At 43.6% G+C, this 576,716-nt stretch overlaps 1 protein-coding gene across 5 annotated transcripts; it reads right to left on the bottom strand.

Moving 5' to 3' along the window:
• Nucleotides 1-147,655: 147,655 nt before the first annotated feature.
• Nucleotides 147,656-538,563, bottom strand: RFX3 (regulatory factor X3). 5 transcript variants are annotated; one of them, XM_073669195.1, is made up of 18 exons: nt 538,287-538,563; nt 398,619-398,760; nt 309,284-309,408; nt 277,615-277,712; nt 270,842-271,100; nt 261,737-261,811; nt 217,817-217,998; nt 211,637-211,756; nt 210,920-211,041; nt 202,555-202,667; nt 188,022-188,137; nt 186,975-187,129; nt 174,311-174,408; nt 174,079-174,228; nt 173,248-173,456; nt 164,343-164,496; nt 158,456-158,498; nt 147,656-156,199 (listed from the first exon to the last, which is right to left on the bottom strand). In XM_073669195.1, the coding sequence occupies exons 2-18, from the start codon at nt 398,758-398,760 to the stop codon at nt 155,934-155,936; spliced, it is 2,427 nt and encodes an 808-aa protein (XP_073525296.1). In that variant the 5' UTR covers nt 538,287-538,563; the 3' UTR covers nt 147,656-155,933. The 5 variants fall into 5 exon arrangements, with proteins under 5 accessions (XP_073525296.1, XP_073525307.1, XP_073525313.1 ...); XM_073669206.1 differs by having other exon boundaries at nt 147,656-156,175; XM_073669212.1 differs by having other exon boundaries at nt 398,667-398,760.
• Nucleotides 538,564-576,716: the final 38,153 nt, after the last annotated feature.

Raw genomic sequence — 576,716 nt, 5'->3', positions numbered from 1 at the left:
ATAGATTCAGTTGCTGACCAGACACATCTGACAAGAGTCTTCATAAACGGTAGAACAGTAACATTTAATGAGGCACGGCCAGTGCAATGCAAATGTCTCTTTGAGCAACAGGCTCCAGTAATAACAGTACAGTCTCCTTTGAAGCACAGCAGTACACAGTCTATTATCCGGTAGCACAGTACAGCACAGTTTTAATGCATGCGCAACCACAGGCTTTTCCTTCACAAGGACTCAGTAGTACACAGCATTCTTTTTCCTGCATGGAGATGGAGGGGGGAAGGGTGTGATGAGGGAGATGATCTCTATGACAGGCTTCCTTCCAGTCCTTATCTTCCTGGACAATAATACTCCACACTCAGGGAGTCTAACTGACCTTTATTTAGCTTCCCTCCTGACCTGAATTATGTTATCTTTACTTCTGTGAGATACAGATCATAAGCCACCTTTCTCTTTGGCTCTGGCCAGACAGTAAACAACTTCCTCACAATCCTCCTTGGGCTCTGCTAAAACACTCCCCTTCTCCTGTGACTGTGTTAACCCCTCTAGTTGCTGGATGCTTCTGGAGCACAACACTTCCTGTCTCTTGTGTTTGTGTTACTTCTAATAGTTTCTGAATGCTTTTAAACCAACAGCATTACTTCTGCATGTCACATATACCATCTGGATGCTGCGGGTTTGACGCTTTATAAACACGTAGCATCAAACCTGTAGCATCTTCTGATCGTGGCAGCGTACCAAAACTCACCCGCAGCAGGTCAATTTCTGTACCGGACAAGCTAGTCTCCGCTGCAGATTTTGACTGATTGAAGCGTCATTATATGCGGTGGATTCACATTTACCGACAACAAAAGTGTGGCATTAGAACACCGCATTTTGGCGCAGCAAAAATACACTGCATCCAAAGTGCTGCTGAGTGCTGATCGGGGGACATAGTGGCTAACGAAACAGTTGTGAGCTGTTAATAATGGCCAGGGAACATGTTTGCAAATGGCACCTTCCTAGGCTAAAAATAGCAGCTCACAGCTGCTGCATAAATTACATGAATGGAAATGCTAATGAGATTGGGCGAATGGGATTAGCTGACACCTAGCTCTTTTGTTTGGTGATGAGAAGGTGTCAATGAGACCCTTTCATCCCCAAACCTAATTAACGTAAAGAGTTAAATAAACACACAGACCCAGAGAAAACACTTTATTTGAAATACAACAGACACATTATTTAATCATTTAAATTAACCAATATACTAACCCCAGTTCTGATTGGTTTAAGTAATCACTACCAAATAACTTTTTTTTAGCTCCAAGAAGCATTCATTGATGTACAAAAACACGTCAAAAATGCATCAAAAACGTGCCAAAAATGCATAAAAAATGCATCAAAACCGCACGTTTTTTCCGCTGCGTTTTTCCTGCCAAGTAGATGCAGAAACGCTCAGGAAATTTCTGCTTCAAATCCTGACCGTACGCAGATAGCCTAATAGTTTATTTTTTTATCAATTAACAAATGTTATGATCTGCAACATGTACTAAGGAAAGAAGGGGGAAAGCTGTCCCTACAGTAAGACTAAGCTGAATCCCTACGATGTAGCGGGCTGCCTGTTCCTTGCAAACAGACCCACCTTAGTCCTCGGCTAGTCTGAGCGAAGACCTATAGCATTAGGGGAGGGGTCCCTAAAAGAACTAAGGACTGGAACAAAAATGGGACACCTCCTAAACAGAGAAGTTGTAGCAGAACACAAAAGGATAAACTGACAAAAAGGTACTAGAGGTCCCAGATGGACCAAGCGAACTGACAGAGAAAGACACCGAAGCACCTGGCTAGCAAAACAGTCAAACAACACTGAAGTCCAGCACTGCCAAAAGGGCGGAGCTGGAATACACTGTGTTCCAAATTATTATGCAAATAATATTTTCTCAGATTTTCCCAAATTACCTATATGAATTGCAGTCATTGTAATTTTCCAGTCAAATAACTATTAGAGTACAATTGAAAGGTTTTTGTACAAACTGCCTATGATAATAGTATATTTTTTAAAAAATAAAACACTCAAACTACACTCAAAATGCATGTTCCAAATTATTATGCACAGCAGAGTTTTCAACCTTTTCATTTTAATAAAGAACAAAAAAATGGTCATTTTTGAAATTATAAGCATTAGCAGGTTATTACAAATTGAAATCAAACAGTTTTCAACTCAAAACTTTATTCTAGGTGATGTTACATTTGCACATAGGACCGCTTGTTCGAAAGGAGCTTCTGAACTCTCTCGTCCATTGAATTTGTCAGGTTTTGCCCCGTCTCATGCTGCACATAACACATCTGCATCTCTGGCTGCTATGGGCATAAAAGGGGACAAACTTATGGTGTGGCACCCATGCTCCCCTGACCTCAACCCCATTGAGAACCTCTGGAGCATCATCAAAAGGAGTGTCTATGATGGCGGGAGGCAGTTCACATCTAAGCAACAGCTCTGGGAGGGTATTCTGTCCTCATGCAAAACAATTGAAGCAGAAACCATCCAAAACCTGACAAATTCAATGGACGAGAGAGTTCAGAAGCTCCTTTTGAACAAGGGGTCCTATGTGCAAATATAACATCACCTAGAATAAAGTTTTGAGTTGAAAACTGTTTGATTTCAGTTTGTAATAACCTGCTAATGCTTATAATTTCAAAAATGACCATTTTTTTGTTCTTTATTAAAATGAAAAGGTTGAAAACTCTGCTGTGCATAATAATTTGGAACATGCATTTTGAGTGCAGTTTGAGTGTTTTATTTTTTAAAAAATATACTGTTATCATAGGCAGTTTGTACAAAAACCTTTCAATTGTACTCTAATAGTTATTTGACTGGAAAATTACAATGACTGCAATTCATATAGGTAATTTGGGAAAATCTGAGAAAATATTATTTGCATAATAATTTGGAACACAGTGTATAAAGGCAGATGGTCACTTGACCGCAAAACACAAGATGGAAAAAACAAACAGGAGGGTTCTAAAAGAACCCCCTCTTTTATGAGGATCCTCCAGATCCCCAGGCCTATCCAGAAACCTCCTGTGGAAAGCTCTAACAAGCCTAGGAGCAGAGACATCATCCGTCCTTACCCAGGAGTTATCTTCAGGACCGAAACCCTTCCAGGAGACGAGATACTGTAATCTCCCTCTATGCCATCTAGAATTCAAGATACGAGAAATTTCATATTCGCCATCTACCACCACAGGGGGAACTGTGACAGTGGCATCCCTATCTGATATATCAGCCTTTTTCAACAAGGAAACATGAAACACAGGATTAATCTTCCAGGAAGCAGGGACATCCAACCTAACCGCAGACGGGTTAACAACCTGAAGCACTTTGTAAATGTTTTTCCCAGCAATATGCGCTCCTGAAGGATGATGATGGAACTTGATATTCGGATTCAAAGATAATTTTTATTTCAAACTAAAATACAACCGGTTTCGACTTCCTCAGGTATAGCATCATGCATATAAACAGATCTATCTACACACATTTTATAGCAGATATCCCTGCTGATCATTTTGAGTGGGGACTGAAAGATCTGTTTTTCAGACACACCCAGATACTCAGATATGCAGGATTTTGCACTCTGAGGAATCTAACAAAACCCATATACTAAATGACTTTTATACAGTTTTTTTTCCATCAAAAATTGTTTTGTTTTTTTGTTTGTATTTTTTGCACAACAAATTTTTTCACACAGAAAGTATTTTCTTTTCTAAAAACACTATAAATATAATTTTACCATATATAAAATGTCTTTTAAAATGTTATTAAACATACTATAAGTGTGATTTCATACAGAAATGTACAATCCTACAAACATATACATTATGACAAAATTTAAAACCCTTTCTTTCTTCATATTATAGCCATTTTCAAATACCATTTTTCGATATTTCATTCATTTATGTAAAAAAATAAAAATAAAAAAATAAAAATAAATAGATAAAATATATATATATATACCTGTCAATATTATTTTATATGTTATATAGCCTCTATAATATAATTTAATCCATCTGGGCATAATGTACCCAGACGGAAAATCCAATATGATTCTTTCCGGTTTAAATTTTGTACCCTATTAGTACAATTCTCAGGTATTTGCTCCAACAGGGTCACGGAAATATTGAACGTTTTATTATGCTTCAAACATAAGTGCCGAGATAAGCTCTGTTTTAAAAACCCATATTTGGTATTGTGCCTGTGGCCATTCATACGGGATCGTAGGGACTGGATGGTCCGACCCACGTATTGCAGGCCACAGGCACAGGTAATGACATATATCACAAAATCACTATCACACGTTAATTTTTGTGTGATTGCTATGGTTTCACCCGTACTGTACGATGTAATGTACTGAGTCATATGATTGATGATTTTGCAGGTACAACATTTTCGGGAACCACATCGATGAACACCCAGTTTGAAAGCATCCGTTTTATTTATCCTAGTTTTTTCTTTTTTCTTTATACATTCCCGTTCCCCATTTTTGGTCATTCTGAGATTACTAGGGGCAATTATACCCTTACCATGAAGGCCAACTGCACAAAGTCTCCTCTTAACAGTTGTTGAAGAGATGTGTCTGCTGCTAGAACTCTGTGTGGCATTGACCTGGTCTCTAATCTGAGGTGCTGTTAACCTGCGATTTCTGAGGCTGGTGACTCGGATAAACTTATCCTCAGAAGCAGAGGTGACTCTTGGTCTTCCTTTCCTGGGGCGGTCCTCATGTGAGCCAGTTTCTTTGTAGCGCTTGATGGTTTTTGCAACTGCACTTGGGGACACTTTCAAAGTTTTCCCAATTTTTCAGACCGACTGACCTTCGTTTCTTAAAGTAATGATGGCCACTCGTTTTTCTTTACTTAGCTGCTTTTTTCTTGCCATAATACAAATTCTAACAGTCTATTCAGTAGGACTATCAGCTGTGTATCCACCAGACTTCTGCACAACACAACTGATGGTCCCAACCCCATTTAAAAGGCAAGAAATCCCAATTATTAAACCTGACAGGGCACACCTGTGAAGTGAAAACCATTTCCGGTGACTACTTCTTGAAGCTCATCGAGAGAATGCCAGTCATCAAAGCAAAAGGTGGCTACTTTGAAGAACCTAGAATATAAGACATATTTTCAGTTGTTTCACACTTTTTTGTTAAGTATATAATTCCACATGTGTTAATTCATAGTTTTGATGCCTTCAGTGTGACTGTACAATTTTCATAGTCATGAAAATACAGAAAAATCTTTAAATGAGAAGGTCTGTACTGTATATGTTTGTAGGATTGTACATTTCTGTATGAAATCCCATTTTTAGCATGTTTAATAACATTTTAAAAGATTTTATGTATGGTAAAGTTATATTTATAGTGCTTTTAGAAAAGAAAATACTTTCTGTGTGAAAAAATTTGTTGTGCAAAAAAAAAAAAAATTTTGATGGAAAAAACTGTATAAAAGTCATTTAGTATATGGGTTTTGTTAGATTCCTCAGAGTGCAAAATCCTGCATATCTGAGTATCTGGGTGTGTCTGAAAAACAGATCTTTCAGTCTCCACCCAAAATGACAAGCAGGGATATCTGCTATAAAATGTGTGTAGATAGATCTGTTTATATGCATGATGTTATACCTGAGGAAGGCTCAAAGAAGTCGAAACCGGTTGTATTTTAGTTTGAGATAAAAATTATCTTTGAATCCGAATATCAAGTTCCATCATCATCCTTCAGGAGCGCATATTGCTGGGAAAAACATTTACAAAGTGGTATCGCCCATGAAAGCATTGTCCAGTGCTCTCATCAGCTCCCAGATTTCTGCAGAAAACTGAATGGAAAGAGGAATGGAGTAATCCACTGATTGGATTTACATGCAGTACCTCAACACACCAAATAGGTGAGTGGATTTATAATGAGTATATACCCTTGGAATCTAACTACTACACTTAGAAGCCTGCGCTTCCTATTTTCTCCCCCTACAATCCGCTCTTGTTTCAACCTGAAGCACTTTAAATGGACCCACTAACTTAGGATCCAGTTTTTTAGAGGGAATCCTCAACCGCAGGTTCCTTGAGGACAACCAAACCATGTCACCCACAGTAAACAAAACCTCCTTACGTTTTCTGTCAAAATACTTCTTGGACTTTTTGTTAGCCTCTTGAAGGTTTCAACGAACATTAGTCCAAACTTTCTCCAAATCACTGGAAAAATTCTCCTCCTCCGGCACCGCCGACCCCAATTTGGAGAACAAACCAAAAGACGGATGTCTCCCAGTACAACAAAAAAAGGAGAACACCCAGCAGAGGAGGATGTATGATTGTTAAGACCAAATTTTCCAATGGCAGAAACTCAGACCACACCTCTTGATTGTCCGCCACAAAAGAATGCAAAAACTATTCTACATCCTGGTTCTTTCTTTCAGTCTGTCCATTAGACTCAGGATGATACCCAGACGAAAATGACAAATGGACTCCCAACCGGTCACAAAAAGCACGCCAAAAGCGAGCAACAAACTGAGGTCCTCTATCAGAAACAATATCCGTGGGAAGGCCATGAAGCTTGACAATCTCCTTAACAAACGCCTTAGCGAGTGTCTTGGCGCAGGGCAACTTAATGAATGGAACCAAATGACACATCTTACTAAAACGGTCCACAACACCCAGATGACAGTAAAACCCTCAGACACAGGCAGATCAGTAATAAAATCCATTGTGAGAAGCGTCCAAGGCGCACTAGGAACCTCCAGAGGGCAAAGCAACCCCACAGCAGGAGTATGTGAAGCCTTTGACCTAGCACACACCGTACATTGACGCACCCACTTGATGACTTCTTTCTGCCTTCTAGGCCACCAAAAACTGCGACTAATAAGTCTCTTAGTCTCAGAAATTCCTGGATGACCGGCCAACTGAGACTCATGACACTCCACAAACAAATCACTCCTAAAGCTTCTAGGCACGAACAACCTCCCATGGGCAGTGTTAAACGGAGCATCATCTCATTCTCCAAAATGGAGTCCAATGCTGCCACCACAACTCCTTTCTGTAAAATGCTCTCCTCCTCCTCGGCACCGACCGCAGGAGAGAAGCTGCGAGATAAAGCATCGGCTTTAACATTCTTAGTACCAGGGATATAGGTAACTGAAAAATGAAACCGGGAAAAAAAAAGTGCCCACCTAGCTTGACGGGCATTCAAGCGTTTGGCAGCATCCAGATAGATCAAATTCTTATGATCTGTGAAAACCTGAATAGGAAATCTAGCGCCTTTCAAAAAATGACGCCAATGTTCAAACGCAAGTTTAATAGCCAGCAACTCCCGATTTCCAACATCATAATTCAGTTCGGTTTCCGAAAACTTTTTCGAAAAGAAAGCACAAGGATGTACTCCACCCTTGTTCTCCTGAGACAAAACTGCTCCGACCCCCACTGATGAAGCATCGACCTCGACCAAAAAAGGTTTGATCTCATCAGGCTGCATAAGGATAGGGGCAAAACTGAACCTCTCTTTAAGATACTTATACTCTTCAATGGCCTCAGTAGTCCACTGGACCGTATTCGCACCTTTCCTGGTGAGATCGGATACAGGCTTAACAATTACAGAAAAATTCTTAATGAATTTCCTGTAATAATTGGCAAAACCCAAAAATCTCAATATAGATTTCAAACCAATATACCTAGGCAATTCCTGCACAGCCTGAACCTTCACCAGGTCCATCTCAAAGCCCTCGCTGGAGACAATGTAGCCCAAAAAACTAATTTTCTGCACAGCGAACTCACATTTCTCCAGCTTAGCAAAGAGTGAATTATCACTCAATAACTGCAAAACTTCACGAACACTCTGCCAATGGGACTCCAGATCTGGCGAATAAATCAAAATGTCATCTAAATACACAACCACATTCTTACCAATCAGAGGTCTCAGGATGTCATTAATAAGGTTCTGAAAAAATGCAGGTGCATTGGTAAGACCAAAAGGCATCACCAGATTCTCAAAGTGACCTACCGGGGTGTTAAAAGCAGTTTTCCATTCATCACCCTTCTTCACTCGTAGCAAATTGTATGCCCCCCGGAGATCAATTTTAGAGAACCACTTGGCCCCCACTAACTGGTTAAACAAGTCAGGAATTAATGGCGATGGGTAGGAATTGCGTACGGTTATCTTATTAATTTCACGAAAACCCAGACATGGACGTAAACCCCTGTCCTTTTTTTTAACAAAGAAAAATCCAACTGCCACAGGCGACTTAATAGGTCTAATGTGACCAGCATCCAGGCTAGTTTGCAGGTACTCCTCCAAGGCCTTTCTTTCAGGGATAGTCAGATTAAACAAGCGACTCTTGGGAAGAGTAGCTCCCGGAACAAACTCAATGGCGCAATCATAATCCCTATGAGGAGGTAAAACTTGCGACTCCTCCTCCGAAAAAAAACCTCAAAAAATCTTGAATAGGTACCGGTAATTCCCCTTTTTCCACAGCCGCAATGCGACCATTACAACATTTATCATAGCACTTCAGACTCCAAGACTTAATCATATTAGTAGACCAGTCCAGTAAAGGATTGTGCAGTTTTAACTAAGGCAATCCTAGAACGACCGGAGAGGGTAAATTATCTAATACAACCAAGTCCAAAATTTCTTGGTGAAGTCCATTGATAGTGAGGGGAAATGCAGCAACCTTGTGAGTAATACATTTCAAGGGAGTGTTATCAATAGCAATCACAGAATTAGGTGATGACAAAGGTTTGGATTTCAATTGAAGTTTTTCCAAAAACCCTTTATCAATCACATTAAGTGTTGAACCACAATCCACAAATAACTGAAATTCAATCAAATTTTCCTGCAAAGTAGTACTCCCTGAAAGAAATACTCCTGCAGAGCGTAAACAAGCAATACGGGCGTACCTGACCTTTTTTTTTCTTTACTTAAACAAAGCTCACAATACTTAATGAAATGGTCAGCTTTACCACAATAAAGACACAATCCCTTGGCGAACCTTCGGTCTCTTTCCTGAGAGGGGAGCGACATCGTCCCAATCTCCATTGGTTCTCCGCCGTCTGAGCAGATTTTGTGGAGACTAGGCATTACAGGAGTCTTTACCTCATCCTGCCTGGATCTCAGCCTCCTATCCACACGAACAGCTAACTGCATGGCATCCTGCAGAGTCTCAGGTGCGGGGAATGCAATTAGCAAATCCTTAACTCTTTCACTCAGACCAGCAAGAAATAGACATTTCAGAGCAGGATCATTCCATTTAACTTCAGAATCCCATCTTCTAATGTGTGTGCAATAATTTTCAACATCACCTGACCCCTGATTCAAACGCCTGAGTTCTGCCTCAGCAGATGAGATTCAATCAGGATCGTCATATAATAGCCCCATAGCAGGAAAAAATTATTCTACCGACCTTACCTTAAGAATGAATCATTAGGGTGGAGTGAAAGGCCCACCCCTGTGATTCATTGCGCAAAAGTGACATAATAAAACCAATGCACTGTGATTCATTCCCAGGGGACCTTGGTCTCAAATGAAAATATAACAAACAAGCATTTTTAAAGGAAAAAAAATCTTGCTGTTTACCATAAAAAACATCAGGCAGTTCTACCTTGGGTTCCACAAAATGGGCTCCAGAACAGCTACTCACGTGTTGCTTTTCTCGGCCACCTCCAGAAAAAATCCCTGCAAGCGTTGAGCCAAATCCTGGATGGAAACCATACTAATCCCTGAATTTCTTTCCTTTTAGTTTTTTGGGCTGGACTTACTGTTGTGATCTGCAACACGTACTAAGGAAAGAAGGGGGAAAGCTGTCCCTACAGTAAGACTAAGCTGAATCCCTACGATGTAGCGGGCTGCCTGTTCTGTGCGAACAGACCCGCCTTAGTCCTCGGCTAGTCTGAACGAAGACCTATAGCATTAGGGGAGGGGTCCCTAAAAGAACTAAGGACTGGAACAAAAATGGGACACCTCCTAAACAGAGAAGTTGTAGCAGAACACAAAAGGATAAACTGATAAAAAGGTAACTAGAAGTCCCAGAAGGACCAAGCGAACTGACAAAGAAAGGCACCGAAGCACCTGGCTAGCAAAACAGTCAAACAACACTGAAGTCCAGCACAGCCAAAAGGGCAGAGCTGAAATATAAAGGCAGATGGTCACGTGAACGCAAAACACAAGATGGAAAAAACAAACAGGAGGGTTCTAACAACAAAATTCAAAGTGAATGTACAAAAGAGAACTTTTAAGCAAATCAATATTTGGTGTGACCACCCATCAGAGCAGTAAGCAATTCTTATAGATACACTTTCACAAAATTAGGGATTTTGTTCGATTATAGTCAGATGTATAAGTAATCAAATATACCAAACAGGTGATAATTATAATATAAAATATGCTATGTAAGGGGCGGTGCTATACATAAATAGAGATGATGCTACGTAATAAATGATGGTGCTGTACATAACTTGAGAGGATGCTATGTAATAAGGGGCGGTGCTATACATAACAAGAAAGTACACTATATACTAACAGATGGCACTACACATAATAAGTAGTGTTGAGCGAACACTAAAATGTTCAGGTGCTTGAAGCTCGGGCCGAGCTCACCGTGATACTCGGGTGCTCGACCCGAGCAACGAGCCCAATGTCAGTCTATGGGAGACCCGAGCATTTTTGCGGCGGCACCCCTGGCAGTCTGTAGAAAGCTTAAAAAGTGCCCAAAAAGATAGTGACAGTGCTCAAATGACATAGGGACAGCATTGGGATCGCCCCAGGAAACATTTCTGACCCCCAGGTCACTGCTGTCAACAACGTGGTCAGAGGTATTAAGCCACTTTTACGGGCTCACAATGAAATGTTCAAAAATGAAACTGAAACTGTTTTCCTGTGAAATATGCTAAGGAACATCCTTTCCAGGGTAAAGACTTGTGTATAAGGTAAAATAAATAACCAAAAACAAAAATACTCCTCCACACTTTGGGCTATGTTCACATGTTTATGCGTTTTTGCACTTTTGTATTGCTTTCAACCGTGACAAATGCATTCAGCGGGAAATTAACATTTTACAACCTTATCTGGCCATGTGCTGTGTGACACATGCATACAGTGCTGAAAAGACATGAGAACAGCATGGGGAAGACCCCTGGAAGCATCTCTGACTCCCAGGTCACTGCCTAAAAGTGTGCCCATCAGAAGTGATCGTTGCCACATCAGAAGATGCAGACTTGCAACTAACCCCGTGCAAGTCCTTGTCCCAGGGCAGTGTTCAATTGTACCTCCCCCATTCCTTGCAATGTAAGCGCAAATATGCAGCCTGCCACCCACCCACAGGCTGCAATACCATACTGCTTGCTTGCACTTGAAATTGGGCCTTTTAGGCATGTGGAGGCGGAATCTGGCCACCACATCATGGCTGCGTCGGCGGCCTGGTATCCAAACTCAGTCCCCAGCCGCCCGGCGGCCGAGTGTCCACACTCGGTCCCCAGCCGCCAGGGGGCGGCCGGGTGTCCACACTCGGTCCCCAGCCGCCTGGGGGCGGCCGGGTGTCCATAAACGGTCCCCAGCCACCTCTATTTGTCCCGGTGTGCCTTATATACAAGCGCGCATACCAAAACATTACCTGTGCCCTCCCCAGTGCATTTAATGGGAAGGACAGCCTAACCACAAACAAGTGGACAAGTGAATGTGGCCAGGGATGGTCCATCTCACTGACGCCTTCACACTGGGTTAATATTGTGGAAGCCGGGACACAGTTGGACACTGGGATGCAACACGTCCTCCAGACATAGAGGATTGCGGGTCCTGGGTCAATCATGCTTCAACACAAAGTTCAGAAGGTAGACAGCAGCAGTGGTCGGCCTCCTACACAACGAGTAAATTATTCATGATCATGAGGCCATCCATCTCCTTAGCTTTCTGTTCCTTGGAATGCAAGCGCAGGTATGTAGTAGCGGCAAGGCCTGAGATGGTCAGCGTTTTGGCGCATATCCTACCTCCTCCCAGGAATGCTGGATGTTTTCCTGCTACTTTTCCAGTTCTATGACTCCCGTTAAAACAAAGCTGATGATGATGGATGAGGTGGTGGCAAAGGAAAAAGAGCAGGAGGAACAGGGACCATTCACATCAATATCAGGCCAGTCAACCACACATGTCTTGTAGGATATGTTTCTGTACCAAAAGGAGCGGTTCGGCTACACAGTTATAGGGCATACAGTGAGTGCAATGCATACCAAAAATTTCGAAGCACTCCAATGCCCCTTGGAAGTGACATGGAGGTCAGAGGGCCTTAACTAAACCGTTTTTTCCATTTATAGCAACTGGGACTCCTGTACACTGTTGGCCTAACAGTGAATGGAAGGCTTTCCAAAAATTATGAGGAACTGCAATGCCCCTTGAAACAGACGTGGATTACAGCATACTAAAAACCTTCTACCCATTATTGGGGAGTGGGTCTCCCTTAGTGTTCGCCTATGCATTGAAAAGAAAAAGCTGACTAAAATTAGGAGGAAATGCAATGCCTGTTGGAAGAGTCGTGGAGGCTAGAGGTAATTAAAAACAACATTTCAATGCCCCTTGGAAGAGCTGTGGAGTTCAGAGTGGTTTAACAAGACGGTTTTAATGCCCCTTGGAAGAGACGTAGAGGTCACAGTAGCTTAACAAGACGGTTTTAATGCCCCTTCAAAGAGACGTGGAGTTCAGAGTGGTTTAACAAGACGGTTTTAATGCCCCTTGGAAGAGACGTGGAAGTCCCAGAGGAATAAGAAGACAATATCAATGCCCCTTGGAAGAGTGGTGGAGGACGCAGTGGAATAAAAAGACAATATCAATGCCCCTTGGAAGAGTGGTGGAAGTCGCAGTGGAATAAAAAAACAATATCAATGCACTTTGGAAGAGTGGTGGAGGTCACAGTGGAATAAAAAAACAATATCAATGCCCCTTGGAAGAGACGTGGAGGTCACAGTAGCTTAACAAGATGGTGTTAATGCCCCTTGGAAGAGTGGTGGAGGTCGCAGTGGAATAAAATGACAATATCAATGCCCCTTGGAAGAGTGTTGGAGGTTGCAGTGGAATAAAAAGACAATATAAATGCCCCGTGTAAGAGACGTGGAGGTCACAGTAGCTTAAGAAGACGGTTTTAATGCCCCTTGGAAGAGTGGTGGAGGTTGCAGTGGAATAAAAAGACAATATCAATGCCCCGTGGAAGAGACGTTGGGGTCACAGTAGCTTAACAAGACGGTTTTAATGCCCCTTGGAAGAGTGGCGGAGGTCGCAGTGGAATAAAAAGACAATATCTATGCCCCTTGGAAGAGTGGTGGAGGTTGCAGTGGAATAAAAAGACAATATCAATGCCCCGTGGAAGAGACGTGGAGGTCAAAGTAGCTTAACAAGACGGTTTTAATGCCCCTTGGAAGAGTGGTGGAGGTCGCAGTGGAATAAAAAGACAATATCAATGCCCCGTGGAAGAGACGTGGAGGTCACAGTAGCTTAACAAGTCGGTTTTAATGCCCCTTGGAAGAGACGTCGAGGTCACAGTAGCTTAACAAGACGGTTTTAATGCCCTTTGGAAGAGTGGTGGAGGTCGCAGTGGAATAAAAAACAATATCAATGCCCCTTGGAAGAGTGGTGGAGGTTGCAGTGGAATAAAAAGACAATATCAATGCCCCTTGGAAGAGTGGTGGCGGTCGCAGTGGAATAAAAAGACAATATCAATGCCCTGTGGAAGAGACGTGGAGGTCACAGTAGCTTAACAAGATGGTTTTAATGCCCCTTGGAAGAGTGGTGGAGGTCGCAGTGGAATAAAAAGACAATATCAATGCCCCTTGGAAGAGTGGTGGAGGTCGCAGTGGAATAAAAAAACAATATCAATGCCCCTTGGAAGAGTGGTGGAGGTCGCAGTGGAATAAAAAGACAATATCAATGCCCCTTGGAAGAGTGGTAGAGGTCGCAGTGGAATAAAAAGACAATATCAATGCCCCTTGGAAGAGTGGTGGAGGTCGCAGTGGAATAAAAAGACAATATAAATGCCCCTTGGAAGAGTGGTGGAGGTTGCAGTGGAATAAAAAGACAATATCAATGGCCCTTGGAAGAGTGGTGGCGGTCGCAGTGGAATAAAAAGACAATATCAATGCCCTGTGGAAGAGACGTGGAGGTCACAGTAGCTTAACAAGATGGTTTTAATGCTCCTTGGAAGAGTGGTGGAGGTCGCAGTGGAATAAAAAGACAATATAAATGCCCCTTGGAAGAGTGGTGGAGGTGGCAGTGGAATAAAAAGACAATATCAATGCCCCGTGGAAGAGACGTGGAGGTCACAGTAGCTTAACAAGACGGTTTTAATGCCCCTTGGAAGAGTAATGGGAGGTCGCAGTGGAATAAAAAGACAATATCAATGCCCCGTGGAAGAGACATGGAGGTCACAGTAGCTTAACAAGATGGTTTTAATGCCCCTTGGAAGAGACGTGGAGGTCACAGTAGCTTAACAAGATGGTTTTAATGCCCCTTGGTAGAGTGGTGGAGGTCGCAGAGGAATAAAAAGACAATATCAATGCCCCTTGGAAGAGTGGTGGAGGTCGCAGTGGAATAAAAAGACAATATAAATGCCCCTTGGAAGAGTGGTGGAGGTCGCAGTGGAATAAAAAGAAAATATCAATGCCCCGTGGAAGAAACGTGGAGGTCACAGTAGCTTAACAAGACTGTTTTAATGCCCCTTGGAAGAGACGTGGAGGTCACAGTAGCTTAACAAGACGGTTTTAATGCCCCTTGGAAGAGACGTGGAGGTCACAGTAGCTTAACAAGACGGTTTTAATGCCGCTTGGAAGAGTGATGGAGGTCGCAGTAGAATTAAAAGACATTATCAATGCCCCGTGGAAGAGACGTGGAGGTCACAGTAGCTTAATAAGATGATTTTAATGCCCCTTACAGGAGCCATGCAGTACAGCATATTAAAAACATTATTTCCATTATTGCGGAGTGGGTCTCCCATAGTCTTTGCCTATGCCTTCCAAGCAAAAGCTGCCAAAAATTAGGATGGAGGAACTTGTAATACGGACCACGGTCACCCTGGTGGTATACTGGTGGTGGAGGCTGAGGATAAGGAGAAGAGCAAAAAACAGCCGAAATGAGGAAGAGTATACTCATGTGTGGGTGTGAAGCGGTGCATGAGAATACACCTCCCGAAACAACACAGTGGATTTGACTTTATGTTGGTGGTGATGAAAAGTCTGGCCCAATCCAGCCCTTGTTCATTTTGATAAGGGTCAGCTTGTCAGCATTGTCAGTTGACAGGCGAGTGCGCTTATCAGTTATAATTCCCCCAGCAGCACTAAAAACACGCTCCGATAACACGCTAGTGGCAGGGCAGGCCAGGACCTCCAAGGCGTACAGAGAGAGTTCATTCCAAGTGTCCAGCCAGGATACCCAATAATTAAAAGGCACAGAGGAATCACGGAGGATGCTGATACGGTCGGCAAGGTACTCCTTTGTAGCATCGGCGTCTCTGCCCCCTGCCAGGCAGAGAAGCCGTCCCTCTCATCTCCTCGCTCCCCGCGCTCCCCGCTCAGCCTCCTCCAGCCCTCCTCTTCCTGCCGTCCTTAGGAGTCCCCGGCCAATAGCCGAGGGTCCTCCCATATATAAGGCACCTCCTCCAATATGGAGGTGCCCGAGCAATGTTGTTGCAGTGTTTCTGACCTCTGCTTCAGCCCTCAGGTCCCGCTGCTAGCCTGACTTCCAGTCTTGCCCGCCAGCCTGTTACCTGCCTGTTACCTGCCTGTTACCTGCCGTGCCTGCCAGTCCGCTCACCTGGGAGCACTTGCCTGTTGCCTGCCTGTTACCTGCCATGCCTGCCAGCCCACTCACCTGGGAGCACTTGCCTGTTGCCTGCCTGTTACCTGCCATGCCTGCCAGCCCGCTCACCTGGGAGCACTTGCCTCTGACCTGCCTGTTACCTGCCGTCACTTGCCGTGACCACCTAGAGACTCCTGCCGTCACTTGCCGTGACCACCTGCAGTCCACCTAGAGATTCCTGCCGTCACTTGCCGTGACCACCTGCAGTCCACCTAGAGACTCCTGCCATCACTTGCCGTGACCACCTAGAGACTCCTGCCGTCACTTGCCGTGACCACCTGCAGCCCACCTAGAGACTCCTGCCATCACTTGCCGTGTCTACCTGATAGCCTACCTGGAGGCTTCCGCTCGCCAGCCTGTCTGCTGTGCCGGTCAGTCCCTGCCATCTGTACCGTGGGAGTCACCTGCTCCCTTACAAGGTCATCCCCAGAGTAGCACCTGGTCCCTCGGCTCAGTCCCTACCTGGTCACGGAGTCGTTAGCCGCCGTACGACCAGGGTCGGTCCGGGTTGATACTTAGTTACGCCCTTCTGGGTCCCTCCTTGCACTGTAGCACAGAGGTTCCACCCCCCGGACCCGTTACATCCCTCACCATCTTTTGAAACTTTCCACTCCTTGTGAGAGTACCCCTCGCCTCAGGGCCTGTAAGCTGGGCGGGTCTCAGAAAACTGTCCCAGAACATTCACAGTGTTCCCCTGCCTCTGCTGGATTGGAGTTGCTTCTCTCTCGCCTGTACGCCTTGGTTGGTCAACGAACTGTGACCACTGCCACTAGCGTGTTCAGATGGGAATTTCTTTAACAGTTCTGCAGCAAAGGCCTTCTGGTACTGCCCCATTTTTGTAGACCTCTTCACCTCAGGAATAAGAGAGTGAAAGTTCTCCTTGTAGCGGGGGTCTAAAAGTGTCACCAACCAGTAATGACTGTCACCCAACATTTTGACAACGCGAGGGTCACGGTTAAGGCAGCGTAACATAAAGTCAGCCATGCGTGCGAGACTGGTAATGGGCAAGACTTCCGTGTCCTCACCAAGATGATGACTGACCATTCTCAGCTCCTCCTCCTCCCCCCTGTCCTCAGGCAACCCACGCTGAACCGACGGTATGACAGTTGTACAGGTACTACCGTCTGCAGCGCATGATACCAGCTCCTGTTCTTCCTCCTCCTCCTCCTCCTCTCCCTCATTGTCCCCCAATGCACGTTGGGATGAGATGAGGCTGGGCTGTGTGTTATCGCCCGCTACGGCTTCTTGATCCATCTCATCATACTCCGGCCGCAATGCCTCCTCTTTAATTGTCTGCAGAGTGCGTTGCAAAAGACAGACAAGTGGGATGCTGACGCTAATGACGGCGTCATCGCCACTCACCATCTTGGTGGACTCCTCAAAGTTTGTCAGGATGGTACATATGTCAGACAACCAGGTCCACTCCTGAGGTCTTATGTGTGGAGACTGACCTGAATATCGACGGCCTTGTTGCAGCTGGTACTTCACAACTGCTCTCTTCTGCTCACAAATCCTTTACAACATGTGGAGGGTAGAGTTCCAACATGTGGGGACATCACACACCAGTCGGTGTGCCGGAAGCTTGCAACACAGCAAGGGTGGCGGAAGCTGTAGCCGACTTCCGAAAATGAGCTGACAGTCGGCGTTCTTTGATGAGCTGATCTTGCAACTCGGGGTACGATTTAAGAAACCGCTGAACCACGAGGTTAAGCACATGAGCCAGGCATGGTACGTGTGTGATCTCGCCTCGCCTCAGAGCCGCCACCAGGTTACGGCCATTGTCACACATGACCATGCCTGGATGTAGGTTCAGCGGTCTCAGCCACAGATCTGCCTGCTCTTTCACAGCTGTCCACAACTCACAAGCAGTGTGAGGTTTATCACCTAAGCTTATGAGTTTCAGCACAGCCTGTTGCCGCATGGCTGAGGCAGTACTGCAGTGCTTCCAGCTTGTAACTGATGTGGTGATATCTGAGATGGAGGATGAACATGAGGAGGAGGAGGAGGATGATGTGCAGGAGCTGTACACTGTGGGGGCAATTCTGACTGACATAGGGCCTGCAATCCTCGTGTGGGGAAAGTGTGTTCCCAAGGACCGACTGGGTCCCGGCTTCCACTATGTTTACCCAGTGTGCCGTCAGGGAGATGTACCGTCCCTGGCCACAATCACTTGTCCACGTGTCCGTTGTCAGGTGGACTCTCCCAGTAACTGCATTGTTGAGAGCACGGCAGATGTTTTGGGACACGTGCTTGTGTAGTGCGGGGATGGCACACCGGGCAAAATAGTGTCGGTTGGGGACCAAGTACCGAGGGACGGCCACCGCCATAAGGTTGCAGAAGGATCCTAAAAGGCAGCATTTCCAACGCAAGCAGTAGTGAAATGTGTGATTTTAGGACTGTGGCCTGTGGGGTGTTGGCTGCGAATTTGCGCTTTCGTTCAAATGTCTGGTATATGGACAATTGAACGCTGCAGTGGGACGTGGACGTTGATGCTGTTTCTTGAGAAACTGCCATAACAAGTGAAGACTGAGAGGAGGGGGCATCTTTGCATGCAGTATGGACAGGGGATTGCCTTGCACGCACAACAGGGGGTTCTCTTACATGCACAACAGCGGAAGAAGCAGTGGTGACACCCGCTGACACTGGTCGTGGACCCTGGGGTTCGTCCCACAAGGTCGGGTGCTTTGCTGACATATGCCTGATCATGCTGGTGGTGGTCAGGCTGGTAGTTTTGTCACCCCTGTTGATGCTGGCCTGGCAGGTGGTACAAATGGCCTTTTTGGGGTTATCAGCAGAGTCTTTAAAAAAATTCCAGACTCTGGAAGACCTACCGGTTGTACTGGCAACTTCCCTCGTGTTGGTGTTACGGGGAACGGTTGCCCGCCTTCTGTCTGCGGCCACCACACTGCTTCTTCCTGCCTGTTGGGGTACTCTGCATCCTTCCCCCTTGTGTGCTGCTGGCCTCGCTCTGCGTGTCCTCCTGCCACGTTGGGTCCGTTACTAGATCATCCACCACCTCCTCCTCTTCCGCACCACGATCCTCCTCCTCACTTCGTGGCAATTGTGTCTCGTCATCGTCCACCTCTTGTGACAAATTGCCAGCATCGCCTTCCTGTGGCCGTGCCTGTTCAAATATTTGGCCATCGCTACATGGGATCTCCTCTTCCACAACTTCAAGCGGAGCAGGCGAGGGGCACAAATATGGAAATGGACCAGTGAACAGCTCTTCAGAGTGTCCAACTGTGGGATCAGTTGCTGTCTGACGACACTCGGCATGGTGGGGTGAGGAGGAGTATGCGGTCGAGACTCACGGCTACTAACACTTGACCGTGTGGAAAACAGACCGGAGGTAGTGGTGCCCAGGTGACTGGAAGTATTATCTGCTATCCAATTAATAACCTGTTCACACTGATCAGTTTGCAATAGTGGTCTTGTTGTTGTGTGCTTCCCTAGTAATTCGGTCAAGAAGTGGGAGCGAGAAGATGTGGCGGTTGTGGAACATTTTCACCTTGGCCACGGCCCCGTCCTCTGCACACACCATCACCAGAACGTCCAGTTCCACGTCCCTTGCCACGCACCTTGCCCATTGTAAATGAAGTAAAATAGCTTACACTCGCACTATCAATGGCAAAAGGGTAATAAAAAGGAGATTAGAACCGTGGAAGAGGAAAACCACAGTTCTATTTCTCTGGCCTACACCAGACTCTTTTAAAAAGATATATTGGTGTCTGAACAGTCAGCGAGACACTGAAAATGTTTTTTTTTATGGAAAAAAGACAAAAAATGGATAATACAGAGATTTGAACCGTGGAACTGCAAAACCACAGTTATAATGTCCTGGAGTATACCAGACTTGTTAAAATAGATATATTTGTGTCTGAACAGTCAGCGACACACTCAAACTGTTTTTTTTTATGGAAAAAAGGCAAGCAGGTTGATAACACTCAGATTTGAACCGTGGAAGAGGAAAAACACAGTTCTAGTTCTCTGGCCTACACCAGACTCTTTTAAACAGATATATTGGTGTCTGAACAGTCAGCGACACACTCAAACTGTTTTTTTTTTATGGAAAAAAGGCAAGCAGGTTGATAAAACCCAGATTTGACACGTGGAAGAGGAAAAACACAGTTCTAGTTCACTGGCCTACACAAGAATCTTTTAAACAGATATATTTGTGTCTGAACGCTCACAGACACACTCAATTTTTTTTTTTTTGGGGGGGGGGAATACCAAAAGGTTAATAAGACGGGTATTTGTACAGTCTGACTGAGGAAAACAAAACAAAACAGGATTTAGATGAAAAAAAAAGGATTTTTCCTGGCCCCTGAGACCTGGGGATAAGTATAGCACTTTGAGCAGCAGCAGCACACAGAACTGTAATGCAGTGTTTGTTGGTATAACCACTGCGTCTCCTATACAGCCTGCCTGCCTGCCTGATATCTGGGATGGATATTAGTCCTGAGAAGGACTGTTTGTTTGATTTGGCAGGCTTTAGAGACCCTACACTAACTATTTTGCAGCATAAATCTCTCCCTAGCTCTGCAGCACTGACCCTACACTGTCTGATCCAGAGTGACTGTGTCCAAGATGGCGGCGCAAGGTTTTAAATACTCGAGGTGACGCTGTGCGGCCAGCCAATCACTGTAATGCCCACAAACAACATGGCTGCAGCATTACAGTGACTGGCTGGCAATCCCTGTGTAACATACCTGGCGGCGTCCTTGCATGGTGGTCCATCTCCCACTGTGCAAGAGCGCGCACTTGATCTCCAGTCCAGAATATCTCTCTGGCTTCCCTCCATGCTGTCTGTTTGTGTCTGTTTCTGCTGCTTAAGGGCGGCACCCGATCACTTCCTGCTTTTTGTACCTGCTGTGGGTCACACCCCTTGTGCGTCCTCAGCCTATTGCTGTCTGTCACCTGGTATATAGCTCAGCTGCTCCAATCAATCCCTGCCTGAGCATAGTGTTTCATTCAGTGTGTGCTTGCACTCTGAAGGTGCCAGGTCCCGTTCTGTGTTCTCTTGTCTGCCTATCCTGGAGGCTGTATTTCCAGGCCTGTCTGAACACGCTCATAGCCTGTTCCTCCCACCTTCTAGGGGCCGATTACCTAGACCCGCTCCTGTATCTTGTCTGTCCTGTCTGAACACGCTCCTAGCCTGTTCCTCCCGTCTTCTAGGGGCCGATTACCTAGACCCGCTCCTGTATCTTGTCTGTCCTGTCTGAACACGCTCCTTGCCTGTTCGTCCTGCCTCTCTGGGGGCAGTATTCCCAGACCCGCTCCTGTATCCCGCTGCAGTGTCGGTCTCCTCCGTACACTCAGTTCCAGTCTGTACTCTCTCCTATCCTTTACCTGTTTTGCCTCTATGTCCGTTCCCTTCCTTTTTCTGCAGAGTCTGAACTCGTACCTAACTCCTGCTTGTTGTCTCTGTACTCCCGTTTGTGAGTTTGTGGTCCACTCGCTACTTCACTGCAAGTACCCTGTGGGTATCTGGCTCTGCCTTTCTCTTCCTGTCTGTTCCGTGTGAACAGAGCCCTGTCCCCCCTGCTCCGACTCCTTTGCTCACCGCTCCGGCGGTTCTAGCCTGCTCTGGCTCCTTTGCTCACCGCTCCGGCGGTTCTAGCCTGCTCTGACTCCTTTGCTCACCGCTCCGGCGGTTCTAGCCTGCTCTGACTCCTATGCTCACCGCTCCGGCGGTTCTAGCCTGCTCTGACTCCTTTGCTCACCGCTCCGGCGGTTCTAGCCTGCTCTGGCTCCTTTTGCTCGCTGCTCCGGCAGCCTTGCTCCGCTCTGACCCTTTTGCTCACTGCTCCGGCAGCCTTGCTCCGCTCTGACCCTTTTGCTCACTGCTCCGGCAGTCTCGCTCCGCTCTTATCCTTTTGCTCACTGCTCCGGCAGTCTTGCTCCACTCTTGCTCACCGCTCCAGGCGGCCTCGTCCTGCTTTACTCTTGCTCACTGCTCCGGCAGTCTCGCTCAGCTCTGACCCTTTGCTCACCGCTCCTGGCGGCCTTGTCCTGCTCTACTCTTGCTCACCGCTCCAGGCGGCCTCGTCCTGCCCTGCTCTCGCTCACCTCTCTGGGCGGCCTCACTCTGCTGTGTTTGTCCGCCACATCTGTGGTTCTGTTCCTGAGTCCCAATGTGTACTGGGTCCTATCCCGCCAGTGTCCCTACCTGCTAGTGCCTCCCTGTCTGCACTCTAGCTGTGCTTGCCTGTACCCCTCTGTCTGTATTGTTCCTGAGTCCCAGTGTGTACTGGGTCCTATCCCGCCTGTGTTCCTACCTGCTAGTGCCTCCCTGTCTGCACTATAGCTGTGCTTGCCTGTACCCGCCTGCCTGCATCCCAGTCGAGCCAGCCTATACCCACCAGTCTGTATGCCAGCCTACCAGTCTGTTCCTGTATTCCCCTGTGTGGGTCAACAGCCGTGTCCGGGGTCTGTCCTGGAGTAGCACCTGGTCCCTCTGCTCGGTTCCTCCTTGGTGCACTGGCGTCGTATGCCGTCGTGCGACCCTGGTCGGATCGGGTGAATACCTAGTTACGCCCCTCCAGGCATTCACTCTCCGGCACGGTCCAGTGGAATCACTACAATCACACGCACACGCCGCTCAGCCCGGGCGTGTGCATTACAGCATGCTCAGGCCATGGTTCCCGTTGAGCCCCACGGCCTTCGCTCTCTGAGAAGTTTTCCAGCGAATACATGCATTAAAATAAATAAAAACTTTTTTTTTTTTTTTCTTAGCTGAGTTCCAGGCGATGTTACGCACCCGTCCAGATGGACCTATCTGCTCTCGTTCCTGCGGATCCGCTACGTTACTATGGGGATCCAAGACAAAGTCGTGCATTTGTGGAGCAATGCATGCTACACTTCAAGTTCTACCCTCTATGTTTTCCCACCGATCGGGTTAAGGTGGCATTCATTATGTCTTACCTAGCGGGTGATGCCTTGGAATGGATCAACCCCCTATTTGAAACACAGGATCCGATCCTCCTGGACCTAATGGCCTTCCTGGTGGCCTTTCTAATGGTCTTCGATGATCCTAACCCGGAGGCTCCTGCTGAAGCTTCACTTCCCAATATCCCGGAGCAGCCCCGATGGGTAATGTGTGTGGGTAGCGCAATAGTCCTCCAGCCCAATGAGACTACTGCCCACCCAGAATCCTCACAGGGTGACTACGCTTTCCGGAATACTTCTCCCAACCTCAAGAGGCAGTCCAGACGTGCTAGACGTAGAGGCAAGCCGTCATGCCAGGGTCTGTCCTCCCTGAGACCTCCTGACCCCAACCTTGAAGTCCCTACTGAAGCTTCATCTCCCTGTATACCGGAAAAGCCCCAACGGGTAATGTGCGTGGGTAGTGCACCAGTTCTCCTGCCCGAAGAGACTTCTGCCCATCCAGACTCCACACAGGAGAACTTCCTGCACCCGGCATCAGATGCTTCACCCACTTTAACCGGTGTGCATGTCCAAGGATGCTCCAAAGCTGTGGTTACCTCAGAGTCTGTGCACCTCTACTACCTGGCGGAGGACCCCCTGTTGCCTCCTGAATCCTCCGGGATACCACTCGCTGACAAATGGAGAGAGATTTCTCTACACCCGGTACTCGATACTTTGTCCGCTTCGTCCTGTGAGCTTGACAAGATGTACCTCGAAGCAGAGATTACCCCCAAGTCTCTGTCCCCCTCCAACCCGGTGAAGGACTTCCAGTTGTCTCCTGTACCCTCTGGGGTGCCACCTGAAAATATGTGGAGAGAGACTTCCTTGTGTGCTGTTCCTGGTACTCCACCCGTTTCGTCTGTTGCTGAGGATGGCTGGATAGGAGGTAGCATCCTAGCTAACCAGATGGGATCAGTTTTTCCTGTGGACAGTGGAAGTGATCTCCTTGAAGTGAACGACTGGTCCTCGAATTCCCTGCGGAAGATTCTGGCAGGCCTGAAGAAGAGGGGGCGTAAGGGGGGGGTACTGTAACATACCTGGTGGCGTCCTTGCATGGTGGTCCATCTCCCACTGTGCAAGAGCGCGCACTTGATCTCCAGTCCAGAATGTCTCTCTGGCTTCCCTCCATGCTGTCTGTTTGTGTCTGTTTCTGCTGCTTAAGGGCGGCGCCCGATCACTTCCTGCTTTTTGTACCTGCTGTGGGTCACACCCCTTGTGCGTCCTCAGCCTATTGCTGTCTGTCACCTGGTATATAGCTCAGCTGCTCCAATCAATCCCTGCCTGAGCATAGTGTTTCATTCAGTGTGTGCTTGCACTCTGAAGGTGCCAGGTCCCGTTCTGTGTTCTCTTGTCTGCCTATCCTGGAGGCTGTATTTCCAGGCCTGTCTGAACACGCTCCTAGCCTGTTCCTCCCGCCTTCTAGGGGCCGATTACCTAGACCCGCTCCTGTATCTTGTCTGTCCTGTCTGAACACGCTCCTAGCCAGTTCCTCCCGCCTTCTAGGGGCCGATTACCTAGACCCGCTCCTGTATCTTGTCTGTCCTGTCTGAACACGCTCCTTGCCTGTTCGTCCTGCCTCTCTGGGGGCAGTATTCCCAGACCCACTCCTGTATCCCGCTGCAGTGTCGGTCTCCTCCGTACACTCAGTTCCAGTCTGTACTCTCTCCTATCCTTTACCTGTTTTGCCTCTATGTCCGTTCCCTTCCTTTTTCTGCAGAGTCTGAACTCGTACCTAACTCCTGCTTGTTGTCTCTGTACTCCCGTTTGTGAGTTTGTGGTCCACTCGCTACTTCACTGCAAGTACCCTGTGGGTATCTGGCTCTGCCTTTCTCTTCCTGTCTGTTCCGTGTGAACAGAGCCCTGTCCCCCCTGCTCCGACTCCTTTGCTCACCGCTCCGGCGGTTCTAGCCTGCTCTGGCTCCTTTGCTCACCGCTCCGGCGGTTCTAGCCTGCTCTGACTCCTTTGCTCACCGCTCCGGCGGTTCTAGCCTGCTCTGACTCCTATGCTCACCCCTCCGGCGGTTCTAGCCTGCTCTGACTCCTTTGCTCACCGCTCCGGCGGTTCTAGCCTGCTCTGGCTCCTTTTGCTCGCTGCTCCGGCAGCCTTGCTCCGCTCTGACCCTTTTGCTCACTGCTCCGGCAGCCTTGCTCCGCTCTGACCCTTTTGCTCACTGCTCCGGCAGTCTCGCTCCGCTCTTATCCTTTTGCTCACTGCTCCGGCAGTCTTGCTCCACTCTTGCTCACCACTCCAGGCGGCCTCGTCCTGCTTTACTCTTGCTCACTGCTCCGGCAGTCTCGCTCAGCTCTGACCCTTTGCTCACCGCTCCTGGCGGCCTTGTCCTGCTCTACTCTTGCTCACCGCTCCAGGCGGCCTCGTCCTGCCCTGCTCTCGCTCACCTCTCTGGGCGTCCTCACTCTGCTGTGTTTGTCCGCCACATCTGTGGTTCTGTTCCTGAGTCCCAATGTGTACTGGGTCCTATCCCGCCAGTGTCCCTACCTGCTAGTGCCTCCCTGTCTGCACTCTAGCTGTGCTTGCCTGTACCCCTCTGTCTGTATTGTTCCTGAGTCCCAGTGTGTACTGGGTCCTATCCCGCCTGTGTTCCTACCTGCTAGTGCCTCCCTGTCTGCACTCTAGCTGTGCTTGCCTGTACCCCCCTGCCTGCATACCCGCCTGCCTGCATCCCAGTCGAGCCAGCCTATACCCACCAGTCTGTATGCCAGCCTACCAGTCTGTTCCTGTATTCCCCTGTGTGGGTCAACAGCCGTGTCCGGGGTCTGTCCTGGAGTAGCACCTGGTCCCTCTGCTCGGTTCCTCCTTGGTGCACTGGCGTCGTATGCCGTCGTGCGACCCTGGTCGGATCGGGTGAATACCTAGTTACGCCCCTCCAGGCATTCACTCTCCGGCACGGTCCAGTGGAATCACTACAATCACACGCACACGCCGCTCAGCCCGGGCGTGTGCATTACACCCTGCATGTTTATTTGCTCTGTAAAGAGCGCCAAACATGCAAGGCGTTGACCCGAGCTCCCGCCCGAGTAACCCGGAAATGCTCGGTGCGCGCCGAACATCCCGAGTAGTGAGATGCTCGGGCGAGTACCGAGCAGTGTCGAGCATGCTTGCTCAACACTAATAATAAGTGAATAGACTACATACTAATATGTTGTTGTGTTGGCAGATTTTTATTTTCATCCAGCACACAGATTCATTATATCCTTAAAGTAGGATCAGAATAGGATTTACTCTGAATCTCGCAAATATTACTTTTGGAGCAGTGATTTTTACTGATGTATGAATAGATTTATGAAACTTTGTGGATCCGGGTGCAATCTGATCAGAGTCAGATGGGTAGTGATCAGATCGCTAAGTAGTGATGGGTGTGCATGCTCGGCACTGCTCTGTGCAATACATAAATAGAGATGGTGCTTCTTAATAAATTATGGCGCTGTACATAACTTGAGAGGATACTATGTAATAAGGGGCGGTGCTATACATAACAAGAAAGTACACTATATACTAAGAGACTGCACTACACATAATAAGTGAATAGACTACATACTAATATGTTGGTGTGTTGCCAGATTTTTTTTTTCGTCCAGCACACAGATCCATTATATCCTTAAAATAGGATCAGAATAGGATATACTCTGAATCTCGCAAATCTTATTTTTGGAGTAGTGATTTTTACTGATGTGTGAACTGTGAATAGATTTATGAAACTTTGTGGGTCTGGGTGCGATCTGATCAGAGTCAGATGGATAGTGATCAGATTGCTAAGTAATGATGGGTGTGCATGCTCAGCACTGCTCTGTACTCAATCGAACATCCTGGTGCTTGATACGCTCGGTACTCGATTGAGTATCCAGGCACTTGGGCGCCATGCTCGATTTCCCACCTCGCAACCCCGCATGTTTTGCACCTGATTTCCAGCAACTGAACATGCAGGGATTGCTTGCCAATCATGGTGATGCTGTAGCCATGTTGGCTACTGGCATTACTGTGATTTGCTGGCTGCATCACGTTATTGGGTCTATATAAGACCCGGTGATGCAATGTTCGCCACACTGTACCCATAAACAGAGTAGGGAGAGTCACTGCAGAAGGGAAAGTTAGCGTTAAAGGCCTTGCGGAAGAAACCTAAAACCAACAGTCCTTAGCAGGGCTCCATCTATTGTATTCAATACCACTGTGATCTGTACTAATGAGTGTACGGAAAGCTGTGAAGAAGGCATAGTACATTACAAGCGTTGCTGAAGTAAAAAAAATGTTTATCAGGGCTCCATCTATTGTATTCAATACCGCTGTGATCTGTACTATTGAGCGTAGAGAAAGCTGGTGGAGAAGGCATAGTGCCTTCCAGGCGTTGCTGAAGAAAAAAAACCCTTATCAAGGCTCCATCTATTCTATTATAGTCCCTATTAATACCGCTGCTAGCTGTATACCTAATTTAAAATGCACAAGCCGTGCGGTAAGGGATGCGGAAGTGGACGTGCTGCTGATGGTGCACACAGACGCCGAGGCAGAGGGACAGGTGAAATTGTGATTTCTGCGGGAGAACAAAAAACATGCTCACCCACAAGACCTAGTTTCCTGTCCCACTTTGCAGAGGGCTGAGGAACACCACTCTTGAAGCCAGAACAATGCAAACAGGTGGTCGGTTTTATTGCAGATAATACTTCCAGTCTGTTTCACAGCACCACCCTGTCTTCCACAAGTTCCAGCCTCAGTAGGCAGAAGTCTGGATCACATAATCCTGACTAGAGATGAGCGTTGTTCTACTCGAACTGTTCGCCAATCTCAAATTCGAGCTGTTTTGGGCGGTGTTCGAGCCGGTCGGCGAACACGAACAATTTGAGAAAAATTCGGCTGTTCGAGGTTATGTTCGATAACTGTTCGTGCACAAAAATCATAACTGGATTTTTTCTCAGTAATGATGAAAATTAATGTTAATACGCAGTTTGAGTGTACAGCGGGGCGGGGGGAGGGGCAGGGGATGGATCTCTGCAGGAACAATGAAGATCTCCATTTTTTTTTCTCTTTCCCGCATTTGCAGTGGGGAGGTGCAATCTGTCAGCCTATCAGCAGCGCACACACGGAGCGAAGTGCTTTTTTTCACACAAGCAAGGGGATGTGTGATTGGCAGTGTATGTCACATGTCCTTGCCCTATAAGACCAAGCCATTTTCCCCGTCGCCACCATTTTCTCACTGCTGCAGCTGCGTGTTAGACGGCACCGCTGTTGCTGTGTGCGCTATACCTTGTTAATTTCAAGCCAATTTTCGCACAAATATACAGATAGCTTGGGAGTAGGGAATAGTTGTGATTGCAGTCCTTTTAAGGACTAGGTTACAGCATTTCCTACGACTTTTATCAGGCAGGTCTGTGCTCTTAAATAGATAGATTGTGGGAGTAAAGACTAATTGTAATTGGAGTCCTTTTCAGGACTAGGTTACATCAGTTCCTATCAGTTTTTGCCAGGCAGGTCTGTGCCAGTGCTGTGCAAGTTTTTTTCACAGCATTTGGCTGAATCTAGCAAAGCTAATCCTTTTTGGCCTATTGCAGAGTGTGTTAGTCAGTGGAGTAGCCTATCTGTGTTGCAAGATATACCACCTGTGTATAGAATACCAATTTTTTTACTGCACCTAGTGAAGTAAAATCTTTTGGGCATAGCATCATTCTATTAGTCCATCTATACTGACCTCCATCAGGTTGCAAACTGAATATAATTTTTTTCTGCATCTAGCTCTGAAAAAATATTTGGGCTTCTAGCAGTGTGTGGGACTTGGTCTATTAGTCCATCTATACTGACCTCCATCAGGTTGCAAATTAAAAATAATTTTTTTCTTCATTTAGCTCTGAAAAAATATTTGGGCTTCTAGCAGTGTGTGGGACTTGTTCTATTAGTCCTTCTATACTGACCTCCAGCAGGTTGCAAATTGAATATAATTTTTTTCTGCATCTAGCTCTGAAAAAATATTTGGGCTTCTAGCAGTGTGTGGGACTTGGTCTATTAGTCCATCTATACTGACCTCCATCAGGTTGCAAATTAAAAATAATTTTTTTCTGCATCTAGCTCTGAAAAAATATTTGGGCTTCTAGCAGTGTGTGGGACTTGGTCTATTAGTCCATCTATACTGACCTCCATCAGGTTGCAAATTAAAAATAATTTTTTTCTTCATTTAGCTCTGAAAAAATATTTGGGCTTCTAGCAGTGTGTGGGACTTGTTCTATTAGTCCTTCTATACTGACCTCCAGCAGGTTGCAAATTGAATATAATTTTTTTCTGCATCTAGCTCTGAAAAAATATTTGGGCTTCTAGCGGTGTGTGGGACTTGGTCTATTAGTCCATCTATACTGACCTCCATCAGGTTGCAAATTAAAAATAATTTTTTTCTGCATCTAGCTCTGAAAAAATATTTGGGCTTCTAGCGGTGTGTGGGACTTGGTCTATTAGTCCATCTATACTGACCTCCATCAGGTTGCAAATTAAAAATAATTTTTTTCTGCATCTAGCTCTGAAAAAATATTTGGGCTTCTAGCAGTGTGTGGGACTTGGTCTATTAGTCCATCTATACTGACCTCCATCAGGTTGCAAATTGAATAAAAAAAATTTCTGCATCTAGCTCTGAAAAAATATTTGGGCTTCTAGCGGTGTGTGGGACTTGGTCTATTAGTCCATCTATACTGACCTCCATCAGGTTGCAAATTAAAAATAATTTTTTTCTGCATCTAACCCAGCCAATAGTTTTGGCCTAATACCACAGTTTGGCCACTCAGCTCTGCTCGGTTACCATCCATTGTTTTTTTGTGCAAACAACTCCAGAGTTGTAAATTAGTTAACCACCAAAATGAGTGGAAAAAGGCCTGCTGCTGGTGGAAAGGGGAATAGGCGTGTTGGGAAGGGGAAAAAAGGTTGTGTCCGTGGGGTAGGTGCAGAAGAAAGACCATCTTCCAGCCAAACTAAAATGCCTACTTCTTTTAGCGGACAATGCGATAAGATCCCTTTCTTACGGCCACGCCAATCGCTACAAATTCCAGATGAGGCACAAAAACAGCAGGTGCTTCAACGGATATCAAGTGCTCCTTTAAGTGGGCTCTCCTCCACATCAACTTCAACATCACAAATACTCCAGTCCTCAAAGGTGTCACCCAAATCGCACTTGCTTCCTCACAGCTCCCAAATCTCCAGCTGCCCGTCTGAGTATGAGGTAGAACAGATGGTTGAGTCTGCAGAGCTGTTTACTCATACTATAGCCTGGGAATCAGAGGTCGACTCCAGCGCTTCTGTGAATCCAGACGAGGAAATGATCTGCACTGATGCCCAGAATCTTTATGAGTCGGATCCAGGACCAGACGCAGAAGGTTCTGACCATAATGTAGACCCTCATTCCCAAACTGTAACTCCTGTTGGTGGAGACAATGAGGAAGACGATGATAAGACTCAAATACCTGATTGGAGCGACAACTTTAGTTTTTTGTCAGGGCAGGAACAGGTTGGCTCTGAGGACGACGGGTGTGATAACGCACAGGGTGATGATGATGAGGTCGGAGATCCCACTTACTGTCAACCCACAGTCAGCCAAGAGATGAGGTCAGCAGAGGAGGTGGAGGAAGTAGAGGAGGAGGAGTTGTATGCGGAAGGGCTAACATCTGCAAGGTCCAGACGGTCGGCAGCACCAGGGCGGCAGGCATGTGAGGGTGGGGGAGATGATTTTACCAGGGCGCATGGTAGCAGCCAAACTAGTGAGGAAGGTGCAGGAGCCCAGGAAGAAGTGGAGGACGAACTGATGGAAGATTCATCAGATGAGGGAGACCTTGATCACATTTCTGTTGTGCGAGGTTGGGGGGAGAGGACAGAGGAAGGAAGCATGATTGTTACCTCGCCACCAACACAACAGGGACTTGGTGCTCCTGGATGCGCAACACACATGAGTGCCTTCTTGCTGCACTACCTGCAACATGACCCTCGAATTGTGAGAATTAGAAATAATCCTGACTACTGGGTTGCCACACTGTTAGATCCCCGGTACAAAAGTAAATTTGCAGAAATTATTCCTGCCATAGAAAGGGATGCACGCATGCAGGAGTATCAGCAGAGACTGTTGCAGAATCTTACATGTGCTTTTCCACAAAACACCAGTGGTGCACGTAGTGAATCTCACAGTTCCAACTTGCCAACCGTGGGACCGTCGAGTGTTCAGCACTCAAACCGTAACAGAACCACAGTATCTGCTGGTAACATCAATTTTGCGGAATCATTTCACCACTTTTTTAGCCCATCCTTTGCAAGGCCACAGGAGACAAGAAGTCTGACACGCCTAGAGACGATGGTACAGGAGTATCTCCAAGTAAACATTGAAGCCACGACTGTGTCACTGGACCCTTGCTCTTTTTGGGCTTCCAATCTGGATAAATGGCCGGAGCTAGCCACTTACGCCTTGGAGATCTTGTCATGCCCCGCAGCCAGCGTTCTGTCTGAACGTGTGTTCAGCGCTGCTGGTGGTGTGCTGACAGATAAGCGCACGCGGCTCTCCACTGATAATGTAGACAGACTCACGTTCATAAAGATGAACAAATCATGGATCCGAAACGACTTTTCTACCCCTGTGTCATCCTGGGGAGAGTAAAAGCTTGATGATTGGTTAAAATCACCCTACCAACCGTTTTAAGCTTTCAAATTACTAATCATGTTTATCTGTATCTTGACTGGAAAATAATTTGGGCTTTGTAGCAGTGTGCAGCACTGATCCTATTAGGCCATCTATAATAAGCTTCACCAGATTTAAAATTAAAAATAATTTTTAGCTGCATCTAGCCCGGAAAATAATTTTGGGGCTCCGAGATGCGCAAGACACATAAGTGCCTTCTTGCTGCACTACCTGCAGCATGACCCTCATATTGTCAGAATTCGAAGTAATCATGACTACTGGGTTGCCACACTCTTAGATCCCCCAAACTTTTCGATCAACCTTTTCATTTTAATAAAGACCAAAAAAATGGTCATTTTTGAAATTATAAGCATTAGCAGGTTGTTAGAAACTGAAATCAAACAGTTTTCAACTCAAAACTTTATTCTAGGTGATGTTACATTTTCACATAGGACCCCTTGTTCGAAAGGAGCTTCTGAACTCTCTCGTCCATTGAATTTGTCAGGTTTTGGATGGTTTCTGCTTCAATTGTTTTGCATGAGGACAGAATACCCTCCCAGAGCTGTTGCTTAGATGTGAACTGCCTCCCGCCATCATAGACACTCCTTTTAATGATGCTCCAAAGGTTCTGAATGGGGTAGAGGTCAGGGGAGCATGGGGGTCACACCATAAGTTTGTCCCCTTTTATGCCCATATCAGCCAGAGATGCAGATGTTTTATGTGCAGCATGAGATGGTGCATTATCATGCAGAAAAATGATCTTGCTGTGAAATACACGGTTCTTCTTCTTGAACCATGGCAGGAAGTGCTGTTTGAGAAAATCCACATACATTATGGAGTTCATCTTTAGCGCCTTCAGGGATCCTAAAGGGGCCGACAATCTCTCTCCCCATGATTCCAGCCCAAAACATTACTCCACCTCCTCCTTGTTGGCGCTGTAGCCGTGTTTGCGTGGGGTGTCCATCAACCAGCCATCCTCCACTCCATTCATCTGGACCATCGAGCGCTGCACGGCACTCATCCGTGAACAAAACAGTTTTGAAATCAGTCTTCATGTAATGTTTGGCCCACTGGAGCCGTTTCTGCTTGTGTGAAGTGGATAGAGGAGGTCGACAGGATGGCGTATGCACAGCTGCAAACCTCTGAAGGACCCTGCATCTTGTTGTTCGGGGGACGTTGGAGGCACAAGCAGCTTCAAAAACTTGTCTGCTGCTATGACAAGGCTTTTTTGCCGCTGCTCTTTCAACCTGACGTAATTGCCTGTAGGAAAGAGTCCTCAATTTGCCCTTATCAGCACGCACACGTGTGTACTGTGAATCAGCTACATACTTCTTGATTGCCAAGACACTTCATCCTGATCATCGCACAATGTTGATTGTAGTCATGCCTTGACCTAAACACTCCACAATTTGTTGCTTCTCAGCAGCCGACACATCCTTTTTCTTTCCCATTTTGGCAGAAAATGTAGGCTGCTTAATAATGTGAGAGAGCCTTCTTAAGTAGTCTTTCATTGGACACACCTGCCAAACTAATTAGCACAGGTGTCTGCAATTGCTTACAGTGATATAAAGAGCCCTGACACACATCACCATCAATGAGTTTAACTGACAAACAAACAAATTCTTCCCTTATCACTCCTAAACACTTTTTGCATAATAATTTGGAACGCGGTGTACATGTGCTTTTCCACAAAACACCAGTGGTTCACGTAGTGAATCTCACAGTTCTAACTTGCCAACCGTGGTCTGTATGGAATTGTTCAATAAAGGGCCCAAAATTAAGATAACATAGATGGGAGAGGTCTCTATGAATAGGAATTCCTAAGTATTTGATACCCTGTGAGGGCCAGGCAAAGGGAAAGTTGGACTGGATGGAATCCTATATGGATTTAGGGAGGGAGACATCGAGGGCCTCAGACTTCGCTGCATTGATTTTAAAATTTTACCATGTAACAAAGTGATCTATTTCAGCCATAACAGCAGGGATTGATATATGTGATTGAGTGATATATACTAGGACATCATCAGCAAATAGAGAGCACTTGTACTCGGTGCCTCCCACCTCAATCCACCTAATATTGGGGTTATGGCGAATTGATGAGAGCAGGTGCTCCGTCACTAGGATGTATAAGAGAGGGGACAGAGGACATCCCTGCCTTGTCCCATTGGTGATTGTGAAAGGTGATGAAAATGTTCTGACGCACCCCCTGGGCCTTGGGACACCCGGAGCCGGACCATTTTTGGTGGATGCTGGTGGTTGTAGTCTTCGTGGCGGCGATCCGGTTCCGTGGCTCAGGGCGGTCAAACCAGTGGCGGAACTATTTATGTGGTTTTGATGTTTAAATGTCCGACTACGCCACCCGTGGATTGCGGTCAGAGTGAACCGCCGCTACAGGGCAGACCGCTAAGGCTGGTGTTGTGGGTGCAGCAGAGCGTAGCATAACTCCCCACGGGAGGAGTATAGCCTCAGGGCAGTGTATGCGGAGGATGGGGGTGATGGTGCAGGGCAGCAGCAGTAACGACACGGAGTCAGTGATGCAGTTCAGGGCCTTTACTCACAGTTCTTATTATCCAGACCACGTCTGCAGGTAACGGCTGCCCACGTCGTACTGTGCTCACCAGGTGAGGGGCTCAGACAACTCCCAGATAACTTTGGAGCGCTTCACAGGACCCCCTTTGTGTGTCCTTTGTCTGGCCTTTCTTACCAACACTTCTGTCCGGCTGCCTCGGGCCTCCTCTTGGTAAACTTGGCGCCAGTTTCCCTGACCCTATGTGGTGCCTTCCTAGCGGGTGGAGCAAGGGGCTGCGCCACATAAAATGTCAGAGCCTCCGGTTTCTAGCTGAGGGTCGTTTCCTGCCTCCACTAGTTCGGGGACCGGTCTCCCCCTTTGGCCTGACCCCTCCACGCAGGTGAATTCGGGCGTGCGGTGGCGACTCGCCCGTCCGCACCCCTGGGATCCCTTCATTCCTCGTTCCTGGAGCCTTCTCCGCTCCTCTTCCTTCCTTCTCCCTCTTGCAGGCCTGGGCCTCTGTTACTAGGCCCGTCTCCGGAGCAGAGCTCATGCAGAGCCCCTGCTCCCTGCCACTTCTGCTCAGACTTCTCTGCACTGAACTAAGATGGTGCCCACCTTTTATACTCCCTTCTCAATGCACCCAGGAACTGCTTCCTCCCTGCTCCTGCACTGCAGGGTTCCCCTTCCTTAGTGTTCCCTCCCCCCACTCCAGCCAGGGACAGGGACTGTCGTGCCCATCTCAGGGGCATATTGGTCGCCCTGCCCCACGGCAATGTGGTGTAATGCATGCAGGTGTCGGGTCCTGATCCACACTCCATCCTTATCTGAGAGTGAGATATCACACCTCTGGGTGAGGTGCAATACATCTGTAGCAACCGAGCCCTCGGTGCTACAGTTCCATTTATCTTCAGCCTAGGTGACGTATTATGATACAGGGCCGTGATTTTGGCTATAAAAGGGTCCCCTAGACCCCTACCCCAAGCTTTTTAAGAGAATCATATATGGCGTGCCAGGAGACTCTATGGAATGCTTTCTCAGCATCCAACGAGAGTATCTACTTACAAATTTTTAACTGCATCTAGCCCAGGAAATACTTTGTGCCTAGTAGCAGTGTCTGCTAGTCAGCGGATTATCCCGGCTGTTAAGCAAGCTACACCACCTGTAGTTTGGACACTTAATTTTTTCAAAGGAAATGCTTCGGGACCACGGGATACTTAGTGAAGAGCATCAGGAGGCACCCCAAGGCATAGGGGCTGGGACTGGCACTAGGATGCCTTGCGGTGGACAGCCGAGCTCGATCCTTATAAAAGCTTTTTAACTGCAGCAGCTTTAGTGGACGCTACTGGAGCTGGAATTACGCGGCTGCTGGCATGAGACTTGCCCTCCAATAGATCCTTGTAAATGGATTTAAAGTGTATTCATTCAAATTAGAGGGACAATTTAAATTAAAAAGCTTAGAGCTGCCTCCACCACAGGGGGGCTCTCTCGACCCACCAGCGGACAGGCACCAGTATTGGGAGAGGGGGGCTGGCCGTCAGGGTTCACCGCGGCTCTGGCACAAACCCGGCGACACGGAGGTGGCACGGGCAGGAGCGGACTGGCCGTCTCGGCTTCTCACTTTTTGGATTTTAGAAGGGCATGACATGCCTATATCTGTGGCCCCCCTCCTTTTACTCCTCCACCTCTTTTCTTTTCGCATGACTATATGTACTTGTCACTTTTCCATGTGTTAGTTGTGTCTTCTGAGCAGTTTGTCAGCTTTTGGACACCTTTGAAGGTGTTTTCTATGTGTTTCTATGTGTTTTTGTTTGCCTGCCATTGGTTTTAACGGTGTTCGAAGGTGTTCGACGAACAGTTCGACGAACAGTTCGGCGAACACACGGGTGTTCGACGAACCGAACCGAACTCGAACACTACGGGGGTGGCTCAACACTAATCCTGACCCTGATCCTCCTTACTCCCACCATGGCGAGTCCCAGGAAACAAGTGATTCACACTTTGACACTCCGAGGAGCTCTTTATCTTTCCATTTATGGCTTCTTCTGGTCTCTCAACATGCCCATTTAAAGAGAGACATGAGGAGATTGTATGCGGTGATGCCCAAATAATTGAGCAGCCGCGTTCAGAAGAAGCCGACGGTGGGGAAGAGTAATTACTGTCTCAAGAGGTGGATGGTGATGAGACACAGTTGCCAACAAGTAATGTTAAATCAACAAGTCAGGAGGAGGACCAGAGTGAAGAAGTGGGAGACGAGGTGGTGGATGTTGAACTCACTGAACCATCCTGGCAAAGTGGCATGCAGAGCAAGCAAATTAACGAAGGGTAAGGCTCCGCAGCACCGCAACAGTCAGGAAGAAGCAGTTAGGTGTTCCCCAGTCTGGCGCTTTTTTACAGAAAGTGCAGAATACAAGAAAACTGTGTGCCGTATCAAGCTCAGCAAAGCGCCACACCACTATCAGCCTGACCACCACCAGCTCAGGCACGTCATCCAAGCACCTGACTAGGTGGGCCAAACACCTGAGTCCACAATCAGTATCTTCAGGTGACACCACTGTCTCTTCTCCTGTGCTACGTTCTTGCCAATCCCCTGTCCATGACGCCGGCGCTGATGCTTCCTGCCCTGCACCTGTCGTTGCACATTCGCAAGCACCATCAACAACCACGTCCACTTTGTTGTTCCAGCACAGCGTTCACCTGTCCTTACCAGAGGCCTTGGAGCGCAAGCATAAATACCCAGCCAAACACAGGCCCATACAGTAAATGACCACATTTCAGACTGCTTGCCCTGTAAATGTTGCTGTTTAGGCTTGTGGACACTGAAGCTTTCCGCAACCTCATGGCAACGGACGTCCCTCGGTACTCTGTCTCTAGCCACCACTATTTTGCCCAGAAAGCCGTCTCCACCTTACACCAGCACGTGTCCCATAACATCACCCATGCCCTGACCAATGCTATTACTGGGAAGGTCCATTTAACCACAGACACGTGGACAAATGCTTTTGGCCAGGAACAGTACATTTCCCTGAGGGCACACTGGGTGAACCTAATGGATGCTGGGACCGAGTCAGACCCTGGAACGGCACACATGCTACCGACACCTAGAATTGCAGGCCCAAGTTCCATCAGAGTTTCCCCCTCCTCCTACTCCATATTCTGCACCTCCTCCTCATCCTCCATCTCAGAATTATTGTCCATATCAGTCGCAAGCTGGAAGCACTGCAGCACTGCCTCGGTAAAGCGGCAACAGGCTCTACTTAAAGTCATATCTTTAGATGACAAACTGCAGACTGTGGCAGAGTTAGTAAAAAGGCTAACAGACCAGACAGATCTGTGGCTCTCGCCGCTGAACCTACAACCAGGCATGGTCATGTGTGATAATGGCCGTAACCTGATGGCGGCACTGAAGCTTGGCAACTTCGCACACGTACCATGCCTGGCCCACGTGGTTCAGCTTTTTCAGAAAACCTACCCAGATTTTTCCTGAGCTACTTGTGAAGGCACACAGCATGTGCGCCCATTACCGCAAGTCAGCAACAGCTGCCACCATTCTGGCAGTGCTGCAGCAGTGCTTTCTTGTGCCACCTCACCGACTGGTTTTGCAATCTGCTCACATGCTGGAACTCAACACTGCATATGTTGGCAAGGGTTTGTAAGCAGCAGAGAGCAGAAGTTGAATACCAGCCTCAACATGCCCGTCGGTATGCCGCTCAGCCGCTCCGCCATGGATGTCTGACATCTGTGTGGTTTTCCAAAACTTCAAGGAATCAACCAAGATTATGAGCGGCAATGACTACATAATCAGGGTAACCATCCAGCTTCTGTGTCTACCGAAACACTCGCTGCTCACAATTAAACGGGAAGCTTTGCATGGAGACCAGGTGACGATGGAGGAAGAAAGTGCACAGGGTGATACTACCCAGCCCACCCTCATCTCTTCATCTCAGCACGGATTGGGTAATAATGAGGAGGAGGAGGATGAACAGGAGATGGTTGTGTGTACTATTGAGGGTACTACCAACACCAGCTTGTCTGTTCAGCTTGGATGTCCTGAAAAGGAGGAAAAGAGGGAGGAGGAAGAGATGGAGAGTCATCCTCCTGGTGGGAGTCTGGCACACATGGCATACTTTACGTCCCGCTGTCTTACACGTGACTCTCGTGTTATACGCATTTTGGTCACCGTCTATTACTGGTTGTTCACCCTTCTCAACCCACACTACAAGGAGAACTTTCCATCTTTCCTTCCTGCGATGGAGAGGGCTACTAAAATGGTGCAATACCAGAAGGCCATAGTTGAAGAATTGATCAAAAAATTTCCATAGCTGTCAGCATAGTTCAGAGTTCTTTGGACAACCAAGGAGTAGAGACGAGGGAGACATGCACCAGGTCCAACAGAGGCAGAGGAACACTATCAATGGTCTGGGACAGTTTCATTAGACCCTCCCAGTGCGCAAGCCCTGATTTGTGGGGTACTCTGACAAGTATGGAAAAGTTTATGATGATGGTGAAGGTGAACCAAGCCGACCGTACCAGAGTCCTTCGTGATTCCTCTGTGTCTTACAGCTAATGGGTGTCCATGCTGGATACGTGGCTTGTACTGTCCTTCTATGCCTTGGAGGTGCTGGCCTGCCCTGCTACTACCATTTTGGCAGAGCGGGTTTTAAGTGCAGCCAGGGGCATAATAACTAATAAGTGTATTCACCTGTCAATTGAAAATGATGACAGGCTGACTCTTATAAAAATGAACAAGGCCTGGATTGGCCAAGACTTCTCAACTCCACTTGATGACAGCAGCGGAACAGACTCAGCTAAAATTTTATTTTTTTCTGGTGTATTCCCATGCACCCCTTCCCACCCACAGAATGGTATATAGTTCTTGTTTTCTAATTTTTAGTGTCCTCCTCCACCATATCTACAGGGTCATGATCCGACCCTCGCTCCTAATATTTCAAGGGTGTGTATGATGCCCTCCTATATAATTTTTAGATGTCTACTTCTAAAATTTTGTTACATATATGTATACCCCCAGGGGTAAATGGTTTTCACCCCTTGCACTTAGTGCATCGGTTTTACCGGTCTAGGAGTTCTGCTCCTTCCAAATGGTAGAAAAATATTTTCTGAGGCCCTCCACTATGTCTCCCCCAGGATATATTGCAGTGCATCTATCTAATTTTTGGCAGCTGTTGCACGTAGTGCATCGGCTTTACCAGTCTAGGAATCCCACTTTTTCCAAATGGTAAAAAAATGTTTTCTGAGGCCCTCCTCTAAGTCTCTTACAGGGTGTACTGCAATCCCTCCTTTAAATTTTTGCTAGGCCTTGCACTAAGTGCATAGGCTTTAGCAGTGTTGGAGTTCCACTGTTTTTAAAATTCTCTCTCTGGACATGAGTCTCTGAGAAAATGGCAATGGACAGTGATTCACCACGCCCTTCCTGCGAGTGGGCGTAGGTCCGTCTCTTCGAGTGTCAGTCCGCTGACACACTGCCAGTCACTCTCTTTAACTGAACTGCTCTGATCCTCTGCTCTTCACTAGTTACAGTGAATGTGGCCTTCTCCATCCCATTGTTGTTTTGTGATGTTTATTCAATTTGTAATACAGCAATGGTCATAAGATCTTTACTATCCACATAGTCTTCACTAGGCACGTCAACAGCTTTAGTTTCATTCAAGTAAAGTTCTTGCTTTGTCCCATCTTGTTGTCAAATGTCAGTATCATCTGATGGAAATGTGTTCCTTCTGGTCACATACAGCTCTTCCACAGTCCACAACATCATAACTTCTTTCCATGCCTTCATTGACAGATTCAGGATGTTTATGATCATCTGTAGACAGAAATTCACAAAAGAAGGCAAAATGTACTGATTTAATGACCATTCGCAGTTTCACTGTAACATCCGTGTGTACGCGGTAATCTTGAGAGAGGGACTCAACTTTCAATCTTTTTCCAATACAATCCACAATCTTTTTAAAATCGTCCAAATATGTATTCTGAGTGCAAGTTATGTTCTTGCTTTGTCCCATCTTGTATTTCTCGTTGTCAAATGTCAGTATCATCTGATTGAAATAAGTGTTCCTTCTGGTCACATACATCTCTTCCACAGTAAACAACATGATAGCTTCTTTCCATGCATTCATTGACAGATTCTGTCTCTTTGTACAATATTTTTAAAATTTAAAAGTACCAATCTTTTTACAATTTAAAACTCACAATCTTTTAACAATTGTCAAATAATTTATAATTTATTCTGATGCCCTTCTCTACGTGACTTCCAGGGTGTATTGCAGTCCCTCCTTCTAATTTTTAGCAACCCTTGCACTTAGTGCATAGGCTTTATGAGTTTAGTAGTCCCACTACCTAACAATTTGAACAGAATGTGTATAAGGCCCTCTTTCATGTCTAATACAGGATGTATCGGAGTCCCTCTTCTTTCTAATTTTTGGCAGTTCTTGCATTGTCCGCATAGACTTTGTGAGTTTCATAAATTAATCAGGATGTGACTAACCATGTCACACACACCACATGGTCAGATAAGTTAGTAAAATGTTAAAATTACATTTACCGGTGGATGTTTTTTTCACCATTGAAAGCAATGAGAAAGTGCAAAAAGGCAGCAAATATGCTAAGTGTGAACATAGCCTAAGAGATGGAGGAGGAGTTTTTTTTTTCCTTATTTAATTTGCCTTATATACAAGTCATTATACAGGAAAGAATGTTTTCTAACATTTTTTCCTGTAAAATACATTTTATCTTTGGTTTGGTATATTTTGTCAGTCCGAAAAATTTGCGTAATACTCTGACAACATTGTTTCCAACAGCGACCTGCAAGTCAAAGATGCATCCAGGCATCTTCCCCATGCTGTTCCCATTTCATTTGAGCACTTTTTCCATCCATTTCAGCGATTTTACTGTCCCCCAGACTTCCTGGGAGGGTCTGCTGGGAAAATCCTCAAGTTTCCCATATAATTCCCTTATACTCGTTACTTGAGTCGAGCACCCAAGCAGTCCGACGTGCTCGATTTGAGTAACGAGCACCCAAGCATTTTTGTGCTTGCTCCTCACTTATTATAAGTCCCTGTATACTGATATTTCCCACCACCAATTTATTATAAGTCCCTGTATAGGATTATCTCCCATCCCCCCAAATTAACTATAATTCCCTATATGGCGATATCTCTTACCCCCAGTTCATTATATGTTCCTGTAAAGTGTTCTTTCTTCCCGCCATTCATTATAAGTCCTTTTATAGCATTATCTCTCACCCCCAATACATTTAAGTCCCTATATAGTGTTAAGAAAAAACAGAGGGGAAATAGGGAATAGAATAGTCAGCTCACCACTTGTTGATTAGCAGTTTTCATCTGTATGGCCACGCACGGAGCATTCCCAGTCTCGGACATGAAGAAACAATGTGGAAAAACGAGACAAAACACGAGCGATAGCCCAAAAAGCGATAATATAAAAATCTGAAAATTTATTGCATCACATTCAAAGCTGTAGTAGCAGGACACCAAGAAAAAATCCAAGCGAATATATGTACAGACCAATGCGTTTCAGCTTTATGCCTTAATCATTGTTACCATGATTAAGGCGTAAAGCTGAAACGCGTTGGTCTGTACATATATTCTCTTGGATTTTTTCTTGGTGTCCTGCTACTACAGCTTTTAATGTGATGCAATAAATGTTCATATTTTTATATTATCGCTTTTTGGGCTAACGCTGGAGGTTTTTAATGTATAGCGTTATCTCCCAACCTCCAAATTATAAGTCCCTGTAAAGTGTCCAACCCCCAATTTTTAAGTCTCCGTCCTGTGTCCTATCTCCCACCTCCCTAATTCATTATACGTCCCTGTATAGCATACTTTCCCACCACCAATTCATTATATGTACCTGCATAGCATTATCTCCCATCTCTTAATTCATTATTAGTCCCTGTATAGCATTATCTCCCACTTCCCAGTTCATTATAAGTCCCTATATAGCATTCTCCTTAATTCCCCAATACATTAAAAGTCCCTGTATAGCAATATCTCCCACCCCAATTGACTTTAAGTCTCTGTAGAGTTTCTTCTCTACCCCCATTCATTATAAGTCACTGTATAGCAACCTCTCCCATCCCTCAATCCATTCTAAGTCCCTGTATATTGTTATCTATCATCCCCAATTTGTTATAAATAACTATATAGCAATATCTCCCACCACCAATTCATTATAAGTCTCTTTATAGTGTTTTCTCCCACCCCACAATTCATTATAAGTATCTGTGTAGAATCCTATCTCACTCCCCAATTCATTATAAGTCCCTGTATAGTGATAGTATCCACGACCAGTCCCGGTAAAGTGTTCCTTTTCACCACATTCATTATTTGTCTCTGTATAGCATCCTCTCCCACTCCCGCATTCATTATAAGTTGCACTTTTTACCCCAATTCATCATAAGTCCCTGTATACAGTTATCTCTCACTTCCCAATTCATTATAAGTCCCTGTATACCCAGCCTTTCACCACTGTTTTTTTTAAAAGAACTATTATTACTCACCTCTGCAGATGATAATAAAAAAAAAAGATTATTATTATTATCCCCAATGGTATCGCTTCATTCTTCTTCTGGCTGGGTACTTTCTAAATGATGCAGGCGGCGTGCTGACCTCATCGTGATGTGCGCACTTCATTATAGAGAAAGTGTCAGGCAGGAAGCTGAGGATTGTTTCCTGCAGCTCCACTGATGTTCTCTACTGTAGATAGGAATGTTCCCTGCCCAGCACGCCACTAATGAGGGCCCTCATTATTTGATACCACTGTACAGCTGGCAATGGCCTCTTCCACCTCTGGACCCCTGTTCAGCTATACCGGTGGTTTGTCTGCCCCTCTGCCTCCATTCTGTTATTAGATGTTTCTATTTCAAATGGACTTGTGCTTGATGACCAAACTTGGCTTTTCATCACATACCAAAATTACTACCTAAGATCCATGTCCAGCTCTCTTGCCTTCTGTCAGAATGAAAAATCACTGGATAACGTCAAACACTATATATCTTGCTACTGTTCACAGCCTGTTTCCAAGTACAGTGCTGTCCAAAAGTATTGGCACCCCTGCAATTCTGTCAGATAATACTCAGTTTCTTCCTGAAAATGATTGCAATCACAAATTCTTTGGTATTATTCTCCTCATTTAATTTGTCTTCAATGAAAAAACACAAAAAGAATTGTCCTAAAGCCAAATTGGATATAATTCCACACCAAACCTAAAAAAGGGGGTGGAAAAAAGTATTGGCACTGTTTGAAAAATCATGTGATGCTTCTCTAATTCGTGTAATTAACAGCACCTGTAACTTACCTGTGGCACCTAACAGGTGTTGGCAATAACTAAATCACACTTGCAGCCAGTTAACATGGATTAAAGTTGACTCAACCTCTGTCCTGTGTCCTTGTGTGTACCACATTGAGCATGGAGAAAAGAAAGAAGACCAAAGAACTGTCTGAGGACTTGAGAAACCAAATTGTGAGGAAGCATGAGCAATCTCAAGGCTACAAGTCCATCTCCAAAGACCTGAATGTTCCTGTGTCTTCCGTGCGCAGTGTCATCAAGAAGTTTAAAGCCCATGGCACTGTGGCTAACCTCCCTAGATGTGGACAGAAAAGAAAAATTGACGAGAGATTTCAACGCAAGATTGTGCGGATGGTGGATAAAGAACCTCGACTAACATCCAAACAAGTTCAAGCTGCCCTGCAGTCCGAGGGTACAACAGTGTCAACCCGTACTATCTGTCGGCGTCTGAATGAAAAGGGACTGTATGGTAGGATACCCAGGAAGACCCCACTTCTTACCCCCGAGACATAAAAAAGCCAGGTTGGAGTTTGCCAAAACTTACCTGAGAAAGCCTAAAACGTTTTGGAAGAATGTTCTCTGGTCAGATGAGACAAAAGTAGAGCTTTTTGGGAAAAAACATCAACATAGAGTGTACAGGGAAAAAAAGAGGCATTCAAAGAAAAGAACACGGTCCCTACAGTCAAACATGGCGGAGGTTCCCTGATGCTTTGGGGTTACTTTGCTGCCTCTGGCACTGGACTGCTTGACCGTGTGCATGGCATTATGAAGTCTGAAGACTACCAACAAATTTTGCAGCATAATGTAGGGCCCAGAGTGAGGAAGCTGGGTCTCCCTCAGAGGTCATGGGTCTTCCAGCAGGACAATGACCCAAAACACACTTCCAAAAGCACTATAAAATGGTTTTAGAGAAAGCACTGGAGACTTCTAAGGTGGCCAGCAATGAGTCCAGACCTGAATCCCATAGAACACCTGTGGAGAGATCTCAAAATGGCAGTTTGGAGAAGGCACCCTTCAAATATCAGGGACCTGGAGCAGTTTGGCAAAGAAGAATGGTCTACAATTCCAGCAGAGCATTGTAAGAAACTCATTGATGGTTACCGGAAGCGGGTGTTCGCAGTTATTTTGGCTAAAGGTTGTGCAACCAAGTATTAGGCTGAGGGTGCCAATACTTTTGTCTGGCCCATTTTTGGAGTTTTGTGTGAATTGATCAATGATTTGATTTTTGCTTCATTCTCTGTGTTTTTTCCTTGCAAGCAAATTAAATGTAGATAATAATACCAAAGAATTTGTGATTGCAATCATTTTCAGGAAGAAACTGAGTATTATCTGACAGAATTGCAGGGGTGCCAATACTTTTGGCCAGCACTGTATGACATACAATGGGCTACATAAACACTATAAATATAAGGTAGCCATGACAGATGAAATGCAAAATTGTGTGTCCATGCTAATTGTTCTTCCCTTATGCTGCCAATACGTTCTTAATTTCACACTTTTTTTTGGCTGAAGGAACATTCATTTTATGTTTGAAATATTGTTAATTTTGTGTATTGATTTTTTTGCATTGTTCCATTTCTTGCTATCCTTGTTGATGCTTATGTATTGAAGCACTGGGGGATATGTTATTTATTGTTGCTTATATAGCACTAATGTACTGCACAGCACTATGAAAAGCGTGGTGCCCTATGGGGTTCACAATCTAGTTTTCCCTGTCTCTGATAGGCACATACACTCGGGGCTATTTCACAGGAAGCCAATTAACCTTACAGTATGTTTTGGGATAGTTTTATGATATCGCTTTGGCACTTCTTTTTAACAATGGTTTTGTTTGTCTTTTGTAGTTTTTGTAAGAAAAGCTACAAAAGTTTGAACCTTCCCTATTCCTCAAAGTGGTTGTCTCTAGGTTAATTTTGTAAGTTATTATCTACAGTATTATAGGTTCATTCAGATTCATTTTCCATAGAAATTGTTGAAGGAGAGTAAGTTATTCAGCTTTTATTTGGCTTGCGGGCCCCTGATATGTGGCTCATGGATGTTTTGCTCTGGTGAGTGAAATTCACAAATGTATTAGCGTCCACTCCGAGCATTATTAATTGTTGTGGAGTGCACTCAGGGGGCATTAATAATTGTTATGGTATCACTCTGGAACATTATTACTTTTTAAGGGAAACTCAGGACAATATCACTTGATAAATGGCATGCCAGGCATTATTACTTTATAAGGGAGCGCTGAAGGGGCATTTTTACTTTTAGGCGCAGTCAGGCAGTTGTATAACACGGACGACGATCGCATCGCAGTGCACGGACTGGCCGGCGGCTCTCCTGGTCCGAGCATGACAGCTGCACTGAAATACATTACGCTTGGGTCAGGAGAGCTGCCGGCCAGTCCGAGGATTGCGATGCGATCGTCGTCCGTGTTATACGGCTGTCTAACTTTATAAAGGCATTATTGTTTTTTAAGGTCCTGTGTGGCATTATCACTTTTTAATGGAGTAAGCAGGGCATTGCTGCATTATAAGAGGACACTAGGGGTATTATAATTTATAAGGGGGCATTTATGGCATTAATTCTTTGTGAGGGGACACTTGGGCTCTATTATTTTACAAGGGGCACTTAATGTCATTGTTAGTTTACAGAGGGGGCACTCAGGAAATTATAACCTTCAAAGAGGCGCACAATTTCATCACAAAGAATGTGGCTCGCGACTATTTTACAGAGTTCAATATGGCCTTCAAAGTAAAAAAAAGCTTGCTGACTCGTGCCTTAGACCTTAGTTTCCCTGCACCAACTAAAATAACATACTCTTCAAATTTTTCTCTGCCTTTACTATGAAGCTTATTTCATTATTCTAAAGTCTGACCTTAGATGAAGCCTTTTTGGAGAATCATTGATTGACTGACTTTATCCAGTGACAGTTGCAGTCCGCAAGATTGAATGCAACTCTTTGTATTAGGCCACAGCCCCACTATCAGTATTTGGTCAGTATTCGGTCAGTATTTTTTCTCAGTAGTGGGAGCCAAAATCAGGTGAGGAACAATCAGAGAAAAGGTATAATAGAAACAAGTCACCAATTCTGCATTTATCACCCACTCCTGAGAAAAAAAACTGACTGAATACTGACCAAATACTGATAGTGGGCCCGCCCTGCTATCAGTATTTGGTCAATATTCCATCAGTAATTTTTCTCAGGAGTGGGTGCCACTCTGTTTCTATTATAGCTTTTCTCTGATTGTTCCTCACCTGGTTTTGGCTCCCACTCCTGAGAAAAAATACTGACCGAATACTGACCAAATACTGATAGTGGAGCAGTGGCCTTTGACTGCAGCTAGAGCTCAGTCAGTAGTCTATGCTTAGGACTAACCTAAGGCCTCGTTAAAGGGAATGTGTCATCAAAATTTTTTTTCCAATAATTGAAAACATGTAAAGTATTAATATTTGAATTTAAAAAAAATAACATTTCTTCTTAATAGTGTACAATATGAAAAATTATTTAAACAATTTTGATATTTTCTGCATTTTAACACTAGGGGGAGCAGCTGCTGAAATTTGCCATGAAACCTAATGTAGTGCCAGTTAACATTAAAATTGCAGTAACTGTGGGCAGGATCTGCTCACATGTGTGTGACATCGCTCCTCTCCTCCTCTTCTATGGATTTGCAAAAGGTTAAGGGAGGATGAAGTTTAAGAGCACAGTGTGGATCCATTTTATTGGTGTGTCACCGAGGACGACTGGCATGCTCCGATTCTGTTAGTTGGTGCTGCTTACCGTATGATGTGCTGGGATTAGATACGCAGACTGTATCACGTGCCGGGATTAGATATGCAAATTGTATCATGCGATGGAATTAGATATGTAGACTGTATCAAGCACTGGGAATAGATGCGTGGACTATATTACATGCTGGGATTAGATATCTGGTTTAACCGAGTGTATCATACAGGATAGAGTTAGATACACAAAGTATATCACACAGGATGGGATTAGATACAGGGCTCAGCGGACTATATTTCACATGATGGGATTAGATGCACATCTCAGCGGACCGTGACATACACTACGTGATGGGATTAGATGCATAGCTCAGCAGACCATGTCCTGCATGATGGGATTAGGTGGATGACTCAGCAGAGTGTATCACACAGAATGGAGTTAGATACACGGAGTGTATCATACAGGGTGGGTTTAGATGCAGGGCTCAGAGGACTGTGTCACACATGATAGGATTAGATGTATGGCTCAGTGAACCATGTGGCAGACGATGGGATTAGATGCACGTCTAAGGAGAATGTATCACACAGATTTAGATATAGAGCTCATGCATGGCTCAGAATACTGTGTCACAGATGATGGGATTAGATGCACGGCTCAGCAAAGTGTATCACACAGGATGAAGTTAGATACACAAAGTGTATGACACATGATGTGATTAGATGCATGGCTCAGCGGACCGTATCTCATGTGATGGGATTAGATGCAAGGCTCAGCAGACTGTGTTACATGTGATGGGATTAGTTGCACATCTGAATGAGACATTATAATGACTGACTAGAGCTAAGTCGGTGATCAGAGCACAGCAGTATGATGATTACACTGCTGTACTCTGAACACTGCGTTGACAGTGGCGGCGAACACAGTTCGACAGCTTGACATTTTACTACTACAGTAATACCATGCTACTGAGCTGTTCTCACTGTTATGAACTGCTACAAACACTAAGGAAAGATAGGAAAACTGTCCCTACAATAGGACTAAGCTGATTCCCTACGATGCAGCGGGGGACCTGTTCCTTGTGAACAGACCCGCCTAAGTCCTCGGCTAGTCTGAACGCAGACCTATAGATATATGGGAGGGGTCCCTACAAGAACTAAGGACTGGGACAAAAGTACTAGTGGTCAAAAGACCAAGCAAACTACAGAGTAAGGTACAAGGCACCTGGCTAGTTTAAGAGTAAATGTAACACGAAGTCCAGCAAGGCCAGGAGGGCGGAGCTGGATTAAATAGGCAAAAAGTCATGTGACCAGCAAAATAGAAAAAACTAACAGGAGGGTTCTAACAGTACCCCCTCTTCTATGAGGATCCTCCGGATCCTCCAGGCCCAGGTCTATCAGGAAACCTCCTGTGAAACGCTCCGACAAGTCTAGGAGCAGAGACATCATCCGCCCTTACCCAGGAGTTATCCTGTTCAACATCCTGGTTCTTTCTTTTTGTCTGTCCATTAGACTCAGGATGATAACCAGATGAAAATGACAAATGGACTCCCAACCTGTCACAAAAGGCACGCCAAAAACGAGCCACGAACTGAGGTCCCCTATCGGAAACAATGTCGGTAGGAACGCCATGGAGCCTGACAATTTCTTTAACAAAAGCCTTAGCGAGTGTCTTGGCGCAGGGCAGTTTGATGAAGGGAACCAAGTGACACATCTTGTTAAAACGGTCCACGACCACCCAGATAACAGTGAAACCCTCAGAGGCAGGAAGGTCAGTAATAAAATCCATAGCAAGATGCGTCCAAGGAGCACTAGGAACCTCCAGAGGGCAAAGCAACCCTGCAGCAGGAGCATGTGAAGACTTAGATCTAGCACACACAGTACATTGACGCACCCACTTAATGACTTCCTTCTGCCATCTCCGAAATTCCTGGATGACCTGCCAACCGAGACTCATGACACTCCACAAACAAATCTCTCCTAAAGTTCCTAGGCACAAACAACCTCCCATGGGGAGTGTTAGATGGGGCATCCTCCTGGGCTTTCAGAATCCCATCTTCCAAAACGGAGTCCAATGCTGCTATCACAACACCTTCCTGTAAAATGCTCTCCTCCTCCTCGGTACCAACCATGGGAGAAAAACTGCAAGATAAAGCATCAACTTTTACATTCTTGGTACCCGGAATGTAAGTAACAGAAAAATTAAACCGCGGAAAAAAAAGTGCCCACCTAGCTTGACAGGTATTCAAGTGCTTGGCAGCATCAAGATAGATCAGATTCTTATGATCAGTGAAAACCTGAATGGGAAATTTAGCACCTTCCAAGAGATGACGCCAATGTTCAAATGCGAGTTTAATCGCCAGCAATTCCCGATTACCGACATCGTAATTAAGTTCGGTCTCAGAAAATTTTTTTTGAAAACAAAGCACAGGGATGTACTCCATCCCTGTTTTCCTGAGACAAAACAGCACCGAGCCCCACCGAAGAAGCATCAACCTCGACCAAAAAAGGCTTGGTCTCATCAGGCTGCACAAGGATGGGGGCAGAACTGAACCTCTCCTTGAGATACACAAAAGCTTCAATGGTCTCAGTAGTCCACTGGACAGTATTCGCACCTTTCCTGGTGAGATCGGTCAGCGGCTTAACAATTATAGAAAAATTCTTAATTAATTTTCTGTAATAATTGGCAAAACCCCAAAATCTCTGTATTGGTTTCAAACCAATAGGCCTAGGCCATTCCTGAACCGCCTGAACCTTCACCGGGTCCATCTCAAATCCCTCGCTGGAGATAATGTAGCCCAAAAAACTAATTCTCTGCACAGCGAACTCACATTTCTCCAGCTTAGCAAAAAGTGAATTGTTGCTTAACAACTGCAATACCTCACGTACGCTCTGCCAATGAGACTCCAGATCCGGCGCAAAAATCAAAATGTCATCCAAATACAGCACCACATTCTTACCGATCAACGGTCTTAGGATGTCATTAATAAGGTTCTGAAAAAACGCTGGTGCGTTGGTAAGACCAAAGGGCATAACCAGATTCTCAAAATGACCCACTGGAGTGTTAAAAGCAGTTTTCCACTCATCACCTTCCTTCATACGTAACAAATTACATGCCCCCTGGAGATCAATCTTAGAGAACCACTTGGCCCCCACTAACTGGTTGAACAAGTCAGGAATTAAAGGCAGTGGGTAGGAATTGCGTACTGTAATTTTATTAATTTCGCAAAAGTCCAGACATGGACGTAAACCGCCGTCCTTTTTTTTTACAAAAAAGAATCCAACAGCCACAGGTGACTTAGAAGGTCTAATGTGACCGGCGGCCAAGCTTGTCTGTATGTATTCCTCCAAGGCCTTTCTCTCAGGGATAGTAAGATTAAATAAGCGACTCTTGGGAAGAGTTGCTCCAGGGACAAACTCAATAGTACAATCATAGTCCCTATGAGGAGGCAAAACTTGCGACTCCTCCTCACCTTCCAAAAATCCTGAATAGGTACAGGTAATTCCCCTCTTTCCACAGCAGCAATGCGACCGTTGCAACATCTATCATAACACTTAGGACTCCAAGACTTAATTTCATTGGTAGACCAGTCCAGTACAGGATTGTGCAATTTTAACCAAGGTAACCCCAAAACCACTGGAGCAAGCAAATTATTTAATACCGCCAAATCCAAATTCTCTTGGTGGATACCATTAATGGTGAGGGGAAATTCAAAAACCTTGTGAGTAATACCTTTCAAGGCAGAGCCATCAACAGCAACCACAGAAATAGGAGATGACAAAAGTTTGTATTCTAATTTAAATTTTTCCAAAAAACCCTCATCAATCACATTGAGTGTAGAACCACAATCCACAAATACCCAAAATTCAATCAACTCCTCCTGGAATGAGGTGCTTCCAGAAAGAAATACTCCTTTTGAGTTTAAACAAGCTATGCGGGCGTAACTGACCTCTTTTTTTTTTTCTTTGTTCAAACGAAGCACACAGTTCTTAATAAAGTGGTTAGATTTACCGCAATAAAAACACAATCCTTTAGCAAACCTGCGGTCTTTTTCCTGAGAGTGGGGTGACATCGCCCCAATCTCCATCGGTTCTCCACCCTCCGAACAGACCCTCTGAAAACTAGGAGCTGCCATAGCAGTAGATTTCTCTTCATTACTCCTAGCACGCAGTCTCCTGTCCACACGTATGGCTAATTGCATTGCCTCCTGCAAGGTTCCAGGTTTTGGGAAGGCAATCAGCAGATCCTTAACCCTTTCACCTAGACCATCAAGAAACAAACATTTTAATGCTGAATCATTCCATTCCACTTCAGCCGACCATCTTCTGAAGTATGTACAATAATTTTCCACATCACCTGATCCCTGCTTCAAACGTCTTAATTCAGTTTCAGCAGATGAGACTCGATCAGGATCATCATACAACAACCCCATAGCAGAAAAAAAATCTTCCACAGATCTAAAACACGGATCATTAGGTTGTAGAGAAAAGGCCCATCCCTGTGGTTCTTTGCGCAAAAGTGACATTATAAACCCAATGCGCTGTGATTCATTCCCCGAGGATCTGGGTCTTAAACAAAAATATAATAAACAAGCGTTTTTAAAGGAAAAAAAATCTTGCCGTTCACCATAAAAAAAATCTGGCAGTCCTACCTTCGGTTCAACAAAATGCGCTCCAGGACAGCTACTCACGTGTTGCTGGAGCTCGGCCACCTCAAGAGACAATCCCTGCAGGCGTTGAGCCAATTCCTGAACAGACACCATGCTGAAATCAGGATTTCTTTCCTTAGAGTGTTTTATTTTTGGGCTGGACTTACTGTTATGAACTGCTACAAACACTAAGGAAAGATAGGAAAACTGTCCCTACAATAGGACTAAGCTGATTCCCTACGATGCAGCGGGAGACCTGTTCCTTGTGAACAGACCCGCCTAAGTCCTCGGCTAGTCTGAACGCAGACCTATAGATATAAGGGAGGGGTCCCTACAAGAACTAAGGACTGGGATATAGTTGGACACCTCCTAGCAGAAATTGTAGCAGAGCAAAGACAAACAAACAAACAGAAGTACTAGTGGTCAAAAGACCAAGCAAACTACAGAGTAAGGTACAAGGCACCTGGCTAGCTTAAGAGTAAATGTAACACTGAAGTCCAGCAAGGCCAGGAGGGCGGAGCTGGATTAAATAGGCAAAAAGTCATGTGACCAGCAAAATAGAAAAAACTAATAGGAGGGTTCTAACACTCACCTCTGGAAGAAGTTACTGCTGCAGCACTGCTCTCATTGTTCAGAACCGCCCTGCAGTAATAACGTCTTCCAGGGGTGAGAACAGCTCAGCAGCCTGGATTAGAAGTAAATATCAAGCTGCCGACCTACTGGTGCTTCTCACAAAGTTAGAATATCATCAAAAAGTTAATTTATTTCAATTCTTCAAATACAAAAAGTGAAACTCATATATTATATAGAGTCATTACAGAGTGATCTATTTCAAGTGTTTATTTCTGGTAATGTTGATGATTATGGCTTATAGCCAATGAAAACACAAAAGTCATTATCTTATTAAATTAAAATACTTTATAACAACAGCTTGAAAAATGATTTTAAAATCCGAAATGTTGGCCTACTGAAATGTATGTTCAGTAAATGCACTCAATACTTGGTCGGGGCTCCTTTTGCATCAACTACTGCATCAATGCGGCGTGGCATGGAGGCGATCAGCCTGTGGCACTGCAGAGGTGTTATAGAAGCCCAGGTTGCTTTGATAGCAGCCTTCAGCTCATCTGCATTGTTGGGTCTGGTGTCTCTCATCTTCCTTTTGACAATAACCCATAGATTTGTAGTAGAGGCAAGAGAGCCTTTAAGAGAATTCTTACAGGATGCTTCAAAGATGGAGAGAGATCGCCATCTGCTGGTCAGAGACAGTCAAGCGGAATCAAGATGTGCAAGGGAAGTTGAAGGGGGAGCAGATTTAGATGCTGGACCCAGTCAGGTGACTTCCAGGAAGGAGTTCCTGGATATAAGAGGCCAGCTCGCCAAGCCTGAGGTGGTTTTGGCACCAAGCAGCAGAGAGGAGCTGACGTGCTCCCTACGTGCTGAGAAGCCCCGCATGGCAGTGGATGAACTCCGGATCCCTCACAGATGTGTCCCGAGTGCTGTGCCTACTGAGGAGAGTCGGAACCTGCTTGCGGTGCTGAGTGAGTTTGCGGAACCCGATGTCGCCTGCCGACAGACGAGGTCTGGACCCCCCTATCCACAGATTGAGAGACTGCCTCCAATGGCCAGGAAGAGAGGAGTTGGGAGACGGCTGCACCAGGAAAGTCACACCAGTGAAAGCAGAGGAGCTGCATACGCGAACAGGGCCGTCACTTCTACTGTTCACTCACATCAGGGCCAGTTGGGTTTAGGTACTCAGGTTGGAAGGGGAACGGTTGGGACGGAGATGCTAAACTTGATTTAATTGACTTTGTCTGGAAAAGACTTTCGGCCTAGCGGGAATAACTGGTGACCCCTGCTAGGGCCATATACAGAGTTAAAGAACTGACGTGGTGACTCCCTTGGTTGGGTGCACCACACTACCTTGAGAGATTTCGCATTTTATTAATATTTCAAATTACCGTTCATTACCCCTGTTGCCATTCCCTTGTTCAGAATACCTGTTATATCTATATACACTGCTCAAAAAAATTAAAGGAAACACTTAAACAACAGAATATAACTCAAAGTAAATCAAACTTCTGTGAAATCCAACTGTCCACTTAGGAAGCAACACTGATTGACAATCAATTTCACATGCTGTTGTGCAAATGGAATAGACAATAAATGGAAATTATTGGCAATTATCAAGATACCCTCAATAAAGGAGTGGTTCTGCAAGTGGGGACCACAGACCACATCTCAGTACCAATGCTTTCTGGCTGATGTTTTGGTCACTTTTGAATGTTGGTTGTGCTTTCACACTCGTGGTAGCATGAGATGGACTCTACAACCCACAGAAGTTGCTCAGGTAGTGCAGCTCATCCAAGATGGCACATCAATGCGAGCTGTGGCAAGAAGGTTTTCTGTGTCTGTCAGCGTAGTGTCCAGAGGTTGGAGGCGCTACCAGGAGACAGGCCAGTACACCAGGAGACATGGAGGGGGCCGTAGGAGGGCAACAACCCAGCTGCAGGACCGCTACCTCCACCTTTGTGCAGGCGGAGCACTGCCAGAGCCCTACAAAATGACCTCCAGCTGGCCACAAATGTGCATGTGTCTGCACAAACGGTTAGAAACCGACTCCATGTGGGTGGTATGAGGGCCCGACATCCACAGATGGGGGTTGTGCTCACAGCCCAACACTGTGCAGGACGATTGGCATTTGACACCGAACACCAGGATTGACAAAGTCGCCACTGGCGCCCTGTGCTCTTCACAGATGAAAGCAGGTTCACACTGAGCACATGTGACAGAGTCTGGAGACGCCGTGGAGAGCGATCTGCTGCCTGCAACATCCTTCAGCATGACCGGTTTGGCAGTGGGTCAGTAATGGTGTGGGATGGCATTTCTTTGGAGGGCCGCACAGCCCTCCATGTGCTCACCAGAGGTAGCCTGACTGCCATTAGGTACCGAGATGAGATCCTCAGACCCCTTGTGAGACCATATGCTGGTGCGGTTGGCCCTGGGTTCCTCCTAATGCAGGACAATGCCAGACCTCATGTGGCTGGAGTGTGTCAGCAGTTTCTGCACGATGAAGGCATTGAAGCTATGGACTGGCCCGCCCGTTGCCCAGACCCGAATCCGATTGAGCACATCTGGGACATCATGTCTCGCTCCATCCACCAACTTCACGTTGCACCACAGACTCTCCAGGAGTTGGCGGATGCTTTAGTCCAGGTCTGGGAGGAGATCCCACAGGAGACCATCCGCAACCTCATCAGGAGCATGCCCAGGCGTTGTAGGGAGGTCATACAGGCACGTGGAGGCCACACACAATACTGAGCCTCATTTTGACTTGTTTTAAGGACATTACATCAAAGTTGGATCAGCCTGTAGTGTGTTTTTCCACTTTAATTTTGGGGGTGACTCCAAATCCCGGCCTCCATTGGTTAATAAATTTGATTTCCATTGATGATTTTTGTGTGATTTTGTTGTCAGCACATTCAACTTTGTACAGAACAAAGTATTCAATGAGAATATTTCATTCATTCAGATCAAGGATGTGTTATTTGAGTGTTCCCTTTATTTTTTTGAGCAGTGTATAAACTGTTTATATTCATCTCTGACTGTCCTCGCCTTGTGTCTCTGTGTGTTGCGTTCCGGCACCTGCATTACAGATTCTCTATGGGGTTAAGGTCAGGCGAGTTTGCTGACCAATCAAGCACAGTGATACTGTTGTTTCTAAACCAGGTATTGGTACTTTTGGCAGTGTGGACAGGTGCCAAGTCCTGCTGGAGAATGAAATTTCCATCTCCAAAAAGCTTGTTGGCAGAGGAAAGCATGAAGTGCTCTAAAATTTCCTGGTAGACAGCTGCGCTGACTTTGGTCCTGATAAAACACAGTGGACCTACACCAGCAGATGACATGGCTCCCCAAACCATCACTGATTGTGGAAACTTCACACTAGACCTCAAACAGCTTGGATTGTGGCCTCTCCACTCTTATTCCAGACTCTGGGACCTTGATTTTCAAATGAAATGTAAAATTTACTTTCATCTGAAAACAACACCTTGGACCACTGAGCAACAGTTCAGGTCTTTTTCTCTTTGGCCCTGGTAAGACTCTTCTGGCGTTGTCTATTGGTCATGAGTGGCTTGACACTGTGGTTATCCCAGTTGCTTGTGCACTTTTCTACCACACTTTTTCCTTCCACTCAACTTTCCATTAATATGCTTGGACACAGCACTCTGTGAACAGCCAGCTTCTTAAGCAATGACCTTTTGTGGCTTACTCTCCTTGTGGAGTGTGTCAAAGACTGCCTTCTGGACATCTGTCAACTCAGCAGTCTTCCCCATGATTGTGGAGCCTACTGAAACAGACTGAGGGACCTTTTTAAACCCGTTGGAAGCCTTTGCAGGTGTTTTTTGTTAATTATTCTAATTTACTGATATAATGACTTCTGTGTTTTCATTGGCTGTAAGCCATAATCATCAACATTAACAGAAATAAAAACTTGAAATAGATCACTCTGTTTGTAATGACTCTATATAATATATGAGTTTCACTTTTTGTATTGAAGAACTGAAATAAATTAACTTTTTGATAATATTCTAATTTTGTGAGAAGCACCTGTATGTTCACTGCCATGCTCCTGGAGCTCCTCTCACAGTTGCAGACTGACCTTTATGCACCGCCACCACTTGCCGCTCCTGTTACTCTCCTGTCAGGCATGTCACTCGCCACAAGGTGAGATGTGACCCCTTAGACTTCAGTCAGAGGTGTCTCATGCAGCCAAATCAGATCTCATGCTTTTGCTCTGAGAAGGAGCAACACCCCAAAACACGTGTCTGTAAAATGAGATTCAGGTTTGGCTTTTATCCTAAGTTATGTGACAAGGCTCATTAGAGGGTTGATATTGACTTTTAGGATTGTTACCTCCAGTAGGTGGCACTAGAATTCAAGTTCTCTTTCTCTCGAAAGAGGCAATTTGTATATTTAATTTCCCAGAGGAGCATTGCATGGCCTATTAGTCTCCTTATACAGGCATGTCACTCTCCACAAGGAGAAACATTATTCACTTACTGCAGGGTATCTATTCATTATTTTTATTATAGGTTTTGTTTGTTAATAGCCATAGTGTAAATTTGCACCTACACATTGCATTTATACTAACAGGAATGGGGGCCCATGTTTTTTCATTTAGTTTTAGTTTCTTGTACTTAGTACATTTGGGGGTGGGGTCACTTCCCTTTGGGCTGTGCACCATTGCCTCGGTCTATTTTGAGGCCTGCTGCCACATAGTGAGGTGAGTCACTAGAGTTTAGGACTATCCTAATTGGGTACACCTTGTCGCAGTGGAATGGTTTTTACTCTCTTTTCATCAAAATAGTATTACCTAAATGCCCTATATTTTTTACATGTATAACTACTACTTATTTAATTACTGCAGGGTATCTCTTGATTGTTATTATTCTAGGTTTTATCTGTTAATGGCCGCAGTGTGAATGTGCACCTACACAAACAGGAATGCTGGCACATGGTTTTAGTGTCAGTAGTATAGAGACAAAACTATGCTCTTGTCGTGAGCAATGCATCTATGCCTTTGTTAAGGCATACCATTATTTTATTTGCCTCAGCCGCAGCTGCCTGGCATTGGTCACTAAATTTGAGTTCGTTGTCCATCTATACATCTAAGGGTACATGCCCACGATCAGGAATAGCAGCGTTTTGGACGCAGCTCATCTGCGTTGCGTCAAAAACGCTGCGTTCTACTTTACAAGCACAGTGGATGGGATTTATAGAAATCCCATGCCAAATTATCTGCAGCGGAGACTAAGGTCTCCACTGCTTAGTTTCACCTATAGCCATTCATTATATGCGGTAAATCCGCATGGTTCAATGAACACATGCGGATTTAACTGCGTGATTAGAATGCAGCGTTTTGGAAGCCACAAAAATAAGCTGCTTCCAAAGAACTGTTATTTCCTGATCGTGGGCACATAGCCTAAGTCTTTTTTCAGTGACAGTACCCAGTGTTTTACCATTTAGTACATAATTGTACATTTCATTTCCATGGTCCAAGTGTATGAATTTGCATTTATTTACATTAAACTTAAATTACCATTTCTCAGATTAGGTTTACATAAATCCCTCTGTAATAATAATTTATTCTCCTCTTTGTTGATTACTTTGAAGACTTTAGCATCATCTGCAAATTTTGAAATTTTACCCTGTATGCCCTTCACAAGGTCATTAATAAATATGTTAAAAAATAAGTGGGCCCAACAATGACCCCTGTAGTGCCCCACTGTTAACGGTGACCCAATCAAATGAAGTTCCATTCATAACCAACCTTTGTTTCTGTCTCTGAGCCAGTTGTTAGCTCAATTACACATATTTTCATATTTTCCCCTAGTTCCATTGTTCTCATTTTATGTACCAACCTTTTATGTGGCATTGTATCAAACACCTTTGAAAAGTCTGGATAGAGGACATCCAAGGTGTTACCCTGGTCCAGTCTGGAACTTACCTCCTTATAGAAGCTGATAAGATTACTTTGACAGGACCAATGCCTCATAAATTCTTGTTGATATTGGGTCATGAGGTTATTCTTTTTGAGATACTCCAGGATAGCATCTCTTAGGAATCTCTCAAAGATTTTGCCCACAATAGAAGTTAAACTTACCGGCCTATTATTTCCAAACTGCAACCTCCTGCTCTGTGGCCTCCCTTCTACCACTCTTGCACCCCTCCAATCTATCCTAAACTCTGCTGCCCGACTAATCCACCTGTCCCCCCGCTATTCCCCGGCCTCTCCTCTCTGTTAATCTCTTCACTAGCTCCCCATTGCTCAGAGACTCCAGTTCAAAACCATAACCATGGCATACAAAGCCATTCACAACCTGTCTCCTCCATATATCTCTCGTTACATACCCACACGCAACCTCCGATCCTCACAAGATCTCCTTCTCTACTCCCCTCTTATCTCCTCCTCCCACAATCGCATACAAGATTTCTCCCGTGCTTCCCCCCTACTCTGGAACTCTCTACCCCAACACATCAGACTCTCGTCGATAGTGGAAACCTTCAAAAGGAGCCTGAAGACCCACCTCTTCCGACAGGCCTACAACCTGCAGTACCCACAGCTGCATAACCAGCTCTACCCTCACCTAATGTATCCTCATCCATCCCTAATAGATTGTGAGCCCTCGCGGGCAGGGTCCTCGCTCCTCCTGTACCAGTCGCTGTCACATTGTGTTCAAGATTATTGTACTTGTTTTTGCTATCTATACCCCTTTTCACATGTAAAAGCGCCATGGAATAAATGGCGCTATAACAATAAATAATAATAATAATAATAATAACTCAGTGTTTGTCCCATTTTATAATATTGGCACCAAATTTACTATGCATCATTCTTGTGGTACATACCCTGTTATTATGGAATCCTTGACTATTATAAATAATGGTCTGTCTATCACGGTACTTAAAGGGGTTGTTCGGTCCAAATTGATAAGTCTGCAGTCACACTGTGCGCTGCAGGAATTCGTCGGCTTCTTAGCTGGGACCGCAGGGTATGTTTGACTTATACTCCTGACCAGTGGCCTCACTCCATACACTTGTCTTGTGACACAGTCGGCAAGTGGGGGTGGAAGAGAGGCCGCGTCCACTGGCCGGGTGAATTTACGACTTATACAGACCCTCCAGTCCCGGCTCAGAAACCAGTGAATCCCTGCAGCGCACAGTGCATAAACTGGTGGGATTCATAAGTCTGCAGTCACACAGAGTGACTGCAGACTTATCGATTTGGACCGGACAACCCCTTTAATGCCTGCAGTACTCATGGTTGTATGCCATCCAAGATCGGTAATTAGAATAGTTAAGCATTTTAGAGGCGATGCCGTACATCCTGCTGGGTTAAGCAGGTGACATTTAATGGAGAATTTATGGTACCCTGATCATGTCATCTGTCATGGGGTTTTCATGTATAAATACTGTGAACAATAAGGTGTTTACACTGTGTGCAGAATTATTAGGCAAGTTGTATTTTAGTGGATTATTTTTATTATTGATCAACAACTATGTTCTCAATCAACCCAAAAGACTCATAAATATCCAAGCTTAATATTTTTGGAAGTTGGAGTGGGTTTTTTTTAGATTTGGCTATCTTAGGAGGATATCTGTTTGTGCAGGTAACTATTACTGTGCTAAATTAATAGGCAACTTAATAAAAACCAAATATAATCCCATCTCACTTGTTTATTTTCGCCAGGTAAACCAATATCAGTGCACAAAATTCAGAAATAAACATTTCTGACATGCAAAAGCAAAAAACAAAAAAAATAGTGATCATTATAGCCACCTTTCTTTATGATGACACTCAACAGCCTTACATCCATAGATTCTGTCAGTTGCTTGATCTGTTTTCGATCAACATTGCATGCAGCAGCCACCAGAGCCTCCAAGACACTGTTCCGAGAGGTGTACTGTTTTCCCTCCCTGTAGATCTCACATTTTATGATGGACCACAGGTTCTCTATGGGGTTCAGATCAGGTGAACAAGGGGGCCATGTCTTTATTTTTTCCTCTTTTAGACCTTTACTGGCCAGCCACGCTGTGGAGTAGTTGGATGCATGTGATGGAGCATTGTCCTGCATGAAAATCATGTTTTTCTTGAACTATACTGACTTCTTCCTGTACCACTGCTTGAAGAAGTTGTCTTCCAGAAACAGGCAGTAGGTCTGGGAGTTGAGCTTCACTCCATCCTCAACCCAAAAAGGTCCCACAAGTTCATCTTTGATGATACCAGCCCATACCAGTACCCCACCTCCACCTTGCTGGCGTCTGAGTCGGAGTGGAGCTCTCTGCCCTTTACTGATCCAGCCTCTGGCCCATCCATCTGGCCCATCAAGAGTCACTCTCAATGCATCAGTCCATAAAACCTTTGAAAAATCAGTCTTAAGATATTTCTTGGCCCATTCTTGACGTTTTATTTTATGTTTCTTGTTCAAAGGTGGTCATTCTTCAGCCTTCCCTACTTTGGCCATGTCCCTGAGTATTGCACACCTTGTGCTTTTTGATACTCCAGTAACATTGCAGCTCTGAAATATGGCAAAACTGGTGGCAAATGGCATCTTGGCAGCTTCACGCTTGATTTTCCTCAGTTCATGGGCAGTTATTTTGCGCCTTTTTTGGCCAACACACTTCTTGCGACCCTGTTGGCTATTTGCCATGAAACGCTTGATTGTTTGGGGATCACGCTTCAAAAGTTTGGAAATTTCAAGACTGTTGCATCCCTCTGCAAGACATCTCACAATTTTGGACTTTTCAGAGCCCGTCAAATCTCTCTTCTGACCCATTTTGCCAAAGGAAAGGAAGTTGCCTAATAATTAAGCACACCTTATATAGGGTGTTGATGTCATTAGTCAACACCCCTCCTCATTACAGAGATGCACATCACCAGATTTACTTAATTGGTAGTTGACTCTCAAGCCTATGCAGCTTGGAGTAGGACAACATGTATAAAAAGCATCATGTGATCAAAATACTCATTTGCCTAATAATTCGGCACACAGTGTAATAGATTGACTTTTTCCTTATCATTCTCCTACACCATTTTACCCAGATTATTTTTGAAGGGGCCAACACTATCATTTTTGAGATTCATTTCTTACTCTTTATGCAGTTAAAAAATATTTTTGGATTATTTTTACTTTCCTTGGCAATGAGTCTCTCTATCGCAATCTTTGCTGAAATTATTATTATTATTCTTACACAATTTATTTTTCTCTCTTCAATTTTTAATGCCTTGCTACTATCCTATTGCTTTAATTCTCTAAAAGATTTCTTTTTGTCATTTATTGCTCCCCTTACAGCTCTATTTAGCCATAGTGGTTTTCTCCTATTCCCATAGCGCATATATTGTGCCAAGTACCTATTGATGATACTTATAAAATAGGCAAATTACCCAAAGTTAAAAGCACAGATCTAAAAACAGATTATATTTGTAACATCCATATCCAATCTTGCTCCTTCTACTTCTGCAGTGCCGCACCTTCATTGCAGACAATGCGGGTCATCACTGGAGCAGCCCTTTTTAATATGTCAGGACATGTTGTGCTGTCCAGCCAGGGAGCTTGCGAGTTTATTCCTGAAAATTGTTGCCTCATTAGCTCCCTGCTGAAAGCCTTGGGCTGGGCTACACACTATTTAAACCCCTAGCAGTCTGTTCATGATCCTGACCTCTTGGTACTGACCCAGCATTCTGAATATCCGCCCGCTCCACTGGCCAGAAACCCCTCCCTGGATGCAACCCAGGGGGCCCTACATCTTGATCACTTTATAGGTGCTAAAGGGTGAAAGCTACGGTTCCCCTGGGACTTGCAAGTCAGTCACTTGCACAAAGCCTATCTGTAGAAGCCCTTTTAAGAGCTGCTAGATTTCCACTGATGGCACTCTGTTACAATATTAAAAACATATACAAGATCTATATGCAGAGAGTATGCAACAAAAAGGTCCTTGTACAGATCTCAAAATAATAAGCTATGAACATGGAATGTAGTGCTTGTTTGCACAGTAAAGGGAGGAGTCCTAAGGAGATAATTTGCATATTCCCACTGCATTTTGGGGTAAGTGAAGAGTCTCCGTGAGCTCAAAGAACACTGGATTTTGGCTGTTGGAGCTGAAAAGAGGACATCGGTAAAAAAGGGGAGGAGTCCTAAGGAGATAATTTGCATATTCCCACTGCATTTTGGGGTAAGTGAAGAGTCTCCGTGAGCTCAAAGAACACTGGATTTTGGCTGTTGGAGCTGAAAAGAGGACATTGGTAAACCAGGGGAGGAGTCCTAAGGAGATAATTTGCATATTCCCACTGCATTTTGGGGTAAGTGAAGAGTCTCCGTGAGCTCAAAGAACACTGGATTTTGGCTGTTGGAGCTGAAAAGAGGACATCGGTAAACCAAGGGAGGAGTCCTAAGGAGATAATTTGCATATTCCCACTGCATTTTGGGGTAAGTGAAGAGTCTCCGTGAGCTCAAAGAACACTGGATTTTGGCTGTTGGAGCTGAAAAGAGGACATCGGTAAACCAGGGGAGGAGTCCTAAGGAGATAATTTGCATATTTCCACTGCATTTTGGGGTAAGTGAAGAGTCTCCGTGAGCTCAAAGAACACTGGATTTTGGCTGTTGGAGCTGAAAAGAGGACATCGGTAAACCAGGGGAGGAGTCCTAAGGAGATAATTTGCATATTCCCACTGCATTTTGGGGTAAGTGAAGAGTCTCCGTGAGCTCAAAGAACACTGGATTTTGGCTGTTGGAGCTGAAAAGAGGACATCGGTAAACCAGGGGAGGAGTCCTAAGGAGATAATTTGCATATTCCCACTGCATTTTGGGGTAAGTGAAGAGTCTCCGTGAGCTCAAAGAACACTGGATTTTGGCTGTTGGAGCTGAAAAGAGGACATCGGTAAACCAGGGGAGGAGTTCTAAGGAGATAATTTGCATATTCCCACTGCATTTTGGGGTAAGTGAAGAGTCTCCGTGAGCTCAAAGAACACTGGATTTTGGCTGTTGGAGCTGAAAAGAGGACATCGGTAAACCAGGGGAGGAGTCCTAAGGAGATAATTTGCATATTCCCACTGCATTTTGGGGTAAGTGAAGAGTCTCCGTGAGCTCAAAGAACACTGGATTTTGGCTGTTGGAGCTGAAAAGAGGACTTGGTAAACCAGGGGAGGAGTCCTAAGGAGATAATTTACATATTCCCACTGCATTTTGGGGTAAGTGAAGAGTCTCCGTGAGCTCAAAGAACACTGGATTTTGGCTGTTGGAGCTGAAAAGAGGACATCGGTAAACCAGGGGAGGAGTCCTAAGGAGATAATTTGCATATTCCCACTGCATTTTGGGGTAAGTGAAGAGTCTCCGTGAGCTCAAAGAACACTGGATTTTGGCTGTTGGAGCTGAAAAGAGGACATCGGTAAACCAGGGGAGGAGTCCTAAGGAGATAATTTGCATATTCCCACTGCATTTTGGGGTAAGTGAAGAGTCTCCGTGAGCTCAAAGAACACTGGATTTTGGCTGTTGGAGCTGAAAAGAGGACATCGGTAAACCAGGGGAGGAGTCCTAAGGAGATAATTTGCATATTCCCACTGCATTTTGGGGTAAGTGAAGAGTCTCCGTGAGCTCAAAGAACACTGGATTTTGGCTGTTGGAGCTGAAAAGAGGACATCGGTAAACCAGGGGAGGAGTCCTAAGGAGATAATTTGCATATTCCCACTGCATTTTGGGGTAAGTGAAGAGTCTCCGTGAGCTCAAAGAACACTGGATTTTGGCTGTTGGAGCTGAAAAGAGGACATCGGTAAACCAGGGGAGGAGTCCTAAGGAGATAATTTGCATATTCCCACTGCATTTTGGGGTAAGTGAAGAGTCTCCGTGAGCTCAAAGAACACTGGATTTTGGCTGTTGGAGCTGAAAAGAGGACATCGGTAAACTGCGCGCCTACCGGCGCGCGCATTTTGAAGCTTTTTTTTTAAGCTTTTTTCACTGTTTTCAGAACATTAACAGTAAGAACATGGAAGAGTCCAGGAGCCATTTGGTGAGCTGCATATCCTGCTACATGTTCACAGACTTGCCAGTGGAAAAGCCAAACTTCACATGCCAGAAATGCAAGCTTGTGTCCCTGTTGGAGGAAAAGTTGCGAAATCTAGAAGAGAGGTTAACTACCTTGAAAATCATTAAGGAAGGTGAAGAGTTCTTAGACAGAGCAGAATTATCTCTTCATGATTCAGAAAGAGAAGAAATTCGAACTGCACCTGAGGAAACAGAGGAATGGAAGCATGTGACCCACAGAAGCAGGAGGATCGAGAGGCAGTCAGCACCCATACTGCTCAGGAACCAGTACCAGGCTCTCACGCAGGAGAACCATGAAGAAATACAGCAAAATAAGACTTTGCCAGCAATGAATAACCTTGTAAGCCCTCAGAATCCTCCTGGATGGAGAAAGAAGAATGTTGTGAAGAAAAAACGGAGAGTGGTGGTCATGGGGGATTCCCTGTTAAGAGGAACAGAGGCTGCTATCTGCAGACCAGACATAACCTCAAGAGAAATGTGCTGTCTTCCAGGAGCAAAAATTAAAGATGTGTCTGACAGGATATCAAGACTTTTCAGACCTACAGATCACTACCCATTCCTGCTAATACATGTGGGGACAAATGACACCGCAAGAAAGGACCTGGAAACCATCTGCAGTGACTTTGAAGACTTGGGCAAGAAAGTGAAAGAATTGGGAGCGCAGGTGGTCTTCTCATCCATCCTCCCAGTGGATGGCCATGGAACAATGAGGTGGAATAAGATTCTACAGGTGAACAACTGGCTACGTCGATGGCGCCGTCAACAAGGATTTGGATTTCTGGATCACGGAATGAATTACCTATACGATGGACTACTTGCTAGAGATGGGGTGCACCTTACGAAGACTGGAAAACATGTATTTGGAAATTGCCTTGCTGCACTCATCAGGAGAGCTTTAAACTAGAACAATGTGGGAAGGGAAGCAAAAGGCCAGAAAAAGCCATACAGCTGACAAATACTATTGAGATCTCTGCTACTGGAAGTGGAAAGGAAGAACAAAGACAAAACAATTTAAATAATAAAAATATGGGAAGAAGAGAAACCAATCACAAACTAAAATGTTTTTATACAAATGCACAAAGCATGGGCAACAAACAAGGAGAATTAGAACTACTAACGCAGGAAAAGAAATATGATGTCATTGGAATCACTGAAACTTGGTGGGACGATACACATGATTGGAATAAAAGGCTAAAAGGATACAACTTATTTGCAAGAAACAGACTTGATAAACGAGGAGGAGGTGTCGCATTGTATGTTAGAAAAGCGTATATCTGCACAGAGATTGAAGCTTCAGAGACTGGGAGTTCTGTGGAAACTGTTTGGGTAAGAATACAAGGAGAGAACAATGGAAAGGACACCATTGTAGGCATTTACTACAGGCCACCTGGGCAAGCTGAAGATATGGATGAACTCTTTATGTATCAAATGACCAAGTTCTCAAAAAAATATGACGTAGTGGTCATGGGAGATTTCAACTATCCAGACATTTGTTGGGAATCTCTCTCAAGTAAAACTAACAGGTCAAGCAAATTCTTATCCTCTCTTGCTGACAACTTTATCTTCCAAAAGGTAGGGGAGAAAACAAGGGGATCTGCTACTTTGGATCTAATCCTTATAAACAAGGAGGAAATGGTTGAGGAGGTAAAAGTGGCTGGGACCCTAGGAGGCAGCGATCATGCTATTATAGAATTTTGGATAACTAGAGGAGGAAGACATGTGAAGACTCAAACTTCAAGGTTAGATTTTAGAAAGGCAGATTTTAAGAGACTCAGAAAGAGAATAGGAGGGATCCAATGGCTGGATGTCCTTAAGGACAAAAATGTCCAGGAAGGATGGGAAATTTTTAAAAATGAGATTCTCAAAGCACAATCGTTAACAATCCCGAAAAGTAGGAAGAATGGGAAGCATTTAAGGAAACCAGGATGGATGAACACAGAACTTAAACACATGCTAAAAAGAAAGAAAGAAATGTTTATTAAATGGAAAGAGGGAGGCATATCTAAAGAAGATTATAATGCAGTCTGCAGATCCTGCAGGGCATGTATCAGGTTAGCTAAAGCTGACAATGAATTAAGGCTTGCAAGAGATGTCAAAAGCAATAAAAAAGGATTTTGGGGGTATGTCAAAAGTAAAAGAAAAGTCAAAGATGCTATAGGATTTTTACAGGATGAAAATGGAGAAATGGTAAGAGAGGATGTTGAGAAGGCCAAACTTTTTAATTCCTATTTTGCATCTGTTTTCTCTCAGAAAGAAAATGTAACATCAACTGATCTTCACTGTCCTTTTAAAGGAATAGAAGAATCCAAGTTATTTGTAAACAGAAAGATTGTGAGGGAATATTTAGCTAACATAAATGAGTTCAAGTCTCCAGGTCCAGATGAATTACACCCCAGAGTACTGAAGGAGATCGTAGAAGAAATTTTAGAACCACTCTCCATAATCTTTGAAAATTCTTGGAGAACAGGAGAAGTCCCAGAAGACTGGAGAAGAGCAAATGTTGTTCCTATCTTCAAAAAGGGGAAGAAGGTGGACCCAGGGAACTATAGGCCGGTGAGTCTGACTTCTATACCAGGAAAGATCTTTGAACAAATTATTAAACAACATGTATGTAAGTACCTGGATAAGAATGAAGTGATTAACCAGAGTCAGCATGGGTTTATAACTAACAAGTCATGTCAGACTAACTTAATTTCCTTCTATGACAGAATCACTGACTGGGTGGATCAGGGAAATGCTGTAGATATAGTATATCTTGACTTCAGCAAAGCATTTGACAAAGTATCTCACACCATCCTTATTGAAAAAATGACCAAGTATGCAATGGACCAGGCAACTGTTAGGTGGATTCATAACTGGCTTAGTGATCGGACTCAAAGGGTGATTGTAAATGGCTTCACATCCAGCTGGATGAATGTCTCAAGTGGGGTACCACAGGGCTCCGTCCTGGGACCTGTATTGTTCAACATCTTTATCAATGATTTAGATGAAGGAATTGAGGGTAAACTGATTAAATTTGCTGATGACACAAAGCTAGGAGGGATAGCTAATACTAGAGAAGAGAGAGAGAGGATTCAAAAAGACCTAAATAAACTGGAGCAGTGGGCAGCAACCAACAGAATGGTTTTTAACAGGGAAAAATGCAAAGTACTACATCTGGGCAATAAAAATGAAAAAAGCATATACAGAATGGGAGGAATAGAGCTAAGCAACAGTACATGTGAAAAAGATTTAGGTATACTAATAGATCATAGACTGAACATGAGTCAACAGTGTGATGCAGCAGCAAAAAAGGCAAATACAATTCTGGGATGTATTAACAGAAGCATACAGTCTAGATCACGTGAAGTCATTATCGGTCTTTACTCCTCTTTGGTCAGACCTCATCTGGAATACTGTGTACAGTTTTGGGCACCACATTTTAAAAAAGACATAGACAAACTGGAGCAAGTTCAGAGAAGAGCGACCAGAATGGTGACTGGTCTGCAAACCATGTCCTATGAGGAACGGTTGCAGGATTTGGGAATGTTTAGCTTGCAAAAAAGAAGACTGAGAGGAGACTTAATAGCTGTCTACAAATATGTCAAGGGCTGTCACATTGTAGAAGGATCATCTTTATTCTCATTTGCACAAGGAAAGACTAGAAGCAATGGGATGAAACTAAATGGGAGGAGACACAGATTAGATATTAGAAAAAACTTTTTGACAGTTAGGGTGATTAATGAGTGGAACAGGCTGCCACGAGAGGTGGTGAGTTCCCCTTCAATGGACGTCTTCAAACAGAGGCTGGACAGACATCTGTCTGAGATGATTTAGTGAATCCTGCTTTGAGCAGGGGGTTGGACCAGATGACCCAGGAGGTCCCTTCCAACTCTACCATTCTATGATTCTATGATTCTATGATATATCCTGTTACTATTAAAACCACTACTATTTATCTGTAAACACTTTCCTCTTTAATGATATCCATTGCAATAAGATAAATAAAAACTACCATGAAATAAGCTATTCATCAGGAGGATGATATGATATGATGTAGCACTTTAGTGCCAAAATTAAAAATATTTCCAAATTTTCCACAAAGGATGGTGTGACCAAACTTTCATAGTTTTTTTTTATTAAAAAAGAAATTTGGTTTGTGTTGCCATTTTTTTGAGACCCGTCACATTTTTATTTTTCTATTAATGGAGCTTTGTGAGGTCTTGCTGTTTGCGTGGTGAGTTGATGTTTTTATTGATACCAATTTGGAGTACATTACAACGTTTTGATCACTTTTGCAGTTTTTCAGGAGGTGAGGTGCTCAAAAAAAACACAATTCTGGAGTTTCAATTAATTATTATTCTTTTTACAGTATGGGTTAAGAAAAATTATTGTTTGATAATTTTAATAGATTGGACTTTTACGAGTACGGTGATATCAAATAGTTTTTTATTTTAAATTTCTTTATTTTTAATCAGAGAGACGGGGTGATTTTAATTTTATACTTTTTTCTTATTTTTAAAACCTTTTAATTTTTACTTTATTTTTCTTTAGTCTCCTTAGGGGACTTAAACCTGCAATTATCTACAGTACAGACCAAAAGTTTGGACACACCTTCTCATTTAAAGATTTTTCTGTATTTTCATGACTTTGAAAATTGTACATTCACACTGAAGGCATCAAAACTATGAATTAACACATGTGGAATTATATACTTAACAAAAAAGTGTGAAACAACTGAAAATATGTCTTATATTCTAGGTTCTTCAAAGTAGCCACCTTTTGCTTTGATGACTGCTTTGCACACTCTTGGCATTCTCTTGATGAGCTTGAAGAGGTAGTCACCGAAAATGGTCTTCCAACAATCTTGAAGGAGTTCCCAGAGATGCTTAGCACTTGTTGGCCCTTTTGCCTTCGCTCTGCGGTCCAGCTCACCCCAAACCATCTCGATTGTGTTCAGGTCTGGTGACTGTGGAGGCCAGGTCATCTGGCGTAGCACCCCATCACTCTCTTTCTTGATCATATAGCCCTTACACAGCCTGGAGGTGTGTTTGGGGTCATTGTCCTGTTGAAAAATAAATTATGGTCCAACTAAACTAAAACCACATGGAATAGCATGCCGCTGCAAGATGCTGTGGTAGCCATGCTGGTTCAGTGTGCCTTCAATTTTGAATAAATCCCCAACAGTGTCACCAGAAAAGCACCCCCACACCAACATCACACCTCCTCCTCCATGCTTCACGGTGGGAACCAGGCATGTAGAGTCCATCCGTTCACCTTTTCTGCATCGCACAAAGACATGGTGGTTGGAACCAAAGATCTCAAATTTGGACTCATCAGACCAAAGCACAGATTTCCACTGGTCTAATGTCCATTCCTTATGTTCTTTAGCCCAAACAAGTCTCTTCTGCTTGTTGCCTGTCCTTAGCAGTGGTTTCCTAGCAGCTATTTTACCATGAAGGCCTGCTGCACAAAGTCTCCTCTTAACAGTTGTTGTAGAGATGTGTCTGCTGCTAGAACTCTGTGTGGCATTGACCTGGTCTCTAATCTGAGCTGCTGTTAACCTGCGATTTCTGAGGCTGGTGACTCGGATAAACTTATCCTCTGAAGCAGAGGTGACTCTTGGTCTTCCTTTCCTGGGGCGGTCCTCATGTGAGCCAGTTTTTTTTGTAGCGCTTGATGGTTTTTGCAACTGCACTTGGGGACACTTTCAAAGTTTTCCCAATTTCTCGCACTGACTGACCTTCATTTCTTAAAATAATGATGGCCACTCGCTTTTCTTTACTTAGCTGCTTTTTTCTTGCCATAATACATCTTCTAGCAGTCTATTCAGTAGGACTATCAGCTGTGTGTCCACCTGACTTCTGCACAACACAACTGATGGTCCCAACCCCATTTATAAGGCAAGAAATCCCACTTATTAAACCTGACATGGCACACCTGTGAAGTGAAAACCTTTTCCGGTGACTACCTCTTGAAGCTCATGAAGAGAATGCCAAGAGGTGGCTACTTTGAAGAACCTAGAATATAAGACATATTTTCAGTTGTTTCACACTTTTTTGTTAAGTATATAATTCCACATGTGTTAATTCATAGTTTTGATGCCTTCAGTGTGAATGTACAATTTTCAAAGTCATGAAAATACAGAAAAATCTTTAAATGAGAAGGTGTATCCAAACTTTTGGTCTGTACTGTATATTGGACAAATCAGAGTCTCATATGAAGCTCAGCCTGTGAGCTTCACAGGAGAGCCAAAATAGCAGCTTCAAGCATAAATACAGATGTAGTAATCTTTAACTTGTCAGATTGCAAAATACTTTACTAACATTGCAACGCAGCCCATCATCTGACAGGATTGGTACATGTTGTAAGGTGGCTAACCAACACTATTGTATGGACTTGTTACTTTATGTTTTACCTTGTGTAGGACAATGGCTGTATTTAAGTTTTCTGGTGATGTGGTTTATGAGGATTGCAAAAAAACAGCCGGACTTTAAATAGAAATGGTTCCTGTGTCTACCTCTTTAAGAAGGCGAGTGCGTCGACCTACCACATTTGGTGTCAGGAGTGCGGGCAACGTTCCCAGGGAAGACATGTGACTGCTACAGAAGTACTGCATGTCTTGGGTGTAGATGGCTATAGGCCTGGCGCCATACTTAATTGGGGGGGGGGGGCCACAATAGGCCTACTATGATTTAGCCTTACAGGATGCCAAAGAATATGCAAAATTGAAAACAGAAATTGTGACACGCTTGGGGGTGACAATGTTTGTCAGGGCACAACGTGTCCACCGCTGGGCATATCACCGTGACAAACCTCCTTGCTCCCAAATGTTTGATGCACCTCGTCCAAAAGTGGTTACAGCCGGAGTCCTCTACCCCAGCACAGATGGTAGAGCTAGTTGTAGTGGACCGGTTTGTGCATTCCCTTCCAAGCTCGATACAGACTTGGGTTGCCCAGGGAGATACCCGGAACGCCGATGATTTTGTCGGACTGGCTGAAAGGTATCATGGGTTCCTTGGGGAGGCAACTCACTCTATACTGGGGGGTGGATGTTGAAAAGGGGGTGGGGTGCCCAAAGTCCAAGGGGATGGTGGAGGTCATGCTGGGGGCCTCATCGGGGGATGTAATTTGCTGGAGATGTCACGGCCCAGGTCATATAGCTGCCCATTGTCCCCTGACCATTGAGCAAATGGACTGTAGCATGGGACTCCAATGTTCATTCTACACATATCCAGCTTGCAGTGTGGACTGTCCAAGCTTGTCCTGTAAAAGTGAATAGTCTGCAAATGACAGGACTACTAGACTCAGGGAGTTTGGTGACCCTCGTGAGGGCCACACTCCCTCTTCAATTGATCCCTGGGAAGAAGGTGGGTGTCTGCTGCATTCACAAGGATGCTAAAGACTATCCGGTGGCCAGAGTGTCATTGAGATGGCCTGAGGTACTGAGTCCCATGAGGTCGGCGTGGTCCAGAATTTATTGGACCCAATTATCATAGGCCGGGGCTTTGTGCTGTTTTGGGACTTGTGTGGGAGGGGAGGAGACCTTGATTGCCCAGGTATGAAATGGCTGGCTCTAAAAAAGTCTCACCAACCTCAGAGTCTGACGGGTCTCCCTTCTGTGTAATGGGGGAAGATGAGAAGGTAGTATCCCATGAGGCAGACATTCCTGAGATAGGGGTAACCAAAGAAAATGTTGGGTTCGTCCAACATAGAGACCTAACACTAAAATAAGCATTCAATAAGGTAACCGCTATAAACAGCATAGCATAGGAGTCAGGGGCTGACACCAGGTTTCCCTATTTCATGTTGAGTGGGGACTTATTGTACAGGGTTACTAAGGTGAGGGAGGAGATAGTGGAAAAATTGTTGGTATCAGGACCCTATAAAAGGAGGGTGTTGGACATGTCCCATTCACATGTCTTGGTTGGCCATCTGGAGGTGGATAAAACTCAAGTACGAGTCTGGCAGAGGTTCTATTGGCCCGGGTGTCACAGTGAAATCCTAAGGTATTGCAAGTCCTGTCCTACCTGCAAATTAACTGCTCCCACCTCTCACTTGCGAAATCCCCTCGTGCCGCTACCCGTCAAGGCAGAGCAAGAGAGGGACCCCATTGAAACTCTATGTTGACTGGTTAAGCAAGAAGGGGATACTGAAGATGTCACAGTAGCAGTAAAACACTGTCGAAGGCCCAAAAACAGCAATGTCGGAAATTTCTGCAGCAGAACTTGGACTGGTTCTCAGATTTGCCAGGGAGTACAGGTGTCATAGAACACGAGGTTCTGACAAAACCCCATGTGCGGTGAATTTGAAGCCTTACTGAATTCCAGAGGCTTGCTGAGAACAGGTCTCCAAGGAAGTGAAGAGTATGCTGAATCTGAGAGTTATTGAGGAATCTAAGAGCGGGTGGTCTAACCAGATTGTCCTTGTTCCAAAACCCAATGGAGAATGGAGATTCGGTATTAATTATTGGAATGTGAACGGAGTCTCCAAGTTCGGCACATATCCGATGCCATGTGTCAATGAGCTAATCGAGAGACTTGGGCCGGCAAGGTACAGTTGAAACCAGAAGTTTACATACACTATATAAAAAGACACATATGCATGTTTTTCTCAATATCTGACATGAAATCAGAATAAACCTTTCCCGTTTTAGGTCAATTAGGATTACCATACTTTTTAATATTTGGCAAATGCCAGAATAATGAGAAAGAATGTTTTAAGGCATTTTTATTACTTACTGCAAAGTCAAAAGTTTACATACACTAAGATTACTATGGCTTTAAACAATTCTGGACAGCCCATATGATGATGTCATGTGTTTGGAAGTTTCTGTTTTTTGGGCAACATCTGAGTTAATTAGAGAAACACCTGTGGAGGTATTTTAATGCACACCTGAAACACACTGCTTCTTTGCGTAGCATCATGGAAAAGTCTAAAGAAATCAGCCAAGATATCAGGAAGAGAATTGTGGACTTGCACAAGTCTGGCTTATCCTTGGATACAATTTCAAGATACCTGAAGGTGCCTCATTCAACTGTACGAACAATTATACGGAAGTACAAACAAGATGGGAATGTCCAGCCATCATACCGCTCAGGAAGGAGATGGGTTCTGTGTCCCAGAGATGAACATGCTTTGGTCCGACATGTGCATATCAACCCAAGGACAAAAGCAAAAGATTTTATGAAGATGATTGCGGAAGCTGGTAAGATTGTGTCAATAACGAGTATTGTATCAACATGAGCTGAAAGCCCACTCTGCCAGGAAGGAGCCATTACTCCAAAAGAAATATAAAAAAGCCAGATTAATGTTTGCAAATGCACACAGGTACAAAGACCTTAATTTTTGGAGACATGTCCTGTGGTCTGATGAAACTAAAATTGAACTTTTTGGCCATCGTTACGTTTGGAGGAAAAAGTGAGAAGCTTGGAAGCCTAAAAACACTATCCCAACTGTGAAACACGGGGGTGGCAGCATCATGTTGTGGGGTTGTTTTGCTGCAGGAAGGACTAGTGCACTTTACAAAATAGATGGCATCATGAGAAAAGAAGATAATGTGGCAATACTGAAGCAACAGCTCAAGACATGAAGTTAAAGCTTGGGCGGAAATGAGTCTTCCAAATGGACAATGACATGAAGCATACTGCCAAAATGGTAACAAAATGGCTTAAAGATAACAAAGTCAATGTTTTGGAGTGGCCATCCCAAAGCCCTGATCTCAATCCTATTGAAAATTTATGGGCAAAGCTGAAAAGCAGTTAGGAAAAAGATAGTTGTCAGCTCACCAATTTTCCAGAGTGGTGCACGGAACTCCGTCCTGATATTCACGTAGTTAAGCAATGGATTAAAGAAATAAATGTTCCAGCTCCAAAAAGTTAATTTTTTAAACATTTCTTAGAAAATTTTATTTAAGAAAAATTATTTTAAAAACAGACAGGATATGAAGGCTGCAGTGGTTAATACCATGTAACAACCATACAAAAAACATACAGAGAAGAGGATAATAGGCTATGTGTTTCGACTGCAACTGCAGTCTTTATCCCAGCTAAACTCACAATTCACAGGACCTAGTATATATATATCAACTATCCAATTAATTCATCACAAAATGTAACATGATTAGTGTTGAGCGAGCATGCTCGACACTGCTCGGTACTCGCCCGAGCATCACGCTACTCAGAATGTTCGGGCGAGCACCGAGCATTTCCGGGTTACTCGGGCGGGAGCTCAGGTCTCCGCCCTGCATGTTTGGCGCTCTTTACAGAGCCAATGAACATGCAGGGATTGCCAGCAAGTCACTCTAATGCCGCAGCCATGTTGGTTGTGGGCATTACATTGATTGGCTAGCCGCACAGCGTCACCTCGAGTATTTAAAACCGGGCGCCGCCATCTTGGACACAGACGGCTGGGATCAGACAGTGTAGGGACAGCGCTGCTGATTTAGGGAGAGATATATACTGCAAAATAGTTAGTGTAGGGTCTGTAAAGGCTGCCAAATCAAACAAACAGTCCTTCTCAGGACTAATATCCATCCCAGATATCAGACAGGCAGGTAGGCAGGCTGTATAGGAGACGCAGTGATTATACCAGCAAACGCTGCATTACAGTCCTGTGTGTTCCTGTTGCTGAAATTGCTGGACTTAGCTCCAGGTCTCGGGGGCCAGGAAAAATCCTTTTTTTTTCATCTAAATCCTCTTTTTTTTTTCCTCCTTCACACTGTACAAGTACCCGTCTTATTAACCTTTTGGTGTCCCCACCCAAAAAAAAAAAGTGTCTCTGATTTTTCAGACACAAATATATCTGTTGAAAATAGTCTGGTGTAGGCTAGAGAAACAGAAGTGTGGTTTTGCAGTTCCATGGTTCAAACCTCTGTATTATCCTGCTTTTGGGCCATTTGTATCTAAAAAAAAACAGTTTGAGTGTGTCGCTCACTGTTCAGCCACAAATATATATATTTAAAAAAGTCTGGTATACACAAGTAAATTATAACTGTGGTTTTGCTGTTCCACGGTAAAAAATCTCTATTATCCTGCTTTTGGCATTTTTTGCCGTAAAAAAAAACTAATAGTGTCTCCCTGATTTTTCAAACACAAATGTATCTGTTGAAAATAGTCTGGTGTAGGCCAGAGAAACAGAAGTGTGGTTTTGCAGTTCCACGGTTCAAACCTCTGTATTATCCACTTTTGGGCCATTTGTATCTAAAAAAAAACAGTTTGAGTGTGTCGCTCACTGTTCAGCCGCAAATATATATATTTAAAAAAGTCTGGTATACACCAGTAAATTATAACTGTGGTTTTGCTGTTCCATGGTAAAAAAAATCTCTATTATCCTGCTTTTGGCATTTTTTGCCGTAAAAAAATACTAATAGTGTCTCCCTGATTTTTCAGACACAAATATATCTGTTGAAAATAGTCTGGTGTAGGCCCGAGAAATAGAAGTGTGGTTTTGCAGTTCCACGGGTCAAATCTCTGTATTATCCTGCTTTTGGCATTTTTTGCCGTAAAGAAAAACTAATAGTGTCTCCCTGATTTTTCAGACACAAATATATCTGTTGAAAATAGTCTGGTGTAGGCCCGAGAAATAGAAGTGTGGTTTTGCAGTTCCACAGGTCAAATCTCTGTATTTTCCTGCTTTTGCCATTTTTTGCAGTAAAGAAAAACTAATAGTGTCTCCCTGATTTTTCAGACACAAATATATCTGTTGAAAATTGTCTGGTGTAGGCCTGAGAAATAGAAGTGTGGTTTTGCAGTTCCACGGGTCAAATCTCTGTATTATCCTGCTTTTGGCATTTTTTGCCGTGAAGAAAAACTAATAGTGTCTCCCTCATTTTTCAGACACAAATATATCTGTTGAAAATAGTCTGGTGTAGGCCCGAGAAATAGAAGTGTGGTATTGCAGTTCCACGGGTCAAATCTCTGTATTATCCTGTTCTGATGATGGTTGCGTGCAGAGTACGGGGCCGTGGCCAAGGTGAAAATGTGCCACAACCAACAGCCACATCTTCTCGCTCCCACTTCTTGACCGAATTACTAGGGAAGCACAGAATAACACCAGTATAGCGAACTGATCAGTGTGAACAGGTTATTAATTGGATAGCAGATAATACTTCCAGTTACCTGGGCACCACCACCTCCGGTCTGTCTTCCACACGGTCAACTCTTAGTAGCCGTGAGTCTCGACCGCATACTCCTCCTCACCCTGATGCTCCTTCCTCTCACCATGCCGAGTGTCGTCAGACAGCAACTATCCCACACTTGGACACTCTGAAGAGCTGTTCACTGGTCCATTTCCAGATTTGTGCCCCTCGCCTGCTCCGCTTGAAGTGGTGGAAGAGGAGATCCCATGTAGCGATACCCAAATATTTGAACAGCCACGGCCACAGGAAGTCGACGCTGGCAATTTGTCACAAGAGGTGGACGATGACGAGACACAATTGCCAGGAAGTGAGGAGGAGGATCGTGCTGTGCAAGTGGAAGAGGAGGAGGTGTTGGATGATCTAGTAATTGACACAACGTGGCAGGAGGACATGCAGAGCGAGGCCAGCAGCACACAGGGTGAGGGAGGCAGAGTACCCCAGCAGGCAGGAAGAAGCAGTGTGGTGGCCGCACACAGAAGGCAGGCAACAGTTCCCCGTAACACCTTCACGAGGGACGTTGACAGTACAACCTGTAGGTCTTCCAGAGTCTGGAATTTTTTTAAAGACTCTGCTGATAACCCCAAAAAGGCCATTTGTACCACCTGCCATGACAGCATCAGCAGGGGTGACAAAACTACCAGCCTGACCACCACCAGCATGATCAGGCACATGGCAGCAAAGCACCCGACTCTGTGGGGCGAGCCCCAGGGTCCACGACCAGTGTCAGCGGGTGTCACCACTGCTTCTTCCACTGTTGTGCGTGCAATAGAACCCCCTGTTGTGTGTGCAAGGCAATCCCCTGTCCATACTGCATGCAAAGATGCCCCCTCCTCTCAGTCTTCACTTGTTATGGCAGTTTCTCAAGAAACAGCATTAACGTCCACGTCCACGTCCCACCGCAGCGTTCAATTGTCCATATCCCAGACCTTTGAACGAAAGCGCAAATTCGCAACTGCTTGCGTTGGAAATGCTGCCTTTTAGGCTGGTGGAGACGGAATCCTTCCGCAACCTTATGGCGGTGGCCGTCCCTCGGTTCTCGGTCCCCAGCCAACACTATTTTGACCGGTGTGCCATCCCCGCACTACACAAGCACGTGTCCCAAAATATCTGCCGTGCCCTCAACAACGCAGTTACTGGGAGAGTCCACCTGACAACGGACACGTGGACAAGTGCTTGTGGCCAGGGATGGTACATCTCCCTGACGGCACACTGGGTAAACATAGTGGAAGCCAGGACCCAGTCGGACCTTGGGACGGAACACATCCTCCCCACACCGAGGATTGCGGGCCCTATGTCAGTCCGAGTTGCCCCCACAGTGTACAGCTCCTGCGCATCATCCTCCTCCTCATGTTCAGCCTCCATCTCAGATATCACCACATCAGTTTCAAGCTGGAAGCACTGCAGTACTGCCTCCGCCAAGCGGCAAAAGGCTGTGCTGAAACTCATAAGCTTAGGTGATAAACCTCACACTGCTTGTGAGTTGTGGACAGCTGTGAAAGAGCAGGCAGATCTGTGACTGAGACCGCTGAACCTACATCCAGGCATGGTCATGTGTGACAATGGCCGTAACCTGGTGGCGGCTCTGAGGCGAGGTGAGATCACACACATACCATGCCTGGCTCATGTGCTTAACCTCGTGGTTCAGCGGTTTCTTAAATCGTACCCCGAGTTGCCAGATCTGCTCGTCAAAGTACGCCGCCTGTCAGCTCATTTTCCCAAGTCGGCTACAGCTTCTGACACCCTTGCTGTGTTGCAGCAGCATTTGCAGCTTCCGCCACACCGACTGGTGTGTGATGTCCCCACACGTTGGAACTCTACCCTCCACATGTTGCAAAGGATTTGTGAGCAGAAGAAAGCAATTGTGGAGTACCAGCTGAAACAAGGCCGTCGATATTCAGGTCAGACTCCACACATAAGACCTCAGGAGTGGACCTGGATGTCTGACATATGTACCATCCTGACAAACTTTGAGGAGTCCACCAAGATAGTGAGTGGCGATGACGCCATCATTAGCGTCAGCATTCCACTTGTCTGTCTTTTGCAACGCTCTCTGCAGAGAATTAAAGAGGAGGCATTGCAGCCAGAGTATGATGAGATGGATCAAGAAGCCGTAGCGGTCGATTACACACAGCCCAGCCTCATCTCATCCCAACGTGCATTGGGGGACAATGCGGTAGTGGAGGAGGAAGAACAGGAGCTGGTATCATGTGCTGTAGACGGTAGTACCTGTACATCTGTCATACCGTCGGTTCAGCGTGGGTGGCCTGAGGACAGGGTAGGAGAAGGAGGAGGAGAGCATGGTCAGTCGTCATCTTGGTGAGGACACGGAAGTCTTGCCCGTTACCAGTCTGGCACGCATGGCTGACTTTATGTTACGCTGCCTTAACCGTGACCCTCGCATTGTCAAAATGTTGGGTGACAGTCATTACTGGTTGGTGACACTTTTAGACCCCCGCTACAAGGAGAACTTTCACTCTCTTATTCTTGAGGTGGAGAGGTCTACAAAAATGGGGCAGTACCAGAAGGCCCTTGCTGCAGAACTGTTAAAAAAATTCCCATCTGAACACGCTAGCAGCAGAAGTCACAGTTCGTTGCCCAACCAAGGCGTACATGCGAGAGAGACGCAACGCCAATCCAGCAGAGGCAGGGGAACACTGTCAACGTTCTGAGGCGCGGGGTACTCTCACAAGGAGTGGAATGTTTCAAAAGATGGTGAGGGAGTACCTTGCCGACCGTACCAGCGTCCTCCGTGATTCCTCTGTGCCTTTTAATTTTTGGGTATCCAAGCTGGACACTTGAAATGAACTCGCTCTGTACGCCTTGGAGGTCCTGGCCTGCCCTGCCGCTAGCGTGTTATCGGAGAGTGTTTTTAGTGCCGCTCGGGGAATTATAACTGATAAGCGCACTCGCCTGTCAACTGACAATGCTGACAAGCTGACCCTTATCAAAATGAACAAGGGCTGGATTGGGCCAGACTTCTCATCACCACCAAATTACAGCAGAGTAACATAAAGTCAAATCCACTGTGTTATTTTGGGAGGTGTATTCACATGCACAGCTTCACACCCACACATGGGTATACGCTTCCTCATTTCGGCTGCTTTATGCTCTTCTCCTTATCCTCAGCCTCCACTACCACTATACCACCAGGATGACCGTGGTCCGTGTTGCCATTATTGCAAGTTCCTCCATCCTTATTTTCTGGCAGCTTTTGCTTGGAAGGCATAAGCAAAGACAATGGGGACCCACTGCCCAATAATGGGAATGATGTTTTTAAGATGCTGTACTGTATGACTCTTGTAAGGGTCATTAAAACCGTCTTGTTAAGCTACTGTGACCTCCACCACTTTTCCAAGGGGCATTAAAACCGTCTTGTTAGGCTACTGCGACCTCCACGTCTTTTCCAAGGGGCATTAAAACCATCTTGTTAAGCCACTGCGACCTCCACCCCTTTTCCAAGGGGCATTAAAACCGTCTTGTTAAGCTACTGCGACCTCCACGTCTCTTCCGAGGGGCATTAAAACCTTCTTGTTAAGCTACTGCGACCTCCACGTCTCTTCCAAGGGGCATTAAAACCGTCTTGTTAAGCTACTGTGACCTCCACGTCTCTTCCAATGGGCATTAAAACCGTCTTGTTAAGCTACTGTGACCTCCACCACTTTTCCAAGGGGCATTAAAACCGTCTTGTTAAGCTACTGTGACCTCCACCACTTTTCCAAAGGGCATTAAAACCATCTTGTTAAGCTACTGTGACCTCCACGTCTCTTCAAAGGGGCATTAAAACCGTCTTGTTAAACCACTCTGAACTCCACAGCTCTTCCAAGGGGCATTGAAATGTTGTTTTTAATTACCTCTAACCTCCACGACTCTTCCAATGGGCATTGCATTTCCTCCTAATTTTAGTCATCTTTTGCTTTTCAACGCAAAGGCGAAAACTAAGGGAGACCCACTCCCCAATAATGGGTAGAAGGTTTGTAGTACGCTGTAATCCACGTCTGTTTCAAGGGGCATTGCACTTCCTCATAATTTTTGGAAAGCCTTCCATTCACTGCTTAGGCCAACAGTGTACAGGAGACCCAGTTGCTATAAATGGAAAAAACGGTTTAGTTAAGGCCCTCTGACCTCCATGTCACTTCCAAGGGGCATTGGAGTGCCTCGAAATTTTTGGTAGGCATTGCACTCACTGTATGCCCTATAACTGTGTAGCCGAACCGCTCCTTTTGGTACAGAAACATATCCTACAAGACATGTGTGGTTGACTGGCCTGATATTGATGTGAATGGTCCCTGTTCCTCCTGCTCTTTCTCCTTTGCCACCACCTCATCCATCATTTATCACCTGAAGCTTTGTTTTAATGGGAGTCATAGAACTGGGATAGTAGCAGGAAAACATCCAGCAATCCTCGGAGGAGGTAGGATATGCGCCAAAGCGCTGACTACCTCAGGCCAAGCCGCTACTACATACATGCGCTTGCATTCCAAGAAAACAAAGCAGATGCTAACTTCTATCATCATCATCATGCTCCTCACCTTGGCACTCTCAATTCCCCTGTTGGAGAAGCCAGGGCCCACCGGAGGAGTCTGGTTCTCTGGTGGGCTCGTTCAATGCTGCCCTAAAGCAGGCCAGGCTAAGAAAAGTGTGGGGGACGGTCACAGGAGAAATAGGGGCGGCTGGGGACCATTTATGGACACCCGGCCGCCCCCAGGCAGCTGGGGACCGTGTGTGGGCACCCGGACGCGGGGCGGCTGGGGACCGAGCATGGACACCCGGCTGCTGGGCGGCTGGGGACTGAGTATGGATACCTCGCTGCCAAAGCAGCCATGAGGTAGTGGCCAGCTTCGGCCTCCTCCAAACTGAAAGGCCCCATTTCAAGTGCAAGCTAGCAGTATGGCATTGCAGCCTGGGGGTGGGTGGGTGGCAGGCTGCACACTTACGCTTTCATTCCAAGAAAACAAAGCAGATGCTAACTTCTGTCATCATCATCATGCTCCTCACCTTGGCACCCTCAACTCCCATGATGGAGAAGCCAGGGCCCACCGGAGGAGTCTGGTTCTCTGGTGGGCTCGTCAAATGCTTCCCTAAATCAGGCCAGGCTAAGAAAAGTGTGGGGGAAGGTTACAGGAGAAATAGGGGCGGCTGGGGACCATTTATGGACACCCGGCCGCCCCCTGGCGGCTGGGGACCGAGCGTGGACACCCGGCCGCCGGGCGGCTGGGGACTGAGTATGGATACCTCGCTGCCGAAGCAGTCATGAGGTAGTGGCCAGCTTCGGCCTCCTCCAAACTAAAAGGCCCCATTTCAAGTGCAAGCTAGCAGAATGGTATTGTAGCCTGCGGGTGGGTGGGTGGTTGGCTGTATATTTGCGCTTGCATTGCAAGGAATGGGGGAGGTCCAATTGAACACTGCCCTGGGACAAGGACTTGCACGGGGATAGTTGCAAGTCTGCATCTTCTGATGCGGCAAGGATCACTTCTGATGGGCACACTTTTAGGCAGTGACCTGGGAGTCAGAGATGCTTCCAGGGGTCTTCCCCATGCTGTTCCCATGTCTTTTCAGCACTGTATGCATGTGTCACACAGCACATGGCCAGATAAGGTTGTAAAATGTTAAAATTACATTTCTAGGTGAATGCATTTGTCACAGTTGAAAGCAATACAAAAGTGCAAAAACGCATAAAAAATGCTACTTGTGAACATAGCCCAAGGTGTAGAGGAGTATCTTTGTTTTGGTTATTTATTTTACCTTATACACAAGTCTTTACCCTGGAAAGGAAATTCCTTAACATATTTCATATGAAAACCGTTTCAGTTTCGGATTTGAACGTTTTATTGTGAGCCCGCAAAAGTGGCTTAATACCTCTGACCACATTGTTGACAGCAGTGACCTGGGGTCAGAAAAGCATCCTGGGGCGATCCCCCTGCTGTCCCCATATCTTTTGAGCACTGTCACTATCGTTTTGGGCACTTTTTAGGCTTTCTACAGACTGCCGGGGGTGCCGCCGCAAAAATGCTCGGGTCTCCCATAAACTAACATTGGGCTCGTTGCTCAGGTCGAGCACCTGAGTATCACGGTGAGCTCGGCCCGAGCTTCGAGCACCCAAGCATTTTAGTGCTCGCTCAACACTAGTTATGATCCAAAAGTAAATTCTGGATGGAAGCCTTATATTTCTCAGAGTCCAACACCACCACCACACCACCTTTGTCTGTCAAAAAAAATGTGGTTTTTTTGGATGTCTATATTTCAATCTGGATCTGGATAATTTTTGTTTTTAATGTATGTGTATTTTCTCATGTATATGATGATGCCGGATAACTACTGTTGGCCAGCAGCATAGTCACAAGATGTCAAGGAGAAGACTGCTTTCTCTAAAGCCGACAGTTGCTTCTAATATGTCCGAATACCATTCGGACAGCAGGGAGCTCGGGCCATCTTCCAGAGGGCCATGGACCGGATCCTCTCACCCCACAAGAAATACGCTATGGCATACCTGGACGATATTGTAATCTTCACCCGGATTGGGGAACTCATCTGGGAAAGGTCAAGGCAGTGTTTGATGCACTTAGGAAGGCGGGGTTCTCTATAAATCCAAAAAATGTGTCACGGGGAAAGAAGAGGCCAAATACCTTTGATATGTGGTAGGTAGAGGCGAAATCAAACCCCAAATCCATAAAGTGGACGCAATCCAGAACTGTCCAAAACCACTCTCAAAGAAGCAAGTTAGGGCCTTTCTGGGAATCTTTGGGTACTACAGAAGGTTTATTCCAAACTTTGCCATGGTGGCTGCACCTCTGACCGACCTCCTTAAGGGGACACAATCAGTCATGGCTAAATGGACGTCGGAGGCAGAGACGGCCTTTCAAAAACTGAAAATGGCACTGTCTAAGCAGCCAATCCTGATTAACCCCAACTTTAAGAAGGAATTTGTACTCCAAACGGACACCTCAGAAGTCGGATTAGGAGCGGTCTTTTTTCAAGAGATACGCGGAGAAGAGCATCCTGTTCTCTACCTGAGTAGGAAACAGTTGTCATGTGAGAAAATTATTCTGTTGTAGAAAAGGAATGCCTGGCCATAAAGTGGGTGATGGACTCATTGTAATACTATCTCTTAGGGCAAGAATTTAAATTAGTGTCAGACCATGGCCCACTCAGCTGCATGAGGGAGAAAAAAGAGAGAAATGCTCATGTTACCTGCTGGTTTCTAGCCCTGCAGGATTTCTGCTTCCATGTAGAAGATAGAGCCGGGAGTTACATGGTAATTGCAATCCCCCCTCAAGAATCCCTTGTCTCGTGGTGCAAGGTGTCAAGCCACAGCTTTAGGCAGAGGGGGGAGGTATGTAAGGTGGCTGTTAGACACCTAGTGGTTGAGAGATAAACTTGAATTAATGCTTTCATGCATATAGTATTAAAAAGGGTTAATTGGCCATGACAGGTTGATTAAGAGCAGCTGAACGGCTGCTCACCATTTCAACACCCTTGGGTGAGCTTCACTGGGTAATTGGAAAGCTGTTTGCCTCACACAATATGTAAAGAGAATATACTCAGCTCTCCGTTTGTTTGAGTCCTCCATGGTGCACGTGGAAGAAGGAGATCCAACTGAAGAAAAACAAATCCCGGCACTCACGTGTATGTAATCAATTCATTTATTCCACAAAACAGAGTTACAAGACGTTTCAGCCCCTTGAAAGCTTTTATCAATTGATAAAAGCTCGAAAGGGGCTGAAACGTCTTGTAACTCTGTTATGTGGAATAAATGAATTGATTACTTACACGTGAGTGCCGGGATTTGTTTTTCTTCAGTTTGCCTCACACAGGCTGGACGTATGGAGGATACAGGTCTCCTGGATTGAATGTCCTTTGCTAAAGGACATGGAAGCTGGACTCTAAGCCAGGTGGGCTAACCAGCACTATTGTATTGACTTGTTACTTTATGTTTTACCTTCTACCGGACAAAGGCTGTATTTAAGTAATCTGGTGACGTGGTTTATGAGGATTGCAATAAACCAGCTGGTCTTTAAATTGAAATGGTTCCTGTATCTACCTTTTTAAGAAGCCAAGTGAGTTGACCTACTACATTGTGTACAGGATTAGTACAGTACAGGAATAGAGATCATTCCCACAATCATCATGAGCGATTTCAACATCCCCACTGACACTTGCCAGTCAGCATTATCCAAATTTTTGTCGCTTACTTCATCCTTTGGACTTACTCAGTGGTCCTCCTAAGCCACCCACACAGACGGACACACACTAGACCTGATCTTCACCCGACTCTGCTCCCTATCTAACCTCACAACCTCCCCCCTACCCCTATCTGACCACCATCTACTCACATTCTCATCCCTGTCCTCCCCACCTTTCACCCATGTCCGGCAACTAGCACACCCCCGCAGAAACCTTGCACATCTAGACACTCACACACTCTCTGACTCTGTTCTACCACTGACATCCATATCCTCACTCCATGACACAGACAGCGCCACAGCTTTCTACAATGCCACTCTCGCATCAGCTATTGACTCGGTCGCCCCTCTTGTGCATGGCAGAGCGCGACGAATCAACAGGCTACCCTGGGGGAGATGTCACAGTGGCGGTGTCACGGTCCGTGACCCAGGGCGGTCATTCAATAGGGGAATATTTGCAGGGAATTATAGTTTATAAAGTTCGTGACGCCACCTGTGGTATGCGGTTAAAGGGAGCCGCCGCTGCGGAGCAGGTCCTCTGGAGCTGATGTTACTACAGAAGGGATGGTGTGGCTCTTCACAGGTAGAGCTTAGCTCCAGGGCAGTGTAGATGTAATAGGTTATGCTGGGAGTTGTAGTGCAGGGTTTGATGGCGCAGCAATAATCACAGAGACGAGGAAGTGCAGTCCTCAGGGTCTTTACTCACGGTTATTTTATTTTATTTTTATTTTATGCGGGGGAATTTATGCATATAGCATTTATGCATACTTTATCGAAGTGCCATAATTTATCAAAGTGTCTCGGCAGTTAGATATGGCATTTCTAATATTCATCTTTCTTCTCTTCTTACAGGTATATATTTCTCACTCTAATACTACGTGTTATCTATTCTGAAAACTGCATTGTACCTCCATGTTCCTTGCAATGCTCTGCAGCTAATCACTGGTATATATTTCTCACTCTAATACTACGTGTTATCTATTCTGAAAACTGCATTGTACCTCCATGTTCCTTGCAATGCTCTGCAGCTAATCACTGGTATATATTTCTCACTCTAATACTACGTGTTATCTATTCTGAAAACTGCATTGTACCTCCATGTTCCTTGCAATGCTCTGCAGCTAATCACTGGTATATATTTCTCACTCTAATACTACGTGTTATCTATTCTGAAAACTGCATTGTACCTCCATGTTCCTTGCAATGCTCTGCAGCTAATCACTGGTATATATTTCTCACTCGAATACTACGTGTTATCTATTCTGAAAACTGCATTGTAACTCCATGTTCCTTGCAATGCTCTGCAGCTAATCACTGGTATATATTTCTCACTCTAATACTACGTGTTATCTATTCTGAAAACTGCATTGTACCTCAATGTTCCTTGCAATGCTCTGCAGATAATCACTGGTATATATTTCTCACTCCTCTACGTTGTTTAATCCATGATAGTTTAATGTCATCACACTTACTTTAACAGTTTATGATCCATGTAGAGTTGCCAGTCTGTTTTTTTTTCTGCTGTTTTATTGTCTCCTGTTATCTTAAGCTAGTTGATTGATTGCTAACGAGTTAAATCTGTGTAGATCTAAGCAGATACGTCCCTATATATTGAGACATAGTCAAGGGGCAGCATTTATGCGGGGGCATTTATGCATATAGCATTTATGCATACTTTATCGAAGTGCCATAATTTATCAAAGTGTCTCGGCAGTTAGATATGGCAGTTGGACAGGGCAGGAGAGAGGTAAGACATGCAAGACAATTAAACAAACTTGCTTCCAGTTCATCTGTTTTGCAAATAGTACTCACCATTTGTATCTGTGCCATTTATATTCTGGCTGCTACAATCATCCACATTCACCGTTCTCCCACAAATTCTGCACACTTCATCCATATTAACCCCTCTCTCCTCTCTTCTCCTATGTACAGCTGTCATGCTCTCTTCACAATGTTATACCACACAGATCCATTCATTCCCACCATACAACACAGGAAACGCTCTCGCTCTCACAAATCACTCAACCATCTGCTCACTCTCTGTATCTTCCTTCTCTTAGTCGCAGGTGATATTTCCCCTAATCCAGGACCCTCCAGTAATAACATTAACTCTTTCCCTGTTACATTCAGAAACCCTGCTAATCTCATTAATATTCCCTGCATATCTTCTGTCTCATTCAACTGTGCCCTTTGGAATGCGCGCTCAGCATGTAATAAACTCTCTTGCATCCATGACTTTTTCCTCTCTAATTCCCTCAACCTTCTGGCTCTCACTGAAACCTGGATCCAGCAGTCGGACACCACTGCCGCTGCAGCTCTCTCCTATGGTGGCCTACACTTCTCTCATACTCCGAGACCTGACAACAGATCAGGTGGAGGTGTTGGTCTGCTTCTTTCAACAAAATGTACTTTTCAGGTTATCCCCCCAGTACCCTCCCTTATCTTCCCTTCTTTTGAGGCCCACACAGTCAGACTCTACTGGCCCTTCTCCCTGCGAGTGGCCGCTGTCTATCGCCCTCCAGGTCCCTCCTGTCAGTTCCTGGATCACTTTGCTGCCTGGCTTCCAAATTTTCTATCCTGCGACATCCCCACGATAATCATGGGAGATTTTAATATCCCAATTGGCGATCCTCTTTCCAAATCTGCCGCTCACCTTTTATCACTAACTTCCTCCTTCGGCCTTTCACAGCTTGCTAATTCTCCTACACTTGAGGACGGGAACACATTGGACCTGATCTTCTCCCGGCTTTGCTCAGTACATGACTTTACTAACTCTCCCCTTCCACTGTCTGACCATTATCTTCTTTCATTCTCTGTCAAGAACTGTGAGGCTACTCAAGACACCCCCAGTTTCCACACTTATAGAAATATACGCGCCATTAACACCCAGAAATTTATGAAAAAGTTGCAACCATCATTGGCCCCTATCTCCTCCCTCTCATGTCCCGACTCTGCATTGAAGCATTATAACGAAATAATGCTATGCGCCCTGGATGAAGCCTCACCTCCTATACAAAGAACAATTCGGCATAGACAGCGACAACCCTGGCACACACCTCAAACACGTCTTCTCCAGCGGTGTTCCAGGTGTGCTGAAAGGCCGTGGAGAAAATCTAATCTGCCCGAAGATTTCCTCCATTATAAATTTATGCTGAAAACATATAACTCTGCGCTTCACCTCTCCAAACAAACCTACTTTAACAACCTCATAATCTCACTTTCCAATAATCCTAAACGACTCTTTGACACGTTTCATTCTCTCCTCAATCAAACAGCACAGGCCCCGATCACCGACCTCAGCGCTGACGATCTGGCCAATTATTTCAAAGAAAAAATTGACCATATCCGACAGGAAATTTTCTCCCAATCCCCAAATGTTATGCATGCTCTCCCCCGCCACATTGTATCTTGCTCACTTTCTGACTTCGAACCAGTCACGGAAGATGAAGTGATCAGGCTCCTTGCATCTTCTCGCCCTACCACCTGCACCAGTGACCCTATTCCCTCACATCTCCTTCAGTCCCTAGCTCCAGCTGTCACCACTCACCTAACTAAAATTTTCAACCTCTCCCTCTCATCTGGTATTTTTCCCTCTTCGTTTAAACACGCCAGCATACATCCATTACTTAAAAAAACATCCCTTGACCAGAACTGCACGGCCAACTACAGACCTGTTTCCAATCTTCCCTTTATCTCAAAACTCCTGGAATGCCTGGTCCATTCCCATCTAATCCGCTATCTTTCAGACAACTCTCTTCTTGACCCTTTACAATCTGGCTTCCGCTCTTTACATTCTACTGAAACTGCCCTCACTAAAGTCTCTAATGATCTACTAACAGCTAAATCTAATGGTCACTATTCCCTGCTGATTCTCCTGGATCTCTCTGCAGCATTCAACACTGTGGATCACCTGCTCCTCCTCACTATGCGCCGCACTATTGGCCTCAAGGACACTGTTCTCTCCTGGTTCTCCTCCTATCTCTCTGACCGCTCCTTCTCTGTGTCTTTCGCCGGCTCCTCCTCCTCTCTCCTTCCCCTTACTGTCGGGGTTCCTCAAGGATCAGTCCTAGGCCCCCTTCTTTTCTCCTTATACACCGCTCCCATTGGACAAACAATCAGCAGATTCGGTTTTCAGTACAATTATACACCTCTGCTCCGGACATCACCCCTGCATTACTACAAAAGACCAGTGATTGTCTTTCTGCTGTGTCTAACATTATGTCCTCCCTCTGTCTAAAACTGAACTACTCGTATTTCCTCCCTCCACTAACCTACCTGTGCCCGATATTGCCATTTCCGTTTGTGGCTCAACCATTACTCCCCAGCAACAAGCCCGCTGCCTTGGGGTCATTTTTGACTCCGATCTTTCCTTCACTCCTCACATCAAATCACTCGCTCGTTCATGTCATCTACACCTCAAAAACATCTCAAGAATCAGGACTTTTCTCACCTTTGACTCGGCAAAAACTCTTACTGTAGCTCTTATTCATTCTCGTCTGGACTACTGCAACTCTCTACTTATCGGGCTCCCTCTTACTAAACTCTCCCCTCTCCAATGTGTCCTTAACGCAGCAGCCAGGATCATATTCCTCGCCAACCGCTACACCGATGCCTCTTCCCTGTGCCAGTCATTGCATTGGTTACCCATCCAATATAGAGTTCAATTTAAACTTATCACGCTTACCCACAAAGCGCTCCATGCTTCAGTACCCCCCTACATCTCCTCCCTTGTCTCAGTCTACCACCCTACACGTGCCCTCCGTTCTGCCAGTGACTTAAAACTAAAATCCTCCATAATCCGAACTTCCCACTCCCGTCTCCAAGATTTCTCGCGTGCTGCGCCAATTCTTTGAAATGCACTACCCAGGACAGTTCGATTGATTCCCAATACCCACAGTTTCAAGCGGACCCTAAAAACCCATTTCTTTAGACTGGCGTATCGCCTCCACACACTATCTGTCCATCCCAGTTGTCCGTCCCAGTTTTCCCCCATATTAAAATCTTCTTCAATTTCAGGTTCATACCAATCATGCACATAATAGCCTCGGTCAGGACTGCACACATACTGGCAGGCGACCAGTCCATGTATTATTTATCCTATTTAGTATATCAAGGCTGCATTATACAATATATGTTCATTCTACCTTTTGTGTCTCCCCCATTTCCTCATAGACTGTAAGCTTGCGAGCAGGGCCCTCACTCCTTTCGATATGAGATATGCTTATTCTGTATTGTCTGTATAAGTCCCCCCTAAAATTTGTAAAGTGCTGCGGAATATGTTGGCGCTTATAAAAATAAAAATTATTATTATTATTATTATTGCAGTCCAAGTTACAGGCGCCAAAGTAACTTCCCTCGTCGTGCTGCGCTTACTCAGTGAGGGGTTCAGTCCACCCTCAGGTATCTCTGGAGCACTTAGCAGGACCCCCTTCTGTGTCCTCTCTCTGGCCATCTCCCTGCACCTCATACCAAGTGTCCCAATTCAGTACCTGCGGGCCTTGTCGGGCGACATCTGTTCCGTCCCCTGGGTCCTATATAGCTACCTTCTTGGTGAGACTGATATGGAATGTTGGCTGCAGGACTTGAAATACTGCAGCCTCCGGTTTCTAGTTAAGACAGAATTCTCTGCTAGTTGAGGGACCGGTCCCCTTTGTGTGGCCTGACCCCTCCACCTCCCGGTAGATTTGGGCATACGGGTGGCCTCCAGCACTGCCCGTACCTCTGGGGTCCCTTCTTCCGTTCCTGGAGCCCTTCCTGCTCCCTCTCTCCTCTCCTTCATTCCTGGGCCTCTCCTCAGGCCCTCTGCCTGAGCAGAGCTCCTGCAGAGCCCTGCTCCACTCCTCTCACTGTAGATTGTTCTCTCTCTCTCCTCTTACTGAACTGACCTTCTAAGATGGCTTCCCTTTTTATACCTTCCTCTCATGTGCTACCCTAAGCTACTTCCTCCACCCACACCCACTACATGGTTCCCCCTCTCTGCGTCCCCCCCCACTCCAGCCAGGAAAGGGGCTCAGCAAGAACCAGAGGCATCTTGCCCCTCCTGCTGGCCTGGAGTGGTGTGTTGGATGCAGGTGTTAGGGTCCTGAGCTGTACTCCTTCCTTACCTGAGAGTGAGATACCACACCTCTGGGTGAGATGCAGTACCTCTGTGGCGACTGAACCCTCAGGGGCGCCACAAATACAGCACCAGAAAAACCATCAATACTAGTGATGAGCGAGCACTAAAATGCTCGGGTACTCGTTCGAGTCGATAAAATTGGAATGCTCGAGTGCTCGGTCCGAGTAACGAGCCCAATGTAAGTCTATGGGAAACTCAAGCATTTTCCCGGTGGCTCCCCCTGGCGGTCTGCAGAGGGCCTAAAAATTGTCCATATCGATGAGAACAGTGCTCAAATGACATTGGAACAGCATGGACCCCTGGAAGCATTTCTGACTCCCAGGTCACTGCTGTCAACAATGTTGTCAGAAGTATTACGCCACTTTTACGGACTCACAATAAAAGATACAAAAACAAAACCAAAATGTATTTTCCTGGGAAATATGTTAAGGAACATCCTTTCCAGGGTAATGACTTGTATATAAGGCAAAATAAATAAACAAAAATGCGCCTCCACACCTTGAGCTATGTTCACACATAGCATTTTTTAAAAATATTCTTTATTTAAGTAAATAGAACATAAACAAATGACATCAGTGCAGCATATGGAATTATAGACAAGGAAATTAAGATATCATAACAATATCAATAAAAAGACAATAGTATCTCAATGGAACAAATCAAGGCACTTGAAACAATATATAACAAGACAAATACTAAACTAAACCTAGTATACCTAGACAACAAGAGACCTAAGCTAGGGAAATGAATAATATCTGAATAAAGTATCAGAAAAGAATTAATACAAGGAAGCATAATGTATGAGAGACATCACATACCAAAACAAAGTTATGTGTGTTGCAGCGCGTTGGCAAGATTAATAAACAACCTGAATGAGGTAGGAGATAAACAGTAATGGGAAGGGGGGGTGCTCAAGATATGACAGAATAAGTAATAGTTATTTTTAACCCACAAAAAACACTAACCGGCCAGGTAGGTTTCCAGGGATACCAAACCTCACACACGTAGCGTTTTTGATGCGTTTTTGCACTTTTGCATTGCTTTCAACCAAGACAAATGCATTCACCAGGAAATGTCATTTTAACATTTTACAACCTTATCTGGCCATGTGGTGTGTAACACATCATCAGACACATCCTGTTTCATTTATGATGGAGGGACTCTGAAAGTCACAAGGCCTATTTTTATAGGGCCATCAGGCGGCCCATACTATTCTTAAAAGGCCAGCAGTCGGCCCTTGCTATTGTTAGAGAGCCATCAGCCGGCTATGCTTTGTTGTTCCCATTATTAACAAGTGGGTCTCCTATACTGTTATTGCGTATGCAGTGACTGCAAGGGCTGCCAAAAATTTGGACGCAACCCAATACCCCTTTGAAAAGACATAGAGTAGGGTATCAGTAAAAAAAATGTTCCCATTATAAAGGAGTGGGTCTCCAATAGTGGTAATGCCCATGCTGTGACTGCAAGGACTGCCAATATTTGGGAAAAAACCCACTAACAATTTAAAGACACATAGAGCGGGGCCACAGTAACAACATGTTCCCATTAGAAAGGAGAGGGTCTGCCATACAGTTATAGGGCATGCAGTGAGCGCCACGGCTGCCAAAATTTAGGAAAAACCCCACTAACAATTTAAAGACACATAGAGCTGGGCCACAGTAACGAGTACAGCATGTTCCCATTAGAAAGGAGAGGGTCTGCTATAAAGTTATAGAGTATGCAGTGAGTCCAACGGCTGCCAAAATTTGGGAAAAACCCAACTAACAATTTAAAGACACATAGACGTGGGCCTCAGTAATAACATATTCCCATTAGAAAGGAGACAGTCTCCCATACTGTTTGCCTATGCAGTGACTGCAATGGCCCTCCAATACCCCTTGCAAGAGACGTAGAGGTCAGAGGGCCTCCTGAAAACAATGTTCCCATTATTAGGAAATGTGTCTCCCATACTGTTTGCCTATGCACTGAAGCAACGGCTGCCACAAATTTGGAGGAACTCCAATGCCCCTTGCAAGAGACGTAGAGGTCAGAGGGCCTCCTGAAAACAATGTTTCCATTATTAGGAAGTGTGTCTCCCATACTGTTTGCCTATGCAGTGACTGCAATGGCTGACAAAAATTTGGAGGAACTCCAATGCCCCTTGAAAGAGACGTAGAGGTCGGAGGGCCTCCTGAAAAAAATGCTACCATTATTAGGAAGTGGGTCTCCCATACTGTTTGCCTATGCAGTAAAGCAACGACTGGCAAAAATTTGGAGAAACTCCAATGCCCTTTGCAAGAGACGTAGAGGTCAGAGGGCCTCCTGAAAACAATGTTCCCATTATTAGGAAGTGTGTCTGCCATACTGTTTGCCTATGCAGTGAAGCAACGGCTGCCAAAAATTTGGAGGAACTCCAATGCCCCTTGCAAAAGACGTAGAGGTTGGAGGGCCTCCTGAAAAAAATATTCCCATTATTAGGAAGTGGGTCTCTCATACTGTTTGCCTATGCAGTGAAGCAACGGCTGCCAAAAATTTGGAGGAACTCCAATGTCCCTTGCAAGAGACGTAGATATGTTGTTATGGTACATATGGTGCTGATATGGTGGTGGAGGATGAGGATGCAGAGAAGGAGGAGGACAAGAGCAAATAGACAAAATCAGAAAGCGTATACCCATGTCTGGGTGTGAAGACAGGTGCATGGGAATAGAGTTAGACATCCCCCAAAAAACACACTGTATTTGAGTTTATGTTACGCTGCTATGATTTGGTGGTGTTGAGAAGTCTGGCCCAATCCAGCCCTTGTTCATTTTTATAAGAGTCAGCCTGTCAGCATTTTCAGTTGACAGGCGGATGCGCCTATCAGTTATAATTCCACCAGTGGCACTAAAAATCCGCTCTGACAAAACGCTAGCGGCAGGGCAGGCCAGGACCTCCAAGGTGTAGAGAGCCAGTTCATGCCACGTGTCCAGCTTGGATACCCAATAATTATAAGGCACAGAGGAATCACAGAGGACGTTGGTACGGTCGGCAAAGTACTCCCTCAGCATCTTCCGAAACTTGTCCCTCCTTGTGAGAGTACCCAGCGCATCAGGGCTTGTGAGATGGGAGGGTCTGAGAAAACTGTCCCAGAACTTTGACAGTGTTCCCCTGCCGTTGCTGGATTGCATTTGTGTCTCTCTCGCCTGTACTCCTTAGTTGTCCAACGAACTGTGACCTCTGGAGCCAGCGTTTTCAGATGGGAATTTTTCTAATAATTCCGCAACAAGGGCATTCTGGTACTGCCCCATTTTATTATGCCTGTCCAGCGTGGAAATAAGAGACAGAAAGTTTTCCTTGTAGTGTGAGTCTAGAAGTGTCACCAACCAGTAATGACTGTCACCCAAAATTTGGACAACGCGAGGGTCACGGGAAAGGCAGTGTAACATAAACGCAGCCATGTGTGCCAGACTGCAAAGAGGCAAGACTTCCGTGTCCTCAACCAAGAGGACGACTGACCATGCTCTCCTCCTCCTCCCTGTCCTCAGGCCATCCAGGCTAAACAGACGATATGACAGTTGTGCAGGTAGTACCGTCTATAGCGCATGAAACTAGCTCCTGTTATTCCTCCTCCTCCTCCTCTTCCTCATTGTCACCCAATCCACATTGGGATGAGATGAGGCTGGGCTGTGTGGAATCACCCTGTATGGTTCCTTGCTCCATCTCATCATGCTCTGCATGCAAATCATTCGCTTTAATTGTGAGCCGAGAGCGTTTCAGAAGACAGAGAAGCGGGATGGTGATGCTAATTATGGCATCATCGCCGCTCACCATCTTGGTGGAGTCCTCAAAATTTTGGAGAATGGTACATATGTCTGACACCCTGTCCATTCCTGAGGTCTAATGTGTGGAGTCTGAACTGAATACCGACGGCCTTGTTGATGCTGGTAGTCAACAACTGCCCTCTTCTGCTCACAAATCCTTCCCAACGTCTGCAATGTAGAGTTCCAATGCGTGGAGACATCACAGATCAGTCGGTGAGCCAGAAGCTGCAAACGCTGCTGAAGCACAGCAAGGGCGGCGGAAGCTGTAGGTGACTTTCTAAAATGGGCACACAGGCGGCGTACTTTGACAAGCAGATCTGGCAGATCCGGGTAGGTTTTGAGAAACCGCTGAACCACGATGTTAAGCACATGGGCCAGGCATGGTACGTGTGTGAGCTCGCCTTGCCTCAGAGCCGCCACCAGGTTCCGGCCATTGTCACACACGACCATGCCTGGCTGTAGGGTCAACGGTGTCAGCCACAGGTCTGCCTGCTCTTTTAGAGCTGTCCACAACTCTTCAGAGTTCTGCGGTTTGTCACCTAAGCATATTAGCTTCAGCACAGCCGCTTGGCCGAGGCAGTGCTGCAGTGCTTCCAGCTTGCGACTGATGTGGTCATTTCAGAGATGGAGGCTGAAGAGGAGGAGGTGCAGGAGCTGTAGATTGTGGGGGCAACCGTGATTGATCCAGGGCCCACAATCCTCTGCGTCGGGAGGACGTGTTCCGTCCCAAGGTCTGACTGGGTCCCGGCTTCCACTATATTAACCCAGTGTGGCATCAGCGAGATGTACCATCCCTGTACACAAGCACTTGTCCACGTGTCCGTGGTTAGGTGGACTTTCCCAGTAACTGCATTGTTGAGGGCACGTCTAATGTTGTGGGACACGTGCCTTGTGTAAAGCGGGGATGGCAAACCGGGACAAATAGTGGCGGCTGGGGACTGAGAACCGAGGGACAGCCGCCACTGAGGTAGGGACAACTGAACGCTGCGCTGGGACAAGGACATGGACGTGCTTGCTGATGGTGCTAGTTGAGAGTGTGCAACGACAGGTGCAGGGCGGGAGGCATCTTCGCATGCTCCATGGACAGGGGATTGGCGTGCACGCACAACAGCGGATCAAACAATGGTGTCACCCGCAGACACTGTTGCTGGACCTTGGGGTTCGGCCCACTTAGTCAGATGCTTTGCTGGCATGTGCCTGATCATGCTGGTGGTGGTCAGGCGGCTAGTTTTGTTATCCCTGCTGATGCTGGCCTAGGAGGTGGTGCAAATGGCCTTTTTGGGGTTGTCTGCAGAGTCTTTAAAAACTAACCAGACTCGGGAAGACCTAACAATTGTACTGGCAACTTCCGTCGTGTTGGCGTTACGAGGAGCACTTTCCCGCCTTTTGTCTGCAGCCACCACACTGCTTCTTCCTGCCTGTTGTGGTGCTATGCCTCTCTCCCCCTGTGTGCTGCTGTCCTCACTCTGTATGTCCCCCTGCCAGGTTGGGTCAGTTACTATACACTGTGTGCAGAATTATTAGGCAACTTGTATTTTAGAGGATTATTTTTATTATTGATCAACAACTATGTTCTCAATCAACCCAAAAGACTCATAAATATCCAAGCTTAATATTTTTGGAAGTTGGCGTGGGTTTTTTTTAGATTTGGCTATCTTAGGAGGATATCTGTTTGTGCAGGTAACTATTACTGTGCAGAATTATTAGGCAACTTAATAAAAACAAAATATAATCCCATCTCACTTGTTTATTTTCACCAGGTAAACCAATATCAGTGCACAAAATTTAGAAATAAACATTTCTGACATGCAAAAACAAAAACAAAAAAAATTAGTGATCAATATAGCCACCTTTCTTTATGATGACACTCAACAGCCACCCATCCATAGATTCTGTCAGTTGCTTGATCTGTTTTCGATCAACATTGCATGCAGCAGCCACCACAGCGTCTCAGACACTGTTCCGAGAGGTGTACTGTTTTCCCTCCCTGTAGATCTCACATTTTATGATGGACCAAAGGTTCTCTATGGGGTTCAGATCAGGTGAACAAGGGGGCCATGTCATTATTTTTTCTTCTTTTAGACCTTTACTGGCCAGCCACGCTGTGGAGTAGTTGGATGCATGTGATAGAGCATTGTCCTGCATGAAAATCATGTTTTTCTTGAACGATACCAACTTTTTCCTGTACCATTGCTTGAAGAAGTTGTCTTCCAGAAACTGGCAGTAGGTCAGGGAGTTGAGCTTCACTCCATCCTCAACCCGAAAAGGTCCCACAAGTTCATCTTTGATGATACCAGCCCATACCAGTACCCCACCTCCACCTTGCTGGCATCTGAGTCGGAGTGGAGCTCTCTGCCCTTTACTGATCCAGCCTCTGGCCCATCCATCTGGCCCATCAAGGGTCACTCTCATTTCATCAGTCCATAAAACCTTTGAAAAATCAGTCTTAAGATATTTCTTGGCCCATTCTTGACGTTTTATCTTATGTTTCTTGTTCAAAGGTGGTCGTTTTGCCATGAAACGCTTGATTGTTTGGTGATTACGCTTCAAAAGTTTGGAAATTTCAAGACTGTTGCATCCCTCTGCAAGACATCTCACAATTTTGGACTTTTCAGAGCCCGTCAAATCTCTCTTCTGACCCATTTTGCCAAAGGAAAGGAAGTTGCCTAATAATTAAGCACACCTTATATAGGGTGTTGATGTCATTAGTCAACACCCCTCCTCATTACAGAGATGCACATCACCAGATTTACTTAATTGGTAGTTGGCTCTCAAGCCTATGCAGCTTGGAGTAGGAAAACATGTATAAAAAGTATCATGTGATCAAAATACTCATTTGCCTAATAATTCTGCACACAGTGTATCTTCCACCACCACGTCTTCCACTTCCGCACCCTGGTCCTCCTCCTGACTTTCTGGCAATTGTGTCTCATCATCATCATTATCCACCTCTTGCGACAGTAATTGCACTTTCCCACCGTCGCCTTTGTGTGACCGTGGCTGCTCCATTATTTGGACATCGCTACACGCGTTCTCCACTTGACTCGCTTGAAGCTGGCCGGGCGAGAGGCCCGAATCTACAAATGGAAAAGTGAACAGCTTTTCTGAGTGTTCAAGTGTGGGATTAGTTGTCTCCGGGCACTCGGCATGGTGAGAGGAAGGAGGATCAGGGTGAGGACTCACGGCTACTGAGACTTGACCGTGTGGAAGACACGGTGGTGGTGGTGGTGATGGCAAAGTGACTGGAAGCATTATCTGCTATCCAACCAACAACCTTTTGACACTGCTCTGGGTGCAATAGTGGTGTACTGCGGTCCCCTAGTAATTGGGACAGGAAGGTCAAGCGACAAGATGTGGGTGTTTGTTGTGGCACAATTTCAGCTTGCCCATGACCTTGTCCTCTGCCTCGGCCTCTGCATGCACCATCACCATCACGTCCACTTCCCCGTCCCTTGCCACGCACCTTGCCCGTTTTTAATGGAGGATAATATTTTCCACATTCACGAGAAATGGCTGAAACAGTCTTATAGGTGATATGTCTGACAGAGAACCACGGTTTTAAATAGCAGGCCTGTAATTTACTAATACTATTCTTCACAGACACCTAATGTGAATAGCTGATCCTGCTCCAGAGCCCTCGCCTGCTCCAGATCCTGCTGCTGAAAGAAGAACAGAGAAGACTTTGGTAAGTCCATCTCTGATCTCCCCTCATCCACCCCAATCCCCCTCTCCCCACTCTCCCTCCTTCCCACCCCAATCCCACTTCACCCAGTTTTTTTTTTAGCGCGTCATGCAGCGGCCAAGCGCTGACCAGTGACTACGTCATTGATTAACATCCCTGCTCGCTGCTTTCCAGGACTTTTTTTTGTCCCTGTCCATTTTTTCTCCCCACCCCCACTTTGCACCACCTCCGTGTGTGCATCCAGCAGTCACCGAGTTTTGATCGGTGAGACAAATCACCGATCAGCACTCGCGCTCGCTACTTTACAATTTTTTTGCCACTAACCTTTTTTATTTTGTAGAGGGCAGTCGCGCTGTCCGATCGTGCGCCGTGCTGGGCCTTGCAGTGCCACAGAAGCCTGTGATACCACAATCGCCACTCCTTCTGCTGCTACAGAAGACATCTGACAGAAGACAACTGTAAGTAGGATTTTTTGATCTCTCCTCATCCACCCCAATCCCCCTCCCTCCGCTTCCCCCTTCCCATCCCCCTTTCTGCCACCAAGTGCTAAGCATTACTTGATCAGTACTTGATCGCTCGACTTTTGTCCGTTTTTTTTTCGTGCTTCCTGCAGCGGCCGACCCCTGATCAGTGACCACAGATCACTGATCCGCACTTGTGCTCGCTGTTTTACACTCCCCCCACCTTTGCACCACATCTGTGGGCACATCCAGCAGCCGGTGACATAGTTTACCGATCCACACTCATGCTCGCTGACACACACACACACACTCTAAATAAAGTACTGACAGACACGCACCACATACATAAAAAACAAATGTCCCGCTCATCCCAAACTCGCTATTCAGTGGAGGAGGCATATGCTTTTCTTGCCTCCGACACTGACAGCGAGGGAGAGGATCCCACATTTCTTTATTTTTCCGACTCCTCGTCGTCTTCCTCCTCCTCTTCCTCCTCAGGTGCTGCTGGACCGCCACGCAGTCGCCCCAGTAGAGAAGATGAACCAGCGCCCTCCACTTCTGACCCTGTATGGACCTCGCCCCCCAAAAATTATGAGACACTGATTCCTGATTTCGTGGCGGAATCAGGAATCAAGTTTGACACCACCGGCCTCACAGGTTTGTATAACACTCTAGTGTTCCGAATAGTCATGACCCAGAAACGTTTTGAGTCCATCCACAAGTTTTTGCGTTACAACGATAATGCAAAGTTTCCTGCATGCAATGACCCAAACTTTGATCGTCTTTTCAAAGTTCGGCCGGTCATCGAGCACTTCAGCAACAAGTTTGCAGAAGTGTACGTGCTCCAAAGGGACATCTGCGTGTATAAGTCCTTAATCACTTTTAAGGAGCGGCTTGGATTCCAGAAGTACCTGCCCAGTAAGAGGGCCAGGTACGGAATCAAGCTGTATAAACTGTGTGAGAGTACCTCAGGGTACACTCACAAGTTTAGAGTTTACGAAGGGAAGGACACCCGGATTGAATCCCCTGAATGCCCCCCTCTTCTAGGAGTGAGTGGGAAAATTGTGTGGGATTTGGTGCACCCACTGCTGGATAAAGATTATCACCTGTACATGGATAACTTTTATACCAGTGTCCCTATCTTCAAGTCCCTCTCTGCGCGAGGTACCGCAGCCTATGGTACTGTCGGCAAAAATCAGAGAGGCCTCCCAAAGACGCTAATTGGGCAGCTTCTCAGAAGGGGTGAGAGCAGAGCCCAATGTAGCGACCACCTTCTGGTGGTCAAGTACAAGGACAAGAGAGATGTCCTTTTCTTGACCACCATACATGGTAAACAGAAAGATTGTGAGGGAATATTTAGTTAACATAAATGAGTTCAAGTCTCCAGGTCCAGATGAATTACACCCGAGAGTACTGAAGGAGATCGTAGAAGAAATTTTAGAACCACTCTCCATAATCTTTGAAAATTCTTGGAGAACAGGAGAAGTCCCAGAAGACTGGAGAAGAGCAAATGTTGTTCCTATCTTCAAAAAGGGGAAGAAGGTGAACCCAGGGAGCTATAGGTCGGTGAGTCTGACTTCTATACCAGGAAAGATCTTTGAACAAATTATTAAACAACATCTATGTAAGTACCTGGATAAGAATGAAGTGATTAACCAGAGTCAGCATTAACAAGTCATGTCAGACTAACTAATTTCCTTCTATGACAGAATCACTGACTGGGTGGATCAGGGAAATGCTGTAGATATAGTATATCTTGACTTCAGCATAGCATTTGACAAAGTATCTCACACCATCCTTATTGAAAAAATGACCAAGTATGGATTGGACAAGGCAACTGTTATGTGGATTCATAACTGGCTTAGTGATCGGATTCAAAGAGTGGTCGTAAATGGCTTCACATCCAGTTGGATGAATGTCTCAAGTGGGGTACCACAGGGCTCTGTCATGGGTTCTGTATTGTTCAACATCTTTATCAATGATTTAGATGAAGGAATTGAGGGTAAACTGATTAAATTTGCTGATGACACAAAACTAGGAGGGATAGCTAATACTAGAGAAGAGAGAGAGAGGATTCAAAAAGACCTAAATAAACTGGAGCAGTGGGCAGCAACTAACAGAATGGTTTTTAACAGGGAAAAATGCAAAGTACTACATCTGGGCAATAAAATGAAAAAAGCATATACAGAATGGGAGGAACAGAGCTAAGCAACAGTACATGTGAAAAAGACTTAGGTATACTAATAGATCATAGACTGAACATGAGTCAACAGTGTGATGCAGCAACAAAAAAGGCAAATACAATTCTGGGATGTATTAACAGAAGCATACAGTCTAGATCACGTGAAGTCATTATTGCACTTTACTCCTCTTTGGTCAGACCTCATCTGGAATACTGTGTCCAGTTTTGGGCACCACATTTTAAAAAAGACATTGACAAACTGGAGCAAGTTCAGAGAAGAGCGACCAGAATGGTGACCTGTCTGCAAACCATGTCCTATGAGGAACAGTTACAGGATTTGGGAATGTTTAGCTTGCAAAAAAGAAGACTGAGAGGAGACTTAATAACTGTCTACAAATATCTTAAGGGCTGTCACATTGTAGAAGGATCATCTTTATTCTCATTTGCACAAGGAAAGACTAGAAGCAATGGGATGAAACTGAATGGGAGGAGACACAGATTAGATATTAGAAAAAACTTTTTGTCAGTTAGGGTGATCAATGAGTGGAACAGGCTTCCACAAGAGGTGGTGAGTTCCCCTTCAATGGACGTCTACAAACAGAGGCTGGACAGATATCTGTCTGGGATGATTTAGTGAATCCTGCTTTGAGCAGGGGGTTGGACCAGATGACCCAGGAGGTTCCTTCCAACTCTACCATTCTATGATTCTATGATAGAACCCTCAGCACTGTACAAGGTTCCACTACACAGGTCGTCAAATCAAACTGTGTAGTGGGGTACAACAAGTACATGGGGGAGTTGATCTCTCTGATCAAGTCCTCCAGCCGTACAGTGCTTTGAGAAAGGCCAAGGTATGGTATAAGAATCTGGCCGTGCACATTGTACAGATGGCAATGCACAACGCTTTCCTTCTATCACTATGTGCAGGCCAAACTTTTACGTCGTACCTTCAGTTCCAGGAGGTAGTGATCAAGGCCCTGATATTTGCCAGTGGTGACGGAGTGGGCCCCAGTACTTCCGCAACTGAATGACCTCGAATTGTACCAGGCCAGCATTTCTCAGGGCAGATCCCTCACAGCGGAAAAAAAGGTAAGTCACAAAAGAAGTGCCGAGTGTGTTATAAAAGGGGAATACGCAAGGACACCATTCATCAATGTGACACCTGCCCCGACAAACCTGGCCTTCGCATGAAAGAATGCTTCAAAAGGTACCATACTTCCATGGATTACTAAATTAATTTCTGACGTATGACAACCTGACGAACACTACACAACTGACATAGTGTTCGTCCTATGTCAGTTTTGTAGTGTTCGTCAGGTTGTCCTACACAACTGATGTATGACACTACATTATAGAATTCAAAAATCAGGTATAAGTTCCAAAAAGGGGGCACTTATTGGGCATTTCCGCTGTTTAGGCACATCAGGAGCTCTGAAAACGTGACATGACGCCCACAGACAATTCCATGAAAGTCTGCATTCCATGCGTCACTCCTTCTCTTCCGAGCCCTGACATGCACCCAAACAGTAGTTTTCTCTAACACATGGGGTATCAGCGTACTCAGGAGAAATTGCACAACAGATATTGAGGTCTACTTTCTCCTGTTACCCTTGTGAAAATATATATTTTTTAACATTCTTGTGGAAAATTGTTTGTTTTTTTTATTCTCACAAGTCAACATTATAATTTTCTGTGAAGCACATGGGGGTTCAAAGTGCTCACCACACATCTAGATAAAGTCATTGGAGGTCTAGTTTCCAAACAGGGGGCACTTGTTGGGCATTTCCATTGTTTAGGCACATCAGGAGCTCTGAAAACGTGACATGACGCCCGCAGTCCATTCCATCATTCTGCAATCAGTCTGCATTCCAAAGCGTCACTCCTTCCCTTCCGAGCCCTGCCGTGAGCCCAAACAATGGCTTTCCCCCATATATGGGGTATCAGCGTACTCAGGAGAAATAGCACAACAACTTTTGGGGTCCAATTTCTCAAGGTACCCTCGTGAAAATAAAAAAATTGCGGCTAAAAGATCATTTTTGTAGAAAAAAAATGATTTTTTTTTCACGGCTCTACGTCATAAACTTTTGCGAAACACTTGGGGGTTCAAAGTGCTCAACACACATCTAAATAAGTTCCTTAAGGGGTCTAGTTTCCAAAATGGGGTCACTTGTGGGGGTTTCCACTGTTTAGGCACATCAGGGACCCTCCAAATGCGACATGGGGTCCTCTGTCAATTCCAGCGAGTTTTGCATTGAAAACGTGAAATGGAGCTCCTTCCCTTCCGAGCCCTTCCGTGGCCCAAACAATGGCTTTCCCCCCACATATGGGGTATCAGCGTACTCAGGAAAAATTGCACAACAACTTTTGGGGTCCAAATTCTCCTGGTACCCTCGTGAAAATAAAAAAAATGCGGCTAAAAGATCGTTTTTATGGAAAAAAAAAAAATGTTCACGGCTCTACGTCATAAACTTTTGCGAAACACTTGAGGGTTCAAAGTGCTCACCACACATCTAAATAAGTTCTTTAAGGGGTCTAGTTTCCAAAATGGGGTCACTTGTGGGGGGTTTCCACTGTTTAGGCATATCAGGGGCTCTCCAAACGCGACATGGGGTCCGCTGTCAATTCCAGTGAGTTTTGCATTGAAAACGTGAAATGGCGCTCCATCCCTTCCGAGCCCTGCCGTGCGCCCAAACAATGGCTTTCCCCCCACATATGGGGTATCAGCTTACTCATAAGAAACTGCACAACTTTTGGGGTCCAATTTCTCCTGTTACACTCGTGAAAATAAAAAAATTGGGGTCTAAAGAAAAATTTTAGTGAAAAAAAGTTAAATGTTAATTTTTTCTTTTCACGTTCAATTAACTGCCGTGAAGCACATGAAGGGTTAATGAACTTCTTGAATGTGGTTTTGAGCACCGTGAGGAGTGCAGTTTTTAGAATGGTGTCACTTTTGGGTTTTTTCTGTTATAAGTGACTTCAAATGTGATATGGTCCCTAGAAAAATATTTTTGTAAATTTTGTTGTAAAAATGAGAAATCGCTGGTCAACTTTTAACCCTTATAGCTCCCTAACAAAAAAAAAATGTTGGTTCCAAAATTATGCTGATGTAATGTAGACATGTGGGAAATGTTATTTATTAACTATTTTGTGTGACATATCTCTCTGATTTAAGGGCATGAAAATTCAAAGTTTGAAAATTGTGAAATTTTCCAAATTTTCGCCAAATTTAATTTTTTTTCTCAAATAAACGCAAGTGATATCGAATCAATTTTACTACTATCATGAAGTACAATATGTCACGAAAAAACATTCTCAGAATCAGGGAGATCCGCTGAAGCATTCCAGATTTCTTACCTCATAAAATGACAGTGGTCAGAACTGTAAAAATTGGCCCGGTCATTAACGTGCAAACCACCCTCGGGGGTAAAGGGGTTAATATAACGCCGGAACCACTATCAGTATATGATAACAGCAACAGAAACTATCATCTGTACATGAATACAGTCAGAAGCGGATACAGACAAAACAGTGCCCCTGTGCAAGAACAATATATGGGTCTTTTCAGTCCAGTAGCTCATCATTCTTTGTATGTAGAAGTGGGCCCCTTTTCCTCTTAGGTCCCTGTGCAGCTGTTCAGGTTGCACCAATGTCATGCCCACCCGTGAATACAGCACCAGAACTATTATCAGTAACATATATGCATCACCAAGCTTAGTACAGTGATGCTTAAAAAATCTCTTCAAAAAAAGGTTCAGGAAAAAAATCCTCCAAAAATAAAATGTGTCGTTCCTAAAGTGGATTACTCTTGATAAATCTCGTTGGATTTTTCCTCTACTAAATTTTCTTAGCAGAAATATCTTTTACAAAAACCTCTTTGTGAACCTACGCTAACTGTGAGATGTAGTATGTTAATGTTTTCTGTTATAAGATATGATGCAGCAATAACTTAGTTCGGCCACTAGAGGTCACCTTTGAACAAGAGGAGAAAAGACTGAAAACAGGAAGTAGAGAAATAATGGTCGTTTCCTGAGGTGATTTTGAAGAGAGGTCCTGCGGCTGAGACACTGAGGACTGGGACTCTAAAGTGATCCAAATTGGACGGTGTAATACAGAGGGAGAGGCTCCGTGAGTAAACTCTAATGTGTGACCAGTCACCGACTGTTTAGTTAGTTAGGGAGAGCTAGACAGGATTTACAGCTTCACAAGGAACATTGCTATTAATGAGAATATAGATGGACTGATGGAGACTGTGTGAGCTCCAGTATATCAACACTTTGGTAAACGTTGATGCCATAGGAGAGCTCCGTGAAATAAGACTGGGATTGAACTGAAACTGTTTCTGCTCCTATGACAGAGAAATTGGTGACCTAGGAAGCTGATCAAATCTTGTGGCTCGATGTCATTATAACAAGTCCAGTTGTTTTCTGTTTGAGGATATTCCGTTAGGGCATCTACTCTAAGTGCTCATGTGGCGCCCCTGCGGGTTCAGTCACCACAGAGGTACTGCATCTCACCCAGAGGTGTGGTACCTCACTCTCAGGTAAGGATAGAGTGCTGCCCGGGACCCTAACACCTGCATCCAACACTACACTACTCCAGACCAGCAGGAGGGGAAAGATGCGTCGCTTCCCTGCTGAGCCCTGTCCCTGGCTGGAGTGGGGGGAGCCAAAGTAGGGGGAACCATGTAGTGGGTGTGGGTGGAGGAAGTAAATCAGGGGAGCATTGGAAGAAGTGATATAAATAGAGAAGCCATCTTGAAAGGACTGAGAGGAGAAGTAGAGAGAGCAGGAGCTCTGTAGGAGCTATGCTCAGGAGGAGGGCCTAGAGAGAGGCCCAGGACAGACTGAGGAGGAGAAGAGCAGGAGGAAGGCTCCAGGAACGAAGAAGGGATCCCAGGGGTACGGGCAGTGCTGGAGGCCACCCGTACGCCCGAATCTGCCAGGCGGTGGAGGGATCGAGCCGCAGAGGGGACCGGCCTCTAATCAGTGAGAATTACAAAGTTCAACTGGAAACCGGAGGCTTCTGTACTTTCAGGGTGCAGTTGCCACATCCGCACTCAAGTCGCCAAAAAGGTAGCCACATAGGATCCAGATAACTCCAGGTTGCCCAGAAAGATCCGAGGATACCGGCTTGGGACATTGTTTGGCGAGGCGCAGGGCAAGAAGGGTGAGGGCCAGCGCAGGAAGACGGCTGAGAAGGGCATATAGAACGGGGTCCCGTCAGGCACTCTTGAAACACCTGGAAGTTTGCTGAACCCCTGCCTGGTGAACGCAGCGCGACGTGGGAGGTCGTAATCCGGAAAGTGCAACCTGAGGAACTTAACAACTGTGAGTAAACTCTGAAGACTGCACCGCACTGTCTCTGTGAAATTATTGCTGCGCCATCACCCCCTGCACTACACTGCACCACGAGTGCTACTTCCATAACAGCAACATCTACACTGCCCTGGAGCTAAGCTCTACCTGTGGAGAGCTAAACCAACTCTGCTGCATTTACACCAGCTCCAGAGGACCTGCTCCACAGCGGCAGCTCCCTTTAGCCGCATACCAGAGGTGGCGTCACGAACTGTATATAAGAACTTTAATTCCCCTGTAAATAATAATCCCCCTTTTGATTGACCGCCCTGGGTCACGGACCGGGTCACCGCCACTGTGACATCTCCCCTAGCAACGACCGGCCCGGCACCGAGTACCCCACGGCTCAGGGGGTGCATCACTCACAAAGAGGACAGTGCACTGTGTACATTTTGTGTTGGTTCAAGTGATTGTCGTGTAAATATATATATATATCAACGGGAAAACAGGGTACCCGGAATCTATTGTAATTAAGGCGGGAGGCGAGTGTAAGATTGTATTCCTGAGAGGACCACGTGTCACGGTCACGGTAGAACTAAGGGTAGGCCCTGTACCGGATAAGGTTGGGAGTGGTATAGCCTGGGGATAGTCCTTCTCCTTACTGTGAAGCTGGCACTTGGGATCTCTCAGGCTGTATAAGTTGCATTTGTGATTGTTGGCTGTTGTAGCCCATACCTTGTTTAGAAGAGAAATACTGTCATTTATTGCAAGTTATAAAAAAAAGAAGTTCGTTTGGTAACATATCGGAGTCAGAGTCATTCATAGCAGCGCCGTATCTCACACACACTCATATATGACTGCGTTACAGTCGTTACATTTTGGTGTACTCAGAAGGTTACGGTGCTCGCTATGTATGGTACCAATAGGACAGAAGGCACTGCCATGCCTTCTGTAGGTCTTCATCCCCCTTCCTCCATTGTGTCAGATAGGGATAAGTTAGTGGGTTGTTCCGCCATGGGAGCACTGCTTAAAGAAGTTGTACACTACTTTATATTACCCCCCAGTGTATCCCCCCGGGGCCCCTAAGACTTTTTGTAAATACCTTATGTTGCTGATAATGCCTGTAAGCGACGCTATCAGTGGCTGCTCACAGGCATTACGTGACCCCGCGCTGACGTCACGACAAGTGAGGCGTGACTCAGTGCTGGGGTCCCCGCGGTGGCTGCTGGGTTGTGGGCGGGGTTACCCCCCACGTCACACCCAGCATCCACAGCGCACTTTCCCAATGAATGGGGAGAGGCAGAGTGCGCGGTGGATGCCGGGTGTGACGCGGGGGGTAACCCCGCCCACAGCTTGGCATCCACCTGGAAAGTGGAAGACAAAGACCTCCGGCTGCTGCCAGCACTTTTCGTGACATCAGTGGATGTCAGAGCCGGCTGCAGCCAGGGGTCACATGATGCCTGTGAGCAGCCAGTGATAGCGCCGCTCACAGCCATTATCTGCAACATAAGATATTTACAAAAGTCTTACGGACCTCGGGGGGATACATTGGGGGGGTAATATAAAGTAGTGTACAATCCCTTTAATCACCTGGCCAAGTTCGATGGATACAACTTGCTATTCAGTGATTGGGTAGGCAGGTTGAAGAACGCCATTGCCCTGCACGGTGTAAGCCCCCAACTGCAGTCAGAAGTTGTGCTGAATGCTCTGGAGGGGGGCACCTGCAAAGTTGTCTTGTTGAAATCCGAAGATAAGCGGAAGAAGGTCAATGACATTATTCAGATATTGGAAAAAGCATTTGACCATGTGGCAGCGGCAGGGCAACTGCGAGTACAGTTTTTCGCCCGGATTCAGAGAGACGGAGAAAGCCTGATTCAGTATGCTATAGCGTTGGAGGAACTTCATCAAGAGATAAAAAAAAAATCACCTGTGACTGTGGGTACTGAGGCCGATGTTGACAGCATTCTTCGGGATCAGTTCATGAAGGGGATATGGAGTGAGACGCTAAGGAGTGAATAGTTATTAAAGGCACAGAGGACCTCTGGTGTCACCTATTCTGAAATACAAGAAGAGGCGGTAGCACGGACCTTAGAAATAAAGCCCGCTCTGCAGTGGAGTAACCTACAGGTGGCTGATACAAGAGGGTCGAGACCAGACCCTATCCAGACAGAGTTGGCGGTTTTACAGAAAACCTTGGAAAGGCTGGCGGAACAGATGCAGCAGATGCGGGTTCGAGAAACGCCTCCAATATACTCGGCGCCGACTAACACCTCTGCTCCCCTATACGAGCAAACACCCTATACCCCAGGGAGGACATTGATTGCATTAAGACCTGAGGCGCCCGGGAGAAGGGCAAGAAGGCCAGTCCAATGTTGGCGATGCCAAGAACTCTGTCATATGCAGCGAGACTGCCAGAAGAACCTGCCAGCTGAAGTTCCGGCATCGGCAAAAGGGAGACCCTCACTGTAGTTGGGCATATGGCGAGGCAGGAATGAAAATCAACACCCAAAGTCTGTTCCAAAGATCTGAATGCAGAGAGTCCCACTCTGGAGGTGCAGTTTGCAGGAAAGAAGTTGACGTGCTTGGTGGATACCGGATCGGAGTTGACGACCATGCCGATGAAATTTTTCAAGACGCACTTCTAGGAGACTGTCAAACCAGAGTCGGGACATCTGTTAAGGCTGAAAGCCGCTAATAATGAGGAAATCCCAGTGGCGGGCATTGCATGGATGAAGGTACAGCTGTGCGGCCAGGAGTTTTGAACCAAAGGAGTGGTACTCGTGAAGACACAGGCGAGACCGAACCTCCTGGTGGTTCTGGGAATGAATATCCTGAGAGAGCTGGACTCCCTTCAGTTTGGCCGCGATGGTGCGAGGTATTTGAAATAGGCAGCACCCCACAAAGCCACTCAGAAAGCCCTGCCTCAGGTGGTTTGTTTGTGTGGTATTCAGAAGAGTTTGGCAGAGGGAAGAACGGTGGGAGCGGTGTATGTCCCACACGGGTCTGCTGTTGTGATCATCCCGGGTCAATAGAAGCTTGTGTTGATGCCGGTAGGGACACACAGAAAGCTGAACGGTGTGGAGGTGGTTCTTGAACCGGTGAGTCGGTCAGAAGATACGGATAGTCCGATGATAGCCCGAACGTTGGCCATTGTACAAGATGGAAGTGTACCCATAAGGTGTCTGAACCTGCAGAATCATGAGGTGACTCTAGCAGTGCGCTCTAAGCTGGCTGATGTATATGTGTGTGGCGAAGAAGTCGTTCCCAAAAGTCAGTTCACACTGAGGGCAGACTGCCGGACCGCCTGGACCCTGTCAATGCAGATGGCAGCAGAAGAGTCCCCCACACCTGCGTGGAATGGCAGGAAGATTATGGAAATTATGGGAGTGGATGAATCTCAGTTGACAGCCAAGCAGGCACACAGGCTGGAGACTACACTGTGGGAATATCAGGCTGCTTTATCCAAGAGTGATGAAGACTTTGGTTGCACGAAGGCAATGGAACATGAGATAACTACGGGAAACACCCCCCTAATTTGGGAGAGATATTGCCAGATCCCACCGAATCTCTACCAAGAGGTCAAGGGGATGATAGCACAAATGCTGGATAATGGGGTGATCAGAACGAGTCAGAGTCCTTGGGCCGCACCTGTCATGTTGGTACAGAAGAAGAACGGGTCCATATGGTTTTGTGTTGATTACAACAAGCTGAATGCACATACTGTACGTGACTCGTACCCGTTACCAAGAATCGAGGAATCACTGTCTGCTCTGGGAAAGGCGAAGTACTTCTCCACGCTTGACCTGGCCAGCGGCTACTGGCAGGTGCCCATGGCGACTCGAGATCGGCAGAAGACAGCATTCATCTTACCGATGGGTCTGTACTAGTTTAACCGAATGCCCTTCGGACTGGCTAATGCCCCAGGAATGTTTCAGCGGTTGATAGAGTATTGCTAGGGTGATTACAATTTTGAGTCTGTGTTGATCTATCTGAACGATGTGATTATATTCAGGGATTCGTTCGATGATCACTTAAAAAAACTCCGACAAGTGTTGCACCGACTGAGAGACAATTGACATAAGATCAAGCCCAAAAAGTGTCACCTGTTCCGGACACAGATCGAGTATCTGGGGCATGAAGTATTGGCTGAGGGTGTGCGGCCAGTAACGAGTAAAATTGAGGCCATTCAGGATTGGCCCAGGCCCAAGACCCTGAGGGAAGTACAGGCGTTTCTCGGTTTAGTCGGATACTGCCATTGTTTTGTGAAAGACTTTGCTAAAGTGGCTGAGCATGAGCTGGTGAGAGGGACGGCGCAGGGGCCCAGGAACCAGCCTTATCCGATGGACGGACCGACAACAACAGGCATTCGATCGGATTCGGGTCGCTCTGGTACAGGCACCCTTGTTAGCGTATGCACGTTTTGACCGACCTTTCACTCTGTACACTGACTGGAGTCTCCATGGTCTGGGACCCGTGTTAGCCCAAGAACAAGAGGAGCGTGAGAGGGTCATCACGTATGCCAGCCGGTCCTTACGGGACACCGAGCGAAATCCAGACAGTTACAGCTCGTTCAAGTTGGAGATGTTGGCCCTGGTGTGGGCCATGACCAAGAAGTTCGTAGAGTACCTGGCTGGTTCAGAGGTTCTCTTGATGATGGACAATAATCCACTAGCACACTTGGAGAATGCCAAACTGGGAGCCTTGGAGCAGAGGTGGGTGTCGCGGATGTCCAAGTTCAATTACCGGATTCGGTTTCGTTCTGGTAAAGAGAACTCCAATGCCGATGCACTGTCACAAGTGACTCGAGCCACACCCGAGCATGTGGTGGATGAAGATTTCGAGGATACTGAGATTCCCGATCTGAGGAGCTTACCTGTGTTCATAGACGTGGCACATTCAAGTGTTGGGAAGGACTCGTCAGGAGTGGGCCGATCTACAGGATGCAGACTCCGAGCTGTTGCGAGTAAAAAAATGGCTGAGTCAAAATTACTGGCCCGATGGAAGGGCGAGAGCTCGCCTGGGCATAGAAGGGCAGAAGCTGCTACGGCAGTGGGACCGATTGGCCATAGCGGAAGAGGTACTGTATCGCTGGATCTACGTAGCGGCAGAGCTGGGGTACCATTAGGTAATCCCAGCCTCAGTGGCTCCAGACATTGCACGAGAGGCTCGTGTACAGGGTGCACACTTTGTGTCTGAGAAGACTTATCGATGGTTACACCGCTCCATGTACACACCAGGCTTAGAAGAAGTTGTGAGAGAGGTGTGTGCTAGGTCCGGCCGTGTGATTTGAATAAGTCGCCAGAACAGAGGGCTCCTGTTCAGACGATCGTAATGTCTGCCCCATTGGAGATACTAAGGGTGGATTACCTAACAGTCGAGTACTCCAGAAGTGGTCATCATTCATGCCTAATCATGACCGATCATTTTACAAAGTTTGCTGTGGCTGCTCCCACCAAGGATCAGACAGCTAAGTCCGCAGCAGAGGCGATTTGTAAGCATTTCATTCCGGTTTATGGGTGTCCCCAAAGGTTGCATTCAGATCAAGGTGCCTGCTTTCAGGGTCAGCTTATGACTGAGTTTCTGCAGGTCTATGGGATTCAGCAATCGCGGACGACACCCACAAGGAAATAGGGCTTGCGAGCAATTCAACCGAACACTGCTCCAGATGCTGAGAACACTGGAACAGAGGCAAAAGGAGCGATGGACTGAGTTCATCCCAGAACTTATGTGGGCCTATAACAACAGGGTCCATACCACCACAGGGTTCACGCCTTACATGATGACGTTCGGTCGGCCTGGACGAGAAATTGAAGAACTGGGACTGACTGTACCGGATGAGCCAGAGTATCATACAGCCAGTGAGTGGGTCCAGGATCATCGATGAAAGTTGCGACAAATCCACCGAATAGTGGAAGAACGTGTACAGGATCATCCCCACCGAGATCAGGGACCGGTGCACAAGGATGAGTTCCTGGTGGGTGATAAGGTACTAGTGCGGGTCACGCGTCTGGGAGAGAAGTTGAGTGACAGGTGGGAGGATACACCTTACACAGTAGTGGAAAGGGTATTTCCAGGGGGAAGCGTGTATACAGTGGTTCCTGAAGGGTGCATTGGACCCCGTCGCACCATGCACCGAAATTGGTTAAAGAGGTGCATGTCTTACAAACCTGCCTATCTCTCTGAATCGCCTGAGCCGTCTGCGGCGGTAAAGCCGAACAATTTTGAATGTGACTGTTGGGATGACTTTGGGGCCGATTCCCCGGACATGCAGAGTCCGACAGTGCAAGTTCCTGATGTACCAGGGACAGCTCCCAATGTTACTATTTCACCAGATGTGACGAATGCTCAATTGAGTCCGGCAGGTACTGGCTTACAGAGGTCGGAGAGGAGCACAGTTTGTGTTCCCCCGATACGATACAATCCTGAAGAGTACGTGCTGCATGTGAGTAGTGAGAAGCCATTTGTTGGGACGCCAAACTATAAATGGGGTGGAGTGTAGTATATTAAAGTTTTCTGTTATAAGATATGATGCCACAATAACTTAGTTCGGCCACTAGAGGTCCCCTTTGAACAAGAGGAGAAAAGACTGAAAACAGGAAGTAGAGAAAAAATGGTCGTTTTCTGAGGTGATTTTGAAGAGAGTTACACTAACTAACTGTGAGACATATAGGTTTTCTTAGGAACTGTTGACAATTAAAAGGAAACTCTTTATCAAAACGTGCTGCAAAGTTGTTTTATTTTTCATTCTACATACAGCAACGTAAACAGGCAGATAGTTGATAACTACTTGCCTATTTTATGCTAGTTTAGAGCGGTCGCGGACTGCTCCTGCCATCGATTCAGCATCCTCCGGTGACCTAATGTCCACAGAGCGGTTGCTTCTCTCCTGCTCTGTTCTGTTGATGGGGATATTACTGCCAATGTCATGCTGATTAACAGCCGGCTCCCCGCTGCCTAACTACGGGGAGTTGGCTGTGAATCAGCATGACATTGGCAGTCACACCCCGTCGACATAGTGAGGTCAAATGAAGCTGGCAGGAGCGGTCCGTGGCAGCTCTCAGCTGGCACCTGGCAGAACAGGCAAGTAGTTAGCAACTACTTGCCTGTCAGTTCTTAGCACCATGACAAAAAAATAAACTAGTCCCAGATAACCCCTTTAAAAGAAGTATTGACTGCAAAAATGGACATATCCTTTATTGATTTTTTAGAAAAAATAATAATAATTTTTATTTATATAGCGCCAACATATTCCGCAGCACTTTACAATTAAGTAGGGACATGTACAGACAATATAAACAATACAATGTATCATATTTCAACAGTTACAGGAGGATTGAGGGCCCTGCTCACCAGCTTACAATCTATATGGAAATGGGGGGGGGACACAATAGGAAGAACATGATCATCAGCCAATATCCGTATAAGGGCAGTTATCGTGTGGTATTTGGTGCATGGAGGATGTGGAGACAGATGAAAATGCAAGGGCAGGTTAAGACTAATATTTTGGAGGAACAGGGGAGAGTTAGGTTGGTGAGTTGAGGTGATAGGCTTGTCTAGACAGATATGTTATTAAAGCACGTTTGAAGACTTGGGGGCGAGATATCAGTCGGATCGTTTGGGGCAGTGCATTCCAGAAAACTGGCGCGGCAAGAGAGAAGTCTTGGAGCCGGAAGTGTGAGGTTCGGATTAAGGAAGATGTCAGTCTTAGATCAGTTGCAGAAAGGAGGGCACGGGAGGGGCGATAGACAGAAATGAGGGATGAGATGTAGGGCGGTGCAGAACTGTAGAGAGCTTTGTGAGTGAGAGAGATGAGTTTGTATTGTATTCTGTGGTGAATGGGTAACCAGTGCAATGGCTGGCATAGGGTAGAGGCGGCGGTGAAGCGGGCTGATAGAAATACGACCCTGGCAGCTGCATTCAGAATGGATTGGAGAGGAGAGAATTTGTTTAGAAGGAGACCTATCAGAAGAGAGTTGCAGTAGTCCTGATGAGAGTGAATAAGACCGACAGTAAGAGTTTTTGCCGTATCAAAGGTGAGAAAAGGTTGGATTCTGGAGATGTTTTTAAGGTGCAGGTGACATGATAATTATAATTATTATTATTATACCCATTAATTATGCCCACATTTCACAGCTTTGAGTGCCTTTTACAAACATTATCTTTGTTTCCACAGACATAGTTCACTGTCTAACTGCATATTCAATGTAAATGTCATATTTATACAATGCTTTTTTACAGAAACTGTAACTTAGTTATTCAAGAGACTTAAGTGGCTGGGATTGCTATGCGCTAGTAGAATTTTAGCTGAGCATTGGAAATTATAATTTTAATTTATTGGAGTCTCTCTACTGCACAACTTGAATGGCTGTTTCAATCTAGGTCATCTTTGAAAAGAGTTCCCTAGAGCTTTAAGATTCTTACCTGGTTAAAGCTCGCCTGATTTATTCTTGATGATTTTGTGACTGACCTCAAAAATCAGTATTCCGAGTTAAACTTAAGGTCAATATTAAATTGAAATAGATATAATTTCACCTACAGTATCCCACATTTCTTTTTCTGTAAAGCTACTATAAAGCATGGTACAGTAACTGTAAGGTATTGTCAGAAGTACGATTCATTTTCTTATTCTTGTCTTTTTTCTTCTTATTCTCATTTTGAACTCAGGTTTTATTAGTTCATCTACAACCCAACAGTTGTTTTCAGGATTTCTAATTGATAAATGTGCTATATTAGCTTCATATCAAATACAGATCTTCTACTGGAAATGTCCTACAATTTGGGAACGTCTTTCAAAAAGACATTCTGTACTTCATGTGTATACTTTACAACTGGGACTATTTATCTTAACATAGCAGTTAATTATTTTTTTTTGGCCCCCAAATGCAAGGTCCTCTGTAAACTTTAGGTCTTTGACACTACAGGCAGATACAACTACTGCTGCACTTTACTGAGATGTATACAAGAAGTTGCCAAAAAGACACCACTTTCCGGATATTAATTTCTGATACAGTTGTGGTTACCATCAACATACCTCGACATAGCCTTATGGTGCCTTGTTTTTAAAAGGACGAGTTGTATTTTTGAATGACATCATACAATTTAATCATGCGATGCACAGGAAAACTGGGAGAAAATTTCAAGTGTGGCAAAATTACATAAAAAGCGTAATTCTGCAATTGATTTTTTTGTTTTATTTTTACAGCCTTCATTATACTGTAAAAATGACATGGTAAAATGATTCTCCAGGTCAGCATAATTATGAATATATCAAACATGCATAGTTTTTTAATTATTTAAGTGGTGAAAAAAAATTGGAAAATCTATTTGCTTGTGTTGCCATTTTCTGAGACTCGTAACATTAAGTTTTTGGTCAATGGAGCTGTGTGAGAGGTTTTTTTTTTTTTTTGTGAATTGAGCTGATGTTATTACTGATAGCATTATGGGGTACACCGTGTGCACAATTATTAGGCAATTTGTAGTTTGATGATTATTTTTATTTAACAACTTCAGTGTTGCCAGTTGATCCAAAAAGTTAACCCCTTTCTGACAATGTACGTAATAATACGTTCCTGTGCCCTGGTACTTATGGACCAGGTACGTATTATTACAACATGGTAATCGTGCCCACACACAGGCTGTGCGGGCGCGATCGTCGCCAGGTGTCAGCTGATTCTGACAGCTGACACCCAGCACTCAGTGCCAGGAGCAGTGTAGGCACTTTAACCCCATAAATGCTGCGATTGCAGCATTTAGCTAATGAGCAGATGGAAAAAAGGACCCCCTGTCAGCGCGGGGTCCCAATCGTTGCCATGGTGACCCGATGTCGTCATGACGACATCCGGGTCACCAGGCCCCAACAAGTTAGTTTGATCATGCGCAGTGCATGATCAAAGTAACTTGTGTCTGCAGGGCTGACAGTTTACAAAATGTAGCAGTGATCCTGCACTGCTATACGGTATAACTGCAATCAGCCTGAAGAAAGTGAAAGTTCCATAGTGTGACTAAGTAAAAAAGTGAAAAAAAAAGTAAAAAAAATTGTAAAAATATTTAAAAAAATAAATAATAATAATAAAAAAATTCTATATATACATATTTGATATCGCCATGTCCGGAACGACCTGACCTATAAAACTGTCCCACTAGTTAACCCCTTTAGTGAACACCGTAAAAAAAACAAAAACAAAAAAACGAAGCAAAAAACGGTGCTTTATCAACATACAGCCGAACAAAAAGTGGAATAAAACGTGATCAAAAAGACGAATGTAAATAAAAATGGTACCACTGAAAACATCAACTTGTCCAGCAAAAAACAAGCTGCCATACAGCTCCATCAGCCGAAAAGTAAAAAAAGTTATACCTCTCAGAATAAAGCGCTCCAAAAAAAATGTTTTTTCTATAAAATAATTTTTATTGTGTAAAAGCACCAAAACATAAAAAACAATATAAATGTAGTATCACTGTAAATTGTAAACACTGTGACCTGAAGAATAACGCTGCCTTATCAATTTTACCACACGCAGAACGGCATAAACAAAAACAAAAAAACAATTCCTGATTTGTTAGTTTTTGTTTATTCTGCCTCCCAAAAATCGGAATAGAAAGAGATCAAAAAATGTCACGTGCCCAAAAATGATACCAATAAAAACGTCAACTTGTCCTGCAAAAAACAAGCCCTTACATGACTCTGTCGGCCGAAATTTGGTAAAATTATAGCTCTCAAAATGTGGCGATGCGAAAACTAGTCTTTGCAACAAAAAAAGTGTCTTTTAGTGTAACAGCTGCAAAACAAAAACCCAATATAAATTTGGTATCGCGGTAATTGCACCGACCCGAAGAATAAAGTCGTCTAATCACTTATACCGCACGAGAAACGGCGTAAAAAATAAATAAAACCAATTCTTCACCTGCTGCTGATTTGTTCATTCTGCCTCCCAAAGATCGAAGTATGGCTCGGCTCACATTTATCCTGTGCTCTGAGCTGAGTGCTTACACCGGGGTTTCCGTGTAAATCACTGAAATACGTGATTCAGATGGAACCCCCAGGAGAAGATTCCCTGTAATGAGGCAGATGGAGGCACCGTGGACGCCGTCTGGCATCTGATCCTACATTGTCCATCTTTTTATTAGGCGTGCATAAAAGTGCTGTCGACCACAGTTTTGTGAACCTCTGAAAAAAATGACACTACTAAACAGAGGCCAGACGGAGTCCAGAGTAACTCTGCTGCCTCATTATGGTGAACAAATCCTTTGGGATAGGGTTAGGGTTGTGTTAGGATTAGGGTTGTGTTAGGGTTAGTATTAAGCCTCGGACCCACTATCAGTATTTGGTCAGTATTTTTTCTCAGGAGTGGGAGCCAAAACCAGGTGAGGAACAATCAGAGAAAAGGTATAATAGAAACAAGTGCATTCAGCATTTATCATCCACTCCTGGCTTTGGCTCTCATTCCTGAGAAAAAATACTGACCAAATACTGATAGTTGATAGTAGGGCTGTGGCCTTAGGGTTAGGGTTGTGTTAGGGTTAGGATTAGGGTAAGGATTAGGGTTGTGTTAGGGTTAGGGTTTTGTTAGGGTTAGGATTAGGGTTATGGTTAGGATTAGGTTTGTGTTAGGGTTATGTAAGGATTAGGGTTGTGTTAGGGTTAGGATTAGGGTTGTGTTAGGGTTGTGTTGGGATTTTTTCAAAAGTAAAGAAAAAACAATGATGACGGTATGATGACTAGTGTTGAGCGCAAGTGCTTGCTACTTGAGTTTGCATCGGGTGCTCGAGTTCTGCACTGAGTATCACGGGTGCTCGAGTGACATGCTTGAGTCTCCACCCCATATGTTTCACAGCTGTTATACAGCCAAAAAAAACACGCTGGGACATAAGCAATCCCTGCATGTTTTTTTTTGGGTGTCTAACAACCGTGAAACATGCGGGACGGGGACTCAACCACTATTCGTTACTCGCCCGAGCATCACAGTGCTCGAGAGTATCTTTTGAATGTTCGGGCGGGAGCTTGAGTCCCCACCCCGCATGTTGGGCGCATTTTAGGCAGCCAATTAACATGCAGGAATTGTCTGACAGTCACTGTAATGCTGTAGAAATTTTGTGGCATTACAGTGATTGGCTGGCCGCATAGCGTCATTGTGTCTATATAAGACCCGGGACCCTATGTTTGTCCCAGTCTACTGGTCAAACAGGCAGAGTAGGGAGAGCAACAGCTGAGCGAGGGAGAGAATTGGCGGTTATTTTAAACAGAGATTCCACACCACTATTATAAATCTACTCTAACAGTCCTTGTAAGGACTGATTCTGAAGAAAATATAAATCCTGCTGATAGCACTAGTTAGGCAGAGTTTGTGGAGAGCTAGTATAGTACAGAATAGGGTCCATTGCACATTCTTTCTGCTGCTGGAACTCCTATCAATAGCCCTTGATATCACGGCTGATAATATTCTCTTTGCTCTTAATCCTGCTAATTTTGGTGAAAAGCAATATAATACACCATATTTACTGCTCAATTTGCTTGTTAGCAGCATACTGACAGATTTAGTTGATTTGAATAGCATTGATGTATTGTGGAAGCAGAGAAACTTGTCCATCAGCTCAGGTGGTCAAATATTACTGCAGTATTAATCCTGTTTTTTTTGCAAGCTGCAAAATATTATACTCCATTTAAATTCTGCTCCAAGGCCGTGGGAAAGATGAAACTCTACCTGAGGGAACACAGCAAAAACCCACATCATGTCGACATACCTTCCCAATTTCTACGGAGCCACGGAACATCATTCTTGAAGCCAGAGCAGTGTAAAAAGGTTGTTGGTTGGATAGCAGATAATGCTTCCAGTCAGTTTGCCACCTCCACCACCACCACACTGTCTTCCACACGGTCCAGTCTCAGTAGCCGTGAGTCTGGACCACATATTCCTCACCCTGATCCTCCTTCCTCCCACCATGCCGAGCGCCCGGAGACAAATGATCCCACACTTAGACACTCTGAAGAGCTGTTCACATTTCCATTTATAGATTCTGGCCTCTCGCTCGGTCCGCTTCAAGCGGGGCAAGAGGAGATCGCATGTTGCGATGCTCAAATATTTGAGCAGCCATGGTCACATGAAGGTGACAGTGGGAAAGTGCAATTACTGTCACAAGAGGTGGATAATGATGATAAGACACAATTGCTAGCAAGTCAGGAGGAGGCCCAGGGTGCGTACGTGAAAGACGAGGTGGTAGACGATGAAGTCACTGACCCAACCTGGCAAGGTGACATCCATTGCGAGGACAGCAGTGCAGAGAGGGAGGGAGGTGTAGCAACACAACAGACAGGAACAAGCAGTGGGTGGCGTGGCCACAGACACAAAGCGGCCAACTGTTCCCCAAAACACCAATATGAGGGAAGTTGCCAGTCCAACTTCTCGGTCTTCCCGAGTCTGGCTCTTTTTTAAAGACTGTCCAGTTAACCCAAAAAAGGCCATTTGCAACATCTGCACTGCCAGCATCAGCTGAGGCAGCAAAACTACCAGCCTGACAACCACCAGCATGCTCAGGCACATGACAGCAAAGCACCCGAGTATTTGGGCCGAACGCCAGGGATGACACCACTGCCTCTTCCCCTGTTGTACGTGCACGCCAAGCCTCTGCCCAAGATGCAGTCGAAGATGCCTTCCACCCTGCACCTTGGTGCATACTTGCAACCATCACCATCAGCAACCTCATCCACGTGCTTGTCCCAGCGCAGCGTTCAGTTGTCCCTACCCCAGTCCTTTGAACGCAAACGCAAATACGCAGCCAACCACCCACAGTCCATAATACTAAACTGCCACATTTCTCAACTGCTTGCACTGCAATGTTGCCTTTTAGGCTCGTGGAGATGCAAGCTTTACGCAACCTCATGGTGGCATCCATCCCTCGGTACTCGGACCCCAGCCGGCACGATTTCTTCCAGTGTGCCGTCCCCGCCTTACACAAGCACATGTCCCAGAACATTATCTGTGCCCTCAACAACACAGTTACTGGGAAGGTCCACCTAACAACGGACATGTGGACAAGTGCTTGTGGCCAGGGACAGTACATCTCACTGACGGCACACTGGTTTAATATTGTGGAAACCAGGACCCAGTCGGACCCTGGGACGGAACACGTCCTCCTGACGCCGAGGATTGCGGTCCCTGGGTCAATCAGGGTTGTCCCCACATTCTACTGCACCTGCACCTCCTCCTCTTCAGCCGCCATCTCCGAAATGACCACATCAGTCGGAAGCTGGAAGCACTGCAGCACTGCCTCGGCCAAGCGGCAACAAGCTATGCTGAAGCTAATATGCTTAGGTGACAAACTGCACACCGCTGCAGAGTTGTTGAAAGCTGTAACAGAGCTGGCAGATCGGTGGCTGTCACCGCTGAACCTACAGCGGGCATGGTCATGTATTAAAATGGCCAGAACTGAGGCTTGGCAACCTCGCACATGTACCATGTCTGGCCCATGTGCTCAACCTAGTGGTTCAGTGGTTTCTCAAAACCTACCTGGATCTGCCTGAGCTGCTTGTGAAAGTACGCTGTGTGTGCCCATTTCAGAAAGTCAGCAACAGCTTTCGCGCCCTCGCCGTGCTTCAGCAGCATTTGAAGCTTCCAGCTCACCGACTGGTGTGCGATGTCACCACGCGTTGGAACTCAACATTGCATATGTTGGGAAGGATTTGTGAGCAGCAGAGGGCAGTTGTTGAGTACCAGCTTCAACACGCCCATCGGTATTCAGGTCAGCCTCCACACAGAGCTGATGAGTGGGCATGGATGTCTGACATCTGTGCCGACTCCACCAAGATGGTGAGCGGCGATAACGCCATAATTAGCATCACCATCCGGCTTCTCTGTCTACTTAAATGCTCACTGCTCACAATTAAAGAGGAGGCATTGCAGGCAGAGATGGAGCAAGGAATTATACATGGTGATGCTACACAGCCCAGCCTCATCTCATCTCAATGCAGATTGGGTGATAATGAGAAGGAGGAGGAGGAGAAACAGGAGCTTGTTTCATGCACTACAGATGGTTCTAGCCACACAACATTCATACTGTCTGTTCAGCGTGGATGGCCCGAGGAGAGGGAGAACGAGGAGCAGGAGGAGAATGAGGAGGAGAACATGGACAGTCCTCCTCTTGGTGAGGACAGGGAGGTCTTGGCTGTTGGTAGTCTGTCACACATGGCTAACTTTATGTTCCGCTACCTTTCCTGTGACCCATTTTGGCCGCATTTTGGCCGCATTTTGGGTGGCAGTAATTACTGGTTGGTCACACTTCTAGACCAACACTACAAGGAGAACTTTCTATCTCTCCTTCTCGTGGTGGAGAGGTCTAAAAAAATGTTGAAGTACCAGAAGGCCCTTGTTGAAGAATTATTAAAAAATTCACAGCTGACAACGCTGGAAGCAGAGGTCACAGAGGACAACTAAGGAGTACAGGCAAGGGAGGCACAAACCAGATGCAGTAGAGGCAGGGGAACACTGTCAAATGTCTGGGACAGTTTTCTCAGCCCCTCCCAGCACCCAGGAACTGATGCGCGGGGTACTCTGACAAGGAGGCAAAAGTTTTGGAAGATGCTGAAGGAGTACCTTGGCGACCATACCAGCGCCCTCCATGATTCCTCTGTGCCTAACTATTGTTGGGTATCCAAGCTGGACACGTGGCATGAACTGGCTCTCTATGCCTTAGAGGTCCTGGCCTGCTAGCCGCTAGAATTTTGTCAGAGCGTGTTTTTAGTGCCACCGGGGGTGTTATAACTGATAGGTGCATCCGCTTGTCAACTGAAAATGCTGACAGGCTGACTCTTATCAAAATTAACAAGGGCTGGCTTGGGCCAGATTTCTCAGCACCACCGGATGATAGCAGCAGAACATAAAGTCAAATCCAGTGGTTATTTTTGGGGGGTCTATTCCCATGCACCTCTTAACATCCAGACATGGGTATCCGCTTCATGATTTTGTCTATTTTATGTCCCCCCCTCATCATCCTCCACCACCATATCAACAGGGTGACCATTATGCAACACCCACATGATTTTTTTTAAGTGTTTATGATGCCCGTAGGAAATATTTTTTGAGGCCTATCTCTAACATTCTGTATGTTATACAGTATGTTCATGTATACAGTATGTTCATGTATACCCCCCAGAGGTAAATTTTTTTCATCCCATGCACTTAGTGCATCGGCATTACCAGTATAGGAGACCCACTCCTTAATAATGGGAACAGTTGTTTTAATGAGGCCCTCCTCTATGTCTCTTCAAAGGGGTATTGGATTTCTTTCTAATTTTTCGCAGCCCTTGCAGTCACTGCATACACAATAACACTATAGGAGACCCACTCCTTTATAGTGGAAACATTTTTTAATGAGGTCCTCCACTATGTGTCTTCAAATAGGTATTGTACAGCGTCCTAATTTTTGGCAGCCCTTGAACTTGCTGCATACGTAATAACAGTATAGGATACCCACTGCTTAAGAATGGAAAAAAAAATTACTGAAGCCCTTCACTACGTCTATTCTATGTGGTATTGGAGTGCATCCTAATTTTGAGCAGTCCTTGAACTTGCTGCATATGCAATAACAGTATAGGAGACCCACTCCTATGTTGTATGTTGCAGTACCAGATGGACCTTGTTGAAGAATTATTTAAAAAAATCCCATCTGACAACGCTGGCAGCAGAGGTCACAGTTTTTTGGACAACCAAGGAGTACAGGCGAGGGAGAAAAAAAGCAGATGCAGCAGAGGCAGGGGAATGGTGTCAAAGGTCTGGGACAGTTTTCTCAGACCCCCCCCCCAGCGGACAGGCCCTGATGCGAGGGTTACTATGACAAGGAGGAAAAGTTTTGGAAGATGCTGAAGGACCACCTTGGCAACTGTACCAGTGTCCTCCATGATTCCTCTGTGCCTTACAACTATTGGGTATCCAAGCTGGATACATGGCATGAACTGTCTCTCTATGCCTTGGAGGTCCTGGCCACTAGCGTTTTGTAAGAGATGGTTTTTAGTGCCACAGGGGGTATTATAACATATACGCAATAACAATATAGGAGACCCACTTCTTAATAATGGGAAGGCCAATTCAAATTGATTCAATATTCAACAATATTACCTCTCCTATCTGAAATTTGTTTACGGGTGAGCTATCGCAGTATGGATAGTGTATTAGACCAGTCCAGCCAGGTATAATTGCCTTATACTATGTACTGCTGCTATTCTATTCCCTATTGATACCGCTGTTAGCTGCATTTACAATAGGGACATGTGCATGGTATCATCAACTGGAGATGAATGGTGTTCATTGTCGTCAAATACTGTACATCTCTTCCACAGTGCATTACTTGACATTTTCCATGCACTCATTGACCGATTTATAATTTTTAACGGTGATCTGTAATTAGAAATTGAGAAAGCCGACAGGGTTGCTTGCATTCCTTCACAGTTTGGTGGTGCAGCGTACCAAAAAAATCTCTTCGGAGCCGGTTAAATTCTATTTTCTATTGTACTATATCACCTCTCTTATCTGAGATTCGTGAACAGGTGACCTATAGCAGTTGGGATAGTGTCTTACAGGCATCTAGTCAGGAATTATTGTATTATACTCCGTGCTGAAAAAAAAAATTATATTCCCTATTGATAACGCTGGATTGATGGTATTATCAGCTGGAAATGAGTGTTCATTCTGGTCGCATACATCCCTACAACAATCCATAGCTTGATAGATTTTTTCCATGCATTCATTGACCGATTCATAATTTTTAACGGTGATCTTTAATTAGAAAATTATGAAAGCAGACGGGGTTGCTTGTGTTCCTTCACAGTTTGGTGGTGCAACGTACCAAAAACATCTCTTCGGAGCCAGTTAAATTCTATTTTCTATTGTACTATATTACCTCTCTTATCTGAGATTCGTGTACGGGTGACCTACAGAAGTTGGGATAGCGTCTTACAGGCATCTAGTCAGGGATTATTGTATTATACTCCTTGCTATTTCTATTCCCTATTGATAACGCTGTTATCTGCTTTTTTTTAAATAGGGACAGGTGCTAGATTGTATTATCAGCTGGAAATGAGTGTTCATTCTGGATGTGTCTGATCATGTCTCACACACCCCATGGCCAGATAAGGTAGTAAAATGTTAAAATTACATTTACTGGTGAATGTATTTCTCACCGTTGGAAGAAATGCAGAAGTGCAAAAACGCATCAAAAACTCTACGTGTGAACATAGCCCAAGGTGTGGAGAAGCATTTTTGTTTTTGGTTATTTATTTTGCCTTATAAATAAGTCATTACCCTGGAAAGAATGTTTCTTAACATTTTTTTCTAGGAAACTCCATTTTTGCTTCATTTTTGTATGTTTTATTGTCAGTCCTTAAAAGTGGCGTAATACTCTGATAAGATTGTTCACAGCAGTGACCTGGGAGTTTGAGATGCTTCCAGGGGTCTTCCTCATGCTGTTCCCATGTCATTTGAGCTCTGTTTCCATCAATTTGACAAATTTTTAGGCTCCCTTCAGACCTAAGGGAAGGGGGGGAGCCGCCGGAAAAATGCTCAAGTTTCCCATTGACTTACATTGGGCTCGTTACTCAGGTCCAGCACCCAAGCATTACGATTTGCTTGACCCAAGCAACGAGCACCCAAGCATTTTAGTGCTTGCTGATCACTACGTATTTAATATGATGACCTAATGTTATCAAATTTTGTGTCGTACCTCTGGGTTCAAAATGTTCACTATACCCCTTGATAAAACCCTTGAGGGGTGTAGTTTCCAAAATGGGGTCACTTGTGGGGGTTTCCACTGTTTAGGCACATCAGGGGCTCTCCAAACACGCCATGGCATCCGCTCTCGATTCCAGCCATTTTTGTGTTTCAAAAATCACAGTGCTCCTTCCCTTCCGAATCATGCCGTGCGCCCAAACAGTGGTTTTCCCCCACATATGGGGTATCGGCTTACTCAGGAGAACTTTCACAGCAAATGGTATGGTGCAATTTCATCTGTTGCCCTTATGAAAATGCAAAATTGGGGGCTGAAAAACATTTTTGTGGGAAAAGTGTGAAAATGTTATTTTTACGGCTCAATGTTATAAACTTCTGTAAAGCACCTGGGGGTTCAAGGTGCTCACCACACATCTAGAGAAGTTCCCTGAGGGTCTAATTTCCAAAATGGTGTCACTTGTGGGGGTTTTCCACTGTTTAGGCACATCAGGGGCTCCCCAAACATGACATGGCGTCCGCTAATTCAAGCAAATTTTACTTTCAAAAAGTTAAATGGTGTTCCTTCTCTTCCGAACCTTGCCGTGTGCCCAAACAGTGGTTTTCCCTAAGATATAAGATAAGATACGTGCTCAGGAGAAATTGCACAACAAATTTTTGGGTCCATTTTTTCCTGTTACCCTTGCGAAAATAAAAAAATGTGGGTCTTAAGTAACATTTTTGTGAAAAAAAGTTAAATGTTCATTGTTTTCTTCCACGTTCCAAAACTTACTGTGAAGCACCTGAAGGGTTAATAAACTTCTTGAATGTGGTTTTGAGCACCTTGAGGGGTGCAGTTTTTAGAATGGTGTCACTTTTGGGTATTTTCTGTCATATAGACCCCTCAAAGTGACTTCAAATGTGATGTGGTCCCTAAAAAAATGGTTTTGTAAATTTTGTTGGAAAAATTAGAAATCGCTGGTCTACTTTTAACCCTTATAACTTCCTAACAAAAAAAAATTTTGATTACAAAATTGTGTTGATGTAAAGTAGACATGTGGGAAATGTTATTTATTAACTATTTTGTGTGACATATCTCTGTGATTTAAAGACATGAAAATTCAATGTTTGAAAATTGCGAAATTTTCTAAATTTTTGCCAAATTTCCAATCCAATGTGATCCAGCCATGATCCCATCAATGTGGTTCATAAAGAGTCACCCTCATCTCATCAGTCCATAAATCCTTTGAAAACTCTGTCTTCAGATATTTCTTGACCCAGTCTTGATGTTTTAACTTATGTGTTTTGTTCAGTGGTGGTCAGATTTCAGCCTTCCTTACCCTAGCCATATCTCTGTACACTGAACACCTTGTACTTCTGTGCACTCCAGGGAGGTTGCAGTTCTGGAATATGATAGTACAGGAGGATAATGGGTTCCTGGTCGCTTCATGTTTGACTTTTCTCAGATCTTTGGCAGTTAATGGGCGTCTTTTTTTCTCAACAAGGTTTATGGTTCTGTGATCACACCTCGCTATCTTAGCAATTTCAAAAATGCTGCACACCTTTTTTACTTTTCAGCGTTAGCTAAATCTGTGGTTTTGCCTATTTTGCCTGAGGAAAACAAGTTGCCTAATAATTATGTACACCTTGATAAAGGGTGGTGATATCTTTAGGCCACACCCCCATCATTACACAAATACACATCACCTGATCTACTTCATCCAATAAGCATTCAACTTTATACAGACTGGAGTTGGAAAATCTGCATAAAAATGATGATATGGTCAAAATACTCACTTGCCTAATAAGTCTGCACACAATGTAGATACAACATTTTGATCACCTCATATTGCAATTTTTTGGGGGGCGCTGTAAAGGCCAAAAAAACATCAATTCTGTTTTTATTTTTTTATTACAGAATTTACAAATCAGGCTAATTAATTTTATATTTTGATAGATCAGATATTTACGGATGTAGCGATACTACATATGTGTATTGTTATTTTTTTTGTTTCCTTATATTTAATGGAGGAAAAGAGGGGTGTTTCAAACTTTTATACTTTTTGTATTTTGTCCATATTTTTTTAAAAAAACTTGTATTTTGAATTCAAACCTGCAGTCATCTGTTCACGTGTACTATATACACTACTGCTGTGTACAGCAAAAATTACGGTGTCCTATCAACGCATGTTATGGGCTAGCTTTCGTAGGACTACTATCACGACAGGCACAGGGTTCTTCATAGGAGTCCATTGGGTGATTAAAACAGTGCGCCCACTAAGCATCTTATTATAAATGCTGCTGTCACGGATTGCCAGCGGCATTTAACAGATAAACATCCGTGGGTGGAGCTCGACTCCACTCGCAGCTGTTACAGGCAGATTGATGGATGAATAAGACATTGTCACACAGGGTGTGGGAAAGACTTAGTGCAACACAGAGGGAAGAGGGAAAGGGAGCCCAGACACTAGGGAAAGGGGGGAGTGGAGACATCCTAGTCTGGTCTAGGGTCACCCTGTCTCAACTACCGTCCCTATATTGGCTCTTCACCAATCACCACACGCGTGCCTCACCCTGACTTTCCCTGGCGTATGGCTAAGGCTAGGGAAGGGAGGAGATGAGCACTAGTCTATCTCCACTAAACTCTATAGACAACAAGGGTAGACAAACATGGGGGGATTGCTTAGCTTTAGATGACTCCAGACAAATGCACACATGGCCTCAAGCTCCAGAGAGGACGAAGTACTAAAGCCTCACAAGTAGTAATGATTATCACCGGCACCTCCCGCTCAGACACACCAGGTATTTGTACACTCAGGCCAGGGACCTAATTAGCCAGAGGGAGGTAGCCACTGGGTCCAAGAGACAGCCAGCCTCCAAGAAGATGTCTGTAATGCCCAACTGCCAAACGCAGAGATCTCCTGCACCAACTGCCGGGCGACTGTCTGTCACCTCTGACACACCTATGACAGCACCCCCCCATCTACGAGTGGCCTCAGGATCGGGTTTCTCAGGAAATGAGGTGTGAAATGAGCGAACCAATCTGGGAGCATTCACCTCTGATGCTGAAACCCACATCCTCTTCTCTGGACCATTGCCTTTCCAGTGCACCAAGTATTGTAGAGAACAACATTGGAGATGAGAATCCACAATCCTCGAAATCTGGAACTCCAGATTACTATCAACCATTACTGGGAGTGGTGGTAGAGGCGAGGGCTCAAGAGGTTCCACATATTTTTTAAGTAAGGACCTATCCTCCTGATTTTCGGAAACGAAAAACCTGAGGTAGGTTTCCAAATTCTGATTGGCACGCTCGGTCTGTCCATTCGACTGAGGGTGGAAGGCAGAGGAAAGGGTCATTTTGGATGAATTTACAGTAAAAATTAGTAAAGCCCAGAAAACGCTGTGGAGCCTTCAGGTTCTCAGGACATTCCCAGTCAAGGACTGCACGGATCTTCTCCGGATCCATCCAAAAACCCGAAGATGACAACAAGTACCCCAAAAACGGCACCTCCGGAACAGCGAAAACACATTTTTCTAGTTTGGCATAAAGTTTGTTATCCCTTAATATCTGGAGCACCTGCTTAACATGCCCCCGATGAGTCTCAAAATCAGGTGAGTAAACCAAAATATCGTCCAGATAGACCACCACAAACCTCCCCACCAAATGATGGAAAATATAATTTATGAAATGCTGGAATACCGCAGGTGCATTGGTCAAACCAAAAGGCATAACCAGACCCTCGAAATGTCCTTCCGGTGTGTTGAATGCTGTTTTCCATTCGTCCCCTTCTCTGATTCTAACCAGGTTGTAGGCTCCCCTTAAATCCAACTTGGAGAATACCTTAGCTCCTAAAACCTGGCTGAACAAATCAGGAATCAGAGGAAGAGGGTATGGATCACGAATGGTAATTTGATTTAAATCCCGGAAATCTAAACAGGGACGTAGACCGCCATCGTTTTTCTTCACAAAGAACAACCCTGCTGCCACGGGCAAAGATGTGGGTCTGATATGTCCCTTCTCCAGACTTTCCACAATGAAATCCTTCATGGCTTGTCCCTCAGGGCCAGAAAGATTATACACTCTGGACTTCGGTAGTTTAGCTCCGCGGGTCAGGTTAATAGGACAGTCATAAGCACAATGAAGAGGCAAATCCTGACAACCCCTCTCAGAAAAAACGTCCTCAAAAGCAGATAGAAAGCAGGTAATATTTCCATAGAGACAGTAGCAAGGGAAATATCTAAACAGTTCTCATGGCAGTAATATCCCCATTCAATAATATTCCCGGCTTGCCAATCCACCAACGGATTATGTTTAACAAGCCAAGGGATACCCAAGACAATCGGTGTGGGAAGATTGTCCAGAACATAGCAAGGGATGATTTCACAATGAACTGACTCCACCCTCAGTTTTACATTATGTACAATCTGAGTAAATGCTTTCTGTGCAAGTGGCACTGAGTCAATGGCAAAGATGGAAATAGGTTCAGCTAAAGCACAGTAAGCAAGACCATGAGTTTTCACAAACTCAGCATCAACCATGCTGACTCCGGCTCCACTGTCAACAAACACAGAAATTTTCTCGGTTTTGCTCTCTAGCACCACCTCTTCTGTCAGGACAAAGCGGTAACTGCAGTTTGGCCACAAATGCACCCCTTGTTTATCCAACTCCAGACTACCAAGAGTTAATCGAGTCTCCGTTTGTTTAGGAATTGAAGGACAGGTCCCAACAAAATGTCCCTTTTTCCCACAAAAAAAAATACGCCTTTTTTCTTACAAATGTCTGGGGAGATGTATGATGTATAGACACCCCCTAACTGCATGGGTTCCTCCACCTCCCCCAGTAGTGGCTCAACCCCAGACCGCTCCCCCGGCAGAGGTACACAACCCCGACAAGAAGGCCCCGGAGAAGGTGGTCTCACCCGTCTATCCCGAAGGCGTCTATCAAGATGTATGGCCAACGACATGGCAGCCTCCAAGGACTGAGGGGTTTCATATACTGTCAAGGCATCTTTCAACCTTTCAGTAAGCCCCTCACAAAATTGACTTCTAAGGGCTGAGTCATTCCATTTGGAATCCGTTGCCCATCTATGGAATTCAGAACTGTACGTCTCCACTGACCAATTCCCCTGCTGAAGGTGACGTAGCCTAGACTCAGCCAAGGCGACTCGGTCAGGGTCATCATAGATGAGAGCCCCTAAAAAAACCTCCACAGACTGGAGACAAACCGAGTCCTGCGGTAACGAAAACACCCAGGATCTCCTTGCAATAGAGAGATCACAATACCAACCCGTTGCTCCTCATTACCGGAGGAGTAAGGACGAAGTTTGAAATACAATTTGCCTGCCTCCTTAAATACAAAAAACTTGTCCCTACCTCCTGAAAACCTATCCGGGAGGGCAACCTTGGGTTCAGGCTGGACAGACCTACCTGCAGAGACCCCCACATTGGTGACCTGTAACCGCTGATGCTGCTGCTGAACCTCACAGTGCAGGTCATCCACCTCCAGAGACAGACGGCGGAACTGCTCTGTGAGCTTTGCAACTGAACCCATACCAAGGGAGAAAGGAAAAAAAAAGTCTTCGCACTAAAACACAGAGAAAAAAAAAAGTCAGTTTTTGTTAGTTTTTTTTCCTTTTCAAAACGTGCTCGGCTGGCGATAATGTCACGCAAGGTGAGGGAAACGGAGCCCAGACACTAGGGAAAGGGGGGAGTGGAGACCTCCTAGTCTGGTCTAGTGTCACCCTGTGTCAACTACCATCCCTATATTGGCTCTTCACCAATCACCGCACGCATGCCTCACCCTGACTTTCCCTGGCGTATGGCTAAGGCTAGGGAAGGGAGGATATGAACACTAGTCGATCTCCACTAAACTCTATAGACAACAAGGGTAGACAAACGGGGGGGATTGCTTAGCTTTAGACGACTTCAGACAAATGCGCACAGAGCCTCAAGCTCCAGAGAGGACGAAGTACTGCTCTTGCTAAAGCCTCACAAGTAGTAATGAATATCACCGGCACCTCCCTCTTAGACACACCAGGTATTTATGCACTCAGGCTAGGGAGCTAATTAGCCAGAGGGAGGTAGCCGCTGGGTCCTAGAGACAACTAGCCTCTAAGAAGATGTCTGTAATGCCAAACGTAGAGATCTCCTGCAACCGACTGCAGGGCGACTGTCTGTCACCTCTGACACACCCGTGACAGACAGCCATCATCCACTGGCAAAGATGCAGGCTCAGGTCCTGTCCCCACCTTGTCAATGTACACATGACTTTAATCTATAAATGGTGATTTTAATGCTTGAAAAAGCCAGTATTATTAAGTTCCTTGTTTACAAAGGAAAACACATGAGAGTTGTCTGACCAGTCCAAAAATACTTTTAATCACCAATCACAAGAAGTCGAAAGTCAGCCATAAACATTAGAGGTTGTGAGCCGATCATTAGATGGGTGTCAGCTGATTATTCGGCTGATAGCCATCTCAACTGTTTCTACCATACACAGGAATGCTCGTTGAGTCGAGCACTTCTGTCCTCTCCACAAGAAAGCTACCGACAGAGATCTCTGCTGGTGGTTTATCTCCAGGAGAACAAATTATAATCAGCCCAAAATCGGACTGACAGTCAATTGTCCTGGGCCTCCATACACATTAAACTGTCGGCTGTATCTTTCAATATCAGCCTTAAAGGATACAAAACTATAAAAAAAAAACTTGGAAACCAGTCTTCAACAAGCTATAATGTTATCAAGAAGTATGGTACTTATTGAACATTCAACACCCTTTTAGGAAAATGTGGAAATGTGCCATACACTGAAGAAAATAGGCCTCTCTGCATGAAGGCCATGGGGATCCCGCTACTCAGATAAAAGGCTTAAAAAACAATGGCTGAACTTTGTCAAAAGTTACATAGTCAAACCACAAAATTTTGGGAAAAAATGTTCTATGTACAGATTAAGCTAAACTAGAGCTCTTTCGTAATATATGCCAGTGTTGTATTTATAGACTACAAAATGAAAATGATAAAGAAAAGTACACACTACATATCGTGAAATATGGTGGAGAATTCAAAATGTTGTAGGGTTACTTTGATTAATCTGGGACTTGAACGTGTAACAGGAATGATGAAATCTGGACATCAGAGCATTTACTGGTGAAATGTGCTCTCAAGTGTAAAAAAGAATAGCAAAGTTGAAATAAATTGGTCCTACAGCGAAAAGTAGACAGGAAGGGGAAAGAAAGCAAAATGGACTGTTTTATAGTCGCCAGCAATGAGTCCTGATGTCAATCCAAATATGAATATTTAAAAAGAAAGCTGAAATCTGCCAATGGGAAAAGGAACCCTGCAAATGTTTTGGAACCTAAGATAATTTCAGTTGAAGTGTGGAAGAACCTACCAGAAAAAATATGGTGAGCAATAGGGAAGGGAGCCTTTAATCCAGTCCATACTTTCTATCTTTTTTAAATGACTGCATGTATGGTAACATGTCAAGATTTTTGTTGGATGTATTTGTACATGATATTAAAATATTCTAATATTACACAGTTGGTACATATCCATTTATTTTTGAAGATATTTTTGACAATAATTAAGGATGCCAATCAAGTGTTTGCAATAATGCCCCATGATTCTTGAGCCTAACCTTGCTGTGAGAGAGTATTTGCCCACTCTTTTTTTGCACGCATGAACTGTCCACTTACAGTTCTCTTTCAAGATTTTCTGACAGCAGAATTCATGATTCCAAGTTGTCCAGGTCTTACAGATGCCACAAGGCCGCTATGGAGCCCGTGAGCCGGGGGGTGGTGCCAGCGCTGAAACCAGGCCCCCTTCCACTAGTCATTGCAAGTTCGACTGTATCGGCATCCTGGATGCACCAACGTGTAGAACATGCAGAAGAGACCTGGGATCAGATTTCGGTCGATACATGTTTAAATCTGATCGAGAGCATGCCCAGCAGGATGGCAATGTTGAAAGCCAAAGGTGGATTTACAAAATACTAACAAAATGAAAATTATTATTTTTAGGAGCAAAACAGTAACAATGCAGTGACATGACAAGAATCTGCCTAACTAATCATATGCAAAATAGTTGCAAGTCAAATTTATGTATGAGATAGCCAAGATGTCTATAAAATGATGGTAGGATCACATTCAAAGCAGTTGGTGAGATATGGAGCCTGAAAGTCAAAAGTTCAAAACATTGTTACTAGTGTTGAGCGAGCATGTTCGACACTGCTCGGTACTCGCCCGAGCATCTCACTACTCCGGATGTTCGGTGAGCACCGAGCATTTTCGGGTTACTTGGGCGGGAGCTCGGGTCTCCGCTCTGCACGTTTGGCGCTCTTTACAGAGCCAATGAACATGCAGGGATTGCCAGCCAGTCACTGGAATGCCGCAGCCATGTTGGTTGTGGGCATTACAGTGATTGGCTGGCCGCACAGCATCACCTCGAGTATTTAAAACCGGGCACCGCCATCTTGGACACTGTCGCACTGGATCAGACGGTATAAGGAGAGAGCTGCTGAGCTAGGGAGAGATTTATACTGCGAAATAGGTAGTGTAGGGTCTCTAAAGCCTGCAAAATCAAACAAACAGTCCTTCTCAGGACTAATATCCCTCCCAGATATCAGGCAGGCAGGCAGGCTGTATAGGAGACGCAGTGGTTATACCAACAAACACTGCATTACAGTCCTGTGTGCGGCTTTTCAAATTGCTAGACTTAGCCCCAGGTCTCAAGGGCCAGGAAAAATCCTTTTTTTTACATCTAAATCCTCTTTTTTTTTTTCTCAGTCAGACTGTACAAATACCCATCTTATTAACCTTTGGTATTCCCCCCCCCCCCCCCAAAAAAAAAATTGAGTGTGTCTGTGAGTGTTCAGACACAAATATATCTGTTTAAAAGAGTCTGGTGTAGGCCAGATAACTAGAACTGTGGTTTTGCAGTTCCACGGTTCAAATCTCTGTATTATCCACTTTTTTGCCTTTTTTCCATAAAAAAAAAAAGTTTGAGTGTCTCGCTGACTTTTCAGACACAAATATATCTGTTTAAAAGATTCTGGTGTAGGCCAGAGAAATAGAACTGTGGTTTTCCTCTTCCACGGTTCTAATCTCCTTTTTATTACCCTTTTGCCATTGATAGTGCGAGTGTAAGCTATTTTACTTCATTTACAATGGGCAAGGTGCGTGGCAAGGACGTGGAGCTGGACGTTCTGGTGATGGTGCGTGCAGAGGATGGGGCTGTGGCCAAGGTGAAAATGTGCCACAACCAACAGCCACATCTTCTCGCTCCCAGTTCTTGACCAAATTACTAGGGAAGCACACAACAACACCACTATTGCGAACTGATCAGTGTGAACAGGTTATTAATTGGATAGCAGATAATACTTCCAGTCACCTGGGCACCACCACCTCCGGTCTGTCTTCCACACGGTCAAGTGTTAGTAGCCGTGAGTCTCAACCGCATACTCCTCCTCACCCTGATGCTCCTTCCTCCCACCATGCCGAGTGTCGTCAGACAGCAACTGATCCCACACTTGGACACTCTGAAGAGCTGTTCACTGGTCGATTTTCATATTTGTGCCCCTCGCCTGCTCCGCTTGAAGTGGTGGAATAGGAGATCCCATGTAGCGATGGCCAAATATTTGAACAGACACTGGCAATTTGCCACAAGAGGTGGACGATAACGAGACACAATTGCCACGAAGTGATGAGGACCGTGGTGCGGAAGTGGAAGAGGAGGAGGTGGTGGATGATCTAGTAACTGACCCAACGTGGCAGGAGGACACGCAGAGTGAGGCCAGCAGCACACAGGGCGAGGGAGGCAGAGTACCCCAACAGGCAGGAAGAAGCAGTGTGGTGGCCGCAGACAGAAGGCGGGCAACCGTTCCCCGTAACACCAACACGAGGGATGCTGTCAGTGCAACCGGTAGGTCTTCCAGAGTCTGGAATTTTTTTAAAGACTCTGCTGATAACCCCAAAAAGGCCATTTGTACCACCTGCCAGACCAGCATCAGCAGGGGTGACAAAACTACCAGCCTGACCACCACCAGCATGATCAGGCACATGTCAGCAAAGCACCCGACTTTGTGGGGCGAACCACAGGGTCCACGACCAGTGTCAGCGGGTGTCACCACTGCTTCTTCCGCTGTTGTGCGTGTAAGAGAACCCCCTGTTGTGCGTGCAAGGCAATCCCCTGTCCATACTGCATGCAAAGATGCCCCCTCCTCTCAGTCTTCACTTGTTATGGCAGTTTCTCAAGAAACAGCATCAACGTCCACGTCCACGTCAGCGTTCAATTGTCCATATCCCAGACCTTTGAACGAAAGCCAAATTCGCAGCCAACACCCCACAGGCCACAGTCCTAAATTCGCACATTTCACGACTGCTTACGTTGGAAATGCTGCCTTTTAGGCTGGTGGAGATGGAATTCTTCCGCAACCTTATGGCGATAGCCGTACCTTGGTACTCGGTCCCCAGCTGACACTATTTTGCCCGGTGTGCCATCCCCGCACTACACAAGCACATGTCCCAAAACATCTGCCGTGCCCTCAACAACGCAGTTACTGGGAGAGTCCACCTGACAACGGACACGTGGACAAGTGCTTGTGGCCAGGGACGTACCTCCCTGACGGCACACTGGGAAAACATAGTGGAAGCGGGACCCAGTCGGACCTTGGGACGGAACACATCCTCCCTACACCGAGGATTGCGGGTCCTATGTCAGTCAGAGTTGACCCCACAGTGTTCAACTCCTGCGCATCATCCTCCTCCTCCTCCTCATGTTCAGCCTCCATCTCAGATTTCACCACATCAGTTACAAGCTGGAAGCACTGCAGTACTGCCTCAGCCAAGCGGCGACAGGCTGTGCTGAAACTCATAAGCTTAGGTGATAAACCTCACACTGCTTGTGAGTTGTGGACAGCTGTGAAAGAGCAGGCAGATCTGTGGCTGAGACCGCTGAACCTACATCCAGGCATGGTCGTGTGTGACAATGGCCGTAACCTGGTGGCGGCTCTGAGGCGAGGCGAGATCACACACGTACCATGCCTGGCTCATGTGCTTAACCTCGTGGTTCAGCGGTTTCTTAAATCGTACCCCGAGTTGCCAGATCTGCTCGTCAAAGTACGTCGCCTGTCAGCTCATTTTCGCAAGTCGGCTACAGCTTCCGCCGCCCTTGCTGTGTTGCAGCAGCGATTGCGGCTTCCGGCACACCGACTGGTGTGTGATGTCCCCACATGTTGGAACTCTACCCTCCACATGTTGCAAAGGATTTGTGAGCAGAAGAGAGCAGTTGTGGAGTACCAGCTACAACAAGGCCGTCGATATTCAGGTCAGACTCCACACATAAGAACTCAGGAGTGGACCTGGATGTCTGACATATGTACCATCCTGACAAACTTTGAGGAGTCCACCAAGATGGTGAGTGGCAATGACGCCTTCATTAGCGTCAGCATCCCACTTGTCTGTCTTTTGCAATGCTGTCTGCAGAGAATTAAAGAGGAGGCATAGCAGCCAGAGTATGATGAGATGGATCAAGAAGCCATAGCGAGCGATTACACACAGCCCAGCCTCATCTCATCCCAACGTGCATTAGGGGACAATTAGGGAGAGGAGGAGGAGGAGGAAGAACAGGAGCTGGTATCATGCGCTGTAGACGGTAGTACCTGTACAACTGTCATACCATCGGCTCAGCGTGGGTGGCCTGAGGACAGGGGGGAGGAGGAGGAGAGCATGGTCAGTCATCATCTTGGTGAGCACACAGAAGTCTTGCCCGTTACCAGTCTGGCACGCATGGCTGACTTTATGTTACGCTGCCTTAACCGTGACCCTCGCATTGTCAAAATGTTGGGTGACAGTCATTACTGGTTGGTGACACTTTTAGACCCCCGCTACAAGGAGAACTTTCTCTCTCTTATTCCTGAGGTGGAGAGGTCTACAAAAATGGGGCAGTACCAGAAGGCCCTTGCTGCAGAACTGTTAAAAAAATTCCCATCTGAACACGCTAGCGGCTGAGGTCACAGTTCGTTGCCCAACCAAGGCGTACAGGCGAGAGAAATGCAACTCCAATCCAGCAGAGGCAGGGGAACACTGTCAACATTCTGGGACAGTTTTCTGAGACCCACCCAGCTTACAGGCCCTGAGGTGCGGGGTACTTTCACAAGGAGTGGAAAGTTTCAAAAGATGGTGAGGGAGTAACTTGCCGACCGTACCAGCGTCCTCCATGATTCCTCTGTGCCTTTTAATTATTGGGTATCCAAGCTGGACACTTGGAATGAACTCGCTCTGTACACTTTGGGGGTCCTGGCCTGCCCTGCCGCTAGCGTGTTATCGGAGCGTGTTTTTAGTGCCGCTGTGGGAATAATAACTGATAATCGCACTCGCCTGTCAACGGACAATGCTGGCAAGCTGACCTTATCAAAATGAACAAGGGCTGCATTGGGCCAGACTTCTCATCACCACCAAATGACAGCAGAGTAACATAAAGTCAAATCCACTGTGTTATTTCGGGAGGTGTATTCCCATGCACCGCTTCACACCCACACATGGGTATATGCTTTCTCATTTCGGCTGTTTTTTGTTCTTCTCCTTCTCCTCAGCCTACACCACCACTATACCACCAGGGTGACAGTGGTCCGTGTTGCCAGCATTGCAAGTTCCTCCGTCCTAATTTTTGGCAGCTTTTGCTTGGAAGGCATAGGCAAAGACTATGGGAGACCCACTCCCCAATAATGGGAATAATGTTTTTAATATGCTGTACTGCATGGCTCTTGTAAGGGGCATTGCAAGTTCCTCCATCCTAATTTTTGGCAGCTTTTGCTTGGAAGGCATAGGCAAAGACTATGGGAGACCCACTCCACAATAATGGGAATAATGTTTTTAATATGCTGTACTGCATGGCTCTTGTAAGGGGCATTGCAAGTTCCTCCATCCTAATTTTTGGCAGCTTTTGCTTGGAAGGCATAGGCAAAAACTATGGGAGACCCACTCCCCAATAATGGGAATAATGTTTTTAATATGCTGTACTGCATGGCTCTTGTAAGGGGCATTGCAAGTTCCTCCGTCCTAATTTTTGGCAGCTTTTGCTTGGAAGGCATAGGCAAAGACTATGGGAGACCCACTCCCCAATAATGGGAATAATGTTTTTAATATGCTGTACTGCATGGCTCTTGTAAGGGGCATTGCAAGTTCCTCCGTCCTAATTTTTGGCAGCTTTTGCTTGGAAGGCATAGGCAAAGACTATGGGAGACCCACTCCCCAATAATGGGAATAATATTTTTAATATGTTGTACTGCATGGCTCTTGTAAGGGGCATTGCAAGTTCCTCCATCCTAATTTTTGGCAGCTTTTGCATGGAAGGCATAGGCAAAGACTATTGGAGACCCACTCCCCAATAATGGGAATAATGTTTTTAATATGCTGTACTGCATGGCTCTTGTAAGGGGCATTGCAAGTTCCTCCGTACTAATTTTTGGCAGTTTTTGCTTGGAAGGCATAGGCAAAGATTATGGGAGACCCACTCCCCAATAATGGGAATAATGTTTTTAATATGCTGTACTGAATGGCTCTTGTAAGGGGCATTACAAGTTCCTCCGTCGTAATTTTTGGCAGCTTTTGATTGCAAGGCATAGGCAAAGACTATGGGAGACCCACTCCCCAATAATGGGAATAATGTTTTTAATATGCTGTACTGCATGGCTCTTGTAAGGGGCATTAAAATAGTCTTGTTAAGCTACTGTGACCTCCACGTCTCTTCCAAGGGTCATTGATATTGTCTTTTTATTCCACTGGGACCTCCACCACTCTTCCAAGGGGCATTGATATTGTCTTTTTATTCCACTGGGACCTCCACCACTCTTCCAAGTGGCATTGATATTGTCTTTTTATTCCACTGGGACCTCCACCACTCTTCCAAGGGGCATTGATATTGTCTTTTTATTCCGCTGCGACCTCCACCACTGTTCCAAGGGGCATTGATATTGTCTTTTTATTCCACTGGGACCTCCACGTCTCTTCCAAGGGGCATTAAAACTGTCTTGTTAAGCTACTGTGACCTTCACGTCTCTTCCAAGGGCCATTAAAACTGTCTTGTTAAACCACTCTGAACTCCACGTCTCTTCCAAGTGGATTAAAACCGTCTTGTTAAACCACTCTGAACTCCACGTCTCTTCCAAGGGGCATTAAAACCATCTTGTTAAACCACTCTGAACTCCACGTCTCTTCCAAGGGGCATTAAAACCGTCTTGTTAAGCTACTGTGACCTCCACGTCTCTTCCAAGGGGCATTAAAACCGTCTTGTTAAACCACTCTGAACTCCACAGCTCTTCCAAGGGGCATTGAAATGTTGTTTTTAATTACCTCTAACCTCCACGACTCTTCCAACGGGCATTGCATTTCCTCCTAATTTTAGTCAGCTTTTGCTTTTCAATGCATAGGCGAACACTAAGGGAGACCCACTCCCCAATAAAGGGTAGAAGGTTTTTAGTACGCTGTAATCCACGTCTGTTTCAAGGGGCATTACAGTTCCTCATAATTTTTGGAAAGCCTTCCATTCACTGCTTAGGCCAACAGTGTACAGGAGACCCAGTTGCTATAAATGGAAAAAACTGTTAAGGCCTTCTGACCTCCATATCACTTACAAGGGGAATTGGAGTGCCTCAAAATTTTTGGTAGGCATTGCACTCACTGTATGCCCTATAACTGTGTAGCCAAACTGCTCCTTTTGGTACAGAAACATATCCTACAAGACATGTGTTGTTGACTGGCCTGATATTGATGTGAATGGTCCCTGTTCCTCCTGCTCTTTCTCCTTTGCCACCACCTCATCCATCATTCATCACCTGAAGATTTGTTTTAACGGGAGTCATAGAACTGGGATACTAGCAGGAAAACATCCAGCAATACTCGGAGGAGGTAGGATATGCGCCAAAACGCTGACCACTTCAGGCCTAGCCGCTACTACATACATGCGCTTGCATTCCAAGGAACAGAAAGCTAAGGAGATGGATGGCCTCATGATCATGAATAATTTACTCGCTGTGTAGGAGGCCGACCACTGCTGCTGTCTACCTTCTGAACTTTGTGTTGAAGCCTGATTGACCCAGGCCCCGCAATCCTCTATGTCTGGAGGACGTGTTGCATCCCAGTGTCCAACTGTGTCCCAGCTTCCACAATATTAACCCAGTGTGAAGGCGTCAGTGAGATGGACCATCCCTGGCCACATTCACTTGTCCACGTGTTTGTGGTTAGGCTGTCCTTCCCACTAAATGCACTGGGGAGGGCACAGGTAATGTTTTGGTATGCGCACTTGTGTATAAGGCGCACCGGGACAAATAGGGGCGGCTGGGGACCGTTTATGGACACCCGGCCTCCCCCTGGCGGCTGGGGACCAAGCGTGGACACCCGGCCGCCAGGCGGCTGGGGACTGAGCATGGATACCAGGCCGCCGACGCAGCCATGACGTGGTGGCCAGATTCCGCCTCCACATGCCTAAAAGGCCCAATTTCAAGTGCAAGCAAGCAAGCAGTATGGTATTGCAGCCTGGGGGTGGGTGGGTGGCAGGCTGCATACTTGCGCTTGCATTGCAAGGAATGGGGGAGGTACAATTGAACACTGCCCTGGGACAAGGACTTACACGGGGATAGTTGTAAGTCTGCATCTTCTGATGCGGCAAGGATCACTTCTGATGGGCACACTTTTAGGCAGTGACCTGGGTGTCAGCGATGCTTCCAGGGGTCTTCCCCATGCTGTTCCCATGTCTTTTCAGCACTGTATGCATGTGTCACACAGCACATGGCCAGATAACGTTGTAAAATGTTAAAATGACATTTCCCGGTGAATGCATTTGTCACGGTTGAAAGCAATACAAAAGTGCAAAAACGCATAAAAAATGCTACTTGTGAACATAGCCCAAGGTGTGGAGGAGTATTTTTGTTTTTGGTTATTTATTTTACCTTATACACAAGTCTTTACCCTGGAAAGGATGTTCCTTAACATATTTCACAGGAAAACAGTTTCAGTTTCGTTTTTGAACGTTTTATTGTGAGCCCGTAAAAGTGGCTTAATATCTCTGACCACGTTGTTGACAGCAGTGACCTGGGGGTCAGAAATGCTTCTTGGGGCGATCCCCATGCTGTCCTCATGTAATTTGAGCACTGTCACTATCGTTTTGGGCACTTTTTAGGCTTTCTACAGACTGCCGGGGGTGCCGCTGCAAAAATGCTCCGGTCTCCCATAGACTCACATTGGGCTCGCTGCTCGGGCCGAGCACCCGAGTATCACGGTGAGCTCGGCCCGAGCTACGAGCACCCGAGCATTTTAGTGCTCGATCAACACTAATTGTTACCCATTTGCTTGCCAGTGTATTTTTGGCCAGTGTTTTTCTTACTGTGGAATTGCATACAATGACCTTAACTGAGGCAAGTGAGACCCGGGTTCATTTATGACCCATGGATGGGTTGCTGATGAGCTCTTAGTGAAAGTTTTTAGGCAGGTAATTCCTGGGAAGGCTCACCACTGTTCTAAGATGTTTCCATTTGCGGATAATGACTCTCAATGTGGTTCCCTGGAGTTCCAGAGCCTAGGAATAACTTTGTTACCCTTTCTAGACTGGGACCGAATTTGTTTTGCATCTGTATTTGATACTTCAATATAGTAATAATAATTTTCATTTACCGTATTTTTCTTGTTGATTATAAGACGCACTTTTTCCCCCTCAAATTTGGGGGGAAAATGGGGGTGCGTCTTATAATGCAAATTGTATAATCCGAAGCGCTTACCGGCGTTGGTGGAGCGGGGTCTCAGGATCGCTGCTGCAGGAATCTTCTGCCTTCTGGCAGAGGTAGGAGTCGGAAGATGGCTGCGGTCCCCATGCTGCGGTCCTCATGCTGTGTGTCCCTTGCTTGCAGTAGGTGTCCGATTGTGCGGGGGCTCCGCTGACATTTTGTAAAAGCAGGAGCCCCGCACCTTCCATACTGTTCTATGCGGCGGTCTCGGGGAAAATGGCCGCCGGAGGTGGCGCATGTGCAATTGAGATCTCGGGAGCAGAGATCTCAGTGCCGAGATCTCAATCTGAGTATAATTTGAAACATTCACGTGTGACAAATATGCAGAAACAGAAGAAATTGTGAAGGGAGCAAATTAGTTTTAGTGCAATAGAAATGGGATTAAACAAATTTAAATAATTCCAGAAGAAAAATATGCAGCAAAAAAGAATGGGAAAAGGCAGCAATACCAAGGAAGCATTGTTCAATACCAAACAGTGATAACAATAAAGAGGACTCTTCGCTTGCTGCGGTAGGTTCAAACAGCTGATACACAGTCGTAATGAGAGTCTGACTCCCACCAATTTGGTATCAATGGCCTATTATTAAGGTTATTCCATTCATTTTAAAGAACAGAATAATCCCTTGTTTTTGGGGTACCTGAGCCTTACTCCATTTTCATGTATTGTTTTATATTTAATCTATAGTCATTGAAAGGGTTTTCTAAAACTATATTGATGGCCAGTCCTTAGGATATCACATAAATTTAGATTAGTGAAGGTCCATCTCTCTTTAACGCTACTGATTTGTAAATCAAAGTGGACAAGGTGCACTAGTGTCCCCTTCATTGATTACCAAGCACAGCTCTGTACATGTTGTAGTGACAGTGCCTGGTACTGCAGCTTATTGTAGTGCAGTCTCATTTCTGTAAATTAGACAAAAATGCAATATCAGGCACAGGCACTAAAATATATGGACAAGTTGTCTTAGAAAACTCCTTTAATGTCGTTTAGGTGCATGAAATTAGATGCATAAAATTACATATACCAACAAAGAAAATGTATCAAAGTATCTTAACCCACTTTACACTCATGTACACATATTGTTTCCTAGTGCTTGGTACCCAACTTTTGTAATAGTCCATTAGGTGGAACGGTATGAAATCCTTTGTCAAATACCTAGTATACAAAATCAATAATCAAGATACGTGTTTGAACTTACCTCTTTATAATAATGTTTTCTTGAATTCTGGTTCTGTTATTGAATTATTTATTGCTACATCATTTTGAAGATTATCCAATGGAATAATTTAAAGTGCATTACAAACAGCAAAGGTCAGGGTTACTGGTCTTTACTTATTTGGTTTCAATTTAATTAGGCATTGTAGATAATACATGGTGATTACGACTTGCAGAAATTGAATAGATTGAAATTCAATATGGTGTAGGATCAAGACAAAAAAAATCATCCAAGTTATTAAAGGGTTTTTACTTATTTTTTTTTTACCGAGGCAATTTTTATAAGGGCTAATAGGAAAAAATGGACTACACAGTTTGTTGTGCGATTTCTCCTGAGTGCGTCAATACCCTACATGTAATCGGGAACTACTTTTCAGGCACAGTAGAAAGCTCAGAAGGGAAGGAGAGCCATATTACATTGCAGATTTTGCTGTTATAGTTTGCAGGTGCCATGACCCATTGTAAGAACCCCTAAGATGCCAGGATAGCAGAACCCTCACATAAGTGACCCCATTTTACAAAGTACACCTCGCAATGAATTCATCTAAGGGTGGAGTGATCATATTGACACCACGGGTGTGTCACAACATTTTTTACAGTTGGACAGTGAAGAAAAAATAATTAAATTTTTAGCATCAAAAATTAGTTTTAGCCCCAGATTTGACATTTTGACAAGGGAAAATGGGTAAAAATGGCACCAAAATGTGTCACACAATTTCTGCTGAACATGGCAGTACTCCATATGTGGCTGTATAGTACTGTTTCGCAACACGGCAAGACTCTAGAGGGACAGAGCGCTATTTGAATCTTCTTAGAATAGTTTGCGGACGCCATTTTCAGAGCCCCCAACTGCAAGAAGAGAAAAATCCCCCCTCAAGTGATGCCATTTTGGAAATTACACTCCTCTCGGAATTTATCTACAGGTGTAGTGACGATTTTGACTCCATGGGTGTTTTCCAGAAACAAACAGCAATGGATGTTGCGGAGTGAAAATTGCACTTCTGCCATTATAGTGACCAGTATGTTATGGTGCCCATACATTGTATTGCCCTGCACATTGTAGTGCTCACACATTGTGTCCGTCCAGCTCGTGCTTCTAGAGACATGCACCCGTAAATTAAGCGCTACAGAAATGCCAAACATGGGGACACTAAATGTGGTTTAGGCACACTGATGCTTAGAAGGGAGTGGGGCATTTGTATTTGGGAGCACAGATTTTGCTGGATTTATTTTTTAGGGGGGAACCAAAGTCCTTTCCAAGAGCCTTTGTGCTACCAGTAATGTGGAAGCCCCCTATATTTCCGTTGAAAGATAATGGATCTGATTGGGGGCTTGCTGTTTTGTGGATTGAGTTGAAGCTTTTATTGGGAACATTTTACATAATATTTTGGATCATATTTATCCTGCGCTCTATGCTGAGTACTTAGATTGGGGTCTCCATCTAAATCTCCGAATGACGTGGTTCAGATGAAATCACCGTGGGTTCCATTCACTATACTGAGGCAGCAGAGTTACTCTGGACCTCTTCTGGCCTCTGGTCAGCAGTGTCCATATTTTCAGAGGTTCACAAACTGTCGCTGATCGCGCTTTTATGCAAGCCAAAAAAAAGTTTAAAAAGACGGACACTGCTGGATCATAGGCCAGACAGAGTCCAACGTGTCTCCATCTACCTCACTATGGGGAATCTTCTGACTGGAGGTTGTATGAATCGCTTATTTAAGAGATTTACAAACACTCCGGTGTGAGAGTTCAGCGTAGAATGCAAAATAAATGTGAACCGAGCCTTATTGCGATCTTTGGGAGGCAGAATAAACAAATCAACAGCAGGTCAAAAATTGCTTTTATTTATTTTCTACGCTATTCCTTGAGCGGTATAAGTGATTTGATGGCTTTATTCTTCCGGTCAGTGCGATTACAGCGATACCAGATTTAAAAAGTTGAGAACTATAATTTTTCTACATTTCTGCTGACAGAGTCATGTGAGGGCTTGCTTTTGTGGGATAAGTTGAAGATTACCATTGGCGGCCCGCGATTACATCACGGGGGTGCTGTGCGGGTGGGAAAGGGAGCCCTCTCCATCTCCTAGCCTTCTAAATGCTGCGATCCCTATTGATCGCAACATTTAGGGGGTTGAACAGCTAGGCACAGTGCGGGCACTGCGCCTGGCTGTGACAGCTGGTGCTCAGTTATCACTTAAGCCGAGCTACCGGCAGTGATCGTGCAGGCACAGCCCCTGTGCCCACACGATTTCCATGATGTAAATGTACATCATTTTGCAGAAAACCCTTCCCCTTACGTCAAATGTTGTGAAAGGGTTAAATGGATTGTCAAGGTACTCATCTGATTGCATCAGGTCCTGTTACTGGCACCCCCACAAGAAACAGCTAATTTTGTGGGGGCACTCTTTAAGATGTAGCAATGTAGTATTACATGAAAATATTTCAGATTACCCTTAATGTAATAAAAGGAAAGTTCCATTCTGCCACAATTGGAGCCACTCTCAAATGAGGGTACTCCTCTACAATGTCCACATGACCTTTATGATTTAATTTTTATTAAAAGAAAAAAAAAATCAGTAGGAATAAATACATGACTCAGACTTGTAACAAGAAAACAAATTTATTAATTTTTAAAAGACAAGACACAATTTTGTTTTGAAAAACAACACAAGAAAGCTAGCCTGAGTTCAAGTCTGAAATATTCAGAAAAATCCTACTAATATCTTTAGTATGTTCCAGTCATTTTTAAACAACACACTAAAAGTTAATATATATATCTTATAATTATAAAAGTTCCCCAGTTATTGTACAGTACACAATACAAATTGCCCACAAACTATCATTTAGCTCCTGCCAATCTGGAGAGGACATGATATACTAAAAGATTTAGCATTTCTCACAAAAATCACATCAGGAAATACGTATTTACAAAATCCAATACATTATACAAAAAAATGCATCACGTGGTATTCTCCAAATAGGTTTTAAATAAAAAGTATATTCAACTGTAATCCAAAAACTGGAAAAGAACATTACATTATCACACACATACAATCTCTATTAAGGAAATAAAAAGCTGCCTACCTTACTTTTATGCAACATATTTATTTTATATAAAAACTGAAATAAAAGGAGAAAGAACTCAAATTTCCTACTACTATTAAGCCTCTGTGCTTGTGGACTGAATTCATGTCCTCTGCCACTTACTAAGTGAAACAGAATACAATGGCACTTAAATAAAAAAAAAAGTAAAAAAAAACAAGAAAATCACACATCACAGCTTAAGAGAAAAAATGGTGTGTTGAAGCTTGTTGGGGTAAGAAAGCCCTGAGGAGTTTCTGATTAATGGCGTAGTTAGGTGTGTGTTTGACCCATTTACTAATACAGTTATATGAAAAAGTTTGGGCACCCTTATTTATCTTAAGCTTAATGTTTTATAAAAATTGGTGTTTTTGCAACAGCTATTTCAGTTTGATATATGTAATAACTGTTGGACACAGTAATGTTTCTGCCTTGAAATGAGGTTTATTGTACTAACAGAAAATGTGCAATCCACATTCAAACAAAATTTGACAGGTGCATAAGTATGGGCACCCTTATCATTTTCTTGTTTTAAATACTCCTAGCTCCTTTTTACTGACTTACTAAATCACTTTTTTTGGTTTTGTAACCTCATTGAGCTTTGAACTTCATAGCCAGGTGTATGCAATCATGAGAAAAGCTACTTAAAGTGGCCACTTGCAAGTTGTTCTCCTGTTTGAATCTCCTCTGAAGAGTGGCATCATGGGCTCCTCAAAACAACTGTCAAATGATCTGAAAACAAAGATTATTCAACATAGTTGTGCAGGGGAAGGATACAAAAAGCTGTCTCAGCGATATAACCTGTCAGTTTCCACTGTGAGGAACATAGTAAGGAAATGGAAGAACACAGGGACAGTTCTTGTTAAGGCCAGAAGTGGCAGGCCAAGAAAAACATCAGAAAGGCAGAGAAGAAGAATGGTGAGATCCGTCAAGGACAGTCCTCAGACCACCTCCAGAGAGCTGCAGCATCAACTTGCTGCAGATGGTGTCACTGTGCATCGGTCAACTATACAACGCACTTTGCACAAGGAGAAGCTGTATGGGAGAGTGATGCGAAAGAAGCCGTTTCTGCAAGCACGCCACAAACAGAGTCGGCTGAGGTATGCAAAAGCACATTTGGAGAAGCCAATTTCTTTTTGGACGAAGGTCCTGTGGACTGATGAAACCAAGATTGAGTTGTTTGGTCATACAAAAAGGCGTTATGCATGGCGGCAAAAAAACACAGCATTCCAAGAAAAACACTTGCTACCCACAGTAAAATTTGGTGGAGGTTCCATCATGCTTTGGGGCTGTGTGGCCAATGCGGCACCGGGAATCTTGTTAAAGTTGAGGGACGAATGGATTCCACTCATTATCAGCAGGTTCTTGACAATAATGTTCAAGAATCAGTGATAAAGTTGAAGTTACGCAGGGGATGGATCTTTCAGCAAGACAATGATCCAAAACACCGCTCCAAATCTACTCAGGCATTCATGCAGAGGAACAATTACAATGTTCTGGAATGGCCATCCCAGTCCCCAGACCTGAATATCATTGAACATCTGTGGGATCATTTGAAGAGGGCTGTCCACGCTCGGCGACCATCAAACTTAACTGAGCTGGAATTGTTTTGTAAAGAGGAATGGTCAAAAATAACTTCATCCAGGATCCAGGAACTCATTAAAAGCTACAGGAAGCGACTAGAGGCTGTTATTTTTGCAAAAGGAGGATCTACTAAATATTAATGTCACTTTTCTGGTGAGGTGCCCATACTTATGCACCTGTCAAATTTTGTTTAAATGCAGATTGCACATTTTCTGTTAGTACAATAAACCTCATTTCAAGGCAGAAACATTACTGTGTCCAACAGTTATTACATATATCAAACTGAAATAGCTGTTGCAAAAACACGAATTTTTATAAAACAATAAGCTTAAGATCAATAGGGGTGCCCAAACTTTTCATATAACTGTATGTTTAGTTATGGAAGGCTCTGACCTTCCACAATTTCAGAATTTATTTCCTAAGATCTTGGTTCACTTTTGTCATGAAGGCACTCTGTTTCAATCCCCAAAGGCCAAGGATTTCAAGTACTGACTTCTTTTTCTTAACTTCACTGTCGAACACACTCAATAATCCTTAGTCACTAGGAGCAAATTGTGAAACAGATGTGTTCTAATTTAAGGCATACAAGTTCTTGAAGACACATTTCGTATGTGTTCAGTTGCTTCCCAGCTTTGATTTTCATCGGCAAGCCCACATGCACCATTTTCTAGAGTAACAATACTCTAGAAAGTCTTGAGATGAAGAAATTAAAATGAATGAAGAAAACAAAAACATCATTATTTTTGCTTCTCGACGGTCATGATTTTGTTATATACCCATTGACTAGGTGTGGATTTATCAGTAGAAATTAGAAACTCAGGGCTTTCATTCCCGAAGTTTAGAAACCAGTGTAAAAAACATAAGGCAAGTAAATAAACCATAACCAACCCAAACAGAACACAAGGAAATCAGGCAGTCACTTTGTAAGTGGCTTTCATTAAGCAAAATAGGTAAACTCTACTTATTTCTACTGGCACGTACAACCACTAGCAGCAATGATCAAGGCATGCAAACTGAGAAGCATATACAGGAAATAATTATAAAGATCAACAAAATAATTGTCAAACTACAACCCTTTGAGTATTGTACAGCTGTATGTATAGAAGAAGCGAGTAGCCATGTGGACCTAAGAACCACCTAGTGTCCCTTCCAGGATTTAATGTTGCAATGGTGATCAATACTGAAATATGGGTAACATATGCTACCATTTTTCCACAAGTTGTACTTCAGTAACCAAAATGTGACATACCAGCTTTGTTATAACCTTACTTATAGATTAACTGCCAGAAATGATATCTCTAAGATACTGTTTTTGCTTAGCCTACCCTATTCATCTCGATCCAGTGTCTTACAAATTGAACATTCACAGAGAAGAATTACAATCCAAATGCATTGAGCATCTGGGGAATTCTGGCAAGTTATCCTGAACTAGACCAAAAATAAAAATTCCAAAAATAAAGTCACAATGTTGTAGGAGAATTCACAGTATTAGACAGCAGGGACTAGAGAAGACACATATCCATATCACATCAGCTGGACTAAAGCTGTGATCATTCTGACGTAAACTTACAGAAGATACTTGTGAAAAAGTGTGCCATCCATATACTAACAATACAAATAGCTGACATGAATTACATGTAAACTGTCACTTTTTAGAATTTCAGAGACCAATTTCCACATTCTTCTATGCTTTTCAGTATACAATGGATTCACAGAATTGATACCTAGTGATATTTTTTTTTCTTTGGATTTTTTTTTACATACTGTGGGCGTTTTGTTGAAAAGCTAAAAAGTAGCGTTAACGTTGAGGAAAAAGACTGGATAGCATTGGACATATCTAATTACAACTTAATAGGAAGCATACAGAAAAGAAAACATTAGGAAGTCGTAATTATGACCTTAATTAACAACTGTCGAGTTAATATATGAAGATAGTACCTTTTATGGTAATTATTAACTAAGGGGTGAGCACACACAATATGTTCTCTGGTGTTAGCACTAGTATCCAATATTAACTAAGAGAGCATAAATTACTGAAAAAATATAGGTTAAATAGGAAAACTTGAATTTACGTCAAATGATAGAATATTGTATATTTTATTAACAACCTACATTAGCCTGAAAATATTAAAAAATCTATGCTGTTTTCAACTACAAACTATACATCTCTGGTCAAAAAATATTGTGGCTAAGGCTGTGGTTCATTTTTATTTTTTTTTTAATTACACCCTGATAAAATCTAGAAGTGGCTTGCTGCTAATTGGCCTAACACAGTCTGGGCCAATTTCTGAAAATCAAAGGAAATGAAGAATGGGGGTTTTGCCCATATAAACCAATAAAATCACAACTGTCTTTTTTTGGCTACAGTCATAAAAGCAGTACTGATTTCATACTGATTTCAATTTTACACCGGTTCTTGTAAATGTGCTCCTCTGTATAGAGCTAAGTCATTGAATGAGTATACTGCATTTTATTACAATGCTCAAAGGGTTCAGGACAGCTTTACGGTAAACATTTTAATAATATAAAGTATTATGTTTCTATTCCAGTTTTTTTCTTCTTCATTTTTCTCCAAAGGAGTAGTGCATATCAGATTTTTTAAATACCTGCCACTGGTTGTAGACAAGACTATTGGTTATACAGACAGAAGAGGTATTTTCAACCCTTACGACACTTAAAAGGACTTTTTATACATAAAACATCCTTCTAGCACTGAAAGGGTTGGCGCTACTTTCTGTATACCATGCCTGAAGCTACAATATGGCAGACACAGGCAAGTGTAAGGATTTCACTTGGATAAATAAAAAATTTAGTGTTTGTTTTTTTTTGGGGGGGGAGGGGGTAGTGCTATGTCATTAGTGTGTCAGGAGTCATGTGCATATTTCTACCATATAGATTATGATATATGCCATGGCATTGTACTCAACATTTCCTCTAGTTTCCTATACATATTTGGTTAAATGTACTCTGTCCACCAAAGCCACAAAAAAACACTACCACATCCCATTCTAAAACGCGTTGTCCTTCAATATTATTGTAAAAATGGAATTGTGAGATCATTATGCAGGATGAGAATGTTAATGGTACTTAAAGAGATTTAAAGACATACTACAAAAGAAGCTTAAAATAAAATCAATGAAAAGATCAGACAAGATCAAAACTGCTGGATCCAGGGGGTAGCTAGAGGGTAGAGCTCCAAGACTTGTGTCCTTGATCGATACAAGGCTAGGGTATTAAATTGAATATTTGCCCCAATGAAGGAAAGCCTAGCTTCACTTCTGGCTGGATACATAAATCACACTGATCTGCCAAGTATTATATTATTATACGTCCACCTTTGGAACTAATTATTTTTTGTCTCAATGCAACCAACATGTAAAATTAAGCAACTTTGCAGTAGGTCTTGATTTAATGGGTTCTTCACCTACTATGATATTCATAAGTCATCAAAATCATAGTAATGGAAAACGTTAGTGGGGTGTCCGATGTTGGACTTCTACCAATCCAACATTGATGACTTATCTTACTGATAGATCATCAACATCAGATCGGTGGGGTCAAACACTCAGCACCTCCATAAACCAGGTATTACTAGGTTTGGCAGCAGGGGCCAGATATAAACAGTGTATGAAGCAGGATACCACAGCTCTGTGAAGCTGATTGATTGGTCTATGGTACTGTAGATCAGCAGTATGAATGGACAATATGTAACATTGGCGACTAAGCAGCAGTCTTTCACCACTAATGGTGAGGCCCAGGCATCATCTTGATATAATTTATCTAACAAAGCCACCCCAAAAAAAGTTTTAGAAGCCATGACCTAGACTTTATTGTAACACTGCTTAATTTTTTGTTTCAGAATCACCTTAACTGTAAAACATTGGTTTCAAAGGTTGAAATTAATTTTTAAATGCAATCGACCTTTAGAATGAGGCTGCATCAACAATTAGCTTTTATCACGTGGGATCCCAGCATCGTTGCAATGTTATATATTGCAATAACATAGGTATGTATTCTTCCTAAAAACATGAAAAAATTAATAATACAGATAAATGTGACTAGAATTTAAAGTGTGTCTGTAAAAGTAAGGAAACGTTTCATCCTTTAGCATTTTCAATTGGTTTGTTAAACCTGTTTCTCTAATCCAATCAGCCATTCATTATTAATAAATGAAATGTCAGCACCAAAGTCAGTCTAATCATCCCATTTACTCCTGAGAGCAAACAAGTGGATTGTATGAAACTGATACTGAACATGTAATGAAGTTCAAGAAACATACCCTATTATCGCTACCCAATAAAATCTGTATATAGCACCAACATGCTCCACTGCATTGTAAACTTGGCCTGATTTCAGCAGATCTGCCCGCCTAGTAATCCATATTGTCTATCAGGAAAAGGTGAAAGATCTTGCATAGGTGGCATTGCACAATGGTTTCTCAACATGACATTTCCTCTACGCCCGGACTGATGTTTATCCTTTGACCGGTTTGGTGATTTATGACCAACATAAACCTACAGGCTGCCCATCGTGTGAGAATTGGGCTGTGCGTAGGGGAGACAAAACATTAGTTTCAATGCTTCCATTTTCTACTAAAAAAAAAGGAAGAGTAGTATACACAGTTCATGTGCTAGTGGCACACATGGTTGCCAGGACGGGCAGATTTCTCACCAATTGTCAACACAGACATTTTAAATTGAAGCTGCTAATTTCTCTTAAAGCTAGTATTACTTTGGTGTTATCATAAAATTACAATCCTTGCATTATCTTATTGTGAAGGATAGCTAATCTTGAACCTCGTTGAACATTTTCTTAAGAATGGTAAAAGTATAGCATCTTCCTATATTCTTACTTGGCATAATTAACCAAAAAAAGTAACTGAATAAAAAGATAAATGTATTGGAGGTTCTTTGCAGGTCTATCAGGAGTGCGAAGTACTTATCATCAATAATGTTGACAGATAGAAATTATCATTTCACCTGTATCTTGCAAAAATAAGTGAAAATTAGATTAGTTAGGTGTTGCCCATTTACCTCAAGAAACATTCTAGAACATGTTCTTACTACTAGACCATAGTGGTTTTACTAATAGAACAATTTGAAGGTATATTTGCTTAACCTGTGAAATAATAATTGTAAAGTAATAATCATAATATTCATTATAAAAGACATTTTGGGGACTTTCTTAGTCTATAATTTAGTGGACAATTGGAGGAAATTTTACATTGCAGATGTATTATATTCTATGTATATTCCTTGCGTAACTGTGAGAACTTCCATTGGGTCTTATTAAAATAATAGAATTGTGCTTCTAATATATGAACATGTTGAGGACAACCAAACTGATCCCTATCGATCCCTAATAAACACAAGTTATATATATACATATTTATACATAAATAAAAAAAAAATCTCACATGTCCCCATGTACTACTCTAGGAGTTTCTGAAGTCTTTTTATCATCTAAAGTAAAATAGCATATATTCTAACTGTATATTTATTCCTGGCCTTTTCACATTAATTGGTATTAAATCAATGTTTATTTTCTAGTTACATGTTTTTGCATTGTTCAGGGCATGGGTAAACCATGCATTAAAATGACCTCAGTGCATAAAGGACATGATATGCGGGGAAAGGGGGGGTTTCACTGGATTGCACACCCTGCTGTCCCTGAAGGGCTAAACATAATTGCAGTCATGCTGACCCTCCTGGCAAGAAAGAATTTGCTCTAATTAGCATGCCCGCTGACGCGTTTTGCTTTTCTCAACAACACATACTTATAGCTTGGGGAGCTCTGGATAGTTAAGCTGACTATGGAGACAATTTCCACAATCCCAATATAATGCTACTTATACTAAAGCAAAATACATTTAGTTACAAAATAGGGAAACGGGAGACACATGGGGTATCAGAATAATCTTAATCTAGAAGTGCCAAAAGTATTTACTAATTTATTACAAAATTAGGACTTTCCCCACCTTATGTGGGCTTTAGAAACAACAGGCACACCTTGCTGAAAAATGATTAACAAGAAAAAAGGAAAATAAAGACAACTACTACACCTTAGCTTCAGTTCTGTTTAAGGCACCATGAAATAGGCGAGGTACTGTGATCCCTGATGTACATTCTTAAATGGCAATGGTGTGTCTAGCCACCTGTTCAGACCCTACACGGATGGGGAGAAGTTCCAATGAGGTGTGCCAGGTACACTGCCTAAAATGTATTACACAAGCACAAGCATTAGTTTCTTTTTCTCACACTTTACCCTAATCACTTTATTACAGCTGCTTTTGATGGCAGTGTTATATTATAGACAAACTCCATTCAAAAAAGCTTCCTTTAGGCACATTGATCATTTCTTGCTTCTTTTATGTATGGATAATCATTTTCTGTCTCATAACAGAGCATTTGCTTTTGTTTTAATAACTAAAATATTATATAACAGTGATGGGCAAATTAAATTACTGCAGTTAAATTAAGTAAGTAAGTAGATGGTAGGGCGCCATTAAGATAAAGGCAAACCTAAAATGCTACTATAGTCATGTCTCGTGGAATTCTGTAAACAACATTTCTGAGAATAGGATCACTTCAAAGTGGATGTATTATTGACCTGTGCCATTGAAAACTTTATTACTCATTTTCAGTCTTTGGTATCATTACCAAATGCAGTTGGAGTAAGCTTTCAGTACAGTGCTATGTATAGTAAAAACATAAAGGGGTAATCTCAAGTTTGGAAGTTATAGTATCCATGTAATAGGGGATAACTTCCCAAATGCACCAATCCAAGAACTGGGGCTCTGAAGAAGGTCGACCTGCGAAGGTCGATCATGTGCACTGCCACTACATTAATTCTTGGGGGGGGGGTGCCAAAAAAAGGCCAAGCGTAGTATCACTGGTGGTCCCATTAAGAATGAATGGGGGTGCAGTGCAGATGTTCGACCTCCGCATTATTCACTTGGGGCTCTTCAGATTCATGGTTCTTGGGATCGATGTGAGTCCCAAAGGACGAACCCCCAGCAATTGGGAAATTATCTCCTATCTTATGGATAGAGGGTAACTTCCAAACGTGAGAACACCCCTTTAACACATTAAATCATTTCTAGCATGTAAACAACTTGTAGTCATCTGCAACTCATAGCAGAATTAATTTCCTGTACTGTTAGCTTGCACTAACATGAAAAAGGTGAAATGATAATGGTACATATATTGAAATCCATGATGGAGTTACTTTTTTTTACAAAAAGAACCCTAAGGAAGCTTTCTCAAACAGTAGTCTTGGATATATCAATCTTTTAACACCGGTATCAAAAACAGCCAAGAACCTGGTTACCAGTTCCCACTCTTAAATACTATGCAGGTTGCTACATTCCTTGCATTCTATAAATTATATTCTTCACATATATATGTGTATATATATGTATATGAATCTATATATATACAGCATAATAGCAGCAGAGTGAACTACTGTTATGAAATAGAGAGTTTCTGGGATAGAAAGAACACAAACCTCTGACATTGGTCCTCATTCCATTAGCACAACACTTTCTTTAACCCCGTCTTCCCTGACTTTTTTTTCTCCAATTCTGAAATGGTATAGATTGGTTGCTAACAGACAATTTTCCATGTGTTACATCCTCTTTCTGTTTTTCTTTCTTGATGATCTCAGATACTTGCATGTGCAAGTGATTTCAGGGGCGAAGAGGTTAAAGAATTACGTCGCCGTATGTCCTGTTATATTTCATACTGTCTATTATCAGATTCGCTCGAAGGCATAAAGCATTTGTGCAGTGGAACCCAATGCAAAATCAGTAGTATCCCAACGGAGGAGCTGAGTGTGCACTAAAATCCTCAAAAATGTTGATGTTTCAGAGCATTTAAGAATGCACGTCCGCTAAGTGAAACCCCGAGTTTACAAACATCATTATAAACAAGATGGATACGATTAACGGAACTTGTTTGCGTTGTTTACTGTTAGACAAAAGCCTACTTTTCACTCATATTACAACTTTAGCGTACCACACTGTTTCATGCAGGTCATGTTACTGACTTGTAGGACGCAAAAGATGAAGCTTGAATTCTCCTTTGTACAACAGAACAACTGCCTAAACATTTACCTTCATACATATAAATATCTTATCTTACAAAGATACAGGGTCTTCCCCATATATATGTCATGGATTTGCTGCTGCGCCTTCTTTCTCCAGTGTAAGTGATCAACATTTTTTTTAAAAAGAAGTGCAACTATTAAGTTCAATAAACCCAGCAATAAAATATACTTAAAAACCAAAGAGAGGAAGAAAATATTCCAGTGACGTTAAGAAACAAAGTATAATGACCATAAAGAACAACATGAAACAAAATCTTAAAATGCAATAATAAAACCAAGCAAAAAAAATAAAAAACTGAAGACTGTGAGAGGAAAATAAAGCTGTGCTTGGGTTAAGGTTGACAAAATAGTTAAGGTCACAATAGGAAAATTTGACAACAGTCGACCTTTAGGCATATTCTGTTCTACTGCCATAATTTCAAGCCAACATACATATATTTATACAATTCTGTTTTGAAAGCTTTTTCATATTCACTAGACTGCAGTGTAGGTATTCCCGGTGGCACTGCACTGCCTGATGGTTTGAGTGCTTGTGACAATGTGCTCGCTGTGTATTTGGTTCAAAACCAGGCTCTGCTGAACGCTGCCCTCCAGCGATGGCTGCATGCAGCCCACCTGGAAAGCTTGACCCAACTCTGTCTTCTCCCGTTTGGCTGGGGGCTCTCCAGAATCATCAAGTTCCTCATCTATTTCACTCTCCACATCGCTGCCCTCATCTGCACAAACAAACAACCATGAAACTAGCACAAAGAGAAAGGAGGAAAGTGTAAGAGATAGAAAAGGCTAATCGTTTGCACATGTAATTCATGCAATCTTTCAATTGATAACAAAAATACTGAAACCACTTCTTATATGCACAAAGTCAAGCAGAAACTTTACAAGATCTAATAGTAACTACACTTTTAAAACAATTTTTTACATTTTTTGGGGGGATATTTAATTGCCTGTAGATTGCTCCACCAAATGCTCAAAAGACTACTGAGAAGTGCACAGATCGGGAGACAAGACTCCTACCTGAACGAGCACACAGGGGGGGTTGATCTTAGAGAAAATGATTGGCTTTCCACTGAATCCGTAGCCCACTCCTGCCTCTCAAGCTGCGCACTTCTCAGTGGTCTTTTGAGCAATTGGTGATGGTCTCAGGATCCAAAGCCTCATTGATCTTCAGGTAATTAAAGAGACTAAAAATATTTTAAAAAATTGTCAAAAGTGTATTTATTATTCATGAAGAAGCTATTAAAAGTGAAGGAATTTATATGGCTAATATAATGGACTAACAAGAACAAGATCACGGTTCATGCCGGCATGTGTCACTTTTTTTTTTTTTAAGAGGCTAGTAATTTAAAATATCTCTAAAATTGTTCCTTCAGATAAAAAATCCCAAAGTTTCTATCCTTCTGAAACTGCTTACATACAATTTCTAATAAACATCTGACTACAATATCTAAGGCTGGCTTTATATAATATATGAGATAGCTGATGCTTGAATGTGTGCTCAACCAACACCTATCTTTCCTGACAACTTCATACTTTGGCCCACCGGGCATGTGTTATGATTAGGAAAAGCAGATAAAGTCTCTGGACTGGTCCCAGTGAAATCGTCTGGTTCGGCCAATATACAGCTAGTGTGTATGGTTAGTTAAAGGACCTTTCAGTACTGTATATGACTACTCTTTTTTACAACTATCACTTTACCCTCCCCCTCCTCTTCTTGGTCTATACTTTTGACCTAAGTCAACTCAATACCCCTTTGGCTTCCAATATCACTTATTTGGAATAGTTATTGAAAAATACTTCCTCTCAATTGTATTTTTTTTACTATTGGTGGGGCTATATTGGTCATTATTATAAATGATAATGAAATGGAGCAATCGATTCGTGCTGCCCTGGTCTGATGTCCAGTCTGGTCCTTCATGACATTTGGTCTTCACATCTGCACCCGGCATCCTCGTTCTAACATCTTGGGTCCTGGGTGCCTCTGGTGCTTACAAGGCCCTGTGATATAATGACGTCACATGAGGCCTAATGACTAAGGCCTAGTAAGCACAAGAGGCATCCAGGATGCCAGATTGAGAATGGTGAAAGCAGAAATGAAGACCGGCTGACAGGTCAAACCACAACAGTGTGAATCCAACTGTTAATATCTAATAAAAAGGTATTTAATTAGTTCCCAATTTTTTAAAAACGAAGACCCTTACTCGTTTAGCCTAGAGTTTTTTTACACCAGCTTTAGTGAAGAGAGCGCTGGAGTAAGATGTGCCATATTATCATCTGCCTCAATGAATTTGGCGCTTCCATTGCTAAAAATGTACCCCTGCAAAGGCAGGCATACATTTCTGTTGCAATTTACGCCACTTTTGTGGTGTAGATTATGATATATTTATTGGACGCAGTTAGCTACACCCTGTCCCACCTGAACTCTGCCCACTTTTCAAAATATTGGCAAAGCTGGCCAGAACTGACCTAGAAATGCCAAAAGTCACAAAATTTTTGGACAACCCCAAGTTGTGGAAAAAATGTATGGCATTTTAAGCAGTTTTAGGCCAGAATTCTGGAAAAATATGCTTGATGAACAGAGCACTATGTTTGTAATGTATTGAACACAATCGTTCAAGCAAAGCTAGAGACTACTTTGTGGACGGTAAATCATGGAGGTTACTGGTGTATCAGACACTTTATTATATCCTTTCATTACTTATCAGGAATCCTATCTGGGATATTCTCTGTTGGTATAGTGACAGTTTAATAAGACAAACATCAGACTCTCAAAGGACATTACTATATTCTTCATTATGTAGGTACCGGTAATTTTCTCACAAAAAAATTAAATGTATCTTATGTCAAAAACATGCGGCTGAATGGAAGTATACTTGTGTGTAATAGATATTCAGAAAAAGTAAAGCCATGAAGATTGGTAAGCAATCTGATGAAAAGGATGCTAAAACACAGACAATGAGATGGACAGAAGACATGCGACAAGTTTGAAAGCCCATTACCTTTTTCCATATTTCCAGGAGATGTGTCATTTAAGTCACCAAACTGCAAGAATTGGACATAAATGGTTTTGTAAAATTAATTTTTAAAATGTATTGCTATCCAAAGTTAACGGGAATCTGTCATTAGGATCAACCATCCTAACCGTGTATATGGGCATGTAGGTCATAGAAAGTTGAATAAACTGATACCTTGATATTTGCGATCTGATCACTTATTTCAGAGAAATCCATGTTTTTCTGAATATGTAAATGGGGTGTCAAGACCACTGGTTTGGACATCTTTCCGAGAGTCTGCCTTCAAAGCTTATTTTAATACCTAGCAACACCTCTGTATGTAAACTGATCCCCTCGCTGCATGAGTGACTTTCTGCATAGGGGACAACCAGACACGGCAGAAGGAAGTTGAAGCCAATGCCCATAGAAGGGGAGAACAATGTGCAGAAGGGGGGACAATGGCAAGCTGCGCATGCCAGAGATTTCATGAATTAAGCCTGACGTCACACGTGCAGCAAGGGGATCAACTGGCAGACATTAATGATGTATACTGCTCATATGACATACATGTCTCCAAAGAGGATATCCCATTAAGTTCTACTTCAGCTCTTGGGAGAAGCACAATCTTATAAGAAGAAAAGGATGTGCACCGAGACCCTAGACAATGATTAAAATGCTTGTGGGTGTAGATGGAGTAGAATTTAATAAAAAACTAAAATCTTTTTTTACTTTTACTAATACTTTGACACTGTGTTCTAATGATTTCACTTTCTAACACCATTAAAACCAGGGTAAGAGAAAAAATGTTAAGACAGCAATTATGCTTTTATTAGATACTGTATATGAAAGAAAGACTTTGAACAAGTTACATTTCTATTAAGCAATATTAATAAAAGGAGAATGTCCATTCATGTATTCATAGTGCAGTCTTGGTGTTCACGCTCAAGATCTAATCAGCCTCATGGTTAAGCAGGCTTATAGCAAAGGTACGTTCACATTTTTACCAAAGATTAAAGCGCACCAGTCAGCAGGATTGTGCTCAGTAAACTACATACACTGTCAGATGGGCGCAGTTACACTGATTAAAATGATACCTTTGTTGATGAAATCCATGGACTTCATTTTCATTTCTGGAGAAAAATAAATTTCCCTGCAGCAATATGGCGCCGCCGGGTGTGCTTGGGCAGTAGCATCTCTAGGCAAACAAGAGATGCTAATGCGCATGTGCGGGCAGCGGAGTCATTTTGCTGTAGGCAAATTTCTTCATGTGTACCACAATTACACAGGCAGTATTTAAAATAGTAGACAAAAAACCTTCATTTTTCAAAGTGACATTAGTCTAGATACAATATTTCTTATATATTAATGTATGGAGTGCCGAAGTTCGTTTTGCAATTGAGATTACTCTTTTCTTCAGAGCACCCGAACAGACCAGTGAGCGACCCCTCTCTTTTTTCTAAAATAGTAGACAGTCACTGAAGGCACAGTGACCTGTCAGAAGCCATACAGTGGAATACATAAGCAGAGCACCACATAAAGCCCCTCCACAAGCACAAGCATATCATTATGTCAGAAATTAAAATAAAGATTAATAAAGAACCACAGCTCGGATTTAATCAACAAAAGTATCATTTTACTCAGTGTAACGGCGCCCATCTGAAAGTGTATGTGGTTTACTGAACACAATCCTGCTGACAGGTGCGCTTTGAATTATAGGAAGTCAAAAATGGCATGGCATTGTACTGACAAAAGGAAAGGAATAGCAGCTTGGCACTAGCCAGTTCATTCCATTCTCCATCCCATCTGATTTTCTAAAAATACATTTGGATGGAGGACCTCTTTATATACAGTGCCTACAAGTAGTATTCAACCCCCTGCAGATTTAGCTGGTTGACACATGCGGAATTAACTTGGCATTGTGACATTTGTACTGTAGATCAGCCTGGAAGTGGGAAATGCACTGCAGCAAATTTTTTTTAATTTTTTATTATCTTTTTTTTTTTAAAACGTAAAAAGTTAATTCAGAGTGTCATTTATTATTCAACCCCTCAAACCACAAGAATTCTGTTTGGTCCCCCTAAAGTATTAAGAAGTAGTTCAGGCACCAAGAATAATGAGCTTCACATGTGTGGATTAAAGATCTCTTTTGCCAGCCTTTTCTGACTATTTAAGACCCTCCCCAAACTTGTGAACAGCACTCAGACATGGTCAACATGGGAAAGACAAAGGAGCATTCCAAGGCCATCAGAGACAAGATCGTGGAGGGTCACAAGGCTGGCAAGGGGTACAAAACCCTTTCCAAGGAGTTGGGCCTACCTGTCTCCACTGTTGGGAGCATCATCCGTAAGTGGAAGGCTTATGGAACTACTGTTAGCCTTCCACGGCCAGGACAGCCTTTGAAAGTGTCCTCCCGTGCCGAGGCCAGGCTTGTCCGAAGAGTCAAGGCTAACCCAAGGACAACAAGGAAGGAGCTCCGGGAAGATCTTATGGCAGTGGGGACATTGGTTTCAGTCAATACCATAAGTAACGTACTCCACCGCAATTGTCTCCGTTCCAGACGAGCCCGTAAGGTACCTTTACTTTCAAAGCATCATGTCAAGGCTCGTCTACAGTTTGCTCATGATCACTTGGAGGACTCTGAGACAGACTGGTTCAAGGTTCTATGGTCTGATGAGACCAAGATCGAGATCTTTGGTGCCAACCACACACGTGACGTTTGGAGACTGGATGGCACTGCATACGACCCCAAGAATACCATCCCTACAGTCAAGCATGGTGGTGGCAGCATCATGCTGTGGGGCTGTTTCTCTGCCAAGGGGCCTGGCCATCTGGTCCGCATCCATGGGAAGATGGATAGCACGGCCTACCTGGAGATTTTGGCCAAGAACCTCCGCTCCTCCATCAAGGATCTTAAGATGGGTCGTAATTTCATCTTCCAACAAGACAACGACCCAAAGCACACAGCCAAGAAAACCAAGGCCTGGTTCAATAGGGAAAAAGTCAAGGTGTTGGAGTGGCCTAGTCAGTCTCCTGACCTTAACCCAATTGAAAACTTGTGGAAGGAGCTCAAGAATAAAGTCCACATGTGACACCCAAAGAACCTAGATAACTTGGAGAAGATCTGCATGGAGGAGTGGGCCAAGATAACTCCACAGACCTGTGCTGGCCTGATCAGGACTTATAAAAGACGATTATTAGCTGTAATTGCAAACAAGGTTTATTCCACAAAATATTAAACATAGGGGTTGTATAATAATTGACCCACACTTTTATGTTTAAAATTTAATAAAATTCAACTGAGCAACATAACTTTTTGGTTTGTAAGATTTATGCTTCTGTTCATAAAACCTACTCTCGTTTGCAGTTTGAAGGCTCTAACTTATTTGCATCTTATCAAACCAGCTAAATCTGCAGGGGGTTGAATACTACTTGTAGGCACTGTAAGTCTGTTGGATTCTAATTCATTTGATTGCCTTGTTCTCAGTTCATCTAATTCTTCATAGAATGCTTATAGGCTCGTGGTCATTGGCATTTTATGTGTACAGCATAGCTTTATGATCCATAGCATTGATTTAACTTGAAGCTTGTTTGTCTTCAAAGCGAAATCTATTACAAAGTCCCCAACCATGTGTCATTTCTCTTACTGGTGTATTTTGTGCGTGGTCATCTCAGGCACCAAGGTCCAGTTGAGATTGATACCTCTGCAGCCCCTATAGCTATGCTCCTGCATAACAGATCTATATTTATTCAGCACAGCATACCAACTATGTATCGGAAATATATACTGCTCAAAAAAATAAAGGGAACATTCAAATAACACATCCTAGATCTGAATGAATGAAATATTCTCATTGAATACTTTGTTCTGTACAAAGTTGAATGTGCTGACAACAAAATCACACAAAAATCATCAATGGAAATCAAATTTATTAACCAATGGAGGCCTGAATTTAGAGTCACTTCCAAAATTAAAGTGGAAAAACACATTACAGGCTGATCCAACTTTGATGTAATGTCCTTAAAACAAGTCAAAATGAGGCTCAGTATTGTGTGTGACCTCCACGTGTCTGTATGACCTCCCTGCAATGCCTGGGCATGCTCCTGATGAGGTTGGGGATTGTCTCCTGTTGGATCTCCTCCCAGACCTGGACTAAAGCATCCGCCAACTCCTGGACAGTTTGTGGTGCAACGTGACGTTGGTGAATGGAGCGAGACATGATGTCCCAGATGTGCTCAATTGGATTCAGGTCTGGGGAACGGGCGGGCCAATCCATAGCTTCAATGCCTTCATCTTGCAGGAACTGCTGATACACTCCAGCCACATGAGGTCTGGTATTGTCCTGCATTAGGAGGAACCCAGGGCCAACCGCACCAGCATATGGTCTCACAAGGGGTCTGAGGATCTCATCTCGGTACCTAATGGCAGTCAGGCTACCTCTGGCGAGCACATGGAGGGCTGTGCGGCCCTCCAAAGAAATGCCATCCCACACCATTACTGACCCACTGCCAAACCGGTCATGCTGAAGGATGTTGCAGGCAGCAGATCGCTCTCCATGGCGTCTCCAGACTGACAGTCTGTCACATGTGCTCAGTGTGCCTGCTTTCATTTGTGAAGAGCACAGGGCGTCAGTGGCGACTTTGCCAATCCTGGTGTTCGGTGGCAAATGCAAAGTGTCCTGCACGGTGTTGGGCTGTGAGCACAACCCCCATCTGTGGACGTCGGGCCCTCATACCACCCTCATGGAGTCGGTTTCTAACCGTTTGTGCAGACACATGCACATTTGTGGCCTGCTGGAGGTCATTTTGAAGGACTCTGGCAGTGCTCCTCCTGGTCCACCTTGCACAAAGGAGGAGGTAGCAGTCCTGCTGCTGGGTTGTTGCCCTCTTACGGCCCCCTCCACGTCTCCTGGTGTACTGGCCTGTCTCCTGGTAGCGCCTCTAGCCTCTGGACACTACGCTGACAGACACAGCAAACCTTCTTGCCACAGCTCGTATTGATGTGCCTTCCTGGATGAGTTGCACTACCTGAGCAACTTCTGTGGGTTCTAGAGACCATCTCATGCTACCACTACCACGAGTGTGAAAACACAACCAACATTCAAAAATGACCAAAACATCAGCCAGAAAGCATTGGCACTGAGATGTGGTCTGTGGTCCCCACCTGCAGAACCACACCTTTATTGAAGGTTTCTTGATAATTGCCAATAATTTCCATCTATTGTCTATTCCATTTGCACAACAGCATCTGAAATTGATTGTCAATCAGTGTTGCTTCCTAAGTGGACAGTTTGATTTCACAGAAGTTTGATTTACTTGGAGTTATATTCTGTAAGTGTTCCCTTTATTTTTTTGAGCAGTGTATAATCTGACACTCACCGCACATCCTGGAAGTTTTCTACGTCTTAGGCTTTATTCACACATCAGTATTTTTGATCAGTTTTTCATCAGTATTTGTATGCCAAAACCAGGAGTGTCTCCAAAACACAGAACAGGTGTCAATCTTTCAATTATAGTTTTCCTATGTAAGTTCCAATCCTGGTTTTGGCATAGAAATACTGATGCATAATACTGGCCAAATACTGATGTGTGAATAAGTCCTTATTGAATGAATTCTAAAATCTACGTTTCCATAACGATCATTAAAATGAACATTGTCAACCTCAATATTCTCACACAGCATGTAGCATCATTTCTAGAAGGATGGGGCAACCAGAACATTTTATAACCTGACATTTTGTTCCATTATCCTCCATTTTTAGTTCCTCGCTTTTCACCTATAGAGTACTGCTATTTCTGCCTGGAGCCAACTGTAAGATACTGAAAGCTGGTAGTCCAGTTTGGTATGTCTTATGCTGCAAATAATCCATTATAAAACATATGGTGACACACTCACCTCTCCCATGACGGCAATTGGGGATTCACCAGTTGCCTGAGCAACCCTATGTTCAACTAAATAAAACATGTATTCATCGTAGAGAAGGCGAATCAGATGGAAAGAGCCAAAGCTAGCAGCACTGCGCAGGGTTAAGTCACGGATAACCATGGAACTGTTTGAGAAAACAAATGCACGTTAAGTGATTAGGTATATTTTTGAAGAATCTTTAAAAATATTCTAATGATGTAGGGGAGACATCTAAATGACGGTCATAAATATATGGTAGATTTCCAACTTTGATCTATTTGTAAAGTCCACCAGCACATGAACTGCATGGTCATTAGTAGGTTGTATTCTTTCAATGGAGCAGATAGACAATTGAGAGACCTTGCGTCTCACCCTATGCTTGCTCTAAGCTATTCTGGTCCATTACCCCAATCAATCCAGGGAATGATTCAGGTATCTTAAGGCAGGTTTACACGGGCATGCCTACAGTATATGAGCATCGATTGACAATATAACCAGTTTATCAGAGCTCATTTAAGGCCCTTTTACATGAAAAAAAATATAGAGAGTGTTTTAGATACAAATGATTGCTAATATAATTCATTCATCACTGATCAGTTGGCCCCATAAAGTTTGTATATTGTTGTCTGCTGCTGCAAATCCTCTTTTCACACTGAATAATGATGATGTTGCTGATAACAATGAATGAAGGTTGCATAAAAGATGTGACCTGCTGACGAACGATAGTTTTGCCTGTTTGCTCGGTATAACTATAAGGCCAGGATCAGATGAGTGTATTATAAAACGTCCAATTCAACCAGAAAGATGGACAATATCCGTCTGCCATCTTTATATCTGTTTTTTACATCTATCTGTTTGACATTCGTGTGTCCGTTTTTTACATTCATGCACATCTGTATATCATTCATTTTTAAACATCAACATTAAAAAAATGTACAAGACCAAATACAGTTTCCTATGTTAATAATGACAATGTTTCCCTAAAAATGAAATACAATATGGAATATCCCTATGAGATCAGATTATTTTTGCACACTCATAGACTGGAATAGTTGAGACTTACCCAAAATACAGAAGAGATTAGGGCATGCTGCAATTATTTTCACATGGATATTCAGTCCGTGTGAAAAAGACTCTAATCTGAAAAGCCTTATTCAATAACATTGCTTAGTGTGCTGTCTGATTTTAATACGTAAAGCACAAGTCCATATCATACACTAGTTTGAACTAAGATTTTGGGCTGTTTTTACAGTCACGTCATGGTTTTCTCATTTATAGGATATATGATAAATAGATAGATACCGTGGCTTGTGACAGTATTCACCCCCATTGGCATTTTTTTGCGTTTTGCTACCTCACAACCTGGAATTTCACTGTTTTTTTTTGAGGGTTTGCATCAGTTCAAGTAAAGAACATGCCTACAACTGTGAACATTTGGTTTTCTTGTTATTGTGAAGCAACCAACAAAATAACTGAAAACTTCAGTGTGCATAACTATTCACCCCCCTAAAGTCAGTACTTTGTATAGCCTCCTTTTGCGAAATAAGTCTCCACGAGTTATCCTCATCTTGCCACTGGGATTTTTGCTCAATCCTCAAGGCAAAACTGTTCCAGATCCATCAAGTTAGATGGTTTCCTCCAGTGAACAGCAATCTTCAAGTTTGACCACAGATTCTCAATTGGATTAAGGTCTGGGCTTTGATTAGGCCACTCCAAAACATTAACACGTTTCCCCTTAAACCACTCGAGTGTTGCTTTAGCTGCAGTATGCTTTGGGTCATTGTCTTGTTGGAAGGTGAACCTCCGTCCCAGTCTCAAATCACTGATAGACTGAAACAGGTTTTCCTCAAGAATATCCCTGTATTTTGCACCATCCATCTTCCCCTCGACTCCGATCATTTTCCCTGTCCCTGCTGCTGAAAAACATCCCCACAGCATGATACTGCCACCACCATGTTTCACTGTGGATGGTGTTCTTGGGAAGATGAGCTGTGTTGGTTTAGCGCCAGACATAGTGTTTACCTTGGTAGCCAAAAAGTTAAATTTTGGTCTCATCTGACAACATAAGCTTCCTCCATAAATTTGAGGAGTATCCCACATGTCTTTTGGCAAACTCAAAATGAGCCTTACATTTTTTGTGTATAAGTAAATGTTTATACTGCCCACGCTTCCATAAAGGCAACTTGTATGGAGTGTACGGCTTACTGTGGTTGTTAGGACAAATACTCCAGTCTCTGCCTGGGAACGCTGTAGCTCAGTCTACCTACCCTGTTTAGTCCCTTTATCAATTGTTGAGTAATCCCAGACCTTTTCTGGTGTGGTACGTGCTTCACAAACCGTACAACATTTGCCTCTAGCCCACTGATGTTACTGATCCCGTGATGAATCTCTTTGCCATTTACCATAAGGATTCTGTGTGGTGTTATTTGGGTATACTTCACCACATTCAGCCTTCCTATCTATCTCTGACCAAATACTTATATGGTTGGTTTTTCCCATTCTAGTCTTGGTGACCACTAGGGGTCTGTTAGGTGATTTCCATTTCCCCTCTTCCCAATTAAGTGACCACATGGTCATTGTGACGTCTGCGTGTCACCGCTGGTTGATGCGGTGCATATACCGGAAGCGATCGGGCCGCAACCGGAAGTGACGTATCGGCAGCTAATGAGCGCGGCCAAATACAAAAAGGTTAGCTGTTGTCTATGAGGTGCGCCGCACGCCAGAAAATGCAACAGACTTTGACACACCAAGACTCATCTCCCCTGATGATCCACTAACGTGAGGAAACGCGTCGGGAGTGTGTCCATTGCACGGCTGGAGGCTGAGTACATAGAGAGCCCTGGTCTGTGAGCTGATGAGAGCATTGGAGCTCACTGACATCAGAAGTGGTGAGACTGTTCCATTATTATATCATAGTAATGACTCTCTAATTTAACCACTATATGTCATATCCACGTTGCTGCTTCTCTCAGCTGGTCTATAGTTATTGACCATTTATCTGTCAGCTAATTTGGTGGGTCAGTCGTACATAGGTAATTACCTGCGTCACTTAATGACCCATACATCATTCACACCCCCAACACACAGGGAGGTGTAGGTCCCAATAACGGTGACAGACATTTTGTTGCACTCATGGTCCTTGTGACCTTTTTATTAATTTCTTGATTCATTTTAGCTACATTAATAAAGGTTACATTTTAACTTTTCTTCACCACTTCTCTGCTGTGCCATATTGATTACTAAGTGGTTTCAACAATACCCTATCGCTTTTACAATTTAATTTATGTGGTATGGCTGGTTTTCTGTCAGCGGGTATCGACACTAGTCGGTGGGCAACAGAGGCGAGGGAGGTATTTTCTGAGCACACGTTCTCTCAGAAAAGGTACAAACCCACTTTTTCGGCTGCTTTTAAGGAGCTAACAAAAATCTATAAACAGCAGATTACATCATGGTGGGAGGTGCAGGCCCTAGATAATTACATCAAGGCTGGTATTGTTCCTAGAAACCTCCGCATCACACTGTTGCCCTCGTTTAGATATAAGAATCCGAGTTTATTAAGTCTATGGGAAAAAGAAGCAACAGAGAGCTCCCTTAGATTTATGAGACTCTTATTAGAATAAGAGAAAGCAACATTAACTACTTTGAACGACTCCCTTAAAACCCAATTAGAGACAACAAAAAAATTCTCTCTTGAATCTGAGTTCACATCAAAGGAGACCTTACTTCAGAACACGTTGGAAAGATTCCAATATCATCTGAAGGAACGCAAACACAATTTTTTGTAAGAAATTTGCAGGAGTTTAAGGACAAAAAGGCCTACACTTTTCCAACAAACAGGGGTTTTAGGCACTTGGACACTGACTTATCATCAACAGACACTGACTTCTCAGACTCAGAGGCAAGACCCAAGTCTCAACGAGGTAGACAAAGGGGCAGGGACGGTAGGGGACGGAGTAACAATAGGAGATCCCCCCCTAGGACACATTTTTTAGAAGATCCCCTACGCAGCAGGTTCAATGTGACCAATCCCCCGACCCTACAATAAACCCCCAAATATTCAATCTGTCCTCTAGGGCCCTCACAGCCCCGGAAATGGCAGTATTGAGTAAGGGTCTGACCTTTGTACCAACCACTGACTATGACTCGTTTGAAACCATTAAGGACATAAACCTGTTTGCCCGAAAATTTAAATGGCGTAAACATTTTATTAGGAATGACAAACAAACGTGTGCCGAATTTGGAGTACAAGATGACCTATTAACAGATATTAGGACACTTTTTCACCTCAGTGACCTTGACCCTAACTCCGAAGGGAAGGGCCCTTTCACGGACCTCAAGTCTAAAAGCATAAAAATGCCCCCCCCTCAATACGACCTCGGCCCGATTGACGTCTTCCTTAGCATAGTGACTAAAGACTTGCAAGACATGGAGAGACAACCATCATGGGATAAGTACAATCTTACACGCCAAGAAATGCAAGCCCTAATGGCCCTCGAAAAAGATCACACAATAACCACAAACCGTCAGACAAAGGCGGCAAAGTGGTGAGCATGAATACGGGTGATTACCACTCAATGTGTACTAAACTGGTAAAAGATAAGAACTGTTATTGTATTCTGGACTCCAATCCAACGAAGGAGTTTTCCCTAGAATTACATAGATTAGCCAGGGAGGCCCTGGGTAATGGGGTCCTTAGTAAACAGGAGTTAGACTTCATCTGTCCAAGCCATCCAGTTATGGCGACTTTTTACAGTTTACCGAAAGTACACAAAGGACTAAAACCACTGAAGGGGCGACCAATTGTGTCAGGGGTTAACAACCTGACCCAAAATTTGGGCATCTATTTGGATAAGGTGCTAGGTCCATTTGCAACGGGTCTTAATTAATTTGTTGGCGACACAACCGATCTTCTTAGAAGATTGGAAAACATGGTGGTGGACCCCGAGGTGATGTTAGCTAGTATCAATGTGGAATCGTTATACTCTTCAATACGACATGAGAGGGGCCTGGTGGCAGTCCAATTCTTTCTGAGTGGGAGGGGCAGACAATATAATGAGCACAATAGGTTCATCCTGGAGGCACTTCGTTTTTGCTTTTCAAGAAATGTCTTTTTGTTCGACAGGAAGTATTTCCACCATCTCAGGGGTACAGCGATGGGGAGTCCATGTGCCCCATCGTACGCTAATCTGTACCTGGGCTGGTGGGAGGAAACCGTGGTTTTCGGGGACATACCTGTGGAGGAAAGTGACAGTGTGCTTCTGTGGATTCGTTATATTGATGACGTTTTAGTGATGTGGAAAGGGGACAAGAGACATTTTGAGGACTTTGTTGGCAGACTCAACCACAATGACCTGAACCTCCGCTTCACCTTCGAGATAGACATGGAGAGACTCCCCTTGTTGGATATCCTAATTCAAAAGGGGGGGGGATGGATTGTTAAGCACTAAAACATTCAGGAAAGCAACCGCGACAAATTCCCTTCTGAGGTGGGAGAGCAGTCACCCAATCCCCCTCAAGAAGGGAATCCCCAAAGGGCAGTTCATGCGTGTCCGCAGGAACTGTTCGGATGACATCTCCTTTGAAGAGCAGGCCGTTGATCTGCGTAGACGGTTTCATAAGAGGGGCTATCGGGGAAAGGATGACAATACATGCAGGCTCATCACTACCTTCTCCAATAGAGCACATACGGTCCACAAGATACTGCTGAAGCACTGGCCAATCCTCCAGATGGATGAGGATATAGGCACAATTGTCAGCTCTGTGCCCCAAATCACCTACAAAGAGTCAGATCCCTGAAGGATAGGCTTGTTCATAGCCACTACACTAGCCATCATGAAGACAGTTGGTTACCAGGGTCCACAAAAGGTAGCTTTAGATGTAGTGGGTGTGTGGCCTGCAAGTTGATGACCCAGAGTAAGAATTTTACGAGCAACATTACGGGTGAGACCTTTGTAATAAAACACTTCATCAACTGCAGGTCAAAAGAGATAATATACAAGGCCACGTGCTTCTGTGGTGTGGAATACGTGGGGAAGACCAAAAGGGAGCTCAGGAGAAGGGTGGGGGAGCACCAGCGAGACATTACCCAGAAGAGAGAGACCCCCATAGCAAGACATGTCAATACTATGCATCCAGATCATCCGGACGCTATGCGATTCATGGGCATCGACAAAATTCCTGCCCCGCCTAGGGGAGGCGATTGGGACAAGCTGATCCTACAGAGAGAAACCAAACGGATCTATAAGTTACAGACAGTAACCTCATATGGCCTGAATGAACAGCTGTCTTTTAGGTCTTTTCTTTAGTTATAGGGACAACGTAGGGAGGGGAGTGTGGGAACAGCCGCCGCGGAGTGGGGGTGCCATTTGCGCAGATTCCTAGGGTGCCAACCTCCACTGTTAGGTAGGGAATACTGTGGTGAGAGTGTTAATAGGGCCTGTTAAGATCTTCTCCTTCCTCTTTCCTGTCACCACCTGCGGTCCCGACAGCAGTTCTCCCTGTGGCTTAGTCTACCTACCCTGTTTAGTCACTTTATCAATTGTTGAGTAATCCCAGACCTTTTCTGGTGTGGTGCGTGCTTCCCAAACCGTACATCATTTGCCTCTAGCCCACTGATTTTACTGATCCCGTGATGAATCTCTTTGCCATTTACCATAAGGGTGCTGTGTGGTGTTATTTGAGTATACTTCACCACATTCAGCCTTCCTATCTATCTCTGACCAAATACTTATATGGTTGGTTTTTCCCATTCTAGTCTTGGTGACCACTATGGGTCTGTTAGGTGATTGCCACTTCCCCTCTTCCCAATTAAGTGACCACATGGTCATTGTTTATCTTTTGTGGTTGTCATCACTACCGCAGTAAGCGTCTTACCCGATTTGTGAGCACTGCAGTACGCGCGCACCGGATGTGACGTCTGCGTGTCACCGCTGGTTGATGCGGTGCATATACCGGAAGCAATCGGACCACAACCGGAAGTGACGTATCGGCTGCTAATGAGCGTGGCCAAATACAAAAAGGTTAGTTGCTGTCTATGAGGTGTGCCACACGCCAGAACCGGCGACAGACTTTGACACACCAACACTCATCTCCCCGGATGATCCACTAACGTGAGGAAACGCATCGGGAGTGTGTCCATTGCACGGCTGGAGGCTGAGTACATAGAGAGCCTTGGTCTGTGAGCTGATGAGAGCATTGGAGATCACTGACATCAGAAGTGGTGAGACTGTTCCATTATTCTATCATAGTAATGACTCTCTAATTTAACCACTATATGTCATATCCACGTTGCTGCTTCTCTCAGCTGATCTATAGTTATTGACCATTTAGCTGTCAGCTAATTTGGTGGGTCAGTCGCACATAGGTAATTATCTGTGTCACTTAATCATTCACACCCCCAACACACAGGGAGGTGTAGGTCCCAATAACGGTGACAGACATTTTGTTGCACTCATGGTCCTTGTGACCTTTTATTAATTTCTTGATTCATTTTAGCTACATTAATAAAGGTTACATTTTAACTTTTCTTCACCACTTCTCTGCTGTGCCATATTGATTACTAAGTGGCTTCAACATTACCCTATCACTTTTCCAATGAAAAACATCCCCACAGCACGATACTGCCACCACCTTTCACTGTGGATGGTGTTCTTGGGAAGATGAGCTGTGTTCGTTTGGCGCCAGACATGGTGCTTACCTTGGTAGCCAGAAAGTTCAATTTTCCTCTCATCTGACAACATAAGCTTCCTCCATAAATTTGGGGAGTATCCCACATGTCTTTTGGCAAACTCAAAATGAGCCTTACAATTTTTGTGTATAAGTAAATGTTTATACTGCCCACTCTTCCATAAAGGCAACTTGTATGGAGTGTACGGCTTACTGTGGTCGTTAGGACAAATACTCCAGTCTCTGCCTGGGAACTATGTAGCTCCTTCAGTGTTACCTTTGGTCTTTGTGCTGCCTCTCTGATTAATGCCCTCCTTGCTCAGGCTGAGAGTTTTGGTGGTGCCCTCTCTTGGCAGGCTTATTATGGTACCATGTTCTTTCCATTTGATGATAATGGATTTGATGATGCTCCGGGGGATTATCAGAGATTGGGATATTTTTTTATAACCCAACTCTGATTTTTACTTAGCAACAACTTTGTTCCTGACTTGTTTGGAGATCTCCTTGGGCTTCAAGGCATTGTTTGGTTAGTGGTGCCCCTTGCTTAATGGTGTTGCAGCCTCTGTGGCCTTTCAGAAAAGGTGTGTATATACTGACAGACCAGGTGACACTTAGATTGCACACAGTGGACTTTCTTTCACAAAACATGTGACTTATAAAGGTAATTGCTTGCACCAGAAATTTTTAGGGGCTTCATTGTAAAAGGGGTGAATACATATGTAGATGCTATTTTTTAGTTATTCAATCCCATACATTTAATTTATGCCTATATTTTTCTCACTTCACTTCACCAACTTAGACTATTTAGTGCTGATGCATCACACACAAATCAGATTACAAAAATATTTAAACACAGGTTGTAATGTAACAAAATAGGTAAAAAGCCAAGGGGGTGAATACTTTTGCAAGCCATTGTAGATGCTGCAGATAGATGGAATCCACAATCAATTTAATAAAAATTGTCATGTAGCACAAATATGAAGCAAGAATTCTTTAAAAAACAAAATTCTCTTAACAGGGCCAAAATCATTTTTAACACTTTATGCATGACAAAATGGAATGATATAATAAAAGACGAGAGGCATTAAACTTTCCTTATAAGTGATTTAGAAAGTTTTCTATCTATCCCCTCTTTCGGAGGCAGTCCTAATAGTTCTTAAAAAGATCTACAAGGGTAAACCAATTGTATTAAGTGGTAAATGTCACTGAGCCTGTACTATCACTGTATTACCTGTAAAATGACCATTTAAGCAGAAATTGTCGAGCTGCCTTAGGAAAGCTGGGCCTTCCTTCGTACGGCTTGAGTGCTTGCGTCACCACATTATCGAGCCAGGCAGCCCACTGCTCCAAAGTGCTTTGCTGCTGAAGAGTCATTTTGAAGTCGGTTTCTAGTCTCTGCACCATGTTGTCATCACACTGGCACACCCAGGAAGCCTGCTCCTATCACAAACCAAGACACAATCACATTTCATGTCATATTGCTTCAATCAAGTGCTAAGGATCCGTTTAAAGGGACCGCTTGTCCATTGAGCAAGATGCTCCACAGCACCTTCGCCAGTGGCCACAGCGCTACCTTTTGGAGACTCATAGCACTATATATGCTTCACGTTCTCCCATTTCAGCATCTTGTGTCGGCGAGACCAAGGCTAATGAGGAGCTGATATTCAGTTCGTCTCCATATGAACCTTTTAGACCTTACATTGAACCCATAAATCAGGGGCAAACAGACAGAAGAGGGGCCCTGTGCAAAAACAGTATTTGGACCATTTGCAGTCCAATATTGTGTCTGCGCCAGAAGCTGTTTGCTTGATTGTAGGTGGAAGTGGGCTACCTTAGCGCTTGAGCCTTTGAGCGGATGCACAGGTTGCACAAATAGTGTGTCTGACCTGCTGAAAATAAAAATTCCTTAACTGCAAGAGTCAAACATTGGAGTTTGCTGTGCCATCTACATAGATTATGTCATAAATTACAGTCATAAATTTATGATAATTGGATACCAGAAAAATGGGAGTTGTATAACATCAGTGGCAGGTAGCAGCAATGTACATCCATTTCATATTACCTGGACATTGGCAAAGTCCACGCGGTTGAGGTCATTAAGCATCTGGTTAATCTGAGATGTGTTCTGGAGCACGGCACGCGCTGCCTGAGCCAAGTGATTGAGAGATGTATATCTTCGCAGAGTTTGAGCAAAGGCACTTACAGCTGCAACCTGTCCAACCAAAAAAAGCATTTCAAATACATCTTCAGTGCACTGTATCCTTCCTATTTATTTTTTTTGCAGAGAAACTCACCTTGGTTTGTACCATTCTTTGTGGAATATTACTCATGGCACTAGAGAGCCAACCTTCAAGGCTTTTTGCAAAGTTTCGAACGGCTTGGGTCAAGGCACCTGAAGAATACAGTAGAGTTCAGACCATGTAAATAACGGTAAAAGTTAGATAATAATATGTTTTCTAAGTTCATATTGTGTTAAAAACAGAGTTTACCTATCAAATGGGAGCAAACTAAAACAAAACACAAATGGACACAAAGATCAAACACATAGCAGAAAAAGGAAGCCACATTTGTCAAAACTAATGCATTACAAGATGCCCTTGATATGGGAGAAAGCTGATAACAAAATGAGCCCATACAGAACTAATGCTACTCATAACTAACATTTTTACTACAGGCTGATATACACTGCTCAAAAAAATAAAGGTAATACTTAAACAACAGAATATAACTCCAAGTACATCAAACTTCTGTGAAATCAAACTGTCCACTTAGGAAGCAACACTGATTGACAATCAATTTCACATGCTGTTGTGCAAATGGAATAGACAATAGATGGAAATTATTGGCAATTATCAAGAGACCCTCAATAAAGGAGTGGTTCTGCAGGTGGGGACCACAGACCACATCTCAGTACCAATGCTTTCTGGCTGATGTTTTGGTCACTTTTAAATGTTGGTTGTGCTTTCACACTCATGGCAGCATGAGACGGACTCTACACCCCACAGAAGTTGCTCAGGTAGTGCAGCTCATCCAGGATGGCACATCAATGCGAGCTGTGGCAAGAAGGTTTGCTGTGTCTGTCAGCGTAGTGTCCAGAGGATGGAGGCGCTACCAGAAGACAGGCCAGTACACCAGGAGACATGGAGGGGGCCGTAGGAGGGCAACAACCCAGCAGTAGGACCGCTACCAACGCCTTTGTGCAAGGAGGAACAGGGGGAGCACTGCCAGAGCCCTGCAAAATGACCTCCAGCAGGCCACAAATGTGCATGTGTCTGCACAAACGGTTAGAAACCGACTTCATGAGGGTGGTATGAGGGCCCGAAATCCACAGATGGGGGTTGTGCTCACAGCACAACACCGTGAAGGACGCTTGGCATTTGCCACAGACCACCAGGATTGGCAAAGTCGCCACTGGCGCCCTGTACTCTTCACAAATGAAAGCAGGTTCACACTGAGCACATGTGACAGACGTGACAGAGTCTGGAGATGCTGTGGAGAGCTATCTGCTGCCTGCAACATCCTTCAGCATGACCGGTTCAGCAGTGGGTCAGTAATGGTATGGGGTGGCATTTCTTTGGAGGGCCGCACAGCCCTCCATGTGCTCGCCAGAGGTAGCCTGACTGCCATTAGGTACCAAGATGAGATCCTCAGACCCCTTGTGAGACCATATGCTTGTGCGGTTGGCCCTGGGTTCCTCCTAATGCAGGACAATGCCAGACCTCATGTGGCTGGAGTGTGTCAGCAGTTCCTGCAAGATGAAGGCATTGAAGCTATGGACTGGCCCGCCTGTTCCCCAGACCTGAATCCGATTGAGCACATCTGGGACATCATGTCTCACTCCATCCACCAACGTCTCGTTGCACCACAGACTGTCCAGGAGTTGGCGGATGCTTTAGTCCAGGTCTGGGAGGAGATCCCACAGGAGACCATCCGCAACCTCATCAGGAGCATGCCCAAGCATTGTAGGGAGGTCAAACAGGCACGTGGAGGCCACACACGATACTGAGCCTCATTTTGACTTGTTTAAGGACATTACATCAAAGTTGGATCAGCCTGTAGTGTGTCTTTCCACTTTAATTTTGGGGGTGACTCCAAATCCAGGCCTCCATTGGTTAATAAATTTGATTTTTGTGTGATTTTGTTGTCAGCACATTCAACTTTGTACAGAACAAAGTATTCAATGAGAATATTTCATTCATTCAGATCTAGGATGTTATTTGAGTGTTCCTGTAGCATCGGCGTCTCTGCCTCCTGCCGGGCAGAGACGCCGTTTCCCTCACCGCCGCGGTCCTGGTCCGGCGTCTTCCTGCTCCCCTGCTGCTGTGGTGCACACTGCGCGCAGCTTCCCGGGCACTGTGCTTAGGGCGCGCGCTCCCTCCCTCTTAAAGGGGCCGCGCGCGCCGTCCTAAAAAGTCCCCGGCCAATGGCCGGAGGACTTCTCCTATATAAGGCACCTCCTCCAAAATAGAGGTGCCTGTGCAAGGTTGTTGTTCCATGTGCTAACACTTGATTCAGCCCTCAGGTCCCGCTGCCTGTCAGTCCTGCCCGCCAGTCTGTCTACAGTCCAGCCCGCCAGTCTGTCTATAGTTCTGCCCGCCTGTCTTCCAGTTACCTGCCGTGACCGCCAGCCTGCCTACCTGGAGCACCTGCCAGTTACCTGCCGTGCCTGCCCGCCTGTCTACCTGGAGCACCTGCCAGTTACCTGCCGTACCAGCTAGCCTGCCTACCCGGAGCACCTGCCAGTTACCTGCCATGCCCGCAAGCCTGCCAACCCGGAGCACCTGCCAAGTAACCTGTCGTGCCCGCCAGCTTGCCTACCCGGAGCACCTGCCAGTTACCTGCGGTGCCCGCCAGCCTGCCAAGTAACCTGTCATGCCCGCCAGCTTGCCTACCTGGAGCACCTGCCAAGTAACCTGTCGTGTCCGCCTGCTTATCTACCTGGACTGCCCGCCAGCCTGCCTGCCGTGCTCATCCGCTGTACCGGTCAGCTCCTATCATCTGACCCGTGGGAGTCGCCTGCTCTCACACAAGTCGGTCCCAGAGTTGCACCTGGTTCACCTGCCCAGTCCCTCCCTGGTTCACGGAGTCGACTAAGCCGCCGTGTGACCTGGGTCAGGCCGAGTAGGCACTTAGTCACGCCCCTCTGGTCCCTCCTTACACCGAAGCACAGAGGTTCCACCACCTGGACCCATAACAGTTCCCTTTATTTTTTTGAGCAGTGTATTTTACTTCCATACATTGTAGTAAACTAGAGATTTGTGCATATAGGATTGCATACACTGGATACAGCTCCTCTGAAATGTAGTAGGTCTATACAACCTCCGGCTGTCATACAAGGCTCATACATTGACAGCAAGGAAAGATCTTAAAAATGGTGAGGGAATAAAACACAAAGGCCCCGATTCATTAACAATGACATTTCCTTTACCAGTCTTAATGAATCAAGTGCTGGCTTAAGATGTGGCAAATTTATTAAGAGACGTGAACCTCATTAAAGAATTTGAAGCATCTTTCAGCTGTCATGCACCATCATCCCAAGAAATGTACGACAGGCAGGGGATGGTGTACACTATTGTCAAAATTTGCCCCACTTTTGTGGCAGAAATAATGATAAACGTGTCAGCCATGTTTGGTCACACATCGTCCCACCCAGTTTCCTCCTACTTTTCACAAAGTTGACCGAACTGGCCAGGACTGGAGTAAAAACCCCAATGGTTGCACATATTTTGCAACCTTTCAAGTAGTTTTAAGTCAAGATTCTGGCAAAGGCTGCTTGACAAATCCAAACCAAAGACTCAGGTTCATCATTATTTTTACACATTCAGTAAAAGTTTAAGTTTTAGACATTTTTTATCTGTCATTAATGGCCTTTGTGCCATTTTAATCTAGTGTTTTCAATCCTCGTCACTTTTTAGGCTACCTCGACAATGTGGATGTGGTTTTTATTATATTTGTACTCCAATACCATAGTGGAGTACAAAAACTGTCTAATTTTTTTTTGGGGGGGGCAGTTGATAACTTACAAAGTGACATTTTTATGGGTTGTGCTACATTTTACTCAAAAGAAAAATACAAATGAGGCAAAAGAGCAAAAAAATGCATCTTTGAATTTGCACCAGTTCATCAAATATAATGCACCATTTTGATGAATTTAGTGAAAAATCTGTCCGTGTAAAAAGAAAGACAAAACAAAAAAGTAACTTAAAAATGCTGCAAATGATGTTACAGGGCTAAAGTAAATTAGATTGCATTTTTTTCATTATACAGTGATTGCTCTTTGTAAGGCCTACTTTACACGTCCGTATAAAACATGTACCGTATTTTGCAGATTATAAGACGCACCAGTTTATAAGACGCACCCCAAATTTTGTGAAGGAAAATAGGAAAAAAATGTTTTTTAATAAACCGGTGCGTATTATAATCAGCATACCTGGGGGGGCGACGTTGGTAGAGCGGGGTCCCAGGGTTGCTAAGGCAGGAGATGCTGCGGAGGCAGGATGGGGTGTTCAGAGGCGGGAGGCGGCTGCGGGCCCCATGCTGTCTGTCAAGTTCTGCTGGAGGTGTTCGGTGGTGCGTGGGCTCCCCCGACATTTTGTGGCAACCAGAGCCCCGCACCTTCCATACTATCCTATGCGAGATTTTGGCGCTCAATCTGAGCATGCGCCGCCTCTGGCGGCGATTTTCCTGGAGTCCACCGCATAGGACAGTATGGAAGGTGTGGGGCTCTGGCTGCCACAAAATGTCAGCGGAGCCCTCGCACCACCAAACCCCTTCAACAGACTGCATGGGGCCCACAGCCGCCTCCCGCCTCTGAACACCCTGTACTGCCTCCGCAGCATCTCCGGGACCCAGCAGCATCTCCAGTACCCCGCTCCACAGCAGCCGGTAAGGTGATTTCGCTTTGTAAGACGCACCTTTATTTTCCCCCCAAATCTGGGGGAAAAAAAGTGCAAATTATAAAACGAAAATTACGGTAAGTGAAAAAACTGTACTGGTGTCATCAGTGTTTTCCATCAGTGTGTCATCCATGTGTCCATTTTTATCATCAGTGTGTCATCTGTGTGTCTGTTCTTACCATTAGTGTGTCATCAGTGTGTTCGTTTTACCATCCGTGTGTCCGTTTTTACCAACAGTGTATTGTTTGTGTGTCCGTTATTACCCTCAGTGTGTCATCCATGTGTCCGTTTTTATCATCAGTGTGTCATCTGTGTGTCTGTTTTTACCATCAGTGTGTCATCAGTGTTTTTCCAGTATGGATAATGAATTAAATGACAAAGCTTCTCCTATACTTTGTAATGTTAAATACAGACAGGACATGGAAGGCACAAGGATGCCATCTGTGTGTCCGTTTTTACCAACAGTGTATTGTTTGTGTGTCCATTATTACCATCAGTGTGTGGTCAGTGTGTCCGTTTTTACCATTAGTGTATTGTCAGTGTGTCTGTTTTTACCATCAGTGTGTCCGTTTTTACCATCAGTGTGTCATCAGTGTTTTTCCAGTATGGATAAAGAATTAAATGACAAAGCTTCTCCTATACTTTGTAATGTTAAATACAGACAGGACATGGAAGGCACAAGGATGCCATCCGTGTGCTGTACATGTTTCTCAAGGACCCATAGACGTCCATTGGCCCTTGTCATCCGTGAAGCAGGAAAAAAATGGACACGTTCTTGTGTATTTTGCACAGAAACATGGTCCGTGTAAAAACACAGATATGTGCATAGCACCATATGTTAATGGGTACATGTGCTGTCCATGAAAAAAAATGGATACCACACATACTGGAAACAGGGACGTGTGAAGAAGGCCTAAGATAAAGCTGGAAACCCACTTTTAACAAAGTTGAAAATGCGGACAATTTCCTCCACTCATGACCAGGCATATTTTTCATAGAGAGGGTTTTAAGAGGTGTAAATTTTTTCTAGTTGATGTAAAGGGAGAAGGAAGTGCTGGCAGCCTGTCCTACATAGTATACACAGTACTTGTTCAGAGCTGAAAGGCAGAGATTATAGCAAACCATCTCTGCATTCTTTATGAGGAGTCTGGCTGTGTCTGACGGCCATCTCCAGCATCTATACGGTCTCTGCGCAGTTACTTATTTTGCAATAAGATTCTAAAACACCATTGCAGAGTTTCATATCGTTGGGCAGTCTGCACACAGATAAAGAGAAATTATTTTTAAAATGCTACCTCAAAGTGACATGTCTGTTTTAGCAAATATATAATTGCCCACTGAATAGCAATTCTTTACCATATTTTCTTATTTATTTATTATGCTTTGCTTATATAGTGCCATCATATTTTGCAGCGCTTTACAGACATCATCACTGTCCCCATCATTGTTCCCTATCAATATGTTTTTGGGTAGGAGGAAACCGGAGTACCCAGAGGAAACCCACACAAATACGGGGAGAACATACAAACTTGTTGTTTTTGGTGGGATTTGAACAGAGGAACTGAGCAGCATGTTGGCTCAGTGGTTAGCACTCTAATCTTGCAGTGCTGGGGTCCTTGGTTCAAATCTGCAAGGAGTTTGTATGTTCTCCCAGTGTTTGTGTGGGTTTCCTACGGGTTCTCCGGTTTCCTCCCGCACTCCAAATACACAGCGAATTTACACTGTGTGCAAAATTATTAGGCTAGTGAGTACTTTGACCGTATCATCATTTTTATGCATATAATCTAAAGAAAAGATGATCCAGAATTGTTTTCTTATGGGGAATGCCGACATGGCTGAAGAGGTGCCAGATCCTCTTTAATTCCGTGGCTTGTGTCATTTACAACACTGTACATAAAGGTGCATCTCACTAAATTAGAATATCATCAAAAAGTTAATTTATTTCAGTTCTTCAATACAAAAAGTGAAACTCATATATTATATAGAGTCATTACAAACAGAGTGATCTATTTCAAGTGTTTATTTCGGTTAATGTTGATGATTATGGCTTACAGCCAATGAAAACACAAAAGTCATTATCTCAGTAAATTAGAATACTTTATAACAACAGCTTGAAAATGTTTTTAAAATCCGAAATGTTGGCCTACTGAAATGTATGTTCAGTAAATGCACTCAATACTTGGTCGGGGCTCCTTTTGCATTAATTAGTGCATCAATGCGGCATGGCATGGAGGCGATCAGCCTGTGGCACTGCTGAGGTGTTATGGAAGCCCAGGTTGCTTTGATAGCAGCCTTCAGCTTGTCTGCATTGTTGGGTCTGGTGTCTCTCATCTTCCTCTTGACAATACCCCATAGATTCTCTATGGGGTTAAGGTCAGGCGAGTTTGCAGACCAATCAAGCACAGTGATCTCGTTGTTTTTAAACCAGGTATTGGTACTTATGGCAGTGTGGACAGGTGCCAAGTCCTGCTGGAGAATGAAACTTCCATCTCTAAAAAGCTTGTCGGCAGAGGGAAGCATGAAGTGCTCTAAAATTTCCTGGTAGACGCTGCGCTGACTTTGGTCTTGATGAAACACCGTGGACCTACACCAGCAGATGACATGGCTCCCCAAACCATCACTGATTGTGGAAACTTCACACTAGACCTCAAGCAGCTTGGATTGTGTGCCTCTCCACTCTTCCTCCAGACTCTGGGACCTTGATTTCCAAATAAAATGCAAAATTTACTTTGCATTTACTTAGCGTGTCAATGACTGCCTTCTGGACATCTGTCAAGTCAGCAGTCTTCCCCATGATTGTGGAGCCTACTGAAACAGACTAAGAGACCTTTTTAAATGCTTAGGAAGAGCTTTGCAGGTGTTTTTGTTAATTATTCTAATTTACTCAGATAATGACTTTTGTGTTTTCATTGGCTGTAAGCCATAATCATCAACATTAACAGAAATAAACACTTGAAATAGATCACTCTGTTTGTGATGTCTCTATATAATATATGAGTTTCACTTTTTGTATTGAAGAACTGAAGTAAATTAACTTTTTTTTTTATTCTAATTTAGTGAGATGCACCAGTACATTTCCTTTTGCGTTTTTTGTTAAGTGCATTTTACCGTATTGGCATAAAATGTAGAAGGTTTAAAAAAGAATAGGTCGGTGAGCATTTAAAAATCACCATTTTTCTTTTTAAAGTAAGCAGGTGAGGGTCATAAGTCTTCATGTAGTGGAAAGCCGTAGGCGTTAAATTGTTCTGTGCTATATAGCATGTAATAAGTCCAGCGCAACGCAGACATGCACATCAATTGAAAGCAGCTTTGTTTGCCACAAGGTTCTTTGGGATTACTGCTCTTCAGAAAATCACATTGACTTTCAAATTCCTGCTGCTTGGCTCATGGGCAGAATACAAGACATGGGCTGCAGCAAAATAATGACTGGAAGGACAAAATATTATAACCAGCAAGCTGTAAGCACAAATACTACATTCATGGAAAGAAAAAGGAGATTATCAGTAATCCCCATTAGTAAGATTACCTGCATATGACATGGATGGTGGACATGTACTTACAGCAAAAAATGTTTTAGCAACATAAAGTGTGTGATTAGCGCACGCTGACCAAGCATTATGTAGGAGTGTTGGCAGGTGAATCCGTGCCAGCTACGGTGCCAGCTCAGTCAGACCTTGAATGTGTGATTTTATACCTACACATCAGATAAGAATTAAGAAATATGCATATTATAAAATAATCAAGGTCAGGCGTTATTGTACCCATGATGTTCTATCATGTGTGGATTATGACTGGGTCGTGATGCATACTAGAAATGCACATCGCCTGGATGATTGGAGCTATTGTACGGTTACAACACCAACGTGCTGGACTCAAGAAAGGCTTTAGTATTGAAAAGCCACTTGAATAAATCCGACTGATAGTTTCTTTTCTTGCCAGACTTAACACTATATACACTGTGTGCAGAATTATTAGGCACGTTGTATTTTAGAGGATTATTTTTATTATTGATCAACAGCTATGTTCTCAATCAACCCAAAAGACTCATATATATCCAAGCTTAATATTTTTGGAAGTTGGCGTGGTTTTTTTTTTAGATTTGGCTATCTTAGGAGGATATCTGTTTGTGTAGGTAACTATTACTGTACAGAATTATTAGGCAACTTAATAAAAACCAAATATAATCCCATCTCACTTGTTTATTTTCACCAGGTAAACCAATATCAGTGCACAAAATTTAGAAAAAAACATTTCTGACATGCAAAAACAAAAACCAAAAAAATGAGTGATCAATATAGCCACCTTTCTTTATGATGACACTCAACAGCCTTCCATCCATAGATTCTGTCAGTTGCTTGATCTGTTTTCGATCAACATTGCGGGCAGCAGCCACCACAGCCTTCCAGACATTGTTCCGAGAGGGGTACTGTTTTCCCTCCCTGTAGATCTCACATTTTATGATGGACCACAGGTTCTCTATGGGGTTCAGATCAGGTGAACAAGGGGGCCATGTCATTATTTTTTCTTCTTTTAGACCTTTACTGGCCAGCCACGCTGTGGAGTAGTTGGATGCATGTGATGGAGCATTGTCCTGCATGAAAATCATGTTTTTCTTGAACGATACCGACTTCTTCCTGTACCACTGCTTGAAGAAGTTGTCTTCCAGAAACTGGCAGTAGGTCTAGGAGTTGAGCTTAACCCCATCCTCAACCCGAAAAGGTCCCACAAGTTCATCTTTGATGATAGCAGCCCATACCAGTACCCCACCTCCACCTTGCTGGCGTCTGAGTCGGAGTGGAGCTCTCTGCCCTTTACTGATCCAGCCTCTGGCCCATCCATCTGGCCCATCAAGAGTCACTCTCTTTTCATCAGTCCATAAAACCTTTGAAAAATCAGTCTTAAGATATTTCTTGGACCATTCTTGACGTTTTATCTTATGTTTCTTGTTCAAAGGTGGTAGTTTTACAGCCTTGCTTACCTTGGCCATGTCCCTGAGTATCGTACACCTTGTGCTTTTTGATACTCCAGTAACGTTGCAGCTCTGAAATATGGCAAAACTGGTGGCGAATGGCATCTTGGCAGCTTCACGCTTGATTTTCCTCAATTCATGGACAGTTATTTTGCGCCTTTTTTGGCCAACACGCTTCTTGCGACCCTGTTGGATATTTGCCATGCTTGATTGTTCGGTGATCACGCTGCAAAAGTTTGGAAATTTCAAGACTGCTGCATCCCTCTGCAAGACATCTCACAATTTTGGACTTTTCAGAGCCCGTCAAATCTCTCTTCTGACCCATTTTGCCAAAGGAAAGGAAGTTGCCTAATAATTAAGCACACCTTATATAGGGTGTTGATGTCATTAGTCAACACCCCTCCTCATTACAGAGATGCACATCACCAGATTTACTTAATTGGTAGTTGGCTCTCAAGCCTATGCAGCTTGGAGTAGGACAACATGTATAAAAAGTATCATGTGATCAAAATACTCATTTGCCTAATAATTCTGCACACAGTGTATGTGTGGCCACCTAGTGGTTGTGATGTGTATTGCAGTCTGTCAAGAACTTTGCTAGCAAGATGTAATTATTAGTGATGAGCAAGCGTGCTCGTTCAACCCTATCACCGAGCACGTTCGGGTGCTTCTTGAGTATCTTCGGAGTGCTCGTATATTATGTTTGAGTCCCTGCGTCTGCATGATTTATGGCAGTTACACAGCCTAAACACATTCCAGTATTGCCTGTTTGTTAGGGGATCCTCACATGAGTTTAGGTTGTGTTAGAGCCATAGATCATGCAGACGGAGGGACTCGAGCATAATATACGAGCACGTCTAATATACTCGGGAACCAACCGAGCGTGCTCGGTGAAAGGGTTGAACGAGCACGCTCACTCATCACTAGTTGTCACCTGTCCACTGGAGCAGTGGGATCCACACTGATCTATCAGTTATCACCTACTCAAAGTATAGGTGATAACTTGTTTCGGCGGGAATACCTCTTTAAGAACATTCACAGAAAGATATGAGTGAACAAATCTGTATTATAGTTTGCAAAAAAAGAATTCAAGATGTCAGTAAAAATAAAAAGAAAGAAATGCTTCTTTTTCTACTTTTCCAATTAGTATTCCAAGTTTTCTATGTAAGACTATTTGGTATATGGCTGTGTTGCCCAATTTTGTGATATAATATTGAGCCTATATTGTGATTTTTATTCTATGGTTTTTCATTTTATATTATAACTAAGCAGAATGAAGCTATATGGTTTGGTTCCACTTGCTCACTGTGCCCTGGAAGAAGCTGCAAAGAAGCGAAACCCAGATGACATATTTGACTTTTATCAAAGTAGATTTGTTTTTCTTATAATCTTGAGAGTATTTCATCATTTCAGAATAAATTCTTCCATGTTTTAAAAAGTAGAGGTGCACTGGACTATACGTGTTCTCATATTACAAGAAATTGAATAGTTTGTTGGAGTATTTGGATGAGGAGCGCAAGTGTTTTGGATATCGATCTGGAATATGATTTTGTCTCCGGTCATCCAAGGAACTGATGAGTAAGGGCCATCATACACATTAGACTAAAGTGGGTTGAACCTGCCGATAATGTAGGGATCATCTGACAGTCTAATGTGCTTGGAGACCCCCGAATCTCCCCTAACAGATGATGTCAGTTGTGATTATGTTTTTGCAATTTTAATGATGGAGCCCAATCGTCTTGTTATACAGGAGATAAGCTGCTGTCACAGGCATCTTTCTCCTCTCTCCCATTTGAAAACACATGAACACTTGGCCAAGCCAAACATTTATGCATATGGGAGAGTCGAGAGAGATACCTGATGGCTTAATGAGAGTTTGGCCGTCATATATCGTATGTGCATGGTCAGCTTAAAGGGGTATTCCCATTTCAAAGATCCTATCCTAATATGTAGTAGGTGTAATAATAATAATATTAGCAAATATCTACAATTAGAAATGTATCTTAGTTTTTCTGCTTCTCTATGTCTTTCACCACATAGGGCATTGCAGGACCTTAGGTATCCATGGTTATGACCACTAATATAGTGACAGTGAGCCAATTGCTAGTGGTCGTAACCATGGATACCTAAGGTCCAGCAATGCCTGCACATGAGCAAAGAGACATGGAGAATCAGAAAAACTATACTACATTTCTAATTGGAGGTATTTGCTAATATTATTATTATTACATCTACTACATATTGGCAAAGGATCTTGGAGATGGGAATACCCCTTTAACTTTGGTGATTTTGAGGACATTTTTGATCTAGCGTACAGCTGCAGAAGATGTTATTATGTGACTATTTGAGTGAGAACTGTCTCTTTCTCTTTTGTGGCTCTGCTGGGTTTGGGAAATTGCCACAATAGGCATTTATTGTATTTTGCCAGGACATAGCCTATATCTGTTGCACAACCATTGAAACCATACGCCAGTCTAATAAAATGGCATCTGTCAGCAGGTTTTTGCTATTTAATTTGAAAACAGCATAATGTAGGGGCAGAGACCCTGATTCAAGGGATGCGTCACTTGCTCAGCAGCTAGCTGTAGTTGCAATATAATCAGTGTTTTATCAACAGGAGATAATCACTGCAGGAGAAAGTGTTATGTGCAAGGCAGTCAGGCTAATCTGTGCAACCCAGCCCCCACCACTGATTGGCAGATTGCTGACAGTGTAAATGTACACAGGAAGCTGCCAATCAAGGGTGTGGGCAGAGTTATGCATAGCCGTCATAGCACTGATATACCTACAGCAGAGAAAAGAGGGATTCTATCAAGTCTGCACCAAGCAGACCAGTCAGTGACACATCTCTGGAATCAGGCTCGCTGACCCCTACATCATGGTGCTCTCAGATTACATAACAAAAACCTGCTTGATTCCTGTTAAAAAAAAACACAAACAATACCTTTAAGTAGGAGACTTCAAAAGATGTGATCTTCTGATATGTACCAATAACATATCAAAAGATCATTCTTGGTTTGATTTCTCTTTCAAAGCAAATCCACTTTACTATATCTGGGTTTGTGATCACTTCACACATTCTGTAACACTTACTAGGAATTGGTCTTAGGACATCGGGAATGAGGATCTCCACCAGAGCTTGATACATCACGTGGTCACAGTTGCACATCCACTTCAAAATAGATTCATTTTTGCAGAGCAAAATCAACTTTGACTTTGGCAGTCTGCTTTCCATTTCACTCAGGTTGCTGCCATAAAGAGATGAGATAAAAATGAAATCTACAACTAGTAAACTACGAAATAGAAAGAGACAATGGGCAAGAACATGTAACTTTATTTTAAACTAATGTAAGTACAATACATAAGTCAGCCTTAAAGGGGTTTTCCCGCCAACAAAAGGTGATTTTAATCAATAGATCTTGGAATAATAATAAGTTACACAATTGGATGTGTTTAAATAAAATGTTCCTGTGCTGAGATAATCTTATAAATGTGCCCCTGCTGTGTACTGTGTAATGGCTGTGTCTGACCATGCAGGAACATGGTCTGATCATATCACATCTCCTGGGCAGGGGAGGAAGAAAGAGTATACAGACATTACAGCAGGGGATCACAGCAGATTCTTTCTTTGAAGTAAAACATTTCACTGCCTGTTTTTAAACAATGTTTTACTTCAAAGAAAGAATCAGCTGTGATTCCCTGCTGTAATGTCTGTATACTCTCTTTTGCTTCCTCCCCTGACCAGGAGATGTGGTATGATCAGACCATGTTCCTGTACGGTCAGACACAGCCATTACACAGTACACAGCAGGGGCACATTTATAAGATTATCTCAGCACTGGAACATTTTATTTAAACACATCCATTTGTGGAAGTTATTATCATTCCAAGATCTATTGATTATAATGAACTTTTGTTCGTGGAAAAAACCCTTTAAATTAAGTCCTATATAAAATCAGCATATTATAGCTACTGGTCTGTACTTCTAGTACTCAAAGCAGTACCAAAAATAGCAGTGCTGAAAGAGTACACTGGACACATAGTTTATGAGTCCCTTGTGTTTTTGAGATTAGCAATCTGTCAATCACAAATTGTGGAATGAAGAACGGCCTATTCTGGAGCGAAGGCATCTTTACTTACCCAGTTTCTGTAATGGTGGTGCCATCAGCTGTTGTGGTCGGAGAGTAACGCCAAAAGGTTTGCCACAGTTTCTCAATCAGACTAAACTGCAGGTTCACCACAACGTCCAGTATTGCCTAAGTGATCAATGAAAAAAACTGTATATAACAGATCCATGTATTAACGTAACTAAATTTCTTGGTATCTCTACAGTTTTAGTTTTAGTATCCATCTCAGCGGTAGTTCTAACATGAAGTCTAAACGCAAAGTCAAATAGTAAAAAAAAAGTGTACACTGTACATGTTCTTTCCCATGAGTACCCACTTCTTAGACCTTCAGGTTGATCTTTCATCTTTTAAAGTCATGTCATTGTTCAGACCAAGAGTTTTTGTGCCCAAAATTGTGTTTGTGCCCTAAATTTTGCACAATTTTCATCATTTCCTTGTTGCAAATGCCTACAGCAAATTCATCAATGTTTTATTGCCATTGTTACACCATTTTTAAGTACCTACTCCAAAACTTAAAAAATGACAAGAAAAAGAGGCGTTGATGACCCTTTAACTTGAAGCATGGCTTATTTATTAAATGCATTGCTTTATAAAAGCAGCAAAAAAACTGCATATTCTAGACAGGTAATAGTTATATTAGAAAAGGTGTGAACAAATATATAGATGTTTGCAACCATTTTTGAAATCAAGAGAAATGTACAAAATTCTACATTAATATGCAACATTTGAAATACTGGACTCACACTCTTCTCTAACATTGTGCTAATTACTATAATAAAACCCTTCCCATTTGTACAAAAAAAAATCAGCATTGATGTAAGACATTTGATACGTTTGTCTCCAGCTCTTAAATAACATTGTGAAGGGTACTGCCACACTTAAAAAGATGTGCTAAATAAGATGCAACAAATTTATCATTAAGGTTCAAAATCTGATAACTATGGAACGTCAGAATTCAAGTTAAAGTGTATCCTCATCTCCAAGATCTTATCTCAATATGCAGTAGGTGTTATAATAATAATATTAGAAAATACCTCCAATTAGAAATGTAGTATAGTTCTTCTGATTTGCTATGTCACTTACCCCATGTGAAGAGCATTGTAGTAGTTTATGTATCCATGGTTACGACCACTCATATAGTGACAATTAGTTGTTAGTGGCTGTAACCATGGATACCTAAGCTACTGCAATGCCTGCACAAATGGTAAGCAACATAGCGAATCAGGAGAACTATACTATATTTCTAATTGCAGGTATTTGCTAATATTATTATTATTATTACTACACTTACTACATATTGGGATAGGATCTTTAAGGATTGTCATTTTTGCTAAATCTTGGCCTCCGTCTTAATTAGTTTTGTAAATTTATATTTAATAAAATATATGCAGAGCTCCAAATATACATAGACATTGCATCCACCAGTAGGAGCTACTGTATAATGTTTTATTATTATGTTTAATATTTCACTCCATCCTCCATCCTCCCCATTCACCTCACCTCTTCCTCAGAACTATTCCTCAATATTCAATCCTGTCTCTAAGCACAGACAGCCATCTCATGCTCTCTCCTGCTCCCACCTGCTAACACTTTCTCTGCTTCTCCTCACTGCTGGCGATATCTCTCCAAATCCCGGTCCTCCTCACCGCATCTCCACAGTCACTTCCACCTCCTATCCACAATCTGTCACAAACTCTCACAAACCTCACTAACCTCATTAAAATTCACCCAGCCCCCACTTCCCCAGTTTCACTAACAGGAGCTGTATGGAATGCTCGCTCTGTCTGCAACAAACTTTCCTACATTCATGATCTTTTCATTACTAACAAACTTTCCTTCCTCGCCATCACCGAAACCTGGCTCACTCCCTCTGACACAGCTTATCCAGCTGCACTCTCATACAGTGGATTCCACCTTTCCCACACCCCCCCCCAGCAGCAAACATGGTGGAGGAGTGGGCTTTCTCCTGCCTGATACCTGTGCCTTCACCCAAATGCCACTACCGCCTTCTGTTACTCTCCCCTCTTTTGAGGTGCACTGTGTGCGCATCTACTCCCCCTCCAACCTCCAACTGGCTGTCATTTACCATCCCCCAGGGCCAGCCACCACTTTCCTCGACCACTTCACCACCTGGCTACTTCACTTCCTTTCCACTGACATCCCCACTATCATCATGGGTGACTTCAACATCCCCATTGACACTTCCCACTCATCTGTCTCTAAGCTTCTATCTGTCACTTCCTCCTTTGACCTTGCTCAGTGGTCTTCCACAGCCACTCACAAAGATGGCCACACACTTGACTTCATCTTCCCTTTCTAACCTCTCTAACTCACCTCTCCCTCTATCTGACCACAACCTACTTACATTCTCTTCCCTCTCCTCCCAGGTCCACAAACCCCACTATACAAACTTACACACCGTCGTAGAAATCTCAAACACCTTAACCTACACTCACTCTCTGAATCCCTTCTCCCTCTTACAGAAATAAGTTCCTTACACGATGCAGATGCTGCTGCTTTATATAACACCACAACAGCTGCAGCTCTCGATTCGGTCGTCCCTCTCACACACACCAAAGCTCACACGATCAATAGGCAATCCTGGCACACCAACCGAACTACAGAAATGCGACGGGCCTCCAGGGTTGCTGAGCGGAGATGGAAAAGGTTCCGCTCCAACGAGCACTTCATCGCATTCAAACAATCCCTCATTATTTTCAAGTCCACACTCACTGCAGCAAAACAAACGTACTTCTTATCTCTCATATCTTCCGTCTCACAACCCCAAACAGCTATTCAACACTTTCAATTCTCTCCTCCGTCCCCCAGTGCCTCCTCCCTCGTCTCTCATCTCAGCTGAAGACTTTGCCTCATTCTTCAAGCAGAAGATTGACAGCATCAGACAAAGCTTTTGCCTTAAGTCCCCACAGCCCCTCCTCATATCTACCCAACCTTCCTCCTCCAAAACCAGCTTCTTCACCATTACAGAAGATCAAGTTTCATCTTTACTCTCCAAATCATACCTCACCACCTGTGAACTCGACCCAATCCTGTCCCACCTAATCCCTAACCTTACTACAGTTTTCATCCCAACCCTAACCTACCTCTTCAACCTGTCACTAACAACTGATGTCTTCCAATCATGTTTCAGACATGTCTCAATCACACCCATCCTCAAAAAGCCCTCCCTCGACCCATCCTCTCTGTCTAGCTATTGCCCCATATCACTCCTCCCCTATGCCTCAAAACTACTGGAACAACACATCAAGCCACAAGCCCTGTCTCCCTCAGCAACCCAGGCTTAACATTGCTAGGCACAACTACCTGGGAGACAATCTGTACGGCTCGTGGACCAGCTAGGCGTTGAGGCTGACAGCGATGCTGAGCAGCATCAGCCCCGGCTGGGAGACCACATTGAACTGTCCTCCCACCTCTCCTCCTGCTCCCTCTTCAACCGCTTACAATCAGGTTTCCGACCGCACCACTCTACTAAAACTGCACTGACTAAAGTCATCAATGACCTACTAACCGCCAAATCCAAGCGACACTACTCTGTCCTCCTCCTCCTGGAAATGTCATCTGCCTTCAGCACAGTGGACCATTCCCTCTTACTACAGACTCTCTGTTCTCGTGGCATCACAGACTTGGCCCTATCTTGCATCTCTTCATACCTAACAGACTGGACATTCAACGACACTCACACACTACCTCCTCATCTCGCCCCCTATCTGTCAGTGTCCTCCTAGGTTCAGTACTAGTGTTAGGCGTCAGTCTGGTGCTGGATTCGACAGCATCACTGTCAGCCTCAACACCTAGCTGGTCCACGAGCCATACAGATTGTCTCCCAGGTAGTTGTGCCTAGCAATGTTAAGCCTGGGTTGCTGAGGGAGACAGGGCTTGTGCAGTCTAAGTCCAGGATTCGCCACACTGAGCATGTCCGTGACCTGGCAGATCATGATTGGTGGTTTGGCAACCGCCTGATCCGGTGACCTGGCACCGTCTGATTGGTCCATGGGTGGCGTCACCAATGGCGCGTCGGTGGGCAGGGCTTAGTCTTTAAAAGGCCCGCCCACAAACATGGCAGCGCGCTCGGATCATTGAGCATGATGCTGTTGTGTGGACGGCTGTACTCCACGTGTAGTTTCCTCAGGCAGGTCTAGTGAAAGTAGGCAGGCTAGTGAAAGTAGCAAAACCTACAAAAGACAAAAATATATCTCATACCCTACCATCATTATATATAAATGTAGAGCAAAGTTGCATAATAAATATAGGGTACTTAGTGAACTATTTTTGATCAAAAAAAGTATACAAGCCGTCCCACCAGCGGCAAGGTGACCCTAAATTGGGACGGTACCTATACTGTCTATATCAAAAATAGTTCACTAAGTACCCTATATTTATTATGCAACTTTGCTTTACATTTATATATAATGATGGTAGGGTATGAGATATATTTTTGTCTTTTGTAGGTTTTGCTTCTTTTTGCTAGTGTGAACATGCTCCTATTTCTTGCATGTCTACCATCTTAGACCTCAGTTCACATTGCTTGGTTTTTTGTCTTGTTTGCATTCTGTGCAATTTAAGGGTGTGGCATCCCCTTTGTTGAGCTGATTAGTATATATGTAGCTTACCACGGGCCTAGGTGGTCTGGAGTTGGGACCCGGTCCTATTTGTCTACCCTTTTATATGCATTACTTCAACTTTGATATACAGTAAGGTTTTTAATATAGACAGTATAGGTACCGTCCCAATTTAGGGTCACCTTGCCGCTGGTGGGACGGCTTGTATACTTTTTTTGATCAAAAATAGTTCACTAAGTACCCTATATTTATTATGCAACTTTGCTTTACATTTATATATAATGATGGTAGGGTATGAGATATATTTTTGTCTTTTGTAGGTTTTGCTTCTTTTTGCTAGTGTGAACATGCTCCTATTTCTTGCATGTCTACCATCTTAGACCTCAGTTCACATTGCTTGGTTTTTTGTCTTGTTTGCATTCTGTGCAATTTAAGGGTGTGGCATCCCCTTTGTTGAGCTGATTAGTATATATGTAGCTTACCACGGGCCTAGGTGGTCTGGAGTTGGGACCCGGTCCTATTTGTCTACCCTTTTATATGCATTACTTCAACTTTGATATACAGTAAGGTTTTTAATATAGACAGTATAGGTACCGTCCCAATTTAGGGTCACCTTGCCGCTGGTGGTGGGACGGCTTGTATACTTTTTTTGATCAAAAATAGTTCACTAAGTACCCTATATTTATTATGCAACTTTGCTTTACATTTATATATAATGATGGTAGGGTATGAGATATATTTTTGTCTTTTGTAGGTTTTGCTTCTTTTTGCTAGTGTGAACATGCTCCTATTTCTTGCATGTCTACCATCTTAGACCTCAGTTCACATTGCTTGGTTTTTTGTCTTGTTTGCATTCTGTGCAATTTAAGGGTGTGGCATCCCCTTTGTTGAGCTGATTAGTATATATGTAGCTTACCACGGGCCTAGGTGGTCTGGAGTTGGGACCCGGTCCTATTTGTCTACCCTTTTATATGCATTACTTCAACTTTGATATACAGTAAGGTTTTTAATATAGACAGTATAGGTACCGTCCCAATTTAGGGTCACCTTGCCGCTGGTGGGACGGCTTGTATACTTTTTTTGATCAAAAATAGTTCACTAAGTACCCTATATTTATTATGCAACTTTGCTTTACATTTATATATAATGATGGTAGGGTATGAGATATATTTTTGTCTTTTGTAGGTTTTGCTTCTTTTTGCTAGTGTGAACATGCTCCTATTTCTTGCATGTCTACCATCTTAGACCTCAGTTCACATTGCTTGGTTTTTTGTCTTGTTTGCATTCTGTGCAATTTAAGGGTGTGGCATCCCCTTTGTTGAGCTGATTAGTATATATGTAGCTTACCACGGGCCTAGGTGGTCTGGAGTTGGGACCCGGTCCTATTTGTCTACCCTTTTATATGCATTACTTCAACTTTGATATACAGTAAGGTTTTTAATATAGACAGTATAGGTACCGTCCCAATTTAGGGTCACCTTGCCGCTGGTGGGACGGCTTGTATACTTTTTTTGATCAAAAATAGTTCACTAAGTACCCTATATTTATTATGCAACTTTGCTTTACATTTATATATAATGATGGTAGGGTATGAGATATATTTTTGTCTTTTGTAGGTTTTGCTTCTTTTTGCTAGTGTGAACATGCTCCTATTTCTTGCATGTCTACCATCTTAGACCTCAGTTCACATTGCTTGGTTTTAGGCTAGTGAAAGTAGGCAGGTAGCTTCGCCTTGCAGTCTGGCTCTGTCAGAGGGGGTCGCCTTACACCCCGAGCTGCCTGCAGACGTCCTACTCCCTGTAGACACCTGTGGACCACGTGGAGAAATACTCCTCTGTCCGGTAGCACGCCGGCAGAGGGCACGTACCGTCGGCGTGAGTCACACACGCATCTTAGCGCCAACTCCTACTGCGTAGCGCCTGTATCGAAGACAGGGCTACTGCTTTTCCCCCGGTTGCAAGTCTCCCTGCGGTTCTTGGAGATTGTGTGAACCACTGAAACCCGCTCCGTGTGCTTTAACACGGAGTGGTTTATCAGTTAAGTAGGTGCTATCCCGGACGCTCTTCTCCCGTGCAGTTAACGGAGTTAGAGCGAACCGCTATACCCGTTCCTGTGTGCAGAAACACGGAAGGGTTTAACATTTAAGTTTTCACTTTCCTTTCCACCCGGAAAGTGTTCGGCAGCAGTCCACCAGGCTGCATTGCGGACCCCGGGGTCGGTTGCGTTCCATTATATTAAAGATGTTTGCAACCGCCCTCCTAACACCCCCTGCTCTTCTCTATCTACACCTTCGGCCAGGGACAGCTCATAAAGTCTCACGGCTTTCAGTATCACCTCTATGCTGATGACACACAGATCTACCTCTCTGGACCCGATATTTCCTCCTTACTAACCAGAATCCCACAATGTCTGTCCGCTATTTCATCCTTCTTCGCTGCCAGATTTCTAAAGCTTAACATGGATAAAACTGAATTCATCACCTCATTCAACCCCCCATCTGACCTATCCATCACAGTTAATAACTTCCCACTCTCCCCAGTAACACAAGCTCGCTGCCTCGGTGTAACACAAGCTCGCTGCCTCGGTGTAACCCTGGACATTTATCTCTCCTTCAAACCACAAATCCAAGCCCTCTCCACTTCCTGCCGACTCCAACTCAGAAATATCTCCCTGATCCGCACATTCCTCAGCAAAGACTCTGCAAAAATACTAGTGCACTCCCTCATCATCTCCCGCCTCGACTACTGCAACTTCCTGCTCTGTGACCTCCCTTCTAACATTCTTGCACCCACCCTTCCAATCTATCCTGAACTCTGCTGCCCGACTAATCCACCAGTCCCCCCGATACTCCCCGGCCTCCCCCCTCTGTCAATCCCTTCACTGGCTCCCCATTACCCAGAGACCAAGACCCTAACTTAGGCATACAAAGCCATCCACAATCTCCTCCAAACGTCTGTGACCTAGTCTCCCGGTACTTACCTGTGTGCAACCTCCGATCCTCACAAGATCTCCTTCTCTACTCCCCTCTTATCTCCTTCTCCCACAAGATTTCTCCCATTCATCCCCCCTACTCTGGAACGCTCTACCCCAACATATCAGACTCTCGCCTACCGTGAAATCCTTCAAAATTAACCTGAAGACCCACTTCTTCCGACAATCATACAACCTGCAGTAACCACCGCTCCACCATACCGCTGCATGACTAGCTCTACCTTCACCTACTGTATCCTCACCCCTAGTTTGTAGATTGTGAGCCCTCGCGGGCAGGGTCCTCTCTCCTCCTGTACCAGTCGCTGACTTGTTTTGTTCAACATTATTGTAAATGTACTTACTACATATACACCTTTTTTACATTTAAAGCGCCATGGAATAAATGGCGCTATAATAATATATAATAATAATATTTAGGGTGCAATAATGTTTAACCACATAAAATGTCATTATTGATAAAAATGCTATTAGCAGGATTCTCCCATGACTAGAGAGATTGTCTACTACTTGACAACCCTTTATTAATTGTGCCTGCACGAAGTAAAAAATATATATACTTGCATCCCAAACTTGCACTATTAGTCTGCTAATGGTGCTAAGCCCTGGGTCCCCTACAGGTCTCCTGAAATAAACAGTTTTCTTTCATTTGTATGAAATAGTGAAGACTGCAGCCGATCGACAGCTGCTGATTAGCTGCAGCAGTCACCTGACATTGTTTGTAAGAGGGAGACACGAGGCTTAGAGCAGGGATCTCAAACCCAAACACACAGAGGGCCAAAATTAAAAACTTGGACAAAATCGCGGGCCAACCAGTATACAGAATAATGGGCCCACATAGTCCTCCATACAGAATAATGGGCCCCACACAGTCCTCCATACAAAATAATGAGCCTCACATAGTCCTCTATACAGAATAATGGGCCCCACATAGTCCTCCATACAGAATAATGAACCCACATAGTCCTCCATACAGAAAAATGGCCCCACATAGGGGTGGTGGTTCTGGTGTCGTGGGCCAAATAAAATTACCCTGTGGGCCAGATTTGGCCCATGGGCCAGAGTTTGACATGTATGGCTTACAGCAAAGGACTGGTGCCGGTCCAAGAAGAAATTATAAATTTTATTTACTTCGTCCTGCACTTGGAGAGAGATTACCGTATTTATCGGACTATAAGACGCACTTTTTTACTCCAAATTTTTGGAGGAAAGTGGGGGGTGCGTCTTTTGGTCCGATGTATATATACTGTGTGTGTGGGGGGAGATGCAGCGGCGGAGCAGCGGGGCACTGGAGGCAGTAGCCCGCTGCTGCATCCTACACCGTGTCCGCTGCTAAAGAAAATTAATATTCACTGCTCCCCAAGCCCATGGGCATGGGGAGCAGTGTATATTCATTTTCCTTAATAGTGCGCACACTGTACTTGCAGCGTGGCTCCTGGTATGTATGGCACCCTTCATCCCTCATCCTGGTATGTATGGCCCCCCTCATTCCTCCATCCTGGTATGCTTGGCACCCCCTGATCCCCATCACGCTGCACACAAAAAAATAAACAATTATACTCACCTCCTCCCTGGACCACCGCTGCGTCCTGCTCTGCTGCAGACAGGTATCTCACTGTGTGAGCTGCGCATGGCGTGACTGCCATGCGCCCTCACACTGAGATGCTGTGCCGGAATAGTCACTGCTCCACATGCCAGGACTGTGTGCGTGGGGAGCAGTGACCATTCACTCTCCTTAATAACGCACACACTGTACCCGCAGCGCGGCTCCTGCAGCAGCTCTGCGGTCTGTGTGCCCGCTATTAGAGACCGTGAATATTCACTACAACCCACTCCCATTGGAGTGGGTTGTAGTGAATATTCATGGTCTTTAAAAGTGGGCACACATGACCGCCGGATGCGGCTACAGAGTGCGCGCTATTAAGGAGAGTGAATGGTCACTGCTCCCCCTGTATACAGTCCCGGCGAGGGGAGCAGTGACTATTCCGGCCCAGCATCTCACAGTGTGAGGGCACATGGCAGTTACTCCATGCGCGGCTCACACAGTGAGATCCCTGTCGGTAGCAGAGCAGGACACAGCGCTGGAGCAGAGAGGAGTTGACTATAATTGTTTATTTTTTGTGTGCAGCGTGATGGGGATCAGGGGGTGCCAAGCATACCAAGATGAGGGGTGCCAAGCATACCAGGAAGAGGGATTAGGGGGGCCATATACATACAAGGAAGAGGGATGAGGGGGGCCATATACATACCAGGATGAGGGATGAAGGGTACCATAGTCCTCTGTATGGAGGACTATGCTGCGGGTACAGTGTGCGCACTATTAAGGAGAGTGAATGGTCACTGCTCCCCACGCATACAGTCCCGGCGTGGGGAGCAGTGACTATTCTGACACAGCATCTCACAGTGTGAGAGTGCATGGCAGTTACGCCATGCGCGGCTCACACAGTGAGATCCCTGTCGGTAGCAGAGCAGGGCATAGCGCTGGAGCAGAGAGGAGGTGAGTATAATTGTTTATTTTTTGTGTGCAGCATGATGGGGATCAGGGGGTGCCAAGCATACCAAGATGAGGGGTGCCAAGCATACCAGGAAGAGGGGGGCCATATACATACCAGGAAGAGGGATGAGGGGGGCCATATACATACCAGGATGAGGGATGAAGGCTGCCATACATACCAGGAAGAGGGATGAGGGGGGCCATACATACCATGATGAGGGATGACGGGTGCCATACATACCAGGATGAGGGGTACCATATATACCAGGAAGAGAAATGAGGGGTGCCATACATACCAGGAATAGGGATGAGGGGGCCATACATACCAGGATGAGGGATGAAGGGTGCCATACATACCAGGAAGATAGATGAGAGGGGCCATAATACCAGGATGAGGGATGAAGAGTGCCATACATACCAGGAATAGGGATGAGGGGGCCATACATACCAGGATGAGGGATGAAGGGGGCCATACATACCAGGAAGAGAGATGAGGGGTGCCATACATACCAGGAATACGGATGAGGGGGGCCATACATACAAGGAAGAGGGATGAAGGGGCCATACATACCAGGAAGAGGGATGAGGGGGGCCATGCATACCAGGATGGGGATGAGGGGTGCCATGCATAACAGGATGGGGATGAGGGCCACGTATAACAGGAAGGAGGGGGCCATATATACCAGGATGGGGGATATTAACAGAATTGGGGGACATTACTCCTATAATAGTGTCAGTAGCAGACCCCCTCCCCCTTAACAGGGCATCATGACCACATTTTGTGCTTAAATTTTTTTTCTATTTTCCTCCTCTAAAACTTAGGTGCGTCTTATGGTCCGGTGCGTCTTATAGTCCAAAAAATATGGTAATAAGGGGTTGTCCAGTACTGGACAACCCCTTTAAATCTTGCATTCTCTGTACGAAAAAAACATTACAATTTTCAAACTAAATCTTTAAACAAAAGGCTCCTTCCCGATGTTCTTTTGATTTCCGTCTCACATAGTCAAATAAATGCATACTTGACAATTCTCCCAGAATGTTCGGGGGTTCTCTCCCCTTTTATTCTGGGAGCCCTGAGGACATTTTGTGGAAGTTAGCAAATCTCCTGGCTGCAGCGAAAGCCTCTTGATACCTCCAGGCAAGCAGCACTCTAGGAAGGTTTGATATGTCCAACACCAGAATGCTTCAACATATAAAGGATCTTTGGTATCCAAAAGCTCATTCAGTGAGCGTGCACAAGGTATGGAGGTGATGTGGAAGACATATGGAGGGGCATGAAAGCAGCAGCCTCAAAAGCAAACAAGATTTTAGGATGTATAAAAAGAGAGATAAAATCCCGCAATCCCAACGTACTGTTGCCCCTTTATAAATCAGTGGTGAGGCCACATCTGGAATATGGGATCCAGGTTTGGGCTCCACATTTTAAAAAGAATATTCAGAAGTTAGAGTCAGTTCAAAGTCGGGCGACTAGAATATTACAAGGGATGGAAGGTCTCTCATATGATAAGATAAAAGTAGAGCTTGTTTAGCTTAGAAAAAAGATGCCTCAGAGGGGATCTCATTTACATGTATAAATATATGTGTGGTCAATACAAAGGACTAGCACATGACTTATTCCTTCCAAAGACCATGCTAAGGACCAGGGGGCACTCATTACAGGTGTAAGAAAGGCGATTCCATCACCTAAACAGGAAAGGGTTCTTTACAGTCAGTAACTGTGGAATGCCCTACCACAAGAGGGTAGGCCAGCTTTCAAAGAGGGCCTGGATGATTTCCTCGATACAGTTAACATTGTGGGTTACAGATTAGACAAAATGTTACAAGTATAGTAGTACACTAGTACGGTAATAGTAATTACATAACTGGTATCATAATTCGGACTGATCCAGGGTTCTAGGACTGATCACCTTTTCTCGGGGTCAAGAAGGAATTTTTCCCCCGTGACACAATTGGCTGAAGGTGTCCTGGGGTTTTTGCCTTCTTCTGGATCAACAGATTTAGGCATAGAGATTTTAGTAATACCATAATTAGAATCCCAAGAGTAATACAAAATATAAAACTAATTAAAAAAAAAAAAAGATAAACGGGTACATTTTTAATTGTAATAGTGCAGCAATAATAAAAATGGTAATAATAATACATTTGTGAGGCCTAGTCCCAGTTAGTGTATTGTTAGTGTAGGGAGTACAATTGGAGGGGAAAGGTTGAACTTGATGGACCTAGGTCTTTATTCAACCTATCTTACTACGTTACTATGTAAAGAGGAGTGGTCTGCCAACATCAGTATCTTTTTGGAAGTGCATTGCCACTATGACCTAATTGTGTCCTGTATCCAATGGTCACACATGCCCAGTAGTTCAGTCCAGCAGCAGAGTACCGTAATTCCTGCTATGATGCAGGCCAGCCACCAAGAATCAGCACACTAAAAACTGCTTACTGGCACTAGATTCAGGGCGGCATAATAAGTAACAACAATACCTAGACCAGGTGCTTTTTTATTTTAATTGACTCCAAATTAAAAATTGTTATATTTTGTGTCATCCAACATTATATTTCTACTGGGACGCCTCCTGAGCACTCTATTGTAAATGGCAGCCAATCTTAATAATCATTCTTTACTCCACTTCTTTGAACATTTCAACATTTTTATTCCCTGTTCTTTTGAGGCACTGTATTTTAAAACTAATTTTAAGCAAAAAAATAACCATGACTCATCCAAAAGTGATTTTCGAAAACATAAAAAATAATAAAATAATAAATAATAGGATTGGAATAGTCCTGAACTTTTCATATTTCACAAGTAGCTTTATGCTGTTGAAAATTAAGTTAGCTATAGAGAATTTGAAAATTATTATAATGAAATCATCTTATAAAACTGTGGAATTATTCCTCGTTGATAAAAGTTCAGCACTCATTCAGGATTCTCACTTTATAGACGGTACACTATATATTTTGCAGATAAAAATAAATTTGTGAAAAGCAAATTATCTAGCACTTTCAATGTGGAAATCAATGGAGAGATTTGGACACGTCTTAAAATTGCACATGCTGAAGGGCAATGTAATAAAAATAATAATTGGTGTTAGAGCTTGTGAGGGTACAATAGCTAAGTGTGAAGATGGAAAAGTTATGCTATGTGCACACATTGTCTTTTAGATACCGATGCACCTGCAAGGTTTTTTAAGGCAAAGACAATTCTGGAAACCGCCAACACTAATTTGCCTAAAGTGGCTCTGACAGCATCTTTTCAGACGTTTAAGGTGGCTCTGTTGCAGTCTTCTTTTACTCTATACTTTCCGGTATAGAGATCGAACTGGACAGATCACTTCTTTTAACTGCTCCAGGTTTCCGTTAAGCGACATTAGTCATTGCCGTGCATTATGTTCAATGGGGCGCCTTTGAAAAAAAGACACCATGTGCACGTACTCTAAGGCTATGTGGATAGTTTATGAGGAGGTTTAAGAGCGGAAACTCTCAAAATCCTCATTTTAATCTCAAAACTCATCAAAAACTTCAGGTTTCTGCTCTGAACACCCAACAAAGAGGACTCTGTGTGCACATAACATTTGCTAAGTTTTTTTGAGGAGATCAAAAATGATGAGTAGAAACTGCTTAAGGAAATGCTCCTTGTTTGGAGAGTTTTTGTAGGAATTTTTTAATTCCTGAAGTGTTTCCTGAAGGAATTCTGAACACTTTTTTAAGCATTTTCTCAGTGTTTTTTCCTGAAGCATTTTTTTGTTTTGGTCAGAATCCATGTCATAGAAGTGACATGCACTTTCTTATTTTTCCCACCAAGCGTTTTTGAAAACCTAAATCGGATGAAAAATGCTCAAAGGATTGAACATATAAACAGCAAGTCGTTTTTACAATAGAAATGAAGAAAAATTCTTTCAAGTGGTTTTTGAGCGATTTTTCAGGCATCGATTGGACTCCTCAAAAAACTCAGTTTGCACTTACCCATAGATTTTTCGCAAACAGAATCTTTTGAGGAGTTTTTGGAGCAGAAACTCTCCATATCCTCCTTCGAATCTTAAGTCTCCAAATACCGTACTTTGAGATTCTGCTTAGCTTCTGCTCCAAAAACTCTGCAAAAAGACTGTACGCATAGCCTTACATTGTCCTTGAGGAAGAATCATGAAAAAAGAACAAAAATACCACCAGGTCATATCAATGGGCTAGAAAATGGGGATATGTTGTTAGAACCTAGATATAAATGAGTACAATAACTTGGGTACATGGCACTCACTAAGGATTTTAAGCAGCATGAATAGTTCAGAAGGTATTACGTGTGATCTGAAGAGTACTATAGCCCACTTGAATATCAGACTTCATTTAACCCTTTAACTAAGGTCCTCCCTCATATGTACCAGCAAACAATAAGCCTATAGAAAAGAATTATCTAGCATAAGGAAGAAAACACAAGGCAGTAAATAAAGTGTAGTGTAGTGAGGGCGTAGTAATTCTCAGAGACAGCATAGTCTTACCTCACAGTGCTCCCGATAAAGAGTCTGCAGTGACTTGATATCTTCAAAGGTAGTACCATCTGGTAGAGAAGATATTTCAACTTCTGCAAACTCTGGAAGTGCTCTAGACGCATCTGTTGCCATAACAACATAATGGAAGAAAGATATTGTGGATGGTGCCAATTACAGCTTCATTAGGAAAATATTTAAGAAGCATAGCATAGACAGACATTGTAAAAGGTCACATTACTTAATGAGCAGAGGCTGGCAAGATTTTATTTTTATTCTTTTATTAATGTTGTTATAAAAAATAGATAATATTTTTTAAACAAATGCTGGGAGATAAGTGTACGGAATGAAAACATTTTCAAAAACATCTATCTTCTGTATATAGCTGGATGTACATAGCTATATGTCATCATTAAGAATAATCTAGATAAATAGCTGATATTGGTAATGGTGTGGTAATACAACCTTTACTACTAACTAGTATGATTTACTATGCTTACATAGAAGGAAAGAGAAACTCTCGTTTTTATCTTTATTTCATAAATCAATAAAAACATGAAAATAAGAAACATTGTAAAATCTTTAAACAGAGACATTTGCTTCTTTCTTGCCCTGAAGTGATCTTTCGCTCTAGGAGATGACAGTTTGTGCTCATAATGTTCGACGGAGAGAAGGGAGGGGAAAGGATGAGGAGGAGATAGCAGCAAATATAGACATTCTGCAGGTTCTCCTGAAATTATGTTCTACAGAGAGGGAGGAGGATGAGGAGGAGCTAGCGGCAAATATAGACATTCTGCAGCTTCTCCTGAAATTATGTTCTACAGAGAGGGAGGAGGATGAGGAGGAGCTAGTGGCAAATATAGACATTCTGCAAGTTCTCCTGAAATTATGTTCTACGGAGAGGGGAGAGGATAAGGAGGAGCTAGTGGCAAATATAGACATTCTGCAAGTTCTCCTGAAATTATGTTCTACGGAGAGGGGAGAGGATGAGGAGGAGCTAGTGGCAAATATAGACATTCTGCAGCTTCTCCTGAAATTATGTTCTACAGAGAGGGGAGAGGATGAGGAGGAGCTAGTGGCAAATATAGACATTCTGCAGCTTCTCCTGAAATTATGTTCTACAGAGAGGGAGGAGGATGAGGAGGAGCTAGCGGCAAAAATAGACATTCTGCAGCTTCTCCTGAAATTATGTTCTACAGAGAGGGAGGAGGATGAGGAGGAGCTAGTGGCAAATATAGACATTCTGCAGCTTCTCCTGAAATTATGTTCTACAGAGAGGGAGGAGGATGAGGAGGAGCTAGTGGCAAATATAGACATTCTGCAGCTTCTCCTGAAATTATGTTCTACAGAGAGGGGAGAGGATGAGGAGGAGCTAGTGGCAAATATAGACATTCTGCAGCTTCTCCTGAAATTATGTTCTACAGAGAGGGAGGAGGATGAGGAGGAGCTAGCGGCAAATATAGACATTCTGCAGCTTCTCCTGAAATTATGTTCTACGGAGAGGGGAGAGGATGAGGAGGAGCTAGTGGCAAATATAGACATTCTGCAGCTTCTCCTGAAATTATGTTCTACGGAGAGGGAGGAGGATGAGGAGGAGCTAGTGGCAAATATAGACATTCTGCAGCTTCTCCTGAAATTATGTTCTACGGAGAGGGGAGAGGATGAGGAGGAGCCAGCGGCAAATATAGACATTCTGCAAGTTCTCCTGAAATTATGTTCTACAGAGAGGGGAGAGGATGAGGAGGAGCTAGCAGCAAATATAGACATTCTGCAGCTTCTCCTGAAATTATGTTCTACGGAGAGGGGAGAGGATGAGGAGGAGCTAGCGGCAAATATAGACATTCTGCAAGTTCTCCTGAAATTATGTTCTACAGAGAGGGGAGAGGATGAGGAGGAGCTAGCGGCAAATATAGACATTCTGCAGGCTCTCCTGAAATTATGTTCTACAGAGAGGGGAGAGGATGAGGAGGAGCTAGTGGCAAATATAGACATTCTGCAGGCTCTCCTGAAATTATGTTCTACGGAGAGGGAGGAGGATGAGGAGGAGCTAATGGCAAATATAGACATTCTGCAGGTTCTCCTGAAATTATGTTCTACAGAGAGGGGAGAAGATGAGGAGGAGCTAGTGGCAAATATAGACATTCTGCAGGCTCTCCTGAAATTATGTTCTACGGAGAGGGGAGAAGAGGAGGAGCTAGTGGCAAATATAGACATTCTGCAGGCTCTCCTGAAATTATGTTCTACGGAGAGGGAGGAGGATAAGGAGGAGCTAGTGGCAAATATAGACATTCTGCAGGTTCTCCTGAAATTATGTTCTACGGAGAAGGGAGGGGAAAGGATGAGGAGGAGCTAGCGGCAAATATAGACATTCTGAGAGTACTCCTGAAATTATGTTCTACGGACAGGGAGGAGGATGAGAAGGAGCTAGCGGCAAAAATAGACATGCTGCTGCAAGTTCTCCTGAAATTACAGTTACACTTTAAAAAAAAGTTTAAAGCACAAGGGTATATTCACAGGCCCCGTTCTTCTAGCCTTTTTTTTTCCAGAGTGATTTTGCAGCGAAAAACGCAGCATTTTATTATCCCACCAAAGTGTATGGCATTTCTTAAATCTCATGCCCATATTACTAATTTTTTACTTTCAGATTTGAAGTAGTTTCAAATTTGCAGCATATCAATTCATTCAGTGTTTTTGCAGCGTTTTTCATCCATTCTAATGGTGAAAAAAGCATAAAAAATGCATAAAAAATGTACACAAAAACAAGGCAAAAATGCAATTTTTTTTATACAGTGGTTTTCCTGCCAAGAGACAAAAGAAATGTCTGTAGCAAATACTTAACGTGGGCACATACCCCAACTGTCAATTGAGGAGACCTTGCAGCAGAATATCTGTTTCTGCCTCTAACTCCTCCGTCTTCCTCTTCTCTCTACTCTCCATAGAATCTTATGAATAGCAGTTATCATCTCCTATCTCTGAAATGTGAAAATGTGTCTTCACTGAATACAGATTTTACCACTGAATGCAGAGTTTACAGAGTGAAAGATCTGTCGTTGATGAGAAAGAAGCAGATTTTTCTGTTAAGCTATATTACAAAGTTTCTTATTTTTACTTGTACTATTATGAAAGAAGAGTTAAAACATTGGTTGCTCTTTAAATTACAAAAGTTTCATCTAGCAACTGCTACTAGTTCAGAACTGTTAGGCTGCGTGCCCATGATGCGGATTTGATGTGTTTCCGTGGCAGCGTTTCCGCCGCGGAAACGCATTAAAATCGCTTGTTAAGATGTCTGCCATGTTCCCCAATGATAATCCGCATGTGCTGTGCACATGCTGCGGAAATTTCCGCTGCGGATTATCATTGCGAAAAGATCCGCAGCACAACCAATTTGGGCACGATATCGCGGTGAAATCGTGCCTATTGACTTGCATTGAACCGCATAATATCCGCATGTATACATGCGGATGTTATGCGGTTCAATGCGCAGATGATACCCAGGTCGGGAGAAGAGGAGACTCTCCTCCAGACCCGGGTACCATCGTACCTGCAAGTAAAAAGAGAATAATAAAGTAAAAAATAAAAAAAATTATTCATACACACCTCTCCGGCGGCCCCTGGTCTCCTCCCGGCCATCAGCAGTCACGTGACCATCAGCTGACTAAATGATGTCACCGCAGGTCCTGACAGTACACTGCGGGACGCCGAGGAGAGAGGACGCTGCCGGGAGGAGACCAGGGGCCACCGGAGAGGTGAGTATAAGGGTTTTTTTTATTTATTTATTTTTACTTTTTAATTCTTTTATTTACTTTTTAGATGCAGCATTTGAAGTAGAAATTTCCTCTAAGTTGGTCACCCAATATAAATCCATGCCGGTTGCATGGATTTATACTGTGTGACCAACTTGTCAAGCCCTTTTCCAAGTGATGCGTTGGAAAAATACTTGAAAAAAACGCATGCATAAACGTATGTAAAAACGCTGAAAAAAACGCATGTAAAATCCGCATGCGTTTTTTCTGCCAAGGAGAGGCAGAAACGCTCAGGAAATTTCTGCTTGCAATCTGCATCGTGGGCACATAGCCTTATGCATTATAGTGTATATTCACCTGAGCTCTTATAATGCAGATATTGTGTAGCAAGGAATGCTAGGTAATTGCAAGTCTGAAATTTACAGAGTGGAAAAAAGAGTTCTGACTATACTACAACTATGACTAATAAAATCAATAAATCCAAGTATTTGGAAAGTTTCTAAAATAGTAGAACTCATGTAAAATAACAAAATCAGACAGCATGCACCTTTCCCAAATCTTGTGCCGGCTTCCCACCGCTGCAGCAATCTCTGTGTTTTGGCTGCAGAGGTGATGTGATGTCTATTGGCTGCAGCCAATCACAGAGCTCATTGACTCATGTCATATACATCGGCAAGGCCGCTGAGCTCAGTGACTGGCCCCAGTGCTGATGTGAGCTAGCAATGTGACGTCACCACTGCAGGCAAAACAGAGACAGGAGTAGCAACGGAGAGCTGGCGCAGTACTGGGTGAGGAAGAGTACTATCTAATTCTGTAACTTTACACAAGTTCTATCATTTGGGGACAACTTTTCCCTATTATTTCGGATCATTGTATATATAATGTGTAAAAGAATGAAAGGTAGATTTATATTATAAGTTTAATACTGCACTAACTATCTGTACATAGAATCCTTCTTCCAAGACATCCCCTTTGGATTGCATGAGAGATTCAAGTGAACTTACACCCTATGTATTGTGCATGCATCACATGGAAAGCCTTTTACTATCAATGACAGTTGCGTAACTCAATTTTTCTCCTGTGGTGGCGCTGTAAGAAATTGAAGACTTGCTGATCTCAGATTATAATTTGACTATTGGGATCTCAGTGGCTGTGATCATTTTATTTTGGGGATGTAAAGTAAAGTGGACATATTAGGAATTCTGCTGTTCAGGCAACTGAATTTTCTAGTGTAAAAAGAATTGAATAAGTGTTTAAAGGGGTTATTCAGAGAAAATATATGTGGTTGTTGTCCAAGTAATAATTAAAGGGAACCCATCATATTGAAAATGGTATCTGACCTGCAGGCAGGAGATAATAGGGCAGGAGGGGATGATCAGATTGCTAGTCATTTTTGTAGGAAAAGTTTTAGTAAACCTTGCATTTTATTAAAAGATGTCCCTGGTGTGTGTATACCTATAGTCCAGTGGGTGGTCTTACTCAGTGATTGACAGTTTACCCTGTGTATGCAGAGACAGCTGCCAATCACTGACTATGACTGCCCACTGGACTCATTTGTATATGGACTCCAGAGATTTCAATGAATAAAATACAAGTTATTCTGAATTTTTTTCCCACAAACCAATATATCATTCTGCCCAGCTGCTCCTTCTTTATAACAAGCTGCCCACAGATCAGACTGTCTGTGTAACATGACAGGTTCCTTTTAATAAAACCTACTAATATACTTTCATTCTGAATACAATTCCAGCCCTTAGCTCACAATTTAGGTGTTATTTTGCCCCAGCTAGGTGACTGGCATTGTTATTGTTAAGCCAGCATAATGTATTATGTAATATATGTGTAGTATATAACATAATAATATGTTTATTATATGGCATGTATCACATTGAAGATCTGATCAAAACTGTCACAATCAGTTTTTCAAACTATGATTTCTGCCGTTTAAACGGTGTAAATATGTAATAAAAACACAATGATTATAACAGATCTGGTCTGGCCAAATCGTAATGGTGACGTCCTTGCATATATCTATTCTTCTAACCAGCCTTAGGCCTCATTCAGACGCCTGTGAGTCGTGTATGTGCTCTATCCATGTTTTTCACTTATAGAACTCAGAGTCATTATAGTCTATGGTGCTATTCACATGTCCATGTCTTTTTGCATAGACATGTCCGTTTTTGATCTGAATCATGGATCAAAATTACTCATATTATTCTATGGGTCCGTGAAATTCACGACAGCGCATGGATGGTATCAACCTGCTGTATGGATAGAATAAGATTTGCATTTTTTTTTTGATCAGTGAAAATCACTGATGAATCAATGATGATAAAACTGTCATACTGACCAAATACTGATGAAAACTGGATCCAAAACACTGATAAATAACAGTCTGTGTTTTTACATATGAGAAAAAACACAGGGGTCTGAATGAGGCCTTATACATCATTCACATCTTTCTGGAAAAAGTTTTGAAACTTTAGCAGGTACAGTCAAATTTTGTAGTATGCTATTATTAAAAATACCATCCATGCATTGACTTTGATGTCCTCATAAAGACTGTTTAGACTACAGAGGATAAGAAATCCTGTCTGATAGCGTGGAGAAGCTGTAATATTATGTGTCAGCAGCGTCTCAGCTGTCACATTTACAGCAGGAGATAAACACTAGGATTCCCTCTCTCATTGTTCTAGCTCCCTGCAGGCGATCACAAATGTAAGACTCAGAGGCTGTGAACTCAGGGTTCTGCAAGATGGAGAACTAAACAAGGTAAGAAGAGGACCAAAGAATGGCTCTGTAGGTGGTAAGTGAAAGCCGCCGCGGAAAAATCATCGACTATAGGAAGATAAAAGTGCAAAAGGATGCATTCACGAACAAAAAAGAGAATCACACAGAAAATGCATAGAATGAAAAGGACAACAGAGTGCTTAAAAAAGAGACGAAAACTGAGAAGAAGATACCTGGTGACATGGGATTTCCAGATGCCAAGCTCCTTAGTAACTACAGGGCACTTATTGCTTTGTCAAAGTGTACCTCCACTTCATTCATACTGATCAGGCCTTACACTACTCCGAATGGATCAGTATACAGTAGCAACTGTGATCCATTTTATTAAAAGTATTATACATTTTTTATTATAAGTATTCTAAAAAATGTATTTAACATCCTCCTGCTTTGCACAGCCATTTCCATGCTGCCCATTCGGGCATAATGACATCATAAAGTCTTAAAACAGGTTGCTGAAGAATTAAAAACAGTGCCACATCTGTCCACTGGTTGTGTGTGGTACTGCAGATTATCACTATTCACTTCAATAGATTGTGACTGTTTTTCTCATCTTGGACAATCTCTTTAAAGGAAATCTGTCAAGTCATTCATACTAATAGTATCCTGAAATAGGGCTTGGGCAGCCCTTTCAGTGTATGCAACTTTTATTGCTGTACGTTACCCTGTTGTGTTGCTGTAAGCCCCCCGAAAATGTATAGTCACGTGCCGCCTAGTCAAACGTATGTTAATGCAAAATGAATATTCACCCCTTCCCCCGCCCATAATCCCACCAGTGTCAGTGATTTAATCAGACTGCTGTATGCCCGAGGATCGCATCGCAATTCTCGGACTGGCCGTCACCTCTCTAAACATGGCAGCTGCATAGAAACACAAGCTGTCACACTCAGATCAGGAGAGAAAACGGCCAGTCCAAGGACTGCGATACGATCCCTGGGTGAGTAATTCAGCAGCCTGACGGCACCCAATCAGTGACGCCAGCCGGGAGTATTGGGCTGGGGAAGGGGTGAATATTCATTACACATTAACATACATTTGACTAGCCAACGCACCGCACGACTATAAATTTTCAGTCCCTATGTAAGTAATGAAGGTGACACGACTTAATGGGAACCTATCATCAGAATTTCCCTCTAAAAGCTGTTGCCACCAAATTCTTTAGCCTTTTAATACATTCCCACCCACCATATCCCTAGGCAATGGCGTATACCTTAAAAAAACTTTGACGCTATCCAGCAATGCATTTTAATGAGTAATCTGAAGGGTTTCTGTGTTCAGCGCCCACTCTTTGCCATGTAATGCCACCCCTCCACATATGGATGTACACAGCCAGCAGAGAGCCTAAGAATGCCTAGGCATTGCCTGCTGTGTGGATGAAGTAGAAGGCGTCATCCATGTCACTCATAGGCAATGGGCTACAATACAAGGCAGACACCCATCGGACCACTCAGCTTATTACAAAACAGCAGTGGACAACTACAAAGCTTTCTCTTTAAGGTATACGGCTCTGTCTGGGGGACATTGTGGGCTTGCTAGGAATGTATTAAAAGGCTGAAGAACATGGTGGCAACATCTTTTATAGCATGAACCTGATGACAGGTTACCTTTAGGAATAGGTTGTCAATGTTATAGTAATGAATTGATATTTGTCTTCATTTTTGAGAACTCAAAATCAGACAATTAGTTTATTACTTTGTGAATGCATTACAATGGGCTCCAACCTAAGCCAACCTCCAGATTCACAGTCATACATCCAAATAACACCTTTTACTATAGCAGTAAACATAAGAAAGTGTGAAGAGTTTTCCACAAGTGGCTATTTTTATAGTGGTGTCAATGGTTCTTACCTAGGAACTGTTGGTGGTGTTGACTCTGAGCAATGACAGTTTGCTCCACTGATGCACCAGTCTGAGCTCCACTCCCGGCAAATCCATCCCCCACTCCATCCACCTTCTGCATAGGCTTGTACCTGCCAAATAAAAAAATCTATGTTCTGATCAACATCCAGATTATCTGATGGCTTCAATATTTCTCCTAATAGTCATTATCTTTGGATATATTCTGTAGATAGACGGTGTGAGACACTGCCAAGACAAGTGGTCGGGAACTGCTATATTTCCTCAAAACTCCTTTCATATGTGTGCTAGGTTCCAGGAAAAATACATCTCATTCAGGAAAAGTTGTGTAATCAACAAACTGGATATTCCTAGTAAAGTATAGCTTGCTGAGGGCTTTGGTAACGTCCTCCAGGTCTTGATTTTCTCTGCAGCATTCAGTCAGGTCAAGCGTTGGGCTGATTCATAACTGGGTTTAGAACGAGTGCAGGGGGGACACTTTAGGCCAGTTTCATGAAGATAAGAAGTTCTAGAAAGGTCTTCTAAAAGTCCTCTAAATACAAAAAATTACCTAAACTCATTCTATATTCCTTCAGACATAATTCTTTATTTTTTTGAAGCAGCAAAAAACACAAAAATCACTCTCCACATTGGAAAAAATGAACATACTATAAAGTTTAGAATGGCCAGTCAATGACATGTACGGTACATAGAGCGGTGGGCACGCACCTTTGTTTTTGCTGCATCGGTTGTTGTCTCATAGCCATATATTGCATGTCCTCTTGTAACCTATTAAGAGGGGAATCTGGCTTGACACGAATTCCATAGTAGTGGTATTTTGAGTTCCCCCTTTGAAAAAAAAGAAGCATTTAGTACTAAATATACATTAAGGTATAGAACAACAGAAACCATTAGTTTGTCCATTTAAATATGTCAATTGCTTCATTCTATGTTGCTCCACTACTTCTAGAACTGTGGTCAATGGAAAGTATTGGGCATTAAAATATAATTTTTTGCTATATGTTAACAATGCCCAATGGAAATATGCTATATTGTTTGTAAGTTGATGCCAAGTGATTTTGCAAGACACTACAATACTTCTACTTTATAACTAGGCAATATGTTGATTTTGAGCTTACTCTTCCCATTCTTTCAAGAGCCACAGCTTCTTTTTATTTTTTGTTGATATAGCGTTATAAAGGTTTCTTTTTTTGTGGGACGAGCTGTAATTTTGAAAGATATTAATTTTACCATATAGTGCACAAAAAAATAAGGAAACAATTCCAGAAGTGAAATGGTGAAAAAACAAACACATTTTTTGCCATAGTTTATTGGGTTTTGTTATTACGGCATTCATTGCATGGTGAAAATGACCTGCCAACATGTCAGTTTGATTATAGGGGTACCAAATTTGTATACTATATATGTTACTATTTAGTTGATTTCAAAAAATTCTAAACATTCTAGAAAAAAATAAAATTGGTTTTGAGTCGCCATTTTCTGACACCCATAACTGTTTTATTTTTTCATTGATGGACTTGTATTGGGGATTTTTTTTTTGTGCCAAACTTTAATTTTTAGTGATACCATTTTGAAATGAATGCAACATTTCAATAACTTTTATTACATTTTTTGTGAACGTGCGATGACCAAAAAAATGGCACTTTTAGTGTTTCAATATACTGTATAAACAATATCATATATTGATAGATTGGACTTTTATAAACATGACAATACCAAATTTGCTTATTTGGTGTGTTTTTTTTACGTGTCCTTATTTTTAATTGGGGAAAAGAGGGATGATTTAAATTTGTATGTATTTTTAACTTTTTTTATATTTTTAAAAACTTTTTTTTACTTTTCATGTTTTTTTATTTTTAGTCTTGAAACTGCATTATGTCTGTATTGCAGTATATAGTCCTAATCACAGTCTCTTATGAAGCCCACTGGTATACTAACATGACAGCATCGAAGACCTACTAAAAGCTTCGATGCCAATCCATCAACACAATGCAATCGCGTTGCGGGTGGGAGGATGGTTGCCCAAAACAGACGTCAGGGTAGAATTGAGCTGGGTTAAATGCCGCTGGTCGTGATTCACAGAGGCATTGAGGGCAGTCCAATCACTGCTGTTAGAGGAGATCCAGCTGTATTACATAGCAAACATCTGTCCTGTGTGGAGTAGGATCAGATCCTGAGTCACAAGCCAACTCACTACATGACCATCAGATCGATCATGGTAGCAAGACCTGAATGTTGCATCTACTTCTGACCTTAAAGGAATGGATCAATTAAAAGCCCAGAAAAAAACAACCTTTCTCAGCATTTAAAGCATTTCCTTGATGTCATTTCTTATCTGTTTCCATCTGATATGAGCATTTCACCAGCAAATTATAAAATAGTTGTAATGATGGTGAATGGTCTATGCTGGGGCAAAACAGGACATAATAGACATATATGTGAAAGAAACTGAAGTGTGACATAAACTGCTAGATAATCTATTACACTTAATTCTAATTATCCAGAGCATGAGAAGGAACGATTCTTATAGTCCTGACTGTCAGCATGAAAGCCTATTAAATAAGCAAGTTAATTATAATTACTCGACCCTAGAATTGTATTTATGTAATAAGAAAATGTGTAGTATATAGCTTAATAGAAATGAAATGCGCCAGCACTGATTGATGTTATATAAGGCAGATGTAGGCGGTTTAGGGTAGTGTCTAAATCTCCTTACAAAGCTAATAATCCGCCATGTATATGAAGTAAATGATATGTTATAGGCATCACAATCTGCTTACCATATAAGTATCTCAATTTATAATCGGAGCATAATAAAAACAAACAATAAGGGATTCAATAGGCAATGTCAGGATCAAATAAAGAGTGCTGTATATTTCTTTTATTGTATATGAAATGTAGGGTTCCTAGGAGCATTAAAAAAGTTATTCAACATATAAAAACAAATTTAATCAACTGTGAATGTAATTAAAAAAATTTGAAAAAGAAGTAGTCACCTATTCTTACCCCTGATGATCCGTCGTTGACCATCTCCACTTATGTTTACACGTGGCTGGTAAGAAACACGACAGCCAACCAGTGTCTATTGCGGTCATGTGCCATACTACTGGTATCACTCCTAGTCATGAGTGGTATTAATAAGTAGCATTGAACATAACAACTATGGTCACTGATTGGCTGCAGCGGTCATGCGCCATTGGAGGATCAGCACTGGACCACCGGGAAACAGAATGGGCCAATTCATTAAGACTGGTGTTGGTGTTGAGGGCTCACTGGAGTACAATTCATTATCAAGCACACCACCGGTTAATGAATTTGGTGCCTTGCACCTTACCAGAAATGCTACTCTAGCAAAGTTTCTGATTTATTGACAGGAAATCTAATGCCACATGGCACCCGCAATCTATTTCAGCCAAGCTTGTACTCCAAAAATGAAATAGCGCTCATTCCTTTCCAAGCCCAGCAATGCATCCATGATCATAGGATTCCGTCACCAGTGTGAGGGTCTAGTACTGCAGATAAGCCGTGGACCAGGCTTTGCAGTATTCATAATCTCCCCTGATGAATCAAGTCTTTTGAGGAAACACATCAGGAGAAAACCAGGGGGATTCTCTGATTAGGGATATCAACAGTGAGTATTGTCTCCCCAGTGTCTTTCTTTTGGAACTACTCAGGATGGTCTTCTGACAGATTGGTGAGACTGTTTTGGATTATCATTCTACGGCATGATGTTTTTATATTGATAGGGCTTTGACTAAGAGTATAAAAGACACCTTGGGAATTGGAGGTAGTATTATTTTGGTGTTATTATGTCCCTAAATATGCTGTTTTTAAAGAGGACGCTAAAAGCTATATTTTATACCTATTCTATTGCTGGCTTAGGCAGTGCGCCCAAACAGCAGTTTTCAACCACAATGAGAAATTGCATAACAAAGTGTGGGTTGTCTCCTATTATCTCTCGAGAAAATTGATCAATTGCTGAAGAAATACACTGCTGTTATTCTTCTTCTTTAGACACCATTTGAAGTTTTCTGCTAATTAGATTTCGGTGCACAGGGGCTGGACTATGCAATGGGTCTTCACCTCCCTGTCTGTGATTCCCGGCCCCTCAGCCTGCCTTCCCGGCCCCTCTGCCTGCCTCCTTTGTTTTCTAACAGAGAAAGGCAGATCACTGAAAAAGCAGTGACCTGTTATGCACAGATCAGCAAGAGGCAGGCCGGGAAACACAGACAGGGAGGTGAAGACCCGGTGCATAGTCCAGCCCCTGTGCACCAAAATCTAATTAGCAGAAGCCTTCAAATGGTGATTAAACCCTTCGTACCGCGGCCCATTTCCGTTTTTTCCTCCCGTTCTTGCAAAAGCCATAACTTTTTTATTTTTACATTCATAAAGCTTTATGAGGGCTTATTTTGGGGGGACTAATTGTACTTTTTAATGGCAACATTCATTTTATCTTGTGATGCACTGGAAAGTGGGAAAAAATTCCAAGTGGGTCGAAATTGCAAAAAAAAGTGCAATTCCACAACTTGTTTTTTTTTCTTTATTTAACATGTAAAACTGACTTGGCAATATGACTCTCTACGTCAGTAAGATTACGAGGATACCAAACATTGATTTTTTTTTTTTTAATTAAAAGTTGTGAAAAAAAATTCTGAAATTTGTAAAAAGAAAATTTTGCATGTGTTGCCATTTTCTGAGACCAGTAACATTTTGTAAGCTGACATTTTTACTGATACCATTTTGGGGTAGACACAATGTTTTGATCACTTCTTATTAAATTTCACTGCAATGTTGCGGCAACCAAAAAAACTTAATTCTGGAGTTTCGATTCTTTTTCTTGTTATGCCATTTACCGATCGGATTAATTTATATTTTAATAGATCGGACTTTTATGTACGCAGCGATACCAAATGTGTATTTTTTTTTAAATGTCTTTATTTTTAATAGGGCAAAAGGGGGTGATTTGAACTTTTATATTTTTTATTAACATTTTTTCCCTTTTTACTGTATTTCTTAGTCCCCTTGGGTGACTTGAACCTGCGATCATCTGATTGCTTGTGTTATACATAGCAGTCTAACAGCACTGCTATGTATAGCGAAAATCAGCCTCCTATGAACGTCGACTATAGGCTGGCATTCATACAGCACTGTAATGAAAAGTACGGGGGTCTTCAGCAGACCCCCGACTGTCCTGGCGACCCACTGGGGCCTTGCGATCACGTCACAGGTGTGCAAATGGGGGCATAGAATGACACGCCTTCCCCTGTTGGCACTCGTTAAATGTCGTTCTCAGAGATTGACATCTGCGCTTAACAGGTTAACAGCCTGCTATCTATTAGAGGCAGGTGATGGCTAAATAATTCAGCCATCAACTGCCAGGAAAGATGAGGGCTCGACGTGCGAGCCAGCATTAAACTCACGGACCCGACATATGACGTACATAATTTTTGCACTTGCTCTTGCTAAACTTAGTAAATTCTAATGTTTCTGGCAATTAAAAGTATTTTTTGCCCCCCAAAAATAAAGTCTAACATCCGTTAGTTTAAGCATGAAGATCAGTAAAGGGAACTGTCACGTGTAAAACACTATTAACCTGCAGATATGGGGTTAATCTGCAGGTTAATAGTGTTCTGAATCTGCCCGGAGCCTGCACTTAGACCCCCGTTGCCAGTAGGAAATGAACCTTATTCCGCCTGGTAGCATTCGGGTTTCAGTCACGGGTGTGGAGCAAGCACGGGATCAGTCACCGGTCTGTGTATAGAGAACGGCAGCTGTAACAGTGCACTAACAGCCGGCTCTAATTCTGAGCTGCTTTCAGTCAGTGCCGGGGGCACGGCTACAACCACAGCCCTCTATACACAGAGCGGTGACTGAAGCCGCGTCGGCGCCACCCCTATGGCTGAACGCAAAATGCTGCTGGGAAGAATAAAGTTAATTTCCTCCTGGCAGCGTGGCTCTAAGTGCAGGTGCCGGGCAGGTTCAGAATTCTATTAACCTGCAGATTAACCCCATATCTGCAGGTTAACAGCGTTTTTCCCGTGACAGGTTTCCTTTAAGTAAGGGGCCTATAATGAATGTATCATTGTCCACTCTGGACTATAACCTATGCAATGCTTGTCATGTTATCTCCTATGTACTGTACATGCCTGGTTTTGTAAGAGCTATACAAAGGTGAGTTAGCCATATGGCGCCCATCAAATATGCACAGATTTACATGCACCTAGCAATGTAAACAGATATGTCAAGTATGATAGGGTTAGGGGCGTAAGAGTCACATTTGGGCCCTGGACCTTGGGGGTAGCCCAAAAGTATCCCTTTGGTCCATATTAGAAGACCCATTCTATTAAAGACCTCGGATAGTTAGAGTCCCTGTTGGAGATTTTGAATGGGGCCATGAAGCTTCAAGTTACATCACAGGAAAAGGTGACCATCATCCCGCTACAAATATGTTGTACTGTCATGTATTGATTAAATAACATCACATTGCGTGGAAACATAATCTACGACACATCACATCTCTATTCCAGTTGTAACATTTCTATCTGAATTTATAAAAATCATAATTTTCAAATCTTTATCACTGAGTAAGGTTATGAGCACATGCTGAGTATTTGCATCATATTTTTCTGCACCATAAACAATACTATTGGCAGGAAAAATGCTGTGTAAAATATGCTCGTTTTTTACGCGTTTTTACGTGTGTTTTCACTTTTTTTCCCATTCGTTTGAATGGGTGAAAAACGCTGTAAGAATTGACATTCTGTAAATTAAAATAACACTTTGATGGTTCAAATCCGTAATGAAAAAAATAAGCAGCACGTGCATGAGATGTCTTAAAAACCGCGGCAAAAACGCAATGCCCTAAAAGTTTTTTTTTCCCATACAAACCTAGTTCCCAGTCTTCTTGTTCGGAGTCCCATGAAAATGGAGCGGATAAGTTTTCCAAAGGATGCAGCATTGACTGGATCTAGTTTGTGCTCCTGACAGTGTCTAAGGTAATGATTGTAAAGGGTACTTCTGGGGAGACTAACCCCTTCAGCAGTCTCGTAGTTATCCAACAGCCACTGGAGCTAAAACAGAACAAAGGTGTGCTCAATTATCTAGAATTAACATACAAATGTTACTGATCAAACACATAAAGAATTATAAAGTTACTTATGTTTCAGGACATATAAACGATGCAAAACGATGCACCCTCTTAAAAAGGCATAATGCAGCTACTCAATAAACCAAGCTAACAGAGCACTAATATGAGTAATAAAACGGCTAATAGTAGCATTTGATCTTTTTCCCTATTATACAAGTCCAGCCTTTGAATTAAAATGATGCTAGAAAGTGCAATTGCGTTCATTTAAAAACAGCTGGAGATCGGCAATTTAATCTCTTTGCTCCAGTTATCAGGCAGTGCTTCCAATTTCCCCTAGTTGACATTAGTTGTATAATTATACCCACTAGAAAACTACTTGTATTTGCAATTGTTCTTTGGGTAACATTTTAGTATGTTTTCCGATTTGCTTTTATGCGTTTGTTTTCTTTTTTTTTTTTACAAAATATTCGAAGAGTCAAAAATAATCTTAAGAAATCATTTCTGTTCTAAAAATACAAACGAAAGTATATCAGAAAGTTTTATTATTTGTAAAGTTTAGGAAGCTTCAGTGGGAGACACATTTCATTACATGGGTATGCCATCATGCCAACAAAGTCAATCCAAAAAAGAAGCCATTCATTTTCCTTTCAAGAAAGAAGGAATCAACGTGACAGACAATCCAGAAATGGCACACCAACTACAACAGGTCTACAAAGGCATACACAAGAGCCTCTATATTGTTCTTTAGAAATCGCTCATACTACAAGACATAGCCAGCATAGGACGCCTGGGCTGCGTATTTATACCTGGTTATATAACACAGCATAAGGCTAGGGTCACACCAGCGTATATTCTCTCATCCGAGAGAATCGGGAAGATCATGCTAATCACACTCTGATCAAACTATGAGCAGAGTTTGATCCGATTTTCTCATATGAGGAGAAGATGGAAAAAAAAGGAGAAAAAAAATTCTCCATTCTGTCAGTCTGTGAAAATCAGACTGTAATCAGATACCATCCGAGTGCAGTCCAATGTTTTCCACAGATTCATTGACTTGCATGGCTGAGTCCAATCCAATAATTGGATCCAACTCAAGCGTGTTGTAATTTTTTTCCTTGGCCTGGCTCGGACCGAGGAAAAAATCAGACATGTGCACAGGCCCAAAGATTAACATTGGTCCGATTGTGATCCGATGTTTTGTTGGATCGCACTAGGACTGAAAATATTGTCGTCTGCCTGAGCCCTAATACAAAATTTTAGCACTAACATGAAATTACACCTGGCAAAAATATTATTTATAGATTTAAGTATGCACTAGTAATTGCACTTAAAGGGGTTGTCTGGTAAAAACAAATTATCACCTATTCAGCGACCGCTGAGATACACACCGATCTGGCAAAATGGGAAATTTTTATACCCAATGCTTAACTTCAGAATGGAGCGGCAGTGTGTATTCCTGGTGGCAGCTCCATTTATTCTCTATGGGGCGGCCGTAGAAGGCTAAGCACAGCACTCGGCAGCTCCATCGGGAATGAATGGGGCAGCAATCAAGAATACGCACTGCAGCTCTATTCTAATGGGGATGAAAGAGCCCCATTCTGCCGATCGGTGCGGGTTCCAGCAGTCAGACCTCCACCAATCAATAAATTATCATCTAACCAAAGGAGAAGTAATAACTTGTTTTCACCAGATAACCCCTTTAATAATGAAAATATGAAGCAGAAATTCAGTTTTAGTTAAAAAAAATATGTAAAATGTGTTATAGTCTCACAAGTAACATCATTTAAAAGTGTATTACTTTAAAAAGAGTAAGCTGCAAGCTAAAAAAGTAACATATATATATTAATGGTTTCCAACGATTCTCAACCACCCGCCTACGCACAACGTGAAAATCTCCTACTCTACTAAATATACCGTACACTTTTTTATGCACTTACAATAATTTGTATTTACAATGACCTAATGTTCCAAAGAAAGGGAACATCATAGGAGGCTGTGGGTGGATGATAGCTAGTGAGAAGCAACAGATAAATTGCACATTTCATTTTTAAAGTCTGGACATTTAGTAAAGAAAATTTTAATAAAAAACAAACAAACAAACAAACAGAACAACAGGTTTAAGTTCAGAAGAATTCGGAGAATACTTTAACAAAATTCAAATACTTAAAGGGCCTTATAAACACAGAGCCTATGCATATGAGTATATGAAAGTACTCCATCCAGTCTATATTACAGTGGAATAAAGACAACTTAGGATACATGCATTTATTGCACACTGATTAATATCAAACTCCCATTGCCCTTAAATTACCCACCACATCCTGTACATATCCCGTTCGGATGAGATTTGTCTTATTGGTCAGAACAATGCATGTTAGCAGATCCACTTTCAGCCCTTTGCTCCGTACAGGAGAAGGTTTCCCTTGTTATCACAAGACCAGTGCTGCTTTGTAAAGGGAGCTGGCTGACCACTCATTTCAATATATAAGCCAGCCTCCTTCTTTAGGCAGAGAAGAAGCCTGGCTCCGCTATACAAATCAGCTCACATATCTGGACTACAATAATAAGCTATATAACTTACTTTATTTTCTGCTGGGCGAAAAACAGGTTTTGCTACCTCATCTGAAAGCAGCATAATGTAGGAAAAGAATCCCTGATTCCAATAATGCATCACTTAGGCCAGCGTCACACGACCACATGTTCTTTCATGTAAAAGAATCGGGAAGAATATGCTAATGACACTCAGCTCAAATTTTGTCAGAATTTGATCTGCGTGTGATCCGATTCTCTCTCATGAGAGAATCACAGCATAGGTGCGGAGAAGACGGAATACATCATTTCTTCACCTTCTTCATTGTCTGAGTCCACGAATGTTGGACTGCACTCGAATGACATCTGAGTGCAATCCAATGTTTCACAAGCACCCATAAACTTGTATGGGTGCGCATGATCTGAGTTCCGATTCATTCTGTAGAAATAATCGCAGATCTGTACTGCCCCCCATCTGAGTGATATCCGATAAAGCATTGGATAGCACTCGGCGGCGTTATACGCTTATGTGAGCGAGCCCTTAGGTTTCAGGGTGCAGGGGTTCTGACACAATCCGATTTTTTAGATTTAGTAATGCAGCAGAGCTGAGAAAGCTAAAGCCACCCACACCAGACTCTAGGTATACATAGTCTATAGACAGTGAGGATGGGGCAAAGTCGAACTAGCATGCACGCGCTGCTATAGTCCAGGCAATGATAATCACTAGGTGATAATACTTTCATTGTAAGTAAACAACAGAACACAGCCTGACATGTGGCATATCATTGAAATCTGTATTTTAACCTCTACCTCATGCTTTCCATAGATTACATAGCACACACCTGCTGACATATTCCCTTTAAGCTCAATTATAACTTTGAACTCAATAATAAAACAGTATGTGGTACACTAGTGCCATCTAGTGATGAATAAAAGCAGTCAATAATTGTATCTGTTACCTTTAAAATTGACAGCACAGAGTTAACAAATGACTTGAAAAAACATCAGACTCTTACTCTAAATAAAGTACTGTGTCTTAAAGGGGATCTGTTAGCAGGTTTTGCTATTTAATCTGAGAGCAGCATAACATTGGGCATGAGACCCTGATTCCAGGGAAATACCACTTATTAGGTTCTGTGTTGTAGCTTCAATACAAACAGTTTTTTATCAGCAGGAGATTAACACTGCCGGACTACAACTCACACAACCAGCAGTCAGTCTAATCTGTGTAACCCCGCCCCCACTACTGATTAGCAGTTTGCTGACAATGTACACAGGAAGCTGCCAGTCGGTGGTGTGGGCAAGGTCATACATAGTTTAAAGGCCCCGTCACACTTAGCGACGCTACAGCGATCTCGACAACGATATGACCTGTCAGGGATCGTTGCTGCGTCGCTAATACATCGCTGGCGAGCTGTCAAACAGGCAGGCTCACCAGCGATCAGGGGAGCAGCGATATCGTGGAAAGAATCTTTCCACGATGTCCTGCTCCTGGTTACCAGCCTGCTGAAGCAGGAGCAGGCTGGTAACTATGGTAAACATCGGGTTACTAAGTGCGCGTGTGCCCCTAGTAACCCGGCGTTTAGCATTGGTACCACTTTGCTACCGTGAGCGGGAGGTTACCGTTCACCTTAGCAGAGTCGTATCCATGATAAACATCGGGTTACTAGGGGCATACCCGCACTTAGTAACCCGATGTTTATCATGGATACGACTCTGCTAAGGTGAGAGGTAACCTCCCGCGCACGGTAGCAGAGTGGTATCCATGGTAAACAGCGGTTTACTAAGTGCGCGCATGCCCCTAGTAACCCGATGTTTACCATGGTTACCAGCCTGATCGTTGGTCCCGCTGGTCACACACAGCGATGTGTGCCGGCCAGCAGGAGGCCAACGACCAAAAAATGGTCCAGGACACTTTGCAGCGATCAGCGACCTCACAGCAGGGGCCTGATCGCTGCAAAGTGTCACACACAGCGACATCGCTGGTGAGGTCGCTGTTGCGTCACCAAAACCTTGACTCAGCAGCGATCTCGCTAGCGAAATCGCTATGTGAGACGGGGGCTTAACTCTTAACTCTGATACAGTAGAGACACCAGACAAAACATGTATTCTACAAAAACTACACCAAGCAGCCCAGTAAGTGATACAACAACCTATATCATGCTTCTCTCAGATTATCTAGCAAAAACCTGCTGACAGATACCCTTAAAGAGTTATTCTCATTCAACAAAGTGATGAAATATTGCTTAGAATCATGAGGGCTCATTAGAGGAACGATAGAGGCATCTGATGTGGAGTTGGGGCACCACTGCATATCTTCTTTAGGGTACCAATCCCCGCTGTCAGATAGGGACATTTTCCTCTTTGAAAATTGTGATCCATTAAGCCCAGAAAGGCATTCCCTCCTGGTTATATTTGGGTTACCAACATCTATGGCATCTTTTTAGCTCTACCCAATATACCACTTAGAATATTATACTGTTTTTGTACCTTTTTTTTTTTTTTTTGAAGGATTGATACCAGTTAACGACTGCCATTTAGGATGCAAAGAGGTTATTTTTTCCATGCTTTCCCAGAGGCAGCAATTAATTCAATGATTTTAGTACCTTTAACCCCTTCACCGCCGAACCTGTTTTCACCTTCTTGAACAGGCCAAATTCTGGTCAGTGTAATTTTATGAGGTAATCAGACTGTTTTTTCGTGAGACATAGTACTTTATGGTAGTGGTGAATTTAGGTTTGTGAAAATATTGGAATTTTGGCAAAAATTTTGCAGTTTTCAAACTTTAAATTTTTATGCCTTTAAACCAGATGCTTATATCACACAAAATAGTTAATAAATAACATTTATCACATGTCTACTTTACATCAGCATTATTTTTTAAACATAATTTTTTATTGTTAAGAAGTTAAAAGAGTTAAAAGTTGATCATCAATTTCTCATTTTTCCAACAAAATTTACAAAACCAATTGTTTTAGGGACCACATCACATTTGAAGAGACTTTGAGGGGCCTATGTGACAGAAAATACCCAAAGGTGACACCTTTCTAAAAACTGCACCCCTCAAAGAGTTTATTAACCCTTCAGGTACGTCACAGGAATTAAAGCCATATGGGAGAAAAAAATGAAAATTGTACTTTTTCCCACAAAATGTTACTCTGCCCTAAATTTTTCTTTTTCACAATGGCGATCGGAGAAAATGTATCACACAATTTGTTGTCCAATTTCTCCTGAGTACACGATTCCCCATATGTGGTGGAAAACTACTGTTTGGACGCACGGCAGTGCTTGGAAGGGAAGGAGTGACAATTGACTTTTGGAGTGCAAAATTGACTGGAATAGATAGAGGACGTCATGTCGCATTTGCAGAGCCCCTGATGTGCCTAAACAGTGCAAGCCCCCACAAGAGACCAAATTTTGGAAACTACACCTCTCAAGGAATTTATCTAAAGGTGTGGTGAGCACGTTAAATCCACAGGAGCTTCACAGAATTGTATAAAGTTGAGCTTTGAAAATGGAAAAATACATTTTTCCCGCAAAAAATGTTGCTTCAGCCCAAATTTTTCATTTTTGCAAGGGTAACAGAAAAAAATGGACCATACAATTTGTTGTGCGATTTCTCCTGAGTACACTGATACTCGATATGTGGTGTAAAACTACTATATGGGCACATGGCGGGGCTCGGTATGAAAGGAGCCCCAATTGAATTCTGGACCACAATTTTTGCTGGAATAGACTGCGGAAGTCATGTCACATTTAAAGTGCCTCTGACATGCCAAAAAAGCAGAACCCCCACAAGTGACCCTATTTTGGAAACTATACATTTTGAGGAATTCACCCCCATCGTCAAACATGGTGGTGGCAATATCATGTTGTGGGGATGCATTTTTCCTGCAGAGACAGGGAAACTGGTTGGAGTTGATGGGAATATAGATGGAGCTAAATACAGGGAAATCCTGGAGGAAAATTTGTCAGAGACTGCAAAAGACTTGAGCCTGGGGCATAGGTTCACCTTCCAGCAGGACAACAACCCTAAACATACTGCCAGGGCTACAATGCAATGGTTTAGATCACAGCATATTCAGTTGCCCAGTCAAAGTCCCGACCTAAGTCCCATTGGCAAGACTTGAAAATTGCTGCTCACAGACGCTCTCCATCCAATATCACTGAGCTAGAGCTAGTTTGCAAAGAAGAATATGCAAAAAATTCAGCCTCTAGATGTGCAAAGCTGGTAGAGACATACCCCAAAAGACTTGCAGCAGTAATTGCAGAGAAAGATGGTCCTACAAAGTATTGACTCAGGGGGGCTGAATACAAATGCACGTCACAATTTTCAGATTTATATTTTTAAAATATTTAGAAAACCAGGTATATACTTCACACATACTTGCTACTTTGTGTTGGAATATCACATAAAATTCCAATAAAAAACATTTACGTTTGTGGGTGTAATGTGAAAAAATATGGAAAGTTCACTGGGTATGAATACTTTTTCAAGGCACTGTATCTGGTGTGGCACCATAATATTATTAATGGATGTGAATGCTATCTATTAAAAGCCTTCAATTTGTTCTGAAATAGTTTTTTAGTGCAAAGAAACACAAATAAGATACAGTAAAAGTGAACGCATCCAACCAAGCTTTTTCAGTCTATATGTATGTTCCACTATGTAACCCATTACCTATGCTATTTGTTTTGTACTTTGACATATTTTCAGATTTTCATTTTGTTTCTTTATACCACCCATTTTAATTTATTTGTTGTAATAGAACTCAAACCCCACCCTAGACAGAAATCCCAAGGGCATAACAAAAGCAATGACATAAAGTATAAGTCTTAGAAGAAAAGAGGGTCCATCCAGAGAGGTGGTGCAATGACAAAATCCTGTCTGAAGGGAAATCAATTACAAATATACAATAAATCATCTAGCCACTTCTAGAAGAGTTGTTCTTCAGCTACCAAACAGTCCTGGTCCCAGGTGTACAGAACTGGAGCACAAAAGAATAGAACTTGAAGATCAAAGAGTCTTGGCTCCTCCACTTACATTTCATGTTCTTTTCTACAAAAAGCACAATGCGGGTTAGGCTTGATATTAATATGGCAAAGAGCTCCAGGGTGAAGGTCAGACATGTTTTTCATTACTCACTAGTATTCTTCTTGCTGAAACATGGGGGACGGATGTATTGTAAAAGGTTGCCAACATGGGTTATTTTTTTTATTTTTTTTTTACAAATCCCTGAATATAACAGGCATTTAGAAAGCAGCAAAGCAATTTTGTTCCATTGTTCTAGTCGATAGCGGAGGAAAATAGCAGTAATACCTGGATTATAAAATGTGGGGTACATGAGATATCTAAAGAGAAGCTCAAGCTTAAAGAGGGTTTGTCAGTAGTGTTGAGCCACCCCCGTAGTGTTCGAGTTCGGTTCGGTTCGTCGAACACCCGTGTGTTCGCCGAACTGTTCGTCGAACTGTTCGTCGAACACCTTCGAACACCGTTAAAACCAATGGCAGGCAAACAAAAACACATAGAAACACATAGAAAACACCTTCAAAGGTGTCCAAAAGCTGACAAACTGCTCAGAAGACATAACTAACACATGGAAAAGTGACAAGTACATATAGTCATGCGAAAATAAAAGAGGTGGAGGAGTAAAAGGAGGGGGAGACACAGATATAGGCATGTCATGCCCTTCTAAAATCCAAAAAGTGAGAAGCCGACACGGCCAGTCCGCTCCTGCCCGTGCCACCTCCGTGTCGCCGGGTTTGTGCCAGAGCCGCGGTGAACCCTGACGGCCAGCCCCCCTCTCCCAATACTGGTGCCTGTCCGCTGGTGGGTCGAGCGAGCCCCCCTGTGGTGGAGGCAGCTCTAAGCTTTTTAATTTAAATTGTCTCTCTAATTTGAATGAATACACTTTAAATCCATTTACAAGGATCTATTGGAGGGCAAGTCTCATGCCAGCAGCCGCGGTAATTCCAGCTCCAGTAGCGTCCACTAAAGCTGCTGCAGTTAAAAAGCTTTTATAAGGATCGAGCTCGGCTGTCCACCGCAAGGCATCCTACTGCCAGTCCCAGCCCCTATGCCTTGGGGTGCCTCCTGATGCTCTTCACTAAGTATCCCATGGTCCCGAAGCATTTCCTTTGAAAAAATTAAGTGTCTAAACTACAGGTGGTGCAGCTTGCTTAACAGCCGGGATAATCCGCTGACTAGCAGACACTGCTACTAGGCACAAAGTATTTCCTGGGCTAGATGCAGTTAAAAATTTGTAATTAGATACTCTCGTTGGATGCTGAGAAAGCATTCCATAGAGTCTCCTGGCACGCCATATATGATTCTCTTAAAAAGCTTGGGGTAGGGGTCTAGGGGACCCTTTTATAGCCAAAATCACGGCCCTGTATCGCAATACGTCACCTAGGCTGAAGATAAATGGAACTGTAGCACCCTGAGGGCTCGGTTGCTACAGACGTATTGCACCTCACCCAGAGGTGTGATATCTCACTCTCAGGTAAGGATGGAGTGTGGATCAGGACCCGACACCTGCATGCATTACACCACATTGCCGTGGGGCAGGGCGACCAATATGCCCCTGAGATGGGCACGACAGTCCCTGTCCCTGGCTGGAGTGGGGGGAGGGAACACTGAGGAAGGGGAACCCTGTAGTGCAGGAGCAGGGAGGAAGCAGTTCCTGGGTGCATTGAGAAGGGAGTATAAAAGGTGGGCACCATCTTAGTTCAGTGCACAGAAGTCTGAGCAGAAGTGGCAGGGAGCAGGGGCTCTGCATGAGCTCTGCTCCGGAGGCGGGCCTAGTAACAGAGGCCCAGGCCTGGAAGAGGGAGAAGGAAGGAAGAGGAGCGGAGAAGGCTCCAGGAACGAGGAATGAAGGGATCCCAGGGGTGCGGACGGGCGAGTCGCCACCGCACGCCCGAATCCACCTGCGTGGAGGGGTCAGGCCAAAGGGGGAGACCGGTCCCCGAACTAGTGGAGGCAGGAAACGACCCTCAGCTAGAAACCGGAGGCTCTGACATTTTATGTGGCGCAGCCCCTCGCTACACCCGCTAGGAAGGCACCACATAGGGTCAGGGAAACTGGCGCCAAGTTTACCAAGAGGAGGCCCGAGGCAGCCGGACAGAAGTGTTGGTAAGAAAGGCCAGACAAAGGACACACAAAGGGGGTCCTGTGAAGTGCTCCAAAGTTATCTGGGAGTTGTCTGAGCCCCTCACCTGGTGAGCACAGTACGACGTGGGCAGCCGTTACCTGCAGACGTGGTCTGGATAATAAGAACTGTGAGTAAAGGCCCTGAACTGCATCACTGACTCCGTGTCGTTACTGCTGCTGCCCTGCACCATCACCCCCATCCTCCGCATACACTGCCCTGAGGCTATACTCCTCCCGTGGGGAGTTATGCTACGCTCTGCTGCACCCACAACACCAGCCTCAGCGGTCTGCCCTGTAGCGGCGGTTCACTCTGACCGCAATCCACGGGTGGCGTAGTCGGACATTTAAACATCAAAACCACATAAATAGTTCCGCCACTGGTTTGACCGCCCTGAGCCACGGAACCGGGTCGCCGCCACGAAGACTACAACCACCAGCATCCACCAAAAAGGGTCCGGCTCCGGGTGTCCCAAGGCCCAGGGGGTGCGTCAGAACATTTTCATCACCTTTCACAATCACCAATGGGACAAGGCAGTGATGTCCTCTGTCCCCTCTCTTATACATCCTAGTGACGGAGCACCTGCTCTCATCAATTCGCCATAACCCCAATATTAGGTGGATTGAGGTGGGAGGCACCGAGTACAAGTGCTCTCTATTTGCTGATGATGTCCTAGTATATATCACTCAATCACATATATCCATCCATGCTGTTATGGCTGAAATAGATCACTTTGTTACATGGTCAAATTTTAAAATCAATGCAGCGAAGTCTGAGGCCCTCGATGTCTCCCTCCCCAAATCCATATAGGATTCCATCCAGTCCAACTTTCCCTTTGCCTGGCCCTCACAGGGTATCAAATACTTAGGAATTCCTATTCATAGAGACCTCTCCCATCTATGTTATCTTAATTTTGGGCCCTTTATTGAACAACTCCATACAGACCACGGTTGGCAAGTTAGAACTGTAAGATTCACTACGTGAACCACTGGTGTTTTGTGGAAAAGCACATGTACACTGCGTTCCAAATTATTATGCAAAAAGTGTTTAGGAGTGATAAGGGAAGAATTTGTTTGTTTGTCAGTTAAACGCATTGATGGTGATGTGTGTCAGGGCTCTTTATATCACTGTAAGCAATTGCAGACACCTGTGCTAATTAGTTTGGCAGGTGTGTCCAATGAAAGACAAGACTACTTAAGAAGGCTCTCTCACATTATTAAGCAGCCTACATTTTCTGCCAAAATGGGAAAGAAAAAGGATGTGTCGGCTGCTGAGAAGCAACAAATTGTGGAGTGTTTAGGTCAAGGCATGACTACAATCAACATTGTGCGATGATCAGGATGAAGTGTCTTGGCAATCAAGAAGTATGTAGCTGATTCACAGTACACACGTGTGCGTGCTGATAAGGGCAAATTAAGGACTCTTTCCTACAGGCAATTACGTCAGGTTGAAAGAGCAGCGGCAAAAAAGCCTTGTCATAGCAGCAGACAAGTTTTTGAAGCTGCTTGTGCCTCCAACGTCCCCCGAACAACAAGATGCAGGGTCCTTCAGAGGTTTGCAGCTGTGCATGCGCCATCCTGTCGACCTCCTCTATCCACTTCACACAAGCAGAAACGGCTCCAGTGGGCCAAACATTACATGAAGACTGATTTCAAAACTGTTTTGTTCACGGATGAGTGCCGTGCAGCGCTCGATGGTCCAGATGGATGGAGTGGAGGATGGCTGGTTGATGGACACCCCACGCAAACATGGCTACAGCGCCAACAAGGAGGAGGTGGAGTAATGTTTTGGGCTGGAATCATGGGGAGAGAGATTGTCGGCCCCTTTAGGATCCCTGAAGGCGCTAAAGATGAACTCCATAATGTATGTGGATTTTCTCAAACAGCACTTCCTGCCATGGTTCAAGAAGAAGAACCGTGTATTTCACAGCAAGATCATTTTTCTGCATGATAATGCACCATCTCATGTTGCACATAAAACATCTGCATCTCTGGCTGATATGGGCATAAAAGGGGACAAACTTATGGTGTGACCCCCATGCTCCCCTGACCTCTACCCCATTCAGAACCTTTGGAGCATCATTAAAAGGAGTGTCTATGATGGCGGGAGGCAGTTCACATCTAAGCAACAGCTCTGGGAGGGTATTCTGTCCTCATGCAAAACAATTGAAGCAGAAACCATCCAAAACCTGACAAATTCAATGGACGAGAGAGTTCAGAAGCTCCTTTCGAACAAGGGGTCCTATGTGAAAATGTAACATCACCTAGAATAAAGTTTTGAGTTGAAAACTGTTTGATTTCAGTTTCTAACAACCTGCTAATGCTTATAATTTCAAAAATGACCATTTTTTTGGTCTTTATTAAAATGAAAAGGTTGATCGAAAAGTTTGGGGGATCTAAGAGTGTGGCAACCCAGTAGTCATGATTACTTCGAATTCTGACAATATGAGGGTCATGCTGCAGGTAGTGCAGCAAGAAGGCACTTATGTGCCTTGCGCATCTCGGAGCCCCAAAATTATTTTCCGGGCTAGATGCAGCTAAAAATTATTTTTAATTTTAAATCTGGTGAAGCTTTAGTATAGATGGCCTAATAGGATCAGTGCTGCACACTGCTACAAAGCCCAAATTATTTTCCAGTCAAGATACAGATAAACATGATTAGTAATTTGAAAGCTTAAAACGGTTGGTAGGGTGATTTTAACCAATCATCAAGCTTTTACTCTCCCCAGGATGACACAGGGGTAGAAAAGTCGTTTCGGATCCATGATTTGTTCATCTTTATGAACGTGAGTCTGTCTACATTATCAGTGGAGAGCCGCGTGCGCTTATCTGTCAGCACACCACCAGCAGCGCTGAACACACGTTCAGACAGAACGCTGGCTGCGGGGCATGACAAGATCTCCAAGGCGTAAGTGGCTAGCTCCGGCCATTTATCCAGATTGGAGGCCCAAAAAGAGCAAGGGTCCAGTGACACAGTCGTGGCTTCAATGTTTACTTGGAGATACTCCTGTACCATCGTCTCTAGGCGTTGACTATGTGTCAGACTTCTTGTCTCCTGTGGCCTTGCAAAGGATGGGCTAAAAAAGTGGTGAAATGATTCCGCAAAATTGATGTTACCAGCAGATACTGTGGTTCTGTTACGGTTTGAGTGCTGAACACTTGACGGTCCCACGGTTGGCAAGTTGGAACTGTGAGATTCACTACGTGCACCACTGATATTTTGTGGAAAAGCACATGTAAGATTCTGCAACAGTCTCTGCTGATACTCCTGCATGCGTGCATCCCTTTCTATGGCAGGAATAATTTCTGCAAATTTACTTTTGTACCGGGGATCTAACAGTGTGGCAACCCAGTAGTCAGGATTATTTCTAATTCTCACAATTCGAGGGTCATGTTGCAGGTAGTGCAGCAAGAAGGCACTCATGTGTGTTGCGCATCCAGGAGCACCAAGTCCCTGTTGTGTTGGTGGCAAGGTAACAATCATGCTTCCTTCCTCTGTCCTCTCCCCCCAACCTCGCACAACAGAAATGTGATCAAGGTCTCCCTCATCTGATGAGTCTTCCATCAGTTCGTCCTCCACTTCTTCCTGGGCTCCTGCACCTTCCTCACTAGTTTGGCTGCTACCATGCGCCCTGGTAAAACCATCTCCCCCACCCTCACATGCCTGCCGCCTTGGTGCTGCCGACCGTCTGGACCTTGCAGATGTTAGCCCTTCTGCATACAACTCCTCCTCCTCTACTTCCTCCACCTCCTCTTGTGCCACCACCTGACTCCGAATTCTGTTTAACATGTGCTCCAGCATGTAAATCACCGGAATAGTCATGCTGATAATGGCATCGTCAGCACTAAACATCTTCGTCGCCATTTCAAAACTGTGCAGAAGGGTGCATAGGTCCCTGATCTGAGACCACTCCTCCAACGTGATTTGCCCCACCTCTGAATCTCGTTGGCCCAGGCTATACGTCAGAACGTATTGCACCAGGGCTTGTCGGTGCTGCCACAGTCGCTGCAACATGTGCAGAGTTGAATTCCACCGGGTAGGCACATCGCATTTTAGCCGGTGAAGTGGCAGGCCCAACGACTTCTGTAGAGATGTAAGTCGCTGAGCTGCGGGATGCGAACGGCGGAAGTGAGCACACAGCGACCGTGCCCTCTGCAGAAGGCCATCTAGTCTGGGATAGTGGGCTAAAAATTGCTGGACAACCAGGTTCAACACGTGAGCCATACAAGGCACGTGTGTGACATTGCCCCGGCGAAGGGCCGCACCCAGGTTTGCAGCATTCTCGCACACGGCCTTCCCTGGTTTCAGGTCCAGTGGAGACAACCATTCATGAAATTGGTTCTCCAGAGCTGACCACAACTCCTCAGCTGTGTGACTCACATTTCCCAGACATTTCAATGTAAAAACCGCCTGATGACGTTGAGCCCTACTGCCAGCATAGTAAGGAGGTGTGCAGGATCCCTTCTGCGCAGTTAGAAAGCTTGTGGCATGACCAGACAGGCTTTGGGTGCAGGTGGAAGACCGAGAGGAGGTTGAGGAGGCAGAAGCAGTGGAGAAACTTTGACATAAAGAGGATTGACGCACAACTCGTGGGGACGGCAAGACTTGGACAGCAGCCCCTTGTCCTGCTGTCACCATAGTTACCCAGTGCCCAGTCAGCGACATGTAACGCCCCTGTCCATGCCTACTCGTCCAAGTGTCTGTGGTGAAATGCACCCTGTCACACACAGAGTTTCTCAAAGAAGCGGTGATGTTATGTGCGACATGCTGGTGGAGCGCAGTCACACCTTTCTTTGAGAAGTAGTGCCGACTGGGCATCTGGTACTGGGGCACTGCGACGGACATAAGGTCTCGAAAATCCTCTGTGTCCACCAGGCGGAAAGGCAGCATTTCTGTAGCCAAGAGCTTGCAGATGGTGAAATTCAACCTCTTAGCTTTCTCATGGCTAGGAGGAAATGGTCTTTTACTTGTCCACATCTGAGGGACCGAGGGCTGGCTATTGTGCTTAGACGGGGTTGATAAGGGTGTCCCCGGCAAACTGCCGGTCTGTGAGGAAGATGCAGGCGGACATGTTAGGTTGCCTTGATCCAAAGGTGGTGCTATCGATGTCGGACAGCGCTCAACACCAGCTGGTGTTACCACCTCCAAAGAAAATGATGACCTGCCAATCACGCTGGCTGTTGCGGGTAAAGAGGTGGCAGGTCTGCGCCCCAAAACAGGTGTGACTGCTGTCCCCCCAGTCACAGAGGATGAAGAGGCCGCGGATGCACAAGATATGGCAGACGGTGGTTGGCCCGGCCGGCTAGGCCGCATTGTAGCACACTGAGCTTCCCACTGCAACTTATGCTTCATGTCCATGTGCCGGTTCATGCATGAAGTACTCAAACTATGTATTTTTTGGCCTCTACTTAGCTTTTGCTGACAAATGTTACAGATAACACGAGTTGGGTCATCTTTATCGATCTGAAAAAATGCCCAGGCTATGCAAGGCTTAGCACCCATGCGACCTGAAGAGCCACCACGACTTGTGGTGAGAGGCAGAGTTGTGTTTGAGGATGCAGTTGTTGACGTGCTTCCAGTACTACGTCTCTGTCCAGGAAGGCGCAACCTGACCTCGTCGTCACTAGCATCTTCCTCCACCTCTTCTGCTGACCTCATCTCTTGGCTGACTGTGGGTTGACAGTAAGTGGGATCTCCGACCTCATCATCATCACCCTGTGCGTTATCACACCCGTCGTCCTCAGAGCCAACCTGTTCCTGCCCTGACAAAAAACTAAAGTTGTCGCTCCAATCAGGTATTTGAGTCTTATCATCGTCTTCCTCATTGTCTCCACCAACAGGAGTTACAGTTTGGGAATGAGGGTCTACATTATGGTCAGAATCTTCTGCGTCTGGTCCTGGATCTGACTCATAAAGATTCTGGGCATCAGTGCAGATCATTTCCTCGTCTGGATTCACAGAAGCGCTGGAGTCGACCTCTGATTCCCAGGCTATAGTATGAGTAAACAGCTCTGCAGACTCAACCATCTGTTCTACCTCATACTCAGACGGGCAGCTGGAGATTTGGGAGCTGTGAGGAAGCAAGTGCGATTTGGGTGACACCTTTGAGGACTGGAGTATTTGTGATGTTGAAGTTGATGTGGAGGAGAGCCCACTTAAAGGAGCACTTGATATCCGTTGAAGCACCTGCTGTTTTTGTGCCTCATCTGGAATTTGTAGCGATTGGCGTGGCCGTAAGAAAGGGATCTTATCACATTGTCCGCTAAAAGAAGTAGACATTTTAGTTTGGCTGGAAGATGGTCTTTCTTCTGCAGATGTTACTGTTGCTTTAACACCTACCCCACGGACACAACCTTTTTTCCCCTTCCCAACACGCCTATTCCCCTTTCCACCAGCAGCAGGCCTTTTTCCACTCATTTTGGTGGTTAACTAATTCACAACTCTGGAGTTGTTTGCACAAAAAAACAATGGATGGTAACCGAGCAGAGCTGAGTGGCCAAACTGTGGTATTAGGCCAAAACTATTGGCTGGGTTAGATGCAGAAAAAAATTATTTTGAATTTGCAACCTGATGGAGGTCAGTATAGATGGATTAATAGAACAAGACCCACACACAGCTAGAAGCCCAATATTTTTTCAGAGGTAGATGCAGGAAAAAAATATATTCAGTTTGCAACCTGATGGAGGTCAGTATAGATGGACTAATACAACAAGTCCCACACACAGCTAGAAGCCCAATATTTTTTCAGAGGTAGATGCAGAAAAAAATATATTCAGTTTGCAACCTGATGGAGGTCAGTATAGATGGACTAATACAACAAGTCCCACACACAGCTAGAAGCCCAAATATTTTTTCAGAGGTACTGTAGATGCAGATAAAAATTAGTTTTAATTTGCAACCTGATGGAGGTCAGTATAGATGGACTAATAGAGAAAGTCCGACACACTACTAGAAGGCCAAATATTTTTTCAGAGCTAGATGCAGAAAAAAATTATATTCAGTTTGCAACCTGATGGAGGTCAGTATAGATGGACTAATAGAGAAAGTCCGACACACTACTAGAAGGCCAAATATTTTTTCAGAGCTAGATGCAGAAAAAAATTATATTCAGTTTGCAACCTGATGGAGGTCAGTATAGATGGATTAATAGAACAAGACCCACACACAGCTAGAAGCCCAATATTTTTTCAGAGGTAGATGCAGGAAAAAAATATATTCAGTTTGCAACCTGATGGAGGTCAGTATAGATGGACTAATACAACAAGTCCCACACACAGGTAGAAGCCCAAATATTTTTTCAGAGGTACTGTAGATGCAGATAAAAATTAGTTTTAATTTGCAACCTGATGGAGGTCAGTATAGATGGACTAATAGAATGATGCTATGCCCAAAAGATTTTACTTCACTAGGTGCAGTAAAAAAATTGGTATTCTATACACAGGTGGTATATCTTGCAACACAGATAGGCTACTCCACTGACTAACACACTCTGCAATAGGCCAAAAAGGATTAGCTTTGCTAGATTCAGCCAAATGCTGTGAAAAAAACTTGCACAGCACTGGCACAGACCTGCCTGGCAAAAACTGATAGGAACTGATGTAACCTAGTCCTGAAAAGGACTCCAATTACAATTAGTCTTTACTCCCACAACCTATCTATTTAAGAGCACAGACCTGCCTGATAAAAGTCGTAGGAAATGCTGTAACCTAGTCCTTAAAAGGACTGCAATCACAACTATTCCCTACTCCCAAGCTATCTGTAGATTTGTGCGAAAATTGGCTTGAAATTAACAAGGTATAGCGCACACAGCAACAGCGGTGCCGTCTAACACGCAGCTGCAGCAGTGAGAAAATGGTGGCGACGGGGAAAATGGCTTGGTCTTATAGGGCAAGGACATGTGACATACACTGCCAATGACACATGCCCTTGCTTGTGTGAAAAAAAGCACTTTGCTCCGTGTGTGCGCTGCTGATAGGCTGACAGATTGCACCTCCCCACTGCAAATGCGGGAAAGAGAAAAAAAAATGGAGATCTTCATTGTTCCTGCAGAGATCCATCCCCTGCCCCCCCCCACCCCGCTGTACACTCAAACTGCGTATTAACATTAATTTTCATCATTACTGAGAAAAAATCCAGTTATGATTTTGGTGCACGAACAGTTATCGAACATAACCTCGAACAGCCGAATTTTTCTCAAATTGTTCGTGTTCGCCGAACGGCTCGAACACCGCCCAAAACAGCTCGAATTTGAGATTGGCGAACAGTTCGAGTAGAACAACGCTCATCTCTATTTGTCAGCAGGATTTTGGATTGTAAAGACATGGCTGTAATGGAAGCAAATAAAAATGCTATATTTTTTTAAGAAATCCGTGTTCTTATTCTACAGTAATCACCATCTGAATCTTCATGCTAAAGAGGAGCAAGTGCACTGGGGCTGAGAGCTGAACTTCCCGTCTGGGTATTCGCTGGTCCCACCGCCTGCCTCCGGTCTTTGACTGACAGGTCACTGCTTTTTCAGTGACCTGCAGTATCTGGCCAAAATTTTATTAAGGCACCATCAATGCCAGGAAAGGTGCATGCGCAGTAACTTCCACATGACACAAGTAATCCTAGAAATCGTTCTGTGCATGAGCTGATCACAGCAGTGATGGTGCCAGAGTGAGATTTTGGCCATAGGAAGCAGGTCATTGAAAAACAGGGTACCAATCAGTCAAAGACCAGAGGCAGGCGGAGGGGCCAGCGAATACCCAGACAGGCAGAAGACCAAGAGAAGCATCCAGTTCCATTGCACTTGCGTCTCATTAGCATTTAACTTCAACAATTGATTACTGAAGAACAAGAACACATATTTCTTCAAAAAGGTTCCAATATAATCTACCTTAAAGAGGTTTCCCACTAATTTTACATCTTTAAGACAGGTCATCATTGTCTGATTGGCCGGGGTCTGACACCCGGCCCCCCCTGCCGAACAGCTGTTATTGGTGTCAGTGGCAGGAAGTACTCACATGCGGAGCTGCGTCGTCTACTTTTAGTGGATGCTGCAGGGTACTACACATCAGCCTCCTATTGATTTGAATAGGAGGTAGATGTGCAGTTCGAAGCCCCGATCACTACAAGGAGACGGAGCATCTCGGCAAGTGAGTACCAGAGGCCTCCGACACCGAGGACAGCTTATCGGGTGGTGGGGGCTGCCGGGTGTTGGACCCTGGCCGATCAGACATTGATGACGTATCCTAAGGATAGTTCATCAATGTAAAATTTGTGGGCAACCTCTTTAACCACTTCGCACCACAGCCTGTTTTTGCCTTCGTGACCGGGCCAATTTTTTCAATTCTGACCACTGTCACTTTATGAAGTAATTACTCTGGAACGCTTCAACGTATTCCCCTGATTCTGAGATTGTTTTTTCGTGACATATTGTACTTCATGATACTGGTAAAATTTCTTCGATATAACTTGCGTTTATTTGTGAAAAAATCGGAAATTTGGCGAAAATTTAGAAAATTTTGCAATTTTCAAACTTTGAATTTTCATGCCCTTAAATCAGAGAAATATGTCACACAAAATAGTTAATAAATAACATTTCCCACATGTCTACTTTACATCAGCACAATTTTGGAACCAAAATTTTTTTTTGTTAGGGAGATATAAGGGTTAAAAGTTGACCAGCGATTTCTCATTTTTCCAACAAAATTTACAAAAACATTTTTTTAGGGACCACATCATATTTGAAGTCACTTTGAGGGGTCTTTATGACAGAAAATACCAAAAAGTGACACCATTCTAAAAACTGCACCCCTCAAGGTGCTCAAAACCACATTCAAGAACTTTATTAACCCTTCAGGTGCTTCACAGGAATTTTTGGAATGAGGAAGAAAAAAATTAACATTTAACTTTTTTCACAAAAATGTTACTTTAGACCCAATTTTTTCTATTTTCACAGGGGTAACAGGAAAAAGTGGACCCCAAATTTTTTTGTGCAATTTCTCTTGAGCACGCCAATATCCCATATGTGAGGGAAAACCACTGTTTGGGCGCACTGCAGGGTTCGGAAGGGAAGGAGCGCCATTAGACTTTTTGAATATAAAATTTGTCTGAATAATTAGCAGACGCCATGTTGCGTTTGGAGAGCTCCTGATGTGCCTAAACAGTGGAAACCCCCCACAAGTGACATCATTTTGGAAACTAGACCCCTTAGGGAACTTATCTAGATGTGTGGTGAGCACCTTGAACCCCAAGGTGCTTCACAGGAGTTTATAATATTGAGCTGTAAAAATAAAATTTTCACATTTTTCCCACAAAAACGTTTTTCATCCCTTAATTTTGCATTATCATAAGGGTAACAGGAAAAATTGCACCATGAAATTTGTTGTGCAATTTCTCCTGAACACGCTGATACCCCATATGTGGAGGCAAACCACTGTTTGGGCGCACGGCAGGGTTTGAAAGGGAAGGAGCGCCATTTGACTTTTTGAATGTAAAATTTGTCTGAATAATTAGCGGACGCCATGTTGCGTTTGGAGAGCTTCTGAAGTGCCTAAACAGTGGAAACCCCCCACAAGTGCCACCATTTTGGAAACTAGACCCCTTAGGGAACTTATCTAGATGTGTGGTGAGCACCTTGAACCCCAAGGTGCTTCACAGAAGTTTATAATATTGAGCTGTAAAAATAAAATTTTCACATTTTTCCCACAAAAACGTTTTTCATCCCTTAATTTTGCATTATCATAAGGGTAATAGGAAAAATTGCACCATGAAATTTGTTGTGCAATTTCTCCTGAACACGCTGATACCCCATATGTGGAGGCAAACCACTGTTTGGGTGCACGGCAGGGTTTGAAAGGGAAGGAGCGCCATTTGACTTTTTGAATGTAAAATTTGTCTGAATAATTAGCGGACGCCATGTTGCGTTTGGAGAGCTCCTGAAGTGCCTAAACAGTGGAAACCCCCCACAAGTGACACCATTTTGGAAACTAGACCCCTTAGGGAACTTATCTAGATGTGTGGTGAGCACCTTGAACCCCAAGGTACTTCACAGAAGTTTATAATATTGAGCCGTAAAAATAAAATTTTCACATTTTTCCCACAAAAACGTTTTTCATCCCTTAATTTTGCATTATCATAAGTGTAATAGGATAAATTGCACCATGAAATTTGTTGTGCAATTTCTCCTGAGTACGCCGATACCCCATATGTGGGGGAAAACCACTGCTTTGGTGTACGGCAGGGTTCGGAAGAGAAAGGAGCGCTATGTTGGCTGGGATAGGTGGCAGACACCATGTCACATTTGAAGAGTCGCTGAAATGCCGAAACAGCAGAAACCCCCACAAGTGACCCCATTTTGTAAACTACACCTCTCAAGGAATTCATCTAGGGAAGTAGTGAGTATTTTTTAATTTTTAAATTTATACCATTGGACAGTGAAAAAAGCATAATTATATTTTTACCACAAAAAAATGTTTTACCCTCAGATTTTACATTTTCACACAGGGCAATGGGTAAAAATGGTGCCGAAATGTGTCACACAATTTCTTCTAAAAGTGTCAATACCCCATATGTGGCTGTATCGTACCGCTTAGCCATACGGCAAGATCTGGGAGGGACGGAGTGCTATTTGACAATTGGAGAACAAATTATTGTAGAATAGGCATTTGGATTTGGGAGCACAAAATTTTCTGAATTTCTTTTGGGGGGCAAGGGCCATTTCGCTTTTCCAGAGCCTTTCTGCTACCAGTAACTTGGAAGTCCCTTATATTTTTAACAGATGACAGACCTGAGTGGGGACTAGCTTTTTTTGAGGACTGAGTTGAAGCTTTTATTGGGAACATTTTATGTAACATTTATCCGGCGCTCTAGGCTGAGCACTTACATCGGGGTTTCCATCTAAATTTCCAAGTGATATAATTCAGATGAAACCCCTACGGGACCCATTCACTGTAATGAGGCAGCAGAGTTACTCTGGACTCCGTCTGGCCTCTGTTTAGCGGTGTCCTTTTTTTCAGAAGTGCACAAAACTGTGGCCAACCACACTTTTATGCACGCCTAAAACAAATGACACCGTGGGATCCCAGGCTAGACGGCGTCCACAGTGGTCTATATCTGCCTCATTACAGGGAATCTTCCGTTATGGGTTCTGGCTGAATCACGTATTTCAGAGATTTACACGGAAACTCTGGTGTAAGTGCTCAGCGCAGAGCGCAGGATAAATGTGAGCAGAGCCTTACTGCGATCTTTCGGAGACATAATAAACAAATCAGTAGCAGGTGAAGAATTGGTTTTATTTATTTTTTACGCCGCTCCTCGTGCGGTATAAGTGATGAGATTACTTTATTCTTCGGGTCGGTGCGATTACAGAGATACCAGATTTATATCGGGTTTTTATGACTGACAGCTGTCACACACTAAAAGACGCTTTTTTTTTTTCAAAATCTAGTTTTTGCATCACCATATTTTGAGAGCTATAATTTTTCCATATTTCGGCCGACAGTCATGTGATGGCTTGTTTTTTGCGGGACGAGTTGACATTTTTATTGGTACCATTTTTTGGGTACGTGACATTTTTTGATCGCTTTCTATTCCGTTTTTTGGGAGGTAAAATTAACAAAAACCAATTCAGGAATTGTTCTTTGAGGTTTTTTTTTATGCCGTTCTGCGTGTGGTAAAAGTGATCAGGCAGCGTTATTCTTCGGGTCAGTACATTTACAGAGATACTACACTTACTGTATATTTTTTTAATGTTTTGGCGCTTTTGCACAATAAAACAAATTTATAGAAAAAAATATTTTTTTTGCATTGCTTTATTCTGAGCACTATAACTTTTTTATTTTTCGACTGATGGAGCTGTATGGTGGCTTGTTTTTTGCGGAACAAGATGACGTTTTCAGCGGTACCATTTTTATTTCTATTTTGCTTTTTGATCGCATTTTTTTCCACTTTTTGTTTGGCGATATGATGAAAAAGCATATTTTTTTGCTCCGTTTTTTTATTTATTTTTATTACGGTGTGCACAGAAGGAGTTAATTAGTGTGACAGTTTTATAGCTCGGGTTGTTTTGGACGCGGCGATACCAAATATGTGTTCTTTTTTTGGTTTTGTAAAAATATACGGATTTATTGGTTTAATATTTTATTTATTTATTTTTATTTATTTTGTGATTTTTTTTTAACAGTTTAAAAACTTTTTTTTTTACTTTTTTTTACATTTTTACTTAGTCCCTGTATGGGACATTAATTTTTATTTTTCTGATCACTGATCTCATGTAATGTAATAGACATATATTACATTACATTACATGAGATCTTCCCTGTTTCAGTCAGAGTCTCCTGTCTGGCTCAGCTTGCAGGCTGAGCCAGACAGGACTCCATATATGGCAGAGCTGGAGGCGGTCATGTGACCTCCAGCTGCCATAGCAACCCCAGGTCCTGGAAGGAATCGGAGGTCTTCGGAGAGGTAAGTAAGACGACCCCCTCTCCTCCTGCTGTCTCCTATATGCCGCGATCACTATAGATCGCAGCATATAGAAGACAGCAAAGGGTTAACATCACTGGGACCTTATCCAATCAGGTCCCGATGATGTTCCCTGTCAGAGCTAACGCTCTGCACCGGAATCGCAGCGCTTGCAGGACCCTGGGGGTCCTGAGCGCAGCGAGACCACCCACCGTTTTGAAACGTCCGCGCTGCACAAAGCCCAGGCAGCGCGGACGTTTATGTACAGTGGGCGGTCGGGAACCGGTTAAAGCACGATCATAGCCATGTTTTTACTTTACAATCCAAAATCCTGTTGAGAGATTCTCCTTTAAATGAAATATGTCATCAAAAAGTGGTCGGTGTGAAAACTGTAAGAACTTTTTTTTTTTTTTTAGAAAGATAGTGATAAGGAAAGTTAAAAAAATGTTTTTTAAAAAATACATTAATCACCTAGACACCTGATTTAAACAAAAGGTAATTTTCTGACTACACATTCCATTCAAGATGGAAAACAATATTTTTGGGTGTCTGAGTTTCTGCTTTCTATTACAGAGGTGAGTTACAGAGTTACACAAACATGTTAGAGACACAAATAAGTGTCCTCAATAATGAAAAAGTCAAAAGTGTGCAAAGTGCACCTACACGTAGTAGGATTCTTGTGGTCACCGCATTCAGCTCTTTGTTCCATGAACTTTCAAATTACTGAGCCAAAATTGTATATATTTATTCATTTTACTTAATTGTATAGAGCCTTTAATTCCGCAGCGCTTTACAGACATCGTCATCACTGTCCCCATTGGGGCTCACAATCTACATTCCCTATCAGTAAGTCTTTGGAATGTGGGAGGAAACCAGAGAACACAGGGAAACCCACGCAAACACAGGGAGAACACACAAACTCCTTGCAGATCTTGTCCTTGGTGGGATTTGAACCCAGGACCTCAGCGCTGCAAAGCAACAGTGCTAACCACTGAATGTTCTCAATCTAGTAATGGCTGGTCATCCCCATAAAACACCACAACCATCAACTGGTTAGACCGATCTGTTACAAATGACCTGAAATATCATTGAAGTGAATGACGCGCCCCCTGGGCCGTGGGGTACTCGGTGTCGGGCCGGTCGTTGCTAGGGGTGATGTCACAGTGGCGGTGACCCGGTCCGTGACCCAGGGCGGTCAATAAAAGGGGATATTTACAGGGGATTTATAGTTTTTATATACAGTTCGTGACGCCACCTGTGGTGTGTGGCTAAAGGGAGCCGCCGCTGCGGACCAGGTCCTCTGGAGCAGAGTTGGTTTAGCTCTCCATAGGTAGAGCTTAGCTCCAGGGCAGGGTAGATGTTGTAGATATTGAGGTAGTGCTCGTGGTGCAGTGTAGTGCAGGGGGTGATGGCGCAGCAGTAATAATTGACAGAGACAGTGGGGTGCAGTCTTCCGAGTTTACTCACAGTTCTTATTTTGCTCCTGGTTACAACTGCAGAGCATAACTTCCCATGTCGTGCTGCGTTCACCGGGCAGGGGCTCAGCCAACCCTCAGGTACCTCCGGAGTACATAACAGGACCCCCTTCTGTGTGTTCATTCTGGCCGTCTCCCTGCACCTCACACCTAGTGTCCCAATCCAGTGACCGCGGGCGACGTCTGCTCTGTCCCCTGGGTCCTCTATGGCCACCTTCTTGGTGAGACAGATGTGGCTTGTGGCTGCAGTACCTGAAATACTGCAGCCTCCGGTTTCCTAGTTGAGGCTTAAAGAACTCCGCTAGTTTAGGGACCTGTCCCCTCTGTGCGACCTGACCCCTCCACCGCCTGGTAGACTCGGGCATACGGGTGGCCTCCAGCACTACCCGTACCCCTGGGATCCTTTCTTCACTCCTGGAGCCTTTCTCCTGCTCCTCTCTCTCTCTCTCTTCAGTCTTGGGCCTCTCTGGTCAGACACTCTTCCTGAGCAGAGCTCCTACAGAGCTCCTGCTCCTCTCACTGTCCTCCTCTGACTGCACTGAACTCCCAAGATGGCTTCCCTGATTTACTTCCTCCACCCACACCCACTACATGGTTCCCCCTACTTTGGTTTCCCCCACTCCAGCCAGGGACAGGGCTCAGCAGGAAAGCGACGCATCTTGCCCCTCCTGCTGGTCCGGAGTAGTGTAGTGTTGGATGCAGGTGTTAGGGTCCCGGGCAGTACTCCTTCCTTACATGAGAGTGAGATACCACACCTCTGGGTGAGATGCAGTACCTCTGAGGTGACTGAACCCGCAGGGGCGCCACAAGAACAGATACTATACTTGATCATAGCCAAAAGACAGAAAGCGTTCCTCACAAGGATTCCTACAATCAACCGCAAATATCAGACATGTTTTAGTGCGACAATTATGCAAAGATAGGAGAAACAAGTTTATTAAATTATTTTCTTTAAAGGGGTATTCCCATCTCCAAGATCCTATCCCAATATGCAGTAGGTGTAATAATAATAATATTAGCAAATACCTCCAATAAGAAATGTAGTATAGTATTTTTGATTTGCCACTTACCTCATGTGCAGGCAATACAGGACCTTAGGTATCTATGGTTACGACCACTAGCAACTAGCTAACTAACTGTCACTTTACCAGTGGAAGTAACCATGGATACCTTAGGTCCTGCAATCCTTGCACATGAGGAAAGAGACATAGCGAATCAAAAATACTATACTACATTTCTAATTGTAAGTATTTGCTAATATTATTATTATTACACCTACTACATATTGGGTTGGAGATGGGAATACCCCTTTAAGGTTAAGGCCACACAGCCTCAAAGATTGCAGTATAACATGTTTCATAGCAGTACATGTACACTGTGTTCCAAATTATTATGTAAATAATATTTTCTCAGATTTTCCCAAATTACCTATATGAATTGCAGTCATTGTAATTTTCCAGTCAAATAACTATTAGAGTACAATTGAAAGGTTTTTGTACAAACTGCCTATGATAACAGGATATTTAAAAAAAAAATAAAAAACTCAAACTGCACTCAAAATGCATGTTCCAAATTATTATGCACAGCAGAGTTTTCAACCTTTTCATTTTAATAAAGAACAAAAAAATGGTCATTTTTGAAATTCTAAGCATTAGCAGGTTATTACAAACTGAAATCAAACAGTTTTCAACTCAAAACTTTATTCTAGGTGATGTTACATTTGCACATAGGACCCCTTGTTCGAAAGGAGCTTCTGAAATGATCTCAATGGTCCAGATGGATGGAGTGGAAGATGGCTGGTTGATGGACACCCCATGCAAACACAGCTACGGCGCTAACAAGGAGGAGGTGGAGTAATGTTTTGGGCTGGAATCATGGGGAGAGAGATTGTCGGCCCTTTTAGGATCCCTGAAGGGGTAAAGATGAACTCCATAATGTATGTTGAGTTTCTCAAACAGCACTTCCTTCCATGGTTCAAGAAGAAGAACCGTGCATTCCGCAGCAAGATCATTTTCATGCATGATAATGCACCGTCTCATGCTGCACATAACGCATCTGCATCTCTGGCTGCTATGGGCATAAAAGGGGACAAACTTATGGTGTGGCCCCCATGCTCCCCTGACCTCAACCCCATTGAGAACCTCTGGAGCATCATCAAAAGGAGTGTCTATGATGGCGGGAGGCAGTTCACATCTAAGCAACAGCTCTGGGAGGGTATTCTGTCCTCATGCAAAACAATTGAAGCAGAAACCATCCAAAACCTGACAAATTCAATGGACGAGAGAGTTCAGAAGCTCCTTTCGAACAAGCGGTCCTATGTGCAAATGTAACATCACCTAGAATAAAGTTTTGAGTTGAAAACTGTTTGATTTCAGTTTGTAATAACCTGCTAATGCTTATAATTTCAAAAATGACCATTTTTTTGTTCTTTATTAAAATGAAAAGGTTGAAAACTCTGCTGTGCATAATAATTTGGAACATGCATTTTGAGTGCAGTTGGAGTGTTTTATTTTTTTAAAAATATACTGTTATCATAGGCAGTTTGTACAAAAACCTTTCAATTGTACTCTAATAGTTATTTGACTGGAAAATTACAATGACTGCAATTCATATAGGTAATTTGGGAAAATCTGAGAAAATATTATTTACATAATAATTTGGAACACAGTGTAGATACATTATGACCCACAAAAAATGTTGAAACGCTGACAATCGAGACACCAGAAATCCCCAAAATTTTGATTTTCATAAAATTGTGCGTTAAGGTTATTATGTTGTGATGAAGCAAGGTCACTGTGAAACCTTACACTAAACGTTGATACAAATATTTATGTCATAACCAGGGGTCAATCATAGTCTTTGTGCATATTTTTGGTTTTATCATATGCTTCTTTAAAACCGAAGCACCATCTTAAACGAATAAGCTGCTTTCTGAATGAGAACTTTTACATGCAGAGAAAAAGATGCGATAATTTGTAATTAAAATATTAAAGTCATCCGAGTTGTAATCCTGATGGCAAAATATTTTTCATGCATGAGAATTAATGATTACAAAAACAGAAAAGTTTCTGTCACCTCTGAGTGCTTTATAAATGACACATAATAACATTTCTCAAGGCTTGTTGGAATTATATGAGCATTTCAATTCACTTTTCAGCGTTCGCATTGTTCTTTCAGTGAACGGTGAAAAAAAATCAACCATTTGAACTATTAACCCACGTCTATGGTTTGCAGACTATTATTTATTATGTACTGTAAAAGCAAATGTGATGTGAGATTAAGGGCGATTATATTCTCTGACCTTTGCATGTTGTCCGTGTTAATTAGACTACACATACATTTCAGAAGGTGAACAGTGCCTTGGTTACCCCCAAAAGTAAGTCTGAAAGACAAACATTCCCTATACAAAGAATGGATTATGTGCTATTCCTAATTAGTCACTATTAATGAGGTACAGTACATTCATGACAAGTTCTGTTCTTGTTAAAATTCCCAGCATGAACGCTAATATATTATATAGAATAAATAAATGTGGAGAAAACATGGACTATTACGCATACGACCTGTTTTTCTTCACCTAGTTAACTGAGGACCAAATTTTTCAAATCCTTAGTTATCAATGTAAAATGTGTATCAATCTGATAAAATAATGTAATTTATATATGCTGATATAATAAGAACGGTGGCTCAGTGGTTAGCACTGCAGCCTTGCAGCACTGGGATCATGGGTTCAAATCCCACCAAGGACAACATCTGCAAGGAGTTTGTATGTTCTCCCTGTGTTTGCGTGGGTTTCCTCCGGGTTCTCCGGTTTCCTCCCACACTCCAAAGACATACTGATAGGGAATCTAGATTGTGAGCCCCAATGGGGACAGTGAAGATGTCTATAAAGTGTAGTGAAATTAATAGCAATATAAAAATTATTAAAACAAAAAAAATAATCATTAAAACATTTCCGATGGAGACAAAAAGTTGCCTAAAGGAACAAATCAGAATCCAGTTTTCAATTCAAGTACTGGTTTATATATATAAAGCGTGTTCTGTATAGTTGCTCTCAGCAGCCTCTCTACTAATCCCGCTCTAATCCTCATAAATGAGTATGTCATTATTGTTAATGATGAAGTAGACCAGGAAAAAACACAAATTACAGTCAAATCTAATTAATAACAAGTAACTTTTAGTTATCGTAAAAGAGTATGTATTTATTTCTATATTTTTATTTAACTGACTCTTCTACTAATTAGCAACATGAAATATATACTGAGTGTTATCAACTAGATTAGTGTGGACTTGTTTCAGGCATATATATACAGACACACCATCTAGAAATAGTACAACACCAGAGAAGTATCCCAGAAAAGCTGTAATGATATGATTTGATGTAACATTAATAATCCTATAATATAAACTGAAGTTAAGATAAAATATACCGATAGCCAAGAGAAAGCAATTTCTTCCTGAACATAAATTTACCTAATCTAGTAGTGCGGCAGAAAGCTACAATACTGCACTGCAAAAGCAATGCCTACCTTACCAAGGTTTTTAAAGGCTTCCACTAAAGCTCTATAAAATCTTATTAAAAATGTTTTTTTTTTTGGCCAGTTGAAGGTTGGGCCATTTACCCGGTTCCTGACCAGGCATATTTTTGGATTATTTTGTACATGCGGCTTAAAGAACAATACATTTTCTTCTCATTTGGATATTCAAGATTTTTTTGCGTCTTTTTTTCATGACGCATTGGGCTTCATTTTTACGTCACTGTCATATTCTCTTTTTTTTATTTTTGCTGATAACAGGTAATCAGAGAAAGAAATGTCTGTATTTCCCATTTTTTTTTTATGACCACACAGAACCACTAAAATACATTTTAAAATGTGTTTCCCATTCTGTAACAAATATTTTTATATATTGGACAGGTTTTCTAAGGGGGTGTGGTTAGTAACAGCAATTTGGATTGAAGTGGTATTTTTTTTTTTTTTTTTTTACATGTTAATTAATTAATTTTTCATTTATATTAACCACTGTACCCCATCCCCCCAAAAAAGATCATAAAAGACCGTGGGGTGGGGGGGAGCATTTCAATATTAACATATTTTTATTTTCATCTTATTTCCCTTTTAACTAGGGCTGGTGTATTAGCTCCATTCACAGAGAAAATGCAGCATATCGGGGCTGACTGGGTCTCTTATAACCTACCAGCTCCTGCCCCCTCCTCACTATACACAGGGATCACATCAGCGCTTCCTATTACTGTGTACACAGCGCTTCTTTAGCGCTTCACAACTGGTACCATTTTCACCCACAGTATTATCACCCCAAGTGAATGAGCCCTATCACAGTATAAAAATGATTTATCATGGGCAAAAGAACTTAATCAATGAAAATATCAGATTTGATGTATATATACAGTAGTGTGGAAAAATTTTAAGCATGTGTGGAAAAAATGCTGCAAAGAAAAATGCGCTTGAAAATACAAGTGTTTATATTATAGTTTACCTTTATCAGCTAACAAAATACAAAGCGAATAAACAAAAGAAAAATGTAAATCAAATCAATATTTGGTATGACCACCCATTGCCTTCAAAACAGCATCAGTTCTTCTAGGTACACTTGTATGAAGTCAGATATTTTATAGGATCATAGTCAGGTGTATGAGTAACCAATTATACCAAACAGGTGATAATGATCATCATTTTCATATGTAGGTTAAAATAGAATCATTAACTGAAATTGGAACAGCTGTGTAGGAAACGTAAACTGGGTAAGGAACAGCAAAACTCTGCTAAAAAGGTGAGGTTGTGGAAGACAATTTCATGTCACAGGTAACACACCATGACAAGACTGAGGAAAGCAATGAGACACAAGGCAATCATATTATATCTGCAAGGTCTCTCCCAGGATTCTGTTCAAGCTCTTTTGAAGAAGCACTAAGAAATGGATAACATTGAGAAATGTAGATGTAGTGGTCAGGTAAGGAAACTTAGATCATCAAGCTTACTTCCCTTTAAAATCGGAATATATCCAGCGGTGTCATCAGCTTAGTCAGCAACCAGCGGGATCCAACAACAGCCATCTACTGTTCAGAGAAGTCTGGATAAAAGCCATACCTTCAACATGAAACCACAGCTAAGTGACTCAATTATACATGAAAACATAGGAACTATGGTACAGAAAATGGAAGACGGTGCTCTGGACAGAGGAGTAAAAATGTGAAATTTTTTCCTGTAACAAAAGTCAGTTTCTTTACCAGAACACTGAAGACTGGTTCAATAATGAGTGTATGCAGGCAACATTGAAGCATGGTGGAGGTTCCTTCCAAGTTTGAAGCTGCATTTCCACAAATGGAGTTGAGGATTTGGTCAGGATTAATGGAGTCCTTAAAGGGGTATTTCCGTCTCCAAGATCCTATCCCAATATGTAGTAGGTGTGATAATAATATTAGCAAATACCTCCAATTAGAAATGTAGTATATTTTTTCCTCGTGTGCAGGCATCGCAGGACCTTAGGTATCCATGGTTACATCCACTGATAAAGTCACAGTTAGCTAGTTACTAATGGTCGTAACCATGGATACCTAAGGTCCTGCGATGCCTGCACATGAGGTAAGAGAGATAGCGAATCAAAAATACTATACTACATTTCTAATTGGAGATATTTGCTAATATTATTATTACACCTACTACATATTGGGATAGGATCTTGGAATACTCCTTTAATGCTGAGAAATACAGGCAGATACTTGTCCATCATGCAATACCATCAGGGAGGCGTCAAATTTATTCTGCAGCAGGATAATGAGCCTAAACATACAGTAAATGTTATTTAGAACCATCTTAAATGTGAAGAACAAGGAGTCCTTGAAGTGATAATATGACCCCACAGAGCTCAGATCTCAACATCATCAAGCCTGTCTATGATTACATGAAAATCAACAGAAGATCTGTGGTTAGTTCACTAAAACGAAGAACAACCTTCCTACCGAGTTACTTTGCAAACTGAAGTCAATTGTACCTAGAAGAATTAATGCTGTTTTGAAGGCAAAGGATGGTCACACCAAATATGATTTAGATTTTTATTTTGTTCATTGAATTGCATTATTTTAATTCAAAGTTGGCACCCTTGAACCTTGAAATTGTTCCAGAAAATGAAGTATTTCTCCCAGAAAATTATTGCAATTACATGTTTGGTTATATACATGTTTATTTCCTTTGTGTGTACTGGAACAACACAAAAATCTGAAAAAAAACAAATTGGATATATTTTCACACAAAACCCCAAAAATGGGCCGGACAAAATTGTTGGCATTCTCAACTTTATATTTGGTTGCACACCCTTTGGAATAAATAACTGCTATCAAATGTGAAGCCCAGCTGTGCTTGGTATCACAAATCCTAGAAGGGTGTATTGAAGGATTCCTCCACAAGAGGCCCCCATAACCATTCACACATCTCCACCTTCCACCTCAGACCACCAGATGGAGCTCCTTAGGGAGATATATAAGGGAAGGTGGAGCCAGGCAGCAGTCAGTCTTGAGACTACAGTCTGTGTGAGCAGTTAGTCTATTCTGGTATAGCAGTGAGTCCAGTACAGCCTGAGAGGAGTTACCTCAGAGGACAAAAGCCTGTTCAGCTCCTGCAACTGCTATCCTGCAGTGGAGCTTATCCAGATCGAGACTCAGTGCAGCTCAGTGAGGTGAGCTTTAGGTGCGCCGGCGCCATAAGATCGGTGAAAAGCGGCCCGCTGACGTTAGTGTGAGTAGCCTATTGAGGGTCCGAGTAGGCCGAAGGCGAAGGAGTAGAGAGTTAGTTCATAGGGGGCAGAGGAGCTTAATTAGCTCACCCCGAAGAAGAAGCAGTTACCGGACACCGGGTCCGAAGCTTACCGGGATCTCCATGACCCAGTAAGATAAACCGGAATCCCTGGAGAACTACAAGTCCTAGGATCGCTAAAGTGCTGATACGTACCAGAGCCAGGAGACACATAGGCCCCGTAGGTCGGGAGCGTGCACTCCAAGAGAAGGCCCTACCACAAGGTCAGCCAGCGCAGGACAGAGACAAAGTTAGGCCTAGCTCCAGGAAGGTCAGAAACTTATTACGCAGTAGCAAGAACCAGCTCATTGGAGAAGATCCGGACATACACCCTTCACCCTACAGTGCTGCGGGGAGTGCCTGAATTTCCATCAGTAAAAGGTACTGAAGTGACTTTTGTGTCCGTTCCTGTTCTTGCTCCGACTCGGCTGAGTCTCCTTGTCCTGTATCCCCGTTCTTATACTGCCCTGAGGCCCAGCTCCACCTGTGGGGAGCTATACCATCTAGCTGCCTTATCACCAGCCTCAGTGGACTGCGCAGCGCTGGTGAATATCATCAGAAACCATAGGTGGCGTCACGAACATTTTTATAAACTTAACATCTATCAACGCCTTTTTAAAGAGTGACCCCAGAGTACGGGCCCGGGAGCCGACCACCGCGACCTCCTTAAGGCTAAAGGCCCGGGTAACCGAGTCATCCCCCATCCCCTGGGCTAGTCACAATCACTGCCTATAACCATCAGCAAGCTTCTTACATCTCTCAACTGGAATTTTGGACCACTCTTCTTTTGCAAACTGCTCCAGGTCTCTCATATTTGAAGGGTGCCTTGTCCCAAAAGCAATTTTAAGATCTCTCCATAGGTAATCAATGGGATTTAGATCTGGAATCATTGCTGGCCACTTTGGAACTTTACAACGCTTGTTGCCATCTATTTCTGGGTGCTTCTTGAGGTATGTTTGAGGTCATTGTCCTGCTAGAAGACCCATGACCTAGGACGCAATAACAGCCTTCTGACACTGGGCACTATTTTGCGACCCAAAATCGTTTGGTAAACTTCAGATTTCATGATGCCTTGCACACAGTTAAGGCACCCAGTGCCAGAGGCAGAACAACCCCAAAACATCTTTGAACCTTCACCATATTTTACTGTAGGTACTGTGTTCTTTTCTTTGAGGCCTCATTCCATTTTTGGTAAACAGTAGATTGATGTGCTTTACCAAAAAGCTCTATCTTGGTCTCATCTGTCCATAAGACGCTTTCCCAGAAGGATTTTGGCTTACTCACATACATTTTGACAAACTGCAGTCTAGGTTTTTTATTTCTCTGTGTCATCAGTGGGGTCCTCCTGCCATAGCGTTTCATTTCATTCAAATGTTGACGGATAGTTTGCGCTGACACTGATGCACCCTGAGCCTGCAGGACAGCTTGAATTTCTTTGGAACTTTATTGGGGCCACTTATCCACTATCTGGACTATCCAGTGCTGCAACCTTTCATCAATTTTTCTCTGCCATTCATGTCTAGGGAGATTAGCTACAGTGTCATGGGTTGTAAACTTCTTGATTATATTGCGCACCATGGACAAAGGAACATCAAGATTTCTGGAGATGGACTTGTAACCTTGAGATTGTTGATATTGTTCAATAATTTTAGTTCTTAAGTCCTCAGACAGTTCTCTTCACCTCTTTCTGATCTCCATGCTTAGTGTGGCACACACAGACACACAATGCAAAGATTGACTCAACTTCTCCCCTTTTAATCCGGTTTTAGGTGTGATTTTCATATTTCCCACACCTGTTACTTGGCACAGCTGAGTTTGAACGAGTATCACATGCTTGAAACAAAGTTGTTTACCCACAATTTTGGGAAGGTGCCAACAATTTTGTGTGGCCCATTTTTGGGGTTTTGTGTGAAATTATGCCCAAGTTGCCTTTTTTTCTCTCAGTTTTTTTGTGTTGTTCCAATACAAACAAAGGAAATAAACATGTATATAACAAAACATGTGTAATTGAAATACTTTTCTGGGAGAAATACTTCATTTTCTGGAACAATTTCAAGGGTGCCAACACTTTCGGCGTCGACTGTATACTATGTAAAGCATTCTTACTTTGCACCTGCCTTTTGCACAGCATTGTATATGTCAAGGCTGATAATTTTTACAGAAATGGTGCCAAGTAGAGATGAATAAATCTTTTGAAATTCAAATTCGCCAGTTTCGCTGAATTATTCAAAAAACCTGAATTGCAGTGAATTGCAAGTACTCCAAATGCCCTAAAAAGATGAGGTCTCCTAGGACTGTATACAACGTCTTTCAAGCTCTTTAGCGCAAACACAGCCTTGATAATGTCAATGTGACCTCAACATACCTGTATATGGCTACTGGTAAATGGATAGTAACCATGCTTCACTGGTGTGCTGTCACAAGCTATCTGTAGAATTTCTTCCCTGTTTTATGGCATTTTCGCTCTATCTCAATTGGTATGAGCTGTGATATCCTTTCACTATCAATATTCTCCACAAAATGGCTGCTACATTCCCTGCTTTTATACAGGCTATTACAGATCCTGCTGATTGGGTGTGCTATACCATGTGATATGATCGCTGCAAGGCATTAAGAGGAAGTTGTGGTTCTCTGACTGTCACGCTGTCTCTGTATACTGGAGGTAGGGGGCCTAAGCTGACCCTAAGCTGGGGCCCTGACTAATCCCTCAACCTGGAGGTACTGTTAAAGGTACAGAGGTCCAGGCCGCCAGCGTAACCCCTACCTCCTGAGGATCCCTGCACCTAAGTAATCTAGTCCTGAGAAGGACCCCGATCACAACAAAAGGGGTCAAGTAATAATATGCCCACACACAGTACTTAGACGAACGAGACAGTACAAGGGAAAAACCAAAACCACCTTGCATACAAAAACTACACAACTACAACAGAGGGAACACCAACGGGAAAGGAGATAAATGATAAAGCGAGGAAGGGAAAAAACTCTCCGAATACACTTATCTCTGAAACTCCAAATACCACGATCCGCTCTGTTAGTCTGCATGAAATGCTTTCACCGACACTTCCCTAACAGACCAGCAGGCATTTGAAGGAGTCTCACTACAGCAGCATTGATTGCAGCTGGGCGAGGCTGGACCTCGTCTAGCACAGAGAGAGAGAGAATTAACTCCCTCACTGCCGAAAAACACAAAGCACCAAAAAGTCAGCTGTGAGAAGTCAGGCTGTGTAATCGTGACGATCTTCGTGGCGACACACCCGTGACAGTACCCCCCCTTCTACGAGGGGCCTCCGGACCCTCAGGGCCAGGTTTATCCGGGTGAGTCGTGTGGAAGGCCCGAACTAATCGGTCTGCGTTAATATCCGACGCAGGAACCCACATCCTCTCCTCAGGACCATACCCTTTCCAATGAACCAGGTACTGAAGGGACCGGCGATTAAAGCGTGAATCGATGACCCTCGATACCTGGAACTCCAAGTTACCCTTGACCACCACTGGAGGGGGCGGTAAAGGTGACGGTACCACCGGCGCCACATACCTCTTAAGCAACGATCTGTGGAACACGTTGTGAATTTTAAACGTAGTGGGGAGGTCAAGACGGAATGCCACCGGATTAATAATAGAACTGATTCTGTACGGCCCGATGAACCTGGGACCCAGTTTCCAGGAGGGAACCTTAAGTTTTATATTCCTGGTAGACAACCATACCCGATCATTCACTTTTAGGTCCGGACCAGACACTCTCCTCCTATCAGCCATACATTTGTATCGGTTCCCCATAGTATTCAGATTCTTCAGCACCCCTCTCCATACTGAAGCGAGTGATGAGGAAAATTGTTCCTCCTCAGGAACCCCCGAAGAGCCCCCCCTACTGAAAGTACAAAACTGGGGGTGAAAACCATATGCCCCAAAAAACGGGGACTTGCCAGTGGACTCGCTCCGCCTATTATTAAGAGCAAACTCTGCCAGAGGTAAGAAAGAAGCCCAGTCCTCCTGGTTCTCTGACACAAAACACCGGAGATATGTCTCCAAGCTCTGGTTCATACGTTCCGTCTGACCATTGGTCTGAGGATGAAAAGCCGATGAGAACGACAAATGCATACCCCGCCGTGCACAAAACGCCTTCCAGATCTTGGACACAAACTGAGACCCCCGATCAGACACCACCTCGGAGGGTACCCCGTGAAGCCTCACAATCTCCCCAATGAACACCTGCGCAAGAGTTTTAGCATTAGGGAGAGCCGGAAGAGCGATAAAATGTGCCATCTTGCTGAACCTGTCCACTACAACGAGTATGACCGTTTTACCCGAAGACGGAGGGAGGTCCGTAATAAAGTCCATAGACAGATGAGTCCAAGGACGCTCCGGGATCTTCAAAGGTAAGAGGGCCCCAGACGGACGGGTATGTGAGGTCTTAGAGCGCGCACAAACCCCACAGGACGCGACAAAAGTTACCACCTCCTTATGTAAGTTAGGCCACCAAAACCGACGCGAGAGGAGATCCACAGTTGCTCTACTCCCCGGGTGTCCTGCAAAAACTGAGTTATGGTGTGCCTCGATCACCTTTTGTCGCAACTGATCTGGAACAAACAGTCTCCCCGGAGGTCCAACAGGGGCGTCCCCCTGAGCCTCCAATACCTCCTCCTCCAGCTCAGAGCATACTGCCGAAACCACCACCCCCTCCTGAAGGATAGGAATCGGGTCGTCCGTATTCCCGGCCCCAGGGAAACTACGAGATAAGGCCTCCGCCTTTACATTTTTTGACCCAGGACGATATGTAACGACAAAATTAAACCTGGTAAAAAACAATGACCACCTAGCTTGTCTGGGATTCAGACGTTTCGCGGACTCCAGATATAGCAGGTTCTTGTGATCGGTGATGACGGTGACCGGATGGACTGCCCCCTCCAAAAAATGGCGCCACTCCTCAAAAGCTAACTTAATGGCCAAGAGTTCGATATTGCCGACATCGTAATTCCTCTCAGCGGACGACAATTTTTTAGAGAAAAAGGCGCAAGGATGCCACTTACCAGGGGACGAACCTTGTGACAATACTGCTCCCACCCCTACCTCGGAAGCGTCTACCTCTACAATGAATGGCTGTGACGCATCCGGTTGAATGAGTATGGGTGCCGAGGCAAAACATTTTTTCAAGGAGGAGAATGCTTGACAAGCCTTGTCAGACCACCTAGAAAAATGAGTCCCCTTTTTAGTCATGTCTGTGAGAGGCTTAACCATGGACGAGAAATTACGAATGAACTTCCGGTAATAATTAGCAAACCCCAGGAAACGTTGTAGTGCCTTAAGATTCTCTGGCCGATCCCACTCAAGAACTGCCCGCACTTTCCCAGGGTCCATACGAAAACCGGACGCTGAAACCAGGAAGCCTAAAAACTGGAGTTCCTGTACGGCGAACACACACTTTTCCCATTTGGCATACAGTTTATTATCCCGCAAGATCTGTAACACCTGCCTAACGTGCTCCTGATGAGACACCAGATCCGGCGAGTAAATTAAGATATCATCCAGATATATGACAACAAACTGTCCCACCAGGCGGCGAAAAATGTCATTAACAAAGTGTTGGAACACCGCCGGGGCATTAGTCAGACCGAATGGCATGACAAGGTTCTCATAATGCCCCTCCGGAGTGTTAAACGCCGTCTTCCACTCATCCCCCTCCTTCATCCTAATCAGATTGTACGCCCCCCTGAGATCCAACTTAGAGAACCATTTGGCGCCCATGATCTGATTAAAGAGATCGGGAATAAGTGGGAGCGGATACGGATCTCGGACCGTAATCCGATTAAGTTCACGGAAATCCAGGCAAGGGCGTAGGCCTCCATCTTTCTTCTTAACAAAGAAGAACCCTGCAGCCACCGGTGAAGATGAAGGTCTAATATGCCCCTTAGCCAGACTTTCTGAAATATAATCCTTCATGGCCTGCCTCTCAGGACCAGAAAGGTTATACAACCTAGCTTTAGGTAACTTGGCCTCAGGGAGCAGTTTTACAGAACAGTCATACTCGCGATGAGGAGGTAGTTCCTGACACCCTTTCTCCGAGAATACATCCTCAAAGTCCGCCAGAAATGGAGGTAAGACCCAAGGAGTAACCGCACCGATGACCGTGTTCATGCAGTTTTTATTACAGAATTTACTCCATTGGCTTATCTCTCTGGTTTGCCAATTAATAACCGGGTTATGCTTAGTTAACCAAGGAAGGCCCAACACTATAGGAGTGGGAAGACCCTCCAACACGTAGCAAGACAACAGTTCTTTATGTATCGCCCCCACTTGAAGTTTTACGTCATGCACAGCTTGCAAAAAACTTCCCTGACCGAGAGGCCTGGCATCGATCGAGAATATGGGGATGGGTTTAGCCAACTCACTCAATCGCATACCTTGAACCCGGGCAAACCGAGCATCAACCAGATTAGCCCCGGCCCCACTATCCAGAAGAACAGATATCCTCTCAGTTCTCGTACCCACCACCACCTCTGCCGGTACGAGAAACTGAGACGAACCTAGGGACGAAATACCTACTCCCAGATTGCCGTCCACCACACAACCTGGGATCAACAGTTTTCCCGACGACTCTTCACTCTGCAAGGGACGGGATGGACACCCCCCAATAAAATGTCCCTTTCTCCCGCAGAAGAAACACCTTCCTGTCTTATGGCGCACCACCGGTCCCCTCCCCCGAAATGATGTCCCTCCTAATTGCATAGGCTCCTCTGGACTGACCAGGGGAACCACCATATGAGGGGACCTTGTAGGAGGTGGAGTCATCACAGGGGGTAGAGTTATCCCGCACCTCTCCCGAAGCCGTCTGTCAACGCGAATAGCAAGGGCCATAGCGGCTTCCAGTGACGCGGGAGAGTCATACTGTGCCAACACATCCTGTAATTTGTCGGATAAACCTTGACAAAACTGGCTCCTAAGAGCCGGGTCATTCCACTGGGTGTCCGTGGCCCACCTACGGAACTCCGAACAGAATTCCTCCGCCGGACGATCTCCCTGCTGGATCCTACGTAACTTAGACTCAGCAAGGGAGATCCGATCTGGGTCATCATATACGAGTCCCAGAGCAGCGAAAAACCTATCCACTGACTGGAGAGCCGGGGAGCCCGGGGAAGAGAGAACGCCCAAGATTGTGGGTCCCCTTGTAGGAGCGAGATGACAATTCCCACCCTTTGTTCTTCACTCCCCGATGACCGAGGCCGCAGCCGAAAGTACAACTTGCATGCCTCCCGGAAAACAAAAAACTTGTCCCGCCCCCCAGTGAACCTGTCAGGGAGAGCTACTTTAGGTTCTGGTCCGGCTTGCTCCTGAGGATACAAAACCTTGGACCTAACGTCCGCCAGCTCCATGGACAAACTCTGCAACTGCCGAGCTAGACCGGCTACTGGATCCATGGTAGCTGGAGAAAAACTAAGTGGTCGGTGAAAATGTCACGCTGTCTCTGTATACTGGAGGTAGGGGGCCTAAGCTGACCCTAAGCTGGGGCCCTGACTAATCCCTCAACCTGGAGGTACTGTTAAAGGTACAGAGGTCCAGGCCGCCAGCGTAACCCCTACCTCCTGAGGATCCCTGCACCTAAGTAATCTAGTCCTGAGAAGGACCCCGATCACAACAAAAGGGGTCAAGTAATAATATGCCCACACATAGTACTTAGACGAACGAGACAGTACAAGGGAAAAACCAAAACCACCTTGCATACAAAAACTACACAACTACAACAGAGGGAACACCAACGGGAAAGGAGATAAATGATAAAGCGAGGAAGGGAAAAAACTCTCCGAATACACTTATCTCTGAAACTCCAAATACCACGATCCGCTCTGTTAGTCTGCATGAAATGCTTTCACCGACACTTCCCTAACAGACCAGCAGGCATTTGAAGGAGTCTCACTACAGCAGCATTGATTGCAGCTGGGCGAGGCTGGACCTCGTCTAGCACAGAGAGAGAGAGAATTAACTCCCTCACTGCCGAAAAACACAAAGCACCAAAAAGTCAGCTGCGAGAAGTCAGGCTGTGTAATTGTGACGATCTTCGTGGCGACACACCCGTGACACTGACTGATCCAATTTTCTGCAATGGTGGTGGTCACTTTTGGCAACTCTCGCTAAGTGAATCACAAATTATTCAAATTTGCTAGGTCTAACAAATTTCTAAAAATTTGTCATGAATTCATTTTGCATTAAATTAATTCGGTAATCTCTAGTATTAAGCATTAGGAATGTAAACATAATTCACCCATACCAAACTCTTCTATCTCATGGTGGTTCTGACAGACTTTACTTTTGGAAAAGTTGTATTAAATTTATATTAATAAAAAAACTGTATTCCTCCAGGAACTGTAAATCTTTACTGCATACTACACCCTTCAATTTGTATTTCAACTCATAATTTATTGCTTTTTAAGACTAAGTTTGTGTATTCAGGTCATTTTGTGATATAACATGGGCCTGCATCTTCCATGCAATGAAACTTATATGACCCTGTTAGACTACAACAGATGTTGCTAGGTATGTTCACACAGTCATTTCCAGATGGCTGAGTGGACAGGAGCTCAGAGGAGTGCCTTTAACTGTATAATATGGGAAGAAAATCACAGGCTCTCAGAATAAGAAGAGAGGAGAGAGGATCATTCGCTGTAGAAATCACATAGAGAAAACTTACAACTAAAAAGATAAGGCAACAAACAGCAAACATTTCTAATGTTTGAAAGTTTCCATGGAATATGAAAACTGAAAGGGTGCTGTCACATTGAGCTTATCTTTACGTTTGTATGTCCCGTCGGGGCTTGCGTCTGAACCCTCCCACAAAACGTCATTTGCACTTATGCGCCGACCATAATGATGCTGGCAGAGCAAACGTGTGCTCTGTCGTGTATCATTTTCGGGCATGTTCGCTTATTGGAGATGGACACCCTGACGCAGTGAACTACGTCTGTGTGTCCACCTTCTGTAGGCGTATACGCCCGAAAATGATGCACGTCAGAACGCACAATAGTTCTGGTGGTACCATTTTTGTCTATGGCGCCATCGGCTCACATGTCCAAATCCCGTTTTGCGGGGGGTTCGAATACAAGCCCCGACGGGACCCACGAATGTGCAGAAAAGCGCAATGTGAAAGCACCCTAATACAAAAAAAAGCTCAAAGTCAAAAGGCTTTTCAAGGTTGTCAGCGTTGACAGGTTAAAAGGGAAAAATCCTAATAAATAACCATATGACTTTGTCATGAGGCTTTTAGCATTAAAGGGGATCTGTCATCACTCCTAACATGGGCATTTTAGCAAATACTTATATTCCCAATGAAATAATTCTAGAGCATCTCTTCTTATGACTCTGTATTGTGTTGTTCCTCTGATATGAAGAAGCCAAAATCCTTCTGGGAAAGCGTCTTGTAGACAGATGAGGCCAAGATAGAGCTGTTTGGTAAAGCACCTCAATCTACTGTTTACCAAAAATGGAATGAGGCCTACAAAGAAAAGAACACAGTACCTACAGTCAAATATGGTGGAGGTTCAAAGATATTTTGGGGTTGTTTTGCTGCCTCTGGCACTGGGTGCCTTGACTGTGTGCAAGGCATCATGATATCTGAAGATTACCAAAGGATTTTGAATCACAATGTAGTGCCCAGTGTCAGAAGGCTGGGTTTGTGTCCTGGTCATGGGTCTTCTAGCAGGACAATGACCCCAAACATACTTAAAGAAGAACCCAGAAATGGATGGAAACAAAGCAATGGAGAGTTCATTGAACACCTGTAGGGAGAAGGCACACTTCAAATATGAGAGACCTGGAGCAGTTTTCAAAAGAAGAGTGGTCCAAAATTCCAGTTAAGAGGTGTAAGAAGCTTGTCAATGGTTACAGGAAGCAATTGATTGCAGTTATATTTTAAAGGGTGTGCAACCAAATATTAAGTTGAGAGTGCCAACAATTTTGGGGGTTTGCGTGAAATTATGTTCAATTTGCATTTTTCGCTTTTTTTTGTGTTGTTCCAATACACACAAAGGAAATAAACATGTGTATACAAAACATGTGTAATTGCAATAATTTTCTGGGAGAAATACTTCATTTTCTGGAACAATTTCAAGGGTGCCAACACTTTCGACCATGACTGTAGGTCTGAGATGCTAGAACTACTTTGATCTTAATGCATTATGGAGTTCAACCACACATACTTCTAATATGTTTTAGATTAATGTAAAAAAAAATCTAAATTCAAAAATTTCCAAAAACTATTTATTATTGTGAAAAAATCATAAAATCAGGCTGTAATTTTCACTTCTGAGGAACAGTTTATTAATCCAATCTTACAGCTTCAACCCACCAAAATAAACATCTATATTTTTTTTACATGTGATGTGATTCATTACATGCCACAAGTTACTATATTCAATATGTTATATCGCTATAGAATATCCCTTGGAACCTAAATTGTAAAAGAAGAAGTAAAGTTGATCCATTAATGTTAATACTTGTAGCTCCACCGACCTACTTTCCATTATCCTATGAATTGTTAATGCAACCCAATAGATCACTAGAACAAAGCAATATTCCATAATGTAAGGAGACAAAATAATGACAGTCTGACTGTCTACTAATGATGAATACAATTAGAGAGCATGCATCTCATTAGATCCAATATTATTTGTGGTGTGACATCATAAGTTACATCATATCAAAAATGCCTCATTTATCTAGTGTATAATGACAGATACCCAAGATTTATGTCAGTGGCCTTGTGATACCAGGCAGATAATTGGAAAGTCCAGGGGTTGGCATGTCAACTTGAACAGCAAATGTGTCATCTCATTTGCTGGTTTAGACTTCTATAAAAACTCATCAGTGGCTGTAGACTCTCTGCATGCTTGATATATGGGGAAAAAATGCCCTTAATAACTTCATGTATTTAATGATATTGATCGTTTCAATTTATCTTAAAGGATTTTGTGCCAATGCATAAGCAAAACTTTTAAATGTGAACGTTACCAAGTAAAGTCAGCATGAACCGTAATCTGATATACACAAAATAATAGAAAATAAGTGAACTTTTATGGTGATTTTAAAAGATGTCATGAAAGCATAGGCCCAATAAACATGATCTACCGTATATAACAGTTGCACCAAATTATAGAGAAGGATCATTAGGGTACTGAGTGGCAAGTGATGGGCACGACCATTTTTTGGTATTAATATGTCAATTAGAAAGGAACCTGTGCTTTCAAAACAAAGAGGACATAAAGGGCTGGAAAAAAAAGCTACCAAAAGGCATGCAGAAAAGAAAGGATAATAAAGGAAGGACTTACATGGCTGTTGAGAAGAGAGCTTCTGTGACTTGAAAGGCCGTCAGACTTTTGCAGTGTCTCAATCGCCATTTCAATCTGATAATAGATGTCATTGAAAACAGGCTCAAGACAAGATAGCAGTAAAAAGCAAAAGCATCATTGACAGTAACATTTTATCAAAAACATTGCTCTTTCCATATACAAAGAAACAAAAAAAAAAGAAGAAAACATGCGTTTCATTACCCCAGCACCCACCACCAAATCAAAGAAAGGAGGAGCCCCCAAAAAAAGAAATAAAACCATAACCAGGTTACATAAACGAGAAGGAGAATCAATGAGGCACTTCTAATGAAGTTCACTTTAACACAAGATTCACTTTCTGATCTTCCGGCAGATATTGTATGGACAGCCTACCCAAAATGTACCTAATACAGGTAAACATGACATGCCAGAGAATGGGGTCCTATAGTATTCTGCAAGGAATCATGCTTTCTTAAAAAAGGAAAATGGTTACGTCCCTATTAACCACAATAATATTTAATGGAATTTAATAAGGTCTGTCAACGTACTATGCTGAATTGTTTAGGAGAAGCGGAATAGTACATAGGGCATAGCTTCTCTACTTATTAGTTCCAACCACTCAAGAAAAGCATAAAAAAATACAGCGGACTGATAACTAGTAGTCAACAAGGCTCACTGCCTGCAAGAAAAGCAGATCCTCTTTTTCTAATCATAGACAGCCCTTTTAAATGGAAATAAAACCTTTGCCTAGAAGGAAATATCAAGTTTTTTGCCATCTTATTTCGTTAAAATAATTAGGGAAATTCTTGTAATTGACTAAAACAATAATTAAAATCATTTTAAAAACTTCTCAAGAAGGTCATTTTTACAATTTTACTCTTCCTGACAAACAACTCAAGATGTTCGATGTGGAGAGTGCCAAGCCAGTGTAAGGAGGCTTATAGGCCATACAATGCTCCTTTGGGAATGTAAATATACATATAGCCTCATCAGAGAGAAAAGGGACTTGAACTCTAGCGCCACCTATTGGGTTAGCAATCCTAAAAGTCACTTAGGACAAATACTTAGGATAAGAAGCCAAACCAGAAACTTTATTTGCAGACATGTGTTTCAGGGTGTTGCCCCTCATCAATGCAACACAGGAGACCTGATTTGTCTGTATGCGAGGCCTCTGACTGGGGTCTAAAGGGGAATGTTTCTGCTTGTGTAGAGTGCCAAGCCAGGGTTAAGGAGACTTATGGGCCATGCAATGCTCTAGCAAGGCTCGTTAAAAGGTCTATATTGACTTTTATTATTGCTACATCCAATAGATGGCACTAGAGTTTAAGTTCTCTTCCTCTCTGACGAGGCTATTTGCATGTGGAGATTATCTCACTCTAGACCAGGACAATGAGCTCTAATTCCAACCTATTTTAAATTATGTGCCTATTGGCAAAATCTGAGTTAAGTCAACATCCTCACACACAGCTGAGCTCTGCTTAGAAACCACTGTAAGTAGCCCAGCATCAAAGGATGAATTGGAAAGACTGTATTTGATAAATTAAATTAAGCCAAAATAATAATAGCTTAAAGGGGTTGTCCGGTACTTTTTTTTAAGTTGCCCAATGTATTCAGCATGTGGGCATAAGTATATTTGTAAATACCTTGTGTTGCAGATAATGCCTGTGAGCGGCGCTATCACTGGCCGCTCACAGGCATCACGTGACCCCCGGCTGCAGCCGGCTCTGACATCCGTTGACGTCACGACAAGTCCAGGCTGCAGCCCAGGGTCCCTCTTTCGCGTTCCACCGCGGGCTGCTGGGTTGTGGGTGGGGTTATTCCCCTGCGTCACACCCAGCATCCACCGTGTGCTCTCCCTCTCACCATTCATTGGGAAAGCGCTCGGTGGATGCTCGGTGTGACGTGGGGATTAACCCTGCCCACAACCCAGCAGCCACTGCGAGGACCCCAGCGCTGAGTCACGTCTCACTTGTCGGGCCGTCAGCACAGGGTCACGTGATGCCTGTGAGCGGCCAGTGATAGCGCCGCTCACAGGCATTATCAGCAACACAAGGTATTTACAAAAATACTTATGCCCACATGCTGAATACATTGGGCAATTTAAAAAAAGTACCGGACAACTTCTTTAATTAGTCAAATTACAAATGACAACCAGCACATGGTAACCCTTTATTTTTAGAAGCAAAACCAATCATTACCTTAAAGGATTTTTCCATTATTTCCTTAGGATAGGTCATCAATATTAGATTTATGGGGGACTGACACACCACACCCCTCCAATCAGCTTTTAACCGCTTCTGCAGGGGCCGGATGTAAACAGTGTACACAGAGGAACACCACAGCTCCATATACTGTTTATTGGCACTCTTTGTTACTGAAGATCACCGCCAATTAATTTCATTGACGTGGAAACCCCTTTAACAAAGGCATGTCAAAGTCCTTAGGCTGGATTATTAAAGGGGAATTTGAAGGGGAGTACTTTATGTTATGAAACATATAGTAAGTATGGCCAACAGATCTAATATTTCTCTGAACTATATTAGCACAATTGACATGAGAAGTAGTTACAACGTAGAGCGGAATTTGGTGGGAAGTGAGGAAAGGGCTGAGCGGTGTCTGTGAAGCATTACTAGATGATTCTCGTGTCACCTCGCCTCTGCTTACACTACTTGTGTTTTGACAGAAGAGACATGGAAGAGAAGAGGAGAGTGGGCTAAAGTAATAGGTTTCCAGACAGGTAACTCATTGAGAGTGAAAGGAAAGGGAAATAGGACAGTGTTACAGAGCATTTTTTGTAAGCTTGACAAGGCTTCGCAATGCTTAGCGGCTTGACACTAAAATGCTGCCAGTAAGGCCTTGCTCTGAATACTTTCTACTATTTTTAGCCTGGCAGAAATAATCACTTCTTCACTAGACGGTGATCATGAAACGTGCAGAAATTAGAAAGCTACTGTCAATCTCTGCTTTTTAGGTCTTGCATAAATGTATATGTATTAGAAATCATAATTTTTATAGTAAGGTCTGACAGAATGAGATGTAATTGGTTTGGAAATAATTCCATCATTGAGCCACGATTAGTCAACTTATTTCATTTGTGCTGTCTGAAAAATGACAAAACACAGATACTGATGTGGTACTCTTCTTTGGTTACTGCTAAGAGGGGTTCAACACTAATTTCAAAAGTTCACTACTATGAGCACCGGTAATGCTGTCACCTTGAGAAACATAGGACTCTCAAATATGGCTCCCGAGCATGACTCTTGAGGAGCAGTGGAGAGTGCTCATGTCGATGGAGCTACTTACAAAGAAATCATTGTAAACATCACCATTTTCATGTTCTTCTATGGGGAGAGGAACGAGATTCTAGAATGTAAGTCAGCTCACACTTCTGGGGGTGGCTTATCATCCGTGAGAAAAAAGGACATCGAGAAATTCAACATTAACCAACATTACCTACACATTAGATGGTCAACCAGTTTGGCAAAAGTTGGCAGGTTTGGCTGCATTAAGTTCAACGTGTATGGCCGCCATTACAAGAAGATATGTTTTGGCCACATAGCGAGTTTTGTCTCAGTCTATGGGTATACGCTGAGAAGTAGGCCAACTTTTTTCTAAGTTTCCTACTAACTCTTATTTTAACATAACATATACCTTCAACTTTATTGCCCTTTCATGTAGACAGGCATGAAGTGAAAAAAAGTTAATACAAATTGCATTTTCATTATTTCAAAGAAGTATATGACACAAGTCACTGTGTAGTGTAATTGTAACAACAATTGTAACAATTGTAATTGTTCTTGTATGTATACCCCTTCTTCACATGTAAAGTGCCATGGAATAAATGGCGCTATAATAATAAATAATAATAATAATAATAGTGGCCCCAATCAAAAAAAAAATGCCTATTTTAGTAAGGTTATGGACAGCTACACTGTTATAGATTACACTATTTTGAGTCTCCATAAGCTTACAATAATGGCGCTAGCACCGCACCACACATCGGTCCCTTGTTAGCCGGCTAAGGAGAAGAGCACCCACGTTATCCAGAAGAGGACCGGGGCGGCGCTGTACACCGGGGAAGACGTCAAATCGGTAAGTATTTAATGCAATGCTACATCATTACATATTGTAGGTAACTGTGAGGGCTTACGAAATAAAAATTTTGCTAAGACATGTTCTTTAATGTAGGGAGAACTAACTGTCCCACTATATTATTAGATATATTACCAGCTTGTCTGTTTCTATTAGCAACCAGCAGAATCGTACAGCTCTGGGCTATCTTATATTTTGTAGCGCAGGACCAGATAAGAAATGCAAAGTATTTACAAAGTTACTTACAGAAGTCGGCCACTTTCTCTTGTTAGTTCAGCTTTCCTCACAAACTGATGAGAACGTCTGTCCATAAAATGGCTGCTGGTGAAGGAACATGTGACCAGATCAGTCCATCAGCCTCCTCCAATAGAAAAGCAGCTTTCCCATGAGGTGTTTTACAATTGGAGGAGCTGACGGACCGGTCTAGTCACATGCTCCTCCATCAGCGGCCATTGTATGGACAGAAGTGCTGGTGAGTTTGTGAGGAAAGCTGCCATAACTGGAGGAAATGGATGATCTCTTTAATTAATACGTTTATGTAGATGTATAATAATACACTTTAAAAATAGACATTCCTTTTCAGATCTTCCTAGGCACAATTTTTTTTACATTCCTAAGACAATACTGTGGCAACTAAATATTTATTAAATTTGGCCTTAAAGGGGTTGTCCAAAACTTACAATGGACTTCATATTATATGTCCAACTATTTAGTCAAATAAGCTAACCCCTTTCTAATGCACTTTATTAAAAAAATTCCCAACCATTCACTTTCAACTCTTAATTTCTGATTGTGTTTTTTTCTTACTTACATTGATGATTCTTTTGAGTCACCCAGTATGCAATGGGTGGAAGTGACAGTATCATCTATTAAGCTGCCCCTCTTCTTCTGTCACCACTACCCCGCACCTTCAGTCCTCACTGATTCTGTCCACGCCGTCTCGTTCACAGAAATGAGATGTCATCAGGGAGTGGCGACAGAAGCAGTGTGAGTGACAGCAGTGTGGTTACAGAAGCTGCGGAGTGGTGCTGCAGTCACTCATCCTGCTTCTATCACCACCCCCTGATGATGTCTCGTTTCAATGAAGGCACTGGCGAGAACAGAAGCGGTAGGGAGATGCAGGGCAACGATGACAGAAGAAGTGTGGTGGTATGGTAGAAGCTGTGGTCACTTCTCCATCACTGCTACTGAAAAAAGATGTCATCAAGGGATGGTAGTGAAAAATGCTGTACTAAGTAACCGCAGCGGCGCTTCATTTCAGGGCAGAAAAGGAAGCAGTGGGGAGTGACAGCAGCCCCTGCCACCTAATAATGATAGAGAGGGAACGGTAAGGAATTTTTTATTGAAGTACATTAGAAAACTAGTTCGATTATTGCATTAAATAGTTAGACATATAGTATGAGATTCACGGTTAGCTTCGGACAACCCTTTTAATGTCAATAGGTGGCAAATGTGATTGCCTCAGTGAATGTAAGATTCATAATAACTTTCAAGAGCAGTCGACCTAACCTTAGACTGGTAAAATAACGGGGAAAAAAAGATGAGAACATTTTGAGCTAAACCTTGGCATAATTAGGTTCCAGGGTAATAAGTCTGCATATTTATTCAGTGATGCATTCATCTATATAGATTCTTTTTCATTATACCAACAACATGATTCATTTCATTTCACTATCAATTGGGAATGTGACCTTTTACATCCAATAATCCTTTATTTAACCTTCTGCTGTACATAAGAAAAAAAATGAAGCGCAGCATCACAGCGTGACGGGTAGCAAGCGATCGAGATCATTTGAAAATTTCGATATCATTTAATAGTATGTAGAAACTGTTCCAATTAAGCATATCTCAGGCTTAAAGGTGAGAAGCTGGAATACATAGTGATGTGAGAAAAAGTGATCAAGAATGCGTGGAAGACAGAGCCGTGTTATTGTACAAATCATAGTTGGATGAATAATTTTACTGCTCATATTATCCAATTATATCTAAACTAGTAAGAACAAACGATAATACATCAGATAAAAGTGGTGGCAGTGGTCCGGTAATTGAGCATAAAAATATACAAGTACAGAACTACATAAAGTAGAGCCAAGGGGGATATAATAGGATGTAAGACCCGTATGGGTCTTACAGGCTTAAATTGTGGGATTTCTGGCCACCTGACACTAGGATTTAGTTGAGGAATACTAAAGAACTGGTAATTTAGAAAAAAAAATAGTTTTCTGCAGTGCGGATCATTGACTGTATACATTGGCACCGGAAGGGTGGCTGCTGAACGGCCACTCTTCCTGTTAGAGGAGTAGAAGGCAGTGCCGGGCAATAGAGCACATTAAAGGGAACCTGTCACGTCCTAGCTGCCCTCTACACTGCTCCCATAGCGTTGTTAGTGATGCAATGTGCATCACTAACAAGCTTTTTCCATTAAAATTAGTGCCGCTATGATTTTATAACCTCTAATATACTTATATCCTACCTGCCTTTTCAGTCATAGGGGCGTGCTTGTCATATTCAGTCATGGGCGGGCGCAGCATTCACTCACTGCTGGTGTCGCTCATGTATTTGAATCCTGCTCCCGGAAAGCGCTGATATTGTGGGGCGCAGGCGCACTTGTAGATTTCCGACCGCCTGCGCAGTGAGGCTGTGTGATTACCAGCTTCACCGCGCATGCGCTATGACGTGCTATGTTCCCCGTGAATGCGCAGTGAAGCCGGTAATCACACAGCCTCACTGCACAGGCGGCCGGACATCTACAAGTGCACCTGCGCCCCACAATATCAGCGCTTGCCGGGAGCAGGATTCAAATACATGGCTGAATATGACAAGCACGCCCCTATGACTGAATGAGCAGGTTGGATCTAAGTATATAAAATGTTAGAAAAGCATAATAATGCCACCAATTTTAATGACAAAAGCTTGTTAGTGATGCACATTGCATCACTAACAACGCTATGGGGGCAGTGTAGAGGGCAGCTAGGGCATGACAGGTTCCCTTTAAGTGATATGTCATATGGTAATTGTGTGTACCACACCTGTATGGGCACTTCTGTAGCTGGTACATGTGTATGGGCAATTTTCTGACAGGCACATTTGTGTGGGCACTCTTGTACCAGTGACACTGCTATTTGATTAGAACTAATTAACAGACATTGGTATTTTGTTGGCAAAATATTATATTTTTTATCCAATGTTGTGTTTTAAAGGGGTTGTCCGGCCTTAGGCTAAAAGTCTACAATCACTACGTGACTGCAGACTTGTGAATCCTCACATCGCGCCCACTTGACGATCATGTGACTTCAAGTATGCATTTTGCTTCTGGCTACAACTGTACCTGGACTCACACAATATACTGCATTGAGCAAGGCTGCACCCAACTCATCGGTTGCATGACCGCGTGTATGCAAATCACATACTTGTGGTTACGTGCCCACCGGTCCTGGCAATTCCTCACAGCGCGCAGTGCACGCAATGTGAGGATTCACAAGTCTGCAGTCAAATACAATGACTGCAGACTTGTAGCCTAAGCCGGACAACCCCTTTGAACTTAAATGTGTCCTACTATTTGACCTTCACCTACAACATCTTTTATTTTATTTTTTGGAATTAAATAAAAAAAACTAGAGCACATGAGCTGACATATAGCTTCAGCCTGTCTATTGTATTGGAGACATTATTGATCATTTTTTACATGATTTTTTACATTATTAACATAAAGTCCAATGTGGATTGCGCATCCTCCTATTGACATGTTATTAAAGAACCACTCATTAAAGCAAATCTGCCATGTCAGCAATGCTCCTCTATCTCAGAGGAGAAGCATAGGGGTATAAAGTTTTTTATGACAGTATTTTCATGTAAAAAGGTTGTCTTAGGGGAACTGTCATAAGGTCAAAAGAGGGCAATTTTTTTCCGTATTTTATTCTGGAGTATTCCTTTTTTTTTAAGTCAGTCATACAGTTCTAGATATGAACCTTTTCACTCGGCGATATTTTTATGGGGCTTTTTTAGCCAAGGGATCATGGACAAAGAATCCTGTGAGCCACGCACCCTTATTAAAGACCATAAAAATTTGCACAAAATGAAAAGGCCCAGATCTTTGGAACTGTATGGTGGGTTTAAAAAGAGAACAAAAAAACACAGATTACTCAGAATAGCAGCATGAATAAAATTTAGAGCAAAATCTGACCACTTTTAACCTGGTTACGAGACCTCTTTAATGCTGCCAGAGCACATAGAAAAAGAATGTGAGCCCTACTTGCCCCACAACTCTCCCTGTATAAAAACTCAGACAAGAAAAGCTGTCAATCAGCTGCATGTGGGCGGGGCAAGAAGGACTCACAGGCTTTCTCTAGGAGTCCTGGTAGCACTGAAACATTTTTTTACAATGAAAATAATAAATCAGATAGTAGAAAACTACATATGGCTGAGATCAGCAGCTCCTCCTCTACAATTTGCTGCCTGGAATTAGCGGACATGCTAGACCTGATAGAGTTGCTTTTTGAGAAAACTGCTGATCTTCTTGCGTCCCTCATTTTTTGATTTTTATAACTACCGATTTTCTATCTTATTGTTTCCGACTAATGATCCCACATTTTCACTTCTGAGATCTATTTGCGTTATAATCAGTACTGCGTCTCCAACCCGTCACTTCTGCACATGCTTCTATATGCTCCCAATTTATCAAAGTCCCGGAAAATATTAAAGTCTTGTTAAACCTGAGCAAAATATAATGATGGTAAATTGGAAGAGAGAAACAGGCGCAGATAAATATCATCAATTTGTAACATCTCTAGCAGTATTTATTTCTTTATTTAGTGCAACGTGACAAGTAGCTCCAAGGTGACAAGCACTTGATAACAATTACCAAGGAAGAATGATGTGAGCTCATTAGCTATCAGAAGGAAACGCGTACCGAGCAAGATACAGCCGATTCTCACACTCGTAGTTGCCAAGGAGAAGGTCAATGGTCTGTTCACACCTGAATCTTTAGTAAAAGAAGTTGTAGAAAACACTTACGGTTGCGGGAGAGGCACGGCTGGTGTGACTCACAGAGTGGCCTGAGTTTTCCATGGAGTTGCCAATCAGGTAGGTTCCACCAGTGCTGCTAATGATTTGCCCTCCAGAGACCCCCATCTGAATAGCTCCAGTGCCGACCATGTTGTGAGACGAGACCACAGTTGTCACCTGCGCAGATCCACCTTGAGTGTCAAAGTAACTGCCCCCAGTGTTTTGGCTGTACATCTGAGATTCTGTGTAAGGGTATGTCGTTGTCCGGCTTAAAGAAAAAATTGAAGAAGTAATTGGTACATTTTAGGTATTTTTGTATAAATATGACAAGTAAATTAATCTCTTATTATATCATTTGTGTTTTTTTTACATGGCAGGTTGGTCTTTGGGAGAAAGAATGTATAAACTTGTGTGATTATTTGAATTAAAGGAAATCTGTCAGCAGATTTGATCATCCCCAATTGAAGTAATCTGTGTTAGTTCACTGTAATATAGATTAAATCAGAACCTTTGTTTTTTCAATCCTTTTTTTTATTCTTAGTAATCGCATTTTCAATTTTTATGTAAATGAGCCATAATTGCAGGGGGCTTGACCCTCCACTCAGTTTTCCAGCCACTCTCCCTGCCCACCATCATCTGCTGGTCACTGAATGACTGATCCCTCTTGTCTGACAAACCTGCCTTCCCCGCCGGAAATAACAAGCAAACGCCGTCATTCCCTGGAGCGGTGCATGCCCACTGATGTCCCGATTCATTTTGGAGAGTGGGCTATGGATCTCCGCATACGCCGCCCCAGGGAATGGGTGAGATCTCTGGCGGGGGAGGCAGGTGACTCAGACAAGGGTGACCTGTCATTCAGTGACCAGAGGACAGCAGTGGACAAGGACAGCCAGATAGAGTCCACAGAGGTGTGAGTGAGGGCCAAGCCCCCTGCAGTTTTGGGCTCATTTACATAAAAACAGGAAAAGCAATTACTCAGGAATGGAATAAAGGATTGAAAAAACAAAGGTACAGATTTAATCTGCATTACAGGGACCTAACACAGATCAGATCAGTTGAGGGTAAAAATACCTGCGGAGAGGTTCCTTTTAAGAAAGGGGCAAGGTCAAGGATGTAAATAAGAAACTACGAGACTATCATATAACTTGGGATACAGGATAAAATGAGGTGTCTTATTCTAGTATACTAAGAGGTAGACATTAAGCTAAGGCCTCATTCACATGTCCATTTAATCACGTAAGTGAAAAAATGGAGCCGGTTTCATAAGTGGTTTGGATCAGTGTATGTTCCATGTGTAAGTTTTTACCATCAGTGTGTCCTCCGTTTGTCCTCCGTTTGTACGTTTTTACCATCAGTGTGTCATCCATGTATGCTCCGTTTGCCCCATCAGTGTGTCATCCATGTATGCTTCGTTTGTCCATTTTTACCATCAGTGTGTCATCCGTGTATACATTTTTCCCCATCAGTGTGTCATCCGTGTATGCTCTGTGTGTACATTTTTCCCCATCAGTGTGTCATCCGTGTATGCTCTGTGTATACATTTTTCCCCATCAGTGTGTCATCTGTGTATGCTCTGTGTGTACATTTTTCCCCATGAGTGTGTCATCCGTGTATGCTCTGTGTACATTTTTCCCCATCAGTGTGTCATCCGTGTATGCTCTGTGTGTACATTTTTCCCCATCAGTGTGTCATCCATGTATGCTCCGTGTATACATTTTTCCCCATCAGTGTGTCATCCGTGTATGCTCTGTGTATACATTTTTCCCCATCAGTGTGTCATCCGTGTATGCTCTGTGTGTACATTTTTCCCCATCAGTGTGTCATCTGTGTATGCTCTGTGTATACATTTTTCCCCATCAGTGTGTCATCCGTGTATGCTCTGTGTGTACATTTTTCCCCATCAGTGTGTCATCCGTGTATACATTTTTCCCCATCAGTGTGTCATCCGTGTATGCGCTGTGTGTACATTTTTCCCCATCAGTGTATCATCCGTGTATACATTTTTCCCCATCAGTGTGTCATCCGTGTATGCTCTGTGTATACATTTTTCCCCATCAGTGTGTCATCCGTGTACGCTCTGTGTATACATTTTTCCCCATCAGTGTGTCATCCGTGTATGCTCCGTGTATACATTTTTCCCCATCAGTGTGTCATCTGTGTGTACATTTTTCCCCATCAGTGTGTCATCCGTGTATACATTTTTCCCCATCAGTGTGTCATCCGTGTATGCTCTATGTATACATTTTTCCCCATCAGTGTGTCATCCGTGTGCGCTCTGTGTATACATTTTTCCCCATCAGTGTGTCATCCGTGTATGCTCCGTGTATACATTTTTCCCCATCAGTGTGTCATCTGTGTATGCTCTGTGTATACATTTTTCCCCATCAGTGTGTCATCCGTGTATGCTCTGTGTGTACATTTTTCCCCATCAGTGTGTCATCCGTGTATGCTCTGTGTGTACATTTTTCCCCATCAGTGTGTCATCAGTGTTTTTCACATATGGATAAATAAATAAATGACAAAGCTTCTCCTCTACTTTGCAATGTTAAACACAGATAGCACATCGTGTGCGGTACGTTTTTTCACAGACCCATAGTTTTGTATTATTGGCCTTTTTCATCCGTGCTACGGATATGCGGGAAGCCACTAAAACGCATGTAACCCACACATGGTTGTACCAATAAAGTTTTGTCAAAGCCAAATACCATGAAGTATCAAAAACAAAGCAGCTTTACATAAAACACGACACACCAAAAAGAGATAAAAACCGCAGTGTCAAAAATGCAATATAAAAACATGTAAAAAAAATCATTCAAAAAGGCAATGAAAAAATGTGAATAACCTAATTTACCTAAAAAGTGCAGAAAAACTGCAGAAATTTTGCAACATCAAAAACACACCAAATACTCATTGTGGGAATGGATCACCTATATTTTTTTAACTAATAAAAATCAGATAGTGAAATGTATTATTTTTCCTCATCTGTCTTTATTTTCTTATTGTGGATTTTTTTAATTCTATTTTGTGTATATGATTATAAGGGCAGCTGTGCTACCTGACCTTCTGTGACAGTATTCAGAGATATGCAGCCACATGGACGACAAGAATGTGTCGTCTGGAGATATTCATTGACATACATGGGATAATTTTGTAGCCAAGCTGTGTGACCTGTGCGGAGGTCATTGCGCAGAGAGGAGGAGGAGGAGGAGGTAAGTGGTGTCCATCACGTATTGAGAATGGTGGATTCTGTTATCATTATATAGGCGCTGTAATACCTAATTGTAATCCAGCCTATGACGATAATGAGATAACTACTGAAGGGTGATCTATATAGAATTGTCAGACTATTATGGGGATTAATACTACAATATTTCACTTTTCTTTAAATATAGATATTATTGACATGGAAAAAAAATTACCAGAAACTACAGAAAAATATGTTTTTCATAAAACCATGAATGAAACAGGTCATTTTCTGATTACATACTCACTTTATGATTTCTACATAACTATTTGTTTCAAGTAGTAAATTGTTTCAAAAAATGAGGTCAATTGTAATTTCCTGTTTAGTTTAATCATTCACTTCTTGGTTTAGTGCGGCTGAACAACATAGTCCAGGAAGATTGCCTAGTCTAAAGTGTTTCAGTATTTGCATTCTATGAGTCTCCCAATTTTAAAGGGAACCTGTCACGTGAAAAAACGCTATTAACCTGCAGATATGGGGTTAATCTGCAGGTTAATAGCGTTCTGAACCTGCCTGGTGCCTGCACTTAGACCCCCGCTGCTGGGAGGAAGTAAACTTTAATCCCCCCGGCAGCATTCAGTCATAGAGGCGGCGCTGGTGCAGGTTCAGTCACCGCTCTGTGTATAGTGCGGCTGTAACCGCAACCCTGGCACTAACAGTCGGCTCTACTGATGAGCTGGCTGTCAGTCAGTGCCGGGGGCGCGGTTACAGCTGCCGCTCTCTATACACTGAGCGGTGACTGAACCCGCGCCGGCGTCGCCTCTATGACTGAATGCCGACATGCTGGCGGGAAATAGAACAGCGCTACCGGGAGGAAGTAAACTCTAATTGCGGGCCCCAGGCAGGTTCAGAACTCTATTAACCTGCAGATTAACCCCACATCATTAATAGCTTTTTTTTTTACGTGACAGGTTCCCTTTAATGAAAACTGTGCAATAATTATGGCAGAAAAACTCCATAAAAACAGCATATATGAATACACCTCTAGGGTCTGACCAAAACTCTGATGTAAGTAGAATTACAATGCAGTTTATGAAATGACAGAACATAAAACAGACCATTGTGCATCCAAGGCTGTATATGTATCGCATGGAACATCTAAGCATTAATATATATTTACTGCATCACCCACGTTGTATAATACTGAAAGCTGTGCATCTCCACATGTACAGATGGAGACAGCGATGATATAAAAAAAGGTTTATTTTATTCTGTCAAAGGAGAAAATGGAAGTCCCTGAACCATAATTAAGTTCTCTTTTGAATGATAATTGAAACCCATAAATAAGTTCTTCTCTGTTTCATTAATACATTACAAATGACATCCCCTGTTAATTTCCATGACCTGAAGCACAATGATGAGATGTGCTCCACAATATGATAAAAAAGAGCGGCAGCCTCATCTGCCGACAAAGGGCTCTTTTTTCTACGCCATAAAGAGAGGGATAACCTCTTGTTATCTTTTATGCAGATCTTAAAATCATCTTAAATGCAGAGCCGAATTATGAAAGGCTTGACCCTTATCTTCATGGCAGCCACATGTAAGCGTATATTGAGCAGCGTGTACGGCAGCTGTACTTCCTTCATGTGCATGATGTATCTGACCAGCTCCTTGTTCATTACTAAATTACCTGAACATCTGCCACCTGAAAGCCTGATTTAACAAGCCCTGCTTTGTCACACGGAGATGAGCTGCGCGGAGGAGACCTCGCAGGCCGGAATGAAATATTTAAAGTAATCGATTTAAGTAAAGACCAATTTGATCAATAAAAGTCGTTAATTTTATTTCCAACTCAAATGGATCTGATTTCACACACAAAAAGTTATGTATGATTTATCACTTTTAAAAAGTTGGTGTTTTTAGAGATTCACAGCATATGTAAATGCGGTGAAAGTGTCCATCCACTGCCCGTGGAATATGCATTGAAAGAAATACGGTACATACACCTTATTCTAAGCTCTTGTGCAGACGACTGTATTTCGGTCCGAGTGCCATCTGCCAAAAAAATCGAATCGCACCCGGACCAATGATTTCCTATGGGGCTGTGCACATGTCCGATGTTTTTCCTCAGACAGATTCGGTAGCATGCACGATTTGCATTCGGAAATATGATCGCCCTCGGCCACGCAAGTCAATAGGTCCGTCAAAAAAACAGGACCGCACTCAGATTGATAGAATGGAGAAGATGGAGATTTTTTTTTTTAATCTTCTCCACATCTGAGAAAATCGTATTACACTGTGATCGCACTCTGATCAGAGTGTGATTAGCATAATCGGACCTATTTTCTCGGATGAGAGAAAATATGCTGGTCTGACCCTAGCCTAAGAAATGCTTATCCTTAGAGATGAGTGGATTGATTCGCGAGACTCCGATCCACTGGCCTTTTCAGTAGTCTGGATGAGAGGTTCGTGAGTCTCTTACCTACCAAGATCCGCGGCACTCTGCAATGATGTCGCACCAGCCCGGCTAATCGAAAATTGTTCTGGGGATTCCAGAAATGAAGAGATTACCGAGCCTCCCGTCCAGACACCAGAGACTGACCTGACCGATGGAGTCCCACAAATCGATCTGCCCATCTCTAATTATAATGTAAATACTTAAAGAGTTATTCCTATAATTTACATTTATGACATATCCATAGGCTGTATCATAAATGTATGAAAGATGTGGGTCCCACTGCTTAGAGCAACATTTATCTTAAAAAAGGGGGTCTATTAGGTGCTGTTTTTAGTGAAGAGGCGGTCGCACATGTGCTGCTCACTCTATTCATTTCTATGAATTTCTAACATTTTACATAGAAAAAAGTGAGAATGAATAATACAGAAACATAATAATTGTAAATGGAATTTGTGTAGTCTAGCCACTATTATTACTGAAGTGGAATATTCTACAAATCACCATTATCATTGGAGTGGAATATTCTACAAATCACCATTAATATCAAAGTCCATGCACATACACACAAGTGCTATCATCCAAGCCATTTATGAAGCAGTCACTCATGTGAATGGTGACGTGGGTCCACACAAAACCCCTACAATACTGAACCACTTGAGCACAGAACAGGAAAGAATGTTGTAAGGATTACAAAACTCAATGATCCCACTACGAAGGACTTATTCACATGACCACATAGCAGACTTTTTTTCTTGTCTGTATTATGAGTCTAAGTCCCGATCTGACCATGTGGTCATGTGAATAAGCTCTTAGTACTTATTGCAACACAGAGCTGGATGCATTTGTTTCACCACTAGAAGGCACTGTGATCGAGATGATCAGGATCTTACTACGTGATGTCATCACCATTTAGCAGATCACCACCATCCTTGTAGAATTACTATTCTCTTGGGTCTAATTATTTATTCTTTGCCCATATGGACCCCCCAACCAACATTTAAATGAAAGTCACAAGCATCTCCAGCTCAATTAGCGCCTAAACCTTACATCATAGGGCAAATCCATAGAGATAGGTATAGGTCTATAGATCTGGACTCTATAACAACCTTTTTTATAAAAATATATGAAATAAAAACTCACATTGCTCCATTTGTGTAGACGGCATCACTTCCTTCAACATATTGTACCTGTGCTGGGTAAACATGCTGCACCTGTTGTACGGTCTGTACTTGCTGCACCTAAAATCAGAAAAATCTATGGTTACGATCTGATTCAATATGGGGAATGAAAAAGAAATGCGCAGAAGTCTTATTTCATTATGTACGGGGACTTCAGTGTTAACATTTTAGAAAATGTTTTAAAATACATTCACATTACCCCGTGAACTGTGTATACTTATGATTACCAAGAATATTCTAGGGTACAAAATAACAGGCTGCCACCTGCATCTAGCCGTCCTGTCTATGGAAATGAAAGAGCGAAACAGCCCTTCATAGAAGCCTTTAAGAAGAGAATGAAGATACACAAGAAAACAGTCTTTACAAATGTGAAGTGTTAAGTAAAATGTCAGTAGCTACATAACATGGTCACGTTGTGTACCCAGCAGTGTATCCTGTCACTTCAAGACCTGGTGATATAGACTTTGGCTCGACTGGATACAAAAAAAAGTGTCATATAAAAATATCAAAGATTGTACCTTCCACTTTCTGCCTGCAAACGTGGCATTTGTATCCTGACATTAACATTGACCGTCCATAGAAGCAGCATTATATCAATGTGTCTTATTAAGGTTATTTATTGACCCTACATATTGGGGCATAGAAACCGTGCATATTGTAATAGGTTTCTTTTCCTTTTGTCTCTACCTAATTTGTTTATTTTAACAGTTTAATGTCCATATTTGTAAGATCCCCAGTGATCAGTTGTGATTTAGAAAGTAAGCGATCAACAAGTATTACACTCCCCTACAGTGCCTCCGAAGGGAAAACGGGGCATTACACAATGCAGAATGAAATCACAGGATTGTCCTAAGATGCAGAGACTTTCTTTTTGCTCTATAGAGGCTAAAATATGGAACTTATGAATAAAGGATTCACTCAGAGTATTCTTATTTGGTATTTGAAAATGGATTTTCTAGACCAGACAACCCCCTTAAAAAGATAGAATCAGCCAACTGTCTACTTAGTAGTAGAGATGAGCAAAAAAGAATCAAACGACCAGCGTCCAGTTTGGTCTTCTATGGTAGCTGAAGATGGACACTAGGACAATGTCCATTTCTGCCACAACTCACTCCTTTGGCATCCGGGATGCCGCTGCCGCTTACTTGGCCCACGCAAGTGACTAGGCCTCACGCAATGTCATGAACTAAATTGTGGGGGATTAGTAAGCGCCAGAGGAGCCCAGAGACCTGGGCCGGGGTAGTTAGATTCTTTTTGCTCATCTGTAATTTGTACCATACAATTAATTTAGCTTTTTACCTTGTAGATTATAAAAATAAACATCTAATTTAATATTCACAAAATAATAAGAAAAAAAACTAAAAAATGAAACAAAAAATACTCACAAAAAAGAATTTTATCCATCCTTGTGCAAAAATGTTTATTTTGTATTATCATATGCGAGTAGAATGATTCTAATATGTGATTGCCACCATATAAATATGCCTGATCTGGTCCCTTAATCCAAAATGTGTATTTTTCAATTATTTTAATAAACATAAATCACTTACAAATATTGGAAATTCACCACTATCTCCATTCTAAAAAAAGGTAATGAATGGATTAGGTGAATACAAATTTAGAAAGCCAAGAATTGCTCTTCTAGCAATTTAACCTTCTTTTGTGATTCGAGTCTATATTTTGAGGAATTTTATCCCAAAAGTTGACATTGATCTGAAAAAGATGTTATTTAGATTTTCCCTCCACAAGTAATCTAATACTGCTTTTGGTTTAGTATAAAAAAAAGCTACACATGGTTGTTACCACCAATATGAAAACTGTACCAACAGAATTGGCCGTGTTCCAGCCGCCTGGAGTCCGCCATATGTGACCGTACCTGAAAAGACTTACACAGCACTCCAAAATAGAGTGGTCCTGGCCTTTCACTGAATGATCAAACCCAGAGTGAGTGTTAAATGCTGAATATAGTGGATCTAATTATGAAGCGTGACCTAGCTCACTCCTCTGAATCTAGAGCTGCACCATGTTTAATTCATAACCATAATTTGCAAGACAACTGATGAAGAGCTCTCAGTGTAGGGAGCAGCATGCAAATTCAGAGAATTACATGAATGTGTATCATGTGTAATCTAAGCTTTGGAGCAATACTTTCAGGATAAGTGTCTAAACAACCATAGAGATAATCATAAACTTACATTTCACTATCTGTTTATGCTTATGACTCGGAAGCTGCATGTTCCAAGATCCAACTCCAAAGATCATCAGCTATCATTGTTTTATAGCTCTATCGTAAAATAAGTACAATGTCGCCATTATCATCAGTTATCATAGATCTATAGTAAAACAAGTACAATGATCTGTTTTCTTTCATCTAGTATCAATATAAATTATGCTGATGGAAAGAAAAGCTTGAAATCCATTGTATATGTAATTTCTGTTTGTCTATTCACCATTGCCTTTAAAGGGAATCTGTCAGCAGGCTTTTGCTATTTAATCTGAGAACAGCATAAAGTAGGGGCAGAGAGCCTGATTCTAGGGATATGTCGTTGGCTCAGTAGTTTGCGTAGTTTCAATACAATCAGTGTTTTATCAGCAGGAAATTATCACTGCAGGATAAGGTGTGCAAGGCAGTCCAACTAATCTGTGTAACCCAGGGGCGGAACTACCGCCCGTGCAGCCGGTTCATTGAACGGGGGCCCCGAGGGAGAGGGGGCCCCTTCAGCCTCCAGCAGGGCCGCCATCAGGGCATGACTGCCCTGACTCCAGTATGGGGCCCGGCCGGTAGGGGGCCCCTCGGAGCCCCGTTGGGGGCCCCCCTCTTGTGCGTCTCTCTCCTCATGGGGCCCCCGGCCCCATGCTAAGCGCCGGGTCCGGGACATCTCAGCGCTGCGCTGCGCTGTTGCGGCGCCGTCACATGGCTGGAAGTCAGGAGAACCTGGTGTCAGCGATTTGGACGAGCGCCAGGATTCTGCAGGGATCGCATGGGGGTAAGTATAACAAGTTTTATTTTTTTTAAAATACAATTAACTAGGAGTGGGGGGAATGGGAGATGCACATGGGGGGGGAGATGCACATGGGGGGGGTGAGAGATGGGAGATGCACATGGGGGGGTGATGGGAGATGCACATGTGGGGGGGGGTGATGGGAGATGCACATGTGGGGGGTGGTGGGGGTGATGGGAGATGCACATGTGGGAGTGATGGGAGATGCACATGTGGGGGGGTGGGGGTGATGGGAGATGCACATGTGGGGGGGGTGATGGGAGATGCACATGTGGGGGTGATGGGAGATGCACATGTGGGGGGGAGATGGGAGATTCACATGTGGGGGGGAGATGGGAGATTCACATGTGGGGGGGGGGGATGGGAGATGCACATGTGGGGGGGAGATGGGAGATGCACATGTGGGGGGGGAGATGGGAGATGCACATGTGGGGGGGGATGGGAGATGCACATGTGGGTGGGGGGGGGTGGGATGGGGATGGGGGATGGGAGATGCACATGTGGGTGGGGGGGGATGGGAGATGCACATGTGGGGGGGGAGATGGGAGATGCACATGTGGGGGGGGGGAGATGGGAGATGCACCTGTGGGGGGGGGATGGGAGATGCACATGTGGGGGGGGTGGGGGTGTTGGGAGATGGAAGATGCACATGTGGGGGGGAGATGGGAGATGCACATGTGGGGGGGTGGGGGTGTTGGGAGATGGGAGATGCACATGTGGGGGGGGAGATGGGAGATGCACATGTGGGGGGGGAGATGAGAGATGCACATGTGGAGGGGGATGAGAGAGGTGCACATGTGGTGGAGGGGGATGAGAGAGGTACACATGTGGTGGAGGGGGATGAGAGAGGTCCACATGTGGTGGAGGGGGATGAGAGAGGTGCGTATGTGGGGGGAGGGGGATGAGAGAGGTGCACATGTGGGGGAGGGGGATGAGAGATGTGCACATGTGGGGGGGATGACAGATGTGCACATGGGGGGGTGAGAGAGGTGCACATGGGGGGGTGAGAGAGGTGCACATGGGGGGGTCGTGAGAGGTGCACATGGTGGGGGGGTGAGAGATGTGCACATGGGGGGTGGTGAGAGGGGCACATGTGGGGGAGGGGGATGAGAGATGTGCACATGGGGGGGTGAGAGTTGTGCACATGGGGGGGTGAGAGATGTGCACATGGGGGGGTGAGAGATGTGCACATGGGGGGTGAGAGATGTGCACATGGGGGGGTTTAAGAGCTGCACATGGGGGGGATGAGAGCTGCACATGGGGGGGGATGAGAGCTGCACATGGGGGAATTGGGAGAAAATGAGCTGCACATGGGGGAATTGGGAGTAGGGGGATAATGAGCTGCACATAATGAATGTGGGGTGGGGGAGAGTAAATGATAAATGATGATGGGGTGGGGAGAGCACAGACATGATATAATGAATTGGGGCAGGGGGTGCATGTAAATAATGAATGCGGGGAGCAGGAAGTATAGAGTAGGGGGCGTTGCGGATGCTGGAGTGTAACTGGTAACAAATTGGCGGAAAGAGTAGAGGTTTTAATTAAATTATATATTAAGTGCCTATTTACAGTTAAATAAACTGTGGTGGATTACAATTTATATTTGGAATGGTGGGTTGCATAATAACTAACCATATATTGATGGTGGATGCACGTCTGTATTCAGCTGCGTAATGTAGAAGTTGGGGAATGTGCTCTAGATAACTGTGTTATTTTATGCAGAGACGAGTCCTGGCTGGAAGATGTGATGGCGGTCTGTGCTGGATGAAGGAGAGAAGCGTGGCTTGAAGGACTTCACCTAGAGACGTCACCAGTGAGTCAGTGTATTACATGTACACTTACACTATATACTATGTACCGGGCTCCTGTGTATAATGTCACTGGTGATCACTGTATTACCTGTACACTATATACAGAGCTCCTGTGTATAATGTCACTGGTGATCACTGTATTACCTGTACACTGACACTATATACAGAGCTCCTGTGTATAATTTCACTGGTGATCACTAGATTACCTGGACACTTACATTATACATACCATGTATAGAGCTCCCGTGTATAATGACACTTATGGTAATATTAGTAATGTGGTGGTAATATGTGGTCTGGTCATGGTGTGGCAGTTTTTCTCCCTTCTGTGTGGTATTATTCAGTCAATATGTTGTGGTAATATGTGGTCTGGTCATGGTGTGGCAGTATTCCCTGTATGTGGTATTATTGGTCATTTTAAAAAAAAATGTATATGACACATTCCCTTAAAGAAAACTAAATAAAAATATATCTAAAAAGAGTATTGGATATTTTAAGAAAATTTTAATAGGTTAGAGTAGGGCCCGGCCAGAAGAGTCTACCTTATCGTGGTAGCGGCTTTAAAAATCTTTTGGCCAAAACAAAAGCTGATGGCTATGTATGTGGCGCCGTCACATGGCCGAACGTCAGGAGAACCTGGTGGCAGCGACGTGGACGAGCGCCAGGATTCTGCAGGGATCGCATGGGGGTAAGTATAACAAGTTTTATTTTTTTTAAATACAATTAATTAACTAGGAGTGGGGGGAATCAGAGATGCACATGGGGGGGGATGAGAGATGCACATGGGGGGGTGAGAGATGCACATGGGCTGGATGAGAGATGCACATGGGGGGGATGAGAGATGCACATGAGGGGGATGAGAGATGCACATGGGGGGGTGAGAGATGCACATGGGGGGGATGAGAGATGCACATGGGGGGATGTGAGATGCACATGGGGGGATGTGAGATGCACATGGGGGGGATGTGAGATGCACATGGGGGGGATGTGAGATGCACATGGGGGGATGAGAGATGCACATGGGGGGATGAGAGATGCACGGGGGGGATGAGATGCACGGGGGGGTGAGAGATGCACATGGGGGGGTTATGTTTACATAACTTTGTTTCCTTATGAAGGGCAAGGGGGGGGGCCCCAAAAATTTCTTGCACAGGGGCCCACTACAGTCTGTGTCCGCCCCTGGTGTAACCCCACCCCCATCACTGATTGTAAGCTAGCTGACAATGTACAGTGTACATAGGAAGCTGCCAATCAGGGGTGTGGGTTATACACAGCTCAGCATTCCTAGCACTACTAGATTTGCAGCAGGGAAAACAGGGATTTGATTAAAACTGCACCGAGCATCGTGCTGTTCTCGGATTACATAACCAATAACTGTCTGACTCCCTGATTCCCTTTAAAGAGCACCTATCAATAATAAGTAAATCGCTTAAGTTCCAGAAAAATCATTGTACCACATTACTTCTTTGTTATAGAGCTCCAGATCTCCAGCTCCCTCCACATATGGGTTACTAAATACAGTGCATTGTGAAAGCATTTGGCCCCCTTGAACTTTTCTACCCTTTGCCACATTTCTGGCTTCAAACATAAAGATATAAAATTCTAATTTTTTTTGGGAAGAATCAACAACCAGTGGGACACAATCGTAAAGTGGAACGAAATGTATTGGATATTTTAAACTTTTTTTAAAAAATGAAAAGTGGGGCGTGCAATATTATTCGGCCCCTTTACTTTCAGTGCAGAAGTTCAGTGAGGATCTATGAATGATCCAATGTTGTCCTAAATGACTAGTAATGATAGATAGAATCCACCTGTGTGTAATCAAGTCTCCGTATAAATGCACCTGCTCTGTGATAGTCTCAGGGTTCTGTTTCAAGTGCAGAGAGCATCATGAAGACCAAGGAACACACCAGGCAGGTCCGAGATACTGTTGTGGAGAAGTTTAAAGCCGGATTTGGATACAAAAAGATTTCCCAAGTTTTAACCACTTCGCGCCAGAGCCTCTTTTCGCCTTCGTGACCGGGCCAATTTTTTCAATTCTGACCACTGTCACTTTATGAAGTAATTACTCTGGAACGCTTCAACGGATCCCCCTGATTCTGAGACTGTTTTTTTGTGACATATTGTACTTCATGATAGTGGTAAAATTTCTTCGATATCACTTGCGTTTATTTGTGAAAAAATCGGAAATTTGGCGAAAATTTAGAAAATTTTGCAATTTTCAAAATATGAATTTTCATGCCCTTAAATTAGAGAGGTATATGTCACACAAAAGAGTTAATAAATAACATTTCCCACATGTCTACTTTACATCAGCACAATTTTGGAACCAACATTTTTTTTTGTTAGGAAGTTATAAGGGTTAAAAGTTGACCAGCGATTTCTCATTTTTCCAACAAAATTTACAAAAACATTTTTTTAGGGACCACATCATATTTGAAGTGACTTTGAGGGGCCTTTATGACAGAAAATACCCAAAAGTGACACCATTCTAAAAACTGCACCCCTCAAGGTTGTAATGCACACGCCCGGACTGACTGGCGTGTGCGTGTTTAGTAGTTCCACTGGGCCATGAACCGGAGAGTGCCTGGAGGGGTGTAACTAAGTATCTGCCCGATCCAACCAAGGTCGCACGATGGCATACGACGCCAGTGCACCAGGGAGGAACCGAGCAGAGGAACCAGGGTCTACTCTAGGTCAGACTCCGGACACGGCTGTTGGCCCACACCGGGGAATACAGGAACTGGAAGGTAAGGCTGGAACACAGACTGGGGGTATAGGCAGACACGGCTGGTATGCAGACGGGTGGACGCTGGTAAGCACGACTGGTATGCAGGCAGAGAGGTGCTGGCAGGTACGGCCGGAATGCAGGCAGGTGGATGATGGTAAGCACGACTGGTATGCAGACAGGGAGGTACTGGCAGGCACGACAGGCTGGAGCACAGAGTGGATAGGACCCAGTACAGACTGGGACTTCCAGAAGAGAACCGCAGATGCGGTGGACAAACACAGCAGGGTGAGACCGCCCAGAGCGGCGGGCAAGAGCAGAGCAAGACTGCCGGAGCAGCGAGCAAAGGGTCAGAGCAGAGCGAGACTGTCAGAGCAGCGAGCAAAGGGTCAGAGCAGAGCAAGACTGTCGGAGCAGCGAGCAAAGGGTCAGAGCAGAGCGAGACTGCCGGAGCAGCGAGCAAAGGGAAACCGCAGGAGCGGTGAGCAAGGCGGAGCAGAGCGGAAACCGCAGGAGCGGTGAGCAAGGCGGAGCAGAGCGGAAATCGCAGGAGGGGTGAGCAAGGCGGAGCAGAGCGGAAACCGCAGGAGAGGTGAGCAAGAGCAAGGCGGAGCAGAGCGGAAACCACAGAAGCGGTGAGCAAGGCGGAGCAGAGGGGACAGGGCTCTGTTCACACGGAACAGACAGGAAGGGAAAGGCAGAACCAGATACACACTAGATACTTGCAATGAAGTAGCAAGTGGACACTAAACTCACAAACGAAAGTACAGCGACTACGAGTAGGAGTTAGGAGCAGGTTCAGACTCTGCAGAAAAAGGGAAGGGACGGACATATAAACAAAACAGGTAAAAGGTAGGAGAGTGTTCAGACAGGAACTGAGTGTTCGGACAGAAACCAACACTGCAGCGAGAGACAGCAGCGAGTCTGGGTATGCGGCCCCCAGAGAGGCGGGACGAACAGGCAAGGAGCGTGTTCAGACTGGCCTAGAAATACAGCCTAAGGAAGGCGGACAGACAGGCAAACAAACACAGAAACAGATCTAGGTATGCAGCCCCTAGAAGGCAGGATGAACAGGCTAAGAGCGTGTTCAGACAGGTAGCTGGCCAGAGTGCACAGACAGGACACAGTTCAGACACGGGAACTGATACCGAAGGCAGGGAACAGGGAAGGACCTGGCACATCAGCGACCAAAGGCCAACTGACAGAACAAGATGCTCAGGCAAGGATTCCAGGAAAGAGCTGGGTTAAATACCAGGTGACAGACAGCAATAGGCTGAGGACGCACAAGGGGTGTGCCCGCAGCAGCTACAAGAAGCAGGAAGTGATCGGGCGCCACCCTTAAGCAGAAGAAACAGAGGCAAGCAGACAGCATGGAGGAAAGCCAGAGTGATAGTCTGGACTGGAAATCAAGTGCGCGCTCTTGCACAGTGGGAGATGGACCACTATGCAAGGACGTCGCCAGGTATGTTACAAAGGTGCTCAAAACCACATTCAAGAAATTTATTAACCCTTCAGGTGTTTCACGGGATTTTTGGAATGTGGAAGAAAACAATGAACATTTAACTTTTTTTCACAAAAATGTTACTTTAGACCCAATTTTTTTATTTTCACAAGGGTAACAGGAAAAAATGGACTACACAATTTGTAGTGCAATTTCTCATGAGCGCGCTGATACCCCATATGTGGGGGAAAACCACTATTTGGTACACTGCAGGGTTCGGAAGGGAAGGAGCGCCATTTGACTTTTTGAATGTAAAATTTGTTTGAATAATGTCGCATTTGGGGAGCTCCTGATGTGCCTAAACAGTGGAAACCCCCCACAAGTGACACCATTTTGGAAACTAGACCCCTTAGGGAACTTATCTAGATGTGTGGTGAGCACCTTGAACCCCCAGGTGCTTCACAGAAGTTTATAATATTGAGCCGTTAAAATACAATTTTCCCATTTTTCCCACAAAAAATGTTTTTCATCCCCTAATTTTGCATTATCATAAGGATAACAGAATAAATTGCACCATGAAATTTGTTGTGCAATTTTATCCTGAGTACGCCGATACCCCATATGTGGGGGAAAACCACTGCTTTGGTGTACGGCAGGGTTCGGAAGAGAAAGGAGCGCTATGTTGGCTGGGATAGGTTGCAGACACCATATCACATTTGAGGAGTCGCTGACATGCCGAAACAGCAGAAACCCCCACAAGTGACCCCATTTTGTAAACTACACCTCTCAAGGAATTCATCTAGGGAAGTAGTGAGTATTTTTAAATTTTTAAATTTATACCATTAGGCAGTGAAGAAAACATAATTACATTTTTACCACAAAAAAATGTTTTACCCTCAGATTTTACATTTTCACACAGGGCAATGGGTAAAATGGTGCCAAAATGTGTCACACAATTTCTTCTAAAAGTGTCAATACCCCATATGTGGCTGTATCGTACCGCTTAGCCATACGGCGAGATCTGGGAGGGACAGAGCGCTATTTGACAATTGGAGAACAAATTATTGTAGATTAGGCATTTGGATTTGTGAGACAAAATTTTCTGAATTTCTTTGGGGGGCAAGGGCCATTTCACTTTTCCTGAGCCTTTCTGCTTCCAGTAACTTGGAAGTCCCTTATATTTTTAACAGATGACGGACCTGAGTGGGGACTAGCTTTTTTTGAGGACTGAGTTGAAGCTTTTATTGGGAACATTTTACGTAACATTTATCCGGCGCTCTAGGCTGAGCACTTACATCAGGGTTTCCATCTAAATTTCCAAGTGATGTAATTCAGATGAAACCCCTGTGGGATCCATTCACTGTAATGAGGCAGCAGAGTTACTATGGACTCCGTCTGGCCTCTGTTTAGCGGTGTCCTTTTTTTCAGAAGTGCACAAAACTGTGGCCAACCGCACTTTTATGCACACCTAAAAAAACTGACACCGTGGGATCACAGGCCAGACGGCATCCACAGTGCCTATATCTGCCTCATTACAGGGAATCTTCCGTCATGGGTTCTGTCTGAATCACGTATTTCAGAGATTTACATGGAAACTCTGGTGTAAGTGCTCAGCGCAGAGCGCAGGATAAATGTGAGCAGAGCCTTACTGCGATCTTTGGGAGACATAATAAACAAATCAGTAGCAGGTGAAGAATTGGTTTTATTTATTTTTTACGCTGTTCCTCGTCCGGTATAAGTGATGAGATTACTTTATTCTTCAGGTCGGTGCGATTACAGAGATACCAGATTTATATCGGGTTTTTATGACTGACAGCTGTCACACACTAAAAGACGCTTTTTTTGCAAAATCAAGTTTTTGCATCGCCATATTTTGAGAGCTATAATTTTTCCATATTTCGGCCGACAGAGTCATGTGACAGCTTGTTTTTTGCGGGACGAGTTGACATTTTTATTGGTACCATTTTGGGGTACGTGACATTTTTTGATCGCTTTCTATTCCGTTTTTTGGGAGGTAAAATTAACAAAAAACCAACAATTCAGGAATTGTTTTTTGAGGTTTTTTTTTATGCCGTTCTGCATGTGGTAAAAGTGATAAGGCAGCATTATTCTTCGGGTCAGTACGTTTACAGCGATACTACACTTACTGTATATTTTTTTATGTTTTGGCGCTTTTACACAATAAAACAATTTTATAGAAAAAACATTTTTTTGCATCGCTTTATTCTGAGAGCTATAACTTTTTTATTTTTCGGCTGATGGAGCTGTATGGCAGCTTTTTTTTTGCGGAACAAGATGACGTTTTCAGCGGTACCATTTTTGTTTCCATTTTGCTTTTTGATCGCATTTTTTTCCACTTTTTGTTTGGCGATATGATGAAAAAGCATAGTTTTTTGCTCCGTTTTTTATTTATTTTTATTACGGTGTGCATAGAAGGAGTTAATTAGTGTAGCAGTTTTATAGATCGGGTTGTTTCGGACGCGGCGATACCAAATATGTGTACTTTTTTTGTTTTTGCATAAATATACGGATTTATTGGTTTAATATTTTATTTATTTCTTTTTATTTATTTTGTAATTTATTTTTAACAGTTTGAAAACATTTTTTAGACTTTTTTGTACATTTTTACTTAGTTCCTGTATGGGACATTAATTTTTCTTTTTCTAATCACTGTTCTCATGCAATGCAATAGACATGTATTGCATTGCATGAGAGCTTTGCTGACAGTTTCACACTGTCTGTCTCCTGCTAGACTTCAGCTGCAGGCTGAGCCTAGCAGGACACCATACATGGCAGATCCGGAGGCGGTCATGTGACCTCAGGCTGCCATGACAACGGCAGGTCTTGTAAGACATCAGGGGGCCGTCGGAGAGGTAAGTGGACGACCCCTCTCCTCTCACTATCTTCTAAATGCCGCGATCACTATAGATCGCGGCATATAGAAGATAGCAAAGGGTTAACATCATTGGGACCTGATCCAATCAGGTCCCGATGATGTCCCTTGTCAGAGCTGTCGCTCTGCACCACAATCGCAGCGCTTGCAGAACCCTGGGGGTCCTGAGGGCTGCGGGACCACCGACCGTTCATAAACATTGGCGCTGCACAGAGCCCAGGCAGCGCCGAAGTTTATGTACAGTGGGCGGTCTGGAAGCGGTTAAACATTTCAAGGAGCACTGTGCAAGGGATCATATTGAAATGGAAGGAGTATCAAACCACTGCAAATCTACCAAGACCCGGCCGTCCCTCTAAACTTTCAACAAGGAGAAGACTGATCAGAGATGCCGCCAAAAGGCCCATAATCACTCTGGATGAACTGCAGAGATCTACAGCTGAGGTGGGAGAGTCTGTCCATAGGACAACAATCAGTCGTACACTGCACAAATCTGGCCTTTATGGAATAGTGGCAAGAAGAAAGCCATTTCTCAAAGATATCCATAAAAAGTCTTGTTTGAAGTTTGCCACAAGCCACCTGGGAGACACACCAAACATGTGGAATAAGGTGCTCTGGTCAGATGAAACCAAAATCGAACTTTTTGGCCACAATGCAAAACTATATGTTTGGCGTGAAAGCAACACAGCTCATCAGCCTCAAAACACCATCCCCACTGTCAAACATGGTGGTGGCAGCATCATGGTTTGGGCCTGCTTTTCTTCAGCAGAGACAGGAAAGATGGTTAAAATTGATGGGAAGATGGACGGAGCCAAATACAGGACCATTCTGGAAGAAAACCTGTTGGAGTCTGCAAAAGACCTGAGACTGGGACAGAGATTTATCTTCCAATAAGACAATGATCCCAAACATAAAGCAAAATCTACAATGGAATGGTTCAAAAATAAACGTATCCAGGTGTTAGAATGTCCAAGTCAAAGTCCAGACCTAAATCCAATCGATAATCTGTGGAAAGAGCTGAAAACTGCTGTTCACAAACGCCCTCCATCCAACCTCAATGAGTTTGAGCTATTTTGCAAGGAAGAATGGGCAAGAATTTCAGCCTCTCGATGTGCAAAACTGATAGAGACATGCCCCAAGCGACTTGCAGCTGTAATAGCAGCAAAAGGTGGCGCTACAAAGTATTAACTCAAGGGGACCGAATAATATTGCACGCCCCACTTTTCAGTTTTTAATTTGTTTAAAAGTTTAAAATATCCAATAAATTTCGTTCCACTTCACGATTGTGTCCCACTTGTTGTTGATTCTTCCCAAAAAATTAGAATTTTATATCTTTATGTTTAAAGCCAGAATGTGGCAAAAGGTAGAAAAGTTCAAGGGGCCAAATACTTTCACAATGCACTGTATGTATATTTCACCAGCATACATTCACCACTAGGGGGGAATATTGAAGACAGATATACAAGTATACAAGTATACTTCAATGAAGTTACTCAGAAAATTCTGACAAATCAGGGACATACAGGTTTAAATATAATTATGAAAATTTACATTTTCATATTGACTGTGATATTTGTGAGCACATATTCTAAAGCCAGTAAATCTGATAGATGTGAACAGCGCTTAAAATAACACTCAGAAAAAAAATTATATACTGTGTTATACATAGTGCATTGCCTGGCGGCTGAAGCATAAAAGAGGTTTGAAGAACACCATCATGAAGGCTCTCCCAGGCATACCATAGTGTACTTGGTTTGTTTAAAGTGTTCCTTTGAGAAATTAGATTTATATAGACTGGACAGCAAGGACAGAAAAGTTAAAGGGGTTGTCCATTACTGGACAACCCCTTATTAATTGCTCCAGTGTGCTGCATAATTTTAAAAGAATGAACACTAACCTCCTGAACAGGCGCTGCTCCTCCACATTGAGCCCTGTGTCCCGCATTGCACATACGTAAGTGAAAAGGCTACAAACAATCAATTTTTGATGATTGGCTGCAGCAGTCCTGTGTCATTATGTCATGAGTCTGGTGGGGGACACAGGCCTCAGCATGGAGAAGTGGTGCCGGTCCAGGAGGTATACTTTTTTAGTTTCATTTATGCAACACATGGGGCAATTAATAATGGGTTGTCCAGTAGTGGACAAGCCCTTTAAAGGGAATCTACCACCAGGTTTTTTTTATACCCAATATGGGAATCATAGAATCATAGAATGTTAGAGTTGGAAGGGACCTCCAGGGTCATCAAGTCCTACCCCCTGTTCAATGCAGGATTCACTAAACCATCTCAGACAGATGTCTGTCCAGCCTATGTTTGAAGACGTCCATTGAAGGAGAACTCACCACCTCTCATGTCAGCCTGTTACACTCATTGATCACCGTCACTGTCAAAAAGTTTTTCTAATATCTAATCTGTATCTTCTCCCTTTCAGTTTCATTCCATTGCTTCTCGTGTTTCCATGTGCAAATGATAATAAAGCTGATCCCGCTACAGTGTGACAGCTCTTGAGATATTAGTAGACAGCTATTAAGTCTCCTTACAGTCTTCTTTTTTTGCAAGCTAAACACTCCCAGATTCTTTAACCGTTCCTCATGGGTCAGTTTGCAGTCTGCTCCCCCTCCTGGTAGCTCTTTTCTGAACTTGCTCGTTTTTCAAATGTCTTTTTTAAAATGTGGTGCCCAGAACCGGACATAGTATTCCAGATGAGGCCTGACCAAAGAGGACTAGAGGGCGATAATTACCGTATTTTGCGGATTATAAGACGTACCGGTTTATAAGACGCACCCCAAATTTTGGGGAGGAAAATAGGAAAAAAATGTTTTTTAATAAACCTGTGCATATTATAATCAGCTTACCTGGGGGAAGCGGCGTTGGTAGAGCGGGGTTCCAGGGTTTCCGCTGGTTGGGTCAAGAGATGCTGGCTGAGGCAGGAGATGCTGGCTGAGGCAGGACGGGGTGTTCAGAGACAGCAGTCGGGAGGTGGCTGCAGGCCTCATACTGTCTGCCAAGTTCTGCTGGAGGTGCCGAGATCTCAATCTGAGCATGCGCCGCCTCCGACGGCCATTTTCCCGGAGTCCAACGCATAGGACAGTATGGAAGGTGCGGAGCTCCGGCTTCCACAAAATGTTGGCGGAGCCCCCGCACCACCAAACACCTCCAGCAGAACTCATGGCAGACACCATGGGGCTCGCAGCCATTTCTCAACTCCTGCCTCCGAACACCCTAAACTGCCTACGCAGCATCTCCTGCCTCCGTAGCATCTCCTGCCTCGCCAGCAGCAACCCTGGGACCCAGCTCTGGGGGGAAAAAGTGCGTCTTATAAAGCAAAAAATAAGGTACTTCATGTGATCTAGACTCTATGCTTCTGTTAATGCATCCCAGAATTGTGTTTGCCTTTTTTGCTGCTGCATCACTGTTGACTCATGTTCAGTCTGTGATTTATTAGTATACCCAAGTCTTTTTCACATGTGCTGTAGCTTAACCCTATCCCTCCCATTCTGTATATTCTTTTTTCATTTTTATTGCCCAGATGTAGGACTTTACATTTCTCCCTGTTAAAAACCATTATGATAGTTGCTGCCCAAAGTTTGTTTAGATCTTTTTGAATCCTCTCTCTCCTCTAGTATTAGCTATCCCTCCTAGCTTTGTGTCATCAGCAAATTTAATCAGTTTATCCTCAGTTACTTCATCTAAATCATTGATAAAGATGGTGAACAACACAGGGCCAGGACAGACCCCTGTGGTACCCCACTTGAGACATTCTTCCACCTAGATGTACAACCATTTATGACCACACTTAGGTGGATTCATAACTGGGTTAGTGATCGGAGCCAAACAGTTGCTAACAGTTGTCCATTCCATAGTTGGTCATTTTTTCAATAACGATGGGATGAGATACTTTGCTGATATAATATATCTACCGCATTTCCCTGATCCACCCAGACAGTGATTCTGGCATAGAAGGAAATTAAATTAGTCTGACTTGACTTATTAGTTACAAACCCATGCTGGCTCTGGTTAATTAGTGTATTCTTATCCAAGTACTTACATACATGTTGTTTAATAATTTGTTCAAAGATCTTTCCTGGTATAGAAGTAAGGCTCACAGGCCTATAGTTCCCTGGGACCACCTTCTTCCCCTTTTTAAAGATAGGGACAACATTCGCTCTTCTTCTGGGGCTTCTCCTGTTCTCCAAGAATTTTCAAAGATTATGGAGAGTGGTTGAATAATTTCCTCTGCTATCTCCTTCAGTACCCTAAGATGTAATTCATCTGGACCCAGAGACTTGAATTCATTTATGCTAGCTAAGTATTCCCTCACTATCTCTCTGTTTATAGATAGTGTGGATTCTTTAATTTCTTCAATAGTACAGTGAAGATCAGTTGATATTACATTTACTTTCTGAGAGAAAACAGATGCAAAATAGGAATTTAAAAGTTTGGTCTTCTCTGCATAATTTTTTACCACTTTAGGCTATGATGATTATCAGCTGATGAGCTCCAGTGACCTCACTTACTGTACCAGTTCTGCATGAGAAAATTCTCAGGCAGCATTAGTGCAGTAAGTGAGGTCATCGGGGCTCATCAGCTGATGAACTCAAGTGGTCTCTGTCCTGGCAGCTCAGTGCTATACACTGCCGGAAGCAATCGAGCTCCTGTCAGTGTATAGCCTGCTGCCAGGTGATCCGATCACTGTGGGACACTCAGGATTATAGCGATAGGTGAGTATAAAGTGTTTTTTATTTTAATATCGATTTATTTTAACTTTTTTTTTACACTGACCACAGGCATCGGCTGATGAGACTACTTCTCCCAGCGGCACCTGCTCTCATTGTTATCAGCGGCAGCAGCCGTAGGATGATCGGAGGAGTAGTCTCCTGCAGTCAATTCTTTGTGCGTTTTTGACCCATTGACTTAAATTCAGCCAGTCAAATCCGCAGCAAAAATGAGAATCAAATCCACTAATATTTTTATGCCTATGTTTTTGCTGCGGATTTGACTGACTCAATTGAAGTCAATGGGTGAAAAAACGCTGCAAAAACACACAAAGAAATGACATGCTGCAGATTTAAATGCAATGACAATCCTGACAGGAAAATTCCTGATCATGTGCATAGCACTTCAGGAATGTCATTGCATTGGCTGGCACAAGGATTCCCTAGCGTTTTAGCCCGTTTCCATTCGAAAAGAACGCCACGAAAAAGCATCAAAAACGCGCTGTGTGCACATAGCCTTACCATCCTGTAAAAAATCCTATAGCATCTTTGACTTTTCTTTTACTTTTGACATACCCCCAAAATCCTTTCTTATTGCTTTTAACATCTCTTACAAGCCTTAATTCATTATCAGCTTTAGCTAATCTGATGCGTTCCCTACAGGTTCTGCAGACAGCATTATATTCTTCTTTAGATATGCCTCCCTCTTTCCATTTGATAAACATTTCTTTCTTTCTTTTTAGCATATGTTTAAGTTCTATGTTCATCCATCCTGGTTTCCTTAAATGCTTCTTATTCTTCCCTTTTTTAGAGATTTTTAACGATTGTGCTTTGTGAATCTCATTTTTCAAAATTTCCCATCCTTCCTGGACATTTCTGTCATTAAGGACATCCAGTCATTGGATCCCGCCTATCCTCTTGCTAAGTCCCTTAAAATCTGCCTTTCTGAAATCGAACCTTGAAGTCTGACTCTTCTCAGGTCTTCCTCCTCTTGTTATCCAAAATTCCATAATAGCATGATCGCTGCCTCCTAGGGTCCCAGCCACCCTTACCTCCTAAACCATTTCCTCCCTGTTTATGAGGATTAGAACCAAGGTAGCAGATCCCCTTGTTCTCTCTTCTACCTTTTGGAAGATAAAGTTGTCAGCAAGAGAGGATAAGAATTTTCTGGACCGGTTACTTTTGCTGAGAGAGATTCCCAACAAATGTCTGGATAGTTGAAATCTCCCATGATCACTATGTCATATTTTTTTGATAATTCGGCCATCTGATGCATAAAGAGTTCATCCATATCTTCAGCTTCCCCAGGTGGCCTATAGTAAATGCCTACAATGGTGTCCTTTCCGTTGTTCTCTCCTTGTATTCTTACCCAAACAGTTTCCACAGAACTCCCAGTCTCTGCTTCAATCTCTGTGCAGATATACACTTTTCTAACATACAATGCGACACCTCCTCCCCGTTTATCAAGTCTGTTTCTAGCAAATAAGTTGTATCCTTCTAGCCTTGTATTCCAAACCCACCAAGTTTCAGTGATGCCAATGACATCATATTTCTTTTCCTACTTTAGTAGCTTAATTCTCCTTGTTTGTTGCACATGCTCTGTGCATTTGTATAGAAACATCTTAGTTTGTGATCGGTTTCTCTTTCTCCAATATTTTGCATGACATACGGGCAGAGACCCTCATTCCATCGATATATCACTTACTGGGTGCCGCTTTTTTTTACACAATCTCTGTTCTCTCTGCTGCAGATGTACCAGTTCTCTGAATGCTGAGCTCTGTATAACAGCGCCCACATCACTAATTGCCAGCTTTTTGTCTATGCACAGTGTACACAGAAAACTGTCAATCAATGATGGGGAGGTGGGCTATACAGAGCTCATGAATATGGAGGACTACATGGCAGCACTTTAACTAGTCCCGTAGTGATAATCTCCTATTGATAAAATACGGATTTTATCAAAACTACAGAAAGCAGCCCAGCAAGTGACACATTGCTAAAATCAGGGTCTGTATATATTTTGTGGCTTTATACACAGTAGTCATATATCTGTGACCTTTCTGTAGATTGCAAATCACACAACTTTCCATAAGGGCTTTCATGTATGCATGGTAGCTTCTCCCAAGTTGATCAGACTAGGTAGTTGGAACATGTACACTGACGAACAAAAGGGTAACAATGTTTTGAACTTTTGACTTGCAGGCTCCAAATCTCACCATCCACTAGACAATCATCTTGGCTACCTCACACATAATTTTGACTTGTTAACCTTTTGTTTGTCAGTGAATATTTATCTACAAGTAAATTTTCAGGTTTAAGTTGAAAAATAAATTGGATTTTTTGGCTTACGGTTACATGGTGAAGATCACAGTGTCAATCTACCACGACCTTGACGCAACAGTTGCAAACATTCCAACCCTATTGGAGTTTTGGTCAGATGTCACAAATTACCAGTGACTTTGCCCTCATAGACTTTAATGTACGTCATGTCTGAAATTTGGTTGCTTTTTTAACATAATCACTTGACAACACGTGACAGACAAGGTGCACAGATGTTTGTGGTCACATGACAGCAATTTGGATGACCACAAACCTTAGTTGCAAGAAATCTCCAGCCTAAAACAGAGACAATGTTAATTTGGAGATATGATGAACATGTTTCTCATAGCATATTCATTTATTACATGCAAAAAAGACAGCTGAATTGTGATAGATTGAAATTAGCAATATTGCTACTTTTTGACAACATTGGTATTCCCAAAAGTGGATCATGATGTTCTAACCACCCATCATGATGAGAAGTGACGAGCCTACAATAGAGCGCACTGTCAGTGCACATTGTAAAGAGAGCAGAGACCAGTCACGCCCCCAAAACAAACGTCGCTTTCGGGGGGGGGGCTGATCTCTATTCTCACTGCTCGCCATGAGAAAAATAATCTAAACACTAGAGTTGAATTTTTTGGATGCTACATCACAAGAAATGCAATAGTATACGATCAAAACATCATATCTACTCCAAAATTATATCAATAAAAACGTCAAGCCCTTACTCTGCTCCATCGACCAAAAATTGAAAATGGGTTTCGGAAATTGGCGAAACAAGCAAAAAAATGTTTTAAGAATTTTTTTCTCATCGCTTAAACAAAATAAAAACTATGCATGTTTTCTTTCACCCTAATTGTATTAACCTGAAAAATCATGTTGTCAGGTCCTTTTTTGCCGAATAACAAATGCTGTAAAAACAAAACCCAATAAACAATGTCGAAATTGCATTTTTTTCACAATTTTGCCACACTTGAATTTTTTTTTCCAGTTTTCCAGTCTGTCATTTAAAAGTACAAATTGTCCTACAAAAAAATCAAGCCCTCTTGCACCTATGTCAAAGGAAAAATAAAAAAATTATGGCTATTGGTAGAAGGGGTGGAAAAAATGAAAATAGAAAATCGCCTGGTCAGGAAGGGTTAAGTTGCGCCGATTTTGAAGCCTAACTTCTACTTGTCATACTTGTCACCTTGATATTTTTGTTTTATGTTCGCCATCGTCTACATGGTTTTTGTAATCTGGTTGTTTGTGGACGATTCATTATTTGTGACAATTTTTTTGTACAAATATACTCGTTTTCCCCAGAAGTTATTTTTTTTTTCGTTTTGTATCCCAAAATTTTTTGTGCAGCAAATGTTAGAGTTGCGAAAAACATTTTAACAGATTAGATAAATTTGCATTCTAAAAAGGCACAAAAAAGTTTAAGATGAAAAAAAAAACATCATTTTTTATTTTGTGAAAAATTCACGAACCTGTTGTAGAATCCATTATTCATTTTTGAGGCAAATTCTTTAGAATCACTAACATCTCATGAAGTTTGTGCAAAATAAAAAAATTACCTTTATTTTTGTCTTAAACCTGTTTTGAATATTCATTTTCAGCGCTAAAAGGTGCATGTTCTGCTAAAATTGTGCAAAATTTGCAAAAAAATAACTTGCGTACATAATATCACAGAATGGAACTGGAGGACATTTGTACCAAAACTTTGTGATTTTTTTTTTTTTAAAGTAACAATTGATAAATTAGCTGAAAACATATGGAAATTCCAAACTCTGCCAACAGTGTTAAACAGAAAAAGAAAAAAAAGGCAAACACATAAAATAGACTTATAAAAAGGTGGTGTGACGATGAAGAGTAAAATCTTAATTATGCCAGACATACTTTCCGATGGCAAGAGCAGCATTCCTTTATTTTTATGTTAACTCTTTAATCTCTGTTCTTTAGTTGATTAACACAGACTACTATTTGTATAACCCTGAATGTTATCTGCTCTTTGATTCTGAAACAATGATGTGTATTTACAAGAGCCCCTGTGATACCAACTTTGTATATAGATTATCTCAAACAATGATAGGTGAGCCCTGCACCTTTACCTCTGACATGTGATATACACACTAAGCTTTGGGGGAGGAGGGTGAGAGCAGTTCTGCCATTCAGGGGGGCTGAGCCCAGAGAAGCAGACGGGACATGTGTTTCTGAGACAGAGGGAGTCTTGGGACAGAGATTCAGACAGACTTTGGAAGGAGAATGAGAGACATCCTCCAGAACAGCAGATGGATTGCATGGCATTACCAAAAAGACACAGATTTGAATTCTATATTATTCTAGCCTAAGGGTACCGGCCCTGACTGGAAAGATTCGGATCTGCTCCATTAACCATCAGAGAGACATGGATACTTTTTGGGGAGTCCAGGAGAGGACGAAGAAGTCACCTGGCCCCGTGGATATGTTGTTTTGGGGTTGCTAGGAGGGACCCACCAGTCGCCTAGAACCCATGGAGACATTTGGAGTTGCCAGGAGGGACCCACCGGTCGCCTGGCCCCATGGAAACTCTCGGAGAGGCCAGATTTGGACCCTCGGGTCTCCTGGTCTTGTACCTCGGTGGACTGCTAGCTTCCTAAGTTTGTCGCTACCTCCTCTCTGTGAGGGCCCGCCAGAAGTGGGAGGCCACTAGTTGAGGTAGTCGGCCCTGGAAGTCTCCAAAGTCGCTGCTGTTCTATCTCGGACGGAGCGGAAGGGTGAGATTGTGTAATGTTGTACCATCTCTCCTCCATACATATGTGATCTAGTCTCCCGGTACTTACCTGCAAGCAACCTCCGATCCTCACAAGATCTCCTTCTCTACTCCCCTCTTATCTCCTCTTCCCACAATCGTATACAAGATTTCTCCTGCGCATCCCCCCTACTCTGGAACTCTTTACCCCAACATATCAGACTCTCGCCTACCATGGAAGCCTTCAAAAGAAACCTGAAGACCTACCTCTTCCGACAAGCCTACAACCTGCAGTAACCACCGCCCCACCACATTACTGCATGACCTCCTCTACCCCCACCTACTGTATCCTCACCCATCCCTTGTAGACTGTGAGCCCTCACGGGCAGGGTCCTCTCTCCTCCTGTACCAGCCGCTGACTTGTTTTGTTAAGATTATGTAAATGATTTTGCTATGTACAGTACAGACCAAAAGTTTGGACACACCTTCTCATTTAAAGATTTTTCTGTATTTTCATGACTATGAAAATTGTACATTCACACTGAAGGCATCAAAACTATGAATTAACATATGTGGAATTATATACTTAACAAAAGTGTGAAACAACTGAAAATATGTCTTATATTCTAGGTTCTTCAAAGTAGCCACCTTTTGCTTTGATGACTGCTTTGCACACTCTTGGCATTCTCTTGATAAGCTTCAAGAGGTAGTCACCGGAAATGGTCTTCCAACAATCTTGAAGGAGTTCCCAGAGATGCGTAGCACTTGTTGGCCCTTTTGCCTTTACTCTGCGGTCCAGTTCACCCCAAACCATCTCGATTGGGTTCAGGTCTGGTGACTGTGGAGGCCAGGTCATCTGGCGTAGCACCCCATCACTCTCCTTCTTGGTCAAATAGCCCTTACACAGCCTGCAGGTGTGTTTGGGGTCATTGTCCTGTTGAAAAATAAATGATGGTCCAACTAAACGCAAACCGGATGGAATAGCATGCCGCTGCAAGATGCTGTGGTAGCCATGCTGGTTCAGTATGCCTTCAATTTTGAATAAATCCCCAACAGTGTCACCAACAAAGCACCCCCACACCATCATACCTCCTCCTCCATGCTTCACGGTGGGAACCAGGCATCTAGAGTCCATCTGTTCACCTTTTCTGCATCGCACAAAGACACTGTGGTTGGAACCAAAGATCTCAAATTTGGACTCATCAGACCAAAGCACAGATTTCCACTGGTCTAATGTCCATTCCTTGTGTTCTTTAGCCCAAACAAGTCTCTTCTGCTTGTTGCCTGTCCTTAGCAGTGGTTTCCTAGCAGCTATTTTACCATGAAGGCCTGCTGCACAAAGTCTCTTCTTAACAGTTGTTGTAGAGATGTGTCTGCTGCTAGAACTCTGTGTGGCATTGACCTGGTCTCCAATCTGAGCTGCTGTTAACCTGCGATTTCTGAGGCTGGTGACTTGGATAAACTTATCCTCAGAAGCAGAGGTGACTCTTGGTCTTCCTTTCCTGGGGCGGTCCTCATGTGAGCCAGTTTCTTTGTAGCGCTTGATGGTTTTTGCAACTGCACTTGGCGACACTTTCAAAGTTTGCCCAATTTTTCAGACTGACTGACCTTCATTTCTTAAAGTAATGATGGCCACTCGTTTTTCTTTACTTAGCTGCTTTTTCCTTGCCATAATACAAATTCTAACAGTCTATTCAGTAGGACTATCAGCTGTGTATCCACAAGACTTCTGCACAACACAACTGATGGTCCCAACCCCATTTATAAGGCAAGAAATCCCACTTACTAAACCTGACAGGGCACACCTGTGAAGTGAAAACCATTTCCGGTGACTACCTCTTTAAGCTCATCAAGAGAATGCCAAGAGTGTGCAAAGCAGTCATCAAAGGAAAAGGTGGCTACTTTGAAGAACCTAGAAAATAAGACATTTTCAGTTGTTTCACACATTTTATTAAGTATATAATTAGACATGTGCTAATTCATAGTTTTGATGCCTTCAGTGTGAATGTACAATTTTCATAGTCATGAAAATACAGAAAAATCTTTAAATGAGAAGGTGTGTCCAAACTTTTGGTTTGTACTGTATATCCCTATCACATGTAAAGCGCCATGGAATAAATGGCGCTATAATAATAAATAATAATAATAATAATAATCTTGGGCATTTGCTGGGACTGTTCTCTGTGTTTATTGTCCGCTTTGTGGTTCAATAAAGTATTGCCACACTGTTTTACCCTCACCCTGTGCTGTCTGAGTAGCGTTAAGCCCACGGAAGACCCCGGGTCTTCACAGGTGGAAATTAAAAGAAGAATTGGGCGCAAAAGAAAAACAGGTGAAAAACAACATAAATAGGTGCAAGTGCAATAATGAATAAGGACTTTAATGTTCAGTGAAATATGTTTGTGCAATAGAAATAGGAGCATTAGTAGTAATAAAAAGAGTAATAATTATAGTTTGGACATCAAAATGATCCAATAAATGACCCATAGAGATTTGCCGATCTGTTACAACATCAGCAGTTACAAATAATTGGTAACTAAAATGTATTAACCTAGGCGGAAATGCTTCAACACGATAGGACAAGTCACAGCTTGCCCTTGGAATGTTCTGCCTCTCCCAATATATTTTTCTCTTCATTTAAATTGTTTACTGACTTTTGAAGTGAATTATGTACTAGAACAAAGATAACACTTTAACTACTTCTCAGTCATATTAGTTGTGACCCAATGGCCAAGATATTTTATTTTTTACGCTAAGTAAGTTTCACGGAAAACAACTTTATTACGTATGTTTCCACTGAGTCGAAATTAATATATAGAGTGCCTTGAAAAAGTATTCATACCCCGTGGACTTTTCTATTTTTTTGCCTGCAAACTTTTATGTGACATACCAACACAAAGTAGCAAGTATTTTTGAAGTGTAAAGAAATGATACCTGGTTTACTAATTATTTTAAAAATATAAATCTGAAATTCATGACGTGCATTTATTTGTATTCAGGCCCCCTGAGTCAATACTTTATAGGACCAACTTTTGCTGTAATTACTGCTGAAAGTTTTTGGGGGTATGAGTCTAGAAGCTTAGCACATCTAGAGGTTGAAATTTTTGCCCATTCTTCTTTGCAAACTAGCTCTGTAATATTAGATGGACAGCGTCTGTGAACAGCAATTTTCTAGTCTTGCACACAGATTCTCAATGGGATTTAGGTTTAGACTTTGTAGCTCTGGTAGTATGTTTCAGGTCGTTGTCCTGCTGGAAGGCGAACTTACTCCCCAGTCTCAAGTCTTTTGCAGTCTCTATCAAGTTTTCCTCCAGGACCTTCTCACCAACTCAGACCAGCTTCCCTGCCCCTGCTGAAGAAAAGCCCTCCACAGCATGATGCTGCCACCACCATGTTTGACAGTGGGGATGGTGTTGTCAGGGTGATGTGCAGTGTTAGTTTTCCACTACACATAGCGTTTTTCATTTAGCCTAAAAAGTTCTACTTTGGTCTTATCTGACCAGAGCACCTTCTTCCACATGCCATTTAGGGGACACTTAAAAACTGCTGTTCACATACGCCCTCCATCCAATCTCACTGAGCTAGAGCTAGTTTGCAAAGAAGAAAGGGCAAAAAAATAATTCAGCCTCTAGATGTGCAAAGCTGGTAGACACATACTCCAAAAGACTTGCAGCAGTAATTGCAGTGAAAAGTGGTCCTACAAAGTATTGACTCAGGGTGGGTTGAATACAAAAGCACATCACCATATTCAGATTTATATATTTTTAAAAATTTTAAAACTATGTATCGTTTCCTTTATACCTCACAAATGCTTGATTCTTAGTGTTGATATATCACATAAAATTCCAATAAAATTCATTTAAATTTATGGGTGTAGCTTAAACAAATGTGGAAAAGTTCATGGGTATGAATACGTTTTCAAGGCACTGTATGCTATGCAAACAGGTAGGAAAAGACATGCTTAAAGATACTATTAAAAACATGACACACTCCAGAAAAGGGATTTTCCGGTGAAATGAAAAAAATACATGCACTGACGAGCAAAGGGGTAACAATGTTTTGAACTTTTGACTTTCAGGCTCCATATCTCACATATCTCACCATCCACTACTGTTTTGAATGTGAGACTACCATCATTTTATAGACAATCATCTTGGCTATTTCATACATAAATTTTACTTGCAACTATTTAGCATATGATTAGTTATGCAGATTCTTGTCATGTCACTGCATTGTTACTGTTTTGCTCCTGGTGGTGGAAAAATATTTTTCTTCATGTATACTACAAATTACAACCTGTTCTCACATTTCCTAATAGCTCAATGTGTTATCAGGTTGATTCCCAAGCGAAAGGTCATTGGTTCAAATCGAGGAGCAGCCATGAAGAAGATTTCCCAAGAAAAGAGTAACAGCATTATCAAGCTCATCGATAGCGGTCTCTCGGCCAAGAAAATTGCAAAACTGCATCATGTGAGTGCCATGACAGTTGGAAGAATACAAAATGAAGTCCGTCCATTCAAAAGCCAAGAGGTGGAAGTCCAGGGAAAATACCGGAGTCACAAGGTCTATTAGTTCTGGCACGACAAACACTGCAATGTAGGTGGCGTCACAATAGTGAGATCACATACATCCATGCAAGAACTGTGTGACACACATTACACAAGTCTGGAATGGTGGCCTAAATAAAGGCGAAGAAGCCTCGACTTCAATATTGTCATAAGAAGCATTGGCTTGAGTTTGTGAAAAAGTGCAAAAAGTGGACAGTAGAAGATTGGAAACTGGTGATTTAGAGCGAGGAGACGAAAGTCAATAGACTAGGCTCTAATGGTGCAAATGGGTCTGGAAGGAAAAAGGGGATAATGGATTGAGAAACTGAAGGCACGGTCAAGTTTGGTGGAGGAAGTCCGATGATATGGGGTTATTTCACAGCCAAAGATTTTGGATACTTGACCAGGATCGATGGTATTCTCAATGGTGAGCTATATGTGAGTATACTACAAGACAAGTTACTTTGTACACCTCTATACTTGTACTATGGGTATGAAAAGAAACACATAGTGTTCTAACAGGACAACGACCCGAAGCATAGGCCAAGATTGGCGAAGAAATAGTTTGATGACAATGAAGTAGAGGTGCTGGATTGGCCACCACTGTCCCCAGACCTCAACCCAATCGAACACTTGTGGGTAGAGTTGAAGAAAAAGCTGTATACATATCCAAGTGAGTCGACCAGTATGCACCAACTTTGGGAACGATTAGAAGAGACCTGGGATCAGATTTCAGTCAAGACATGCTTGAATCTGATCAAGAGCATGCCCAGAAGGATTCAGGCAGTGTTCAAAGCCAAATGTGGAATTATAAAATACTAACTAAATAATAAAAATTAAAATTTAGATTTTTAGGAGCAAAACTGTAACAATGCAGTGACATGACAACAATCATGCAAGTTAAATTTATGTTATGAGATAGCCACGATGATTGCCTATAAAATGATGGTAGTCTCACATTCGAAGCAGTAGTGGATGGTGAGACACAGAGCCTGAAAGTCAAAAGTTCAAAACATTGTTACCCTATTGCTCGTCAGTGTAACTTGAAGCTTGTGGGCACCGATGCAAAATTTCCAACAGAGCCCCAGCTATGATGGGTCTTTAAAACTATTGGTCTTCCCATGTGGGAACATTTGGGCTTCCTGATGCTCTGGGGCCGGAGTGTAACTGCAATCCCTGCACCTACTGTACTTACACACCCTCCTCCCCACAATATTCCTGTTCCGGTCTTCCGGCTGTTTCATGTAATCACTGCAGTTCCAGCTGCAGGGGGTTGCAGGTGTCAGAACACTGCTGTTGCATGTGGGGAGGGGTGACCCTAGCTGTCTTTTGGGGAATGGATAAACTGCTATGTATAAGTCTACAATACTATGGCCCTGCATCACGGCATCAAGTAAGCCATCATGTGGCAGATGTAAGAAATGGTCCTTATTGGTTAGTATGAAAGCTTTGCTGTGATTGGTTTCTATGGGAAACATAGTAATGGTATTTTTTTTCCTTTGGACAATTGTTTCTTTAAGAAAAAAAAATACATGACAAAAATATACTCTTCCATTGAAATGTGTACAAATTTGTAATAAAATGTTAAAACTCTTATATACTAGCTTAGGAGATTCCCTGCAACCAACAGGAACAAACTGGGCCAGGCCAATAAACAAATGTATTGGTTGTTTCCTGGTTACATTAGTATTACATAATGGGCTGATTTTACTTTTTGAACGTTTTTTGCTAAAAGCAAATAGCCTCTTCAGAGAAGATTACTAGGACTCTAGTACCAACTTTTAGATGTTTTAGATTTAGACTTTTAGATCCTATAAATCAAAATCGCCCCTTTAAAGGATTAGGATTAGAAGCCGAACCAAAAACTCCATTTGCAGACACATGTTTCTGGTGTTTACCTCTCATTAGTGCAAAGCAGAACTCGTTTGGGTAGGTGAAAGGCCTGGGAAAGGAAATCAAAGGGACAAAGTTTCACCAAGTTGGCGTAGGGAGACTTATAAGCCATGCAATACTCCTCTGGAAATTTAAATATGCAAATATCCTCTTCAGATCGGAAGAAACAGGAACTCTAGTGTCACAGTTTATTTGTTTCCGGCCACAAAATAATCTACACAACTGCGGCCATTAACAATCAAACACCTTACAGATCACACCAATCTGACTAGTTATCTGACCAGTTACGCCCCAGCCCTTGCAAAAAAAAAATAAAACATTTACAAAAAACAATGCTTCTGCTTCTCTAGCAGGTTTTTGCAAGATTATTTTAGGAGCTTTTAATTGAGCCTGAAGAATTATGGTACCACTAGTTAAGGGTTTACATTATGTTTTTTTAGTTTTAGTGCTCCTATACAAAAGTACTTGAGCTGGCTGCCAAAATGGCGTTTGGAGCCAAACATTGTACATATGCGTGTCAAGTTAATCACAGACTAAAAAAATATATAAAATCTTCATCTTTTCTCAAAACTAAGCCCAGGTATTATTATTAATATATGCAAATTTGCACAGAATGTATGTCACTCTGCATCATGTCGCTTTTATCCTGTACACTATGTACCTAATACCTGGTGCAGGGTTCAGTTGATTGTGAAATGGATTTTAAATGCATAAGCCCATTGTTTCAGTCACTCATCTTGAAGCATTTCATAGAGAAGGTCACTTCATAATTCAGCGGACTTGAAATGGAGATCTAAAAATATCCCCCATGCTTGCGACGGACGCTTACACTTCTGGACTAATTCGGCTTGACGTGCTTTTTGTCTTGCTGGATTTCTGCAGTAGGCTTTCATTCTGGATTGCGCTGGCACGGTACAAGGTTTCTCACATTTGAGCATGCTAATTATATTGTTCAACTCATTTTTAATGTATCATTGTTCGCTGGTAAGTTATGCTACATAATTACTCCAGCAGCGAGGAAGAACTAGCCCTAGCACTTTTCAAACATTAGAGGGGAAAAAAAACAAAAATAATGCTTTCATGGGTTCTTAAGTGTAGGCGTCAAAATTAATAGCAATTATGCACATAATGTAAAACTATACAACAAATATGACAAGACTTCCTGTAGGGAAAATGATCTGAGATACATAATGAATTGTTTGGGAAACCAATTACATTTTTAGGAATTGGGTTTAATCAAATCATGTGTGGAAAGGTGTTTTTTATTTCTTAGCAAGCAGACGTCTGCTAATCCAGATAAGTGTGAAGCTTTGACAGGGCATGTAAGCTCCGAGCCCAAATACTTGATAATATTCACTAGGGCACTTTGATTCATAAGAATTACTTCCTGTACAAATATGCAAGGAGTTGCAAATGGAGCGATCAGTACAGCGCTACACGTAGGCTTGGCGAATGGGCTTGGATTATGTGAACACCCAACATACAGGGCTGTAGAGTCGGAGTCCATTTTACTGGAGTCGGTGTAAAATGGACCGACTCCGATTCCTAAAATATATAATACATTGGGTACAGTAGAACAATGCAGGATGTGCTGTAAATGTTTTCATAATAATTTGGGAAAGTTGTGAAATGTCCTATAAATGTTTGTTCTGTTCCTAATAGAAGGATCTCGGCTGTTAGTTGAGATGAATCTGTGTTGCACTTTATATACACGCTCAGTAGTGAGGCAGGGCTGTGGAGTCTGAGTCGTGGAGTCGGAGGTTTGGCTTACCGACTCCACAGCCCTGCTAACATGTCACCCGGTGGGTAGGATGATCCAAAATGATTTTCCAAAAAAATAGACTTATGCAAATGTAGAAAATTGCCCATATTTGTTAGTGCTCTTCAAATGTCCCATAAGAGTCTGATAGAAACAAGTCTCGATACTGGGTCCCCAGAGGTGGACCCAAAATTCCATAAGAGGAGCAGATCATTTATGGCATATACTGTATAGGCGACAACCCCTTTATTAAAATTGCATTCTTAAGAAAATATTAAAAAAATGAAATCTGATTTGTTGCTATGGCAATACTTTTGTGGGAATTCATCAATACTGGAAATGTATATGTCAGTCTTGATCCAGGGTCCGCTTTAGTAAGGTTTGCCAACTTTATTAAGAGGAGCACTGCTAGGTCCTTATTCGCATTTACATGATTTGACATTTGGTAAGGTTTTAATACTAGAGATTAGGACCATCCCGAATAGGGCCACCTTGACGTGGTAGGATGGCTTTTACATTTTTTGATCAAAATTATGTTAACTAAGTACACTATAATATTTTTATGCACTATTGCTATTTACCTATTTAATTGCTGCAGGGTATTTGCTCATTTTGGTTTTATCTTAGGATTTGTCTGTTTAGTGGCCAGTGTGAACATGCGCCTACATGTTGTATGCACACCAACTTATATTCCAGTTCATCTCTTTAGGTTTTAATTGAGAAAAGGGTACTGATTTAAACTTTTACAGATTTTTAGTATTTTATTTTTTAAAAACATTTTTTTTATTTTTTAGTTCCCTTGGGGAATTTAACCTGGGATCATTTCTTCGCTTAAACTAAAACACTTTAGTATTGCAGTATATTATGAAATTGCGGTTGGACTTTGAAACCCAGCGATACCGAACTGTGTGGAAACATTAATGGACTTCACTAGCTATATTTCTGTGTGGGTGCAGTTAAGTGACTGGGCAAGGTGAAGTTAGTGGCTTAGTTGAAAATAAAAATTACCGCAGCACACTATAATCATGATAATAATCTTTTTATTTACACTAAGCAGTATGTGTTCTTCTTTCTTGTCCTTCAAAGTTAGATATGTAGAAGATATGTAGAAGTGAGTCGAGTATTTGGAACCTCATCCATCCTACATTTATCACTTACACTGTAGGTGATAAAAAATGTTTTTGTGGGATAAGCCCATTAAATGCCACATTTATATATTTTGTTGACATCCGTGGCATACCTTGTCCATTCCAATACAGCAAAAACATGACCAATATATACATATGTCCACAAAACATGGCATGTCAGTTCTGTGGTTCTTGTGTTGATATGAATGACATGACTACTTGCTTGGCTCAGCAACAATGGAGTATTTATTATTCAGTGAAAGGCAACCATAAAGCTGACCTAGTGCGCATGAGAGCAGGATGCTGGAGTGTGCTCCTAGTTGCACAGTAGAAGACTCAATTAAGGCCGCAAAGCCAGGTAAGTGCACTTTAGGAGCAATCTAGAAATTGCTCCATCCATCATATTTTCAAAGGCTTACCCACAGTGCCACTATGTTACATTTACAGATCTTACATAATATAGATTTGATATAGTATTATTTCTGAAATCTTTCTGACATTCACATGTGGGCACTTTATGTCTACTAGTTGAATGTCAGCCAGATGACAAATGATTTTTGTGCACAAACTTTTTAAAGCTTTTAAAACTTTGGAGAAGACCTGGCATCACTCAGAGTCGTGAAAGTAAGTAGTTTGGGGGCATTACTCATATGTGATGTGTAGACATGGTATGAGACATCTTACCTGCTGCTGCACCGGGACCTGTTGTACAACCTGGGTGGGCACTGCTGCTTGACCTGCCACAGACGTCTGTAATGTGACTGTGGAACCCGTGTCCGACACCGTTTCGGATGTCTGCATCGTAGTCTCTGCAAAGGAACAAATAATTTAGCTTAAATTTTACTTTTATACAAAAGGGAGAACATTTTAAACATTTCCTATTATGAAAAAATAAATGTTTTATTTAGTAATATAGTTGACAGAGGGACCCTAATTCCTCTTTTCCTACTATCAAGAGAATATATGAAATGCCAAAAAGCATGTCATTTTTCATGTACCCAATACAGATAGGTGAGCAACACTCCAAATCTTACGGCAAACTGGCCAGCCATTTAATGTGTATGGGGTTATGGAATTTTCCCTTAATCAGATATTGAAGGGGGCGGCGAGGAGGATGTCAGGCTGTTGGATTTCATGCCTAGTCCTTTTCTTCTCAAGGCAGATAAGCCACCATCAGTAGTGACTGGTAGTGACTTACTCCCCTCTCCTCACTGATAACATATGCAAGGTCTGTTAAACTGAGCATACATGTGTTTGGGGAAGAGGGTGTTAAGTGACGGCTGTCAGCTGAATGGTTATTTGTACAACACCTTAAGGTCTGTTTCAAATGGTAGTAAAACAACTACATTTTAAAGGCATTGTTTGGCCACAGCATATTGATAACCTATTTATATAATAGGTCATCAACATGATATCAGTGGGGGTCTGACAACTGGCACCCCCACAATAAGCTGTTAATTGCTTTGGCAATTGGTTTAAAGCACAGCTCCATCCAATGTGGAGCAGCAGCTGCCCAGTACGTCAGTACTTTTCCTATTGCCATTCTGCAGTGCTCAGCTGCGGCCACTACACCTCAAATGGAGCTGCGCTTTGTAGCTTCATTCAAAGTATTTACATCCAGAGCTCATCGAAGCAAATAACTGCTGATTGGTGGGGATACTGGGTGGTGAACCACACTGATCTCTTATTCATGTCTTCTGTTGCCGTCCTGCAGGGCCCAGCAGCGGCCGCTACACCTTGAATGGAGCTGTGCTTTGCAGCTTCATTCAAAGTATTTACCTCCAAAGCTCATCGAAGCAAATAACTGCTGATTGGTGGGGATACTGGGTGGTGAACCACACCAATCTCTTATTCACGTCTCCTGTTGCCATCCTGCAGTGCCCAGCAGTGGCCGCTACACCTTGAATGGAGCTGCGCTTTGCAGCTCCATTCAAAGTGTTTACATCCTGAGCAAATGACTTCTTACTGGTGGGGGTGCCAGGTGTTGGATCTCACTAAGCTCTTATTGATGACTTATCCTAAGGATAAGGTTGCCTTTCTACTGTGGCCAGTAAACCCCTTTAATGTCTAACCGGACCACCTTCCCTCCTAAAGGTTTTTCTTCTTTTTAGAAATTCTAAATCGGAGATCTTACAAATGCTTTTAGAAGCTTCATGAATGAATGAATACTTTAGCCCTTGGCAGACTTTCAAGCCAAAAGAGGCAATGTGCAAGCCTCAAAATATTTTCTATGGAGCCTAAGAAACAACACACTGGGTCCATACTGCACCCTTGTATACTGCCATCTGCCCAGAAGTTGACTGTTGCATCTACCTTCTTTTTCCATCGCTGATCTCTGTTATTCTAAATTGATACAGGAGTAGGATGCCCATGCAGCATCTATCACTGATCACTTTTGGATACAGTGGGACAGTACAAGGTTCAGCAGAGGCACAGACAGCATGTCTGCCATCAAGACAGGTAATAAAAAGGACACAAGGTAAAATTTGAAATTTGTAAATTAGGAATTTGTTGCTTTGAAAGCCTTTAACATATAAACATAACTCTTCTTAGGAGATACAACTCTCCGAGAACAGAAACATAACTAGTCAGCGCTTGATGAGCGTTTTGAGAAAAGCTGTCCTCCAGTCTAGTTAAATATTCTCCTGAACATACTTTAGAAGTGATCGATTCCTCAGACAGCCATCACCAAGGATCAATTAGAATGCTAAAGCATGTTTGGGGAGTACAAACCCTTTGCCAGCTTTCTAAAGCAGATCTTTCAGACCTAATGGGCATGCTTGAGCATACTCAAAACCTATTCTGGTCAAATTCCCAGATTTGGAAGCTGCCAATCTAAAACCAAAGTTCTACAGAACAATGGCCATGTAGTGTTCACAACCCTGGCACAGCTACAACTTTACCAAGTGCTTATATTGTCCTCCATTAGCCCATGCAATTTTTTTTAGTAGATACACTAATCCAGTGGGATAAGATACATTTGCAGGATGTCACCGATGCTACCAGCATGTAAATGAATGGCACGTTTATTGTAGAAAATATGTGCAAAATTTCAATCTAGTCATCCTTGCCTAATGTGACTGTCAGGTGTGTCACGAACAACAGATGCTAGTATGACAAAAGACCTTTTTATTCTGGCTAATTAAGCAGTTGGACACACCCGCCTGTTAATGGTTCCGCTTTTGTACCGCCAGCCCTGGCTGAATCATGCAAGATCTACAGCTAAATAGGCCACAGTTTAAAAGAAGGCTAATTAACCCCTAGAAGAAGAGGAGAAAGAGTTCTGCAAAAACCCAGCTGCTCAATGAGACAAGATTAGCATTTTTTTTTCAAGTTGACAAGCAAAACCTTAGAGAAGCAAACTGTGTTTAGAAGAAACACGTGTTCTTGTAGGTTTCGGGCGAGTCTTTGTTAAACATGCTGAAGATTATTTAATACACTTAAACTCGCAGCAGGAATCCGGCTGACATCTATAATTTGCATACTAGACAAATTGGTTTAATTGTCTGACCTAATCAATTATTTTATCAAACACAACTATACACATGTGCTCACTTTAAAGAAAGACACATTTCACTTCAGTGCTGGCTTCTTCTTCACAACTCATTTAGTCCCCTTAATTCCCGAGGTTTACAAAGTTTCCTTCCAAGACGTATGTTTGATTGCCGACTTACAATGCAAAGAATGCCATGTATTTAAATACAGAATAACAAATAAAAGACTATAATTCTTTCTCAAGTGCACTGGGGAATTCTTTCTTTTTTTTTCCTCAAGTCTCTGACAATCATGTAAAAGGGAAGGAAATCAACTAACTACTAATCACATTTTATAATAGGAAACTTTGTGTCGTTTACTTCCAGCACTACTTGAAAAATAACTAAAGACTTTTATTATATCTCTAAATTCTAAATATAAAAGGAACAAAAAAAGTGAAAAAAAGGTTGTACATTAAAAAAAGGGTGCATGGTAACAACATAAAATACCGTAAGTGTTATGACTTCTAATTCAGATACATGAAGAACATACGGTAGTTTACAATCCCCAACAATGAATAGCATTCACTACAATAAAACAATATACTATACCGACTAGATTCATTTATCAGGTGGTATTACATGTCAGTTTGATGTAGTATTCAGGGCTTATTCACACATCAGTATTTGGTCAGTATTTTTCAGTATCGTATGCCAAAACTAGGAGTGGAGTATAGAAATAATATACTAATTGAAAGATTCACTCCTGTTCTGTGTTTTGGAGACACTCCTGGTTTTAGAATACCAATACTGATGAAACACTGATCAAAAATACTGATGTGTGAATAAAGCCTCATGCAGATTTTCAAGCTAAAACCAGAAGTAAATTCCAAAAGAGAGAAGTGGGAACTTTCCTATAGAGGCGTTTTTGTGTTATATTTGTGTACGGGCAGCACGGTGGCTCAGTGGTTAGGACTGCAGGTCCTGGGTTCAAATCCCAGCAAGGACAACATCTGCAAGGTGTTTGTATGTTCTCCCTGTGTTTGCATGGGTTTCCTCCGGGTTCTCCGGTTTTCTCCCACACTCCAAAGACATACTGATAGGGAATTTAGATTGTGAGCCCCAATGGGGACAGTGATGATGATGTGTCTGAATTGTAAAGCGCTGCAGAATATGTTGACACTATATAAATAAAAAGATTATTATTATTAGTTTTTATGTTTTTTTCCAAATTGCAAATTTATGAAACTTGGACCAAATTTGGACCTATTTTCTTTCTCGTGCAAGAAAATCACTGACGTGTGAATGAGCCCTAACGCTTGAATCTAACCTGGGGAACACTTATCATAAGAGACCAATGTTATTCTATGGGGCCGTGCATGTGTCCAATTTTTTCTCAGACAGAGTCAGTTCGGGGAAAAAATTGTAGTATGCCCGAGTTTGATCCGATAGTTGGATCGCACTCGGCCATGCAAGTCAATGAGTCTGTGGAAAATAACAAACTGCACATCTGAGTGTGGTCTGATTTCCACGGACTGACAGAATAGAGAAGATGGAGACATTTTGTTTCCCCATCTTCTCCTCATCCAAGAGAATTGGATCGCTCTATGATCACACAAAGAATTTGATCAGAGTTTCATTTGCATAATCAATCCGATTTTCTGGGATGAGAGAACATATGGTTGTCTGCACCTAGCCTTATTTGCAGTCATTGAAAAGCAAAAGGCTGTGAAAGAAAGTCGATGCTCAGGTTGGAATTTCCAGCTTGACCGCTGGGTACCTTCAGCTGAGCTTACTGCCTCATATATACCCAGCTGGGGTGAGAACCAAGGATGGACCGCGTTTCATGGACTTGTGAAACTGGAGAAAAAGATGATTGAAAAAAGCCTTAGCAGTAGTGTTGACGATTTCCGATACTGAAATATCGGGTATCGACCGATATTCGCGGTATCAGAGTTCCGATACTGAGTTCCGATACTTTTAGAATATCGAATACCGGAATCGGAAGTTCCCATAATGCCTGCGCTCTGCAGTGTCTCTGAAGGATGACAAGCTGGATGGCAGCGCTCAGCTTACTGTACTTGTCATTTAGTGTTAAAGGATTTATTAAAAAAAATAATAGTGTTTTCATGCACTGTCCCTTTAAAAAAGCCGACCGGCAATTCAGCAGCGGCATACACCGGTACCCGACAATTTACAACAGAAAGAATAGAGCATCACACATAGATTCGATAGATAGAAACATGTCAGTCACATATATAAGAAGTACAGTGACAGTGTTGCTTACTGTACTTGTCATTTAGTGTAAAGGATTTATTAAAAAACATAATAATGTTTTCATGCTCTGTCTCTTTAAAAAAGCCGGCCGGCAATTCAGCAGCGGTACCCGACAATTTAGAATAGAAAGAATAGAGCATCACACATAGATTAGATAGATAGAAACATGTCAGTCACATATATAAGAAGTACAGTGATAGTGTTGATTACTGTAATTGTCATTTAGTGTTAAAATAAAGGATTTATTAAAAAAAAAATTGGCGTGGGGTTCCCCGTAATTTTAGGCTCTAGCGGAGGTTAAGCAGACCGCTGGGGCAGATGTTTGAAGCCTGGGAAGGGGGTAATACCCACGGAGCTTCCCAGGCTACTAATATCAGCCCCCAGCTGAATACCTAACCTTTACTAGCTATTAAAATGGGGGACCCCCCCCCAAAAAAATGACGTGGGGTCCCCCCTATTTTAATAGCTAGCAAAGGCTAGGCAGACAGCTGGGGGCTGATATTAATAGCCCAGGAAGGGTGCCATAAATATTGGCGCCCTCCCAGGCTAGAAACACCAGCCGTCAGCCGCCCCAGAAATTCTGGCACTTAGCCTCGCTCTTCCCACTGCCCTGTAGCGGTGGCAGTGGGGTAATAGGGCTGGGGTTGATGTCAGCTTATAATGCCAGCTGACATCAAGCCCAGGTTAGTAATGGAGAGGCGTCTATAAGGCACCCCCATTACTAACCCCATAGTCAAAGTTAAAAAAGAAAACACAAACACCCAGAATAAAGTCCTTTAATTGAAACACACAATTTTTTAATGTTCTAAATTAAACCATACTTACAATCACGCCCATTCCAGCTGAAGCCAATGTCTTCTGCAATAAAAGTAAAATAATAAAGCAACATCATCCTTACCTTTCCATGGTTCCCATGACAGCTTCAGCTCTGCTACATTGACATGACAGTCTGGATCGCAACAGGCATGCTTGCGCTCCTCAGTGTCTCGCTGTGACGGCATCTAGATGAGCCGAGCTCATGTCCAATGAACTTAGCACACCTCATGCACGTCACTGACAGCGTGGGAGAATTCTCCTGCTCAAGCGCTGAGCGCAGGGGAATTTTCCCACGCTGTCAGTGACGTGCATGAGTTCATTGGACATGAGCTCACCTCATGCACGTCACTGACAGCGTGGGAAAATTCTCCTGCTCAAGCGCTGAGCGCAGGGGAATTTTCCCACGCTGTCAGTGACGTGCATGAGGTGAGCTGTGTTCATTGGACATGACCTCGGCTCATCTGGATGCCGTCACAGCCAGACACTGAGGAGCGTAAGCATGCCTGCGCTTCTCAGTCTCTGCGGCATGGCAAGCTGGATGGCAGCTTTCGGCTGCGATCCAGCCTGTCATGTGAATATAGCAGAACTGGAGCCGTCCTGGGAACCATGGAAAGGTAAGGATGAGGTTGCTTTATTATTTTACTTTTATTGCAGGAGATCATTGGCTTCAGCTGAAATGGGCGTGATGGTAAGTATGGTTTAATTTAGAACAATAAAGAATTGTGTCTTTATTTCAATTAAAGGACTTTATTCTGGGTGTTTGTGTTTTTTTTTTAACTTTGACTATGGGGTTAGTAATGGGGGTGTCTTATAGACGCCTCTCCATTACTAACCTGGGCTTGATGTCAGCTGGCATTATAAGCTGACATCAACCCCAGCCCTATTACCCCACTGCCACCGCTACAGGGCAGGGGGAAGAGTGAGGCTAAGTGCCAGAATTGGCGCATGCTATGGATGCGCCATTTCTGGGGCGGCTGACGGATGGTGTTTCTAGCTTGGGAGGGGGCCAATATTCATGGCACCCTTCCTGGGCTATTAATATCAGCCCCCAGCTGTCTGCCTAGCCTTTGCTAGCTATTAAAATAGGGGGGACCCCACGTCATTTTTTTGGGGGTCCCCCATTTTAGTAGCTAGTAAAGGCTAGTTATTCAGCTTGGGGCTGATATTAGTAGCCTGGGAAGCTCCATGGGTATTACCCCCTTCCCAGGCTTCAAACATCTGCCCCAGCTGTCTGCTTAACCTCCGCTAGAGCCTAAAATTACGGGGAACCCTACGCCAATTTTTTTTTAATAAATCCTTTATTTTAACACTAAATGACAAGTACAGTAATCAACACTATCACTGTACTTATTATATATGTGACTGACATGATTCTCTATTCTTTCTATTCTAAATTGTCGGGTACCGCTGCTGAATTGCCGGCCGGCTTTTTTAAAGAGACGGTGCATGAAAACACTGTTATTTTTTTAAATAAATCCTTTAACACTAAATGACAAGTACAGTAAGCAACACTGTCACTGTACTTCTTATATATGTGACTGACATGTTTCTATCTATCTAATCTATGTGTGATGTTCTATTCTTTCTGTTCTAAATTGTCGGGTACCGGTGTATGCCGCTGCTGAATTGCCGGCTTTTCATGTCATTCTACATTATTCTTAGTTGTTTTCCTTCATGTAGAATTAACCTACAAGGAAAGAAAGGGTTTATTTTCATTCCGATATTTGTGTCCCATTGACTTGCATTGGTTTCCGGTATCGGAATCGGCGATATCCGATACTTTTTGGGTATCGGTCGGATCCAATCCGATCCGATATTTCCCGATATCGGAAGGTATCGCTCAACACTACTTAGAAGTCATTCCATGAAATCTTTTCATGGGACACCAGTAACAATTAGGTTAGTCAGATTAACCCTGGACAGTACTTAGCAGACACAGGACTGTGCAGAGAGGTAACTACCACCCTGAGATATTTCCAGGCATGGGACATTACATTACAGCCACCAGTTGCTGCAGTGTAGAAGCCATACTGCAACTGGAACAAGAAGTTTACATACAGTCACAGATCACCTACACATGAATTTTCGTTTCATTCCAAATTTTCTTTACAGTTTGGGAAATTATTTTTGTACGATTCCAAAATATTTTCTTCATTAGTTATACCCACTACTTAATAACAAACAGGATGGGCAGCAAAAGATGTTTAATGTGTAATTTATACAAATTATTCCTGTGACTTTTGCAAATTAAAATGAATGTACGCAATAGTAAACCTAAAACTTGCAATAATGACAATTCTGTATTTCAGTTCATTACATTAGACATTTCTTTGGAAAGAATTTGTATTCCTTTCTTTTCTTAAGTAATGGAAAAAGGTTGGCCCTGCCAATTATAGATATTAGGCCACGTTCACACGTTCAGTATTTGGTCAGTGTTTCACATCAGTATTTGTAAGCCAAAATCAGGAGTGGAACAATCAGAGGAAAAGTATAATAGAAACACGTCACCACTTCTGTATTTATCACCCACTCCTGATTTTGACTTATAAATACGGAGGTAAAATACTAACCAAATACTGAATGTGTGAACGTGGTCTTAAAAAGATGTTTCTGCTATACAGCATTACTAGCACTAAATAATAATAAAGGCATGCAAACCACAGTAACTGTAATGCACACGCCCGGGCTGAGCGGCGTGTGCGTGTGATTCCACTGGACCGTGCCGGAGAGTGAATGCCTGGAGGGGCGTAACTAGGTATTCACCCGATCCGACCAGGGTCGCACGACGGCATACGACGCCAGTGCACCAAGGAGGAACAGAGCAGAGGGACCAGGTGCTACTCCAGGACAGACCCCGGACACGGCTGTTGACCCACACAGGGGAATACAGGAACAGACAGGTTAGGCTGGCACACAGACTGGTGGGTAAAGGCAGGCACGACTGGTATGCAGGCAGGCGGGTATGCAGGCAGGGGGGTACAGGCAAGTACGGCTAGAGTGCAGACAGGGAGGCACTAGCAGGTAGGAACACAGGGGGGATAGGACCCAGTACACACTGGGACTCAGGAACAGAACCACAGATGTGGCGGACAAACACAGCAGAGTGAGGCCGCCCAGAGTGGTGAGCGAGAGCAGGGCAAGACGAGACCGCCTAGAGCGGTGAGCGAGAGTAGAGCAGGACGAGGCCGCCTGGAGCGGTGAGCAAGAGAAGAGCAGGACGAGGCCGCCTGGAGCGGTGAGCGAGAGTAGAGCAGGACGAGGCCGCCTGGAGCGGTGAGCGAGAGTAGAGCAGGATGAGGCCGCCTGGAGCGGTGAGCAAGAGTAGAGCAGGACGAGGCCGCCTGGAGTGGTGAGCAAGAGTAGAGCAAGACGTGGCCGCCTGGAGCGGTGAGCAAGAGTAGAGCAGGACGAGACCGCCTGGAGCGGTGAGCAAGAGTAGAGCAGGACGAGACCGCCTGGAGAGGTGAGCAAGAGTAGTCAGAGCAGTGCGAGACTGCCGGAGCAGTGAGCAAAGGGTCAGAGCGGAGCGAGACTGCCGGAGCAGTGAGCAAAGGGTAAGAGCGGAGCGAGACTGCCGGAGCAGTGAGCAAAGGGTCAGAGCGGAGCGAGACTGCCGGAGCAGTGAGCAAAGGGTCAGAGCGGAGCGAGACTGCCGGAGCAGTGAGCAAAGGGTAAGAGCGGAGCGAGACTGCCGGAGCAATGAGCAAAGGGTCAGAGTGGAGCAAGACAGCCGGAGCAGTGAGCAAAGGGTCAGAGCGGAGCAAGACTGCTGGAGCAGTGAGCAAAGGGTCAGAGCGGAGCAAGACTGCCGGAGCAGTGAGCAAAGGGTCAGAGCGGAGCAAGATTGCCGGAGCAGTGAGCAAAGGGTCAGAGCAGGCCAGAACCGCCAGAGGGTTGAGCAAAGGCAGAGCAGGCTAGAACTGCCGGAGCGGTGAGCAAGGCAGAGCAGGCTAGAACCGCCGGAGCGGTGAGCAAGGCAGAGCAGGCTAGAACCGCCGGAGCGGTGAGCAAGGCAGAGCAGGCTAGAACCGCCGGAGCGGTGAGCAAGGCAGAGCAGGCTAGAACCACCGGAGCGGTGAGCAAGGCAGAGCAGGCTAGAACCGCCGGAGTGGTGAGCAAGGCAGAGCAGGCTAGAACCGCCGGAGCGGTGAGCAAGGCAGAGCAGGCTAGAACCGCCGGAGTGGTGAGCAAGGCAGAGCAGGGGGGACAGGGCTCTGTTCACACGGAACAGACAGGAAGGGAAAGGCAGAACCAGATACCCACAGGGTACTTGCAGTGAAGTAGCGAGTGGACCACAAACTCACAAACGGAAGTACAGTGACAACGAGCAGGAGTTAGGTACGAGTTTAGACTCTGCAGAAAAAGGAAAGGTACAGACAGAGGAAACAGGCTAGAAGAGTATACAGACAAGAACAGACACAGTAGCAAGATACAGGAGCGGGTCTAGGTATGCAGCCCCTAGAAGGCGGGAGGAACAGGCTAGGAGCGTGTTCAGACAGGACAGACAGGATACAGGAGCGGGTCTAGGTATGCGGCCCCTAGAAGGCGGAACGAACAGGCAAGGAGCGTGTTCAGACAGGCCTGGAAATACAGCCTCCAGGAAGGGCAGGCAAGCAAACACAGAAAAGGACTTGGCACATTCAGAGTGAAAGAGCACACTGAATGAAACACAATGCTCAGGCAGGGATTCATTGGAGCAGCTGGGTTAAATACCAGGTGACAGACAGCAATAGGATGAGGACGCACAAGGGGTGTGCCTGCAGCAGGTACAAGAAACAGGAAGTGATGGGGCGCCGCCCTTAAGCAGCAGAAGCAGAGGCAAGCAGACAGCATGGAGGGATGCCAGGCTAGCAGACTGAACTGGGGATCAAATGCACGCTCTTGCACAGTGGGAGATGGACCACTATGCAAGGACGCCGCCAGGTATGTTACAGTAACTAAACAGTTTTGTGTTTGTAACAGTAGATGTCTGAGAATTTCTCTATTGGAAACACATTTTGGATATTTATATCAGATACATGTGGTGGATACCTTTTATTATGATAGCATTTTTTTGTCAAAGTATTTTGTACTGAGAAGTTATCTTTCTAAATGTTGCACATAGCGCAAACATAGGCTACATTAGGACTGGAGTTGGTGCGAATCAATCGCACATCCCATTCCATGGGCTACGACACTAGATTGTGGCATAGGAACGGGAGAAACGCCTCTTACCTGACGTCATCACCGGCTCTTCTTTTGATTAGCCAGCCTGGTACAATGTCACACGTGTGTCACGCCTCAATGATGACATTGTGCCAAACAAGCTAATCAAAAGAAGATCTGGGGATGACAACAGGTAAGAGGCAGTTCTCTTGCTCTCGTGGTCACTGACCACTGTCATGGCTGATGGACATATGAATATCTTTTCACTGTCTTTAATTAGGACAGTTATACTAGTTGACCACTTCACACAACACAACTCAATAAATTAGTCTCCAATGCTCTTTGACCAAAATATTTGGGAACTGTGTTTTTCCACACTGCAATGTAGCCATAATAGGCATATTGATACCAGTGATTTCATAGTGGTAAGAAGATACAGATTCTACATATCAATAGGTGTGTAAGGCCTATTCGGAAATTAGAAGAACCGGCTTACCCTGTTGTTCGGCTCTTAATAGTCTTCAGCAAGTAAAACCACTTCTGCATGACGTGATACAGCAATGACAGTGAACACAAATGAATATTCCAGCCATTTCTTGGATTAAAAACTATTTCAGCAATCCTTATTTCAGCAAAATTTAATAGCATCGTTCCAGATACAAACACACTAATATCAGTGTGACTAATCTAAAATATTCTATAGGCAGGCTAAGCATTTCTAAAGTGCTGACATCCCCTTTCTAAACACGCCCCCTGAGGAAGTTATACACAAAACGTGCATTGGGGTGGAGGGACATCTGGTCTTCCATACATCGGGGCTCTGGCTGCTCTATCAAGTTACTGTCAAAAATATTTTTGTACACTAATTTTCTATCTTTCTCCAGGCACATGCTTTTGCACTATGCACTTTATATTGAGAGTAGCCTTTCCCTGATCTGACATTATTGATTTATTCTGTGCCTTATATTTAGCTGCTAGCCTCTGTATCCATGATATTTTTGTATGCAACTAGGCAGTTTGACAGTCTTTGCAGTATTTCTCTTCAGAAATGATTCTGACCAGACAGACCCTACTATGTCATTACAGAGGACTAACCTGCGATGCCCCTCACAGTGTGAGGTTCTTTTTTAATTGTTTATTTTTTGTTATTTAATTGTGGATTTACCAATAAAGAATTTATAATTTTTATGATTACTGTGCTTGCTTGGTTGTAATTTATTACACAAACCAGGTCAATTGATTTAAATATTGCCACCCTGTCAGCCTGTGAGATGGAGGTGAAGCCGAGGAACCTGCAGATGTGTCAGGTATAATCACACACAGCTCTGCAGTGAGATCAGGAGAGAAGAGAGCGGCCGTTACACTTCACACTGGTAACTCGCCCTTCATGTAAAATTACTTCTGGAGGCAGGGTTATCTTCCAAGGAACATCCCCCAGAGCCTGGAAGAAGTCATTTACATAAAGGGATAAAAGATGATTTCTCAACAACAAGGCATCTGATATCAGACATATAGGTAGGACTCTCCTCAGCAGTCTATAACCTGTATGCCCATATTAATAGTTTAGATAGGTCAAATGTGGTGACAGATTACCTTTAACTTTGTAAACTGAGAATAAAATAACTGATATTGGAAAGTCAGTAGAAAATAAGTGAAAGAAAATATAAGAAAAAAAAGTTACTCAAGTGTGAAATGGATAAACAAGTAGTTTTCTCTTAGGACTAGTAAGCGTGACAGTAAAGTAATATTCTGCGTAATATACAAACATACTGGAAATGAGGATACATAAAATAACTGCATCTAACACAATGAGTTATTATAGTGTAGCCCACACACCTAGACTTTCCTGCCCTATTGTCTCATGCGCCAAGATCTGTAGAAATTGCATCCCCGCAATGGGACAACTGTTTTCTCATTTCTTATGAAATAAAACAATGCTTATATCCACAAGGTTCTGTGAAACTGAACTATCAAGACTTGTAATTAAAACGTCTGAACTTCAACAATAAAATTAAAGTTAGCTTCCCAGCTATTTTACCATTTGCCTCTAAGCTTTGCCTGGGATTAGCAAACATTCTTGAAGTAATTAGATTTTAGCTAGAGACCCATTATTCAGTTCAAATTGAAGAGGGATAGGGAGAAACCAACATAGCAATTGGTTCCCAGTGTCCAAGACACAGACATTAAATGAAGCGGCATCTGTTTTGGCTGCAGTATACAGGGATTAGTACTGAAATGGTCTTACATCCAAAACCAGTCAGTGGAATGATTGCTGATGGTCACAATCCTGAATGAAATGGATTGTAGTCCTAGAAGACTGAACAAAGTACAGAAATGTTTCTCGATGAATGTCTTGTTGATAAGAATTTACAATAAAATGAAGTAAAGTTAGGCTATATTCACACACAGCAGATTTTTTGAAAAAAATTCCTGCATTCGGTTGTTTTGGGGGCACGTAAATGGCTTACAGCAAGCCCCAACCCTTTCAGATGTTGCAAAAAACTAACATACAGCCTGTGCCCTTAAAGTCCAGCAATAAAAATATGCCTAGACAATAATAAAAACACCCTAAAAATAATGGCAATAGCAGTACATTGATCACATGACTGAACCTGAACTGCATTACTATTAATAATAGAAATGTATATTAACCCCTTAAGAAACTGTGACAGACATTTTCATTACAAGTCACTCCTGGGTGTATGGATCAGGCAGAGGAGCTGCGCTGCTTCAGACATAGTAGATGCCAGTTGTGTTAAATAGCTCCGATTGCTGCCCTTAACCATTTAGATGCTGCTGTCAACTATTAAATGGATTGTTTTTTGGTGTGCTTGCACACCGGCTCTCATTGCCCCTCCCGTGACCCAATCTGATGGGTTATCATGACAGTCCGGGGGCCTGCTGAAGGCCCCTGTGGCTTCCATCGTAGTCCTCATGTGAAGCTCAGCTAGAGGCTTGGTTTTGTAGGAAAGCAGCATTTACATTATATACTGCAACACTGTGATACTGCATTATATAATATAAGCAATCATAGGTTCAAGTTTTCTAAGAGGAAAATAAAGTTAAAAAAAAAGTTTTTGTGTTGTTTTAATAAAAAATATATCAAAGTTCCAATCACACCCACTTTCCTCATTCAAGAAAATAAGAAATTTAAAAATTGGAATCGTCAAGGCCAAAAAAGTCCTATCGATTAAATTAGATAATTAATTAAAATTGTAAACAGTATATTAAAAGGCAGAAAAGAAAAAATAAATAGAAGCACCAGAATTACCGTTTTTCGGTTTCCGACCTTCCCTAAAAAAATACAACAAAATGCTATCATAACTGACCGTACCTCAAAGTGGTATTAATATAAAGCACATTTCATTATGAAAAAAATAAAACCACAACCATCTCCATGGACAGAAAAATAAAAATGTCATAGGTCTCAAAATGGCAACACAATTTTATTAATTTTTTTACAAAGTTCAGCATTTTGTTAGACCACTAAAGTCTAAAAATAAACTTTAAAAGTTTGGTAACCCCATAATCGTACTGACCTGGAGAATCATATTGCCAGGTCATTTTTACTGCACAATGAACACCATGAAACCAAAACCTAAAAAACAATGGTGGAAGCTTTTTTTCATCATTTCATCTCATTTTGAATTTATTCTCTCTTCTCAGTATATTGCATGGTAAAACGAATAGTGTCATTCAAAACTACAACTCATTCTGCAAAAAACGCCTTCATAAGGCTACAGGTGCTTCTCACAAAATTAGAATATCATCAAAAAGTTAATTTATTTCAGTTCTTCAATACAAAAAGTGAAACTCATATTATATAGAGTCATTACAAACAGAGTGATCTATTTCAAGTGTTTATTTCTGTTAATGTTGAGGATTATGGCTTACAGCCAATGAAAACACAAACGTCATTATCTCAGTAAATTTAAATAATTAACAAAAGACACCTGCAAAGCTCTTCCTACGCATTTAAAAAGGTCCCTTAGTCTGTTTCAGTAGGCTCCACAATCATGGGGAAGACTGCTGACTTGACAGATGCCCAGAAGGCAGTCATTGACACACTCCACAAGGTCCCAGAGTTCCAATTTTCATTTGGAAATCAAGGTCCCAGAGGCTGGAGGAAGAGTGGAGAGGCACCCAATCCAAGCTGCTTGAGGTCTAGTGTGAAGTTTCCGCAATCAGTGATGGTTTGGGGAGCCATGTCATCTGCTGGTGTAGGTCCATTGTGTTTTATCAAGACCAAAGTCAGTGCAGCCGTCTACCAGGAAATTTTAGAGCACTTCATGCTTCCCTCTGCCGACAAGCTTTATGGAGATGGAAATTTCATTCTCCAGCAGGACTTGGCACATGTCCACACTGCCAAAAGTACCAATACCTGGTTTAAAAACAACAGTATCACTGTGCTTGATTGGCCAGCAAACTCGCCTGACCTTAACCCCATAGAGAATCTAAGGGGTATTGTCAAGAGGAAGATGAGAAACACCAGACCCAACAATGCAGACGAGCTAAAGGCTGCTATCAAAGCAACCTGGGCTTCCATAACACCTCAGCAGTGCCACAGGCTGATCGCCTCCATGCCACGCCGCATTGATGCAGTAATTGATGCAAAAGGAGCCCCGACCAAGTATTGAGTGCATTTACTGAGCATACATTTCAGTAGGCCAACATTTCGGATTTTAAAAACATTTTTCAAACTGTTGTTATAAAGTATTCTAATTTACTGAGATAATGACTTTTGTGTTTTCATTGGCTGTAAGCCATAATCATCAACATTAACAGAAATGAACACTTGAAATAGATCACTCTGTTTGTAATGACTCTATATAATATATGAGTTTCACTTTTTGTATTGAAGAACTGAAATAAATTAACTTATTGATGATATTCTAATTTAGTGAGATGCACGTGTATGTTGACAGAAAAATAGAAAAGTTATGGCTTTTAGAAGAAAAGGAGGGGAAAATGAAAAAGCTAAAACAAAAAAAGTCAGAGTCCTTAAAGAGGACCTATCACTTGCTCAAAGAAATGGCGTTTAATATTTTTTAAAAATCCATGAGACCCCCTGATTCTGACGCTTTTTTCTGTTTTGGGCTGTGTCATTCCATTGCAGAGATAATTACATTTGTTTCTTCTGGAGCGCACTATGTGAAATTTCTGCTTGTAGTTTAACTGGGCGGTTCTTCACAGTTTTCTTTGGAGCGTGTGCTTTCACCCCTCCCTTCCTCCCAGATGCTGCCAATCACAGCTTAGCAACATATGAGACTTATGATCTTCTAGATCAGCTGCTGAGCTGTGATTAGCAGCATCTGGGAGGGAGGTGAGAAAGAGCATGTCCCAAGAGAAAACTGTAGAAATGCCCAGTTGGACTACATTGGACTACAAGCAGAGATTTCACATACTGTGCTTCAGAAGAAACGACTGTGTATACGTCTGCTATACGGCAATGTTGTGCAAAATGGAAAAAAACTGCAGAATCAAGGGATCTCAGGGATTTATATAAGGTATATAAATGAGAGTGATTAAAGAGTGGAACAGGCTGTCACGAGAGGTGGTGAGTTCTCCTTCAATAGAAGTCTTCAAACACAGGCTGGACAGACATCTGTCTGAGATGGTTTAGTAGTGAATCCGGCCTTGAGCAGGGGGTTGGACCAGATGACCCTGGAGGTCCCTTCCAACTCTACCTTTCTATGTTTTTATGTAATTAACTCAATTTTTTTGAGTAAGTGACAAGTCCTCTTTAAAGGGTTAGTGGGTAAAATAATAAGATTATTTGGATACAATAAGTACTAGATATACGAAAAAAGATTTAGATCCATACATTATTATTTTAACAACGGTAGAATGTAATTAGTAATTATAATCAGAGTTATCTCCCTAGGGTTTGAGGAATTTAATTTACTTTTAAGGGAACAGATTTTTTTTCTGTAAAATTTGCTTTTGCCTCAGTTAAATATTTCAGTGTATAAATTTAGACAGAGTAGTTTAATAACCATATTATGCACTCTTTAACACACCTCTGATAATAACAATAAAGAAGTTTCACCAACTCTCCTATACTTATTCTTCACCTGCTGTTCTGCAGTCCAGTACTAAATTAGTCTTGAAAAAAAGGATAGATTAAAGTGGTTGTCAGGACTAAAATGAAAAGTCTGCAGTCACTGTGTGTGGCTGTAGACCTGTGAATCTTCCCAGTGCACACACTGTGCACTGCGTGGATTCACCGTTGTTTGCCCCAGAACGGTGGTCAAGTATGCGATATCCATACTCCAGGGCAGAACCTGTCTAGTGGGCGCGACCTCGCTCAATACAGTTGTTAGCGTATTTTAGAACAATCTATTCTAATAATAGACAGTACTGATAAATATGCCCAAAAGTATTTATTTTGCCCAGTGGATGACTAAGCGATTGGCTTGTTGAACATATATTCAGTCATTTATATTACCTATGGTGTGATAGGATCAAAAAGTGGCTTTCATTGGTTTCTGATCGGGCTATGGACACCAAACTGGTTCACAAAGTGTGTGAAACATTGTCATCAGTTGTGAATGGTAAAAGTAACTGGTTAGACACAACTGATTAATAGGAAGCCAGTCCGAGTAAGGTACAACTGAAGACTATAAGCCTAAATGAGTTATTTTTTTCAAATTAAATGGAAAAATGTCTAACTTTCACCTTCTGATCTGTGTTCTTTGTTTGGTTGTGAATAAAATATGGCGATAAGAGATTTCCAAATCATTGCATTCTTGTTTTCTTTACAATTTACAAAGCACACCAACTTTTATTGCATTGGGGTTATACATCACCGGTGAGTAAAAAACCTTCTCGGTCAAAAGCTATGGACAGGGAGACATCGCACAGCCTCGTCCTCAGTCATGATAATCAGGCCTTAGAGGTAAGGATAAGGCATGGACATCAGTGCTTCACCCATCAGTATTTACACCTCTCTGGTTGGATATAACTAATTACCATACAATGAGAACGGGCGTTAAATGTAAATTTTGGCAAAAAGACATATCAAATTGGAGACTATCAGGGACTGGATGCAGTTTGAGAAGCAGAAAAAAACTGCTAGGTTCCTTTCAATCCATTTGTTTAGTGCAGTAGAACATTTACTCATGCAAACTTGTCATCAAGAAGTTTCATTTGTATATTATGATTTGGGAAATTTTAGCTGGACTAAAATTCAAAGGAAACATCCATTTATATTTATGTCTGTTCTTGAATGTAAAAACTCTTGTTACATGTATGGGGCAACAATACTGAATACCTTTCCCGGGCTATTGTCACATTAAGTGACTGTATAAGGCAAGTGTATAGTGGACATTCATATTGTCACAACAAGTGACTGTATAAGGCAAGTGTATAGTGGACATTCATATTGTCACAACAAGTGACTGTATAAGGCAAGTGTATAGTGGACATTCATATTGTCACAACAAGTGACTGTATAAGGCAAGTGTATAGTGGACATTGATATTGTCACAACAAGTGACTGTATAAGGCAAGTGTATAGTGGACATTCATATTGTCACAAGTGACTGTATAAGGCAAGTGTATAGTGGACATTCATGGAGAACTAAAGAGAAAAGCCTGTCTAAGTTGTGTGACGGTCACTGAGACACAGTGCTCACATCATCAAGAGGAATCCGAAAGGGAAGCCACTCATACTCTGCAGGCTACCAAATTGTTGAATTTCTTTCCCCGTGGAGCACTTAATGAATTGTGTGTTTTATAAATGCAATGATTGTGTTATTAATTGAAAACACACAGTGCGAATCCACTCAAGTCAAAAATCAAGTCACTTTCATTTTAACAATCTAAGATTTATTGATTTCTTTCGTTTGAAATATGAATATGCTTTAACCATTTAGAACCAATTACAAAAAAATTCACATTGATTGGTATTGAACTGTGAGTGGTGGCTTATGGATACGGACAGCCTACTGAGAACATATTCCTCGGATTAATACTTTTTAGTTTGCAGGAAAAGTAATACTTGAAAAAACAGCACATAAACCAATACCACTCTTAAAGGGACTCATTCCGCACAGAATGACTGTACAAACTAAGTACAGGCGCTCGGTGCATCACGGCGGGCCAAACATTTAAATACACCTTCCCACCTTCTTGTCTTCCATCTATGAAGCCAAAGAAGAGAAGGGTGGAGACAGAGGGAAAAAAAGCAGATGGGAAGGTGTAGTAAAATGATTGGCCACGCGAAAATGGAAACCATAAATGCACATGATAACAATCGCCTCAAAGCTTTTCATCGCCAATGGACATGTTGGATATTATTCAGTGAAGGGAATGACCTGGTAATCCGGTTGACAGAAAATAAAACTTAAAATAGAATATTGTGGTAGATGTGGTCTCCTCTGAAGTGCTGATTTCAATAAGTCATGTTTTTTTTTACTACCCCCACCTTCTTTTCCTTCCCATTCTTTCTCTTTTCACCCTCCTTTCTTCTTTACATTCCTCTACACACACATCATTATTTGGTTCATGTAAGCTCATCAAGCTGGTTACACTTATATTCTAATGTTTAATGATAACTTAATATAAACAACCGTTAACTTTTTTGTTGTTATTATTGAACATAATTGGAATGTTCTGTTTTCATAGTAATGTTGTTAAAACCCATTAAAAATAAAGTAAAAAAAAAAATCATTGGCCCCGCCATGATGCACCGAGCGCCTGTACTTGATTTGGACAGTACCGGTGTAGTGGTGCTCATAAAATTCCCTTTAAACGGGCCATATATATTAGACTATGATGGTCCAGAATGTGGACGATCAATCATCTGTCACACTGTGTGTACAATATGCTAGACTAAACTGTCAGAACAGGGAGACAATGTAAAAAAAATACAGCGGGCTAGTACAAATAGCCAAATTCAGCAATTTTGATCAACTGTTACTCTATGTATATGGGTAGCTTTAGTATAAAACACTGGAAAACATTCTCCTCCTGGGGCACCACTATAAATACCTAATGCACCACTTTAAAATGGACAGCTCTTGATGTTCCTAAGTTCTAGGGAATCCCTTCATCAGGTCATACACATGAGACATCAATCTCTAGCAGTAGCCCCATAATCATGTCAATAGAGAGAGTAAAATAAGCCGCTGGTGTCTGGGAGTTCCTCTCTCTAGGGAAAAGATGCTCTAGCAGGTTGAAATTCAGCATGCAGAATCCATTTTATGTATATTTCCTCTTTTAGCTTCATTTATTTGAAACCTTGACAACCTCTTTAAAGGGAATCTGTCACCAGGTTTTTGGTACCTAATCTGAGAGCAGCATGATATAGAGACAAAGACTCTGATTCCAGTGATGTGTCACTTACTGGGCTGCTTAGTGTAGTTTTGATAAAATCACTGCTGTATCAGCAGGAGATTATCATTAGAGGACTAGTAGACCTGCTGCTATGCAACCCTCCATATTCATGAGTTCTGTATAACTCTCCCCGACCACTGATTGGCAGCTTTCTGTGTACACTGTGCATTGTACAGAAATCTGCCAATCAGTGGTGTGGTGGGATTATACAGAGGAACTGGTGTAAGGGAGATTATACAGAGCTCAGAATTCAAAGAACTGGTAGATCTGCAGCAGATAAAACAGGGATTTGATCAGGGGCAGATATATGTATTTGGTGCAACCTGTGCAGCCGAACAGGGACCCGAGAGGTAATGGGCCACTACCGCCTACAAAACAGGTGGAATTGTGCATTATGATGAGCTACTGGACTGCAAAAGGCCCATATATTGTTCTTGCACAGGGGCCTCTTCTGTCTGTGTCCACTCATGGATTTGATCAAAAATACTACACACAGCCCAGTAAGTGATATATCGCGAGAATCAGTATCTCTGCCCCTACATCATGCTGTTCTTAGATGGTGTAGCAAAAACCCAGTGAATCCCTTTACACGCGTTTTTTGACTCTATATTAAAAGATATCAATTGGAAGACATCTTGAAAAAAAGAATGTAAGAAGCCATACTTTCCCCAGGAATCTACCCTCAGCTCTAGTACAGCCTTTCTGACAGTCTTTGCCAGATCATCAGTAATGATGTTCTAACCACTACTACCTGAAACCAATCAGTGGTCATGCAGCTGGTGGTAACTTGTAGTCAGGATGGCATTTCATTCAAAACTATTAATAAATAGCAGGAAAACCCCTTTAAGTCCCTATGGTAGATTCTGGTTTCCCTCTTTTTAAATTAAATTGGAGGTTGGTAAACATTTAACATATGGGATCTGAGAAACTTGCTGTAGGGTAGACCTATACTAAACTCTTTCCTCCTTTTTGTATGAAAAGATCTGATTTTGAGGAATTTTATAATTATAAAGAGCAAAAAGAAAGGAAAAGGTTGTCCGTCACACTACAAAATGCTAATGAAGCCACAACTGGTATGTAGGGTATTTAACCCCTATAAAAATAAAGCCTGTAGTATTGCCATTAGTGGATTAGTTGGTACATAAAAATTATTTATTTCACTTCCAAATGAGGGGACTTCAGGGCACCCTTATGGGCCCCTTATAGATGAATGTTGGCTGAACGATACTTCGTCCCATCATTTGGCCGACAGCCATCTCAGCTGACTCTCCAAACTAGTGCTCCTGTGTTCTTTATGAGAAAGTTGCCGACTGACACTTATTCAGGGAATTAGAGCAATGCAATGGCATCAGCGGTCCAAAATCAGTCATACATAGTAACGTAGGTTGAATAAAGTCCATCAGTCCATCCAGCTCAACCTTCCTCCCCCAATTGTACTCCCTACACTAACATACTAACTATAGAAGATAGGAGGACAGTTGAGTAGAATGGCATAGAAAAACTTTATTAAATAAATAATGTATTAAAAATCAGTACATCACATCATAAATTTACCATAAAGTTAGGACATGCAGACAAATGGTCCCACATATTGCGTATAAATGGGTCTCTGCGGAGGGTTCATCCCCAGGGGTCAGAGAGAAGCACTCATGTTTGAGCAGGAAGAGGGACACATGATCAAGAGAATTAGAATCACAGTAGGTGTGGATTATACAGTTCAATTAATCCCAAAGGCAATGTAGTGCCTCACTTACTCTATTGTCAAGGGACCCAAAACCGCAAGAAACAACACAGGCACCGGACAGTGGATAAATTGAGCCTCGACGCGCGTTTCGCCAGCAGTAATCTTGCCTTTCTCAAGAGGCGTATGTGATGGTGCTTCCAGAACCTTTAAGCACGCCCCAATAGATCACATGACGGGTCATGTGATACTCCAAGATGGCTGCCGAGCAGTACTAACTAACTGGGATTAGGCCTCACAAATGTATTACCATTTTTATTATTGCTGCACTATTACAATTAAAAATGAACCCGTTTATAATTTTTTTTAATTAGTTTTATATTTTGTATTACTCTTGTGATTCTAATAATAGTATTACTAAAATCCCTATGCCTAAATCTGTTGATCCAGAAGAAGGCAAAAACCCCGACCCTGATTAACATCTTCCCCATCCATCAGTCAGCCGGAGTTCCCATACACATTAGACCATTGGTCAATATCGGCCATTTTGTCCAATATTAGTCTAATGTGTATGAGGGCCTTTAGCGAGGCCAAAGGCTCAGTGCACTACTCATACTAAGCACTGACGCAGCACAAGTGAGCATTGTCTGGACCTTGCAGCTGCGATCACATATTGTTATTGTCGGCCTCTGTTGTTGACTCCTGTCTTCAATACAGTACCAAGCATCAGCCGCAGACAGGAGGCAGCGATGAGAGCAGACAATGACATTATATGAGTGCAGCTGCAGGGTTCATGTGGAGAAGCAGAGCAGCCAATTGTCGGATCTTGATTGACAGTGCTGAAAAAAATCAGCGGCTTTGCATCTCTGCACAGACACTAAAGCCGTGTTCACATAGTGTAATTGCCGACTCTGATCGCTCTCTCCTGTCTGTATCAGTACTGTACTCTATACAGAAGCCAGCAGTAACACTGTCAGAGAGGCTGCAAAATTCAGGCAGCGCTGTCAATGAAGATCAGCATGCAAATTGAGGGAGCATAACAGTGCATTGATTCCTCTGGTGATGCCAAGGGTGCACCAAAGCCCCCTTATTTGCATACAATTTTTTTTTTATTTTTTTTTATGCGCACTAAAGCACTAAAAGGAGTACTACAGGTATGATTTTTTAGGGGCTAAGTCCCTTATATTCTTGTATATGTAGTTTGCTGATCAGTTTGAGGGTGACAGACTCCCTTTAAGTTCCAATTTCAGCAAAAAAGTTCAATGTAAATTTTTTAATTGTCCAAATAAATGCACAGTGATCAACCACAAGGTAGAGAGATCTCTACAAAGAAAATCACTTCTCAGGATATACAGACCTGCAACAGAGAAGCCAGAATACAGAAGCGACCAAAAGTTTAGTATTTTTTTTAAAGAGTGATTACTTCTGTCTGGTTGTTGTGATGCCATTTTCCTGGTGATTTTAGTAAACCGGAAGTAAATGGTTGTCAGCTAAAAGGACGAAAATTGTGTTTGACGCTGTTTTATCCCTTTATGTGTTAGCTTTCAACATTTGCTTGGCCAAATGTTTTGCATATTTTGCCATAGATAGTCGAATTCTGCCTAAAAAAATTTTGTGTGTGTGTTTCTAGGTTAAAACATGGCAAAGACAAAGCCAAATTTATTACCAGATGTCAGGAAGCTTATTATTCTGAGAGTGAAGTCAGACAAAAGCTAGAAAGAGGTAGCTATGGAATTCATCTGTTCTCAGAGTTAAGTGTCACATATATTAAAGAAAGAAAAAGAAGATTATGGAACAGCTGACAAACCTAGAAGTGGACGACCACGGAAAACTTCCTCCAGAGTTGATCACATTATTAAGAAAAAGTCAGTATCTGATGTCCATAAAAGTGCTGTACAGATTTCACACGAAACAAACGAAGAATATGGGGTCAAGGTGAGTGGCCAAACTGTGGTGCGACGGCTAAGAGCAGTAGGGTTGAATGCACAAGTTCCAGTCAAGAAGCCTTTCATCTCTGCAAAGAACCAGGAGGTATGACAAGCTAGCCAAAGAACAATGGAAAGAGACAGATTGGTCTAAGGTGTTGTGGTCGGATGAATCCAAGTTCAATCTGTTTGGTAGTGATGGCAAGCACTATATATACCGCCCAATTGGAAAATGTAATGATGTAAGGTACCAAACACCTACAGTGAAGCATGGTGGTGGCAATGTCATGGTTTGGGGCTGCTTTTCTGCATCTGCAATTGGCCCTCAGCATAGAATTGAATGAAATATGAACGCTACCATGTACAGGGATATACTGGAGAATGTAATGCTGCCACATGGTAAAACCAAAGTAGGCAGGGGATGGAAATTCCAGCAATACAATGGTCATAAGCACACATCCAATTTAGTCAAAAATTGGTTAGCAAAGAAAAATGTTCGCCTGTTGCAATAGCCAAGCCAATCACCTGGTCTACACCCTATAGTGCACCTTTGGGATGAGTTAGGGCGATGAATTGGGGACCGTACCTATAGCAATAAAGATGAATTGTCTGCAGATTGCAAATGGATTGGAGCAAGATCCCTCAAGATGTCTTGAATACCCTAGTGACTTCAATGCCTTGTCGGTGTAGTGCAGTAATTAAAGAAAGAGGTTATGCTACAAAATACTAAGTTATGGCATTGTAAGCAATGAATTACTCTCTATGTTGTGATCAGTAAATAGTATATGCAAAACTTTGTGCCCCACATGTGTACTATTAGGCCGCCCAAGGACTGTCCACACATAACCCTTTAATATGAGACTACCTTAGACTCGGAGATAACATGAAATATTCACGAGCCTAACAGCTCACCTCCCACTTCCACCACCTTTTAGGTCAACACTAGTAACACCAGCTCAGGGATCCCCAAGACTCTAAACTATATATATCAGATGGATTTGTGAGCCTCCCTACTTACTGTACAGGAAACTTAGCAGTACCCCACTTCAGAGTTCAAGAGATACCGCCAAATAAAACACTTCAGGGCAGATTCATTGCACATGTCAGTCTTAATGAATAAGCTCACTGAATTAATGCGCCTTATTCATTCAGAGGTGCACACTACTTCATGAATTAGTCACATTGCTTAACTGGCATGCACCTCCACCAGAAAATGTACTCTAGTCACTGTGAGGGAAATGTACTCCAGTCACTGTGAGGGAAATGTACTCCAGTCACTGTGAGGGAAATGTACTCCAGTCACTGTGAGGGAAATGTACTCCAGTCACTGTGAGGGAAATGTACTCCAGTCACTGTGAGGGAAATGTACTCCAGTCACTGTGAGGGAAATGTACTCCAGTCACTGTGAGGGAAATGTACTCCAGTCACTGTGAGGGAAATGTACTCCAGTCACTGTGAGGGAAATGTACTCCAGTCACTGTGAGGGAAATGTACTCCAGTCACTGTGAGGGAAATGTACTCCAGTCACTGTGAGGGAAATGTACTCCAGTCACTGTGAGGGAAATGTACTCCAGTCACTGTGAGGGAAATGTACTCCAGTCACTGAGAGGGAAATGTACTCCAGTCACTGTGAGGGAAATGTACTCCAGTCACTGTGAGGGAAATGTACTCCAGTCACTGTGAGGGAAATGTACTCCAGTCACTGTGAGGGAAATGTACTCCAGTCACTGAGAGGGAAATGTACTCCAGTCACTGTGAGGGAAATGTACTCCAGTCACTGTGAGGGAAATGTACTCCAGTCACTGTGAGTGAAATGTACTCCAGTCACTGTGAGGGAAATGTACTCCAGTCACTGTGAGGGAAATGTACTCCAGTCACTGTGAGGGAAATGTACTCCAGTCACTGTGAGTGAAATGTACTCCAGTCACTGTGAGGGAAATGTACTCCAGTCACTGTGAGGGAAATGTACTCCAGTCACTGTGAGGGAAATGTACTCCAGTCACTGTGAGGGAAATGTACTCCAGTCACTGTGAGGGAAATGTACTCCAGTCACTGTGAGGGAAATGTACTCCAGTCACTGTGAGGGAAATGTACTCCAGTCACTGTGAGGGAAATGTACTCCAGTCACTGTGAGGGAAATGTACTCCAGTCACTGTGAGGGAAATGTACTCCAGTCACTGTGAGGGAAATGTACTCCAGTCACTGTGAGGGAAATGTACTCCAGTGAGAAATTTTTAGGAGTAACTTTTCATGAATTTGTCGGGAGGGCGTAGCAGTCCATGCTCCGTCTATAATGGAGCAGCTGGCCAGGACTGGCATGAAAAACACCAACGGACACAATATTTTTATGAATCTGTGGAATTGAGCAAAAATATTGCGACTTATTAAAGTGACCCTAAATGCTGGCTTACAGTCAGAGACGCGGTCGGCAAGACGTCAGTATCCGCTCAATACATAGTAAGCGATGGCTGTAACTATGCCCCGGGCATCAGTACAGATCTGGCTGTCAGTCAGTGCCGGGGTGCGGTCACAGCTGCTGATCACTATGTAATGAAGCTGTGATTGAAGCTGCGCCGGCCGTGACTCTTTGACTGAAAGTCAGAGGCTGTACAGTCATGGCCAAAAGTTTTGAGAATGACACCAAAGTTATATTTTCACATGATCTGCTGGCCTCTGGTTTTTATTAGTGTTTGTCTGATGTTTATATCACATACAGAAATATAATTGCAATCATATTATGAGTACCAATAGGTTATATTGACAGTTAGAAAGAGTTAATGCAGCAAGTCAATATTTGCAGTGTTGCCCCTTCTTCTTCAAGACCTCTGTAATTCTCCCTGGCATGCTCTCAATCAACTTTTGGACCAAATCCTGACTGATAGCAGTCCATTCTTGCATAATCAATGCTTGCATTTTGCCAGAATTTGTTGGTTTTTGCTTGTCCACCCGTCTCTTGATGATTGACCACAAGTTCTCAATGGGATTAAGATCTGGGGAGTTTCCAGGCCATGGACCCAAAATCTCTATGTTTTGTTCCATGAGCCATTTAGTTATCACCTTTGCTTTATGGCAAGGTGCTCCATCATGCTGGAAAAGGCATTTTTGGGCGCCAAACTGCTCTTGGACGGTTGGGAGAAGTTGCTCTTGGAGGACATTCTGGTACCATTCTTTATTCATGGCTGTGTTTTTAGGCAAGACTGTGAGTGAGCCGATTCCCTTGGCTGAGAAGCAACGCCACACATGAATGGTTTCAGGATGCTTTACAGTTGGCATGAGACAAGACTGGTCGTAGCGCTCACCTCTTCTTCTCCAAATAAGCTGTTTTCCAGATGTCCCAAACAATTGAAAAGGGGATTCATCAGAGAAAATGACTTTGCCCCAGTCCTCAGCAGTCCACTCCCTGTACCTTTTGCAGAATATCAGTCGGTCCCTGATGTTTTTTCTGGAGAGAAGTGGCTTCTTTGCTGCCCTCCTTGAAACCAGCCCTTGCTCAAAGAATTTCCGCCTCACAGTGCGTTCAGAAGCACTCACACCAGCCTGCTGCCATTCCTGAGCAAGCTCGGCACTGCTGGTAGTCCGATCCCGCAGCTGAAACAGTTTTAAGATACGGTCCTGGCGCTTGCTGGTCTTTCTTGGGCGCCCTGGAGCCTTTTTGACAACAATGGAAGCTCTCTCCTTGAAGTTCTTGATGATGCGATAGATTGTTGACTGAGGTGCAATCTTTGTAGCTGCGATACTCTTCCCTGTTAGGCCATTTTTGTGCAGTGCAATGATGGCTGCACGTGTTTCTTTAGAGATAACCATGGTTAACTGAAGAGAAACAATGATACCAAGAACCAGCCTCCTTTTAAAGTGTCCAGTGATGTCATTCTTACTTAATCATGACTGATTGATCGCCAGCCCTGTCCTCATCAACACCCACACCTGTGTTAATGGATCAATCACTAAAACGCTGTTAGCTGCTCCTTTTAAGGCAGGACTGCAATGATGTTGAAATGTGTTTTGGGGGTTAAAGTTCATTTTCTGGGCAAATATTGTCTTTGCAAGTACAGTAATTGCCGTTAAGCTGATCACTCTTTGACATTCAGGAGTATATGCAAATTGCCATTACAAAAAATGAAGCAGTAAACTTTGGAAAAATTACTATTTGTCTCATTCTCAATACTTTTGGCCATGACTGTAGGGAGAAATAAAGTTCATTTTCTTCCAGCAGCCAGGCTGTCAGTGTGGCGGCTGCACTGATTTAAAACTATATTAACCCTGCTGATTAATAGTGTTCTTTGACATAACAGGTTCCCTTGAGGCTGGGTGCCCACGTAGCGTCTTTCAAGCGTTTATGCTGCGGAATTTCCGCAGCGGAAACGCTTGTGAAACGCTAGGTAATCCGCACCCCATGGTCCCCAAGGGGAATCCGCATGTTCTATGCACATGCTGTGGATTTTTCCGCAGCGTTTATGCTGCATACAAAAATCCGCAGCATGTCATTTAATTTTGCGGAAGCGCAGCGGAACTCCCGCCATTGACTTGCATTGAAACGCATAGAAACCGCGACTGTACATTTGTACAAGTGGCTTCTATGCGTCTCTATGTGCGGATGGTACCCAGTTCTGGAGGAGAGGAGACTCTCATCCAGACCTGGGTACCATTGTACCTGTAAAAAAAGAATAAAATAACAAATAAAGTTTATATTCACCTGTCCGAAGGCTTCTCTCTGAATGCCGGCATCGCTTGAGGACCTGCGGTGACGTCACAGTCATGTGACCGCAGGCCCTTCACCGCTCTGTCTCGCGATATGCCGGCATCCAGGAAGCAGAGAGGAACGAGCGCTGCAGCCACGCCGGGGCCTCGGGGGTGAGTATAGCTTTATTTGTTTTAATTTTTACTGTTCACACTGTATAAATCCATGCCGTTTGCATGGCTTTATACAGTGTGACCTAGTTGTCAAGCACTTTCCAAGTGATGCTATTGACGCGCCCCCTGGGCCAGTGTTGTTTGGGGAATACCCGGAGCCGGATCAGATGGGGGTTGTAGTCTCCGAGTGGCTGTGACCCGGTCCGTGCCCAGGGTGTCAAGCTCAGTGTGTGGCAGTCCTTATGATGTTACTAGATGTTCTTTTATGTCGACTACGCCACCCGTTGAATTGCGGTCAATACGGCCGCCGCTGCAGCAGGGTCCGCTGAGGCTGGTGATGTATGTGCAGCTCAGGTAGTATAACCCCCAACGGGAGGGGTATAGCCTCAGGGGGTCAGTTGCAGAGGATGGGGGTTGTGGTGGTGCAGCGGGGATGGAAATGAGACTCAGAGTCGGGCTGTGCAGTTCAGGGTTTGTTTACTTACTGCAGTTGTTCTGGTCACTCCGGCCTTTTAGTGACCACCCGAGCCGTGCTGCGTCCACCAGGTCCTGGACTCGGCCAACCCCCAGGTGATTCTGGAGCGTGGTCCTGAGCTCCCTTTCTGTCCTGTCCTCTTCTCTGGCCTTCCCCACCAGGGATCCACCTATGTCCGGCTCCCTCGGGCCTCTTGGTGGTAAACCCTTGTCTCTGGGTTCCCTGACCCTATTCCTGGTCTGCCTTCCGGGTGGATTTAGTGGGTGATCGTGGCAGATCCTGCCCACGACCTCCGGTTCCTGGCTAAGGTGTGCTGTAGCCTCTGCCAGCTTGGGATCCGGTACCCTGTTGCCAACTCTTCACCCTCTGGTCTAATTTGGGCTCTTGGAGTTCCTTCTTTCTCCCCCTCTGGGTCTTTCTTTCTCCTCTCTCTCTCTGGGCCTTGGAGCTGCTCTTCTCCTCTGCTCTCTTCCTCTGCTTTGCTCTGACAAAAGACTGACAGACTGACCCTGATCTAAGATGGTTCCCACCTTATATACTCCCTCTATGTGTGAGCTCAGGTGACCAGCACCCAATGAGCTCCTAGCTTTACCCAGGCTGCTCCCCCTATCTGCCCCTACACTACTGGGATGTTCCACCCCCCTCCCACTCCAGCCAGGAACAGACACTGTCGTACCTGCACATTTCTCTAGTGGGAGTACCATCGGTCTGTTCCTCGGAAATGGGATGTGTGTAGTGCATGCAGCTAACTGAGCTCAGTTCCACACTCCATCCTTACCCGGGAGTGGAATACCACACCTCTGGCTTGAGGTGTAATACCCCTGTAGCAGCCGAATCCTCAGGGTGCTACATTCCCCCCTGGTAAATCACAGCACGTCCTCGGGCTGTAAGATATAAACATCCACAAACATACATTTTTTTTTTTCATAAACATAAACATATAAAACATATAAAACATCATCAGCAGCAATAAACTTTTCATATAAACATTCTTGTTTCTGGTTCCTCCGGTCACGGTGCAACTTGTGACCGGGTAAAGTGCGACAGTCTCTTGTAGTAAAAACAACAGTTTCCTATAAAACCGGTAGGGGGCGCTTTAGGAAGCGCAACTATATACAAGGGAATTATGGCCGCTCTCAGTCCTCGGCCAGGTATTAGGAACTAGGGACACACGGGGTTAACAGTTCACTCTTGGCTGGTCCCAACGGGGAACATATTTTAAATAAGTAACAGTTCTTGGTACCCCGACGGGCAACTTTATACAGTCTCTCTCTACCGTACTTCAACGACGGCGTCCTCCTGCTCTTTCTTGTTGGTTGGTTTCAGTTTCAGACCCATCCGGGTCCTCTTGCTCCTCCTCACACCGCAGCTCCTCCTCCAGCGGGGGCGAGGTCCTCTTTACAGGCTTCGGAGCCGGAATCAGGGGCTCGTCTAGGGGTCTTGCTCTCTGGAGTTCCAGCTGAATGTACTCCTGGGGCCATATGAAGGGCTGCCCATCCGGGCACGTATGCTGGGCAAATAGATTTTCACCCAGGTGCGGCACTCTAGATGTTGAGGGCGCGTTGATGGTAGCGGCGCCCGGGTCGACCAGGCCTTGCGACCAGGCCTGGGGCACCTTGAAAGTAAAGGGCACCGTAAGAACGGCGACGCCCTGTGTTACTTGGCCCTGCGACCAGGCCGGGGGCTCCGCGGAGGTAGGGGGCGCTGTTGGTATTGCGTCGCCCGGGGGTACTAGGCCTTGCGACCAGGCCGGTGGTATTTCCTGCTTGGCCACGCTCGAGGTCGAGGCGTGTGACGTCACAGGGGTCGCGGCCGCAGTTTCCGGTTGAGGCCTAGTCGGCGGCGGTGACGATGCAGCGACGGGCATGGCAGGGGGAATTTCGGGCTCTGCGACAGGGAGCTGGGGCAGGCACGCGGTTTCTCGGCTCGGGGTAGTGACGTCCCCTTTACCTGCCTCCATTCGTTCGGCTCCCTTCTCGGCGCCGTCTCCTGCCTTCATTCCTCCTGCGCCATCCTCAGAGGCGGTCTGTCTCCTCGTCTCAGGTGGCGTGCTCCGCTGACGGGTGCCGGTCTGCTGGGCCATCTCTCGGCTCCACTCCGCCAACGTCTCTCGCTGCACCCGGGCCAACCTCTGTGCGAGGCCCTCCAGCGCAGTCTGTGCACACTCCCGGTCTCGGGGGAGCTGTGCCAGGATCTCCAGCAGGCCTTCTGGAGTGGCGACCTGCAACAGGCTCCTGACCACTGGGTCGGTGCTGCATGGAGTGGCGGCCCGCATCAGGCTCCTGACCACTGGGTCGGTGCTGCCTGGCTCTCCCTTCATCTCCGGGTGTGCTTTCTCTGGACTCTCTTCCAGACGTCTTGTCTCCGGGTGCACTCTCTCCAGACTCCTCCAGGCGACACCCATCTTTGCTCTCTTGTTCTGTCTCCGCCCACATCGAGGGTGGTCCCGGGGCAACTTCAGTTCCAGGGGCAGTTCTCTCACGCTGATGGACACTTCCAGCATCACAGTCTCTGTTGGTGGGCGCGGTTTCCGCTTTTGGCGCCATTCTTCGACCTGGCCCACGATGGGAGGTGGCCTCTTGCCACCCTCTGGCACGCCCATAATGGCGTCCGCTCTTCCAAGGCGGGAAATCTTCGGAAATGGCGGGAATCGTCTCCCAGTGGCGGGAAACTCCATGGATGGCGGGAAAAAGCTGCAAATGGCGGACAACCGGCGGGAAACGACCTGTGATGGGGCCCGATGGCGGGGACCCTCCGGAACCGGCAGGAGACTTCTTTTTAAGGTAACGGTGAACTTCTCTTCAGGCACGCAGTACCCGGTTGTTGCGGGCACGTTATCCTGCCGACTACGCCAAAGTTGACGCGCCCCCTGGGCCAGTGTTGTTTGGGGAATACCCGGAGCCGGATCAGATGGGGGTTGTAGTCTCCGAGTGGCTGTGACCCGGTCCGTGCCCAGGGTGTCAAGCTCAGTGTGTGGCAGTCCTTATGATGTTACTAGATGTTCTTTTATGTCGACTACGCCACCCGTTGAATTGCGGTCAATACGGCCGCCGCTGCAGCAGGGTCCGCTGAGGCTGGTGATGTATGTGCAGCTCAGGTAGTATAACCCCCAACGGGAGGGGTATAGCCTCAGGGGGTCAGTTGCAGAGGATGGGGGTTGTGGTGGTGCAGCGGGGATGGAAATGAGACTCAGAGTCGGGCTGTGCAGTTCAGGGTTTGTTTACTTACTGCAGTTGTTCTGGTCACTCCGGCCTTAAGTGACCACCCGAGCCGTGCTGCGTCCACCAGGTCCTGGACTCGGCCAACCCCCAGGTGATTCTGGAGCGTGGTCCTGAGCTCCCTTTCTGTCCTGTCCTCTTCTCTGGCCTTCCCCACCAGGGATCCACCTATGTCCGGCTCCCTCGGGCCTCTTGGTGGTAAACCCTTGTCTCTGGGTTCCCTGACCCTATTCCTGGTCTGCCTTCCGGGTGGATTTAGTGGGTGATCGTGGCAGATCCTGCCCACGACCTCCGGTTCCTGGCTAAGGTGTGCTGTAGCCTCTGCCAGCTTGGGATCCGGTACCCTGTTGCCAACTCTTCACCCTCTGGTCTAATTTGGGCTCTTGGAGTTCCTTCTTTCTCCCCCTCTGGGTCTTTCTTTCTCCTCTCTCTCTCTGGGCCTTGGAGCTGCTCTTCTCCTCTGCTCTCTTCCTCTGCTTTGCCCTGATCTAAGATGGTTCCCACCTTATATACTCCCTCTATGTGTGAGCTCAGGTGACCAGCACCCAATGAGCTCCTAGCTTTACCCAGGCTGCTCCCCCTATCTGCCCCTACACTACTGGGATGTTCCACCCCCCTCCCACTCCAGCCAGGAACAGACACTGTCGTACCTGCACATTTCTCTAGTGGGAGTACCATCGGCCTGTTCCTCGGAAATGGGATGTGTGTAGTGCATGCAGCTAACTGAGCTCAGTTCCACACTCCATCCTTACCCGGGAGTGGAATACCACACCTCTGGCTTGAGGTGTAATACCCCTGTAGCAGCCGAATCCTCAGGGTGCTACACTATCGCCTGGAAAGCGCTTGTCAATCTGCATGCGGAAACGCATGTGAATCCGCATGTATTCTGCAGGAAAAACGCATGCACAATCTGCATGCGTTTTTTCTGCCAGGGAGATGCAGAAATGCTGCAGAAATTCTGCAGAAATTTTCTGCTTCATTTCTGCATCGTGGGCACATAGCCTAAGGCTGAGTTCACACGATGCGTATTTAATGCGTTTCCGCGGCGTTTTTGTAGTTGCGTAAACGCCGCGGAAACGCATGAAAAACGCATGGTAGAAGGGCGGCAATGTTCCCCAATTGAAATCCGCATGTGCTGTGCCCATGATGCGGATTTTTCCGCAGCGTAAACGCTGTGCTCAAAAATCCGCAGCATGTCAATTAATTTTGCGTAAACGCCATTGACTTGCATTAGAACGCGCCAATTCCGCAAGACTGCATCTGTACTTGCGTTATTGGCGCGTTCTAATGTGCGGATGGTACCCGAGTGTGGAGAAGAGGAGAGTCTCATCCACACCCAGGTACCATTAAAAAAGCTGTAAACAAGAATAAAATAAAAAATATATATATACTTACCATCTGTCGGCCCGCGCAGCGCTCCTGCTTGGTTCCCGGCACTTGCAGTGAGTTGAAGGACCTGCGCTGACGTCAGAGTCATGTGACGGGTCACGTGACGCTGACGTCGGCAGGTCTTTCAATTCAAAGTTGCCGGCAGCCGGGAGAACGGAGTGTAAAGCAGGACAGCGCGGACCATCGGAGGTAAGTATATACACTCTCTCGGGTCACACTATATAAATCCATGCCGTTTGCATGGATTTATATAGTGTGACCTAGTTGTCAAGCACTTTCCAGGTGATGCTAAAATCGCCTGGAAAGCGCTTGTCAATCTGCATGCGGAAACGCATGTGAATCCGCATGTGGATCCGCATGTATTCTGTAGGAAAAACGCATGCACAATCTGCATGCGTTTTTTCTGCCAGGGAGATGCAGAAATGATGCAGAAATTTTCTGCTTCATTTCTGCATCGTGTGCACATACCCTAAAGGTGTTTTAGGCTATGTGCCCACGTTGCGGACCTGAAGCATATTGTTTACGCTGCTCCCTGGCGGGAAAATCGCATGCGGATATTACATGCGGTTTTCCCGCCAGGTAGAAGCGTTTGTGAGGCGTCTTTGCATGCATTTCCGCATGTGGGTTATCAAGCACTTCTCCAAGCATCACTTGGAAAAGTGCTTGACAACTTGTTCAGAATGGTAAAAAAAAAACAAAAAAACTTTATACTCACCTTCTGATGCATTCTCTGCCCCGTCCGGAGGCTTGAGCGGCTCACGCTGTTGTGTGCAGGACCTGCGGTGACGTCATTGAGTCATGTGGTGGGTCACATTACTCAATGACGTGGCAGGTCCTTCAGACAACAGCGCGACGGAGGGAAAACATCAGAAGATAAGTATAAACTTTATTTTATTCTTTTTTTTACAGGTTCTTTGGTACCCAGGTCTGGATGAGAGTCTCCTCTCCTCCAGACTTGGGTACCATCCGCACATTGATTCCGCTGCGCTTCTGCAAAATTAATGAACATGCTGCGGATTTTTGACTGCAGCATATACGCTGCGGAAAAATCCGCAGCATGGGCATTGACATTGCGGAATGCCATTGGGGACCATGGGGTGCGGATATACATGCGTTTTTCAAGCGTTTACGCTGCGGAAATTCCGCAACATATACGCTTGAAAAACGCTACGTGGGCACACAGCCTTAGGCCCTTTAAACAACTCCTTTAAAGATATACATTAAGGCTGTGTGCCCACAATGCGTTTTTTAAGCGTTTCCGCAGTGGCAAAAACGCTGCAGAAACGCTTAAAAAACACATGGTAGAAGGCCTGCCATGTTCCCCAATGATAATCCGCATGTGCTGTGCACATGCTGCGGAAATTTCCGCTGCGGATTATCATTGCGGAAAAAAACGCAGCACTACCAATTATTTTGTGGAAGTGCTTCCGCCATTACCTTGCATTGGAACGCATGGATTACGCATCACTGTATATGTAGATGCGCATTCCAAGCATTCAATGTGCGGATGGTAACCTGTAAAAAAAAATAATAAAATAAAAAATAAATATATACTTACCTTCTGGCGGCCTCCGATGTCCTTCTCTTCACTTGCCGGCAGTTCACGATGGAATGAAGGACCTGCGCTGACGTCATAGTCATGTGACGGGTCACGCGACGCTGACGTCGGCAGGTCCTTCAGTGTAATGCGATCTGCCGGCAGCTGGGACGGAGGGGATCAAGACACCGGGGGCCATCAGAAGGTAAGTATAGATATTATTTTTTTATTTTTTACCATTCTTTTATGGTCACACTATATAAATCCATGCTGTTTGCATTGATTTATATAGTGTGACCAAGTTGTCAAGCACTTTCCAAGTGATGCTAAAATCGCTTGGAAAGCACTTGACAACCCGCATGCGGAAATGCAAGTGAAGAACGCTTCACTTCCGCTTGTCCCTGGCAGGAATCCGCATGTACAATCCGCATGTACAATCCGCATGTACAATCCGCATGTACAATCCGCATGTACAATCCGCATACGTTTTTTCTGCCAGGGAGATGCAGAAACGGTCAGAAAAAAATCCTGAGCATTTCTGCATCGTGGGCACATAGCCTAATGGCTCCTTTATTGCTACTCTCCTTAAAGACATTATTAAATCTTCACTTTAATTTATTAACAGGAACTCGTAAGGAATAGAAAAGACAAAATGTTCTTCACTAAAACAAATATCTTTGTTTATAATTAAAAAACGTGAAATTCAGTCTAGCTGTTCAATAGCAATAGCAGCGCTTTTAGGTTTATTTATCAGTTGTCTCAACGCGTACCATTATAGTAATGTGGTGTAAGTCTGCAGTATCAAAGGATTATACCTGCAGATCAGAAAGAAAAAACGATTAGCTTAGAACAAACCAAAGCTCCGGCTAATAATGGAGAGTTGTTATGTGCAATCACAGCTGATATGAACACAGAGCAGAACGCAAGTCCAGAAAATGGCTTAGTGTATGAATATTAGCTATATTGAGACGCTGAATGGTCAATGTTGTCAAGGCTTTTTGTCATCAAGCATTTCACCTCTGATCCCCTAAACAAATGGGTATGTAAATGCATCATTTCTCCAGTTATCACTGGGCGAGGGCCGATAAAAGACGTTGATGGATGAGAGATAAGTCACTCATGGTGTACATGTGTATTCCCGGGGGAGGAACGAGCAGATAGGGTATAAAGGTTCTGCTGGTTACATGACAGCTGTACACCCTGCCTGACAGGCTGAAAAGAGATATCAAGACTGGATCGGGTGATGTCTACCGGGCAATCTGGGAATTAAAAAGTCAATGTTGAAGTAATGAGTCATGGCTGACAGCAGAATGGGAGCACGCGAGTCGCTTCCAGCATTACAATGCCAGTACCCTATTAGGGAACACATAGCACAAAACACTAAGTCACACAGCTCTTTCCGTTTTCAAAGTCCACATTTAACATTTCCTTGAATCAGTATGCACATAAATTTATGTCTAGCAACACAAAGGAAAATAACTGCAGCCATCATTTCATTCAAGGGCTATGAAATCACTGAGATTACCCCAATGGAGTCACTCAAAGACGTCGGGCTAGCACAACAGGGACGCTCTTCTACCTGCAAAATGTGCTGCTAAGCTCTTCTAAAACTGCATTCGGAAGAGGAAAGGAGAGAGATTTCAGCAGGCTCTGAGAGGTCGGAATCACAACCTTTAATACCACTATATATATTGTTTTTTAATATTAGAAAAAGCTTTAGCTATTCCTCTGACCATGAGGAGGACGTTCTCCGCCCAGCAGGCCTCCCTCTATTCTTCTACACGGGCATTCTGATAACCGTCCAAAAGACTTCACTAACATATTTACTAACTGCTTTTATTTCTTTTTTTGTAACCAAAAATGTAATATTTTATATTTTTTAACTACTGAAGTCAATAACAAAAGTGAAATAAAATCTGCATATGGAGCTTCAATACAAATAAACATCATAAAAAAAGAAATATTAAAACAAAAAAATACGTTTAGGCTCTGTTCACACCTCATTTTGGGCATACGTTAAAGGTAGACATTGGGAGAATCTCCTGAAATATACCACTGATGGGAGGTTGTAATGTATCTTCATGCACAGGCGTACAGTAGGATACTTTGTCTATAAGCTCCCATTGTAAGGAAAACAAAAACAGAAAAAAGTGTATTGTGCAGAATAAGGCTATGTGCCCACGATGCAGAATTGAAGCAGAAAATTTCCGCAGCGTTTCTGCATGTTCTTGCGGATTTTACACGCGTTTTTAGGCTGGGTGCCCACGTAGCGTTTTTCAAGCGTTTATGCTGCGGAATTTCCGCAGCGTAAACGCTTGTGAAACGCTAGGTAATCCGCACCCTATGGTCCCCAAGGGGATTCCACATGTTCTATGCACATGCTGAGGATTTTTCCGCAGCGTTTATGCTGCGTACAAAAATCCGCAGCATGTCATTTAATTTTGCGGAAGCGCAGCGGAACTCCCGCCATTGACTTGCATTGAGACGCATAGAAACTGCGACTGTACATTTCTGCAAGCGGCTTCTATGCGTCTCTATGTGCGGATGGTACCCAGTTCTGGAGGAGAAGAGACTCTGACGCGCCCCCTGGGCCAGTGCTGTAGTGCGGCGCGCGTGCGCGCGGGGAATACCCGGAGCCGGATCCAATGGGGGTAGTAGTCTTCGTGTGGCGGTGACCCGGTCCGTGCCCAGGGTGGTCAAACTAAGTGGCAGTTATCGGTATGATGGTATTAGTGTCCGACTACGCCACCCGTTGAATGCGGCTATGACGCCGCCGCTGCAGGGCAGTCCGCTGAGGCCGGTGGTACGGATGTGCAGCGTGGATGGTATAACCCCCAACGGGAGGGGTATGGCCTCAGGGCAGAGGATGAGGTTGATGTTGGGAGTGATGGTGTGGATGTCCCAGCACTAATGGTGCGACAAGGAAGCACGGAGACGCGAGGGTACAGTTCAGGGTCTTTACTGATGGTACAAGGCAAATTCCCCCGGGAGTACTGGCTAGTATTTGGGGCCTGGTTAGTCTGCGAGTAAGCCGGAGTTCCCCTGGCCAGGTGGAGTTGTAGGCCTTCCCGTTAGTCTGTACCCTTCCTGGCTACCCTGCTTTCGGCGGTTACAAGTAGCCCACGTCCCTGGGTATACCGTGTGGTGCTCACCCGTATGGCTGGTGACCTGGGGCCTCCTGTTAGCCTCCGCTCCGGGATGGCGGTGCTGGTCCCTTCGTTGTGACTGAGCCTTCGGGCTTTTATGGCCAGAGGACCTGGAATCCCCTGCCGGATGGATTCTGCTGCTGGGTATATCTTAGTCCCCACAGCCTCGGACTCCTGTGTCCGGTTTTAGTTCCTTCTCCCAGGGCGAGCTCTGCACAGCTCCAGCCCCTGGCGCTTCTCCTTGGCTCCTACAGAGCTCCTGATGTCTATCTGTCCCTGTTTCTGCGTGTCCAGACCAGACTCCGTCTCTGTCTGGAACTCCTCTCTCTTAACCCTGCCTCAGCCCCAGTTTATGTAGGGGAAGTTCTTCCCCTCCCAGGACTGGGCAGGAGGTGTGGCATGCTTAGGATTCCTGCCCAGGAGACCTCCCACCTGCTCACAGACGTAATATTGCTATTACTGTGGAAACCAGACCCCTGGGGTGCCACAACTCTCATCCAGACCTGGGTACCATTGTACCTGTAAAAAAAGAATAAAATAACAAATAAAGTTTATACTCACCTGTCCGGCGGCTTCTCTCTGAATGCCGGCATCGCTTGAGGACCTGCGGTGACGTCACAGTCATGTGACCGCAGGCCCTTCACCGCTCTGTCTCGCGATATGCCGGCAGCCGGGAACCAGCCAGGAAGCAGCGCTGCAGCCACGCCGGGGCCTCGGGGGTGAGTATAGCTTTATTTGTTTTCATTTTTACTGTTCACACTGTATAAATCCATGCCGTTTGCATGGCTTTATACAGTGTGACCTAGTTGTCAAGCACTTTCCAAGTGATGCTATCGCCTGGAAAGCGCTTGTCAATCTGCATGCGGAAACGCATGTGAATCCGCATGTATTCCGCATGTATTCTGCAGGAAAAACGCATGCACAATCTGCATGTGTTTTTTCTGCCAGGGAGATGCAGAAATGCTGCAGAAATTTTCTGCTTCATTTCTGCATCATGGGCACATAGCCTTACAGCGTTTTTACATGCGGATTTGACTTGCATTTTTCAAATGCATTGGGACCTCAAATCTGCATGCGGAAACGCACAAATAATGGACATGCTGCGGATTCCGCAGCATGGGCACAGAACATGCAGATTTTCTTTGGGGATCATGGGGCACGGATTACTAAGCGTTTACGCTGCGGAAATTCCGCATCAAAAATGCTTGAAAAATGCATAGTGGGCACACAGCCTAAGGCCACATTCACACGTTCAGTATTTGGTGAGTTTTTTACATCAGTATTTGTAAGTCAAAATCAGGAGTGGAACAATCAGAGGAAAAGTATAATAGAAACACGTCGCCACTTCTGTATTTATCACCCACTCCTGGTTTTGGCTTAGAAATACTGATGTAAAAAACTCACCAAACACTGAACGTGTGAACGTGGTGAACCCGGCAGTCATCAACCAACTGCTCAACATAGGCAAACACTCAACTCTGAGTTCTTCCACAGTGAACAAATGGAGTGGCAATCGAACACCTACAATGCTTCTCACAAAATTAGAATATCATTAAAAAGTTAATTTATTTCAGTTATTCAGTCCAAAAAGTGAAACTCATATATTATATAGAGTCATTACAGAGTGATCTATTTCAAGTGTTTATTTCTGTTAATGTTGATGCAAAGGCTTCCAATGCAATCAAAAAGGTCCCATAGTCTGTTTCATTAGGCTCCACAATCATGGGGAAGACTGCTGACTTGACAGATGTCCAGAAGGCAGTCATTATATCAGTTTCACTTTTGTATTGAACTGAAATAAATTAACTTTTTGATGATATTTTATTTTAGCGAGAAGCACTTGTATGTTGCCGTTAAATTAAAATAAGGGGCAGAAGTCCCCCATTCTGAAGAATGATGGTGATCTCGATCAGAACCCCAACAATCTAGAAATTAATTATCTTCTGCTTACTGTAAGGTAAATTCCTCTTACTGGACTACCACTTCAACATGGTGGTGTAGTGAAAATCATAGCAAAGTAAAAAAAAAGACTTTTACTAAATGAAGAAAGTGGTTTCCTTGGTGCAAAATACAAACCATTATTAAACTAAGGCCACGGCCCCACTATCAGTATTTGGTCAGTATTCGGTCAGTATTTTTTCTCAGGAGTGGGAGACAAAACCAGGTGAGGAACAATCAGATAAAAGGTAGAATATAAACAAGTCACCAATTCTGCATTTATCACCTACTCCTGAGAAAAAATACTGACCGAATACTGACCAAATACTGATTGTGGAGCCATGGCTTTTAAGTGGTACTTCCACAATCCAAAGAATCCCTTATTTTCCTGTACATACAAAAATAATTAAGAAATGTTACTAGATTTATCAAAAATGTATCTGCTACAATACAAACCAAAAGTACTCCCCTGGTAAATGTGTGTTTCTACTTGATTACCTTCTAATGACTACATTTCTCTTTTCCAGATCAGAAACATTTACAGAAAATGGTCTCGACTGATAGATGCAGAGCAGAAGTAAGTAAGAAAAGTATGGAGGGTGAGCCTGGTGATTTGAGTTGCCACATTGGGAGGAAAGTGCCAGAGCCACAGGGAGTGTAGACTTAATCAGTATAAGGGCTCGTGCACACGACCATAAACATTTTGAAGGATATCACTAGTTCCCATGTTATTCAATGAGACATTGCACATGTCCAATTTTTTCCTTGGGCCTATTGGGTCCAAGGGAAAAATCGCACCATGCATGAGTTGCCTCTGATAATCGGATGGCACTCGGCCATTCATGTCTACGGGTCCATGGAAAACATCAGATGATATCCAAATGCGGTCAGATTTCCACGGACAGACTGCATATAGAAGATGGAGAAACTTTTTACCGAGAAGATCGGATCACACCAGCCTCACATTCTGATCAGAGGGTGATCAGCATAATCGGACCGATTTTCTCGGATGACAGAAAATCGGACGTGTGACCCTAATAGGATATAAGGCAGTATTCTAGGTAGATGGGATAGACGAATGGGATTGTGGGAAATGTAGTTTCCCACAAGCAGAGGATAGGTACATGTGCTCAATAGCAGACCGCCCAGAAACACCAAGAAAAAAGAAAAGGAGGGAGAAATGAATGAGGAAAACCAGAAAGTCAGCTGCTTGTGTTATGTTTTTGTAAAGCTATGGGAGAACAGGTATTTCTAAACCAAATGACAAATTGTGGGATAAACCCTTTATAGATGTAAAAGGCTTTTCACATAAGGTCAAGCTCACTCTATTAACCAAGATAAAGCCAACAAAGAAAAAACGTCTTGGCTCCAAATATCAGAATAAATCCTCACGTCAATAACCTCGGAAATCATTTAATAAAGGCATCTTAAACGGCAGCACCATCCATAAACCAAGTAGCCACATTTGGAGTTTTGTAGCTCTATTCTCACTATATTCTCGCTCTGATTGCAGAGCCATTAATAGTCATTTACTTCAGTAGTCACCCATGACAGTCGGATCATGAAATGCATAATTAATGAAATATAGCAATTTCTAATTGATGTGCTGACATTTTCCACTTTTTATTACTACATAGCTTACTCTGACTATATTACATGTACATGTCAACTTTACAAAATACATCTAGTTGTTAAAGGGAATCTGCCACCAGGTTTTTGCTACCTAATCTGCAGCATGATCTAGAGACAGAGACCCGGATTCCAGCAATGTGGCACTTACTGGGCTGCTTGCTATAGTTTAGATAGCAGGAGATTATCACTGGAGGACTGGTAAACCTGTCGCTATGTAATCCTCCATATTCATGAGCTCTGTCCAACTCCACCCCACCACTGACTGGGAGCTTTCTGCCTATGCACAGTGTACACAGAAAGCTGCCAATCAATGGTTTGGGCGGGGTTATACAGAGTTCAGCATTCAGAGAACTGATAGATCTGCAGCAGAAAAAATAGTGATTTTATCAAAACTGCAGCAAGCAGCCTAGTGATACATTTCTGGAATCAGAGTCTCTGCCCCTACATCAAGCTACTCCCAGATTGAGTAGAAAAGTTCTGGCGCCAGATTCCCTTTAAATATGTTTTCCAATCTGATATAGTTATCGCGCATTACTTTAAGTTTGAGGGGGATAAATGGGACAAAGCCAAACCAGCATTATGGGTCCCTTGTAATGAGGTGCTTATATTTTCTATTATTTGTCACTTATTAAACGTTACGTACAGTAGGTTAGTAGGAAGTAGAGGACAGAAAACGGGGAGTATGACTGTGGGGTCAAACTGTGCAGGGTTTGTTTCCTGTCTTACCATGTAGACATACAGGTCTGTATAAGGACTGCAGAACAAAATTGTATATTTAATTACAAAAATTACATCATTTTACAATGTATGTGCATTAGTGCAATAAATTGGTGAGAAAAGTGGACATAGCCTTAAGATTTACAACCAAACACCCTCCCCGAGGCAAGACTCCTTGTGTGTACCACTAGTCCCAGGTCAGCACAGGAAATGTGAATCTTAGAATGGTAACTTTCTTACAATTCAGACTGCCCAGTGAACCTGAATGAACACGATTAGTGGGAACATGATCCATTAACAGTTTTCCAGCTGCTGCTGGCACAAAAAAAAAGAAGAATAGAATCATTATAGAGTTTAATATTATCATGAGTCAAGTCTCAATTCTTAAATGATCAAAATCCAACCCTAAAGACATGAGAAAAATATAATTGTGTTTTATGTAATTGTGTTGAGAACAAGGACACAGTAAAAAGCATCATAAGGTTAAAGGCACAATTACATCTAGAAGACATTGTCATCAGCAAGTGAAATCGAAGTACATTCAAATAAACGAGACTCGTTCTGTGCAAAATTAGAAAACTAAGACCGGGTTTATTATGCGACTGGACATGTACCCTAGTAACCCTTTAGTGGACCATTGATGAAAGAGAAGAGATTAGCCATATCCCATTGGCTTTGCCCGAGGTTACTATAATTGTATCATTCCCTGTCTGACTGGTTTAGGATCAGTTCACACTAAGGCTAGGGTCATCCGAGAAAATCGGTCCGTTTATGCTAATCTCACTCTGATCAGAGTGTGCTCGGAGTGTGATCCAATTTTCTCAGATATGGAGGATAAAAAAAAAAAAGGTTTTTCATCTTCACCATTCAGTCTGTCTGTGAAAACTAGACTGCAATCAGATGTCATCCAAGTGCAGTCAGATTTTTTTTCACGGACCCATAGACTTGAATGGCCATCTGATTATCGCAGGTACTCGGTCCAAGGAAAAAAAATCGGACATGTGCACGGCCTCACTGAATATCATTGACGAATAGCACTCGTCCCAAAGAGATATATAGCAACAGGGCTCCATTCTACCTTCCCTTTCGTTTTTAAAAACAACTGCAATGAATCCCGGGATCAATGTGACTTTCACGCAATAAATCCTCAGAAGCGAAACTTTAGGGGTCACATCTTTAAAATAACAAGCAAGAGAAAGAGAACAGACCGCTCTTATGCTCGTGAAGCGGTACTTTATATTACATGGTTATATTATATTACAAGGTTTATCGTGTACATATTAAATGTGACAGAATGTACTGAAATGAATCTGTTTATTCCTTCCACCCCCTGTCATCAGATACGGCAGTAATCACAGCCTTCTAATGCGACACCATTATCTATGCATATGACTGTGTGTGTGACTACATCTTGTCTACTACGCCGGTATTCAGGAACAACAGAAAAGCGATATATAAGGCAACAACAAGCTCATGACAAAGAAGACAAATCACAGTACTGCAGCCCTGCTGTCATGTGTTAAATCCTTGTCAGATAATCGATGAGAAAAGTCTGCCAGATTCCGCTTCAAGGGTTAGGTCCTTCTCTGAGCTCATAGCATTCAGGATGAATCAGGGGTTAGTCCTGGTCATCATTCCTCTTTCACACATGCATCTCCATCCTTCCAGCCGCCATGAAGCTGACAAAGGGTGAAGAACTGTTTAGGAATCATATCTGCTAAGCTTTGTGAGGTGGGAGATGTGTACACGGCGGGGCGCTCAGAAACTCTCAACGTGCGTCGCTTACAGCAGGGATTTCTGAGCTTCAATATATATTTTACCATTTTTTTTTAGCTTTTAATTATCTTCTTGAAATGAGAATGAGTTGGAATATTGTTTCTTTTTTTAGACATATAAGGGATTAAAGTGTTATTTTTATTACATTTTTTTTTACCTTACCACGTTTTCACCTTACCACTGGTAAAGTAAGATTTACAGAAAAGGTTCTCTGTAGAGACTGACTTAAAGGAACCTGTCACCAGGTTTCTGCTACCTAATCTGAGAGCAGCATAGTGTTGAGATCCCGATTCCAATGATGTATTACTTCCTAGGCTGCTTGCTGTACTTTTGATAAAATCACTGTTTTATCAGCAGGAGATTATCACTAGAAGACTAGCAAACCTTCTAACGTGTAGTCCTCCAAATATCACCACCAATGACTGGCATATTTCTGCCTATGCATAATATACACAGAAAGCTGCCAAGCAGTGGTGTCGGTGGGGTTATACAGAGCTCTGCATTCAGAGAGCTGCTTTACCTGCAGCAAATAAAACAGGGATTTTGTCAAAACTGCAAGGTCTAGGCCCCTACATCATGCTGTTCTTAGATGGGTTAGTAAAAACCTTTTGACAAAATCCCTTTAAGAGCACACTTATATTAAATGTATGAATGAAAATAGTGGCATAACTACAGGGGTACAGAGGTTGCAGTTGCATCCTACTCTTAAGGGGGTCCAAAGAGGACAAAGGCTCCTCAACAACATGAGAAGAAAGCAGTTCCTCTTATGTAGGAGTAGCAGTATAGGATGCCCTGATGAATATTGTGCATTGAACACAAGAGAATCAACATGTGCTTCTAGGTGACATCTATATGTGATTGCATCAAGCAAACAATATGACACAACTTCCCTAACATGGATATAAAATAACAAATAGTTTAATAGATTACTAAAAAAAAGTTAACAGATAATGTGGAAGAAGAAGCTAGGATAAATGGTTGACTTTCCAATTAAAACGTGAGTCATCTCAATATTAAAAAGGGTTGTCCAATACTCGGACAACCCCTTCTCAATCCCTATGTCTTCCCCTTGTAAAACAATAATACTTATACTCTCCTCCGTTGCGGCGCCATTCCATCAGTGTCAACACTGGTTCTCTCGGGGATCGTGTTGTTTTTGAGGGTTTGCATCAGTTCATGTAAAGAACATGCCTACAACTGTAAACATTAGGTTTTCTTTTTATTGTGAAGCAAACAAGAAATTGGAAAAAATAACTGAAAAAATCAGTGTGCATAACTATTCACACCCCTAAAGTCTGTACTTTGTAGAGCCTCCTTTTGTGGCAATCACAGCTGCAAGTCGCTTTGGATAAGTCTCTGTAAGCTTTCCACATCTTGCCACTGGAATTTTTGCCCATTCCTCAAGGCAAACTGCTCTAGATCCTTCAAGTTAGATGGTTTCCTCTGGTGAATAGCAATCTTCAAGTCTGACCACAGATTCTCAATTGGATTAAGGTCTGGGCTTTGACTAGGCTACTCCAAAACATTTACACGTTTTCCCTTAAGCCACTCGAGCGTTACTCGAGTATACTTTAGGCCATTGTCTTGTTGGAAGGTGAACCTTCGTCTCAGTCTCAAATCATTGACAGACTGAAAGAGGTTTTGCTCAAAAATATCCCTGTATTTCACACCATACATCGTCCCCTTGACTCGGACCATTTTTCCTGTCCCTGCTGAGGAAAAATATCCCCACAAAATGATGCTGCCACCACCATGTTTCACTGCGGGGATGGTGTTCTTGGGGTGATGAGCTGTGTTGGTTTGGCGCCAGACATAACAGCATTTACCTTGGTGGCCAAAAAAGTAAAATTTTGGTCTCATCTGACCACATCACTTTCCTCAATACATTTGGGGAGTCTCCCACATGTATTTTGGCAATCTCAAAAAGAGCCTTAAAATTTTTCTGTGTAAGCAAAGGCTTTTTTCTGCCCACTATTCCATAAAGGCCACCTCTATGGAGTGTACGGCTTATTGTGGTTGAAAGGACAGATACTACAGTCTCTGCTTGGGAACTCTGTAGCTCCTTCAGTGTTACCTTTGGTCTCTGTGCTGACTCTCTGATTAATGCCCTCCTTGCTCAGGCTGAGAGTTTTGGTGGTGTCCTCTCTTGGCAGGTTTGTTGTGGTACCATGTTCTTTCCATTTGATGATAATGGATTTGATGGTGCTCCAGGGGATCATCAGAGATTGGGATATTTTTTATAACTCAACCCTGACTTGTACTTCTCAATAACTTTGTCCCTGACTTGTTTGGAGATCTCCTTGGTCTTCATGCCATTGTTTGGTTAGTTGTGCCTCTTGCTTAATGGTGTTGTAGCCCCTGTGGCCTTTCAGAAAAGGTGTGTATACACTGACAAAATGACAGACCATGTGACACTTAGATTGCACACAGGTGGACTTCCTTTCAATCATGTAACTTATGAAGGTAATTGCTTGAACCAAAAATTTTTAGGGGCTTCATTGCAAAAGGGGGAATACATATGTAGATGTCAATTTTTAGTTATTTGTTTCCATAAATTTAACTTATGCCTATATTTTTCTCACTTCACTTACTTAGACTATTTAGTGCTGATGCATCACACACAAATCAGATTACAAAAATATTTAAACACAGGTTGTAATGTAACAAAATAACTTGTAAAAAGCCAAGGGGGTGAATACCTTCGCAAGTCCCTGTGATATTATTTTACAAGGGGAAACATAGGAATTGAGAAGGGGTTGTCCGGGTAGTGGACAACCCCTTTAACCTAATAATGTCCAAGCATCTTATATGCAATCTAAAAGGAGCAGCTCCCCGAGGAAAAGATCTCTTTTTTTCATCATATATAGCACTCAGTAGAGAAGATTTAACAAAACTGTCTAAATACGCTATGTTTACCATAGCAACCAAAGTGCAACTCTTAGTTTATCAGTTTAAAGAGTAATAATTGCACCTTTACAATTTTTTTATAGTTGAGTGCCCTTTTAATTGCAAGCAGTGGGGATACAGGTCCTCAGACCCCCACGGATCACTACAAAAATAACCTGATAAGAGGCTCATAGTGATGATTCACTTTAAGTGGAAAACTGAGATCCCATTCCAGTAGCCTAACTGCAGCAGCCAATCACTGGCCTCAGGATGTGGAACACTTCCAGCCCCAATGCAGATGATCAAAGGGGTGGAACTGATGAGACTGAAGTGTCGGGTGGTGGTGGGCAATTGAATCCGTAAGTAAAGATTCATTTGTTATTTTACCACATTCCCTGGCTTTGGCCAAAAAAATATCAGATGTAAGAAAAAGAGAAAAGAAAACCAGGGTTGCAAAATGTCAAGGCATTTTCTTTAAAAAAAAAAAAAAGAAAGAAATCTATGAATAACACTTAAATGGAAGCTATCATCATAAAATGAACTATTATTTAATAAAGATTTTTTTGTGTTATACAGTATATATTTGAAAAAAGAAAGTGGATTCTTTTTAATATCATGATCAAAAATGATATTCATTCAAAATAATATAAAAATTAGCAATCTTGAAATTTTTACATTGGCCACCTCAGCTTTTTTTTAGACTTAGTGTGGATTTACACTGAAAGATTATCATGCAAGAGTGTTCTTAACCCCTTCACAACTTTTGACGTGTAGATATGTCAAAGGTCGTGTCCCTCCCTTTGATGCGGGCTCCGGCACTGAGCCTGCATCTTTCCTGATTTCATCAGCTGTCATGTGTTTCTAAGAGCCACGGTTGGAATCATGATCCACCCACAGATGGTAAAATGTTAAATGCCGTTGTCAATCACTGACAGCGGCATTTAACTCAAGCGCACCAGAAGCGCGTCATAAGACCCACCCATCAGTGCCCCGTCACATGATCACGGGGTGCCGCTGGTTTTGGCATGTCACCTGGGGGTCTGCAGGAGACTCCTGTGCTTGTCACTGCAGATTTCCTATGAAAGCAGTCTTCAAATGAAGCATAAAAATAAAAATATATATATATATATATATTAAAAAAAGATAAAAGTTCAAAATCCCCATTCAAAATAAAACAATTAAAAAAGTACACATTTGGTATTGCTGCGTTCAGAAATGTCCAATCTATCAAAATATAAAAATAATTAATTTGATCGGTAAACAGCCTAACGAGAGAAAAAATCAAAACGCCCGAATTACGTTTTTTTGGCTGCCACAACATTGCAATAAAATGCAATACCAGGCGATCAAAACATCGTATGTATCCCAAAATGGTATCATTAAAAACATCAGCTCGGAGCGCAAAAAATAAGCCATCACCCAGCCCCAGAACCCGAAAATTGGAGACACTACGGGTCTCGGAAAATGGGGCCAATTTTTTTTCACAAACTTTAGATTTTTTTCCCCCACTTAAAAAAGAACCTAAACATGTTTGGTATCTGCGAACTCGTAATGATCTGGAGAATCATATTGGCAGGTCAGTATTAGCTTTTAGCGAACATTGTAAAAAAAACTATTGTGGAATTGCACTTTTGTTTTGCAATTTTACCACACTTGGAATTTTTTTCCCGTTTTCCAGAACACCATATGGTAAAATCAATGGTGTCATTCAAACGTATAACTCGTCCTGCAAAAAATAAGCCCTCACATGGCCATATTGACTGAAAAAAAAAGGGATAGCTCTGGGAAGAAGGGAAGCAAAAAACGAAAGTGCAAAAAACGGAAATCGCGAGGTCTGAAGGGGTTAAGGACGCTCGTTTCACAACAATATAAACAGGCTGCTGATCATCCAATGAATGAGTAAAATGCTCATTCATTGAGTGAAATGATCATTTGTGTAGAGTAAAAGATCATCGCTCTTGGCATCATCTTGTGCAAACAGGGCTCACACAGCCAAGAACAATGGCAGCTTGTCTTTTACAGAGCGCATACTGCACATTGTTTACATTGGGCTGCCGGGGTAAACAGGCTATTAAATGACCACTGATCGGTAAAAGTTTACCGATAAACGTCCGTTTAGTGCTGCCAGTCAGTATGTTTAAACAGACCCTCATCCCTCCTGTCCTTTCTGGAAGAATTAGGCTAGGATCACACAACTGTATTTTCTCCCATCTGAGAAAATCAGTCCGATTATGCTGATCACACTCTGATTAGAGTTTGATCAGAGTGTGATCCTATTTTCTCAAATAGGGAGAAAATGGGGGAAAAAAAAATTGTCTCCATCTTCTCCAATTTTTCAGGCCATGAAAATCAGTCTGCACTCAGATGCCATCTGAGTGTGGTGCGATTTTTTCCATTGGACTAATTGACTTGCATGGCCGAGTGCGATCTGAATATCAGAAGCAAATCGGGGACGCTGCGTTTTTTTCCTTAGACAGACTCGATCCGAGGACAAAAATCAGAGATGTGCACGGCCCTATAGAATAACATTGGTCAAAGTGCAGTTCAATATTTGTCAGATCGCACTCGAATCGAAAATACGGTCATCTGCACGAACCCTTAAAATGAGTTTTCTTATTAGGATTACAATTACAGGTAACACCGCAGCTCAGCTGATAACACAGGATCCACCAATCACAGTAGGTGGTATCACATCTGACCTGCGCCACCTCCCGTTCCATCACTGTGACAATGACAACAAGCTCATAGGACATTTCCATACAAATGGTCGGGGACTACTGCGGCTAATTAACGTGTTATTTCCTGAAACAAAAGGAAGCGAGTCTACAAAAAGCCCAAGTGGCGCCATGTGAATATTGCAAGATTTCTAGTTTATTATTTTAATACAACTTGTGCTACCTAAACAAAAAATAAAATGTTCATTTTCAATTTCTGAAGATAACTTCCCTTTAAATAAAAAAAAAATGCCATATTAGATATTAATTCTCCTTTTAAAGTTGTGTTTGAAAAAGTTACAAATGATATAGGAAAAAAAAAACTGCCAGATATATTTCACTTTATTTTTAGAAATAATAACAGAGGCTGGTAAAGAAGATAGGAAACAAAAGATTCACTCCAGGGGGCCTCTTATTGTGCACTACATGGCACGCAGCGCACATCAGCATTTATCTGTACTTAAGAAATACAGTACATCAGAAAATCCACAAATTCTAATTACCAGAAGTCAGTGTATTTATGGCTTAGCGGATCAGTGGTGACCACATGAATAGGTATATATATATATTAATTAGATACATAAGAACATGTACACGGGCGTGTAAGTACAATATTGTATGATAGGGCAGTATAGCGGTCATAACCCTCTGTGGCTACATTGCCATCTCCAGGTAGTGGGATTGCATCTGATTCTTTCACCACTAGGGGAGGTATACTATGTTACACTACTGGGTGGAATGGGTATGGCTCCATGCATTTGACTTCACCTGGCACTGAACCTCGTATTTGTTATTTTGTAGATCTGTACATTATATTAGCAATGAATACATGGCTTACAAATAAAAACAGTCTTTAGAAATCTGCAGAGCAAAAGGTGTTTAGCGTTCACTTCATTAAATTCTGTAAGTGACGCGCCCCCTGGGCCATATTCTTTTAGGGGGGAATACCCGGAGCCGGATCAGATGGGGGTTGTAGTCTTCCGAGTGGCTGTGACCCGGTCCCGTGCCCAGGGCGTCAAGCTATGTGTTATGTGGCAGTCCTTACTGATGTTATTAGAGTTCTTTTTGTGTCGACTACGCCACCCGTTGTAATGCGGTCACTGTGGCCGCCGCTGCAGCAGGGTCCGCTGAGGCTGATGGTGGATGTGCAGCTTGGTGGGATAACCCCCAACGGGAGGGGTATAGCCTCAGAGGGGACAGGCGCAGAGGATGGGGGTTGTGGTGGTGCAGCATAGATGATAAAGGAAGACAGAGTCGGGTTGTGCAGTTAAGGGTTTTACTCACTGCTGATGTTCCTGGTCACTCTAGCTCCAAGTGACCACCCGAGCCGTGCTGCGTCCACCAGGTCCTGGATCCGGCCAACCCCCAAACAAGTCCGGAGCGTGGCCCTGAGCTCCCCCTCTGTCCTTTCTTCAGCCGTCCCCACCAGTGATTCACCTAAGTCCAGCTCCCTCGGGCCTTCTGTTGGGCAACCTTTGGCCTTAGGTTCCCTGACCCTTCCTGTGGTGTGCCTTCAGGGTGAATGTAGTGGGTGACCGTGACAGACACTGCCCACGGTCTCCGGTCTCTGGCTGGGGAATGTCTTTACCCCCACCAGCTTGGGTTCCGGTACCCTCTTGCTGACTCCTCACCCGGTGCTCTAATTTGGGTTCTTGGGTCCCTTCTTTGTCTCCCTCTGGGTCTTTCTTCACTCCACTCTCTCTCTTCAGGGCCTCTCTTTCTTTCAGCTGCTCCTCTGCCAGCTTCCGCTCCTCCTCTCCTGCTGACTTGTCCTCTGCACTGACTGACTCTCTGCGTCTGACAGGCTCCTCTGCGTCTGACCCTGATCCTAGTTGGTGCCCTCCTTATATATCCCTCTATGTGTGAGCTCAGGTGACCAGCACCCAATGAGCTCCTATCACTACCCAGACTGCTCCCCCTATCTGCCCCTACACTACATGGGATGTTCCTCCCCCCTCCCACTCCAGCCAGGAACAGGCTCGGTCGCACCTGCACATTTCTAAGTGGGAGTGCCGTCGGCCTGCTCCCCGGAAATGGGATGTATGTAGTGCATGCAGTCTATCTGAGCTCAGTTCCACACTCCATCCTTACCCGGGAGTGGAATATCACACCTCTGGCTGAGGTGCAATACCCCTGTAGCAGCCGGATCCTCAGGGTGCTACATTCCCCCTTGGCAAATCACAGCACGTCCTCGGGCTGTAAAGACATAAAACACCATAACATACAAAATTTTTTTTTTTTTTCATATAAACATATAAAACATATAAAACATTATATAAAACAGTAGATATATTTATATAAATAACATTCTCGTCGTCTCTTTCTTTCTTCCTCCTCTGGTCACCGTGCAACTCGTGACCAGGTAAAGTGCGACCGAAAAGCAGTTTCTCATAAAACCAGTAGGGGGCGCCTTAGAAAGCGCAACTATGTACAGGGGAGTTTGGCCGTTCTCAGTCCCCGGCCAAGTAAAGGGATGGCTGCTCACAGTCCTCAGCCTGGTTTGGGTAGGGGACACACGGGTTAAACTGTTCACTGGTCCCTACGGGGACTAAACTTTAAAGCAGCCACGGTTACTTGGGTACCCCGACAGGTAACTATATACAGTCCTTTGTACTATCTCAGTCATAGTACCTTCTAGCCTTGAACCCGTCCGGGTCTTCTGGCTCCTCCTCCCTACACCGCAACTCCTCCTCTGTCAGGCGATGCACGTGGAGGGCGTAAGGTCCCTTGGCACACTTGTGCCGGGTGAACGTTACCTCGTCACCGACGTAGAGGTCACGGCCTTTGTGACCCTCTGGCAGGTGGGACTCGACATCCCGTCGGGTAACGAAGACGTCACCCATGGTGTTCCGGTCCTTTATGAAGCCCCACCCATGCTGCGCATTAAACTTTATTACCGTCCCGATGGTACGGGGACGATCTGCTGCATAGGGGTCCCTTCTGGTCCGACTCTTTTGCTCCGCGCTGCGGGTCCGGGCCCATTGCTCTCTGACCCGCCTCTCCTCCCGTTCTCTCTTAAACTCGGCCAGCTGTTGACGGCAACACTCTGTGCGTTCAGCTGCAGCTGCCCGAGTCTCTCCGGTGAACCCCATCAAATCTTCTCCCGTGGGGTCCCACACGAATTGGGCTTCTTCTAGTGGAGGCGAGACCCGAGTCACGGGCTTTGGAGCCGGGATCAGGGGCTCACACAGGGGACCTAACTTCTTTTGTCGCTCCAGTTCCAAGAATTCTTCGGGCCAGATGAAGGGCCGCCCGTCCGGCCACGCTAGCTGGCTGAAGGGGTCCTCTCCCAGATTTGGCACCCTTGATGTTACGGGTGCGGGCGCGATGGTGGGGGCGCCCAGGTTGCCCAGGCCTTGCGGCCAGGCCTGGGGCATCTGGAAGGTAAATGGAACTGTTAACACGGCGGCACCCTGGGCCACCTGGCCTTGCGACCAGGCCGGAGGCTCCGCGGAGGTAGATGGCTCTGCTGGGGATGCGGCGCCCGGAAACGCTAGGCCTTGCGACCAGGCCGGAGGCTTCCCTTCCTTCGCCACGCTCCGGGTCACGACGCGTGACGTCACTGGGGTCGCGACGGCGGCTTCCGGTCGGGGCCTAGTCGGTGGCGGTGTCATGGCGGTCTCGGGTACGGCAGGGGGACTTTCGGGCTCTGCGACGGGGAGCTGGGGCAGGTAAGTGGTCTTCCGGTATGGGGTATAGGCATCCCCCTTACCTGCTGCCATGCGTCTCGCTCCCTCTTCTGCGCCGTCTCCGGCCTTGGGTCCTCCCGCGTCATCCGCAGAGGTAGTCGGTGTCTTCCTCCAAGGGAGCGGGTTCCGTGGACGGATTCCAGCTTGCTGGGCCATCTCCCGGCCCCACTCCGCCAGGATCTCCCTCTGCACTCGGGCCATCCTTCCCGCGAGGCCCTCCAGGGCACTCCGTGCGCACTCCCGATCTCGGGGAAGCTGCGCCAGGATCTCCGCTAAGCCTAGCGGGGTTGTTGACTCTAGCAGGCTCCTGACCATCGGGTCGGTGCTGCTCTGCTCTTCTTCCGGCAGGCTCCTGGCCAGCGGGCCGGTGCTGCTCTGCTCTCCTCTTTCTTCCTTTTGCAGGCTCCTGGCCAGCGGGCCGGTGCTGCACTGCTGCCGCTCCATTCCCGGGTCTACTCTTTCTCTCCTCGACTCCGGGTGCTCTTGCTCTGGACACCTCGCCTCCGGGTGCGCTCGTTCTAGACTGCTCCAAGCGACACCCATCTTTGCTCTTTTCTTTCGTCTCCTCCCACTTCGAGGGCGGTCCCGGGGCAACTCGGTGACTGTCAGCTCCAGGGGTAGTTCTTTCACGCTGACAGACACCTCCAGCATCACAGTCTCTGTTGGTGGGGGCGGTTTCCATTTTTGGCGCCATTTTCTGTCCTGGCCCACGATGGGAGGTGGCCTCTTGCCCTCCTTTGGCACGCCCATAATGGCGTCCGCTGCTCTTCCAAGGCGGGAAATCTGCGGTTTTGGCGGGAAGCGTCGCCCAGTGGCGGGAAACTCTGCAGATGGCGGGAACAAGTTGGAAATGGCGGACAATCGGCGGGAAACGACTGGTGATGGAGTCCGATGGCGTGGACCCCCCGGAACCGGCGGGAGACTTCTTTCTGAGGTAAACTTGCACTTTTCTTCAGGCACGCAGTACCCGGGTGTTGCGGGCACGTAATCCTGCCGACTACGCCAAAGTTGACGCGCCCCCTGGGCCATATTCTTTTAGGGGGGAATACCCGGAGCCGGATCAGATGGGGGTTGTAGTCTTCCGAGTGGCTGTGACCCGGTCCCGTGCCCAGGGCGTCAAGCTATGTGTTATGTGGCAGTCCTTACTGATGTTATTAGAGTTCTTTTTGTGTCGACTACGCCACCCGTTGTAATGCGGTCACTGTGGCCGCCGCTGCAGCAGGGTCCGCTGAGGCTGATGGTGGATGTGCAGCTTGGTGGGATAACCCCCAACGGGAGGGGTATAGCCTCAGAGGGGACAGGCGCAGAGGATGGGGGTTGTGGTGGTGCAGCATAGATGATAAAGGAAGACAGAGTCGGGTTGTGCAGTTAAGGGTTTTACTCACTGCTGATGTTCCTGGTCACTCTAGCTCCAAGTGACCACCCGAGCCGTGCTGCGTCCACCAGGTCCTGGATCCGGCCAACCCCCAAACAAGTCCGGAGCGTGGCCCTGAGCTCCCCCTCTGTCCTTTCTTCAGCCGTCCCCACCAGTGATTCACCTAAGTCCAGCTCCCTCGGGCCTTCTGTTGGGCAACCTTTGGCCTTAGGTTCCCTGACCCTTCCTGTGGTGTGCCTTCAGGGTGAATGTAGTGGGTGACCGTGACAGACACTGCCCACGGTCTCCGGTCTCTGGCTGGGGAATGTCTTTACCCCCACCAGCTTGGGTTCCGGTACCCTCTTGCTGACTCCTCACCCGGTGCTCTAATTTGGGTTCTTGGGTCCCTTCTTTGTCTCCCTCTGGGTCTTTCTTCACTCCACTCTCTCTCTTCAGGGCCTCTCTTTCTTTCAGCTGCTCCTCTGCCAGCTTCCGCTCCTCCTCTCCTGCTGACTTGTCCTCTGCACTGACTGACTCTCTGCGTCTGACAGGCTCCTCTGCGTCTGACCCTGATCCTAGTTGGTGCCCTCCTTATATATCCCTCTATGTGTGAGCTCAGGTGACCAGCACCCAATGAGCTCCTATCACTACCCAGACTGCTCCCCCTATCTGCCCCTACACTACATGGGATGTTCCTCCCCCCTCCCACTCCAGCCAGGAACAGGCTCGGTCGCACCTGCACATTTCTAAGTGGGAGTGCCGTCGGCCTGCTCCCCGGAAATGGGATGTATGTAGTGCATGCAGTCTATCTGAGCTCAGTTCCACACTCCATCCTTACCCGGGAGTGGAATATCACACCTCTGGCTGAGGTGCAATACCCCTGTAGCAGCCGGATCCTCAGGGTGCTACATAAGCACAAAGACAGCCAACATAGTAGCCCTGCAGGGAAAATGCTCTTTAAACAGCACCATAAAACACCATAAAAAGTGATTGGGACTTACAGCACACGGACAACACAAATGCTGTTTCTAGAAGACAAGAAAATACAGACTATTTTTTTCCCTACGTTCCTGTATATTTCTTTAAAAAAAATACCTCGTCTTGGTGTAAAGGGCCGTGGATCCATCCATGCAGGTAAACAGTGTTATTTATCTCCAAAATGTGCTTAAAGGGACCATTCACTTGAGTTTTCTTAGTTAAACTGAGTACCTCCCCCAACTGGTGCTGCTTCACTGATACGGGAACAGTTTTTCTCTTTCTTCTGTTCCCCTCTGGTCCAAAGTTATGCCCCATGGAGATAATAGTGCAAATTTTCCCTTCAAGCAACTGGGCGTGTACCATGGAACTTCTCTGTGGGTATTTACTTTTTCTCTTTTGAAGCTGGCCAATCAAAACACAGGGAGGAGTTCTGTGGTATACGCCTACGAAGACAAAATTTGAACTATTAGTACAAGGGGGCATAAGTTTAGAATGGAGGGGGACAGAAGAAAAAGAAAAACTGTTCCAGAATCAATGAAACAGCACCCATTGGGGGAGTTACTAACTTTAAACTAAAAAAAAAACAGTGAAAGGTCCTCTTTAAATTATGGGAGTCTTGACTGGGGTTTTTCTTTTATTCTGAAGTCTAAATTTTATGGATAGTGTGGTCTTGGGTCAGTTTTAAGGGGAAGTCCAGTATGGATTTTTTTTTAAGGGGGAAGTCTAGTTCGGGTCTGTATTCAGGAGTCTAATCTAAAAAACTGTAATAAGGAGAAGTGTAGTTTGGGGTCTATATAAAGGAGGAATCTAGTTTGGGATGTGCATAAAGTGGGAGTTTGGAGTCCCCCTTAATGCCGACCTGGAACCAATCTAATTTCTTTTTTAAGAGGTAAGTCTGGCGTGGGATCAGTAATAGTACAAACCTCAGATAGGAGATCTTTATACATCTTCTGGGGTCTTTATAAAGGACAAGTCTGGTCTAAGATCTCTAAAAATATGGAATCTAGTTTGGGGCCTGCGTTAAATAGAAGTATGGTCTGGGATCAGTATTACATTAGAGCCTGGTCTGGCATTTATTTATGGGGACTCTTCTGTGGGGTCTTTAATTAGGAAGAATCTTCTGAGGGGTCTGTTTAAGAAGGAGTTTGGCCTGAGGTCTATATTAAAGAAATGTCAGTTCTTGGGTCTGCATTAGCAGGAAAACCAGTCTTTGGGTCTTTTTTAAGAGGAAAGTCTGGCCTGGCTTCAGTAATAAGGAGATGTACTACGGAGAAGACTGGTCTTGGATATGTGTAAAGGAAGAATGTGGTCTGAGATCTCTATAAAAATGGAGTCTAAATTAAGGAGAGGTCTACTCTGGGATAGCTATAAATGTGTAGTCTAGTTTGGGGTCTAGTTTAGAGTCCGCATTAAAGACAGTTCTGATATGGCATTTATTTATGGAAACTTTGCCGTGGAGTCTATAATTCGGATGTATTTGGCTTGGCATTTATTTAAGAAGACTCCGGTGTGGGGGGGTCTGTATTTAAGAGAAGTCTGATATAGGGTCTGTTTAAGGTGGAGTCTTGTCTGAGCTCAGTTTAAAAGAAATGCTTGGCCTAAGGCAATAGCAGACACAGACATAGGAGGGCCTATGTGCAAGAATAATATATGGGCCCTTTGCAGTCCAATAGCTCATCATAATGCACAAATCCACCTTCTTTGGAGATGGTAGTGGACCCCCTTACCTCTTGGGACCGTGAGGCTGCACAGGTTGTATCTTCCCTTGGTCTAGGGACTGTATTAGTGTTCTGGGGGGTTACATTTACTTTGGGACTTGGTGTGGAATCTGTCTTTCTTTAGGTGGTCTGGTCTTTGGTGTGTATTCCTTCTGGGGTGTGATGAAGTTTATCTTATGCACTATTTGGGATTCTAAGGCCATGTGCCCACATAGCGTTTTTGTAGCGTTTTTACGGCCGAGAAAACGCTTGTAAAACTGTCTGCGATGCAAAGCAATTAGAATTTGGATGTGCTGTGCACATGATGCGCTAATTGCATTGTGTTGCAAAACGCAGCATGACCATTTCTACAGCGATTACGCCGCAAATTCGCGGCCATTGAGGAACATTGAAACGCAGCAAACCCGCAGGTATATGTGGATTTGCTGCGTTTCAATTAAATTCAATGGCTGCGAATTTGCAGCGTAATCGCGGTGCGTGTGATACCCGAGATGAAGAGACTACAACTCCTCTTCATCCCGGCTACCACGCGGTGGAAAAAAGAAATAAAAAAGTTAAAAATAAAAAAAACCTGTATACTCACCTCTCCGGTCTTCTCCCGGCCGCGTCCTCTCTCTTTGGCGTCCCGCGGTGTACTGGCAGGGCCTGCGGTGACGTCATTTAGTCAGCTGATGGTCACGCGACCAATGACGTCAGCGATCAGGTGATGGTCGTGTGACCATCAGCTGACTAAATGACGTCACTGCAGGTCCTGCAAGTACACCGCGGGATGCCGAAGAGAGAGGACGCGGCCGGGAGCAGACTGGAGAGGTGAATATACAGGTTTTTTTTATTTTTAACTTTTTATTTTTTTTTTCACTATAGATGCAGCATTTAAAGCATCTAAGTTGGTCACACAATATAAATCCATGCCGCTTGCATGGATTTATATTGTGTGACCAACTTGTCAAGCACTTTTCCAAGTGATGCTTAAAATCGCTTGGAAAAGTGCTTGCGAAAACGCATGTAAAAACGCTTCTCTCTGGCAGAAAAAACGCATATAAATCTGCATGCGTTTTTTTCTGCCAGAGAAAGGCAAAAACGCTCTGCATCAAATCTGCTACGTGGGCACATAGCCTAATACTGTAAGTTGAAGGCATGGACTATATAAGTGAACAGAAAATCAGAATCTTCCCGATGTCCCTTCTTAAAAGTGGCAAATCTATTATTCAGACTTGGAGATATTAGGCATTATTGGATGGCACTCATGTTTTGACGGGGACAGATAGGACGGATTACTACAGGGTAAAGATACTAACATATTCTTTATTTCTGCATCCAACAGTAAAAATACATTGCTTCCCTCCTGACAACTCGAACCCTTAGGATTTAATTTTCTTAGTAAATTATTCACATTGAGCAGTGCAATGGATACGCTGCATATACAGCTCCCGTGTCAAAGCTCCTGGGCATAAATAAGACTTCCGTGTTCAGTGTTTATTGTATTCATTCTCAACCATATTCCCTGAGATTTTTGCATTTTTCCCCTTCTGGTTTACAAGCTATTTTAGAGCTTGACAGAATTCTGGCAAACACCAAGCAGAACATTTTTTTCTCGATTTGAATAAGACAACACAAATGCCATATGTTCTCGAACGCACCGAGATATAGATGGGGAAGGGCGAGTGAAGAAAAGAAACTCAGTGTCTATTGAAGTTAAACATTGCAGCAAGGTAAATGGATTAAAAGGGTGTATCTCGTACACAACAGCGCCCGAAATGAGGCCTGAGAGATGAGGCTTTTCTATATAATCTAAGCTGAGCACAGAAAATAACAACAGTCTTCACTCGAATTTTCATAACTCACACACAGGCTAATAATAATAATAATAATAATAAAGCCATACAAATGTGTGGAAAAAAATCAATATGTGTGCACAATATCAGCTTTAATTCCAATTGTGTTTTGGTGCCCAAAAATGATTAGAAATGGATGCAACAGGTCACACTGATTTTAATGGGAATTTATTGTGTATAATATATATTTCACTTTTCTAAGCTGTCAACTGAATAGTGTCCGCTGTCAGGTACTGCACATCTGCTACATATTGATTCGAATAGGGGGCGGATGTGCAGTACCCAGAGCCGGCAGCACCAGGAACAGCTGATCGGCAGTTGTGCTGAGTGTCGCACCCCCACCCATCAGACATTGATGACCTAGCCTAAGGATAGACCATCAATGTTAAAGTCCCGGACAACCCCTTTAATAGAAATTGTCAGTAGAACAACACATGAGAAAACGGATCTGGCTACTAACAACTTCAGCTATTAGTTGTTATTTCATGAGGTCATTACACAGACATCAATATAATTCAAAGCAATTCATGCCAGGGTACATCAAGTTACAACTAACCTGCTGACTACTGATATGCCATCAATATCAGATTGATGGATCTCCAATGCCCAGTGACCTGATCACCTGTTTAAAGGGGCAAAGCATCCCCTTCCTTGTTTATCATGATTACTAGGCAGAGTCACATACATTTCATAGCGGCTGTGTCTGATATTGCAGTTCAGTCCCATTCACTTGAAGGGAACTAATCATACAATATTCTTTAGCTCAACTTACCCCTACATAAAACACAGACATGCCAAGTGACAATGGCACATTATGACAGGTAAAGGTGAACTGTCTTTAAGGAGCACCAATCCCTAAATATTGTCAGCTTACATAAAAGTATTATTGGGTAAAAAGGGTTGCACAGAAACCAGATCAAAAGAAGGAGAAAGCCCATAGCGTATTAATCAGGAACGCCACCGGTGTTAGATACAGTACTATCCAAAAACTTTTGAAAACTACACCCCTCAAAATAACATTTTATTTCAAATTGAAGTAAAATTAATCAAAATTGACTTTTCTTAGGTCAGTCTTGAAAAGAATGTTTTTGCCAAATTTATAATAAGTCACATACCAAATTTAAATTTTGCATGAGGCTTGTTTAATAGGTATTGCCAGAAGTGGAGCCTCCCTTTAAAATTTACAAGGCACTCATCAACACTGTATTGTTTACGTATTTTATACATTTTTGAGAATTTAGTATTTCAGTTATCGATAGCAGGCTTGATTTTGTATGGCCTGTCATAATTGGGGTCTTCAACACCTTCACCACCATGAGATTTTCCGTTTTTGCACTTTCGTTTTTTTTGCTCCTCTTCTTCTTAGAGCCATAACTTATTTATTTTTCTGTCAATATGACCCTATGAAGGCTTGTTTTTTGCGGGACGAGTTGTACTTTTGAATAGTAGCATTGATATTACCATATAGTGTACTGAAAAACAGGAAAAAAATCCAAGTGCGATGAAGGTGCAAAAAAAGTGCAATTCCCCAATTGTTTTTTTTTTTTTTTTTAGTTACCTTGCTCACTATATGGTAAAACTGACCTGCCAATATGATTCTCCAGGTCAGTACAAGTACGCAGATACTAAACATGTATAGGTTCTTTTTTATTTAAGTATTGAAAAAAAATCCAAAATTAGTAAGAATAAAAAATTAGCAAGAAAAAAAATGGCGCCATTTTCCGAGACCCGTAGCGTCTCCATTATTCGGGATCTGGGGCTGGGTGATGGCTTATTTTTTTGCGCGATGAGCTGATGTTTTTATTGATACCATTTTGGGGTAGATCCGATGTTTTCATCGCCTGTTATTGCATTGTATTGCAATGTTGCGGCGACCAAAAAAAGGCAATTCTGGAGTTTTGATTTTTTTTCTCGGTACGTTGTTTACCAATCGGATTAATTTACTTTATATTTTGATAGACATTTCTGAACACAGCAATACCAAATATGTGTATTTTTTATTATTGTTTTATTTTGAATGGGGCAAAAGGGGAGTGATTTGAACTTTTTTTTGTTTTTAAACATTTTTTTTTTACTTTTTACTTGCTTCAATAGTTCCCTTAGGAGACTTGAATCGTCTGATCGCCTGTGCTACATATGGCAATCTCTTCCAGCAGCATTTAACATGTTAACAGGCTGTTAGGTGCACATGACAGCTGATCAGATCAGATGTCACGTGCCGGGAAAGATGCCGGCTCAGCGTTGGAGCCCGCATCAAATGCAGAGACACGACCTTGGATGTACCCCTTCCAGTGTTTGATTTATCACATCAGAACATACAGTTGTGTCACCGGGATGGCACTTTTAAATTGTATTGGTCTTGTAAATTGTATTACTTGCTGATGAATAAAAACGAATGCCATTATGAATGCCATTTGGATGGCATGAATATGAAAAATCGTTCCTTACTTTCTGAATGAAAATCAAACAATTTATTATACGGTCGTGTGAACTTAGTCAAACACCTACAGACTGGATAATGCTCAGAAGAACTACCGTATATAAGTTATTTATGTGATCAAATGATTGCATGTTCAAGTTCTCTTTACGGGACTAAATTATTATTATTATAAAAAAAAAAACATAGTTAAAAAAAACAGTTTTAAATATACACAGTATATTGATTCACAGTTTTATACACAGTAAAAAAACATAGTTAAATAAACAGTTTTAAACTTATGGAAAAAAAAACCCTCCCAAAAAACATCACATATTTGGTATTGCCACATTCAGAATGACTCATACTATAGAAGTTTGTTATTTATTATCCCAAAGAGTGAACGCCATAAATAATATATGAAAAATAATGTCAGAATTTCAGTTTTTCTTCATCTTGCCTCATGAAAATTGAAATAAAAAGTGATCAGAAAGTTGTAGGTTATAAAAAATGGCATTAATTAATAGTACAACTCATTATGCTATAAACAAGCCCCATGCAGCTCAATAAACAGAAAAACGAAAACGCTACGACTCTCGTAACACAACAACCAAAAAAAGTCAGTATTTTTTCTCAGGAGTGGGAGCCAAAACCAGGAGTGGGTGATAAATGCAGAATTGGTGACTTGTTTCTATTATACCTTTTCTCTGATTGTTCCTCACCTGGTTTTGGCTCCCACCAAAAAAAAATCGTACGTGTCCAAAAATGGTGACAATGAAAACTACAGCTTGTATAAACCCTCACATTGCACAGTAGATGGAAAATTGTAAAACTGATACCCACATCCGTGTCCAAGTAAAGACTGATATACGAACTGGCCGTGGGTCTCCTGACCCGAACTTGACAGCCCCATCACTTGACTTGTGAATATGGAATATGACAATGCAAAAAAAATAAAACAAAATATACAGTACAGACCAAAAGTTTGGACTCACCTTCTCATTTAAAGATTTTGCTGTATTTTCTTGACTATGAAAATTGTACATTCACACTGAAGGCATCAAAACTCTGAATTAACACATGTGGAATTATATACTTAACAAAAAAGTGTGAAACAACTGAAAATATGTCTTATATTCTAGGTTCTTCAAAGTAGCCACCTTTTGTTTTGATGACTGCTTTGCACACTCTTGGCATTCTCTTGATGAGCTTCAAGAGGTAGTCACTGGAAATGGTCTTCCAACAATCTTGAAGGAGTTCCCAGAAATGCTTAGCACTTGTTGGCCCTTTTGCCTTCACTCTGCGGTCCAGCTCACCCCAAACCATCTCGATTGGGTTCAGGTCTGGTGACTGTGGAGGCCAGGTCATCTGGCGTAGCACCCCATCACTCTCATTCTTGGTCAAATAGCCCTTACACAGCCTGGAGGTGTGTTTGGGGTCATTGTCCTGTTGAAAAATAAATGATGGTCCAACTAAACGCAAACCGGATGGAATAGCATGCCGCTGCAAGATGCTGTGGCAGCCATGCTGGTTCAGTATGCCTTCAATTTTGAATAAATCCCCAACAGTGTCACCAGCAAAGCACCCCCACACCATCACACCTCCTCCTCCATGCTTCACAGTGGGAACCAGGCATGTAGAGTCCATCCGTTCACCTTTTCTGCGTCGCACGAAGACACGGTGGTTGGAACCAAAGATCTCAAATTTGGACTCATCAGACCAAAGAACAGATTTCCACTGGTCTAATGTCCATTCCTTGTGTTCTTTAGCCCAAACAAGTCTCTTCTGCTTGTTGCCTGTCCTTAGCAGTGGTTTCCTAGCAGCTATTCTACCATGAAGGCCTGCTGCACAAAGTCTCCTCTTAACAGTTGTTGAAGAGATGTGTCTGCTGCTAGAACTCTGTGTGGCATTGACCTGGTCTCTAATCTGAGCTGCTGTTAACCTGCGATTTCTGAGGCTGGTGACTCGGATAAACTTATCCTCAGAAGCAGAGGTGACTCTTGGTCTTCCTTTCCTGGGGCGGTCCTCATGTGAGCCAGTTTCTTTGTAGCGCTTGATGGTTTTTGCAACTGCACTTGGGGACACTTTCAAAGTTTGCACAATTTTTCGGACTGACTGACCTTCATTTCTTAAAGTAATGATGGCCACTCGTTTTTCTTTACTTAGTTACTTTTTTCTTGCCATAATACAAATTCTAACAGTCTATTCAGTAGGACTATCAGCTGTGTATCCACCTGACTTCTGCACAACACAACTGATGGTCCCAGCCCCATTTATAAGGCAAGAAATCCCACTTATTAAACCTGACAGGGCACACCTGTGAAGTGAAAACCATTTCCGGTGACTACCTCTTGAAGCTCATCAAGAGAATGCCAAGAGTGTGCAAAGCAGTCATAAAAAGCAAAAGGTGTCTACTTTGAAGAACCAAGAATATAAGACATATTTTCAGTTGTTTCACACTTTTTTGTTAAGTATATAATTCCACATGTGTTAATTCATAGTTTTGATGCCTTCAGTGTGAATGTACAATTTTCATAGTCATGAAAATACAGAAAAATCTTTAAATGAGAAGATGTGTCCAAACTTTTGGTCTGTACTGTACTTTTTTTTTTTTCAAAGAGATATTTATATTACAAATGTAGTAACACAAATAAAACTAATTTGGTGTCTCAATAAGTGTACTGATCTGCAGAACAAAGTTAAAAATAAAAAAGTTCTGCATAAGGGTATGTGCCCACGATTTGGAGCAGGTTTGAACCTGTGGACTTATGCAGCGTCAAACCCGCAGTGGCCAGATATTACAGCATATTGGATGGATTTGTAGAAATCCCATGTGCACTATGCATGTTTGTACACCTGCGGCTCACCCGCGGACACTGACATGCGGCACGTCTTTCCACACCGCAGCATGTTAATTTCTCTTGCGGGTCCGCATGCGGGCTTTCCCCATAGACCTAATCCCTATGAAGAAAGTCCGCATGTAAAAAAAATAATAAAAAAATGGTGCCGCTCATTTACATAATGAGCAGACGCCGCCGGCTATTCCGCAGCGTTAGGGCCGCAGGCTGGTACGCATCGTGGGCCAAAACTAGCTTCAGGGATTAAAGTGGAAACATTTCAAAGGAGTCTCGAAACAAGTCCCATTTATCACAGTACCAAAACGAGTAATATTATGTAAGAAATCAGTGAACCAATAGCTCCTAGGGCTTGTTTTTTTGGGAGAAATTAGGGGGGGGGGGGGTTCTGCGTTTTTTTTCCTTTTAAATCAGTTCAGCCGTTAGCAAAAGTTGACACAATTTACAGAGCTCTGCCTTTTTGTGGACATCCAGGTATTGCCTTCTGCAGAATATGATGCACGGCTGTGTGGTAGGAATTGCCCCGCATACAGATTGGTCTACTGCACCATCATATTAAAAAAAAATCATCAAATAACTGTAGAGTTAAAAAAAACTATAAATCTGAAATTGAATATGTCCACTTGTATCCCTGAGAAGGCAGAGCATAACTTACATAGCCTCTCTTGAGTCAGCCATTTTGCACCCTTGGAAATGGACAGGTAGCCTCCAATGCGTGTCCATCTCTCCATTCCTGGCAGCGTGAGAATGGCACTGATTTTCAGGAATAGATTGAAGGGAATCTGTCCCCAGGTTTTTGCTACTCCACCTGAGACCAGCATAATGTAGAGACAGACTCTGATTCCAGCAATGTGTCACTTACTGGACTGCTTGCTGTAATTTCATACAATTTCTGTTTTTTTCTCTGCTGCAGATCTAGCGGTTCTCTCAATGCTGAGCTCTGTATAATAATCCCACCACACCACTGATTGGCAGCTTTCTGACCATATACAGTGTACACAGAAATCTGCCAATCAGAGGTGGGGGAAGGGTTATACAGAACTCATGTATATGCTGGACTACCTGGCAGGAGGTTTACTAGTCCGCTAGTAATAATCTCCTGCTAATAAAATACTGCTTTTATCAAAACTAAACTAAGCAGCCAGTAAGTGACACATCACTGGAATCAGTGTCTATGTGTCTCCATTATGCTGCTCTCAGATTATGTGGTAAACCCCTAGTGACAGATTCCCTTTAAGGGTGACATCTGTTGCCGCTGAGACCACTTTCACATAATCACATTTTTTGTCCATACTACAGCCAGAACACCTGGACCTCTTGCGGTCTAGATAACCTAGCACTTTAAAATGTGCCAACATTACAGCCTTGCACACATCAGAAACCTGATTTGAAAGAAGAGAGGGTCCTGCAATCTTAGATAAAATGTGAAAAGAAAAACAGAAAACTTCATATAACACCCCAGTGCTCCGGTCATTCCACAGAGATGAAAAATGCCAATAAATGAGCTAAAATTCCATGTAATTACTGTAAAAGTCTTAATTACAGTGGATCTTTAAACAGTTAGAAACTTGTGATTCCGCTTGTAAACAAAAGAAGGTGAGAACAAAATTGAGAGATGTATCCAAATAAAGCGAGAAAGTGGCGCAGGCTTAGCTGAAGTAAATAATGGCAATTTTAGTATATGGTGGAAACCTTTTAAACGTAATGGCTTCTATAAAAGCCTTTTTTCCACGTGCACTTTCCACTGTCAAACAGCTTGAGATGGCAGCAACTGTAAAACACTTTAGATGACAGGTTTACAAGCTGGCTGCAGCTTTAGATTTTATGTCTAATTTGTGTTAAAATGCTGCAGCAATTATCTATCTTGTTAGGTATAATTGCTGCAATATGGCTTATTATATTTGGTTTATTTAGAATATTTGTAATCCTTAAAGTATTACATGAAAGCACCCAACCAAAATACTGCACCTTTCAGTCTGTGCTTGAGTTATTTCTTCCTTGTGATACAATGATTGAACACATGTCGACATCGAAGCAAGCGAAACATAGAAAACCCACAATGCAGGAGATGATGAGGCTTTTTAAGAAGTAATCAAATTTTGGATCTTGATATGAACATTACCTAGGGTATTTTATTTTACTTAACTGCATATATTTTGGGATAAAACGCATTTTGCAAAAGGGTTTTCATGAAAAAAAAAATGTTAAAAAGGAGCAATCAGCTCACCTGTCCAGGTGCACGGCAAAATACTCCAGTAACAGCAACAGTCAAACAATACCCGACACTCACATCTTCCTAAAAGAATTGCTATATTGACCCAAGAGTATAAAAGGCAGAAAAAATGGTTGAACACAACAGCACAAAAATTAAAAAGACTGAAAAGAAATATCTGCTGCGCTCCCATGATACAAAAATGATTTGTGGGATAACCCCTTTAACTTAGGAGCTATTTACTAAGCTCATACACAAAATGATAAGTAGCATTCATGACAACTGAGAGTAAGCATGTATGCGGTTTTTTTTAAATCTTCTAACTTCATGGGACAAGAAGGAGGAAAGTACATAGTAAGATATTTTCATGGCACTAGATGCCCCCACAAAAATCTGAGATTTTTAATGCACATTTTTGTTTTAGAGCTTTTTATAAAATAAATAATAAAATACAGAAAAGCAATTTTCTATGAAGGACCTCGCTGCAGGGGTGCGTTCACTTAGAGGGGAGTATAAAATGACAGCTAGCATGCAGTGCACATTTAAAAGATAGCAATTATTGTATGAGCTGCTAGCAGGATTTCTAAATAAAATAGACCAGTAGGTCCCGATGGCATGTATCCTAAAAACGGCAAGGACAGAAAGAGACTTTGCATAAAAGCCACTTTCCATTTGTGCTAATTCTCCCACTGTGATGTTACACATCTGTTCAGAAGAAGTGCAAAGTCAAAAGTAAGTTTGCAGCAAAACAGCTGTGTATACGCTCTCATCTCTTGTACATATAAAAATGTATCGGAAGAGTTTTAAAGGGCTTTTCCAGGCTACACATACGTTTCTAAAGTCATTCAATGTGACTTCAGAATAATGATACTGTGTACTATATACAGTGTCAGGATTCCGTTTTTTTTTTTTTTTTTTGCCAGTTCGAGCTATTTGTTACAAGACTGTAAATATGTAACTAGCATACTAGCGGTTATATGCTGAATCACAACTTTTTCTGCTTTTCTCAATGTTCTTTTGAGAGAAGCAGATGAGAATTTAGCTGGCACATAACTGCAAATATGTATATTGCAGAATCCTGACAGTGTTCATGTTACGCACTGTTTGGCAATTTGCAGTCCCATAGAGTGACTTCAGGAAATTGTGTACAGCCCAGAAAACTCCTTTTATCATTTTATCTTAAATGTATCACCGTGTGGGAGTAAAGTTAAGAACATGGCTGTACATATTGGAGCGAGGGCCACATATGAAAACAAAATCAAGCCCCTACCTTTTCTTGATGTGCACTATAGCTACTATGACTTCTCTGTTTTGCAATGTTTCATTCAGCTGTTGTGGACTAAATTCTTGGTCCCTTCTCCTGTTTTCTATTTCAAAGCATGAGCCAGAACAATATATGATAATTAAAGGAACATGTAATAATTAGATTGACTTCAAACTCCCAAATGACTCCAATTTGCCCTAAATTACTATACCGCAAGGTGTCTTGTAGCACATGTGTGTGCGTGCAGAAGTATAGCCCAACTACACCTTCATTATTTACCGCCTTTTGACAGCCGCTACGCTGCGAAAGAAAGGGTTTCACTGTATTATTCCATTTGTCTCTCAGAAATCACACCAAGGCTTAAAATAATTAAAGACATTCAAAACAAGCAATAAGTATCGAATGGACCTGCTGCTGACAAAGGGAATATCACGCTGACTCTAAACATATACTCACAAAGGAGCTGATTATTAAATATGTCACCAAACCAAAGCAGTCTTGCAATGAAAACACAAACTTGATAGGAAAACAATGGGGTTCGCAGATACTTGGCAACTACTTGGAAAATCTACCATAATTACTTTTGAATCAATAAACATTTTTCAGCCCTGGGCATTCTGGATAAAGTGATTAGATTGACCAGGTTGCTCTGTGGCTTGTAAAAGGCCTTCATGTTTCTGGGATAGATGTTATTTTGTGCATGTGGCGGGCAACACCAACTCGGCATTTCTATCTTTAAGATGAGAATCTACGAGAGGCTATTGTTCAGACATTGCTGCAGAATCAATAGCATTGCGGGACTGAAAAAAATGATTTCGCTAAATGGACTTCAGGAAAAAAAATGTTGGAGGACTGAAATAACGTAATCTTTAAATCACATATTTTCCACCCACTAAATTAAAATTTTTCAGAAAACAGAATTTTATACAGAGAGCGAACAAACAGACTGACAGCACCATTGGGTAAACTGGATAAAAATGAGGGCCCTTTAAGAAATCCGAGCAAATTAAATCCCAAATAAACATGAAGATGATTCCCTATTCTTTCGCAAAGAATACATAATAGAAATTACTGCCTCAAGTATTTTAATTTAGTTTCCGTAAAGTATACCTCCTGCTAGACGTTGAAGGTTGTGTTCCTACATAGAGTTTTTGGTATGTTTTTGACGCTGCATCTTACAGTTCCACCAAAGTGGATGGGATTTATAGAAATCTCATGCCCACTGTATTTTTTTTTTTAAGCAGCATAAACTGACCTGCGGTGCGTGTTTCAAATCCAAACATGTCAATTTCTTTTGCGTGTTCGTTGGGTTTTATGCGCAGATTTTCCCCATGGAATTGATTTAAATGTGGAAACTCCTCAGGTAAAAAACCCATAAGCGTTTTTAATGAGATTCTGTGGCGGATACACACTAAATACGCATGTAATCCACACATGACTGTATCAATAAAGTTTTGGCAAAGCCAAATACCAGGAAGTATCAAACACAAAGCATGACATACCAAAACGTGACAAAAACCGTAGCGTAACAAAAAGTATATAAAAAATACAAGCAACCTAATTTACATAATAGGTGTAGAAATACATCAAAACCTCACCAAATACCGTACTCATTTTGGGAACGTAGCCTAAGGCTACAGCCCCACTATCAGTATTTGATCAGTATTTTTTCTCAGGAGTGGGAGCCAAAACCAGGTGAGGAACAATCAGAGAAAAGGTAGAATAGAAACAAGTCACCAATTCTGCATTTATCACCCACTCCTGAGAAAAAATACTGACTGAATACTGACCAAATACTGATAGAGGGGCCATGGCCTAAAGGTGGAGTACAAGAAAAGCAGGATTACAACATTATGCACACATGTTCCCTGGAGGAGGCAGAAACTTTTCCTACCAAACTCCTTTGCAGTAGAGTCTGGCCCTCTAGTCACCTGGACCATCTCCTCTTCCAGCACCACTCTTAGGCCTTGGCCCCATTATCAGTATTCAGTCAGTATTTTTTCTCAGGAGTGGGTGATAAATGCAGAATTGGTGACTTGTTTCTTTTAGACCTTTTCTCTGATTGTTCCTCTCCTGGTTTTGGCTCCAACTCCTGAGAAAAAATACTGACTGAATACTGACCAAATACTGATGGGGCCGTGGCCTTAGGCAGTGTGCCCACGATGCGTTTTTTAAGTGTTTCCGCAGTGGCAAAAACGCTGCAGAAACGCTGAAAAAACGCATGGTAGAAGGCCTGCCATGTTCCCCAATGATAATCCACATGTGCTGTGCACATGATGCGGACATTTCTGCTGCAGATTATCATTGCAGAAAAAAACGCAGCACTACCAATTATTTTACAGAAGTGCTGCGTTTTCGCCGCCATTGACTTGCATTGGAACGCATGGATTACGGATCACTGTATATGTAGATGCGCATTCCATGCATTCTAATGTACGGATGGTACCCGGGTCTAGAGGAGAGGAGACTCTCCTCCGGACCCGGGTGCCATAGAAAACTGTAAAAAAAAATAAAAATAAATAAAAAATAAAGATTATATTTACCTTCTGGCGGCCCGCGCTGCACTCGTCCTTTCATGCCGGCAGCTAGCGATGTACTGAAGGACCTGCGCTGACGTCATAGTCATGTGACGGGTCACGCGATGCTTACGTCGGCAGGTCCTTCAGTGTACCGCTGCCGGCAGCTGGGACGGAGGGAAGCAAAACTGCAGGGGCCATCGAAAGGTAAGTATGTATTTATTTATTTATTTTTTTTACCATTCTTTCGGTCACAGAATATAAATCCATGTCGGTTGCATGGATTTATATAGTGTGACCAAGTTGACAAGCACTTTCCAAGTGATGCTAAAATCGCTTGGAAAGCGCTTGTCAACCCGCATGTGAAATGCATGTGAAGAACGCTTCATTTCCGGATGTCCCTGGCAGGAAAACGCATGTACAATCCTCATGTAAAATCCGCATGTACAATCCTCATGTACAATCCGCATGTACAATCCTCATGTAAAATCCGCATGTACAATCCTCATGTACAATCCGCATGTACAATCCGCATGTACAATCCGCATGTACAATCCGCATGTACAATCCGCATGCGTTTTTTCTGCCAGGGAGATGCAGAAACGCTCAGGAAAAATCCGGAGCATTTCTGCATCGTGGGCACATAGTCATACAAGAGTTCTCATTATCTGCTGACCCTGTCTCAATCTACACAGCAAGCTGCATTAACCAAGAAATGTCTTGTGAATTGGCATGCTCTAGTGGCCGGTGTAAACATTAAAATATTGGATAGTCACATGTAAAATAAAAATAAAAAAATACAATATAATAATGAAAAAGTTTGTATGCTTATATCTAATACAAACATGGCTATTGGTACTGAAACCAAAACAACCCATTTAATTAGATTTATTTTCCCCCAAAATAATAAAAAACAAAAATTCTGCTAATATCCAATAATTTACAGCAGTGAAAATATTACATCATAGATAAGAGTAAGACTAATTGTATTTATACTGCAAACCTGCTAAGCAGCATACTGGGCTCAGTGGATAGCACTGCAGCCTTCCAGTACTGGGGTCCTGGGTTCAAATCCCACCAAGGACAACATCTGCAAGGAGTTTGTATGTTCTCCCTGTGTTTGTGTGGGTTTCCTCCAGGTTCTCCAGTTTCCTCCCACACTCCAAAGACATACTGATAGGGAATCTAGATTGTGAGCCCCAATGGGGACAGTGCTGATAATGTCTGTAAATTGTCTGAATTGTAAAGCGCTGCAGAATATGTTGGCGCTATATAAATAAAAAGATTATTACTGAACTTCTATATTATTACTCTGAGGCAGTAATATGAGACAAAACCTAAGATAGAAACAAAATGAACATATATCGTGCTGTAAGTAAGTAGAAAGCTATAGCGCATATAAATAACAATGGTTACTTACTAAACACTGTTTTTGATTAAAAAAAAATGTAAAAGCCATCCCACCAGCACCAAGGGGTCCTCCATTGGGTCCAACGGTCCTAATCTCTAGTATTAAAACTTTACCATGTGTCACAAATGACCTCAATGTAAATAAGGGCCGAGCAGGACCGGAGCCCAACTATGGACACCCAGCAATGGGAAGCTATATTAAAGTAATGCCCAGCTCAAAGAAATTGCTCTTTTACTACGGCTTTTTACTTACTTACAGCAGGGTACATGATTATTTTGTTTCTATCTTAGATTTTGTCTGTTAAATCGCCAGTGTGAACATGCTCCTAAACGTTGCATGTATACCAACTTATACTCCAGTTCATTTCTTCCGGTTTTGCTTTAGGTCTTAGCACTCAGTGCACACAAGGGTGTGACCTCCCTTTCTTTGAGCTGGGAATTACGTTTATATAGCTCCCCATGGCTAAGTGTCCATTAGTCAGGGTCTCGGTCCTGATCGGCTCATATTCACGTTGAGGTCATTTTTGACACAGGGTACACCTTGATGGTGGGATGGCTTTTCTACTTTTTGATCAAAAACAGTGCTTACTAAGTTCCCTATATTATTTATACGCACTATTGGTTTTTACTTACTTATAGCAGGGTATATGTTCAATTTGTTTCTATCTTAGGTTTTGTCTGTTTAATGGCCAGTGTGAACATGCTCCTACACATTACCTGTATACCAACTTATACCCCAGTTAATTTCTTTCAGTTTGGCAGTAATATGAGGTCAAATGAACGTAATAAAATGTACGGTATGCATTACGTTGAAATTTTATTTATTTATTTTCTTATAGAAACTAGCAATTACTGTAAGCTATGGTGAAGGTCTGCATAGAAATACAAACCAGGTCATTTTCAAAGCTCCGTAAATTCTGGGGTGCCATATTAGCCAGGGACAAACCAGCAATGTCCTGAATAGCTGAATTGATACATTTTCTCTTTACACACATATGATATAAATACTGGAGGCGCATAGAATAAATGCTTGAAAGCTAATAGTTTAATTATGTTGATCCTTTGCTAATACAGTAAATGTGGGAGTGAAGTCACTCATCTGTCTATTTCTAGCAGATTCGGAACACAAGCATTTCACATGCTGAATATAGGAATCGGCTTCTCAGCTTGGCAGTAAGACGTCTTGTGTTGACTGGAGACCAGCTTCAGGGAATGATTCAACTAACTAGGACCAGTACACAGAAAACATGGTCCCTATCATGTATCCAGGACATGAGATACAGAAGACATACAATGGAGGGACATGGTAAAAGAACTATTAATGTATAGACAGGGAAGAAAAATGCAGGCGAGTCAGTTTAGTCATGTAGTAGGGTCAATCAATAGAAAAGTCACTAACAGTGTCTAAATATACTTGAAATAAGACGTAGGAAATGAATGTCTGCTGCTGTATTAGGCCACATTCACACGTTCAGTATTTGGTCAGTATTTTCCATCAGTATTTGTAAGCCAAAACGAGGAGTGGGTGATAAATACAGAAGTGGTGACGTGTTTCTATTATACTTTTCCCCTGATTGTTCCACTCCTGGTTATTTCTTACAGATACTGATATAAAATACTGACCAAATACTGAACGTGTGAATGTGGCCTAAGTGTCATGAAAGAACCCCAAGCATATAGAAACGGCACCAAATGCTCATACCTGTAGTTCAATTTTGCACATTTAGTGCATGCCTTGTAAATTATTTGCTAAAAGGCAAATGCCCTCATCCTTTTTTTCTGTATATAAATATAAAAAATCTCAAGTTACAATGTCTATTTGGGTGGCATTAAATGAATGCCAGCCATGATTGCAGATTTTGTTGGGACAAGCTAGCAATTTATTGTGTATGGTGGTTTCGTTATTCCTTGAGTTGTCATGAGAACTTAGATTTTAACATGCCTGATCTTTTTGTTCCTAAAGGGTCATAATCCACAGCTTACTCTCTGCTCCCTATGGAGGTCTTCACATGCACAGTAGGTTATGTGATCAGAAGGATGATCAGAAGAAATAGTTATTGGTCGGAGATAGGAGATGGCAGTTACTACCATTCTATGTATATAGGAGGGGGAGGAGCTAGAGACAGATCTCCTCCTCCCTCTGTCTACATAGAATTGTAGCAGCTACCATCTCCTATCTCAGTAATGGGAAAGTCTGTCTTCACTGAATACAGATTTTACCTCAGAATTGAGAATTTTATTAATAAATTATCAATTTTGGCAGAGAGAAGCAAATTTCTCTGATAAGATATATTACAAAGTTGCTTATTTTTATGTGTATTATTGATTTAAGAAATAAAAAGTAAAACAACGGTTACTCTTTAAATGATCTGATCTTTTGCATCCATCTTCCACATGCAATAAGCACAACATTTCTACTGTGATCCCTTTCCCAGGAGGATGACAATTATTTAATGATGGGAGACCAGAAGCAATCAATAGGACAAACTCTGAATATATGAATATCTGGTTCTTTCTGTTCATTAAGAGTGAATCGGGTGAGATCCCTCAGTCTCATTCACTCTATATGATTTCTCTATCCCCGCTGCCCTTTAACAAATAATACACTCTTATAACCTTCATTTTCTTGGCCATTTAACATTCTCACTGCTCACTTCTCCTTGTATAACTATGTATGTAGCTGAAGGATTAATGCTTTCAGGAGAACAGTTATATTTGTCTATAAATGGATGGAAAATTCTAGAAATGCTGCAAATTCTCCAAATTGATTTTCAGTGTTTCTCAGAGGAAAGCAGAAAGTCAACTTCAACCTTTTAAGAATATAGAATTATGGATCTGCAAAATAAATAGTTTTAAAACCATGGGGTTGACTTATGAGTTTTAGACCCCCTTAGAGGCTTGTTAATGGACCTAATAGGCTTTTACTTAATGCTGATGTGACATGCTGAATGAAGAAAAGGGAAACAGTAGCAGCCATACAGCTCTCACATTTTATCACTTCTGCTATTGGATTTTAATTACATTGAGAATACAGCAGCTTAACCACACAGCGACAATCAATAGGATTCATCAGAAACTACAGGGATATCAAATGGCAAATGTGCCGCCACTTCAGATGAATCACATTTAGGCTTAACAAATGTGACACTTGTCAACAGGACAGAAAGGGCTAATGCAAGGTCCAGGAGCAGCCATAATAATGAAGAACAAGGCCTAGATAATGCACAGGTCTGGAAGCTGTTGTTTAACATCGGGACAATAAACCTTTTCTCTCATACATAATTCAGAACTATGGCCTCGATTCATCATTTGCAACCTTTTTCAAGTGAGTTTTCTTTTTTTTGTCTTGTTTTCTATGCCGTTTTTTGCGCCCAATTCCTCTAAATTGGGGGGCTGATGAATTTTGTGCAAAATCAAAGATGCTCTTTTTTCTTGTCTTTTAACTTTTTGCACCTTTTTAAAGTAAAAAGTTGCATGACCCACTAAAATTGTTGAACGTTACCGTTAGTGTTCACCTGTACAAAAATTCAATTAGACAAATTTTGTACTCAGAAATAATCAAGTGGGCTAAAAAACTTGGATAAGGAAAAATATGCCCACAATGTCGAATAAAAAAAATAAACACGGATGAAACCAAGTAAGTTGACTTATGAACTCCTTAACAACCATTGACGTACATTTTCGCTAAGGAAAGTATGAACCCGGCTTGGGAGCTGAGACTGTTTCATACCGGGGAGATGTCAGCTGTGCTATGCAGCCGGTATCTGACTATAATTGCAGCGACCAGAGCTTGCGTCAATCACAGCTGTTTCGCCATTTAAACGCCACTGTCAATCACAGATAGCAACATTTAAATTACTCCATTGCTACCTGCAACACGATCGCGGGGAACCAATGGGTACCATAGCAGTTGTGGGCTTGCTGTAGAGTGCCATAACTGTCATTTTGGCCATACTGTGAAGCTCAGCCATCAACTGAGCTTCATAGGAGAACCATGATTTCACTATAAACTACAATACTGTAGTATTGAAGTGTATAGCATAAGCAATTGAACCATCACAGGCTCATATCCCCTAAAGGGACTAAAAAATAAGTTAAAGGGGTATTCCCATCTCCAAGATCCTACCCCAATATGTAGTAGGTGTAATAATAATAATATTAGCAAATATCTCCAATTAGAAATGTAGTATAGTATTTTTGATTCGCTATGCCACTTACCTCATGTGCAGGCATCGCAGGACCTTAGGTATCCACGGTTACCGCCACTGGCAGCTAACTAACTGTCACTATATCAGTGGATGTGTCCATGGATACCTAAGGTCCTGCAATGCCTGCACATGAGGAAAGAGACATAGCAAATCAAAAATACTATACTACATTTCTAATAAGAGATATTTGCTAATATTATTATTATTACACCTACTACATATTGGGGTAGGATCTTGGAGATGGGAATACCCCTTTAAAGATAAAAAGAAAATATTTAAAAAATATAAAAATATATAAACATTTAAATCACCCTCCTTTTCTCCTTTCAAAAAACAGAAATAATAAAAAAAAATACTTGATATTATTGTGTCCAAAAAAGTCCAATCTATAAAATCATTTTAACCATATGGTAAATGTGGAAAAGAAAAGAAAAATTCAACTGACATTTTCCAGTGTCTGCTCTACCTCCAAAAAATGCAATAAAAAGAGATCAAGATGTTATATGTATCTCAAAATAATATGCTTATAAACATCCGCTCAGTACAATAAAAAACAAGCCCTCACACAGCGCCATTGGTGGAAAAATAATAAAAAGTTATTGGTCTCAGAAAATGGCGACACAAAAGGTTTTGTTTTTTACAAATTGAAGATTTTTTATCACCACAAACTGGACCAGTTTGGGATCGCTGTAATTGTACTGACCTGAAGAATTATGTTTCCAGGTCATAATATAACACTATGCGGCAAAAACAAAATAACAATGATAAACTTGCATTTTTTTTCACGCAATTTCGTTGCACTTGGAAATTTTTTCCCGTTTACCAGTACATTATAGGGTAAAATGAATGGTGCCATTCAAAACTACAATTTGTCCTGTAAAAATCAAGCCCTATGGCTCTTTAACTCCCTATACAATTGAGATAGTTGTCGGCCAAACCAATGTTCGGCCGTCAGCTATCTCACCCAACTGTCTCACACATTGGAGCACTCAACTGGCTGAGCGTTCCTGGATTTTCTATGAGAGAACCACTGGTAGACATCTCTGCAGCTTATTTCTTAAGAGAACAAAGGGCCATCACTCTGAAATCAGACATACTGGATCCTCCTGTCCTCTGATATCATCAGTTGATGGACATTCGGGAGATCCCCATTCACATTAGACCGTTTGCCAAACATGTTGATATAGATGGGTTTGGTCAACATTAGTCTAATGTGTATGGCGGGACTTTGGAATAAGGGAAGAGAAAACAAAAGCACAAGAATGAAAAATTCCTGGGTCCTTAATGGGTTAAATAAGGCACAAATATAAAAGCCACTATTACACTAATTTTTTCGACAAAAAAAAGGCACAAGGACAATGTTAATCAAGGTGTAATTTTTCTCTTTTTATTGGCGTTATACTGGTTGTCTTATTCAGACACAACAGATCCACTGCTGTCTTCTGGCTAATAAAGGTGGTGGGCACTTGCAAGGTTGCCTTAAAGCAACAATAAAAAAGGAAGAATCATAAAAGAAACTTCTATACAAATAATTAATAACTGGTTTCCTATCTTCAGAGAGTAGTGTATTTTGGAAGCTTAGATGAGAGTTGTCTGATAGAATGGAGATGAAATGCTGACGGTTTCCAATGAATATCAACAGCATTTTGACCACAAGTATACTAACTTATAGTGTACCTCTTTGCTCTTGTGTAAAAAGCTGGCAGTGCAGCTGTGAATCCAGCTCTGGGTGATATAAAACGTTTACTAGAAAATTTTGCAAAGTCTCTTTGTATGTCTCTGCCTCTGTGTCTTGTTAGCCGCTTCCTCTTGCATGGACTTGTATGGACAGCATGTATTTTTATCAAATAAGATGTGTAACAATTTCTTATTTTTCTTAATTGTACTGTTTTAACTAATTGTTTTATAAATTAAAAATAAAACAATTACTACTTTTCAGATTAGCAAAAAAAAAAATAGCTGTACATGTAGTGAACATCAGGTTGGCAATCCCATCAGACAAACTTATTCCATTTTCCTAACAAGATCTATTCTGATTTGGTGCTAAATGTATGCCTCTCAATAACAGTGAAAATAACGTGTAATCGATATTTAGTATATAAAACATTTCTTAAAGTGACTCTTCGTGAAAAAAAAATGAAAATGCAGCTTTTACCTAAAGGAAGGAGCTCACAACATCATTCCATAAGTTATACTTTCCTAGTCCACAGTGTCCCAGAAATCCATTGGGGGCTCTATCTCTGAAGTTCCCCAGTAGTGTACGTTATGACCTGCCCAGGAAATAAATTTTGGCGCACATATTGAGGTCACATCTGATCTACAGTTATGCCTAATAGGAAAAATGGTAACAGCTACCAGCCTCCTGTTGACCATATAATGTACCAGCATCACCCATATCTTACAGACATAGATGGTGGAGGAGTCAATCGTCTGCTCTTGAACTTCATGACCGCTACATCTTCTCCTTTACTAAGACAGAAAAGGAAAGACTATGTTCATCTTAGAGACATATCAACATATGTTTTTTTTACATATATTTGCAACATATTACGAAAATCTCCTTGTGCCACTTTTTATCTCCTTATTACAGCCAGATTCTTATGCCAGGGAATTGTTGGCATCTGCATCTATATTCTACCTAAACCTGCTGTTTATGGAATGAAGTGGTGGGTAGTGCATAGTCATGGATAGTGGCATTATCTCATTTTCTATGGCTGGTAATACAAATGGAAACACGAATACCAAGGCTATTGTTGGCAAACCCCTTGGCATTGTGCATACGGCCATAGAAGGGTTTTGCTTTAATGAGGAACACATGTGACTGCCTGTTCCCTTGCTAATAAAGTGACTGCACTTCATGTCACATATTCTTTAGGAGCTAATCTGTGGCTTTTTATTTACGACCACGCTAGCAATAAAACTACATGAATTAATATAGGAAATAGGGAACATTTGGGCGCCAGATGACAGCTGCTAATTTGTTGCCAATGTGGCTAGTGTGGCAAACCACATGTCAACGGAAGTGATATGATCAATTAGATGGCTGCGGCAATTATTCAAGTGTGGTAAAGATAATGCATGAAGCATTTTACAAGGTGCTTGCAAAATATATTTTCTCATCCTTAGTGTAATGTTCACCAAGTGTTTTTGAGAATAGCCCACCTTGAGGATCTGATGGCTATAGTTTCGAGCACACAGTGTTTTTTTCAATTGGATCTGCTTTATAAGCTGCCTGAAAACATACTAACTAAATACCTGAAAGAATGAACATACGCATTGCTATCTAAAAATGACTTCTTGTTCATATCTTTAGTCTTTGTAACTACTTCACGTCTCCAAAAACGGCAAGAGGTTAAAAGAAGTGACATGACTATTCTTCAGGCATTTTCTGCTCTGAAGACGCTCTATACATTACAATAAAAAGTACAAAAAGTGCCAATTCACCCCACCACTTATGTGTTATTGATAAGGAGACTTCCAGGGCAGATAGTCTGTGGTCTGAGTGCGGTACACGGAGTATGCACCGGTCTGGCTTCCAGGTCAAAAAGCTCCCAAAGGTCCAAAAAGGGGATGTTCTCCAGCACCAAAGGAAAGTAGTTCAAACTTAGCCTTTAATCATATAGGATAAGAAATTGGGAGAATGTGAACATATTAAAAAAGAAAACCCATAATTCTTACGAGTTTCGGGTAGAAAAACCCTTAATCATACATGTGATTAAGGGGTTTTCTTCTCGAAACTCACAAGTATTATGGGTTTTCTTTTTTAATATGTGCACATTCTCCCAATTTCTTATCCTATATGATTAAAGGCTAAGTTTGAACTACTTTCCTTAGGTGCTGGAGAATATTTCCTTTTGGACCATTGATAGCTATACTTTACAATACAAGTGAATAGGAAGGCTAAAAAAGACACCTGGGTGTCTTCTTGAGCATTTTGACAAAGGTTTTTCTTCAAAATTTGTTGACGGTTTCTTCACTGTTGAACGGAGATAAAAAAAAAATGCCAGTAAAAAAGACTGCACAAACATGCTGAGAAAAAGCTTAAAAAAAAACCTGTCAATGGTTGTAAAAGCATGCAGGAAACGACCAAAAAACTTTAAAAAAGACACTTCAGGAATAAAGGGGTTGTCCACTACTAGGATCTAAATGTTTGAACAGATAAAATAAAAAAGCTTATACTCACCTCTCATGCTGCTGCTGTTCCAGCGGTGTCAGCACTCGCTCTCCCCGGGGCTCTCGTGCGATTGTTGTAACACGTGACGCCGGCGCCCAATCAGTGCTGGCGTCACTGTCCCCACCTTTGTATGAACTGAACATGAAGAAGAAGTCAGAAATCAGCAGCAACCCTGACTTCCTCTTCATGTTCATTTCGTGCGAAGGTGGAGACAGTGACACCGGCGCCCAAATACCACGTGTCACAACAATCGCAAGAGAGCCCCGGGTAGAGCGAGTGCCTATACCGTTGGAACGGCGCCAGCACAGGAGGAGAGTATAGGCTTTTTTATTTTAATGGGGCAAAACATTTAGATCAAGAAGGGACAACCCCTTTAAAAAACACCAAAGTCAAGTAGTGTGTCCTGAAGTGTCTTTCTATTGAAAAACTCATCCTTTATTCGTCTGCCTGAAAAAAAATATTGTGTGCACATGCCCTTAGGGTAAGTGTTTCGTTCAAGGGAGGAGGGACCAATTTTACTATATATGAGATGTTGAAAATAATTTAATCTTTGCTTTTACTTATATTATTGAAATCATTACCATGGAAACTCACTTTCCTTCAGATTATGCAAATAAAAAAAAACACATAGATCCTTTTTCTTTTGAAATCAAAAATATTTTCAGCAAAAAATCTTAAATATACATTTCATTAGCATGTATGGTTGATGCCAATTATTATAAATAGTGGTGTATTAATTATAGAGTGTAAGGCATGAAAAGAAGACTCAAAACCAGGAATGACATTTTCAGATATAACCGGGAGATTAACATTGGTTCTAATAATATTTATTACCGTCTCTACTATGTTCTTGGGTTATGGAGTGTTTTACGTCTACTGCATAATCAACCTTTAGTGAATGTAAACTAATTCTGCGCTGTCCTGTATACTGTATATTAGAGTCTGCAAGTTATATAGGGAAATAAACGGCAGACTCATATTCTGCTGAATAGAATTGAATGAGAAACAAATTCACAGGACCCTGGTAGTACAGCCACAATGGTAGTCCGAAGCCGTCAGAACCTTCTCCTACCTGCCAGCAACACAGTGCCGTTTCTGATTAGTAGTCCGAGCATGACATAATCGTTGTGGCGTGACACATGCATGGCACCACGCCAGGCCTATTAACCCCTTAAGCCCCGCGGATGGTTTGCACGTTAATGACCGGGCCAATTTTTACAATTCTGACCACTGTCACTTTATGAGGTAATTACTCTGGAACGCTTCAACGGATCCCCCTGATTCTGAGACTGTTATTTCGTGACATATTGTACTTCATGATTGTGGAAAAATTTCTTCGATATCACTTGCGTTTATTTGTGAAAAAAACGGAAATTTGGCGAAAATTTTGAAAATTTTGCAATTTTCAAAATTTGAATTTTTAAGCCCTGAAATCAGAGTGATATGTCACACAAAAGAGTTAATAAATAACATTTCCCACATGTCTACTTTACATCAGCACAATTTTGGAACCCAAATTTTTTTTTGTTAGGGAGCTATAAGGGTTAAAAGTTGACCAGCGATTTCTCATTTTTCCAACAAAATTTACAAAACCATTTTTTTAGGGACCACATCACATTTGAAGTCACTTTGAGAGGTCTTTATGACAGAAAATACCCAAAAGTGACACCATTCTAAAAACTGCACCCCTCAAGGTGCTCAAAACCACATTCAAGAACTTTATTAACCCTTCAGGTGCTTCACAGGAATTTTTTGAATGTGGAAGAAAAAAATGAACATTTAACTTTTTTCACAAAAATGTTACTTTAGACCCAATTTTTTTTATTTTCACAGGGGTAACAAGAAAAAATGGACCCCAAAATTTGTTGTGCAATTTCCCCTGGGCACGCAGATACCCAATATTTGGGGAAAAAACACTGTTTGGGCGCACGGCAGGGCTCGGAAGGGAAGGAGCGCCATTTGACTTTTTGATTGTAAAATTTGCTTGAATAATTAGCGGACGCCATGTTGTGTTTGGAGAGCCCATGTGTGCCCAAACTTTGGAGCTCCCCCACAAGTGACCCCATTTTGGAAACTAGACCCCCCAAGGCACCTTTCTAGATGCATAGTGAGCACTTGGAACCCCCAGGTGCTTCACAAATTGATTCGTAACAATGAAAGAGTGAAAAAAAACAACACTTTTTCATTTTTATGAATCAATTTGTGAAGCACCTGAGGGTTCCAAGTGCTCACAATGCATCTAGATAGGTGCCTTGGGGGGTCTAGTTTCCAAAATGGGGTCACTTGTGGGGGAGCTCCAATGTTTGGGCACACAGCGGCTCTCCAAACGCAACATGGTGTCGCTAACAATTTGAGCCGATTTTCCGTTAAATTTGTTAGAGGACACCATGTTGCATTTAGAGAGTCCCTGTGTGCCCAAACATTGGAGCTCCCCCACAAGTGACCCCATTTTGGAAACTAGACCCCCCAAGGCACCTATCTAGATGCATAGTGAGCACTTGGAACCCCCAGGTGCTTCACAAATTGATTCGTAACAATGAAAAAGTGAAAAAAAAAACACTTTTTCATTTTTATGAATCAATTTGTGAAGCACCTGGGGGTTCCAACTGCTCACTATGCATCTAGATAGGTGCCTTGGGGGGTCTAGTTTCCAAAATGGGGTCATTTGTGGGGGAGCTCCAATGTTTGGGCACACAGGGACTCTCTAAATGCAACATGGTATCCGCTAACAAATTGAATGGAAAATCGGCTCAAATTGTTAGCGGACACCACATTGCGTTTGGAGAGCCCCTCTGTGCCCAAACTTTGGAGCTCCCCCACAAGTGACCCCATTTTGGAAACTAGACCCCCCAAGGCACCTTTCTAGATGCATAGTGAGCACTTGGAACCCCCAGGTGCTTCACAAATTGATTCGTAATAATGAAAAAGTGAAAAAAAAAACACTTTTTCATTTTTACGAATCAATTTGTGAAGCACCTAGGGGTTCCAAGTGCTCACTATGCATCTAGGTAGGTGCCTTGGGGGGTCTAGTTTCCAAAATGGGGTCACTTGTGGGGGAGCTCCAATGTTTGGGCACACAGGGACTCTCTAAATGCAACATGGTATCCGCTAACAAATTGAATGGAAAATCGGCTCAAATTGTTAGCGGATATCATGTTGCATTTGGAGAGTCCCTGTGTGCCCAAACATTGGAGCTCCCCCACAAGTGACCCCATTTTGGAAACTAGACCCCCCAAGGCACCTATCTAGATTCATAGTGAGCACTTGGAACCCCAGGTGCTTCACAAATTGATTCATAAAAATGAAAAAGTGTTTTTTTTTTCACTTTTTCATTTTTACGAATCAATTTGTGAAGCACCTGGGGGTTCCAAGTGCTCACTATGCATCTAGAAAGGTGCCTTGGGGGGTCTAGTTTCCAAAATGGGGTCACTTGTGGGGGAGCTCCAAAGTTTGGGCACAGAGGGGCTCTCCAAACGCAATGTGGTGTCCGCTAACAATTTGAGCCGATTTTCCATTCAATTTGTTAGCGGATACCATGTTGCATTTAGAGAGTCCCTGTGTGCCCAAACATTGGAGCTCCCCCACAAGTGACCCCATTTTGGAAACTAGACCCCCCAAGGCACCTATCTAGATTCATAGTGAGCACTTGGAACCCCAGGTGCTTCACAAATTGATTCATAAAAATTAAAAAGTGTTTTTTTTTTCACTTTTTCATTTTTACGAATCAATTTGTGAAGCACCTGGGGGTTCCAAGTGCTCACTATGCATCTAGATAGGTGCCTTGGGGGGTCTAGTTTCCAAAATGGGGTCACTTGTGGGGGAGCTCCAATGTTTGGGCACACAGGGGCTCTCCAAACGCAACATGGCGTCCGCTAACAATTTGAGCCGATTTTCCATTCAATTTGTTAGCGGACACCATGTCGCGTTTGGAGAGCCCGTGATGTGCCTAAACAGTGGAGCTCCCCCACAAGTGTCCCCATTTTGGAAACTATACCCCTCAAGGATTTTATTAAGGTGTATAGTGAACATTTTGAACCCAGAGGTACGGCACATTATTTGTTTACATTAGGTCATCATATTGAATAAGTTGTCATTATTCTTGAGCGCAAGTGCTCGCTACTTGAGTTTGCATCGGGTACTCAGGTATGCACCATGTACAGCGTGTGCTCGAGTGACATGCTCGAGTCCCTGCTCCGCATGTTTCACGGTTATTAGACACCCAAAAAAAAACAGGCGGGGATCGCTCGTGCATGGCAGGCAATCCCCGTAAAGTTTTTTGGCCGCGAAGCATATGGGGCAGAGACTCGAGCATGTCACTCAAATACCCACGATACTCAATGCATACCAGAGCACCCGATGCAAACTCAAGTAGCGAGCACTTGCTCTCAACACTAGTCGCCATATCGTCATCTTTTTTTCTTACTTTTGAAAAAAATCCCAACCCCAGCCCTAACCCTAGCACAACCCTAGCCCCAGAACAACCCTAGCCCCAGCACAACCCTAGCCCCAGCACAACCCTAGCCCCAGCACAACCCTAGCCCCAAACCCAGCCCTAACCCTAGCCCAATCCTAACCCAAGAGTTTATTTTTGACGCCGTTCCTTGTGCGGTATAAGTGATTAGACGACTTTATTCTTCGGGTCGGTGTGATTACAGCAATGCCAGAATCATATGGGGTTTTTATGACTGACAGCTGTCACACACTAAAAGACGCATTTTTTGTAAAATCTAGTTTTTGCATCACCATATTTTGAGAGCTATAATTTTTCCAGATTTTGGCAGACAGTCATGTGACGGCTCGTTTTTTGCGGGATGACTTGACGTTGTTATTGGTGCCATTTTCAGGCACGTGACATTTTTTGATCGCTTTCTATTCCGATTTTTGGGAGGCAGAATAAACAAAAACCAACAATTCAGGAATTGTTTTTTTTTTTTTTTTTTTATTCTGTTCCGCGTGTGGTAAAATTGATGAGGTAGCTTTATTCTTCGGGTCAGTACGTTTACAGCGGTACCACATTTGTATCATTTTTCTATGTTTTGGCGCTTATACACAATAAAAGCTATTTTATAGAAAAAAATATTTTTTAGTATCGCTTTATTCTGAGAGCTATAACGTTTTTATTTTTCGGCTGATGGAGCTGTATGGCAGCTTGTTTTTTGCGGGACGAGATGTCGTTTTCAGCGGTATCATTTTTATTTATATGCGTCTTTTTGATCGCGTGTTATTCCACTTTTTGTTTGGCGGTATGGTGATAAAGCATTGTTTTTTGCTTCGTTTTTTTTTTTACCGTGTTCACTGAAGGGGTTAACTAGTGGGACAGTTTTATAGGTCAGGTTGTTCCGGACGCGGCGATACCAAATATGTGTACTTTTATTGTTTTTTTTTTATTTTTTTTATAATAATATTTATTGATGGGTACATTATATTTTTATTTTTGGTGTATTATTTTTTTTATTTTTTTATAATATTTTTGCACATTTTTTTTTTTTTTTCCACTTTCACACAGTTTATACACTTTATTACTTTGTCCCACTCTGGGACTTTCACTTTTTTTTTTCTGATCGCCTGCATGGCACAGGAATGGAGCACCATCCCTATGCCATGAAGGCTGTCAGAAGTGCACAGTGTGAAGATTGCTTGGAGATGCACTGCGCATGTCCAAGCAATCTTCCTGCTCTCTGGTGACCCGGATGTTGTCATGACGACATCGGGTCGTCATGGCAACACCCGGGAAGCCTTTGCAGACTGCGCTGGAAGCCGGAAGAGGAGGTGAGTATCGCCGATCACCTCCCCTTGCCCCCGCAATGCCGCGATCGACTTCGATCGACTTCGATCGCAGCATCGCGGGGGTTAATGTGCTGGGAGCGGTGCAGGACCGCTCCCTGCACATAGTACCGGGTGTCAGCTGTGACAATCAGCTGACACCCGGCGGCGATCGCGCCCACACAGCCTGTGTGCGCGCGCGATCGCGATGACGTACTAATACGGGTCTGGCTCTTAAGTCCCAGGGCACAGACGCGTATTAGTACGTCAGATGTTATTAAGGGGTTAATTAGAGGAGGTCCTGGGGATGTTGGCAGGTAGGAGGAGATTTGCAGGGCTCAGGTCTGGTGGCCATAGACGACCGATGTGTCTACTGTACAAGGGTCACTACAAATATTTCTGCTCAACTTTACCTGTGAACACACAAAATTCATATTTAAAGGGGCTTACAGTTCTGATTCACAAGTCTGCAGTCACATAGAGTGACTGCAGACTTGTAGCCTATGCCCCGTCTCATGCTGCACATAACACATCTGCATCTCTGGCTGCTGTGGGCATAAAAGGGGACAAACTTATGGTGTGACCCCCATGCTCCCCTGACCTCAACCCCATTGAGAACCTCTGGAGCATCATCAAAAGGAGTGTCTATGATGGCGGGAGGCAGTTCACATCTAAGCAACAGCTCTGGGAGGGTATTCTGTCCTCATGCAAAACAATTGAAGCAGAAACCATCCAAAACCTGACAAATTCAATGGACGAGAGAGTTCAGAAGCTCCTTTCGAACAAGGGGTCCTATGTGCAAATGTAACATCACCTAGAATAAAGTTTTGAGTTGAAAACGGTTTGATTTCAGTTTGTAATATCCTGCTAATGCTTATAATTTCAAAAATGACCATTTTTTTGTTGTTTATTAAAATGAAAAGGTTGAAAACTCTGCTGTGCATAATAATTTGGAACATGCATTTTGAGTGCAGTTTGAGTTTTTTATTTTTTTAAAAATATACTGTTATCATAGGCAGTTTGTACAAAAACCTTTCAATTGTACTCTAATAGTTATTGGACTGGAAAATTACAATGACTGCAATTCATATAGGTAATTTGGGAAAATCTGAGAAAATATTATTTGCATAATAATTTGGAACACAGTGTATATATAAAAAATAGAAAATTAAATATTTATATATAAACAAAGGCAGACAGTATAGACAGAAAAAGAACAAAGCAGACAAGTGCTAGAAAATTGTGGATGGATGACTCCAGGTTTCAAACCTCTAATTAGCTTAAACCTATATCCCAAAAGGTGTAAAAAAATTATTTCGCCTAAGTGTGTACAGGTGTTTCTCAAGCTTGAAAAAGGCCTGTCCACAATTGGTGAAAACATCAATTTTTGGAACTTAAAAGAGGTTGTCTCAAGATTTAAGATGAAACTCCAGCACCAGGCTTCCAGCCCCCAGTAAAGACTAACAGTTTGCACCAGTAGCATGGTCGCACTACTAGTCTGACCTGTTCCCTCTCCCGTCTCCAGGAAAACAATGTGATCGGCAATCCGAAAATGGACAGGCACGATCGACATTAGTTGCCCGACGCTGCCATACTCATTTGATAGTCTGTCAAACCTGTCGATATCGGCGGGTCTGACCAACCTTAGTCTAATGTGTATAAGGGCCTTTACTTCTTTCTTCTGCACATGGATGGTCTTCAATAGACCTGATCCCAGTCACAATCACATACATATTGGCACTAACAGTCAAGCCCAAGATAATGTGTTGTGAGGGGATTATTCAATCTAGACACTATGAAGCCATTCTCTCTTCTTAGATTGTAACAAATGTACTTCGAGGAGGCAAACATACTATGGGCATAAGATAGGGATTTAGAAAGCCTTATATGACTTATATAACGCCATTAGTACTCATTGTCATTTTAATTAGTATTTTCCCCATGTATTGTCACTACATCTGCAGATAACTATTGTCTGGTTTGTTCTTTTTTCACCAAGTGAAGGTTATATAGGACTTTGCATAATGCCAAGGACAGATTCGTATCCACTGGACATTAACCTTGTATGTTCCTACTGAATGACTGCAAGGTAGAGAATACTTTAAGGGAAGTTGTACACCTTTTCAATATACAAAGAATGCGCTTTACTAGCAGAAACCAAAATTCCCTTTTAATTAGCGATGGTGAGGGAATGAATATAACACTAGTAAGCAACGTGAAATGGCATAGCTTTGTAAACTTACTTATGAAGTTTCCAGAGTTATGAGTGTCAAGAGTATGGATTGAGTACTTGTATGCTTTGTATATAGATTGCCTTCATAATTGACTTTTGCTCCGTATTATGTAAAACCACCAGGCATTAACATTTAATTACATTGCATATCCAATTTATAGCAGCATATGGCAACGCTTAGAAAGATAAGAAAGATTTCAGAGCCCCTCACTACATCTACTTATAGGCAATTATTTAGGTAGTGTGTTAGACTGAGGCTCTAACTCTTGCTTATGTAAATGAATGTAAATTATTACTTATGGAAATAATAAATATAAAATATATACATTTTAAATAACTACAATGATCTGAAGTCTAGACATCCGCCCTGATAGACAACTACCTAATTGTATTTCTACAGCTTTTCAGTATGAGCCTAAAAAAATAATAATTGTAGAATATAACCAGCAAACCACTTACTCCCCACTTCACATCCTTCCAACCCCTTCCTCAAAATGAACATGTCACCTCCATGCTGCATCCAGTTTCTGTGTGTCTCAATGGCATGGTCTTGGCATGTTCCTGCCGCTGTAACTTCATCTAGATTGTTTTTCAGCCGCATCTAAAAGTGCCAGAGTTGTATGGGAGAGGAGTCACTAACAGTATCACACAAACGCACACACAAAAATGTAGCAATTAAAAGAGCAATAACAATTCTACAAACAAGGTAAATTAAATACTCTATATACTTACCCTGCTCGAACTGCGGAGTATAACCATTATAATTGGAGGCTTCTTATAAAAACCCCTATGCCCTTCATTTTCATTTATAATTCAAGCCACAATCTAACGTAGGGCTAAACCATCCCCAGGAGCCAGATAGATTCCCTTCAAGGTGCATTAACTATCAGTAGGATCAACCCTCCTAAGCCGTCTATATGGGCATGTAGGTCATAGGAAGCTGAATAAAATGATACCTTGATATCTACGATCCGATGTCTTATTTCAGAGACATCTACATTTTTCTTCTTATGTAAATGAGCTGTTAAGATCTATGGGTGGGACAAAGATTTCCCTGAGAATCTGCCTCCAGAGCTTTAGATTGGGGCATTACCAGATATGTGGATTTCTCCGGAATAAAACATCGGATAGCAGATATCGAAGTATCATTTTGTTCAGCTTCCTATGATCTACATGCCCATATAGACAGCTTAGGAGGGTTGATCCTACTGACAGATTCCCTTGAAATTTTCTCATTGGTGGTTACACTTTTGGGTTGTGTTCTATTATGACAATATTAATAACTGCTTGGCTATTACAAAATGAAATCTCTTTCATGGAGTGGGATAACTGGTCTCAAAGTCTACAGAATTTGTTACATCTCTGATCTAAAATTTTATATAGATAATATAAACATTTTTTTTGCGATTTAAGCACACAGAAGTTTATAAAAAAAAACAAATTTAATATCATGGCTCAACCATAATATATTATATTATAAGTGGTCTTTTTTACACTGTTTTCCTATGAGTCAGCACAAAATATTTTTTCCTCTACTATTGCTAAACATTACTGGAAAAAAATATTAAGTATACCCATCACTATCGAATATTGATGTGGATTATTTTACTATTTGTTTTTTTTCATGTGGATTATTTTGGAATGTATTATTTCTATATCATCAATAGCAAGTTATGTTAATTGTGATTCTCCATGGGAAAGCTTCAAGGATATAAGGCACAGACAGAAAAAAAATCCTTTTAAATGAAAGAAATATTACTACAGGATGCTAGTATGGCACATTCATTCATTTCTCATACAACCCTATGTCGTACATGTATTTTCAATATAAACAATAGCAGGAATGCAGCTTTATTCTCCACTGCCACAGTAAATCACACAAATAATTAGCTCATTGCTCCTGACAACAAGAGGCTCACTTACTTTCCATCATCCAGGGAAAGGTAATAGGTCAGCCAGCTAAAAGCAGCTAGATAGATTTAAACATATTAGCCTAGTTACCATCATTACTTGCCATCTCTTTGTTAGGAATAATTAAAAAATTGCTTCTACAATTCAGGGTGAGCATTTTCGTGGAGATACATTTATTGAATGTCACAATCCTTAGCTTACATTAAAACAATTTTATCCTTCATTTTTATCTACTAATCACAGCTTCATTCTTTAACAATAGAAGTATTTCCTTTAACGTAAAGTCCAAATTTATAATTTTCATATTAGTTTTCCTAAACGGTAATTACCAGTTCTTGCCATTTATTTTATTGCCATAGTGAATACATTTAAGGTGTTGTCCGCTTTGACCTGGCAGGAAGTCTTTAATTCTCCAGCAGCGCTGCCACAGGGGAAATGAAGGATTACACATTTCTAATTAAAATCAATGGCCATCCCTTGTAATGCACAGGCGTGCTGTGTCCTCCAGGGCGAGATGCTCTTTGTATCTGATCTGCATTCTGGTTGATAGATGAGGGTTCTGAACGTGGGACCCCCCTCAATTACACATTTCTCTAATAGCATTTTCAAATGGACAAAATGGAGAAGGAAAAGGAGAGAGAAGTAAATATAGACTTGTAGTCCCTTGGATTTTCCTAAGATGTCCATATTTACTTCTCACAAAGCTAAATTTTGTAACAGAATTTATAAGAACTTCCTAAGAAGTGATTTTCACCTATGAGATATTTTACTCCAGATTGTTGAATTGCTTCCATTTTCTAAATATAAACATTAATTTAATTAACCCCTTCATGACCTATGACGTATAGGTATGTCATAGGTCATGTCACGGAGGTTGATGCGGGCTCTGGAGCTGAGCCCACATTTTTTTCGGCACATGACAGCTAATTTGATCAGCTGTCATGTCTCCCCAACAGAGATACACCAGCGGCATTTAACTTCCGGGAAATGCATCACAAACTCCTCCCATCGCCTCCTGTCACGATCGCGGAGTGCCAATGGGTTGGCATGACAACTAGGGGTCTAAATAAGACCCCTGTGCTTGACACTGCAGATCTCCTATGAACGCCCTCCTACGATCGCTGCAATGCAGGGCTGAAGCTCTGTTATGTGTAGCAAAAGCAATCAGAAGATCGCAGCTTCAAGCCTAAGGGGACTATTGAAGTAAGTAACAAGTATAAAAAAATTGTTTTTAAAAATAATGAAAAAATATAAAACTTCAAATCATCTCCCTTTTGCCCAATTCTAAATAAAACAAAATAAAAAATACTATCAAAATATAAAAATAATTAATCTGATCTGTAAACGGCGTAACAAGAAAAAGAATCAAAACGCCAGAATTAAATTGTTTTGATCGCCACAACATTGCAATAAAATGCAATAACAGGCAATCAAAACATCATATCTACACCAAAATAGTATCATAAAAACATCAGCTCGACGCGCAAAAAATAATCCATCACCCAGCCCCAGATCCCAAAAAATTGAGACGCTATGGGTTTTGGAAAATGTCGCCATTTTTTTTTACAAACTTTTTAGATTTTTTTTTCACCACTTAAATAAAAAAGAACCTATACATGTTTGGTATCTGCGAACTCATATTGAACTACATGGTAAATAAAAAAACAATTATGGAATTACATTCTTTTTGCAATTTCAATGCATTTTTTTCCCATTTTCCAGTACACTATATGGTAAAATCAATGCTGATGTTCAAAATTCCAACTCATCCCGCAAAAAACAAGCCCTCACATGGCCATGTTGACGGAAAAATAAAAAAGTTATGGCTCTGGCAAGAGGGGGAGCAAAAATCGAAAGCGCAAAAAACGGAAAATCCCAAGGTCGTGAAGGGGTTAAGACAGGTGTCATTGATATGGTCCAATGCGAAAACTAATCTCAAAATTATATTCTTTATCCCTATAAATAGTGTTGAGCGAATTTGTTCGGCATTTCAAATTCGGGTTCGTGTTCGGGGTTCCGGCTTGTTCGCGCAAAAAAAATTGGCTCCGCCCATGAACATCCCTGATTTGCCACGCTGTCACATGGATGTTATCTGCGTGACAGCATGGCAAATCAGGGAACCCCGAACACGAACCCGAATTTGAAATGCCGAACAAATTCGCTCAACACTACCTATAAGTTACAAGTTAGAATCTAGAGGGTAGGGAAAATGTACTGCTCATTAATTAAGGCAGCCCTCCTAAAGCCAAAATTAATGATAGATTAAACTGAAATCCAAATATCCCTCTTCATGGTGTCAGTGGTCCGGGACTTTGAGATAAGATGTTGTTTAGTGGGATCCTTACTAACTCTATTATTTTATATTCTTGTAGTCCTTTTCTGCCCTCACCACCTCCTAATAAATATGTATTTACACAGGATAGAAGGGGTTGAAATCTGAGTAATGGCTTTATTACTATTATCTTTAGTGTCAATTATGACATTGCATCGATGGTTCCCAAATACTTGTATCTACCCCCCTCCAATATGTGGAAGAAATAAAGACTACCTTCTGTGCTACTCAGTTAACAAGTCCTGTAAAATATAAAAACTTTTGCCATGATTACTCAAAACACAAGAAATAAGGTTAACGATGGATATCTTTGTTAAGGGGTTAATGAACAGTAAAAAAGGGGTTACAGATGCTATTTTAATGGATAAACTTTTCTAGGATCGGCTGACATTAAACCAAAATTCAGGTTATTTGAGCAGCAATAGTGACATGGCGCAGATCAAGATTAACAAGGATGACTTAGTGGCTCACTGATTAGCATGCTTCTCTTGCAAAATTGGTACCATTGGATAGAATATGACCATAGAATGTTAGAGTTGGAAGGGACCTCCAGAGTCATCGTGTCCAACCCCCTGCTCAATGCAGGATTCACTAAACCATCTCAGACAGATGTCTGTCCAGCCTCTGTTTGAGGACTTCTATTGAAGGGGAACTCACCACCTCTCGTGGCAGCCTGTTCCACTCATTTATCACCCTGTCAAAAACCTTTTTTCTAATATCTAATCTGTATCTTCTCCCTTTTAGTTTCATTCCATTGCTTGTCGTGTTTCCATGTGTAAATGAGAATAAGGAGATCCGTCTACAGTGTGACATCCCTTCAGATATTTGTAGACAGCTATTAAGTCTCCTCTTAGCCTTCTTTTTTGCAAGGTAACCATTCCCAGATCCTTTAACCATTCCTTGTATGACATAGTTTGCAGTCCGCTCACCATCCTGGTAGCTCTTCCCTGAACTTGTTCCAGTTTTTCAATGTCTTTTTTAAAATGTGGTGCCCAGAACTGGACACAGTATTCCAGATGAGGTCTGACCAAAGAGGAGTAGAGGGGAATAATTACTTCATGTGATCTAGACTCTATGCTTCTCTTAATACATCCCAGAACTGTGTTTTACTTTTTTGCTGCTGCATCGCACTGTTGACTCATGTTCAGTCTGTGATCTATTAGTATACCCAAGTCTTTTTCACACGTGCTGTTGCTTAGTTCTATTCCTCCCATTCTGTAAATGTAATTTTCATTTTTCTTGCCCAGATGTAGAATCTTGCATTTCGCCCTCTTAAATGCCATTCTATTCTATCAATTAGAATGCGTTTTCATCTGGGCTATTGTTAGAAAAGAAAGATTGCTTTGCATATGTGATTAATACACCTGCATGATTATTATACTCATCCTCATATGTACAATAACCCTAAGGCCACGGCTCCACTATCAGTATTTGGTCAGTATTTTTTCTCAGGAGTTGGAGCCGAAACCAGGAGTGTTTAAAAAATGCAGCAGTGGTGCACTTGTTTCTATTATTCCTTTTATCTGATTGTTCCTCACCTGGTTTTGTCTCCCACTCCTGAGAAAAAATACTGACCGAATACTGACGAAATACTGATAGTGGGACCGTGGTCTAAGATGGTCTTCTGCGCTCAGAAAGATACACGGGTATCCTTTTGAGCGCTTTAGTTAAACTGTTTAACAGATTTTAAAAAACAATTAAAAAATGCCACAAAGAAGATGCTCAAAAAAACGCTAGGAATAAATGGTGGTGGAAAAAAAAAATCAAACAGTGCTCAAAGACTAAAAAAATGCTAAAAAAAACCTTCAGGTTTACAAGACTTCATAGAAAAGGAGAGATTCCTGTAGAGACTCCTGCTTGAAAAATGGAAGTTTTTGACTGCCAGAAAAAGTTAATAGTTAATAAATAGTAACTAGTTAATGGGGTACTTTGTTCAGGATCCATATTTATTAGGCAGAGCAGATGGCTGCTAAGAAGAGCATTTATTACACCAGGACTTGTCTTGCAGTACACAAACAGTGTGAATTGGTATTGTGTAATGAGAATTTCACTTGCATGACACTGCAGGGAAATGCAACACTTGCATCCAGATTTTCCCTAAAATTACAGCTTTTTGCTGGGGGTTTAAGCTGAGGGAGACTATGGGCCACGAATCATCAAGCATTTTTTTCCGTCAAACAGTTTTTACTAAACAGCTTGAAATGTCGCATTTTTTAAAGCAAATTTAAGTTGCACAAAAAAATTGCAGCTTTTGGTATTTTTATGGTCCTGGCCAGCTTCACCAACATTTTGAAAAGCAGGTGGGGCTTGGGCAGAACATGACATTGCGAAGCACGCCCCACAAATTAGTTATGATTTACATCACAAATGTGTAAATTACGACAAAAATGTATATCTGACCCTGCCTGGCATACTTTTCTGGTTGTGGAGTATGACAGCTAAAAGATGTGCCAAATTCACTAAAGAGGCTCACACTCCTTGAAGAAAACGCTGGATTAAGGTGCGCCAAATCTGTCCTTGCCTATGTAATTTTAATAACACTTTTGACAAAGTAGTGGAAAAACCCTTTGGGTCTGTTCACAAATAGCAAAATTTCAGATGATTTATGCTGCAATTCTGCCAAATATTGCAGGGTAAATCTGATCCAAAACGTGTAAATTTTGGTGGAATTTGACGATGCAGGTTAGGGGGGATAAAACCCCCCACTGTACTTAGCTCCCCAGAAGCTTCCATACCTTCCTTCCCTGGGACTTTTACCAGACTCTGTACAAGCCACCTTCCTGTAATAACGCGATCCATGTAACCACTGCAGCCTGTGAGTCACCATAGAATATCGAGAGTTCAGCACAGTGACTTTTTTCAATCTTTTTTTACCCTTGGAATTGTGGCCTTTGCTGCAGATCTGTTATTACTCCAGCACAATCCTCAACAGATTTTTTTTCTACAGCTGGTGGATCAAGTTTTCTGGCTTCATACAGATGTTTGTTTTTTTGTTTTTTTTCATTTCAGTGAAAAAACAACTGGTTTTCATCAGCGTTTTGTATCAGTTTTTCATCAGTGTTTGGTCAGTGTTTCGGTTTTACCAGTGATTTCCTGTATTGACGATTTTGAGTTGTTCCTCACATCATATTTTTTTGAAGACGTGTGACACGGAGACATGCCCAATTTCGGACATGTGAACAAACAGACCATAGACTATAAAGGAAACATATTATTTCCATGTAAAATTGGATAGAACACATAATTGCAAAACAGACGTCTGAATGAGGCGAAACAGTCACGTGGGAATGTACTGTTAAAGGATAAACCTATCTTAATCAATTCAGGACCCAAAAGTAAAAATGGGATACTTACCTTCAGCAGCGGCACCATTCCAGCACTGGTAGTGCCACTATTCCCGGTGGTGGCATGACATTCTTCTGTTATGTGCCAGTTGCGGCCAACGAGCAGCCACTCGTCAGCTATAGCTCATCAACATTTCACTAGAGTGGATGTAAACGTGTCATGGGTGTGTCAGGTGTAACAGAAAGTCTCTCTGAATCTAGCTGTAGAATGTCACTGCGCTTGGCATTACAGAAGCCTTCTTAATACTTTTTCCTTTAGGACCCCTCCTGCTGCTGATTGACACACCCAGGGAATCGCCGGTGATATTTCTATGTACCTTTGTGCAGGCTTGGAGCACTAGCAGTCGGCTAGCTTCTTCTCTGGTGCCCTTGGAGGACAGTTGGCTTTACTCCTTTGGTGTCTGCTCAAGATAAGTTTATCCCCTTTGTTTGTCTACCTTGTTGTCTTTAGTTTGTAGTGAGGCCTGACCAGTGTTCACTGCTCCCCCTCCCTATCTAGGGCCAAGCTCTAGGGACATCCAGGGCTCAGGGTTCCTGCTCGGCGATAAGTGTGGAACCTATATAGGGACGGTAGCATAGGCAGGGTGTTATTAGATCTGCCTAGGGGTCTCCACTCCCCCTTGCCCTAGTGTTAGGCTTCCTCCCCCTCTTCCCTTAGTGTTGCACTTAGTCTTTCCCACACCTTACTTGACAAAAGGCTACAGTTGACTAGTACGTGACATCATGTGACACAACAATGTCATGTCATTGCTGGGAACAATTGCGTCAACATTGCTGGAACAGCGCCTCTTCAGGAGGTGAGTATACACTGTTTATTTTAATTTGGGTCCTGAATTGAATAAGCTTTGGTTGACCGGTAGTAGACAACTCCTTTACTATTCATAGGAGAAGACTTCTGATAATGAGCCTCCTATGACCTTGTGCCCTAGTGTGCGCGATCCCAGTGAGGGCACGGACTGATAGGAGGATACACATTCCCTGAGCACAGCAGTCATCTCTATGTATAGATTTACCGAAGGTTATTCATTGAACATACAGGCTTTGCTGCTTTTAGCCCTTCTACAAAACATGAACAAAAACAACCTTTCACACTTGTCTTGTAGGAATCTGCTTTGTGTATTGTGGATGGACACATATTGGCAAGGCTGAAAATATTATAGGAGTGGACGGACACTTCAGCCTTTGATTCTGTTTCCAGCTTTCTTTAAACTACCCTTTTCAGGACCGATCATATAGAATATTCGGGATAACTCTGTGCATTGGATTTTGTATGATGATTCCTATGTTTAGTGGCTATATTTAATGGCCCCCTGACTCGTGAGAAGGACGGTTCTATATGTGCTGCATCTGTTCCCCTTACCCATATAATACACTTCTGGCAGTATAATTACTAATGTCATTCTAAAGAGGAGGGTTAACATTACGTTCTATTTCCTAGGACATGAGAAGGATTCCTTAGACCTCTGTCACAGATGAAAAAAATGAAAAATGTAATTAGTCCATACCACCTGTACCAAAGTTAAAGTTAATTGACCTAATAGTACCAGTAGAAGAGAAGGTGCTAATTATACAACGCTGCCAATGACAGGAAACGTGTTAATTATCCAGAGTCTGGAACTAGAAGTTTTAATTAGACTACTACTAAACGAGGAACGGGTTAGACGTACATTACCTACAGATAATATATATTGGGATGTAATTGAATAACATATAATACTAATCTAAAATCTATTAACTGTAACAACTAATACAGCAAGCTTATACATTGATGTTTAATAGTCTATATGTGCGTACATGGAGTGGCAGCATTACAGTATATAGGAGATACTAACGAGGAACATCTCGTTAAATAAGCCAAGCATTATTCACAATGGCTAATAGGCAGAAGCATCCGGTCAAAACCTCATGTACACTAGTATACTAGGGCACCCATAAATCTCCGATGGGAACCTGCTGCACCTCCAAATTCATCCAGAGGTTTTTTCTTTTGGATACCAAGGGAAAAAAATCATGTCACGCCCCATAGAAATTAACTCTATAAAGGTTCATTCAAACATCCAAGCAATTCGATCCGAGAGCGGACCGCAATGCATGGCCCGGCAGCGGCCCTTCTGACCCAAGTGGGACAGTCTCATGGAAATACATGAAGCGGTCATGCTTGTGTCAGGAGACCGGCGGCCAGTCCATGCATTAGCGGTCTAATATCGGACCGATGTACATGGACGTCTGAATGAGCCTTAACACAGTGCCATATGTGAGGGACAAAGGGAGTAGCTGTCTTTCTGTAGATTTTGGAGTTAGGAAAGAGGTAGATAGAATTGATTTGATGGATTGATTTATGTAAAGAAATAAGCAAGTTATACATACTGTAATCCCTTTTTCTAATTTTTAAAGAAAATAAGTACTTTTCACCCTGTGAACATCGGGCTGCCGTGTACGAGCGGGCTCCGCTTGCTACATCTACTCACAGGCAGCATAACAACAAATATGACAGATCTGCGGAAAGCATTTTTGTACATTTTTCTATTTATTTCATTGTAATTTGCTAAAATTTCACAGTACATTATGGTGAGCACAACCATATGGACTTAGCGGCAGAAAAGGTGCTATTACCATGCAGACTGAGAGCAGGTGAAATCATGTTCCGCACATTTATTTCAGAATTGTCCGTCAGTGCTAGACTGCTAATATTGGAAACATGCAATCATTTACCATTACGGGCCATAAATGGGTGAAAAGTGGACATCTGTCACTGACTTCCATTAAATCCAGTGATATGTGGTTCAAGCTTATGGATGAAAACAAATGCAACTGTAAAAATCACATAATGAGCTAAATGTACACATGGCTAATTCCTAGAACCACCATTGTATTACAGCTTTTAGATCACATATATAAATTTGGCTATATATTTTCCTACACCGTATATTAATGGACACATTATATTCATGCATTTGCATACTATAAATTAATAGATTATTTCTAATGGATAATTTCATTCCATTCTGTAGACATTTCTATTTTTTACAAAGCCTTACAAAAAACAGCTAAGGAAAGAAGTTTTCTTTTATGCTAAAATCTCAGCAGCAGACATGGAAGACATGATGGGTTTTAAGTAAGCCTTCCACTAGTGCTGACGTTCCATATTAATGGACTATGCAAAATGCTCAGTACACAGCCGACTACAATTAGAATAAATACCTTCTCTGTTTCTCCTTTGTACCCCTCTTGCATCTAAGCTTGAGAAAAAAAGGCAGCAGGTAATTGCTGAAATGCGCCTGATACTACAATACCCCTGAGTACTCTGCCTTGTAACCTTTAGCCCTCCACCTATAGCACACATTCACTCACTAGACGCCTCTCTTCATATGGATCTTCTGACTGCTACCATAAACTTTTTGTCTTTGGGTAGCACAAAGGAAGCATCACTGGAATCCAGGCTACATTAATATATTGTGTAAAGGAGTGTGGTATTGGGTACACTTCAGCAATTAGAGGTACACAATCTACACATTTGTATATTACAAGAGTATACATTTCTTTTTTTTTTAACAGATTAAGGAAAAAAAACATTAAAGAAGGGGTCAGAAGAAGCGTTACAAAGGATGTTTTTATACATCATGTAATGCAGCGGCTGGCTACATTGCTAAAATGTCCAGGGGGTGTGTTCTGGCTGACCATTTACCCCCCCCTCAGGTGACTGATCACATGACTGTGACATCATCACAGGTCCTGTGTGCACAGAGGGATATATAAATCCTGGTGGTTTTGAAACCGTTAGAGAGAGCGAGAGGCCTGGTGAGGCAAGAAGCCTGGTCCCTGTATCTGGGACTCCATTAGCCTGGAAGGCAGAGGCTGGATCCCTGTGTCTGGGATACCAGTAGCCTGGGAAGGCAAGAGGCCTGGTCCCTGTGTCTGGGGCTCCACTAGCCTGGAAGGCAGAGGCTGGATCCCTGTGTCTGAGATACCAGCAGCCTTGGAAGGCACGTGGCCTGGAGACTACGTCTGGGAAGCCTTAAAGCCATGGCTGTGGCAGAACCGAGCTGATAGAAGCAGCTGAGACCCGGCAAAGGTAAATCGGTGCTTTAAGTGAATATTGATGCTGTACCTTGCTGAAGTCTGTATTTGAAGCCAAGCGGGCATAGCTGCCACTGAAAAGGCTCTAGGATACATGTGTAACATTCCTGTGAGCCACTGAGATGGACTATGTTATGAGCGGTTTATGATGTGTAATAAACTGGTGGTCTTCATATTACCGGAAAACGTAGCATGTGTGCTTTAATTGATCCGGTGAAGCAAGTACCCCCCAGCGTGATGAATAGCGCTACCTTACATGTGGTGGAGAACGCAGGCAACTGCAGCCTGGTTGCTAGGGGTAACGGCACAGGACGACGATTGTGGATGCAAGCATCTTGCTGTGTCTCGGCGGGGCCACGAAGATTAAAGCATCTGGCTGTAACTCGGCGGGGTTATGAAAATTGTCTTCGCCCTCAAACCTGGTTTGCTGTGGCTCGGCGGGGTCACGAAGATTAAAGCATCTGGCTGTAACAGGGTGGGGTTACGAAAATTGTCGTCGCACTCAAACCTGGTTTGCTGTGGCTTGGTGGGGCCACGAAAATTTTCCGGGGAGAGCGGTGTGAAGTGTCTAGTGTGAACAGTGTACCGCGATGGCTATGAATGGAGCAGTATCCCCAGACGGAATGGAGAAGTGGTTAGATGACCGGCTGCAAACGCTCTTCAGCAAAATAGAGTTTTCTGAAGAATTGCAGGAGCAGAGGCTGTGAAGGGAGCAGCAGATGAGACTGAAGCTGCTGAGCGGTTAAGGTACCTGTTAAAGTCACAGCAACAGGACATGGTGCAGGAACGGCAGGAGCTGTTGGCACCGTATAGAATGGCGGCAGCGGACCATTCTGTGAGTTCTCCTGGGGCGCCGGTATTGTCCCAGAGTGCCCGGGGAGGTGGTAAGAGATGTTGTGAACTGGGTCCTAAGACTATCGTGTTTTTTTTTAAAAAATCCCCCTACAGATGTGGGTGTCCAAAAGGGGGCGGAGTCTCAAAAGGGGGCAGAGTTTCAAAAGAGCGTGGAGTCTAGAAAACCAAAATTGGTTACTGGTTGTGAGTTGGTGCTGCCTAAAAATTACAATTTGACCGTTGATAACGGGGTAGCTCCAGTAGAAGGGGTTTACGTCAAAGTGGGAGGTGACTTGTTGGTCCACAACCCCATGGGGAGTGACACAGACTCCATAGCTGACGGTGACACTACAAAAGTAGAAAGAGAGTTCAGTCAGGAGGAGCTAGACGAGGTGAGAAAGTCCCCCTCTCCTTGTCGACGGCGCAAGGGCCACAAAAAAGTTGCTCCTGTAGCCTTTGCTGAAAGGGCAAATAAAGAAAATGCAATGTTGGGTGCCTTTATTCCGAGTGTGGATCCTCCTTTAGAAACAGAAGAGATCAGGAGGGAAGAGGAGGTGACGTTGCCAGTAGCAACCTCCGGTAAAGTATCAGACAACAATGAAGATCAGGAGGAAGAGTTGGATGCAGTTCTGCAGATTAGTTACAAGCAGGATGATCTACTGAGACAGAAGGATCAGGAACCGACAGCCCTGAAAGAGGAGGTGGTCAATCCTGACCAAGAGCTGGAGCCTGTCAGGCAGCAGTATCAGAGTGACGTGCAGCAACTAAGGAAAAACCTGGAGAACGTGTCCTCAGACCCGCAGAGCCTGGAGTCTGAACGGCAGAAAATAAACCAGGTTGTGAGGAACTTACAGCGAGAACTGGAGGAAAGCAGCAAGGAAGTCAAGAATTGGAAGGAAAAGTTCCAGAAAAATAAAGAGGAGGTTTTTCAGTTGGAGCTTGACAAAGCGGAGTTTGAAGATGAGCTGTGCGAGGTGAAAGATCGTTTCTCCCTGGTACAGTTAGAGCTGATGCAGGTGATGCAAAAGCTGGATGAAGGTCTATACCAGAGGGATAGAGAGCTGTCTGCCTTAAAAGAGGCGCTGCAGGATGAAGTTTCTAGACGTGATCAAAACCTAGAACGACTGCGCGAACAGTTCAACCGGGAGCTATGTGAATCCAAGAAGGAGTATGGTGAACTCAGTAAGGATCTGCAACAAATTAAGAGAGACTATGAGAATCACCTCAAGGTTAAGGAAAAACTAGAGGATGATAAGGCGGATGCAGAACACATGCGCCGAGTGATTGATACCACTCTACAGGACACCCGGGATGAGAATGATGATCTCCGCAGAAAGTTCCCAGGACTGGAAGCTCAGGGGAAGGAGCTGCAGACGTTCTGTGGTGATCTCCAGAGGGCAGAGACGTGCCTTAAGGATAGAATCTGCAGGATGGAGGAGCCTATCGGAGAAGGGAGGTATGAAGCAAATGCCTCTTCGAATAATGCGAGTTTGGATGATTCGGTGGATGTAAGAGCTGAGATCAAGGAGCTCAAGGAGACGTTACAAGCCCATTTGAAGCAAGAGAAGCTTGAGAGACTGGCTGTCGAGAGCTGAGTGGGAGCACTGGAGACAGAGAGGTCTGAGAGAATTCTGCTGATAAAGGAGCAGTTGAAGCAGGAAGAGCTTCAGAGATGGGTTGCTGAGAGGCAAATAGCTGAGCTAGAGGAAGAAGTTGTCGAGCTCAAAGGTCGCCTGGCAAAGTACCAATCAGTGAACGAGACCTCCTTGGAGAAGGAGAAGGGCAAACAAATTGTGCTTAATCCTTTAAACCATGAGAAGGTGGACCCGAGGAGAGCTGAGAGAGTGTTAAAAGAAGATAAGTATGAAATGGAAGTGGTCAAGACAAGAATTCTTGAATTCATAGCTGTGAGTCAGCTCAGGGGAAGCATACAGGGTGAAGAAGCTGAAAGTCAGTTGTCCCTGAAACCTGAGCCAGATGATCATTTGGAGACCACTGGTGAGACAGAAACGTCTCGGTACAAGTGTCTCATAGATGTACCCGAAGATTTGAGAAAAGAATGCACCAGAGAGTCAGTGCATGAAGAGTTTAAGAAGGCCGTGGGAGCCTGTAAGGCGTACTTGACCTCAGAAGCTAAACAGCTGGTGGTCCAGTCCGCAACCGAAGTCACAGTGAAGAGGGTGGCTATCCTAAGTGACATGCACTGGCGATGTGTTTGCACAAAGCGGTTTGTCCGGTTGAAGACGGAACAAGCCATTAGACAACTGGAGCTTATGAGAAAAGCTCAAAGTCTGCGGGAAGAAGTCATCCGGGTGCCTCATGCTTTGGTAAGAAAGCTTATTGGGAGAAATGGCCAAACCATGCAAATGATGGTAAAGAAGTCTGGCGTGATGAAAGTAAGCAGTCCACGTGATTGTCAGGACTGGATACCAGATGAAGACGGCATGGTGTCATTTTCCGCTGTCGAAACGGAAGAAATTCTTGCATAGATATGCATGCTGATGGAGTACCGAGTGACCTACCTGTGAGAGGCAGAAGAGTTGAATCTCGCCAGACTGCGAATGGAAAGACAGCATCGTCTGAGCAGCAGAAGATGGCAGCCGTCTATAAATTGTGAGACCAGACAGAGAAAGGGCCCTTCAAATAATAGGGCGGCTACAGTAGAAGTTAGAGACCTTTCAAGATGTCCTGAGGATAGTGGGTGTGGGTTTAGAAGTAGTGAGACCTCCAGTAACTTAGGTCTGAGAGGCCCATACAAACGACCCAATACAGTACGGGACACCACAAAGTCACACCTGACCTTAGATACAAGGGCAAGTAAGTTACACTGCTGTATTGACAGCTGGGAGCGGGGGAGGTCTGACAAGGTTACGACTGACCGCTGGGAGCGGGAGAGGTCTGACAAGGTTACAACTCGGAAATGTGACTTGACGAAGTTAGTGACAATGACAGATGGTAGGTCCCTAAGGAATGGGCTAATGTTGATGACTAATGTTCCAGGGGCTGAGCAGTGCAGTTGTCAAGTACATGGTCTCTGTGTGAACCATGGGTTATAATGTGATTGTGTATATTATGTGTTCAACCCCACAAGTTTGAACAGGGGGGGGATATGTAATGCAGTGGCTTGCTGCATTGCTAAAATGTCCAGGGGGTGTGTTCTGGCTGACCATTTACCTCCCCCTCAGGTGATTGATCACATGACTGTGACATCATCACAGGTCCTGTGTGCACAGAAGGATATATAAATCCTGGTGGTTTTGAAACCGTTAGAGAGAGAGAGAGGCCTGGTGAGGGAAGAAGCCTGGTCCCTGTGTCTGGGACTCCATTAGCCTGGAAGGCAGAGGCTGGATCCCTGTGTTTGGGATACCAGTAGCCTTGGAAGGCATGTGGCCTGGAGACTACGTGTGGGAGCCTTAAAGCCACAGCTGTGGCAGAACCGAGCTGATAGAAGCAGCTGAGACCCGGCAAAGGTAAATCGGCGTTTTAAGTGAATATTGATGCTGTACCTTGCTGAAGTCTGTATTTGAAGCCAAGGGGGCATAGCTGCCACTGAAAAGGCTCTAGGATACATGTGTAACATTCCTGCGAGTCACTGAGATGGACTATGTTATGAGCGGTTTATGATGTGTAATAACATAGTAACATAGTAACATAGTTTGTAAAGCCGAATAAAGACTTGCGTCCATCAAGTTCGACCTGTTAGTTCTGTAATTGCTAAAGTTGATCCAGAGGAGGGCAAAAACCCCAAATGATTTGGCCAATCTTCACCTGAGGAAAAATTCCCTCCCGACTCTGAAACCAGCAGTCAGAATAAATCCCTGTATCAACCTACTATTTTATTTTATTTTTAAGTATACGCTGAAATCTGCCTGGTGTCTAGAAATGCATCCAGTCCCCGCTTGAACTGGTGTAGTGAATCTGACATTACCGTCTCCTCACTCAGTGAATTCCATATTCTCACTGCTCTTACCGTAAAGAACCCCTTCCTATGCTGGTGCTGAAACCTTTTCTCTTCCAGTCTTAGTGAGTGCCCTCTTGTTACCGTAATATCCCTCCTTTTGAACAAATCCCGGGCAAGATCTCTATACTGTCCCCTAACATATTTGTACACATTTATTATGTCCCCCCTCAACCTTCTCTTTTCCAGGCTGAATAGTCCTAGTTTTGCCAGCCTCTCTGGGTATTGCAGTCCCTCCATTCCCTTTATTAATATTGTTGCCCTCCTTTGTACCTTTTCAAGCTCATTTATATCCTTTCTATATATTGGGGCCCATAACTGAGCACAGTATTCCAAGTGTGGTCTGACCAGTGCTTTGTACAGTGGAAGAACAATGTTCTCATCCTTTGCAGCTATACCTCTTCTGATACATCCCATTACCCTATTTGCCCTTACAGCAGCGGCCTGACTTTGGGCACTCCAATTTAGTTTGCTATCAATCAAGATGCCCAAGTCCTTCTCCATCTCTGAATTCCCCAATGATTTCCCATTCAGTGAGTACTGGTGACTTCCATTTTTCCTTCCCATATGTATGACCTTACATTTCTCCTCGTTAAACCTCATTTGCCATTTAATGCTCCACCTACCCAGCTTATCCAAATCCCTCTGTAGGTCTGCACTGTCCTCTTTTGTATTAATTGTTTTACATAACTTTGTGTCATCTGCAAATATTGATATTTTACTATTTATCCCGTTGACTATGTCGTTAATAAAGATATTAAATAACATTGGGCCTAGTACAGACCCCTGTGGTACCCCACTAGTGACGCTTACCCAATCTGAGTATATTCCATTTATAACCACCCTCTGCCTTCTATCCTTTAGCCAGTTAGCTACCCACTTGCAGACATTTTCCCCCAGCCCCATCATTCTCATTTTGTATACCAACCTATTATGTGGCACGCTATCGAACGCTTTTGAGAAGTCGAGATACACGACATCCACTGGTTCGCCCTGATCTACTCGAGAGCTAACCTCCTCGTAGAAGTCAATCAGGTTTGTTTGGCAGGAGCGATTCCTCATGAATCCATGTTGGTTCGGGATTAAAAGATTATTAGCATCAAGATGCTCCGTAATTGCCTCTTTAATGAAGCTTTCAAAAATTTTGCCCACAACGGACGTCAGACTCACCGGCCGATAGTTTCCGGCGTCACTTTTCGCTCCCTTTTTGAATATTGGCACTACATTCGCCTGTCGCCAATCAAGTGGCACAGACCCAGTCTCAACAGAGTCCTTAAATATAAGATATAACGGTCTGTCTATCACATTACTTAGTTCCCTTAGTACCCGTGGGTGTATGCCATCAGGTCCTGGTGATTTGTTTATTTTAATGTTACTGAGGCGTTTCTGTACCCCAGCTTGGGTTAGATTTGTCATACTTAGTGGAGGATTAAGTTTGTCACTTCTCATTTCTCCTGTTAGTTCGATTTCCTTTGTGAAAGTTGTCGAAAAAAAATTATTTAATAGATTAGCTTTATCCTCATCTTTCTCTATGATTTTGCCTTCCTCACTTTTTATCGGTCCAATATTATCCGATTTAATCCTTTTACTATTTATATACGTAAAGAACAGTTTGGGATTTGATCTACTTTCCCTAGCAATACGTCTCTCTGTTTCCTCCTTCGCTATTTTTATTTGTTTTTTACAGGTTCTCGTTTTTTCCTTGTAACACATTAGTGCCTCCTTACTGTTTTCCTGTTTTAATCTCTTGAATGCCTCTTTTTTGCTATTTAACGCCCCTTTTACGTTCTTGTTCAACCATATTGGTTTCCTCTTATTTCTGGCCCTTTTATTCCCATACGGTATATATCTCTCGCACTGAGTATTCAGAATTCTTTTGAAGGTTTCCCATTTACTATTCGCAGGGGCGGAACTACCGCCCGTGCAGCCGGTTCATTGAACGGGGGCCCCGAGGGAGAGGGGGCCCCTCCAGCCTCCAGCAGGGCCGCCATCAGGGCATGTCTGCCCTGACTCCAGTGTGGGGCCCAGCCGGTAGGGGCCCCCTTGGAACCCCTTGGGGGCCCCCTCTTGTGAGTCTCTCTCCTCATGGGGCCCCCGGCCCCATGCTAAGCGCCGGGTCCGGGACATCTCAGCGCTGCGCTGCGCTCCTGCGGCAGCGCCTTCTTGATTCCCCTGACTTCCGGTCATGTGACGGCGCCGTCACATGGCCGGAAGTCAGGAGAACCAGGTGGTAGCGACGTGGACGAGTGCCAGGATTCTGCAGGGATCGCATGGGGGTAAGTATAACAAGTTTTGTTTTTTTCAAAATACAATTTACTAGGAGTGGGGGGAATTGGAGGTGTGTGTGTGTGTGAGATAAGAGATGCACATGGGGGGGAGGGGAGATGAGAGAGGTGCACATGTGGGGGGAGGGGGATGAGAGAGGTGCACATGTGGGGGGGATAAGAGATGCACATTGGGGGGGAGATAAGAGATGCACATGGGGGGGAGATAAGAGATGCACATGGGGGGGATAAGAGATGCACATGGGGGGGGAGATAAGAGATGCACATGGGGGAGGGGGATAAGAGATGCACATGGGGTAGGGGGATAAGAGATGCACATGGGGGAGGGGGATAAGAGATGCACATGGGGGGGAGATAAGAGATGCACATGGGGGGGTGAGAGGTGCACATGTGGGGGAGGGGGATGAGAGATGTGCACATGTGGGGGGGATGAGAGATGCACATGGGGGGGATGAGAGATGCACATGGGGGTGATGAGAGAGGGGCACATGTGGGGGAGGGGGATGAGAGAGGGGCACATGGGGTGGGGGGGATGAGAGAGGGGCACATGGGGTGGGGGGGATGAGAGAGGTGCACATGTGGGGGGGATAAGAGATGCACATTGGGGGGGAGATAAGAGATGCACATGGGGGGGAGATAAGAGATGCACATGGGGGAGATAAGAGATGCACATGTGGGGGGGATAAGAGATGCACATGTGGGGGGGATAAGAGATGCACATTGGGGGGGAGATAAGAGATGCACATGGGGGGGGAGATAAGAGATGCACATGGGGGAGGGGGATAAGAGATGCACATGGGGGAGGGGGATAAGAGATGCACATGGGGGAGGGGGATAAGAGATGCACATGGGGGAGGGGGATAAGAGATGCACATGGGGGAGGGGGATAAGAGATGCACATGGGGGAGGGGGATAAGAGATGCACATGGGGGGGTGAGAGAGGTGCACATGTGGGGGAGGGGGATGAGAGATGTGCACATGTGGGGGGGATGAGAGATGCACATGGGGGTGATGAGAGAGGGGCACATGGGGGGGTGGTGAGAGCTGCTCATGGGGGGGTGAGAGCTGCACATGGGGGAATTGGGAGAAAATGAGCTGCACATGGGGGAATTAGGAGTAGGGGGATAATGAGCTGCACATAATGAATGTGGGGTGGGGGAGAGTAAATGATAAATGACGATGGGGTGGGGAGAGCACGGACATGATATAATGAATTGGGGCAGGGGGTGCATGTAAATAATGAATGCGGGGAGCAGGAAGTATAGAGTAGAGGTTCTAATTAAATTATATATTAAGTGCCTATTTACAGTTAATGGGGGCACCGTGGTGGATTACAATTTATATTTGGAATGGTAGGTTGCATAATAACTAACCATATATTGATGGTGGATGCACGTCTGTATTCAGCTGCGTAATGTAGAAGTTGGGGAATGTGCTCTAGATAACTGTGTTATTTTATGCAGAGACGAGTCCTGGCTGGAAGACGTGATGGCGGTCTGTGCTGGATGAAGGAGAAAAGCGTAGCTGAAGGACTTCACCTAGAGACGTCACCAGTGAGTCAGTGCATTACATGTACACTTACACTATATACTATGTACCGGGCTCCTGTGTATAATGTCACTGGTGATCACTGTATTACCTGTACACTATATACAGAGCTCCTGTGTATAATGTCACTGGTGATCACTGTATTACCTGTACACTGACACTATATACAGAGCTCCTGTGTATAATGTCACTGGTGATCACTAGATTACCTGGACACTTACATTATACATACCATGTATAGAGCTCCCGTGTATAATGACACTTATGGTAATATTAGTAATGTGGTGGTAATATTAGTAATGTGGTGGTAATATGTGGTCTGGTCATGGTGTGGCAGTTTTTCTCCCTTCTGTGTGGTATTATTCGGTCAATATGTTGTGGTAATATGTGGTCTGGTGATGGTGTGGCGGTATTCCCTGTATGTGGTATTATTGATCATTTTAAAAAAAAATGTATATGACACATTCCCTTAAAGAAAACTAAATAAAAATATATCTAAAAAGAGTATTGGATATTTTAAGAAAATTTTAATAGGTTAGAGTAGGGCCCGGCCAGAAGAGTCTACCTTATCGTGGTGGCGGCTTTAAAAATCTTTTGGCCAAAACAAAAGCTGTTGGCTATGTATGTGGCGCCGTCACATGGCCGAACGTCAGGAGAACCTGGTGGCAGCGACGTGGACGAGCGCCAGGATTCTGCGGGGATCGCATGGTATAACAAGTATAACAAGTTTTATTTTTCTTAAATACAATTAATTAACTAGGAGTGGGGGGGATGAGAGATGCACATGGGGGGGGATGAGAGATGCACATGGGGGGGGGTGAGAGATGCACATGGGGGGGATGAGAGATGCACATGGGGGGGATGAGAGATGCACATGGGGGGGATGAGAGATGCACATGGGGGGGATGAGAGATGCACATGGGGGGGTGAGAGATGCACATGGGGGGGATGAGAGATGCACATGGGGGGGTGAGAGATGCACATGGGGGGGATGAGAGATGCACATGGGGGGGTGAGAGATGCACATGGGGGGGTGAGAGATGCACATGGGGGGATGAGTGATGCACGGGGGGGGGATGAGAGATGCATCGGGGGGGTGAGCTGCACATGGGGGGGATGAGAGCTGCACATGGGGGGGTTATGTTTACATAACTTTGTTGCCTTATGAAGCACAGGGGGGGGGGGCCCCCAAAAATTTCTTGCACAGGGGCCCACTACAGTCTGTGTCCGCCCCTGACTATTCGTATTCCTTTGATTAAGAACTTTGTCCCAGTCAATAAGTTGAAGGCTTTCTTTCAGCTGATCAAACTTCGCCCTCCTAAAGTTTAATGTTTTTGTTGTTCCCTTATTGATAACTCTACTGAAGGGCATTTTGAAGTCGATAATATTATGGTCGCTATTACCTAGGTGCCCCCCTATCTGTACCTCAGTTATTCTATCAGGCCTATTAGTCAATATTAAGTCCAACACGGCCTACCCTCTCGTTGGTTCCTGCACTAGTTGGGAGAGATAATTATCCTTAATATTTGTCAAGAACCTTTTTCCTTTCTGAGATCTACAGGTTTCTGTTTCCCAGTCAATATCCGGGTAGTTGAAATCCCCCATTACAATCACTTCATTATGTTTTGCTACTTTGTCTATTTGTCCTAATAGCAGATTCTCATTCTCCTCTGTTATATTTGGTGGCTTATAGCAGACCCCCAGTAATATTTTATTATTATTTTTAGTTCCCTCTATCTCTACCCACATGGACTCGACCCCCTCTTCTCCCTCTCCTATATCTTCCCTTAGTCTGGGTTTTAGACATGACTTTACATATAAGCAGACTCCTCCGCCTTTCCCCTGTTTCCGGTCCCTTCTAAATAAACTATAATCTAATAAATTTACCGCCCAGTCGTAGCTATCGTCTAGCCAAGTCTCTGTTATACCTACGATGTCATACCTCTCCTCCGATATAAGCGCCTGCAGCTCATCCGCCTTATTGGTCAGGCTTCTTGCGTTGGTCAGCATGCAAGATAAAACTTTGGGGTTATTTAGCATCCTATTCTTCTCTAACGATCTAACTGTACTATCCCCACCCCCCTCTCCACCCTCATTATATTCACTTCTCCCCTTCCCCCTTGCTTGCCTCACATCCCACCTATTTCCTTGGTTTCCTCCCCCTGCTGGTCTTCATATTACCGGAAAACGTTGCATGTGTGCTTTAATTGATCCGGTGAAGCGAGTACCCCCCAGCGTGATGAATAGCGCTACCTTACAATCAGTAGTCGGCAAACAGGAAACGTAATTGACATCTGATAATGAACATTTACATATAGCACCTCACTATACAGTGGCATGTAAAGGTTTGGGCATCCCTGATCAAAATTACTGTGAACAGTTAGGCAAGTTGAAGATGAAATGATCTCTAAAAGGCCTAAAGTTACAGATGACTCATTTACTTAGTATTAGTGTTGAGCGAGCACTAAAATGCTCGGGTGCTCGAAGCTCGGGCCGAGCTCGCCGTGATACTTGGGTGCTCGACCCGAGGAACGAGCCCAATGTTAATCTATGGGAGACCCGAGCATATTTGCGGTGGCACCCTCGGCAGTCTTTTAAAAGCCTAACAAGTGCCCAAAATGATAGTGACAGTGCTCAAATGACATGGGAACAGCATGGGGATCGCCCCAGGAAGCATTTCTGACCCCCAGGTCACTGCTGTCAACAACGTGGTCAGAGGTATTAAGCCACTTTTAAGGGCTCACAATAAAACGTTCAAAAATGAAACTGAAATTGCTTTCCTGTGAAATATGTTAAGGAAGTTCCTTTCCAGGGTAAAGACTTGGGTATAAAGTAAAATAAATAACCGCCCAAAAAAATACTCCTCCACACCTTGGGCTATGTTCACAAGTAGCATTTTTATGCGTTTTTGCACTTTTGTATTGCTTTCAACCGTGACAAATGCATTCACCGGGAAATGTCATTTTAACATTTTACAACCTTATCTGGCCATGTGCTTTGTGACACATGCATACAGTGCTGAAAAGACATGGGAACAGCATGGGGAAGACCCCTGGAAGCATCTCTGACACCCAGGTTACTGCCTAAAAGTGTGCCCATCAGAAGTCATCCTTGCCGCATCAGAAGATGCAGACTTGCAATTATCCCCGTGCAAGTTCTTGTCCCAGGGCAGGGTTCAATTGTACCTCCCCCATTCCTTGCAATGCAAGCGCAAATATGCAGCCAACCACCCACCCACCCACCCCCAGGCTGCAATACCATACTGCTTGCTTGCACTTGAAATTGGGCCTTTTAGGCATGTGGAGGCAGAATCTGGCCACCACGTCATGGCTGCGTTGGCGGCCTGGTAACCATACTCAGTCCCCAGCCGCCCGGCGGCCGGGTGTCCACACTCGGTCCCCAGCCGCCAGGGGGCAGCCGGGTGTCCATACTCGGTCCCCAGCTACCCCTATTTCTCCTTGGAACATCCCCCCACACACTTTTCTTAGCCCGGCCTGCTTTAGGGCAGCATTGGACGAGCCCACCAGAAAACCAGACTCCTCCAGTGGGCCCTGGCTTCTCCATCAGGGGAGTTGAGAGTGCCAAGGTGAGGACCATGATGATGATGATACAAGTTAGCATCTGCTTTGTTTTCTTCGAATGCAAGCATCAGTGTGCAGCCTGCCGTCCACCCACCCCCAGGCAGCAATACCATACTGCTTGCTTGCACTTGAAATTGGGCCTTTTAGGCATGTGGAGACGGAATCTGGCCACCACGTCATGGCTGCGTTGGCGGCCTGGAATCCATACTCAGTCCCCAGCCGCCCGGCGGCCGGGTGTCCACACTTGATCCCCAGCCACCCCGCGGCTGGGTGTCCACACACGGTCCCCAGCCGCCTGGGGGCAGCCGGGTGTCCATAAATGGTCCCCAGCCGCCCCTATTTCTCCTTGGAACATCCCCCCCACACATTTTTCTTAGCCGGCCTGCTTTAGGGCAGCATTGGACGAGCCCACCAGAGAACCAGACTCCTCCGGTGGGCCCTGGCTTCTACATCAGGGGAGTTGAGAGTGCCAAGGTAAGAACCATGATGATGATGATACAAGTTAACATCTGCTTTGTTTTCTTGGAATACAAGCGCATGTATGTAGTAGCGGCTAGGCCTGAAGTGGTCAGCGATTTGGCGGATATCCTACCTCCTCCGAGGATTGCTGGATGTTTTCCTGCTACTATCCCAGTTCTATGACTCCCGTTAAAACAAAGCTTCAGTTGATAAATGATGGATGAGGTAGTGGCAAAGGAGAAAGAGCAGGAGGAACAGGGACCATTCACATCAATATCAGGCCAGTCAACCACATATGTCTTGTAGGATTTGTTTCTGTAACAAAAGGAGCGGTTCAGCTACACAGTTATAGGGCATACAGTGAGTGCAATGCCTACCAAAAATTTTGAGGCACTCCAATGCCCCTTGGAAATGACATGGAGGTAAGAGGGCCTTAACCCTAGAACGCATGACCATAAAAATCTACATTTTCACATACCTGGGGCCTTTTAGGCCCGTGTGCAAATAACATAGAATAACTCAAACAAAAATGACAAACAACTATATATCTGAGGTATATAGGTATATACCTAGAGTTTCAAAATTCTAACTAAAGTAATCTTGCAGAAAATAGAAAACAATTAACAGGGCGGGCCTGCAAGGCCCCGGGTATGCGTTCTAGGGTTAACTAAACCGTTTTTTCCATTTATAGCAACTGGGTCTCCTGTACACTGTTGGCCTAAGCAGTGAATGGAAGACTTTCCAAAAATTATGAGGAACTGCAATGCCCCTTGAAACAGACGTGGATTACAGCGTACTAAAAACCTTCTACCCATTATTGGGGAGTGGGTCTCCCTTAGTTTTCGCCTTTGCATTGAAAAGCAAAAGCTGACTAAAATTAGGAGGAAATGCAATGCCCGTTGGAAGAGTTGTGGAGGTTAGAGGTAATTAAAAACAACATTTAAATGCCCCTTGGAAGAGCTGTGGAGTTCAGAGTGGCTTAAAAAGACGCTTTTAATGCCCCTTTGAAGAGACGTGGAGGTCACAGTAGCTTAACAGGACGGTTTTAATGCCTATCGGAAAAGTGGTGGAAGTCGCAGTAGCTTAACAAGACGCTTTTAATTCCCCTTCCAAGAGCCATACAGTACAGCATATTACAAACATTATTCCCATTATTGGGGAGTGGGTCTCCCATAGTATTTGCTTATGCCTTCCAAGCAAAAGCTGCCAAAAATTAGGATGGAGGAACTTGCAATGCCCCTTACAAGAGCCATGCAGTACAGCATATTCCAAACATTATTCCCATTATTGGGGAGTGGGTCTCCCATAGTATTTGCTTACGCCTTCCAAGCAAAAGCTGCCAAAAATTAGGAGGAAATGCAATGCCCGTTCGAAGAGTCGTGGAGATTAGAGTTAATTAAAAACAACATTTCAATGCCCCTTGGAAGAGCTGTGGAGTTCAGAGTGGTTTAACAAGATGCTTTTAATGTCCCTTGGAAAAGTGGTGGAGGTCGCAGTAGCTTAACAAGATGGTTTGAATGCCCCTTGGAAAAGTGGTGGAGGTCGCAGTAGCATAACAAGACGCTTTTAATGCCCCTTCCAAGAGCCATACAGTACAGCATATTACAAACATTATTCCCATTATTGGGGAGTGGGTCTCCCATAGTATTTGCTTATGCCTTCCAAGCAAAAGCTGCCAAAAATTAGGACGGAGGAACTTGCAATGCCCCTTACAAGAGCCATGCAGTACAGCATATTACAAACATTATTCCCATTATTGGGGAGTGTGTCTCCCATAGTATCTGCTTATGCCTTCCAAGCAAAAGCTGCCAAAAATTAGGACGGAGGAACTTGCAATGCCCCTTACAAGAGCCATGCAGTACAGCATATTACAAACATTATTCCCCTTATTGGGGAGTGTGTCTCCCATAGTCTTTGCTTATGCCTTCCAAGCAAAAGCTGCCAAAAATTAGGACGGAGGAACTTGCAATGCCCCTTACAAGAGCCATGCACTACAGCATATTCCAAACATTATTCCCATTATTGGGGAGTGGGTCTCCCATAGTATTTGCTTATGCCTTCCAAGCAAAAGCTGCCAAAAATTAGGAGGAAATGCAATGCCCGTTCGAAGAGTCATGGAGGTGAGAGTTAATTAAAAACAACATTTCAATGCCCCTTGGAAGAGCTGTGGAGTTCAGAGCGGTTTAACAAGACGCTTTTAATGCCCCTTGGAAAAGTGGTGGAGGTCGCAGTAGCTTAACAAGACGGTTTGAATGCCCCTGGGAAAAGTGGTGCAGGTCGCAGTAGCTTAACAAGACGCTTTTAATGCCCCTTCCAAGAGCCATACAGTACAGCTTCTTAAAAATATTATTCCCATTATTGGGGAGTGGGTCTCCCACAGTCTTTGCTTATGCCTTCCAAGCAAAAGCTGAAAAAAATAAGGACGGAGGAACTTTCAATAATGGCAACACGGACCACCCTGGTGGTATAGTGGTGGTGGAGGCTGAGGATAAGGAGAAGAACTTAAAACAGCCGAAATGAGGAAGCGTATACCCATGTGTGGGTGTGAAGCGGTGCATGTGAATACACCTCCCGAAATAACACAGTGGATTTGACTTTATGTTACTCTGCTGTCATTTGGTGGTGATGAGAAGTCTGGCCCAATCCAGCCCTTGTTCATTTTGATAAGGGTCAGCTTGTCAGCATTGTCAGTTGACAGGCGAGTGCGCTTATCAGTTATAATTCCCCCAGCGGCACTAAAAACACGCTCTGATAACGCGCTAGTGGCAGGGCAGGCCAGGACCTCCAAGGCATACAGAGCGAGTTCATTCCAAGTGTCCAGCTTGGATACCCAATAATTAAAAGGCACAGAGGAATCACGGAGGACGCTGGTACGGTCGGCAAGGTACTACCTCACCATCTTTTGAAACTTTTCACTCCTTGTGAGAGTACCCCGCGCCTCAGGGCCTCTAAGCTGGGCGGGTCTCAGAAAACTGTCCCAGAACGATGACAGTGTTCCCCTGCCTCTGCTGGATTGAAGTTGCGTCTCTCTCGCATGTACGCCTTGGTTGGTCAACGAACTGTGACCTCTGCCGCTAGCGTGTTCAGATGGGAATTTTTTTAACAGTTCTGCAGCAAGGGCCTTCTGGTACTGCCCCATTTTTGTAGACCTCTCCACCTCAGGAATAAGAGAGTGAAAGTTCTCCTTGTAGCGGGGGTCTAAAAGTGTCACCAACCAGTAATGACTGTCACCCAACATTTTGACAACGCGAGGGTCACGGTTAAGGCAGCGTAACATAAAGTCAGCCATGCGTGCCAGACTGGTAACGGGCAAGACTTCCGTGTCCTCACCAAGATGACGACTGACCATGCTCTCTTCCTCCTCCTCCTCCCCCCTGTCCTCAGGGCACCCACGCTGAACCGACGGTATGACAGTTGTACAGGTACTACCGTCTATAGCGCATAATACAAGTTACTGTTCTTCCTCCTCCTCCCCTCCCTCATTGTCCCCCAATGCATGTTGGGATGAGATGACGCTGGGCTGTGTGTAATCGACCGCTACGGCTTCTTCATCCATCTCATCATACTCTGGCTGCAATGCCTCCTCTTTAATTCTCTGCAGAGAGCGTTGCAAAAGACAGACAAGTGGAATGCTGACGCTAATGATGGCGTCATCGCCACTCAACATCTTGGTGGACTCCTCAAAGTTTGTCAAGATGGTACATATGTCAGACATCCAGGTCCACTCCTGAGGTCTTATGTGTGGAGTCTGACCTGAATATCGACGGCCTTGTTGCAGCTGGTACTCCACAACTGCTCTCTTCTGCTCACAAATGCTTTGCAACATGTGGAGGGTAGAGTTCCAACGTGTGGGGACATCACACACCAGTCGGTGTGACGGAAGCTGCAAACGCTGCTGCAGCACAGCAAGGGCGGCGGAAGCTGTAGCCGACTTGCGAAAATGAGCTGACAGGCGGCGTACTTTGACGAGCAGATCTGGCAACTCGGGGTACGATTTAAGAAACCGCTGAACCACGAGGTTAAGCACATGAGCCAGGCATGGTACGTGTGTGATTTCGCCTCGCCTCAGAGCCGCCACCAAGTTGCGGCCATTGTCACACACGACCATACCTGGATGTAGGTTCAGCGGTCTCAGGCACAGATCTGCCTGCTCTTTCACAGTTGTCCACAACTCACAAGCAGTGTGAGGTTTCTCACCTAAGCTTATGAGTTTCAGCACAGCCTGTTGCCGCTTGGCGGAGGCAGTACTGCAGTGCTTCCAGCTTGTAACTGATGTGGTGATACCTGAGATGGAGGCTGAACATGAGGAGGAGGATGATGTGCAGGAGCTGTACACTGTGGGGGCAACTCTGACTGACATAGGGCCCGCAATCCTCAGTGTGGGGAGGATGTGTTCCATCCCAAGGTCCGACTGGGTCCAGGCTTCCACTATGTGCCGTCAGGGAGATGTACCATCCCTGGCCACAAGCACTTGTCCACGTGTCCGTTGTCAGGTGGACTCTCCCAGTAACAGCGTTGTTGAGGGCACGGCAGATGTTTTGGGACACGTGCTTGTGTAGTGCGGGGATGGCACACCGGGCAAAATAGTGTTGACTGGGGACCGAGTACCGAGGGACGGCCACCGCCATAAGGTTGCGGAAGGATTCCGTCTCCACCAGCCTAAAAGGCAGCATTTCCAACGCAAGCAGTCGTGAAATGTGCGAATTTAGGCCTGTGGGGCGTTAGCTGCGAATTTCCGCTTTCGTTCAAAGGTCTGGGATATGGACAATTGAACGCTGCGTTGGGACGTGGACGTTGATGCTGTTTCTTGAGAAACTGCCATAACAAGTGAAGACTGAGAGGAGGGGGCATCTTTGCATGCAGTATGGACAGGGGATTGCCTTGCACACACAACAGGGGGTTCTATTGCACGCACAACAGCAGAAGAAGCAGTGGTGACACCCGCTGACACTGGTCGTGGACCCTGGGGTTCACCCCACAAAGTCGGGTGGTTTGCTGCCATGTGCCTGATCATGCTGGTGGTGGTCAGGCTGGTAGTTTTGTCACCCCTGCTTATGTTGGCATGGCAGGTGGTACAAATGGCCTTTTTGGGGTTATCAGCAGAGTCTTTAAAAAAGTTCCAGACTCTGGAAGACCTACAGGTTGTACTGGCAACGTCCCTCGTGTTGGTGTTACGGGGAACTGTTGCCCGCCTTCTGTGTGCGGCAACCACACTGCTTCTTCCTGCCTGTTGGGGTACTCTGCCTTCCTCACCCTGTGTGCTGCTGGCCTCGCTCTGCATGTCTTCCTGCCAGGTTGGGTCAGTTACTAGATCATCCACCACCTCCTCCTCTTCCACTTGTGCACCACGATCCTCCTCCTCACTTCCTGGCAATTGTGTCTCGTCATCGTCCACCTCTTGTGACAAATTGCCAGCGTCGACTTCCTGTGGCCGTGGCTGTTCAAATATTTGGGCATCGCTACATGGGATCTCCTCTTCCACCACTTCAAGCGGAGCAGGCGAGGGGCACAAATCTGGAAATGGACCAGTGAACAGCTCTTCAGAGTGTCCAAGTGTGGGATCAGTTGCTGTCTGACGACACTCGGCATGGTGGGAGGAAGGAGCATCAGGGTGAGGAGGAGTATGCGGTCGAGACTCACGGCTACTAAGAGTTGACTGTGTGGAAGACAGACTGGAGGTGGCGGTGCCCAGGTAACTGGAAGTATTATCTGCTATCCAATTAATAACCTGTTCACACTGATCAGTTCGCAATACTGGTGTTGTTCTGTGCTTCCCTAGTAATTTGGTCAAGAAGTGGGAGCGAGAAGATGTGGCTGTTGGTTGTGGCACATTTTCACCTTGGCCACGGCCCCGTCCTCTGCACTCACCATCATCAGAACGTCCAGTCCCACGTCCCTTGCCACGTGCCTTGCCCATTGTAAAGGAAGTAAAATAGCTTACACTCGCACTATCAATGGAAACAGGGTAATAAAAAGTAGATTAGAACTGTGGAAGAGGAAAACCACAGTTCTATTTCTGTGGCCTACACCCGACTCTTTTAAACAATCTGAACAATCAGGGAGAAAATATTACTGTTTTTCTTTACGGAAAGAATTCCAAAAGCTGAATAATAGAGATTTTTTACCGCGGAATGGCAAAACCACAGTTATTGTTTACTGGGGTATACCAGAAAATTTTAAATAGATATATTTGCGGCTGAACAGTGAGCAACACACTCAAACTGCTTTTTTTTAGGTACAAATGGCCCAAAAGTCGATAATACAGAGATTTGACCTGTAGAACTGCAAAACCACACTTGTATTTCTCGGGCCTACACCAGACTATTTTCAACAGATATATTTGTGTCTGAACAATCAGGAGACACTACTGTTTTTCTTTACAGCAAAAAATGCTAAAAAGCAGGATAATACAGAGATTTGACCCGTGGAACTGCAAAATCACACTTGTATTTCTCGGGCCTACACCAGACTATTTTCAACAGATATATTTGTGTCTGAACAATCAGGAGACACTACTACTGGTTTTCTTTACGGCAAAAAATGGCAAAAGCAGGATAATACAGAGATTTGACCCGTGGAACTGCAAAACCACACTTGTATTTCTCGGGCCTACACCAGACTATTTTCAACAGATATATTTGTGTCTGAACAATCAGGAGACACTACTGTTTTTCTTTACGGCAAAAAAGCAGGATAATACAGAGATTTGACCCGTGGAACTGCAAAACCACACTTGTATTTCTCGGGCCTACACCAGACTATTTTCAACAGATATATTTGTGTCTGAAAAATCAGAGACACACTTTTTTTTTTTTTGGGGGGGGGGGGGGACACCAAAAGGTTAATAAGACGGGTATTTGTACAGTGTGAAGGAGGGAAAAAAAGAGGATTTAGATGAAAAAAAAAAAGGATTTTTCCTGGCCCCCGAGACCTGGAGCTAAGTCCAGCAATTTCAGCAACAGGAGCACACAGGACTGTAATGCAGCGTTTGCTGGTATAACCACTGCGTCTCCTATACAGCCTGCCTGCCTGCCTGATATCTGGGATGGATATTAGTCCTGAGAAGGGCTGTTTGTTTGATCTGGCATCCTTTACAGACCCTACACTAACTTTCGCAGGATATATCTGGCCCTAAATCAGCAGCGCTGTCCCTACACTGTCTGATTCGGAGCAACTGTATCCAAGATGGCAGCGCCCGGTTTTAAATACTCGAGGTGACGCTGTGCGGCCAGCCAATCACAGTAATGCCCACAAACAACATGGCTGCGGCATTACAGTGACTGACTGGCAATCCCTGCATGTTCATTGGCTCTGTAAAGAGCGGCAAACATGCAGGGCGGAGACCCGAGCTCCCGCCCGAGTAACCCGGAAATGCTCGGTGCTCGCCGAACATCCCGAGTAGCGTGATGCTCGGGCGAGTACCGAGCAGTGTCGAGCATGCTCGCTCAACACTACTTAGTATGTTAGGCAAAAAAAAAATTGTCATTTTTTTATATTTAAATAGGAAAATGAGCAGATTGAAAAGTTTGGGCACCCTGCTTGGTTAGTACCTAGTAGCACCCCCTTTTCCAAGTATCACAGCTTGTAAATGCTTTTTGTAGCCAGTCGAGAGTCCTTCATTTCTTGTTTGAAGGAATTTCATCCATTCTTTCTAGCAAAATGTTTCCAGTTCTGTGAGATTCCTGGGTCATCTTGCATGCATTGCTATTTTAAGGTCTAGCCACAGATTTTCAATGATGTTCAGATGAGGGGTCTGTGAGGGCCATTGTAAAACCTTCATATTGCGCCTTTTGAGGTAGTCTATTGTGGATTTTGACGTGTGTTTAGGATTATTATCCATTTGTAAAAGCCATAATTTTTTCTACTTCAGCTTTTTACAGATGGTGTTATGTTTGCATCAAGAATTTGTTGAAATTTCATTGAATCTATTCTTCCCACTACCCGTGAAATGTTCCCCATGAGACTGACTGCAACACAACCTAAAAGTATGATTGATCCACCCCCCATGCTTAATGGTTAGCAAGATGTTTTTTTCCTGAAATTCTATGCCCTTTTTACTAAACGCATACCTTTGATCATTGCGGCCAAAGAGTTCTATTTTAACCTCATTGGTCCACAGGACTTGTTTCCAAAATGCATCAGGCTTATTTAGATGTTCTTTTGAAAACTTCTGACACTGAATTTTATGATGAGGATGCAGGAGACGTTTTCTCCTGATGACTCTTCCATGAAGGCCATATTGTGCAGGTGTCTCTGAACAATAGAACAATGTACCAGACAGACAAGAGTCTGCTAAATCTTTCTGAAGGTCTTTTGCCTCTCTAGCAATCCTACATGCAGCTCTAACTGAAATTTTGCTTGGTTTTCCAGACTTTATCTTGACCTCCATTGTTAACTGCCATTTCTTAATTACATTTCGGACAGAGGAAAGGGCAACTTGAAAACGCTTTGTTATCTTCTTATAGCCTTCAGCTTTGTGGGCCTCCACCATTTTCATTTTCAGAGTGCTAGGCAGAAGTTTAGAAGAACCCATGGCTTCTGTTTTTTGGCACAAAGTTAGAGGAGGCTGGGTTTTTATAAAGCATGGAAATTTGCATCACCTGGCCTTTCCTAACGATGATAGGGAAGAAGCCATAACCCTAACAGGCTAACTAAGGTCTGAAACCTTGGTCAAAGTTATCTGAGCACACAAATTTCCAAGGGTGCCCAAACTTTTGCATCGGACCATTTTCCTTTTTGTAATTTTTAAAATGTAAAAAACTACGATATTTTTATTTTTTGCCTAAAATACACTGTCTTTTTTTGTGCAGAAAATCTGCTGCATTCAACAGTTCAAGCAAAGTGGATATGATTTCACAAAACCTTATACCCACTGTGCATTTAAAAGGAATCTGTCAGAAGGGTCAACCCTCCTAACCCATCTATATGGGCATGTAGGTCATAGAAAGCTGAGTAACATACCTTGATATCTTATTCTAAAGAAATCCACATTTTTCTTATATATAAATGAGCTGTTCAGGACTGGACACTGATCTCCTTGAGAATCTGCCTCCAGAGATTATTTTCAATGAAAGGGGGTGTTACTAGTGTGAGACTTTTAACCCTAGAACGCATACCTGGGGCCTCGCAGGCACGCCCTGTTAATTGTTTTCTATTTTCTGCAAGATTACTTTAGTTAGAATTTTGAAACTCTAGGTATTCCTCAGGTATATAGTTGTTTGTCATTTTTGTTTGAGTTATTCCATGTTATTTGCACACGGGCCTAAAAGGCCCCAGGTATGTGAAAAAGTAGATTTTTATGGTCATGCGTTCTAGGGTTAAGGACTTGACAGCATGCTCCCCTGATCTACATGTATCACACTTGTAACACCACCTTTCATTTAAAATAAGCTCTGGAGGCAGATTCTCAGAGAGATCTATGTCCGGCCCATAGATCTTAATAGCTAATTGACATATAAGAAAAATGTGGATTTCTCTGGAATAAAATATCGGATCGCAGAGATCAATGAATCATTTTAAGAAGCTTCCTATGACCTATTGTCACGCAACGTGTGGGAAAGACTAAGTGTAACACGAAGGGAAGAGGGGGAGGAAGACCAAACACTAGGGAAAGGGGGAGTGGAGACCCCTAGGCAGGGCCGGCTCCAGGTTTTTGTGGGCCCTGGGCGAAAGAGTCTCAGTGGGCCCCTTTAACACATACCACGATTCATGATGCATAGATACAGCAGAGAAACATATATATATAGTAGAATGACGAAGATTTCACTTCTTAGATTACATGAGCGGTATCTATTGTAAATTCTACAAAAGCTCAGAAACCGGCGAATCCTCGCAGCGCACAGTGCAGACCGGACATTAGCGTCCTCCATACAGTATTATGGCCACCACATAGTCCTCCCTACAGTATTATGGGCCCCATATATTGCTCCATGCAGAATAATGGACCCCATATAATGCTCCATGAAGAATACTGGTCCCCATATAACGCTCCATACAGGATACTGGTCCCCATATAACGATCCATACAGGATACTGGTCCCCATATAACGATCCATACAGGATACTGGTCCCCATTTAATGCTCCATACAGGATACTGGTCCCCATATAACGCTCCATACAGGATACTGGCCCCCATATAACGCCTTATACAGGATACTGGCCCCCATATAACGCTCCATACAGGATACTGGCCCTCATATAACGCTCCATAGAGAATACTGGCCCCCACATAATGCCCCATGCAGGCTGTGCCCCATGTCACCTCTCCCCCCCATATAATGCCCCATGAAGGATGTCACCTCTCCCCCCATATAATGCCCCATGCAGGATATTACCTCCCCCCCATATAATGCTCCATGCAGGATGTTACCTCTCCCCCCATATAATGCCCCATTCAGGATGTCACCTCCCACCCATATAATGCCTCATGCAGGATGTCACTCCCCCCCATATAATGCCCCATGCAGGATGTCACCCCCCCATATAATGCCCCATGCAGGATGTCACTTGTCCCCCCCCATATAATGCCCCATGCAGGATGTCACTTGTCCCCCCCCATATAATGCCCCATGCAGGAAGTCACTTTTTCCCCCCCATATAATGCCCCATTCAGGATGTCACTTGTCCCCCCCTCCACTTATAATGCCCCATGCAGGATGTCACTTGTTTCCCTCCTCCCCTTATAATGCCCCATGCCTCCATTCAAATCAAATACTCACCTTACTTCTCACCTGCTGCAGCTGCTCCGGACTCCTCGGCGTCGCCGCTCTGTGCTGTGACGGCTCAGGAGAGAGTGCGATGTAAAGACATCACCGCGCCCTCTTACCTGAGACGTCACAGTGCAGCAGCCGTGGAAGAGACAGGATCTGCTGCGGAGGCATGGGGAGAGGTAAGTATTGTGTCACCGGCTGCCGGGACCCTGAGCAAGCGGGGGGCGGGCGCTGGCACCAGTACAGCTCACTGGCCTCATAGCACAGCGGGGTGCTCGATGGCGAGTGGGCCCCTGCCTGCTCAGGGCCCCGGCACTTGTCCGGGTGCACCAGGTGCTGACGCCGGGCCTGCCCCTAGGCAGATCTAATATCACCCTGCCTACCCTACTGTCCCTATATAGGCTCCACACCTATCGCCGAGCAGGAGCCTAATCCCTGGATGACCCTAGAGCTTGGCCCTAGATAGGGAGGGGGAGGGGTGAGCACTGGTCAGGCCTCACTACAAACTAAAGACAACAAGGTAGACAAACAAAGGGAATAAACTTAGCTTGAGCAGACACCAGAGGAGTAACGCCAACTGTCCTCCAAGGGCACCAGAGAAGAAGCTAGCCGACTGCTAGTGCTCGAAGCATGCACAAAGGTACATAGAGGTATCACTGGCAACTCCCTGGAGCAAAGTGAGTGTTTTTAACTCCCAGGCAAGGGTGTGTCAATCAGCAACAGGAGGGAGGTCGCTGCTGGGTCCTAAAGGCAGAAGGATTAAGAAGGCATCTGTAATGCCAAGTGCAGTGACCTTCTACAGCCAGATTCAGAGCGACTGTCTATTACACCTGACACACCCGTGACACCTATATGCCCATATAGAAGGCTTAGGAGAGGTTTTGGGTGCATTTTTCCCAATCGGCTTTTATGGATCCCTAAAAAAATGCATGTAAAAGTAACAGTTGCATTGTTAAGAGCAAAATCACAGCCTTTCTGCACAAAAAAAAAGCTGCTTCAAATCTACACCAAAAGCGCATAAAAAAGGAGAAAACGCATCAAAATATGAAGCAAAAATATAATAATCAGAGAAGGTTGTTATTGTATATGTTATTGTATATTTTGGTGCGGACACAAGCAGGAAAAAAGTAGCGGAAAAAAGCCGTGTTTTTACATTTGGGAGAATGGCCTAACAATAATTTTGTGTTTAATTTCAATCAGTGATAAATATTTTATTATTTCCCTCATTCCTCTTCGATACTGGTTATTTAGAGTTATGATTGCTTTTAAAAATAATAAAATAATAATAAATGTTATATATTAATATATTTACTGGTGATAATATTTCCTAAAACATTTTAAACTGAGAAAAAATCCAAAATACACAACAGTTTTATGGAATCCTTTGTTAGGCCTCTAGCATTGTGCTATACAGAGAATGTAATATATCTCAGAATATAGTAATATTGAGAATAAAAGAAATAAATCAGGAGCATTACATGTGCGGCTCTTTAAAAGCAACAGGTTTTATGTAATAGTTTAGCAGTCAGGAGACTGACAAAAAGCCCCTAAAGGGTAATTATATTCTACACTGACGCAGCTTCTTTTATTCTCACTGCAAGAAGCCGTGTCAAATGCAACTTAATGACCTCCCCATAGAATGGGAGAGTAAGGTGCTTTCTGCCGGCCATAACTGAATGACTTGATATAAAAAAAATAATTCAGGAGCCAACATTGTAAAGGGCATTACAATAAGAGATCTGATACAGGGCAGAATAACCAAGTGTGTGAATCCAATGTTTGATTTCTAATAATCTCATATTTATGTCACAACTATGTAAAAAATAAAAGGTAAATCATATCTACTGTAGAGCAGCCGTTTGTAAAAAAGTATATTGCAGATATCCAAATGAAATGAGAAGTTTAGGGTTACGTAAGAACCTAGTGAAATTGTAAAGGGCTGCTGGGATCACTTGTATCCATTAGATTTTTTTGTCCAAATGTTTAATTACCCCGTTGAGAATATATGCTTCATTTTTGTTCACGTTTTTTGTACAATCCGTAGATAAAGAGGTGGAGTACAGTGCTGTAAATTTACTGCTGTGAAAAGACATATGTTCATTTGTATTACACCATATCTTATAAATAGATCTAATTAACTATACTGTACACATTCTTATGGCAATAGTAATGCAATTCTTTTCTCAGTTTTATTTACGGCTAAAAACAACATAGAGTCTATAATAACGTGGACGGTGTACAACAAAGAAATAGGAGGATTTCTATAAATAACAACAGGATATTGTCTTTACCACTTAGTGCTTTGGAGCCATATGGGGAAGGGTAGTGCTAGGTGCAGCCTGGGGAAAACTAGTGCTAGTTGCAGCATTGAGAATGCCGTGCTAGGTGCATGGGCAAGGCTAGTGCTAGGGTTAGCATGGGGAGGGCTGGTGTTAGGGTTAGCATGGGGAGGGCTAGTGCTAGGGTTAGCATGGGGAGGGCTGGTGTTAGGGTTAGCATGGGGAGGGCTGGTGTTAGGGTTAGCATGGGGAGGGCTGGTGTTAGGGTTAGAATGGGGAGGGCTGGTGTTAGGGTTAGAATGGGGAGGGCTGGTGTTAGGGTTAGCATGGGGAGGGCTGGTGTTAGGGTTAGAATGGGGAGGGCTGGTGTTAGGGTTAGAATGGGGAGGGCTGGTGTTAGGGTTAGCATGGGGAGGGCTGGTGTTAGGGTTAGAATGGGGAGGGCTGGTGTTAGGGTTAGCATGGGGAGGGCTGGTGTTAGGGTTAGCATGGGGAGGGCTGGTGTTAGGGTTAGAATGGGGAGGGCTAGTGTTAGGGTTAGAATGGGGAGGGCTGGTGTTAGGGTTAGCATGGGGAGGGCTGGTGTTAGGGTTAGCATGGGGAGGGCTGGTGTTAGGGTTAGAATGGGGAGGGCTAGTGTTAGGGTTAGAATGGGGAGGGCTAATGTTAGGGTTAGCATGGGGAGGGCTGGTGTTAGGGTTAGCATGGGGAGGGCTAGTGTTAGGGTTAGAATGGGTAGGGCTGGTGTTAGGGTTAGAATGGGGAGGGCTGGTGTTAGGGTTAGCATGGGGAGGGCTGGTGTTAGGGTTAGCATGGGGAGGGCTGGTGTTAGGGTTAGCATGGGGAGGGCTGGTGTTAGGGTTAGCATGGGGAGGGCTGGTGTTAGGGTTAGCATGGGGAGGGCTAGTGTTAGGGTTAGAATGGGTAGGGCTGGTGTTAGGGTTAGAATGGGTAGGGATGGTGTTAGGGTTAGAATGGGTAGGGATGGTGTTAGGGTTAGCATGGGGAGGGCTGGTGTTAGAGTTAGCATGGGGAGGGCTGGTGTTAGGGTTAGCATGGGGAGGGCTAGTGTTAGGGTTAGAATGGGTAGGGCTGGTGTTAGGGTTAGAATGGGTAGGGCTGGTGTTAGGGTTAGAATGAGGAGGGCTGGGCTAGTGCTAGGTGCAGAGTGGGCAAGCCAGTGCTAGGTGCAGTGTGGGGAAGCCAGTGCTAGGTGCAGTGTGGGGAAACAAGTGCTAAGTGCAGAGTGGGGAAGCCAGTGCTAGGTGCAGTGTGGGGAAACAAGTGCTAGGTGCAGAGAGGGGAAGCCAGAGCTAGGTGCAGCGTGGAGAAGCCAGAGCTAGGTGCAGCGTGGGGAAGCCAGTGCTAGGTGTAGAGTTCAGTGCTAGATGCAGCATGGGAAAGACCAGTGCCAGGTGCAGTGAGGGAAAACAAGTGTTAGATGCAGCGTTGTGAAAGTCAGTACTAGGTGCAGCATGGGGAAGGCCAATGCTAGGTGCAGAGTGAGGGAGGCAAGTGCTAGAAGCAGCATGGGGAAGGTCAGTGCTAGGTACAGCATGGGGAAGGCCAATGCTAGGTGCAGAGAGGGGGAGGCAAGTGCTAGAAGCAGCATGGGGAAGGTCAGTGCTAGGTACAGCCTGGGAAAGGTCAGTGCTAGGTGTAGCATGGGGAAGGCCAGTACTAGGTGCAGAGTAGGGGAGACAAATGCTAGATGCAGCATGGGGAAGGTCAGTGCTAACTGCAGCACAGAGAAGACCAGTGCTAAGTGTAGCATGGGGAAGGTCAGTGCTACATGCAGCATGGGGAAGGTCAGTGCTAGCTGCAGAGTGGGGGAGTCTGTATTGCAGGTAGTAGACATTGCAAAACAAGTCTGAGGTGTCAAACAGAGTCTACCCATACCACCAGAAGGCATTTCCATGACATTGGGCTACGAGCCAAACTTCCAGCTGCAGGTGTTTCATTGACCTTGCACCACCACTCTCAAAGGCTATCATGATGCAGAGCAAGACAGCAATAGAGGCTAGAATTTAGGTCTATCCTCTTCAGTGATGAGTCCCTCTTTTGTATTGGATACAATGATTGCCAGAGAGTGGTCTGGAGACCTGTGGGCAATGCCATGGAGAGATGAGGAAATGAGAAAGTATCCCAGGAGCGGTTTTTCAAGGGTGCACCAAAGCCTTCTCATTTGCATATGAATTAAAAGTTGTTTTCTCAGGCACTGTACCAGTAACAAGTACAGTGCTAGTATGGTTGTTATAGGGGCTAAGTCCCCACAACACTGTATAGTCCATTTAAAATACATTTTGGGGATGACTAACTCCCTTTAAGAATGCAAAGAAACATAATTCTGCAAATGTATATATACACTAACTAAGCTAGATGTAGTACAGTGATAAGATTATTGCAGTGTTGTAAACCCTGTCTTATTGTAGCTATGGCCCAGTTTTACATGTCTTAATGTAAGGACTTCAGTAGGATCAGCACGGTCACTTTCAGATATTCTGCTTATTATGGTTGCTATGAGTTAGTTGCTGTGCAACAGTAAAAGTATACAAAGCTTGGAAAACAATTAGAGTTTATTAAACCTATGCAGACCTTTCCACGGACAAGTAGAAGTTTTATCTCTTGAAACCCTATCACTTTAATAAAAATCAAAAAACACAAACCTTTTGAGCTCATGTGCTTGACGCAGAAAGCTGTAAAATGAATATGTATGAGCATCTGTTACAAGGAAAGTAGCAAAATAAGTAGACTCCAACCATGCCAGCCAGTTCCATAAATATATTTAACGCATGTCAAAACTTTCATATCGGAAAGATTTATCTTCTAAATGCGCTCAAGTATGTTGTTAAAACGTTTTCTACTTGAAAACTCATTTAAACACAACTCAAATTACAAAAAAAAGAACTTTAATGAATCATAAATATTCTAGATGGCACTACATGATAAAATACAATACGTAAACCTTCCAGGGGAGGTACTGCTATGAAGGATGGGAACGCTGACAGAGCGTATAGAAGAGGCACAGTGTGGTGGCATTACGTCACTATGCGGCACTGTAATGGCTGACAACCTTTAGGTCTCTGCAATTCATGACACCACTAATGGTCTACATGCAGTGGTTTTCATATTCAATAATCATGGAGATTTTAGGTGAAACAGCTGTTTACCTGCAAATTTGCATGAGCAGTAGCAATCATTATGAATAACACACTAATCTGCAGTAAAACAGCACGTTTTGCCACTTATCACCTAAGAGCTTGCTCACACAAGCATGTAACACGGCCGAGGGCTATGAGATATTTTATCGGATAGCACTCGGGTCAATGTTATCTTATGGGACAGTGCAGATCTGCTATTTTTTCCTTATGCCAGTTTGGCATGAGAGAACAATTGCAGCATTCTGCGAGTGCATCCGATGATGGGATCGCACGCACCCATACAAGTCTATGGGTGCGTGTTAAACATCGGACTGCACTCTGAAATTACGTTCTCAGTCTTCTCCGGACCTGTGAGACAATTCTCTCATGCGAGAGAATCGGATCACAGCAAAGTGACACTCTGCTCTGGTCAGAGTTTGAGCCAAGTGTCATTAGCATAATCGAACCGATTCTCTCGCATGAATGAGAGAATCAATGCTCGTGTGACCCCGGCCTAAGGGTATGTGTGCACAATATCTTTTTCAGGTGGATTATGCCTGGAACTCACCTGAAAAAGCACTGTGAAATGCCAAAAAGAATGAATCTATGAACTATAATGTCAAAACAACTTGCTGTTGATATGTTTCATCTTTTTGAGCTTTTTTCAACCACTTTAGACTTCAAAAGCCATGAAACGGCTAAAAAAGTGACCTGACCATTCTTCCGGTCGATTTCCATTTGGAAGCTGCTCAGTAGCACATATTCACAATTTTAAAAATGTCACCAGCAGTAGAGTTGCCGAGGAAATAGCCATGAGGACGCCAAAGATGACGATCCAGGAAAAACACCTCCGGCATTAGGATTGTACAGTCATGGCCAAAAGTATTGAGAATGAGACAAATAGTAATTTTTCAAAGTTTACTGCTTCATTTTTTGTAATGGCAATTTGCATATACTCCTGAATGTCAAAGAGTGATGAGCTTAACAGCAATTACTGTACTTGCAAAGTCAATATTTGCCCAGAAAATGAACTTTAACCCCCAAAACACATTTCAACATCATTGCAGTCCTGCCTTAAAAGGAGGAGCTAACATCGTTTTAGTGATTGATCCATTAACACACGTGTGGGTGTTGATGAGGACAGGGCTGGCGATCAATCAGTCATGATTAAGTAAGAATGACATCACTGGACATTTTAAAAGGAGGCTGGTTCTTGGTATCATTGTTTCTCTTCAGTTAACCATGGTTATCTCTAAAGAAACACGTGCAGCCATCATTGCACTGCACAAAAATGGCCTAACAGGGAAGAGTATCGCAGCTACAAAGATTGCACCTCAGTCAACAATCTATCGCATCATCAAGAACTTCAAGGAGAGAGCTTCCATTGTTGTCAAAAAGGCTCCAGGGCACCCAAGAAAGACCAGCAAGCGCCAGGACCGTATCTTAAAACTGTTTCAGCTGCGGGATCGGACTACCAGCAGTGACGAGCTTGCTCAGGAATGGCAGCAGGCTGGTGTGAGTGCTTCTGCACGCACTGTGAGGCGGAGACTCTTTGAGCAAGGGCTGGTTTCAAGGAGGGCAGCAAAGAAGCCACTTCTCTCCAGAAAAAACATCAGGGACCGACTGATATTCTGCAAAAGGTACAGGGAGTGGACTGCTGAGGACTGGGGCAAAGTCATTTTCTCTGATGAATCCCCTTTTCGATTGTTTGGGACATCTGGAAAACAGCTTATTCGGAGAAGAAGAGGTGAGCGCTACCACCAGTCTTGTCTCATGCCAACTGTAAAGCATCCTGAAACCATTCATGTGTGGGGTTGCTTCTCAGCCAAGGGAATCGGCTCACTCACAGTCTTGCCTAAAAACACAGCCATGAATAAAGAATGGTACCAGAATGTCCTCCAAGAGCAACTTCTCCCAACCGTCCAAGAGCAGTTTGGCGCCCAACAATATAGTAACATAGTAACATAGTTTGTAAAGCCGAATAAAGACTTGCGTCCATCAAGTTCGACCTGTAAGTTATGTGGTTGCTAAAGTTGATCCAGAGGAGGGCAAAAACCCCAAATGATTTAGCCAATCTTCACCTGTGGAAAAATTCCCTCCCGACTCTGAAACCAGCAGTCAGAATAAATCCCTGTATCAACCTACTATTTTATTTTATTTTTAAGTATATGCTGAAATCTGCCTGGTATCTAGAAATGCATCCAGTCCCCGCTTGAACTGGTGTAGTGAATCTGACATTACCGTCTCCTCACTCAGTGAATTCCATATTCTCACTGCTCTTACCGTAAAAAACCCCTTCCTATGCTGGTGCTGAAACCTTTTCTCTTCCAGTCTTAGTGAATGCCCTCTTGTTACCGTAATATCCCTCCTTTTGAACAAATCCCGGGCAAGATCTCTATACTGTCCCCTAACATATTTGTACACATTTATTATGTCCCCCCTCAACCTTCTCTTTTCCAGGCTGAATAGTCCTAGTTTTGCCAACCTCTCTGGGTATTGCAGTCCCTCCATTCCCTTTATTAATTTTGTTGCCCTCCTTTGTACCTTTTCAAGCTCATTTATATCCTTTCTATATATTGGGGCCCATAACTGAGCACAGTATTCCAAGTGTGGTCTGACCAGTGCTTTGTACAGTGGAAGAACAATGTTCTCATCCTTTGCAGCTATATCTCTTCTGATACATCCCATTACCCTGTTTGCCCTTACAGCAGCAGCCTGACTTTGGGCACTCCAATTTAGTTTGCTATCAATCAAGATGCCCAAGTCCTTCTCCATCTCTGAATTCCCCAATGATTTCCCATTCAGTGAGTACTGGTGACTTCCATTTTTCCTTCCCATATGTATGACCTTACATTTCTCCTCGTTAAACCTCATTTGCCATTTAATGCTCCACCTACCCAGCTTATCCAAATCCCTCTGTAGGTCTGCACTGTCCTCTTTTGTATTAATTGTTTTACATAACTTTGTGTCATCTGCAAATATTGATATTTTACTATTTATCCCGTTGACTATGTCGTTAATAAAGATGTTAAATAACATTGGGCCTAGTACAGACCCCTGTGGTACCCCACTAGTGACGCTTACCCAATTCCATTTATAACCACCCTCTGCCTTCTATCTTTTAGCCAGTTAGCTACCCACTTGCAGACATTTTCCCCCAGCCCCATTATTCTCATTTTGTATACCAACCTATTATGTGGCACGCTATCGAACGCTTTTGAGAAGTCGAGATACACGACATCCACTGGTTCCCCCTGATCTACTCGAGAGCTAACCTCCTCATAGAAGTCAATCAGGTTTGTTTGGCAGGAGCGATTCCTCATGAATCCATGTTAGTTCGGGATTAAAAGATTATTAGCATCAAGATGCTCCGTAATTGCCTCTTTAATGAAGCTTTCAAAAATTTTGCCCACAACGGACGTCAGACTCACCGGCCGATAGTTTCCGGCGTCACTTTTCGCTCCCTTTTTGAATATTGGCACTACATTCGCCTGTCGCCATGAAGTGGCACAGACCCAGTCTCAACAGAGTCCTTAAATATAAGATATAACGGTCTGTCTATCACATTACTTAGTTCCCTTAGTACCCGTGGGTGTATGCCATCAGGTCCTGGTGATTTGTTTATTTTAATGTTACTGAGGCGTTTCTGTACCCCAGCTTGGGTTAGATTAGTCATACTTAGTGGAGGATTAAGCTTGTCACTTCTCATTTCTCCTGTTAGTTCTATTTCCTTTGTGAAAGTTGTCGAAAAAAAATTATTTAATAGATTAGCTTTATCCTCATCTTTCTCTATGATTTTGCCTTCCTCACTTTTTATCGGTCCAATATTATCCGATTTAATCCTTTTACTATTTATATACGTAAAGAACAGTTTGGGATTTGATCTACTTTCCCTAGCAATACGTTTCTCTGTTTCCTCCTTCGCTATTTTTATTTGTTTTTTACAGGTTCTCGTTTTTTCCTTGTAACACATTAGTGCCTCCTTACTGTTTTCCTGTTTTAATCTCTTGAATGCCTCTTTTTTGCTATTTAACGCCCCTTTTGCGTTCTTGTTCAACCATATTGGTTTCCTCTTATTTCTGGCCCTTTTATTCCCATACGGTATGTACCTCTCGCACTGAGTATTCAGAATTCTTTTGAAGGTTTCCCATTTACTATTCGTATTCCATTGATTAAGTACTTTGTCCCAGTCAATAAGTTGAAGGTTTTCTATCAGCTGATCAAACTTCGCCCTCCTAAAGTTTAATGTTTTTGTTGTTCCCTTATTGATAACCCTACTGAAGGGCATTTTGAAGTCGATAATATTATGATCGCTATTACCTAGGTGCCCCCCTATCTGTACCTCAGTTATTCTATCAGGCCTATTAGTCAATATTAAGTCCAACACGGCCTTCCCTCTCGTTGGTTCCTGCACTAGTTGGGAGAGATAATTATCCTTAATATTTGTCAAGAACCTTTTTCCTTTCTGAGATCTACAGGTTTCTGTTTCCCAGTCAATATCCGGGTAGTTGAAATCCCCCATTACAATCACTTCATTATGTTTTGCTACTTTGTCTATTTGTTCTAATAGCAGATTCTCATTCTCCTCTGTTATATTTGGTGGCTTATAGCAGACCCCCAGTAATATTTTATTATTATTTTTTGCCCCCTCTATCTCTACCCACATGGACTCGACCCCCTCTTCTCCCTCTCCTATATCTTCCCTTAGTCTGGGTTTTAGACATGACTTTACATATAAGCAGACTCCTCCGCCTTTCCCCTGTTTCCGGTCCCTTCTAAATAAACTATAATCTAATAAATTTACCGCCCAGTCGTAGCTATCGTCTAGCCAAGTCTCTGTTATACCTACGATGTCATACCTCTCCTCCGATATAAGCGCCTGCAGCTCATCCGCCTTATTGGTCAGGCTTCTTGCGTTGGTCAGCATGCAAGATAAAACTTTGGGGTTATTTAGCATCCTATTCTTATCTAACGATCTAACTGTACTATCCCCACCCCCCTCTCCACCCTCATTATATTCACTTCTCCCCTTCCCATTGCTTGACTCACATCCCACCTATTTCCTTGGTTCCCCCCCCCGTCTCTAGTTTAAAAACTCCTCCAACCTATTAGCCATCTTCTTCCCCAGCACCGCTGCACCCTCCCCATTGAGGTGCAGCCCGTCCCTACGGTAGAGCCTGTAGCCGACCGCGAAGTCGGCCCAGTTCTCCATGAACCCAAACCCTTCTGCCTTGCACCAACTCTTTAGCCACTTATTCACCTCCCTAACTTCCCGTTGGCGCTCCTGTGTGGCTCGCGGGATTGGTAGTATTTCTGAGAAAACTACCTTGGAGGTCCTTGCCCTAAGCTTCCTACCTAGGTCCCTGAAATTATTTTTAAGGACCCTCCATCTACCACTCACTTTGTCATTGGTGCCGATGTGGACCATGACCGCTGGGTCTTCGCCAGCCCCACCCAGTAACCTGTCAACCCGATCCGCGATGTGCCGGACTCGAGCGCCAGGGAGGCAGCACACCGTTCGGCGATCCCGGTTTTTGTGACAGATTGCCCTGTCTGTCCCCCTAATAATAGAGTCACCCACTACCAGAACCTGTCTTGCCTGCCCTACACTTCCCCCCTCCCCCTCATTACTGGAGCATACACTCCCACGGCGGTCAGAGGATCTGTCGTGCTCCAATAATGCCGGTTCTGAACCAGCCTTCCTATACTTCTTCCCTCTATCCCTCCTAACTGTTATCCAGCTCCCTGCCTGTTCAGCCTGCACTTCCCCTCTATGCTCCACCCCCAGTATTGACCCATTGAGTGTCTGCTCAGTGAGCAGCAAACTCCGTTCCATGTTGTCGATGCTCCTCAGTACCGCTATCTGAGCACTTAGATCCAGAATTTGGGCTTTCAAGTGCACGATATGCTCACATCTCTCGCAGCAGTATGGATCCTCGAGCGGTTGCTCACGGAATGCATACACTGCGCAAGATGTACACTGCACGGCTCCGGCCAACATGGACGTCATTCTAAATATGGGGATACAGTCAGTATATATATACAAGTACAAAACACAATTATTTATATATAGGTGTATGGACGGGGATCAATTAGGGATGTGCAAGTGTATCAATTAGATATCGGCGGGGGATCAGTTAAGTATGGACGGGGGATCAATTAAGTATCAAGTATGGACGGGGGAATCAGATAAGTAGGTCAGGTGGATTAATTAAGTAAAAAGTAAAGTAAAGAAAGAATGAAATACAGTCAGCAATTCAGTCCTAAGTCCTCCCTTCCAAACTCCCTGAATCCAAAGTCACTGAAAAACAAGTCACACACTTACTTTCGTTCGCACTTACGCTCCTGACACACGCAGCTCGTTCACACTCGCAAACTAAGAGATTTAAAGAGTTTTTTTTTTTTCTTCCTTTTCCAGCAATGTACCCTTCACCTCAATGCACTTCCAAAGGACTTGATGCCCAACCAGCTGCCCCTTATAAAGCCTTAATTATGACCCCTTCCCCTTAATTAACCCCTTGTGAGTAAATCTACACCTCAGGATTTTAGTGCAATGTAGTTAACCCTTAAATACACAGGTAGTAAACTAAGAAACTAAAACTGTAGTGAGAAAATAGGTTTTAAAAAGCCCAATAATCTAAACAGGTAGAAAAGCACTCAGCAGGTCACAATGCAGCACTCACCGCAATTCACACAGGTATTTTCTGCAGGATTCCCAAATACCTCTTCACTGAAAAACAAGTCACACACTTACTTTCGTTCGCACTTACGCTCCGGACACACGCAGCTCGTTCACACTCGCAAACTAAGAGATTTAAAGAGTTGTTTTTTTTTTCTTCCTTTTCCAGCAATGTACCCTTCACTTCAATGCCTTTTCCAGCATGATGGAGCACCTTGCCATAAAGCAAAGGTGATAACTAAATGGCTCATGGAACAAAACATAGAGATTTTGTGTCCATGGCCTGGAAACTCCCCAGATCTTAATCCCATTCAGAACTTGTGGTCAATCATCAAGAGACGGGTGGACAAACAAAAACCAACAAATTCTGGCAAAATGCAAGCATTGATTATGCAAGAATTGACTGCTATCAGTCAGGATTTGGTCCAAAAGTTGATTGAGAGCATGCCAGGGAGAATTACAGAGGTCTTGAAGAAGAAGGGGCAACACTGCAAATATTGACTTGCTGCATTAACTCTTTCTAACTGTCAATATAACCTATTGGTACTCATAATATGATTGCAATTATATTTCTGTATGTGATATAAACATCAGACAAACACTAATAAAAACCAGAGGCCAGCAGATCATGTGAAAATATAATTTTGGTGTCATTCTCAAAACTTTTGGCCATGACTGTACATGCGTTTTCCTGCCAGGGACAAGCGGAAGTGAAGCGTTCTTTACATGCATTTCCGCATGCGGGTTGTCAAGAGCTTTCCAAGCGATTTTAGCATCACTTGGAAAGTGCTTGACAACTTGGTCACACTATATAAATCCATGCAACCGGCATGGATTTATATAGTGTGACCGTAAAGAATGGTAAAAAATAAAAAATACTTACCTTCTGATGGCCCCCGGAGTTTTTATTCGATGCTTCTCGGCGTGCAGGCAGCTTGCGGTACACTGAAGGACCTGCCGACATCAGCGGTCGCGTGACCCGTCACATGACTAAATGACGTCAGCGCAGGTCCTTGAGTCCACCGCGATCTGCCGGCAAGCGAAGACAAGCACACCGCGGCGAAGACAAGCACACCGCGGGCCATCAGAAGGTAAGTATAATATTTATTTTTTATTTTATTCTTTTTTTTTTACAGGTTCTATGGTACCCGGGTCTGGAGGAGAGTCTCCTGTCCTCCAGACCCGGGTACCATCCGCACATTGAAACGCTTGGATTCCGCATGTACAGATGCAGTGATGCGGATTCCATGCGGTCCAATGCAAGTCAATGGCGGCGAAAACGCAGCGCTTCCGCAAAATAATTGGTAGTGCTGCGTTTTTTTCCGCAATGATAATCCGCAGTGGAAATTTTCACAGCATGTGCACAGCACATGCGGATTATCATTGGGGAACATGGCAGGCCTTCTACCAAGCGTTTTTTAAGCGTTTCTGCGGCGGAATTGCGCCTGCGGAAACGCATCGCGGGCACACAGCCTATAGGTGTTTTTATTTTAATGGGGCCAAACATGATTAATGAGAAAGGGTTGTCCAAGTACACATCTCTAAATGCACACATTTATCTGCTATTTTCAGATATGAGGCGGAGTTGCTCTTAAAGGCCGAAGACTATAAAACTGAATGTTCCAAGTTTTGAACGCTGAAATAAAAATAATAGAACTATTATATAATGAAAAATAACATTTATTTAAAGCATACTAAAGTTTGCCATTTTGGAATGCCATTCTAACAAATTATAACTGCAGGCACCCACTGCCCAGGATAATATTCTACACATAAGATGCATAAGCATACAGTGCTGGCCAAAAGTATTGGCACCCCTGCAATTCTGTCAGATAATACTCAGTTTCTTCCTGAAAATGATTGCAATCACAAATTCTTTGGTATTATTCTCTTCATTTAATTTGTCTTCAATGAAAAAAACACAAAAAGAATTGTCCTAAAGCCAAATTGGACATAATTCCACACCAAACCTAAAAAAGGGGGTGGACAAAAGTATTGGCACCCTTTGAAAAATCATGTGATGCTTCTCTAATTCGTGTAATTAACAGCACCTGTAACTTACCTGTGGCACCTAACAGGTGTTGACAATAACTAAATCACACTTGCAGCCAGTTAACATGGATTAAAGTTGACTCAACCTCTGTCCTGTGTCCTTGTGTGTACCACATTGAGCATGGAGAAAAGAAAGAAGACCAAAGAACTGTCTGAGGACTTGAGAAACCAAATTGTGAGGAAGCATGAGCAATCTCAAGGCTACAAGTCCATCTCCAAAGACCTGAATGTTCCTGTGTCTTCCGTGCGCAGTGTCATCAAGAAGTTTAAAGCCCAGGGCACTGTGGCTAACCTCCCTAGATGTGGACGGAAAATAAAAATTGACGAGAGATTTCAATGCAAGATTGTGCTGATGGTGGATAAAGAACCTCGACTAACATCCAAACAAGTTCAAGCTGCCCTGCAGTCCGAGGGTACAACAGTGTCAACCCGTACTATCCGTCGACGTCTGAATGAAAAGGGACTGTATGTTAGGATACCCAAGAAGACCCCACTTCTTACCCCGAGACCTAAAAAAGCCAGGCTGGAGTTTGCCAAAACTTACCTGAGAAAGTCTAAAACGTTTTGGAAGAATTTTCTCTGGTCAGATGAAACAAAAGTAGAGCTTTTTGGGAAAAAGCATCAACATAGAGTGTACAGGGAAAAAAAAGAGGCATTCAAAGAAAAGAACACGGTCCCTACAGTCAAACATGGCGGAGGTTCCCTGATGTTTTGGGGTTGCTTTGCTGCCTCTGGCACTGGACTGCTTGACCGTGTGCATGGCATTATGAAGTCTGAAGACTACCAACAAATTTTGCAGCATAATGTAGGGCCCAGTGTGAGAAAGCTGGGTCTCCCTCAGAGGTCATGGGTCTTCCAGCAGGACAATGACCCAAAACACACTTCCAAAAGCACTATAAAATGGTTTTAGAGAAAGCACTGGAGACTTCTAAGGTGGCCAGCAATGAGTCCAGACCTAAATCCCATAGAACACCTGTGGAGAGATCTCAAAATGGCAGTTTGGAGAAGGCACCCTTCAAATATCAGGGACCTGGAGCAGTTTGCCAAAGAAGAATGGTCTACAATTCCAGCAGAGCATTGTAAGAAACTCATTGATGGTTACCGGAAGCGGTTGTTTGCAGTTATTTTGGCTAAAGGTTGTGCAACCAAGTATTAGGCTGAGGGTGCCAATACTTTTGTCCGGCCCTTTTTTGGAGTTTTGTGCGAAATGATCAATGATTTGAATTTTGCTTCATTCTCTTTTGTGTTTTTTCCTTGCAAGCAAATTAAATGAAGAGAATAAGACCAAAGAATTTGTGATTGCAATCATTTTCAGGAAGAAACTGAGCATTATCTGACAGAATTGCAGGGGTGCCAATACTTTTGGCCAGCACTGTGTATATATCAAGTAAAACACCATTCGAACCAGGTTTTGGAAAAATAAAGTGTGTTTTACAAGTTAAAAGTGCTACATAAGATAAGGCTGGGTTTATAAAAATGGTTCCATACTGCCAAAAATTTGGATATGAGGTTTGAAAGAGAAATGACAATTGTTTCAGCCCCTTACACTACGGTATTACAAAGTCAATCCGCATATTATGAGAAGTAATTAGCTCATAAAATGTATCCTCGAAGTGTAGATCCTGGACAGGAAACAATTCATATGCCACGGTGGAAGCTCATTGCACTCCAATACCATTAATTAGTACTGAGAAGACTTCCATAAAATACTTCCCTTGGACTGTCACTCAAAGACATCAGAAGGACAGGGACGCTACACTCCTCAAAATTAAATCTGCATCAACAAGAAGTAAAAGTTGTAGAATCATAGAAATTATAGTACCGATAGACATGTTATTGATCTGCAAATAATGAAAAAATGGAAACAAAATTTTCAAAACATCTTGATCTATTTAATATTGAGTATAAGCGCTGTGCGCATAAATACACGCTCACATGCACATTGGCATACTATCAATTAGGTTATAATGATTGTCTTGAGTAATGTTCTGTCACACTGTATGCACTTGGGCTCACAAATCATCAAAATCCGCTGCTGGCAGATCCCTTTGCATTGCTGAACAATGACATCTCAGTTTCACTCGATGGCAGACCATCGTAGCACATTTAGGCCATACAGGCTGCTCACACTAACATGAGCAACATGTGGCATAGAGTTTTTGTGTTGAAAAACAGCTCCTGGGACACTCTGGAGAAAAGGCTGTACCATTGGTTCTGCCACCAAATCAATGCAATACCAGGATGGTAGCGTGACTTTAGTCCTTATTTCAGATGCACTAACGTACATTATACCACTCCACACCATAACATAACCATGACATTCCTTTGTGAGGGCCTCTTTATGGTGTTGCCCACGTGGTCTCCAAACCAATCTCCAGTTATCATTGCACACAAGACAAAAGTGGGACTCATTATTTAGAGGAAAGACCTCCATTCCAGCCTCCATTGCTGCCTCTAGTCTCAATGTGGAGACCACGTGAGCAATACCCTGAAGAAGCCTTCATGAGTTAATGTCAAACTGGTTTTACTCTTGGGTATATGGTCTTGGGTAGCATAATGTACAGGAGTTGGACACCTCTTGTCTTCATTTCAGGTACATTAACAGCTCAGCGTTACTTTGATTTGTTGGTGGAAGCAGTGGAACGGCCATTTCTCCAGTGTCCCATTTTTAAACATGCCAGTCCGCTTCTTGTTCGTGCTTCTGTGTACAGCCTTTGTGGTCTAAGTGTGCTACATGGCCTGCAGCATCTTCAGACTTTACTCCCAATTGCCATGGTTGGCAATTGTAAAGGGAGCTGCTAGCAGCGGATCTTGATGATCGGCGTGCCCAAGCGCATTCAATGTTGGACATTCTTCAGACAACCAATAATAACCTCATTGAGAGCAGTCAAGGTTTGTAAGTGTGTGTATTCCTGTGTGTGCCACTTATATTCGATACTGGATTAATTGAGATGTTTTGACAATGTTTCAGGTTTTTCATCATTTGCATATCATTGACATGTCTATTGACTCTGAAATTCCATAGTTTGTGCCCCATATTGTGTAGAGCAGTGTACTTTCAGGAAGCAACATTTAATGGTAGACTCCCTGATAACAAGAAACCTCCCATAATTGTCGACTATCTGAAATATGGGAAAGCAACATTTTCCAATTTCTGGAGAGCCATGATGAAAAGATGATTGGATCCATCAGGACCATGGCCCCTATTGTACTTTGTTTCCCTGAATATGAGCAACAAATCTTGTTATGACTGATGTGTCAGGCATATTTCTTCTACCATACTGATGAAATAGTGCTTGAAAAGCAAACATTACATTTCACGCCTGTGTAAGCACACAAGCCTGCAACTGTTCCAGCACTGCAAACTTCTGGACTGCCTGTTACATAATCCGTTAGCACTGTCAACGTTTGATCTTAGACAGACAGCAATTTAGAGCACAAAGCAACCGGACTCAGTTATTTAAGACTTTGCCAGCATGGCAGTAGTTTTGGGATTATCATTGTCAGGCTTAAATTACAGGAAAGCAGAATCAGTTACTAAAGTGGAAACACTCCAAATACATATCTCCTAAATATTATTTTTCTCTAGTCTTATATTACTGTAAGGAGCTGTGCACATTAGGAGACTAGATCACTGGGCAGAGACAGCTCCTGCTTTCTTTATATAGTCTTGGTTGGACTTTTTCTATCACTCATTTGCCTGCCAGCATGGTCCATATAATAAATTCTCCCTCCCACCTGCAACAGTGACTGAACATTGTTGTCAGCTGTATGAATGACAGCAAGATGAAAAGAACGGCGAATATAAGGAGACTTCACAAACATTTTGCATGCAGGTGAAGCCAAAACAGCCCACAATGACTAGAAAATATACAAGATATTCCTGCCTGAAGCACTTAACATCTATCTCCTGGATGGTCCAACCGCTGGGACCTTCACTGAGTTCCAGAATAGAGGTTCCTCTTTCTAAGAGCGGCAAAACTGTGGCTCAGAAGACAGCAGCGATGATCAAGCAGGTGCTATCGTTCCATTCAAGGCCTATGGAACCCCATTTACCTCAAAGTAGGGTCAACTCAAACTCTACCCACACCTTGAAAATTCAGATTTGCCACACTTTCCCTTTCCCTTGTACGGCATATTCAGTCATATATTACGCTCAGATTTATACTGCTGTTTGCAGGGCCTTTACATTGGGAAACTGCCTCTATACCTGATGAAAAAATGTATGGTAGCACTGCTTAATTTTGTTTCATTATAAAATAATCAAGAAAACACTAGAAGAACCAGACAAACAAGGAAGAAAGGGTATTCAAGGATGAGGTCGAGAACATGGCTAAGGACAGAAGGCAATTTCAATTACTGTTCAATGCACAATATCACACTACAGGAGCTAGGAAAGCTTCATACCTAAACACCAGGCGAGGTACGGACTCTTCTTTAAATTGACAACCAGGACAGATGTCATCATTTGGTGGCAGCCACATAGTAAACCCTACACGGCGATCTCTAGATACAGGAAGAACTGATAGAGCAGGAGACGCTGGGAAAAAGGCAAAGAGCTGTACAATCATACAACAGGACACCTGCTCCATAGCTGTCTGCAGAAACCTGGTGCTGGAGTGGAGAGTACACCCAGGGAGGGGTGGTGATTTGTGCAGTCATATATTGTGAAGACCACACTGGTGGACATCTCTGTAGATGTGTCTGAATGGCAGGGACCGTTATGAAAGATTGCATTTAAGTGCACTCATATCTGAGTTTTAAGTTTTGATCGGTTAAACTTTGAGACCAATATAAGATTTTCATATGATATGGATGCAAGATGTGGAGATATGCATTAAGATATGTCAATTGAAAAAAAATATACAAAGCGGTTGTTTCTTATGAGAGCCACTTATTCAAATGCATTTGGCCCAGTGACCAACTGACTGCTGTAAGTCAGTTTCTGAAACCCCAACGAACAGGTAAAATCCTCAGGGACTGACCATTTTCCCTGGGCCACCAGATTTGCTAGATAGAGAAAGAGTTTTTTTCTGTTAGTAGCTCTTTGCCCTAGTTATTAGAGTTCCACGTTGGGAGACCACCATTTACATAACAGACTTTATTCTGATTACTTATATAGCACCATCATATTGTGCAACACTTTACAGACATCATCATCGCTGGGGTTCACAATCTAAGCTTCCTATCAGTATATGTTTGGTGTGTGAGAAGAAACCCATGCAAACATGGGGAGAACATACAAACTCCTTTCAGATGTGGTCCTTGGTGGGATATGAATCAGTATACCTTTGTTTAATTGAGATAGACCCTTTTAAGCTCACAATTAACAGACAGTATTAGTTGGCTAAAAGATTTCTTATCAATTAAAAAATATATACTTGTACACAGCATGGTGTACTAATTTAGAGATGTTCGACTGCCAGAAACTATCAGTGTTGCTTACCCAGACGTAATGCTATCATTCTCAGGAGATGACCAACTATTTCCCATTATATTGTTAGATGATCATGGGAAAGGGATGAGATTCTCGGACATTTAATGATATAGTCGACAATAATCATTTTGTTGCGTAAAGTGCTATAAACTTTAAACCTTAAGAGTATAGCGAAATTCAATGTGTAATGCAGGCTGAATAGAGACATGGAAGTAAAACTCAGCATTGCAATAGAAAAAGCAATAATAGTTAACCTTTTTTTCTCTTCTTTTTTTTTACTGGTAAAATATATATACGTCTATGTACATAATAGAATATGTCACTGAAAGCTCTATTTTGTATAGGAAAAGAAAACCCCACAAGTACAGAGTCCCCTAGCAGAATGCAGAATTTGCAATTTTTGTCTGAGAAAATGTCTGTTTTGTCTCTTATAAAACAATGAATACACAATGCTTTCTCATTTCAAAACATGTATTCAGAAAAATAACGCTGTAAATCCGATTTATAGGCTTAAAAAAAATCATAGAGCTAGAAAAAAAAACATTTATCGGTTAGTATATTGCCCCATGATGTGCAAGAGATGTAAGAAATTGGCAACATTCTTTTAGCCACCCTCAATTAGCAGTCATCTCCGTGATTAATACGTGCCTTGGAGATGCATGGTCTCATTTCTTTTTTGCATGCTTGGATCCTTCTGTGCAGATACAGCAAGCCTGTCTACTATAAAGTGAAGGGAAAGACTTTGCCAAGAGGATATATACATAGAGAATACACCAATCTATGCCCCAGATCTCTTTAGAATTGGCAGATTTTGTTTCCCGTTCTCTTACAAAGGGAAGGGTTGGATCGTGCTGAGTCTAGAGGTATTAGAACTAGAAGATATCTCACTGATCACCACAGTCAGCATTACTGTCAGTAACGTTCCAGCTATGAAACCACATCAAATATATAAAAAAATGCATAAATGTCAAAACCAAAGCATAATCGCTTTATTGGAAACACTCCCCAAACAATACTAACTGCAATTGCAAAAGAAGGACCTTCAGCAGAGAAAAGGACCTAGATTGTTATAAACTGGTACATCCAAGGATGCCTGGCTGTCAGAAACACTGACGCTGTACAGGCAAAAACAGCACCGTGCAATGTACGGTCCAGAATGGCTAGCGGGTAACATGTGTAGCTCCTATAGGTTAGTTTAGGAATGCTAACACTAACTTCCCTCAATAAAGCAACGCAAGAATCTGTCCTCCTTCTCCCTTATCTCCCCTTCCCTCTTCCCTTCTCATCTAATATATGTTTGTTAAAAATTTCTAAAAATATTAATAAAGTGTTTGGAAAAAGGATTACTAACACTAAAGGTATGTTCACACGTAGATATTTTGCTGCGGATATTTCTGCACCAAAAAAAACAACAGAGTTTGGACAGGAAAAATGCTGTTTTTTTGAAGATTTTTATGTGCATTTTCGTTGCGTTTTTTACTTGTTTTGTTTATTTACATTCATTTGAATGAGTGAAAAACGCTGCTAAAACGTTGAAGATATTGAATTCCAGGTAAAAAAAAAGTAAGAAAAAAATGGACTATATGAATTAGATTTTAGTGATATTGTAAAATTGCTGTGTTTTTTTCCTCATAATAAAAAACGCAGCAAAAGTGCTACATGTGAACATAGACTACAGGATACAATTCTGTCTGTGAGCAGGAGTTTACTGTGTTCTGCTTTACATCAATGATACAATAAGTTCCTAGCCTTTCCCAAGTGGTGACTGAAGGCTGCCAGAATTTAAAGAGGTTATCTGGCTTTAAACTTCCATGGTCCAAAGGCATGATCTTTACTAAAATCACAATATTATCATTAGTTAAAGCGCACCTGTCAGCAGGATTGTGCTCAGTAAACTACATACACAGTCAGGTGGGCGACATTACATTGATTAAAATGATACCTTGGTTGATGAAATCCGTCCTGTGGTTCTTGTGTAATCTTTACTTTCAGTTTGGAGATAATGATATGCTCGTGCTCCGGGGCGGCCTGTGGAGGGCGCTTTATCTGGTGCTATGCTTACATATTCAGTAGTCTACTGAGCACAATTCTGCTGACAGGTGTGCTTTAAGCCCCTGCAGCAACAACACTGCCTGACTGTTGCTCCCCACCAGTCTCTGTTGATATGGCTGCAATGGTGGCATCACATCTGCAGTACATGACCTCTCTTGCCAATCACTTGGCTCGGAGGTGACGCCAAGACTGCCAAACCCACTGATTGGTAGCAGTGGTCATATGCTATTCATATTACATCACTTATTCAGCAATGTCAACAAAGGTCAGGTGGAACAGCAGTTTAAAATCTGGCAACCCCTTCAAAACCAGTGGCAATTCAAAAGTGTCTGGTTTTAAAAGGATAATATGAAAATATCAAATCTATACAAATGTTCAACTTTTTACCTAAACATGAAGTCAAAGGTACTTGTTCAAGTCCAAATTTCCCACTTTAAATTCAGACGTTGATCTGTAGGAAATTCGCATTGCAGGAGATAAGCCGTATATTTCATCCTATACATTGCAAATGGTGGTAATATGCAATGTAAAGTGATGTGCTGTGGATTAGAATTCCACAACATGTCATTTTCTGTAGATTTTTCCTGCAGTATATAGATGAGATTTGTTAAAATCTCAACTACTTACAAATGTTTTGCACGGAAATCAAGATGCAAAATCTGCAGTATATCCGCCCCATGTGAGCATACCCCTTAGATGATGCTGCATTATACATGCAAATTGTTAATTCCTCAGTAGTCAATCAGAAGCAGAAATAAGGATAGCCCACCTTTGTCTAATTAGACCCTTTGCTATGATCCACAAAGATTAAAAGTGTGAATTTCAAAGGGAATCCTTCCACAACGCACAGATGTGACTTTACTTATATCCAGGAACAGCTGGCTGGGAAAAGAGGTAAAGAAAACAGCATCTATGCAGGAGGTACAAAGCACTACGCTAAGATAACAGCAAAATACTGGATTATTGTAAAAAGCCGGTCATGGCGATACATCAAGATATACAGTATACTGCTAATTGTAGGAATCAGTCTAAAATCTGTGCTAATCTGCAAAGGTTTTAACGAGGCTGAAATAACCACCCTAGTGAATGACACTATTGATCACAGATCAATACAAACAAGCAGGAAATAACAAAACACTATTTGTTGTAAAATTACGTTTGTCCCGTTTTACCTAAATTGTCAGTGTTGTGAAATCGTAATGGAGGATAAATGGGATGAGTTAGGGACTGATCAGTTGGGACCCACGTTGATCAGCAGAATGACATGGCCCCAGCAGTCACTTGGGCTTTATCTTGTGCACAGTGCCACTACTACCCTGCTCAGCAACTGATGGAATATGGCGTCTGACATGTTATGGAATTCAGCGGTTGCATCATGTGCTAGATGTGGTGACATTTCCATGATCGGTTCTTAAGTGAATGCTAATTCTGTTGCAGCTTCTTATGAATGTATTTAGCAGTTATTTGCTGCGTCTGGTACAGACTAAATATGTGTAGAATAACATTTATATGTACATAAATAAATATGGAGGTGACATAAAAAAAAACAAGAGAAGTCGAATATATTGCAAATATTATAAGGAAGCTTGAAAACGTCTCAAAACTATTACAAGACACAAAGCATAATACAGAAAAATAATAACTCACTTAAGACCATGCTTACACTGCTGGGGAGGAGGATCAATACCTCCACAGGCTCCCTCATAGACATGCATGCTAAACCCCGATGAGTGCTTATTTCAAAGTGGAGAAGGGAATAGGCTGCTAGCAGATACACAGGATAGGAAACAACTTATTGATGGGTGGAGGTCTGACTGCTTGGACCCACACCAACTGCCAGAATGGGGTGCTCTTATCCCCGTTAGTGCGCAGGCTGGACAGCCACTCTAGTCACTCCTTGCACTCGTCTTTTTCCGGCAGCTCCATAGACAATGAATGGAGTTCAGTCGGGTATACGCACTGTTGCTCCATTCTAGTGAGGATAGAAGTGACCCATCATGGGATAAAAATTACATGTTCTACCAATCGGTTCAGATCCCAACTGTTGTACCCCCACTAGTTCATAAGTTATCACCTATCCCGTGGGTAGGCAATACCTTGTTTTCGCTGAAAAATCTCTTGGGGTCACAAAACACTGGAAATATAACATTTGAATTTCTTCAGTCTGGCTGCCCTCATAATCGTGTTGATCTAGCACAAATCTCTGACCTTGGATAACTTTTTTGTGTACGGTGATAAGTTTGTAACACAGGGAAAATGTGGTCCATTGGATAAGCCATTATTATTAAATGGCTTGGGATCCGATTATTGGCAAACTCTCCAATCAGCAGCAGCTCACATGAGCGCCAGCCACAGCCTCTTCAAGCGGCTGATTGGAGAGGGGACCTGGGAATCTCTTTGCTCAATTCTAATGTTATAACAAGACCTAGCTAAAAAGGAAACTGCTTCAATGCACCACTGCTATAAAGAATTGTGAATATGTAATAACAATAAAAATTATCATCAGCCAGGTACCAATGTCTACTAGCTCAAAGACCCTTTCAAGTGTCTACACAAGTGCTGATAGCATCAACTCCTTTATTGTGTCGGTTGCCGGTATTAAGCCTCCTCATCCCTTAACTGCTTCATATATGATATGCTACTACAAAGATTAGACCTTATAAATGAAACCCTTACACAACATGAAGACAGCGGGGATGAGGGAGCTATAATGGTAAATATAATAGTCAACAGATGATTGGATGGTTTTCTTTATGGCACTATGTGCCTGTCATAATGCACATACTCCAACTATAATGAGTGTGTGTCCATCACTTATATACTATCCTCTTGTGCCAACACAATATTACAAAACACACTGTCAGCATAACTGCAGACAGGAGCTGCCCTCGCTGTCATATTCTGTAAGCCAATACCAGCTTTACAACGTTAATTATCCATGGTGGAATGCCAAATAAAAAGACAACTAAACGTCAAATCAAGATTTTGTCATGAAATCAAGAACACGATAGAAAAGAACTGCAACAGATGCGTTGTGTTTCATCATTGATGTGTCGTGTTTACTACAGTTCGAGCTATCCGCAGAGACCATAGGGATGAGGATGAGAAAAGCACCGCTCGTAGGGGAATAGAACAATAACGGAGGGTTCACAGCTCCACCACACCAAGACTTTGAATAGAACATGCCAATGCTAAATGAATTAAATAAACATGTCTGCTTGTGAACCGAGAAAATAATGATTCTCCCTCCTTTTAGAAGCAAAACACAAGCCGCTGAACTCCAGGTCATGAGGATCCTCACATTCTCTCATTAACGCATTGGTGCAAATAATTAAGACACTTAAGGAATAAATCGCCGCTCAGGAGATTCATTATTTTGAGACGAGGGTCATGGAAAAGTCAAAATTAATCTGCTTCACTCCCAAACAAATCAAAATTTTAAGGAGGTAATTTTCCCCCTTTTTTGGCAGTAAACTAAAAAAGTAAACAAAATACTGTAAAGCAAAATAAATGTTAAAATCTGAGGTCATGGTAGAGGCAAACACCTCCTTATGTGCACATGGTCAGGAAGCGCTGCGGATTGGACGCAGCGCACTTGCGCTGCGTGCAAACTGCAGCGTTCTACATTACAAGCAAAGTGGATGGGATTTCAAGAAATCTCATGCCCACTATGCATCTCCGAGCACCTGTGGATCCCCCACGGACATGTGGCGCGTCTTTCCAGACCGCAGCATGTCAATTTCTCTTGCGAAGACGCTAGTGTCCACAAGAGAAATGATATCAGTGCAATGTATAGGATGCGGTGAATCTACATGGTTCAATGGACACGTGCGGATTCACCTGCGTGCAGCGCTTTGGACGCAGCATAAAGTATACTGCGTTCAAAGCGCTGACAGTACGGATCATGTGTACATACCCTTACATTCCATTCTCTGTTTTGTCAGATGCATTGGAATGTGCCTACAGGGAGAACGCACGGAAAGGACAGCTTAAAATTGTATTGAAAAGTGGCCTTCTAAGAGGTTAGTCCTCTCAAAAACACAAGGTCAGTATGTATAATACATGGTGGAACTATAAAACCTGGTCTGGAAAAGGCGATGGGCTTTTCAAAGGGGTGTCCTTTTGGAGAGATTTCACTGTTTTTAATAGTTCTAGGTTTCCTGACTGACACAATCACTAGATATGAATCATTGTTTGCTGATGCGCAAAACCGAGAACATTCATTAAAAACTCCTGATATGGTCTGCTCACACTGTAATTGCAGTCTCCTTTTAGCATAGGGCTCAAATAATTTGGCAGATGCCAAATGTTTGCCCCTTTTGTCATTATTGAGGCTAGTATACAGCACCAATCAAAAGTTTGGACACACCTGTTCATGCAATGGTTTTCCTTGTCCTTATTGGAATGTGCACATTGTAGATTCAGCAAAACTACAAATGAACACATGGAAATAAGGAGCAAAGAAACTTTTGACACAAACCAGGATTTGTGTTACATCATAGATTCCTCAAAGTGCCCCCTTTTACTCTGATGGCAGCTTTAAACCCCCCTCCTTGTCATTCTCTCAAGCAGATTCATCAGGTAGTCACCTGGAATGGCTTTAATGAGTTCCCAGAGGTGCTGAGCACTTGATGGCTGCTCTGTGGTTAAACTCTTTCCAAACCATGTCAACAGGGCTAAGATCAGGTGATTTCAAAGGCCATGTTATCTGACACAGCCCTCCACCCCTTCTTGGTCACATAGCCTGGTGGTGTGTTTTGGGTCATGGTGATGTTTCAACATAAAAGATGGTCCCACTAAGTGCAAACCAGTTGGGATGGCATATTGTTGCAGAATGCTATGGTAGCCATGCTGACAAAGTGTGACTTGAATTTGGAATAAATCCCCAACAGTGCCACTAGCATAAACCCCCCACACCATCACACGTCTCCCTCTATGCTTCATGCTAGGCAGCACACGTGCAGAAACCATTTGCTCTCATATTCTGAGTCTCACCATGAGACATGGTGGTTGGTAACAAAATTCTCTAAATTTTGACTAATCAGAAAGTATAGATTTCCACAGATCTAATGTCCAGTCCTTGTATTGCTAGGTCCATATAATTCTCTTCTTGCTTGTTTTGCTCAGTACAGGCTTCTTTGCAGAAATTTGACCATAAAGGTCTCCTTCACGTGGTCTACTTCTTGCAGTTTCCTCTAGACAGTTGATGTTGAGATGTGTCTGAAGGCCAGTGATTCCACAAATAAACTCTTGACGAGCCATAACTGACTGTTCATTGAAAGCCATTGCAGGTGACCACCTGATGAAGCTGCTTGGGAGAATGCCAATGGTGTGTAAAGCTGTCAGAGCAAAAAGGAAGGTACTTTCAAGAAACTACGGTTTAACACATATTTTGGTTTGTTATACACGTTTCTTTACTCCTTGTTTCAATATTTATTCCTTTGTGGTTTTGCTGCCATCAACCTGAAACTACAGTGTGCACATTCCATTAAGAACAAGGAGATCCATTGCACAAACAGTTGTGTCCAAACTTTGAACCAGAACTGTATGAAATTATTTCTTTTCTACATTGTACATTAAAAGGCCTTACTCAGATGTCCATTTTTCGCATACTGTGAAATCCATAGATAGATAACTTATCCATAATAGCCTAAGGTACTGTTCAGGTGTAAATGGACATATGTTTTTTAAATGGAGTCATAGATTAAACTCGCCAATGCAAGTCAATGGGTCTGTGAAAATAAAAAAGAGAACATTGATGTCACCCGTGTACTGTCCATTTTTTGTACTGATTAATATATAGCAAAATCTTGGATCTTTTTTCATATGAGGAGAACAGATGCTGTACTGAAGGTAAAATTTGACATGTAGATTTAAAATAGATGAAAATTAGATCCAGCAAACTGATGAAAAAATAAATCAACAAAAAATAGTCTATTTTACAACAATATATACATATTCGCTCTATAGTTCTCAGATGGATAGCAGTCAGCTAGTTACACCATTGATTCAGAAACATCTAAATACAGGGATCTTGTCCAACTGGCAAGTATCCTTTAGACTGAAACAAATCTTGAAACTGAAATAGTTGGCAAATTAGAGCTTAAAAAGGAACTTGGGTCAGTTCCCATTGCAACTTCTCCCCAAAAAACATTTATTCAGGTTTCTAGTCTAAGTATAAATCTCTTATTTTAGCAGATCCCATCATACATTTCATACAAGACATTTCTGAATCTTATCTGACCAGAATGCGTCTAGTTGTCAGGTGCACACCGCCATGGGACTGACAACTATCATCTATCCTGAGGGTAAAGGCCACAAGTTGCAAACAATGAGAGACCATACTGTACCAATATACAGATCAGTGGTCCAGTGTCCTCATAGAGCATACACCTTAAAAAAGATGGGGCTACATTACTACAATCTAAAGGCAAAATCCACAAAATCAAATGCACAATGAGCATATGATGTATAGACCCATAGTTATTACATTAACTGAATTAAATGGACCCAACAAATGTATTCTATTCAGAAACAGAAGTCAAGAAAAGGCTTGAAAACAAAATGAAACCAGCAATTCCATTAACAAGAGGAGACCTTTTTTTAAGGTAGATATTTCAAAAGCAACCACTGGGAGTCGTGAGGTCGCACTGTCTCCAGTCAGATGATTATGTTGGTATTAAGACTCAAAATAAGACCTCAGGCAACAACGTTTATCTCAAAGTGAACAGAAAGGAAAGAGTGGGTCTTCATCTCCTTCATGTCTCTTTTCAGCACAACAAAAACACAATTTTCCAAGCTACTTTCTAGTATTATTCATCCTGTAGATAGATTTTTTTATTTTCATAAAAGACAAAAAAAAAAACCAGTAAAGTTATAGCTCAATAGGCATGTTTCCTACAGAGACAGAATCATTCCGCATATGAAATATAGAAGGACAGATGGAGGTAAAAAGATAGATAAATAGATAATGGAGGGACAGATAGATAGATAGATAGATAATATTTTATGAAAACTTATTTCCCTACAATATGGGCCACAATTTTGCTAAGCTATTATTATGTTTGCATAGCCCAGTACCATTTTATATGGACCCACAAATGAAAAGTAAATTGAAGCAACAAAAAGCTACTTTATTAAAGCGCACCTGTCAGCAGGATTGTGTTCAGTAAACTACATACACTGTCAGGTGGATGCCGTTACACTGATTAAAATGATACCTTGGTTGATGAAATCCGTCCAGTGGTTGTTATGTAATCTTTTCTTTCAGTTTGGAGATAATGATATGATTGTGCTCCGGGGTGGCCTGTGGGGGGGCTCTATCTGGTGCTCTGCATACATATTCATCTGTATGCTCTTATGACAGCTCACAGTGCCTCACTGACCTGCCTCCTATTTAACATAATGCATCTAGTAGTGTGGGGCTAGGTAAAATAGGAGGCAGGTCAGTGAAGGCACAGTGAGCTGTCATAAGAGCATACAGATGAATATATAAGCAAAGCAAAATATAGAGCATCCCCCACAGGCCGCCCCGCAGCAAGAGTATATTATTATCTCCAAACTGAAAGTAAAGATTACACAAGAACCACAGCATGGATTTCATCAACCAAGGTATCTTTTAATCAGTGTAATGTCGCCCACCTGACAGTGTATGTCGTTTACTGAGTACAATCCCGCTGAAAAGTGCACTTTAAATATCCTAATACCAGTGTTAGTCATTTCAATCATGTTGACGGTCAGGTTTCACATAAAAACCAGGCCATCACCAATATACCAATGGTACACATTTATGATCTGTAACACTATATCATTACCCTGATTCTGCCTCTGGTTCGCTTTCATTCATTTATAGCAGGTGTAAATTCTGTAGAATGAACATATGCTAAAACAGAGCTCTTTTTGCATACATAATGTCACTATTCATCAGTCCAATCCAAGGGCATCCTGCAAATAAACTCTATGGAAATGTCAACAAAAAATAGATTCTTACATATAAAGGTGATAAATAGCTGTTGTAATCTGTAAATTACTTTTATTTATTAGAAGCTGTGTTATGGTTCTGTACAATATACACAATGTAGCAGAAAATAAACTGGAGGTGTCTCACCTGAACAATAAGGTACGTGCACTACCGCAATGTATCTCAGAAAGGCGCTGCTAGATGGGCAACTCAACACATGCACTTAGAATGAGAAAGAAGCACTATCTGTAATGTTGTAAGCTGCTTGATGGCCGATGAAAAAAAGTAAAATACATTTTAACCTAATATCACCATAACGTAAAGGGTCAATCCCAACATTAAAAGTTATCATCTACCGTAAGGATAGCTGATACATTTCTGATCAGCCAAGGTTTGATCAATGATACCAAGAATGAGGCTCTAAAGTGCCCAATTGAAACAGAGATGAGATCACACATGTGCACCACAGTGTAATTTGTTCTTAATGGGTCTGCTGGAGACAGCCGAGTACCGCACTGATGGAAGCAGTGGTCATGCAGGTGAGTCCAGTTCTTGAGAACAACGGTGGATCAACAATGGTTGGATCTCCTGTCAATCAGTACATTATCACCTATCTTTTGAAGGAAGACACAAGACACGATCCAGCAGGACTCTTGCTTTGATAAAATGCATCTTCTTTATTGTAAATCTATAAAACAACTTGTAAATCATACAAGAGTTAAAAATTGCAGACGTGTTTCAGAGCTATGTCCTTAAAGAGTTTGTACACTAATTTTACATTGATGACCTAGGTCATCAATGTCTGATCGGCTGGGGTCTGACACCCGACACTGTGGTTGTCGGTCGAAAGTACTCACTTCGCAGCTGCTCCGTCTTCTGGAAGTGGCCGTCGCAGGGTACTGCACATCCGCTTCCTATTGACTGAATAAGAGGTGGATATGCAGTACCAAGCCTCGGCCACTACCAGAAGATGGAGCAGTTCGGCAAGTGAGTACTTCCGGCCAGCGGCCGCCGCAGAAGACGCCGGTAACAGCTGATCGTGGTTTTGTCGGGTGTCGGATCCCGGCCGATCAGACATTGATACAGACACAGACAAGGATAGATCAATGTAAAAGTAGTGGACAACCTCTTAAATCATTGCATATCTTTTTAGACTGTCCAGTCACCACGTATTTAAGACCTATCTTTGAAAATTAGCTGTTCTTCAGGATCCAGCAGCGGCCGCTACACACTGAATGGAGTTACACAGTACAGCTGTGTTAAATGTGTTTAAATCCGGACAGCTACAGATCTTATAGCAACTGATCATTGGGAGTGCTGTCAGAACGCCACTGATCTGATATTAATGACCCACCCTGAGTATGTCATAAATATGTGGTGAAGGGACATCCCCTTTAATGAACCATCATATCGCGCTCAATTCTTTTCATGGTTGGTGCTGCATGCTATATAATATTGCCCCCTTAGCAACAGGACAATAAGCGTTATATGTATGCTAAAGACACCTGTGTTTATTAGGCCTAAAGTTTATAAAAAAAAGCTTATTATTCCATTTAGACATGTGTACATACAGTAAATGTACCTGAAGAATTTCAGAAATATTCATGATAACGTAGTTTACAAGATTAGATAATATCCTGTACCTTATGCTAAGTTCCATTTACACTGCGCAATGATCATGAATGGGTGTTCCAGAGAAGGTCCTCAGGAATCACAGTGTCCGCGCTAGATCTCAGCCGGGAAAGCAGGTCACAGAGAAGACTGACCCAATCACTAATCGGAGGCCGGCGCAGGGAGGAAAGACATGGAAGGAGGTCAGAGAGCTGTGCAGACCAAGCCTCCGCACTGTAGAGCCCATTGGCATAAAAATTCACTGATGGATTATGGGACAACAGAGACACTGACTTATAACATAAAGGTATGGAAGTAATCATCATTACGGGTAGTTACTGCGAACGAGTTACTTTGGGGTCTAAAAACCTACTGACAGTTTTCCTCAGTATAGGTCACTGATATCAGTGGGGTGAGCGCTGCGTCCCCTTCAATGTTTTACAGGCATAGCTCCATACCGTTTGTAGTGGCTGTGCATGGTATTGCAGCTCATTGCTGCTCGGTTCCATCGACATGAATGGATTGAGCTGCAATACCAGACACTGCCAATATAAAATGTGCATCACCTGGCACTTAATAAACCGACCACATCACTTGCAGGAACTCTGTGGTCTCTTCAATTAGCTGATTATTTGATGAACCACCACAGATCTGATATTGGTAATGGTAACCTATCCTAATCTATAATAAAGTCCCAGGAAACCATTTTAAGCCAAGATTTATTATGTGTTTTGAGTATGTTTTCTGATCCAATCTTTTGCTCAAGATGCTCAATCAGTCCTTAAAGAGGTATACAAACTTATATTGTAGATCTGGCTCTTACTGGGACACCATGAATGCACATCTGCCATTAAGATCCTTAGGCTGTGTGCCCACGATGCGTTTTCAAGCGTTTACGCTGCAGAATTTCCGCAGCGTAAACGCTTGGGAAACGCTATGTTATCCGCCCCCCATGGTCTCCAATGCAATTCCGCATTTTCAATGCCCATGCTGTGGATTTTTCCGCAGCGTTTATGCTGCGCTCAAAAATACGCAGCATATACAGTACAGACCAAAAGTTTGGACACACCTTCTCATTTAAAGATTTTTCTGTATTTTCATGACTATGAAAATTGTACATTCACACTGAAGGCATCAAAACTATGAATTAACACATGTGGAATTATATACTTAACAAAAAAGTGTGAAACAACTGAAAATATGTCTTATATTCTAGGTTCTTCAAAGTAGCCACCTTTTGCTTTCAAGACTGCTGTGCACACTCTTGGCATTCTTTTGATGAGCTTCAAGAGGTAGTCACCGGAAATGGTCTTCACTTCACAGATGTGCCCTGTCAGGTTTAATAAGTGGGATTTCTTGCCTTATAAATGGGGTTGGGGCCATCAGTTGTGTTGTGCAGAAGTCTGGTGGATACACAGCTGATAGTCCTACTGAATAGACTATTAGAATTTGTATTATGGCAAGAATAAAGCAGCTAAGTAAAGAAAAACGAGTGGCCATCATTACTTTAAGAAATGACGGTCAGTCAGACCGAAAAATTGGGAAAACTTTGAAAGTGTCCCCAAGTGCAGTTGCAAAAACCATCAAGCGCTACAAAGAAACTGGCTCACATGAGGACCGCCCCAGGAAAGGAAGACCAAGAGTCTCCTCTGCGTCTGAGGATAAGTTTATCTGAGTCACCAGCCTCAGAAATCGCAGGTTAGCAGCAGCTCACATTAGAGACCAGGTCAATGCTACACAGAGTTCTAGCAGCAGACACATCTCTACAACAACTGTTAAGAGGACACTTTGTGCAGCAGGTCTTCATGGTAAAATAGCTGCTAGGAAACCACTGCTAAGGACAGGCAACAAGCAGAAGAGACTTTTTTGGGCTAAAGAACACAAGGAATGGACATTAGACCAGTGGAAATCTGTGCTTTGAGATCTTTGGTTCCAACCACTGTGTCTTTGTGCGACGCAGAAAAGGTGAACGGATGGACTCTACATGCCTGGTTCCCACCGTGAAGCATGGAGGAGGAGGTGTGATGGTGTGGAGTGCTTTGCTGGTGACACTGTTGGGGATTTATTCAAAATTGAAGGCATACTGAACCAGCATGGCTACCACAGCATCGTGCAGCGGCATGTTGTTCCATCCGGTTTGCGTTTAGTTGGACCATCATTTATTTTTCAACAGGACAATGACCCCAAACACACCTCCAGGCTGTGTAAGGGCTATTTGACCAAGAAGGAGAGTGATGGGGTGCTACGCCAGATGACCTGGCCTCCACAGTCACCAGACCTGAACCCAATCGAGATGGTTTGGGGTGAGCTGGACCTCAGAGTGAAGGCAAAAGGGCCAACAAGTGCTAAGCATCTCTGGGAACTCCTTCAAGATTGATGGAAGACCATTTCCGGTGACTACCTCTTGAAGCTCATCAAGAGAATGCCAAGAGTTGGCAAAGCAGTCATCAAAGCAAAAGGTGGCTACTTTGAAGAACCTAGAATATAAGACATATTTTCAGTTGTTTCACACTTTTTTGTTAAGTATATAATTCCACATGTGTTAATTCATAGTTTTGATGCCTTCAGTGTGAATGTACAATTTTTATAGTCATGAAAATACAGAAAAATCTTTAAATGAGAAGGTGTGTCCAAACTTTTGGTCTGTACTGTACATTAATTTTGCAGACACGCAGCGTAATCGCCGCCATTGACTTGCATTAGAACGCGCCAATTCCGCAAGACTGCATCTGTACTTGCGTAATTGGCGCATTCTAATGTGCGGATGGTACCCGGGTGTGGAGGAGAGGAGACTCTCATCCAGACCTGGGTGCCATACAATCTGTAAAAAAAAAGAATTTAAAATAAAAAATAAAGTTTATACTCACCTTCCGATGTCCTCCCGGTGTTTTGTCCACGAAGTCCGGTCTCTTGCAATGTTCGCGCTGTTGTGAAGGAACTGCCATGACGTCACTGAGTCATGTACCCATCACATGACTCAATGACGTCACTGCAGGTCCTTCACACCACTGCGAGCAGTGCAAGAGACCGGACACAGCAGAGATGACACCAGGAAGACACCGGAAGGTGAGTATAATCTTTTTTTTTTACCATTTTTATTCTTTTTTTTAACTATTACATGGTCACACTATATAAATCCATGCCGGTTGCATGGATTTATATTGTGTGACCAACTTGTCAAGCAATTTTCCAAGTGATGCTAAAATTGCTTGGAAAACTACTTGAAAAAAAGCATGCGAAAACGCATGTAAAAACGCTTCTCTCTGGCAGAAAAAACGCATGTAAATCTGCATGTAAATCTGCATGCGTTTTTTTCTGCCAGAGAGAGGCAAAAACGCTCTGCATCAAATCTGCTACGTGGGCACATAGCCTTACCGGTTTGGCTTTTAGAGACCGGCACTGAGCCACAAGTGTCTCCTTATCAGCTGGAAACAAAAACACTGCAGTTAATGTGCTAATACACCCAAGCCGCAATAACTGTGCACGAATTACCGCTAATCGCCATGTTGTATCGCTGCGTACAACCTGAAGCTTTGGCATGTGCAGCATTGCAATTACTGGCAATTTGCGTGCTGTTACTGTGGCTTGGTTGCAAATGTGTAATAACACCTGAGAAACTGCATCAAGAACAGTAAACTAATCACATCTGAAGACTGACAAAGCTTATTCACAGAAAAAAATCCTGAGAATCTACACTCCATAACATTAAAATTGCAACAACGATAAGAAAAAGTCATGGAATTATAGAAATCAAAGGATCGATAGACGTGCTAATCATATGCAGATGATGACAAACTGGAAACAAAATGTTCAAAACATCTTGATTTATTCAGTATCCAGTATGAGCCCCACGTCTAGAAATACACGCACTTACACACCTTGGTGCTATTTATGAGCTTATTAATGGTTGCCTGAAGAATGTTCTGCCACACTGAATGTGCTTGGGTAAATAAATCATCAAGATCTGCTGCTGGCAGCACGTTTTGCAGTTGCCAACCAATGACCTCACAGATATGCACTATGGGAGACAAATACGGTGTAAGGCGGCGGTGTTCACTCCGTGCAGTAACTGAGGCAGTGACCCAAGCAAGTCCAACATAAGCAGCTTTTATTCAGCAAACTCACAGGTAAATAGTTCTCCGGTTCAATGCTGGGTTAACACAAGTCCATAAACAACGGTTGCCGTGGGCAACGGCCACGCCGGACCGCTCAGAGCCTGACGGGCGCAGAGCCTTCCCAGGCATGGGTACAGCTACACACAGGCCCGCCGAGCTTTCCTGCTATGCTCCTAGCAGTTTCCAATACTGAACAACACTAACCCTTAATGCAGGGTTTTAAAAGGACCTGTGCCAAGAACCACTGGAAAACCCGGGTTGGAGGGAAGAGGCCGCCCCACTGTCTTCCTGTAGCCTCCTCCAAGAAATGAAGGCCCTGCCGGGTTTTACTTAATGTGCCTTAGCCAGATAGCCTGACCAGGTCAATGCTCACCTTCATTCCTGCATTGCAGCCGCAGCTGTGTCTGTGACTGCAATGCACTCCAATGGGTTTAATACACTCCCTGACAGAAGTTATGTCGCTTATCCATGTTATGTAAATAAAAGCTTATAACCTGACGTTAAATTCATCCATTGGTTTTATAAATTACTCTTTTGAAAGCTGAAACCCTCCCAAATTTGGTTTAGGTTAAGAAAATAAATTGGCATCAATGCTGAAATATTGATCATTTAATGAACACAGAATGGTCAGATTTTGGCAAGACAAAAGTTTTGTCCCCCACAGAAAGTAATGTGATATTCAAACAAATAATTATCTTAAAATACAATTATATGTTGCATAACAATGGTGAATGAAGTTGTGGTGCTATTAGAGTCATATTTAATATTTTGTGTGATTTCCATGAGCTTGAAGGACTGCATCCATGCGGTTCAACAATGATTCATACAATTTATTAATGAAGTCATCAGGAATAGCAGAAAATGCCGTCTTACATGCCTCCCAGATTTCATCTAGATTCTTTGGTTTTGTCTTCCAAGCTTCCTCTTTCATCCTACTCCAAACATGCTCAATGATGTTCATGTCTGGAGACTGGGCTGCCAGTCCTTGAGCACCTTGAACTTTTTTGCCTGGAGGAACTTTGTTGTAGAGATGGATGTATGAGATGGAGCACCATCCTGCTGCAGAATTTGACCCCTTTTATGATTTGGAATGTAAGAGGTAGCTAATACTTCTTGATATTTTAGGCTATTGATATTGCCTTCCACCTTGCAAATGTTTCGCACACCCCCATACTGAATGTAACCCCAGACCATTATCTTTCCACCACCAAATTTAACTGTTTTCAGGGTGTATTTTGGTTCCATACGGGCTCCAGTAGGTCACCTGCAGTATTTGCGGCAGCTGTGGTGTAATTCTACTGAAGATTCATCAGAGAAATCCACCTTCTGCCACTTTTCCAGCATCCATCTGTTTAGCAGGCTGTGGGACTTTGCAAATGCCACACGTTTTTTATTTGCCTTTTGTTTAGTGCTGGCTTCTGGGCACCATGGAGGCCATTTCGAGACAGAATCCTGCAGACTGTTCTAGTTGACACAGGGACATGAGGTGACCAGGCCTGTTGGAGCACAGTGGAAGAGGGGCTTGCTTTGGATTTTCTAACCAACAAACGTTCCTCCTGAGCAGTTGTCTTGCCGGGTCTGCCGGACCTGTGCTTGTCAAACACATCTCCAGTCTCTTCAAATATTTTTTCAATTCTTTGTACTCGACGCTGAGACACATTAAAGGTGCCAGCCACCTCTGCAGTGGATCTGGTCTTCAGCCTCTTGATAATCAAGGCTTTGGTAGCAGGGTGGATTTTTGGCATGTTGTCAGAGCTCAAGTTGCAGTTCAAGTGAAGGTCTGGGGTGCTGGGTTTCTTTTTATACACACCCACTAATTAACCGATCATTTACTGAGCACTGGTGAGGATTTAAACTAGGATTGTGTGCATTATATGACCAGGCGACAAAACTTTTGTCTTGCCAAAATCTGACCATTCTGTGTTCTTAAATGATCAATATTTCAGCATTGAAGCCAATTTATTTTCTTAACCTAAACCAAATTTGGGAGGGTTTCAGCTTTCAAAAGAGTAATTTATAAAACCAATGGGTGAATTTAACGTCAGGTTATAAGCTTTTATTTACATTACATGGATAAGCGACATAACTTCTGTCAGGGACTGTAGGTCTCTGTACACATTCTGGGGGATATATAAAGTCCCTCGTACAAGATCCCAGTCACTGCCTCACAACGGATACACTGCAGGCCATGGTAGCACGGTTAGGCCACCCTTCCCAAGCCTCTGTATCTCTTTGCACTGCTCTGCCACATCTTCAAGTAACAGTTCAAGGAGACAGAGGTCTGGTATTTGCTCTGATCACGCCTAGAGAACCAAAGCCTTGCTTGCACATAAATTAAAGCAGCGATTTTTAGTCAGGAAGCAACAAATTGCATAAGTAAAGGTAAGGATGACATTATCTATCAGAGAGCAATAAACAGTTGGTGAGCGGGGGGTCGTTCTGACAGATCCCCATTAAAGCATATCTTTTTACACATATACACAGAACAACTTCTGCTCTCCAGCTTAAAAAAATAAACCAGATTTATGTAAACAACAAAAATTGCCATAACTTGTTTTTATAGCAGCTATATGTCATGTAACTGTAAATGTAAAATGTATAACAATATGTCATAATAGAACAGAATATCCTACCATTTAATTGTCTTGAAACGTGAGTGTAATTGGTGTGTCCTTACAAGACCCCTGAACGATGTTCCCATGTCTTGGCAGGTGTTATCTCTATTTCTTCAACACTTAAATGCTGTATTATGCCTGAGAAAGTCACTTAGGCTTCCTTCACACACACTTTCTCTTGCTTGTAAAAAATTATGAGCATTTTTGGTGGCATTTTTCACTTTGATACATTTGTACTGTGTCTTTTCTGCCAGAATAATCTATGGGACCATCACATCAACTCCCATGATACGTCTTACTAATTGGCCGGACATGTGCTGAAAGACAATAGTATTTTATATCAGTTATGCTCAATTCATACTTGTTCTCTATTGGCTTTTAATCCTAAATCTGGAGAATTTGACATGTCACCCTTTAACACTGTAAGATAAGGTGCATTTAGACAGGCCAAGAATCTTACATATGCTTGTTTGTAAACACGCAAGACGCTCATTCATCAGGTAACATGATATTGTATGGAGGATCGTATTATTGATCGTTCTGTTCCCATCAGTACTCGGTAAACAAGCACTGATCGAATTGTATATGTTAGATCAAAGCTCGTTAACGGGCCCAACTGAATGTAACCACCCAGGTAAAATATAGTACTACAGAGGACAGAAATAGGAACGGTATTGCATGTCATCTTACAGTGACTAATAAGTCATATTTCAGCTAAGAAATAAAGTGAACCAGCACCACCCAAATAAAGGGATGATGTGCTATACACCAAAAAAAATAAGAGCAAAGAATAAATAAAAAAGAGTGGTGTATAAATGGCACTAGTCAACCCAAAATGTAATAGACAATCCAAAGAAAAAATAAAAAGTACTGCATTACATAATCAGAGTAAAAACTTAAAAACAATTAAAAAGCATATAATTGCCACATACTCACCTAGACACCCACATAGAAATATCCAATCCACCTTCCCATAAACCAATGGTCAGCATGGTACATACAGTGGTGGCCAAAAGTATTGGCACCCCTGCAATTCTGTCAGATAATACTCAGTTTCTTCCTGAAAATGATTGCAATCACAAATTCTTTGGTATTATTATCTTCATTTAATTTGCTTGCAAGGAAAAAACACAAAAGAGAATGAAGTAAAAATCAAATCATTGATCATTTCACACAAAACTCCAAAAATGGGCCGGACAAAAGTATTGGCACCCTCAGTCTAATACTTGGTTGCACAACCTTTAGCCAATATAACTGCGAACAACCGCTTCCGGTAACCATCAATGAGTTTCTTACAATGCTCTGCTGGAATTGTAGACCATTCTTCTTTGGCAAACTGCTCCAGGTCCCTGATATTTGAAGGGTGCCTTCTCCAAACTGCCATTTTGAGATCTCTCCACAGGTGTTCTATGGGATTCAGGTCTGGACTCATTGCTGGCCACCTTAGAAGTCTTCAGTGCTTTCTCTCAAACCATTTTATAGTGCTTTTGGAAGTGTGTTTTGGGTCATTGTCCTGCTGGAAGACCCATGACCTCTGAGGGAGACCCAGCTTTCTCACACTGGGCCCTACATTATGCTGCAAAATTTGTTGGTAGAATTCAGACTTCATAATGCAATGCACACGGTCAAGCAGTCCAGTGCCAGAGGCAGCAAAGCAACCCCAAAACATCAGGGAACCTCCGCCATGTTTGACTGTAGGGACCGTGTTCTTTTCTTTGAATGCCTCTTTTTTTTCCTGTACACTCTATGTTGATGCTTTTTCCCAAAAAGCTCTACTTTTGTCTCATCTGACCAGAGAACATTCTTCCAAAACGTTTTAGGCTTTCTCAGGTAAGTTTTGGCAAACTCCAGCCTGGCTTTTTTATGTCTCGGGGTAAGAAGTGGGGTCTTCCTGGGTATCCTACCATACAGTCCCTTTTCATTCAGACGCCGACGGATAGTACGGGTTGACACTGTTGTACCCTCGGACTGCAGGGCAGCTTGAACTTGTTTGGATGTTAGTCGAGGTTCTTTATCCACCATCCGCACAATCTTGCGTTGAAATCTCTTGTCAATTTTTCTTTCCCGTCCACATCTAGGGAGGTTAGCCACAGTGCCATGGGCTTTAAACTTCTTGATGACACTGCGCACGGAAGACACAGGAACATTCAGGTCTTTGGAGATGGACTTGTAGCCTTGAGATTGCTTATGCTTCCTCACAATTTGGTTTCTCAAGTCCTCAGACAGTTCTTTGGTCTTCTTTCTTTTCTCCATGCTCAATGTGGTACACACAAGGACACAGGACAGAGGTTGAGTCAACTTTAATCCATGTTAACTGGCTGCAAGTGTGATTTAGTTATTCCCAACACATGCCACAGGTAAGTTACAGGTGCTGTTAATTACACGAATTAGAGAAGCATCACATGATTTTTCAAACAGTGCCAATACTTTTGTCCACCCCCTTTTTTAGGTTTGGTCTGGAATTATATCCAATTTGGCTTTAGGACAATTCTTTTTGTGTTTTTTCATTGAAGACAAATTAAATGAAGATAATAATACCAAAGAATTTGTGATTGCAATCATTTTCAGGAAGAAACTGAGTATTATCTGACAGAATTGCAGGGGTGCCAATACTTTTGGACACCACTGTACATACATGGGTAATATAATAAACAGCCAAAAAAGAGAGCAAAGAAATACATGGATAAATAATGGATGGCTGTATCGTAGTTTACCAATACATCAAAAAGATGCAATAAATCCACATGTAAAAAATATCATCAAACAGCAGATATCAGATACCAAAATAGGCATGTAATAAGCCATATTGTTACTTGAGATTGAGATTTTATATGATCGGTTGGGGTCTGTGATGTGCAAATGACAGGCCATCAATGCTTGGCATCAGGAAAATCGCATTAGGCTAAAAGAGGTCCACATAAAAAGCATGGGGGCACTTTTTGCTTCTTCCTGTTATAAATAGAACTTATCATCAGTTTCCTCAAAAAGGCAGACACTGCCAAAAAGAGGTCAGAGAACAAAGTGACTTTATTTAGTTTAACTCAAGGACCGCAAAGATCCACCCAAATCCAGTTTTTCATGTCTTAAGACGGAGCCACTGACGAGGGACAAAAACGCAGTATGAAGATAGGCTCACTTTGAAACACTGTAATTAGTTAAACGGGTATTCTCATATCCAGGGTTCTATCCCAATATGTAGTAGGTGTAATAATAATAATTGCAAATACCTCCAATTAGAAATGTAGTATAGTTCTTCAGATTATGCTTCCCCGTGTAGGGCATTGCAGTAGATTAGGTATCCATGGTTACGACCACTAACAGCTAGCTGTCACTATATGAATGGTCACAACCATTCTGCAATGGCCTACATGGGGTAAGTGATCTAGCGAAACAGAAGAACTATGTCTATACTACATTTCTAATTGGAGGCATTTGCTATTATTATTATTGTTACTATTACATCTACTACATATTGGGATAGGATCTTGGAGATGGGACTACACCTTTAATTCACTTTCCTCATTGATCAAAACTGTCCAATATTGAAACTGTATTAGTTCCCCCAAAGCAACCAATCAGAGCTCAGGCACAAATGTTTAAACTGCTCAGGAAAAATGAAAGCTAAGCTCTGATTAGGCAGTGGAAATCCCAACTCCTTTTTACTAAACCCCACCCAAATTTTGAAAATGTGTTGGGACAGTGCAAAATGGTACAAAATGTATAGCGAATACCACTTACAACAAATTTTGTGACTTTTTTACATCAGTTCTTGTACGTACAGGGGATGAAAAGTACCCTTTTATTTCGTTAACATTTTCACTACATCCACCGTAAATGTACGGCGCTTTAGGGAGGTACGTTCCCGCAAACCCGCCATATATGTACAGCATGGCTAGTGCCGATCGCGGGCATTTTACCCCTCTGATGCCGCTGTCAATAGGGACAGCGGCATCGATCTGCATACCAGAGGGAGGGAGCTCTCTCTGTGCTCCGATTGGCACAACGCGATTGAGATTGCATTGTGCCAATGGTCCCCATAATGACCCAGGCCCCAAGGATGGCTGTGGGGTCACACAGGTATGGTGGCCTGTAAGCTCTTGCTAGGAGCAGGTGCTGACACGCCTCCTCCCTGTGTTTGATGCACTGATCTAATGCCCAGCTCAGCAATCAGGGCAGGAAAAGTTAATGTCTCAAGGTGTGACAAGGTAAAAAAGTAAAAAAAAAAATTAAAAATGTTAATCCAATAAATACATACAGTATATTTATGTAAAAACAAACTACACGTTTGGTATTGCAGCATCTGGAACGACCTGACCTATTAAATGGTCCAGCTAGTTAATTGCTTCAGTGAACACCATAAAAAATAAATAAATGAAAAAAAAATAAAATAAAAAATGAGGCAAAAAAAATGGCTTTATCATCATACCGCTGATCAAAACGTAGAATAAAACGTGATCAAAAAGACGAATGTAAATAAAAATGGTACAGCTGAAAACACCATCTTGTCCTGAAAAAAACAAGCTGCCATACAGCTCCATCATCCGAAAAATAAAAAAAACTATAGGTCTCAGAATAAAGTGATACAAAACAATTCTTCTTCTACAAAATAGATTTTATTGTGCAAAAGCGGCAAAACATAAATCAATTATATAAATGTGGTATCGCTGTAATCATACTGACCCGAAGAATAAAGCTGCCTTATCACTTGTACTAAACGGCAGATGGCATAAAAAAAACCTCAAAAAAAATTCCTGATTTGCTGGTTATTGTTCATTCTGTCTCCCAAAAATCTGAATAGAAACCAATCAAAAATGTTATGTGCCTGAAAATAATACCAAGAAAAACATTAACTCTTCCCGTAAAAAAAAATTGGCAGAAATATGGAAAAATTATAGCTCTCAAATATGGCGATGTAAAAACTTTGGAGTAGTTTCCAAAATGGTGTCACTTGTGGGGGGTTTCCACTGTTTAGGCACATCAGGGGCTCTCCAAATGCGACATGGCGTCCGCTATCTATTCCAGACAATTTAGTGCTCCAAAAGTCAAATGGCGCTCCTTACATACTGAGCCCTGCGCCCAAATAGTAGTTTTCCATCACAGATGAGGTATCTGCATACTCAAGAGAAATTGCACAACAAATTGTATGGTCCATTTTCTCCTGTTACCCTTGTGAAAATGAAAAAGTTTGTTGTGCAAAAGGAACATGTTTCTGGGAAAATTTTATTTTTTCATTTTCACAGCTCAATGTTATAAAATTCTGTGAAGCACGTGGGGGTTCAAAATACTCACCACAGCTCTAGATAAATTCCTAGAGGGCTGTAGTTTCCACTGTTTAGGTACATAGGGGGTTCTGCAAATGCAACATTGTGTTCACTATCTATTCCAATCAATTTTGCACTCCAAAAGTCAAATGGCACTCCTTCCTGTCCGAGCCCTGCCATGCACCCAAACAGTAGTTTTCCTCCACATATGGGGTATTGGCATACTCAGGAGAAATTGCAAAACAAATTGTATGGTTCATTTTCTCCTGTTACTCTTGTAAAAATGCAAAATTTGGGGCTAAATGAACACTTTTGTGGGAAAATTCAAATGTTCATGTTTTTCTTCCACATTGCTTTAATTCCTGTGAAGCACCTAAAGGGATAATAAACTTTGTGAATGTGCATTTGAGCACTTTGAGAAGTGAAGTTTTTAGAATGGCATTGTTATGATCTGCAACAAGTACTAAGGAAAGAAGGGGAAAGCTATCCATACAGTAAGACTAAGCTGAATCCCTACGATGTAGCGGGTTTCCTGCTCCTTGCGAACAGACCAGCGTAGTCCTCGGCTAGTCTGAACGAAGACCTAATGCATAAAGGGAAGGGGTCCCTAAAAGAACTAAGGATTGGAACAAAAATGGGACACTTCCTGAACAGAGAAAGTTGAGGCAGAACACAAAAAGATAAACTGACAAAAAGGTACTAAAGGTCCCAGAAGGACCGAGCGAACTGACAGAGATAGGCACAGAAGCACCTGGCTAGCAAAACAGTCATACAACACTGAAGTCCAGGACAGCCAAAAGGGCGGAGCTGGAATATAAAGGCAGATGGTCACGTGACCGCAAAACACAAGATGGAAAAAACAAACAGGAGGGTTCTAATAGGTATCACTTTTGGGTATTTTCTGTCAAATAGGGCCCTCAAAGTCACTTCAAATGTGATTTGGTCCCTTAAAAAAAACGGATTTGTAAATTTTATTGAAAAAATGAGAAATTGCTGATAAACTTTTAACCCTTCTAACTTCCTAACAAAAAAAAAATATTTTTCAAAAATGATGCTGATGTAAAGTAGACATGTGGTAAATCTTATTTATAAATTATTTTGTACAACATAACTAACTGGTTTAAAGATCTAAAAATTAAAAGTTTGAAAATTGCGAAATTTTCAAAATGTTCGCCAAAATTCAGATATTTTCACAAATACACGCAAATTTTTTTTACCTAAATTTACCACTAACCTAAAGTACAATGTGTCACAAAAAACAATCTCAGAGTCATTGAGATATATAGAAGCGTTCCAGAGTTATTACCACATAAAGTGACACTGGTCAGAATTGTAATATTTGGCCTGGTCAGGAAGGTGAAAACAGGCTTTGGGGCGAAGTGGTTAAAGAAGAAGCCTGTCACTTTTTTAAGATGGTTACCTTTGGTCATAGAAATAATAATTGTTAAAAACGAATTTTAAGATAACGATAATCCTTCCATATACAGTATGCAAAAAACAATAAATGTTACCAATGGAATAATACATGTGAGGCAATACAAACACTAATTATTTTTTGCCCCTTTCCTGATCAATAATAAAAAAATTAGGAGAAATTGCGATGTCTGTGGCCAGCTTAAAGTTAATGTCTATCAATCAAGATATGGCCCAAACTCAGTCGTAACGAAATAAATGACATTCATGGAAAACAAACAGTATTTTTTTTTCTGCCTGAATTCAGCCTGCAGATGTTTTGACAGGAGAGGGTTTTATAAATGTCACCAACCGAGTTACAACTAGATATGTTGTGCTGTTTACTCTGCACGGGGAAGGAGCTACACCTGGCGTTAATAGTTAATGATTAATTTATTCTGAAATCTCGGCTGTTTGTAAAGCTCACTCAGCATGTAAACTGGATGAGGCGCAAAATGACAAAAACAATATCATGTTGCTCACAGAGTAATGAAAAATTGCAGTTAATTGACAGGATTTTTGATCGCGTGCGTCCGTATAATTGGTAAAAAAATAATATATCAATAAACTGCTGAAAATGCTTTGATAATTACTTGAAATCCTATTTATTGTTTGATAAATGGACAGAGCTCAGTTAAAAGCAAATAACAATAGTGAAAAAGTGTTAGGCTGTGTGCCCACGTAGCGTTTTACAAGCGTTTTTGATGCGGAATTTCCGCAGCGGAAACGCTTGTAAAATGCTTGGTAACCCGCACCCCATGATCCCCAATGGGTTTCCGCAACTTCTATGCACATGCTGCGGATTTTTCCGCAGCGTTTATGCCGCGTTCAAAAATCCGCAGCATGTCATTTAATTTTGCGTTTCCGCATGCAGAATTGCCTTTGTCCAATGCATAAAAAACGCAAGGCAATTCCGCATGTGGAAAACGCGTGAAAAACGCGCGAAAAAAGCGCGATAAACGCGTGCGGAATTCCGCATGGGTTTTTCCGGGAGAGGACTTGCATTTATGCAGCAGAAATTTTCTGCTTCATAAATGCAACGTGGGCACATAGCCTTAGGGTTATTGTTGAGCTAGCACTAAAATGCTCGGGTGCTCGAAGCTCGGGCCGAGCTCACCGTGATACTCGGGAGCTCGACCCGAGCAACGAGCCCAATGTTAGTCTATGGGAGACCCGAGCATTTTTGCGGCGGCACCCCCGGCAGTCTTTTAAAAGCCTAATAAGTGCCCAAAACGATAGTGACGGGGCTCAAATGAAATGGGGACAGCATGGGGATCGCCCCAGGAAGCATTTCTGACCCCCAGGTCACTGCTGTCAACAACGTGGTCAGAGGCATTAAGCCACTTTTACGGGCTCACAATAAAACGTTCAAAAACGAAACTGAAAATGCTTTCCTGTGAAATATGTTAAGGAAGTTCCTTTCCAGGGTAAAGACTTGTGTATAAGCTAAAATAAATAACTCCCCCAAAAAAATACTCCTCCACACCTTGGGCTATGTTCACAAGTAGCATTTTTTATGCGTTTTTGCACTTTTGCATTGCTTTCAACCGTGACAAATGCATTCACCGGGAAATGTCATTTTAACATTTTACAACCTTATCTGGCCATGTGCTGTATGACACATGCATACAGCGCTGAAAAGACATGGGAACAGCATGGGAAGCATCTCTGACACCCAGGTCACTGCCTAAAAGTGTGCCCTTCAGAAGTCATCCTTGCCGCATCAGAAGATGCAGACTTGCAACTATCCCCGTGCAAGTTCTTGTCCCAGGGCACTGTTCAATTGTACCTCCCCCATTCCTTGCAATGCAAGCGCAAATATGCAGCCAACCACCCACCCACCCCCAGGCTGCAATACCATACTGCTTGCTTGCACTTGAAATTGGGCCTTTTAGGCATCTAGAGGCGGAATCTGGCCACCACATCATGGCTGCGTTGGCGGCCTGGTATACATACTCAGTCCCCAGCCGCCCGGCGGCCAGGTGTCCACACTCGGTCCCCAGCCGCCAGGGGGCGGCCGGGTGTCCATACTAGGTCCCCAGCCACCCCGCGGCCGGGTGTCCACACATGGTCCCCAGCCGCCCCTATTTCTCCTGTCAACTTTCCCTCACACACTTTTCTTAGCCCGGCCTGCTTTAGGGCAGCATTGGACGAGCCCACCAGAGAACCAGACTCCTCCGGTGGGCCCTGGCTTCTCCATCAGGGGAGTTGAGAGTGCCAAGGTGAGGACCATAATGATGATGATACAAGTTAGCATCTGCTTTGTTTTCTTGGAATGCAAGCGTAAGTGTGCAGCCTGCCACCCACCCACCCCCAGGCTGCAATGCCATACTGCTAGCTTGCACTTGAAATGGGGCCTTTTAGTTTGGAGGAGGCCGAAGCTGGCCACTACCTCATGGCTGCTTCGGCAGCGAGGTATCCATACTCAGTCCCCAGCCGCCCCTATTTGTCCCGGTGAGCCTTATACATAAGATTAAGCGCGCATACCAAAACATTACCTGTGCCCTCCCCAGTGCATTTAGTGGGAATGACAGCCTATTCCGCTGTAGTGTGTGCATGCCAAACTCCTGTCCATGGTACATGCGAAGATGCCTCCCACCCTGCACCTGTCGTTGCAGACTTGCAACTATCCCCGTTCAAGTCCTTGTCCCAGGGCAGTGTTCAATTGTACCTCTCCCATTCCTTGCAATGCAAGCGCAAGTATGCAGCCTGCCACCCACCCACCCACCCCCAGGCTGCAATACCATACTGCTTGCTTGCACTTGAAATTGGGCTTTTTAGGCATGTGGAGGCGGAATCTGGCCACCATGTCATGGCTGCGTTGGCGGCCTAGTATCCATACTCAATCCCCAGCCGCCCGGCAGCCGGGTGTCCATACTCGGTCCCCAGCCGCCCCGTGGCCGGATGTCCACACACGGTCCCTAGCCGCCCCTATTTCTCCTGTCAACTTCCCCCCACACACTTTTCTTAGCCCGGCCTGCTTTAGGGCAGCATTGGATGAGCCCACCAGAGAACCAGACTCCTCCGGTGGGCCCTGGCTTCTCCATCAGGGGAGTTGAGAGTGCCAAGGTGAGGAGCATGATGATGATGATAGAAGTTAGCATCTGCTTTGTTTTCTTTGAATGCAAGCGCATGTATGTAGTAGCGGCTAGGCCTGAGGTGGTCAGAGTTTTGGCGCATATCCTACCTCCTCCGAGGATCGCTGGATGTTTTCCTGCTACTATCCCAGTTCTATGACTCCCGTTAAAACAAAGCTTCACGTGATAAATGATGGATGAGGTAGTGGCAAAGGAGAAAGAGCAGGAGGAACAGAGACCATTCACATCAATATCAGGCCAGTCAACCACATATGTCTTGTAGGATATGTTTCTGTGACAAAAGGAGCAGTTCGGCTACACAGTTATAGGGCATAAAGTGAGTGCAATGCCTACCAAAAATTTTGAGGCACTCCAATGCCCCTTGGAAATGACATGGAGGTCAGAGGGCCTTAACTAAACCGATTTTTCCATTTATAGCAACTGGGTCTCCTGTACACTGTTGGCCTAAGCAGTGAATGGAAGGCTTTCCAAAAATTAGGAGGATCTGCAATGCCCCTTGAAACAGACGTGGATTACAGAGTACTAAAAACCTTCTACCCATTATTGAGGAGTGGGTCTCCCTTAGTTTTTGCCTTTGCATTGAAAAGCAAAAGCTGACTAAAATTAGGAGGAAATGCAATGCCCGTTGGAAGAGTCGTGGAGGTTAGAGGTAATTAAAAACAACATTTCAATGCCCCTTGGAAGAGCTGTGGAGTTCGGAGTGTCTTAAGAAGACGCTTTTAATGCCCCTTTGAAGAGATGTGAGGTCACAGTAGCTTAACAAGACGGTTTTTATGCCCCTCGGAAAAGTGGTGGAGGTCCCAGTAGCTTAACAAGACGCTTTTAATGCCCCTCGGAAAAGTGGTGGAGGTCACAGTAGCTTAACAAGGTGCTTTTAATGCCCCTCAGAAGAGAAGTGGAGGTCCTAGTAGCTTAACAAGACGGTTTAAATGCCCCTCGGAAAAGTGGTGGAGGTCCCAGTAGCTTAACAAGACGCTTTTAATGCCCCTCGGAAAAGTGGTGGAGGTCACAGTAGCTTAACAAGACAGTTTTAATGCCCCTTACAAGAGCCAGCCAGTACAGCATCTTAAAAACATTATTCCCATTATTGGGGAGTGTGTCTCCCATAGTCTTTGCTTATGCCTTCCAAGCAAAAGCTGCCAAAAATTAGGATGGAGGAACTTGCAATGCCCCTTACAAGAGCCATGCAGTACAGTATATTACAAACAGTATTCCCATTATTGGGGAGTGGGTCTCCCATAGTATTTGCTTATGCCTTCCAAGCAAAAGCTGCCAAAAATTAGGAGGAAATGCAATGCCCGTTCGAAGAGTCGTGGAGGTTAGAGTTAATTAAAAACAACATTTCAATGCCCCTTGGAAGAGCTGTGGAGTTCAGAGTGGTTTAACAAGACGCTTTTAATGCCCCTCAGAAGAGACGTGGAGGTCCCAGTAGCTTGACAAGACGGTTTTAATGCCCCTCGGAAAAGTGGTGGAGGTCCCAGTAGCTTTACAAGACGCTTTTAATGCCCCTAAGAAGAGACGTGGAGGTCCCAGTAGCTTAACTAGACGGTTTTAATGCCCCTCGGAAAAGTGGTGGAGGTCCCAGTAGCTTAACAAGACGCTTTTAATGCCCCTCGGAAAAGTGGTGGAGGTCACAGTAGCTTAACAAGACGCTTTTAATGCCCCTCAGAAGAGACGTGGAGGTCTCAGTAGCTTAACAAGACGGTTTTAATGCCACTCGGAAAAGTGGTGGAGGTCACAGTAGCTTAACAAGACGGTTTTAATGACCCTCGGAAAAGTGGTGGAGGTCCCAGTAGCTTACCAAGACGCTTTTAATGCCACTCGGAAAAGTGGTGGAGGTCACAGTAGCTTAACAAGACGGTTTTAATGCCCCTCGGAAAAGTGGTGGAGGTCGCAGCAGCTTAACAACATGGTTTTAATGCCCCTTACAAGAGCCATACAGTACAGCATCTTAAAAACATTATTCCCATTATTGGGGAGTGTGTCTACCATAGTTTTTGCTTATGCCTTCCAAGTAAAAGCTGCCAAAAATTAGGACGGAGGAACTTGCAATGCCCCTTACAAGAGCCATGCAGTACAGCATATTACAAACATTATTCCCATTATTGGGGAGTGGGTCTCCCATAGTATTCGCTTATGCCTTCCAAGCAAAAGCTGCCAAAAATTAGGAGGAAATGCAATGCCCGTTCGAAGAGTCATGGAGGTTAGAGTTAATTAAAAACAACATTTCAATGCTCCTTGGAAGAGCTGTGGAGTTCAGAGTGGTGTAACAAGACGCTTTTAATGCCCCTCAGAAGAGACGTGGAGGTCCCAGTAGCTTAACAAGACGGTTTTAATGCCCCTCGGAAAAGTGGTGGAGGTCCCAGTAGATTAACAAGACGGTTTTAATGCCCATCGGGAAAGTGGTGGAGGTCCCAGTAGCTTAACAAGACGCTTTTAATGCCCCTCAGAAAAGTGGTGGAGGTCCCAGTAGCTTAACAAGACGGTTTTAATGCCCCTCGGAAAAGTGGTGGAGGTCGCAGTAGCTTAACAAGACTCTTTTAATGCCCCTTACAAGAGCCATACAGTACAGCATCTTGAAAATATTATTCCCATTATTGGGGAGTGGGTCTCCCACAGTCTTTGCTTATGCCTTCGAAGCAAAAGCTGACAAAAATAAGGACGGAGGAACTTTCAATAATGGCAACACGGACCACGGTCACCCTGGTGGTATAGTGGTGGTGAAGGCTGAGGATAAGGAGAAGAACATAAAACAGATGAAATGAGGAAGCGTATACCCATGTGTGGGTGTGAAGCGGTGCATGTGAATACACCTCCTGAAATAACACAGTGGATTTGACTTTATGTTACTCTGCTGTCATTTGGTGGTGATGAGAAGTCTGGCCCAATCCAGCCCTTGTTCATTTTGATAAGGGTCAGCTTGTCAGCATTGTCAGTTGACAGGCGAGTGCGCTTATCAGTTAAAATTCCCCCAGCGGCACTAAAAACACGCTCCGATAACACGCTAGCGGCAGGGCAGGCCAGGACCTCCAAGGCGTACAGAGCGAGTTAATTCCAAGTGCCCAGCTTGGATACCCAATAATTAAAAGGCACAGAGGAATCACGGAGGACGCTGGTACAGTCGGCACGGTACTCCCTCACCATCTTTTGAAACTTTTCACTCCTTGTAAGAGTACCCCGCGCCTCAGGGCCTGTAAGCTGGGCGGGTCTCAGAAAACTGTCCCAGAACGTTGACAGTGTTCCCCTGCCTCTGCTGGATTGGAGTTGCCTCTCTCTCGCTTGTACGCCTTGGTTGGTCAACAAACTGTGACCTCTGCCGCTAGCGTGTTCAGATGTGAATTTTTTTAACAGTTCTGCAGCAAGGGCCTTCTTGTACTGCCCCATTTTTGTAGATATCTCCACCTCAGGAATAAGAGAGTGAAAGTTCTCCTTGTATCGGGGGTCTAAAAGTGTCACCAACCAGTAATGACTGTCATCCAACATTTTGACAACGCGAGGGTCACGGTTAAGTCAGCATAACATAAAGTCAGCCATGCGTGCCAGACTGGTAACGGGCAAGACTTCCGTGTCCTCACCAAGATGACGTCTGACCATGCTCTCGTACTCCCCCTTCTCCTACTCCCCCCTGTCCTCAGGCCACTCACGCTGAACCGACGGTATGACAGTTGTACAGGTACTACCGTCTACAGCGCATGATACAAGCTCCTGTTCTTCCTCCTCCTCCTCTCCCTCATTGTCCCCCAAGGCACGTTGGGATGAGATGAGGCTGGGCTGTGTGTAATCGACCGCTACGGCTTCTTGATCCATCTCATCATACTCTGGCTGCAATGCCTCCTCTTTAATTCTCTGCAGAGAGCGTTGCAAAAGACAGACAAGTGGAATGCTGACGCTAATGATGGAGTCATCGCCACTCACCATCTTGGTGGATTCCTCAAAGTTTGTCAAGATGGTACATATGTCAGACAACCAGGTCCACTCCTGAGGTCTTATGTGTGGAGTCTGACCTGAATATCAATGGCCTTGTTGCAGCTGGTACTCCACAACTGCTCTCTTCTGCTCACAAATCCTTTGCAACATGTGGAGGGTAGAGTTCCAACGTGTGGGGACATCACACACCAGTCGGTGTGACGGAAGCTGCAAACTCTGCTGCAACACAGCAAGGGCGGCGGAAGCTGTAGCCGACTTGCGAAAATGAGCTGACAGGCGGCGTACTTTCACGAACAGATCTGGCAACTCGGGGTACGATTTAAGAAACCGCTGAACCACGAGGTTAAGCACATGAGCCAGGCATGGTACGTGTGTGATCTCGCCTCAGAGCCGCCACCAGGTTACGGCCATTGTCACACACGACCATGCCTGGATGTAGGTTCAGCGGTCTCAGCCACAGATCTGCCTGCTCTTTCACAGCTGTCCACAACTCACAAGCAGTGTGAGGTTTCTCACCTAAGCTTATGAGTTTCAGCACAGCCTGTTGCCGCTTGGCGGAGGCAGTACTGCAGTGCTTCCAGCTTGTAACTGTGAGATGGAGGCTGAACATGAGGAGGAGGAGGAGGATGACGCGCAGGAGCTGTACACTGTGGGGGCAACTCTGACTGACATAGGGCCCGCAATCCTCGGTGTGGGGAGGATGTGTTCTGTCCCAAGGTCCGACTGGGTCCCGGCTTCCAATATGTTTACCCAGTGTGCCATCAGGGAGATGTACCATCCCTGGCCACAAGCACTTGTCCACGTGTCCGTTGTCAGGTGGACTCTCCCAGTAACTGCGTTGTTGAGGGCACAGCAGATGTTTTGGGACACGTGCTTGTGTAGTGCGGGGATGGCACACCGGGCAAAATAGTGTCGGCTGGGGACCGAGTACCGAGAGACGGTCACCGCCATAAGGTTGCGGAAGGATTCCGTCTCCACCAGCCTAAAAGGCAGCATTTCCAACGCAATTTGTTGTGAAATGTGCGAATTTAGGACTGTGGCCTGTGGGGCGTTAGCTGCGAATTTCAGCTTTCGTTCAAAGGTCTGGGATATGGACAATTGAACGCTGCGGTGGGACGTGGACATGGACGTTGATGCTGTTTCTTGAGAAACTGCCATCACAAGTGAAGACTGAGAGGAGGGGGCATCTTTGCATGCAGTATGGACAGGGGATTGCCTTGCACACACAACAGGGGGTTCTATTGCACGCACAACAGCGGAAGCAGTGGTGACACCCGCTGACACTGGTCGTGGACCCTGGGGTTCGCCCCACAAAGTCGGGTGCTTTGCTGCCATGTGCCTGATCATGCTGGTGGTGGTCAGGCTGGTAGTTTTGTCACCCCTGCTGATGCTGGCATGGCAGGTGGTACAAATGGCCTTTTTGGGGTTATCAGCAGACCTGCAGGTTGTACTGGCAACGTCCCTCGTGTTGGTGTTACGGGGAACTGTTGCCCGCCTTCTGTGTGCGGCCACCACACTGCTTCTTCCTGCCTGTTGGGGTACTCTGCCTCCCTCACCCTGTGTGCTGCTGGCCTCGCTCTGCATGTCCTTCTGCCACGTTGGGTCAGTTACTAGATCATCCACCACCTCCTCCTCTTCCACTTGCGCACCACGATCCTCCTCCTCACTTCCTGGCAATTGTGTCTTGTCATCGTACACCTCTTGTGACAAATTGCCAGCGTCGACTTCCTGTGGCCGTGGCTGTTCAAATATTTGGGCATCGCTACATGGGATCTCCTCTTCCACCACTTCAAGCGGAGCAGGCGAGGGGCACAAATCTGGAAATGGACTAGTGAACAGCTCTTCAGAGTGTCCAAGTGTGGGATCAGTTGCTGTCTGACGACACTCGGCATGGTGAGAGGAAGGAGCATCAGGGTGAGGAGGAGTATGCAGTCGAGACTCACGGCTACTAAGAGTTGACCGTGTGGAAGACAGACCGGAGGTGGTGGTGCCCAGGTAACTGGAAGTATTATCTGCTATCCAATTAATAACCTGTTCACACTGATCAGTTCGCAATACTGGTGTTGTTCTGTGCTTCCCTAGTAATTCGGTCAAGAAGTGGGAGCGAGAAGATGTGGCTGTTGGTTGTGGCACATTTTCACCTTGGCCACAGCCCCGTCCTCTGCACGCACCATCACCAGAACGTCCACTTCCACGTCCCTTGCCACGCGCCTTGCCCATTGAAAAGGAAGTAAAATAGGTTACACTCGCACTATCAATGGAAAAAGGGTAATAAAAAGTAGATTAGAACCGTGGAAGAGGAAAACCACAGTTCTATTTCTCTGGCCTACACCCGACTCAGGGAGAAACTATTACTGTTTTTCTTTATGGAAAAAATACCAAAAGCTGAATAATAGAGATTTTTTACCGTGGAATGGCAAAACCACAGTTATTGTTTGCTGGGGTATACCATAAAATTTTAAATAGATATATTTGCGCCTGAACAGTGAGCGACACACTCAAACTGTTTTTTTTTAGGTAAAAATGGCCCAAAAGTGGATAATACAGAGGTTTGACCCGTGGAACTGCAAAACCACACTTGTATTTCTCGGGCCTACACCAGACTATTTTCAACAGATATATTTGTGTCTGAACAATCAGGAGACACTACGGTTTTTCTTTACGGCAAAAAATGCAAAAAAGCAGGATAATACAGAGATTTGACCCATGGAACTGCAAAACTACACTTGTATTTCTCGGGCCTACACCAGACTATTTTCAGCAGATATATTTGTGTCTGAACAAGCAGGAGACACTACTGTTTTTCTTTACGGCAAAAAATGCAAAAAAGCAGGATAATACAGAGATTTGACCCGTGAAACTGCAAAACCACACTTGTATTTCTCGGGCCTACACCAGACTATTTTCAACAGATATATTTGTGTCTGAACAATCAGGAGACACTATTATTATTTTTTTACGGCAAAAAATGCCAAAAGTAGGATAATAGAGATTTTTTACCGTGGAACAGCAAAACCACAGTTATAATTTACTGGTGTATACCAGACTTTTTTTTAATATATATATTTGCGGCTGAACAGTGAGCAACACACTCAAACTGGTTTTTTTTTAGATACAAACGGCCCAAAAGTGGATAATACAGAGATTTGAACCATGGAACTGCAAAACCACACTTCTGTTTCTCTGGCCTACACCACACTATTTTCAACAGATATATTTGTGTCTGAAAAATCAGGGAGACACTATTAGTTTTTTTTTTAAGGCAAAAAATGCCAAAAGCAGGATAAAAAGAGATTTTTTACCGTGGAACAGCAAAACCACTGTTATAGTTTACTGGTGTATACCAGACTTTTTAAATATATATATTTGCGGCTGAACAGTGAGCAACACACTCAAACTGTTTTTTTTAGATACAAATGGCCCAAAAGTGGATAATACAGAGGTTTGAACCGTGGAACTGCAAAACCACACTTCTATTTCTCTAGCCTACACCAGACTATTTTCAACAGATATATTTGTGTCTGAAAAATCAGAGACACACTTTGATCCAGAGCGACTGTGTCCAAGATGGCGGTGCCCGGTTTTAAATACTCGAGGTGACGCTGTGCGGCCAGCCAATCATTGTAATGCCCACAAACAACATGGCTGTGGCATTACAGTGACTGGCTGGCAATCCCTGCATGTTCATTGGCTCTGTAAAGAGCGCCAAACGTGCAGGGCGGAGACCCGAGCTCTCGCCCAAGTAACCCGGAAATGCTCAGTGCTCGCCGAACATCCCGAGTAGAGTGATGCTCGGGTGAGTACCGAGCAGTGTCGAGCATGCTCGCTCAACACTAGTTAGAGTGTGTTCACACGTAGCATGTTTGCCACGCTTTTATGCAGCATATTTGGGTGCGTGAAATACCAGGCATAGTTGAATGCATAAAATATACAGCGTTTTACAGTACCAGCATAATCAATGAAAATTCTGAAATGTCATGCACACGCTGGTTTTTTTTTTCAGCGCGTATTTTGAGACCTTTTGTGTTTTTGCCAAGACTCAATACGTCAATTTTGTCAGCATTTTCGCAGCAATTTTCAAAGGAATGGGTGAAAAACGCTACAAAAATGTACATAAAAACGCAACAAAAAATCACGTATTATATACCACCACTGTTTCAACACTCTGGCTTTTGTTGCAGAAAAAAAAGCTTAAAAAACAGCATTTGTGAACACACCCTAAGGGCTCATGCAGATATTTGTGCACAGACCACAATGCATGGACTGACTGCCGGTTTCCTGACCGGATCAAGACAGCTTCATGTGCAGTCTTGGCTTCACAGTCAGGTTTTGTTCTGGGTTTCTGTGGCAAGTGTGAAGCCAAAGCCAAGTATGGATCATGAAGAGTTAGATACTACTGTTTTTTTAATCCACTCAAGGTTTTATCTACAGCACTTGTATCAAAAACCTGAACAAAACCTGACTGTGCAGCCCCATCCTCTGGAAAAAAAAAAGTAAGAAAAAAAACAAAACAAAAACAGTCAATAAAAAGTAAAAATAATTTCAACTGTAATAGAAATTAGAATTCTATAAAAGAACATGAATTAGAATGTACTCAACCAGATACATTTCCCCTGGCTATACAAGTTTTAATTCCTTCAACTGAGCTTTACAGAAACACCAAGCTGCCTGCTTAGAATTCAGAAATTCAGTTTTCTAAAGCAAAAATACACCTATCTAATGGATCCTGGACATGAATGAAAAGAGCCTGTTCCGTTATCACCTAACAAGTCATCGCATATAGAAGAAAGATATTTAAAAAAAAAAAACGTCCAGAATGGAAAATAAAAATGAAAATTTTTTTCACTTGTAGAAACAGTGCCACTAATGTCCGTCTAGTGACTGTGTTTGGTAGTGGAGCACACTAATCAGTTTCGCCTACTGGACAAGAATGATAGTATATCTGAAGGTAGAGAGACCCGTTAGTCTAATCTCAGACTACTTCTTTAAACCATTCTTCCAGTATATTTTCTGAAAACAGTATTCTTTGATTTGGCATACTAGTTTTTAAGCATTTTAACTTTTTTCCCTCAAAAAGTGCTGTTTAATAAATTTTAACAAGTCTTTTTTATGCTTTGATTTTCAGCTTTCTCATAAGAAATCGGAGATTAACATTTCTTACAGGAGTTGTCCGCTACTAGGACAACCCCTTCTTGAGCTAAATGTTTGGCCCCGATAAAATAAAAAAGCTTATACTCACCACCCATGCCGGTGCTGTTCCAGGGGTGTTGGCACTCGCGTTCCCGGGGCTCTCGTGCGGTTGTTGTGACATGTGACCCCGGCGCCCAATCACCGCTGGCTTCATTGTCCCCGTCTTCGGATGTATTGAACATCAGGAGGAAGTGAGAGCTGCTGCCACCGCCACCCTTACATAGTAGGTGAGTATAAGCTTTTTTATTTTATTGGCATCAAACATTTAGATCAAGAAGGGGTTGTCCTCGTAGTGGACATCCCCTTTAATACATAAGTACTATATTGTAGAAACTATAATCAGTTATGGGAGAAGCCTTTGATATGACAAAGGAAGTGACAAGAGCGCTAAGTAGTGACATGCACAAGAACATATTTGCTTATATAGGAGGTAGAATAGTTGATACGCTCTTCCTCACCGAAATATCTTTCTGCATAATAATATTTCATGATCTATTTGTATATATGTAGCCTTTGTTAAAATGACAAAGTTATGGGGAAAAATAAGTACACCTTCTTTGAATCCTATAGTTTTATCTATAAGGACATAAAAAACATCAAGTCCTTAGAAAGTCTTAAAATTAAGTAAATACAACCATGACAAATTACACTCATTAGTCATTATTTACTTACCGGAAACTAGGCAAAACGAAGCAGCGTGAAAAATTAAGTACACCAAATGAATCAGTAGGTTGCAGAACTACCTTTAGCAGCAATAACTTGAAGTAATCATTTTTTGGATGATTTTATCAGCCTGTCGCATTGTCCTAATGGAATTTTTAGCCCATTCTTCTTTTGTGGGCATTCATTTATGTACAGCTCTCTTAAGGTCCTGCTACAGCATCTGATTTGGGTTGAGGTCTGGACTTTGACTGGGCAATTATAACAACTTGATTATTTTCTTTTTTACCAATTCTGAGGAAGATTATTGTCCTGTTGCATGATGTAGCTTTGGCCAAGCTCTAGCTTTTGGATAGTTGGCCTCACATTTCACTCTAGAATACTTTGGCATACAAAAGAGTTCATGGTCAACTCAATAACTGCAAGACATTTAGGTCCTCTGGCTGCAAAACAAACCCAAGTAGTCTTCCCCCACCACTGTGATTGATTGTCAAGCAAGGTGTGGGAAAGACTTAGTGCAACACAAAGGAAAGAGGGAAAGGGAGCCCCGATTCTAGGAAAAGGGGGAGTGGAGACCTCCTAGGCTGATCTAATATCACCCTGTCTCCACTAACGTCCCTAACGCGAACCTCGCCCTGTCTTTCCCTGGCGTAGGTCCTGGCTAGGGAAGGAAGGGGGATGAGCGCTAGTCGATCCCCACTGACAACTAAAGACAACAAGGGGGAACAAACAAGGGAAGATAGCTTAGCTTTAAGTTGACTTCAGTGAGATGAACATGCATCCTCATACAGTGCATTGTGAAAGTATTTGGCCCCCTTTAACTTTTCTACCTTTTGCCACATTTCTGGCTTCAAACATAAAGATATAAAATTCAATTTTTTTGGGGAAGAATCAAAAACAAGTGGGACACAATCGTGAAGTGGAACGAAACTTATTGGATATTTTAAACTTTTTTAACAAATTAAAAACTGAAAAGTGGGGCGTGCAATATTATTCGGCCCCTTTACTTTCTGTGCAGCAAACTCTCTCCAGAAGTTCACTGAGGATCTCTGAATGATCCAATGTTGTCCTAAATGACTGGTAATGATAAATAGAATCCACCTGTGTGTAATCAAGTCTCCGTATAAATGCACCTGCTCTGTGATAGTCTCAGGGTTCTGTTTCAAGTGCAGAGAGCATCATGAAGACCAAGGAACACACCAGGCACGTCCAAGATACTGTTGTGGCAAAGTTTAAAGCTGGATTTAGATACAAAAAGATTTCCCAAGTTTTAAACATCTCAAGGAGCACTGTGCAAGCGATAATATTGAAATGGAAGGAGTATCAGACCACTGCAAATCTACCAAGACCCGGCTGTCCCTCTAAACTTTCATCTTGAACAAGGAGAAGACTGATCAGAGATGCAGCCAAAAGGCCCATGAACACTCTGGATGAACTGCAGAGATCTACAGCTGAGGTGGGAGAGTCTGTCCATAGGACAACAATCAGTCGTACACTGCACAAATCTGGCCTTTATGGAAGAGTGGCAAGAAGAAAGCCATTTCTCAAAGATATCCATAAAAAGTCTTGTTTGAAGTTTGCCACAAGCCACCTGGGAGACACACCAAACATGTGGAATAAGGAGCTCTGGTCAGATGAAACCAAAATCGAACTTTTTGGCCACAATGCAAAATGATATGTTTGGCGTGAAAGCAACACAGCTCATCACCCTCAAAACACCATCCCCACTGTCAAACATGGTGGTGGCAGCATCATGGTTTGGGCCTGCTTTTCTTCAGCAGGGACAGGGAAGATGGTTAAAATTGATGGGAAGATGGACGGAGCCAAATACAGGCCCATTCTGTAAGAAAACCTATTAGAGTCTGCAAAAGACCTGAGACTGGGATGGAGATTTATCTTCCAACAAGACAATGATCCCAAACATAAAGCAAAATCTACAATGGAATGGTTCAAAAATAAACGTATCCAGGTGTTAGAATGGCCAAGTCAAAGTCCAGACCTGAATCCAATCGAGAATCTGTGGAAAGAGCTGAAAAATGCTGTTCACAAATGCCCTCCATACAACCTCAATGAGCTCAAGCTGTTTTGCAAGGAAGAATCGGCAAGAATTTCAGCCTCTCAATGTGCAAAACTGATAGAGACATACCCCAAGCGACTTGCAGCTGTAATCGCAGCAAAAGGTGGCGCTACAAAGTATTAACTCAAGGGGGCCGAATAATATTGCATGCCCCACTTTTCAGTTTTTAATTTGTTAAAATAGTTTAAAATATCCAATAAATTTCGTTCCACTTCATGATTGTGTCTCACTTGTTGTTGATTCTTCCTAAAAAAAATAGAATTTTATATCTTTATGTTTGAAGCCAGAAATGTGGCAAAAGGTAGAAAAGTTCAAGGGGGCCAAATACTTTCACAATGCACTGTAGCTCCAGAGAGGAAGAAGTAATGCACTTGCTCCGAACCTTCACAAGGGTTAATGTATCGCCGGCATCTTCCTCTAGCAGACAGCAGGTATTTATACACCCAGGCCAGGGTGTTAATTAGCCAGAGGAAGGTAGCCACTGGGTCCTAGAAAGACAGCCTCTAAGAAGGTGTCTGTATTGCCAAACGAAGAGATCTCCTGCAACCAACTGCATGGCGACTGTCTGTCACTTCTGACACACCGGTGATATTGATAGGTGGTAAGAGGTATTTATGCTCATATGCAGTGTTTGTTTTTATTTCAAACATGATACAGAGCTTTATAACCAAACATCTCAACCTCGGTTTAATTTGTCCAAAGGACATTGTACCAAAAGTCTTGTGCTTCGTTCAAATGCAACTATGCAAACTTAACTGTGCTTCAATGTTCTTTTTAAAAAGAAGAGGCTTTTTCCTGGCTACCCTTCCAAATAAGCCATACTTGTTTGGTATTTTTCTAATTGTACTGTCGTGAATTGAACATTTAACAGGTCTTTAGAATCTGAGCTGGAGCTCTTGAGTCTTTTGCAATTTCTCGGAGCATTGTATGCTCTGACCTTGGCGTGAATTTGTTGGGGCATTCACTCCTGGGTAGACTGTCAACTGTCTTGAATGTTTTCCACTCGGGAATAATCTTTCTCACTATTATGGGCTCACCTGGGCAGGGTGGATTCTCTAAGTCATAGGTTAGGGTGTGCAGCACGAAGTAAAAGTAGTGGTGCAGGGGAGCTGATCTTGGTAGTTGACAGTAGGATATGCAGTAAGGCCCCCTTCACATGTACGTGTTTCCGGTACGTGTGGCATCCGTTTTCACATGCACAGGAGACATGTACCTATTAAAACCTATGGTGATCTTCACATGCCCGTGTTTTCACGCGGACTGTGTGTCGGTGTGAACCACATGGAGACATGTCCGTTTTTTACCAGCAGCACAGATGACAAAGGCCAATACAAGTCTATGGGTCTGTGTAAAACACGTACAACACACAGATCGCATCGGTGTTATGTCCTTGGCCTGTACATCTTTAACATTGCAAAGTATAGGAAAAGCTTTGGAATTAATTTTTCTTAAGCCACACCGGAAGAAAACTAATGGCACACTAATGACACACAGATTACACACTGATGGCACACTGATCCCAAACACTGATGACACGGACGTGTGAAGGGGGCCTAAGGCAGACAGAGAAGAGGAAGAGGAAACACCAGATGAAACAGAGCCAGGTGGGCAGTTACACAGAGGAACATTATGTATAGACATCCAGGACTTGCAGCAGGTAAATGGTTAATAGAAAAGACATATGCAATTAGGGTCATGCAGCAAACAGATGATTAATGTCAGATAAGTATGTAATCAAAAAGTTGCGCAGGCAATGGCTTAATGTCAGAAACATATGCAAACAGGTAGTTGCAACAGACAAATAGTTAACTGCAGGATAGCAGTGATGAATAAGCAAACTGGTTACATGCTTCCAGGGATGTAATTATACACAGGAATAGTAAAGGCGAATAGTAATCAGGTACCTAGCTTGCATAGACATTGACATTAACAGAACCAGAATTAGTTAGGAGAAGTCCAGTCATAAGGTATCTGTAGCAACAGAATTGAAAGTGCAATAGCACCAGGATTCACAGGAGTGAGCTAGGAAGTAGCTTCTGATTGTTGGATAGCAGGCAGCAGTTTGCTGGAGAAATGATTAGACAATTGAGTGGATTTTGAAGGTAATACACATGGTAGCTGTAATCTATATTTCCTAAATGCTCAGACAGCACATGACTAGTGTTGAGCCACCCCCGTAGTGTTCGAGTTCGGTTCAGTTCGTCGAACACCCGTGTGTTCGCCGAACTGTTCGTCGAACACCGTTAAAACCAATGGCAGGCAAACAAAAACACATAGAAACACATAGAAAACACCTTCAAAGGTGTCCAAAAGCTGACAAACTGCTCTGAAGACACAACTAACACATGGAAAAGTGACAAGTACATATAGTCATGCGAAAAGAAAAGAGGTGGAGGAGTAAAAGGAGGGGGAGACACAGATATAGGCATGTCATGCCCTTCTAAAGTCCAAAAAGTGAGAAGCCGACACGTTCAGTCCGCTCCTGCCCGTGCCACCTCCGTGTCGCCGGGTTTGTGCCAGAGCCGCGGTGAACCCTGACGGCCAGCCCCCCTCTCCCAATACTGGTGCCTGTCCGCTGGTGGGTCGAGCGAGCCCCCCTGTGGTGGAGGCAGCTCTAAGCTTTTTAATTTAAATTGTCTCTCTAATTTGAATGAATACACTTTAAATCCATTTACAAGGATCTATTGGAGGGCAAGTCTCATGCCAGCAGCCGCGTAATTCCAGCTCCAGTAGCGTCCACTAAAGCTGCTGCAGTTAAAAAGCTTTTATAAGGATCGAGCTCGGCTGTCCACCGCAAGGCATCCTACTGCCAGTCCCAGCCCCTATGCCTTGGGGTGCCTCCTGATGCTCTTCACTGAGTATCCCGTGGTCCCGAAGCATTTCCTTTGAAAAAATTAAGTGTCAAAACTACAGGTGGTGTAGCTTGCTTAACAGCCGGGATAATCCGCTGACTAGCAGACACTGCTACTAGGCACAAAGTATTTCCTGGGCTAGATGCAGTTAAAAATTTGTAATTAGATACTCTCGTTGGATGCTGAGAAAGCATTCCATAGAGTCTCCTGGCACGCCATATATGATTCTCTTAAAAAGCTTGGGGTAGGGGTCTAGGGGACCCTTTTATAGCCAAAATCACGGCCCTGTATCGCAATACGTCACCTAGGCTGAAGATAAATGGAACTGTATTACCCTGAGGGCTCGGTTGCTACAGAGGTATTGCACCTCACCCAGAGGTGTGATATCTCACTCTCAGGTAAGGATGGAGTGTGGATCAGGACCCGACACCTGCATGCATTACACCACATTGCCGTGGGGCAGGGCGACCCCTGAGATGGGCACGACAGTCCCTGTCCCTGGCTGGAGTGGGGGGAGGGAACACTGAGGAAGGGGAACCCTGTAGTGCAGGAGCAGGGAGGAAGCAGTTCCTGGGTGCATTGAGAAGGGAGTATAAAAGGTGGGCACCATCTTAGTTCAGTGCAGAGAAGTCTGAGCAGAAGTGGCAGGGAGCAGGGGCTCTGCATGAGCTCTGCTCCGGAGGCGGGCCTAGTAACAGAGGCCCAGGCCTGGAAGAGGGAGAAGGAAGGAAGAGGAGCGGAGAAGGCTCCAGGAACGAGGAATGAAGGGATCCCAGGGGTGCGGACAGGCGAGTCGCCACCGCACGCCCGAATCCACCTGCGTGGAGGGGTCAGGCCAAAGGGGGAGACCGGTCCCCGAAACTAGTGGAGGCAGGAAACGACCCTCAGCTAGAAACCGGAGGCTGTGACATTTTATGTGGCGCAGCCCCTCGCTACACCCGCTAGGAAGGCACCACATAGGGTCAGGGAAACTGGCGCCAAGTTTACCAAGAGGAGGCCCGAGGCAGCCGGACAGAAGGGTTGGTAAGAAAGGCCAGACAAAGGACACACAAAGGGGGTCCTGTGAAGCGCTCCAAAGTTATCTGGGAGTTGTCTGAGCCCCTCACCTGGTGAGCACAGTACGACGTGGGCAGCCGTTACCTGCAGACGTGGTCTGGATAATAAGAACTGTGAGTAAAGGCCCTGGACTGCATCACTGACTCCGTGTCATTACTGCTGCTGCCCTGCACCATCACCCCCATCCTCCGCATACACTGCCCTGAGGCTATACTCCTCCCGTGGGGAGTTATGCTACGCTCTGCTGCACCCACAACACCAGCCTCAGCGGTCTGCCCTGGAGCGGCGGTTCACTCTGACCACAATCCACGGGTGGCGTAGTCGGACATTTAAACATCAAAACCACATAAATAGTTCCGCCACTGGTTTGACCGCCCTGAGCCACGGAACCGGGTCGCCGCCACGGAGACTACAACCACCAGCATCCACCAAAAAGGGTCCGGCTCCGGGTGTCCCAAGGCCCAGGGGGAGCGTCAGAACATTTTCATCACCTTTCACAATCACCAATGGGACAAGGCAGGGATGTTCTCTGTCCCCTCTCTTATACATCCTAGTGACGGAGCACCTGCTCTCATCAATTCGCCATAACCCCAATATTAGGTGGATTGAGGTGGGAGGCACCGAGTACAAGTGCTCTCTATTTGCTGATGATGTCCTAGTATATATCACTCAATCACATATATCCATCCATGCTGTTATGGCTGAAATAGATCACTTTGCTACATGGTCAAATTTTAAAATCAATGCAGCGAAGTCTGAGGCCCTCGATGTCTCCCTCCCCAAATCCATATAGGATTCTGTAGCGCCGGCGTCCCTGCCCTCTGCTAGGCAGGGACGCTGTTCCCCTCACCTCTCTGCTCCGAGCCCGGCGTCCTCCTCCCGCTCTGCTGGCAGCGCGCGCTCCTTCCCGGCCACTGTGCTTAGGGCGCGCGCGCGCTCCCTTCCTCTTAAAGGGGCCGCGCGCGCCGTCCTAAGGAGTCCCCGGCCAAAGGCCGGAGGACTTCACCATATATAAGGCACCTCCTCCAAAATGGAGGTGCCCGAGCAATGTTGTTGCACTGTTCGCTACTCTGCTTCAGCCCTCAGGTCCCGTTGCCAGTTACCTGCCAGTTACCTGCCAGATTCCTGCCAGCTTGCTGTCTTATTCCTGCCTGATATTCTGCTACTTGCCTGCTAGCCTGAGGTCCGACGGTCTGCCTTCCAACTCCTGTCAGTCTGTCTATGGACCAGCTCGCCCGCTCACCTGGGAGCGCACATCTGCTACCTGCCTGCTAGCCTACCTGGAGGCTCCGCCGTCACGTGCTGTGACCACCTGCCTGTCCAGAGACTCCTGCCCGCTCACCTGGGAGCGCTCATCTGCTGCCTGTCTGCTAGCCTACCTGGAGGCTCCGCCGTCACATGCTGTGACCACCCGCCTGTCCAGAGACTTCTGCCCGCTCACCTGGGAGCGCTCATCTGCTGCCTGTCTGTTGGTCTTCCTGGAGGCTCCGCCGTCACATGCTGTGACCACCCGTTTATCCAGAGACTCTCGCCTGCTCACCTGGGAGCTCACGTCTACCATCTGCCGCCACAGGTCGTACCAACCCTTTACCCAGAGACTGCCCCGGTCACTTGCCGTGACCTTCTGCCCGTTCATCCACAGACTGCCCCGGTCACTTGCCGTGACCTCCTGCCCGTTCATCCAGAGACTGCCCCGGTCACTTGCCGTGACCTCCTGCCCGTTCATCCAGAGACTGTCCCGGTCACCTGCTGTGACTGCCTGCCTGGTCGCCACCCGCTCCCTTACAAGGACCGCCCCCTTGTATAGTAGCTCAGAGGTTCCGCCTCCCAGACCCGTTACAGTTTGCTCGGGCCATGGAACCCGGTGGCACCCAAGCTCCCTCGCTCTCGGACCTGTGTCATGAACTGTCCCGTCAGAGGTCCCAACAGGAGTCCATCCTGGGTCACCTGAGGAATGTCAATTCTCGCCTGGACACTCTGACTGCTCCGCCAGCAACCACCGCCAGTGCCATGACTCGCAATCCGGCAGCTCCGCTGCCCACTAATACCATGGTATCCTACCCCGGACCCCGGCTTTCTGCACCTCCTCGCTTCGGAGGCGACTCCGCCCAGGCTCGGGGCTTCATAAATCAGTGCACCCTGCACTTTGAACTTCTGTCCCACCAGTTTAACTCCGACCGGGCCAAAATTGCCTTCATCATGTCCCATCTCACCGGGGAGGCCCTTGCCTGGCTAAATCCTCTATGGGAGAGAGGAGACCCCCTGGTGTCCGACTTGCCTGCCTTTCTCACGGCTTTCCGGAAAGTCTTCGACGAACCCGGACGGAAGACCTCATCCGCATCATCACTGCTACGCCTCCGTCAGGGAAGTCTCACCGTGGGCCAATATGCCATACGGTTCCGTACCCTTGCCTCGGAGCTGGCCTGGGATAACGACGCTCTGGTATCCGTCTTCTGGGAGGGTCTGTCCGGCCGTATTAAAGATGAACTTGCCGGTCGGGACATTCCTACCACTCTCGATGACCTAATAACTCTTGCCACCCGGATTGACCTACGGTTCCAGGAGCGTGCCAAAGAGGTCACCCGTGAGAGGAGGTTTCCACGTCTAGCTCCTACTTTTCAGAAACCCGTCACTCCCTCCGTCTCTTCCCAGGTACACTCTCCTGAGCCTATGCAGGTCGACCAGACCAAGATGGTCAAAACCCGTCAGGACTTACGCTGTGCCGAGGGGAGCTGCTTCTACTGTGGCAGTAAGGAGCACCGGATCCGTGCCTGCCCGGAGAAGTCGGGAAACGCCTGTGTCTAGGTTCGCTCAGAGAGGTCGACCTAGACAAGAATAAATCCTCTCCATCTCTGCTGTTGTCAGTCTCAATCGTCTGCGGGGAGAACCGTTATTTCGAACTAGCCCAACTTGACTCTGGAGCAGCCGGGAATCTTATTTCACAGTCCCTGGTAGAGAAATATCGCATCCCCACCAAACCTCTGGCTGTACCCTTGTCTGTTGCTGCCGTGGATGGGGGCCTCTTACCACGCCCCATCCAACTCATCACCGAATCCATTACTCTGCAGGTGGGAATGCTGCATTCTGAGAGTATCTCCTTTCATGTTCTGCCTGGACTCTCTCACGCCCTCTTGCTAGGCCTACCTTGGCTCCAGAGACATGCACCCGTGCTTGACTGGCAGACCGGAGAAGTCCTTCGCTGGGGACAGGACTGCCATAAGACCTGTCTGGTTCCCTTCCATCCCGTCCGTCCTTCTCCTACCCCAGCTAATCTACCTGGACTTCCGATTCCTTATTGGTCTTATGCTGATGTCTTTAATAAAAAGGAGGCAGAGACACTACCCCCTCATAGACCATACGACTGCCCTATCGACCTGTTACCCGGTACTACTCCTCCCCGTGGGCGTATTTATCCATTATCCGCTGCTGAGACCCGGTCGATGTCCGAATATATTGAGGAGAATCTGGCCAGGGGATTCATCCGGAAATCTACCTCTCCGGCGGGAGCAGGCTTCTTTTTCGTCAAAAAGAAGGACGGCTCTCTCCGTCCCTGTATAGACTATAGAGGCCTTAACCAGATCACGGTGAAGAATAAGTACCCCCTTCCGCTTATTCCGGAGTTATTTGATCGTCTGAGGGGGGCTAGAATCTTCACCAAACTGGACCTCCGTGGGGCGTACAACCTGGTCCGTATCCGTCAGGGGGATGAATGGAATACGGCATTCAACACCCGGGACGGCCACTATGAATATCTGGTAATGCCCTTTGGTCTCCTGCCGTCTTTCAAGAGTTGGTCAATGACATCTTCCGGGACCTTCTCTACTCCTGCGTAGTGGTGTACCTGGACGACATCTTGGTCTTCTCTCCGGACCTCCAGACTCACCGGAGGGACGTTCGTCAGGTTCTGCTCAGGCTCAGGCAGAATCACCTCTTCGCTAAATACGAGAAGTGTCTCTTTGAGCAGACCTCGCTTCCGTTTTTGGGCTACATTATTTCTCAGACCGGCCTACGAATGGATCCAGAGAAACTGTCTGCCATCGAGAAATGGCCTCGACCGGAGGGGTTGAAGGCCATTCAGCGGTTCCTGGGCTTCGCCAACTACTACCGCCTCTTCATACCACACTTCTCTTCCCGGACTGCTCCAATTTCCGCGCTCACCCGTAAGGGTACTAATCCCAAAGAGTGGCTGCCCGAAGCAGAGGAGGCCTTTCTTTCCTTAAAACAGGCCTTCTCTTCCGCCCCGGTGCTGCATCGCCCGGACGGCAACAAGCAGTTCTTCCTGGAAGTTGACGCCTCCTCCCCTGGAGCCGGAGCGGTACTTACTCAAAAATCATCTTCCGGGAGGATGGTAACTTGCGGCTTCTTCTCTAAACTCTTCTCCTCCTCAGAGCGCAATTATTCCATAGGAGACCGAGAGTTATTGGCCATCAAACTGGCATTGGAGGAGTGGCGTTACCTGCTCGAGGGGGCTCTTCACCCGGTAATAATTTACACAGACCACAAGAACTTGGCTTACCTCTAGCATGCCCAGAGACTTAACCCGCGCCAAGCCCGGTGGTCCTTGTTTTTTGCTCGCTTTGATTTTGTTCTTCATTTTCGCCCGGCTGACAAAAACGTCAAGGCGGACGCCTTGTCTCGATCCTTTCTGGTGTCTGATCTTGAGGAAGATCCGAAACACATCATCGATCCCGCCAGAGTAATGCAGGTGGCTCCCGTGAGTCTAAATCGTCTCCCTCCCGGAAAGACGTTCGTGTCGGTACCTGATCGGGAGAAGATCCTTCACTGGGGTCATTCGTCTAAACTAGCTGGCCACGCCGGTCAGAAAAAGACCCTCCAGCTTATTACCCGGCACTACTGGTGGCCTACCCTGCACAAGGACGTAATAGACTTTGTTTCTGCCTGTGTGTCCTACGCCCGCAACAAGGTTCCAAGACATCTGCCAGCCGGTTGCCTCCTTCCGCTTTCTGTACCTGCTGCCCCCTGGCAGCATATAGCAATGGACTTTATAACTGACCTCCCAGTCTCTGCCGGTTGTACGGTCATTTGGGTGGTCGCTGACCGCTTCTCCAAGATGGCTCATTTCGTTCCCCTGCCAGGCCTCCCGTCTGCACCCGAGCTAGCTAAAGACTTTATTCGTCACATCTTTCGTCTCCATGGCCTGCCCCTCCACATCGTGTCGGATCGTGGGGTACAGTTCACCTCACGCTTCTGGAGAGCCACTTGTAAACTGCTGGACGTCACCCTGGACTTTTCTTCTGCTTACCACCCACAGTCCAATGGTCAAGTGGAGCGGATCAATCAGAATCTGACCAGTTACCTCCGGCACTTCGTTAATGCCCACCATTCAGACTGGGTGGATCTCCTACCATGGGCCGAGTTCTCTTACAACAATCACGAGAGCGAATCCTCCTCCAAATCCCCGTTTTTTGTAGTCTTCGGTCAGCATCCTTGGATTCCTTTTCCTGTCTCCACCTCTGTGGACAACCCGGCTGCGGAATCTCTCGTTAGCAAATTTTCCTCCATTTGGGAGAGTACCCGATCCGCACTCCTTCAGTCGTCCGAGCGGATGAAAAGACATGCTAACAAAAAACGCCTGGATCCTCCACAATTTCGTCCCGGAGATAAAGTCTGGCTCTCATCTAAATATGTCCGACTCAAGATACCTTCTTACAAGTTAGGGCCTCGGTTCATCGGACCCCTGGAGGTCATCAGTCAGATCAACCCGGTGGCCTATAAATTGAAACTCCCGGCCAACTTACGGATCCCTAACTCCTTCCATGTATCTCTCCTCAAACCTGTGGTACTTAACTCTTTTTCCAAGTCTACAGGTACGCCTCCTGCTCCGGTTTCTGCTGAAGACGAGTTTGAGGTAGAGAACATTCTTGCCACCAAAAGGGTAAGAGGAAAGACCTTTTTTCTAGTAGATTGGAAGGGGTTTGGTCCTGAGGAGAGAACGTGGGAGCCCCGGGAGAACATCCATGCCCCTCTTATCCTTGCTAAATTTCTGTCTGGCCTAAAAAAGGGGGGGCCTAAAGGGGGGGGTACTGTAGCCCCGTCGTCCCTGCCCTCTGCTAGGCAGGGACGCTGTTCCCCTCACCTCTCTGCTCCGAGCCCGGCGTCCTCCTCCCGCTCTGCTGGCAGCGCGCGCTCCTTCCCGGCCACTGTGCTTAGGGCGCGCGCTCCCTCCCTCTTAAAGGGGCCGCGTGCGCCGTCCTAAGGAGTCCCCGGCCAATGGCCGGAGGACTTCACCATATATAAGGCACCTCCTCCAAAATGGAGGTGCCCGAGCAATGTTGTTGCACTGTTCACTACTCTGCTTCAGCCCTCAGGTCCCGTTGCCAGTTACCTGCCAGTTACCTGCCAGATTCCTGCCAGCTTGCTGTCTTATTCCTGCCTGATATTCTGCTACTTGCCTGCTAGCCTGAGGTCCGACGGTCTGCCTTCCAACTCCTGTCAGTCTGTCTATGGACCAGCTCGCCCGCTCACCTGGGAGCGCACATCTGCTACCTGCCTGCTAGCCTACCTGGAGGCTCCGCCGTCACGTGCTGTGACCACCTGCCTGTCCAGAGACTCCTGCCCGCTCACCTGGGAGCGCTCATCTGCTGCCTGTCTGCTAGCCTACCTGGAGGCTCCGCCGTCACATGCTGTGACCACCCGCCTGTCCAGAGACTTCTGCCCGCTCACCTGGGAGCGCTCATCTGCTGCCTGTCTGTTGGTCTTCCTGGAGGCTCCGCCGTCACATGCTGTGACCACCCGTTTATCCAGAGACTCTCGCCTGCTCACCTGGGAGCTCACGTCTACCATCAGCCGCCACAGGTCGTAACAACTCTTTACCCAGAGACTGCCCCGGTCACTTGCCGTGACCTTCTGCCCGTTCATCCAGAGACTGCCCCGGTCACTTGCCGTGACCTCCTGCCCGTTCATCCAGAGACTGCCCCGGTCACTTGCCGTGACCTCCTGCCCGTTCATCCAGAGACTGTCCCGGTCACCTGCTGTGACTGCCTGCCTGGTCGCCACCCGCTCCCTTACAAGGACCGCCACCTTGTATAGTAGCTCAGAGGTTCCGCCTCCCAGACCCGTTACAGATTCCATCCAGTCCAACTTTCCCTTTGCCTGGCCCTCACAGGGTATCAAATACTTAGGAATTCCTATTCATAGAGACCTCTCCCATCTATGTTATCTTAATTTTGGGCCCTTTATTGAACAACTCCATACAGACCACGGTTGGCAAGTTAGAACTGTAAGATTCACTACGTGAACCACTGGTGTTTTGTGGAAAAGCACATGTACACTGTGTTCCAAATTATTATGCAAAAGGTGTTTAGGAGTGATAAGGGAAGAATTTGTTTGTTTGTCAGTTAAACTCATTGATGGTGATGTGTGTCAGGGCTCTTTATATCACTGTAAGCAATTGCAGACACCTGTGCTAATTAGTTTGGCAGGTGTGTCCAATGAAAGGCAAGACTACTTAAGAAGACTGTCTCACATTATTAAGCAGCCTACATTTTCTGCCAAAATGGGAAAGAAAAAGGATGTGTCGGCTGCTGAGAAGCAACAAATTGTGGAGTGTTTAGGTCAAGGCATGACTACAATCAACATTGTGCGATGATCAGGATGAAGTGTCTTGGCAATCAAGAAGTATGTAGCTGATTCACAGTACACACGTGTGCTTGCTGATAAGGGCAAATTGAGGACTCTTTCCTACAAGCAATTACGTCAGGTTAAAAGAGCAGCGGCAAAAAAAGCCTTGTCATAGCAGCAGACAAGTTTTTGAAGCTGCTGGTGCCTCCAACGTCCCCCGAACAACAAGATGCAGGGTCCTTCAGAGGTTTGCAGCTGTGCATACGCCATCCTGTCGACCTCCTCTATCCACTTCACACAAGCAGAAACGGCTCCAGTGGGCCAAACATTACATGAAGACTGATTTCAAAACTGTTTTGTTCACGGATGAGTGCCGTGCAGCGCTCGATGGTCCAGATGGATGGAGTGGAGGATGGCTGGTTGATGGACACCCCACGCAAACACGGCTACAGCGCCAACAAGGAGGAGGTGGAGTAATGTTTTGGGCTGGAATCATGGGGAGAGAGATTGTCGGCCCCTTTAGGATCCCTGAAGGCGCTAAAGATGAACTCCATAATGTATGTGGATTTTCTCAAACAGCACTTCCTGCCATGGTTCAAGAAGAAGAACCGTGTATTTCACAGCAAGATAATTTTTTTGCATGATAATGCACCATCTCATGCTGCACATAAAACATCTGCATCTCTGGCTGATATGGGCATAAAAGGGGACAAACTTATGGTGTGACCCCCATGCTCCCCTGACCTCTACCCCATTCAGAACCTCTGGAGCATCATCAAAAGGAGTGTCTATGATGGCGGGAGGCAGTTCACATCTAAGCAACAGCTCTGGGAGGGTATTCTGTCCTCATGCAAAACAATTGAAGCAGAAACCATCCAAAACCTGACAAATTCAATGGACGAGAGAGTTCAGAAGCTCCTTTCGAACAAGGGGTCCTATGTGAAAATGTAACATCACCTAGAATAAAGTTTTGAGTTGAAAACTGTTTGATTTCAGTTTCTAATAACCTGCTAATGCTTATAATTTCAAAAATGACCATTTTTTTGGTCTTTATTAAAATGAAAAGGTTGATCGAAAAGTTTGGCGGATCTAAGAGTGTGGCAACCCAGTAGTCATGATTACTTCGAATTCTGATAATATGAGGGTCTTGCGCATCTCGGAGCCCCAAAATTATTTTCCGGGCTAGATGCAGCTAAAAATTATTATTAATTTTAAATCTGGTGGAGCTTAGTATAGATGGCCTAATAGGATCAGTGCTGCACACTGCTACAAAGCCCAAATTATTTTTCAGCCAAGATACAGATAAACATGATTAGTAATTTTAAATCTGGTGGAGCTTATTATAGATGGCCTAATAGAATCAGTGCTGCACACTGCTACAAAGCCCAAATTATTTTCCAGCCAAGATACAGATAAACATGATTAGTAATTTGAAAGCTTAAAACGGTTGGTAGGGTGATTTTAACCAATCATCCATCTTTTACTCTCCCCAGGATGACACAGGGGTAGAAAAGTCGTTTCGGATCCATGATTTGTTCATCTTTATGAACGTGAGTCTGTCTACATTATCAGTGGAGAGCCGCGTGCGCTTATCTGTCAGCACACCACCAGCAGCGCTGAACACACGTTCAGACAGAACGCTGGCTGCGGGGCATGACAAGATCTCCAAGGCGTAAGTGGCTAGCTCTGGCCATTTATCCAGATTGGAAGCCCAAAAAGAGCAAGGGTCCAGTGACACAGTCATGGCTTCAATGTTTACTTGGAGATACTCCTGTACCATCGTCTCTAGGCGTTGACTATGTGTCAGACTTCTTGTCTCCTGTGGCCTTGCAAAGGATGGGCTAAAAAAGTGGTGAAATGATTGCGCAAAATTGATGTTACCAGCAGATACTGTGGTTCTGTTATGGTTTGAGTGCTGAACACTTGACGGTCCCACGGTTGGCAAGTTGGAACTGTGAGATTCACTACGTGCACCACTGGTGTTTTGTGGAAAAGCACATGTAAGATTCTGCAACAGTCTCTGCTGATACTCCTGCATGCGTGCATCCCTTTCTATGGCAGGAATAATTTCTGCAAATTTACTTTTGTACCGGGGATCTAACAGTGTGGCAACCCAGTAGTCAGGATTATTTCTAATTCTCCCAATTCGAGGGTCATGTTGCAGGTAGTGCAGCAAGAAGGCACTCATGTGTGTTGCGCATCCAGGAGCACCAAGTCCCTGTTGTGTTGGTGGCGAGGTAACAATCATGCTTCCTTCCTCTGTTCTCTCCCCCCAACCTCGCACAACAGAAATGTGATCAAGGTCTCCCTCATCTGATGAGTCTTCCATCAGTTCGTCCTCCACTTCTTCCTGGGCTCCTGCACCTTCCTCACTAGTTTGGCTGCTACCATGCGCCCTGGTAAAACCATCTCCCCCACCCTCACATGCCTGCCGCCTTGGTGCTGCCGACCGTCTGGACCTTGCAGATGTTAGCCCTTCCGCATACAACTCCTCCTCCTCTACTTCCTCCACCTCCTCTTGTGCCACCACCTGACTCCGAATTCTGTTTAACATGTGCTCCAGCATGTAAATCACCGGAATAGTCATGCTGATAATGGCATCGTCAGCACTAAACATCTTCGTCGCCATTTCAAAACTGTGCATAGGTCCCTGATCTGAGACCACTCCTCCAGCGTGATTTGCCCCACGTCTGGATCTCGTTGGCCCAGGCTATACGTCAGAACGTATTGCACCAGGGCTTGTCGGTGCTGCCACAGTCGCTGCAACATGTGCAAAGTTGAATTCCACCGGGTAGGCACATCGCATTTTAGCCGGTGAAGTGGCAGGCCCAACGACTTCTGTAGAGATGTAAGTCGCTGAGCTGCGGGATGCGAACGGCGGAAGTGAGCACACAGCGACTGTGCCCTCTGCAGAAGGCCATCTAGTCTGGGATAGTGGGCTAAAAATTGCTGGACAACCAGGTTCAACACGTGAGCTATACAAGGCACGTGTGTGACATTGCCCCGGCGAAGGGCCGCACCCAGGTTTGCAGCATTGTCGCACACGGCCTTCCCTGGTTTCAGGTCCAGTGGAGACAACCATTCATGAAATTGGTTCTCCAGAGCTGACCACAACTCCTCAGCTGTGTGACTCACATTTCCCAGACATTTCAAAGTAAAAACCGCCTGATGACGTTGAGCCCTACTGCCAGCATAGTAAGGAGGTGTGCAGGATCCCTTCTGCGCAGTTAGAAAGCTTGTGGCATGACCAGACAGGCTTTGGGTGCAGGTGGAAGACCGAGAGGAGGTTGAGGAGGCAGAAGCAGTGGAGGAACTTTGACATAAAGAGGACTGACGCACAACTCGTGGGGACGGCAAGACTTGGACAGCAGCCCCTTGTCCTGCTGTCACCATAGTTACCCAGTGCCCAGTCAGCGACATGTAACGCCCCTGTCCATGCCTACTCGTCCAAGTGTCTGTGGTGAAATGCACCCTGTCACACACAGAGTTTCTCAAAGAAGCGGTGATGTTGTGTGCGACATGCTGGTGGAGCGCAGGCACACCTTTCTTTGAGAAGTAGTGCCGACTGGGCATCTGGTACTGGGGCACTGCGACGGACATAAGGTCTCGAAAATCCTCTGTGTCCACCAGGCGGAAAGGCAGCATTTCTGTAGCCAAGAGCTTGCAGATGGTGAAATTCAACCTCTTAGCTTTCTCATGGCTAGGAGGAAATGGTCTTTTACTTGTCCACATCTGAGGGACCGAGGGCTGGCTATTGTGCTTAGACAGGGTTGATAAGGGTGTCCCCGGCAAACTGCCGGTCTGTGAGGAAGATGCAGGCGGACATGTTAGGTTGCCTTGATCCAAAGGTGGTGCTATCGATGTCGGACAGCGCTCAACACCAGCTGGTGTTACCACCTCCAAAGAAAATGATGACCTGCCAATCACGCTGGCTGTTGCGGGTAAAGAGGTGGCAGGTCTGCGCCCCAAAACAGGTGTGACTGCTGTCCCCCCAGTCACAGAGGATGAAGAGGCCGCGGATGCACAAGATATGGCAGACGGTGGTTGGCCCGGCCGGCTAGGCCGCATTGTAGCACACTGAGCTTCCCACTGCAACTTATGCTTCATGTCCATGTGCCGGTTCATGCATGAAGTACTCAAACTATGTATTTTTTGGCCTCTACTTAGCTTTTGCTGACAAATGTTACAGATAACACGAGTTGGGTCATCTTTATCGATCTGAAAAAATGCCCAGGCTATGCAAGGCTTAGCACCCATGCGACCTGAAGAGCCACCACGACTTGTGGTGAGAGGCAGAGTTGTGTTTGAGGATGCAGTTGTTGACGTGCTTCCAGTACTACGTCTCTGTCCAGGAAGGCGCAACCTGACCTCGTCGTCACTAGCATCTTCTTCCACCTCCTCTGCTGACCTCATCTCTTGGCTGACTGTGGGTTGACAGTAAGTGGGATCTCCAACCTCATCATCATCACCCTGTGCGTTATCACACCCGTCGTCCTCAGAGCCAACCTGTTCCTGCCCTGACAAAAAACTAAAGTTGTCGCTCCAATCAGGTATTTGAGTCTCATCATCGTCTTCCTCATTGTCTCCACCAACAGGAGTTACAGTTTGGGAATGAGGGTCTACATTGTGGTCAGAACCTTCTGCGTCTGGTCCTGGATCCGACTCATAAAGATTCTGGGCATCAGTGCAGATCATTTCCTCGTCTGGATTCACAGAAGCGCTGGAGTCGACCTCTGATTCCCAGGCTATAGTATGAGTAAACAGCTCTGCAGACTCAACCATCTGTTCTACCTCATACTCAGACGGGCAGCTGGAGATTTGGGAGCTGTGAGGAAGCAAGTGCGATTGGGGTGACACCTTTGAGGACTGGAGTATTTGTGATGTTGAAGTTGATGTGGAGGAGAGCCCACTTAAAGGAGCACTTGATATCCGTTGAAGCACCTGCTGTTTTTGTGCCTCATCTGGAATTTGTAGCGATTGGCGTGGCCGTAAGAAAGGGATCTTATCACATTGTCCGCTAAAAGAAGTAGACATTTTAGTTTGGCTGGAAGATGGTCTTTCTTCTGCAGATGTTACTGTTGCTTTAACACCTACCCCACGGACACAACCTTTTTTCCCCTTCCCAACACGCCTATTCCCCTTTCCACCAGCAGCAGGCCTTTTTCCACTCATTTTGGTGGTTAACTAATTCACAACTCTGGAGTTGTTTGCACAAAAAAACAATGGATGGGAACCGAGCAGAGCTGAGTGGCTAAACTGTGGTATTAGGCCAAAACTATTGGCTGGGTTAGATGCAGAAAAAAATTATATTCAATTTGCAACCTGATGGAGGTCAGTATAGATGGACTAATAGAACAAGTCCCACACACAGCTAGAAGCCCAAATATTTTTTCAGAGGTAGATGCAGAAAAAAAAATATTCAGTTTGCAACCTGATGGAGGTCAGTATAGATGGACTAATAGAGAAAGTCCCACACACTGCTAGAAGGCCAAATATTTTTTCAGAGCTAGATGCAGAAAAAAATTATATTCAATTTGCAACCTGATGGAGGTCAGTATAGATGGACTAATAGAATGATGCTATGCCCAAAAGATTTTACTTCACTAGGTGCAGTAAAAAAATTGGTATTCTATACACAGGTGGTATATCTTGCAACACAGATACGCTACTCCACTGACTCACACACTCTGCAATAGGCCAAAAAGGATTTGCTTTGCTAGATTCAGCCAAATGCTGTGAAAAAAACTTGCACAGCACTGGCACAGACCTGCCTGGCAAAAACTGATAGGAACTGATGTAACCTAGTCCTGAAAAGGACTCCAATTACAATTAGTCTTTACTCCCACAACCTATCTATTTAAGAGCACAGACCTGCCTGATAAAAGTCGTAGGAAATGCTGTAACCTAGTCCTTAAAAGGACTGCAATCACAACTATTCCCTACTCCCAAGCTATCTGTAGATTTGTGCGAAAATTGGCTTGAAATTAACAAGGTATAGCGCACACAGCAACAGCGGTGCCGTCTAACACGCAGCTGCAGCAGTGAGAAAATGGTGGCGACGGGGAAAATGGCTTGGTCTTATAGGGCAAGGACATGTGACATACACTGCCAATGACACATGCCCTTGCTTGTGTGAAAAAAAGCACTTCGCTCCGTGTGTGCGCTGCTGATAGGCTGACAGATTGCACCTCCCCACTGTAAATGCGGGAAAGAGAAAAAAAAATGGAGATCTTCATTGTTCCTGCAGAGATCCATCCCCTGCCCCTCCCCCAACCCCGCTGTACACTCAAACTGCGTATTAACATTAATTTTCATCATTACTGAGAAAAAATCCAGTTATGATTTTGGTGCACGAACAGTTATCGAACATAACCTCGAACAGCCGAATTTTTCTCAAATCGTTCGTGTTCGCCGAACGGCTCGAACACCGCCCAAAACAGCTAGAATTTGAGATTGGCGAACAGTTCGAGTAGAACAACGCTCATCTCTACACATGACTGCTTCAGTCAGTCTTAAAAGGCCTTGGGTGATGATGTCAGAGGTGTATGCTGACTTACCACAACAACCCGGCACGGACAAGCAAAAAAGAAGCTGAAGATAGGAAAAAAAAACAAGGCCTGCCACCTGAGCTGGGACAGGTGAGTAAGATTCACTGTAGAATGATTGCCACCAAATTGTTTGGATATAGCTTTAAAACCCTTTCTAGATTGATGGGTAGCACCAATTGCTTTTCTAAGATCACTGCAGATGTCTTTGCTGCTTGATATAGTGTTAACACTCATCTGAATGCTCCAGTCCAGCAAACTGCCAAAAACGTCTGCTCATACAGATGTGCTCTTAATTGATGATAAACAATTAATCAACGGTATTTGATTAGCCTCACCTTCTTACCTTCTTAATCCCTATGGAGGCAGTTAGGGAGTGCTACATTTTTCACACACTACTTCTGAATTTTGGTAAATAAATAATGACAGTGTAGTTTGTCATGTGTTATTTTTCATCAGAGGTTGTATTTAACTAATTTTAGGACCTTCTACGTACAGGATGTTTATTTTATTATGTTCTGACAGGTAAAACCATAGAATTTATAGAGCGTGTACTGTGGAGTTATTCCTGCGGGGAAATTTTTTTTCTTTTCCTTTTGTAAATAGGAATAAACATTGTGTACAAGAGCTTTGGGATAATATGTATAAGACATGTACTGCTTTATTAGTATCTACTATATGCCCCAAAAGGCTACAACTACCACGATATTCTTACAGTATTAGAGTCTTTTGAATTAGTGATTAACTTTTCACACATAAAGTTTTGCAATTTTATTCTGAGCCCACTGGCAAAAAATGTTAAAGTTCCTTCAAAAAGGTAATTTCATATGGACAGCTCTTTAGGTTAATCTTAAAATAAAACTTTGAACTTCCTTATCTGGAGCTATCCTGTAGATGACTTGGACGTGTGTTTTTAATCCTTACCATCCATGTTGACAGGTGGAAATTCTCAAAAGTTGCTGACCTTTTCAGAAAAATGTCTTGATAGCTAGAACTGTTCAATATTTCTTGTATCTTAAGGCGAGAAAAAGTGGTGATACCAACATAAAATGCTGACATCTAAAAGCTTTACAGAATGAATTGTGTCTTTACGGTATTGAGTTACGTTGTTTTTATGCCACATGGGTTTTTAGGAATCAGAAAAAGATTTTTGGTCTCTGCAATAAAATGATATTGTTTTATATTATTAAAAAGTACTGTTTTCTAATACGTTCTCTGTATCGGTTCTGCATTACCTTCAGAACCTCTGCTGGCAGTGACTCTATTGTTCACTTGTAATGGTAGTAAGTGTCATGGTCAAGCTGAGGCATGTCTCTGATAGCGGTAATGTCACATACACTTCACTTATATGTTCATCACATGACTAAATTTGTATCCCCTGGAAGAAAATAATAAATTGTATCACCTGGAATTAAATAACAGCAAGCAAATATCTTAACAACTTTGAGAAATTCATACGGAAATTTTATCGTAAAATAATATAAATTTTAGTTAAACATGGAAAAGGATATATATGTTGGAACTGGAATGCCCCACAAAACAACTCTCCACCCCCAACATTAACTTTAGGCTGTGCTACAACTGAATGGCGCCTTTCCAGGTTTTCTATTAGTGTGGGCTGTACCAGTGACAATGATGATGGTGCTTTGTCCATCCCTTGGAATAGAACAGGCAGGGAAGGCGTTGATCAGACTTTCCACAGCACTCCTTATGCCACTGGGAGGAACATTTTAGGGAACAAGAAAATGGCGCCCTAAGGCCTTCTGTAGCTCTACTGATTGATTTTAACTATTAAGCTACAGCTGCAGTCCAAAGCAATATATTGAGCTGAATACAAAAGGGTGGATTTCAGCTGCCACTTAAAGAAGTTGTCCACTACTTTTACATTGACGTCCCATCCGTAGGATAGGGCATCAATGTCTGATCAGTCGGAATCCTGCACCCGGCACCACCGCCGATCAGCTTTTATAGGTGCTGGTGGTGGTGGCCGCCAGCCGGAAGTACTTGCTTGCGGTGCTTGGCCGTCTAGCTGTAGTGGCCACCTCGGGGTACTGTACATCCACCTCCCATTAAATTGAATGTAAATGTAAAAGTAGTGGACAACTTCTTTAAGGCTACGTTCCCATGATGAGTATTTGGTAATTTTTTGATGTTGCAGATTTTGTAGAGCATATCTAAACATATTACGTAAATTAGGATTTTTGCATTTTGTTTCATTGTGTTTTTGTATATGTTTTTTTTTTTACATGTGTTTTTATTGCTGCATTTGGTATGTCATGTTATAAATAAAGCAGCTTTGTTTTTTATACTTCCTAGTATTTGGCTTTGACAAAACTTTAAATGATATAGTCATATATTGTATTTGTAAGCCAAAACCAGGAGTGGGTGATAAATACAGAAGTGGTGACGTGTTTCTATTATACTTTTCCTCTGATTGTTCCACTCCTGGTTTTGGCTTACAAATAATGATTAAAAATACTGACCAAATACTGAACGTGTGAACGTGGCCTTATTGCCAAATCAATAATTAGTGCTACAAAAAGTTGCAGTATAACCCAGGCCTTAAAGAAGTTGTGCACTACTTTATATTATTCTCCCAATGTACCCCTCCGGGCAGGGGTGGATTAAGAGTAGCCAGGGCCCTGGGCAGTTTAGAAGGCTTGGGCCCCCCCCAGATACCGGATGTATCAAGTGACATGTCACATGATCCCATTTGATAGATCATGTGATAGGTCATGTTAGTAACACATGCAAATTTTTCTCTTATGTACAGCGCCATACATAACAGAGCAGGGGTGAGAGACCGTGACTGTTCTGGAGGCTGAACCAATAGGCTGAAATTAATTCTGCTCAATATTACCATAGTATCTGCTCAATATTACCATAGTATCTATAATCTACTTACCTTGTAATGTCTTCACATCCTGTTCCGTCCAGATGTGTCCGGATCCCGGAAGTTCGTCGACCGCCATTTTGGGACACCCAAGTGATGGGTGTCTCAATATAGTGGTACCAGCCTCTTGTACAGTACCACCAGCGAAACACCGTCGCAACACACACACACACACACACTGTATACACCGTACGCACAACACACACACACACTGTATATGCTGTACGCACCACACACACATTGTATACGCCATACGCACCACACACACTGTATACGCCGTACGCAGCCTCTTGCACGGTACCACCAGCGGAATACCGTCACGAACACGCCGTACACGCCGCCTCCGGGATCAGCTGAATGATTCACTGATCGCCGCCATCTTTGTACAGGAGGAGCACATGCGCAGTTTTAATGTGACCGCCGCTATCTGCCTGCACAAAGATGGCGACGGTCTGATTGAGCTGGCTCCCCGCGCAGTAAAACGAGAGAACACATGAGGGAAGAAGACAGCACAGGGGTGGAGAGAGAGAGAGAGCAGACAAGGGAGAGAGCACATGGGGTACACAGGTCAAAGAAAAGATCACATGAGAGGAGAAGACAGCATGTGGGGGAGAGAGAAAGCGCACGGGGCAGAGAGACAGAGCACAGGGGGGGAGACAGCTCAAATGGGACAGCACATGAGGGGAGAACACAGCGCAGGAAGGAGAGAGACAGCAGACAAGGGGGATAGCACATGGGGTAGACAGGTCAAAGAAGAGAGCACAGGAGACGGGAGAAGTCAGCACATAGGGGAAAGAGAGAGTGGATAGGTAGATGAGCACATGGGGGGGAGAGATTCTCAACGCTGCAAAGTCCGCCCCCCTCGTGAAATTACCGTCCTCCCGATGCCATAGCATCGGGCCTCCATCTAGTAAAACATTATTATTCATAATTGTATGACTTAATATTGAGCAGAATTAAGTATCCTGACATCCCCCTATATACAATATGAGCCCCCACATAGCCCCCTCAATCAACAACCAAAGTGATCAACCTATGGGGCCCTTATACATGTAAGCCCTAACAAAAAAAAAAACTTGAAAAATTCTCTTTTTATTTAGTTTAAAAACCCCAAAACATCTACTATATAATCGGCTTATCCCGTCTGTCTGTCCGTCCAGGAAATCCCACGTCGCTGATTGGTCCTGCCTCGGCCAATCAGCGACGCGGGATTTCAAAACAAGATGGCAGCCGTTAGCGGCTCATCTGCCGCACGGAGGTCAGCGGTGATGCAGCCGGGAGATGACCGGCGCTAGCTGGTCATCTCCCGGCTGCTCGCAGCAGAAGTACCCCAACCGGCGGCCTAGGCAGCGCCGCTCCCCGGTCCTCCCTTCGCACTTGCCGTCGGGAGAAGCATGGAGGTCAGCGGCGATGCAGCCGGGAGATGACCGGCGATCCTGCCAGGAGCTGCTGTAGACAGGACAGACAGCGCTGGAGCAGAGCTAAGGAAAGAAGGTGAGTATTAGTGTTTATTTTTTTAACTGTGCTGTGGGGATGGGGGAATGAGGAGGTCATACAAAACCAGGATGAGGGGGCCATACAAACCAGGATGAGGAGGCCATACAAGCCAGGATGAGGGGGCCGTACAAGCCAAGATAAGGGGGCCATACAAACCAGGATTAGGGGAATGACGGAGCCTTACAAACCACAATTAGGGGATGAGGGAGCCATACATACCAGGATATGGAAATGTAACAGTAGCTGCTGCATTTCCCACCCTAGGCTTATACTCAAGTCAATAAATTTTCCCAGTTTTTTGTTGTAAAATTAGGGGTCTCGGCTTATACTCGGGTCACCGCGCACAGGCAGCATGTGACCCCCCGTTGCAGCTGGCTCCTGCTTCCGCTTGGCAAGCCAAGGGGGTCTCCTGTTTCGCGTTCCACGGTGAGTGATGGGCTGTGGGCAGGGTTATCCCCCATCTCGTCACACCTGGCATCCACCGCACGCGCATTCATTGACAGAGCGCACGGTGGATTCTGAGTGTGACAGCCCATCATTCACCGTGGTACGTGGAACAGGAGACCCCAGGCTGCAGCCGCAGATAGTCGTGGTGTAAGCGAAAGCAAGAGTCGGCTGCAGCCGGGGGAATTACGTGCTGGCTGTGCGTGGTCAGCGATGTTGTCACAAGCAGTATTGACAACATGACGTAATTACAAAATTCCTTAGGGGCCCCGGGGGGATACATTGGGGGGTTAATTTAAAGTAGTGCACAACCCATTTAAACACGGCTTTGCTGGTAAGTCGCGCCCGGTCGGCCGCATACATATTCTAGAATACCCGATGCGTTAGAATCGGGCCACCATCTAGTACAAACATAAATACACACATATAGCACAGAAAAACAGTGATATAAAAAAGAGCAGAAATGCGGGGAGTTGGGGACTAGTTTTGCCCTTCACAATTCCCTTCTTGACAGCGGAGGTTGGCACCCTAAGTTTACACGGTATGGCGCCCCCGCTCCTCATCGACTTCCCCTCTGTAGCCCGACCACTACTCTAACTGACCAGGCATTCTCAATAGGTGATCAGATAATATTTAATAAATATTTAGAAAATATAGATACTAGTAACCCTTCAGATTATAACTGGCCAGTTAAGTGGCAGTGTAATTAAGTCACAAAACATCCATATACCTCACAGACACGTGAGGTATATAGCCCCTACATACAGTATGAGCCCCCACATACAGAATGAGCCCCTCCACAAAACTCCCTATGTACAGTATGAGTTCCCACATAGCTACCTAGATTCAGTATGAGAACTCATTTAACTACCTATATACAGTATAAGCCCCACATAGCTCCCTGCACAGCCCCAGCATGCATCCCCACACAAGTAACATCACCCCCTTCTCCACACAGGCACTCAGCATGCAGCCCTACATGAGTGACATTATCCCCTTCACTATGCAGCCCCATGTGAGTAGCATCACTCCCTTCACAACACATCCCACAGCCCCACGCAGCCACAATGCATGCAGCCTCACAAGAGTGACATTACCCATTTTCCCTTGCAGCCATCCAGCATCAACCACCCTTCCCCGCACAGCCCCACATCACTCCCACTCCACAGACCCCTTCTCCACAATGCCCCATCATCACCATTCCCCCTCCTCACAGCCCCCATCATCATCACCATTCCTCCTCCTCACAGCCCCCATCATCACCATTCCCCCTCCTCACAGCCCCCATCATCATCATTCCCCCTCCCCACAGCCCCCATCATCACCATTCCCTCTCCTCACAGCCCCCATCATCATCATCATTCCCTCTCCTCACAGCCCCCATCATCATCACCATTCCCCCTCCTCACAGCCCCCATAATCATCACTATTCCCCCTCCTCACAGCCCCCATCATAATCACCATTCCCCCTCCTCACAGCCCCCATCATCATCACCATTCCCCCTCCTCACAGCCCCCATCATCACCATTCCCCCTCCTCACAGCCCCCATCATCATCATTCCCCCTCCTCACAGCCCCATCATCATCCCCCTCTTCTCTATACAGCCCATCATCACCTTCTCAATGCAGCCTCATGCATATAACATAAACCCTTTTCCTGTGAAAGCTCCCCCCCATAAGCAGCCTTATACAAGTAGCAGTGGCCCTTTTCTCATGCTACCCTCCATCATGCAGCCCCCATACAATACCATCATCCACACTTCTTTGCACTCAAAATTCATCCTCAGCCCACTCACACTGAGTCCTGTGTCCTCATTCCCACCTGCACACAGCTCCATCATGCAGCCTCTCTGTCCGCTTCAGCAGCCTCAGCTCCAGCTCCACGCTGCTTCCTGCTATCGGGTCATCACTGGATTGAAGGAAGCCCCGCAAAAAATCAACTCCACTCTAGACGCTACCGAGCTGCAGCTGTCGGTGCACAAAGGATTATATGAGGGCAGTCTGGCTATGGGACCCCCGGAGCCTCGGGCCCCCTGGAGCCCCGGGCGGTAGCCCAGATTGCCCTCATTATAATCCGCCTATGCCCCCGGGGCCCCTAAGACTTTTTGTAAATACCTTCCGTTGCAGATAATGCCTGTGAGCGGCGCTATCGGTGTCCGCTCACAGGCATCACGTGACCCCGCGCTGACATCATGACAAGTGAGGAGTGACTCAGCGCTGGGGTCCCCGCGGTGGCTGCTGGGTTGTGGGCGGGGTTACCCCCCCGCGTCACACTCAGCATCCACCGTGTGCTTTCCGAATGAATGGGGAGAGGCAGAGCGCGTGGTGGATGCCAGGTGTGATGCGCGGGTAACCCCGCCCACAGCCTGGCATCCACTGTGGAACCAGGAAGAAAAAGACCCCCGGCTGCTGCCAACACTTGTTGTGACATCAGCGGATGTCAGAGCCGGCAGCAACCGGTGGTCACGTGATGCCTTTGAGCGGCCAGTGATAGCGCCGCTCACAGGTATTATCTGCAACGGAAGGTATTTTCAAAAAGTCTTAGGGGTCCAGGGGGGATACATTGGGGGGGTAATCTAAAGTAGTGGACAACCCCTTTAAAGTCAGTGGTGGAGACTCGCTTCAAGGCTAACTACAGTATTTCAAGGGATCTATCAAAGATCATGGTTTTTAATGTTTAATTGTATTCTGAAACTAAAGTATAGATGGGTCTGAAGAGATAAAGACATACTGATAGGGAATTTAGATTGTGAGCCCCATTGGGGACAGTGCCGATAATGTGTCTGAATGGTAAAGTGCTGTGAAATATGTTGGTGCTATATAAATAAAAAGATTATTATTATTATTATAAAGTCTCTATCAACTGCAGAACAGTTTGCATTTTCTTCCTTTTTTCATTAGTGCTGCACGACTACGATTTTCAGGGAGTTAGTGTTGCATTATTATTAACACAATGCATGCTCATCTACACCATCAAAGTAGCTCCATATGTTAAAGAGTATGAAATGTTTTAAAAAGGAAATTAGCAAAACGTAAAGTTAACAAGATTTTCATTATTTTTGCCCTACATTGTAATGAACACATTTATTTTTATATACCCTATTTGTCTGTGGGTTTGATTTTATAGAGACAATATAGGCACTTAAACGGCACCACACTTGTCCATAGAGCAATATACAGGGTCATATGTGTCCTCTTGTTAACGACAGGTGATAAGAGAAAGTCAGCCCTAATGTGAATTAAAACGTGAAGATAAGGCACACAGAATTTTCTGTTAAATGTGTTCTCAGTGCCTGGGAAAATAATTAGCTGCGTACAGAGATCTTGATAATGACAAAAGCATAGCATGCCACCTGCTTTGGACAACCCCTTTGTGAGCCTCTAGAAGTCCCAACACAATGTATTAGAAATGAAAGTGACACCTGTTTAAAGCCACCATCTGTCCTTAGCAAAAAAAAAAAAGATTCTTACAAGGGTTTACATTCACCTGATAATAGTACCAACTAGCTGAAAACCCTAAATCTACAGATAAAAAGTATATAAAAATGTGGTTTGTTGGAAACACAAAAGTCCAAAACAGACATTAATAGGACGGTCTACTTCTCTGGTCAATCTGCCTGTATGTAGGAAATCCCCTAATACACTTTCAGTCACCCATCAGGGAAATCGAAAATATTGCAGTAACCGAGCTTTGGGGCAATTAACAGAAGTCAGTATTTCAATTAAAACATGGCTCCCACCACTGTCGGGAACACATTTCATTTTGGACAACGAGATGTTTATTTCTGCACTTTCTGTTCACTTTCAAATTGAAGTATAGTCAAAGGAATGAAAAAGGGATAAAAAGATAGAACGATTTATATTCGTTGTCATTCCTTATCACATTGACCTAAAAATAAATAAAAAGGATCAAAAATCTCATGCCGGCCCATTGACTAATAGCCCTTTTTTTTCAGCCAAAAAATAGTGAATAATCATTTCCAATAATTTGCTGGTGTAAACATTTCCCCAGTCACCCAAAAAATTAGCAAAACATTTGTTTGTCGGATAATGCATAAAAATCATTGCTATCGATGTACTGTATATGGTCACAGAACGATTAGCAATAGTCCTGTCTCCATCATTGCTCGTTGGTTTGTGCAAAAAGCATAGTAAATGAGAGCTGAATGATTTTAATAGTTAATCGGCAGCACAGTGGCTCAGTGGTTAGCACTGTATCCTTGCAGCACTGGGGTCCTGGGTTCAAATCCCACCAAGGACAACATCTGCAAGGAGTTTGTATGTTCTCCCCGTGTTTGTGTGGGTTTCCTCCGGTTTCCTCCCACACTCCAAAGACATACTGATAGGGAATGTAGATTGTGAGCCCCAATGGGGACAGTGACAATATTGTCTGTGAAGAACTGTGGAATTAGTGGCGCTATATAAGTGAGTAAAATAAATAAATAAATTGGCCAGTGTAATTGGGCTAAAAGGCCATGTTCACCCTTTCAGTATTTGGTCAGTACTTCACATTAGTATCTGTAATCAAAAATCAGGAGTGGAACAGTCAGAGGAAAAGTATAATAGAAACACGTCACCACTTCTGTATTTATCACCCACTCCTGGTTCTGGCTTACAAATACTGAGGTAAAATACTGAACGTGTGAACGTTGCCTAAGAAGGGGTGATGCATATCTCAAGCTTTAGGAAATGATACAAGAGACACACAAATATGTGGCTCACTGTCTTTTTTTCAAGGACTACCAACCATGGTGCTTCCATTTCAGACACTGGCCCAGTATCGGCAAGTAACCCTCAAGCCCCATAGAAACTCCCGTATATATTCGGGAATGGCACCAACAGCAAGTCCCCATTATATAGTCATTGTTATAATTGTCTCCCTGTACAAGCCGTAACAAGCAATCAAAAGATCGCCTCTTTATTTAAGCAGAAGGCAATTTTAACTCCTTGATGCCATGTGAGTTTATGATCACCATGCTCATCATCGTAAGGCTGTGTGCCCACTATGCGTTTTTCAAGCATATTCGCCGCGGAATTTCCGCACTGAAAACACTTAAAAAATGCTTGGTAATACGTGCCCCATGGTCCCCAATGATAATCCGCATGAGCTCTGCACATGCTGCGGAAATTTCCGCTGCGGATTATCATTGCGGAAAAATCCGCAGCATGTCCATTAATTTTGCGGACACGCAGCGTAATCGCTGCCATTGACTTGCATTGAATCGCATAATATCCGCATGACTACATGTACACATGCGGATATGAAGCGATTCAATGTGCGGATGGTACCCGGGTCTGGAGAAGAGGAGACTCTCCTCCAGACCCAGGTGTAGTTAAAAAAGAATTAAAATAATAAAAACCATTATACTCACCTTCCGATGGCCCCCGGTCTCCTGTACGGTGCATCCGGTGTCTTCGACGGCTTGCGGTGGTGTAAAAGGACCTTCAGCCGTCGCGTGACCTGTCACATGACTAAATGACATCATCGAAGGTCCTTTACAACACCGCGAGCCGTCAAAGACACCGGAGAAGGAGACCGGGGGCCATCGGAAGGTGAGTATAATGTTTTATTTTTATTTTTCACCATTTTATTCTTTATTTTACTATTGATGCTGCATTTGCAGCATCAATACCTGGTCACACTATATAAATCCATGCCGGTTGCATGGATTTATATAGTGTGACCAAGTTGTCAAGCACTTTCCAAGTGATGCTAAAATCGCTTGGAAAGCGCTTGTCCACCCGCATGCGGAAATGAAAGTGAAGAACGCTTCACAAACGCTTCTACCTGGCAGGAAAACACATGTACAATCTGCATGTACAATCCGCATGTACAATCCGCATGTGTTTTTCCTGCCAGGGAGATGCAGAAAGAATCCGGAGCATTTATGCATCGTGGGCACTTAGCCTAAATGTAGTCGTTTGAATATCACATACGGTATGTTAGTCCAACAATATGGGAGCATAAGGTTACAAAAACTAAATCTACGCTTATAATGGAGCATTTTACAAAACCTGCCCACAGTAATGACTACATATATACAATTTCTATAGCACTGGTACACAATAATAATTAATGGACCACAAATCTGTTTCTCTAACTACTGTCTATTAGGCTAGGGTCACACGACCGATTTTCTCTCAACTGAGAAAATCAGTCCGATTATGCTAAACATACTCTGATCAGACTCTGGAGAATTAAAAAATAAAAATAAAAAAAGTCTCCATCTTCTCCATTCAGTTTGTCCGTGAAAATCATCTGAGTGTGGACCAATGTTTTCCACGCACCCATAGACATGAAAGGGCGAGTGCCATCCGATTATTGGAGGCAAATCGTGCATGCAGCGAGGAATAAAAATCGGACATGTGCACAGCCTCATAGAATAACATAGGGACGAGTGCTATCCATCAAAACCACGGATAGCACTCATCCGATTATTACGGTCGTGTGGATGAGCCCTACGACTGAAAGGAGTTTACGTAATTGGAAATATATGGCTACTTGTTTCCCGAAACAACACCACATTCGCTCATTAGCTCAGTCTGGATTGCAGAGCAGCTCCACTGACTTGAATGGACCTGATATGAAATACCACATTCAACCTGTGGACAGGAGTGGCAGTGTTTGTAATGAAAGCTGCCATGTTTTTGTAATTCTGGAAAGCCCCTTTAAATCTATAAGACATTTACTGTGAAATATATTTGGGCTCACACTTCTTTCTTCAGTGGAGAAAGTACATACAGATTAAATCATAGTTTAACTCATTCTCATTAATATTTGCACAAACTGTGAGAACAGATGGTTTTCCCTAGGAGAGACTGGGCAGCTACTTTTCGATACATATAAAGAGGAATCTGCGGAGTTGGTAGCGGGCTCTGTAGTAAATGTAGGATTATTATTAAAGCTGTCTCCTTCAGTTTCATGGCACACAAATTACAGGGGACTTTTCTTGCAACATATACCAACTGCACACATCTGCTATTTATTATCGGTTATTGGACATATATAACATTTGCTCTTTGCTCTGTTTCCCTTTGAGAAAAGACGGTGTGTTCAGCAGACACTATTGTGTGTGCCCATATTTGCATATATTTGTGGCACACGCTCTTCTACACAATGGCTTGAAGGGGTTTTCCAGTTTGACAACTCTTTTGCTTTACAAGTGACCCCAGAAGACAAGCTAATCCCTCTTAACATCAGGGAAAATGGCCAGCCGGTCAGCTGCAGGTGGGCTGAAGTATATTAATTAGAATGGGCTGCCTATGTAATTACCCCACAGCACTCCGATTGACTCACTCAGGGCCACTTTAGTAAAATCCATAAATCTGGATGGAGCATGCATGAATTTTGTGCTTACATCTAGTCTAAAATATTTCATTGAGGATACATCTTTAAAAATATCACTATAAAATTGACAAAATAAGATATCCTGAGTCAAGCAGAAATCTTAGGGTCTGATCAGAGACTAGGCCCCGCCAACCTCATGACTTTGCATGAGGCCTAGTCACTAGGCTTTATATGATGTCATGATGTGTGTTGTGCAGCAATGTCATGACATTGCAGGGGCCTAGCAATCGCAAAAGACGCCCAAGATGCTAGCAATAGAGCGACATCTGATAAAGTTTGCACTTCCCTGGTTTGGCTGCTACAGCGTACTGATGTGGACGCTGGAAAAGGGTAGTGCGAATCCTTTTGCTGATCTCTAACCATATTGTATATGTTTGTGCAGTGACCCTCTACATAAACAGTTAAATATATGAAGGGAGGGTAAGAGTACACTCTTTTGGCCTCTCTCTAGTGAATGGGGACCTATGAAAATGTTATGGTATATAAAGGAAGCATTTCCCGATGTACAATAATGGCCGAAAGTGTTGGCATCCTTGAAATTGACCAGAAAATGAAGTATTTCTCCCAGAAAATTGTTGCAATTACACGTTTTGCTATATACATATTTATTTCCTTTGTTTCTATTGGAACAACACAAAAAACTGAGAAAACGACAAATGGACATAATTTCACACAAAACCCCAAAAATTGTCCGGACAAAATTGTTGGCATCCTCGACTTAATATTTGGTTGCACACTCTTTGGAATAAATAGCTGCAATCAATTACTTCCTATAACCATCAACAAGCTTCTTACACCTCGCAACTGGAATTTTGGACCGTTCTTGTTTTGCAAACTGCTCCAGGTCTCTCATATTTGATGGGTGCCTTTTCCCAACAGGAATTTTAAGATCTCTCCACAGTTGGAGTGTCCACAGACTCATTGATAGCCATTTCAAAACTCTCCAGCGGTTTGTTTCCATCCATTTCTGGGTGGTTCTTGAAGTATATTTGGGGTCATTGTCCTGCTGGAAGACCCATGACCTAGGATGCAAACTCAGCTTTCTGACACTGGGCACTACATTGCCACCCAAAATCCTTTGGTAATCTTCAGATTTCATTATACCTTGCACACAGTCAAGGCACCCAGTGCCAAAGGCACCAAAACAACCCTAAAACTTTTTTGAACCTCCACCATATTTGACTTTAGGCACTGTGTTCTTTTTTTGTAGGCCTCATTCCGTTTTCGACAAAAAGTAGAATGATATGCTTTACCAAAAAGCGCTATCTTGGTCTCATCTGTCCTCAAGACACTTTCCCAAAAGGATTTTGGCTTACTCACATACATTTTGGCAAACTGCAGTCTAGCTTTTTTATGTCTCTGTGTCAGTAGTGAGGTACTCCTGGACCTCCTGCCATAGTTTTTCATTTCATTCAGATGTCGATGGATAGTTGACACTGACACTGGTGCACTGAGCCTTCAGGACAGCTTGAATTTCTTTGGAACTTGATTGGGACTACTTATCCACCATCCGGACTATACTGCTTTGCAACCTTTCATCAATTTTTCTCTGCTGTCCACATCCAGGGAAATTAGCTACAGTGCCATAGGTTGTAAATGTCTTGATTATATTGTGCACCATGGACAAAGGAACATCAAGATCTCTGGAGATGGACTTGTAATCCGGAGATTGTTTATATGTTTCAACAATTTTGGTTCTCAAGTCCTCAGACAGTTCTCTTCTCCTCTTTCTGTTCTCCATGCTTTGTGTGGCACACAGAGATATATAATTCAGTCAACTTCTCCCCTTTTTACCTGGTTTCAGGTGTGATTTGCATATTGCCCACAACTGTTACTTGCTACAAGTGAGTTTGAACGTGCATCACATGCTTGAAACAAAGTTGTTTACTTAAAATTTTGGAAAGGTGGCAACAATTTTGTCCAGCCCATTTTGGGGGTTTTGTGTGAAATTATGACCAATTTGCCTTTTTTTCTCAGTTTTTTTGTGTTGTTTCAATACACAAAAAGGAAATAAACATGTGTATAACAAAACATGTGTAATTGCAATCATTTTCTGGGAGAAATACGTCATTTTCTGAAACAATTTCAAGGGTGCCAACACTTTCGGCCGTGTGCTCTGATTCACAGTGTTTTTGCAAGATTACTGGCGTAAAAATCCTTGAAAAGTCACAAAGTTTTGCACAACTCGAAATCGTGCAGAAATTTTGCGACTTTTGGCGTTTGCACTTTCACTACAGATCCGCCAAAGTTGGTGAAGCATGAGCGGGACGGGGCATAGCGAAGCCTGCCAGTCAAATTCTTCAAAAGTTACGCCATTTTAATGGTTTAACTTACACCAGAAATGTATTCCAGTATCTGAGGCACATGGAGGCGCTTAATGAATTAGGCGCATCTTACTTGCATGACCATCATTAAGACTAGCCTACTAAATGCCAGTCTTAATGAATCAGGCCCATAGTGTCTGAACTCCCAAAGCAGACTTCTAAAGCAAAAATCCAGTGGAATATTGAATGGCTTCATAAGTAAAAGAATTTACACAATGGCATAACTTTTTGATCTTAATCTACCAGAAGAAATTTAAGGGGGTTGTCTTGTCCAAATTGATAAGTATGCAGTCACTGTCGTACATACATACTCCCAGCCAGAACCCGTCTAAGTGAGCGTGGCCTCGCTCCATATACTTGCAATGAGCGAGGCCACACCTCGATTAGTGATGCGAGCATCCAGTGGGCGTGACCTACTGGCCGGGAGTATGTATAACTCATACATACCCTCCGATCCCCGCTCAGAAACTGGCGAATCCCTGCAGCGCACAGTGCATGCACTGGGGGGATTCATAAGTCTGCAGACTTATCGATTTGGACCGGACAACCCCTTTAAAGATATACATTAAGGCTGTGTGCCCACAATGCGTTTTTTAAGCGTTTCCGCAGTGGCAATTCCGCTGCAGAAACGCTTAAAAAACGCTTGGTAGAAGGTCTGCCATGTTCCCCAATGATAATCCGCATGTGCTGTGCACATGCTGCGGAAATTTCCGCTGCGGATTATCATTGCGGAAAAATAAGCAGCACTACCAATTATTTTGCGGAAGCGCTGCGTTTTCGCCGCCATTGACTTGCATTGGTACGCATGTATTCCGCATCACTGCATCTGTACAGAATCCATGCGTTTCAATGTGCGGATGGTACCCGGGTCTGGAGAAGAGGAAACTCTCCTCCGGACCCGGGTACCATAGAACCTGTAAAAAAAAAGAATACTTGTCTTCGCTTGCCGGCAGATCGCGGTGGACTCAAGGACCTGCCATGACGTCATTTAGTCATGTGACGGGTCACGCGACCGCTGACGTCGGCAGGTCCTTAAATCTACCGAGATCTGCCAGCAAGCGGAGACAAGCACACCGGGGGCCATCAGAAGGTAAGTATATATATATTTTTTTATTTTTTAACATTATTTAAGGTCACGCTATATGAATCCATGCCGGTTGCATGGATTTATATAGTATGACCAAGTTGACAAGCACTTTCCAAGTGATGCTAAAATCGCTTGGAAAGCGCTTGACAACCCGCATGCGGAAATGCAAGCAAAGAACGCTTCACTTCCGCATGTCCATGGCAAGAAAACGCATGTACAATCCGCATGTACAATCCGAATGCGTTTTTTCTGCCAGGGAGATGCAGAAACGCTCAGGAAAAAATCTGGAGCATTTCCGCATCGTGGGCACATAGCCTTAATCTGTTTTGTTTTATTGTTTTATTATATTTACTTCTAAACTGGGACATAGTCACTGAAGTAAAGGCCCAAACCTTGCTATGATGTCCCCTTCCAATTCCAAATAGATTAAGTTGGTCATGGAGACCATACAAGGATACAGATGAGATACACATTTATTTGGATCACTCATGGTTTTATAACCACATAGAGATCAACCTTGATGGAACCTTGCAGCTTTACAATACACCAAAGTGACCATATGTCAGCACTGAAGTATTTTTAGTGCATATTTATATACATTTTAACTGTGGATTTAGGCAACGTCCACACGTTCAGTATTTGGTCAGTATTTTATATCAGTATTTGCAACCCAAAACCAGGAGTGGAACAATCAGAGGAAAAGTATAATAGAAACACGTCACCACTTCTGTATTTATCACCCACTCCTCGTTTCGACTTACAAATACTGATGTGAAATAATGACCAAATACTGACCGTGTGAACGTGGCTTAAAACAGTTTTCCATTCAGCTAATAATGCATCCAGTTTTAAAAATCACAGGCTTAATTGGCAAATTCTGGCCTTTATATAAGAAAATATCTGTTCACAAATAAAACATCCAAAAATAAATGTTATGGCACAGAGGTCTTCAGAAAAAAAGGAGACCCTATATCATACCGTCAAGAACATCACAGGGGTCGGTCATCTATATCTAGCATGGCTTATGGCTTTGGCTGCTGGGGAACACACTCGTCCATTGCAGCTTTAATAGCAAAAGGCACATGACAGTAGCAGTAATGTGATGTATGATTGACTCTCTTTCATCGCATGTAAATATTTTGTGACATTTTTTCATGACGCCATATAGGAGATTTAAAACCTCTGTCTAAAACAGAGGCTGTCTTTGTTGTGCTTGGCAACCAATCACTGCACACTTTCCATTTCTTACAGTGCTCCTGAAAAAGAAAAGCAGCAATCGTTTGCTATGGGCAACAGAGTATCTCTTACAGATTTTCATAAATCTGCCTCAATGTATTTCTACGGACAGGGGATGGTCCCACTACAAATAAAGTGAAAATGCCGCCAAAATTTTTATTATTTTGTTTTTCTTACTCTCTCCTAATGAGTTTCCAAATCGTTGTAAAAACTGGCATGTGATAAATAAAATCACAGCAAAAAATTAGAAAAACTATCTCAAAATAAATATGCCTAATGCTGGGTTTAGACAAGTGTAGGAAAAAAAATCACTCATTTTCCATCCGTATGATGTTCGGTATGTCCTTTTTTCACATCTATAAGTCATCTGTGTGCTTGGTTTTGACATAAATTTTTTATATCCACAATTATGATAATGATTCAGGCCAGACTCAATGAAGGGGCGTTTTGGAGTAGGATGATCTGAATTCATTAAGAGGTGCTATTTAATGAATACGATACATCTTTTCAGTGATGTGTGCCTCCTTGCGCCTCGCTAGAAATGCTCCTAACAATTCTGGGGCAAAAAATGCTATCACCATCGTATTTTCTCTCATCCAAGAAAATTGGGTCAATTATGCAAATCACACTCTGATGAGAGTTTGATCACAGTATGATCCGATTCTCTTGGATGAGGAAAAGATGGAAAAAAAAAATGTCTCCATCCTCTCCATTCTGTCAGTCCGTGGAAATTGGACTGCACTCAGATGTCATCCGAGTGCAGTATGAGTCCATAGACTAATTGACTTGCATGGCCGACTGTGATCTGAATATCGGCTCAAACTCGGACATGCTGCGATTGTTTCCTCGGCACGGCTCTGTCAAAGGAAAAATTCGGACAAGTGCAAGACCCCATAGCATAATATTGGTCCGAGTGCGATCCGATGTTTTTTTCGAACTGAAAATACGGTCATGTGCATGAGTCCTAATGGACAGACGTTATTACATGCCATCCCAGCTATGCCAATTTTGGGGGGAGATGTCCAAAACTGGTGTGAAAACAGCAAAAGTCACACTTTTTTTTTTCACAAGGGTGAATATTGTCTCTTTAGAGAGGAAGAGGACTAGCACTGTATATAGCGCCATCTATAGGAAGTAGCAATCCTAAAAGTCAATATCAACTCTCTAACGAGCCTTGTCACATGACTTAGGATAAAAGCCAGAACCAGAATCTGAATTTGCAGACACTGTGTTTCGGGGTACTGCCCCTCGTCAGTGCAGATCTGGTTTGGCTGGGTGAGAGGCGTCTGACCGGGATCCAAAGGGTAACGTTTATCCTTCCGGAGAGTGACATGTTAAGCATGCCAAGGTGAGGAGACTTTCACAAGGGTACCACATCCATGTGAAAAAATAAAAACTCATCAGAACTACAATAGCTAATAACATTGGCCATGCGCTGTCGTTACTCAGTTTGGCACAGACGTAAAATATGCCAGGCTGAACCTAACCTAAGGATATACTTACATAAAGTGCGTCTTGCTGCGATAATCACGCCAAAATAAAGTAAAAAAGCCATAAATACAATCTTACATGGGAAAAGCCGACAGCCACTTATCACAATCGTGGTTTACCATCGGAACATAATAAATGGACTCAAGCTGCTATTTCATCAGCCTAAAATTAATTGTAACCATTTTAAGCATTAACCTAAATATACCTAAGTAATCACTGACATCATGAGATGGCTGCTTGTGACTGCTCTAATTAACAACTATTGCATCATAGATTCTACTCAGTGCAATGGGAATGCTGCAAACTCCCAAATGACAGATACTGACAACAGACGGCTTACATAACACATGCACACTACAACATAAAACACCAACACGCAGAATCAAAGAGAAGACAAATGGAAAAAAAAATAATAATGGAAAAAAAGTGTGACACATACCATTCATTTCTGTGGGGTGTAAACAGATTCCTAAATGCATCACTTAGCAAAACATCTGTCTGGTTTGTTTTTCTTTCCCAGGACCTAAAAAAGTGTCATACTGCAACTCTGGGTGCTATCACAAGTGAATCTATCACAATCTGTTTTATTATTGAAGTTAACAAGTGATAGATTGAACAGTTGATGTACTAACCCTGATCAGTGTTCATCCCTGTTATTATTTTATCTGATATTATTACTATCTGAGTCTGTATTCACTTATAGGCTATGTTAACTAGTGATGAGCGAGCGTGCTCGTTTAACCTTTTCGCCGAGCACGCTCGGGTGCTTTCCGAGTATCTTCGGTGTGCTCGTATATTATGTTCCAGTCCCTGCATCTGCATGATTTATGACGGTTAGACAGTCTCAACACATGTGAGAATTCCCTAACAAACAGGCAATCTCTGCATGTGCTGAGGCTGACTAACAGCCATAAATAATGCAGACACAGGGACTCGAACATAATATACGAGCACGCCGAAGATACTCGGAAAGCACCCGAGTATGCTCGGCGAATGGGCTAAACGAGCACGCTCGCTCATCACTAATGTTAACACAACGGTAATTTTGGTCCGAGTGCTGTCCTTGGAAACACTGACAGCACTCGGACCGATGTTATTCAGTCGGACTGTTCAATTGACTTTTATTTTTCCCCAGGCCGAATGTCTGTGTGATGAAAAAAAAATGCAGCATCCAATTTTTTTTCAGCGCTGGAGTGGCGCTTTAAATATAAGCCACCTACCCCCATCCTTATACTCACCTTCCAGTGGCTTCACCTTTTACCGATGTCGCTCCGGTCCCACGGCGCCATCGTGTGCCCGTAACTTCTGACTGTCCGGAAGTCAGAAGTCACGTCACAAGAGCTCAATGCAAGTCTATGAGAGCCAGAACGAGGCCAGAACAAGGCTCACATAGACTTGTATTGAAAAGTGACCTTCACGCCACTCCATGAAACACTGGTGCTGCCGGCAGGTCACTTTTCACCAGAGACCGACGGGAGCAATGCTGGAAAAGGATAAAGGTGGCGTCAAGTGAGTATGAGACGGGGGCAGGAGAATTACATTAAGGCCATGGCCCCACTATCAGTATTTGGTCAAAACCAGGAGTAGGTGATAAATGCAGAATTGGTGACTTGTTTCTATTATACCTTTCCTCTGATTGTTCCTCACCTGGTTTTCGCTCCAACTCCTGAGAAAAAATACTGAGCGAATACTGACCAAATACTGATAGTGCGGCCGTGGCCTTAAAGCACCACTCCAGCTGTGCAATAAAAAAAAACGCTGGAGTGGTGCTTTAACATAGGAAACAGTTTTTTGTCTTGTGAATTTTATTCACTGCTAAAGTATAAAAACGAATACCATACGGATGACAATACAATGAAAAATTCTTGATGAAAATAGGACAATTTTTATACGCTTATGTGAACTTAGTGTTATTAGGAAAAAGTGATCAAGATTGATCAGGACAGATCAGTCGTTTCCCCAACGGAATAAACCACAGAGGACAACTAGTATTTACAATCAACTATGAGTTTTCTAGTGGAAATTGTTTCGGGAAATACTCCTTTTTGGAGGAGTTTTGAAAGGATTTTGGTAGGTTTTTTTTCCCTAAATCATTTTTAAGCCTTTTGATTTGTCTGGTTTCGAGAGGCTTTCACATAAATTTCTCTTTCCACCGGGTGTTTTTCAAAACCTTTTCAGAAAAAAAAGCTAAAAAAAACCCTCATATGAACAACAAAGTGGATTTTCCCTTAAGTGATTAGGAGCAGTTTTCCAAGAGGCTACGTTCCCATGATGAGTTTTTAATGTTGCAGAATTTCTGGCCCTATTATGTAAATTAGCTTTTTCCATTGCATTTTTAGTGCAGTTTTATTGCGTTTTTGACGTGGTTTTTGTCTCTTGTTGGTGTGTCATGCTTTAAATAAAGCGGATTTATATTTTGATACTTCCTGGTATTTGGCTTTGACAAAGCTTTATTGATAGTCATGTGCAGGTTACATGCATTTTTAATGCCTTTCAGCAACGAAAACGCACTAATGCGCATTTTCCGCATCTAATGCACGTCTATGGTGAAAATCAGCACAGAAAAGATACCTGCAAGAAAAACTTACATGTTGCGGATTTGAAACATAAATCGCAGGTCAGTTCACACTGAGCAAAAAAAAAAAGCCCAGTGGCCATGAGATTTCTATAAATCCCATCCTCTTTGCTGGATCTGTAAGATGCTGCGTTTTTGAAGCAGCGAAAATCTGCAGCGCCAAAGACTCATCGTGGGAACGTAGCATAAAGTGATTTTAGAGGAGGATTTTGTAGAGGATCTGCTCAAAAAACATCTGCAAAAAACTGTGTGAACATAGCCTAAGGATATATACACCTGTCTTTTGCAGGCGAGTATTGCAAAAGAAAAGCGCTTCAGGAAACACCAGCCTTTTTCTTCCTGGAGCATCTTTTTTAGTGTTTTTTTGGTTGTTTCCTGAGTGATTTTTTAGAGTTTTTGACCGCCAGTGTTTTTCTCACTATTTTAATGGTTATAGGAAGTTTCGCCCTCAGCAGTTCACCCCCATCTGTTCGCCCCCAGGTACATTTTGCCCCCAGGTACATTTCGCCCCCAGGAAGATTCACCCCCGTACATTTCGCCCCCTGACGTTTCAAACTGGGGGCGATATGTGCGGGGGCAAAACATCCTGGAGGGCCAAATGCTGGGGACGAAATGTGCGGGGGCGAAATGTACCCAGGGGCGAATTGCTGGGGACGAAACATCCAATTCCCATTTTAACATAGTTTTTGAGGCTTCTTTTTAACTGGCATTTTCTGGACATATTTTTTTTAACTCCACTCAGTAATGAAGAAATTGGTATAGTTTTTTTTTAAAGGGGTTGCCCGGTCCAGATCGGTAAGTCTACTGGAGACTTATGAATCCCCCCAGCGCAGGCACTGTGTGCTGCGAGGATTCACCGATTTCTAACCTGGGACCAGAGGATATGTATGACTTATACATACTCCCGGCCAGTGGGTGTGGCCTCACTCCATTTATTTGCAGAGAGCGAGGGTATGGAAAGCGAGGCCACACCCACTGGCCGGGAGTATGTATAAGTCATACAAACCCTCTGGTCCCAGGTTAGAAATCGGCGAATCCTCGCAGCACATGGTGCGTGCGCTGGGGAGATTCATGAGTCTGCAGTCACACAGAGTGAATGCAGACTTGCCGATTTGTACAGGACAACCCCTTTAAACAAAAACACTGGCGTCCAGGCATCTTTTGAGCCTTCTCATTGACTTCTACTATAAAGTATAACTCCACGTTCACACATTAAAGGGGGTTTTCCCACGAACAAAAGTACATGTTAAAAATTGGCTGTGTCTGACCATGTACGGTACATATCACATCTCCTGGGCAGGGGAGGAAGCAAAAGAGTATACAGACATTACAGCAGGGGATCACAGAGGATTCATTTTGTGAGGTAAAATATTGTTTAAAAACAGCACGGGAAATGTTTTACCTCACAAAATGAATCCTCTGTGATCCCCTGCTGTAATGTCTGTGTTGTCTCTTGCTTCCTCCCTGCCCAGATGTGGTACGTTCCGTACATGGTCAGACACAGACAATTTTTAGGCTATGTGCACACGATGCAGAAATGAAGCAGAAAATTTCTGCATCATTTCTGCATCTCCCTGGCAGAAAAAACGCATGCAGATTGTACATGCGTTTTTCCTGCAGAATACATGCGGATTCACATGCGTTTCCGCATGCAGATTGACAAGCGCTTTCCAAGCGATTTTAGCATCACCTGGAAAGTGCTTGACAACTAGGTCACACTATATAAATCCATGCAAACAGCATGGATTTATATAGTGTGACCCGAGAGAGTGTATATACTTACCTCCGATGGCCCGCGCTGTCCTGCTTTACACTCCGTTCTCCCGGCTGCCGGCAACTTTGAATTGAAAGACCTGCCGACATCAGCGTCACGTGACCCGTCACCTGACTCTGACGTCACCGCAGGTCCTACAACTCACTGCAAGTGCCGGGAACCAAGCAGGAGCGCTGCGCGGGCCGACAGATGGTAAGTATATATATATTTTTTATTTTATTCTTGTTTTACAGCTTTTTTAATGGTACCTGGGTGTGGAGGAGACTCTCCTCTTCTCCACACCCGGGTACCATCCGCACATTAGAACGCACCAATTACGCAAGTACAAATGCTGTCTTGCGGAATTGGCGCGTTCTAATGCAAGTCAATGGCGGCGAAAACGCCGCGTTTCCGCAAAATTAAATGACATGCTGCGGATTTTTGAGCGCAGCGTTTACGCTGCGGAAAAATCCGCATCATGGGCACAGCACATGCGGATTTCAATTGGGGAACATTGCTTCCCTTCTACCATGCGTTTTTCATGCGTTTCCGCAGCGTTTCCGCAACTGCAAAAACGCCGCGGAAACGCATGAAATACGCATCGTGTGAACTCAGCCTTAACATGAATTTTTGCTGGTGGGAAAACCCCTTTAATTGTTTGGTCAGTATTTCACATCAGTATCTGCAAGCTAAAACCAGCAGTATTTTTAAGGATGCATTACAATTCTGTAACATAGGAAACTGTAAATGATTAGTAGCAGCTGAGTTAAAAAAATGTATTGTATACAGACAGCAAACGGATGACAAGTGACAAAAAAATCATCACACTTTACTGGATGAGAATGAGACCGATTTTTATTACGCTCGTGTGACCCCAGCCTAAGACCACGTTCACACGTTCAGTATTTGGTCAGTATTTTACCTCAGTATTTATAAGCCAAAGTCTGGAGCTGGGAAGAAATCTAGAAGTGGTGACGTGTTTCTATTACACTTTTCCGCTGACTGTTTCACTCCGGGTTTTGGCTTATAAATACCGAGGTAAAATAGTAATCAATCCTCAATGTGTGAACGTGGCCTAGGAGGTGCTCCTGCTTCTGCAGACTTGATCTATCCATGTATTATATGGGCAGCCACTGATCAGAAATACCTCACAGCGTAGATACGATAATCAACCATACGGACTCTCATCGGACTAAGACCAAATCAGTCACAAGTAAATCCAGCCTCTGAGATGCTTCTGAGCAGTTAAAGTACAGGTTTATGGTCATTTTCAAAAACCATATAATGTACAGCTGAAGTCATTATATATATATATATATATATATATATATATATGTATGTATATATGTATGTATATATATAGACATATATATGTTTGAATAATAGAACTCACAACACAAAAAAGTGGATTAATGCTAAATATTAATCTACTAACAATAATATTAGTACTAGACAGAAAACTGATAATATGTCTAATAATAATGAGATTATGACTAAGGATAACTCTCAGACCTAAGATACTGTTAGCGTTTCCATTCCAGACTACGGAATAGGGTGATGGAGCATTGTGTAGCATTGGGACCGTCATGGATAAGAAGACAATTCTGTGCAATGCCACCATCCTCTTCTCCATGGAGCAGAGCACATAATTAACCTTCTCTTACTCTACAAACATTGGGTTTGGTGAAATGATGTTACAAAAAAAAAAAACTAGCTCAGACACTGCGCTTTAAGAAAAAGTAACATGGATGTTTTTTCCTAATATAACTATAATACCCACAATGCAAATATACACTGACAGCGCGATTATTAGCCAGAATTCTTGTGATATAGACAATAGGAATATAAAAAGCATTTGTGCCCTCACATTGCCAACAAGTAGTCCTCCACTTCTGACAACCACTGTAAGTCCAGCGTGAGACGACGAGAAGACTGAGCTTTAGGGCTCATGCAGACGAGCGTATAAATCGGCCATGTGCTGTGTGATTTTTGATCAGATATCACACGGACAGAGCACTCACCCATGTTATTCAATATGGCTGTTCAGATTAATGATTTTTTTTTTAGGTCCGAGTGTCCGTGAGAAAAAAAAAATCGCAGCATGCACTACTTTTTTTCCAAGACTTGGATGAGACTCACACATTCAAGTCTATGGGTGCGAGAAAAAAATCAGATCCTCATACGGACCATCAGAGTGTTATCCAATTTTTACAGATATATTTCTATTATAAGCCTAGGAAACTGTATGTGATCATGTACTTGGTTTAATGTAATTGTATTTAAAGGGATCGCACACGGATGTAAAAAACAAACACACAGATGATACATGGGTGACAATCTGCTGAAAATTAGAAAAAAATCCTCCAAAAAACTTGATCTTTCATTATGGCTGCAACATCTGGACCCCAACTGGTCCCAACTCCATCAAATAACCAGTCTGATACCGGCCTTGAGTCTCATGCACGGCACCATAGAGAAAATAGTTACTAACTGCACTTTGTATCGGTAAGCAAATTGCACTAATACAATTATATTTGTTAGGCAGCACAGTGGATACTAACGTGGGTCAAAGGATAACGTTGCCACATTATTACAGCTCAGATGTAGCAGAGCCTTGTCTGTCAGTCACATCAGAGGTACTGCTATGTCCACAGGTTCCCAGAAACACACCGTAAGCCAAAAGAGGATCCTTTCGGCATATGTCAGGATGATATACCTTTTTTTAACTGTACAACAGTATGGTTTTATAGCTTTTCTATGCAGTGGGGCTCAGTAAAAAAATAAGGACAATTTATGCCACTCTATGTGATACATCCGTGAATAGTCTTGGTGTACACCTCTGAAGTGCTTGAAAAACAAATGTGAACAGCTCCAATTCAGGCTGCACAGATATAATTATCATGTGACTGTCTCATGAAAAACACATACACAAGACTTAATGTATTTCTATTGACTGTCAGTACAGAAAGGCTTTAGGCCCAGCATGAAGTAATAGCCAAACTGCTTCCTTAGTGATGATGTATACCCAATAAATGGTATTATATATCTACACAGAATCAGAAAAACAACTGTAACACCCGAGCATCTGACTCAAGGTCTTCTCCATATATATATACACGTAGAGATGCAGAGTGGCAATCCGGGTGCCATCATATCTCTCTATATCTCCCTATTGCTCAGAAGTCAGATGCAGCCGCCTTTGTGTGTGTTCCAGGAATTACCCTGGAACTGCAGAGGATGAAGTAGGTTTTCATGAAGAGAGTAATCTGCGTGTGAAAGTGCTTGAGAAAGAGAAAAAAAAACCTGGAAACAAATAATCAAGTCATCTGGAAAAAGAAGCTGCACTTTTTTTTTTAATGAAGTAGGTCTATGATCTTCATGTTAAAGTCGATATAAACAATGGGTATAGCATGACACTTAAATTACATATTAACAATAATAATACACGTTATAATATATGCATGAAAAGTCCTAATAATTGGAATATATCTACAGATTTGCTGTAAAGCTAAACATACATGGAGTGCCCAGTACAAGAGTTGCCCACTTTGGCTAAGGCAACTTTCTAGAAAAGTCAATGATGGTGCCCCTGTATGGTGGCAATTTTGACTGATTTCCATAGGAGTGATCGCCAGCGTATGCTCCTATTATAGGTGCAACTCTTAATGGCTGACATGTCCAACATGTACATATAATATATAACAGGTGACATCAGAAGATGAACGTCGCCATCTGGTTCTAGCCTGGCACAAAGGTCAATTTCTTTTCAGAAGACAACACAAGCATATAGATTCAGCATAATGCAACATCCCAACATCATATATATTACAGACAAGCGAAGAATGAAGTCATTAAAGCAGAGATCAATACAGCGAGTAGAAAATTCTCCACACAAGCTCTGCTGGTGCCAACATGTAAAACGCGTCATAAGATAAGACACCCAGACGTTTCAAGTTCACATGGTTCATGCATTCTTTATCATCAACCTGTCTTCAATTTCAGCTGTCAGTAAAGGAAACGCCAAATCCACCACTGAGAACAGTGCGATTGGTGGAGCTGCTGGTAGGCCCTTGACAAGTACTGAGACCCCCCATCCAGCCTGAGGAGGGTCTCCTAGATATACTACATAGAGCAACATCTCATTCATTTGTCACATGGAGCTGACAAAGCCTTCGTTATCAAGTAATTGTTATAAGGGACCTATACAATGTGCACCTGTAAAACTCACTAGGGATCCCTTCCCCCTCACCAGTCAGTAAATAATGTCCTAGGGGTGCAAATCCTGAATGGAGTCTTGAAGCACAAAGGAAGACGAGGTTAACTCCTTCTACACTTGGGTGGCAGTGATGTGCACGTCCTTCTGACACAGCAAGGGTTACAACAAAGAGAAGCCAAGCAGCATTTTGCCATGAAGGCATCCCATCAGCTGTGACAGCAGCATCCTCACCATCCTCACCATCCCCAGTCTTCATTCATCCAGCAGCTCACTGCCATCCACAATCCCAGTCCCCATTTCCTCCCCTCTAGGAGCACTCAGGGTGGTTAACCCCATAAATGCCCAGCGCAGCTCCCCCTCCTCTCCTCCCCCTCCGATGCCAGACATTAGACCGGGGAGATGAGAACACAGACACAGGCAGAGACAAAAAGAGGAAGGCAGAGAGGAGAATCCATGGCAGTACACATGCACCTGCCTCCTATCCTATCGTGCAGCCACCATCATCATCAGCAGCACATCGCAGGGATCCGGGGACACACAGCAGCTACACCACACACACACGAGAAGAAGAAGAAGATATTCACCTTGGCTGTGGAGTATAATGTTGTTGTTGGTGCTGGTTGTTGTGGGTGATGGGGAGGATGGTGATGATGAGGTTGGAGAGGTGGTGGTGATGATGTTGGTGGTGGTGGTGGTGGTGATGGTGGTGGAGGAGGAGGATGAGGAGGAGAGGAGTAGTTGTTGTTGATGGGTAACAGTCGCCAGGACTACGGTGGCTATGGCGCTGGATTCACAAGGCAACAGTTGCTATAACTCACAAAAGAGGGAGGCAACCTAACCTGAGAGGAGGAAGAGGCGGGGCCTCCTGACATACACACTGGCAGGGGCGTGGCCTCTCGACATACACACAGGCAGGGGCGGGGCCTGCTGACACACACAGGCTGGCAGGCGGGGCGGGGCGTCCCCACACACCACAGGCTGACAGCCCGTCGGGGCGGGGCCATGGAGGTGGCTTCAGATTCAAGCCGTATGTAGCAGCTTTATTGCGCTTTCCCCTATGTGCGTTCTTCGTTATTGTCGGGGTGGATGCAGTGATAGGACGAGCAGTGGCTCTCTGCCGCTCACCTGCTAGGCTGCTTGTGATGGATGCGAGTGCACCTATTGTCTCTGCCCTATTGTTCCGGGAGCATCTGCAGTGCACAAGGGGGTGATGGCAGATCTGCCGGAGATCGGGGCGACTGCAGAGGATGGACACAGGGCACATCAGATCAAGGATCGCCTGATAATGCCTGAACGTGGTTATCACCTCTAGCATTACACGTGTCCTAATACACTGTGTGCATAGTATAACGTGTTCTGTACAGGACAACTCCTCAGCTAGCACTTCCTGAAGTCTGTCATCAGCCTATTAATAAGTAAAGCAGGAAACGAATGCATGTGACCCCTCCGCAGCTAGCTCTTCAGTGTATACCCACATAGAGTACTCTGTTTATTAGGCTGGAGGTAAGCACTGCACAGCAGATAGGGAACAGATTAGACAACTCCTTAACTGACAATTCCTCATAAGCCCACATAGCTACAAGTCAGACAGCCTTAGAGCCCGCCTCACACATCTTTAGTATATAGATATATTTTCCATGACATAACAATTCTGGAGGATATTTTCTCTCACTATGTGTTTTCCTCTTTTATTCAGCCCGGCAATTTATAGAAAACATTGACAACTGGCATGACTGGCATTGTCGATCAGCCGCTGTGATGCCTATGTCACCTGGCCCTCACTATCCCCACTCCAACCCCTACTCCTACACATACGTTTTGGATAGTTTCACCACAGAAGTCTTTATTTTAACAATACAAACTTCAAAACATTCAATAAATAAGATTGGTAAGAGTCCTAGTTACCAAAATCTGGTGATTACCAAAAACAAACCCATAAACCATAAATACTCCTTGCCGTTACCCCACTGGCTCGGGAGCACCATAACCCAAAGGGTTCCTTTTAAATATCAAAACTTCCAGGGACCCAACATTCCATTTCTGCAAGTCCCCCCAAAAATCACCAGACCAAAGATAATCTTTTTCCAGCTGAGGAATGCATATCCTAATGAATCCCCCGGACCGATTTAGAGACAACTTCAAGGACCCACCAACTGCCACAACGAGCGCACTTTGAAAACCTCAAATGCACAAGACCCCCTTGCCGTGCAATAACATGGCCCTTTCAATACCATCTTGTAAACCCAAGGCCCATAGGTCAATTCCTACTTTCATTCAGATGCACACCATCGGCCAACCAAAAATCCTCGCCCCCTTTCTACAAATCATAGTGGCACACTGCAATGTCCTCATTCTGCTTTACAAAATTGGACACCTTTATACGAGCCTTATTGACCTTCTCCAACAAACGAACAGCCCACCAAGTTCTTCATAGAACAATTTCTGACCAGTCTGTAATAAGCCCATAAAAAGACATCCAAAGACGCAACAAATCATGTTTTGCATCACTGATCAACTCTCTGAAAGGGCTAATCCCACATGTAAAACTAAAATGTCAGCAGCCCTATCTAAACGGGCACTATGATGTGCCTCCTGTAGAACCCTGTTACAACCCATTCCCCGGAAACCAAGCAACCTGATCACTGCTGCATTTCCAGAAAAACCGAGCTGTCTACCCTCTTTTCTTATGTCCGCCCAAAGCACTCCTCAGTATACGTGCAAGTGGCCCAGAATCCATATCAAAAGAGGATCCAGCCCTGTAATAAAACACAAGCAAACCACAGTCAAACATTTAGAAAAACAGTAAATACCCCACCCCCACCCCATTTTAAGGAAATAAACCTTCGACTAAACCCTGAGGTCTAATGTAAGCCTGATAACGCTGGGACTCCCAACAACTGATGTGCTGAACAAAAGTCAATATACCAGTACCCCGTTTATGGTCACTGGACATGACTGTGGCACTGCAGACTGGGTATGCATAGTATAAACAGAGCCTCCCAACGCTGCAGTCCATCTGCTCAGAGAACATCGGACAATGGGCGGCTATGTGTCCAGACCCGTGGCATCTCCAGCAGATCATGTCTTACCCAGCGGCCTTTGGTAAGCCCTCAGCAACCCCTTGGGAGCTTGGCTCTTCCCAGTTGTGGCTCTACAACCCCTCTTTTGGGACTTGGGCTCCCTCTGGGTTCCCCAGTATGGGGATGCAGCACCACCCGACTTCCTTGGGGACCTCTCGACCACCTGGTATCTTTCTACGAGGCCGACCAGGTCGTCCGCATTCCGGGGTCTCCCTGCGCAGCCCAGGTCTGCACCGGCCTGGGAAGGGAGTGCACAAATCTGTCCATGACAAACCAGTCGACCATCTGGGCTGAAATGGAGGACTCCAGCTGCAGCCACTTCTGTACAAGATGCAGAAGGTCGACCATTTGGGAGCAAGGGGGGTTTATCACCATAATACGCCCAGTAGTGAACCCTTTGGGCTCTGACTGACATAGTCACTACAACACGTGCCATTATCTCAGTTTTTGGCTTAGAATACTCCTGTGCATCCTGTAGGGCCAGATCATTATAAGCCTTTTGGGGCTCACCAGTCAGATAGGGCACCAGCACCTCCACCCACTGCTCCGGCGGTAGCTTCTCCCACTCTGCCACCCTCTCTAACACAATCAAGAAAGCATCCACATCATCGCCCAGGGTCATTTTTTGCATGGCTCTTCTTACCGCTTTCCCGACGTACGAGTCATCATCTGGAGTTTGGGGAGGTGCTGCTGGCCTCCCACAAACCGCCTCTGCGAGCAACTGCTGTCGGAGCTGGTCTTGTTGGTGCTGCTGCTGTTGGTGGATATGTTGCAATAGTAGCTTGCTTGTCTCCTTCTGGGCTAGCACAATTTGCTTGACCAGGTTTGCCATACTGTCTGTCTTTGTTTCCTGGCTCATGGCCGCCTTTACCCAGGACATGCGGTTTGTCCTCATCCGCTAAACATTCCTCCTGGGGATTTTGCCTGCGTTCTACAATACCTGTGGTAGATCGCTCACTCCGCTGCACACAGAGGTAGACACAGGTACGCTGTCTCTTTAAATCTCTTGTTGGTTTATTAGAATGCGGCATAAACCAACATTGAGTCCATAAAAATAAACACGGTCCTTTTTATGGGCAAAATAGGAAAAAACTAAACAAAGTAGTCATGCATAGCACAGTCCTTGTGTTAGCAGGGGTCTGCCTGCTCAGAGTTTAGCAACTCCACGTGTTTCAGGATAGCTCAACACAAACATGTCTGGAGTTACTCTCTCCAGAACTACTGAACACTGAATGCCTGAGCAGGCCGGGTATTTAAACCCCAGACCACACCCTGGGGTGGAGATATGGTGAACGACCTCCCACCCGCTCTATAATTGTTCACAAAAAAACTGGCTCATTTTCATATGGCTGATTAATCCCCTCAGCACATAACATGCAGAAGACTTCCAATTTCATATCACTAAAGCTAATAGCCTCAGTGAAACATATCTCCCCTCTAGCACTCTGTCAGTGACTTTGTCACAATTGATAAAAAGGAACCATCCTCATGACATAACAAATGACCATCCTGATGAGGCCTAAAAGCATTAAAATCTTCCAGACAACGTAAAGGACACATAGCGGATTCCGGAACCATACCCAAAATTACCCCCCTACCATTACCGAATCCAAAATTCTACTCCCCAAGGCATAGCGACAGCATCAGCATCTAAGAGTCCTCCAACCCAATTCCTGCTAGGAGCAACAACCTCCCCAATTCTCAAAGCACCAAAAAAAATCTAGCGATAAAGCCAACCGAAAAAGTTGGATACCAACGCCCCCACAAACGCTCTACCAAGCTACAAGAAGCTGGTCGCCTACTATCCTTGCGCCTGCTACCCCTATGAAAACCTTTCAATGCTTGTTTTGCCAAGAAATTCTTAGACAAATTCTTCCAGCTGCGCATCTTAAAACCAAAAGCTAAACCCGCGGCTAACTTTTGCCGATGACCACTCTTCCAGTATTGCCTTACTTAACCACAATAAAAACACTCCTACCTGATCGTCCTCCGATTACCTCTGACCAAAAGAGCCCAACCAACACTCCCATAGCTGCTAGACCGACTGGTATATCGCCCATGTTCCACTGGCAAGAGATGACCTAATCATGGGTTCAGCGGCTCAGAGATCATGCTCCAAAGTTCCGGAGGGCAATCCATACCCCTGTCCAAGGCAACAGCCGAAAGTGCCCCTACTGAAAACCAGAGAGTAAACCAGCTATCTAATTTTGCACCCTTGGCATGTGAGATGCCGTAATATGCTCATTAATGGAGAGACATTCTAACACCAACTGACGGAGAACCCAGATCACCAGAGGGGAAGATGCTGTGATACTATTAATTGCCATCACCACCCCCATATTATCACAATTGAAACAAACTCTCCCATTCTAAAGACCCTTTTTCCACAGTCACTGCCACCAGTATGGGGAAATACTAAAGCAAGGCAATTTTTTTACCAGACCAACCTTAACCCATTCTTCAGGCAACTTCCTGCTCACAACTGCCCTTTAAAATGGGCCCCAAAACCAGAGCTGCCAGTTGCATCCGTGTACAATTCAAAGTTGTCTATAAGCTCATCCATCAACAAAGATCGACCATTATAATGTTCTAAAAAACTCCCCCAAACTGCCAAATCCGCTTTGTGATCCTCCGACAGCCACACGTAATGATGAGGAGCTCGTATCCCGGCAGTAGAAGTGGCCAACCTCAGAGAAAAAACCCTACCCATAGGCATGATGCGACATGCAAAATTAAGCCTTCCAAGCAGGGATTGCACTTCCCTCAACATAAGATTTTTATCTCACTGTGCCCTGGCTACTTTGGCCCTTAATGGCACTACTTTTTCTTCGGGAAGCCGAAATTCCCATTTTACCGAGTCAATAACAATTCCTTAAAACAGATACATGTGGCTGGACCTTCCGTTTTTCCAGTGCCAAGGGAATGTGAAAAAACCTTGCCACCCACTCAGAAGACCTAAGGATAATCTCACAACAGGAAGAATTACCTGGACCGATACATAGAAAATAATCTAAATAATGAATGAGTGAGTTAAAACCAGAAACATCGCAGACTACTCACTCCAGAAACTAAATGCCTCAAATAACACACAAGATAGTGAACAGCCCATGGGCAAACATCTGTCAACAAAATATGCCATTTCCCAATAACAACCCAGCAACTAAACATTGCTCGGATGAGAAGGCAACAACAGTCTTGGCCATCAGTACCCCTTTTCCACACCTGATTCAATGCACCGCCTCGTGAAATGACGTATAGACCACCAAGAAAAGCTCCGGGTCATTACCATCATAAACAGACATCCCACGGAGGTAAGAAAAATGTTGAATCAGCCAAAACTTAAATGGCTCCTTGTTGGGTACAATCCCCATGAGTGAAAACAAAAAGTCTGAAAAAGGGGGCTCCTGAAACAGCCCAGACATATGTCCCAAAGCAACTTCCTTCCCTAGTTTCTCCGAGACTGTCGCCTAATACTGATACGCAGATTTGAGGTTTGCAAGGACATATGAGATTTTAAAACCTTCTTCAAAACCTGCTGCCAACAACCCCGCATTTTCTAGGGAAACCTACTTAGATAAGGGAGCATCGCGGTTAGTTTCACAGGCATCACTACCATGGGTATTACTGGTAACTGTCTTTGCTTTGTTTTTCCTGAAACACATAGCAGCACCATGTGAGGGACCGCTGCAATGTGAACAGAGATGCTTGAATTTGCAGTTCACTTCATATTTACACTGGCTTTCATTAAATTGTGAGCGCAAACCCGTCTTTTGAGGTCTCGGTTTCCCTGAGGCCTATATCCTTTTGATCCCATCTTATGGCGGGATGAATAGCTTTCCTCTGATGGAACAGTATGTCGTACCTCAACCAAGCTTGCCCCCCCATAAATCCCATGAGCCTCACCAATAGAGTCCATATATTAGAATAGGGGAGAGCATTTCTCAGGTGCTTTTTCCCCTATGATTCTAGCCAGAATCACAAAGGCATGAAGCCATTTAGTAAAGGTCTGAGGACTCAAGTGCCATCTCCGCTTCTTCTATTCCTCCTTTTTGCTATCATACTTCTTACTTTTATCTAAATTGAATTTATCTAATAGTAAAAAAGAAAATATTTTGACGTATTCATCCTTCCAAATTTTTTTTCTTCTTTTTTAAGATGAGCACCCAGGGGACCTACAAAGCAAACATTAACCTCCCCATGCGCCCTATCATCCAGATGAATCCTATCTTCCTTCTCTTTTTCAGGATACCTTGCACAGATACCGAGACTGGGTCAGAAACTCGGCCAAAACCCCCAATAGCACTCTGAATCCCACCCTGACTAATATGGGGACTAATCCAAGTGGATAAGTGTGGATGAGTTGACTTACCACCCTCCAAATGGGCTAATAAATCCCTGACATTTGCCAGAATCTCTCTAACCCCATCGCTGACCATGTCAGACCGACCCTCAACCGCCTGTTCCCAATTCTTCCTGATGAACCATCAGCTGACTGGGAGGTAAAGAATGGAGGTAGAGGGGCCCTAGGAGGCCTCACCACGCCAGAGGGAACCAGCAGGAAGGATGAGGAGGATGGACAAGCAGGCCGCAGCTGAGCAAGTGATCCCGCCGAGAACAACCCACTGTCCTTTTCATGTGCAGCCTGGGACATCTGGCCATCGTCGGAGGATGCGGGAGCAGGTCGCCCTACAGGAGCATTGCCATGACGGCCCCTTGTGATGTCATTAGGATCAGAAGTACTGGTGCGAGCAGGCCCTGCCCCGTCTCGAGCAGGGGCCTACTAACCGCTGCAGAACTCAGCCGCACATGTGTATTCCTCCCATGCATGGGCCTACGCACTCATTTTCTGCTCTGCACCCGGCCTGGAGGGTCCCTGGAGTGGCTCCTGCGCCGACGCTGAGTCCGGCGAAGCCATGTCAGGCGACAGCCTGGTCGGAGGCTGTGACCTGCGGGGACGCTGCTTTGGCAGTGGTGACGTCGCCGCCGTCCCTGCCCCCGGCAACAATGCCAGAAACTTGCACCTCCAGCCAACCTGGGGGATGAGCGCTGGCTGCAGACTTCAAGCACTTCAGCAGCTGCTCCATGGATGCCATTCTGAGGTGAGAAAAGGGAGTTACGGGACTTACTGATGTTGACCCTGAGAGCGGGATAATGCCCAACCCCACCCCCTTTTGGCCTTTATAAACCCCCCATACTCCTGGCCCACTCCTCCCCTAATAATGACCCCACCTCCCTCCAACTATCGTCATGTCTTCTTCCACCAGGGGCTGGGGCTCCAGCCTTTCTTTTCTCATTGTCAGTAAGGTATGACCCTATACAGGATGACACTGTCTGCACTAAAGGGGCTTTCCACTGCTATGAAATTCATGACCTATTCATTTCAGTAAGGGCTGAGCTGATCTGCAGTACCTGGCAGCTGCCACTACATAGTGAGCCGAGCTTTGGTGTTCCGCTTCCTCTGCTGTAGATAGTAACAGTTGAATGGTGGGGGTGCCTGGTGGCAGACCCCACCAATCTTATATTGGTGACCTGTACTATAAGGATATAGTAGGTCTTTAATTCATAGTAGTGGAAAACCCTTTTACTGCAGTTAGTACCATGCTGGCTAGGGTCATAACTTATTGACAATGGGAATGCCAGTTGTCATTCCTGAGTTCTAAGAAAAAAAAAATTCAGAATTGTGTCATGGAGCTCATATGTATATGCTAAAGGCATGTCGTGAGGGCTCTGTATCTCTATATTCAGTTTGGAATAATTTGTTGTAATGTTGTGTATGCCCACGTCCCATATACAAGGAGACTGGACTGGTAACACACAGTTTTCAGCTGGTTTGTTCATTTCCCAGAAAGATGATGGAGTCATGTTAAAGGGAACCTGTCATCATATTCATGCTGTGTGAACCATGGGCAGCATGAATCAAAGTCTGGCCGCACGGTCACATTTGTGTATGTTGTTCTTTGTAATGCTGCAGCGTTTCATACTTAAAGCCAGTCATGGGCTATGTTGACTAATTCGAAGCAGGTCCTAGCGACTTCTCTTCTCTGATGGAGGCGATGTTGGGACCCAAAGCTCTGGGTAGTGCAGGCTCTCTCCAGCCACAAAGACTAGGATGGCTGGAACCTATAGTGCCATCCAGACTGGCAATGTGTGTGTGCTTCCCAGGTGGAGTACTCAGATCCCTCCTTTGGCCAAAGGGACAGCATAACACCCTACTAAAAATCCGATCTTACTGCTAGGAGTTGCCAGTTATAGTTCATTCTAGTGCGATTATTTGGTACCAAACAACAGTCTTTCTGTTTAATTACTTCCTTGAACCGACTGTAACACGGTATAACGAATAAAATGTGGTGCTCTGCAGCATGCTTAAAAACAATTCATGTAATAAGTAGAGGAAAAGCAGCACTCACCAGTCCGTTAAAAATTCAAGTCCTTTATTCCAAAATCCTGGACATGAACAAGGTATGCAAGGGGGTACAGATAGATTAGAGGTCCTTGTTCATGTTCCGTATTTTGAAATAAAGGACTTGATTTTTTAAACAGACTGGTGAGTGCCACTTTTCCTCTTTTTATTACATGAATAGTTCATTCTAGCATTGGTTTACTCCTGCTGCTCTACATTGCCTGTTTGATTCTTGTTCTGACCTCAGCCTGTTCACTGACGATTCATGATTTTGCCCCTTGTCTGCTCTCCTGATTCTGAAAATGCAACCTGACTATTCTTGCCAGCCTGCTCTACCGGCCAGCAGCTCCTCTAAGTACTCAACCCAGGGCCCTGGTGTAAGTCCACAGCTCTGTAGAAATATTAAAGAGTGAAGGCTAAGACAACCCAGGGACTTGATTATCGGAGTAGTTAACTCGAAGCCACGGCAGAGCCATTATTACTGTTTAACTATCCCAGAAAAGTATGGATCACCCCCAACTAGTGGTTGATCAATTGCAGGGCCTGACCCCGTTGGTTTAAGACCTGGCAGTATGGTTTCAGCATTATGAAGACGCTTAGGCTCAAGCTACTGCAGCATCGATGACCACTTCCAAACCAAAGGTAAATTTATCAGACCGTGTTTCTGGTGACTGATTTTTTTTTACCTTTGGGGTAAAGTTGTCGATTGTACTTAAGATTCTACCCATAGTCATCTTGTTCTGAGAGTCAACGTGTAGGACTCATAATTTCCCTGCTCCAAGTTGACCCCCAGGCTTGGATCTTATCCCTACCTACTGATGCTCCAGAACTCTCTTCATCTCCCATTTCTCCAAGGGTAAAATATATAATCTTTAGGGTCCAGAACCTCAGGCTATGACAGATTATATAGCTGATAACTTGATCTGTATCAGTGAAGGGGATGAGTGAATGACAGCTTTTAATTCACCTAAGAGTCACTATGAGTTTCCTATAATGCCTTGTGAGTTTGCTAGCACACCACCTGTTTTTCAAAATTTTACTAATTACATATTCAGAGATATAAGTGGTCAATATGGGGTTGTCTATCTTGATGACATCTTGATTTAATATTCTCACTGTGAGTCACACATCCGACATGTACAGTACAGACCAAAAGTTTGGACACACCTTCTCATTTAAAGATTTTTCTGTATTTTCATGACTTTGAAAATTGTACATTCACACTGAAGGCATCAAAACTATGAATTAACACATGTGGAATTATATACTTAACAAAAAAGTGTGAAACAACTGAAAATATGTCTTATATTCTAGGTTCTTCAAAGTAGCCACCTTTTGCTTTGATGACTGCTTTGCACACTCTTGGCATTCTCTTGATGAGCTTCAAGAGGTAGTCATCGGAAATGGTTTTCACTTCATAGGTGTGCCCTGTCAGGTTTAATAAGTGGGATTTCTTGCCTTATAAATGGGGTTGGGACCATCAGTTGTGTTGTGCAGAAGTCTGGTGGATACACAGCTGATAGTCCTACTGAATAGACTGTTAGAATTTGTATTATGGCAAGAAAAAAGCAGCTAAGTAAAGAAAAACGAGTGGCCATCATTACTTTAAGAAATGAAGGTCAGTCAGTCCGAAAAATTGGGCAAACTTTGAAAGTGTCCCCAAGTGCAGTTGCAAAAACCATCAAGCGCTACAAAGAAACTGGCTCACATGAGGACCGCCCCAGGAAAGGAAGACCAAGAGTCACCTCTGCTTCTGAGGATAAGTTTATCCGAGTCACCAGCCTCAGAAATCGCAGGTTAACAGCAGCTCAGATTAGAGACCAGGTCAATGCCACACAGAGTTCTAGCAGCAGACACATCTCTTCAACAACTGTTAAGAGGAGACTTTTTCCAGCAGGCCTTCATGGTAAAATAGCTGCTAGGAAACCACTGCTAAGGACAGGCAACAAGCAGAAGAGACTTGTTTGGGCTAAAGAACAAAATGAATGGACATTAGACCAGTGGAAATCTGTGCTTTGGTCTGATGAGTCCAAATTTGAGATCTTTGGTTCCAACCATCGTGTCTTTGTGTGACGCAGAAAAGGTGAACGGATGGACTCTACATGCCTGGTTACCACTGTGAAGCACGGAGGAGGAGGTGTGATGGTGTGGGGGTGCTTTGCTCGTGACACTGTTGGGGATTTATTCAAAATTGAAGGCATACTGAACCAGCATGGCTACCACAGCATCTTGCAGCAGCATGCTATTCCATCCTCTTTGAGTTTAGTTGGACCATCATTTATTTTTCAACAGGACAATGACCCCAAACACACCTCCAGGCTGTGTAAGGGCTATTTGACCAAGAAGGAGAGTGATGGGGTGCTACGCCAGATGACCTGGCCTTCACAGTCACCAGACTTGAACCCAATCGAGATGGTTTGGGGTGAGCTGGACCGCAGAGTGAAGGCAAAACGGCCAACAAGTGCTAAGCATCTCTGGGAACTCCTTCAAGATTATTGGGAGACCATTTCCGGTGACAACCTGTTGAAGCTCATCAAGAGAATGCCAAGAGTGTGCAAAGCAGTCATCAAAGCAAAAGGTGGCTACTTTGAAGAACCTAGAATATAAGACATATTTTCAGCTGTTTCACACTTTTTTGTTAAGTATATAATTCCACATGTGTTAATTCATAGTTTTGATGCCTTCAGTGTGAATGTACAATTTTCATAGTAATGAAAATACAGAAAAATCTTTAAATGAGAAGGTGTGTCCAAACTTTTGGTCTGTACTGTATGTACTGTACTCAAGTCTGAGAAATAATTCTTTGTTTGCTAAACTTGAAGAATGTGTTTTCCTGGTTCAAGAAGTAATTTCCCGGAGGACAAACTAGGCAGATTGTTTAAATACTCAAACAATAAGAGTTAATCTTATCACACCTTCCCCTGGACCTGTGGATGATGACCTGAACCACAGATGTGGGTATAAAAAGGTACCTATATCCTTATTCAAGGTGTCTTTACAAAACCACAGCCAGGAACACTCTATGGGACAGCTCTACAGCACACCATGGCTCCACCAATAGGGACACAGATTTTATTCTACAGGATGCCTGCTTAAGGGACTGTGGCCCTGGCTAGAAGGATGCAGATCTGCACAAATGGCCATAATTGATCCCATGGAGATGTTTGGAGAAGCCAGGTTGGGACCATCCAGTCGCCTGGCCCCATGGAGACGTTTTGGGAAGCCAGTATCGTGACCCTCTGGTCACCTGACCCCATAGATACATTTGGGGAAGCCAGGATTGAGACCCACCAGTCGCCTGGTTCCATGGAGACGTTTGGAGAAGCAGGTTGGGACCCATCCGGTCGCCTGGCCCCATGGAGACATTCGGAGAAGCAGGGTTGGGACCATCTAGTCACCTTGTCACGTGCCTCAATGGACTATTGTAGCATCGGCGTCTCTGCCCCTTGCTAGGCAGAGACGCCGTCCCTCTCACCTCCCCGCTCCTGGCGCAGCGTCCTCCAGCGCTTCTCTCCCCGCTGCTGCCGGCGCGCGCTCCTTCCCCGGCAGTGTGCTTAGGGCGCGCGCGCTCCCCCTCTCTTAAAGGGACCACGCGCGCCGTCCTAAGGAGTCCCCGGCCAATTGCCGGAGGATCTCCCATATATAAGGCACCTCCTCCAAAATGGAGGTGCCCGAGCAAAGTTGTTTGCGCTGTGTCTGATCTTTGCTTCAGCCCTCAGGTCCAGCTGCTAGCCTGACTCCTCGTCCTGCCTGCCAGCCTGTTATCTGCCCGTTACCTGCCTAGCCTGCCAGCCTGCTCACCTGGAGCGCTCACCTGTTACCTGCCTGTTACCTGCCTTGGCTGTCAGTCCGCTCACCTGGGAGCACCCGCCTGTTATCTGCTGTGTCCTTCAGACCGCTCACCTGGGAGCACCCGCCTGTTATCTGCTGTGTCCGTCAGACCGCTCACCTGGGAGCACCCGCCTGTTATCTGCTGTGTCCATCAGACCGCTCACCTGGGAGCGCCCACCAGTTACCTACTGAGTCCGTCAGACCCCTCACCTGGGAGCGCCCACCAGTTACCTGCCAGTTACCTGCCTCGTCTGTCTGCCCGCTCACCTGGGAGCACCCGCCTGTTTCCTGCCTGCCTGGAGACCCTGCTGTCACTTGCTGTGACCACCTTCCTGGTAAACCTAAAGACTGCTACTTGCCCTGCTTTCTCGAACTGTGACCACCTGTCAGCTACCAGAGACTTCCGCCTGCTTGCCGTGTCCATCCACCATACCGGTCAGTCCCAGCCATCTGACCCGTGGGAGCCACCTGCTCTCTTACAAGGTCGTCCCCAGAGTAGCACCTGGTCCCTCAGCCCGGATCCTCCCTGGTCACGGTGTCGTTAGCTGCCGTACAACCAGGGTCGGTTCGGGTGGATACTTAGTCACGCCCCTCTGGGTCCACCCTTGCACCTCGGCACAGAGGTTCCACCACCCGGACCCGTAACAACTATCAGATCCTAACCATTTTGTTATCTTCTGGCCCTGGAAGCTCCGAAATCGCAGCTGCTCTAATCCAGGCTAGTCAGCGGAAGGGTGAGACTCTGTGATTTGCACCATTTTGGGTATTTGCTGGGACTGTTCTATATGTTTTATTGTCTGTTGGTGGTTCAATAAAATATTGCCACACTGTTTTACCCTCACCCTGTGTTGTCTGAGTAGTATTATGCCCACAGGAAAGAAGAACGGACGTTGAGTGGGATGAGCCCTGGTCCATGCAGTTTCGGGCCAGCGGACAAGAGCACCCACTGACCTCCCTTGTCTCCATAGTGCCAAACATAAAGTCGATGTTATCACAGACCACAAAAGTCTGACCTATTGTCACGGTTGTGTCAGAGTTGACAGACAGTCGTCCTGCAGTTGGTTTCAGGAGATCTCTACATTTGGCATTACAGACATCTTCTTAGAGGCTGTCTCTAGGACCCAGGGGCTACCTCCCTTGGGCTAATTAACACCTAGCCTGGGTGTATAAATACCTGCTGTGTTTCAGATGGAGGTGCCTGCGATATTCATTACTACCTGTGAAAGCCTTAGCAAGAGCAGTACGTCGTCCTCTCTGGAGCTTGGGGACATGTGCGCATTTCTCTGGAGTTCGTCTAAAGTTAAGCAATTTTCCCCTGTGTGTCCACCCCCGCTGTCTATAGTGTTTAGTGGAGATCGACTACTGCTCATCTCCTCCCTTCCCTAGCCTAAGTCATACACCAGGGAAAGACAGGGCGAGGCACGCGTGCGGCGATTGGTGAAGAGCTAATACAGTGACGTTAGGGGACACAGGGTGACGCTAGATCAACCTAGGAGGTCTCCACTTCCCCCCTTTCCCTAGAGTCTGGGTTCCCTTTCCCTCTTCCCTTTGTGTTGCATTAACTCTTTCCCACACCTTGCGTGACACCTATCTAGAATCATTCAAAAGACTCAATACTAGGCAAGTTCAATGGGCTTTGTTCTTCTCTAGATTTGATTTTGTTGTAACATTCAGTAAAAGCTGACTTGCTTTCCTGAGGTTTCTGTCTGTCTCAGTCTGAGACTTATGAACAACTTCCTATTCTTGCTGAAGGTATAGTTTTGTCCTCTGTTTCTTTAGATCTATCTGAAGAGTTCCGTAGATCTCAAGATCTAGCCCTGGACAATACTCCCACCCAAAATTTTTTGTTCCTTCTCAGTTCTATCTGCGAGTTCTATAGGAATTCTATTATTCAGGTCACTGTGGGATTAATAATACTGTTTGACTTGTATCCACTTATTTTTGGTGGACAACTCTGGTTCATGACTGTAGGGAATATGTGCTCACGAGTGGAGTCTGTGCCCTAACTAAAATACCCCAAACCTGTCCTGCCAGACTAACCCAGATGACAGATTTAGAAAACAGTTTTACTTTGTCCCTATGTCCAAGTTACCTAATTCCCAAACCTTAAGCAGGTCATTCATCAAGCATATTGTGCTTCTGCATGGTATTCCAGAAAACATTGTTTCCGACTGGAGGCGCCCAGTTGATTTACAATCTATAAAATGATCAATATTGAGTTGTCTTTTTATTTTGCTTACCACCAGAGACCAATGGACAGACACAACATACAGTGGCGACCAAAAGTTTTGCATTTTTTTTAAAAGTGTGATTACTTCTGTCTGGTTGTTGTGATGTCATTTCCTTGGTGATGAATTGAAAGTGCATGAAGTTGTCATCATGCGAGACCTTAATTTTAACCAAAATGATTTTGAATAAAGGTATGGCCATTTAATTAAAGAAAATGACTGTCAAAAGTTTTGCACATAATATTTACTGATCACAACATAGAGAGTAATTCATTGTTTACAATGCCATAACTTAGTATTTTGTAGCATAACCTCTTGCTTTAATTACTGCATTGAAGTCTCTAGGGGAATTGAAGCCACTAGGGTATTCAAGACATCTTGAGGGATCTTGCTCCAATCCATTTGCAAATCTGCAAACAATTCATCGTTATTGCTATAGGTACGGCCCCAAACCCATCGCCCTAACTCATCCCAATTGTGCTCTATAGGGTTTAAATCAGGTGATTGGCTTGGCTATTGCAGAAAGCAGCCTCACACCATGGCATTGCCACCACCATGTTTCACTGTAGGTGCTTGGTACTTTACATCATTACATTTTCAAATTGCTCGTTATATATAGTGCTTGCCATCACTACCAAACAGATTGAACTTGGTTTCATCCGACCACAACACCTTAGACCAATCTGTCTCTTTCCATTGGCTGTGCTCTTTGACAAACTCAAGTTGGACCTTCTGGTTCTTTGCAGAAATGAAAGGTTACTTGACTGGAACTCATGCATTCAACCCAACTGCTCTTAGCTGTTACACCACAGTTTGGCGACTCACTTTGACCCCGTATTCTTCGTTCATTTCATGCAAAATCTGTACAGCACCTTTATGGACATCAGATACTGACTTTTTCTTAATAATGTGATCAACTCTGGAGGAAGTTTTCCGTGGTTGTCCACTTCTAGGTTTGTCAGCTGTTCCATAACCTTATTTTTCTTTCTTTAATATATGTGACACTTGACTCTGAGAACAGTTGAACAGATGGATTCAATAGCTACCTTTTTTGGCTTTTTCCCAAATTTACTCTCAGAATAATGAGCTTTCTGACATCTGGTGATAAATTTGGCTTAGTTTTTGCCATGTTTTAACCTAAAAACACACAGATAAAAAAAAAAATAGTCAAAATTCGACTACCCATGACAAAATATGCAAAACATTTGGCCCAACAAATGTTGAAAACGAATACTTAAAGGGATAAAACAATGTCAAACACAATTTTCGTCCTTTTAGCTGACAACCATTTGCTTCCAGTTTACTAAAAATCACCAGGAAAATGGCATCACAACAACCAGACAGAAGTAATCACACTTTTAAAAAAAAAAATGCAAAACTTTTGGTCGCCATTGTATAAAAAGGGTTGTCCGGTCTTCTGATAAACGTCTGCAGTCACTCTATATGACGCCGGCTTCTGAATTTTTACTGTGTGTGCACTGCACCACATACTGCTATGATTCTCCAGTATTTAAAGTACGTGGAAGGAATCCAGTTCACCTGTTGCGGCTCAGTGTGCAGGAGCAGGGAAGAGAAAAGAAGCAACCAAGAGAAGAAAAAAAAAAGTGGATTTCCACCTCCAGTTAAAATGGTTCTTCTATTGAAAAACTTGAATTAAAATATACTTTCCATAGAAGAGGAGGTCATGAATATAATGGATATAGTGTAACGCGTTTCAGATGCACTCCGGCATCCTTTGTCAAGACTGCTAAGATGAAAGTGGCAGAGCTCTATAAGCACTAATGTGATTACATACAGGTAGTTAGTGGAATCACATGATACATGACGTGTGTGATTTGGTCTCATAAACATGGTTAAAGTAATACATACATTTCACTCAATGGAAATACAGATGAAAAAAACCTTCAAATACACATATTAAAAAGATCAGGAAAAATAAACATATAAAACAAAAAGAAGAAGTGTCATACATTAATAGTGAAACATAATTTCTCTGCACATGTTCCTAAATTATAAATCCAGAAAGCTTCCCTGGTAAGTAAGCTTCTCCTGTGATCTCCTCCCCTGTTAGATCTCCTGACTTTCTCAATACCATAAACTTAGAGATGATGTTTGCCTATGGATGGTGATGAACAATAAAGTCATTTGATGCATGTGATATTGTGCGCTTAGCGTTATTTGGACTCATTATGTCTGTGATATGTTCTGAAATTCGAACCTTAAGGCCTTGTCTATGAGATTTCAGAAATCTCATGCACACTCATTGGTTTTTGTGTCATCAGTATTTTGTGCTTTGCATGTTTTTTTTGCACAATAGAGAATGTCACTTCTTTCAGTGTTTTTCTGTGTTTATTCAGCGTTTTTCACCCATTAAAAGTAATGGATGGTAAAAAAAACGCCTAGTGTGAACATAGCTATCAGGTTTTGCTGCGTTTTTAGTGAAAAAAATCAAGTACAGCAGTATGTGAAACTTTATTTTAGTGATTTTACCATCTTGTCTTGGTTGCCTGAGATGGCAGTTTGGATTAGGACCGTTTAATTAAATTAGTGATGTGTGCAATGTAAACTTTGGCTGAACTAGGTGTGATATTGAACAATACATGTGGCCCAGGGATGTGTGAAATTGAACAATTCCTGAGCAACTCAATGGCAGACCATAGTGTGAAAATAAATAGTGTCCTACAAACTCAATGCACTGCCAGTGTCTTAGGTAAACTATTCCTGAACAATTCACCTCTCCCCACTGTTACCTTTGAGATTCTGGTTAATATGGTTTCACAAAGGTCTTGCAATGGTGACCTGTGTTCATGCTTCTGTGGTGGAAGCAAAGCTGAACTTTGGGATCCTAAAAAACGCACCAAAAACACAGCAAACAACACACCAAAAATGCACCAAAACCTGCGTTTTTGATGCAACTTCTTTCCTGCCAAGAGATCAGGTTTTGCTGCAGAAAAATAACGCTGAAAAAACGCCTAGTGTGAACATACACTATGCGTGAGATACAGCTCACATACATCTTATGGCGAAGAGAGAAACTAATGACATAAATAACATCCTGAGTATTACAATGGATGTAGTCTTTGATGTTATAATTACATGTATTGTCGTGATTGAGGAATGTTTTAGTGACAAATGCATGGGACCAAGTTCTGCATTAGTTGCTGCCGCATTTCTAAAGTCACTTGCATGACTTGAAAGTCATGTTTCAGATTTTTTACTTGATGAAAAGATTTGATGAAAATCACAATATTTCTGATGGTAGTTGCTCTCTTTGCCACAATGGAGCAGCCTGGTTCCAAAATGGAAAACAAAATAGATAGAACAGACATCATTGCTGACATATTTCCTGTGTTTTCTGCCACCGCACCTTTGTTGTTTTTTGGTCACTTTGAAGTCTTGACGTTGCGGTAATAAGATGAGTTATAATGACAGTCATTAGACTCCGAATCCTGGAAAGTAGTATTTGAAGAGTCAAATTCAGAGGAGCTAAAACTAACATGGGCTTTGGGAGCAACTTTACGATATGAATGTTGGCGTTTTAGTATAGATTTGGGGGGTACGAGGTGTTTCACTCCATCTACCCCATTCATACACCTGGTTAAGCACATAATCATTATTGTCATTAGTTTCCCTCTTTGCCATAAGATGTATGTGGTCTATACCTGGCATAAACTTAAGGTTCGAGTTTCAGAACATATCACAGACATAATGAGTCCAAATAGCGCTAATCGCACAATATCACATGCATCAAATCACTTTATTGTTCATCACTAGTCATGAGCGAGCACTAAAATGCTCGGGTACTCGTTGCTCGAGTCGAGCAAATTGGAATGTTCGACCCGAGCAACGAGCCCAATGTAAGTCTATGGGAAACTCGAGCATTTTTCCGGCGGCCCCCCCCCCCGGCGGTCTGCAGAGGGCCTAAAAATTGCCCAAATCGATGGAAACAGTGCTCAAATGACATGGGAACAGCTTGGGGAAGACCCCTGGAAGCATCTCTGACTCCCAGGCCACTGTTGTCAACAATGTTGTCAGAGTATTACACCACTTTTATGGACTCACAATAAAGCATACAAAAACGAAACTAAAATGAATTTTCCTGGGAAAAATGTTAAGGAACATCCTCTCCAGGGTAATGACTTGTATATAAGGCAAAATAAATATACAAAAACAAAATGCTCCCCCACACCATGGGCCATGTTCACACGTAGCGTTTTTGAACCTTTTTTGCACTTTTGCATTGCTTTCAACCAAGACAAATACATTCACCGGTAAATGTCATTTTACTACCTTATCTGGCCATGTGGTGTGAGAGACATGATCAGACACATCCTGTTTCATTTATGAAGAAGGGACTCTGAAAGTCACAAAGCCTATTTTTATAGGGCCATCAGGTGGCCCTTACTATTCTTAAAGGGCCAGCAGTCAGCCCTCACAGTTGTTAGAGAATCATCAGCCGGCTATGCTTTGTTGTTCCCATTATTAACGAGTGGGTCTCCTATACTGTTATTGCGTATACAGTGACTGCAAGGTCTACCAAAAATTTGAACGCACCCCAATACCCCTTTGAAGAGTCATAGATGAGGGCCTCAGTAAAAAAAAAATGTTCCCATTATAAAGGAATGGGTCTCCTATATTGGTAATGCCCATGCAGTGACTGCAAGGGCTGCCAAAATTTGGGAAAAACCCCAATAACAATTTAAAGACACATAGAGGTGGGCCTCAGTAATGAGTACGACATGTTCCCATTAGAAAGGAGATGGGTCTGCTATACAGTTATGGGGTATGCAGTGAGCACAATGGCTACCAAAATTTAGGAAAAACCCCAATAACAATTTAAAGACACATAGAGGTGGGCCTCAGTAAAGAGTATGACACGTTCCCATTAGAAAGGAGCGGGTCTGCTATACAGTTATAGGGTATGCAGTGAGTACAATGGCTGCCAAAATTTAGGGAAAACCCTAATGACAATTTAAAGACACATAGAGGTGAGCCTCAGTAATGATTACGACTTGATTCCATTAGAAAGGAGCGGGTCTGCTATACAGTTATAGGGTGTGCAGTGAGTACAATGGCTGCCAAAATTTAGGGAAAACCCTAAAAACAATTTAAAGACACATAGAGGTGAGCCTCAGTAATGAGTACGACTTGTTCCCATTAGAAAGGAGCGGGTATGCTGTACAGTTATATGGTATGCAGTGAGTACAACGGCTGCCAAAATTTAGGAAAAAGTCCAATAACAATTTAAAGACACATAGAGGTGGGCCTCAGTAACGACAAGTTCCCATTAGAAAACAGCGGGTCTCCCATACTGTTCTTGCGTATGCAGTGACTGCAATGGCTGCCAAAAATTTGAAGTCACTCCCTTGCAAGAGACATAGAGGAGGGCCTCTTGAAATTTTTTTTCCCATTATTAGGAAGTGGGTCTCCCATACTGTTTGACTATTCAGTGAATTCAATGGCTGCCAAAAATTTTGAGGCACTCCAATGCCCCTTGCAAGAGACGTACAGGTCGGAAGGCCTCCTGGAAAAAATGTTCCCATTATTAGGAAGTGGGTCTCCTATACTGTTTGCCTATGCAGTGAATGCAACGGCTGCCAAAAATTTAGAGGCACTCCAATGCCCCTTGCAAGAGATGTAGAGGTCGGAGGGCCTCATGAAAAAAATGTTCCCATTATTAGGAAGTGGGTCTCCCATACTGTTTGCCTATGCAGTTAATGCAATGGCTGTCAAAAAATCGGAGGCCCTTGCAAGAGATGTAGATATGGTAAATATGGTGGTGGAGGGTGAGGAGAAGAAGGAGGACAAGAGCAAATAGACCAAATCAGGAAGCGTATGCCCATGTCTGGGTGTGAAGACAGAGGTGCATGGAAAAAGAGTTAGACCTCTGTCTCAAGTCTGTCTCAATCCTGTCCTTTTCATTTTTATAAGAGTCAGCCTGTCAGCATTTTCAGTTGACAGGCGGATGCGCCTATCGGTTATAATTCCACCAGCGGCACTAAAAATCTGCTCTGACAAAACGCTAGCAGCAGGGCAGGCCAGTACCTCCAAGGCATAGATAGACAGTTCATGCCATGTGTCCAGCTTGGATACCCAATGATTATAAGGCACAGAGGAATCACGGAGGACGTTGGTATGGTCGGCAAGGTACTCCTTCAGCATCTTCCCAAACTTTTCCCTCCTTGTGAGAGTACCTCGCCCATCAGGGCCTGTGCGATGGGAGGGTCTGAGAAAACTGTCCCAGAACTTTGACAGTGTTTCCCTGCCTCTGCTAGATTGGATTTGTGTCTCTCTCGCCTGTACTCTTTGGTTGTCCAACGAACTGTGGGAATTTTTTAAATAATTCCGCAACATTGGTCTTCTGGTACTGCCCCATTTTATGAGGCCTGTCCGCCGCAGAAATAAGAGTTACAAAGTTCTCCTTGTAGCGTGGGTCTAGAAGTGTCACCAACCAGTAATGACTGTCACCCAAAATTTGGACAATGCGAGGGTCACAGAAAAGGCAGCGTAACATAAACTCAGCCATGTGTGCCAGAATGCTAACAGGCAAGACTTCCGTGTCCTCATCCTCCTCCTCCCTATCCTCAGGTCATCCACGCTTTACAGACGGTATGACAATTGTGCAGGTAGTACCGTTTATAGCGCAGGAAACTAGCTTCTGTTCTTCCTCCTCCTCCTCTTCCTCAATGTCACCCAATCCACGATGTGATGAAATGAGGCTGAGCTATGTGGAATCACCCTGTATGGTTCCTTGCTCCATCTCATCGTGCTCCGCCTGCAATGCATCCTTTTTAATTGTGAAGAGAGAGCGTTTCAGAAGACAGAGAAGCGGGACGGTGATGCTAATTATGGCACCATCACCGCTCACCATCTTGGTGGAGTCCTCAAAGTTTTAGAGGATGTTACAGATGTCTGACATCCATGTCCACTCCTGAGGTCTTATGTGTGGAGTCTGACCTGAATACCGACAGCCGTGTTGATTCTGGTACTCAACAACTGCCCCCTTCTGCTCAAAAATCCTTCCCAACATCTGCAATGTAGAGTTCCAACGCGTGGGAACATCGCACACCAGTCGGTGAGCTGGAAACTGCAAACGCTGCTGAAGCACGGCAAGGGTGGTGGAAGCTGTAGCTGACTTTCTAAAATGGGCACACACACGGCATATTTTGACAAGCAGATCCGGCAGATCAGGGTAGGTTTTGAGAAACCGCTGAACCACGAGGTTAAGCACTTGGGCCAGGCATGGTACGTGTGTGAGCTCGCCTCGTTTCAGAGCCGCCACCAGGTTCCGGCCATTGTCACACACGACCATGCCTGGCTGTAGGTTCAGCGGTGTCAGCCACAGATCTGCCTGCTCTTTCAGAGCTGTCCACATCTCTTCAGCGTTGTGCGGTTTGTCACCTAAGCATAATAGCTTCAGCACAGCCTGTTGCTACTTGGCCGAGGCAGTGCTGCAGTGCTTTCAGCTTGTGACTGATGTGGTCATTTCGAAGATGGAGGCTGAAGAGGAGGAGGTGCAGGAGCTGTAGAATGTGGGGGCAACCCTGATTAACCCAGGGCCCACAATCCTCGGCGTCGGGAGGACGTGTTCCATCTCTAGGTCCGACTGGGTCCCGGTTCCACTATATTAACCCAGTGTGCCGTCAGAGAGATGTACCGTCCCTGCCCACAAGCAATTGTCCACGTGTCTGTGGTTAAATGGAGTTTCCCAGTAACTGCGTTGTTGAGGGCACGGCTAATGTGGGACATGTGCTTGTGTAATGCCTGGATGGCACACCAAGAGAAATAGTGGCGGCTGGGGACCGAGTACCGACGGACAGCCGCCGCCATCAGGTTGCAAAAAGCTTCCATCTCCATGAGCCTAAAAGGCAACATTTTGAGCGCAAGCATTTGTGAAATGTGTGAATTTAGTAGTGTAGCCTGTGGGGCGTTGGCTGCATATTTGCACTTGTGTTCCAAGGACTGGGGTAGGGACAACTGAATGCTGCGCTGGGACAAGGACGTGGACGTGCTTGCTGATGGTGCTAGTTGAGAGTGTGCAACGACAGGTGTTGTGCGGGAGGCATCTTCGCATATCATCTACCACCTCATCTTCCACTTCCGCACCCTGGTCTTCCTCCTGACTTTCTGGCAATTGTGTCTCATCATCTTCCACCTCTTGTGACAGTAATTGCACTTTCCCAGCGTTGCCTTCGTGTGACCGTGCTGATTTGGACATCGCTACACGCATTCTCCACTTGACCCGCTTGAAGCTGGCCAGGCAAGATGCCCAAATCTATAAATGGAAAAGAGAACAGCTCTTCTGAGTGTCCAAGTGTGGGATCAGTTGTCTCCGGGCACTCGGCATGGTGGGAGGAAGGAGGATCAGGGTGAGGAATATGTGGTCCAGACTTACGGCTACTGAGACTTGACCGTGTGGAAGACAGGGTGGTGGTGGTGGTGGCAAAGTGACTGAAAGCATTATCTGCTCTCCAACCAACAACCTTTTGACACTGCTCTGTGTTCAATAGTGGTGTTCTGCGGTCCCCTAGTAATTGGGACATGAAGATGTGGGTGCTTGTTGTGGCACAATTTCAGCTCGCCCTCAGCCTTGGCCTCTGCATGCACCATCACCATCACGTCCAGTTCCCCATCCCTTGCCACGTGCCTTTCCCATTTTTAATGGAGGACAATATTTTTCACGTTCACTACAAATGGCTGGATTTGAACCGCAGTTATATGTGATAACATCTGACAGACAACCACGATTTTAAATAGCGGACCTGTAGTTTACTATTCTTCACAGCAACCTCGTGTGAATAGCTTCACTGACACGCTGGAACAAAATGTAAATAAAGGCCAGAAATGACTGAATTTGGACCACAGTTGTATGTGATACATGTGACGGAAAACCACGGTTTTAAATAGCTGGCCTGTAGGTTACTATTCTCCACAGCGACCTCGTGTGAATAGCTTCACTGACACACTGCAACAAAATGTAAATGGAGGCCAGAAGTGGCTGAATTTGGACCGCAGTTATATGTGATACGTCTGATGGAAAACCACGGTTTTAAATAGCGGACCTGTAGGTTACTATTCTTCACTGCGACCCCGTGTGAATAGCTTCACTGACACACTGCAACAAAATGTAAATGGAGGCCAGAAGTGGCTGATTTTGGACTGCAGTTATATGTGATACGTCTGACGGACAACCACAATTTTAAATAGCGGGCCTTTAGTTTACTAATGCTATTCTTCATAGCGACCTTGTGTGAATAGCTTCACCGACACACTGCAACAAAATGTAAATGGAGGCCAGAAATGGCTGATTTTGGACCGCAGTTATATGTGATACGTCTGACGGACAACCACAATTTTAAATAGCGGGCCTGTAGTTTGCTAATACTATTTTTCACAGCGACCTTGTGTGAATAGCTTCACTGACACACTGCAACAAAATGTAAATGGAGGCCAGAAATGGCTGAATTTGAATTGCAATTATATGTGATACGTCTGATGGAAAACCACGGTTTTAAATAGCGGGCCTGTAGGTTACTTTTCTTCACAGCGACCTCGTGTGAATAGCTTCACTGACACACTGCAACAAAATGTAAATAGGGGCGAGAAATGGCTGATTTTGGACCGCAGTTATATGTGATACGTCTGACGGACAACCTCGATTTTAAATAGCGGGCCTGTAGTTTACTAATACTGTTCTTCACAGCGACCTCATGTGAATAGCTTCACTGACATGCTGCAACAAAATGTAAATGGAGGCTAGAAATGGTGAATTTGGAGCTCAGTTATATATGATACGTCTGACGGACAACCACGATTTTAAATAGCGGGCCTGTAGTTTACTAATACTATTCTTCACAGTGACCTTGTGTGAATAGCTTCACTAACACACTGCAACAAAATGTAAATGGAGGCCAGAAATGGCTGATTTTGAACAGCAGTTATATGTGATACATCTGACAAACAACCACGATTTTAAATAGCGGGCCTGTAGTTTACTAATACTATTCTTCACGCGACCTCATGTGAATAGCTTCACTAACACACTGCAACAAAATGTAAATGGAGGCCAGAAATTGCTGATTTTGGACCGCAATTATATGTGATACGTCTGACGGACAACCTCGATTTTAAATAGCGGGCCTGTAGTTTACTAATACTGTTCTTCATAGTGACCTCATATGAATAGCTTCACTGACACGCTGCAACAAAATGTAAATGGAGGCAAGAAATGGCTGAATTTGGAGCGCAGTTATATTTGATATGTCTAATGGACAACCACGATTTTAAATAGCGGGCCTGTAGTTTACTAATACTATTCTTCACAGCGACCTCATGTGAATAGCTTCACTGACACACTGCAACAAACTGTAAATGGAGGCCAATATTTTCCACGTTTACTACAAATTTCTGGATTTTTGTCGCTGTAATATGGAAAAGATCTGGCTGTATTGTGCAGTGCTAACAACCAAATGGAGCTGAAAATGGTGTACCCTGGATTGCTTTTTAAGCAAATAATCAGGATTAAGCTAAAAAAAAAAATAGGCTTGGCCCCTGATATCTGTGGCTATGTCTACAAATATCTGTAATAGCAGGATCAGTGAGAACGTGTAATGGACCCTCCTGTGCTGTATACGCTGTCTGCCACAAACCCTGCCTGCCTTGCTTTTTAAGTAAATAACCAGGATTAAAATAAAAAAAATTAGCCCTGGCCCCTGATATCTGGGGCTATGTCTACAAATATCTGTAAAAACAGCAGCAGCAGACAGAACGTGCAATGGACCCTCTTGTGCTGTATGCACTGCAGTCTGCCACAAACCCTGCCTGCCTACCTAACTCCTGCTATCACCACTGAATATATGCAGCTGGATTAGTCCTCAGAAGGACTGTTAGTTCAGATGGATATATAGATATGCTGTGGAATACTTTTACCAACTATAAAGAAGCAAATCTCTCCCTGACTCGGTAGCAGCTCTCCCTACTCTGCCTGTTTCCTGGGTAGACTGTGACGAGCCTAGCGTCACCTGGTCTTAAATAGACCTGATGACGCTTTGCGGCCAGCCAATCACTGTAATGCCACAACCAACATGGCTACATCATTACAGTGCATGGCGATCTATCCCTGCATGTTCATTGGCTCTCTAAAGAGCACCAAATATGCAGGGCAGGGACCCAAGCTCCCGCCCGAGCAACCCGTAAATACTCGCCGAGCTTGTCGAGCACCGTGATGCTCGGGTGAGTACCGAGTAGTGGTGAGCACGTTCGCTCATCACTATTCATCACCATAGGCAAACTTCATCTTTTCAAGTTTATGGTATTGAGAAAGTCAGGAGATCTAACAGGGGAGCAGATCACAGGAGACGCTTACTTACCAGGGAAGCTTTCTGGATTTATAATTTAGGAACATGCGCAGAGAAATTCTGTTTCACTTTTAATGTATGACACTTCTTCTTTTTATTTTATATGTTTATTTTTCCTGATCTTTTTAACGTGTATTTGAAGGTTTTTTTCATCTGTATTTCCATTGAGTGAAATGTGTGTGTTACTTTAACCAGGTTTATGCGACCAAGTCGCACATGTCATGTATCATGTGATTCCACTAACCACCTGTATGTAATAACATTAGTGCTTATAGAGCTTTGCCACTTTCATCTTAGCAGTTTTGACAAAAGATGCCGGAGTGCATCTGAAACGCGATACACTATATCCATTATATTCATGACCTCCTCTTCTATGGAAAGAATATTTTAATTCAAGTTTTTCAATAAAATAACCATTTTAACTGGAGCTGGAAATCCACTTTTTTTTTTTCTTGATTCATCAGCGTTGCCAGTGAGAGCAGGCAGTCACGTGACAGCAGGTATGCAATTTGCATACATGCATTCATTTGTCGACTAGACATGCTCAACCTTGCTCAATGCGAGTGAACTGAGCTAGCCTGAGCACGTCAAGTCGGAATGTGGCCAGAAGTATGCAAATGGCATGCTTGTGGTCACGTAACCATCCGCTCCCGCCGGCAACACCGGAGAATCCTGGTAGCAAGCAGTACGCATGTTGTAAGGATTCAGAAGTCTGCAGTCACTTAGACTGGAGAGTGACTGCAGACTTTCATCCCAAGCTTGGACAACCCATTTAGTTAGCGGTTCGAGCAATATCTTCGGTGCAATGTCTGCTTCTGTCACCAGGTGCCACCGTATTCAATCTGTGGGTTGTGCTGGTGGTGACTTCTCGACCAAAATCTCTGGGCAATGCAGGCTGTCTCCAGTCACAAAAATTTGTGTTGCTGGGACTTGTAATGCCATTCAGTCTGGCATTAAGGGTGTGTCCTGTCCAGCTGGAGTAATCAGCTCTCTCAGTGCTCCAAACCAAACCCTACTAAAACTCTCAGCTTACTTGCTGGGAGTTGGCAGTCATAGTTCATTCTAGCTCTTGTTTACACCTGCTGTTTTCTTTCTGCTTTAACTGTTTGTTTCTCGTTCTGAACTTAGTCCATTTACTCACAATTTTTCTGACTCATAAGTTTGTCCCTTTCCTACCATGCCTGTCAGCCTGCTCCACCAGCCAGTGACTACTCTGAGGACTCCACCCAAGGTCCCGGTGTAAGTCCACATATCTGTACAGTGACTAAAGTGTGAGGGCCGTAAGCTGCACAGATGACCTCTGCCTGTCCGGCTGATCATAAGACAAACCTGGGATCCGGGAGGGTAATGAAATTCGCTTAGCTATTGTCCACGGTCAGAGATTACTGATCTTGACCATGCACTGTGGTTGTGCATAACAATATGCTCATCTATAAACTAGTTTTCTATGGAACCAGTAGTGGAATCCATTTTTTACTATGCTTTTGCAGATATGACAGTTTTGCAACTCCCTGCTGTACTAATAATGGTACATATTAACCTGAATGTGAAACAGCCATATGGTCACCTAGTGTACCTGTTTTATTATTGATACATATATGAAGTTAATTTCAGAATTCTGCTGGTTTGCAGTTACACTATGGATGTTCACATAACAGTAAGGCTATTCTCACATCACATCTGAGCACACAGACATATTTAACAGACTTGAATAGCGTGGGAGATACCCATTTTCAGTACCACCAGGAAATATTATTCCAACGGTAAACTGTGAGATGTATAGTAAAAAGCACACTAATTTGTTATTAATTTGTCTCCTATAATGTTATGTTGCATGAAGAATAACTAATAATGGGCTTCTCTACTTCAGACCTGGCAGACCGGTTACAACTTCAGCAGCTGACAGTAATACTCCAGCAGCAGACAAACCTTTGTGCCCACTTTCTAGGCATCCATAGTCAACCAATAAGTCTCTGTAACAGAGGCATGCACCAAACATGTACCATTTAAAATACTGGTGTGCCAAAAAGGACCGATGAGCTACGACTAGTGTTGAGCAAGCGTCTGCATGTGTCACGGCTGTTAAACAGCTGTGACACATGCAGGGATTGCCTAACAAACAGGCAATCCCTGCATGTGTCACAACTGTCTAACAGCTGTGACACATGCGGCCGCGGCGACACTAACATAGATGCCGAGCACGCCGCAAATACTCCGTGAGCACCCGAGCGTGCTTGCCAAAAGAGTTAACAATACACGCTCAACACTAGTCAGTCCTTTTGACACACCAGTATTTTAAATGGTACAAAGAGTTAACAATACAGGCTCGCTCAACTTCTACCTCTGCACTTCAATAGCTACACCTCTACTTGGACCATATATGGTTTCTCAATGTATTTTTTATATTTGTTATCACTTAATATGACATAAAATGGTGCAAAAAGTAAGGGAGAAAGTTTTTATTTTTTTGTGCATTTTCAGGTTTGGTGTTCCTTTAAAGAGAATCTGTCAGCAAGTTTTTGTTACCCCAACTAAGAGCAATCTGATGTAGGGGCAGAACAATGATTCTAGCGATGTTTCACTTACTGGGCTGCTTGTTGCAGTTTTGGGTCTTATCTGCTGCAGATCCATAAGTTCTCTGAATGCTGAGTCCTATATAACCACGCCACACCACTGATTGGCAGCTTTCTCTGTACAATGTTCATAAGGAAAACGCTGTCAATCAGTGGTGGTGTTAGGTTATACAGAGCTCATGAATATGGAATACTACATGACAGCAGGTTTACTAGTGCTACAGTGATAAAATCACTTTTATCAGCAGGAGATTATCAAAACTAAAGCAAGCAGCCCAATAAGTGATAAATCGCTGGAATCAGGGTCTGTTTCTACATCATGCTGCTTTCAGATTAGGTAGCTTAAACCTGAAGACAGATTCCCTTTAAGACACGGCTTGGTTGGAAACGTTCACACAACAGGATGTAAACCTACGTAAAGTACAAGAATACAAATATCATACCCCAGTTAAATTGTTTTTTATTTCATACATAGAAAGAAATAGTAAAACACATCAAATCTCATCTTCATTAGTAATTATACAGAAAATGGGTTGCTACATATAAAGAAAGTCATAAAAACATAAAATAAAGCACAAATTCACACTTCCGTTAGTAACGTTGGAAAAGTACTTGTTTCACCTGCAGAAGCGGTGTTTCCAAAAACCGCAATGCAACTATGAAAAAGGACCTGTAGATGAAGCCCCCTCAGATTCTCATACTTACCTCCAAGCTATACTTGGTAGAGAAATAAAAACAAGTCAAGTAGTAACTCCCCTGTGAAAATGAGAAAATTGGTCAGTGCACTTAACTAGTATTAGACTTCCAGAGGCCCAGAAGGCTCTTTATGAAACACAGGAGATAATTAGGAAAAAAGGCCTGTCACTGGTGATCAGCTGTATAGTTACTATTAATGAGAACTACATGCTCATTATATAGAACTGACACCTGGGAGTAAATTTCCTTCTATATCTGCACAGGATGAGATGACAGATTTCTAAAAAGTTCATGTGCTTTTTTGCATAAGATTTTATGATATGATTTTATTGAAAATATTATTAAAATGTTTATACTATACTGATTTAAGATGCTAACCATAGATATTGATGTTGCACTAAGTGATATATGTAAGGCTAAGTTCACATTTATACAGTGCATACCACTGAACGTATATACCTGAATTTGCAATAAACTATTTATATATATGTATAGTAGCATATCCATAGACTAAAATGAGCAAAACGTAGTAAAAAATGTTTTGTTAGGTTTGTGTTGTATTGCGTTTTTGGGACGTAGAAAAAAAATTGTTAACCGTGTTTTTTGGTCTCCAAAAGTGAGACATATCTCTTTTTCCCCCACTATTCTCAATAGGTGACATATTAAAACAAATACTGTAAAGGACATATTGATATTCATGCTATGGCAACTCCATTTTGTCTGCTTGCTTCAAAATCATGTTATTATACTCTTTGCATAACATACATTCTTTCCTCTTGATTCACAAGCAACTTTCCCACACTAACCTTTTCTCTCAGGAACATTCTATGAGACACCCTGCTCCTGTTATCTAGCTAGTCTGAGCCGGGATGTACGACCTTGTAACTTTCCACCATGCAACGAACTAACGATAATATGACCATATGTGTATTTCCGTAATAATTGTACTAACATTGGTTCAAGCTTGTAGTATGGCTGAAGGTGATTGGACACTAATGAACTCAAAACAATATAAAATGCTAAGTAAAAATAAACGGGGTTAGAGAGATTCTTGAATCCCCCCATACAGAGCTTTGCCTCCGTCTGGTTTTCTATTGGATTGCAATCTATCTTGTAAAATAATTTGACACTCACTTGGTCAACCGTGAAGGATCATTACTGCCCTCCCTCAACAATACCAGTAGGTTTCAGTACATCTAAAACATATATTTTTTTCTGTCTGTACTGTTAAGAGGTAGTTGAGAAAATAATTTAAAAAGTATGCTTTTTAAAAAAATAAATAAATCTATACAGTATATATATACAGTACAGACCAAAAGTTTGGACACACCTTCTCATTTAAAGATTTTTCTGTATTTTCATGACTATGAAAATTGTACATTCACACTGAAGGCATCAAAACTATGAATTAACACATGTGGAATTATATACTTAACAAAAAAGTGTGAAACAACTGAAAATATGTCTTATATTCTAGGTTCTTCAAAGTAGCCACCTTTTGCTTTGATGACTGCTTTGCACACTCTTGGCATTCTCTTGATGAGCTTCAAGAGGTAGTCACCGGAAATGGTTTTCACTTCACAGGTGTGCCCTGTCAGGTTTAATAAGTGGGATTTCTTGCCTTATAAATGGGGTTGGGACCATCAGTTGTGTTGTGCAGAAGTCAGGTGGATACACAGCTGATAGTCCTACTGAATAGACTGTTAGAATTTGTATTATGGCAAGAAAAAAGCAGCTAAGTAAAGAAAAACGAGTGGCCATCATTACTTTAAGAAATGAAGGTCAGTCAGTCCGAAAAATTGGGCAAACTTTGAAAGTGTCCCCAAGTGCAGTTGCAAATACCATCAAGCGCTACAAAGAAACTGGCTCACATGAGGACCGCCCCAGGAAAGGAAGACCTAGAGTCACTTCTGCTTCTGAGGATAAGTTTCTCTGAGTCACCAGCCTCAGAAATTGCAGGTTATCAGTAGCTCAGATTAGAGACCAGGTCAATGCCACACAGAGTTCTAGCAGCAGATACATCTCTACAACAACTGTTAAGAGGAGACTTTGTGCAGCAGACCTTCATGGTAAAATAGCAGCTAGGAAACCACTGCTAAGGACAGGCAACAAGTAGAAGAGACTTGTTTGAGCTAAAGAACACAAGGAATGGACATTAGACCAGTGGAAATCTGTGCTTTGGTCTGATGAGTCCAAATTTGAGATCTTTGGTTCCAACCACCGTGTCTTTGTGCGACGCAGAAAAGGTGAACGGATGGACTCTACATGCCTGGTTCCCACCGTGAAGCATGGAGGAGGAGGTGTGATGGTGTGGGGGTGCTTTGCTGGTGACACTGTTGGGAATTTATTCAAAATTAAAGGCATACTGAATCAGCATGGCTACCACAGCATCTTGCAGCGGCATGCTGTTCCATCCGGTTTGCGTTTAGTTGGACCATCATTTATTTTTCAACAGGACAATGACCCCAAACACACCTCCAGGCTGTGTAAGGGCTATTTGACCAAGCGGGAGAGTGATGGGGTGCTACACCAGATGACCTGGCCTCCACAGTCACCAGGCCTGAACCCAATCGAGATGGTTTGGGGTGAGCTGGACCGCAGAGTGAAGGCAAAAGGGCCAACAAGTGCTAAGCATCTCTGAGAACTCCTTCAAGATTGTTGGAAGACCATTTCCGGTGACTACCTCTTGAAGCTCATCAAGAGAATGCCAAGAGTGTGCAAAGCAGTCATCAAAGCAAAAGGTGGCTACTTTGAAGAACGTTGAATATAAGACATATTTTCAGTTGTTTCACACTTTTTTGTTAAATATATACTTCCACATGTGTTAATTCATAGTTTTGATGCCTTCAGTGTGAATGTACAATTTTCATAGTCATGAAAATACAGAAAAATCTTTAAATGAGAAGGTGTGTCCAAACTTTCGGTCTGTACTGTATATATACAAGTGCTTCCCACTAAATTAGAATATCATCAAAAAGTTCATTTATTTCAGTTCTTCAATACAAAAAGTGAAACTCATATATTATATAGAGTCATTACAAACCGTGATCTATTTCAAGTGTTTATTTCTGTTAATGTTGAGGATTAAGGGACCTTTTTAAACACATCGGAAGCCTTTGCAGTTGTTTTTTCTTAATTATTCTAATTTACTGAGATAATGACTTTTGTGTTTTCATTGGCTGTAAGCCATAATCATCAACATTAACAGAAATAAACACTTGAAATAGATCACTCTGTTTGTAATGACTCTATTGACTCTATATAATATATGAGTTTCACTCTTTGTATTGAAGAACTGAAATAAATTAACTTTTTGATGATATTCTAATTTAGTGAGAAGCACTTGTAGGTATTGTGACAGAGTCACTGGTTTTATTTGCAAGGGGAGGTATGTGTCACTCAGGATGCTCTCCTGTGTGAACTAAGATCTACGGAATTTCTGCCAGCATGTTATATGCTGGGGGTTACCGCTTTAAAAGGGTGTGGTTTTATGGGAATGACGTAGAGATGGGAGGGAAGTCATTCCCCATACCTCCCGCTCAGGATGTGGCTGAACAGGGTTTAAATGTTCAGTCAGTTTGTTTTCCTGGGTGGAGTGTGTGGTCTGGAGATTGAAGTCTCCAGGCAGTGTGTGGCTGATGCCAGAGAGCAACACCGGAGGACTGGTGTTGCTGAAACTTCACAGGACTATCTGCAGCCGGCAAAGGCCTTGCTGGCTAGAGGACTCTGTTATATTTCATCTTTTGTTTTCCCGTTAACCCCAAGAGGGACTGTTTATTTTTATGGGATGCTGCTGGAGTTTATGCCGCACAATAAACCCGCAGGAAGTTTACCCAAACCGTGTGTCCTGTGTCTGCCTCCGGAGAGCCGAGCAAGTCGCTTTTCCACAGTATATATATAAAGACGTAGCTGGATGTAGTTGACGTAACCAATGAAATTTAGACAGATGTACTTCAATGAGCTTCGAATACGTCTGCAGACGTACAAATGTGAACGAAACCCAACTCAGATATCATTATATAAATGTATAAGTATGCTACATGAGCAGGTGATAATAGAATCAGTATCATCTGAACTAAAAGAATGAACCGAATTGAAAATAGTAGGGCCATGGGCAGAGAAATTGTTTACTAATATAAAGAGGGGGATAACACCAAATCCTACAGAAGGGGCATGGAGTCAGAAATCCTCCAATAGTAATAATAAAACATATATACTTTATTGGCAAATACAAAACAGTCATAGATAAATATAAAATCAGAGATGAAGACTCAGGTATTGCAAAGATGAAACGGGGTTTGCACACATGAAGTAAGGGAAGGGTCAGTACGCATGGGCATAACAAATTGCATATGTTAAAGAGGTTTTGACTACTATACAGAATGCCCCCATAAATTTAAACAGTGGAAAGAAGTGGTTTTGTAAATACCTTGCACTGTCAATCTTGCCTGTGAGCGGCGCAATTGCTGACCGCTCATCAGGCCTCGGCTGACATCCGCTGATGTCACATCAGGTTCCAACTGCAGCCAGGTGTGACCTAGTGACGTGTTCCCCCCTTATTGATGAGCTGTGGGCGGAGTTTCACCGCGCGTCACTGCCCAGCATCCAGCGTGCACTTCCCCAATGAATTCAACGAATGCAGAGGAGAGGGAAAGTGCGCCGTGGATGCTGGACTGTGACGTGCTGTGAAACCCCGCCCGCAGCCCATCAATCAGGGGGGAGCACGTCACTGTGTCACGCCCGGCTGCAGTCGGAACTTGACGTGACATAAGCGGATGTCAGCCGAGGCTTCAGCCGGAGTCAGATGATGCCTGTGAGCGGTCAGCAATAGCGCCGCTCACAGGCAAGAATGACAACACAAGGTAATTACAAAACCACTTCTTCCCACTCTTTAAATCGATAGGGGCATTATGGATAGTGGCGGACAACCTCTTTAATGTCAGTAATAGGTACAAAGGAAACCTCAGATCAAACCAATAATGATCAGGTAATAAAACGCTGTAAAGATCATAAGGCTCATAATGGATTTAAAAGACATCATCCTGTTGTTCCCTGTATTTGGACCACATAACCACAGCCCCTGTTTTGGATTACAGATACTGAGGTGAAAAACTCACCAAATACTCAACGCGTGCACGTGTCCTTATTCTAAATAAATTTTCCTTTTACTCAAATCACCTGTGAAGATCAGATTTGTTTTTCTTGCTTCAAGCACATGATTAGAAATTTAATCAGTTTTGCTATCTGTAGAATGGTGGACATCTGGAAATAAAAGTAGTAGTAATTTTTTTATATTTATAGTAGAAACACAACTGAATACAATGATTTAACGTCTGTATCCCTAGTAAACTAGGACAGAAAAAAAGTGTTAATGTTTCATACTTGGTATTACTCATATTTCTAGTCACCAGCCCTGTCTGCAGGAAGGCTGAGATGAGAATGGACAGGTATCCCCCTCTCAGAGACTACTGCACATGTTTTTTTCTGCCCTACAGACTGTTTGTTACACCAATGCCGGCGCTCCTGCATGGTTCCCCTCCCCTTCTTGCAGGCACACCGACATACTCACCTCCCTAGCCGCGCGGTGACTTCTATGTCTCCTGCTTCCTGTGCACACCGCACAGGCTTCCTGGTGGTACGCCTCGTGCGTGCATGTACTCGTTCCACTGTTCTTAAAGGGGCAGTGTGTGTAGTTTTAATATGCCCTCAGCTAATAGCTATGCGGAATCTTGTATAAAAGGCACCCTCCCCAGTAAGGAGGTTCTTGAGCAATCCCTTTAGTCCCTTACTTAAAGTATGTGTGCAACTGTATGTTGCCATGTCCCCCGTCCTAGTATTCTGTGTAGTTAGTACATGAACCTGAACCATTGGTCCTTGTATAGCCAGGGCCTGAACCTGGAATCGCATCTGCCGGTCCCAATACTGCACCTGGCGGTCTCTTGAGCCTGAAGTCACACCGCGGTACCTGAACCCTGAAGCCGCACTGGCGGTACCCGAACCTGTAACCATTCCTTCAGTACTAGAACCTGCACCTATGTCAGTCCTCGTTAGAGTTCCAGAGTCTGTACTATTGGAGCCTGTTCCATTATCTGATTGGCCTAGTCAGGAAGGTAAAAACAGGCATTGGGGTGAATGGGTTATGTCCATATGATATTTTTTTCAGGCAGGTCCACTTTGAAACCAGCCTGAAAAAGCCCTAACTAAACACTGAAAAGAAGGAATACATTCATTTCCATGTAAAACCAACTTGTTCGTATGCACAGTCTTTTGAGCATCTTTTAACCACTTCAGGTTTCCAAAGACGCCAAGCAGTTAACAGAGGTGACCTGATCCATTTCTAAGGCATTTTCCACTCTGAAGACACTCTATACTTTAGGGCTGATACTCATCTGCGAGAAAAACGAACGAGTGCAATCCGATAAAAAATCGGATTGCCCTCTGACCAATGTTATTCAATAGGTTACATCTCTTCTGCGATTTTTTTTTCAGCTGAAATCGGACTGAGAAAAAAATCGCAGCATGCGTATCTCAGACGAGACTCACCAATGCAAGTCAATGGGTACGAGAAAAGAAATCGCACAGCACTCGGACCATGCAACATGAGGTGAACAGAGTTCATTTCATATGAACTCGCTCAACTTTATCATGTCACTGTGAGTCACTGAGATGCGCAAGCATGTGCTCCTCAGTGTCTCTGCAGGATGACAGGCTGTATAGTCGCGTTAAGCTACTATGCAGCCTGCCATCTAGATGTAGCAGAGCTAGACCCGTTGTGAGACAAGTTGATTATTTTTTTCTATGGATGAGGTTGCTTTTATTATTTTATTTTATTGCAGGTGACAAGGGCTTAAATGGAATGGGTATAATGGTAAGTTTAGTTTAATTTAGAAATGTTAAAGGAGTCTGTGTGGTTATTTCAAATAAATTATTTTATTCTGGGTGTTGGTGTTTTTTTTCACTATTTGACTATGGGGTTAGTAATGGGGGCGTCTTATAGACGCCTCTCCATTACTACCCCCTGGACTTGATGTCAGCTGCCAATGCGAATCAGACATGAACCCCAACCCTATTACCCCACTTGCCACCGCACCAGGGCAAGTTGGAAGAGCGGAGGCTAAGTGCCAGAAATTGCGCATCCTATGGATGCGCCTTTTCTAGGGCAGCTGAGAGCTGATGTTTGTAGTCTGGGAGGGGACCAATATTCATGGCCCCTTCCTAGGCTATTAATATCAGCCCCCAGCTGTCTGCCTAGCCTTTGCTGGTTGTTAAAATAGGGGGACCTCACATCAATTTTTTTTAGGAGTCCCTCATTTTAATAACCAGTAAAGGCTAAGTATACAGCTGAGAGCTGATGTTAATAGCCTGGGAAGCTCCATGGGTATTACCCCCTTCCCAGGCTATAAACATATGCCAACAGCTGTCTGCTTTCCCTCTGCTGGTTATTAAAATAATGGGCGACCCCATGCCAATTATTTAAAAAATATCTTTAATAATAATTGACATGTACAGTAAGCAGCACAAGCAAACCACTGAATATATATCTCACTCACAAATTTATATCTATGTATATATATTTCTGTTTTGATGTATGTATCTATCTATATATGTATCATATATAAATATCTATATATATATATAAATATATATAGAGATATTTATTTATGTATGTAGTAAAGAATATATCCTTGGAAAACTATGTTTAAATGACCTACAGAATTCCTCTATGTAAAAACCCATGCTAAAATCGCATTGCAATCGGATCGCATACGCTTGACAATTGGATGTAAATCAGATGCTAGGTGAGAAAATCGCATGGTACTTGCATGACACTCGTGCGTTTTTCCGGTCCAAATATAGGAACTTTTTTTTCACACATATGGGTATGAGCCCATAGAATACAAATCAAATGAAAAACTTAAAAGATGCCCGGCATCTTTTTCAACGTTGTGCCAGCATTTTGGCTTGAAAACCCGTACTGTATGCTAACCTACAATAGTAGGAGACAAATGGAGAGTAGTGCAACTGCATTATTACTCTCCACTTAGGTAACTGTAACTGGTTACCAAGTAGATAAAACAGTCCTGCAGAAGAGTTGTAAACAGTAATAAATAGATTTTTAATTAAAGAGCTTGTCCACTACCAAATGAGGCCTACAAAGAAAATAACACAGTACCTACAGTCAAATATGGTGGAGTTTCAAAGATGTTTTGGGGTTATTTTGCTGCCTATGACTGTGTGCAAGACATCATGAAATCTGAAGATTAACAAAGGATTTTGGGTCACAATGTAGAGCCCAGTGTCAGAAAGCAGTGTGCGTCCTAGGTCATGGGTCTTTCTGCTGTGTTCCACGATATAAACTTAAGATCAGTGGAGGTTGTATAATGTGGTGCTGTATCGGTGTTTGATATACTCATCTTTGATGTCTTGATAAAAGGTTTAATCTACAAAGGGTAATACATTTGGACAGGATTCTTCGTCCCAGCGAGTGAAGAAAATGTTTTGCCTCACAAAAAGAATTAGCTGTGATCCCATGCTAATCTAACCAGTCTGTGTACTCTCTTTTGCTTCCTACTCTGGCTAGGAGCTGTGGTACGATCAGACCGTGTTCCTGCACAGTGTCCTCCAGACACACACATTACGCAGTAAATAGCAGGAGCACATTTAAGATTATCTCGGCACAGGAATATTTTTTTTTAACATATCCAATTGGGGAACTTATTTTTATTCCATGATCTATTAATTAAAATGTACTTTGTTTGTGGGAAAACCTCTTTAAGATTGTGGTGGCTATACTAGTAGTTCATAGTTGATCATTCATTGATATGTAGTTTTATTGTGTTATAATCTGA

Source organism: Phyllobates terribilis, unplaced genomic scaffold (assembly GCF_046119375.1).
Source record: "Phyllobates terribilis strain yellow unplaced genomic scaffold, ASM4611937v1 Scaffold_1__5_contigs__length_1240528914, whole genome shotgun sequence".
NCBI classification, from domain to species: domain Eukaryota; kingdom Metazoa; phylum Chordata; class Amphibia; order Anura; family Dendrobatidae; genus Phyllobates; species Phyllobates terribilis.
The sequence above is the reverse complement of the archived record's forward strand: the minus strand, read 5'-3'. Positions and strand labels throughout refer to the sequence as shown.

Excerpts from the sequence above, each read along its gene's own strand:
- RFX3 (XM_073669195.1), bottom strand. The coding sequence starts at position 398,760 with ATGCGGCTGAAAAACAATCTAGATGAAGTTACAGCGGCAGGAACATGC. Across the intron at positions 261,812-270,841 it reads GCCGTGCCTCTCCCGCAACC|ATTGAAATGGCGATTGAGAC; the intron begins GTAAGTGTTTTC and ends ATCTATTATCAG. Across the intron at positions 211,757-217,816 it reads ACAAGAAGACTGGGAACTAG|GGGGAACTCAAAATACCACT; the intron begins GTTTGTATGGGA and ends TTTTTTTCAAAG.